The sequence below is a fragment of the Rhinatrema bivittatum genome, chromosome 2 (genome assembly GCF_901001135.1).
Source record: "Rhinatrema bivittatum chromosome 2, aRhiBiv1.1, whole genome shotgun sequence".
In the NCBI taxonomy this organism is placed as follows: Eukaryota; Metazoa; Chordata; class Amphibia; order Gymnophiona; family Rhinatrematidae; genus Rhinatrema; species Rhinatrema bivittatum.
In genome coordinates this window covers 596,411,950-596,988,665 of record NC_042616.1, presented here as the reverse complement: position 1 = coordinate 596,988,665, position 576,716 = coordinate 596,411,950, and the positions used below count along the sequence as shown (strand labels likewise).

Below are 576,716 nucleotides of genomic sequence, written 5' to 3'. Positions count from 1 at the left end.
ATCGAAGACTCTCCCTCATCACCCCTACCTGCTCCCTCCTCCTTTTTGCCATTTGCTCCCTCTTTTTCTCGACCCACATTGGGCCAGTGATATTGGATGCCTCCTCTATCTCAGCCTGTACAGTTGCTTCCTTTTCTTCCTATCTCTGTGTGGACTAGTGACTCTGGCTTCATCCCCTTCTGAGCCTGTATGGGGGACAGTGCGACTAGCTCCATCCTTGTCTTAGCCTATGTGGGCCATCACTGCCTGCTCCTTTTTTTCTGGCCCTGCATGGACCAGTGATTCTGGCCACCTGATTTTCCTGGCCCACATGGACCACTATCTGTGGCCTTTCGTCCTGGCCCCACATGGCCCAAAGACACCAGCTCCTGCCTACCACCTCCTCCTCCTTTCTGGTGGTCACATCAAAACTGTCTAGTGACTATACTTGAGAATCATTTCTCAGTCTGAAAGTCAATTCAAAAGATAAGAAAAAAAAAGTGAAAGCAGTATGTGCTTGCATATTTCTGGTTAACTTCCTAAAACTATTTTCAAAAATAGCTTCGCTTATCAAGAGTAAAGTAGCGTGGCTGCTGGGTTAGTGCACTTGAATACATAGAAATAATGGTCACCAAATGAGCTGTAGGCGATACCTTTACATTAGACCAAATTAATTTGTTTTTGACCAGCTTTTAAGATGAACGGCACATTTATGTTGTATAATGGAAGATGCTTTAATTCCCTGTCTGAAATGGCAGGAAGAGGCTCATTTTGACAGTGACTTCTATTGTTAAAGAACCCCTTTTGCAGGGATGTAAAGCAGTAATAAGTGTATCCACGAAGGCCATTAACAGACCCAATTTTCCTGTCTTTACCCCAGAGAACCATATGGCTACAAATACCTCTGGCAATCATTTTTGATTGAAAGGACAATTTTCCCCCAGCCTTCCCTCTCTCGACACAAGACTAAGCAAGAATAAAGGGTTGGGATGCAGAATTATAGGAATGTCTGTCTGTTGTCTTAGGGGGAATTGGAAGCACAACCCATCTGAAATGTGCAGAACCATTATCAGTCCTGGTCTTAAATAAACTTTACTGTCTATTCAGTGATCAACCACCCTCAGAGTTGCTGGCTCAATTCATCACTGTCACCTTTTCAAAGTGACTGAGATGACAGTTCATGATCATTAACTAGTAATGGTGTGCTTTGCATTAAAGCAAGGGGGCACATCAAACACAGACAGAAATTCACAGATCCAAAGTTAACTAAATTATACACTCAACATTCTCAAGCCAGCCCCATACAGAGGGCAATGACAACAAAAGGTGGAAACAAAATATCAGATTTAAATATACCAATCTAGATGTGCCTCACCTAGCTACTTAACACTTTTATCCTAACAAGCTTATGCCTAGAGATCTTTGTTTTCTGGTATTTACATTTTTAACTCTTTTCCATTCTACATCCATTTTCTTTATCTCAAATTTCAGTCTCACTCTTCATTTTTTCAGCTTATATAAACAAATTAGGTCTCAAAACCTCCTTTTTCCCACACATTGTCTTCCTTTTATTGGGGCTTCTTGGATCAGGATATTTGTAAACAGGAACCCATGAAGGGATTCCTTTAAATAAGGGGAAAGACACCAAAAGGGCTTTTCTCCTTTCTCTTCCTCCCTAGGGTAACATTCTGAAGAAAAGAAAACCCAGCATCTTTTTTCTTTTTCATTTCTAATTAATTTTTACAGCGTTTTATTCTCTACTTCTCACAGTTTAATGCCACTTATTAACCTATGCTCAAGCTTTCTCCCTCCCTCTTTACCTCATCCCAGCCCAAAGCAGTCAGGTTGGCTCAAATAGAGGGGTGTCCTGAAGTTTTAAAAGTCCATCTCTGCCTACTTCTCTGTAACCTGGCTTGCTGGGACAGGAATAGGCTCCCTCATTAATTCTTTTAGTTACAACTCTTCTACATTCATTTTTTTTTTTCTATTTTTTTCTGGACTGTCAATCAGGCCGATTCAATATGGTGCTCTTGGCCAAGCACATGGATTTACACGCACGTGCATGTAATAAGAGGGTTAGCGTGTCCAAAACATGCATCCAAACCAGCGCATAGCTAATAGAGCTCATCAGATGTAAATTCATGTTGATGAGGCTATTAGCTAGCTATTACACGCCCCCCAGCCCCCCATGCAAAAAAATTGCTGCGTGGCCACAGGTTCCACTTTAATGCTGCAAATTTAACACCTGCCCAGGAGCAGGCATTAAAGCATGTGGCGCACGAGGGCTGATGAAAAAAACCAAAAAAATCCTGCTTTCTAGGATTCCTCCTATTAGTATCCTAGCGATACTAAATAGGAGGAACCACAGAAAGCAGAATTATGGCTCAAGGGGGTTTAACAAAAAAAAATAAATCCTGTTTTCTGTGGTTCCTCATAGAGGGAGCTACAGGAAGCAGCATCCCCAGGTTCTGGCCCAATTGGAACCCCTGCTGGCAGTGAGTGAAGGAGCGACCACATTAATATTAAGTGTCGGGCACTTGATATTAATTTATTCACTCCTTCCCTTCCTGCCGATTGGTCCATTCACTGTCATATGTCAGTGTTAAGGAACAATCCCCTTTCAGCAGACTGTCCTGAAACGGGATTGGTCCTTTCACTGACAAGGGTCAGTGAAAAGGACCAATCAGGAACAGCCCTGCTGGTGGTGGGGAGGGAGCCAGCCACTTCTTCTGGGTGCCCGATGTAAAGTGCTAGGGATGCACAAATTACCCATTGCACGTCCCTTTTATTGCAGCAGCTCATCTGCCTATTGCATCAAGTGCCCCAGTACAGGTGGATGTGCGCATGTTCAAACAACATGGCGCCCAGTTTTGACGCATGTTTTTTACGCTGAAATTTCAATTTCTTTAGTAACCTGAAGTTGCCTATTAAGGAGGGTGTAGGAAAATGTGCAGCCACATTTTCTAAATGTTTTGCGCCAGCAAATTGATGTTACCAATAGACAGATGTTTGTATATTGACCATTTCTTTTATGATTAAGTTGTTGTTTTATGACATTTATTTGTATGACCTTACAAGAAGTCCTAGACTTAAGGCGTTTTGAGTTACAACCATGCTAAATTGACATACATTATCCAACTGAAAACACTTGTTTTGACTTTAAAATGCCCAAACGTCTCCCAACAGACGCACATCAAGGCGCTGACCATAGTGAGGCCTGGCCAGGTGACATCAGGTAGGAAGAGTACCAGGGACTTCCACTCCTCAAAACAGTATCAGTGCAATATACTGTAGGCATGTGTTGGCACTTGCCTCTTCAGACATAAAAATGGTAATGCTTTACATTGTGTCTGTGCTTTTTATAGTATTATATATTACTAAATTCTGGATTATTTTGGGGAAAATAGGGTATTGGGGCCTCTGCTGGAACCAGTCCCCCATTTATATCATTGTTCTTATGGTATAATTGGCTCCCACTTGCAATGTTTCATGTTAAGACATGGTTTTAAGGATCCAACTGTAAGTCCGAAGACTTCCTGTATTTATAACATTTGAAGATTAAAAAGTAAATAAATAAATGTATATGTGCATGAGTATCTATATATCTATATCTCTTTCTGCCCAAAGATAAGGATATATATACATATACACAGTATATATATCCATCAGAGAACCCTAAAATAAAGTAACACCACTAATGTTTTAAAGGATTTGAAAGATGCTTAATGTTGCAAGCTTTATTACATAATGGCAAAAGAAATCAAAACTATTCAAAAAATAATTCACAAAATAAAATTGGCACAATAACACACATACATTTATCAATTGCCCTAGTCTCTGATTCCTCATTCACACCACTTCTAAACTCTCTGTAGTGTAGGCATTTATAACATGTATAGATATTGACATAAAACATTATCTAAATATATACAAAGTGCTTGTAATGAAACAATGACACACTTGCAGTAGAGCTGGACTTCAGGAAAGATATTTTGTGAATTACAAATGAGTCACATAGAAGATACTTTCATTAAACAGGGGATACAGTTGAATTATAGCCCACAAGATATAGCAGAAGTAGAACATAGACTACAGAAACATCATTAGAACAATATATGTGTGTGTTATTGCCCTTACCATGTGACAGGGGCTACCAGTGCCATTGGTTGGCCCCTGTCACCTGGTAGGAGCAATGGATAGCCCACACCATCTTAAAAAATGGTGCGGGCCATCCATTGCTCCTATCATGTGACAGGGGCCGACCAATGGCACCGGTAGCCCCTGTCACATGGTAGGGGCAAAGAGCCACTGGTGCCATTTTGATTAGTGGCAACCAACAGCCCAAGAGGAGGAGATCACTCCTGGAACCCCGCTGGACCCACCAGGGACATTCGGCATGTTGGGGGGGGGGGGGTCGGGATAGTGGGGTGTTGCAATTAAGTAAATTTGAAGGGTTGGGGTGGGTTTGTGTTTTTTCTTTTTTAAATGTGCCCTTTCTCCCCCCCAAAAAAATCGATAGGAAACCCACACAAAATTTCATGGGTTTTCCTTTCGTGTTGTCAGCCCCCCCCCCCCCCGAAATGCAACAAAATAGGAAATATCGTCTTTATTTCCTATTTCATTGTAAACGAATACACATCCCTAGTGAGGACCACTACTGATGCACAAACTCAGCAGAGGCTTGAGTGTACCAAGTCTCCAAGCTTCTGTTCAGCCCATGCTCGCATGCGCTCGCCTAACCACAATGCGTACCTTGGAGCCTCTCCCCGGGGTTGGGCCGAGGCCCAAGAGCTCACGCTCCCATCCACTCCTGATTGCTGTCCATGGTTGCAGCAAAGAGCAATGTTTAATTGTGGATTGAGACCTGGTTAAAAGATAGAAAACAGAGAGTAGGTCTAAATGGTCAATATTCTCAATGGAGTAAAATGAATAGTGGAGAACTCCAGGGATATGTACTGAGACCATTTTTGACTTATTTGCAAATGACGTACTGATGGGAACAATGAATGAGGTAAAAACAATGTGCTGATACAAAATGATTCAAAGTTGTTAAATTACAAGAGGATTGTGAGAAATTGCAAGAGGACCTTGCAGGACAGGGAGGCTGGGCATCCAAATGGCATATGACATTTAATGTGGACAAGTGCAAAATGATGCACATATGGAAGAGCAACCCGAATTATAGCTTCTGAATGCAATGTTCCACATTGGAAGCCACCATCCAGGTAAAGGAACTTATTCAAATCTTTTTTGAACCCAGCTACACTAACTGCACTAACCACATCCTCTGGCAACAAATTCCAGAGCTTTATTGAGCATTGAGTGAAAAAGAATTTTCTCCGATTAGTCTTAAATGTGCTACTTGCTAACTTCATGGAATGCCCCCTAGTCCTTCTATTATTCGAAAGTGTAAATAACTATGACCTCTCATGATCTTAAAGACCTCTATCATATCCCCCCTCAGCCATCTCTTCTCCAAGCTGAACAGCCCTAACCTCTTCAGCCTTTCCTCATAGGGGAGCTGTTCCATCCCCTTTATCATTTTGGTTGCCCTTCTCTGTACCTTCTCCATCGCAACTATATCTTTTTTTAGATGCGTCGACCAGAACTGTACACAGTATTCAAGGTGCGGTCTCACCATGGAGCGATATAGAGGCATTATAATATTTTATGTTTTATTAACAATTCCCTTCCTAATAATTCCTAACATTCTGTTTGCTTTTTTGACTGCTGCAGCACACTGAGCCGACGATATTAAAGTATTATCCACTAAGATGCCTAGATCTTTTTCCTGGGTGGTAGCTCCTAATATGGAACCTAACATCGTGTAACTACAGCAAGGGTTATTTTTCCCTATATGCAACACCTTGCACTTGTCCACATTAAATTTCATCTGCCATTTGGATGTTCAATCTTCCAGACTTGCAAGGTCCTCCTGTAATGTATCCTGTAATGTATCCTGTAATGTATCCTGTAATGTAGTTAAATCACAAGCAGTCTGCTTGTGATTTAACTACTCTGAATAATTTTGTATCATCTGCAAATTTGATAACCTCACTCGTCGTATTCCTTTCCAGTTCATTTATAAATATATTGAAAAGCACTGGTCCAAGTACAGATCCCTGAGGTACTCCATTGTTTACCCTTTTCCATTGAGAAAATTGATCATTTAATCCTACTCTCTGTTTCCTGTCTTTTAACCAGTTTGTAATCCACGAAAAGACATCGCCTCCTATCCCATAACTTTTTAGTTTTCTTAGACGTCTCTCATAAGAGGAGGAGGAAGAGGAATAGCCTAGTGGTTAGAGCAGTGAGTTACAAACCAGGAGACCAGCATTTCAGTCCTTCTGTCGCTCCTTGTGACCTTGGGCAACTCACTTTACCCTCCATTGCCTCAGGTACAAACTTAGATTGTAAGCCCTCTGGGGATAGAGAAATATCTATAGTACCTGAATGTAAACCGATTTGATATCTCAGATCAAATGTTGGTATATAATAAATAAATAATTGAGGGACTTTGTCAAATGCCTTCTGAAAATCCAAATATACTACATCTACCGGTTCACCTTTATCCACATGTTTATTAACCCCTTTAAAAAAATGAAGCAGATTTGTTAGGCAAGACTTCCCTTGGGTAAATCCATGTTGACTGTGTTCCATTAAACCATGTCTTTCTATATGCTCTACGATTTTGATCTTGAGAATAGTTTCCACTATTTTTCCAGGCACCGAAGTCAGGCTCACTGGTCTATAGTTACCCGGATCGCCCCTGGAGCCTTTTTGAAATATTGGGGTTACATTGGTCACCCTCCAGTCTTCAGGTACAATGGATGATTTTAAAGATAGGTTACAAATTTTAACTAATAGATCATAATGCCTCTGTATTGCTCTATGGTGTGACCATACCTCGAGTATTGTGTGCAGTTCTAATTACCCCATTTCCCCTATGAAAGGCTAAAGAGATTAAGACTCTTCAGCTTGGACCAGAGACTTCTGAGGGGAGATATAATAGAGATCTATAAAATAATGAGTGGAGTGGACCAGGTAAACACGAATCAGTTGTTTACTCTTTCAAAAAGTGCGGACTAGGTAATATGCAATGATGTTTCTAGGTAGTACATTTAGGACAAATAGAAGAAAATATTTTTTACACAACACTGGAATTTGCTGCTGGAGGATGTGAAAATATCTGTTAGTGTAGCTGGGTTTAAAAAAAGTTTGGATGAGTTCCTGGAAGAAAAGTCCATAAACCATTATTAAGGTGAATTTGTGGAAATCTATCAACCTTTTGGGATCCTGCCACATATTTGGCCACTTTTGGAAACAGGATACTGGGTTTGATGGACCTTTGGTCTGACCCAGAATGGCAATATCTTACATTCTTATGTTCCTTTGACCATTTTGGGTCTTATTTTTTCAAAGCACCATATATGCATATAAAACTTTGTTTTATGCACATAAACCATTTTATAAAAATGATCTGGGTTTTTCTGCAGGTAAATGTTATCCATGAAACCTGATTTCATGTTTACTTTTACTCTCATCCACGAGAGGTATTCCGAGGGGGGAAGGTGAGGCAGAAGCGAGGGAGGTAAAAGATTTACAGACATACTTTGGATTTTTTAAAACATGTATGTAAATCCTATATGTACAAGTTGCACCTGCTTATGAGCAGCTGCAACTTAGTGTATGTATTTCCAAATGCATAGCACGAGAACCTGTACATTTTCAGATTCTTGCTCTCTGCTTGCTGTTTGAAAATTACCATTCCTATGTTAGGACATTTAAGTCTTGCTTTTTAACAAACTGGCTTCATATAGGTTTGTGGACTGTTATAAAGATGGACCACTGTAGCTCACTGTAGGAACCCTGCTAAAAATGTCAGAACCCTCGTTTTTGTTTCAGCTAAGTATGACACACTATTTTGGTACTATGTCATGAAAATAGCACGCATTGAGGAAATTAATATTATACACATTTTCCCTATATACAGTGCATATATTTTAAAAATCATAGGGGCTTCTGGGTAATCATTGTGTTGCATCTGCTCATGTGCAATGTAATGACCTCACCCGGAGCTAGGAGGGGCGGGGCGAAGTCTGTACTGCAGGGCCAGCGATTGCAGCAAGGGTGCTGACACCAAAAAGGCTGGTGGGGATTTCCCAGGCCCTATTAGCACAACAAAGAAAGAAGAGCAGTGGCACAGGCAGCAGAAGAGTTGGGGGGGGGGTTCCCAGGACCCCCCCCCAGCAAAAGAAAAAAACAACAACAAAAATGGATTCACCGTCAGAAAAAAGGCTGGTGGGGTTTCCCACGCCCCACCAATGCAGGAGAAAGAGAAGCTGCAATAAGCAGCAGCGGGGCCAGTTCGAAGATATTAGGAGGCCTAGGTGAACTTTCTGCCTTGTGTTTTCTCCTCCTCCCCGCTGGAGAGTCCAGGCCCCGGCTCCAGCCCCGATCTCATTCACTCAGACAGGACTCCCTCTCTTACACACACTTAAGACCTGATTTAAAAAAAAAAAAACCCGCATGCAAAAAACTGGGGGTTACGCGTGTGGCCGGGGCCTTGCGCGCGCTGCACGCATCTTCTAAAGGACCCGGCCACACGCGTAACCCCTGTTACGCGCCGAAGTGCCAGGCCCAGTTAAAGGGGCAGTCAGGGGCAGGGCTGGAGGTGGCCGGTACAGCGGCCATTTGCCTCTGTACATGGGAAGGGCATCCAGGTGCACGCAAGTTGCTACTGCTCCATTGGAGCAGTAGCAACAAAATAAAAACATCCACAGATAGGAGAAAGGGTTTAGAGGGTGGAGAGGAGAAGAGAAGGGAAGGGAAGGGAGTTTAGGGTAGGGGGGTAGGGAAGATCCCTCCCTGTCCGCTCCTTAATTGGAGCAGACTGGAAGGGAACTGGGGAAGCCCGCGATGCGTCGCTGTGCGAATTTGCACAATTTTACCCCCTTCCACGCGCCACACGCCACGCGCACAGCCTGCCGATTTTATAACAAACCTCAAACCCTCTCTCACTAATTCCTGCTGAATATTTATCATACTATTACCATTCACAACTGTGTCATATTTATTCATTTGATTACCTATGTACCGTTTCATAGTCTTATTTTTTCACTTGCTATTCTAATGTATCAATAGGCTGAAATGTAAATATTGTGCTGTTCAATTTCTCCCCTTCCATCCCAAGTTTATTTTCCTTGTTTTTTTGTAACTTTCCCTCTCCCTTTTTCTGATTCACTGTATTTAAAGTTCAAGGTTCTTATTGAAAATATTGTTTTTTACGTTACGTTATGCTTTACACTCCTTGTTATTTGTAAACCGGGTTGATGTGATGCCTATCATGAAACTCGGTATAACAAAAACAATAAATAAATAAATAAATAACATAACATAACATAACATATGTGCGCTGGTGCCTGCATGTTATAAAATCGGCGCATCCATGTGTGAGCACTGGGAAGCGCGCACAGATGGACGTGCACCTTACAAAATCTACCCGTTAGGTTCCTTCTCTCAATCATACACGCACCCTTACACAGGCTCCCTCCCTCTCTTTCACTGACACCATTGCTCTCTCGTACACACACAATCCCTCTCTCACACACACACACACACACACACACACAGAGGCGCTGCTCGTGGCCCGCCGAGACCCTGTTTCTCTCAGCAGCAAGCAGGATGGGTGCTGCTTGTGGCCCGGTGAGTGTTTGCATTTCTCGGCTGTGAGCAGGATGGGTGTTGCTTGTGGTCCGCAGAGCCTCTATTCACCTCGGCCATGAGCGGGATAGGCTTTGCTTGTGGCCCGCCGAGTCTCTACTCTACTCAGCTGTGAGTAGGATGAGCTCTGCTCGTGGCTCCACATGGCTGCTCTTTGCTGCCTGCTAATGGCTGGCGCTGTAGGTGACTGCCTAGTTCGCCTATTGGGACGCGCTGACCCTGAGCAGCAGAAGGGCTGGTGGCAGTTCCCAGGCCCCACCAGCTGCACAAAGATGATGTCAGAGCCTGAAGTGAGAGGGGACTAGGATGGGGAGGAGAGTGAGAAGCTAGGAGAGCGGAGGGTCAGAGTAGATAGAGGAGGAGTAGTGGGGGAATAAGGAAGAGGAGGGTGGGCAGGTGAAGAGCAGTGGGAGACAGGGAGGAGGGTAGTGAGAAAGTGAGGTAGGAGAGGAAGAAGGGACAAAGGAGAGGGGGCTGTAGGGGCAGGCCAGTGAGTGAGTGAAGGGGAGGGGGATGCAGGAGAGGACTGGAAAATGGGTGTAGCAGTGGGGGCATGGAAGGGGGGGAGCCGTGGGAGACTGAGAGGGGAGGGGACCTGTGGGGGAGAGAGGGATATGTTGGAGAGTGAAAGGGGAGGAGGGGCAGTGGGAAAGTGGGAGGAGATGATAGAGAGTGGAAGAGTGAGAATGAGAGGGGAGGAGGAACTGCAGGAGTGTGAAGGGGTGGGGGAGCAGTGAGAAAATGAGAAAAGAGGGGTGGAGGAGAGGGGAGAGCAGGAAGACAAGAAATGGAGGGGGAAGAGTGCATACCCCATCTCCACACCCCACTATTCCCCTATGCATACACACTCTATTCTCCCACCCCCTGCAGCCATACACACCCGCATGCATTCACATACCCCCAGACAATGCACCCCCCCACACACACATACACGCACCCCATGAACATCCCCCACACAAAATCACTACCTCCCACACAAACATGCACTCCCCCAGACACACACGCATCCCCTCACACACTCACCCCTCCACAGACATGCACCCCCATACATATATGCCCACACACCCCACTTAACACACACACGCAGCCCCCACACACATGCAGGCACCCCCACACACAAACGCACTCTCCCACATACACACACACAGACACACACACCCTGTACTCACCCTTCCACACATGCACCCCTGCAAAAACACCCCCCCCCCCACACACACACACACACACATACATAGATGCAACCCTTCCATAAAGATGCAAATTGTTGTTTAACTGTGAATCAATTGGGTTCAGCTTAATCTCTTTTCAAAGGGCAGATTGCTAATCTAATTTCTCAGCAGAAATAGCTGCTTTGCACTAACAATGACTGCATTTATATTGTGTGTTTTACTTGTAAACTGACATGTAAGGGAGTAGTTAGGCTTACCTGCTGGGGAGAAGGCTGAGATGGGTGTTAAATAATCCTTCCTTTCTTCCTTTGTACACTCCAGCAATACTGTCATAAGATTTACTAGGGTCTACTGTTGTGCCAGTTTATAGCCATACAGAGGTTAATGCCGAGGACAATACAGCCAGTGTTTTAAGCAAAGAGAGGCCGATTTTATGTCATATTTTATAAAACTTCTCCTAAACCCCTTTCACACCTCATATAACGTTGAAAAAACAAACCTCAGGTGACATGTCCTTTTTGTAATGAATATTTTAGGCAAGGTATGCCAGAGTGTCCCTTTACTTCCTATTACTGCTGGTGCCTTTATCATTTGGCCCTGTGCATAGCCCTTCGGCTGTGTAATTTGTTTTCCTGGAGCTTTTACCCTGCAAAGTTCATAGATGGGGGGGGGTTCCAGCAAACAGATGTAATAACAGTAGAATGCCATCCAACTCTAGATGCTTTGAAAGGTGGGAAAACATGGACAAGCTGCAATAGGTGATACCATATGAGAGGTAGGGCAGTGCTGGACCCGGTACTTACAAATGGAGAGAGTGTTCCTAAGGTCCCCAGCAGGTGGTCCACCTGAGCCCCAGTGATCCGCAGAGGGTGTGGCTTAAACTAGGAGCAAAAGGCAGAAGATGGGTAACGCACAAGTCCAGAACCTGGACTGCCAAATTAATAACTCCTGTTAAGATGGAGGGAGCACCTTAAGGAGACACCAGCAGAATGGAAAAGTTCTTTGGTAAGTAGAATGAAAGTAAAAAATAAAAGGCGTCACCCTTGTTCCCTCCAGGATAATAGCCTTGTCGGATAGTTTTTTGAGATTATGCTGTTTGTGCTCATCTTGTGCAGATTTGGTCATGCAGGCTCAATCAATGATGGCCCATTTTATTTCTAGAAGCTACCCTCCTCATGTTGTTGAAAATGCCTTTAAGCGGGCATGTGAATTGTGGCCTTCTTTTGATTTCTCAGCCCTCTGTGGCTACAGATAAGGCTCACACGTATGTTGGCTTTTTCGGAGAGAATTAATCACGTTTGCACAATTATTGAAATGGTTTTAGCCTCGTTTTTTATACCCATGTTCTGGGTTTTGTGAATTTCCTGCTTTGCTTTTTCATTGTGGGAGAAATTTAAGGGATTGGCGGGTTTCATCTGAATTATGGAGCAGATAACTCCTTTCATGGTGGTTCACTCGGGACATTTTCCTTGCAGCCAATGCACTGTGTGCACTCTGTCTTGTTCTCTTCCCGCGTTTAATCATCTGAAGACTGGTAAAGAATATCGATTGAATGGGGCTTCAGTTTCCACAGGTGTGATCTACATTATTACGTATTCATTGTTATATATTAGGAGTGTAGTGCGCATGCTGAGGATGAGGATCTTTGAACATTGCAGTTGCATCCGATTAGCTAGGACAGAAGTTCCTCTAAGTCTCACATTGGCTTGAGTTGTAATATGACATTATGGATCTTAGATTATTTTGCCATTGAAGTATTACAACCACGCCACCATGGTAGGAATTTTTCTGAATTTTTGGTACATCAGGAATAGCGGTGGATCTTTGAATTTCAGTCTCTGTTTCCTGACAGTTTCAATTGGGAAATAAAATGGTCAGGGTTTGGGGGTTTTTTTACACTTTTCTGGCCTTTTTTCTGCTTTTGGAGGGAGGGATGCCTGTCACCCTCGTTTTAAGGTATTGTGTATTGAATATGTTGATTTTTGGGGGGTTTGACTTGTAGGCTGTGATTGGATAATTTTTATCATGTGGTTTTCATTCATAATTTCTGCAATCTGTTTAAAGCCCGGAGTTGTGAGCTGAGATTTGGTATTCTCCATCATAGGATTTTGGTTAGTGGCCTGAAATTGGATGTTGCCAACCACGTGATTTCCATTCATAGTGCATGTACTCTGCTTCTGAAGCCCTATGGCTGTAAGCTATGTGTCACAGATTAGAGGGTAGACTTGCAGCAGCTGACTGTTAGGACCAAGGCACCAGAACAGAAACAGGAAGCAGAAACATGGTGAGATAGGCAAGGTCGAGGCAGGCAGAGGCCGTGCAGCATCAGGAGATAGGCCATGGTCATGGTAGGTGGAGTTCAATTTCAGTCAAGCAACAGGTCAGGGCAGGCAGCAGAAAAGGCTGTGTCTGGAATCAAGCTGGGGCACAGGAGAATGGCAGCAAAAGAACAGCAATGCACAGGAACACAAGGAACTAAAATCTGTTGCTCTGCAAGTAGTGATGTCATTAGGGTGCACCTACAGGAAATTCTATGCACTGGGCTGATAAAACGGAGTTGGTGAGGGCCCTAGACAGAGCTGCAGTACCTTGAGATATGGGATGCCGACCTCTGTGCAGCACTCCGCGGTTGGCAGCTTGTTAAACGCTGAGGTAGATCTTCAAAACGTTCACGCCACCAGCACGAACAAAAGTACACCAGATTTTATAAGATACGCGTGTAGCCACGCGTATCTTATAAAATCCGGGGTCGGCGTGCGCAAGGCTGCGCAAAATCGGCAGCCTGCGCGCGCCGAGCCGCGCAGCCTGCCTCCGTTCCCTCGAGGCCGCTCCGAAATCAGAGCATCCTCGGAGGGAACTTTTCTTCCACGTCCCCCCACCTTCCCCTTCCTTCCCCTATCTACCCCCCCCCCCACCTTTGTTGGGCAAGTTACGCCTGCTTGAAGCAGGCGTAACTTGCATGCGCCGCCCCGGCATCCCCCGGCACAGGCCGCAGTGCCAGGGGACTCGGGACCACCCTCCCGGCCCGCCCCAGACCCGCCCCCTGCCCCCGGACTCGCCCCTGGACACGCCCCCTCCCGCCCCTTTTACGAAGCCCCGGGACTTGCACACGCCCGCGGCCTATGCAAAATAGGCCGCCGGCGTGCGAGTGCCCTGCGCGCGTAAATCCGGGAGGATTTACGAGTGCAGGGGTTTTAAAATCTACCCCTATAATTGGGGGTTTTCCATTACCTTCATTTTTCTGAATGTGCTCACTGAATGTTTTTATATATATATATATATATATAAACCTTCATTCTTGGTGGCTTACTTGTCAAGAGCTAACTATATTTTGGCTTAAATATGTTCAATCATGTGAGCTAAAGTATGGCTTTCTATGTTGTACTATAAATTATGCTTTTTATGCTCTATGGGGTAGATTTTAAAACTTGCGTGAGCGCGTCCATGTGCGCGTGCTACCCGGCACGCACACATGGTCACGCGATTTTATAACATGCGCGAGTAACCTTTTGAAAATCTGCCCCTATATGTGTTATTATACATTATGCTGTGTGTGGTCACTTTATATGTTCTGTCACTGAAATGTTGTCTTTTTGAATGTTTTAGTGTTGCACTGTCCCTCCCGATGCAGCCTCCAGGCGAAACATGGACTGTGTCAGGGGACTTGCTGTTACCTATTTTCACTACTGTTTGAATATCAAATTGAAGACTCTGAAGTTTTTGGATTGAAGACTCTGCATTTTTTTGGATTTGTTGACATTTGCATGTGGCTTTGAGTGATTTTTCAGAGGATAGAAAAATCATGCCATTTTACAGATAAAAGGGTTCTCATAAAACCATTAAAACAACTGAAAGTGGACAAGACAATAAGGCCGGATGGGATACATCCTAGGATATTAAAGTAGTTCTGAGTTTGTGGCAGCTCTGATGACAGTTCTCTTGAGTCCTTCTTTGGGGACAGGAATGTTCCAGAAGACTGGAGAAGGGCAGATGTCATCCCATTTTATGAAAGTAGAAATAGAGAGGAGGATAGTAATTAATACAGACAAGTTAATCTGACCTTGATGGTGGGTAAATTAATAGTCACTACTGTTTGGATAGACAGCCTCCCCTCTACTAGGCAGGCATGCAGAAATGACCTGTAGAAAACTGAGCAATGTAACATACTCTATAGAAGTCCCTCCAGCAGACAAGCATTAGGTCAGAGGGCAAGCTACATGAAGCAGTCAGGGCTAAGAAGCAGCTGCTGCACCAAGCCTGTAAATACTCTTTCTGAATAAATGTGAAGTTATTATAAAACTTGTGGGTATGTTCAGGTTGTTATAAACGTAGTTCCTCTGCATGAATCACAGCCTCATTAGATGTAAAGTATATCATTATTTAAACCTCAAAATGCTGCATGAATAATGGACCATCATATTTATAGGCACATTATTATGCCACATAGGTTTTCGCTATTTGAATAGAGCCTTTAAATATAAACATAAGTCCATTGAATTGTTCTGCTTATATCCAATTTTTCTCTTTCAATTAAAATAGCTTTTACTGTAGTCAAATTTTTCTATTTGCAGTTAAAACAACTCACCGTATTTTCGGTGTATGTCGTGTTTTTTCCCCCAGTTTTTGTTGATGCGACTTATACACCGGTGCAACCTATCTGATGTTTTTTTCCCTCTCTCTCGCAGTGTTTCCTTACCGTTCCTTATGTGCAGCCTTCCGAACTCAACTGTCAGCGGCACGTTCACCACCTGCCTATTGCGCATGCTCCTCCAGCCGCTGTCTCTCAGTCACATGCATGATGAAGAGATGCAACTTGTACACCGGTGTGACCTATCTGCTAACTTTTTCAGCAACATTCCTATTTATAGCAGGATTCGGCTTATATACCAGTGGAAAATACGGTAATTTGCATTGTAGCTTTCTCTGAAGTAAATCCAATCCTGACAGGGCCCATGTTTTGGGATGTTAAAAGATTCCTGCATTGGGGAACAAATCTTCACAAGTATCGGCACGGCAGCGCCATATAGCAGCAATTCTTCTGTGAGGCTGAAAACAAGCAGACGCTGATGACCATTGGTGTCCTCCAGTCACTTCCTGACATATGTTCAATTTTCATAGGATAAAACAACAGAGTGACAATTAAATAACTTAAAGTCTGTTTTAATTAAAGATGTTCACTCTCATTACTAGTTCTTTCAAATGACACTAAATAATATCAATAAATTTCCAAATGTAGACCTTTAGGGTTCCACTGCTGTTCCTGATAATTTAACAATGCTTTCCTATCACTCTCCCCCTCACCCCACTATGTACTCTGGAACATGATCAATTGTTAATCACCGTAAATCTGTAAAGGTGTGGTTATTCTCCAGGCAATGTTGCATAATTGGTGCACTTATTTTACAAGTGGGCAAACAACTATGATGTTCACTTAATCTAATTCTAATACATTTCCTAGTTCATCCCTCATGAAGGGCATATTAAAACATAAACAACACAAACTGTGATACAGTTGGTGTAATGTTATAACTTAACATTTTCTGAGTTCTTTGGCAGTGTTCTGACTGGCACACATAGATGTCTATTCCTATACCAGATATATTGCTGAAGAAGTCCTCAGACTAATATTTGGGTACTTGACAGGTATATGTGACTTGGGTTGGCCACTGTTGGAAACTGGATACTGGGCTTGATGGACCCTTGGTCTGACCCAGTATGGCATTTTTTATGCTCTTATGTTCTTATTCTGATCCTACTACTGTTTGGATAAAGTATGTAAACTTCACAGACTGAAAGTGGCCCTTTGGTTGCTGTTGATCATCTCGGGTTTTTTTTAACAAATATGGCTCGAGTGACATATTCTCGGATATTTTTCCCCATGTAAAGGCAAAAACAAGAAAGTTCTTGAAAAACATCATGCCAAGCTAATATATGCCAATATTTCTTTATAATAGCAATAATAGCACTTGCTTTCTCTGATTGTCTTAGGATACATTTTAAACGCACAACCTCTTGTTTCGATTAATATGACGAAAGAAGATCCCTGTTAATATACTTGACCCACTTATATGCCTGCTTTATCACATTCTCCGGGGACCTCCTGTTTCTAAATCTGTCGCTTAATACGTGAGCTTGCCATATAAAGTCTTGTTCTTCAGAGCATAAATGTCGTATACATAAAAATTGACTGATTGGTAAGCTAGATCATAGGTGCTTCAGATGGCAACTTTCATGTCTTAATAAATTGTCTTTGTCTTTGACTTTCCAATGACCTGAAGAACTGGTCTTGTTCCCTAGTTTCAGGATCTTAATGTCCAAAAATGAAGATGGCTTTCATTAACTTCCATAGTGAATTATAAATTACTGTCCAAGGAGTTAAGCTACAGTTCTTCACAATTAGTGTAATTCTTCTCTTGAACTTGTCCCTATGAAAAAAACATATCATTTATAAATCTCTTCCAAATAAGAATAGACCAAAATCACACCAATGTATGCATATGTATTGTTCCTTAGACTTGGTGACATACAGGTTTGCCACACTAGATGCCATACAACACCCCATTGCTATGCTATAGATCTGTATGAAGAAATCTTCTTCAAATATACATTATTAATGGGCCAATTCAACCAACTGGATCACAAAATCAGTTGGAATAATTTATAGATCTGTTATTTTTTTATAAAGAGTTCTCTATAATAGATACTGCCGCCTGGGGAATATTGGTATAAAGTAATTGTTATATCTATTCTAACCAACAAAAAGTTTTCACCCTCATGTTCCACTGTGTTAATGACCAAAAGCAAATGACTGGAATATTTTATGTATGACCTAGATTCTTGAACAAGATATGAAAATGTTTGCCCTTTTGGAAAGACAATGCTGTACTACTGGATTTCAAATGTATTGAGTCAACTGTGGTGCTCTATTAGATGCACTCAAATAAGTTGACTGGTGCATCCTACATAGATGAATGGGCAAGGGCACTGCAGAATATATACAATGTGCCTCATGGTACAGTCTATGTAGCTCTTGCAATGTACTATATTTCCAGAAATGGATGTTGGTAATCAGTACATAATAGGTATTATTGCACATGTCACAACAGCTGCATGGCTAGTGACCAGGCTGCACTGCTGGCCCTTCAGATGCGGAAAGTAATGCTGCAGGAATCACATGTTGTCTGATGTTGCTGCCTCTCATATATGAGATGTGCAGAAATGTTTGGAACACAGAATGCACTGGTGAGTAAATCTTTGAAAAGAAAATATAAAGCCAAACATGCCAATGTCGTTTAATAGACAGCGCTATGAACAATGCTTTATTAGTATATTTAAGAACACATTCTGTAGTTGATGATTCTGTCTGTGACATATTCAAGGAGGCTTTGATAATCTGAATAAAGAGCACATTTGTATGAACCGGTCTGTGAGAATAATCCTGTTCATAAAAATGGTGAGCCAGTACATTAGCTTGTCTCTGATATTCTTCTACATCAGAGCAGATCCTGTGGATTCTGAAGAACTGACTGATCGGTAAGCCCAATTTGAGAGGACAAGGCTGATGACTTTGAAACTGAAGGAGATTGTTTCTTTCTACTGGCTTATTTATTTATTTATTTTATTTAACAGTTTTTTATACCGACCTTCATAGTAAATAACCATATCGGATCGGTTTACAGTTTGACAAAGGGAAAACTAGAGTAATAATTCAAGTAAACGAAAGATAACAATAGGTAGGAATAAGTCAAAGTTACAATCAACAGGGGGAGACAACTTGGAAGCTTACAACAAGCTGGAAAGAAGAAAGGCCGGTAAAGTGTTGTTACCATAGAATGAACAAATTTAAAAAACTTAAACAGTGCTATAACCTGAACGTCTCAGAGTCCATTTTATACGAGAAGACAGAGTGCCAGACCGGGTAGGAATGAATGCCAACTAGTAATTGACTGGTGGTTCAGGGAAGGCTTGGTGAAAGAGTCAGGTTTTAAGTCTTTTTCTAAAAGTTAAAAGGCAAGGCTCCAGTCTGAGATTTGATGGGATGCTGTTCCAGATAGATGGGCCTGCTATCGAAAAGGCTCTGTCTTTGGTCGTAGCGAGGCGTGTGGCTTTAGTGGGGGGGACATTGAGAGTGCCTTTGTAAATATCTCTAGTTGGTCTGTTAGAGGAGTGGAGTTTGAATGGTATTTCCAGGTCAAGTTGAAGTTGATGATGGATGGTTTTGTGGATTAAGGTGATTGATTTGTATAGAATTCTGAAATTCACTGGTAACCAGTGAAGGTTCCTGAGTATGGGTGAGATGTGTTCGCAGCGGTTGGTACTGGTCAACAATCTTGCTGCCGCATTTTGAATCATCTGCAGAAGTTTGGTAATGGATTTGGGGAGTCCTAGTAGAAGGGCGCTGCAGTAGTCTATTTTGGCGAACAGTAGCGCTTGGAGAACTGTCCTGAAGTCATGGAAGAATAGGAGTGGTTTAAGTCGTTTTAGGACCTGTAATCTGAAGAAGCAGTCTTTAGTTGTTGTGTTGACCATTTTCCTTAGGTTTAGTCGGTTGTCTAAAATCACCCCAAGATCTCTAACCTGCTTACAGGTGATGTGAGAGTTTAGTGGTGGTGGTTGGGAGATATTGTTATCGTTTGAGGAGATGAGGAGAAGCTCTGTCTTAGAGGCGTTGAGGACCAAGTTTAAGCTGTTGAGTAGATTGGTGATGGCTAGTAGGCAGTTATTCCAATGGGTGAGCGCTTTCGAGATTGATTCTGTTATGGCTTCCAGTAAATCATAGTTTCAATTGTATACCGAAAAGATTTAACTGTACATCCAGAAATGATATCTGGCAAGAATGATGCATAAAAGAAAAACGTAAATTGGGATCCAAGGTATTAATCCAAGAATGGAAGGATTCCAAATCTGACAACAAAGAATTCCAAATCAGAAAAATATCATTTATATAACGTACCTAACATCTGATATATTGCCACCAATGAGACTGATATATAAACTGTTCTTCAAAAACGAATAAGTTGGCAATACTCTGAGCCATGAGAGACCCATGGCAATGCCATGAACTTGTTGAAAAAACTGATGTTCAAATTTTAAATAATGATGAAATAATACAATCTCTGCCATTGAAACTATGAAAGAATCCAGAATGCATAATCACTGTTGTCTCTTCATAATGACAGTAGATACTGCCTGTAAGGCTGCTCACTGGAGAATGTTTGTATAAAGTGTCTCAATGTTTATAGTGATTAAGATGTTATTAGTTCCACGCAACTAACAAAGGAAGTGGTTCCAATACTGATCCAATGGCCTTGATCAATACTGGAACCACTTACTTTGTTGGTTTGTTTGTTGACCATTTTTTGAAGATAGAAGTTCTGAAATTATGTGATTACATACAAGACACTACACATTATTTATGTATTGTACAATCCTTACATTTTCTAAAAGTATTTTGTACAAGCTGTATCCTTTGATGTTACCTATAGATAGAATTTTGTATATTTGTTGGTTTTATGAATTTTTTTTGTTTTATGACATTTATTTGTATGACATTATTTATGTTTGACATCACCCAGAGCTTTTATTAGAGGGCATGGTTTATAAATGAAATAAAATATAGAAAAGTGTGTGCATGTATCTATATAACTATATTTCTTTCTCACCATAGATAAGAGTGTAGTTCATTTTACATTTTTTAGATAATTTATTGAGTTTTTATATACCATAGATATTTCTGTCTTCAGAGGGCTTACAATCTAAAAAGTGAATTTTAAAAGCCTGACACACACATCAGTTAGGGCGCCATTTTGATTAGTGGCAGCTGAAGGCCCGAGAGGGGGAGATCGCTCCCGGGACCCCCGCTGGACCACCAGGGACTTTTGATAAGTCTTGGGGAGTTAGGGACTGTGGGGGATTGCAATTAATTAAATTTGAAGGGTTGGGGTGGGTTTGGGGGGGTTTCGGAACAGCCAAAAAAAATCAGCCCGAACCGCAGGAAAAAGAAATTTCCTACGTCGGGCCGATAACGGTCAAACTGAAAGGTTCGGCCAAATCACATCTCTACTCCTCACCACCCAGGAGTGAGACCCAGCAATGTAATGCTGGTCTCTGGGGGTAGCCCTCCGGCCAATCTGAAAGCCCTTTTGGATTTGTCGCTTGGGAATGGCTAAAGCATCTGAACAGATAGAGGTCAAGAACAGTAGATGACCCTGGCGATGAGGACATGAGAAAGGCTCTGAAGACTTGGACGAGACGAAGGCACTGAAGACTTCAATGAGACAAAGGTTCTGAGGGTGTCTCTGGCACCGCTGCTTGCTCTACACAAACTGAAGGCTGGTCGCAGATCACGACAATAGCAGTACAGGCATTGGGCTCAAGAACAAGGATAAGATTAAGGGTCTGAGAGCGTCTGGCATGGCTGAGCACCCTACACAACCCAAAGGCTGGTCACAGACCGTAACAAAAGCAGTGCAGGCATTGGGCTCAGGAACAAGGACAAGACTAAGGCTCTGAGGGCATCTGGCACCTCTGCACACCCTACACAACCTGAAGGCTGGTTGCAGACCACGACAATAGCAGTGCAGGCACTGGGCTCAGGATCAAGGTGGAAGCTGGAACAGGACTTTGAAGACTGTGGACTGGACTCAGGGACTCAGACTCAGGTTCAGGAACTCAGATTCAAGCTCAGACTTTAAAACAAAGGGTGGACTTCCAGAGACTTGATCCAGCAGTGAAGACAGAAAACTCTGGACAGCACAAAGACTGGAACTTCAGGAACTAGACAGCAGACTTGGACCAGGAACGGGCTGAAAACAAGGAACATTGGAGCAAGAACTAAGACCAGGAACAGGAACATGACAAGAGAATAGGAACATGAAGACCATCAATGATCACAGGAACAAGGAAAATCTTGTGAAGGCCACGCTAGACTGAAGAAAGGCCCCATATATAGGCCTGGCAGGATGACATCATCAGGCAGGGCCATGGGGCTTTTCCCGCCATGGTGCCTTTAAATTCAAATAGGGGCACGCGCACCTAAGGAGACGTGCTGCTCCAGGAAATGCCAGTGGCAACTCAGGCCACAAAGAGTAGGGGTCATTAGCAGTGACTTCTCACCGAAAACACCAAGACAGAGTCCAGGAAGTCATCCAGGCTGCATCGTGAGGCAAGGCGGCTTCCTGGAAAAAGAGGCTGCACAGGGGAGGAGAGGCAGTGATGGATTTCAGCAGTGCTCCAAGGCCATGCTGGGAGGTGAGTGAGCCGCTCGCGGGCTGACCAGTGACCGGAATCAGAACACTCCTATCCCATGACTTTTTAATTCACTTAACAGTCTCTCATGAGGAACTTTATCAAATGCTTTCTGAAAATCCAGATACACTATCAGCCCAATTTTTAAAGGACCACACACATAAATAACAGGGGTTATGCATGTGACCGGGCATTGCACATGCTGCACGCATTTTTGGAAGGGCCCAACCATGTGCGTAACCCCTGTTACACACTGAAATGCCAGGCGTCTCCAAAGGGGTGGGCTGGGGGTGAGATTTGGGTGGGGAGGCGCAGGGCTGGGGGTGGACCGGGACAGCACTATTAGCCAGCTGCCGGCATGCAAAAGATACAGAAGTATGTATGAAAAAAAAGGGGGTTAGGTAGGGATAGTTTAGGGGTCTGGGAGGACGGGGAAGAGGGAGGAAGGATAGGGTTAGGGTTAGGGAAGTTCCCTCCCAATCCGATCCTTAATTGGAGCAAACTAGGAGGCAACTGGGAAAGGCCTACCTGTTTTGCCACACATGTGCGTGCCAATTATAAAATAGTCGCGTCCATGTGCACATGCCAGGAACCATGTGCACATGGATGCTCACGGGGTTTTTTAAAATCAATTGCTATATCCCCTGGCTCACCTTTATCCACATTTATTCATGCCTTTATAAAATGTAGCAGATTGGTAAAGCAAGACTTCCTTTGGCTAAATCCCATTAAACTAAATTACTATGCTCAGTAATTTTGTTCTTTATAATAATTTCAACCATTTTCCCCGGCACTAAAAAAAATAGCTCGTAAATCTCTAGTTTCCTGGATCACCCCCGGAACCCTTTTTAAAAATGGCACTACATTAGCCACCCTCTAATCTTCAGGTACCATAACTTATTTTAATGATAGTCAGCAATTTCATTTTTCATTTCTTTCAGCACTCTGGGATGTATACCATCTGGTCTAGGTGATTTGCTACCCTTTAGTTTGTCAGTTTGCCCTATTACATCCTTCCAAGTTCACTGAGATTTGTTTTAGATTTTGTGAATCATAACCATTATTAAGATGGAGTTGCAGATATCCACTGCTTATTCTTGGGAAAAGCAGCCTGGAATCTATAAAGCCTTTGGGATCCTGACAGGTATTTATGACTTGGATTGGCCACTGTTGGAAACAGGATACTGGATATGATGGACCTTTTGTCTGACCCAGTATGGCAAGTCTTATGTTCCTTTAAATATCACTTCTGACATGGGTATTTGCCTTTCATCTTCCTTCGTAAAGACCGAAGCAAAGACTTCATTTAATCTCTCTGCTATGGTCTTGTCCTCTCTTAGTGCCTTTTTTAGCCCTCGATCATCTAATGGTCCAATTGACTCCCTCATAGGCCTTTTGCTTCAAATGTACCAGAAAAAGATTTTATTATGAGTTTTTGCTTCCACAGTGAGATTTTTAAAAATTCTGTCTTTGCCTTCCTTATCAATGCTTTGCATTTGACTTGCCAGTACTTTTACTGTTCCTGTTTTCTTCATTCAGATCCCATTTCCATTTTTTGAAAAATGTTCTTTTGGCTGGAATAGCCTCTCTCACCTCACCTTTTAACCGTGCTGGCAGTCATTTGGCATTCTTTTAAAAGATATTTGCTTCCATTTGTTATAAGGCAGGCTATAAAAGGGCTTCTGTAAATGCTCGCTTTACCAATTGATTGGCACACTTGCTCCATGCTATATGAACAGCTTATTACAGGTCATTAAGCAATGTCATGATGCTGCAGAATTAGGATAGGATCTCTTTAAAAGATTTCGTTAGCAGCCATTATAGAAAGCTGGAATATGCTTTCTGATAATAAATCTATCTATTAAACATTGCTAATAATTACATAGCAACTCCAGGTCCAGTTACTATTAATAAATAGTGTCTATATATATTGCAGAGAAGGCACCTTGATGTAACATATAGTCTAGATAAGGATGAACTTTTATAAAGCAAGGGCTTGATTACTAAGCTTTTTTTCCACATAGACACAGAATGGGAAAAAAATACCATAAAGTAGTAAATCATGTCCTAACTTATTTTATGTGCTTAAAAATCCTGTTTAGATAACACTTTTGGCACTAGCTTCAACCTGTTTGCTGACCTTCATTTCTATGTATTATTTATTTATTTATTTATTTAACATTTTTCTATACCGAACTTCATGACAAGCTTCATATCAGGCCGGTTTACATCAAACTTGGGGGTTAACTTAACAAGAAACCATATAACAAGAAGGCCGAAGCGCAGTTACAAATAACAGGGGGAAAGAACTTGGAGGCTAGTGTAGCCAGGAAATAAAGGACAGGAAAAACTGGAGAATAAACATGGATGGAGATGTAATTACTGGGTTGGTCTTTTAGTCTATTGAGCTAAAAGAAAGCTCAGATAAGATGTTATGTTTCAGGGAAGGCTTGGGCAAAAAGCCAAGTCTTGAGTTTTTTCCGGAAGGTAGTCAGGCAGGGTTCCAGTCGTAGATCCGTCGGCAGGTTATTCCAGATGGTGGGGCCAGCTGTGGAAAGTGCCTGCTCTCTCGTGGAGGTTAGTCGAGTGAATTTAGTTGGGGGAACTTGAAGGGTTCCTTTGAGAGCCTCTCTGATGGGTCTTGCAGATGTGTATGGTTTGAGTGGTAACTGAAGGTCTAAAGGAAGTTGGTTGTGTGTGGATTTGTGGATGATGGTGAGAGCTTTGTGCCAAATTCTGTATTTAATAGGTAACCAGTGTAGGTTTCTAAGTATCGGGGTGATGTGAGTTCTCCGGTTAGTGTTGGTTAAAATCCTGGCTGCTGAGTTCTGGAGCATCTGTAGAGGTCTGGTGGCGGAGATCGGAAGTCCTAAGAGGAGAGTGTTGCAGTAGTCGATTTTGGAGAAAATCGTTGACTGTAGCACTGTTCTGAAGTCCTGGAGGTGGAGGAGGGGTTTGAGTCTTTTCATAACTTGTAGCTTAAAGAAACAGTCCTTCGTAATATTGTTAATTGATTTTTTTAGATTTAATTGGTTATCAATGGTGACTCCTAAATCTCTGACTTGAGTAGTCTGAGGGATAGAGGTTGTCTGGTCGTGGCTGGTAGAATGGTCGGGGGAGATGAGAAGAATTTCTGTTTTGGCTGCATTGAGTACCAGGTTTAGGCTGGTAAGTAGGTGGTTAATGGACTTGAGGCAGTTTTCCCAGAAAGATAGCGTTTTTGGAAGGGATTCTTTTATAGATTTTATATCTTTTATAGATTTTATATCTATTAGATTCAGAAACTGTAGTAGAGAGGGTTGAATGGTAGATGGATTCCCTCATTGCATGGTTTAAGAATGCTAAATGCAAATGCAGATATGCTAGTGAAACAGTCTGAACTCCAACTCATTAGGGACCAAATACTTGCTGGTATTCCTTACCAATAGCTGTTGCAATTACTTACTAAAGCTAATCAGGACAGAAATGCCTGGAACACAACATGGGAAAAGAACTTCTGATCCCTCACACAAAGCAGATCCATAGAATTTTAGGAAGAATATGTATTAATCCATACTAGTTTGTATCTGGCAAGCTGTTAATCAGCCTCCAATTCTAGCACCTATAACATTGGCCCCATAAATATCTAGAAGAATTGGATGTAAAAATAAGAAAGTTCCTTACAACCAATCAAGTAATGTCTAAGAACCAATGTATGCTGAGTTTGCACATCCCTAAAACCGAAGGCGGTATGTGTCTTAAAAAATTGATAACACATATAGAGCTATCATAATAGTCCTTCAGGTACATTAATGGCATCAACAGACCTAAATGCTCAAATAGTGCTGAAAAATGAACGCGAGCAAACTTCATCAGACGCAGTCCTTAAGCCTGAACAATCATGCTGGCGAATGGAGGGAATGACTGGAAATCCACCAGCACATTTATTTATTTATTTAAAGGCTTTTATATACCGGAGTTCATGCACTTGTGCATACCACTTCGGTTTACACAGAACAAGGAACAGAAAATTACATCAAACAGATTGAACAATTAAACAAATATACAATTACATCCAACAATTGGGTATAAATAACATGGCTAACTTAGTAGGAACTTAGAGTTTGAGGTAAAGGAGAGAAATAGTACCAAGTGGTAACAGAACAATGTTAATGGCTAAATAATAAATATAAATAGTAAATACAAATTCTTATAATAAATACAGGTGTTTACAGATTACAGTCTTCATGAAAAGTTTACGTCTACAGAATAGGGTTAAGTAAATAAGAACTGGCGGTTATTTCTATAGGAGTGAAGACTTCAAAAACTGAGGTTACATCTGGATTAAGAGGTATTGGTGTAGCATGCTCAAATATTTAATGATTTGGAATTGTGAGACCAAGGATAAAATTAGGAGTTGTTTGATATGATTATAAAAGCGAGAATGATTCAAGTTCTGGGATGTGGTTCTGAGCTAGACCTTTAAGTGTAGGCTTTTGTAAAGAGCCAGGTCTTGAGTTTCTTTTTGAATGTTCGAGTACACGTTTCGAGGCGAATGTCCGTGGGGAGGGCATTCCAATGAAGGGGGCTGACAGTCGAGAATGCACGTTTCTTGAGTGAGGACTTGGCTGAAGGTACGTGTAAGGTGCCTAAGTATCTGTTTCTGATTGGTCTTGAAGACTCGTGTAGGCGAAGTGGAAGGCTTAGATCTAGCGACGTTTGTGAATGGATGTTCTTGTGTGTTATAGTTAGCACTTTGAAGATGAAATCTGGATCTGAAATCTGAAGGGAAAGAAGCTAAGGAACTAGCAAAATAAGAGAAAACAACTCTTTAAAGAATTGGATCAGTAAACAAGGAAGATGTGAGAATGAGCAGTGATTCCTACAGGCCTGGAGACAATCTAGACTGACTCCAGCCTTTTTAAAACAGTAACTCTTTATTATAACTTCACACATGTACAACTATAGATTGTTTTGTTTTCTCCTCAGACAATGTACACTCTCAGCTCAAGGTTTGGACAGTATTGCATACAGGAGCTGCCTTCCTCCCGGAGACTTGGGCCTGGTCTGGTTATCCCCACCTGGATCCCAGCTCTTATGCCCCAGTCTCAGGTTACACCCTTTGAGCCTCACCTGCCCCGCAGGATCCTGCCCATAGAGCATATTCTTTTTAGAGAATATTAGGTGGACCAGGCATCCAGCCTGGTCCTGCACAGATAAATAGAGGAACACTAGGGGACTCCAAGATGGCGGCGTGAGCGGTCGGGAGAGAGGACGCTCCGTTGAGTTTGTTTTTTGACTTTCAATTATGCCTCCAAAAAGAAAAGGTAAGGTGAGGGCTTACCCCCAGAGCCCCCCTTACCTGCGGGACAGCAACGGATTACCTCTTTCACCTCCATTTTGGTGAAAACAGGAGGAACTATCCCTGCTTTAGTGTCTGGAGAGGGAGCTCCAAAGCTATATGGGGAAATTTCATTAAGTACCCCGGACTGTCGACCTCCAGCGCCCCCAGCATCGCGAGAGACTCTGTCAGAGCTGGCGCCTTCTGATGACATCACCCGCTCAATGGAGGGGGGAACTCGAGAGGGAGGAACGGCGATGCAGCTACAACTCTCCTCTAGTGTGCTGGAAACAGCCTCGGGAAGGATCCCAGGCGAAGAAGCAACATCTTTTATTGCCGGTTGAATTCTTGGAGGAGGAGAGGAGGATTGCGGCGATGCAGGCGGTGGTGTCTCCAGAACCACTAACGGCTCATGAAGGTGGTGAGTTGTTTCAACTACCCCCGAAGCCAGCAATTGTGACTTTGGATAAATTGTGGGACCTGGTTGCTAGCCTAGCTGGGCTAGTAAAGGAAAGTGAGCATAAATATTTGAAGCTTGAATTGGAAGTACACTCCATAAACCTTAATTTTGGCAGTCAGCTTAAAAATCTTAATACCAGACTGGACTCTACTGAACAAAATCTACAACAAATTCAGGCTGTGAATGTGAAGCTAATAAAAGATCATGGAAGTCAATCTAGATGACTGGAAGCTTTAGAAAATTATATGTGACACTTTAATTTAATATTTTTGAATTTTCCTCAAACTCTTGGAAAGGATACATCTGTTACCCTGAAAAAATATTTTATGGAGAATTTAAAGTGTGAAGAGTCAAAGTTCCCTTGGGTTAACAAAGCTTATTTCCTATCCAAAGGTGGTAGGAATAATGGAGTTAACCAAATAAATGCTTTAGAAAATTTAACACAATTCCTTGAGAATTCAGATGTAGAAATATTGCATTATGGTGTATTGTTAGTGTCATTTGTGTCCGAGAAAGACATCAATGACATTATGAGAAGGTATTTTCAAAATTTTCCTACTATGTTTTTTGGTCAAATAGTAAAAGTATTTCCTGATTTTGCAAGAACTACCCAATTAAGGAGAAGGGAGTTTTTGAATTTGAGAACACAAGTAATTAACCTAGGATATGTATTTATCTTAAAATATCCATGCAGATGTTTGGTGAGAGGGAAAGATGAGAGCTTCGTATTTAATGCTCCAGAACAGCTAAAATTCTTTTTGAACGCTAGGGACATAAGCACCACCCCTAGAGTACAGCCCCCATGACAGTCATTAAAAGGTACACCAAATTCCGTTAAGCCAGTTTGTCTTTAAAAAAAATTTTTCTTTAATATCTCACTTATATCTGGGCCCCTATGTTACCTGCTTATTATATCTCACTGAAAAGGATGTATTTGAATGTTCTTTCTATTTGTCTTATATGTTAAGAAAAATTGTTTTTCATGTTACATACCATTTCTTTACTTTAAAGTAAGATGTTTTGACTACTTTAAATGAAAATTTAATAAAGTGTGAATTTAAAAAAATACAGGACACTAGGGGCATTACCTCACATTACCTCACTTACCCCTCCCCTCAACTTGGACCCATCAGGCCAAGCATCCCTACTCCCTCCTGGATCCCATCCAGGAGAATCCCAGTCCCCTTCTCTTAGGGTTACTGTTGACCGCATCACGACCACCACCCCGTGTGCAGTTCGTGCATTGCACATCCACAGTCCTTTAATTAAGTCCTATGCTGGTCCTGGGTTTGAATTCCACTCTGATGGAGGGGAACCACCAGAGCTGGCTCCTCTGCATCCTCAGTAGCTAGAGTCTCTACTGCGCCATCCTCTGGGCTCTCCGAGGACTCTTCCTTCAGGTTCTCTACAGTGCCTCACTCTGGGGTCTCCATGGTTTTCACCTCTGTACACTCTGGCCACTTACCCATGTTGGTCGCTGGCTCCTCTGCAGCCTCACTCGCTAGGGTTCTCTGCAGCGCCACCCTCTGGGCTTGCCATGGTATCTCTCATTTGCATTTCCATGCCCTCTCTCTCTGGGCTTCTCACGAGAGTTGTCTCCAGACTCTTATCAGTGTTCAGGCACCCTACAGGGTCTTCCACATTCCCTCCTATAGTGCCAAATTCCCACTTCTCACTACTGCCTCCTCCTGGTCAGTTTGTGCTGCTCTCCTCAGGGCTCTCTGTGACCCCATTCTCTCTCTGAGTTTCTCACAGGAGATATTTCTGGACTCCCTACAGGGTCTTCACCAGGCCTTGCAGGCTAGTAGCTTTTCTCAGCTCACTCACTAGCCTAGCATTCTCTCTGGAAACTTGCTTCCAGTCCTCGTCCCACTAGGTCATCTCTGCTGAAATTTCTTTTAGTTGAGTAACAAGCTGCTGCCATTCTGTTGTGTCCTCTCCTGGGCACTATGCGTCACCACTTCTTGACAAGGGCATGAAGCTCCATTCCACTTAGAAGTTGATGACGGCCCAGCATGCTTCCTGGTTCCATTTTTGCTCAGCCCAGGCCCGCTAACTCTTTGCCAGGCTTTCTTGCTACAGAGTGGCTTGCTTGCTGGAAGAGGATTTTGCCCAGCTTCCATTTACCACACTCACACAGTCCACTCTGGCAGCTTCCCCAGGGCCATGCTCTGCTCAGCATAGCCCTGCTGCATCGGTATTTCTTTCACTTTCCTTTTCCTGGCAAAAAACATGAAAAAAAAAGCCTGCTTGACTAGCAATAACTTGCTCACTGTTATATCCTTGTCTATCTCCCAGCAGGGCTTCTCCCTTTAGTCAGGTAAACCCTAAAACTTCCTGGTTGTCCCTGCAACTAAGCTCATACACTGTTTCCTCTCTACCTGAAACTTTAAACTTTGGGGGGGGGGTTTTCTCTTCAGTGCATCTTCTGCCACACCCTTTCACAAACCACCATGTACTTCTTCACTCTCTATGCTCTGTACTTAGTTTTAGAGCCACAGGACCCCTGGGTTCTGTACAGCATTTTTAGAATCACAGGTCCTATTCACAACTCTCTGCACTTCACACAGACACTTTCTTGGGGGCTGGGGTTTTTCTGTGCAAAACTTAGAAAAATTCCATACATGACACCATATGTGGGAACAAGCAGTGATTCCTACAGGCCTGGAGACAAACTAGACTGACTTCAGCTTTTTTAAAACAGTAACTCTTTATTATAACTTCACACATGTACAACCATAGACTGTCTTCTCCTCAGACAATGTACACTCTTTACTTATAGTGTGTTGCTTCATCTCAGCTCAAGGTTTGGACAGTATTGCATACAGGAGTTGCCATCCTCCAGAGACTTGGACCTGCTCTGGTGATCCCCACCTGAATACCAGCTCTTATTCCCCAGTCTCTGGTTATGCCCTCTGAGCCCCACCTGCCCTGCAGGATCCCGCCCATAGAGCATACACTCCTTAGGGAATTTAAGGTGGACCAGGCGTCTAGCACAGATAAATAGGGGAACACTAGGGGCACACAGAAGGATAATTGGTAGAGGCACAAATACAGTAGGAAGTACAGGGAACTACTTCATAAACCCTACATGGATCAAGATTTGACACGGCAGTGGTTAAGGAGAGGTGAACTCAAACCTATAGATGAGAGATTGTTAAGTGCAGCACAGAATAGTGGTCCATGGACAAGATGGTTCTCAGCAAGCAGATAAATGCAGATTCTGTGAAACTGATGTGGAAATGGTTCTACATCTCATTGCTGGATGTGATGTGCTGATGCCAGAAGGCCTATACACTGATTGGTACAACAAGGTGACACAGCTTATTCATTGGGAACTGTGTAAACATTATAACATCCACATATGATACAAACACTGGGAACAGAGCCCTAATAAAAGAGAAGAGAACAAAGAAGTTGTGATCACCTGGGACATTCCTTTTTCCGCTGATAGGAAGATCGATGCTAGAAAACCCGATATTGTGCAGAAGGAGAAAAACATAAGAATAGTTTTGCCGATAGAGGTGTCGCGACTCAATGACTATTCTGTGGATCGTATGGAGAAAGTGAACATCTTTAAGTACCTCGAGATGCAATCAGAGACCAAGAAAATGTGGCAGAAAGATACAGAAGTAGTCCCACTTATATTGGGTGCCACTTATATTGGGTGCCACTGCCCTGATTAAGAAGAATTTCCAAGCGGGTCTTGATATTTCCCTATAAAAATTACATCCTATGAACTCCAGAAGGCGGCTCTCTTTGGCACAATACAAGTACTAAGAAGAGCATTAGCAGAAAATCTGAGAGATTGGATCATTCCTAACAAAGCCTGCTTTACAAATGAGGTTCATTCCTGTCAAGTTATGTGAAAAACAAACTCATGTGAAGAAACTGCTCCATTTGTATCTGGCTCTCTGCAAAAAAAAAAAAAAAAAAACCCAAAACAATAAAATCTTGCATTTAAAGTTTAAAAACAGAATTTATATGCACAAAACGCTATTTATAGAAAGGAGGTTTAATGTCTGACTGAAAACTAGGAGTGGTGAAAGTTAATTGCAGCATTTACCTAGAACATTTATTATCTGTTCAAAATGCCAACTTATCTAAAGTAAAAAAAAAAAATAGAAGAATTAAAAAATCAATAATGCAGAGTTCAGGATTTGTGGCACCTTTCACATGTTGCCTGTGAGAAATGGAGCAGTGACCTCTAGTAAAGTTAATGTGTAACATGTTTATTTTACTGTATTAGCATTGGATTTTTCACTTAATCAATACACAGGCCACAAAGTACCTCTGTGTCTCTCCCATAAATAAGAGAAAGCAGAGCCCACGATATCAGAAGTGCGATCAAATCAACCTTGCATCCAGGGTGGCCAAGCAGCTGTGCAACTTCACTTAACTTCAAATACTTTGCATGTGTTTATACAGAAATGTTTACCCTTCTTTAACAGAAAGAAAGAACGAAAGAAAGGAGAGAATTCCTGTTTGATACACAGAATATATCACTATTTCTACAGGTATCATGAGATGCACGCAGCCTCATGCAGCCAAAATAATTTTTTTAAATAACAATCTCCAAACAAAAGAGTGTGGTTGCTCTATTAGTTCACTTAGAAAACTAGTCACAACTAATGAAAGGTATGCCACTCTTGAAAGCCATGATGACAGGAGTATAATTCTCCAAAGCTACATACAAATAGTAAAATGAAGCCACCAGTATTCTGCATTTTCCCCTGTGCCTCTGTGCTTCTATACATCTCCCCTCCAATAAAGAGCATGTCACATTTCTACATATACCTGACGATAAGCAACAAAGAGTGATGACAGATAAATGGCAGATAACAAGAAGAAAGACATAGATTGATGTATTATTAGTCCAATCAGAGTGATCATTAGGCAGAAGCAGGACCTAGTGCAGGGATAGGCAGCTCCGGTCCTGGAGTGCCACAAACAGGCCTGGGCTTCAGGACATCCGCAATGAATATGCAAGGAATATATATATATATATACATATCATGGAGGCAGTGCATGCAGATATACTGCATGCATATTCATGGCTGATCCTGTGTAAACCAGATCTGTTTGTAGCACTCCAGGACTGGAGTTGCCTACCCCTGAGCTAGTGCCATAATGAAATGTGGGGCCACAGCAAAGAGGAGTAAGGAGAAAGATGAAGTAAGGGAGAAGGTGGAAGAGAGGGAGGGAAAGGAGAGAATGTTGAAATGGAGAGGAGAATCAATATCCCCTCTCTCTCTCTCTCTCTCTCTCCCATCTTCTCTTTCCACCTATCTTTCTGTCCCCTTTCCATCTCTTGTTTCCTTACCCACTTTCCATTTCGCTCCTCCCTATCTTCCCTTCCACCTCTATGATCCATTTGGGCCACCAGATCTGTCCAGGTCAATCCAGTATACTACCGCTGGATATCAAGCTTCCTTGCCCTTTATCACTATTCTTTGCACTGAGATCTTCAAGCTCTTAGTCATACATATTTAACCAGCTGTTTCTTATCCATTTTGCTGACAGCTGAGGAATAGTTATGTCATCTTGACACCCATTGTGAGGGGCTTCAATGGGCTATGTTTTAGGCTGCCTCAGCTCCTATGGCTTGGAGGGCCTGCTGGCAGCCAAGTTGGCAATGACTGAGCACTGCCACCCCCATTCAAGCCCTACTCATAGTAAGTACATTGCTTCATCTTGGAGTTTCCCCACTCTTTGCTGTGTCCATCCTAGTGCATTGCTTTAGCTCTTGTTTGGTTTTCTGTTTATTGCTTCTGGTTTTTTGTGTCATCCTTACTGTGGCGTTCCCGTTCTGTGTGTTGCTCTACCATGTGGTTGTTTTGTACTGTTTTACCTGCACGTGGCCCTGTTATTGTGACCTTTTTGTTCTGTCTGTGTTTTGTTAGCTTATCTGTCCTGTGGTGCACTCTCATGGTCACTGTTTTTTGTGGACACCTTTCAGTACTCTGCAGCCAGCACTGCCCCAGTGGGTGACCTTTTGTATCCCGTGAGCACCTTCCATCTAAGTCCTGCCATCCATTGCACCCTGAGGGCTCAACCCCAAGGAGGAGGTGGCTGGTATAAGTGAAGACCCCATCCTGTCCTGTTCCTGCTCCAGCCTGTCCTATCCCTGAGCCAGCACTGCTTCTGCCATGGGGGTTACCCTATAACTGGCACACAAGCGTTGACAACCATACTTGTCAACCTGACATATCCTGCCATATAAATGTAATAGCATACCAAAATCCTACTACTGCTATGTGCTAGTCAACCTTGAGGCAACTGTTATACTACCACTCAGTGCAAGTAAACTTTATGACAACCCACTTTTGACCCATCCAGGTAGATGGCCATGTGCATTTCCTCACATAAACCAACATCTAGGGCACTCCCTTTCTTTACTCTAATGGATGAGTAGACTAGATAGGCCATATGGTATATTTTTGCATCACATTTCTATGTTACTGTGTTTAGATGTCTTGTCTACCCCCAAGATTGCAAAAATGCCAATATTTATAGAGTTAATGGCCAACAAACAAACAGTAGGTGATACATTTTTATGGGATTAACAATATATCTGTGACTAGCTTTCAAGAGTTATCCTCTCTCCATCAGGTCAGTGAAGATAATTACAAATGTATTAAGTTAATCCACTAAAAAGGTATTGGCTACAACTTATTTATTGACCCTTAATTCTACAGATCCAAAAGGACTAACACAGCTACAATTCTTTACTCAAAACCTTATAGCACATATACTTGCACTTGGTTTATTTTTCTATCTTGTTTGTTTAAGGTTTTATTCCCCTTAGTATGTTTTCTGCTTTTATCTTGTCTGTTTTCTTTGTTTTCTAGTTCTCCTTTCCATATTCTTTATTCCTGTGTTTGCCTTCTCCTTTCTTCATCCATCTCTCCTTTGCCTCTTTCTCAGATTTCTCACTCTGGCATTTCTATCTATTCTTTCTTCTCCACCTACCTCTCTTCCTTTTTTTCCTCTCTCCCTCTTACTCTTCCTCTTCATCTTCCCATTATCCTAATCCGTACTTCCCTGTCTTCCTTCTCCTCCCCCCCCCCCCCCCCCCGCAATGCCCCCTCTAAGCTCTCCTTTCTCCTCTCTCGTTTTCCATCTCTCTTTCTCTCTAGCTCTTCTCTTCACACGTCCCAGCTTCTCTAACTCCCCTTTTTCACTACTTTATCTTCCTCCTGCCCCTGAACAGGCTTCACTTGCAATCAGGAAACCACAGGAAGACAGGAGAAAGAGGAGATAGCTGCAAGGACAAGCAGCGTAGATCCCATGGTGTCTGCTGCCTTTGCTTTAGTTCTGCAGTCAGTTGCTTCTCCGTCCTATCGTGTTAGTACTGACGGCCTTGGGTTCCCCTCTCCCATGCACCGGCAGCGATGCAGCTCCTCTCGATTTTACTTCTCCAGGACAGAATATGTCAGCTAACAAATCCAGGTTGTCCTGCATTGTGCAGCATGGGCGGGTGGCTGTCTTCCAGAGTTTGGGTTCTCCTCTTCTCTACTGCAGTGGCCTGGTTTCATGCGCCACTGGCAGACTTTACCCCTGCTTTACTCTAAATTTCTTTCTTCCCTGTCTTTTACACACTGTGCTCTGAATCTGTACCGGGCAAACTCATATTCCATCACAGTTTTGCTATTGCTGGCAGCTGTCGCCATATCAACAAAATAGTATTTCCTCCCAGCTTCCCTCCCTCCAGCTTCATATTATGACCTTTCCCTGGAGAGTTTTTTTTTGTTTTTACTATGGAAAAAGCTTCTTTCTTGTACTTCATTGAACCCTGATAAATATTTAAATGCTTTTTGTCTTATACCCCTCTTTTCCAGGGAGTATATTTTTAATCCTGGTAAAGATAAACCCTACTTTAATCCAAGTAGGGTTTATCTTTCAGGCCTTGTACCATGTTGGCAGCCTTCTTCTGAACTTCTTCCAGCCTTTGAATGACCTTAGGAAGGCCGGGGCAAGTGTATCAGACACCCCCAGGCAAAACTTCAGCCTTGCACCCCCTACTGACTTATCTAACACTGGCAGCTTCAACAATAGTAACCCCTGCTACCAATAGCAGCAGCTCCAACCAACACAGTGCTCTCTTCTGTGGCAGCAGTGGCTCTAGCATAGCTTCTCCCTTACTTTCTTCCTTCCCTCATCCTCTGCATAGTGCCTAGCATCCCTTCTCTCGCTCTCTCTCCCTACCCAGCATCTTTTCTCTCTTCTTCTTCCCCCACCCAAAGCATCCTCCTCTCTCTTCCCTCCACTCCTTGTCCAGCATACCAGCCTCCCCCAATCTTTTTACCTTCTTTCCATAATAATAATTATAATATTTTTTTTATTTATATTCCACCTTTCGGGACACTTCAAATAGGACTACATTCAGATACTGTAGGTATTTCCTTATCCCCAGAAAGCTTACAATCTAAGGACCTGATTTGCTAAGACTTTTCTCCCATTGTAGTCCCAGTTTTTAAAATTATCCAGGTAAGTAACTTAAGCCAGATATAACTTATCCGACTAAGTTTACAAGGGATATTCAGTTGCACGGCTATACCACTGAATATCCACAAAGAAGTTATATCCAGCTAAGTTAGACCTGCACTATGAATGGTTTCACTTATCCAATCAACTGGTTAAAAGTGAATATCGCTACTTATCCGGTTAAGTTAACCAGCTAAGTAGTACCACCCCGATCTGTCCACTGCCCATCCACAACTTATCCAGCTATGTGCTGGCCGCTGAACATAACAGGATATTCAGCGGCCAATACATAGCACGAAACATGCTTTGAATATCCAGTCCTCTGTGTCTATGGGAAAATTGCTCAGTAAATGAGGCCCTAAGTTTGTTACTGAGGCACTGGAGGGTGAAATGACTCAGTGTCACAAGGAGTGTCAGTGGGATTTGAACCCTGGCTTCCCTAGTTTGCAGCCTGCTGCTCTAACCACTAGGTTACTCCTCACTCATTCAACACCCTCTCTATCTCTCGCCACTCCCCCATACTGCTTAGCACTCTCTCTCTCTCTCCATCCTGCTACATGATCAGCACCTTTTCTCGCTTTCCACCCAACACCCGTCCAGCACTCTTTCTCCTCGCTCCTCACCCAACACCCGTCCAGCACTCTTTCTCCTCGCTCCTCACCCACTCAGCAAAATCTCTCCCATCCACCCTACACTTCCTCTTGCTCTCTCCCCACCTCCTATACACTCCTTTTCATTACCTTCCACCTACCCAGTACCCTCTCTCTCTCTCTCCACCTCCCTGCTACCACATCTTCCCAGCCTTCATTTCCTTCTCTTTCTCCCCTCCTAATTGCTGCAGCTCCAGGCTTCCGCCTGCAGTCTTTAGCCACTGAGAAGATAGGCTCCACCAGTGGTCCCAGGCCTCCTCTTGCAGTCTTTGGGATTTACTCACTGTGTAAAAAAGCTGACACACCAAGCCAGGCACAACCTCAACCTCATTTTCTGTCCTCAACCTCCTTCTTCCCCCTCACCAATGTCAATCTTCATATTTCTCTATTGTCATGCTCAGAGCACTGTAGAGTGGTTCTGACCCTTGTCCTCAAACAAAAGCACCATTGTCCACTCACACTGGCCATAAAAACTCACAGCATCATGATTACACCAAAACTGCTCCATGAGAACCAACACCTCTAACTCACCACAACTCAGAGCAGATAACATGCTACATCCTTGAAATTTTCAATGGCATTGGATAAGCTAGTCCCAAGGAGACCCAGTGTTCCCAATAAGCACAGACCTCTTCCCTCATTCACCACCAATTTACACACCCTATGACAAGAAAAATGGTGCCTAGAAAGAATCTAGCTGAAAACCAGCTTTATATCTGACAGACTGAAATGTAACAAACACAGAGCAGTCTACAAAAGATTGATTATCTTTGTGAAATAAAAGTACTTCTCATTACTAACTGCGAATGCCGAGAAAAGCATTAAAGAACTGTCCAGGATTCCCTAAGATCTCCTCCAATCAGATGCTAAGCAGGATGTTCAGAATTGCGGGTCTCAGCTGCTTCTTCCCAGCTGCCTGACTTACCGGAATGCGGTTCCTTCGTCTAGGCGGAACGCCGCCATTTGCACGCACATGGACATGCATACAGCAAAGACCCGGCAATGGACGCCTTAGATGCACGTGCACTCAAATACACACATAATATATGCACCTTGGTGAGAAATCCACTGCAGTTGCCACAAGATGACAACACCTGCCTTGGATATATAAGCCTGCCAGCCCAGCACTCCTTGCCTCAGAAACAGGTCCCTGAGTGATCTACTCCTCAGTGAATGTTGGTTCTCATTGCCTTGTCTAACTGTGTCCTCCTTACTCATGTTCCTGTATTCCTGCTCCTCCAGTGGTTCTGTGTCCTGCTCTGTTTCCCTTGCCCAGTTCTTGTCTTCTCTGTGTGCCTTGCTCCCAGCCTCAACTTGTATCATGCAGTTTCTTTTGGCTTGATTTTGGCTTTTTTTCAGACTTCTCTGATTGCTTTCTGACCTGGGCCCCTGCTTTGGACCTTATCCTCGCTTGTCTGCTGCCTGCCCTGACCTTGGTTTGTCCACTGGATTTCTCTGTTCACTGCTTGCCCCATACTTTGCTTGGATCTGGTCTCTCTCTTTTGCCCTATCCCTGGGACCCTCCTAAGACCTGCACGCCATCCAAACCAAGGACTCAACCTGTGGGAACGATTGTAGGTAAGGTGAAGTTCCTGCCAGTCCCATCTGGGATACGTCTGCTAGCAGTATGTGTGGGCTGTACAGGCTTGCTCGCTTAGCTGTGCAACTTCACAACCACAAAGGGTCCACAAGCCCAACAGTTTGCCATGGACCTGATAAAGTTGGCCATGTTTCATGCCAATCCAGGTATGGCATAATGAATACAGCAGCAACAAAATACATTGGATCAAGTTACAGGGGTTTTGGAAAGACTTGTGATCCAAATGGATGCTATCTCTACTCAGTCAGTTCCACCGGCAGCTGCCCCTCTCTTGGCACTAACACCCTCCATCCTGCTGGTTCCTTGATTGCTTCCACCACCCAGAAACCATGGCGACCCTTGGGAGTGCCGAGGATTTATTAATCAGTGTCACATGCATTTCACTTTACAAGCAGCGCTCTGACAGACAAGGCCAAGGTAACATTCATTCTATCTTTGCTGGGAGGATCTGACTTGGCCTGGGCCTCTCCTCTATGGGAGTGAGAGGACACATTTTTTGAGAATCTGGATTGTTTCCTTTGAGACTTCCATTTCATTTTTTTATGAGCCAGGAAGGGCTTCATCAGTGGCCTCTGTTCTTCTCCACATCTGACAGAAGTTCCAGACTGTCAAGGAATATGCATTCCAGTTCCAGACATTGGCCTCGGAGCTACATTGGCAAGATAACAGCTTGATGGTAATCTTCCGACAGGGCCTGTTGGAGCCTATTAAATATTAATTGGCCTGGTGGGACATGCCAGAAGCTCTAGAGGACCTTATCAGTCTAGCCATCTGACTAGACCTCCTTGTCTGAGAATGAGCCAAAGAACAAGGACAAGCTTGATGTTCAGTACACCTGGCATCCCACTTCCAGTGGCCAATAGCTCCAGCCAGGACTTTGGCGCCACCTGATTCTCCTGAAAAACCATGCAAGTGGATCATCTAAGCCTCTGTCTGGAGGAACGTCAGCAGTGCAGACATCTAAACCTGTGCCTATACTGTGCAGACTCTGGGCATTTTGCAACTCACTGCCCCATCAAGCCGGGAAATTCTCAGGCCTAGGAATGATAAGAAAGGCCATCCTAAGTTGGTATTGTACCTCTTCCCAGATTCTGCTACTGGTGTGCCCAACCTTGGACAATACCAATATACATCTACAGGCTTTCCTGGACATGGTGCAGCTGAAAGTTTCATGGACAAGACAATGGTAAGCCAATACAGCATTCCTATTGAGCCTTTGAAGACAGCGCTCACTGTGTCCTCCATACCTAGCAAACACTTGCTGGGGTAAGTTAGCAGAACTATGATGCCACTTCAAATGCACACTGGCCTTCTCCATCTGGAAAACACACGCCTCTATGTGCTGCCTAAGGTAGTGAATGAAGTAACCCTAGGCCTGCCTTGGCTGATCCAATACTAGCCCCAGATTGACTGGGGGTCACTATAACTGGCAAAATGGAGTATTGTCTGCCATAAATGATATCTGGACAGAGTGCAGGTTCCTTCCCTCGAGGTCTGACGTATCACACTCACCATGCCAGGCTTGCCAGCACACTACTGGGATTTTGCAGATGTTTTTAGTAAAAAACAGGCCGAGGTCTTACCCCCACACCAGACTTATGACTGCCCAATTGACTGATCCTAGGAAAGATGCCCTCTAGGGACAGTATTTATCCACTATCCGCCCCAGAGAATGAGGCTACAACACAGTTCATTCAAGACAACCTAGAAAGAGGCTTTATTCATCTATCCTCCTCCCCTGTGAGAGCTGGATTTTTTTCATGGGGAAGAAAGATGGCTCTCTTCACCTATGTATCGATTACCGTGGCTTGAATCTTATCCATTACCTCCCATTACAGAATTATTTGATCAGCTCAGAGGGGCTTAAATCTTCACTAAATTAGACTTGTGGGGGAGAGCATTTAATTTAGTCCGGATTCGTAAGGGCAATGAATGGAAACCACTTTTAACACCAGGGACAGCCACTATGAATACTTGGTTAAGCCTTTCGGACCTTGTAACACCCCTACAGTTTTTCAAGCCATGGTCAATGAAATATTCTGAGATCTCTTTCAGTCTCATGTGGTTGTTTACCTGGACGACATCCTTGTATTTTCTAAGATGCTTGCATAGCATTGGGTGCACATTAGACAGATCCTGCAACAACTGTGGCAGCTCCAACTCTATGCCAAACTAGAGAAGTTCTCTTTTGAACAGAGTTGCCTTTTTTGTGCTATATCATCTCCAAGACTGGGCTGAGCATGGACCTGGCAAAGTTGAAGGCCATCTTGGATTGGCCCCAGCCAGTGAGCCTCAAGGCTTTTCAATGATTTTTAGGCTTTGCCAATTACTACCAGCTATTTGTTCATGGTTACACCTCCCTGGCCACTCCATTCATGGCTCTTATGAGGAAGGGGGCAAACCTCCGCACATGGAATAAAGAGGCAGTACAAGCCTTCCAGTTCTTAAAGCAAGAGTTTACCTAGAACCCCTGTCTGTATCACCTAGACCCTACTGAGCATTTTGTCATCAAGGTAGATGCTTCCACTCTTGGGGTGGGGGCTGTCCTCTTGCAACATGACCCTTGCACACTGCTTATTTATGCCATGATCAGCACACATAATTGTTAACTTATCCTGTATATTTTATACTACTTTATATATATTGCTTTACTTATTTTACCCTATCAGTCTTTCCCTCTTCTCCCATTCCTGATCTATGATACTATCTATTTTGTCTTCTCTATCATACACATGTAAACCACTCAACAACCCCGTACCTCACTCTGGTAAGACTGCAAACAATAAAAACAAGTTTGCTTACTGAAAACAGGAGACAACAAGATGACTTATCCTTGACACATGGATGATGTTATCCAATGATGCTGAATGACCCTTCTCTCTAAACTTATAAAGTTTTTCCCTACTCAGCATGTGCAGGAATTCCCACTATGGCATTGCCTCGTGAGCCCTCTCAGTCAATATCAGAGCTAAGTCTAGCTAAGTAGTCAACTTTCTAAGGACGCAGGTGTCATAGTTATGAGCCCTTAGGCTGTGGCACAGTTGATGCAGTCTAGGAAGCAAACTTACTAGGCCCATGCTAACAGCTAGCCAACATGCCCTTCCTGGGACAGAGCGAGAGCTTTACCTATACCAGCAGTAGAGGAGGATCTGCATACTGCTCCCTGCATCCCCCGGGAGAGGAGTCCAGAGGTCACTGCAAATGATCCAGGGATTGACTTCCACAGCCCCAGCTTCCAGAGGTCCCACACTCTTTGCAGTAGAGGAGGACCGGAAGGCTCATCTGCATACTGCTCCCAGCATCCCCCGGAAGAGGAGTCCAGAGGTCACCGCAAGCGATCCAGGGATTGACTTCCACAGCCCCAGCTTCCAGAGGCCCAGCACCCTTTGCAGTAGAGGTGGACCGGAAGCGCGCACCTAATGGCGCACGAATCTCAAACCCTTCCATTAACTGAGTGAAGATTAATTTAACTGTGGTTAAAGAGGATTGGTAAGTATAGCTTTCAGAAAGGTTTGGGCTTATAAAAGTTTGGTGAAAATTGAAATTAAAGGATATATTATATAAAAGTTTGTGTATGTCTGAGGTAATAAGCAAGCCAGAGATAGTTAATTCTAGTGTCTCATTCCCACCCACTCAACCCTTGATTTTTAGGCATGAGACAATTTCTCATTAAAAATAAAACAGGGTCTTATCTGAATCATACTATTGTACCAGCCCTTATTGAAAGTTTAATCATCCCCTTGTAGGACACTAGCTGATTAATTAGTAAATTCACCTGTAAATTTAAAGTACTCTCATTCCAACTCCCTTAGTATCCTACACTTAACTAGGAACTCAATAAAACTAAGATGAAGGCAGCAGTCCAGCAGCAAGAGGGGGGCTTTCCAGTCTTTTGCATTGAGTGTCACATGTATGATTTTTTACCCGCCGGTGAGAGATTGTATGTGTGCACTTGGTGCAAAGAGCTCCTGGCTCTCAGGGAACGAGTCCGATCTCTGGAGACTAGAGTGGCAGACTTGGAGGAGTTGAGGGAGACAGAGAGGTACATTGATGAGACCTTCAGGGACATAGTAGCCAAGTCCCAAATCCAGTCTGGCAGCCCCAGTGCTGCCTTGGATCAGAAAGATCTCCCAGTAGGAGAACATCACCCTGGTGTAGCAGGAAGTGATCCTGTAGCAAGGACCTGCTCTCCAGGTGATGTATTGTCCTCTCGCACTGAGGACAAGTCTCCCAGGGCTACTGCCGGTCATCATAGTTGGTGATTCGAGAACAAGAGAGATGTGGATCAGCAGTGGACCAATCTAAAAGGAGCAATCACCAAGGCAACTGCTCTATATGTTAGAAATGTAAAGAAAAGCAAAAGAAAACTGAAACCTATCTGGTTCTCAATGGAGGTGGCTGACAAAATTAAAGCTAAAAGAACAGCATTCAAGAAATATAAAGGATCCCAAAGGGAGGAGCACAAAGAAGAATATTTGTATCAACTGAGGGAGACAAAGAAATTAATCAAGTTGGCAAAGAGTCAAGCGGAAGAGAGGATTGCCAAGGAGATAAAAAATGGTGACAAAACATTTTTCAGATACATCAGCGAAAAGAGAAAGGTCCAAAGTGGTATAGTGAAATTGAAAGGTGGTAATGATCAATGTGTAGAGAGAGACGAAGAAATGGCAGAAATATTAAACGAATACTTCAGCTCTGTGTTCACTAAAGAAGACCCTGGAGAAGGACCATCTCTAAACAACAAGAAACTGGAGGGAAGGGGAATAGATGAAAATCCTTTTACAGTAGAAAATGTGTGGGAAGAACTAAAGAACCTGAAAGTGGACAAAGCCATGGGGCCTGATGGGATTCATCCAAGGATATTGAGGGAGCTCAGAGATGTTCTGGCGGGTCCGCTGTGTGACCTGTTCAATAGATCCCTAGAAACGGGAGTGGTGCCGAGTGATTGGAGAAGAGCGGTGGTGGTCCCGCTTCACAAGAGTGGGAACAGGGAAGAGGCAGGCAACTACAGACCGGTTAGCCTCACTTCGGTGGTGGGAAAAGTAATGGAGTCACTGCTGAAAGAGAGAATAGTCAACTATCTACAGTCTGGAGAATTGATGGACCAGAGGCAGCATGGATTCACCAGGGGAAGATCCTGTCAGACAAATTTGATTGACTTTTTTGACTGGGTAACCAAGGAATTGGATCAAGGAAGAGCACTAGATGTCATCTACTTGGATTTCAGCAAAGCTTTTGATACGGTTCCGCACAGGAGACTGGTGAATAAAACGAGAAGCTTGGGAGTGAGTGCCGATGTGGTGACCTGGATTGCAAATTGGTTGACGGACAGAAAACAATGTGTGATGGTAAATGGAGCCTTCTCTGAAGAGAGAGCGGTTTTAAGTGGTGTGCCGCAAGGATCGGTGTTGGGACCGGTCCTGTTCAATATCTTTGTGAGCGACATTGCGGACGGGATAGAAGGTAAGGTTTGTCTTTTTGCGGATGACACTAAGATCTGCAACAGAGTGGACACGCCGGAAGGAGTGGAGAGAATGAGACGGGATCTAAGGAAACTGGAAGAGTGGTCGAAGATATGGCAGCTGAGATTCAATGCCAAGAAGTGCAAAGTCATGCATATGGGGAGTGGAAATCCGAATGAACTGTACTCGATGGGGGGGGAAAGGCTGATGAGCACGGAGCAGGAGAGGGACCTTGGGGTGATAGTGTCTAATGATGTGAAGACAGCGAAACAATGCGACAAGGCGATAGCAAAAGCCAGAAGAATGCTGGGCTGCATAGAGAGAGGAATATCAAGTAAGAAAAGGGAAGTGATTATTCCCTTGTACAGGTCCTTGGTGAGGCCTCACCTGGAGTACTGTGTTCAGTTCTGGAGACCGTATCTACAAAAAGACAAAGACAAGATGGAAGCGGTACAGAGAAGGGCGACCAGGAAGGTGGAGGATCTTCATAGGATGACGTACGAGGAGAGATTGAAGAATCTAAATATGTACACCCTGGAGGAGAGGAGGAGCAGAGGTGATATGATACAGACTTTCAGATACTTGAAAGGTTTTAATGATCCAAAAACAACGACAAACCTCTTCCGTAGGAAAATAATCAGCAGAACCAGGGGTCACGATTTGAGGCTCCAGGGAGGAAGATTCAGAACCAATGTCAGGAAGTATTTCTTCACGGAGAGGGTGGTGGATGCCTGGAATGCCCTTCCGGAGGAAGTGGTGAAGACCAGAACTGTGAAAGACTTCAAAGGGGCGTGGGATAAACACTGCGGATCCATAAAGTCAAGAGGCCACCAATGAAGAGTGGGTGACTCGCCAGAATGATGGCTATTGACACAATACCCTTACTAAATAAACATACACATGCTTACTGTGACTCCTACATCGCTCTAAGCTTCAACAGCAAGAGGTAATGGAAAAAAGGATTTGCACTCATAAAGAGGGGAGTAGCTGGCTTGTTACGGCGGTTACTACCCCAAACCAAATATGCCTGATACTTCACTTTCAATGCATATACAGCATAGCTCTCTGCTTCAATGACAGGGGAGAAGAATAACTGATACTTCACACATCCAGCAGAGCTCTCTGCTACAACGGCAAAGGAGAAGAAAAAGGGTTCGCACTCAAAACGCGGGGGAGTAGCTGGCTTGTTACGGCGGTTACTACCCCAAACCAAATGTGCCTGATACTTCACTTTCCATGCATATCCAGCATGGTTCTCTCCTGCATCGGCATGGGAGTAAGACTGATACATCACGCATTTCCAGCATAGCTCTCTGCTTCAAGGGCAGGGGGAAAAAAAAAAACAAAAAAAAAAAAAACCTGATGCTTCACGCATATCCTGCATAGCTTCAACGACAGGGGTGAAGAAAAAAAAGGATTCGCAATCACAAAGCGAGGAGTAGCTGGCTTGTTACGGCGGTTACTACCCCAACCAAATGTGCCTGATACTTCACTTTCAATGCATATCCAGCATGGCTCTCTGCTTCTACAGCAGGGGAGAAGAAAAAAAAAAAACCCAACAAGAGCTGTACAACATATTTATTTATTTATTTATTTATTCAATCTTATATACCGGCTTTCAAGTTCATTTCAAGGCGGTTTACATTGATTGAAGTTGCAGTAGCAACCTTCAAACACATATATACTAAAAACAAAACATGGTACATGACTAAAATACATTAAAACCAAAAGCTAGCTGACTAAAAATATATTAAACTAAACCCTTTCAAATCCCAACAATTCTGCCACATCTTCCCAGGTACCCCCCTTCCCTCCACCCATCCATCTACCCTCCTCCCCTCCACCCACCCATCTCCCCTCCTTCCCTCTTAGACTCTCCTCTCCCTCCTCTCCTAGTGTCTCTGTACTACTATGGAAAACTGGGTCAACTATTCAGGCTAAAAGCCTGTTCGAATAGCCAGGTTTTTATCTGCTTCCTAAAGCTGTTAATGTCCTCCTCTGTCCGAATCTCAGCGGGTAAGGAATTCCACATTTTTGGCCCTGCTAAAGATAAGGACCTCTCTCTCACTGAACTAAGGTGAGCCAGCTTGGGCGATGGAATGGTCAACAAGGCCTGCCCAAGGGACCTCAAATTTCGTGATGGGACATGGATACGTAAGGAGGCATTCAGCCATTCCGAATTCGTGCCATATATTGCTTTATGTATTAAAGTTAGGCACTTGTATTGTATACGGAACTGAACCGGCAACCAATGTAAACCCATCAGAACTGGGGAAACATGATCAAATTTTTTTGTGTCAGATATTAGCCGTGCAGCGGCATTCTGCAACAATTGCAGCGGACGGATAGTCGATGAGGGCAAACCCAACCATAGGGCATTACAATAATCTAACTTGGGTAGAATTAATGCCTGGACTACAATCCGGAAATCATTTGAGTGCAATAGTGGTTTTAATCTCCTTAACACTCTTAATTTGTGAAAACCGTCTTTTAGGATAGCCTTCACAGAAGATTTCATTTTAAGCTCAGAATCTAGCATACACCCTAGATCTCTTACCTCAGATTGAATTTTATATAAAGGGAGACAGTTAAGGATGTCCTTTTCTACTTTCTCTGTTACCTTGTTACCGATAAAGAGTATTTCGGTTTTTGAATTGTTTAGCGCTAATGACATATGCGTAAGAAGTTGGTTTATTGATTGATAATAGACATCCCAGAGTTTCAATGTAGCTGACAAAGAATCTTTTATGGGTATCAATATCTGGATATCGTCCGCAAAAACGTAGTGTACCAGCCCCAGACCCGCTAAGAATCTACATAATGGGGCCATATAAATATTAAATAAAGTTGGTGAGAGGGAAGAACCCTGAGGGACTCCAGTATGAAGATCAATTACCTCGGATTCAGCTGTTCCCAATTTAACAACGTATGATCTATTGGCCAGAAACGATTTAAACCAATCTAATGTTTTGTCTTGAAGACCCACTTCGCTCAATCTAGAAATAAGTACTTCATGATTGATGGTGTCAAACGCCGCTGATATATCCAACAGAATCAACAGATAGGAGGTATTCTGGTCGAAACCTCTTTGTACGGTATCAAGTAGTGAGATTAGCAGGGTCTCTGTATTCTGAGCTTTCCGAAAACCATATTGGGCCGGGAAAAGCAGCTGATGTTCTTCTAGGTGGTCCATTAACTGTCGGTTGACCACTTTTTCAATCAATTTGGCCACGAATGGAAGAATTGAAATTGGTCTGTAGTTTGTCAAGATTTCTGGATCCAGATTAGTTTTCTTCAAAATAGGTTTCACCATTGCACATTTCAGACTGTCAGGAAATGTGCCTTCTTCTAGTGATAGATTGACAATATCAGCTAGTGGTTTGGCTATAATATCTCGCACTACCTTCAAGTGATTGATCGGCATTTTGTCCATGGAGTGATTAGCCGGTGTCATTTTTTTTATTAAATTCGCTATTTCTAGCGATGAAATGGAATCAAATGTTGACCAATTCACAGATGGATTACTAGGTAGAACAATATTTTGTAAGGTCTGTGTATTGAGATTTTTTAATACGATTTGAATTTTTTCCTTGAAAAAGGCGGCAAATTCATTGCTCTTGTTTTTTAAGTTATTCCCCCAATTAGCTACATTGCCTCTAATATTAGTCAGTTCTGATACATATTGAAACAAAATCCTAGGATTAAACTGAAATTTATGTATCCTATCCGAATAAAAATTGCGTTTGGCCGTGTTAATTGCTTCTCTATAGTTATGTAAGGCCATTCTATAGTTTACTTGTGACACTTTGTCTCGGTGTTTCCGCCAAATTCTTTCCACTTTCCTCAGTCCTCTTTTTAGCTCTTTTAGATGAGAGGAGAACCACGGGGCTCTGTATTTACCTTGAAGGGGAATCGATTTTTTTACAAGGGGACATAGTTTGTTTGCTAACTCCAGCATAGTTAAGTTCCAAGATTTAACTGCGTCCAAAGTATTCGATCTATCTAGAGATAACACAGCTTCCGGGAAGTTGGCAATAAGATCCTCACTATTACAGGCCTTTTTAACTTCAATTTCTATTTTATCATCTGGCAGCGTCTCAATCTGAGGCCTTTTTAGGGAAAGACCGGCAGTAACTAAATAGTGGTCCGACCATGGTACTGGTAGACTACTAGGTACTATATTGACCTTCAGGGCGTCATTTAAAAACACCAAATCCAAAGTATGGCCCGCTTTATGCGTAGGAGCATTAATAATCTGAGTGAAACCTAATGCTTCTAGTGTATTTAAGAAAATCTCACAATTGGCCGAACGTGGCCACAAGTCCACGTGTAAATTAAAATCCCCCATAATAATTGTAGGAATCTTAGTATCAATCATAGATGAAAACAGTTCTATAAGGGGAGAACTATTATGCTCTAATAAGCCCGGAGGTGTATATACCAGGCAGATTTGTAATAGGCTAGATTTAAATAGTGCAACTTCATATCGTGCAGCTATATTAATTTTTAGTTGGGACAAATGGTAGGTTTTATTCACTAATAATAGTAGGCCCCCTCCTTTTTTATCTACCCTAGGGCAAGAAAAAATATCATAGTCTGCATGGGGTAGCTGATTAATAAGTACTGTATCGGAAGACCTTAACCACGTCTCCGTAATACCACAGATATCAGGTTTCTGATCCTTAAGATAATCCAGAACGACCGGGATCTTTTTACTAATCGATTGGATGTTAACCAAAGACAAAGATAACATTGTTAGTGTTATAATTTTGTGATTAGGAATAAGAGACACTTGGGTCAGATACCGCTGCGTGGGTCTTTTCCATTTCTGATCTTGGCGCACTATATTTCTGTTACAGTTAATCCTAGCTGGAATCGGATATCCAGCCATATTGGGCTTTAGTACTCACAGTTATTATGGAAGCTTGGATGGTCTGTGGACACTGGGCACCAGGAGGCACCAAGGGGGGCGCTAAGGGGAACGCCCCTTTAGCGTGCCCCTTCAGCTCGCGCCGACGGCTCGCGCCGCCAAGCTGGTCAGTGTCTTAAATGGCCCCGCGCAGATTGATGACGTCACCCGGGGGGAGGGGTCGGCGTCTAGCGAGGGGGAGGACCAGGTCTCCAGGAGGTATTGCAGCAGCTGTAATCAGCAAAGTCCAAAGTGCAGGTGCAGTAAAAAACAACAAAGATTCTTCTCTCCCTTGGGCTCTTGTGAACCACCGACTCGGTCAGCGTCTTAAATGGCCCCGCGCAGATTGATGACGTCACCCGGGGGGAGGGGTCGGCATCTAGCGAGGGGGAGGACCAGGTCTCCAGGAGGTAATGCAGCAGCTGTAATCAGCAAAGTCCAAAGTGCAGGTGCAGTAAAAAACAACAAAGATTCTTCTCTCCCTTGGGCTCTTGTGAACCACCGACTCGGTCAGCGTCTTAAATGGCCCCGCGCAGATTGATGACGTCACCCGGGGGGAGGGGTCGGCATCTAGCGAGGGGGAGGACCAGGTCTCCAGGAGGTAATGCAGCAGCTGTAATCAGCAAAGTCCAAAGTGCAGGTGCAGTAAAAAACAACAAAGATTCTTCTCTCCCTTGGGCTCTTGTGAACCACCGACTCGGTCAGCGTCTTAAATGGCCCCGCGCAGATTGATGACGTCACCCGGGGGGAGGGGTCGGCGTCTAGCGAGGGGGAGGACCAGGTCTCCAGGAGGTATTGCAGCAGCTGTAATCAGCAAAGTCCAAAGTGCAACATAGTCTAGGTAAAACAAATAAGCATGGGTGTAGCTTGCTTATCGCGGCGGTTACTGCCCCTACTACCCCTAACTAATCAAGCTAGATATTTCACTTGCATGCAGCTCCATCACTGCTCTCTACATTAATGGTGGGGGTGGAAGGGGAATAGAACAAGGAGCTAAGAGTAACAGATAAGAATGAGAGAAAAAATGTGTGAGGCTTGCTGGGCAGACTGGATGGGCCATTCGGTCTTCTTCTGCCGTCATTTCTATGTTTCTATGTTTCTATATTAGAAATGTAGATAGCAGGGTGGCTGGTGGACGTGAGGCCCGTCTGGTAACTTGCCTGCCTGGTGCGAAGGTGGCAGACTTCACGCATCACCTAAACAGGATTATAGACAGTGCTGGGGAGGAGCCAGCTGTCGTGGTACATGTGGGCACCAAAGACATAGGAAAATGTGGGAAAGAGGTTCTGGAAGCCAAATTTAGGATTTTAGGTAGGAAGCTGAAATCCAGAACCTCCAGAGTGGCATTCTCTGAAATGCTTCCTGTTCCACGTGTAGGTCCCCAGAGGCAGGCAGAGCTCCAGAGTTTCAATGCGTGGATGAGACGATGGTGCAGGGAAGAGGGATTCAGCTTTGTAAGGAACTGGGGAAATTTTTGGGGAAAGGGGAGACTTTTCCGAAAGGATGGGCTCCAGCTTAACCAGAGTGGAACCAAGCTGCTGGCACTATGTTGTTATTTAGAGAGTTGTGGGTGGATCCTTGGACCAGTGGCAGATGACCATGCCCTCAGGGGAGATCCCGAGAGGGACCACTGGTCAGGCTCAGAGTAGGAGACAGACACATACTAGTTCTTTTATTAGACAGTATACTGAACCACCAGAGGCGGCAGTAGTGAGCTGGAATGCCCGGCTGGGCTGTAGTCCCTCAGATACTGCAACAGCGATCCCTGGAGGCTGAGCTGTAGAGAAACTGAAATATAGTGAGTAGGCAGGGTATGCAGAGTTCATGTACCGAACCTGATGGTAACACTCACACAATATCTCATAGAAGCCGAGAAGCTGGAATGTATAGGCCCTTGAGGAGCGAGTACCTGGTTCCAGGTAAAGCTCTGAGAGAGCGATGGTAAATCACTGATGTAGTTGGCAGTGATGACTTCCAGGCAGAAGAGAATACAGAGCAAGTCTGGGAACGAGGGCCCTCGAGGAGCGAGTACCGGTTCCAGAGTGTCACCTGAAAAACAAAGGAGAGAGCAGGGCCCCCGAGGAGCGGGTACCCCTGGTAAGTCCGAGGAGACAGAGTAGCTTAGGTAGAGTAACCCGTGCTAACTCGATCTGTTAGCAAATTCTAAGACCTTATATATCCGTCACGGGTGACGTCATCTCAGGGGGATGCCCCTGAGGTTCGCACCATCGCCAGTACTTCATTCGGGGCCGTGCTTCACGCGCGCCCCTAGCCCTCCAGGAAACATGGCGGGTTGCAGCATCTAGCCAGTCTGGGGATGCCGGAGGACTTCAGCAGAAGGACGCCGCGGCAGCCAAGCTTCCCACGGACGAAGAGGGAGGCGCCAAAGAGGTAAGGAGGGCGGAGAGAGGGCGTCGGGAACTGATGGACACAACACACTAACTTTCAAAAAGGAGATAGAGCAGCTTTTAAACTAGAACAAGGGGGAAAGCCATCAGTCACTCAGCAGTGCATGGTTCGGAGAAATGTATCCTTGAAGGATACTAATGAAACAGGAGAGTTAGGGCATCCCAACAGAGAGGTTCCATTAAAAGCAAACATAGTCCAAATGCCTATATGTAAAAAATTACCAAAGCTAATGATTTCCGAATTATCTCTAACAACTGAAAAGCAGGTTGTTAAAACAAACAAAAAACACACTTTGAAATTTCTGTATGCCAATGCCAGAAGTCTAAGAAGTAAAATGGGAGAGTTAGAGTGTATAGCAGCAAATGATATGATTGACATAATTGGCATCACAGAGACTTGGTAGAAGGAGGATAACCAATGGGACAGTGCTATATCAGGGTACAAATTATATCATCATAATAGGGAGATCAACTTGGTGGGGGTGTGGCACTTTATGTCCGGGAGGGTATAGAGTCCAACAAGATAAAGATCACACAATGTTCAGAGTAGTTAAATCACAAGCAGATTGTGATAAATTGCAGGAAGACCTTGTGAGACTGGAAAATTGGGCATCCAAATGGCAGATGAAATTTAATGTGGATAAGTGCAAGGTGATGCATATAGGGAAAAATAACCCATGCTATAATTACACAATGTTGGGTTCCATATTAGGTGCTACAACTCAAGAAAGAGATCTAGGCGTCATAGTGGATAACACATTGAAATCTTCAGTTCAGTGTGCTGCGGCAGTCAAAAAAGCAAACAGAATGTTGGGAATTATTAGAAAGGGAATGGTGAATAAAACGGAAAATGTCATAATGCCTCTGTATCGCTCCATGGTGAGACCGCACCTTGAATACTGTGTACAATTCTGGTCGCCGCATCTCAAAAAAGATATAATTGCGATGGAGAAGGTACAGAGAAGGGCTACCAAAATGATAAGGGGAATGGAACAGCTCCCCTATGAGGAAAGACTAAAGAGGTTAGGACTTTTCAGCTTGGAGAAGAGACGGTTGAGGGGGATATGATAGAGATGTTTAAAATTATGAGAGGTCTAGAACAGGTAGATGTGAATCGGTTATTTACTCTTTCGGATAATAGAAAGACTAGGGGGCACTCCATGAAGTTAGCATGTGGCACCTTTAAAACTAATCGGAGAAAGTTCTTTTTTCTCAATGCACAATTAAACTCTGGAATTTGTTGCCAGAGGATGTGGTTAGTGCAGTTAGAATAGCTGTGTTTAAAAAAGGATTGGATAAGTTCTTGGAGGAGAAGTCCATTACCTGCTATTAAGTTCACTTAGAGAATAGCCACTGCCATTAGCAATGGTAACATGGAATACACTTGGTTTTTGGGTACTTGACAGGTTCTTATGGCCTGGATTGGCCACTGTTGGAAACAGGATGCTGGGCTTGATGGACCCTTGGTCTGACCCAGTATGGTATTTTCTTATGTTCTTATGTTCTTAGTAGAATCTATATGGGTAGAAGTCCCATGTGTGTTGGGTAAAAGTATAGTGATGGGAGTATACTACCGTCCACCTGGACAAAATGGTCAGACAGATGATGAAATGCTAAGAGAAATCAGGAAAGCAAACCAATTTGGCAGTGCAATAATAATGGGAGATTTCAATTACCAACAAAAAATTGTCAACAAAAAAGGGGAAACTGATTCAAATTTAAATTTTCACCTATAGTGACGGTGTCATCAAGCCAGACGTTGTGATTTCCACCCAAAATCCAACCGGACCTCTAATCATTCACCATCACTCTAAAATCTATATTTATTAATTAAACTAATTTTTTTGTAGATTTTTTTAAATTTTCAAATATATCATAAAACTTCAGTCAAAATGACTTTCAAAGAAGCAAAGTTAATTGAATGCTCCACTCCATTGACAATGTGAAGAAGGTAAGTTGATGAGCACTCTCTCAATACATAGTATAAACACAGCCCTGTGGCCCTGGGGCTGTGTTTAAGACTAATTTAAGACTAATTGGAGAAAATTCTTTTTCACTCAATGCACAATAAAGCTCTGGAATTTATTGTCAGAGGATGTGGTTAGTGCAGTTAGTGTAGCTGGGTTCAAAAAAGGTTTGGATAAGTTCTTAGAGGAGAAGTCCATTAACGGCTATTAATCAAGTTTACTTAGGGAATAGCCACTGCTATTAATTGCATCAGTACCATGGAATATTCTTAGTGTTTGGATAATTGCCAGGTTCTTGTGGCCTGGCTTGGCCTCTGTTGGAAACAGGATGCTGGGCTTGATGGACCCTTGGTCTGACTCAGCATGGCAATTTCTTATGTTCTCCACAGGTTGAACTCTTGGATTCCAAGGGTCGGCAGGTCTTAGGTGAGTGTCCCTTAAGAACAGTCAGAGATAGAGAGAAAGTCCAGGTATGGGCTGAGGTCAAGGCTGGTAGAGAGCAAACAGTAACCAGTTCCAGGCAAAGAGCCAGGACAGACAGCGATCAAAGAGTAGCCGAGGTTCATAGCAGAGGTCAATACCAGGCAGCAGGCAAGACAGTGGTCCGAGCCCATAGCAAAGGTCTGTACCAAATGGCAGGCAATAACGTGGTCAAGATCTGTAGGAGAGATCAGTACTAGGTGACAGGCAAGATCATGGTTGAGGTCTGTAGCAAGTAAGTATCGGAGAAGCATGCCAATAAGCAGGATACCAGAGAACAAAGCTGGACAGGATCGACAGGGTTTGACAAATGATACCTGCAAGGCAAAAACAAGGCAAAGTTGCAGACAAGGCAGGGACCAGGGTACAGACAAGGTAAAGCACGGCACAAACTAGAAAAAGGCAAGGGTAAAGACAGATAGACAAGGCACAAAGCAAACAAGGTAACATGAAGAATAACACGCATTCCAGGCTAGGTAGGGGACCTGTTGCTGAGGCCAAATCAAACTGCAGGCTCACGTTGAAATAACCCAGCAGGGCTGACATCATTGGAGGGCACTGTGCTGGAATTCCTGCTGCGGGTCCTAGATAGGGCATGCAAGTGCACATACACATGCCTAAGGAGGATGGCATCTGCATCCCGATGGCGGCATAGAAGTCATGAATCTGCTCATCGGTGTCTCAAGGTAAGTGTGGCTGATCATGGGAATTTCCCACAACCTGCCAAACATTACAGTACCCCCCTCCTCAGGACTCTCGGCTTCAGTTTCTGGGGAAAGCGCTGATGAAACTCTTATGAGTTGTGGGGCTTGCAGTTTGGACACAGTCTATCACATGATCTAATCGAGTTGAAAGCCTTTCCATGCAATGAGGTTTTGAAGGTTGTTCTGGACTCTTCTGGTGTCTAGGATTTCCTTGACCTCGTATTCTGTATCTTCTTTGGCAACTACCACTGCCAATTTAAGACGAGGCCATGAGGGCCATGACAAGAGTCCAGGCTTGAGAAGGGAGACATGGAACACATTATATATCTTGAGCCTGGATAGTCATCTCACCGGTCCATCCTGGTGTAGAATGAGAAATGGCCCAACAAACTTTGGTGGAAACTTGGCTGAGAGCATCTTGAGACGCTGGTTCCAGATACTTAACCACACCAGTTCTCCAGATTTGAATTGTAGTGCTAATCAGAGAGTCTTGTCCGCTTGTTTCTTGAATCTATTAGCAGCCATAATATAGAGCTGATGTATCTTCTGTCAGAGGTCCTTGAGGTCCTGGCCCATAGTGTTAGCTGCAGGACAGGAGAATGACAGCAGGATGGGGATTGGTACCTCAGATATTTGCCACATACAGTCTGAAAAGGTGAGGCTCCAGATGAATCCCCAACATGATTATTGTGGCAGAACTCTGTCCAGGGAAGTAGTGAGGCCTAGTCATTCTGACGCTCATTAACATAGGTGCAGAGGAACCCCTTAAGGACCTGGTTGATTTTCTCAGTCTGGCTGTTGCTTTGGGAATGGTATATGGAGGTAAAGTCCATGGAGATCCCAAACATTTTGCAGACTTTTCCAGTAATGGGCCATAAACTACTGATCAGAGAGGATATGCGTAGGTAGCCCATGTAAGTGAAAGATATGTTGAATGAAGATGCATGCTAATTCCAGTGCAGATGGAAGCCCTGGGAGAGTTGCGAATTGAGCCATCTTGGAGAAGCAGTCAACCACTACCCAGATGGTGGTGCAGCCATTAGAGAAGGGAAGGTCAGTGCCAAAGTCATGACCAGGTGGGTCCAGAGATCCTTGGGAGCTGGCAATGGCTGTAACAACCCCCAAGGTCCAACATGGTAGCTCTTGTGGATAGCACAAGTGAGACAAGACTCTATGTAGTGCTGAACATCCTGCTTCACTTGTGGCCAAAAGTAATGATGGAGCAGCAATTCTAGCATCCGGGCAACTCCAGGGTGCCCAGCCATACAGGAGTCAGAGGCCCACCTGAGCACCCTTTCATGCAGTCTCTCTGACACCATTATTTTCCCTGGCAAGAAAGGTACCACCACTGTGACCATAATCCTTTCCAGATCGATGATATGTCAAGGAGGCTTCAAGTAGTATTCAGTCTCAAAGGACCTAGAAAGGTCATCAGCCAGTTTATTCTTCTTTGTCAGGTGGTACTGGTGTTTGAAATTGAAATGATTGGAAAACAATGACCATCTGGCCTGACGAGGGTTCAATTTCTGGGCCTGTGGTAGTTATGCCAGGTTCTTATGGTTTGTATAGCTCCTGATCAGGTGTCTAGCCCCCTCCAACAAATGATACCATTCTTCCAGGGCTAATTTTACAGCTAGGAGCTCCTGGTCCCCAACAGTATAATTCTTTTCCACTGGAGTGAATTTCTTGGAAGAGAAAAAGCATGGCTTCAGAGTCCCTTGATCATTGGGTTGAGATAGACAGCCCCTACCCCAAGGGCAGAGGCTTCTACCTCCAAGATGAAGGGTTTTAATGGGTCTGGGTGGTGGAGGCAAGGGTGTATGAGAAACTCCATTTTGAGGCTATTAAAAGCCTGAATGGCTTTGTCAGTCCAGTGTCTGGTGTCTGCACCCTTTTTGGTAAGGGCGGTAGGAGGAGCCACCAAGGAGGAGTACCCAGGCACAAACTGGCATTAGTAGTTTGCAAAGCCTAGGAAGCATTGTAGAGCCCTAAGTTCCACAGCCTGTGGACTATCCTGAATGGCCTTAACCTTCTCCAGATCCATTCATAATCCATGCCGGGATAAAATGTACCCCAAGAATGGTAGATCTTCTTGCTCAAATATACACTTTTCGAGCTTTGCGTATAAGTGGTGTTCCTGAAGACTTTGTAGCACCTGCTTCACTTGTTCTCGGTGTTGTACCAGGGAACATAAGAAGATAAGGATGTCATCCAAGTATACCTCCACATAGGAGTACAGGGGGTCCCGTAAGATCTCATTTACCATATGCTGGAACATGGCGGGGGTGTTATGGAGGCTAAAGGACATGAGCAAATACTCGTAGTGGCCATCTTGGGTATTAAAGGCTATCTTCCACTCATCACCCTCCCTGATATGAATTAAGTTATAGACCTCTTTAAGATCCAGTTTTGTGAAGATTTGTGGCCCCCTCAGGTGTTCAAATAGCTCAGTGATAAGTGGTAAGGGATAGCAGTTCTTCCCCACAAAGAAGAATCCCGCTCCAGCTGGTGAGGAAGTCAGGTGAATAAAACCCCACTCCAAGTTCTCCTGGATGTAAGACATCATGGCTTCAGTCTCAGGGATATACAGCAGATAGACTCAGCCCCTGGGAGGTATTTTGCCCAGGAGAAATTCAATAGGACAATAGTATGGTCGATGCGATGGTAGAGTCTCGGCCTGTTGTTTGCTGAATACCTCTGCAAAGGCTGTGTAATGAGGAGAGAGACCCAGCATGACTGAAGCAGTTATCTGAACCGTGGTGACCAATGGACCTGAAACAGACAATGATCTCAAGACCCCTAGCAGGCAATTTGTAAGGTTCCCCAATTTAAAGAGGGATTATGGAGCATAAACTAGTGCAGCCCCAGGATGACAAGGTTAACAGCTCACATAAAGGAAATGCTTTCCTGGTGTAAGAGGCCAGTCTACAGTGTGAGAGGTAACCATGGTCAAGCGATCTGGCAAGGGCTCACTGTAACTGAGAATATAGTGAGTGTCTTGGTTAGGGTGGTTGTAGGCAGATTATATTGGTGAACCAGAGACTCCTCAATAAAATTGCCGCCAGCTCCAGAGTCCAGGAACACCTCTATGTGGATCACAGTATCCTCAAGAATGAGACAAACAGGCACTATGAGCTGTGGAAAGGAGGAAGGTCCATCTAGGGTTGCCTCTGAATAAAGGGGAAATTGTGTAAAGGGGATTCATTGTGAATTTCTCCCGAAGCAGATTCTTGTGTAGATTTCTTAAATCCAGGATAGGCCTCAATCCCTCAGTTATCTTGGAGATAAGGAAGTAACAGGAGTAGAACCCCTAGCCATGTTGATGTGGTGGAACAGGTTCTATTACTTGCTGACTGAGAAGCAATTCCACCTCCAGGCAGCGTTGCGGTTACGCCCATCAGTCGCAGACGGCTGTGACCGCTATTGCTCACCTCTTTCTTCACTTCCCTGACTCCTTGAGGTAGACTGGCAGCCTCTGCCAGCTGTTGACGGCCTGCCTACCACTCCCAGGCCTCCCAGGGTGGCACGGATGCCGCCAACCGCCATCTTGCCGTCAGAATCCTTTTGGCTCACGCACAGGCCAGTCTTAAGCACGTCATGACAGGAATTTTGGGAGCATCCCCTCCGGATGACGTCATCCCTCCAGGACATTTAAGCCAGCTGACCCTGCCTACAGACAACTTGGCAAAGAGATCCCTCCTTGCTAAATCCACCTCGCTCTCAGAGGACCCTGCATTCCAGTTCCTGCTTCCTGGCGTAAGACGTCTCAGGTACCCGCTCCTCAGGGGCCCTCTCCTCGTCTTTGGCTATCAATGCCTTGGAGGGCCTGATGCTTGGGACTTCTGCCTGCCCCATTCCACGGGGCTTCCCTGGAATCATCACTACTCTTTTTGTGAGTACCCCGCTCTGTGGACCACTTCCTGTTCTACAGAGGACCTCACCGGTATACCCCGCTCCGCAGACCATTGCCATCTATGCTCAGGATCTCATCGGGGTACCCCGCTCTGCAGACCACTATCATCTCTACTGAGGACCTCTCCGGTGTACTCCACTCCGCGGACCATTACCATCTCTACTAAGGACCTCATCGGCATACCTCGCTCTGCAGACCACTACCATCTCTGCTGAGGACCTTCTTCGGTGTAACCCGCTCCGCGGGCCACTACCATCTTTACCGAAGACCTCTTCGATATACCCCGCTCCACGCACCACTACCATCTCTACTGAAGACCTCATCGGTGTACCCCGCTCTGCGGACCATTACCAACTCTACGGAGGTATCCTCTCTGGGTATCCCCCATTCCACTGACCCTGTGTCTCTGGGTCTGTGAGACCTCCTCTCTGGCATCCCCCGCTCCGCGGGTAGTACCACTCTATCTCTTTAATAAAGACTCTAGACTGATACTGTGACTGACGTCAGCTGAGACCTCGCCTCCCGACGGTGAGGGTCATGGGGCTCCTCCCTGTGGGCAGTACCATCTCTCACCTCGACCCAGGGCCCACATACTAACTAATCTTAACAGTTGCACTGAATGAAAAGATCTGGATTGAAGTGCAAGGGATCATTGTGCAGTGCTTCCCTGCCATCAACAGGCACCCTGAGTGTGCATGTTTCCTGCTGTGTAGTCCTCCAAGCCCTATTGCTTGGAGATACTGCTGGTGGCCATGTTTCCAGCATTGCCACAGAATATAAGCCTGCCTCTCCTTGAGTTCCTCCCCTCAGCTTATAGTCTGCTATGCTCTGTGTTGTGGTCCTTATATCTTGTATTTTAGTCCTAGTTCTTTCCCTGTGTCTTGGCCCTAGTTTTGTGGCTTTCTGTCTGATCTCTCTGCTTGTACTTTGTTTTAGTTCTGGTTTTTTAGGCCTTCATTTTGGTCTTCTGGTGTCTTGTTTGTCCTGTCCCTGTTTTGCTTTGTGATCTGTTTAGCCTTGAACTTGGCCCAAGTCTGTAGCCTTCTGGTTCCGGTCCTTGTCCATTTCTCCTGTATCTATCTCATTCTAGTTTTTTTCTGTTTTCTTTTGTGGTGCACTTTCTGTTCTGTGTTTGTTTATGGGTACCCTTTTGTTCCTGTGGACACATTCTGTCAAGTCTTGAGAGCTCAAGTTGAGGGGGACGTGACTGGTCAGGCAGAAGACCCTGCACATCTAGCTGTTTCTGGGTCCAAGCCGATCCTGCTCTATGGGTTACCCAAATCGTTATCCATGAAGGCTGAATAATAAGGTAGGTTGGGAAGCCAGAAGAAATGTGGAAGAGCCCACCTTTGGCATAGCCCACTTTGAGCTCAGGCCCACTGAATCAGTGCTACCTGACACCAAACAAGGCCTGAAGAATGGCCACCACAGGTTCCATCATCGCAGTGGCTGAAGAAGGAGAAAGCCTGCCAAAGCAAGGCCACCATCAAAGCCCATCCCTGTGACAGCAAAGAAGGCCACACCAAAACAAGGCCACTAAGGGAGCCCATTCCCATAGCAGAAAAGAATAAGGCCCTTTGATGTAAGGCCATGGTGGGAGCCCATCCCCAAGGCTGCAAAGAGAGTGCCCATTGGAGCAAAGCCACCATGGGACCCCATCCCTGCAGCGGTGAAGAAGAAGGCCCGCTGAAAAAAGCTGCCATGGGAGCCCATCCCTGTGTTGGCAGAAGAAGGAGTTTGATGTTTGTGCATGAGAATGGGAGCCTGGGTGTTTATGTGTGTGAGAATGAGAGCTTGTTTGTGTATGTATGTGTGTAAGAATGGGAGCCTGGGTTGTTTATATGAGAGAATGGGAGTTTGTGTGTGTCAGAATGGAAGCCTGGGTTGTGTGTGTGTGTGTGAAGGAATAGGAGTCTGAATGTGGGTGTTTGTATGTATAAGAATGGGAGCCTGGGTGTTTAGTGTGTGTAGGAATAGGAACCTGGGTATTTTGTGTGTATGTGTGTGTGAGAATGAGAATCTGGGTTTTGTATGTGACAATGGGAGCCTGTGTGTGTGTGGATACGAATGACAGCCTGGATTGCTTGTATGAGTCAGAATGGGAGCGTGTGTGTGTGTGTGTGTGTGTGTGTGTGTGTGTGTGTGTGTGTGTGTGTGTGTGAATAGGAGAGTGAGCTTGCATGTATGGTAGAACATGTGAGAGTGAGAGCTAGTGTGTATGTGAGAGTTTGTATGTGTAAGGGAGTCTGTAAGAGAAACCATAAGCTTATGGGGGTGTGTGTGTGAGAGAGAGAGAATAAGGGAAGAAGATAGGAGAGAGAAGAAACAGAAAGAGAAGAGTGAGCCTGGAGAAAGAATTAGGAAAAGACTGACAAGGGAAAAGTGGAATAAAAGAGACTGGGGCCAACTGAATAGAAAAATAAAAAGATCAGACAGCAAAGGTAAAAAAAACAATTATTTTGAGATTTTAGCAATTGGGATATGCCATCTTTGGGTGTGTGTATTTTTAATATTTTTGTATTTTGCTCTTTAGCATTCCACTCTTAACAGTCTGGTTTCTTAGGCTTTCTATTTTGGTTTTGTTTGCATGTTTCTGTTTCTAAATTGTAATCCCTTATTTCTATATTAGTTAAGGGTTGGTCTGTGTCCTGCCTGTATCTGACTGAGGTGCAGTATTGCTGCTAGTGTGTAGTTTCTCTGTAGGGAATTCTAGCAGTCTGGATTGTTCTGTACCCCAGTAGGTGGTGTATTAATGTTATAGGGTCTGGTGTAGTATTTGTTTTGCTGCTTTTTCATAAGGTTGCTGTTATTTGAGTTCTGAGAGTCAGTGCTGTGATTGTATGGTATGGCAAGGTTCTAGAAGCCTTTTTTTTTTTTTTTTGCAGGGGTTTGTGTTAGTTCACAAAATGTTTAGCAGTGGAGGGAGTCTATTTTTTTTTTTATTTTTGCTGAGGTGACTCGAGAATTTGAATGTAGCTTTTTTCATGTTGTTGTAATATGAACTGTTGTAGTTTTGCTCTGCATCTGTTCTTATGATTATTGCTATTTTATTGTAGTTATGATGACCTCTGCCTTTTTGGAAAGAGGATTTGTGAAAGAATACATTGATATTTGTTTATGACATGATTGGTTGGATTTGATGATTGTGTTCTTTGCTTTTTAATTGATATTCTTGTGTATTTATAATCTCCAATAAATGAATACAGATTAATAAAGAATTTTTAATGTTGGTAAGTGCCTGAAATAATAGAGTTAAAATATTCTAAAAAGTTTCACTCATTATGCATAACAACTGTTGTAGACTACTTAGGAGCCCATTGTAAGGTACATGCTAAGGTATTATTTATCAATAAGAATACAACTAGTAGAGTTCCGACCTGTATGTTAACCTTGGGCTCACCCAAAAAATATGTTCTGGCTTTGCCGCTGATTCAGACTCCATAATTTTGAGATCCTTGTGATCTTTGGTAATTTTCCACCTTTCTTTCAGGTAGAGCTGGCTTCTCTTCCTAGCAGGGAAGATGTTTGTTGAGTTTAGAGGATGGTCAAAAACTTGGTCCAGATTTCGGTTGGATCTGATGTGCTGCTTTTGGTTGACGGTGTTTGCATTGTCGATTTCGAGCCAGAAGTTGCTGCTACTGCAGAAGCAGAGATGGAATCCAATAACTCTGAAACTATTGAAGGGGTATCTCTGGAATTACGGCCTTTTAAAAGCATAGTAAGAATGGCATGAAGAGGACTGTTGCTTTGAGCCCATTGAGAGGGACTGCACAGCAACATGTTGCTCTTTAATTTGAGCATCCATTTCTCTGAGTTTAACTCTGAGGAAGTGGTTTCTCAGGCAGGGGACATTCGCTAGCTTATTTTAGACATCAGCCCGCAAGCTATTGGCATCCAATGTGCTCCTGTCAAAACCAATGATGAGAAACCGGTTGTGTCATATGCTTCATAAATCAATTGAATAAGACAGCGTATGCACTATTCCATGTCTAGAATCGGTTGTGGATATACAAAGCCACTATCACCTGAAGGAAGGAATGGCTTTAGTTTTTGCATGTAATCATGTAAACTATGTAGAACTGATGGGCAGAAATCTGTGCATTAAGCATGGAGCTCTTGAACACTTTCTACCAAAATTGTCTAATAATTTGGGATTGTTTCCTGTTAAAATATTGGAAAATATTCTTGTTTTCTTAGCTCTTTTAAGAGCTGACTCCACTATTACTGATTGATGAGGTAGTTGTGCTACTCTGTGACATGAAGACTTCTGTACTTGAGATCTAATTTCCTTGCAGGAAATTGTGTTCTCCCACATTCTAATTTGTAACTCTTGTAGAATACCATGGATTGGAAAGGCTGCTGGTTCAGACAGGGTCTGTAGAATTTGGAGAAGGCCAAAGACCTTGTTCATATATCTGGAGTAAAAGAGGTCCTCAGGAGGAGACGAATGTTTCAAAGGCTCAGGTAGGGGATCGAAGAGTATCCCTGTTGACCCTCCTCAAATCCGATGATAAATTAGGTGACTGAGGAAGGGATCTTAGTCACCTCTTAGGGATGTAGTCCTGGTGTACCATCCACGGACTGGCTGGACTCAGCTGCAAGTGAGTGTCAGGGACTAGAACCATTTTGCAGGTGATCTGATGGAGTGTCCATTCGAATTGGGAAAAATGGGACTCCTTCCTGTCACAGAAAATCGGATATCTTGGAAAGGAGAGGTTGGAGAATACCCTTCTTATCCTTAGAAGTCAGAGTCTTCATCAAAATCTGCCACTTGGTCCAAGGACTGCTGACATGCCCTTTGGCCGGGTGTTGGAGGTAGCACATTCGCTTCAGATACTAGCATAGAATTTCCTTGCACATCCTCTAGACTTTGTAAAATCTGCACCAGAGGCCAATTGAAAATCAAGAGAACCATGGAATAAATGGGATCCGATGTCTCTAGATAAAGACTGTGCTCCAATAATCTCAATAGTGGCATCATTCCGGAGATTGGTGGGGTTAAGTATATTATCTCTCCTTCTTCCCCCTGTCATCAGTGGGGTACTGAACAGTTGTGTTGGCAGCACTGCAGCCCAATGTGTCAACTATGGAGAGCCTGTTCCAATGCTCAGAGCGTTACTAGCATCAATAATTGTTGCATTGTGTGCTCTGGGCTCATTCATCGAGTGTGTTGAGGACTTGTGCGTCAATGGTGTCAAGGCTTTGTGCACCAACAAAGCCTTGTGTGTCCATGATACCAGGGATTGATGCATCAACGGCACCATGGTTGAATGCACTGGAAGAAGGTGTGTCAGCTACATTGACAGCTTTTTCAATGCCGGATTCACCATTGATTCCACAGAATATTTCTTCTTCTAAGCTGCACTCTGTTTTTGCTTGCTTGACCCTAAAGACTTGGCCTGTTCCTCCAAAGAGGGAGACCTCTTCATGGAGGTCTCTCAACTCTATACCCAGGGAGCATGAAGAGGCCCCGATCTGGGAGCAGGATTGACTGCGGTTCCTCAGAGTCTTACTCTGCTTCTCCATGTCCCAGGCCCTGAATTTCTATGATTGCAGAGACATGCAGGCAGGGGGCTGGCAAGTCACACAGATAGCAGAGACATTAGCAGCTAAACAAAAACTACAAATCCACTCTGAGTTTTATAGTAGGGAATCATGACTCTTCCAAGTTTACAAAGCTTTGATGGGATAAATACCAGGATAGGTGTGAATCATGGTCCCAAAAAATGAGGGAGATTTGCATGCACTGAATCCATTGCATGCAAATTTATCTCATAGATATTCATTGAGAATATCTTGAAAACCTGACTGGCTGGGGGTCCTCCAGGACAGGTTTGGGAACCACTGGCTAGAGAAAGTCGTTGCTATCCTGGAAGTGAATAACAAAAAACAGATCTATTTTGTGGGATCTGCCAGGTACTTGTGACACGGATCGAACACTGTCAGAGACATGATGCTGTACTCAATGGACTGTGATCTGACCCTACGTGGCATTTCTTATGTTCTTATGATGCAAGCTTTTGAAACATTGCTTGGGGAGGGCACCTTAACAATCCTCAACACTTGGTTCTTTAAATATTCCTTATATTTACAGAAGTATCAATACCCCCAGTTAGTTTGTGTTGCGCTAGAGGTGGACCCTTGGCCTGGTGTAGGATTGGTACGGCCCTCTGGTCGGACCCAGAGAGCGCCTGCCACCAGGAGGCGGAGCACAAAGGAGACAGAGGCTAGCTGGAGCTTCGCCAATAACAGTCTGGGGTTTCTGCAGGTTGAGCTCTTGCATACCCGGACTACCTGGACTTAGATGGGCCTTGAATGGTCTCCCCGAGAGGTAGCGGAGGGGTGTGCCCACCATGAGCAAGGGTGTGTGGCTGATGTGGAGGTGATGGACCAGAACCGAACTGGAAGATCCGGAGACCTCAGGGAGGTAACAGTTCAGGAAGGTTCTCCGGGCGAGGCAGGCAGCACCTGCGGGTCTAGTCAGGTGAAGGCCACGGGTGGATTCCAAGCAGGTTGGTCTGGTAGCCTCAGTAGACTAGAAGAGGGTGTCCAAGTGAAGCACAAGGGTCAGAGCCAGAGTATCAGTCAGAAGTGGTCAGCAAAGCAGGGGTCAATACCAAGGTCAGTCCGAGCGTAGTCAAGGCAAGTGAGGGTTAGTTCCAGGCAGCAGATGAAGAGGTTAGGCAGGCAGTGGTCAGTTCCAGGCAGTAGACAAGAGAATGGTCAGGCAGGCAGAGGTCAGTTCCAGGCAGCAGACAAGAGAATGGTCAGGCAGGCAGAGGTCAGTACCAGAGATCAGTCCGAGGAGGAACTACCTGAGTAGGATACAGGAACACACGGAGACTCAGGAACAAGGAGACGCTGGAACAAGGAGAGAACAAGGAAACGCTGGAACACAGGGTTAGGCAAACTTAGAACGCCACAGTGTTGACCCGATTGCCAAGGCGAGGTCCTGGGGACAGGGCCTTGCTATTTATAGTCAGGCTAAATGATGTCATCACTTTGCGTCCAGATCGGGTTTCCCGCGCTTGGCCCTTTAAATAGCAAGATGGCCGCACATGCACCTAGGGCGTGGAGGAAGCTGGAGAGGGCCGTGGTGAGCGACGGGGACGGCGGGAACTAGCGGCAGTGGCGAGACCGGAGCTGGTTGAGGGTAGTGCGAGGTGAGCAGGTGCGGTCGCGGTACCCACGCAGCCGGGACGTGCAACAGTTTGTTGGTTTTCTTTTATGCTTGTTTATTTAAAAAACTTATAATCCACTTATGGTAAATCAGTCGTACTAAGCAGAGAACAGGAAAAACATTCACATTAGCATCACATATAAAAATAGTTAAAAATACACAGTGCAAAATAAAAAAAACATTGCTATCTAAACCTATATATACAATCACTATGGAAAGCAGAATAACATTAAGTAAAGGCCTCTTGGAAAAGTAACATTTTTAAGCCTTTACAAAAAGTCATAATATATTATCTGTAATAAGCCTTGGCTCAGTTGCAATGCATTCCATAGGCAAGGACCGATCACAGAAAAGGCTCTAGAGGGTGTTTCCTGGAGACGTATTTGCTTATGACTGGGCACATTTAATAACATCGCATTTTGTGAATGGAGTGGCTGAGAAGGAGCATAGAATGAGATCAGATCTGCTAAATAGTTTGTTGGTTTTCTTTTTTATTGATTTTACCACCTGAGCTGGATTGTAAACTTCTAGCAGCTGCAGTGGTCCTGGAGAAACCTGAATTTGCAGGTTGTGATATCTTTTTATTGGATCACCATAACAATCACTCCGACTTTGTAGTAGGTTAGCTTTCAAGATCACTCTTCTTCAGGTTTGGCCAAAGGAGATGATGTGGGACAGAAAATTGTAGAGACAAGAGAAAAAAATATATAATTTAAAAATAAAGAAGTACTTTCGGGCTGTTAGTTTCTCGAGCATCTTGTGCTTTTTCACTTTCGCGTAGCTGCTCTTAGACTAAAAATCTACTGGAACTGTAATAGTGCAAGGCTAAGAGAATATTGTGATAATTCGGGGATTCTTCCATTCTTAGATGGAATGGAAGAACAACAGAGAAGAGCTGATTTGGAAAACCCATTTCCAGGATCCCAACATCCGATGGAAGCAACGCATTAATAAAACTGTCCTAGTGTTAACGCCGACAATATCAGAACAACAGAATTCATAAACACACAAGCCAGTTCACTGCCAGATGAAGTTAAGCTGAGGGAAGTTTATGGAATTAGTAAATAAGCAATTATGATAGCCTGAGATATTAAAGATAAATAAGGCTTAGTCAGGTCATGTGAAAAGTGAAGCGTTATTTCATTTTTCTTCTCCGGGAAAAAAAAGTTGCATGAATGTCTCTGCATGCCATAACCCTCTCATTATACATATCTTCTCTAGTAACACAAGTAAATTAATTTCTATTTTATTTTTTCAAAGAATACATTTGTATCACGCTAAGGACTAGAGGTTTTTGGGATTTTTTTTAACAAACATATGAAGCAACTGGGTGACATCTTTATCAGCCCTCATAAACTTTGATTGACTACATAGTGATAAGGCCTGTTTAAACTGTCATCCACAAGATAATGTACACAGAGCCAGCTCAGGCCTTAGCAACAACCCGTGCAAATGAGGCCTATGAAAGTGCAGAGACAAGTTAGGTAATGCATCTCATGTAAACAGTTCAAAGCTCTGTTGCTGGTTTATTTTTGTGATGGTGTATGCTCATTTTCTTGTGGCACCAACTTTAAGGACATTTTCTCCAGAGCATGTCTGTTTTGGGAGGTGAATGCTTTGCAATAGGCCAAGTCTGTTTTATAAGTATTACTTGGTGGCTTTAAGGCGGATTGACCTTTAGCACTTATTTCCAAATAATGAGACATCTATATGAGCTATTTGAAAGGACCTGGAAACCCTTGTTCTGATTTACCTGCAGTATTGTATATGGTAATGCAAGTCTATAAACCCAAAGAAGCCATCATAGCTTAAGATATGCTCTTAAAGTATGTTCTAATTGTCTTTGGCCACAGTCTTTTTGTGACAGCATTCAAGCAAAGTTCTCTTGCTCAGTATTGAAAAGTATATCTTAAATAAGAGAGGATTTAGATTGTAATTAGATCATGCGGATTCATTTAAGCTAAGAGTATAAACCAGGGCTTCCCAAACTTTTAGCCAATCTCATCCCATTTTAGAGCTTGAAAATTCACATGGCTCCAGATGACCAAAGCAAATTAGCTGTGATAGGGAGGGAGAGAGAGATCAGCCTGACCTGATCCCGTCTCTCAGTCTCCTCACTTCCAGTTAGTCTCCTCTCTTAGCCCTCCCTCCTCTCTAGCACATCCCCTCTCTCACCCCTTGATGATTTTCTCTGTCGATCTCTACCCACTCTAACTTCTCCTATGATGTCATCCAGCCCTATTTTCATTTCCTGAGTTGATCCATTTTTGTCATCCCCCTGGCCCCAATAGATCCTCTATCATCCCTTCCCCGTCATCCCATCACCTAGCCCCCTCCCCCTCCTCTCACCTCCAGTTCATCCCCCCTTGTTCATCCTTCCCAGGCTAATCTCATCACCCCTGATTCCCTCTCTCAACCACCACCCTTCCAGTTGACCACCTCTCAGCCTCCTCCTCTCTAGCTGATCCCTTCTGACATTCCCTAGCAATTCTCACCCCTTTCCAAGCTCCTTATACAATCCCCAGATGATCCTCTTTCATCTCCCTGCTCTCATGTTCCATCTCCTCTTGCTTTCCCCACCAGCCTCCCCTAATCCTTTTCAGTCTCTATCACACATTTCTTTACCTGATCCCATTACTCCCCAACTCTTCTTACATCACCCAGTTGATCTTCTATCATCCCCTCACTCTCAACCTCCTCAGCCAATCCTCTCCCCAGGCCCGATGGAAGCAATAGGCTAACTAGGCAGCCGCCTAGATTGTCATCGGTCTGGGGGCAGGGATGTCATGGCTTCTCCTTCTTCCCATCTGCATGGCCCGAAAGAGGAAGTGGTGGGTCTGGGCAGGTGGGGAAAAGGAGAGGCCATGCAGTTGTGACCAGAAACAGGAGAAAAACAGCACATCCTCAGTCGTAGGAAGAGGCAGCATTGGGCCCCAGGCCCGCAAGGCATTCAAACATGGGAGGAGCAACAGCAGCAACAACAGCACAACAAACACACACACACTTACATACCTGCAGGCACAGGAAGCAAAGCAGAATCAGCCCCGCAGCCTCGAAAAAGAGGAAGAGTCCCATCTGCCAGAGGGGCTGAAGAAGGACGATGCCGCTGGACTTGTGCTTCTGAAAGGGAGGGGGGAGGAAGTCAGGGCCAGCAGAACCACTAGGTGAACTAGGCGGGGGCCTAGGGTGCCAGGGGCAAGAGCCAGCAACCCAACCATCCTCACCCAACCCAGCGCTTCTCTCAGCCATGCAGTAACCTGGTCCCCCCACATCCGGGGCAGATCCCTCAAGCCGGATCCCGCCAAGCACCGCCTCCTGCCATTTTGCTCCGGCTTCCTCTGGGAGAGAGTGCATGAGCCCGGGGGAGGGGGGGAGCAAGGCAAAAGGTGCCTAGGGCACCTAATACCCTTGCACCGGCCCTGGAGGAAATGAGTGTGTGTCTGAGTGTGTGTGTGTGTGAGAGAGCATGTATGTCTGTGTATGTGTGAGACAGAGCATGTCTGTGTGTAAGAGAGCATATCTGTGTATGTGAGAGAGAGAATACTCTTTGATAGAGCATGCGTGTGACTATATGAGAGAGAGGAGAAAGACTGTGAGCAACAACCCCTCACCTCTCCCCTGCTAATCCACAACAATCTCAGGGCATTAGGAAATCAAATTATGCCCCATTATGTTTCCCTGTTAATTGTTACAATGTAAGCCGCCCTTGAGGCGACAGTTTTACTTCCTTGTACACCGGTGTGATATATATATTATACAGGAACGTCGGTCTATAAAAACTAATAAATAAATAAATAAATAAAAGATCCCAGGTATGGTCAACAGGGGCTGGGGGGGTTATTTTAAGTCATGGGTGGTGTTTGTGCCTGATATTTTGAAATATTTTATTGGTCCTTGGAAAATGTATATAAGTTTTAAATTATTGAATGTTATTGTTTGTCAGCTGTTTTGAAATATTTTTTTTATTTTAGCATGGCTTTACTTCTATTGATTATTTATATTTCCAGATTTTATTGCTGCTATTTTATGAGGAATTGTAATGTTTCTCTTTTTTCCATTATTGCACTGCATACATAGTCTGGCTTGTTGTAGTTTACAGTTCAGTTTTTGTCTTCACATTTGAATTACAATTTTATGGTCACTTTATTCTCTAATTGGTGAGGGTCTGTTTGTATTGTGCGTGGGTGACAGAGTTGAAATATTCTGCTAATATGTAGGTACTGTGTAGGCATCTTTAGCAGTTTGGCTTTTTTGTGTCCCTAATAATAGGTATATTGGCATTTTAGGGCCTGGTATAATAATTCAGTGCTTGTCTTTTCATAAGCAGGGTTGTTAGTGTTTGAGTGTTGGCAGCTATTGCTGTTTTGGTATGGGAGATATACTACATTGAAATTATAATTGTTTACTCGTGGCTTTCTGAGGACCAAGCCCATTCCTATCACACATTACAATAGACCTAATACCAATTCCAAGGGTCTTTTTTACTTTTTTACGGGTTTTACAGCACTGCATGAAAAGATCATATACATGTGATATTTTTACCTCAGAAGACTGGACTTTAAATATTTTTGTTCATGTAAAATGTATTATTATAAATGCATAATTTTTAATTGTGTGTGGGGATGGTGTAACAGGGTGTGTGTTGGATGGGGGTCAAGCTGCAAGTTTCACCTAGGGTGCCTAATATCCTTGCACCACAACTTGCCTCTTTCCACCCCATAGCCAAACTTTCTCCAGTTGATCCCTCTCTCAAATGCTCCCGCAGCTTATCCTTCTCTTCAAACACCCACCTCTTCTGATCATCCCTATGGCCAGGGTCAACAGTAACATTTTCCTCTTGGGTAGATTCAATGGCAGGTGACTGAGGTGAGGAGGTGGAGAAAGGCAGCAGCAATCTCCACCGGCTCTTGATCTCTCAGCCCTCCCCCTCACCTTGTGGCTGGGTCCCAAGCAGTAGCATAAGTAAAGGAAGACAGTGCAGGATCTGTGAGCTAGTACAAGCTCTCAGGCCCTGCAGTAGCCCCAATCCCTCCTCCCGCAGGGCTTCCTACTACCACAGAAACCCATGCAAGGGCAGTGCAACTGCAGGCTCTGTGAGCGCATGCTGGCTTGCAGGCCAAACATGGTTAAAAGGTGAAGTGAAAGAGGCTATTTTAGCCAAAAAATCATCCTTCAAAAATTGGAAGAAGGATCCATCTGAAGAAAATAGGATAAAACATAAGCATTGTCAAGTTAAATGTAAAACATTGATAAGACAGGCGAAGAGAGAATTTGAAATGAAGTTGGCCATAGAGGCAAAAACTCATAATAAAAACTTTTTAAAATATATCCAAAGCAAGAAACCTGTGAGGGAGTCGGTTGGACCATTAGATGACCGAGGGGTTAAAGGGGCTCTTAGGGAAGATAAGGCCATTGCAGAACGGCTAAATGAATTCTTTGCTTCCGTATTTACTGATGAGAATGTTGGGGAGATACCAGTTCTGGAGATGGTTTTCAGGGGTGATAAGTCAGATGAACTGAATGAAATCACTGTGAACCTGGAAGATGTAGTAGGCCAGATTGACAAACTAAAGAGTAGCAAATCACCTGGACCGGATGGTATGTATCCTAGGGTACTGAAGGAACTAAAAAATGAAATTTCTGATCTATTAGTTAAAATTTGTAACCTATCATTAAAATCATCTATTGTACCTGAAGACTGGAGGATGGCCAATTTAACCCCAATATTTAAAAAAGGCTCCAGGGGCGATCCAGGTAACTATAGACCAGTGAGCCTGACTTCAGTGCCGGGAGAAATAGTGGAAACTATTCTCAAGATCAAAATCGTAGAGCATATAGAAAGACATGCTTTAATGGAACACAGTCAACATGTATTTACCCAAGGGAAGTCTTGCCTAACAAATCTGCTTCATTTTTTTGAAGGGGTTAATAAACATGTGGATAAAGGTGAACCAGTAGATGTAGTGTATTTGGATTTTCAGAAGGTGTTTGACAAAGTCCCTCATGAGAGGCTTCTACGAAAACTAAAATGTCATGGGATAGGAGTCCTTTCGTGGATCACAAACAGGTTAAAAGACAGGAAACAGAGAGTAGGATTAAATGGTCAATTATCTCAGTGGAAAAGGGTAAACAGTGGAGTGCCTCAGGGATCTGTACTTGGACCGGTGCTTTTCAATATATATATATATAAATGATCTGGAAAGGAATACGACGAGTGAGGTTATCAAATTTGCGGATGATACAAAATTATTCAGAGTAGTTAAATCACAAACGGACTGTGATACATTACAGGAGGACCTTGCAAGACTGGAAGATTGGGCATCCATATGGCAGATGAAATTTAATGTGGACAAGTGCAAGGTGTTGATTATAGGGAAAAATAACCCTTGCTATAGTTACACAATGGTAGGTTCCATATTAGGAGCTACCACCCAGGAAAAAGATTTAGGCATCATAGTGGATAATACTTTAAAATCTTCGGCTCAGTGTGCTGCGGCAGTCAAAAAAGCAAACAGAATGTTAGGAATTATTAGGAAGGGAATGGTTAATAAAATGGAAAATGTCATAATGCCTCTGTATCACTCCATGATGAGACCACACCTTGAATACTGTGTACAATTCTGGTTGCCACATCTCAAAAAAGATATAATTGCGATGGAGAAGGTACAGAGAAGGGCTACCAAAATGATAAAGGGGATGAAATAGCTCCCTTATGAGGAAAGGCTGAAAAGGTTAGGGCTGTTCAGCTTGGAGAAGAGACGGCTGAGGGGGGATATGATAGAGGTCTTTAAGATCATGAGAGGTCTTGAACGAGTAGATGTGACTCGGTTATTTACACTTTCGAATAATAGAAGGACTAGGGGGCATTCCATGAAGTTTGCAAGCAGCACATTTAAGACTAATCGGAGAAAATTCTTTTTCACTCAACACACAATAAAGCTCTGGAATTTGTTGCCAGAGGATGTGGTTAGTGCAGTTAGTATAGCTGGGTTCAAAAAAGGTTTGGATAAGTTCTTGGAGAAGAAGTCCATTAATGGCTATTAATCAAGTTTAGTTAGGGAATAGCCACTGCTATTAATTGCATCAGTAGCATGGGATCTTCTTGGTGTTTGGGTACTTGCCAGGTTCTTATGGCCTGGTTTGGCCTCTGTTGGAAACAGGATGCTGGGCTTGATGGACCCTTGGTCTGACCCAGCATGGCAATTTCTTATGTTCTTATGTTCTAACACTGCCTTCCCCTCCTAATGCTGCTGCTGCTGGCGCCTGATGAGCATTGCCATGTGTGTGACCCCATTTGGAGGCCCTGCCCACAGTTTGGGAAGACCTGCTATAAAACAACCAGAATGTTGGCTTAGTTTCTGAACAATTGGATTGGCAGGAACACAGGTCATTAATCCCTTTCACTACCTTCTTTTAAGAAAAATATCAAGGTAATACAGATGTTTTTTTAAAAACCAACATTTAAACAAGGTTTAGCTTAAAGTATCAATACCACCATCTAGACAGGGCATTAAACTGTTAGTGCGTTGTCCTAAATTACTTCCTCCAAAGAAAGTATTACCTGCCAGCAAATCTCCTATCCATCAGGAATGATTTCATAATTACATTTAATTAGTTTATTGCCATTTCTAACACAAGTAATTAATGATAGTGCTGTGAGTAATTAATAATAGTGCTAATTAAAAGCTTTTAAAAAAGCTGATAATTTTGTTTTAATTAAGAAAGAAGGTATTTGCAACTTAATACTCAAGCATTGAGTGAGAGATACTACCGCTTGGTCTAATAATCAATCCGTTATCTTCATCTTCGGCATCAAATGTGATTATCAGGTTTCAATTATCTGCAGCTTAAAAGATTTCTTATGTTAAAAAATACCTAAAACTAAAGTGGAAGTAACTAATGTCAAAATAGTCATTTTTCTTCTTTAAAAGATGCATAAATGTTTACTCAAAGCATGAAAAACAACTACACCAGAGGTAGGCAGCTCCAGTCCTGGAATGCCACAAAAAGAAATGGTTTTCAGGATATGCATTAGGTATATTTGCATGCACTGCTTCCATTCAGCCCAATTCAATAAACTCCGCGGGAGAGCTGACGCTCCAAGGCGAGCGCCCGTTCTCCCGACGCATGCCCAGACACCTCACCTGGGCACGCGATTCAGTATTTAAATTAGTGCTAGCGCTAATAAGGAGGTAACTCCAGTCCTGGAATGCCACAAAGAGGAATGGTTTTCAGGATATGCATTAGGTATATTGGTGGAAGCAGCGGCTGTCAGCGGGTCTGACAACCGACGTTAAATTTACCGGTACCAGTTGTCAAACCTGCTGACAGCCATGGGTTTGGAAAACGGACGCCAGCAAAATTGAACATCTGTTTTCCAACCCGTGGGCCTCAGGCAGATTTTTTCTTTGTTTTTTTTTTAAGTTTTTTAAATTTTTTTATTTTTGGGGCCTCAGGCAGATTTTTTCTTTGTTTTTTTTTTAAGTTTTTTAAATTTTTTTATTTTTGGGACCTCCAACATAATATCACCATGATATTAAGTCGGAGGATATACAGAAAAGCAGTTTTTCTGTACATCTTTCCCGGTGTTGTCCCTGATTAACGCCTGCCTTTGGATAGGCATTAATTTCTGAGAGTAAAATGTGCGGCTTGGCCGCACATTTTACTTTCAGTATGCCGCGGGTATAATCAATAGGCTCACCGACATGAATTTGCATGTGATGAGCGCTATTAGTTTTGGGGGAGTTGGCCGCACGTTTTACCCCTTACAGTATAAGGGGTAAAACGTTTTACCCCTTACAGTATAAGGGGTAATAATAATGCGTGTAAAACACGCAGTCAAACAGGGCTAAATGGTGCGCTCGGCCGAGCACACCGTTCTCTATCAGCCTGATTGTATGCAAATGTAGGGAACCTTTGGTTTCCCTCACTACAAGGAATGTACTAAATTGCTGGGGAGGTTCAGTGCAGATTTATTAAAATGAGGTTTGGATTTTACCCCCCCAAGTGGGAGCTGTAGATTGCGTGGTCTAGCTGTTTATCATCCCAAGCACCATCTATCCTCGTAGATTTTTAGTTCAGCTTTTGTTCCATAGGTTATTATTTATTTATTTATTTGCTTTTATATACCGACATTCGTTGGTGTACATCACATCGGTTCACATCAAAACAACTGGAATAGTATGACAAGGGGTCGTACTATTTTACATTTTAACTTTTAACATTTTTTAACATTTTGGCATTAACTGTGGATAGCACTAAATATACAAAGAACATAATAACAATAACTATGGCTGGGGCTTGGTACTAAGGATACTATGCGGATTTTAGATGTAAACTTTAATGAGTGCAGAAAACCTTGTGGGGGGAACATGTAGCGGGAGTAACATTTGGCAGGTATGGCGAAAGAAGTAAAAAGGGAGGATGAGGGAGGGGGGGGGTCTTGAAATTGGATGTCGAATGTACAGTGATGGTAAATGAGAGCCTTGGATGCAATGAGTGCAGGGGGGAATCATGGTTTGCCAAGGAGCAGGGGGTGAGGAGAGGGGGGGAGGGTTAGGTTCCATGGGCAGTACATGGCAGTTTACATCAATACATAAATAACCTAGTTTCATATATATATATATATATATATGTACAAAATAACAATACAGCATCAATAAAAGACAAAAACAATATAATGATTTAAAAAATTAATAAAAATAAATAAAGTAGAACTTATGTTTGTTTGAAAAGCCTGTATAAATAGTAAAGTTTTCAACACTTTCTTAAAAGATTTCCAAGATGAGGCTGTACGAATGGATTTGGGTAAGAAATTCCATAGGTGTGGTCCTGCTATGGTAAAAGCTCTCTTTCTAATGATGTCTAGACAAGCTTGTTTCAGGGTAGGTACTTCCAGAAGAATTTTCCCTGATGAGCAGAGCTGATGAGTGAGCTTATATAGGCAAAGTATGGAAGCAAGCCAGGTGGATGTTTCTTCACTTAGTAATCTGTGATTGAGACTATGGACTTTACACTGAGACCTCGATGCCACAGGTAGCCAGTGCAATTTCATAAGCGTAGGAGTTGTGTTCCTTCAATCTTGTTCTGCTCAGCAGTCTTGCAGCAGAATTTTGCACAAGCTGCATTGAATGGATGGTACTTGCTGGTAGTCCCAAATACATTGAATTACAATAGTTTAGTGTACCCAAAACTGTGGGGCAGATTTTCAAAGGGTTACTCGCGTAACCCCGAAAACCTGTCCCTGCGCGCACCAAGCCTATTTTGCATAGGCTCGGCGACACGCATATGTCCCGGGGCTTGAAAAAGGGGGCGGGGCCGGAGCCTCCAGGCACAGCGGCTATTTGCCGCTGTGCCCGGGATCACGGGCCGGCCGGCGCCAGCGTGAACAACCTACGCCTGCCCAGAGGCAGGCGGAACTTAAAAATTAAAGGTAAGGGAAGGGTTTTAGGTAGGGCTGGGGGGCAGGTTAGGTAGGGGAAGGGAGGGGAAGGTGGGGGGGTGGAAGGAAAGTTCCCTCCGAGGCCACTCCAGAGGGAATGGAAGAAGGCTGTGTGGCTTGGCACGCGCAAGTTGCACAATTGTGCACCACCTTGCGCGCGCCAACCCTGGATTTTATAACATGCGCGCGGCTGCTTTATCAACCTCAAGGATGCCTCCTGTGGAATGAATAGCCAGTCATCTTGGACATCTGTAATAGATCGCATTTGAAGAATAAAATCTGATGAATCACGAATGTATGACCTGAATTGACTTCCCAAAGAATTGAGAATTGAATCTACATATTTGGATAGGGGCTCCAATATCGAATTAATCCCAGATACTATTGGGTGACCTGGTGGTGAAATCAGAGACTTGTGTATTTTAGGGACTGTATAAAAAATCAGAGTACTAGGACAAGGTTCAAATAAAAAATGTTTTTCTTTATGAGTAATCAACCTGCTAGCCAAACCTTCCTCTATCCCTGTCCATTAATGGCTATTAATCAATTTTACTTAGGGAATAGCCACTGCTATTAATTGCATCAGTAGCATGGGATCTTTTTAGTGTTTGGGTAATTGCCAGGTTCTTGTGGCCTGGTTTTGGCCTCTGTTGGAAACAGGATGCTGGGCTTGATGGACCCTTGGTCTGACCCAGCATGGCATGTTCTTATGTTCTTATGTTCTTATCTCACATAACATTTAGTATCTGAAAGTTGTCGCTTAACCTCCCTATCATATGCTACAGTATCAAGAATAACAATACCACCCCCCTTGTCTGCCGGGCGTATAGTTATAGAGGGATCATTCTGAAATGAAGAACAGGCCTCCCGCTCCTCCACTGTAAGATTATCTGTAAACTTTAACGGCACATGTTCCAAAACCTCTAAGTCCCTCATCACCAATTTTTATAAAACTGGAATTATTGGTCATGGCGGAGTCCACTTAGAAGGTCTAGTCAACGTATTGGCTCCCATCTGTGTGCTATTGTTAAAAAATTGAATTATTTTAAGTTTATGAAAACATTTTTGAAGAGACACCCTCATAGAAAATGAATCATACTGTGTGGTCGGAACGAAGGATAAACCCTTCTGTAACAAAGAAAGTTCTATAGATGACAAAATTTTTGTTGATAAATTAAAAACTAACAGGGTATTTGATATTGTGACCATATGGTTCGTTTGTCTGACATCTGATTTTGACTCCTCATTCCTTGTAATATGCCTGGTTAGTTAGGTAGACATTGCCGAATTTTTGGTTCTATTATAGGTATATTGTTGGCAATATGGAAACCCCTTTGGAAACCAATATGTTTAGTTATTCGGACACAGCAGCGGCAGCAGTGCTTTCAGGCATTCGTTTATTTGATTCAGTAACAGAAACGGGATCTATAGCTACAGATTGGGGATTGATAATTAAGCTAAAAAAACCGATTGACTCATACTGAACTTCATTCGGTTCTCTTAACGAGTATTGTAGAGTTAAACGCATCCCACGAGGTTTACAAGTTTATAAGGAACCTTTTTTGTATGCCCAGAATGAACAATTTATAAATTGTTGGAACGAAATAGTAAATAAATGTTCCTACTATTTGATGTTGCTTATTATAGAGACAGCAAATGAAGAGGTTGTGGAGTTAAAAACACAGGTACAGACTCAGATAGATGATATTAAATCTACTGTTACACTAGAGGTTTTTTCCAGTCAATTGGCACAATATAAAGAAAGTATGGACAAAATGAACAGTTGTGTTATGTTTATTTGTGTCCATGTTGGTGGGCTGCCATATTCCCTGTTTGTAGGCTCAGTAATGGGTTTCTATGGAGAACAGGCTGCAGAGCTGCCACAGATATTTGCTTGCACTGCATGAGGTCTGTGTTTTGCTGCTAACACAGGTGTGTCACCTCTTATGTATCTCTTAAAGGTTAGCAGCCAGCTATCTACCAGTTGCCTTTGCTGGGTTGGGAGGGCCTGCCATGCAAAACTTCTAATAGCCACATGTGATTTAGTAGTCATGAAGAGATGAGCGCTTTATGCCTACAGATGGCCTGCACATATAGTGACCAACAACAATGTAAAGCCATTTTGGGCACAGCAATCACCCTTTATGACTCCGCAAAGGTACAGGCTACCTTATACAGTCTTACTGTATGCTGTGGTTTGCCACTCACATCTGCAAGTGACAGTGCTATCATTTATGCATTTCTTCTGTCGTTGCCGCAGGAGATTCAGGGTATGCTTGCAGGCCCTGGCGTTGCCATTCCCAACATGCCAGTAGAGATGAGGTACAGTGAGGTCTTATGTGTTACTCACTGTGTCATAAAACACATCTTCAGCCTTCTGAAAAGTTGTTTTCACTGCTTGGACAAGACAGGTGGAGCTTTAATGTATGCCCCACCCAAAGTCACAAAGATTGTGTTGCTGTGCCGCATATTCGATAATCTGGCTCTATGCCACGGAATACCAATGGACCTATATCTGGATCTTTCCCAGGATCCCCCATGTCTCCCTGCATGAGCCCAGGAGACCACGCTGAGCAGCAGCCAGATTCGGCAAAACCTTAAAGAAGACACTTTGCCTGATAGGCCTCACCTACCACTTCCCCTTGCACTCCCCCAGTTGATCCAGACTTCTCACCCAGTTGATATGGCCTAAACAGAGATTTCTGCACACTTTCACCTCATCAGGAGCAGCTAACAGGCCGATTTTAAAATACAACTTTACATGTGTAACTTTTGGCGCCGTCTGGGAACACCCATGTTCTGCCCCTTTTCCACCCCTTTCTTTTTGCTCAAGCACGCACATATACGGGTGAATGTGACACCTTTTGAAAATAAGCGTTGTGTGTGTTCGACCCACATACATGCGTAAATGGCCCTTTTTGAGCAAGTTTTGAAAGTTATCTTGCCCCAATATAACTTGCCCCAATATAACTTTCTTTAACAAGGACTGTAACCAAGAAGATTACGACTTTATAAATATTAAACAAGACGATCGTATCTAGGCCACAAATTTAATTATGCCTTATTGAAATCCAGAGCCTTAGGAATCGACACCTTATGTAATTTCTTATATTGGGAGAATATTTCTCCCCAGCTACTGGAATTACACTGGCTTCCAGTGAATTTAAGATTTTAATCTTCATTTTTCAAGTAATGAAAATAGATAGCTTTCTTATTTATCCAATTTATTGACATTAGATTTTCCTAGTTGCACACTACGATCAAGTGACAAAAACTTGTTGGTTATTCCAACGGTTAAGGCAGCACAATTACAAGCAACACGTTCCACGGCTTTTTGTTTTTTTTTAGCAATTGGGCCAAAGCTATGGAATGCAGTGCCTCAATAGAATGCAGTGCCTCAATTAAGATTTATAGAAAGAAATCAGCTTGCGGGTTGAAAACCGGATGCTCAATTTTGCCAGCGTCCGGTTTCCGAACCCGTGGCTGTCAGTGGGCTCGAGAACTGATGCCGGCAAAATTGAGTGTCGGCTGTCAAAGTCGCTGACAGCCTCCGCTCCTGCCCAAGAAGAGGCGCTAGGGATGCGCTAGTGTCCCTAGCGCCTCTTTTTACCCCGGGCCCTAATTTAAATATTTTGTTTTACTGTATCGCGCGCAAAGGAGTCAAAATATCTTCATACAAAGTTTATAGAATTCATGACCAAATCAGTCAGGGCCTGATGATGTAGCCAGCTTTAGTTGCTTGATGGCAAATTGAATTTCCGCATTCTGTATAGGGGCTTCTAAATGCTGATGCTTTAAATCTGTAAGCTGGGGAAGGTGCAAATCCTGGAAGAAAGCCACATTTAGATTAGCCATGATCTAAGAACATAAAATCATTCCAACAGAGCTATCAAAAGGCCAAAGGCAAGAGACTTCCCAGCCTAAGTCCCCTCCCGACAAAAAAGAGGCATCAATGAATAGTGAACAGTAGTCACGTGATACAGAAACATATACTCCAAATGTACTACATAGCATTCACACACATACCATATTTATTCTGATAGCAAACATACCCTCTCCACCAACCAATCATCCCACCAGATATCCCAAAATGTCCAGTGTCCTTGAGAAAGTGAACAGATTGTTTTCTTACTTCAGTTCTTCTTATCTGTTCAATCTCAAGAGCTCTGCAGGGAATGACATTATACAAAAGACTTATGTATAGGTACGAGGAAAACAAAATGGGGCTGCCCATTAAAAAACAATTGCGAAACAAAGAGGCCAAAACAGTAAGAAGCAAATTTCACCGCAAACTGAAAAAATGCTGCCAGCTATCTCTCAGCAAACTGAGAAGCAGTTTAGGAGCCAGTAAATAAAATTTTTCTGCTAGTTTTAAGTCCACTAGCATGTTGCAATATTAAAACACATATCATCCAGGGTCACGATGTAGTGAATATTCACAGATCGCTTGATGGGACACAAAAAAGTATCTTCAAAAACCTTCAGAGAATGGATTCTATAAACTGTTGTATCTGTGTCTTATTGTCAAAAGCTTTCGACTCTTCATTCAAAAAAATCTTGAGCTTTGCAGGAAATTGAAGAGAAAATTTTATACCCTTCTGATATTGCTGCGAGCAGTATGAGACAGCTCTTTGTGGGATACCATAACTTTTCCCGAAAAATCAGGGAATAACAGTGTGTTGTTCTCAGATTTTATATTTCATGATTTGCGACATGCAGACAAAATGTTCAGTTTGTCGGTGAAATTTAGGTATTTTATGATGACTTGACATTGTTTCATCAAATTTGGAGAAAGGGGACCCATGCTATGTGCACATTCGACTAAAATGCATGATTCTGAGGTCCAATCCCTATCGTATCTGGGAGCCATATTTCACACAAATGAATCACATCAGCATCTTTCACCATCTCTGGGAAGCCCACTATTCTCAAGTTATTTCTTCGACTATGGTTTTCAAGATTGTCTAGCTTTACTTCAAGAGCCCAATTCTTCTTTTGTAAGTCTAGTATGGTAACATCTAGTCAATCTAATCTCTCATCATGAATCAAGACTGGTCTAGAGCAGTTAAGATTCCATATTGTTTATTTTTTCCATAGTGTTTATTTTTTCATGCAACTCATCTATCAACAACTGCAAACTTATCATTAACATTGGCAGCTCGCATAACCACACTTTCCCTTTGCCTCACCCACCAAGCAATTAATGCATACCCCATGGACACAAGATGCAGTCAATAAATACCAGGAGAAAAACAGAATTTGGGAAAACAGGATGCAGCTTTTATTGATAGCAACAAATAATACTCACCCCCAGTACCCAAGACACTCATGATTAACTGTAATGAAGAATGGGCTTCAAACCACCATTTGCCATGGAAAAGCAAGACAGCCTCTGCCCACTGACCCTCATCATGTTTCCAAGCAAGGGGGCCTTGCCAACTAGGCTGGATATGCTCACTTGCAACCGCAAGAACCACCCCAAAGGACATGTTATTTACCCAAATCCTTGTTCCCCACACCCAAGGTGCCTGCTGGCTTGGGTACCCCCCCCCCCCCCCAACTGCAATATTGCATATATACAGAATAAATCAGGATAACAACTGACTAAGATGCTCAACTAACTAACTGATGCGCTCATAACCACATGTGCCACTGTGCAACTAAGACCCTATGGACACTCAGTTTCTAAAATAGGGTAAATGGATGGGAATGCAGCAGATCCATGAGTATGGTGGGTGCTGCCAAGTCACAGTTTAAATACCTATCTTATGCAGGACAAGTCGCGTGGGATCTTCCTTCCACCCTGGTGACATTATCCTGAAGGGGCAGAGCCCTCAAGGAAAATCAGATACTGCACATGGCCCTCATGCTGGGGGGGGGGGGGAGGAGGAGAAGAACCAATCAAGACTATGCGCTATGTTAAGGGAGGTCTTCCATGCAGGCTGTGTGGGACCTCATATTTACCATTGCTGAGACAGACTTCGTTAATTTCCAGAGCAGTGATTCTGATATTCCTTCTACCATGATGGTACCAGGTTCCGACACTGGTCTGTAATCTATGGGCACTGCTTTTCCACTGCCCCTTTTTTTGACCTGCTTGACATATCTATGCTTTTTTTGATAACAAAGTTATCCATAAATGATTCCCGTTTGTAACGATTTAAGAGATAATGTAATGTTCCTTAAAAAATGAAAAAAAGGAGGCTAGATAGGTCGTAAACTCAAGCGAAGCAAATACTGGAGATGTCCGCTTAGCTTCATGTCATCTTCGGAAGTAGCAAACTGTGGAATTCTTGGCAATAAACTTAAATCATGTATGCCAAGAGATAGATCATTTTTTCTTATGGCTATTACAAATGATCTAGACAAAAACACTTTACTAATTCTGAATGTAATCCATAGTGATGACTTGTATTAATTTGAAAATAAACCTTTGTTCTGCATTTACAGGGCAGTTTCAAAAGCCAGTTACCTGTGTACTTTCCCTTTGAGAACTGATTCAAAGCCTGTGGGTAAAACTAACTGCAGACTTTGCACTAAAACACCTCATTTTGATAACTCCCCCCTTAATAGTAAAGAATACACATTTCCTCTCTCCAAGTTGGGTCAATCTTGTGATGGAACCCAGCATCTCAACATTCAAGAAAAAACTCAAGACGTGGCTGTTCACGCAGGCATTTCCTAACTCCAACATTATTTAACTCCCATCAATCAACACGCTTCGCTAGTAATAACGTTAATAAATGTTATTTATTCAATGCTATTTATACATATATATAATTATCTGATCTTCATTTTCCTTCTCACTCCAAGTTATTGATTTCCTTGTTATATGTAACTGCTTTTCTGCACTATTGTTCAAATTGTAAAGTTTTATTATTATTGCACCCCTGTTTCTTGTGAACCAGCATGATGGGACTATCGTCCTGAATGTTGGTATATAAAAAAAAACTTAAATAAATAAAAAAAAAAAGAATGGAAAACTTAAGGTCTTCAAAAAAGTGAGCATATTTGATATAATATTAAACTAAGGTTATCTCCAATCTATTACATTTTCTATAGTTCTTGTTTTCCAGTGCATGTATGCAGAATTTCAATTTGTTTTGTCTGTATACAGAATAAATAAAAATAAGGGCATGTTACCAATAAATATTATTAATAGAATTGCAGCTGGTGAAGACCTTTAAATGGAAAGTAATGTTAGCAATGGGAGGGGTATAAGTGACATTTACCACAATGAAAATTGTCTGACTTCTCAGCTGAAGTGTTCAGCATCCAAATCTAAAGTTGGTAAGGTTAAGGATACTGTCCTGCCCTTGAGATTTTTTATTTTCAAAATCCTTGTGTCTGCAAAATTTTGCTAATGTCTATGAAGATTTTTCTTTGTATCTGATGCTATCAGAAACAATCTCAGTACAAATGGGGAGTATATTAGTCATCTTAGCCTTACTCTGTAACAGTAAATCTCCTGTATTTGACATATTTATATTCAGTTTATTTTCTTCAACTTGATATTCCATCTTATCATAAATCACAAAGTGGGTTACAATGCAAGATCACATAGAACAATAAAATGCATAATACATGTATTACAGATTCATCTATCAGATAACCTCGCTTGAGGAACAAGTCACATATGGTGTGAGCTTGAGTTTCTTATTTTTGCTGGGCTTAGCAAAAACATCCTGGTCTTTTTTTTTTTATTATTATTATTGACAATTTTTATTAATATAAAAGTATCATCTACAAAACAGCATCAACGGATAGTAATGAAACATGAAGAGTTGCAAACTTTAGATAACATTTGAAATGATCTCTAATAAAGAAGTACAGACTATAGGTGCTATACATCCAAAACTTGTCACCCCCAGATACATCCTGGTCTTTTTAAAAGCTGGCTAGGAGGTAAATTATCTTTTAAATGTTTAGGGTGGAACTATTAAAGTAAAGTGGTGTATTTCTGTTTGGTAGGATTTTGATATATAGTTGTAGAAAAATGATCACCTGCTTTTTAAATCAAAATATTTAGAAAAGATATTTCTAAATGATTAAAATTAATTTGCATCTTCAATTGGGATCTCTCATATTTAGACACTCATAGAAGATGATGTTGTTTTAATAAAAGGGATGGCCATGGCTGCTGAAAAATAATCCAGGCTAGAATTATTTCCTTTAGAAAAAAGGCCACTGAGGGTGGATTTAATTAACTTCAGAAAATATATCAATGGGTGATAAAAATCTTGCATGGAATCTTCCAGAAAAATAGAAGAGAACATTTTCATTGGTATGCTTGAGACATATTATCCATTTTCAGACTTGCAAAGTTATTCTACTGACTTTGGCAACGTCTGGAATTGGGCAGAGGAAATACACAAGATATGTTCATGGCACGCTATCAGTATGATCTAAAAGTAAGAAGTCCAAATCAGTTGCTCATATTTCAGCTACTTAGTTATTTATGGCATGCTCTGAAACATTTACAGAGCCTGGCTCCACAGGAAGCAATGGGAACAAAATCAGCAGCAATGCACATACAGTATAGAAAACCTTCCTTTTATCAGAATAAAAAAAAAAATGGCAATTGTTTATGAAGGTACAAAGGATGAACTATCATCTTAATAAGATGAAGATATCTAAACCTCCAAAACTGAATTTGTTTTATGTCTGTTATCTGCTGTCTCCTTAACTCATTGTAACAATTTTTTGCTTGGTGCTGCCTGATGTTGCTCAGTGGAAATAAGACATACACACACAAGTACTGGGTAAATGTATACATAAGTATTTTGTATTCTGATAAAAGCAATGGTTATAAAAACATAATATATGCCAAAACAGTATTCAGAGAGGTGTAATTATGATTATATGGGACCGCTTATGAGAAGAGCCCAGAGAGAAAGAGAAACAAAGCAAAGTTAAGTATTTACAAGGATATGAGTAATCATGCAGCTGAGTGTTTAGGTGAGCGAGCAGGTGAGTTCCGATTTACTGTCCTGTCCTTTTTGGACAGGTATGGCAACTCCAGTGAATCCCATTGAGAGTAGGGTGTTGGTTCTCCTGCGTCTGAGGACACAGCACTGGAGTTCTGATCAGTTCAGGTCTTGTGCATCTGTTCTGTTTTTGTGTTGCAGTGCTCCTCCTTTTATGCTTCCTAGACTGGATTTGGCCATATGCAAGCGTAGTTCTATTTTCTTTATTCTTTGCTACTCAGCCACCACCCCAATTAAAAAATACAGTATCTTAGCCAGCTAAAACTAAAAGTCACATACACATCTTCACTTCTACTAAGGCAGAATATGGTTCCTGATATCTAAGCTTCAGTGTCTGTATCCTCATTTCTGAACTACACTGTCTCTTCAAACATAAGCAAAGCAGTTTCTTGTAAAATATTTCAGAGTAATACAGATTCATATGTTTAGGTATAATATTTCAAGGCAGTTTCTTATCTCTTAGCTGCAGTCTCTTCTCTCCCATCTGAGCAGCTTCTTGTATGTAACTGTAATGTTTCTCAGATGAAGCAGTTCCTTATTCTTTAACTTGTAATGTTCCTTCACTAAACAAAGCAATACCTATAATATTTCTTCACTGTTTCTAGGTGAAACAGTTTCTTATTTGTCTCTTGGCAGCTTCCATTTTATGTGGGACTTATAACTTTGCATACACCAAAATGTTTTCACATCCTCTTTCTCTATATTCTAATATACTCTTGAACAGTTTTCTGCTCTACAAAAGACAAAGCAGACCTTTCCTTTACTCAGAACATTCAGTAGTCAAGTCCTGCCTTGCTTTCATGATTGGATAGTTCAAGTCAATATTGCACACATCAAAGGACAGAAAGGAAGGAGCAGTGGAACCTCATGTGCCACACCCAAATGCTTCATCTCTTTAGCATCTATCCTGCAGGACTTTGCATATAGCATGACCAACAAATGTATACTCATATGGGGGCTCTGCCTTGATATAGAGGAAACGGTCCTGGTTATTTGAGAAAAAGGCTGTCCCCATGATCCTCACTTGGTGCCTACATAATAACTCCTTCAAAAAAAAGAAATCAAAAGACGAGATACCCACCATCATTCCATTTCTGGAGAAGCACCCACCCTATGGAAATCCCTCCCAGATGAGCTCAGAAAAGGCATGAATAATACTCCCATTTCAGAAAGCACGTTAAAGCCTGGCTCTTCTGTCATGCCTTCAGTCCCAAACCATAAGATGCCTACACTCTAGAAAGAAGCTAATTTATTTCTACACATACTCTGAATTCAGTTGACAGCAAGAAACTGATGATTAACATTTTGAGTGTTTGTACATATTGCAACAACCATTTGCCTTATTGAGTATATATAATATAGACAAAAATGTCTACACTTAAAATATACTCATGAGCTTGCCTATAAATCTACAAACAACAATAATGCAGATATTTAAAATAAATACACTTCATCTTTATTATATATATATACATATAAATATAAAGTGTATTTATTTTAAATCTATGTATTATTGTTAATTGTAGATTTATATGCAAGCTCATATTTTGTGCAGACATTATTGTTAATTTGATTTGTAATTAGCATAAGTTTTCTAAATTAGTTATTAGTGATTTTCCTCTAGTTTTCAGTCCTTACTATGTTCAGTTCTCACCATGACCGTCTTCTGATATTACTGACCTCTGTATGCTGACAGACATGTTGTACCCCACCTTAGGTGAAATTTTTATTCAAAAAAGAGGGAAATAAATCCAAATAATAAAAACATGCCAGTTATGTCAGGACCCAAAGAGCTCATGCAACACATCCATTACCAACAGTGGGAAAATTAACTGTGTCCTTTTTCATCTTCTGCTTTTTCTGAAATAGGATACTGCAATTTGTTCAGAAAGGATATGACACATCTGGAGGCAAAAGAGTGACTGTCATTATTCACTCTTCCTGCCTCTCTTATAAAGGTTGCTAATTACTCTGAGAAATGAGTCCCTGGGTGTCTTTCAGATTTGACAAGTGAGCACAAACATACATGATCCTGTTAAATAACTCTTCTTTGTTGCCCTTAGCGTGGCTGCACAGTATAAAATTACAGGGATTACATGTTGCTATTCCTTGCCTGACTGAGACCATGGCAATGGGAAGGAGCAGGAATGTCTAAGCCACCCCCTCCCCTGTCTAAAATCCATCCTACAGCTAGTCTTTCTCGGCACCTACTGAGATACTTCACAGTACCAGTGGTGGATCATCCTGCGAGTTTGAAGTATTCATGCATTTTCCTGTTTAATTGTGTGTGACATTTCAAAAGTGAGCAGGAGCAGTAGTTCTATAGATTGCTGTGGTCTTATCTGGGATGTAACTTGAATGGCGTTTTTCAGACCCTGTCGCCCCACCATCCTGGTCAGGGGGTTAGACCAGAGGACCCTTCTTTCTGGTTTCCAGGATGGAGAGTGTATAGATTCCCTGATGCCCCAAAGACTCATGGAGGCCCAGGGGAATATGAGGATCTAGAAGGCTAGCTGTGGCAGATCCTCCATAACATTCGCATAAGTATTTTGCTTTTCATGTGTGCCATCTAGCTTAGCAGTTTGTGTGATTGAAAGTGTGCTTTCATGTGGGGGTGTCGGCCTGTCATTCTGATGTCACAAATATGCTCTGTTGTGCTGATTTGTATGTCACACTTCAGGTCCACTGCTCGCATTTCTGCCCTTTGTGCCTGTGTGTAATGTTGCATCATTTTGTTTGTGTATTTTGAGAGAAATTTGCTGATGCATGAATACTGGCAGCCGACGGTCCGAGTGCAGGAGGTCGCTCCCAGACCCCCGCTGGACTTTTGGCAAGTCTTGTGGGGGTCAGGAGGGTCCCCCAAGACTTGCCAAAAGCCCTGGTGGTCCAGCGGGGGTCCGGGAGCAATCTGCACTCGGGCCATTGGCTGCCAGTAATCAAAATGGTGCCGATAGCCTTTGCCCTTACTATGTCACAGGGGCTACTGGTGCCATTGGTCAGCTCCTGTCACATGGCAGGAGCACAAGATGGCACCGGTCATCCAGTGCTCCTACCATGTGACAGGATCCGGCCAATGGCACGGATACCCTGTCACATGGTAAGGGCAAAGGGCCATCGGCGCCATTTTGATTAGTGACAGCCGACGGCCCGGGAGCGGGAGGATGGCCCGGAGCGGGAGATCGCGGCAGATCGCTCCTGGGACCCCCACTGGAGTTTTCCTATCATTTTGGGGGAACCCCTGATTTCTGATGATTTTGAAAATATCGACGATATTTTCAATCATCCAAAGCCCAATTCACATCCCTATTTTTTTGTTTATTGGCTGCACCCGATCCGATAAACAAAAAACCCACCCTGACCCTTTAAAACTGACCCCTTAGCCTCCCCCACCCTCCCGACCCCCCAAAAAAACGTTTTAAAATTACCTGGTGGTCCAGTGGGGGCGCGGGGAGCAATCTCCCGCTCTCGGGCCATCGGCTGCGCTAATAAAAATGGCGCCAATGGCCCTTTGCCCTTACCATGTGACAGGGTATCCGTGCCATTGGCCGGCCCCTGTCAGATGGTAGGAGCACTGGATGGCTGGCGCCATCTTTAAAAATGGCACGGGCATGGCCGACGGCCCGAGAGCAGGCGATCGGTCCCGGGGCTTCCACTGGACCACCAGGTGATTTTAAAATGTTTTGGGGGGGTTTGGGAGGGTGGGGGAAGGTAAGGGATTAGTTTTAAAGGGTCGGGGTGGGTTTAGGGGTTGTTTTGGTGTGCTGGTTTTCCCACCCTCCCCCCAAATAACTTCTGTTAGTGGACACAAACCCGATTAACGATTTTTCACGATAAACCAGGAGAATTTCTATTGTATCGCACTCTTTAACGATTTTTGACGATTTACTGAAGACTCTCTGTTGCATAGAAGCCATTACAGATATATACAAGTGTGAGTGTATCATCTTCTACTGGGATGGGAGGGCTGGATCAGGAAGCAGAAGGCTGTTCTCTGCTGCTTGGGGGGGGGATGGCTGGGCACTGGTCACTAAAGTCAATGGGGCAGAGCCCTGTGTGTTCATTTAATGGGCCCCCTTCAATGCAGGGCCCTGGGTAGCTGCCCCTTTTATCCATAAGTAAAAGCAGCCCTGATGGTAAACACACAGATAGCTAAATAAAAGTTCTCAAACTAATATCTCGTTTAGAATCAGAACAACATTGTTTTGGTAGTGATGCTGCTTTAAGTGACGTATAGTTCCGGATAGAATAAGCAGCAGTCCCTGTGAAATACTGCTACAGAAGAAAAGGATGAGATTACAGACTACTTGAGATGGTATAATATTATCCAGTACAAATCTGCCTTCCCCCTTTATTATGCAATTAAAACAAATTCTTGGTAGCGATCAAATAGTGGACTATACAGGGACGGTAACTTTTAAACAGGTGTGTGGGTGCACATATGCACGCATTCTTAGGCCCACGCTCAGGGACGCGGCCATTTCCTAACATGCACACGTTAGAAAACAGCCTGAACGCGTGCACATTTGCGTGTAATTTTAAGTGGACATGCAACTATGGGACAGAGGCCTCAGGCACAGCGGCCTTGCCGGCATGCGCAACCTATGCCTGCCCGGAGGCAGGTGCAACTTATTTAACAAAGGCAAGGGGGGCTTTTAGATAGGGCAGCAGGGCGGGTTAGGTAGGGGAAGGGAGGGGAAGGTGGGGGGGGGCGGAGGGAACGGGGAAAGCCATCGGGGCTCCTCTAGGGCTTGGTGCGTGCAAGGGGCACAAGTGTGCATAAGTGTGCATAAGTGTGCACCCCCTTGCGCGCGCCGACCCTGGATTTTATAATATGCGCGCGGCTGCACACGCATGTTATAAAATCGGGCGTAGATATGAAAATCTGGCCCATGGAATCTGGACAATACAGGGGCAGTAGAATCTTCCACCGTGGCAGAGACACTTGATGGCATATCCTAAGCACTTGATATGACAGCTGTTTAAAAACTTTGAAATATTTATTTCTTATACTCTGACTTTTTTTTGTTTCATGCTATTCTATCAATGTGGCATATTGTGCACTTTTCTCTATTTGAAATATTATTTCAGAAGTTCCTTCTAATTTTATTATCATGCCTTTGCTTAGCTCAGCCAACAGTATAGATTTTTAAAATAGTGTTCACTGCTCTGAAATCCCATTATGTGGCATTGCCAGGGAACAACTAGTGTTGTCTCAGATGCGTTATTATATGAATTTGGCAGATTATAAATATAGCTCTTATGTGTATATAATTTGTTTCCCTATATATCACATATAATTTTACATAATCTGTCCTTTCCCAAAACTTATGATCCAAATTATGACTTACTTTTCATTTTGAAGGTACCCTGAATTATGCCCTGGGAACTCCCTATGAGCCTTTAGATTGTCTCATTTTTCATCAAATGAGATCTTCTCATGCTTTTTTTTTGTTTGTTTGTTTCTTCAGTGAAAGTATGCATAGACACTGTTTTATTTTGGCCATCAGCCAAGTATAAATTCTGCAGGGGTCACTGGCACTTGGTTATGGACTGATCAGCAGCCTGTGAATTATGTGCTAAAAGGAAGCCCCTGAAAACTTGAGTACATTTGTTGAGCATGGCATTGTGGAGTTTGATTGCAAGTGACACTAGAGTGCAAATAGAGGCATTTTAACTTTTATTTTTCAAAAGTAAGGGAAAAAAACATTTTTACATGTCATTTTCCAGTGGTTTCATTACTTTGGAAATTAAACTTACTTCAGATCTCAATTCATAAAATCAAAATCTGCATCCTTATAAATAAAATTAAATACTTCCACGTTTTGTCACATTCTCTGAAGTGAACCCTTCCCTCCCCTCTATAACGAGGGGAATGGAAGCCCTGAAACCCCTAGAAATGAATGAAATACAAATAAGAAATAACCTTGAAACTATGGATGTTTGATACATGAACAAAAAGAATGAAAGTCTTATTACTTAGTTTGATCCTCCTCCCTGCCCTCTGCCTTTTCCTTTATTGCACATCCCAGCTGGACAAGTTCCCTCCAACGAACAGTCGCCCCTACATCGTGTCCTCATACCTTCTCAGGGTTCTGAGAGCTAGCTACTATTTTTAATGGTTTTTAACTAAAGGTAAAGGTAAACAGTGAGTTGGAACTTTGCCCTAATCAATAGTAGTAAACGTTCATGCCACATGGGAGCCAGAGGATAGAGTACAGGTGCTTACTGCAGTCAGCAAATAACGTACTTAAATAGTCCAACCTGGGGTGGGGGACAAGCGAAGGTCAGGACCGCCCACATTCATGTAATGATTATTACCCATATTCTTTCTGTTTGTACTATGGCTGTAATAAATTGTCTGGCTGCGAGCTTCTTGCCATCATGACTCCAAATAGTGTATGTGACTGCCACCTTGTGGAATAAAAGGTGCAACTCCCATCTTTTATACATTTGTTCAGTAGAGTAAGACTTCCCAAAAGTATTCTGTGGACCCTACAGCTTCTGCCACATCAGATCTGTCTTGCCCGCTCTCTGGAATTCATCGTGGAGCCCTCTAATGCGCAGGGCCTAGGATGATTACCCCAGCTCAGCCCCCCCACCCAAAGGATGGCCTGAATAACAGGGACATCTTCCAATCATATTCCTTTATTTCACCTGTTACACTTTCACAAATCTAGCTAACAGTTCTTCCAAACATAATCAATGAACAATCTCCACCTTATTACCTGCCAAACTATACTGCTCCCAAACAAAAGTCTAGTCACAGCCCTTTTTAGTCAGAGGGTAGAAGAGGATCACTAGCCCTAGGGTATGCAAATACCTGCTCATATAACTAGGTTTTAGTTTTACAGAATGCCAAATAGTTTGCTTCTAACCTCCCCTCTAGCAGTAGGCTATTCCACAATGCCAGTGCAACACAGTTTAACACCAATTTCCTAGTAATTAACTGTGACTGTGAAAGTAAGATTATCATCGAGCAACTCTAACTGTGATTACTTTAATAACCTAGTAAGCACATACAATGTAAATAACTCTGCAAGATAATTTGGAGCACTTGAATGTACACATTTGTGATCTACTGAGAGAATCTTAAACTTCACTAACTTCTTTCCATCCCTGCCACCATTTCAAAACTCCTGGCTGACATAATAAACTGCTCCCTCTCACATGGCAAAGTATCCAACCCCCTTAAACATGCAGTAGTCAAACCCCTCCTAAAAAAATCTAACCTTGACCCCAGTATCCCAGCTAATTATCGCCCTATTTCTAACTTGCCTTTCATAGCAAAAATAATGGAGAAAATAGTCAATATCCAGCTCACCGAATTCCTTGAAGAGCACAACACCCTTCACCTGGCTCAATTTGGTTTTTGTAAAGCCCGTAACACAAAGCCTCCTTCTTACCCTTTCTGACACTATACTCAAGGATTGGACCATTGTCAATCATACATACTGGCCCTACTTGACATATCTGCTGCCTTTGACACCGTCAATCATACCATACTCCTCACCCGCCTTGTTGAAATCGGTATCACTGATTCTGCGTTGCAATGGTTCTCGTCCTAGCTCAACAATAGAAATTACACCGTAAAATAGCCAACTGCGAATCATCCCACATTCCCCTCACACAGGGCGTCCCACAGGGCTCCTCCCTCTCTTCCACGCTCTTCAATATCTATCTCCTTCCCCTCTGCTATCTCCTCTCTGATCTTGGCCTAAAGTTCTTCATGTACGCTGACGACGTTCAAATTCTCATCCCGCTTCAAGAATCCCTCCCCAAAACATTACAATTTTGGGATTCTTGCCTTACTTCAATCAACACTCTCCTCTCAAACCTACATCTCACTTTAAATGTAACTAAAACGGAGCTCCTCACAATCTCCAATCCCCCAGCTCGCTCGCTCCCTGCCTTAAGCAACACCAATACTCCTCCCGACGCATTCAGCTGCAATGTGAGAGATCTCGGTGTCTATCTTGACCAACATTTAAATTTCAAATCTCACATCCACAATACCATAAAAACAGGCTTTTTCAAATTGCACATCCTAAAGAAACTTAAACCCCTGCTATATACCCAAGACCTCCGCACAGTCCTACAGGCAACTATCTTAACTAAACTAGACTATTGCAATTCTTCATTTCTGGGCCTCCCTCTCTCTACTATCAAACCCCTCCAACTATCACAGAATGCCATGGCCAGAATTCTCACAAACACACGTAAATCTGATCACATTACCCCTATCCTAAAAGACCTCCACTGGTTACCTATAGCCTCCCACATAAAATACAAAACACTCACCATTCTCCACAATCTATTGTACAATCAAAATCACACTTGGCTCGAGAATGCACCACTTTTCCAATCATCAACCCGCCCCTCCAGATCCAACCTTGCTGGAACTCTATACACCCCCCTCCCTAAAAACTGCTCACCACACCTCAACCAGAGAAAGGGCTTTCTCTATTGCCGGCCCTTCCCTATGGAACACCCTGCCCACGGCCCTCCGCCTAGAACCTAACCTTTCTAAATTTAAAAAAGGGCTCAAAACCTGGCTCTTTACATTAGCGTATCCAGATGTTGACCAAACTTAGCTTGCACTCTAACCCCTCAGCCCTCTCACCATCCCCTCCTCCTATCTGCCTCTCCTCTTTCTCCCCTTTTCTTCCCCCCCTAGCAAAGTCTCCAAAATAGTTTCTTCCCCCTAGGAAAGACTCCTAAATACTGTGTTATTAGTTCCCCTCCTCCACCCTTAGCTTATCCTTCCCTGTCCCCCCCCCCCCTTTCACTGACATCAATGGTCTGGTACCTACCAGCCCACCTGTACATATGTTGTCTATTGTTAATTTATATATTTTTTTCAAATATCCACCTGTACATATAGGGGCGGATTTTAAAAGCCCTACGAGCGTAAATCCTTCCGGATTTACATGCGCCGGCGCGCCTATTTTGCATAGGCTGCCGGCGCGCACAGAGCCCCGGGACGCGCGTACGTCCCGGGGCTTTGTAAAAGGGGCGGGGAGGGGGCGTGCCGCGGCGTTTCGGGGGCAGGCCCGGGGGCATGGTCGAGGCCTCCAGACCAGCCCCTGGGTCGGGTGATGGCACTCCAGCAGCCTGCTGGCGCGCGCAGATTTACGTCTGCTTTTAGCAGGCGTAAATCTGCCAACAAAGGTAAGGGGGGGGGGTTTAAGAAAGGGCCGGGGGGTGGGCGAAGGAAAGTTCCCTTTGAGGCCGCTCCGAAATCGGAGCGGCCTCAGAGGGAACAGACAGCACGTGCTGGGCTCGGCGCGCACAGGTTGCACAAATGTGCACCCCCTTGCGCGCGCCAACCCCGGATTTTATAAGATACTCGCGGCTACGCGCATATCTTATAAAATCCAGCGTACTTTTGTTCGCGCCTGGTGCGCGAACAAAAGTACGCGATCGCGCAATTTTTTAAAATCTACCCCATATCGTTTATTGTTAATTTATATTTTGAATGTTCCTATAAAATCTCTCTCTTTCTCTATCCTTCCTACTGCTGTCCTCTCTCTTCCTTCATTGCTGCTCCCCCTTCCCCTTCCCTGTTTATTGTATTTCACTCTCTTGTTAATTTGTTACAATGTAAACCGGCATGATGTTGCGATGAATGTCAGTATATAAAAATCAACAAATAAATAAATAAATAAATAAATTTCAACTGACAACCATGGGAACCTCTGTATAATTGGAGTAATAAAATCACTACTTTTAGCTATAGTAACTAAGCAGCAATGTTTTTCAAAAGTTGCAATCACTTAATGCTCAATACCCAGAGCCCCTGATTCTATACATTTAGAGTATTGCAATACTAGTATTGCATAGGTAATAGGGGCAAGATTTTTCTTATCCAGAAATTTGCATGGCTGATGATTCTGTTGAAGGTGAAAAAGCAAATGTTGCTTAACTGTAACAGGTGTTCTCACAGGGCAGCAGGATGTTAGTCCTCACAAATGGGTGACATCACTGGATGGAGCCCTGTACAGAAAACTTTTCTGTCAAAGTTTCTACAAAGCTTTGACTGACACTGGCACACTGAGTGCACTGAGCATGCTCAGCCTGCAATTATCCCTGCGAGCCACAGGTGTCTCCCTCAGTCTAGTCTTATAGCTAAAAGCGCAAGCAAAACTAAAATAAAAGTGAAAACATATAGAGACCCAACTTCGCGGGGTGGCGGGTGGGTTTCGTGAGGACTAACATCCTGCTGTCTTGTGAGAACACCTGTTACAGGTAAGCAACATTTGCTTTCCTACAGGACAAGCAGGATGGTAGTTCTCACAAATGGGTGAGTACCGAGCTCAGGATGCCAGAGAGTGCACCAAATGCACCCAAGACGCGTGGAGGGTGTAATGATGTGGGTGGAGTTTGGAACAGAGGGCATCCTGAAACCCTTAAAGGGTTGGTGGAAGGATGTTGGGTAGTTAACCCGAAAGGAATAGGAGTAGATGGACTGGCCAAACATGGAGCATGCCGGCTAGCCGTAGGTAAGCAATAATGGGCTGCGAAGGTATTGAGAGAACTCCAGGTTGCAGCCTGATAATATGTGTACAAGCAGCAGCGGCCGAAGTGAAACTATTAAGGCTGAGGCGGATGCAACAGAGTGTGGTTACACACAGTGTTGTAGTGAAATGCCTGCTGGTTGGTAGGAAAAGAGATACAGACCGTCTATTAGGAGGAAAAGGTCTGTTTGCCAACTGGAACTCGCAGGTTTACTCTTGCCACAGAAGGAAAGAGTTAGGTGGAATTCCTATGGAATGTAGTGCAAGCTAGATAGAATGCAAGCGTAGCCTTTCTGTCCAAGAAATGGAAAGAACCCTCTCGCTCTGGTGAGAGAGAGGCATTGGAAAAAAAATGGGCAGAATATATTCTGAGTAAGGTGAGATGCAACGTCTACCTTAAAAAAAGATAGAAAGTTGAATACGTAAAAACCACTCGGTGACGGAGGAACGCAGGGTCAGATGAGTATGTAACTACTAGGGATGTGAATCGTTTTTGAACGATTAAAATTATCGTCAGATAATTTTAAAATCGTCCAAAATTGTTAGATACGCGATACAATACAAATGCCCCCGATTTATCGTCAGGGGCATTTGTATTGTATCGTTAAATAGGGCGCGGGAAAACCGGCACACCAAAAAACCCCTAAAACCCACCTGAACCTTTAAAACAAATCCCCCACCCTCCCGAACCCCCCCAAAATGTTTTAAATTACCTGGGGTCCGGGGGGGGGGGGTCCCGATGCGATCTCCTCCCGCTCTCTGGCCACCGCTGTGTTGAGAAATGGCGCCGGTGGCCCTTTGCCCTTATGTGACAGTGCAAAGGTAGCGCCGGCGCCATTTTGTTTCCTGGCTCCCGACGTCACGCGTGCGGGAGATCACTCCCGGACCCCCGCTGGACCCCCAGGGACTTTTGGCCAGCTTGGGGGGGGGCCTCCTGACCCCCACAAGACTTGCCAAAAGTCCAGCGGGGGTCCGGGAGCGACCTCCTGCACGCGGGCCGTACTGCCAATCTTCAAAATGGCGCCGGCGCTACCTTTGCCCTCACTATGTCATACGGGCGACGCGTATGGGCGGGTCACTCTTCGCAGTGTGCTCCCCACCCATGTAGACTGGCATCTGTGGTGAGCAGGGTCCAGGTTGGGGAGGATAGTCTTGATCCCCGGCTCGTATGGCAGATCTGCAGCCACCACCATAGCTGGGTCCGGAATCTGCCCGGAAGTGGTAGACGTACAGTGTAGTTCTGGGATCGTGGACTCCGCCGCGATAGACGTGAGTGTTGTAGGGGCCTCAAGTGGGCTAGCACCCATGGCACCACTTCCAGCGTGGACACCATCAGCCCGAGGCCATGCAATCCCATGCTGTGGGACGAGGGACGCTCGGAAAGGTCTGAAGCCGGTTCCGCAGCTTTGATCTCCTCGTGGGGGTCAGGCTGACCTTGTCTTCTTTGGTGTCGAATCGGACTCCTAGGTATTCCAGCGACTGCGAGGGCTGTAGGGGTGTTGATCACCCATCCTAGGCTTTCCAGTAGTGTTATGACTCTGCTGGTTGCTTGCCCTGATCAGCCAATCGTCCAGGTAGGGCTGAAGGAGGATTCCTTCCTTCCTGAGTGTTGTCGCCAACACCACTATCACCTTGTTGAACGTCTGGGGTGCCGTGGCTGACCCGAAGGGTAGTGCCCGGAACTGATAGTGATGATTCAGGACCTTGAAGCGTAGGAAGCGCTGGTGTTCCTGATGAATTGTGATGTGTAAGTAGGCCTCCAATAGATCCAGGGATGTGAGGAACTCTCCTGGTTGTATTGCCCTTATGACGGATCGTAGGATTTCCATGCGGAAGCGGGGGGTCCTTGGAGCCTGAATGTACCCTCTTTCTTGGGTCCGATGAGGTAACTGGAGTAATGTCTAGTGTTCCTGTCCCATGTAGGTACCGGAGTTATGGCCTCGGGGGCCAGAAGCCTGTTCAGTGTAGCTTCCGCTGCCGCCCTCTTGCGGGGTTTGTGGCAGGGGGATTCCATGAACTTGTCCGGAGGGGTTTGAAAGAAATCCAGGTGGTACCCCTCTCGGATGATGGCTAGGACCCACTCGTCCGAAGTTATCTTGACCCATCTGCGGTAGACTAGGGTTAATCTGCCCCCTATGGCTACTTCCCCTGGATGGGTCGGCTGATTCTCATTGTGGGGTGCGGCCAGGGCCTGAACCCGAGCTGGTTCCCCTCTTGGTGTGCTTGTTCCGGAAGGACTGGTTCCTGCCTGTAGGGCGGGAAGCTTGATAGTTGCTGTTGTGAGGGTTGAAGCGCTGTGAACTTCTGCCCCTGGTGGACATGGGGAAGGAACGCTGGTTTCCCTTTGTCTTGTCTTCCGGCATGCGCGGTAATGGGGAGTCGCCCCATTTGTTGGCCCGTTTCTCTAGTTCTCTGCCGAACAGGAGGGATCCTTTGAAGGGTGTCCTCGTGAGGCTCATTTTGGGGAAGGCGTCAGCCGATTAGATTCGAAGCCAGAGCTGTCTGCTGGCTGCCACTGTGGACGAGACTCCTCTGGCCGCTGTGCGTCCTAGCTCGGAAGCCGCGCCCATGAGAGAAGATAGTGCTGATTCAATGTCTTCTCCTGGGGTGTTATTCCTGTCTTGTGATAAGCAGGCACGTGTCATCACAGTGCAGCAGGCCGCAAACTGCAGGCCAGCGCTGCAACTTTGAATGAGTGCTTGAGTATGGCTTCCAGGCACAGGTCACGTGTATCCTGAGCGCCGCTACTCCCTCCACTGGGATGGCAGTGCGCATAGTGATCGCGCAGGCCATGGCGTCCACTCTAGGGCACGCCAGGAGCTCCTTGGTTGCTGGGTCCAGGGGGTACATGGCAGACAAGGCTCAACCCCCTTTGCATGAGGATTCCAGAGCATTCCCCTCTAGGTCAATTAGCTGTTGCGCCGCCTGTGGGAGAGGGAGGTGACGCGACATCTGGCGAAGGCCCTCCCGCTGGGGGATTTTAGGTTCCCCCGAGGTGCTTTGGCCCGGGATAGCGAGCTCCTTTAGGCATCAGATATCAGGTCCGGGAGCTCATCCTTCGTGAAGAAGCGTCTCATGTTCGGTGGCTCTGTCCCCGAGGGGAATTCCCCCCTTCCAGGGGTTCGAAGTCTTCTTCAGAGGGGCCCGTGTCCCCATAGGTGGGACTTCTGGACCATGTGAACTTGTGCCTAGGCCTCAAGGGTCCTGGGGCATGAGGGTCCTCTGGTGTCGCATGTGCCTGTTACGCCCCGGGTTCCGGTTGCATTTTAACCAAGGCGTGAATCCCCTTGAGCAACTCCACCCAAGAGCTTGATTCTGGGTCTAGGATGAGGGATGCCGGTTCTCTGGAGTCCCCGACTATGGAGGTGGACTCCCTGGGGCCTGCTAGGTCCAGGGTGCCCCTTGAGGAGCTAGCACTGGACCCTAGGTGGGACTGGCCCTGACTTGGGTCTCTCAGGGCCTCATTACCATGTGCTCATAGGTCGTTGGCTTCCTCGCTCTGAGCGGCTCTGAGTTGGCATGCTGGGCAGAGGCCTTGAGCTTTTATTCCTGTTTCTGGAGGTGCCATGTCTATGGATGCGTAAGCTCTTGTGCGCTCCAGTGTGCCAGAGATGTGCGCGCAGATGTGCGCCCGGCCGTAGATATGTGCCTTGTTCTGTGTGCGCGACTTATGCGCGTAAGGTTATATGTGCGCCTAAGCTTATGCGCACATGTAAATTTTGTGCGCTCGGCTCGGACGGCGGGCAGTGCGGCGAACAGGGCCGAGATGGCAACGGCGAGCTTGCAGGCAATATGGCGACCTCCTCAGAGGGTCTCCACGTGGGCAGACCCTGGAAACAGCCGGGGCCTAGCCCTGCTAGGGCAGATCAACCCGGTGGCACTGGTTCTGAGCGACGACCTGTGCTCCTCCTCGATCCTCGGAGACCGGTGCAAGTAGAAAATTTACACCTTACCTTGTCTTCGGCACTTCCCAGTTTCGCTGCGGGGGGGAGAGGGCAACTACCTTCACCGCCGCGCTCCAGGTGTGCACCCGCTGCCTCTCAGCCGTGCCCGAGATCGGGGGCTAAATCCTCGCCGTGATTTGGCCGCCAGACCGAGGCTGCCTCTACGCCGTGCCCGAGGATTCGGGGGCTAGGTCCCTGCCGTGAATCGGCCACCGGACCGAGGCTCTCACCGAGGGACCACGGAAATCACCTCGGGAATCTCAACTGGGGGAGGGGGACCCGAGGGTATCACCGCAGGAGAGCGGGGCTCTTCTTCCGTAAATTCCTTTCTTCTTGATTCTTGTTCTAACGCTCTGAGAGCGTGCAGATAGTCCCTGTTTTGGAGACGGAAAATACTGAGGAGCTGCACTTCCTGCAGGGGTATATGTACTAGGGGCTGATGTCAGATTGAAATCTGATCCGTCTCCAACTGCTAGCAGGAGTACACTATACCCATTGGTCCTGAGTCCATCTGCTACACGCTAGGAAATCTTACCTTCCGAACGTGGAGCACAGATATCGATAGGGGGACACCTATGGGGTAGAAATTTCTGAAACATTTTTAAGTAGTTCAGTGAGGAAAATTCCTGTCAGGAATCTCTGGAGAGCTCCTTAACCTACATGGCTACTGCTGCGCGGAAATAAAGAGACTGAAGGGGGACCCCTGCTAGATGCAGTGTCAGTACATTGCTGGGCATGCCCAGTAGGTGCCAGTCAAAGTTCTAGAAACTTTGACAAAAGTGTTCCATGATTGGGCTCCATCCTGTGATGTCACCCATATGTGAGAACTACCATTCTGCTTGTCCTGTGAGAAAAAAACAATCATTATGGGAAAGTATCCACAGGATGAAGATTTTCAAATTACATTTTCTTTTTTCAATGTGTTAAAATAAATATGTAATGTCTCCAATTTTTAAATCTTTACACAGGTGTAGATGAAGAATGGAGATAAGGTCCCTTCTGATGAAGAATCTGCATCCATTATACAAGAGTAAAAATACACACAGGATGATGATGTAGCAAAATATGAACAAAAATACGATACTTAAAGCTTGTTTATTTTATTTATTTAAAAATGTTTGTATACCACCTTTACAAATAAAAATTTAGTCAAAACAGTTTACAAGGTTAAAACACACATAATCTAAGAATACTCAAAATAAAACAACAATCTTGAACAAAATTAGAAAGAATCACAGTAAAACAAACAAGGAGCGTCTCTCACGGGAGTTAGGAGTAATATAACTCGGTTAGGCTTAATTCAAACAGTGTGATGGGAGGGGAAGGAGAGAGGGAGGGAATAAGGGAGAGGTAAGGTGGTGGGGGGGGGGGGGGGGGGGGGGTAGGGAAAGGCAAAGGATAGGAGCACAGTGAATGTCCGGTAAACAATAGTGTAAGAATCCTGATAATGTGCTGTGAGAGTAGTTTATAGAAAAATCAGTTTGGAGAAGAAATGTGAAAGGCTTTTTAAAACAGATATGTTTGTAAGTGTTTCTTAAATTGTTGCATAGATATAAGTCGCAGGGTTATCTGGTAATGAATTCCACATGTAAGGGCCAGCCACAGAAAATGCTCTCTTACGTGTAAATTCGAGCCTGGCTAATTTAACTGTGGGTACGTCTAAAAGATTTTTTTGATAGGGATCGTAATTCTCTAGATGGTTTGTAGACATGTATGGTTGTACAAAGCCAGGTGGTAGAAGAAGAGTTATAGATGAGGGAGTGAATAATTGTTAATATTTTGTATATAATTTCAAATTTTATAGGAAGCCAATGAAGGGAGCAAAGTATTGGAGAGATTGATTCCTGTGAGTTGAACCGACCAGTATTCTAGCTGCTGTGTTTTGCACTAATTGTAGCGGGTGCAGTGAAGAATCAGGCAAGCCGATGTAAAGGATATTACAATAGTCTAGATCCGAGAATATTAGCGTTTGCAATACTGTCCGGAAATCTTGAAAAAACAGCAGGGGACGTAAACGTTTCAGTAGTTGAAGTTTAAAAAAGGATTTTTTGATGACCATAGAAATATGCTTTGTCATAGATAAGTTGGAATTGATAACGCCTAGACTAGTGACGTCATTTTGAATTGGGATAGAAGTACCGTTGAAAAGTAAATGAGATGGGGGGCCAATGGTAGAACAAGATACAGAAGTTAAATGGAGTAATTCAGTTTTGGCCGGATTCCATTATAATCTATTATGAGAGAGCCAAGTACTAATTGTAGATAAATATAGTACTATGGTTGAAAGGGTGTCAGACCATGAATTGTTATAGGGGACGAAAAATTGAATATCATCTGCATAAATGTGAAACAATGTTTAGAGCAGCAAGAATGTGGAACAATGGTGGGAGATATATATTGAATAGGATCAGAGATAGTGAAGATCCTTGAGAAATACCTGTAGAGACAGAATATTGGACAGATGATTGATTTGATAAGAAAATTTGCTGAGAACGATTGTCTAAATAAGATTGAAACCATTTTAAGACCGTACCTGAGATATCTAATGATTGTACGCCTGATAGGAGTATTTGATGTCTAGCTTATCAAACGCTGCTGAGATGTCCAAGCAGACCAGTATGAAATCGGTATTGGCATCGAAATTGATGTAGGACTACTGATTCTATAAGTTTCGCTAAAGAAGGTATAAGGGCAATAGGTCTCAGGTTAGTGACATCTAAGAGATTTTTTGATCTGTTTTTAGGAATAGGTAGGATAGCAGTTTGTTTCAAGCTATCTGGGAAAAACCATTCACAAAGGGGGTAATTTTCAAAGGAGTTACGCATGTAAATGTGACATACTATCGTAGCAATTTTCAATAGCTATTTACTCGAGTAAAGTGCACTTACTTGAGTAAATCCTATGGACAATTCAATGGCATATATTGTAGCAAATTTGAAAAGCCCACTTACTTGAGTAAAGTGTATTTACTTGAGCAAAAACCAGTTTTGCTCGAGTAAATGCTTTTTAAAATCAAACCCCTAGAGAATGATCAACTAAATCGCATATAAAGTTACTAACTAAAGGGCCCAAAGATTTAAGGAACAAGGGTTTAGAGGAGAATTAGATATTTTCTTTTTTGAATAATGTTTATAATAATTGATTCTGTTACTGAGGAGAAATCCGACCAATTAACAGCTGAGGAAGGAGTTTTGAAGGTAGGATAAGGTAACTGAAGAAATTCTTTAGAAATAGTATCAACTTTAGATTTAAAATAGGTGGTGATTTTATTACACATATTAGACCCATCAGTAGTAGCATTAAGTGGGTTTAACGTAGTAAGAGTTTTTACTATGTGTACTGGGATTGCCCTTTGCATCTGCAATTTTCTTAGAGAAATTAATAAAGCCAAGAAAACATATTTTGCTATTATATTGTCTTAAAGTTTTATAGTAAGCGTTTTTTGTATCAGGAGATTTTTTATGTCGCCACTGACGTTCTTTAGCTCTAAGTAAAGTTTTTAGGGCATATAATGCGTTAGTATACCAAGAGGCCTTAATCTTAATATTATTTTGGGTAATTTTCCTCAGAGGAGCTATTGAATTCAGAGTGGACACAATGGTAGAGTTCCAGAACTCAACCAAATCAGTAACTGAGGAAGTAGTTACCTGAGAGAACTTAGGTATTAAAGTGTCAGTAAATGTCTCTGAAGGTATAAATTTACGTTTGATGATAATCTTGTCATTGTTGTGTGGGCAAATAATAGTATTCAATACTAACTGAAATTGTATAAGATAATGATCTGACCATGGTATGGGGGTAATAAACGTTTTGGCAACCGTGGGGGTTGCAAAGGTGTGATTGCCAAAAGCTAAGTCTAAAGTATGACCTCTCTGATGAGTAGGGACTTGAATAAGTTGTTTCTATCCTAACCCTGCCAAAGCATCTAAAAAAGTGGACTATATAGGTGAAAATGTAGAAGCATTAATATGCAGATTGAAATCCCCTAATAAAACGGTTTTAGATAGGTCAATGGAAAGCAAAGAAACTAATTCTAAAAAATTAGATAGTTCTGTCTGAAGAAGAACAGGTGGACAATATACAATACAAACATTCAGAATGGTAGTAGTTATTAAAAGCAATTCAAAACATGGCACAATATTTGTTTTTTTTGTACATTTAAGAGAATATTTTATTATTGCAAATAAGCCCCCACCCTTGGAATTGGGCCTAGGTTCTGAAATAACTGAGTAATCTGAGGATCTTAAGCTATTCAAAATAACAGCATCTGAATCAGTAAGCCAGGACTCAGTAACAAGGAAAAAATCTGGCTTTTTTGACTTCAGTATATCTGTAATGACAGGGATTTTTTTAATGAATAGACTGGGCATTACAAAACAAACGAAATAAGAGATAGCGCTAGGGTACCACATAGCCTCAGTATAATAGGTATCAAAGAAAAACAAATGTAAGATTTATTTTTAGACATAGAAAAGTACTGATACCTGGAACTAGGAGCTAATGAGTTGTATTTACCTTGCCCTAGTATAGTAGTAATCTCCAGTAAATTGTAGCAAGCAGACTTCAAAGTACAAACGAAGGGGCGAACAAAGGGGAATGCACCTTTGGCGCGCGACACCCGGCGCATGACGTTGGGGTCGTCACCGCGCTATTAATGCAGGCACTCCCTGATGATGTCAAATAAGGGGCATGGCCAAGTTCAATCGGCCCCCATAGTAATCGCGGGAATTAGCGGTGCAAGGTGATGCAAAAGTCCAAAATCCAATTCAGCAATCAGAAAGAGGCTCTCAGATGTTATAGAGAGCACAGCAGAGGCACAGGCTAAGTGTTAATAGTATACTATGCCAGCACAATTTTAAGAGCCTGTAGCTCTTAAAATTCTAGGTGTAAAATTCCCACAATGTTTTAGGATTTTTTTTTACATTAATATCCCCATCATTTATGGATCAAAATTAGTAAATACATTTAGTGATCCTTAATTAGTTCTAGGAAATATCTAACTTTACAGAACTTACTTTAGCAAAATTAAAGCAATTGTAATTTACTCAAAACACCATGGTCTGGAGGTGGAGGTGAAAGCATTATTTCAAAGAAAACTTTCCCTGAACTGCGGGGTAAGAAGCAAATTGCCCGGTGGAATACTGGAGGACTTCCGGGTGTGACGTCAGCGGGATGGTGCCAGCGAGGTCTTTAAAATCAGACCCCCTTGTGGCGCGCAGCCAACACCAGTGCGCCACCCAAGCCACGCGCGCCTAAGTGGCGTGCGGCTTTGCTTGAAATCTGCAGACTTTGTGAAGAAAATAGATCCTCTTCTACACTCAGTAAGTGATTTTTGCTTAAAATTAGTGCCTATAAATGTTTCTCTGAAACCTCCACAGGCTGGAACTAAAATATTAAGACACTGGAAAGAGTTGAATACTTTACATTTCCTACTTTGTTTCTTTTGGTATTGAGATGCCACATACTAAACGGAAGGGGAAACTTAGGGAGGTAATGGCTACATCCTCTCCAGTAACCCCTTCCCAGCTTAAAATAGAAAGATTTTTCAACTCAGCCCCAGATGTTACTCCCGTTGAAGGAGGTGCTATGATACCCACAATTGAGTATAAAGTGCTATCACCTGCCTCAGGTATATCTTTAAGTCTGGGAGCTCCGAATACTCCTTCACCCCCCCTTGGTGAAAATGTATTTACATCAAATTTATTTCAATTAAATATGGTACCATCAGGGGAAAAGGCACTACAAGAAGGAGGAGGTGTAGAGGCTTGTCCACAGGATGAAGGAGAAGGATCTGACACACACAATAATGTGAATAGTGCCAGAACCTCCGAGTCAGATATCATCACAACCCATAAATTTGAAAAACCAATGAAAATAACACTTGAAAATGTTTGGTCTGCAATAATGACTTTAGAAAAATCAATAACTACTCTTACAAACGTAGTTACAGACGTGAACAAAAGAATTTTAAACACAGAACAACAGAATGAGACATAAAAGACACGAATTCAAGACTTGGATCAGAGGGCTACGCAATTAGAAAAAATACAAACTGGACTAATACAAGGAGAATTAATACAGGAGAAAAAAATGGAGAAAATAAAAAATGAACTAAGATATTTAAATCTGAGGGTGATAAGTTTCCCCCAAATTGAAGGTATTTCAGTACAAGAACAATTTAAACAATATATGGGAATGCTATTGAAGATACCAAAATAATCTTTACCGCCATTGGCAAAAATGTATTTTCTTGCTGAAAGGAGAGTGAAAGAACAAGATGGACAGCAAGATAGTCATTCAAAGCCATTAAATGTTACCGAACTCTTAGAAAATTCCAACGAAGAGATAGTTCATAAGAGAGGCACAGTACTTGTTAGATTTATTTTTCCCTCTGATAGAGACATGGTGCTTAAATTGTTCTTGAGATATAGAGCTGTTAAATATTTCAATCAGCAACTTTGGATTTTTCCTGATATAATTAAGATCACTCAAAGTAAAAGGAAGGAATTTTTAGCTTTAAGACAACTAGCAGATAAAGTGGGGGCTGAAATGAAAGTTCATTATCCCTGTAAATGCATATTAAAATTAAAAAATGAAAGTTACATCTATTTCGAACCCTCTGATTTAAGAAAGTTTTTAGAGGCTAAGAATTTGTTGGGGGAAGTGATTTCTGATTAAAGGTATTAAAAGTATTAAGCAAGGGGCATAAGTTCCAGTTTTTTTTATGAAAGTGTTATTGCATTGTTTCATGCTCAATTTAAAATTTATTTTCAGCCATTGAATAGTAATAGAATGTCTATGAAAAAGAAAAATGTTAAATGTTTTGAACTTATATGTTTTGAATTATATTATATAACGTAGTTGCTTATAAGTAGTTTTGGTTATACTCTGTAATAAGTAGACATTCGCGATATTTAAGTGGCATAGTCTTGTCATGAAATTAAAAAACTCAATAAAGATTACATTTAAAAAAACAACAAACACTATGGTTTTTGATCCTTCTGCTATTATCTACCTTTCAATTGTATTGACAAAAGCAAATTCACAAAAAATGGAAAATACCACAGACCAATACTATAGATTTACAAGTGGGAATGATATGTATGCAGCACAATTTGCTTCTCAAAAGATATCTAAACGCACTTGACAAGCATCAAAGACAACAATCACTGAATAATGACAAATTTCACATAACCCTTCAAGTTGCTAGAATGCAAAGAAGTTATCAAGACTCAAAATCCATTTTAAGACAATGTATATAAAAACAGTATTTAACTCAAATATGGAGAAGGAAAACGAATTTGAATTCTTAAAGAGTGCTGCAAAATTAATTGCTGTAGTAGAAGAATCATCAGAAACAATTACTAAAAATGGAAAAAAATTATTAAACTGCTGTGAATGCCATCATTTGGTTTCTGGTCTTCTTACCATGTCAAGTAGAACTAATCTACTTTTTAAAAGTAAACTATCTTGAACATTGTGAACAAAATTGGTTAACAAGGCTGAAAATTAAGAAACATGGCATTTATGCAGCATCCTATCTTAAAAATATCCATTGTCCTGTTGATTTTGAAAGAAAAAAGCTTAGAGGCAATTACCGTACATCAAATGTACACTATTGACAGTAACTAAACACTGCAATATCTTTATTTTTCAAACAGCTTATTTTACAAAAAAACCCCTAATACATATAAAAAGTAGTGTTTGCATTATATTTATGAACCCTTCTAGGTTAAAGGCAGGAATGGTTTTATAAACTTTGTAAAGCAGACAACATTCTGCTGCTCATGTACAATAAAATCTAAATTTCATTTTCTGTGCAAAGGGCCATTCATTCTTCTTTGAATAAGGTAATAGATTCAAAAATGAGGGAGAAAATATTCAGTGAATCAGAGAATAAATCAACTGAATATTTACTTGTAATAGAATACATGTTACTGCTTCTGCAAGAATTCAGTCATAAAAGCAGATCTCACAAATACTGTGCCAGTTAAGTGAAGATTTTGAAGTTGGGTAGTTATGATCTTTAAAAAAAAAAAAAAAAAAAAAAAAAAAAAAAAAAAAAAAGGGAGGAGTCCTACATAATCAATGTGGCTAAGTGCCAATTTTTTGTCAAACCCACCAAATATCCTCAATATTAAAATCTGAAATAGTTTTTAAACATTCAGGTTCATTCAATTATAAAAACATAAGAAAGGTCCATCAAACCCAGCATCGTGTCTTTGACAGAGGCCAATCCAGGTCACAAGTACTCTGCAGGATCACAAAGAACAGATCCAATCCTTCTTGCTCATAACCAACATAAGCAGTGGCTTTCCCAAGTCTACATAAAGCAGAGTTGCTTACCTGTAACAGGTGTTATCCCAGGACAGCAGGATGTAGTCCTCACATATGGGTGACATCATCAATGGAGCCCTATCATGGAAAACCTCTGTCAAAGTTTCCAGAAACGTTTGACTGGCACACTGAGCATGCCCAGCATGCTATGATCCCTGCAGCCACAGGGGTCTCCCTTCAGTCTCGTTTGTAGCAATAAGTGTGAGCAAAAAAATAAAACATAATGGCAATGGACCCAACTCTGCGGGGTGGTGGGTGGGTTTCGTGAGGACTACATCCTGCTGTCCTGGGATAACACCTGTTACAGGTAAGCAACTCTGCTTTATCCCAGGACAAGCAGGATGGCAGTCCTCACATATGGGTGATTAGCAAGCTACAGGCTGACTCATCTTGTAATAGGTCAATGGCACGTAACTCGTGCAACAGGCACAACTGAGGTGCCATTGACTAAGATGAGGCAGCCTGAATCACAGCAGACTGTTGTGGAAGGAGTTGGGTACTACACTGGAAATAGATTTTTCAAGACAGATTGTCCAAAGGCAGAGCCTTGTCTTCCTTCTTTATCCAAGCAGTAATGAGCTGCAAATGTATGCAGAGAACTCCAAGTCGCAGCTTTGCAGATGTCTGCGATAGGTACTGAACGGTAGTGTGCTATGGATGTTGACATAGCCCTGCGTGCGCCTTTACTCGCCCCTGGAGAGGAAGGCCTGCTTTTTCATAGCAGAATGCGATACAGTCTGCCAGCCAGTTGGAGAGTTTGTTTGCCCACTGCAACTCCTGGTTTGTTTTTGTCAAGAGAAACAAAGAGTTGGGTGGACTTCCTATGGACTGCAGTGCGGTCTAGGTAAAAAGCGAGTGCACGTTTACAGTCCACGGTGTTCAAAATTCTCTCAACCTGGTGAGAGTGAGGCCTTGGAAAGAAAGTGGGCAAGACTATGGATTGGTTAAGGTGAAAATCCGTTACCACCTTAGGCAGAAATTTGGGGTGAGTGCGGAGAACCACTTGGTCATGCAGGAACCTTGTGTAGGGTGAGTATGTGACAAGGGCTTGTAAATCACCGACTCTCCTAGCAGATGAAAAGGAAATTTTACATCACAGGAATTTTACATCACAGGAATGCAAAGGCTCAAACGGAGATCACATGAGCCTTGCAAGAACTACATTAAGGTCCCATTCAGTAACTGGTGGTCGAATGGGAGGCTTAAGTTGAAGTAAGCCCCTCATAAATCGACTCGCTAGGGGTTGCGCTGTTATTGGGGCATCCCCTATACCTTTGTGGGATGCTGCAATGGCACTCAGGTGTACACGCACAGAAGCAGTCTGGAGACCAGAATCTTAGAGGTGCCATAGATAGTCTAATAGAGATGGAGTGGGACAGGAGAAAGGATAGATACCTTTTTGAGTGCACCACTTGGTAAATCTAGTCCACTTGGAATGGTAAGATTTGTGTGTGGAGGGCTTTTGTGAAGCTACGAGAACCTGAGAGACTTGAGTTGAAAGATTGAGCGGTTGGAGGAACAAGCTTTCAACATCCAAGCCGTCAAGGCAAGGGTTTGTAGGTTCGGATGGCGTAACCTGCCTTGGTTCTGAGTTATGAGGGTGGGCTCTGTGCCCAGGTGAATTGGTTCTCTGATCGAGAGATCTAGAAGTATGGGGAACCATACTTGTTGAGGATAATACGGGGCTATGAGGATCATCAACCCTCTGTCCTGTTGCAGCTTCACGAGAGTCTTGGCTATGAGCGGAATCAGAGGATACGCATATAGAAGCCCTGTGTGCCAGGGGCGAGCAAAGGCGTCCGTGGGGAACATTTGTCGACGGCTGTGGAGGGAGCAGAACCTTTCCACTTTGTGGTTCATTTTGGACGCAAAGAGGTTGATGGTTGGGCGACCCCAGCGTGAAAGATTTTGCTCACTACACAGGGATCCAGAGACCATTTGTGGGGATGGAAATGTAGACTAAGATTGTCTGCTAGGACATTTTGTATGCCTGTTTGATAAGTGGCCCAGAGATGCATGGAGTGTGCTAGGGCCCAGGCCCAAATCTGCACTGCTTCTTGACACAGCAGATAGGAGCCTGTGTCTCCCTGTTTGTTTATGTACCACATTGCTACTGTGTTGTCCATCTGTATCAACACAGTCTTGTGTGAGAGGCAGTCTTTGAAGGCATAAAGGGCATATCTTATTGCTCAAAGTTCTAAAAAGTTGATTTGACACTTTCTTTCGAGTGGACTCTATGGTACCTTGAGTCTGAAGGTTGTTGATGTGAACTCCCCATCCCAAGTTGGAGGCATCTGTGGTTAAAGTTATTTGAGGAGTCGGCTGTTGGAAAAGTAATCTGGTCCGTTTAGCCGGTTGACTTGTCTACCATCGAAGTGAGAGACGTAACTGGTTGGTGACCCATATTAGGGATGACAGTGGCTGAACAGCTTGAAGCCACTGAGACTTTAAGGTCCATTGAGTCCTTCTCATGGTTAACTTTGCCATAGGGGTCATGTGGACTGTAGACGCCATGTGACTCAGAAGCGTAAGGAATTGATGGGCAGATGCGAAGTTGCAGTTGCTCAGGGAGTTTGCAAGATTTGCTAGGATGTTCGCACAGTCGCTTGGAAAAAAAAGCTTTTGCGACTGTGGTGTCAAGGTCTGCTCCGATGAAGGCGAGGAGTTGAGACGGGTTCAAATGTGATTTCTGATAGTTGATTAGAAATCCCAGGGAATGCAAAAGGGATATGTTGCTTCTCAAGGCAGCGAGAGCTCCTTATTTGGATGGATTCCTGATGAGCCAGTCGTCTAGGTAGGGAAAAACATGAATGCTGTTTTTTCTGAGATGTGTAGCTGCAACTGCCAGGCATTTTGTGAACACTCGAGGTGCTGAGGCCAGTCCAAATGGAAGGACTCGGTACTGGAAATGTCTTTTTCTCCACTACAAATCGTAGATACTTTCGATGTTGTAGGGAAATGGAAATGTGAGCGTAGGCTTCTTGAAGGTCCAGAGAACAGAGCCAATCTCCTTGTTGTAATAAGGAAAGAATGGTCCCTAGGGAGACCATCCGGAATTTTTCTTTTTGAAAAAATTTGTTGAGATTGCGGAGGTCTAGGATGGGGCAGAGACCGCCTGTCTTCTTTGGAATTAGGAAATAGCGAGATTAGAACTCTCTGCCGTGTTGAGACCGGGGAACGGTTTCGATAGCCCTGGTAGTCAGCAGGGTGGAGAGTTCTGACTGCAGCTGAGATGTTGTTATGCCGTGTGACCACAGAAATGGGTGGGGAATCCGGGGGTAACATTTGGAATTTTAGATGGTACCCCCTGTTCAAGATGGCTAACACCCACTGATCTGTGGTGATGAGACTCCATTGGTGTTTGAAGTAATGGAGCCGACCTCCTACAGGCAAGTTGGGTTCGGGGTTGTTGAAGAGGCTGCTGCTCTCTGGTATTCCTTTCAAAAACCAGATGCTGGTCCTGTTTGTGGGGGTGGCTGAGTTTTTGCATGTTTTGGTTGATGTGGATGTCCTCCGAGGTTGATGGAAAGGGCGTGTTGAAAAAGTAGGTGGATAGTATCTACGAGGCCGATAGAAGGGCTTTGTAGTATCACATCTTGTGGCTTTCTGTGCTGAGGATGGCTGGTCCAATGGCAACCTGGACAGCTAGCGGAGTGTCTCATGGTAATCTTTAAGTAGAGAGACAGTGGCTTGGATCTTTTCGCTGAAGAGATTGTCTCTGGTGCATGGGAGATCCACCAGCCTTTCTTGGACTTCTAATCTGAGATCCGAGGCCTTCAAGCCAAGCCCACCTCCGTGCACTGATTCCAGCAGCTGCTGGACGGGCAGATGTTTCAAAAGTGTCATATGCGGCCCGTACTTCATGTTTGCCTGACTCCAGCCCTTTGTCAATAAGAGCGTTGAGTGACACTTGCTGTTGCTGAGGGAGAGTATCCGTTATGTCCTGAACTTGTTTCCACAAATTCCTTTGATATTGCGTCATATATAACTGATATGCCGCAATACGGGACACAAGCATGGATCCTTGGAACACTTTCCTCCCTAAACCATCCAGAAAGTTTTGTTCTTTTCCTGGAGGAGCAGATGAATGTGGTTTCTGCTTCCTTGCTTTTTTCTGAGCTGATTCAACAACAAATGAATGATGTGGCAATTTATTTATTTATTTATTTTTGGTTTTTATATACCGGAAGTTCCTGTATACAATACATATCACTCCGGTTCACATTTAACAGAGATAACTATCGCCGGGGAGGCGGTTTATATGGAACATATCGAAATAATGAACGGATAAAATATAATAAAGTACAATCTATTGGGAAAACAACTAAGATCAACTTAGATCAATTATGAAACAGCTATATTCAATCAGTTGTACAAAATAAGTCTTCCACAAACAGATGGCGCACCGCTGGTTAAATAAAGTGCCTCCATTTTATTTCCAGTTCAAACATTTAACTCCACTGTGGTTTAGGGTGAGCTTTGGTAAACGCGGTAAAAGCGATCATCGCCAGGCTCGGATAATAAGGAAAGCATGGAGAAGGGGTGCCGCCGGCGCCCTGTCCCAGCGGCCGCTCGCCCCCTGCCCGGTACACCACACGTACACGCCGTGCTCCCAGGCCGCCGGCGGAGCTCCAGTCACCGTCCTCCCTTCATCCCTTGCGCCCTGACCCGCCGCCGCCGCCACCACCAGCACCCTGGATTCACCCGCGGCAGTTCGTCCAAACGGGGGAAGCCGTGCCCGGCCGGGACCCAAGCCGCCCGGCACCGGATGGCTACATCTTCAGTCCGATATATGGCACCGATCGGTTCCCATCGGTGCCATTGATGCCTTTCGGTTCCCCGTTGATGCCTTTTCTGCCTCCATCGATACCAAAGCAGATTCCAAAACAACCATCAAAATCTGCATTGATGAAAAAGCGTCCTCTTCCAAAGGACCCTTTATATCTTTCTGGTTTTCAAAAACCTACACCAGGTTTTCAAAAACCAATTGTGGTTTTTGAAAACCTGGTGTATGTTGGACCAGGTATGTTTCGTCTGTTCTACTGTTAACAGCTGGCACAGAACAGGGATGCTCCCTTAGGCGATGCTTGAGTTCTAGGAGTACTTCATGGATGGGTTTCACCATGACCTCTTTTGGTGCATCTACAAACTGGAGGACTTCAAGGGTTTTATGTCTGGTATCCTCTTCAGCAAGTAATTCAAAAGGAATGGTATCTGCCATTTCCTTTATGAAGTCTTGAAAGGAAAGGTCCTCTTGTAGGGACTTCCTTCTTTCTTCTGGTGGAGAAGGTTCAGATGCAAGGTCATCAGTACCAGTATCAATATCCTCCCAAGGACTGTGTTGAGGCTGGAAATGGGATCCAGAAAGATATAAAGGGTCCTTTGGAAGAGGACGCTTTTTCATCAATGCAGATTTTGATGGTTGTTTTGGAATCTGCTTTGGTATCGATGGAGGCAGAAAAGGCATCAACGGGGAACCGAAAGGCATCAATGGCACCGATGGGAACCGATCGGCATCACCCAATGGACCAGGCTGTAAAGGCATCGATGGACCAGGCTGTAAAGGCATCGAGGGAATACGGGACTTTTGTAAGCCCAATGGCCCTGGTAATGGATCAGAGTTTCTGTCATTGCCCTCAGATGAGCCTGGAATGGGCATTGCTGGAGTCATCAGTAGATGTTTTGGTATGGACGGTGTCGATAGAGGCATCTGAAGACCTGTCAATGGTATCGGTGCAGGTGTTGGGAAGGCACCGATTAAGGCGTCGAGTCTTGTGAGAAGAGGGGCAAACATCTTTGGCTCCGGTGTCGGTGCCTATGGTTGCATCGGTGTCAGTGGAGGTTGAAATTTTTGTAAGGCTTCGATGACTGCCTGTTGAATCATGGAAGTCACTTCTTCCCTGGAGACTGGGTCCACTGTTGCAGGAGAAGGTAAGACTGGCGCTACTGGCACTTCCATAGCAGAATGTGGTGGCACAGTCTCTGACACCGATGCTGGTGGAGAGCACCTTGGTGTCTCAGGTACAGAGTGGCATGGCTGCTCTTGTACCCGGACCCATTTTTTAATCGGCTCGACGTCCTTTGATGCAGATGCGGACACTGATTCTCCCGATGGAACGGAGTAAGAGGCGTTGTTTCTCTCGATGGTCTTTGCTGGATATTGAAGAGGACGCTATGGAAGATCCGGATGGGGTCAATGGACGGTTATCAGACTTTTTCTTTCCTCGATGTTTTTCAACAGAGGAAGGAATTTTCTTCAGTGACGATGTAGAAGATGATGATGGAGTAATCTTTTTGAAAAGTTCCTCCATTTTATCCAGTCGGGCACGCCTGCTCTTCGGAGTCATCTGAGCACAGGTTGAACATGCACGGACATCATGGCCTGATCCCAGGCAGAGAACACAGAAGTCATGCGGGTCTGTAATCGACATTGTCCGGGGACAATTAGGGCATCTTTTGAACCCTGTGGCCATTATAAAAAATTTTAGGCTGGGTAATGGTCGGTGGCCCGCAGATACTGAAGTAAAATATCTAGAATTGACGGAAAAAGACTCCAAAGAGTACTCACCGAACAGGATGTCGAAGGGAGCCCCAAGAAGGGAATTTTCTGACAGAAAATATTATTCCGTGAGGAAAATATTGTGAGAAAAACTCACAGAGCTCCTTCAACGTGAGGCTAAAGGCAGCACAGAAAAAAAGACTGAAGGGAGACCCCTGTGGCTGCAGGGATCATGGCATGCTGGGCATGCTCATTGGGCTCAGTGTGCCAGTCAAAAGTTTCTAGAAACTTTGACAGACGTTTTCCGTGATAGGGCTCCATCGATGATGTCACCCATATATGAGGACTACAATCCTGCTTGTCCTGGGATAACTAATAGTAATTAATGGACTTTTCCTCCAGGAACTTGCCCAAGCCCTTTTTAAATCCTGCTATGCTGTTTCCACCACATCCTCTGGCAATAAATTCAACACTTGTACCGAGTGAAAAGAATAACTTTCTACAAATTGTTTTAAATGTGCTATTATGTTGTGTCCCACAGTCTTAGTACTATTGGAAAGGGTAAATAACCATTCCAAATTTACTCATTCAATCCCACTCTTGATTTTATAGACCTCTATCATACCTCCTCTCAGCCAGCTCTTTTCCAGGTTGAAGAGCCTTTCTTCATAGGGGAACAGTTTCATCCCCTTTATCATTCTCTGTACCCTTTCCACTGCTGCTGTACATTTTTGAGATGTACACAATGCTCAAGTGCAGTCACATCATGGATTGATAGAGGCATTATGATAGCTTCCATTTTATTTTCTATTCCTTTCCTTATAATACCTAACACATTCTACTTTTTTTTTTTTTTTTTGGACTGCGCCACTGCACACTGAACAAAGGATTTCAAAGTATTGTCCACAATGACTCCAAGAACTTTTTCTGGGTAGTGACACCTAACAGAGAATTCGAGATTGGATTATTCTTCCCCATATACATCATGTTGCACTTGTGCACAATAAATTTCATCTGCCATTTAGACACCCAATCCCCTAGTCTCACATCTTCAGTTGCAGACAATGCATCTCAGAAGCAAAGAGATGAAAGCATTTATTCCTTTGTCAGATGACCTCAACGATTCATAATAAGAAAAAAATGTCATGTTTAGTAAAATAAAGACAGACCATTCAATTAATACACATGGAGAATTTTTTTTTTAATAAACTAAACCCAAGAATTATTCTGATACATTGCTGGTAACAATCCACAACAAAAAAACAATGCAGGATTTTTTTCTTTAAATTATACATAAACATGAATGGGTAATTCATAATATACTAATACATGTTACAAAGACTGCATCCAATAAATATTGCCTCTTCTACTACGCAACAACAGTTGTAGTTGTTTCTAAACATATTGGAATATAACAAGCCTCTTTGGGGAGATTTAGGTATGAAAAAAGGGAAATGTCTAAACCTCACACTGAAATGTACTTGATTTAGGAAGCTTAAGACATAAAATGTGGAAAACCACTCAATTTTCTTCTAAAACCAAAGGATCCTTCTAAAACAGGGGTGGCCAACTCAGGTCATCAATGGTCACAAACAGGTCTGGTTTTAAAGATATCCACAATGAATATGCATGAGAAATATTTACATAAAATAGAGGCAATGCGTGCAAACATCTCATGCATATTCATTATGGATATACTTAAAACAGGCCTGTATGTGGCTCTTGAGGACTGGCATTACCACCCTTGTTCTAAAATATGGAGAGCTGTCAACTATGTACACACACTGCTCTTTATGTGTAAAAGACAGACTTCAGAGCAGGTGATATATAAAGATTTAAGCAAAATACTTTAAAAACTGAAATGAATACAAAGATGACATTGCAATTTTAGAGACAAACTATCTTAACTTTAGCTTATTTTATCCTAGGCTGTAAAACTAGAACTTTTAATTCTTTAAATACTGCCCTTTGGGTGCTCAAATTTTTATGCAGTAAGAATTTAGTAAAAGTGCAACATTAGAGATGCCTTCATAAGAGCAAAAAAATAAAAAAAAGTCAACTGCCTTTAAAGCTTATGGAGATCTGATGATCAAGACAGCACTAAGTTTGTTAAGTTCAAGAAGACAAAGTAATTCTGATTTAGTACAATAAAATCCTTCGTTCTATGCCTTTGCGGCAGATAGGGCATTCACTCATTCGGTCTCCACAGAGCTGGCAAGTCCCATGACCACAAAGGAAGATCATATTCTTCAGGCGATCCAAACACACAGGACACATTGTCTGTAGCAAAACATAAGAATGTGTGAGGCACACAGAAAAATTCATGTATAAATCATGCTGCATAAAATAGTAATGGTTCAGCCCTTTACACCACTTCTCTGAGAAGCCATACAGAAAAATCAAATGATGTACCTGAAGAATCCCTGAAGTGATCAAGATCACTTGCTGCAGATATATTTTTGGATCAGTTTACTAGTTAAAAGCACCATTTATTTTTCTATACTTATCTACAGCAAATATGATAAAAGTTCAGGGTGTATGTCTTATCAGAAAATAGAAAACGAAGAAGAGGATCGGTGTATAAAATAACTTTTAATTAGATCTTGCCTGACTCTGGCCAAGTTTCGCTCACCAACGGAGCTGCCTCAGAGGCTACTGTGTGAAAGAACGCGATAGAATGACATCAGTCAGTGAACAGCAAGGTATACGTATGGTTTATTCTTGTCAAACAAGTCTGTTATCAACTCCACAGGCACGCATATCTTTAAACATTATTCAGTATTATATGTTGGATTGTTTTGCACATTGCAAAACTCGGTATAGAAAAATGTACTTAATGCTGGAAGCCATGCCAGTATTCAGTGTTAAGTTGATACCAATTGCGAGAGAATTTCAATCAAAACAGTTGTGCTTAGTATCGGCAGCCGAGCTACAGCGCGTGGTGGAGTATAATGGGACCTTAACAGACAATAGGACACCCTGACAAGTTCTTTGGACTTTTGTAAAAATGTATATTCTGAGATACAAGATTTGATGTTATGAAGTTAACTGCTTTTTTAAAGTGATAACTATAAATGTTCTGAGCAGGAATTGATCATGACTTTTTGCACTGTTTCACAAAATTTGCATAACAACCCACAAGGGTGTGTCATTTTCACTACATATAAAGAGTATCGGGCAAAGACCCATTTATATACACTTTAAATATCTTGCTTTCAGGAAAATATATTAAAACATTTATTATTTATTTATTTATTTATTTAAATTTCTTATATACCGGCATTCGCGATGGGAGTCGCATCATGCCGGTTTACAAATAACAAGGTGTGACAGAATAAATACTTAATAACTTAAAAACATTAACAAGTGATAGAAGAATAAGGTAGCAGTTACAATAAAACAGGGATAAAATGCAACTTGGAATGGAGAGAAGGCAAAAGAGAGATTAACACTGAGATAACAAAAGAATGACCAAGGTAAATAAAACCAAGGTAAATAAAACCTGCCTCATTAAAAAAAAAGAGAGAACATTATTGAGATGTCAAAGGTTGTTGATTACCCTGACGGGAGTTCTTAGTTGCTTGAGTTGAGAGTAGATTCTTCATAAGATCCATTTTCTTATAAAAGTAATTACTTAAAAAGGAAGCAATGCACTGTACCTGGAAAAATAATTTCACACAGAAATGTTTATTCCTGCGTGACTGTGCAGTACAGGTTTCGCGCAGAATTCCCCTCTGGCACAGAATTCCTAAAACTGGATCTTTTGAGTACACAGACCTAGAAGAGCAGCTCTGAGCCACATGGCCTGGAAAGAAGAGACTGTAGGATTTGGCCTGAGTGTGCTGGAAGATACAGCAGCATCAATGGGATGGAGGTAGTATGGTGAGATCTAGCCTGCTGGGAGGGAGAGTTTCGCTTGCGAGGAGTTAGGATTTATCTGCCGGGAGAGAGAGAGAGAGAGAGAGAGAGTGATTGCCAGTGCAGAGGAGTTGGGATGTGTTTGCCAATGGGATGTGTTTGCCAGGAGGGAGACAGCAAATGTTGTTCAGCGTGATCAGGTGACGTGTGCCATGAGGGAGTATCAGTGCGGTGGGGTGTAAACGGGGCAGGGAGAAGGGAGGGAAGGGAGAAGGGAGGGAGGGAGGGAAGAAGAGAGTGAGCAGTAATGGGATCAAAGTTGGAGGGGATAAAAGCTGTGGTTTGATCTGAGGAGGAGGGGGGGCCAAGAGAACTGATGGGGGTCAAGCCTAGGGAGGGGAAGACAAGTCGGGAGGGGGGAGGAAGAGAGCTAGAGAGAGAGAAAACACTGGGGGGGGGAGCCTTGGGGTGGGAAGAACTGGGGAAAGAACTTGGAGGAGAGGGGTTGAGGCTAGGGAGAGAGAAAACCTGGGTGGCGTTTGAAGATAAGGAAAGAGACATGTGGGAGGATGAAAGAGCTGGGGAGAGACAGCACTGGGCACAATAACGAGGAAGAGAGGCAGCTGTGGAGTCAAGTCTGGGTGATGTGAAGAAATCTGGAGTAGCTGATCCTGAAGGAGTTACAGAAGGTGAAGATACTTCAAACCTGAGGAGCCAGGCTTCATGATGCACTATTAAAGTTTTATATTAGTTGAATTCACTCTTTTAAATTAAAAATCATTTGTTGCAGACTCCATATTACCAGAAAAAATTCCATCCAAATCTCGGTGGCTGAAGTATATTAACACAACAGGTTACATGGAAAGTAGACAAAGTTCAGTATATTCAGACTTATTCAGCTACCTAACTTACAGTTCCCAAGTAGTGATCCAGAAGGAGACAAAAATAAAGTGTCTGTCAATTTCATATTCCAGTAGACTGAAGTAAAATTTAATTGAAAATGTCCAGCTTGAGGAGGAAGAGACATCATCCCAGGTAATGGCTGCTTGAAGCGGCAGCTCCCAAACCGATATACTAACATTCCTCATTAATAGCGAACTGTTTCGCTGATTTTTTGTAGCTGCTGCAGGGAGAGAGTGTTTAAATATTCCTCCAATGACGACTCAGAAGAAAAATTCCGACCTGAGGCAGACCTCTTACTCTGGCATGTCTGCATGAGGATGGGAGGGCCCAGACCACAAGGAGCTCCATGCAGGCCTAGAGTTGGAAGCTGAAAATGAAGTGGCATTAGCAGATGCGGGGGAGGCTCCCACTCGTAGAGAATTCCAACAATGGTTTTGGGAGCTCTGAGGTGATATGCTTGCAATAAAGGAAGACATTGTTGGCTCCGTGGCTGAGATCAGAAATGATCTGCTCGACTTGGGGTGCCGTGTGGAGGAGGCAGAGTCCAGGCTGGATGACTGTGCAGCAGAGCTGACGCATTTCCATGAGGCACATGATAAAATGAATGCTATGCAGGCAGAGCTTCAAGATTGCCTTGAAGATTTGGAAAACCAAATGCAGACAGCTAACCTCAGATTCAGGGGGGGGGGGGTTCCCAAGAGTGCAAGTATGAGAACTGTTTCGAGGTAGTAGAAAGTATTTGCATGTCAATTCTGGAAATGGCTGAACAGGCTGATGAATCTCTCAAGGTGCAGTTGGAAAGGGCTCATAGGACCTTGGTGACACCCTTGGGTAATTTTCCCACAGACACTGTGGTGATGCCATCCAGATGGCAGAGACTGGCGAACGGAGGCAAAAGACTGAAGAGACATCGACTGGACATTTTTCCGTTCTTGCAGTGCTTTATCACTGAGTGCAGCAGTTCGGTTTACTTAAATATAACATGTATTTCAGGGCTACCTGGGAAGTCCTGGATCCCACAGCTTCCCTTTTGGAATTATCTAGGTATGGGTAAAGAGTAATATTGAAATCCCCTCCAATAATTAAATGACTCTTTGCCTAATCCACCACAACTTAAAGATCTTATTCAAAAACGGACCTTGCCCCGCAACTGGGAGCATAGATATTTACTGTGGTAAACAGTGTGTTATGAACAATCAGCTTTACCACTATAAATCTCCTTTCATCTTTTAAAGTAGTCTTAACATCAACCACTATATGTTTTGAGAATAGTAGTCCCACCCCACAATATTTGTGTCGTAGTGTAGCAGAAGCCAAATATAACTGAGGGAAATGTTGAGACCTAAGTACCCTTCATTGTACATTCTAAGGTGGGTTTCCTGGCAAAAGACCACCGATGCCTGTAAATGCACCATTTCCTGAAAAAGTAAGCTTCTCTTGCCAGGAGAGTTGAGCCCTTTAGTATCTATTGATACAACCTTTAGTGTTCCCATAGTAAGTATCAAAGCACATATGGCAAAAAACCACTGATACCTTTTACTCCATGCTGAAACCCACATGGATCTCTGCAGGATCTCATCCAGAATCAGGAGACCACCCAACACTCCCTGTACAATACCACCCTGACCTAACCCTCACCTCCCCTTTGCATCCCACCATTCCCTGCAGGGGCCAGTCTCCACTATGAAGAATGATGCCATCAATAATCACCACACCAGTCTCCCCCCAAACACAAGAACATAATCTGAAATAAGCTAAAGATTAACATCTCCCAATACTAGAAAGGGGGATTAGTGGATATTTGGCGTTTAACATAATCAGACATCTCACAATTATACTTTTTTTCTAGAGTCCATCAATTTTATTCTAGTCCGGACTATTTCTTAATAGATAAAACCCTGGTAGATGGGACCACAGAGGTGGGAACAGGTAATATTACCTGATCAGATCATGCCCGTATATGGGTATCCTTTCATGTCTCCCCAGACTGTGTAGGCTGGAAATTCTGGTGGCTGAATGATAGTTTGCTGGGTGATGCAGATTTTGTAGAACAATTGGTGAAAGAGATACAAGAATATTTTGTAGATAATGGGACTCCTGACTGTAATCCAGTCACTTTATGGGAATGCATGAAAGCTGTAGTAAGAGGTAAATTTATTTCTAGAGTCTTATTTGCTAAGAAAGAGAAGGAGGGCACCCATTGGCTTTGTTACAAAAATAAAGCTAAGTGGGAAGTTTTACGTAAGAAAACATCTGATTCGACTATATGGGGGAAACTAGAACGGGCAAGACAGAACTTACGCACACTAGAGTTTGCCAAGTTTGCTCATCACTTGGATTTCTCTAAACAGAATTTTTTTTCGAGTTTGGGAATAAATCAGGAAGATTGCTGGCCAAAAGGTTGAAGAAGAGAGCCACACAGAACCAGGTCATGAAAATTAAGGATAGGGACAGGAAATATTTGTATGATTCTACTAGTATTGGGCAGCTTTTTACTACATTTTACAAGGAATAATACTTTAATGAGGAGGGCATGAATGAGGTGGGAATGAAAGAGTATCTTCAGAACATCTTGTTGCTGAAGAGTGTAGAGACCTTCTTAATGGTGATATTAGGGCGGAAGAAATAGTGCAAGTCATTAAAGACCTGAAGTTGAGCAAGTCACCCAGACTAGATGGCTACACAGCCAAATTTTATAAAACCTTTCAGTCAATTCTGGTTGGTCCATTGGTGGGCATGTTCAACTCTCTCAGTGGGTAAGGGACAATCTCAGTGAATGCAAATGTAGCGGGTATCACCATTCTAGCTAAAGCAGGTTGTAATGCTATGTTATATGGCTCTTATCGCTCTATTTCCCTTATAAATATTGATCTGAAGATACTGGCCAAAGATTTAGCCAACAGATTAGGTTTAGGTGCCCGGACCCTGATACATGAAGATCACTCAGGACTCAGGGTCCTTAATCTGATGTACAGGGCAAGGAAACTGGGTATGCCAGCAGTGTTATTGGCGGTGGACACTGAAAAGGCCTTCGCTCGTGTTAATTGGTCCTATTTGTTTTGGGTCTTATAAATTTAGAACCTAGTTGAAATTTTTCTAACATGGATACAGAAACTATACTCACATCCTAGGGCATGTTTTAAGATCATTAGGGGGTATACTGACTCTTTTGACATGAAAAGGGAAACTTGACAGGGGTGTCCGCTATCTCCATTTTTATTTGCCCTATCTCTGGAACCATTTGCTGAACAGATATGGAGGGAAGGGAGAATTAGAGAAATTCAGTTTGGAAACCGTGCCTATAAAATTATATTATTTGCCAATAATATTCTGTTTACCTTGGGATCCCCTGAAGAATCCTTATGGCTGCTCTTGGGGGAAAAGTGTAGTTTTAGCCTGGTATCTGAGTTCAAAGTGAATGAGGATAAGTCCAAGATTTTGAACATAGGTTCTGCAGACTATATTCAATGATTGAGTACTCTCTTTCCCTTCAGGGTTGCTAAGGAATGGGTGAAATACCTAGGGGTGGGGATTGTTCCAGAGGGGGATCAGTTGTTCCATTTGAACTATGATATTCTGGTTAAGAATATTTTTAGTGACCTTGATAAGTGGGATTTTTTGGAACTCTCTTGGATGGGTAATATTTCAACTGTGAAAATGAATGTTTTATCTAGATTTAGCTATTTTTTTTCAAAATCTCCCAATTGCTGCACCAAATAAGCTACTGAAAATATGGCAGAAAAAGATATTTAGTTTCATCTGGAAGCAGGGAGTCACTTTATTTAGACAAACTGAAGGGTGGACTGGGGGGGTACTCAATTTAGAGTGATATTTTTCTGCTTCCCAATTTAGAGCAATCCTTAATTGGCACAGACTTAAAAGGGGTACACCCTGGATTGAGATAGAAAGGAGTTGAGATGGGAAATTCTCCCTTCATACGACAGTCTGGTTGGGGGGAGGGGGGGGGGAGGTGCAGGTAACATGCTGTATCACCCTACTCTCGTACTACCTTGGAGGTCTGGAATAAGTGGAGACCTGTTTTGACTGGGGAGCAGAATTTTGTTTATCGCTCTTCCTTGTTTCTTAAGGAGTTACCACCGGGCACAGATGTCGTTTCTAGTTCTCGATGGGTGTCTTTGGGGTTAACCAGAGTGGAACAGGTATGGGGAGGACAAGGGGTGTTACCCATTCAAGAAATTCAGGACAATTATTCTTTGGTGCATAGAGATACATTTGCATTAGTTCAATTATTGCACTTTGTAAATCAGAAGAGGGTGGTCTTAGATCTTAGAGAAGGCAAGACACTTTTTGAGGGCTTCTATGACCAAGCGAATACGTTCCACAGACCCATTCCAAAATTTATGGTATTTTAATGGTGATTTGAAGAATAAACCTTCTCACATTAAGACTCGGGAATGAGATCTGGGAAGACCACTAGAAGTTGCAGAATGGGATCAGTGTTTTCTATCTGAGAAGAAAAGTTTGATTTCAGCTGCCATAATGGAGATGTGGTTACAAGATTTTATAGCAGTGGTATTTGACCCCGGTTAAGCTTCATAGGATGTTCCCAATGATCTCGGAAGCGTGTTGGAGGGGATGAGGAGCTACGGGAACATTCTTTCACATATGGTGGGGGTGCCCCCGCATACAGGGGCTATGGGCTGAAATTTCATTTTTTGGTTATTAACGGGGCAGACGGTGGTGCGGGACCCTAAACTGTTATTGTTGGGGATTCCAAATCAGTTAATTTCTGAGATATAGCACAAACTTGCTGGCTGCAAAAGGAGAAATAGCTTATAAATGGCATCTACCAGTGGTTCCTAACAAGCTTTCAATTCAAGGAAGGCTCCAGAGAGTATATCATACAGAAAAATTGACAGCAATTAGGAATGGTTCATTGTCTAGATTTGATTGTGTTTGGCAATCCTTTGTAGTGTGGTCATCAGTCAACGTTGGAGCTTGTGTATAAACGTCTCATATAGTCCCATAGTCAAATTGAGGGTGAATTGTATTCGCTGGATGTTTAATGTTGTGTGATCTCTTTCAGGATAAGCTACCAAGGCTTATCTTTAGACTGGATTCTTTGTGCGAAGAGTTGGTTGTGGGGGGGTGGGGGGGGGGGGGGGGTATTAGGGTACAGGGTACAATAAACCTGTATAATTTGGTTATATGTCTTTGAGTATGTATCATACTACTCTATTTCATTGTTGTTTATGAATGTTTATATGCCTGTTTCATGTATTGATGGTAATCAATAAAACTTTAAATGGAATAAAATGTCCAGCTTGGATATAAGAATCAAAATTAAGCCTCTAAGGTGACCCAAATGACTCTTGCCAGGGATTAAAAAAAAAAAGTCTAAAAACATGGCTTTTTAGAAAAGCTTTTAATCTGAGATAAAATGGCTTGGTGACTTATGTTTATTGCTGATTGTTTTAAACAGAAAGGATGAAGGTTAGACATGAGTTGAGGTGGGGGAGGGGTGTGAATTTTGGATGCTGTAAGATTTACTACATGATTGTTGTCTGTGTGTGACACATTTTAATTATACTAGAACAGTAATTCCCAACCTTTTTAATATTGTGGTACACCCAGTACTGGGTTCACTTTGTTATGGTACACCATCACCTTCCCTTCTTCCTGATCTCTGGCATCACCATTTCCCTTCACTATCAGGACACTGACATAACTTTTCTTGCTAACCCCCCCCCCCCTTTCATTTATTTATTTATTTTTGCAAGCCCCATCTTATTCTCCCTTCCCCACCCCCTGGCATTAGAACCATTTTCCCATCCTCCTGATATTACTACCATCTTTTCTTCCCATTGCCCCCCCACCCTGGGGAAGCCCTCCAGCTAGAAAGAGGAAACTAGCAAGCAGCACTGTTTACCTGCTGCCACTATCTCCTCTGCCAGCTTCCCTCTGAAGTCAGAGCTGCACGGGGGCAGACAATCTCATGAGACTACAGAGCCACCTGCGGATCCAACTTCAGAGAGAAGCTGGCAGCGGAACAGATGGAACATTTCTCACTGATTCCTACTGCTGGTAGGTGGCTATGGTACAGGGGACTGGAGAAGAGAGACAGCAAGACTTTGCTGCTGGCAGCAGCTGAGGTGATCTGCCCCCCCTCCCCCCAGTCTTCCCTCTGCAAGAGGTCAACATTTCATGGCACACCAGTTGAGAATCTCTGCCTAGAACAGTAATGTTGATAATGCAGTAGATATAAAAATAAATGAAATCATTGCCCTTATGACCCCTAAAATGGTTATCTCCTGAGATGAGCTCCTAAAATCTAAGCTAGAATAGTCCATGATATTTTCATTATCTATGAACTCATCCAACTGTAAAAGGACAACTTTCTATTCCACCATTTTGATTCTTGCAGTATAAAACAATCTCTTAAGAAGATGAAGCTTACAACTATCCTAGTCTCAGGGTGCCCTTTTTTTTTTTTTGATGGTTGCTCTGGGTATTAAGCAGTTCATCTGTAAGATCATATGATCTTCTAAATGAATGTGCTGTACAAGTTTTTCAACTTTTGTTTCACCTATGAACTCTCCATATTGCTCCAAATTTTAGTCAACTGCGGTCTTAACACTTGACTGTCTTAACATCTAAAATTGATCATTTTGCTGCTAATTTTGATTACCCCTAAATTCTCAAATGGAATACAATATTGAAGGATGCTCTTGATTCTGTGGCCCCTTCTATTTATCATTTTAAGTATGGGACTCTCTAAACTGTGGTATCATGTCCAAGCAGAACTTTAAAAAACAACTTTGTCATTTAGAGAGGTAATGGAGAAAAGATAAGTCTGAATATAATTGGTCCTTGTGTAAATTAGCTACTGACTATTACCGTTTAGAAGTTAAGCGTGCAAAAAAAATGTATTTTTCTAGGAAACTGCAGGATGCCATTAATTGACCAAGACAGCTTTTTAAACTTGTCTCACAATTTTCTACTTGTTCCAATGATTCTGCTATGGCTGATATTACTTTTCCAGCAGAATCATTTGCTAAATTTTTTAAGGAAAAGGTTTAAAAGATATGGTTAGATTTTCCTCCTCCTCCCTTCTTCAGTCATATGCCTGAAGCAACAGATGACAAATTGAAACAGTTGCTACTACCCTAAAAAAAAAAAAAGCTTGCTGGGTAGACTGGATGGACCTTTTTGGTCTTTATCTGCTGTCACTTACTATATTATTATATCGGCAATAAGTCAAATGTCTTTTAATTCTGTGGGACTGGAGAAAATATTTAATCTTCTAGGCAATTTCTCTTCCTTACTAAGCTAGTCAAGAAACCTGAGTTGTCTTTTGTGAAATATCTTCTGCCTATTGTTAGTCTTAGTTTACGGTAACTACCAACTCAACTGAAGCAAGCCAAGATCCATTCTCTTCTTTAAAAAAGATTTTAGATCCACTGATTATTGGCCATTATTATCTAATCTCGAATATTCCTTTGGTTGGTAAGTTAATTGAGAAGGCAGTGTCTGTGGAGATAGCAAACATTTTGGAGGAAACTAATGCTTACCATATGCAAAAGGATTTAGATGTAATTATAGCACTGAAATAGCTATCAGGAGCACACTATACCCATTGGTCCTGAATCCATCTGCTACACGCTAGGAAATATAACTTTTGTTTCCCTGAATGCAAAGTATTACTTTTGGTACTAACCCAACACAGCACATCACCCAGAGAACACCATCCCTACTGTGAAGCATGGTGGTGGCAGCAGCATGTTACAGGGATGTTTCTCATCATAGAAACATAGAAACATAGAAATGACGGCAGAAGAAGACCAAATGGCCCATCTAGTCTGCCCAGCAAGCTTCACACATATTTTCTCTCATACTTATCTGTTTCTCTTAGCTCTTGGTTCTATTTCCCTTCCATCCCCACCTTTAATGTAGAGAGCAGTGATGGAGCTGCATCCAAGTGAAATATCTAGCTTGATTAGTTTGGGGTAGTAGCCGCCACAATAAGCAAGCTGCACCCATGCTTATTTGTTTTACCCAGACTATGTTATTAGCCCTTATTGGTTGTTTTTCTTCTCCCCTGCCGTTGAAGCAGGGAGCTATGCTGGATATGCGTGACGTATAAGTCTTCTCCCATGCCGTTGAAGCATAGAGCCATGCTGGATGTGCATCGAAAGTGAAGTATCAGGCCCATTTGGTTTGGGGTAGTAACCGCCGTAACAAGCCAGCTACTCCCCGCTTTGTGAGTGCGAACCCTCTTTTCTTCTCCCCTGCCGTTGAAGCAGAGAGCTCTGCTGGATGTGTGAAGTATCAGTTTTTCTTCTCCCCTGCCGTTGAATCAGAGAACTATGCTGTATATGCATTGAAAGTGAAGTATCAGGCTTATTTGATTTGGGGTAGTAACCGCTGTAACAAGCCAGCTACTCCCCTCTTTGTGAGTGTGAATCCTTTTTTCCACATTTCCTCTTGCTGTTGAAGCTTAGAGCGATGTTGGAGTCAAGCCTGTGTATGTTTATTTAATAAGGGTATTGACTCCAGGCAGTAGCCATCATTCTGGCGAGTCACCCACTCTTCATTGGCAGCCTCTTGACTTTATGGATCCACAGTGTTTATCCCACGCCCCTTTGAAGTCCTTCACAGTTCTGGTCTTCACCACATCCTCCGGAAGGGCATTCCAGGCATCCACCACCCTCTCCGTGAAGAAATACTTCCTGACATTGGTTCTGAATCTTCCTCCCTGGAGCTTCAAATCGTGACCCCTGGTTCTGCTGATTTTTTTCCTTAGGAAAAGGTTTGTCGTTGTCTTTTGATCATTAACACCTTTCAAGTATCTGAAAGTCTGTATCATATCACCTCTGCTCCTCCTTTCCTCCAGGGTGTACATATTTAGATTCTTCAATCTCTCCTCGTACGTCATCCGATGAAGATCCTCCACCTTCCTGGTCGCCCTTCTCTGTACCGCCTCCATCTTGTCTTTGTCTTTTTGAAGGTACGGTCTCCAGAACTGAACACAGTACTCCAGGTGAGGCCTCACCAAGGACCTGTACAAGGGAATAATCACTTCCCTTTTCTTACTCGATATTCCTCTCTCTATGCAGCCCAGCATTCTTCTGGCTTTAGCTATCGCCTTGTCGCATTGTTTCGCCGACTTCAGATCATTAGACACCATCACCCCAAGGTCCCTCTCCTGCTCCGTGCACATCAGCCTTTCCCCCCCCATCGAATACAGTTCATTTGGATTTCCACTCCCCATATGCATGACTTTGCACTTCTTGGCATTGAATCTCAGCTGCCATATCTTCGACCACTCTTCCAGTTTCCTTAGATCCCGTCTCATTCTCTCCACTCCTTCCGGCGTGTCCACTCTGTTGCAGATCTTAGTGTCATCCGCAAAAAGACAAACCTTACCTTCTATCCCGTCCGCAATGTCGCTCACAAAGATATTGAACAGGACCGGTCCCAACACCGATCCTTGCGGTACACCACTTAAAAACCGCTCTCTCTTCAGAGAAGGTTCCATTTACCATCACACATTGTCTTCTGTCCGTCAACCAATTTGCAATCCAGGTCACCACCTCGGCACTCACTCCCAAGCTTCTCGTTTTATTCACCAGTCTCCTGTGCGGAACCGTATCAAAAGCTTTGCTGAAATCCAAGTATATGATATCGAGCGCTCTTCCTCTATCCAATTCCTTGGTTACCCAGTCAAAAAAGTCAATCAGATTTGTCTGACAGGATCTTCCTCTGGTGAATCCATGCTGCCTCTGGTCCATCAATTCTCCGGACCAGCAAGGACTGGGGCACTTATCAGGACAGAAGAGACAATGAATGGAAAAAAAGTACAAAAAAGTCCTTGAAGAAAACCTACTGCCCTCTGCAAGAACACAAACTAGGATGAAGTTCTTCAGTATGACAAGGACTCAAAGCACACAGCCAAAGCTACACTGGAGTGGCTAAGGAAGAAAAAGGTAGATTTGCATGCATTTAAATGAGGAGGGGGGTTTTTTTCCACTCAACTCCTTTCATGACCAAAAATGTGTTAGGGGTGGGGGAGACTAAGGATATAGGCATAAACGAAAACCAGAATCAGTGCTTGGTGGTAGTACCTTTGGCAGCAATTACAGCTATAAACCTGTTGGGATAGGTCTCCACCAATTTTGCATCTAGATTTGCTAATATTAGACCATTCTTCTTTACAAAACTGTTCAAGCTCTATCATGTTCCTTGGATTGTGCTGATGAATAGCAATCTTTGTGCCATGCCATAGACTTTTTATTGGCTTGAGGTCAGGGCTCTGACTGCAAATCCAGTGTATCTAACACTGACAAATGTGAAAAATGTTCAAGGGGGGGAATAGATTTACTATAGCCACTGTAGATTACATGCAAGCACAAATTTCAAAGACAACAAGGTAATGATTTATATTCTTAAATATGTATGATTCAATTCAATGACGCTGCCATTTCTTTTATCACTACTATTCCAAGAATTTGCTCCATAGGTACAGAATGGAATAAACTGTTTTGAAGACAGGACATTGTTTGGTGATCACTGAAAGATCAAATATATATTGTAGTAAGCTTTTTTTGTGATGAGATTATTGTAATAATTGATAAAACAACTCAAATGAATAATATTACTTCTACCAAGCTCTTCTACCACCAAAAATAAGTAATGAGAAATGAAATCTAAAATGTTTTCTTTCAGTATGAAGTCATTTTTCTCTACTTTCCTTTACTTAAATGTTCACTATTAAAGGAAGAGCGACCCCCTACCTGCTCCTTGATGTCCTGTAACTGCTGCTGTAGTTTCTGTACATCTGCATTGACATTGGTATTGTCCTTGTCCTTTTGTAAAGCTGGAATGTTTCCACCTGCTAGAACATAAGAAAAACATTTCAGAGAATAAAAATGTTCTGTTTTCACTGTGCAGGGCTTAAATGAGTAAACAGGATTTTAAACAGACGGATAGCAGACAGATGCTAAAAATCACAAAGCAGTCATGCAAACAAGAAAGTATCATTACTTACAAAGACGTTTTACTAACAGAAGCCTTTTCATAAAAAAAAGCAAAACTGAAACAGATATAACAGTGATAGGTGATGAAAATACTTTTATATATAAGATGAATATGAAATCCAAAACTGTGCCAAGTTTTTGATTTTTTTGCAAGATTTTTGCAAGTTTTAAATTCTGCCAGCCAGATTTAACTCTTTTCTTGAGCTGCAATCTAGCTGGAAGTTGCCATGGCCTCAGTCACCATCATACTTTGGGAAAAAGTTAACTTTTGTTTGTCCACCTCCTCCCTTCAAATAATTTACTGACTACGTTATAGAAATGGGAACACTGTCAAGAAATGTACAAGTAGACTAATGCAGACAGCATCTCTTACCAGCTCAGCAAGAGGATGCTCTTTCAGCTCTATGGTACAGACTTTGCTTTGGATGCAGAATATAGTAACTTCAAAATAAAAGCTCTCAGGTTGAAAAAATAGCTGGCAGAACGCCACAGCCCTATAACTAGTATAACAATTACAGCAAATACCACAGAATAGACTTCCAGCAGAGCAAAGACACATAGTCCTCCAAACTCTGAGCCAAAGTATACTTATAAACAGTCAGTAGATACTTCTGTAAAAAAGTGCATAGATCATCATATCCATTCAGTTGGTTCAAAAGACATATGCATAAAGGAAAATTGGTTATTACCTGCTAATTTTCGTTCCTGTAATACTACAGATCAGTCCAGACAAGCGGGTTTTATTCATCCCTACCAGCAGATGGAGGTAGAGTACAAAACTTTGGGCACTGCCACATATACGAGTGTCACCTGCAGTCCCCTCAGTATTAATAGATACTGAAGCCAAGATAAGAAAAAATAAAGAGCAAATGAAGCTCCCAACATGGATACCCCTGACCAACTAGATAACCATGAAGAAACGCTAAACCTAGAAATTGAAGCCAAAAAATGGCAAATCTACTTTGCAAATAAATACAGCAGTAGACCAAGCAGTCTTTCGGCAGAGATCCTCAGGGCGGGACTCTGGACTGATCTGTGGTATTACAGGAATGAAAATTAGCAGGTAATAACCAATTTTTCTTTCCTGAACATACCCAGATCAGTCCAGACAAGCAGGATGTACCAAAGCCTTCTTACACTGGACGGGAACACGAGAGACCCGCTCGAAGAACACTCTCTCCAAAAGGGGCAGTCTCCGGTGCCCGCACATCCAAATGGTAATGCTTGGTAAAAGTGTGCAATGAAGACCACACCGCGGCTCTACAGATCTCTAGGGGAGACACCAGCTGACACTCAGCCCAGGATATCGCCTGAGCTCGAGTCGAATGTGCTCTAAGACCCACTGAAACCGCTCTTCCTTTTGATACATAAGTTGCAGAGATTGTCTCATTGGTTGAAAGAGACTAAGAAGCCTTAGACACCTTTTCGCCCTTTTTTGCTCCCCCGAACAGGACAAACAAATGATCAGAACGACGAAAAGCGTTAGTGACTTTCAAGTAACGTAATACTACCCATCTCACATCCAAAAGGTGAAGTTCTTGTCCCATCGAGGGATCCTGAGCCCAATCCAGAAACCCGGGCAACTCCACTGATTGGTTTACATTAAAAACCAACACCACCTTAGGAAGAAACGAAGGTACCGTACGCAAGGACATCATATCGGACGATATCCGGAGAAACGATCACAGCACGAAAGCGCCTGCATTCTGAAATCCTTCTAGCTGAACAGATAGCTACCAAAAAGACAGTCTACAGAGTCAGGATCTTCAAAGATACCCGATTCAGAGGCTCGAACGGCTCCTCGCAAAGGACCTGTAGCATGAGATTAAGACTCCATTCCAGGCAAATACGACGCAGAGGTGGATGGAGATGTTTGACGCCTCGTAGAAAATGTACCACATCTGGATGGGATGCCAAGGCCTTCCCCTGGACTCTCCCTCTGAGGCAACCCAAAGCGGAAACCTGGATGCGAAGGGAACTATGGGCTAATCCTCTGGATCAACCCACCTGCAAAAAAGACAAAATATGGGACACAGACACCTGAAGAGGGTCCAATCCCTGTTGTCCACACCAGGTCTCAAACACCTTCCATACCCTGGAATAGGCTAAAGAGGTAGCAGGACGTCTCGCTTGGAGCAGCGTGGTAATTACTGGTTCCGAATACCCCCTCATGTGCAATTGCCTCCTCTCAAAAGCCAGGCCGTGAGACAAAATCGATCCTCCCGATCGGAAAATATAGGACCCTGACGCAGGAGATCCGTAAATGGGTCAGGCATAGCAGTCCGTTCACTGCCAGCTGCACCAGATCCACGAACCACGGACAGCGAGGCCATTCCGGAACCACCAGAATCACTGATCCCGCGTGGCCCTCTACACACCTGAGTACCTTTGCTATCAGCGGCCACGGAGGAAAGACATACAGGACGACTCCAGTCGGCCACGGACATACCAGGGCATCTAGCCCCACCGCCCCGGAATCCCTCCAGCGGCTGAAGAACCTTTGCATCTTGGTATTGAGACTCGTTGCCATGAGATCGAACTGCGGGGTTCCCCACCGTTCGCAGAGAAGCTTCCCAGGCTCTCTGAGAGAGTTACCACTCCCCCGGATCCAACTGCTGCCAGCTGAGGTAATCCGCCTGGACGTTGTTGACTCCTGCGACGTGGGAAGCGGCAATTTCTTCGAGATGAAGCTCTGCCCACTCGAACAGCAGGTGAGTCTCCTGCGCTACCATGGGACTCTTGGTTCCCCCCTGGCAGTTGATACAAGCCACCGTGGTTGAAATGTCCGAGAAAACTCGCACCATCCGATCTTGGACCAAGGGTAGAAACTGTTCCAGAGCTCGGCGCACCGCTCTCGTCTCCAAGCGATTGATGGACCATGTCTGTTCTGACGTCGACTAAAGGCCCTGAGCAGACCCGCCCAGATAAACTTCCCCCCAGCCCCAAAGACTTACATCCGTGGTTACTACCACCCAATTCAGGTCCTCAAGAGGCATCCCCTTCTCCAGATTGTTCTGCGTAATCCACCTGGCCAGACTGGCCCTGGCCGACTCTGTCAGAGCCAGCGGCAGAAAATCTTGCTGCGACAGAGGATTCCATCGGGACAACAAGGCTCTCTGCAGAGCCCAGGACCCGTAAATAATCCCAGACCTTCGGCACCTGTAGACGAAGCAGATATGCTATCTGCCCCTGAATTTTGTTCACCCTGTCGTCTGTAAGAAACACTCTGCTCCGCTGGGTGTCTAAAAGGGCTCCCAAGTATTCGAGGGAATGGGATGGGACCAGATGGCTCTTCTGCACATTGATAGCCCAATCTAGAGATTCCAGGAGCGACCGAACTCTGTCCACGGACTGCACACATTTATCTAGTGACTTCGCCCGTTATCAGCCAATCGTCCAAGTACGGGTGCACCAGCAATCCCTCCTGTCGCAGCGCTGCCACCACTACCACCATCACCTTTGTAAAGGTCCGTGAGGCGGTGGCCAGCCCAAAAGGCAGTGCTTGAAACTGATAGTGCTGTCCCAGAACCACGAATCTGAGAAACCTCTGGTGCTCCTGACTGATGGGGATATGCAGGTAAGCCATGGTGAGATCCAGAGACGCCAAAAACTCTCCTCCCCATACTGCCATAATTACGGTGCGCAACGTCTCCATCCGAAAATGTAGTACCTTCAAACTCTGGTTGACTTTGAGGTCTAGGATAGGTTGGAACATGCCTTCCTTCTTGGGCACCACGAAATAGATGGAATATCTGCCTTGTCCCTGTTCGGACACTGGCACCGGTACAACTGTCTCTAGACTAAACCACCACTGAAGCGTTTCCTGGACCGCTGCCCGCTTGCTTCGGGAAAGACAACGCGACTCCAGAAAGACCGACTGTAGTGGGCGAGAAAATTCTAAAGTGTAGCCGTTTCTCACCACGCTCAACACCCACTGGTCAGAAGTGATCTTGGTTCACTCCCCGTAGAACCGGGCCAGCCTGCCCCTGATTACCAGAGAAGAGTAGACCTGCCAGATCTCATTGTGAGGACTTATTGCCATCCGCACCCTGGGTGGATACGCCTTAGATGACCTTCCAGCCCCTCGAAAGGACTGTTGCCTATGCAAGGACTGTCTTGGGGCCGAGGCTCCCCCGAGGGCCTTGTCTGATGAAAACAACTGGACTCCCGAAAGCGAGGCAGAGAAGAGAAAGGTTTCCGGCCAGACTTTCGATCCTCTGGCAGCCTATTGCCCTTTGTCTCTTCCAGCGACTTCATCAGATGATCGAGGTCCTCACCGAACAGCAGTTTCCCCTGAAAGGGCAGATTACAGAGCTGCGATTTTGATGACAGATCCGCTGACCAGTTGCATAGCCACAAGTGTCGTCTGGGCGCCACCACCAACACCATAGCGCGGGCTGTGGTTCTCACCAGGTCCTACAAGGCATCCACGCCATAGGCAACTCCCGCCTCTAGGCGGGCCGCCTGGACTGGGGACAGAGTCCCGAAGGCCGACTGCTCCTGCGGCTTCTGGATTCAACACAAACAGGCTCGCTGCACAGACTTGCACATACCGCCGCTCGCAGGCCGAGCCCCCGGACATCAAAAGCTCGCTTGAGATGTACTTCCAACTTCTGATCCTGAACATCTTTCAGAGCGGAAGCTTCGGCCACCGGAATAGAGGTCTTTTCAGTGACTGCCGAAACTGCCACATCCACCTTCGGGACCTTGAGAACGTCCAGATGGTCCCGCAAAAGCAGATAAAGCTTGGATATCGTTCTGCCAACTCGCAGACCCGAGTCGGGGGGGAATCCCACTCTCGGTTGATCAATTTCCTGGATTTTCTTCGGTGTTGGAAAAGCACTGGGGGGTCTCCGTAGGCCATCCAGAACTGAATTAGCCCCTTCAGCCTCTGAATCCTACAAGTGAGCTTAATCACCAGCTCCTCCAACACCTAAGGTATAAGCAGGCGAAGCTCCTCTCTCTTGAAAAGCCGGATCACTCGTGTATCATCGACATCAGCCTCCGGACCCTCCAAGGTCCCCTGTTCAGTTTTAGAGTCCTCTGGGTCCAGAGGAGGACCCCCAATCGGGTCCCCATCCTGATCGGCCTCAGAGGAGAGCCCATCCTCAGACTCGTACGAATCTTCCGAGTCAGATTCCAATCGCGTAAAAGCCGTCCCTCAGGAGGCAGAGTTCGCGGGCCCTTGGAACCTTTAGGGGGGGGACCTTCCCCCGCTTTGCAGAACACGTCGGGCCTTCTGTGACACCACACTTACCTGCCTGCCTAGCCAGTAAGGCCTCATGCAGTAAAAGTACGAATTTGGGTGAAAACCCCCCTGGGGCCCCCGAAGGGCGCTTGGGGCTGCTAGGGCCCGAGACATCCGGACCTTTTTCCCTAAGTCTAACCGTGGGAGACAGGAGTGGCAGGGACCCCCGGAAAAAGCCCCCCTATCCGGCTCCACTTCTGCGGCCATAGCCACTCCCTCCTGTGATCCCAGCGCCACCGCCACGGTCCGCGAATGCTTCTGTGGCTTTGCTTGCCTTTCAGACTCCCCCTCCAGCACACTCCGTGCAGAGGAGGTGGTCATTCAGGCCGACCGAAGGGCTACCACAGGCCTGCAGGTCTCTCATAACAAGCACCAAGAAATAAAGCAAAGCAAATTAAAAATCCAAACAGGCAATCCTATGCTTGCCATGCTTTCCCGCAGCCCAGATCGCAAGGGGGAGGGGCGCACCACATGGCAGCTGTCAAACCCTGAAGAGGGTGCACTGCCCCAAGAATTTCCCACCAGTGCGGTGAACAGGCCCACTGCCGTGACTGAAAACCGCACGGCTCATTCAAGAGAACAGCCAGCCCCCACCGGAGTGAATCTGCCCCGACTGGGACCACCTTCCTCCGAATGATCCCCCGATCCACCCACTTACTGACCGGCCTGGACCCGACGATCTCGCCAAGGATTTCAGCCTGCTAGGCCGCACAGTCTGCCACATGCTTCTGCTGTTGCATTCAGCCTGCTAGGCCGCACAGTCTGCCACATGCTTCTGCTGTTGCATTCGGCCTGCTAGGCCGCACAGCCTGCCACATGCTTCTGCTGTTGCAAAAACAGACAGCTGCCGGTGACTTTTTTTTTTTTTTTTTTTTACAACAAAGATTTAAAGGCCCAGACACACAGGAAAGCACAAAAATAAAAGTAAGGGTACTTCCCTGTCCTGGGCAGGCAGAGAGGCTTCGGGCCCACCGAGGAAACCAGACCACTGGCTGTCAGTGGTCCCGGGGTCGCGGGCTGAAGCTTGCCAGGGGCATCCAACCCTCCGTTCGCCCGGCTCAACCCGAGGGATGACCCCTTCTGCAGGAGCCTGTCACCTTGGGGAGCAATCTTCCTTAAAAATATCCAGTCAGTCAGGACTGCAGGGCTAGTGTACCTCTACCATCTGCTGGAGGGAGAGAAATACTGAGGGACTGCAGATGGCACACTCGTATATGTGGCAGTGCCCAAAGTTTTGTTCTCTACCTCCATCTGCTGGTAGGGATGAGTAAAACCCGCTTGTCTGGACTGATCTGGGTATGTTCAGGAACTATATTTTCTGCCTTTTCCTTACTAAATATTGTTCCAGTTTTTAGGACAGGGAAACAGGGATTGACATGAGAGGATAAAATGTTCTTACATTCTACTTACTTATATCATCAACATCCTCTGCACCTTTCCCTCCACAGCACAGAATGAAAGGCACTCTCCGTTCCACTACAGAACGACACTGAACACATTTCTTCATCAAGCTGGCACAGTCTGCAAAAAGTAAGCAATTATTTAGAGAAACTGCTTTATTATAACTCAGATTTTCTTCTCTTCTCTCATTTACTTGAATCTGTTAACTTTATTCTACCTATAAGAAATAACTCATTGCAAACTGGTATCATAAATTAATCAAATACATTAGCAAATATAAAGTCTGTAGCTTCACACAATGGAGAAATTACTTACCTGATAATTTCGTTTTCCTTAGTGTAGACGGATGGACTCAGGACCAGTGGGTTATGTGCTCTTCTGCTAGCAGATGGGAGACGGGGTCAGATTTCAAAGCTGACGTCACTCTAGATATACCCCTGCAGTAACCTCAGCTCTTCAGTATTCTCTTCGAAAAGCCATTGTGGATATATCTTTGCTTAAATAACTTGATTAAAAGTTGATTGAACTGGTTCAACTGATTTCAAAACTGGAGACCGCCAGTGCACTCAACCAATTAATGGCGACACCGGACAAACTGTGGGTGTCTTGAACTAGGGGTAGGCCGCGGCTTACCCTTATTTGCTTAGTCTTGAGGTTCGCTTTCGGAGGTCCTCCTTCTCTGAGGCAGCTGTGGGCAGGATGCTGAGTTCATCTGTCTACACTAAGGAAAACGAAATTATCAGGTAAGTAATTTCTCCATTTCCTAGCGTGTAGCCAGATGGACTCAGGACCAGTGGGATGTACAAAAGCTACTCCCAGACAAGGCGGGAGGCTGCCCGTGACCCACTTAGTACTGCTCTTGTGAAGTCTGCGTCTTCTTGGGCCTGAACATCCAGGTGGCAGAACCTGGAGAAGGTGTGTAGGGAGGACCACGTTGCCGCCCGACAGATCTCGGCAGGTGATAGCAGCTTGGTTTCTCCCCAAGAAACTGCCTGGGCCCTCATAGAATAAGCCTTAATCTGTAGTGTTAAGGGCTTTCCTGCCTCTATGTAGGCTGCCTTGATTACTTCTTTGATCCAACGGGCTATGAGGGAGGAGGAATAGCCAAGTGGTTAGATCAGTGGGCTACGAACCAGGAGACCAGGGTTCGAGTCCTGCCATCGCTCCTTGTGACCTTGGGCAAGTCACTTTACCCTCCATTGCCTCAGGTACAAATCTAGATTGTAAGCCCTCTGGGGATAGGGAAATGCCTACAGTACCTGAATGTAAACCGATGTGATATCTCAGATCGAATGTTGCTACATAAAAATAAATAAATAGTCGCCTGCAAGGCTGCTTCTCCTTGCTTCTTCCCACTGTGAAGAACGAACAAGCAATCTGTTTTGCACACCGGTTCCGATCTTTCCAGTTATCGCACTAGGAGTCTGCCGACATTTAGATGGCGAAGAAGGCGGGAGTCTTCAGAGTCCTTATGCTCATACGGAGATGGTAGGGAGATGGCTGGTTCAAATGAAACTTGAAGACCAATTTCGGTGGGAAGGACAGGACAATGCGCAGCTGTATGGTTCCAGGAGTGAACCTAAGGAACAGTTCCCGACAAGATAGTGCCTGTAGTTCGGAGACTCAATGAGCTGAACATATTGCCACCAGGAATACCGTCTTCAATGTTAAGAGGCATAGTGACAGACCTCGAGTTGGTCTGAAGGAAGCCCCTGCTAGGAAGTCTAATACTAGATTGAGATTCCATAGGGGCACCAACCACTTTAGGGGTAGCCGGAGTTGTTTAACCCCTTTCAGAAAGCGGGACAAATCTGGATGAGTTGATAGCCGGATACCATCCACTTAGGCTCTGAAGCAGGACAGTGCGGCTACTTGGACCTTGAGGGAGTTGAGTGACAACCCCATCTTCATACCGTCCTGTAGGAACTCCAGAATCATGTCCTGCGGTCCTCACACCAGGCTTCGAATATTCTCCAGATCCGTATGCATGACAGGGATGTTGAGAACTTGCATGCACGGAATAGGGTGTTAATCAAGGCCTTTGAGTAACTGCGCTTCTTCAGGCGAGTCCTCTCAAGGGCCAGATTGTAAGAGAGAATCGAGACGGATCTTCGTGAAGAATCAGGCCCTGCCAGAGAAGGTCCCTGTGTGGAGTAAGGCACAGAGGGCTCCCCGCAAAGAGTCTTTGCATGTCTGCGTACCATGGGCGTCTTGGCCAATCTGGGGCCACTGGTAGAACTAGTCCCCTGTGATGTGCTATCTTGCGGATGACCTTGCCCAGCAGTGGCATTGGCGTCATCGCCGGTACTAAAGCTGTCATCGGTATCGGTTTTACCGGCATCGGTGACGTTCCAGGTAGAGAGGAGGTCACCGGCATTGGCAGTACCGCTTCTTTGATGAATGCCATCAAGTCTTGTGGTACTAGGTGTACTAGGCACCGGTGTAGGCGGAGAGAGTATTACCTGCGATGGCGTAGGTTCCACCAAGGGAGGCCTAGGCGACGGCGAGGTGTGTTTGTGCTTCGGCCACTTTTCGGTCGGTTCCTCCTGGGAGGGAAGTGACGGCGATGTCGAGGCATGACGATGCCTATGTTTATGTTTAGGACTTACCTCGGTCTCCGATCGCACCGATACCATCGACTGTGTTGGCGAGGTTTTGTCCCCAGAACCATCCAGTCGACGTTTTTTCAAGGAATTTTCTTGGTAGCTGTCGCCGGTAAAGATTTTGATGAAGTAGACGGTGAAGGAATAAGTTGCAGGTGAAAAAGTTGATCAATTTTTTCCTGCCGAAGTTTTCTTCCTTTCGGTGTCATTTCCTGACATTGCAGACAGGAAGAAATATCGTGGTTTTCACCTAAACAGACAACGCATTCTAGATGCGGGTCTGTGACTAACATGGTCCGATTATAGGCCGGGCATTTTTTGAAGCCTGAGGCCATGGTGATATAGACAGCCGTCGATGAATGAGAGAAAAAATTATTAGCATTTTGAGTTATAAACGCTGAAAAATATCTCACCAGCCGGTGAGATAGAAAGAGAGTGAGATCCCGTGAGGGAGAGAAAATTTTCAAACAATGACTTTTCAGTCAGAACTGAGTAAATCTCAGAGGGCTCCGATGTCCGCGATGCGTATAGCAGCACGGAAAAACGAAGACTAGACTGAGACCCCTGTGGAAGACAATATCATGGCATGCTGGGCATGCTCAGTGGCCTCACAGTGCCAGTCAAAAGTTTCTAAAAACTTTGACAGAAGTTTTCCCGCAATAGGGCTCCGTCAGTGACGTCACCCATATGTGAGGACTAGCATCCTGCTTGTCCTGGGATAATGCTAATGTCTGCTTACTTTGCATTTTTTTTACCTGCTGAGGCCATGAAGTCTTGGATTCTCTATTTAGGGAAATATATATTATTCAGGCAAAATCCTAACAGATCTAAAAAATTTCAACTGGAGCACTGAACAGAGATGGAACTTCACAAAACTGATTGCCAGTCCTCACAATGCCAGCATCTGCATTGTGATTAGCAATAATCTTTGTTGCTACTTGAGATGTGCCCTTGACCAAGGACCTAGTCTCTGCATATATCAAACTACTGCAAGGCATTTGGTGAACAATTGATAAAGCAAAACCAAGCCAAAAATTAGAATATGGTATTAAAAATGCTAAACACCTACAATATATCTGAGACCTCCTGCAACTGGAATGGATCTTTTAGATGGGTGTAGATTTCCTTGAAGTCCTGAGAATAGTCAGTCTTCTTGATCTAGGAGGGGAAAAATGGTGCCTAGGGAAGTCATTCTGAACATTTTCTTCTTTAGACAGAGGGTCAGATTCCTCAGGTCTAGGATAGAACCGAATCCCTCTGATTTCTTAGGAACCAAGAAATACACAAAGTAACATCTTTCCCCTTTTCTTTCAATAAGAAAGGTTCAAATACATACACCTCTAAAGAAGAGACTTCTATCCTCAGTATATCCTGGCAAGTATAGGCATGAATTCTTTTTAAGAGAGAGCAACTTGGTAGGATTTACACAAGAAACAATCAGTATCCTTCCCTCAAAACTCGGCAAATTTTACACTAGATTAACAGCCTGTGAAAAAAACCTTAGCCTCTCCTTCAACAAGAAAAAGCTTTGAAATCTGTTTAGGAAGACTCATCTCATCTGGATCCAGTCAAAAAACCAACCCAGCTTTGATCTGGGCAGTAAATGGCTTAGAATATATTTACTTGCACTGGTAAGGCTTATCACTCTGATATCTGAGCTGGGAAGACCCTGGAATGTGTCTCCTAAATAGGACAAGCATCTGTTTAGAACCTCCGCAAGACTTCCTAGATGTGAGGAGTGAATAATAAGTGAACGCAAGATATGCCATACTGGGACAGATCAAGGGTCCATCAAGCCCAGAATCCTGTTTCCAACAGTGGCTAATCCAAGTTACAAGTACCTGGCAAGTAACCAAACATTAAATAGATCCCATGCTGCTAATGCTGGCAACAAGCAATGGTTATTCCTTATTGATTAATAACAGTTTATGGACTTCTCCTTCAGGAACTTATCCAAATCTTTTTTTAAATCCTGCTACAGTAACTGCCTTAACCACATTCTCTGGCAATGAATTCCAGAGCTTAATTGTGCATTGCATGAAAAAGAAATTCCTCTGATTTGTTATAAATGTTACTTGCTAACTTCATTGAGTGCCCCCCTAGTCCTTGTATTATCCGAAAGAGTAAATAATTGAGTCACATTTACCCATTGAAGTCCTTTCATGATTTTGTAGACTTCTCTCATATCCCCCCTCAGCAGTCTTTTCTCCAAGCTGAACAACTCTAACCTCTTAAGCCTTTCCTCATAGGTGAGCGATTCCATGCCCTTTATCATTTTGGTCGCCCTACTCTGTAAGCTAATTGAACTGCTGTAAATCAAAATGGCACCATGTGTTGGGGAGAATTCACTGGAGTTAATTAAATCCGGAGCCTCCCATGCAGATGGAGTCATTTCTGGGCTTGGAAAGGGAGAAGTAGAGAGAGAGAGAGAGAGCACGAGCGACTCTAGGGTGGGCTTCACAGTGTGCAACTATTTATAGCTCTATAGGAGAGCCATCTAATAGGTCGAGATGATGTTGGTGATGGTTTAGGGGCACATTTCTCATGTAGGAGTGAGACATGCGAACAGCACAGTACACCTTGGTGAAGATTTGATGTCATGGGGAATGAGGAAAGTCTCACAAAGATGAAATTTTGTACTATGTTCTCTCACCCTAGCTTGATGGACTCTATAACAGGGTACCATCAAGCTAGGGTGAGAGAACATAGTACAAAATTTCATCTTTGTGAGACTTTCCTCATTCCCCATGACATCAAATCTTCACCAAGGTGTACTGTGCTGTTCGTACATCTCACTCAACATGAGAAACTGGCCCTTAAACCCCCCACCAACACCTTACACCTCGACTTATTAGATGGCCCTTCTATAGATATATAAATATGTGACTAATATGAAGGCTTTGTATATAGGCTCGCGCTCTCTCTCTCTCTCAGCGCAAGATGCAAAAAATAGGGATTATCGCAGGGTGCAATAAGTTTACTGCACCACGCGACAGTACCGATGCGAAGCGGTAAGTTACCGCGAGGTGCGGTAATTCTAAAATTTCCCTAAACATGCCCCTTTTTCTTAATGTAGGCATTAATGCGTTAACACATTTTGATGAATCTAGGGGTAAGATAAATAAAAATAGGAGCAGGAAACCATGTTTTAAAAAACAAAGGTTTAAAGTATGCAAAACATATGAACTTTGGTCAATACCCAAGCAATAGAATTTAGGTTATCAACTGGTGTTGCAGATAGATGAAACTACATGTAGGACTCAACAGCTCTTATTTTAGGGAAATACATTATGCTTCAACAGAAATGTACATTTATCAGGTTTACCCACTAAAAAGCTGAATTAGCTGATAGGCTTGGTCGATGTGAATATATCAGTAAACCTATCCTTGATATATGACACACAGGTTTTAATTGTCTGTATAATTTATATATAAGATATAGAAATAAATTTGTCCCAACAGAAAATTTATTAAAAAAAAAAAAAGAAAATTTATATTCTATACCTTAACATCTACATAATAAGCTTAGCTTCCAATTTTACTTACTTTCACAAGCACACATATGACCACAAGGCTGAAACAGTACAGCTGCCTTCTTGTCCGAGCATACAACACACTCTTCAATCTACAAAACAGCATAAAAGGATTGTTAGTAGTGAGAAAAAACAGATAAAAACAGAAAGACATGAAGTGTACATCACAGCAACATTAGCATTCTGACTGGCTGTAGAAGTTGATCAATCTTTAGCTTATTTGGCCTGCAGGAGGCAAATGGTGGCCAAATATGAGCTTTCCTCAAATATCTAGTGTCCTAAAAAGGGGATTCTTGGCTATTTGGTGCTTGTTCAAACTCTTCCAAAGTTGATCATTAAGGGCCTAAATAAAAATATATAAAGCATGAAGGCAATGAAGTCCTTCCATTGTCAGGCTCCTCTCTGTCTCTATTCTGTTGCCCAAAAGCTTATTCAAACACCTACAGGCTTATTTACCTCATTAAAGCCTCTATCCCAAATATATTTTCTCCAGCTTAGCGCACATTTAAGTCTAGTCCACTTCCCTTTTGTCTACATAATTTCATTATTTCCTATGGGAGGAAAAACATATTTTCTATTTTCTTTTCCTCCTATGAAGATCATGGAAGCCAGCCTGTATCACATGATTTCCTTTCACTCTGTCCAATTCCAGCCAGTGCAGAAGCAGAAAAGAAAGCTGTTAATTGGGTAAGTGGTTGAACAACAGAACTCAAAGTGGTAGGCAGGGGGCACAATGGAATCCATTTTGACACAGAACCAGTGGAGTACCTCAAGATGGTGTAAGAGGCAGTTATTTTTCTATTTCTTTATTAGCACTATTGCAAAGGGCCTTGAGGGAAAAATGTGTTTCTTTCCAGATACAAAAATATGCAATAGGGTAAATTCTTTGGGAGGGTGCAGGGGTCTGTATGGAGACCTGGAGAATGATATGGAGAGAGGAATGATGAGTGAGGTGACCAAATTTGCAGATAACACAAATTTTGAGTCATTAAAATGTCAGTGATTGTGAAGAAGTGCAGAAGGACCGTGTGAGACTAGGAGACAGGGCTTCTAAATGGCAGATGCAATGTAATGTGGACAAGTGCAATGCAATGTGGACAAGTGCAATGCAATGGAGAAGGTACAGAGAAGGGCTACCAAAATGATAAGGGGAATGGAACAGCTCCCCTAAGAGGAAAGACTAAAGAGGTTAGGACTTTTCAGCTTGGAGAAGAGATGGCTGAGGGGGGATATGATAGAGATGTTTAAAATCATGAAAGGTCTAGAACGGGTAGACTGTCTCTCAGTTACTGTACAATATCGGATAATAGAAAGACTAGGGGGCATTCCATGAAGTTAGCGTGTGGCACATTTAAAACTAATCAGAGAAAGTTCTTTTTCACTCAATGCACAATTAAACTCTGGAATTTGTTGCCAGATGATTTGGTTAGTGCAGTTACTATAGCTGTGTTTAAAAAAGGATTGGATAAGTTCTTGGAGGAGAAGTCCATTACCTGCTATTAATTGAGTTGACTTAGAAAATAGCCTCTGCTATTACTAGCAATGGTAACATGGAATAGACTTAGTTTTTGGGTACTTGCCAGGTTCTTATGGCTTGGATTGGCCACTGTTGGAAACAGGATGCTGGGCTTGATGGACCCTTGGTCTGACCCAGTATGGCATGTTCTTATGTTCTAATGTAATGCACGGAAGGAAAAACAATCCCACCTACAAGTACATGATGCTGGGTTCTGTGTTAGGAGTCACCACCGAGGAATAGAACCTTGGAGTTCTTGTGGATAATACCTTGAAATTTTCAGCTCAGTATGCAGCAGCAGCAGTCAAAAAGGCAATTAGGTGCATTGAGTACTGGCATTCGCAAATCAGAGATATAGCAGATATTAAAATGTTACATTATGACCTTAAAAATGAGCAGGCTAAATATCTTGTCATTTGGGGCCCAATATTAACCTAGCCTGTTGTCCTACAATATACCTGTATGTTAATGGATAATACATATTGTAGAAATTCCTGATATGCTGACTGTATTGATTCAAAAGTACTTTTATATGTACTTTTCCTATATGACATGGAAAAGGTTTCTTTTGATGTGTTTCATGTTGTATGACTTGAAACTGTCAAAATAAAGAGTTCTTAAAAAAAAAAAAAAAGGCAACTAGATGTTAGGAATTATTTGGACAGGAAGAGAACACAATTATAATAATACCTTTGTACAGATCCATGGTACAAAGTGAAGTTCTGGTTGCTCCATCTCAAGAAAGAAATAGCGAACATACAACAGGTACAGAAATGGGTGACAAAAATGATAAAGGGGGTGGAAAAGCTCCCTTATGAAGAAAGGCTAACAGTTTAGGGCTCTTTAGTTTGGAAGCAAGACGACAGAGGAGATATGATTGAAATTTATAAAATCATGAATGGGGTGGAACAGGTAAATACAGAATGGTTATTTACCCATTCAAATAACACTAGGACTAGGGGGCACGCTATAAAACTAGCAACTGGCAGATTTAAAACAAACTGTAGGAAGTATTTTTTCACTCAGTGCACAACCACACTATGGAACCTACTGCCAGAGGATGTGGTCAAGGCAAATAACATAATGAGGTTCAAAAGAGAACTGGACAAGCTCCTGAAGGAAAAGTCCATAAACAGTTATTAGCCAAGCAGACTTGGGAAGCCAGCACTTATCCCTGGGAGTGTGATACAAGAAACAGATTAACTATTGGGGATTTGATAGGTACTTGTGACCCTAATCTGGCCACTGTTGGAGACGGAATGCTGGGCCTGATAGACTTTGGTCTCATCCGGCATGGCATTTCTTATGAAAGAGTACTTCAAAATACCAGGAAGGATGACAGAGTTTGAAAACTGTGCTTCAATGAATAAAGTATCAAATCATGCATCTGTGGTGCAACAAAAAAAGGATTTATTAGGTGAAAATCTGACAACTGATAAATAGGAAAGAAACAGTATTCTCAGATGTTCTGTAGGTTGACACAATGTAATGAAGGAACAGGGAAAATGAAGGAACAGAGGTATCATTAGCGGGAAAAACAGAATATTGCCCTTGTGTAAGTAACTGGTGAAATTCCATCTCCAGTATTGTTCAGCTCTGAAGAATAAAGATAGAACCAGTTCAAAGATGGGCCACTACAATATAAAAAATATAAAAAAATTTCCATAGACAACATAAGAAAATAAAAAACACAACCAGCCTAACAACATGTATAAATCAATTGTTAAACAAAAAAGTCAGAAATAAAAAAAAATGTTTTTAATGGCCCTATTTTTGTTTTATATAATTTTTTATTCTTATGTTGTGGTCTGTTAAAACTTTTGGTGCCAATATTAGCCTTTTAAACCTTCCGGTATGTCATGACCAGTCTTGAGAGGGATGCATTGATGTTAGCTTATATGGTGTCCTGTATGTAAGTAAGAATGCGGTTCCATCAATACTCCCTCCCCCCCCCCCTTTTTTTTTTTTTTTTAAAGTTATTTAGCCTTTTCGGCAAGTTTTGACCGCTATTATAAATTAATTGCTGTTATATGCTTACTCTGGGAATTAGCAAACCAACATCATGGCGTATCTGGCGGATTAGGGCGCTATTTAATGTCTGCCAAGAACTATTGCACTTCCTTCAAGTTAGCACAAATTACAGCCTTATTGTCCACGGTGACCTTAAGCTTGGCCGGGTAGGTAGGCCTAATTTCCACTTCACAGGCCCAAAAGCCCGCCACCGCTTTTGCTACTTCGGGGAGAATTCAGCGAAGATCATTATTCTTGTCTCGGCATAAGATAAAGGACCTGCATCTCTAGCTGTTGATAAGATCCGTTGCTTGTCTTGAAAACTGTGAAGACATACTATTAGGGCAAGCAGCGGTTTTCCTCGCATTGGTGCAAGGGCAGTTATGCGATGGGCACGATCCACTTTGAGCGCCATTTTAAGCAGCTGGAGCACCCATCTTGCGACAAAGGTAACAGCATCGCAGCCTTCAGCTTTTTCCAGGAAGTTGATTCTGATATTGCACCGTGACTGATTTTCTAAGTAGACTGTTTTTTGGACGACAAAGGCCTGCTGCCGCTCCAGCTTTTCAACTTTAGCACTCAAAGATGTTAATGAATCTTCCACTTCGGAGATCCAAGTTTCAGCCTCATCCAACCTTCCTGCATGGTCTTGCACAGTGTTTACAAGCTGGGCTACCTTAAAAACCACCCCCAATCAGGTGTGTAGGCGCGAGAAAGTCTTTGCAGTAAAGACTTCTAGGAGGCTTTCGACCTTGTTAGAGTTTTTCCCAAGGGATACAGATATCTCCTATATCTCACTGTCTAGGTCAGGCACCATAGGCTCGTTGTTGCGCTCCGGTGATTTTTCCCTTGCGGTCTTCTTTAGGGGTTTCGATCATGCAGATATAGAACCCTGCGAGAGGTCCTTGCTCATTGCAGCGGTTAGAGATTGAAGAGAGACTTTCAGGATAAAACTCAAAAAATGTATGAAGGCCCGCAGGAGCTCAGCCTCATACGTCTGATCAGCTCAGAGCATGACCAGAAATCAATTATATTCTTAGACAAGCAATTAATTTATATTTTTACATAATGGTTGCATCTTTTTATATTTACTTTTATTTATATGCTATATCTATATAGCAGTACAATGACTATTCTTGGATTAGTTATGTTTTTAGCATGATTTTGTTCAACTTTATGTTGTCCTTGTTCTACATATATCTGCGCAATTTTTTTTTTATTTCAGATTTTTTTGTTCAACAGTTGATTTATACATGTTATTAAGCTGGTTGTGTTTGAAGTTCATCTTCTTTTATTATGTCCTCTATTGATTTTATTTTTATTTATTGTCCAGACATTCTGATTGTTCTCCATATGTTTTTAATTTAAGGTGTTTTTTGTTTGTCTACTGACTCTGATAGACCGTCTTCCATGCTGTTTTTTTTTTTTGTAGAGAATCTATCCATACTTCAATTAATTTGATTCTCTGAGTGGGAATTAGAATCGATTTCTTGAATTTTATTAGGAAGTGTATTGATGTTTGCAATGAGGTTAGCATGATTTCCTGAGAAGTCGCCATCACCAGCCAGTAGTGCAGACAGGAATACTTGAATGCCCTGTCGTCGCAGCTAGGTACTTCATGAAAATCCTTGGTGTTGACGACAGGCCAAAGGGGAGCACTTTGTACTGGTAGTGGATGGAAATCATTATAAAGCTCAGGTAATGTCAGTAGGAGGGAGAATATGCATTCTTTAAATCCAGAGCATACATCCATTCCCTTTGCTGGATAAAGGAAAGGATTCATCTTGAATTTCTCCCAAAGTATGTGTTTAATAGCTTGGGTACTTGCCAGGTTCTTATGGCCTGGATTGGCCACTGTTGGAAACAGGATGCTGGGCTTGATGGACCCTTGGTCTGACCCTTGGTCTGACCCAGTATGGCATTTTCTTATGTTCTTATGCTAACAGCGTTCACGTTGTCTTGAATGAGACAGAAGTTGATGGTGGTGCAGAAGCAGAGGTGGCATCTGGAAACATTACAACTGCCAAAGGGGAGTCTCTGAAAGTATGACCTTTTATAGAATAGTAAAGATATTTTGAAGAAGGTTGTTGCTTTCCTCCTTCAGAGGAGGACTGAATTTCTCTGTTTTGTTCCTTGATTTGCACCACTATTTCCTTGAGCTTTATACTGAAGAGTTTTGTCACCGAGGCAGGGCATATCTGCCAATTTTTCATAGATATTATCACAAAAGCTACTGGCTATGACCCAAGCCACGTGGAATGTTCCTATGGAGGCTGAAGAAGAGGGTGCAGTAGTGTTGAATGACTCATATATGAAATGAATCAGGCAGTGTATGCATTCTTCAGCATCTAAAAGTAGTTGAGGGAATGCAATGCTACCATCTCCAGCTGGAAGAAAGGGCTTTAGCTTTTGTATGATAGTTATGTAAATATTGGACGATGTAGAATTGGTTGTTAGAAATCCTTGCAGTTATAGCATGAGGTTTTGCAACACTTTTTCCCAAAATTGTCTAGAAGCTGTGGATCCTACCCTAGCAGAGTATTTGAGCATATCTTGGTTTTCTTTGCTTTCTTTAAAGCAGATTCTACTACTACAGATTGATGGAGTAGTTGCCCAATTCCAAACCATAGAGGTTTCTCTACCCTTGGGTAGTTTTCTTGATACTGAGAAGCAGGTACCAGATTTTCACACATTCTCATTTGTAATTCTTGCAGGATTTGATGGATTGGAAGAGCTGCTGGCATTTTCAGAATTCAGAGGAGACCATAACATTTTTATGAGGATCTTTGGTCTTATGAGTGTTTAGAGCAAGGACTTTCCCCAACTGGTCTAAAAATTTTGAGTAGGAAAGATCTAGGAAGATCTGGAAATTCTGGAAAGGGGTCAGATGTTATCCCTGTTGAACCCTCTTCAGTTCCCAGCAGTGAGGGAATGCTAATCCAAGACTCCAGTAATGAAAAGGGAAACTGAGACCGGGGTGGGGGGGGAGGGGGGGTCTTTGATTACCTTAGAAGGGCTGGGTGGGCATCCTCTAAGTGACTAGAGTCAACTGCGTGGGAAAGCCATGGGTACAACTTCCTTACAGGAGTTCCGATGACATAAGTGTCAACTGCAGACAGGACTCCTTTTAGTGGGAATAGTTTGAAATTCTCGAAAGGAGATGTTGGATGGTACCCTCTTATTTAGCCATCAAAGAGGTAAAAAAATCTTTCACTAAATCCACTACTTGGTCAAGCAGCTGGCATGCCCTCTGACCCGGCATGGGTGGTGGAACATCCTCTTCTGAAATGGAATGTCTTCTGTAAAATTTGAGATGGAGATCAGTTAGAAATAAGAGGTACAAGAGAGTAGATGGGATCTGATGTTTCTAGATGCAGTCCTTGGTCTAGTCATTTCCATGGTGAGACTGACCTGGTAACTGGTGGAGGAAGTGGCAGCATATCTCCCTCTGACCCTGTAAACTGATTTGAATGACACACATACAATTGTTATAGGGATAAATTACAGCCCAAGTTATTAAATCACAAGTAGAGTGTGAGAATTTGCAGAAGGACCTTCTGAGAATGGGAGACTAGGCATCCAAATGGCAGATGAAATTTAATGTGGACAAGTGCAAAGTGATACACATAGGGAAAAGTAACCTATGTGCATCACTTTGACGTTAAGTTCCATATTAGGAAAGGGATCTGGGTGGCAATGTGAACAATACTTTGAAATCCTCAGCTCACCATGTGGCAGCAGTCAAAAAAGCAAACAATGTTAAGAATTATTAGGAAAGGAATGGAGAATAAAATAGAGAATGTCATAATACCTCTGCATCGCTCCAAGGTGATACCACACCTAGAGTACTGTGTCAATTCTGGATGCCGCATCTCAAAAAAGATAAAGTTGAACTGGAAAAGGTACAGAGAAAGGTGAACAAAATGATAACGGGAATGGAATGGCTCTCTTATGAAGAAAGGCTAAAGAGGTTAATGCTGTTTAGTTGAAGAAGAGACAGCTGAGGGGGGATATGATAGAGATCTATAAAATGGAAGAGTGGAAGAGAATGGTTAAATGTGAATTGATTATTAATTCCTTCAAAAAATACAAAATTATAGGATACCACCTATGAAGTTAGTAAATAGCACATTTAAAACAAATCTGAGAAAATTCTTTTTCACTCAATACACAATTAACGTCTGGAATTCATTGCCAGAGAATGTGGTAAAGGCATTCAGCAATGCTGAATTTAAAAAAAGGTTTGGACAAAGTCCATAAACTATTAACCCAATACACTTAGGGAAAGCCACTACTTACCACTGAATGTTAGCAGCATGAGAAATATCTATTATTTGGGATCCTTCCAGGTACTTGCAACTTGGATTAGCCACTGTTAGAAACAAGATACTGGGCTTGATGGACACCTTGGTCTGACCCAGTATGGCAATTCTTATGTTATATTTTTGTGATGCATTGATGTTTCTAACTGCAAAGGCACCGAGGAACGATGTGTAAATAACTTGTGTATCAATGGCACCAATGCAACTCTATGTATCGATGATGCTCCATGCATCATACGCTGATGGCACTTTTTTATGCAGAGTGCTCCGAGCGTTCCACAGAGTAGTGCCTCTTTTTCTTCAATGCATGTTGGCTATGTCTATTCAATTCCAAGGATTTTATCTGTTCTGATGACGGAGAGAAATTTTGTAGGAGCTTCTGCTAAACCCATTCCCTTGGTGAGGCAGATGAAGCTGTGCTTCAGGAGCAGGTCCAACTGACTTCTATGAGCCTTCCACAGTCCTATTTTATAAGCCCTTGTTTTCTGTGTATTGGGGACTTTGGTCCATAGTTATAACCATTTGCTTGGTCATGGACCAAGACATAGACCTAGATAAATGTAGCAAAGGTCATATCCATCTGTAATGGAAATCTTTCTTTAATACCACTTTACTGTGACTGCCATTTTTCTTGATGTTGAGAGTAGACTTTTTTTTTATTTTTTTTAAGCAAGTAGCACTGAAAAGTGTTTGGAGGAACTGCTAAAGCAGGAAGGCAACTCTTTATATAGAAAAAATAATTGTAAGAAGGAAATAGAGATAGAGGATCACATCCATGCAGTTGCTCAGATGAAAAAAAGACTGATGGGGGCTCACATGCTCAGTAGAGCAAAAGTACTTGATATTCATTTATACACACCTTCACTGTCTGCCTTGTGGTTCCCTCCACTGTCACATGACAATGAAAGGACTAATCCCCTTTCAGAATTCTGAAAGGGGACTGTTCCTTTCACTGACATTTTACAGTGGAGGGACCAATCGGCTTTCAGTCAGAGGAAGAAATAGCTTATCAGAAGGGGCAGGGCTGGGGTACAGGGGGGCTTTAGAACGTTTGGATGGTAACTAATGGATTCCAGAGGGTGAGTGGGGGTTTGCTCAGGCTGACTGAATTTCTTAAAGACAAAAGGACCGGGGAAGGGAACCCACTGGACCCAGATATCCCGAACCCAAGACTCAATTGTACTTTCTTTCAGCTGAGCAGTTCAGGAGTGTGGGGGAGTTTGGCTGGGGCCTCAAGTTTTTTTTTTTTTTTTTTTTTAAGGTGGGGACAGGATCAGCCTGTTTGGTTTGGTGCTGCAGGAAGTTTAACATCTGGTAAAAGGAATCACACTTAGCGTGCCTCCTTGCATGGCAGGTTAATAACATTGGTTGACTGACCTACAGTAAAACATACTTTGAGTGCAATCTCTCTCTTCTTCATCCTGCCATCTCAAAAACATAATATCTGGAGAAAAAGGAAAAATAAGATCTAAGAAAAATACCTTTGTTCTCGACTGAACTTGATCTTTGCATATGAGACATTTCTTGACTCGTGGAGAGCACAAAGAGCAAGTAGCAATATGTCCACATGGTCCAAACAGAGTATCTCTTTTCATATCAGAACACACCATACATTCTTCTAAGGTTTCAGTATCGTTGGTAATCATGGAAGGACTGCGAGAGCCTACTTGACCACTACAAGAAAAATATATGTTTCAATACTTTTGTAAAGAGAAATCTGGGGTTCAGTACACAATCATTACAGGACATCCCCTTCTTCAAATAATCCATTCCTAATATTATGCAATTTTTGGTGCTGGCCTTAGCCTTTATTCTTCTAATAATCTCCAGGCAAATCAAACCACACTTTTTCCTATCTTCACAGAATTATTTGCCACAGCACAGAAGTGTTCTCTTTCATAATATTTAGCTTGTGCTTATAAAACTTACACTCACTATTCAATGTATTAAATCTTGAAATATATTTCTCAAGATACCTAGGTAAGTTTATTAACAGACATTCCCTACATTTATTTATATCTTCCTGTAATTTGAGGGTTCAGTAAAACTATATCTTCCTTAAACTTACCAATGAAGCATCTATATCTAATCTATAATGCCTTGAAAGGTGTGAACATAGGACCAATTCTCTTTGTCCAGAAAGTATACACATTTGTAGTCGAACGAGCGAGTCTTAACCATCTGAAGAACTATTAGTCTCCTAGAAACACTAATATAAAGTGGTTTAGAGACTGCCCTTTCAAACAGCAAAAAAAAAAAAAGTCTACTTGATAATTTGAAAATCCTTGTCCTAATTAAATAAATCTTGATTCCCTCCTAACATCTAGGCTGTGTAGGTACCTCTCTTGAAATAATGTGAAGAAATTCACCATTTTTGGCCCAAATTATGAAACTGTCTGCAACACTACTTCATCCTGGTAGAAAATCTGGAGCTACAACATGCATCTTCTGCAAATGAGCCACACCAGTCAGAGGAGTCCATTCCATATAAAAGCAGACTATTCTCTAATTTATCTTAATTTTTGCTTCTATTTCCTGTCAATTTTCTATGATATTCACAGCATCTTATACAACATGCTATTTTTGCTTCCTTTCAGTAACTTTTCATACTTAATCACAAGATCTACGTATAGTCAAGTTAAATTTAGCTTCCTATTTCTACTTCTAAGACTCAAGTCATTTATCACCAACTCTGCCATTCAAACATTGCAGCTGTTTGTGAGGCAAATCTGTTCATATTTGAGGTGGACCCAATTCAGAGTTGCCATAAACAAAATGGTAGCAGAGGTGAAAAAATGGCTGTAGCTCTCCCCTGCACTTTCACAGACATCTGATGCTGGCAATGCATACTGACATTTATACTCACTAGCTGAGTGTCTATTCAGTCTTGAGAAGCTTTGTTGCTGACCACAGTTTGTTATTTCCATGGTCCTAATTTGGTTTTAAATCATGGGTGTGTAATATTGTGTATTTGTTTTAGTTGTTTGCTGCTAGGAGCAAGTTTTTTTTAGGACTAATAAGTTAGAAATGGTTGAAATAAATGTATTAAAAAAATAAATATCACTTGGCAAGCATATGACCTGGCAAAGTTTGAACTGTTGGCTACCTTGGGCTATATTAAAATTATATCTATATATATATATCCAGTCTGATAGACTCCCATCACTTTTACAGCTGTCGGCCTTCTCCCAGAAATATGAACTCCTGCACTATAATGTTTTTTTCTGTCAGCATATCCACAGCATTGTCAAACTCCACAGCCCTGTGAGTTGAGGGAATTAGGGAAATAAATCTCAGAAAATTATCTGTTCTGCCTTCTGATATCTTTAGATTGACACACTGCTGATATTCCAAGTTAAAAGACTCAATAATTGAACCTAAATTTCATTCCTCGAGGAGCTGTTCCTCACACCCCTTCTAAATTAAAAAATAGACAGATAAAAAATGGATATGCCAATGTTATGTGACAGGGTGCTCTTTGCTTCAAGAAAGAATTATATGCACGAGAGTCAACTTTTCAAAATGAGTGGGGTGCTACATTCCAACATAAATTACCCTTTTCTGGACACAGTGAAGGAGTTTGCTTAATATTGGAGGTGCCCTATGACCACCTATGATCACATGCCTTAAAAAATATAAATCAATGAATGCAAAAAGAAAACTCAGACATGATCATGCTTCAACAAATAACTATACACATCAAGTGAAACTTGGTGTAATATAAATTAAGTGTGCTAACCTGCAAACAGGGTTCTTAGTAAGCAGGATGAATTAGCTGTTATGCGTAGATAACGTCATTTGATGGCACAGACACTGATTCAGCTCTCAGAGCTCAGTAAAGACTTTATTGACCATGTGTGGGAGTTCACACTGCCTTGCGAGTCCCCTGGTCTATTCTAGAGCTTAGTTTTAGAGAGGTATTTGATTGTCCAGGTTGTTGAGTGTAGGAATATTTACAGAGATCTGAGAGAGTTAACTGCAGTGATGTGAAAAATAACTGAAATTATAATGCAGAGATGGAATCCAGCTACATTTATTTTTCACTTATTTTAATTTTCCACATTTAAAATTGTAGTTAACCTTCTCAGACCTCTGCAAGTATTCCTACAGTTTAGATGTGAAGACAAGGCAGGATAAACTTTTTAAATATATTTAAAAAAATGTATTATGGCTAATTTATCCTGCTGTCCATGAAGAATCATGACTACTGGTAAGCAAACTTTCTTTCTCCACTGAAAAGCAGGCATTAATTAGCCATTATGTGTGGAGAACTGCATGCTAAGGGTTGCAGAGCATCTACTGAAACAAACAATCCAGACCCTGCCAGTGGAAAGTGGACTACTGAAAGAACAGGCTTCACAAAACTTCTTGCCCAAAGTTACTGTCCTTTCAAATCATGTTGTTGAGACATATTGTTGAGAAATGTGAAGATATGAACTGATGACCAATTAGCAGCTTTCCAAATGTCTTCAACAGAAGTGGCCCTTAGATGAGCTACTGAAGTTGTCTGGCTAATATTTGATGAATCTTGATAGAGAGTCTAATCTGCAAGCCAGACAGCACATAACAGAATACAATACATCTGCTAGCCAATTAAGAGTTCTCTTGCAACTGCCTGTCCCAATCTGTTGGAATCAAAGGAAACGAACAGCTGAGAGCATAAGAACATAAGATTTGCCACACTGGGTCAGACCAAAGGTCCATCAAGCTCAGTATCTGGTTTCCAAAAGTGTCCAATCCAGGTAACAAATACCTGGCAAGATCCAAAAAGGTTGATGTGCAGTGGATTTCCTCAAGTCCAACTTAATAATGGTTTACGGACATTTCTTCTAGGAACTTGTTCAAACCTTTTTTAAACCCAGCTACACTAACAGCTTTCACCACTTCATCTAGCAATGAAGTCTAGAGTTTAATTATGCATCGAGTATGTATTACCTATTAGCTTCACTGAATGTCCCCTAGTCTTTATACTTTCTGAAAGAGTTAAAACTGATTCATATTTACCCATGCCAACTACTTTTTTTTTTTTTATATAGACCTGTATCATATCACCTCTCCGCAGTCTTCCCCAAGGTGAAGAGCTCTAACCTCTTAAGCATTGCCTCATAGGGAATGGTGAATAAAATGGAAAATGTCATAATGCCTCTGTATCACTCCAAGGTGAGACCACACCTTGAATACTGTGTACAATTCTGGTCGTCACATCTCAAAAAAGACATAGTTGTGATGGAGAAGGTATAGAGAAGGGTGACCAAAATGATAAAGGGGATCGAACAGCTCCCCTATGAGGAAAGGCTAAAGAAGTTAGGGCTGTTCAGTTTGGAGAAGAGACAGCTGAGGGGGGATATAACAGAGGTATTTAAAATCATGAGAAGTAAAAAGGTAAATGTGAATCGGTTATTTAATCTTTCGGATAATTAGAAGGACTAGGGGGGCACTCCATGAAGTTAGCGAGTAGTACATTTAAAACTAATCGGAGAAAATTCTTTTTCATTCAATGCACAATTAAGACCTGGAATTTGTTGCCAGAGGATGTGGTTAATGCAGTCAGTGTAGCTGAGTTTAAAAAAAGTTTGGATAAGTTCTTGGAGAAGTCCATTAACTGCTATTAATCAAGTTGTCTTAAGAATAGCCACTGCTATTACTGGCATCAGTAGCATGGGATCCACTTAGTGTTTTGGTATTTGCCAGGTACTTGTAGCCTGGATTGGCCACTGTTGGAAACAGGATGCTGGGCTTGATGGCCCCTTGGTCTGACCAGTATGGCAATTTCTTATGTTATTTTCTAAGGCACTCTTACAATCCAAAGAGTAAAGAGCTCTTTCTCCTCTGTGCACATGTGGTCTCAGAAAAAGTAGGTGGCATAATAATTTGATTAATATGGAATGTAGATACCATTTTTGGAAGGAGCTTAGTGTAAATTCACAGAACCAATCTATTGTGAAAAAAGTTGCATGTATGGCAAGCAGGAAAATAGAGGTTGCAGTTCACTTACTCTTCAAGTCAAAGTGACGGCTAAAAAATGAACCACTTTCCAGATAAGAAAATTTAGGTCCACTGACTCAAGAAGTTCAAAGGAAAATTTCATGAATTGAGCAAGGGCTATAATGAGGTCCCATGGCACTGGTGTACTGACCGGAGGCTTGGAATGCCACAAATCTGTCATGAACTTTGATACTAACAGGTGGAGTGAGATTAGAATGCCTACCTGCTGATGACATGCCACAATGGCACTTAGATAAACTTTACTTTAAAGGTGCTTAGGCCTAAGACACGAAGAAGAATAGACATTGAATCGTGTCCCTCAAGCTACAGCAGAAAGGATCCAGCCAGCTGGTCCCACACTAAGTTGAGAACCTCTTCCACTTTAAGTTGTAGGATCTCATGGTAGAAGGCTTTCTGGCGGAAATCAACATATGTTCCATCTCTTTAGAAGGAGTAAGGAGAAGACTACTATGCGTTCATCATCCATATCATGTTATATGTATTGTCTAACTGTTTTTATTGTAAAATTTTAATTATGTTTTAAATTGTAATCCACCCAGAATTGGCATTACAGTAGGCAGAATATACACTTTATAAATAAAAGGTCAGTGATGGCAGGCTTTGATGGCAAAGTCTGCCATTATTCTGAGTGATGAGAGTCCAAGAGCTGCCAAACAAAACTGGTGGCTGAGCTCAAAGATGGATGTGAAATGGATACCACACTTAATGTGGCCATGCCAGTGCTGTGAGAATCAATCTTGCTTTGTTCTGAATCATCTTCTGGAAGTCCCTAGAATGAGAGGAATTGGCAGCTACATACACAGTAGACTGGCATGCCGTTATGGCACAAAAGCATCCAGAAACTGAATGTGACTGCTTGGGAACAGAGCAAACCCACTCAAACTTTTTGTTGCCCTCTAAGGCAAAGAGATTGATCATCAGCATTCCCCAAAGACTGAACAACCTGTTTACAATCCTTCGATCAAAGGGCTACTCATAAGGTTGCAACACTCTGCTTAGGCAATCCGCCAACACCTTTTGAATTCCTGGAAGATATGTCATCTGGAGATGGGCACTGTGATGACCAGGCCATGCAAAGATTTGGAGGACTTTCTCCTAGAGGTCATATGAACCCATGCTTCCCTGCTTGTTCACAAAAAACATGGCCACCTGATTGACTTTCTGAATCAATATTCTCTTGCTTGGCAGCACATGAGAGAATGCTGCTACAGCACAACAGATTGCTCTCAGCTCCGGCAGGCGGTTCTTCAATCATTCTCTGCTGCGGACCATGACATCTGGGTCAATGCAGCCTCTGTGTGGTCCCCCACCACTTGGTGGAGGCATTGGTAGACAGGATCACTCCAGGTTCATCCACCACTGAAGGAATGCCCTCATCTTGGGGGTCATAAAGATCTCTAATGGTTGATTGAGCCGAGCCCACTGAAGACACTACATGTGCAGATAAGCCACCATTAAAGTTGTGTGTCCAGAAGAACCAGGGCCAATCTCACTGCAGAAAAGAGGATGCCTGTTGTCCGACAGGGACTGGCTGGTCCCCCATCACCATTAATGACGACTTTAGGATGGAGTGATGTTCCTTAATCAGAATCACCATCTCCTTCTGATTAAGGAACTTCACAGGAGACAACTATCTGAGCAGTAAAAGGATTTGTGCATCTTGATTCCCCACCTCAACAATGAGAGGGCATAAGCAGGCCGCACTATGGAAGAGCTGTGTGCTGGGATGGATGGTGCCAGGTTCAGACGGAAGATATAAATCAGGGGATCTTATATGCCATAAAGGTCCTGTACCCTTTTTGGTGTCAAGTCTGGTTCCAATCTGAAGAGGACTGTCAATAGTGCAGTCTTTGGTACAGAGGAAGGCAGCCATGGAAGATCGTCCTTTGTACCTCTTCGATGCTCTTCTCTGTGCCACAGTCAGCGTCTCTCAATGCACCATGCTCGCCCCTTGACCTGAGATGGATCCAGGAACCGGTGCAAATAGACCAATCCAACTTCACTTAAAAGTACATAGCTACTTCCAATGGTCTAAAAATCATAAACCTGATAAGTGACTGACAGATAATACAATCCATAGAAAATAAAACAAAATAGACACCCCACAAAATACTAGAATGGCAATCTGATTTGATTTCTAGTATAACCATTGTTTTTCAATGTATATAAACATTTATTTTGTTTTGCTTTTGAAATGTAATGGTTTTTACTTTATATGGATTGTATTATCTGTCAGTCACTTATCAGATTTCCAATTTTAGACCACTGGAAGTGGTTATGTACTCTTAAATTAAGTTTAACTGGTCTATTTGCATTCTTATACACAACTGACTTGTCATGTCTTTCAGATCTTTTGGATATTTAAAATAGCAGCTTACATGAGCCGACAGTTCCAACATCTGCAAGTGATGTACTGAGGATGGAGAAACAAGAATAAGAAGCGACAGCAGCCGTAAAACAGCGATATACTCCGATGAAAAAACACAGCCAGTGTTGCGTTTAGGTTTACTTAATTTTCATGTCGCTGACCTCATGGATTGCATTCCTCTGCATTAAGGACATCATGCTGATGGAAATGTGTTGAGCATTTATTCATTTTAACCTTTTAGGAAGTATAGACATTTAGACAGATATATTTTTCATTGCAACTTCTTGTAAAAAAGAAAAAATGGATTCAGGCGGAAGAAAGGGGACCTAATAAGATTGAGTGCAGTCTACATGGTAGACTGTCACCGTTTATGAGTATGTCCTCTTTTCTTTCACAATATTTATTAAAACGTAGAAATGTGTTTAGAAATGTTTAGAAACGTGGCTTACTTTTTTCCTGTTTTGCGTATGAATAAAACTGACATCTTCTATGGGAGTAATAATTTCTTTTGTAAGGTTGTTGATATCTCTTGTGAAAGTGCACTCTGATAGCCATTGTAAAGTCTGGAATATGGAGCAATGATCTTTGACGACATCAACCGCTTCGTTTATCTTGTTTCCTAAAACATTTTCTCCTCTACATAGGGCGGTAAATGTGAAAATAGGGCAGTTTATGTGAAAATGTACATGACAAGTTGGTAAATAACCTGTCATGTATATTTTCACATAAACCTGATGTTTTAAGCCATGCAAGACTATTATAGGAAGCTATAGCAAATTCTCTGGAAGATATATTTAAGGTATCATAAATGGATTTCACTACATATTTGGAACATTCTTCTACCTCTGTAAAGCATGAATAGAATTTCTCTTGTATCTTTAGAACCAAAGATTCTGAGTCATCCTTAATTTTTTGTAATTTTGCAGCACCTGGAATTGATGGAGCAGAAATCATGAATTGCATCATGGTTGACATAATTTTCTTGCTGCTGTGTCTATCTGGCATCCTATCCAAGGAGTACGTGAAAAATGTAGATTTTTTGTTTTTTTTTTATTTTAGGGCTGCTTTTACAATTAAAGAATCATGGGGAAGTTGAGTCTGTCGTGACCTGGCCACTGTTGAACTTTATACTGTAAGTATTTTATTTCTACTGGTGGGTTTTTCAGAGATTGCTGCTAGATTTTTAACTGGATATCTCGGTTTATTATGTATTGGAAAAACCCGGGATTGCTGAAGTTAAATACAATTCAACACTCCTAGAAATTCTTTACTGGTAGACTTGTCCTCTTCTAGGTTAAAAGGGATGGCAACCACCATCTTCTGAATACGGTTTGGATAAGACATGTCATCCAGAGATATGCTCTAGACTCTAGTGATGGTTCAAAAAAAAAAAAATTAATAAATAAAAATCTAGCAATCTTGTTATGGAGCAAAGAAATGGAGATTCAGAAAATAATAAAGAGCCTGCTTCTGAATCCAAAATGAGCACTGGAGTTTCTTTAGAAGACTGCTTTTGTTTCAAGGATGTTTTGCTAACTAGGGATGAATGAAGTTTATGAAAGGTGTTGGAACTATAGCTTCAGTCTCAGCTAAGGTAAATTTTTCTAACCAAAGGATTAGTTGGAACATTTCTGATATAGGAATATATAAATTCTAATGGAGAAATTACTTACCTGATAATTTTGTTTTCCTTAGTGTAGACAAATTGACTCAGACCAGTGGGTTATGTGCTCCTCTGCTAGCAGATGGGAGACTGAGTCAGATTTCAAGCTGACGTCATCCTGGGTACATATACCCCTGTACTGACCTCACTTCCTCAGTATCCTCCTAGAAAAGCCATTGTGGATATATATTTGCATAACTTGGTTATACTTATTAAACTTGATTAATTGATTCAACTGATTTCAAAAACTGGAGACCGCCAGTGCAGTAGAATGAGCTTTAACCTGCAGTGGTAAGGGCTTCCCTGCCTCTATGTAGGCTACCTTGATTACTTCTTTGATCCAGCGGGCTATGGTTGCCCACGAGGCCGCTTCTCCTATTTCTTCTCGCTGTGAAGGACGAACAAGCGATCCGTTTTGCGCATCGGTTCCAATCTTTCCAGGTATCGCATCAGGAGTCTACCGACATTTAGGTGGCGAAGAAGGCGTGAGTCTTCAGAGTCCTTATGTTCATCAGGAGATGGTAGGGAGATGGCTTGGTTCAGGTAAAAAAAATTGGAAACCTCTTTCAGTAAGGAGGAAACTGTGTGCAGCTGTATGGTTCCAGGAGTGAACCTAAGGAAGGGTTCCCGGCAGGATAGTGCCTGTAGTTCAGAGATACGACGAGCTGAACATACTGCCACCAGGAATACCATCTTTAATGTTAAGAGGCGTAGTGACAGACCTCGTGTTGGTCTGAAAGAAGCCCCCGCTAGGAAGTCTAATACCAGATTGAGGTTCAATAGAGGCACTGGCCACTTTATGGGTGGCCGAAGTTGCTTAACCCCTTTTAGGAAATGGGTCAAATCCGGATGAGCTGCTAGACGGATACCGTTCACTTCGGCTCTGAAGCAGGAGAGGGCGGCTACTTGGACCTTGAGTGAGTTGAAAGACAGTCCCTTCATCATTCCGTCCTGTACGAACTCCAGGATCATGGGGATTTTGGCTGTCCATGGGAGAGTCCGTGGGCTTCGAATATTCTCCAGATCCGTATGTGGCAGGGATGTGGAGAACATGCATGCTCGGAGCAGGGTGTCAATCACGGGTTTCAAGTAACCGCGCTTCTTCAGGCGAGTCCTCTCAAGGGCCAAACCATAAGAGAGAATAGAGATGGATCTTCGTGATGAATTGGGCCCTGCTGGAGAAGGTCCCTGTGTGGAGGTAGGCACAGAGGGCTCCCCGCAAGGAGTCTTTCCATGTCTGCGTACCATGGGCATCTTTCTTGGCCAATCCGGGGCTACTAGTAGAACTAGTCCCCTGTGGTGTTCTACCTTGCGGATGACCTTGCCCAGCAGTGGCCATGGGGGGAAGGCGTACAGTAAGACTTCCTCTGGCCAGGTCTGGATGAGGGTGTTGATCCTTTGGGAGTGTGGCTCTCATCTGCGGCTGAAGAACCTGGGGACTTAGGCACTGATGTAGGTGGCCAGTATTTATTTATTTAGACAGTTTTATATACCGTTGTATAGACAAAGTCCATCTCTACGGTTCACAGATTCAATGATAAGACAAAAACAGAAATACAATTTCTTACAACTATAAATATAACAATAGGTTTAAAACTATAAAAGAGCATAACTATAAATTATGAAACTAAAAACTTACTACAAGGTTAAGAAAAACAAAAATATCACATAAAATCAAATAAAATCAAAGTAAAACAGATAAAAAAACAAAAATAAGATCCTGCTCAAAGGCTAAAAGAATGCCTTCAGATACCATTGTTCTCTATTGCTCATCTATAAATGCTTGTCGGAATAACCATGTTTTTAATTCTTTCCTAAATTGCCTCTTGCCCTGCTGCAATCTTAAGTCCATTGGCATTTTATTCCATACCATGGGACCCGCCATTGAGAGTGCTCGTTCTCGCACTTCACACAAATGGGCAGATCTAATGTTCGGAATTGAAAGTAGACCTTTATTTGCAGTTCTTAAATTGCGTTGTGGTACATGCAATCTTATTGCTGTATTCAACCAGTCTGTCATGTCTCCATATAAAATTTTATGAATAATACATAGAACTTTAAAAATTATTCTTTGTTCGATTGGGAGCCAGTGTAGCTCTTTCAACACTGGGGTAATATGGTCCCTCTTTCTGGTACCTGTTAATATGCGTGCCGCAGAATTCTGTAAAATCTGTGGTGGTCTTAAAGTGCTCTTTGGCAGGCCCAGCAACAATGCATTACAATAGTCAAAACCTGTAAATATCAATGATTGTAGCACTGTTCTAAAGTTTTCTTGGGAGAGCAAAGGTTTCAGAGATCTTAGCATCATTAATTTACTATATCCTTCCCTCACTTTCTTCCTGATATGGGCCTGACAATTAAATTCTGTATCTATATAAAAACCTAAATTTCTTGTCATATTTACTACTTGAACATCATTATCCTTATTTAGATTTATCTTTAGGTCCTCATATCTTATTTTCCTATCTAAAATGATAAAAACAGTTTTTTCTAAATTTAAAATTAACTTTAGTTGTGTTAAAACTTGTTTAATTATTTCCAAGTACATTTTTATCAATTTAAAAATTGATCCATGGCTAGTAGGCCCCAGCGTTTCACTATCAGTTGGAAGGCTGTGGTCGACAGCATCCATTCCCCCGGGTCCAGGCTCTCTCTGCCTAGGAAATCTGCTGAGACATTGTCATTTCCTGCGATGTGGGAGGCAGAGATCCCTTGTAGGTTTTATCTCCGCCCATGCCATGAGAGGATCTATCTCCAGGGACACCTGCTGGCTCCTGGTTCCTTCCCGGCGGTTGATGTAGGCCACCGCTGTGGCGTTGTCCAACATTACTCGAATCACTTTGTCTCAGAGTCTGTGGCTGAATCGCAGGCAAGCTAGTTTGACTGCTCGAGCTTCCAGGCGCTTTATGTTCCATCCCGCCTCTTCCTCACTCCATTGTCCCTGAGCCATCAGTTCCTGACAGTGGGCTCCCCACTCTCGCAGGCTCGCATCCATGGTAAGCAAGATCCAGTTCGGTGGGGATAGGTTTACTCCTCTGCTTAGGTGGTCTTCCTGTAGTCACCACTGAAGCTGAGAATGTACCTCTGCTGGAAGTTGGAGGCGAATTGAGTAATTCTGGGACAGTGGGTTCCCTCGTGAGAGCAAGGATCTCTGGAGCGGTCGCACAGGGGCCCTTGCCCATGGAACGACTTCCAGGGTTGATGCCATGAGGCCTAGGACTTGAAGATAGTCCCATACTCTGGGGTGCGCATTGGTCATCAATCGTAACTGTTCCATCTGCTTCCTTCTCCTCGGGGGAGGAAGAAAGACTTTGTTCTGTTTGGTGTCAAAACGAGCCCCCAGGTACTCTAAAGACTGGGAGGGCTGCAGACTGCTCTTGCCCGTGTTCACGACCCAACCGAGCTCCTGCAGAAGGTTCTTGACTTTGCTGGTCACCTGCTGGCTCTCTTCCGAAGACGTTGCCCTGATCAGCCAGTCGTCCAGTTAAGGGTGAACCAAGATCCCTTCCTTCCTTAGTGTTGCCACCACGACCACCATGATTTTGGAGAATGTTCTGGGGGCGGTTGCCAAACCGAAGGGTAGTGCTCAGAACTGGTAACGGTGACCCAGTATCGCAAAGCGTAGAAAACGCTGGTGCTCTTGACGGACTGGAATGTGAAGGTAGGCTTCAGAGAGGTCCAAGAGGTCAGGAACTCCCCTGGTTGTACTCCCTTTTTAACTTGCCAGAGGCAGAGTCGGTACGGCAAGCCGAGCTCTGAAGACCTGAATTAAAAGTTTCCTTCTTACCTGTTCTTGGCGCTTACTGCTTGTGAATCGGTCTCCAGCTGCGGGGGGGAGAGGGTTTTCCCTTCACCGCCGCGCTTGGATGTGCTCCCGCTGTCTTTCAGCCACTCTGGGGGCTAAGTCCATGCCAGGACCAAGACACACCTCTGAGGGATATCGGAGATCACCTCAGGAATTCTCAAATGGGGGAGGGACCCTTAGGTATCACCGGAGAGTGGGGCTCGATCTTCTTAAGTTAAATTTATCTTCTTGTTGCAATTTTCCTAACACTGTGCTAGTGTATGGGATAGTGTCCGCATCTGCTAGAAGACAGAGTGATACTGAGGAAGTGAGGTCAGTACAGGGGTATATGTACCAAGGATGACGTCAGCTTGAAATCTGACTCAATCTTCCATCTGCTAGCAGAGGAGCACATAACCCACTGGTCTGAGTTCATCTGGCTACATGCCAGGAAACCACATTTTTGGAAAAAAAATATTACATTCTATAGGCGCAGACCGATGTTTTGTTGAGGATGTGTCAAATTCTGGTACCAGAACTGAAAATGCGCAGATACAGATGGTCTGTATCTGCGCAAACAGATTTTACATTGCAAGTATCTATACCAAAGGCCAGATAGTGCTATTTTGTGCATCTTTAGCACAGACAGCACTTCAAAGATTTTTGGCTCCATTATATAGTTGGTAAAGACTTCTGCACAAATAGTTAGCACAACGTTTCCTTGATGGTGATGGCGTCGATGGCAACCTCTTCCTCAACACTATGTTCCGTGTGGGAACTTGGCAAATTGTGGACTCTATCTTTGGGCTCTACCCTTTTAGGCTTCAGGTCGGGTTTCTCTGAGGAAGATCTTTTTCCATATCTGAGGAAGATGAAAACTGATACTTTGAGCTCTCCATTTATCTGGGCTTGAGGTGACATCCTGCCACATGCCCAACAATTAGACTTACTAATCTCTCTCCCCGCTAGTGGTAGGGACTATTGTGACAATTACCATAAATCATATGTTCCCCACCTCTTCAACCTTTATTATGCTTAATCAAATTCACCCAAAAAAATATTGAAAGTAGGGAAAGGAAGGCTTCATACACCCACCGCAACTTGCTACTCCGTAGCCTTGTATGCAGTATTTTCAATTTGTTGTAATCATGAACCTACCTTCCTCTTACTCGATTTTTTTTAAATTTGTTTCTTAAAATCAAAAGTCATTTTTTAAATATTTTTCAAAAGCAATAGTTAATCTATCTCGTATAGAATTAACAAGGGAACAGTCACAAGTTCTGAAGAATGGGTTATCTTTTGTTCCTACCCAATTTCATTAACCTTTTGACACAAGGTTATGGATTCACAAATTTATTCACAAATTACAAGTTAAATTGTTTTTTTAGCACGCAGGAAATAAAGGGAGGTGACATTTCTTTGGTACGTCCAAAATCCAGTTGGATACCTCCGGGTCCGGTGGACCCTTATATTCAAACATTTAAAAATCTTATTTTGCAAGATTTAGTGCAAATTGAATCAAAGGACACCCCGAGGTATCACAACTTGAATAAACAACAAAGAGATGCATTGAAATCTCTTGAAAATGATCAGAGGGTTGTCATTAAGCTGGCAGCCATCGTGGTACAAGATGCAGAGGTATATATATCTACCATGATGGCCCACCTTGGAGACTGAAAATATTATCAAGAGATACCTTACAATCAGACACAAGAATTAATAAATAAAATTGGAAATAATAGTTGAAACCGCTCCTTTTCTAACAGCGAAAGAAAAAAGGTTTTTTGTTTACAAAGGAAGAGTCCTAGTATACCTTTGATATACTCTGTCCCAAAAATACATAAGGGAATTATACCACCACCAATTAGACCTATTGTATCATTAAGGGATACTGTATCAGAACCTCCAGTGGTATTTTTGGATAAGATCTTACAGCCAATAGTTAGAAAAGCAGAATCATATTTACAAGATACTATCCAGTTCTTTAAGTAGATCAAAGAAATCAAGTTGGAACAAGGAGAATATTGGCTGGTAATGATGGATATACAATCTTTGAATATGCAGATACCCCAGGAAGAAGCCATTGTTGTGGTTATCAATAGGCTGATTAAGGACAAAAGTAAAAACAGATTTCCTATTACTTTTCTGGAGCAGTTAATGGATTTGGTATTAACTAAAAATTATTTCAGATTTGGAATTAAATTCTACCATCAGATACACGGAATTGCCATGGGATCTTCCCTACCTCCCTCAGTAGCGAGTATATATGTGGCAGAATTTGAAAGTCAACATGTATATAGATCAACTTGGTGGAAAAAGATAAAATACTGGCGTAGGTACATAGATGATGTTTTTTTCATATGGGAATCGTCTGAGGAAGATCTTAAGGAATTTTTATCGTGGATCAACACCGTAGATGTAAATCTACAATTCACTTCTAACCAAGATCGAAATAAAATAAATTATTTGGATGTTGAAATTATAAGGACAGGGGTAGTCTTGAATACAACAGTTCATCATAAGTCTACGGAGAAAAATTCACTACTGCGATATAGCCATCATGCTAAGGCTTGCCGGTTAGCCAATTCTTTAGATTTAAGAGAATTTGCTCAACCAAAGAAGAATTTGAGAAACAATCCTAATGGCTTAAACAAAAATTTAAAGCACGAGGCTATCTAAAAAAAAGTTATAACTAAGGCATATAAGAGAGCAAAATACTCAGATAGGGAGCAGTTATTGGAATATCGTACCAAAAAAGAACAGGATAATTTCTGCAGTGTACATCCACACCAGCAGTGATATCTTCCATACGTAGACATTGGCATGTTTTGGCATTACATGAGGTGTTCAAAGATAAACCCTTGATTGCCACGACGAGAGGCTCTAATATCAGAGATCGGGTAGTCCACGTGGATATATTGAGAGACGTTGAGTACAAGCAAGTTGCTAAAGGGAAACATTCTAAATGTTATAAATGCAATATGTGTGATCTCACCATTGAGGGAGATCAATGGGAAGATCCAGTGACTGGATTTAGGCTGTTCAGGAAAGGTGATACCAATTGCCTGACAAAAAACGTGGTATATCTGATACAGTGTCCATGTCCCAAGAATTATGTGGGATGGACGGCACGAGCAGTCAGAACTAGACTTATAGAGCATAGATCACGATTGAACACCAAGATGACAGAAGCACCGTTAGTGGAACATTGTTTGGAGAAACAGTATATCTTTGAGGATCTTCGTTGGACGGTGATAGATAAATTGTTAGATAAAGAACAAGGAGGGGATATTAAAAAATTGTTGACTCTGCATGAACAGAAATGGATATTTAAATTAAACACAGTGGTCCCATATGGTTTGAATGAGGACATTGAGTGGGCGTCATTATTATGATAATTTTCCTTCCTTTCCATTTAAGTGTATGGAGACTATGCTGATTGGATACAAAAAAGTTGACATATTATACGTGACTCTCCATTGGTTAGATTTGGATTAGAGGATTGGTTTAAAAAGCAGGAAGAAAAGAGGAGATTTAACCATCCTACACGGCAATGAGTGTACCGACAGGAAGGAGAAAGATGACAAACTCCCTTGAAGAAGATAATCTACGGTTATCGAAACCTGGCCATGTCGGGAGACATTAACCAAGCAAGCTAAGTAGATCGGGAATGCATTGAGTAACAACAGCGTTGAAAATGTTCAATAATAAAATAGTATGAAGCATTGGGGATGCCGAAGTGGGAGATATAAGTTGAATAGATCAGGAACGCATCTATTCTAACACGGCGTTAAAAACATCAAATAATAAAATAGAACGAAGAATCGGAGATACGGGAGACGCCGAAGTTAGCAGATATAACTGTTGTGAACAGTAATCAAGTGAATCTATGAAGGAGACATATAACCCAAGGGTGTATACATAAACACTGGAAGTATAAGTTTTTTTAAAAAATAACTGTGGCGCACTTTGTGAAAACCTGTTTAAAAACCGGTAAATTTGTCAACCTGAATGAGAGCCAGTGGCGATTTTGGACTTTACAAACTGGCGCAAGATATTCGTAGTCATAAAGAAGTTTAGATAATAAGACATTGTCTGTTATAAGTGACAACAGGAAGTGTATTCAAGCACAGTCATTTGAGTGTCGTAACATAGAAGTAATTGAACTCGGTATTTGTTACCGCTTTTGAATTCAAAGTTTATTATCAGCGTTTCTCTGTATAGTATATGAAGTTCAAAGATAAAGCCCAGGTGGAACAACACAAAAAGTGATAGAAACACTGAATAACTAGAGACATTTGAGCATCGAATGAAGCAATGTTATATATAGGGGATTTCCAAGAAAATTAATATCGTCATTGAGATCAGGAGTGTTACTAATAAATTACAGGTGGTTGACATCGGGAAGGGTTTGTGCATGCAATTTTTTGAAAAATATAAATAAAATGATTTTTTGATTTTAAGAAAAAAATGTAATAAAATCGGGTAGGAGGAAGGTAGGTTCATGATTACAACAAATTGAAAATACTGCATACAAGGCTACGGAGTAGCAAGTTGCGATGGGTGTATGAAACCTTCCTTTCCCTACTTTCAATATTTTTTTGGGTGAATTTGATTAAGCATAATAAAGGTTGAAGAGGTGGGGGAACATATGATTTATGGTAATTGCAACAATTAGACTTATCATGAGATGGTCCCAAACACCAGAGGCATAAATTATGTAGGTATTCCACATCTTAAGACAGCAGGGAGAACAAAGTTTAAATGGTTTACCAGAATGTGACCCTTTGTCATACATAAGGATGAAAAAAAAATTAGTTTTGGAGGTTGCAACAAAGAAAAGTAAAAATGAAAGTAAACTAAACCACCACCAAAAATACAGAAAAAAAGATCTATCATCTGTTCGCTTTGATGAAAAGAGAGACTGAGGGGCTCACACGGTGGTGGCAGCTGCTTGGGACGTCCTATGCATACTCAGAAAAGCTGTAGGTGTTTCTGAGCTCTAAAGAGAATGTTTTCCCATGCTGATGCCATCAGATGACGCCACCCACTTTATATGGCTGGATTTGTCCTGCTTGTCCAGAGAAAGCACACTACAAAAAAGTGAGTCATGTATGACTTTTACAACATCACTAACAAAAAATGAATTCCTTGAATAATCTCAAAGAAAATCTATACACTGCACATTAGAGAGACTTTTCAGACATTTTAAAAAGCTGAAATCGCAATCCATATCTATGGTCTACTTTTTTTACATACCAAATTTTTCTCGTAATATACCATCTCCTCAGGGCTCTTGTAAGTATCAAAGCAGCAACACCCAGAATTTTTCTTTTTAAGATTTATAATGCTGGGAGCAGTTAAGTCAGAAGAACATTCATTCATAAACTTTAAATATCATCTCTGAATTTCAACAGAGCTCAGAAAGTAAAAAGTTTTGAATGATTTTTTATGCTTCATTACCCTTTCGACTCTTTAATTCCTTTATTTTGAGGCCGGATCAGCCCATCTTTCAGCAAATTGGAAATACAGTATATACTTTTTCACCCGGTTGATATCGGATGATGTGAAATAACAGAAGGAAAAGTTCTGTATACCCAACACCCATGCTAAATTACTACCTTTACAGCTATCTCGATATCTGCAGCGTCATTTACCTCGCGGAGTCTAGCACCTATTCCAGACGCAATGCCTCCAACACTTTGAGCTCTGAACTATGAGCCAACCCCAACAAACTGTGTTCCTCTTCAGTTACCTCGCAAGCTGTTTCCAGCAGGTCTCTGACAATTAAAATCATCTCTCCCCAAAAAAACACAGACATTTTGGTAATATCTGGTCTCCCTGACGCAGCTGGAAGCGAAACACGGCCGTGTCGGGGCCCTGTCTTATTCACAACACTGTATACTACACATTGACTTTCTTGCACGTTTTTTCAGTGTGCAAATGTAAAATAATCGTTTGTTTGTTATACTGTTATTGTCCAGTATACTGTATGCCGCACATTTTTTGTTGTGATTTCCTCTGTGTGTGTGCTGTTTACTCCGCCTCCTTCTTTGTGTTAATCAAATGTTCAACATTATTAAAATCAAATACATTTTAGACTAGTGATTTTCAACCTAAATGCCAGAAGCACTCCAGCCAATTTGGTTTTCTTAAATATGCCTGTTAAATTTGCATACATTGGGTCTAAGAAGCAAGTTGATATATTCAAATTTATCTCATTCATATGCATTATGGATAGACAGAAAAACAAGGTCAAGGTGTTCCTAAGGAGAAGATTGAGATTCACTAATTTAAATATACAATTAATAAACATATCTATGCATGACCAAATGCTGAAAATATGAAAATAAAACTTTAATTCATTTGATCCAGGAGTCTAAGATTTAAGTTTAACAACTCGTGTAACTACCAAAAGTGTTAAGTCTCTGTCCAAAATAAAATCAACATGTTAATAAATCAGCTATTTCTCATTACTTTTGCTTTTGTTGTAATATGGATGAGGCAAGAATACATTCGGTAATTCCATATTATTTAAAATTGTTTTACAGGCACTGATTTTTAGAGTGCAACTATGAGTAAACAGATTCCTATAAAGCTCTGCAATTTTAAGTTTCATAACATACAAACCTGACTTTTTCTTTGTGACATTTAGCCAGTGCTTTACAAAGACTGGGATCAGGACAAAGATCGAGGGGAGACTGTCCTTTCTTATTACGAATTGTAAGATCAGCTCCTTTTGCAGCAAGGAAACAGGCAATAGATGCTGCACTCTTCTTTTCTGCTCCTTGGGTTCCGAGTCCCATTATTAGCTGCAATAAAGCAAAAAATGTTTCCCTGAGAAAGTATGGATGGTTATTTAAAACTAAATCCACTAAAAACCAAGGTACTAAGGCTAAGAAACCAGAATGTAGAGAACTGGAAACCTGCTTTGTACACTGAGGGAATTGCTTAAGGTCAACTCTGTACTTGGAATTATTAATTAACTTTCTTAACACTGGGGACTCATACATCGAGAGTAGTAAGAAAATGTTGTTAGCAATTGAGACAGTTATGTCAGCTCTATCTTCTATCTGAACAAGAGAATTTTGTTACTATTATAAAGCAGAGTTGCTTACCTGTAACAGGTGTTCTCCCAGGACAGCAGGATGTTAGTCCTCACATATGGGTGACATCATCGATGGAGCCCTATCACGGAAGACTATTGTCAAAGTTTCTAGAACTTTGACTGGCACACTGAGCATGCCCAGCATGCCACTAACCCTGCACCCAGCAGGGGCCCCCCCCTTCAGTCTCGTTTGTAGTAGAAAATAATAAAACGTAAGCGAACCCAACTCCGCGGGGTGGCGGGCGGGTTTTGTGAGGCTAAAATCCTGCTGTCCTGGGAGAACACCTGCTACAGGTAACCAACTCTGCTTTCTCCCAGGACAAGCAGGATGGTAGTCCTCACATATGGGTGAATAGCGAGCTACAGGATGCCTGAATAGAGTGAACCAAAAGCACCCAATGACGTGCAACAGGCACAACAGGGGTGCTGTTGGATATGAGGGCAGCCTGAATTTCACAGTGGGTCAGAGGTAGGAAGTTGGGTTATTAATCTGGAAACAGATTACGCAGGACAGACTGGCCAAAAACGGAGTCTTGCCTGCCAGCCTTGTCGAGGCAATAATGAGCTGCAAAGGTGTGGAGAGAGCTCCATGTGGCAGCTTTACAGATGTTCGCAACAGGTACAGAACGGAGGTGCACGACTGACGTTGCCATGGCTCTGACCGAATGCGCTTTTGCGCGTCCCTGTGGCGGAAGGCCTGCTTGCTGGTAGCAGAAGGTAATACAGTCTGCCAGCCAGGTGGACAGGGTCTGCTTGCCCACCGGAACTCCCAGTTTTGTTTTATCAAAGGAGTTAAAGAGTTGGGTGGACTTTCTATGGGCTGCAGTGCAGTCTAAATAGAAGGCCTGCGCACGTTTGCAGTCCAAGGAATGCAGTGCCTGCTCACCTGGTTCTGAATGAGGTTTCGGAAAAAAGGTAGGAAGTATTATGGACTGATTTAAATGGAAATCAGAAACTACCTTTAGCAGAAATTTAGGGTGAGTGCAAACTACCACACAATCGTGGAGGAATTTAGTATAAGGTGGGTATGTGACCAATGCCTGTAGCTCACTGACTCTGCGAGCGGATGTTATAGCAACAAGAAAGATCACCTTCCAAGTGAGATGTCTAAGCTCGCAGATGTGTAGGGGGGCTCGAACGGAGGTTGCATGAGCTGTGCTAGCACAACATTGAGGTCCCATGACACAATTGGGGGACGCACTGGAGGCTTCAACTGGCGTAAGCCTCTCAAAGCACCCTACCAGGTGTTGCTCCGAAATCGGGGCATCTCCTAAACTTTTGTGGTAAGCAGCTATGGCACTTAGATGCACTTGGATGGAGGAATTTTGTAAACCAGACTCCGAGAGGTGCCAGAGGTAGTCCAGGAACCTTGATGTGGGGCAGGAAAAGGGATCTATTTCTTTTGTAGTGCACCACAAGGAGAATCTTTTCTACTCAGAACGATAAGATTTCCTAGTAGAAGGCTTCCGTGAAGCTACGAGGACCTCGTTAGAAAGGTCAAATGATTGTAGAATTAACCTTTCAACATCCATGCTGTCAGACACAGGGAGTGGAGGTTCGGTTGATGCAACAGTCCATTGTTCTGCGTTATTAGAGCTGGATCTGTGCCCAGGCGAATTTGTTGCTGGACTGAGAGGTCGCGTAGGATGGGAAACCAAACCTGCCACGGCCAGTATGGGGCTACAAGAATCAATGTGCCCCGGTCTTGTTGTAAACTTCACGAGAGTCTTGCTGTTGAGTGGAATCGGAGGGTATGCGTATAGAAGACCAGTTGTCCACAAGTGGGCGAAGGCATCACGTGGAGGTGTTGTGCGACTGCAGTGTAGAGTGTAGAATTGGTCTACTTTGCGGTTGTGAATCAACGCAAAGAGGTCTATGTGCAGGCTGCCCCACCGGTGGAAAATCCTATTCACTACAGTGGGATCTAGGGACCATTCTTGGGGATGAAAGGTCTGGCTGAGATTGTTCGCCATCACATTGTCCACACCTGCCAGGTAGGTTGCTCTCAGTATCATGGAATGGGAGAGAGCCCAGGCCCAGATCTGCGCCGCCTCCTGGAAGAGCAGGAAAGAGCCTGTGCCCCCTTGCTTGTTGAGGTACCACTTCGCTACCTGGTGGTCTGTTTGAATTAGGATTACCTTGTTGGATAGGCAATCCTGAAATGCGAATAGGGCATATCGTATCAACCTGAGCTCCAGAAAATTGATCTGGTGGTTTGATTTTGCTGAGGTCCAGGTTCCCTGGGTTTGTAGGTTGTTGATATGGGCACCCCAACCCAGGATTTGGAGTTTGGAAGGGTAGTCCTAATCTGAAGATCGAACTCCTATATCCACCAAGCTAGTGAGAGTCAAAGCTGGCTGGTGACGTGGACAATGTGGGACATATGTTGATGTGATTGGGACCATTGGGACTTTAAAGTCCATTGTGTTACTCTCATGGCTAGCCGAGCCATTGGGGTAACGTGAACAGTTGAAGCAATGTGCCCTAGCAAGGTTAGCAGGTGATGAGTAGTGCGGCGAGTCTATATTGCTTTGGCTAACGTTGACAGTGTGCGTGCTCGGTCCTTCGGGAGCAACGCCCTGGCTTGAATGGTGTTGAGATCTGCTCCGATGAACGAGAGGGTGTGTGATGGAGTCAGATGGGACTTGGCATAGTTTATGAGAAATGATCTGGAAAAGGGAACGAGTGAGGTGATCAAATTGTTAAAAGAGCAGCACATTGAGATTTACTGTCATGCTTCCTAACTGAGCAGTTGCTCATACAGGAAGCTCCACAAGGGTCCACAAAACTCCTTCATTTATTATCCTTTTTTGATGATAAATGGGATGCATTTGCTGTGAAAGCTGCATAAATAGTAAAGTGGTGTTTTGGCTGATCTGTAATGTCGGCACAAGCCTTGTGTACTCTCAGGAAGAAAAGAACGGATGGTGAAAAGTCTGTGTTGACTGAAGCAAGGATGGCAACTCCTGAACAATCCTTGGCAGAACTGAAAGATGATATTGTAAAGGACATTTCTAAGAACGTCACCCGCTGCATTGATGGATCAATTTAAGTTACAATCAACGACGGAAGAAATGACAGAGAAAGTGAGTAGTTGAGCCATAACAATTTCGGAACTGGATAACAGAGTGGTGGCACAGGAAATACTAACAAAGCAAATTGCTTCACAATTGGCTGATCTCAAAAAAGAGAATGAAGCTTTACAGGACAGAATCAAAGACCAAGAATATTATTCCATCGCACTGTATTTTCGTGTTAATTGGTCTTTCAGAGTCTACCAAAGATTCAGACCTTACACAATTTTTTCAAGTTTGGCTTCCTGAGGCCCTGGATTTTTCACTTGAAACTGAGTCTGTGGCGGCAGAACGAGCAGAGAGGAAGAGAGCCTGTGGTGGTCAGAATGTGCAGAGAGGAAGACTCAAGACCCAGGCCGGTTATTGTGTGTATTTTGAATTATGCAGATAAAGTAAAAATAATCAGAGCCTACAAGAAGCGAAATAACTGTTTGGAATGGGATAGTTTCACACCATTTCAGTTTGGAGACTTTTCAGTGAAAGTTTCTCAAAATAGTGCCGATTTGTACTGCCTTATATAGCAAGGGGGTTAAATTTTCTTTCCAATTGCCCGTGAAGATTCAAGAGTTTGCTGATGTAAACATATTGTGCTTCATTCCAAGGAGCAGGTGCAGCATTACCTGGGTTCCTTATGAAAATTTTCTTTTAAATTATATATATAGCGATCCTCTTTGCAAACCGGCAATATGAGAATGTACTGCGAGATGACCAATACAGTTTTTTTCTGGCGATTCTGGTAAGGGACATTGTCGTGGGCTATTAAACACAGTAGCATTTCTTTACATGTGGAATATATATGTGATATTATGCCGAACTAATGTTTCTACCTTTTCGACGGGAGCTCTTGGAGTAAAAATCTTGAAGATGGAGGCAAGATGGTAACGCTACTGTGTATTTTTTTTATTCTACGAGAAAGTCACTTTTTCTGAATAATTTTTTTTTTCTTGGCTGTCGTAATTTTGGATGGAATTCTCTCCCCAGCATAGGTACTGTTGGGATTTTTCTGTATTTGAGAGGAGGCTTTTTCTTTTTGAATGGATATTGTGGGTTGTGACTTGTGATGAATTTTATTTTTGGTTGGTTAACATAGCCTGCAGGAAGTGCACTGTTTTGTCCAGGCCTATGCATTACATAATGTTTTTGCCTTTTTTGTTTTTTTTTTTACTTTTATGAGACAGAGTATTAAAGCCTAGGGGCTGATATGATGGAGTATTTTTGTAGTATAGTTTGTATGGATTGATCTCCCTTGGAATATGTTATCCCCCCATTCTTATTTTGCATAATCATGCTGACAGGAGGGAGCGATGAAGGTTATTTTACTTAAAGTGTTATATATATATATGTTTACATTGTGGTGGACCCTCCAGGATGCATCTTCCTTGAAGAGCCTGAAGATGCGGTTCCTTGGCACATTGGTAACTTCAGTTCTGTTTGTATTTGTGTTTTTGTTGTATAGAAAAATAGAAACATAGAAATGATAGCAGAAAAGGAGCAAATGGTCCAACCAGTCTGCCCAGCAAGCTTATGGTAGTAACTACTGGCCATATAAGCCACATTCATAATTATCAGTTTCTGATTTATCTGAAGAATGTTTTGTCACCTCATTTTACCTTTTTGGCAATACTTTCTTCTGCCAGACTTTTTGCTTTGATTACTTTCTTCATCTCCCTTAGTTTTAGCATATATTTTTCCCCGAGTTCCTGGGATCATTTATAATTCTTGAATGCTGCTTTTTTTTGCTTTTATTATGTCAGCCACCTCTTTGAGAACAGTTCTGTTTCTTATTTCACTTACTTTTATTTACTTTTCTAACATATAGATTTGTTGCATTTGTGATTGCTCCCTTTAGTTTGGTCCACTGTTGTTCCACCTCTCCCATTTTATCCCACAGTCTTCTAGTTCTACCTCCAGGTATGTTCCCATTTCGACAAAGTGTATATTTTTGAAAGTCAAAACTCAAGTCTTCGTGTGATTTCTCTGTATCCTGTTTCTGATGTCAAACCATACTGTTTGATGATCACTGGTGCTGAGATGGGCACCTACCCAGACATTTGAGACATTATCCCCATTAGTGAGCACTAGGTCAAGTATAACTACCTCCTTCATGGGCTCTATTACTGTTTGTTTGAAGAGAGCCCCTTGCAGGGCATCCACTCTCTTTACGTCTGGTCGATTCCATCTGGCAGATTAAAGTCTCCAACAATCAACACTTCTCCCTGCTTTCCCACCTTTTGGATGTCTTCAACCAGATCTCTTTCTAGTTTTTCCATTTGAGTCGGAGGCCTGTAAACCACACCAGTAAAAATGGATGCATCTTTTTTTTTAGGATGACCCATAATGCTTCTTCTCTACCCTACATTTCTTGCAGTTCAGTAGCTTGGATATTGTTTTTTTGTTTTTTTTTTTTAAATTTAAAGTGTTTTTTATTGAGACATATAAACAAACACAGTATAAGCAATGCAATAAGCAACATAACAGTCATACAAAGAAACTGCAATAAAGAATAACAACATGGATCTTCAACAGCTGTCTCAGCGTGAGTTATTGATCCCCACAATCTCCCCCCACCCCTCTGACCCCCCCCCCCACCCCATCCCAACCGACCTATATTCATCAGCGAGGTTTGTGTGTGGTTGATAACACTATAATGAAACCTAGATCTGAACCAGGTGAGGAATAGAAAGGAAATAATAAAGGATGTACTCCTGCAGTTGTCGTCTTAAAAAGAACTAGTGTTAGAGCCTAGGGCTACCGGCCAGTAGTCCATACACAGACCGGTGGAGGCAAAAAGCCAGGCAAACTAATGGAAGAAAAGAAAAGAAAAGAATCAGGGGATGGGCATCTGCCAGGTGATGTACGGCTGCCAGATCTTGTGATAGGACCCAAGTGTGTTATGTTTGTGTGCAGTAATCTTGGCCAAAACACAAAGCCTGCCCAGAATATCCCTAACTTCAGCCAGTCCTGGACGCACGGAAGACTTCCAGTGTCTGGCTATCACGATTCTAGCAGCCGTAAAAATATAGGTTAACAACCGATTGGCATGTCCTTTAGGGAAAATATTAACGCCCAGCAATGCATGTTTAGGAGTTATTGCGACTGGTTTATGAAATACTTGTAAAAGCCATTGTTCAATCTCCAACCACAGAGGTTGTATCTCTGCACACTCCCACCATATATGGAGATAGCTACCAGTGGCTCCACACGCTCTCCAGCATCCATCTGGCACATGTGGGTTAATTCTGTGGAGTCGTGCTGGAGTCCAGTGCCATCTGTAAAACAATTTCAGTGAATTTTCAAGTAGGGATGCCGCAATAAGGCCTTTGCCCAGCTGCGAAGTAATATCCTCCCAATCCTTCAACGATATAATACACTGGAGATCAGATTCCCATGCCAGTATATGTTTATGTTTCTCAAAAGGGGCAAAATTTAACATGGCATACAATGTGGACAATAATTTCCCGGTCACATCAGCTTTGCCACAAATGGTCTCGTAATCCGAGCAACCTTGATTGAGGTGGCCCCCTAAAAATTGTGTCTGCGCAAAATGCCTAAGTTGAAGGTATGGGAATGCATCAGAGTCAAAAAGACCAAATTTAGCCTGCAGGTCAGCAAACGGGAGAATATCCCTGGCGCCCCACACATGGTCCCATAGCCAAATTCCCCTATCTGCCCAGTGTCTGAAGGTAGCGGACTTGTAGCCCGGAGTGAAGGATAAATTGGCATAGAGATATGTACAACGGTGATATTCCCTAGTGCCTAAAAATAGATGGCCGTGTTTAATCCATAGATCTAGAGCTAAATTTAGAGAAGGAGGTAGACGGGCCCTAGATGGGAGCAACCACGTTTGCCGAGGCTGCCAGAGTAGACTAGTTAACGGGGTAGTCCCTACTATTTGTTGATTGAAAATTACCCATAACTTGGGAGCAACCTTCTTATGCCAATCTACAATATGCTTAAATTGGGCCGCTAAATAATATTTCCTCAAATCCGGGACCCCCATACCACCCTTGTGCCTTGGCTGGTAAAGAATCCGGCGTGCTATCCGAGGCCTTTTGTGCCCCCAAATGTAAGCCATAAGTTTCTTCTGCCATGAATGGAGAGTAGCCGGTGGAATAGCTATGGGCAGAGTTTGAAATAAATAAAGCAGTTTAGGTAAAATAGTCATCTTTACCGCCGCAATCCTCCCCAGCCATGAAATACTATATCTATTCCACTCCTCAAGATCCCTAGATAATTTTTTCCACAGGGTTGCGTAATTCAACTGGAATTCATCGCCGGTGGCACTTATATAAACACCTAAATATTTTAAGGTCTTAGTCGCCCATTTAAACTGGAATTGTTGTTGTAAGGCAAGGGCTATGTCAGAGGGAGTGTTAATATTCAATATCTCTGATTTATCCCAATTAATGCGGAATCCTGAGATAGAGCTAAATTTTTCCAGAGCCGCAGTTAAGTGAGACAGGGAATTCTGCGGTTCAGTTATCATAATCATGATATCGTCTGCGAAGAGAGATAGTTTAGAGGCAAACTGCCCTAGGGTAATCCCCTGTATACTCGGGTCCAGCCGTAATTTGACTGCAAAAGGCTCCAAAAAGATGGCAAATAGGAGCGGGGAGAGAGGACATCCCTGCCTCGTTCCCCTTTGCACTGGGAAAGTACTTGAATATCCCCCATTCACCTTTATACATGCTAGGGGTTTATCATATAGACATAGTAACCATTGTAGAAATGCGTTCCCAAAATTTAATTTACGCAATAGAGCAAAGAGATAGGGCCAGTGTACCATGTCGAATGCTTTTTCGGCATCGACCGATAACGCCAGAGTCGGGATATTATGGTTAGTGACCCACCAAATTATATCTAGAATTTTATGTACATTGTCACTAGCTTGACGTCCTGGGATGAAGCCAGCCTGGTCTGGATGAATGATCTGTGCGATAAAGCTATTCAGGCGAGTCGCCAAAATTTTTGCTAGAATCTTCAGGTCGATATTTATCAAAGATATGGGCCGATAAGAGCCGCAGAGCGTGGGATCGCGGCCTGGCTTGGCAAGGATAGTAATCCCTGCGGTATTTCCATCACAGGATAATGGGGTGCCCTCTTTCAGCGCCCGAAAGAAATTTGCTAACAATGGTGCCAATTCTACAGCAAAGACCTGGTAGAAGCGACCCGTATACCCATCGAGTCCAGGTGACTTCCCCGGCTTTAGCAATTTGATGGCCTGACGTATTTCAGCTTCTGTAATATCTTTATCCATAACTGCCCGTTGGGACTCATTTATTTCTCCCAAAGGGACAGTATCCAAGTACTCGTCTATCCCAGTTGAATCTATATCTAGGTCCCGAGAGTAAAGTTCAGAATAGAAATGTAAAAACCGTTTCCGAATAGATGTATTATCAGTTAGCATTGCACCATCACGTGCCTTAATTTTAACGATCATGGATTGTGCTTGCTGACGTTTAAGGGTTTGAGCTAAGACCCTCCCGGCTTTATTGCCCCCTTCAAAATATTTCTGTTGAGTTAAAGTTAACTGGTGGGCTAAGGCTGCGGCGTCTATGGAGGCGATCTGGTTTCGTGTCTCCATTATCTGAGCAGTCAGAGTAGCTGAGGCAGGAGCAGCCTTGTGTCTCTCTTCTAGTCCTTTTAATTTGGTGCGGAGCCCTTCTCTATTCTTTTCCCTTTGTTTTTTGAGATAGGTAGCGCGGGCAATAAATTTGCCTCTCAACACTGCCTTAAGACAGTCCCAGAGTATCACTGGGTTTACCTCTCCCGTATCATTATGGGCTAAGTATTCTGAGATGTCGGCTCTAACTTGACTAAGGTACTGGGGGTCATCCAAAAGAGAATCATTAAGTCTCCAGAAACGTAGACCTCTATCATATCCCGATAGTTCCACAGTAAACCAAATAGGAGCGTGGTCCGACCATTGAATGGGTTCAATGTCTACCTGCAGAACCCTCGGCACCAGGGTAGTGCTAGCCATAAACATGTCGAGCCTGGAATAGCTCGCATTAGGAGGTGAAAAGAAGGTATAATTTCTAGATTTAGGGAATCTGGTGCGCCAGATGTCTACCACTCCCTGTGCTTTCATAAAGGACTTCAAAGCATTTCTAGCCACCTTAGAGTCATAACTCTGGCCTCCAGAATTGTCTAATCTGGGATTTATCGTCAGGTTGAAGTCCCCACCTATAATTACCTGCCCTTCAATGTGGCCTTCAAGGATGCGAGACATAGTTTGATAAAATTCCGCCTTAGAGGAATTAGGGCCATACACAGAAAGAAAAGTGTACAACTCTCCCCCCACTGTGAGAGACAGAGATAGATATCTACCCTCCATATCTGCCCAAAGCCCTTTTGTTTCAAAGTGGACGTCCTTATGAATAAGGATTCCCACTCCAGCATATTTAGACTGCTTCGTGGCAGCCGCCCAATATTGATAAGGATATTTAGCATTAGTCATTAGCTTTTGGTAACATTTCCGCAAATGCGTTTCTTGAAGAAAAACTATGTCAGCCTGAGACCTATCCAATTCTCTAAACAGTAATCGACGTTTCCTTGGGGTATTGAGTCCCTTTACGTTTAAAGAGACAAACTTAAAAGTTGCCATCATCCCTGAATGTTCCCCTCCCCTGCCTCCAGCGAAAGTAACAGGTACCCCCTACTACCAGTACTGACCGCTCTCGCCAACAGTATATAATTTAGTGAGTGGACCCACCCATTTCTGTCCTGCAGAAGCCCTTGCAAGCTGAAGAATACAAGTCTAGGCCACCCCAAACCAATCACAAAGCAGTATGTAGGTATCACACTTTTCATGACAAACATCCACACCTCAGCTAGAATCCACATAAGGCCTACCGTATGAATCCCCCCCCACCCCCCTTGCCCCAAAACCTGAGATATTGCATTCATATCTCAGAATACCAATGGAGGATGTTAAGTCACTTCTCCTCTGCTCTCTGCTCAAACCTGCGAATCAAAACAGCAAAACTTTTGGAAAACGTTAGAAACCATATCATAACAGTCCATTCACTGCTCGAAGTCTTCAGCGGGGTCCACCGCCAGACGGGCAACACCACGAAAGCTGTCTTCCGCTGAACAATATGGGCCGCTGATGGAAACATAGAAAGTCACATTCAGCCCCTCGTGGACCAATCACACAGGATCTGGCTGACCTGAGGGTCCTGCTGAGTTCCTTTGTAGTCGTCGCCTCCCATTGGGAACACGCTGCCACTTCGGTGGCGCCGGTGGCCCTCCTCGATTAGCAGGACCGCTTCCTGCGGATTTAGGGGGAATCTCCACGGTAATCCCCGCCTCCTTAAGAATCTCCGCAGCTTCCTCCACTGTACGGGCGCGATAGGAGATCCCTTGGATCGCAAAAGCAAGTCCACCTGGAAACATCCAACGGTAGCGGATATTAGAGCTCAAAAGCCGAGAAGTAACACAGCGGAAGTCTTGGCGTTTTCGCAAGGTGGCCGCCGCTAGGTCCGCAAAGATGGCGATCTCGTGGCCCTCCCATAACCACGTGCGCTGCTTTCGTGCTGCATTGTAAACTTGTTCCTTTTGTTTAAAGGAAAGATAACACCCCACTATGTCTCTGGGCTGATTAGAAATCCGAGGGCCGAGTGTTCTGTGAGCCCGTTCAATATTAATAACCAGAGTCTCAGAGGCCATATTCGGCTCACCTTGGAGAATGAAAAATTTAGAGATCATGGCAACGACTGCCACACAGTCAGAGTACTCCTCAGTCTCCGGCACTCCTCTGATTCTAATGTTACAACGGCGACTGCGATTTTCAATATCTTCCATCTTCTCAGAAAGCTGCTGGCATTGAGAGTACAGCGATTCGTTTTCTTTTTGGAGTGCTAACCAGCCCTCTCCTTGAGTGTCCAGTCTGATCTCCGTTTCGTCCAGCCTCCGAGTTATTTCGGAGTGCTCCTCGCGCATTTCTGCAATTAACGTTGTCATCTCAGTTTTATAAGTCCTGATATCTTGTCGAATTTCCATCAGCCAGCTTCTTATTTCGCCACGTGTGGGATAATCCGCATCCGACCCCATTGCCGTGTCGCTCGTCTCCCCGAGTTCATCACGCAAGTCCGCGGTCGCCATCTTACCCCTGACCGTCTCGGGTTCCTCACAATTTTTAGCATAAGAAAATTTCTGCAAATCCGCAGTTTTTCTTTTCCCCGATGCGGCCATTAGGTGCTCAATGTGGTAAGCTTCTTAAAGATATGAGCAGGAGGAAGGAGTGAAACGCCAAAAGTTGCGTTTGGTTTAAGCGAGACGGAGAGAGCAGATTCAAGGTGCTTTCATGTGAAGTGACGTCACTTCCTCCCCGAGTCAGCTTGGATATTGTTTTTGACAAAGAGCTACTCCTCTCCCTTTTCTGTCCTATCTGCCCTTCCTTAAGTTATAGCCCAGTATGGCCGTATCCCAATCATGTGAATTCATGAACCATGTCTCTGTAACAGCAACAATGTCCAAGTCTGCCTCTAACATCAGGGTCTGCAGGTCAGAGATTTTACTGTCCAAATTACGAGCATTTGTAGTCATAGCTTTCCAATTTTTCTCCCTTGATTTTTAGCCATTCCTAGGCATCTTGTCTGCTTTTTTTTAGCTGATTGATTTTGTTATTTCCTATTCCCATGTCCTGTATTGCTTGAGGGTGACATGCCAATTTTATTGGCCATTTCCTGCCATCCCCATTCTTTAGTTTAAATGCCTTATAATATATTATATGATTTTTTTCACTTAGCATCCTCTTTCCTGCTATGGACAAATAGCAAATTTTGCTTACCTGATGTAACAGGTGTTCTCACAGGACAGCAGGATGTTAGTCCTCACAAATGGGTGACATCAAGGATGGAGCCCAACCACGGAAAACTTCTGTCAAAATTTCAGGAACTTTGACTGGCCCCTACTGGGCATGCCCAGCACGGCACTAACCCTGCAGCCAGCAGGGGTCTCCCTTCAGTCTTGTTTCAAAGCTACAGGCAGTGCCGAAAAATAACATTAGAAAAACGAACCCAACACCGCGGGGTGGTGGGTGGGTTTCGTGAGGACTAACATCCTGCTGTCCTGTGAGAACACCTGTTACATCAGGTAAGCAACATTTGCTTTCTCACAGGACAAGCAGGATGGTTGTCCTCACAAATAGGTGAGTACCGAGCTGAGGATGTCCTATCGTGCACCAAATGTACCCAACGGCGTGCAACAGGCACAACAACTGTGGTGTAATTTGGTAGAGGGCATCCGCACCCTACCGGGAAGGTGGAAGGGTGTTGGTACCTTATGCTGGAAAAAGGTTACGCAAGACAGACTGGCCAAAGATGGAATCCTGTCTTCCGGCTTTGTCCAGGCAATAATGGGCTGCAAATGTATGGAGGGAACTCCAGGTGGCAGCCTTGCAGATGTCAGGAAGCGGCACCGATCGAAGGTGTGCTACTGAAGTCGCCATGGCCCTCACAGAGTGTGCTTTAACACGGTCTTGGAAAGGAATGCCAGCTTGCTGATAGCAAAAGGAGATGCAGTCCGCCAACCAGGAGGAAAGAGCCTGCTTAACCACAGGTTGCCCTAACTTGTTAGGATGGAAAGAGACGAATAATTGAGTGCTCTTCCTGTGGGCAACTGTACGGTCTAGATAAAATGCTAGAGCCCGTTTACAGTCAAGGGTATGCAGAGTCTGTTCCCCGGAGTTGGAGTGGGGCCTGGGAAAGAAGATAGGTAGTATGATGGATTGATTAATATGAAACTCCGAAACTACCTTAGGTAAGAATTGAGTGTGGAGTACCGCCCGGTCCTGCAGGAGTTTAGTGTAAGGCGGATAGGTAACTAGGGCCTGTAGTTCACTAACCCTGTGAGCTGAAGTGATAGCTAAAAGGAATAACACTTTCCATGTGAGATATTTTAGGTCACAGGAGTGAAGAGGTTCGAAAGGTGGTTTCATAAGGCGACCAAGAACCAGATTAAGGTCCCAAGATGGGGCCGGAGGACGTAAAGGTGGCTTCAAATGGAGCAATCCTTTAAGAAAGCGTGTTACAAGGGGTTGTACTGAAATAGGAATACCCCCGATACCTTTATGGAAGGCGGCTACCCCACTGACATGCATTCTAATGGAAGAGGTCTTTAGACCTGATTCTGATAAATGCCAGAGATAGTCCAAGAATTTAGAAATTGGACAGGAAAGGGGATCAAGGGACTGAAAAGTGCACCATGATGTATACCTTTTCCATTTGTAGGAATCAGATTTTCTTGTGGAAGGCTTTCGTGAAGCGATCAGGACATGAGAAACTGATTCCGAAAGGTTACATGGTTGAAGGACTAACCTTTCAACATTCATGCCGTCAGAGACAAGGCTTGGAGGTTGGGATGGAGGAGGCATCCGTCGTTTTGAGTGACCAGATGCGGGTCCTGTTCCAGAGGAATGTGCCTGCGGATGGAGAGATCCTGGAGTATGGGAAACCACACTTGGCGTGGCCAGTGCGGTGCTATCAGGATCATGGTTTCCCTGTCCTGACGTAGCTTCACGAGAGTCTTCGACAGAAGAGGAAGTGGAGGGAATGCATAAAAGCAGACCGGTTGTCCACGTGAGGGAGAATGCATCACTGGGCCGAGAGTGCTGGCTCCGAATGAGAGAGCAGTAATTGTCCACTTTGTGGTTCTGAGGGGACGGAAAGAGGTCTATGTGGGGATAACCCCATTGCTGGAAAAGAGTGGTTGCTACCAAGGGATTGAGGGACCACTCGTGTGGGTGGAAGACACGGCTCAGTTTGTCTGCCAAGACATTGTTCACTCCCGGCAAGTAGGTGGCTCTGAGGTACATGGAGCGGGAGAGGGCTTCTGCCCAAATCTGCGCAGCTTCCTGACACAAAAGAAAGGAACCTGTGCCCCCCTGCTTGTTTATGTACCACATGGTCACCTGGTTGTCCGTCTGAATCAAGATTACGTGGTTCGATAGGCAATCTTGAAAAGTCCTGAGAGCATGTCGTATTGCTCGAAGTTCCAGGAAGTTGATCTGGTGTTTGGCTTCCTCTGGAGACCAGAATCCTTGGGTTTGTAAATTGTTTACATGGGCTCCCCAACCGACGTTGGAAGCGTCGGTTGTGAGAATTATTTGAGGATCTGGTAGGTGAAAGGGCAAGCCCTGTAGGAGGTTGGATTGAGTTTTCCACCAGACAAGAGACAGACTGAGTGCATCGGTGATGCGAACAATGGAGGACAGAGGCTGAACAGCTTGGATCCATTGTGATCTCAGAGTCCATTGCATGACTCTCATGGCCAGGCGGGCCCATGGGAGTCACATAAACTGAGGAGGCCATGTGTCCCAGCAGAATGAGGAATTGTCGAGCTGTTGCTGTGCGTTGAGACTGCAACTGGCAAGCTAGGGACACAAGGATTTGGACTCGTTGATGAGGAAGGAAGGCTTTTGCCTGTAAGGTGTCCAAGTCTGCCCCAATGAAGGATAAGGTCTGAGATGGGATTAAGTAGGATTTCTCATAATTGACAAGAAACCCTAGAGAAAGTAGAGTTTGAATTGTCAGGGAGGACCGAGCGATTTGCTGGGGTGGGGCCCTGATTAACCAATCGTCCAGATAGGGGTAGACGTGGAGACCTTCCTTCCTGAGAAATGCTGCAACTACCACGAGGCATTTGGTGAAAACTCGTGGTGCGGATGCCAGGCCGAAAGGGAGCACTCGGTATTGATAGTGATTTCGGCCTACTAAAAAACGGAGGTATTTGCGATGAAGTTGAGTTATCGCAATGTGAGTATAGGTGTCTTTTAGGTCTAGAAAGCAGAGCCAGTCCCCTCTTTGCAGCAGAGGGAGAAGCGAGCCCAGGGTTACCATCTTGAACTTCTCTCTGTGAAGGTACTTGAGGGCCCGTAGGTCCGGGATTGGTCGAAGTCCTCCTGACTTTTTTGGGATCAGAAAGTACCTGGAGTAGAACCCTAGTCCTTGTTGTGAGGGAGGAACGGGTTCTATAGCGTTTGACTGGAGGAGAAGGGAAACTTTCTGCTCAAGAAGAACAGAGTGATCGGTGAATCCCCACGCCTGCATGGGTGGGGAGTCCGAAGGGAGAGTCAGGAAGTTGAGGTGGTAACCGTGTGCAATTATCGCTATCACCCATTGATCTGTGGTGATATGATGCCATTTTTCTAGAAAGTGGCTTAACCGACCTCCTACTGGTATGGTTGGAAGAGGGATTTGGCAACTGCTCTCTAATTGAAAGTCAAAAACCCGATGCAGGGCCAGGTTGTGGAGCTGCTGTGGGCTTTTGTTTTCGAGACTGGTGAGGCTGAGATTTATGGTAAGGCCTCGCAGATCTAGACTTGGTTTGTGGGGGATAATACTTCCGTGGACAGAAGGAGGACTTTTTTGGGTCCTTTTTAAACGGCTGTTTAGAAGGTAAGTCAGAAGGAATGGATGAGAGCTGTTTAAGTGTCTCATGATGATCCTTCAATTCAGCAACGATTTGCTGAATTTGCTCACCAAACAAATTATCCCCTAGACAGGGCAGGTCAGAGAGCCTGTCCTGAACCTCCGGACGAAGGTCAGATGACTTAAGCCAAGCCCAGCGTCTTGCGGAGATGGCCGTAGCAGAAAGTCTGGTGGAAGCATCAAAGATGTCGTAAGCTGTTCTTATCTCATGCTTCCCAGCTTCAAACCCTTTATTTAGTAGGGATTGAAGTTGTGGTTGGAACTGCTCTGGTAAGGTATCTGAGTACTCCTGTATCTGTTTAAGAATGACCCTATTGTATTGGGTCATATATAGCTGATAAGAGGCTATTCTGGAAGTTAGCATGGCTCCTTGGTATACTTTCCTACCTATACTATCTAGGAATTTATTTTCCTTAGTAGGAGGTATGGAAGAATGTGGCTTTATTCTTTTAGCTTTCTTTTGAGCTGATTCTACCACAACAGAGTGGTGGTCTAGCTGAGGTTTCTGAAAGCCAGGTGCTGACTGTACAAGATAGGTAGAGTTAGCTTTTTTGTTTACTGGAGCAACAGATCCAGGAGATTCCCAATTCTTTTTTAGAAGGTCCAGAAAAACCTGATGAATTGGAATAGAAGTGATGACTTTAGGGGCATCCAAGAATTGGAGCAACTCCATCATCTGGTGCCTGTCATCTTGCTCCGATTGAAGCTGAAAAGGGACCAACTCCGACATTTCCTTCACGAAATTTATGAAAGAAAGGTCCTCAGGAGGAGAACGCTTTCTACTTCCCGCAGGAGAGGGTGGTGAAGGCAAATCATCGGTGTCTGTGGAGGTATCATCACCCCAGGTGTCATAAGGATCAGGTTGCTGAACCGTAGGACCATGAGGGGGTTGGATACCTGAAGGCCCCGGTTGAGGCTCCGAGAAACTCTAAGGAATTGCCAGGGGCATCGAGAATGTCCTCGATGGCATCGGTGCCGGTGCCGGCATCGAAGGAATCGGTGTCGGCATCGAAGGTATGGGTGCCGTCATCGAAAATCTCGGTGGAGCTGATGTGCGTATCGCCCCCATGGAGTGCATCGGTGGCGAGGGACGACATGGTACCGATGGTACTACCCCCGAAGGGGGAATTCGGTACGGTGTTTCTCCACCCGATGAGATAGCTGTCGGAGACCCGGGTATCACCGGAGGAAGGGCAGTCATAAGCGCTTCCATCCGGGCAAGCAGCGGTGCCAGTGCTGCTGGAATCGGGTTGGTGACCGGTTCCACTCTCGGTGCCGGAGGAGTCTGGAACCGTTGCATTGCCTTGCCGATGGCCTCCTGGACCAGGCGGTCCAGTTCTACCAGGAGACCTGGGGTAACAATACCCGGCTCCACGGGAGAGGGAGGCTGAGGCTGAGCCGGAGGGACCACCGTCACCGGTAGAGTCGCGGCTCCCAAACCCCGAAGGGGTGAGCGTTGCCTCGGTGTCTGCGAGACAGGAGAGGACGGTGCCACTTCTGGTCGAGACTTCTTCTTCGGAGGCTCGGACAGTACTGAGGTCGATGACTTCGATTCCCCGACGGTCCGAGACTTGTGACGTCGATGGCGATGTTTTTCTCTCCGATCCCCTCGATCTTTGGGGGAAGGGACGGGAGTCGATGGCCGCGGAGACATCAATGGCAGGCGGTCACCGGGAGGCTGTCGACGATGGTGAGACTTCGACGGTGCCGGTTCCGATGACGTCCATACAATTGATGGCGTCTGAGTGTGAGCATGGAAAAGGAGTCCCATTTTCTCCATTCTGGCTTTGCGACCTTTTGGTGTCATTAGGGCACATTTGGTGCAAGTCAGAACATCATGCTCACTCCCTAAACACAAAACACAGACTCTATGTGGGTCTGTGATGGACATAGTACGTGTACAGTCCGGGCACCGACGGAACCCCGACGCCATGGCCATAGGCCAAAATTTAGCCGTGGGACGGTCGACTGCCAACAGGCCTCGAGGGCCGAACTCGACGGTAGTCGACAAAAACAACGGCAAAAACTTACCGAAGTACCGCGGAGCTAAATTTGAAGAGGGGAGACCCCTGAGGGGCAAATTTTTCTTCAAGAAATTAGTTGAAGAAATTCCTGTCAGGAATGTGGTAAGAGCTCCTTAACTGCGTGGCTTACTGCTGCGCGGAAAAAAGAAGACTGAAGGGAGACCCCTGCTGGCTGCAGGGTTAGTGCCGTGCTGGGCATGCCCAGTAGGGGCCAGTCAAAGTTCCTGAAACTTTGACAGAAGTTTTCCATGGTTGGGCTCCATCCTCGATGTCACCCATTTGTGAGGACAACCATCCTGCTTGTCCTGTGAGAAATAGGCCATCCTTACTTTTTACTGCTCCATACATGACCCCAGCCTCCAATGTATCCAAAACCATTTTCTGTACAGCAGGTTTTGAGCCAGGAATTGAAATTATTTATATGGCATATCCTCTCATTTCCCTTTCCATGAACAGGTAATATTTCTGAAAAGCCAATATACTTTACAGTGTGCCTTGCCTAGATTTTGGAAATTTTTTGTACTTCATGGATACCATTTCTATTGATATCGTTGATCCCCAGATGGATAACACTGATATCAAGGTTCCTACTTTCATCTTCAATGACTTGGACTATCTGGTTTGCATTTCTACTAGCCGAGGATCCTTGAATGCATTTAACTATTGTGTCTCCAACAAAAAGTGCTCTTAAATTGGTTCCTCTGATGGTTGCGTCTCCCAGCAGAAGCAGCTTTCTTTTATGACATTTTGCTCTGTTGCAGGGCTTCTGAATACACTGGGTGACTTAACTTCATTATCTATTGCTAAGGTTTCTTCATTCTCCAATGCAGAAAAAAGCATTATGTAGGGGCAACATTGGTGAGACTGGGTATCTTTTCATCCCAGGCCTTATTCTCCCAGAGCCCACTGTTTCCAGTTGTTCCTGGGATTTTGAATTCTGGATGTCTGACATCTGTGTGGGAGTGGGGGTTGATGCACAGGATGCTGTAAAGTTGGGGAAGGTGGGTGTCTGTCACATGTCTTGTTCTACCAGAGCCCATTGTAAACCATTTTTTTCCTGGGTTTCTGTGGGAGATGGGTGCGAGATATGGAGTGGCTCAAGGAAGAAGAGTTTAATTGAAACCTAGACAATTCCTCCCTTAGAAGAATGAGTTCCATTTTAATTGCAGACAGCTGAAGGCAAAAGGAACAACCTTTGATTCTCCAAATGATAGGTCTTGGGACATAGGCACCACAATTGTTGCTTTGAAAGAAAGACATTTTGTTAATTATTCACTAATTCCTTAAATCATATAAATAAGGTAAGGTAAAGTTTAGGCTCTAGCAAGGATTTTTTTTTTTTTACTTTTTAAGTATTTGAAGTAAAACTAAAAGTATTAGTGTTAGCTTGTAAAGATAAATAGGTAGAATTGGAAAACCTATTTTACAAACACTGTGCCAGTTTAAGTTATTATCTGAGCTGTAAGGAACTATTATGTAATGGCAGAAGAAGTAATTGACGCTAATTAACTAGCAGTGCAGGGAAGACTATATAAGAAAGTAAACTCAGGGGTGGGTGGAAATTAAACAGTTGATATTACTAAACAGTTAGAAAATTTTAGGCTTCCACTATAGCAGAAGCAGTAACCAGGTAAGATGCACTGCTAGCTGCAGAGAGGTATAACCTGCTGACTGTGAAGCCAGGTAGGACATGTTCTTGGAGATACCAGTTCAAACTAGATTCTGGCTACCTGAACCTGTGTAACAGTTTCAAAATAGTTTCAAAGCATCCCTAAATCTCTAGGAGGAACTATTACTCAGTTTCCCACTTAAACAAGCAGCTTGGAAATTAGAATAATATCTAACAATTATTATTCCACCTAGAATGCAATTGTAAGAATTTCAACAACCCCGGACCAAAACAGCAGCAGAAAAGTTTTTGGGGGTGTTTTTTCCCCCCGTTATAGCTCACAGCCACACACCAGGCAGTTAGTGAGCAGAATTCTACTCTCTCTATTAAGAACTCTATTTAGCCACAAACAAGAGATTTAGAACAGAGAGAAAAGCAATATATCTGGGGAAAATAGAAAAGAAAATCGTTTAAACTTGCAGATGCTGGTCTCAGGTAAGATGCACTGCTAGCAGCACAGATATAACCTGCTCACTGTTCAGCCAGGAAGGACATATGCTTGAAGATACTATGTCCGTTTTCTTTCAGTGATTACAAATCATGTTTTTCACTGGTGCTATACTTTTTCTGAGGTCCAGAGAAACTTAATGGGTTAATTTCTTTTGGCAGGGACATCTAAGCTGGTGGATATCTGGGCAACATAAAATGATGTACTTTGTCATGTGTTTTTATTTTCTTCTTAATGGGCGATAATGTTTTTTCCCTTAATGTGGATGGCATCCACTCTCCCATTAAGAGAAAGAAATTGTTAACTTTCTTCCACAGGGCTAAAATGCAGGTTGCGTTTTTACAGAAAACCCATGACTTCCAAAGAACACAAGAAGTTAATATCTCAATGGTAGGACAAGTTTCCTTTTCTTCCTTTAATAGAAGGCAGAGGGGAGTGGCCCTGCTTATGCATAAAGATTTTCCCTTCCAAATGGAAAAGCAAATTTCAGATCCAGAGTCAAGTTTATTCAGGTTAGTGGCTCCCTTTTTAATATGATACGATACAGTGTCTATAGATAAAATTTCATTCTCTCTGGTTAAACCTATAAGGAGCCTTTGTGTGTTGCTTGATTCTACCTTTTCATTCAAACCTCAGATTAGGTCTCTCATTAAAATTGGTTTCTTTAAACTCCGGTTGTTAGCAAGTTTACGACACTTGCTTTATGACAGTGATTTCTTGACAGTGGTACGGGCGATCATATTTCCGCATATTGACTATTGCAATAGTCTTTATATTGGTTTACCTAAAGGTTTGATTTATTCAATATAGCTTTTATTGAATTCAGCCGCTAGGTTAGTTTCTCATTCTAAGCGTTTCGAGCGGATTTCTCCTACTTTATGTAGGCTTAATTGGCTGCCAGTTACCGAGCGTATTGTGTTTAAAATTGGCATGATAGTCTATAAGCTTCTTGCTTCAGATTCTTCATATTGGCTTAATGCATTATTACGGATTTATAAACCTGTAAGATGTTTGAGATTTTCTCAATTGAATCTTTTAGAGATCCCTTTAGTTTGACATGCTAAGTTGTTTAGTACGAGGGAGACCTCTTTTTCCATAGCAGCTCCTACTCAGTGGAATCTCATTCCTGTGGAATTGAGGTCTTTGGATGATATTAAAAGATTTAAATTAGAATTTAAAGAGTTTTTACTCCGCCGTGCTTATAATATGTAACAGCCTGAAGTATGTGTAATTCAGTTTTCAGTGGAAAGAATGTGAGAATATGGTTATTTAGAAAAATGAGAATAATGTGAGTAGAGTAATTGCTATGAGCTTTTGTTAATGTCAACTGACGAATAATAAATAACTTGATCTAGGGACAGAGATACCATTATTTGGTAGTATTTTTCCCCCAGTTTCTGTGAAACTAAAAAAAATATTTTTGTCTTAAGTGTGTGTTTATTGTTGTTTTTATTATGTATGTATTTTTTGTTCATCGCCTAGGCCTATTCTGTGTTAGGCGATCAATAAATTTTAATAAATGAAAATGAAAAAAAATGAAAATGTATTCGCTCCTAATGCGTATAGCCATTCCTTTTATACTGAGCTAGTATCAATGTTGAGCCAGTTTTCTAACTACATGGTTATTTTGCAGGGAGACTTTAATACAGTGGCAGATCCTCTTGTTGATGCTAAGCCTCCTAGACTGACCAGGCAATTTCCATAATCAGCTGGGGTCCCATTATGTGGAAGTTGGATTTATTGGATATTTGGAGGGTTCTACATCTTGAGGAACAAGATTTTTTGATCTTTTCGGATGTCGATAACTGCCATATAAATTTGTATAAACAAACAATATACATCTACTTCACGAACTAAAATTGGGTAAGAGTGCAGATCATGGCCCTGACAAACCCCACAAAAGACAGGTCCCTGGGGGACCATCGGTGCCCTTCGAATAATCAGAGGACGAGTCTGTGGAGTCATCACCCCAAGGGTCATAAGTCCCTTCCTCCTCACTGGGACCAGCGTTCCGTGGGCAAGGTCTGCGAGGGGTATCAGCCCTGGGCTCCAATGGCTCAGAGGCCTCGAGGGCATCGCGGGAATCAATGGTTCCCCTGGCACTGAGGGGATCGGAGGCCGCAGGAGGCCAGAAGGACCCGGCAAAGGCTCAGGGAACCGTGGCCTGGGGAAACACTGAACCAGCCGCATCTTCTTCCTCGAAGGACCGGAGAAGTAGAATTGCCCCAGTAGAGGGTATCAGAGGCCATTGGGGAATCAAGGGCCTCTTGGGCTCTGACTGCGTCCGGAGTGCACCCAAGAGGATGACCAGATGCTCTAGCAGGGGTGCTAACATTGATGGAGGAGGCTTGGGCACCAGTATGGGGCCGGTGGCACCAGCAGCTCAATGCTCTAGCGCTTTGAGCACCACGGACTGCACCCTGTGGTTCAACTCCTCCTGAAAGTCCAGGGTGGCCAGGACTGAGGGAGGGGGATGAGGAGTCACCAGCTCTTCCTTTGCCCAGCAGCCGCCACTGCTCTGGAACTGGGGCCGTGCGTTGACGGCAACAGATGGTGATGTTTGCAGATCTCAGTCAGTGCCTGGCTCGATCTTTCCCTGGTGCCAAGGAAACAGAGGATCCCGATGACCAGGAGAGTGGTGAAATCACCGAGGACCTATCACCGTTCCCAAGATCCTTGTAAGTACTGGTGAGAGAAACAGCAAGGGGAAGCATGTGGAGTGGTTCCCCTCGACCTCTTGGCATCGATGAGGCCGACAGGAGTAGAAGGAGTCGATTTTGGGGCTCTAAAACGTTTCTCCCATCTTATCGAGGCGTGCCCGATAGCCTTTGGGGGTCATCTGGTCACACAGATGGCATCCAAGGACTTTCTGCAAGGTCCCCAGGCAGAGGTTGCAAACCTCATGCGATCTGTGATAGACATGGCCCACGGGCACTGGGGGCACAGATAAAAACCAGTCAACGCCATGAAAAACACCCGGCGTGCGGTCGATGACTGGCGGACACCGAAAGGCGATGAGTCAGGAATCGAATGCAAATTTGGAAAACAATGATAAAGATAACCTAACGACTGAGGAGGCACCAACCGCGAAGGGGAATCCATTGAGGAAATCAGGAAAAACCCCGAAACTGACAAGGAAAAAATAAGAAAATGGAGAACTCCACAAACGAGGCAACAGCACCGAGACTGAAGGGGGACCTCGCATGGACACGCAGACAGTAGCATGCTGGGCATGCTCAGTCTGCTGATCAAAGCTTCTAGAAACCTTGACAAAAGTTTTCTGTGCTGGCCTCCATCCGATATCACCCACATGTGAGGACTACTATCCTGCTTGTCCTAGGAGAAGCTAAATTATTACACCCTAAGCATTTAAGGGATTTGAATCTTCTGGATATAAGGTTTTATAATGGAGAAATTACTTACCTGATAATTTCATTTTCCTTAGTGTAGACAGATGGACTCAGGACCAATGGGTATTGTGCTCTCCTGATAGTAGACGGGAGACTGAGTCAGATTTCAAAGCGGACGTCAGCCTACACACACCCGTGCAGCATGCTTAGCTCTTCAGTATTCTCTTCGAAAAGCCAGTGTGGATATCCGAGGTTCTTGATTTCTGGAGCAGCCATGGGCGGGATGCTGAGTCCATCTGTTTACACTAAGGAAAACAAAATTTTCAGGTAAGTAATTTCTCCATTTCCTAGCGTGTAGTCAGATGGACTCAGGACCAATGGGATGTACAAAAGCTACTCCCCTACAGGGTGGGAGGTTGTCCGTGGCCCACTTAGTGCTGCCCTTGCAAAAGCTGTGTCCTCCCTGGCCCGAACATCCCGACGGTAGAACCTGGAGAAGGTGTGTAGGGAGGATCATGTCGCTGCCCGACAGATCTCGGCTAGCGAAAGCGGTTTGGTTTCAGCCCAGGAGACTGCCTGGGCCCTTGTAGAATGCGCCTTGACCTGTAGAGGTAATGGTTTTCCTGCCTCTATGTAGGCTGCATTAATTACTTCGTTGATAGAGCGGGCTATGGTTGCCCGCTATGCCGCTTCCCCTTGTTCCTTCCCGCTGTGAAGAATGAACAGGTGATCAGTTTTGCGCACAGGTCTCGATCTTTTCAGGTATCTGACTAGGAATCTGCCGACATTTAGATGGCGAAGGAGGCAGAGTCTTCAGAGTCCTTAAGCTCATCTGAAGATGGTCTCGAGATGGTTTGGTTCATGTGAAACTGGGAAACCAATTTCGGTAAGACGGAGGAGACCATGTGCAGTTGTATGGTTCTAGGCGTGAACCTAAGGACGGTTCCTGACAGGATAGTGCCTGAAGTTCGGAGATGCGTGCAGCGCTATTGTTAGATTTGTATAAGTATGACTACCCGATTTTGAGAACTATCAGTTCCTGTGTAAGGGTTGGAGATATGGAGAATTTGTGGCGTGATAAGAATATTCGATAAACATATCTTAATTTATTTTTTGATCATGATCGGTTAATGTGTCCTTATTGTAAGGAATAGTATTTTGTTCCAAGGTTACATCGTTATGGTTTTACTTTTGTTTTATTCTTTGTACATTGTTTTTGTTTTATTGTTTTATTGTATCACCCACCTGAGTTCTTTGTAAACCGGCATGATGTGCTGCACGAATGTCGGTAAATAAAAGTTAATAAATAAAATAAAAATAAATAAATAAATATCTCCTGATGAAGGCTATTTTAGCCGAAACATGGTCCGTGTTGGGAACAGTTATGGAATAGTTTGCTTATTCGCCGGCTACCTGAGCTAAGTATCTCTTTTTGGAAATTAAGGAACTAGTGGTTACAACTAAAGTTACAACTAAGCTAAAGCTTTTTAACATTTATATTCATTTTTCAGTAATAAAGTTGCAATAAAAAAGACAGTAAATAAAAAATAAAAAATAAAAAATGACATAGGGGAGATGGTACATGATTATGACTATGGTGCCATAAGAGCTGATACTGTGAGGCCCTATGTGGGCGGGAGACGGTGGATAGACAACAGTAGGTGCCTAGTTTTATGATACCAGTCTCCTTATGTATAAATAATTGAAAAATATTATAAATACATGTTGTTGATGGGAATAGCGTTTCCCTCTCCATTATTTTTTTGGTATATATTAGGAGAGGAGTTGGCTTTTGTGTAGTGACTGATATAGCAGCTTTACATATGTCAGCTATTAGCACTGAACGATAGTGTGCTACTGAAGTTGACATTGCTCTTACTGAATGCGCCTTTACTCGCCCTTGGAGAGGAAGGCCTGCTTTTTCATAGTAGAACTCTATACAATCTGCAAGCCAGTTGGAGAGAGTTTGTTTGCCCACTACTTTACCTGGTTTGTTTGGATCAAAAGAAACAAAAAGAGTTGAGTGGATTTCCTATGGTCTGCAGTGCGGTCTAAGTAATATGCAAGTGCATGTTTACAGTCCAAGGTATGCAAAGACCACTCCCCTTGGTGAGAGTGAGGTCTTGGGAAGAACGTGGGCAAGACTATTGGCTGATTTAAATGGAATTCTGTAACAACCTTGGGAAGGAATTTTGGGTGTGTATGGAGTACCACTTGGTCATGTAGGAATTTTGTATAGAGTGAGTATGTGACAAGTGCTTGTAACTCAATAACCCTTCTAGCAGATGTAAATGCTATTAAGAAGATAGTCTTCCATGTGAGAAATTTAACATAGCAGGAATCCATGGGTTCAAAAGGAGAACGCATTAGTCTTGTTAGTACCACATTAAGGTCCCATTCTGTGACTGTTGGCCGTATAGGGGGTTTTAGATGACTTAAGCTGATATAGCACTTAGGTGTACCCTTACTGACAAGGTCTGGAGATCAGAGTCTGAAAGGTGCCAGAGATAGTCCAACAAAGATGTTATGGGGCAGGAAAAAGGGTCAATACTTTTCTGCGCACACCACGTGGTGAATCTTTTGCACGTCGAACTATAGTTTTTTCGTGTAGAAGGCTTACATGAAGCTACAAGCACTTGAGAGACATTAGTTGAAAGATTGAGTGGTTGCAGGATCAAGCTTTCAACATCCAGGCTGCTAGAGATAGGGATTGAAGGTTGGGATGGCGCAACCTGCCCTGATCCTGAGTTATGAGAGTGGGAGCTGTACCCAGGTGAATCGGGTTCCTGATTGAGAGATCGAGAAGCATGGGGAACCACATTTGTCGAGGCCAATACGGGGCTATGAGTATCATGGACCCCTTTGTCCTGTTGTAGTTTCACTAGAATCTTGGATATTAGCGGTATCGGGGAATACGCGTATAGAAGACCTGAATTCCAGGGGCGAGCAAAGGCATCCCTGGCTAACTGGTTTGTTTGTGCAGAGAGCAAAATCTGTCTACTTTGTGATTCAGCTCGAATGCAAAGAGGTCCATCATTGGTTGACCCCAACGGTGAAATATCCTGGTCGCTACTAAGGGATCCAGGAACCACTCGTGAGGTTGGAATTGATGACTGAGATGGTCTGCTAGCACATTGTGAATTCCTGCCAGATAAGTGACCCGGAGAAACATGGAATGTGTCAGGACCCAGTCCTAAATCTGTGCGGCTTCTTGACAAAGGAGATACGAGCCCGTACCTCCCTGTTTGTTCAGGTACCACATGGCAACTGTGTTGTCCGTTTGTATCAGAACAGTCTTGTGTGAAAGACAGTCCTTGAACGCATGTAGAGCATAACATATAGCTCGAAGTTCCAGGAAATTGATTTGAAATGTTGCTTCGAGTTTTGTCCAAGTACCCTGGGTTTGGAGATTGTCTATGTGAGCTCCCCAACTTAAGGTGGATGCATCTGTAGTTAAAATTACTTGCGGAATTGGCTGTTGGAAGGGTAGGCCTTTGCGCAAGTTGTTCTTGTTCGCCCACCAGAGGAGAGATGAACGTAGTTGGTGGGTTATTTGAACTGGGGATGACAGTGGTTGAATGGCTTGTATCCACTGTGATCTTAATGTCCATTGGGTTATTCTTATGGCTAATCTGGCCATAGGAGTGACATGAACTGTGGAGGCCATGTGACAGAGCAGAGTTAGAAACTGATGTGCTGTCGCCTGTTTGTTTAAGCGCAGAGAGTTTGCTAATGAGGAGTGTGTCCCCGCCCGGTCTTTCGGGAGGAAGGCTCTTGATATTATGGTGTTCGACTTTGCTCCCATGAATTGCAGTAAGCGAGATGGGATGAGGTGGGATTTTTGGTAGTTGATTAGAAATCCCAGCGAATGGAAAAGATTGATTGTGAGCCTGAGAGAAGCAAGAGCTCCTTGCTGTGATTGGCTTCTGATGAACCAGTCGTCTAGGTAAGGAAAAACGTGTACACTTTCTTTGTGGAAATGAGCCGCTGCTACTGCTAGGCACTTTGTGAATACTCGGGGTGCTGAGGCAAGTCCGAAAGGCAGAACCCAGTATTGGAAATACTGATGACCCACCAGGAAACGCAGAAACTTGCGATGAGGAGGGAATATTGGAATGTGAGCGTAAGCATCTTGCAGATCCAGAGAACAGAGCCAGTCTCCTGTTTGAAGAAGAGGAAGCATGGTGCCTAAAGAGACCATTCTGATCTTCTCTTTCTGTAGAAATTTGTTGAGATTTCGTAGGTCTAGGAAGGGACGTAGGCCTTCTGTTTTCATTGGAATGAGGAAATAACGGGAGTAGAATCCTCTGCCCTGCTGAGGTCGGGGAACTGGTTCTATGGCCCTGGCTCTCAGAAGGGTGGATAATTCTGCTTGCAGAAGAGTGATATGATCCCTGTGTAACCAAAGAGACTTTGGTGGAGAGTCTTTTGGTACTGTGAGAAAATTTAGTTGGTAACCTCATGCTATAATTGATAGTACCCATTGATCTGTTGTGATATTTGACCAATGGGTGTGAAAGAGAGAGACTACCTCCCACTGGTATGGTTGGTTTGGGGTTGATGGAGTTCCTGCAGTCCTCTGGTTGTTTTTCAAAAGCCTGATGCTGGGCCTGTTTGAGGGAGAGGTTGAGGCCTAGAAGCCCTCGGTTGTCTAGGCTGGGATCTTTGCAGCGGTCTGGATGCTCTACCACGGGGTGCTGGAGGAAAGTACCTATGTGGTCTATAGTAGGGTTTTCTGGTATCTTTTCGTGCCGGGCGGTGTGAGACAGATGAAGTATCTTGTGGGATAGCAGATAATTGGCGCAGCGTTTCAGAGTGTTCAAGTTGGGTTACTGCATCTTGAACTCTTGTTCCAAAAAGGTTATCGCCCATCTTGAGATCCAAGATGGGATGAAAGGAGCCCTCCCTTCTTGGGCACAACAAAATAAATGGAACATTGCCACATAATTTCTTGAGTCGTGGGCACGGGAGCCACAGCCCTCAGTCTGAGTAGCCTTTGAAGCATTAACTCCACTGCCTGCTTTTTCTGTGGGGAGTGGCAAGGGGACACCATCAACACGTCCCGAGGAATACTGCGAAATGCCAGTACATACCCTTTGCGTAACACTTCCAGGATCCACTGGTCCAATGTGATGTCTAGCCACTTCCGATGAGAGAAAGACGTCCCCCTATTTCTTATTCTGGAAGATGGGTCGGCAAACCTTAATTGGGAAGCTCAGGAAGGTCCACCACTCGAGCACACTCCTCTCTTGAGCTGCTGGTGACAAAAGGACTGAGACCTACCAAAAGGCCGAGTCCGCTGAAAGGTCATCCTCCTGTAGGGACGAAAACACCTGGAACCCGAGAAACGACCCCTCATACCAAAGGGGTACTGTACCTGTTTCTTATCCTCCAACAACCAAGGCAATGGAGACTCGCCCCACTTACTGGTCAGTTTCTCCAACTCGCTTCCAAACTAGAGCGAGCCTTTAAAGGGCATCTTGGTAAGACTGACTGAAGCTGTCAGCTGACCAATTTTGTAACCAGAGTTGACACCTGGCCGCTATCACTGAAGCCACTCCGCTGGCCAAGGTCCAGATCAAATCGCAGTCTGCATCTGCTAAAAAGACGGCAGCAGGCTCCATAACTGCTCTGGAACTCCCTCCACACTCATCAACCTCCTGAGAGAGAAGCAGACAATCTCTCGCCACTACAGTGTAACAGGAGGCAATCTGTAAATTCATTGCCACTGCCTCAACGGCTTGCTTAAGAATAGCCTCAATCCTCCTATCATGTACATCTTTCAAGGCCGCTCCTCCCTCTATGGTGATAGTCGTCCACTTAGACATGGCAATACCAGAGCATCCACTTTGGGAAAACGCAAATGCTCTCTCACAGCCGGATCCAGGGGGTTCAGGGCCTTCCAATGTTTGACCCCCTTTAAAATTTGCCTCTGGGGCATCTCATTCCAGATCAATTCCTGGATGGCATCCGTCACAGGGAAAAAACAACAGGCTTTACACATAAGGGAACTAAAATGGGATACTTCCTCGGCTCTGATGTAGCATCCGAACCAGGAACACCCAGCTGTTTCAAGATCTGAGAAATCAGAGCCGGCAGTTCATCTCTATGAAAGAACCACAATGTTCAATGCGGTTCCAGCCCTGGAGGAATTTCCCCATCTTCCAGGGAATCAGAATCAACCTCATCAGTGCCATCCGGATTCCTGTTGGGAACACCAGCAGGGAGCCGTGGTGAGCCCCGGTGCTTAAGCATAGGACTGGAAGAGGAAGGAGCCACCGGCTGAGGGTCTGACCGGACAGAAATGGGGGAAACTTGAGGACTGCGCCTGAAGAATGGCTAATAAGGTCTGAAAAAATTCCACCCAAGAAAAAGCAGCCAGTCCAGCCCAAGCCCAGAAGGAACTGGAGCTGGTCCCTACAGAACTGCCCACGCCAGTGGAGGAGCTAGTCAAGGGAGAACCAAGATCTGGTGTCCCCCCAGTCAAGGCCGTGACCAACCCATCAGAATGGGAAGAGCCAAGTTTAGCAAAATCCAAGGAAGATAACTCTCCCTGAGTGTCTGAACAGTGCTGATAGAGGTTAGAAGCCAGGTCAGGCTGAGAAGCCCTAATATGACAGGCAACACAAATAGGAAGATGCTTAGGCTTCTTGCTTACCAGCGCCATCGCTGTGGTAAACGTGTCTCAGAATGGCTTGCGCTCAAAAAAGAAATGCGCCCTAGAAGAAAGCATGGCAAGGCACAGTACAAGCTGTAAGTTACGCAAGTAAAAATGTTTGGGCACATAAAAAGCACGCCAAAAAAACCGAGCGCACAATGGGCCAAATTTTAAAAGGTACACCTCTATCTGCAAAAATGCCACCGTGGCCTACCACGCAGCGTGCAAGAAAAATGCCTAAGAGCAGGGCCTAGCCCACTGGGGGACACTCAACCCACCAGGCTGCCCAGTTCCCCAACCCCAACGGGAGCGAAAACTAACATCGGCACAGTGTGCCGAGAATGGAGACCAGAGGAAGTCCTGAAACCCCTCTGTCTCTGATTCAGGTAAAACTTTCTCCTCTTATTTATTTTTTTAAACTTTACCTGAGCTGAGTGCTTACCGGCTGAATACAGAGATGGTCTCTGGCTATGGGAGGAGATGGCATCTGCCATCACCGCCACACTCAGTCTCCTGCACCTGCTGCCTTTCAACTGATCTAGCAGTTAAGTCCACGCCAGGAAACCCAGCTACCAGACCAAGGCACACCTCTGAGGGACCATGGAAATCTCCTTAGGAATTCTCAACTGGGGGAGGGGACCTTTAGGTATCACCGCAGGAGAGCAGGGCTTCCTTTTCCTGAATTTAGAATTTCAAATTTCTCCTTTCAAAAAGCTCAAAGCAATCCTCTTAGGGAGATGAACATCCTCCATTTGCTGGAGATTGAGAACACAGGCAGGCTGGGGTCACTGAAGGGTTATATATACTGTGGCGTCAGCTTGCTCCGTCTCCATCTGCTGGCAGGAGAGCATAAACCCACTGGTCCTGTCTACAAGCTAGGAAATACTGCCAATTTCTAACTGCTTCAATTTGATTCAATTTCCATTTCAACAAGTCCTAAAATCTAGACTGTTATATGCAAGTACATGCAAATTTACTGTATCAAAATACAGATCTGCAAATGCATGCAGTAAGCATTTAAACTTGAGATTAAGTATCAGCTGCAAAATTCTTACTACATTGATACATATCAAATTTTAAGAGGTAAAAATTTAAAAAATTTCAACCACCACACAAATGACTATAAATTAAAATATAAATAGGAAAGTAAATTATTTACTGTGTTCTTTGATGGCTCCCAAGCGGTATCTACTTTGCCCACATCTTGCATATCTTGGAGTTGACGGAGCTGTGACAAAGTATGGTGTCGCAAGGCTTCATGCAAAGGAGTGTCCCCATCTTTATCTTGGATGTCTAGCTTAGCACCTGCACGAACTAATAACTGAAAGAAAACGTAAAACTCTTGCTCATGTTATTCAGTATGTTAACACAACAAATAAAATTATCCAAAGCAGAAGTTTGAAGAACATTAAGTCACAAAATCTTAAGGTTCTCCTCACAAGATTGCCACTTAATTATTGAGAACACCCTCCCTAATCTTGCTATTAGTGAATTCTGAGAACCACAAGGCTCCAAATCTGGAATAAAGTCCCCACCCTCTTTCCTGTGGCAAAACAAGTTCAAAACAACTCTAGCCTGCAAGAGGGAGAGTATTTTTAACCTGGAATCTCTTGGTATTGAGTGAGTTTGAATGCTCTTTGGGTTGAGCAACTGGATGGATTTCTGATAGATGCAATCTGTAACCGTCACAATCTAGACAATCAAGCTATTTAAGATTACAATGGGCCAATGGTTTATGAAAAACCTCAGAGAGGTTACATTTTCCTCATGATAAAGTGAAGACATGATGTTTGAATGGGTGACCTACTAGCGTGGCACAACTGAAAAAAACACAAGTTGAGCAGATAAGAAGAAACTGAAAGAACCTGAGCAATCACTACAGTGAAAAAATGCCACATTTCCAGAAAGCTCTGGAAATTAGTAGTTTAGTTTGCCATCTAGCAGAAATGTGACCAGCTTTTGTAACTGGTAAATCCACACACCTTCAGAAAACATGAATTATATTTTTTTGTGAGAAAAAGTATCATTTTCGTCTTATTTTCTTTATTTCTTTGAAATCAGAGTATAAAACAAAAGCAGAAAGAAAAACCTTGAAAAACAAATGGGACAAAGAAGGGTGGGAATCTGGCTCTACTCTGTAAACTGGGCTTGTACAATTCAGTCCATATTAGCAAGACAATGACCACTAATAAATGGAAATACAGAGCTCATCATTGCAGCCTTGCACCTGTTTTTGAAGAGGTAGACTTTAGTAATCAATGTCACCAAAGCCATTAAAGCATGATCTGCCAGGGCAGAAGAGATGCAACCTGAAATGGTATTCTGACAGAAAAGCCTGATCTGTTGGGGTGAAACCAAGCAAAATCACAGATGAAAAGCTACACAGATATTTTTTTGTCCCAGTGTTTTCCTCCTGCTCGTTTGGAATTCCAGTTCAACCTCCATCAGGCTACACCATCATAAGCCTTCATTAGCAACTACTCAGGGCTTTATTTTACCCTATTTTCTATTCTAATTCAACTCACTTCTTTATTTCGGTTTCCATCTGCTGGACTCAGATACTCAGCTTTTGCCTTCTGCTTTGTCTCCATCGTTTCTTCTCTGTTGAGTTTTCCCAGACTCTGCTATTCTAATCACTAACCAGTCTGATCCTTCTCTTACTTTTCCTTCTGATTTTCCCTGTTAGGCAGGGGTAGAGCCTGATCCCTCTCTTGCTCAAAGCACTGCCTGGGCTCTCCCTCTCATGCTTCTGCCTGTTAGTTTGTCTATGGCCCTAGGCTAATCTGCTAGTCTCCTTCCAGCAACAGGTATCTGCTTTGTTACAGATGGTTTTGGTCATCTTTTAAATAAAGTATATCCACTTAGGCACAAAGGATATTTAGACAACACTGAAGTCCTTGAAGCCATGCACAGATAACCAGTGCTGAGACACTCAAGGTTCAGCAATTGCCTACTTTATTCACAATTCAAGTCCCTCAAATTCCTGTGTTGATGGCTTGAAAAGGCTGGGAGGCAACAGCAGGAAGGTGGAGAAGGACTTAGCCATCCTCTAAGCCTTATCTTTGAACTGAGGATTTGAAGCAGCGGAGGGCCACTTCACCAAATGCTGGAAACCTGTATTTCTGTGGTCAACTCAATGGACTTTTCTGTGAGCTTACAAGCCAGCTTTGATTTGAATTTACTCATGCTGATCAGGCATGCTCACAACATGTCCTGATGGGGTTGAACTACTCACAGAAACATATTAGCATAATGGCCTTTATTTGTACTATAGCACACCTTGTGATGATCCATAAAAGCCATCTTCTCGGCACCCTTTGAGCACCTCTGGAAGCTACTGGCTTCTTGCCATGGACCAAAAATTATTAATGCAAAGTTGAAAGATGAAATTTTTTAAATAGTGAAAATATTTTCTAAGATAAAAATCATGATCAAGTTACAAACACAGCAGAGCCACAGCTACACTCATGCAGCAAACTAGCCCCTAGATTCATCAAAATACTATATCATCACTTGCATAACGCCTGCAGTAAAACAAATAGGCGTTTAGGGTAATTTTTAGAATTACCACACTGCGCGGAAACATACCACTTCGCATAGTTTTACATGCAAAGTGAGACATACGAACAGCACAGTGCACCTCGGTGAAGATTTGACATCATTTGGAGTGAGGAATGTCCCACAAAGATGAGATTTCTATAATGATCTCTCACCCTGCCTTGATGGACTCTATAACAGGGTACCATCAAGCTAGGCCAAGATAACATAGTAGAAATCTCATCTTTGTGAGACTTTCCTCACTCCAAATGACTTCAAATCTTCATTAAGGTGTACTGTGCTGCTCATACGTCTCACTCTACATTTAAAACTGGCCCCTAAACCCTAAACTACCACCAACGCCTCACCTCGCGCTATTAGCTGGCCCTTCTATAGTCATATAAATAGTTGAATAATGTGAAGGCCTCCCCAGAGGCTGTCCCTCTTTCTCTCTCGCCTCCACTCTGTTCCCTCTCCTTTCTCACTTTCCCCCCCAAACCCAGAAATGACTGAAATGCAATTCACAAAATTTATCGCGAATTGCATTATGGCCGTTTCGGGCATATCGCACAGCTTAACGCCAGGTAAAAAGGTGTAGTTATTTTCAGCGTTAAAACCGTGCGATAGCATGCGTTATGCTATCACACAATGCGATATTACCCCTCATTTTAATGAATCCCGCCCAAACCCCACCCTCCCTAAATCCACCTCTTCCAAATATTTGCATTCACGCCATGCAATAGTACAATTATTGCATGCATTATGATGTTTTGATGAATGACCCTATAGGGAGGCAACAATAAAGAAAACTTTTTTTCTTGCGATGTTCATGTTAACATAAAAATTTGCTATACTGGTTCAGATCAAGGGTCCATCAAACCCAGCATCCTATTTCCAATCCAGGATACAAGTATCCAAACATTAAATAGATCCCATGCTACAAATGTCAGTAATAAACAGTGAAATCAACTTTACTAAGTTTATGGACTTCTCCTCCAGGAACTTATCCAAACCTTTTTTTAAACCCAGCTAGGCTGTTTTAGCCACATTTTCTGACAACAAATTCCAGAGCTTAATTGTATGTTGAGAGAAAAATAATTTTCTCCTATTTATTTATTTATTTAAAAGTTCTTATATACCGCACAAAGGATAAATATATATCCGTCTAGGCGGTTTACAAAATGGTCAGGCACATACATAATTTTTTAATGTTTTAATTATTCTTTTTAGATGATAAAGGGTAATTTGGTTGCATGTTATTTGTGAATAAGTTTATGATTTAATGTTTCTTAAGGGTGTACATTCTTATTTCCAAGTATGTAGCCCGTACAACCTAAAGTACTTTAGGTTGTACGGGCTACAAAAATAAATAAAACAAAAAATCCCGACTAGAATAATTATTTTTAATTCATAAAGACAGAGAAAGTCTGAAAAATGAATGGGAGCTTAAAACAGGTGCAGCAGTGGTCTGACAGGTACTTGTAGCCTAGATTAGCCACTGCTGGAAACAGGATGCTGGGCTTGATGGATCCTTGGTCTGACCCAGTATGGCAATTTCTTATGTTCAAATTAAAACTGAAAAGCAGCAGGGCACCAAACAGGAAATCACCAAGCATCTGCAAAAGCTAAGAAAGCTCTAGAAGAATCTCCAGGCTTCACAAAGTCCCTTGACCCATCAGATTTGGCTCACTTTAGGTTTTCTTCAGAAAACAGGTATAAATGTAACTGAAAAACTATCCCTGTTAAACTGGCATTAATTCTGGATTAAACAAATATTTGAGGATGTGTTCTTTCTTTGACCACTAGGGGGAGACAAAACCATAAAATCACTGCTACAAGGAATTCTAACAGATACAAACTACAGATTACACATTGGTATCAAATACAGTTATAAATCTGTAACAAAACATATAAAAGTACTTTCTTGTTTCTAACTTTTCAAAGAATTATTCCGTGACCATGTTGTCTTTTTCTTGTTTTCTTAAAAGTACTGGAAATATTTTTGACTCTCGCATGTGGACTACATTTAGTATCTCTAAAACTGGCCCTTGGACCAAGGTTTGATCTTCTGTTTATTACTATTTCAAAACACATTTTAATATAGCGAGTCATTTTACATTTAAATCTAAAGGATCAATATGCAATTTAATTTGACACTTCTGAGGTTGGCTGGGGTTGAGGATGTTTTGGAGATAGACTGTCTCTCAGTTACTGTACAATATCAGATAATAGAAAGACTAGGGGGCACTCCATGAAGTTAGTGTGTGGCACATTTAAAACTAATCGGAGAAAGTTCTTTTTCACTCAAAGCACAATTAAACTCTGGAATTTGTTGCAAGAGGATGTGGTTAGTGCAGTTAGTATAGCTGTGTTTAAAAAAGGATTGGATAAGTTCTTGAAGGAGAAGTCCATTACCTGCTATTAATTGAACTGACTTAGAAAATAGCGACTGCTATTACTAGCAATGGTAACATGGCATAGACTTAGTTTTTGAGTACTTGCCAGGTTCTTATGGCCTGGATTGGCCACTGTTGGAAACAGGATGCTGGGCTTGATGGACCTTTGGTCTGACCCAATATGGCATGTTCTTATGTCCTTAATAGCGATACCTAGTAACCAGACTCATTATACAAAAACACCCCATTCCACAGGTTGCTGCAGTCTTTGGACCCTGGCTGACAAGGATCAGAGACCTCAGTTTCTTGCAACAGGTCAAAGGTAGATTCTGCAGCCAGAGTTATGAAATTCTGCAGCAAAGTTTGTAAATCTATGGCAATTATGTGGCACATTTGCATAAATTTGCCTTATTTTAGATTACTGTAAATTATTTTGCTTTATAAGTGTGCAGGGAATTTCTCCAGCGAGGCCGGGAGAAGCCCCGGCGGCAGCTTCCAGCCCCATAGAAGTGCAGGGGCAAGTCGGTGAGGAAAATGACGCCACGAGAGGAGAAGTTACAGCTGTGACTGCTACTATTCCCGCAATAGAGATACCATCTTTGGTAAGACCGCATGTGTTTTCTTTTGAGACTTTGTGGGAAGCCATAAATGAGATGAGAACAAATGTTTTACAACAACTTGTGCCGGTAACAGAACAGATAAAAGGGCATGAAAAGAAACTGGAAGTGCTTGAAAAGGCAAATGTGGAGTGGGACCAACAAACTGCAACTATTCGAACTGAGATAAAAACAATTCAACAAACACAATCAATGTTGATGAGAGACAATAAGATTATTGTTTCAAAGATAGAAAATTTGGAAAATTATGCAAAGAGCCGGAATTTAAGATACATAAACTTTCCTCAATTACCTATGAGATCACCTAAGGAAGTTTTAAATAAATATATGATGGAAATACTGAAAATTCCAGAGGACCAAGTACCATCGGTTATAAAGATATTTTATTTGCTAAAAAAAGATGCAGTAACTCCAGAAGGAGAAGTTGAAAACATGGCACCTATTATCGATCAACCTTTGAATATAACTGCACTCCTAGAAACATCAGATACGGAGATGGCTGTTCCTGCAACCTTAATTGTGACTTTTTCCTCAGAGATAGACAGGGAAAAGATTCTGAAATTAAGTATTAAACATAGAAATGTAAGATTTTTGGGGCTTATGGTCAGAGCCTTCCCTGATCTTTCTCGTGAAACACAAAGGAGAAGAAAGGCTTTTCTACTCCTGAGACCGCAGGTTTTGTTAATTGGGGCAAGATATTTCCTAAAATACCCTTGCAAGTGCGTGGTAAAACACTCACAAAATACATATGTTTTCTTTGATCCACCCCAGTTAACCCAATTCCTAGTTGGAAAGTCCCTGGTAACAGCTGAAACACCTCATGAAGAGGCTCTAAGTCCTCCTTAAAATGTACTAGCACTGTATTATCTGGTAATATTTACTTAGTTAATTATAATTACCTTGAGTTTGGATGATCCTCCCCCTCCTTTTTGTGGATCTCAAGAGGAACCGTAAAAAGAATTTTTGTGGGATATGGTTTAGTTATGAAAAAATTGTATTTTGATACAGTTTGTATAATTGTACGGTTATCCTTTTTTCTGTACAAGATTTAAGTTCTTGAATTATTGTAAAAATTGCATAAATATAAAATAAAAAAAAAAAAAAAAATTTTCTGGCATGTGTCCCCAATTAATTAATTAAATTTTTTTTTTTTAGGGGAAAGGATCTTAAGGATGATGCTGGGAAGGGAGGAGGAGTATAGAGAAAAGGAGGAGATGTGAGGAATGAGGAGAGGGAGGGAAATCTCAGAAATGGAGAAGAATTCTCATGCAGAAGAGAAAGGAGGAGCAGGAGGAGATAGAGATAGGGATAGAGATAGGGATAATTATCTCTGCTTTAATTATCTCTGCTTTAATTGTCTCTTTGGAAACAGAGAATAAAGAAAGGATCTAGGATCAGGATAGGAAGGGATGATTCACTTTTAGCATCAATCCCTTCTCACACCCACCTCTAATCCCCTTGTTCCCTCCCCATACCTCACCAATCTGCTTATTCATACCCCACAACCCCTCTAATGCTATCTCACTTCCCACTGCTTTTCTGATCCCCATACTCTCTCTGCCCCTCAACCATAGCACCTACGATTCCCTTGGTCACTCTGCCTTCTCCATACCCTCAATTACTATCCCTCCTCTCCCTGCATTTTCTCTGATACCTTCATTCACTTTCTTGCCCCTCCCCTCTTTTCACCACATTCCCTCTGATACCATCATTTGCTCTTGCCCCCAGGATCCCCTTGTTTAGTCTCCTTTCCCTAATCCACTCATTAACTCTTTTGCCCCTGCCTATCCTCTCACTCTTGCCTATCTTCTCATTCATACTCTTTGTCCCCATCCCCACACTCACTCTCTCTCCCCCCTACCACAGTACATCACCTAGAATTATATCCTTCCCTATCCTCCTGAGGCCACTGTTGAGCTTTGAACCACTCAGAATTGATGTCCCACGCAGGTCAAAGCATGAGAGGATGAGCTGAGGCACATATTGTCGTGTTCCCCAATAAATTAGGATCAAGCTAGAGGGGAGGGGGGGCAAGAGAGAAAACCCTGGCTATCACTACTACTCTTCCTGACATCCCAACACCAGTCTCCTGCAGTGATTCCATAGGGAATGGGTAATTCCGAGCAAGGGCCAGATTTTGTTGCCCTTTCCACCATCACAGAGGTCCCGATAGTGGTGCTATATAATGGTTAGGGCTAGATGGAAAGAGGAGGTTAAAATGTAGGCTAGTTATGAACGTAGTTGTGAATGTGGGTAAAATCCCAGGATAAATTGTAAATGAAGGCTTATGTGCCCTAACTTTACCAGAGGCTGATTCCAAATGAAATGGAAGTCCAAATTAGTTAAAGGAAAAACTGCTGAGCAAAAAAAAAATTCTAAAAACTTTTTTTTTTTTTTTTTAAATAAAATGAATTTAAAAAATCCTACTCAGGAGGAAAAAATTACATACTTAAGTTATTTTTTTCTTTAATTATTGATAGGCAATCTCTTACCCTGACTATTTGTGTGTGCTGACGTTCAACTGCCAGGTGCAGTGCAGTTTGTTGGTTTACATTCTGGATGTCCAGGTTAGCATTGCCCTGCGAAGTATAAAATACATATCCATTGTTATAACACATAAGAAGAATTAAACAAGGAACAAATGAAAGTACTTATTAAAACTAAGAGGACTCCTTTTTATGACTGCAATTTTCTTCCTCTTCACTATAAATATCCAAGCATTCCCAGGGGCAGATGCACTAAGCATGTTTCCCAAAGACACAATATAGAGGAAATCCTTTAGTATACCTGGTCCCCTAGATCCTTAACCTCAAAGTCATATTTATTCACTAGCTCATGTCTTTTCATTCGTCGCTCAAGGCAAGCTACATTCACGTACTGTAGGTAATTTTCTGTCCCCAGAGAGCTCACTAATGGGATCATTTATCGAAATGCATTATCGCATGCGTTAGCGCCATAAAGCATGCGAAAAGTATAGTAGCGCATGGTGGAAATGCAAATTTTTGAAGTGGCAGGATCGGGGGAGGAGTTTGGATGAGTTTAAGTTAAATTAGGGGCCATATTGCACAGTGTGATAGCATAACGCATGCTATCGCACGGCTTTTATGCCAGAAATAACTACAGCTTTTTCTCTGGCATTAAGCTGTGCGATATGTCCGAAATGGCCATAACACAGTTTGCAATAAATTTTTGGAATTACATTTTGGCCATTTCTGGGCTTGGAGAGGGAGTGGAGGAGAGAGGGAGTGGAAGGAGAAAGGGAGAGCCTCTGGGAAGGCCTCACTGTCTGTACTTATTTATATCTCTATAGGAGGGCCACCTGATAGGTCGAGGTGAGGTGTTGGTGGTGGTTTAGGGGCCAGTTTCTCATGAAGAGTGAAACATACGAACAGCACAGTACACCTTGGTGAAGATTTGGCATCAGTCACTTTACCCTCCACTGCCTCAGGTACAAACTTAGATTGTAAGATCTCTGGGGATAGAGTACCTGAATGTAATCCACTTTGAAGTGCTGAAAAAAGTGTGAAAAGTGGAGTATAAAATCTAAATTTAAAAAAAAAAAACCAACAAAACCTGATTCTGAATCTTGTCTGGAATTCTCTGAATCAGAACTTGAAGAGCTGGTAACTGAAGAAAAATTCTTAGCCTCCAACTCAATGATGGGGGAGAAAGATGAGACTGAGGGTGATGAGACTAGTCCCAAGCAAGAGTAGAAAACACAGAATCAGTGCATGAGTGATGCCCCTGGCATCTTTCCTTAGTGTCCACCCTCTACCTCAACTCCAGTGCTAGAATCAGACCCCAAGGATGTACAGAAAAGATCGCAAAAGATATTCTTCTTTAAAGTGAGGGAGCACCTGTATTTAGCTCAGTACATTTACGCAGCAAGATATGAAGTCAAAGAAAGCAAGTGGGTCATGTCACAAACACTGGTATGCAGCATCATCTGCAGTCGCAGAACCCACTAGCATCAGGGGATGGTGGCAGTAGTAGCCTGGGGACCCCTTCTGCAATTCAAAGTAAGAGAGAGAAGAAAGGTGTTGAAAAATAGAATTTTCCCCAAACTGATCCCACAGGCCCTTCCAGCATTCAAGTGGCAGGCCAGCAATCTCCAGCCATGCATTCAAACCGGCAACCCACCATAGAGGAAATGGGGTGGTATTCTATAGTACTGTCTCGGGGCAAGAAGCAGGCAGCATCTAAAGGAGGAGCATCAGAGAAATGATTTCCCCCTGCAGGTAGTGGATGTGGGTGTTAAGCATCTTCTGCCTGTGTTAGCCCTCAATTACAAAGTCCCCTCTAGGACTACATTTAGAAGGATGGTCATCCCCACCCTGTAGCTGTAGTCACATGCAGGTGCAGATGGCTTAATGGAGAGGGAGTACTGTGCAATTCACCAGCGATATCTGAACCAGCATGAACGCTATGCATGCTTACCTCTCCCTGATGGCATACGGGTGGGCCCTGGCTGAAGCACAGGCTGGCAACAGCTCTAGTGGTGATGGAATATCAGGGTGCAGGTTGGCTTTACTGCATACTCAGTTCATGTATAGCCCTAATACTTTGCACAATGTTTTATCAGCCATACAAAAGATGCTGGAGGGTTGGCAGCTAGACCAGAGAGGCAGGAATATTCAGGCAGGTTTATCTGTGACAGACTGTGCTGCAAACTGGTAAAGGCAACAGAAGATGGAGGCCTTCAGGGTATCTGTTGCTTTGCACATTTGCTCCAATTATAATAAGTTAAGCCCTTTGGCTAGGGCCCAAGGGAATCTATTCCTGTTGGACCTGATAAAGAGGTACAGGAGAAATGCAAGAAGCGTGAAGGCAAGGCAATTTATCCATGAGAAGTAGGAAGAATTTGGGATGCCTCAAAAGCATCTGATTCAAGATGTTAGCAGCCGCTGGTATTTCACTTGTATGATGCAGTAGAGGTTAATCCTGAAGCCTTTAAGGAAACCATGGAGGATCTGAGTTCCAGATGTGCCACCCTGGGTAGTAAATATTCTGGAGGAAAAGTTAGAGGCCTTCCATGAGAAAGAGGGAATGGAAGTAGAAGTGTTGTAGTTTGTGGATTCTTTACAACAGCAGGTGCAAGAGCCTGAAACCTCTCACATAAAACACATACATGTTGCTTTATTATGTGATCCATGGGTGAAAGGGATTCTCATCTTCCAGTCCCCTATTTATCCATTCCACCCCACTCATGATTTTATACATTTCAATCATATTCCCTCTCAGTCATCTCTTTTCCAAGCTAAAGGACCCTAATCTGTTTAGCCTCTCTCCATATGGGAGTTTTTCCATCCCCTTTATCATTGTTATCGCCCTTCTCTGTACTTTATCTATGTCTGCTATGTCTTTCTTGAGATGGGACAACCAGAACTGCACACAATATTCAAGGTGTAGTCACACCACGGATCTATACAAAGATCTATACAAAGGCATTATGATATTTTCAGTTTTCTTCTCTATTCCTTTCCAAAAAATTCCTAACATTCTATTTGCCTTTTTGACAACCACCACACACTGAGCCAAAGATTTCAAGGTACTGTTCACAAGGACATTTCCAGGGTGGTGACTCAGCACAGAGCACAGCATTGTAAACTTGTACTTGGTATTATTTTTCCCTACTTGTCTACACTAAATTGCTTCTGCCATTTAGAAGTCCAGTCTCCTAATCTCACAAGGTCCTTCTGCAGTTCTTCACAATCTGCAGCCATTTTATGAACTCAAAACAATTTTGTGTCATCTGCAAATCTGGTCACCTCAATCAGCGTTCCTTTCTCCAGATTTATGAATATGCTAAGTAGCACAGTTCTCAATACAGATCCTTGAGGCTCTCTACTAATAATCTTTCTCCATTTGGAAAACTGACCATTTAGTCCTACCCTTTGTTTCCTATCTTTAACCTAGTTTCGATCCACAATAGGTCACTAATCTGATCCCATGACCTCCCAATTCCCTGAGTTGTCTCATGAGGGACTTCCATCAAATGACTTCTGAAAATACAAATACACTATATCAACCGGTTCACCTTTGTCCGCATGTTTATTTGCACCCTCAAAAAATCTAGTAAATTGGTAAAAAAAAAAAAAAAAAAAAGTTTCCTTTGCAAAACTCATGTTGATTCTCCCCCATTAAACCATGTCTATTTATGTGGTCAGTAATTTTGGAGACCTTTTTAAAAACTGGCATCACCATTGGCCACCCTCCAGTCTTCCGGTACTGTGGCTATTTTAAATGATAGGTTGCAAATAACTAGAAACAGATTGGCAATTTCATTTTTAAGTTTCTTCAGAACTCAGGTGAATATTATCCAGTTGCAATGATTTGTTATTCTTTAGTCTGTCAATCTGAGTTACTATATCCTCCAGTTTCAGTGATTCCATCTAGTTGCTCAATTACCACCATCAAAAAATGTTTCCAGAGTTGGTATGATCCAGACATTCTCCTCAATCAAGACAGAGGCAATTCATTTGGTTTAACTGCTATTCCCTTGTACTTCCCTAACTACCCCTTTTATCCTTCTGTCATCTAATGGCCCAACTGACTCCCCCTCATAGGCTTTTTACTTCAAATGTACTTAAAAACATTTTTGTTGCTTGTTTTTACCTCTATAGCAAGCTTCTTTTCAAATTCTCGCCTAGCCTGCTTAAGGTTTTTTTTTTTACATCTAACTTGCCAATGTTTATGCTCTTCCCTGTTTTCCTCATTTGGGTCTCCTTTCCATTTTTTGAATGATGCCCTTTCGGTTTTGTCTCTTTCACCTCACTATTAAACTATGCCGGCAGTCGTTCGGTTTTCTTTTGACTTTTTTTTAATGGACAGAATACATTTTGTCTGGCATCATGTCTGGTAATTTTAAACAGTCTCCATGCCTCAATGAAGTTTTTAACCTTGTGAATTGTGCCTTTCAAGTTTTTTTCCTAACAAATGTTCTCATTTTATCAATCTCCTATCTTATAGTTTAATTCCTACGCAGTCATTTTTCTTAGAATACCCCCTCCAATGATTATGTCAAATTTTATTTCATTATGATCACTGTTACCAAGAGGGTTCACTTGTACCAGGTCCTGCATTCCACAGAGAAATATATCTAATATAGTTCCCCCTCTCATCAGTTCCATACCCAACAGCTGCATGAATCAGTCATGGATGGCATATAGGAACTTTCGCTCTTTCATGTCCTGATGTGACATTTATCCAATCAATTTTCGGAAAACTGAAATCTCCTATTGTTGTTTACTAGCCAGTCTAATATCTGTTAGCATTTGGAATCTGTTTCCTCAACCTGGCCAGGTGGTCTGTAGATTATCCCCACTATTATAGTCTTCTGTTACCCTCTGGACTTTCTATCCATAAAAATACCAGAGTGCAGTTTGTTTCCCGCAAAACTTTTAACCTGTTTGACTCTATGCCATCCTTAACATAGTGCCACCCCTCTACCAATTTTATCTGCTCTATCATGTTGATATAATGTGTATCCTGGTATTATAATGTCCCATTGGCTATCCTCCTTCCACCAAGTCTCTCAGATGCTTCCTCTAGCACTATACATTTTAACTCTACAGTCTTTTTCAGACTTCGAGCATTCACATACAGACATTTTAAAGTAGTTTTATTTTTAATTCTATTTTTATATGTACCCACAACCTGCTTCATTTTTAACTACATGCTCTGAATTTAAATACATCTGGATTTTTTCAGCATTTACATACACCTTTCTATCAGGACCTTCTAGCTTATTTGATTTGCCAATATTCTTTGAAACCGTGCAATCCTGAACTGTCTGCTTTCCCCATGTTTTAGTTTAAAAACTACTCTATTCCTCTTTTTAAAAAAGTTTGTGCTAGCAAACTTGCTCCATTTTGGGTAAGGTGGAACCCATTCCATCAGAATACCCTCCCCCAGAATGTTTCCCAGTTCCTCACAAACCCTCTTCCCTGCACTATTTTCTTCTTCACGCATTAAGATTCGGGAGCTCAGCCTACCTGTGGGGTCAGGCATGTAGAACAAGAAGCATTTCTGACAATGCAACCCTGGAGTTGCTGCTTTTCAAGTTCCTACCTAACAGCCTAAATTTAGCCTCCAGACCCTCCCCTCCTGCACTTTCCTACTCTTTGGGAGTCTTGCAGTCAAGTCACTCTGCCTAGCTGCCGTATCCCTGATGTACCACACTGGGGGTGATGCTACCATTCTCCTGATGAACCACTTTGAAGGTCTTGCTGCCAATTGGTCTGGCTGCCATATCCAAATACAATTTGGGGATCTTGCTTCCACTAACTTGTTGCCATATTCCTTGGGGAGTTCTTGACACTGTGGGTGGCTGGCTGTTTTGCACTTTTCATGGTGTCTTGAAGTCTTCATGCTACTCTTAATACTGCTTTGTCCCTTTATCAGTGCCTGGGTTTTTATCTCTGTCACCTTTGTTGTTTTATTCCCCCTTCATGGAGCCTTAGGATGTTCATGCCACTCTTGGTGCAACTCTGCCCCCTTCTGTGTTATCTTTGTGGGTATATGCCAGTTATCAGTGCCCTATTTTGAAGCCTTGGTGTTCTTGACATTCCTGCTGCTGCTTTGCTCCTCTGATGGTGCCTTAGAGAACTACTGCCACTGCTGGTACCTTTTGCACATTTACAGTGCCTTAGACCAGTGGTTCTCAACCTTTTTTTGTCTGGGACACACCTGACAGATGGTTCTCACATGCGTGACACACTGAACATGTGACCATCACGGGGCTAAATGTAAACATGCACTCTGCATCCACAGGAATCCCCTCAACCCCCAGCAATGAGTGCAGAGCAGATCTAGGGCATTACCCTGTATAACTCGCCATACAAAAAAGATATTCTGGTTCTGATGACATCTCAGTAAAAGCACAACAAACACCCTTTACTACCAGGCACAATAGCCTTCCTTATGAAAAGACAGTAATTTACCGCTAATGCATATCCTATTGAGAAAACACAACAAAAATAAGATTGAAACAAATGCCTACATGCTAGTAAGATACCTCACCTCGGTCACACACCCAGAACTAACCTTCACCAAGTACAGAAAAACCACAAATTATAAATATGGAGACAGAAACTGGAATGGAAAACAAAAAAAACTACTCTGCATGCAGTGCGAACCTGGAGAAATGGAAAGAGAAAGCAGATTTGCTTACCTGTAACAGGTGTTCTCACAGGACAGCAGGATGGCAGTCCTCACATGTGGGTGACATCATCAGGATGGAGCCCAATCACGGAAACTTCTGTCAAAATTCCTAGAACTTTGACTGGCACCACTGAGCATGCCCAGCATGGTATCAACCCTGCATCCAGATGGGGCCCCCCTTCAGTCTCGTTTGTAGTAAAGTATGAGCGAAAAATAAAATAATAAATTGCAACGAACCCAACTCTGCGGGGTGGCGGGCGGGTTTCGTGAGGACTAACATCCTGCTGTCCAATCAGAACACTTGTTACAGGTAAGCAACTCTGCTTTCTCACAGGACAAGCAGGATGATAGTCCTCACATGTGGGTGATTAGCAAGCTACAGGATGCCCGAATATCAAATAGCCAAAATACCTAACGACGTGCAACAGGCACAACTGAGGTAATTTTGGTGAGTTGGGCAGCCTGATCATCTCTCTGGGTTGCTGGAAGGAGTTGGGTTATTATATGGGAAACAGGTTACGTAGGACCGATTGGCTGAAGCTGGAATCCTGTCTGCCAGCTTTGTCAAGACAATAATGAGCTGCAAAGGTATGGAGGGAGCTCCATGTAGCAGCTCTACAGATGTCAGCAAGAGGAACGGAGCGGAGGTGTGCCACGGATGTTGCCATTGCTCTTAAAGAGTGTGCTTTAACACGGTCCTGCAGAGGAAGACCTGCTTGATGATAGCAAAAAGAATTGCAATCTGCTAGCCAGATTGAAATGTTCTGTTTGCCTACTGGATTACCCAATTTGGTTTTACCAAAAGAGACAAATAGATGGGTGGACGATCTGTGGGCTGCAGTACGATCTAAGTAAAAAGCAAGAGCGTATTTGCAGTCCAAGGAGTGGAGAGCTCGCTCATCCGGATGTGAGTGAGGTCTGGGAAAAAAGGTTGGAAGAGTTATACATTGATTTAAATGAAACTCAAATTACTTTTGGTAGGAATTTAAAAGAACTTTCTCCGATTAGTTTTAAATGTGCCACATGCTAACTTCATGGAGTGCCCCCTAGTCTTTCTATTATCCGAAAGAGTAAATAACCGATTCACATCTACCCGTTCTAGACCTCTCATGATTTTAAACACCTCTATCATATCCCCCCTCAGCCTTCTCTTCTCCAAGCTGAAAAGTCCTAACCTCCTTAGTCTTTCCTCATAGGGGAGCTGTTCCATTCCCCTTATCATTTTGGTAGCCCTTCTCTGTACCTTCTCCATCGCAATTATATCTTTTTTGAGATGCGGCGACCAGAATTGTACACAGTATTCAAGGTGCGGTCTCACCATGGAGCGATACAGAGGCATTATGACATTTTCTGTTTTATTCACCATTCCCTTTCTAATAATTCCCAACATTCTGTTTGCTTTTTTGACTGCCGCAGCACACTGAATCGATGATTTCAATGGTTTATCCACCTTGACGCCTAGATCTCTTTCTTGGGTTGTAGCACTTAATATGGAACCTAACATTGTGTAACTATAGCATGGGTTATTTTTCCCTATATGCATCACCTTGCACTTATCCACATTAAATTTCATCTGCCGATGCCCAATTTTCCAGTCTTACAAGGTCTTCCTGCAATTTATCACAATCTGCTTGCGATTTAACTACTCTGAACAATTTTGTATCATCTGCAAATCTGATCTCACTCGTCGTATTTCTTTCCAGATCATTTATAAATATATTGAAAAGTAAGGGTCCCAATACAGATCCCTGAGGCACTCCACTGCCCACTCCCTTCCACTGAGAAAATTGTCCATTTAATCCTACTCTCTGTTTCCTGTCTTTTAGCCAGTTTGCAATCCACGAAAGGACATTGCCACCTATCCCATGACTTTTTACTTTTCCTAGAAGCCTCTCATGAGGAACTTTGTCAAACGCCTTTTGAAAATCCAAGTACACTACATCTACCAGTAGGAACTGGAGGACGTAGGGGAGGTTTAAGGTATAGTAAAGCTCTCATGAAGCGAGCTACGAGTGGTTATGCTGATATCACGGTTTTGCTGATACCTTTGTGATAAGCCGCAATAGCACTAATGTGTACACGAATAGAGGAAGTCTGTAGTCCAGATTCCGAAAGATGCCATAGGAAGACTAGGAATTTGACTATGGAACAGGGAAAAGGGTCTATTTGCTTTGTATCGCACCACAAGGAAAATCTTTTCCATTTTGCACGATACAATCTTCTGGTAGAAGGCTTTCGTGAAGCTATGAGGACTTGTGAAACATTGTCTGAAAGGTTTAAAGATTGCACAGTCAACCTTTCAACATCCAAGCTGTCAGACACAGTGAATGGAGGTTGGGATGATGTAATAGACCATTGTTCTGTGTTATTAGCATTGGGTCCGTGCCCAGGCAAATGGGTGGTTGGACTGATAGGTCGCAAAGGATGGGAAACCAGACCTGATGTGGCCAGTGAGAGGCTATGAGAATCAGTGTTCCCCTGTCCTGTCGTAACTTCACGAGAGTCTTGCTGATAAGTGGAAGTGGAGGGTAAGCATAGAGGAGACCTATTGACCATGAGTGTCCGAAGGCATCCCCTGGGGGAGATTCGTGGGTGCAGTGTAGAGAATAAAAAAGTTTCCTACTTTACGGTTGTGTATTGACGCAAAGAGGTCTATGTGCGGATGACCCCACTGGTGAAATATGCGTTCTGCTGCTGTGGGATTCAGGGACCATTCGTGGGGATGAAAGGTCCGGTTGAGATTGTCCGCCATCACATTGTCCGTGCCTGCTAGATAGGTTGCTCTCAATAGTATGAAATGTGAGAGAGCCCAGGCCCAGATCTGTGCTGTCTCCTGACACAGTAGATAAGAGCCTGTGCCCCCTTGTTTGTTTAGATACCACATTGTAACCTGATTGTCCGTTTGGATGAGGACCACTTTGTTTGATAGACAATCCTGAAAGGCGAAAAGGGCATATCGAATTGCTCAGAGTTCCAGAAAATTGATCTGATGATTGGACTCCGCCTTGGTCCAAAAACCCTGGGTTTGGAGGTTGCGTACATGAGCTCCCCAACCGAGGGGAGATGATTCTGTGGTTAGTATAATTTGGGATTGTGGAGGTTGGAAGGGTAGTCCTACCAGGAGGCTGGACTCCTGTATCCACCAATTCAGGGAGAGACGTAGCTGATTTGTGACGTGGACAATGTGAGACATCTCTTGATTTGACTGGGACCATTGGGATTTTAAAGTCCATTGTGAGACTCTCATGGCTAAGCGAGCCATGGAGTTCTGTGAATTGTGGACGCCATGTGACCCAGTAGAGTCAAGAGATGACGTGCCATAATGGTCTGGCGAGACTGTAATGATCTTGCTAGGACGGATAAAGAGCGTGCTCTGGTCCGTGGGAGGAACGCTTTTGCCTGGATAGTGTCGAGATCTGCTCCTATGAATGAGATTTTTTGAGATGGAGTCAGATGTGACTTGGGGTAGTTGATAAGGAACCCCAGTGATTGGAGATTGATTGTGTAACATAGGGACTGAAAAGCTCCCGTTTGAGACGGAGCCCTTATAAGCCAATCATCCAGATGGGAGGAACGCTTTTGCCTGGATAGTGTCGAGATCTGCTCCTATGAATGAGATTTTTTGAGATGGAGTCAGATGTGACTTGGGGTAGTTGATAAGGAACCCCAGTGATTGGAGATTGATTGTGTAACATAGGGACTGAAAAGCTCCCGTTTGAGACGGAGCCCTTATAAGCCAATCATCCAGGTACGGATAGACGTGGACATTGTTTTTCCTTAAATGGGCTGCTACAACTGACAGGCATTTTGTGAAAACCCTTGGGGCTGATGCAAGCCCGAATGGTAGTACACGGTATTGAAAATGGAGTTGACCTACTGTGAATCGGAGGTATTTGCTATGAGAAGGATATATCGCGATGTGTGCGTAAGCCTCCTGCGGATCCAGAGAGCAAAGCCAATCTGTTCTTTGAATCAGTGGGAACATGGTACCCAAGGTTACCATTCTGAACATTTCTTTTTAGAGATATTTATTTCAGGCACGTAAGTCCAAGATAGGATGAATGCCTCCTGATTTTTTTGAAACCAGGAAGTAACGAGAGTAGAACTCCTGACCCCAATGCTGTCAAGGTACTGGTTCTACAGCATTGGATTGTAGAAGGGTCAAGAGTTCTGCTTCGAGGAGCGGGGAATGAACGCTGGGGTTTGTGAGTGGATGGGATAGCCCGGTCGGCAGTATGGTGAGAAAGTTTAGATGGCATCCTTGGCTTATTACAGTTAACACCCACTGATCTGTTGTGATGGTATGCCAGAGATGGGAGAAGAGGCACAAACGACCTCCCACTGGAGAGGCAATAGAATGAAGAGATTGGCTGTTGCTCTCTAGAAGAGAGTCAAAAACCCGAAGCCAGGCCTGTCTGTGGGGGCTGGTTGGGTTTTAGGTGTCCTAGTTTGACACGTCTGACCTCTGAGAAAGTTTAGATTGTCGAGGACGAGATTGAGGTGGGTAATATCATCTTGGTTTATATGCAAATCGTCTAGGATCTCGTCTAAAAGATCTCTGACGTAGATGGATAATCCTGAGGAAGAGCAGATAGCTGACATAGGGTGTTGTGGTGGTCTTTTAACTGTGCAACTGTTTCCTGGACTTTAGTTCCAAATAAGTTGTTGCCAGTACATGGGAGGTCTGCAAGACTATCCTGGACCTCTTGTCGCAAGTCAGAGGACTTAAGCCATGCCCAACGCAGTGCACTGATACCTGCTGCAGAGACCCTGGAGGCGGTGTCAAAGATGTCAAACTGCTCTTATCTCATGCTTGCCAGCATCTAGACCCTTTAGGAAAATGTTTAGTCCTTCCTGGTATTCATCAGGTAAAGATTCAGAATACTCCTGTACTCTCTTCCAGAGATTTCTGGAGTACTGAGTCATATACAACTGGTATACTGCAATGCATGCAATAAACCCTGAGCCATGAAAGACCCTTCGTCCAAAGGCATCTAATGACTTTTGTTCCTTACCTGGAGGTGCTGAGGAATGAGGCCTGGACTTTTTAGATTTCTTTTGGGCCGACTCTACAACTACTGACTGGTGAGGTAGTTGAGATTTTTGGAAACCTGGAGTTGATTTCATCAAATAGATAGCATTAGCTTTCCTATTTACAGGAGGAATTGAGTCAGGATGCTCCCAGTTACGGTTTAGAAGGTCCAGTAGTACTTCATGAACAGGAACTGCCATGACTTATTTGGATGCATCTACAAATTGCAGCCTGGCATCCTCTTCTGTTTGCAAATTAAAAAGGAATAGTGTCAGACATTTCCTTAATAAAATTTGCAAATGTCAAATCCTCCGGTGGGGGAACATCGACGTTCATCTAGGGGTGAATGTTATGAAGGAAGATCATCTGAATCAGAGTCAGTAGTATCAACTCCCCATGGATTGTAAGGGTGGTCACTGGTGCCTCCAGGACCTTGAGGTTGAGGTAAAGGTGCAAATCCAGCCGGATCCGGAGGTGGCACCGATGGGAATCAAGGCGGTATCGATGGAGACACAGAGGATGGTGAAGGCATCGATGGCATCAGTGTTTTCGAAGGACGATGCAATGGTATGAAACCCGATGGACCCAGTGTTGGCTCTGGCATTGGCCAATCTGGTTCCTCATCCGAGGATAAGGGTATCGGCATTAGTGTCTGTGGCTTCGCAGGAGCCGATGGCATGGCTGGAACCGAGGGAAGAGCACCGATTAATGAATCTAGTTTTTCCAGAAGAGGAGCCAACATAGACGAGGAATCGGGCATCGACATGGGAACCGGTGGCGGTGGAGACTGGAAAGATCTTAAAGCCTGAAGCACCACCTCTTTGACAATCCTGTCCAATTCCGCCTGAGAAGCCAGCATGGGGGGGCAAGGCTATTGGGGATGGAGGCTCAGAAGGCGTAGCTGGAGGCTCCACCGGTGGCGGTGATGTTCCGGATCCCAGCACAGATACCGGTGGGAAACGCCTCAGTGCCCAGAGTCCAGACGGGTATGGGGCCTAGTCTCCTTGGGGCTTTTTGCTCGGTGGCTCCGTCACCGATGTCTATGGCTTTCCAATTCCTACATCGGAGGAAACACTTCGACGACAGTGTCGATATTTCTCCCAACGATCAGTGTGTTGTTTGTCTGGCATCGAAGATGAAGATGTCGATGTCGATGCTTTGGACCGAGAAGAGGCAGGTGAAGGGACATTACCGGTGGATTTTTGCCATTTAGTCTTCGGTGGCGACAGAGTCTTCTAAGATAGAGGGTTTTGGCTCAAGGTCGATTTAGTAGAAGTTGATGGAGAGACTTAAAAAGAAGTTCCATTTTCTCCAAACGGGCCCTGTGGCCTTTTGGAGTCATTTGTGAACAGCTTGTATACTGTTGCACGTCATGAACGGGTCCAAGAGACAGAACACACACATCGTGCGGGTCTGTGATGGACACAGTTCTTTGGCACTCGGGAAACTTGCGGACCCGGTGGCCATGATTTTTAAAAGAAAAAACGGTCACGCGGTCGATGACCGAATACCGTGAGAGGAAATCTCCAGGAACCGACCGAAAAAACGATGGAAACAACTTACCGGCATCGACTGTGGTCGGTGGTCAATGGGGGACCCCAGGATAGGGAAAACATATATAATTTTGAAGCTAAAGTTCCGTGAGGAAAATTTGTGAAGTAAACGCACAGAGCTCCAGAATCTGCGAGGCTACTGCTGCGCGGAAAAAAGAGAGACTGAAGGGGGACCCCTGCTGGATGCAGGGTTGATACCATGCTGGGCATGCTCAGTGGTGCCAAGTTCTAGAAACTTTGACAGAAGTTTTCCATTATTGGGCTCCATCCTGATGATGTCACCCACATGTGAGGACTACCATCTTGATTGTCCTGTGAAAAATATAGCACCTAACAGACTCTCGGGATTTGCAATAATGCACACAAACTAACCCGCACAAAGTTACACCTGTATTATGGAACACACTCAAACAGTAACAACCATATCTAAGAAATACAACTATTAAACCAGGCCCTAAACACTAATACATTTCCTATTGGGAAAACAGAATAAGCCAAGCTGCTATAGAGCCCCACACAGAAATAATTGTAAAGCTATACTAAAAATGTTACAAAACAGCTGCTGAACAGAATAATATTCAACAATTAAAAACCCATAAAAATTATTAAAACATGTCCAAATATCAATAAAATATTTCAAAACAGCAGACATCGCATAATACCCAATAATTAAAATAGCAGTCAATCAAGAAAAATAAATTTTAAAAGCCACCTTTACTTACCCTCTCCAGCAACTCTCCTACTCCTTTCCCTTCCAGGCCAAAAGCACTCACCAGAAGCAGCAAGGGCTGCTGAAGCTCTGTCCACAGTCCTCTTCCTTAGCGCCCACAACCAGTCACAAACACACACACCCCCAATTAGACCCCATGACCAGTCTCTGTCTCTCTCTCACCAGTCATCTTCCTGACCAGTCTGTCTCTCACACAAACAGTTCACCTCTCTGACCAGTCTCTCTCTCAATCACACTTATGTTCTCTTATACACAAGCTCTCAATCACACACAAGTGCTCTCACACCCATTCACACCAACTCTCACCCACTAGCTCTCACACCCCCAGACACAAGCTCTCACCCAGGCACCCATTCACACACAGACACACAAGCTCTCACCCAGGCACTCATTCACACCCACAAACTCTCACCAAAAACAACTTCTTCCTTCACTGCAGGGATGGGCTCCAGTTCCGCCGTGGCTTTACTCCAGCGGGCCTTCTGTGGTGGCCTCGGTTGGTGTCGGATTTCCTCTTCGCCGTCATGAGAATGGGCTCCCAGGGCGGCCTTGCATGGTCAGGGTAGTGTTTCCTCTTCGCCGCCATGGGAATGGGCTCCCAGGGCAGCCTTGCTTGGTCGGGGTCAGGTTTTCCTCTTCACCGCCACGGGGATGGGCTCCCATGGCGGCCTTGCTTCGTCGGGGTTCGACACTGCCATTCTTCTCACCCCACCCCCGGGCTATGTGATGCCTGCTTCACCGGCCAATCAAAGGCTTCCTCCCTTCTTCCCACTCCCACTGGCAGGTAGAAGGGAGGAGGCTTCCAAATGGCCCGTGGGACTGGAAAAAGGGAGAAGGAAAGTACAACGGGGCAGTGGGACACCGGGAGACGTGACACACCTGCCGGTGTCTGGCAACACACTGGTGTGTCGCGACACACCAGTTGAGAAGCGCTGTCTTAGACTATCCATGCCACTTTTGGTGCCACTTTTGCCAGTCTTGGTTTCTTGAAGTTCTCCTTCCCCTTCTAATGTTTACTCAAATTTCATTAGAATTGATTAGAAAACTCCAATTTGAAGCTTGAAATAGGCTGCATTGCTTCCCTCATTGACTAATAGGAAACAAAAAAAACCAAGTGAAATGAAAAAAAAGTTTGTTTGAAACTAATGAAACAAATGGAGATGATGTATGAAATGAATAAATGAACCAAATAAAAAATGTTGCTCTGCATATTTCTAATCAATACCTTCCCTAAACTAAATAGAACTTAATACTTTGGAGAAACCAAAAATTAAAAATACTGACATTCCAGTCCTGTATCTACCTAATTTTTGCCCATTTTAAGACCACCATTAGCATTATACAACAGTAACTGCCTCTACTCCTGTTCCACCTCTACATGAATAAAATTTTACATAGGTACATTCTTCAAAACACTTTTTATATACAAATATTCACCATGTATAGATATCTTAATTAGATATGAAGACAGCAGAGCTTGTGAACTCAGTATGAAATAAAGACATTCTTACAACTTCCTTAGCAGGCTGGCCTGCTGCAGATATGGGTGCAAAACCTAAGCCAGAAGGCGTTTAGCGTTTGATACCTAGTGGCCAAAGTCAAGGTGCACCCATACTGGACTCCAGAGAAAACTCAAAGTCTATGGCATCTGGACAATAAATATTGTTGCAAAGGATATGGGAGGGTAGAGGATCAAATTTGGGAGTAAACCCAGGTAATTAAATCTCATAATAGCTAAGCAGAAGCTAGTTCCAAATGAGCTAAATGCCCAAAAGAACAAGAGGAATCAAATGCCAAACATTTCACAGAATGATTTCTTTTTAACAGTGTTAGCACTAGTTTCTCCTATTCTGAAAAGTAGATACATATATGAAAAAGGACGTTAAGGCACAATGTGGTCTTGTACAAACTAGTTTACACTCTGTATTTCAGCCACACATGTAGGGCAAAATGCTATCACCAAAGCTAATGCTTACCTGATGCACTAGTAGTTCAGCCACTTCCACATGATTATTGAGCGCTGCCAGATGTAATGCAGTATAACCATCATCTTTTTTCTCATCCACAATCCACGGCCTCGGAAGCTTCGACAGAAGTACACGCATTGCACTGAAGGAAATGAAAGACAATTGTAATTTTGGTTTACTCAAGTGTTTCTGCAGGCAAAATCCAATATATTCGGAGACAGCAGAAGAAATCAAGTTAATCAGATAGCAATTAAGTGATAGTAGTGAATGAAAAGAAATTAAGCTATGTGAACTTGAAAGCCTATTTACAATATTCTTCAGCTAAATCAGATACTGGTACAATAAAAAGTTAATAGCCCATAACAGAATAGTTAAATATAAGATAAAGGTTTTTAGTCAATACTGACAAAAATGTTGGCCACAAAGCAAAACATATTAGAAATAATTTCTAATATTTAAAAAAAAATTAACAGGATTGATTTTATAATTCAAAAATGGCCATTCCACAGGCATATAAAGCCCTCCTGAGTTAACAGTGAATATACCAGGAGCTTGCAGATAATCATCTCAATGCTAAAAAGCCATCATTTGTCTCACTCACTTATAACAGTAGTTTGTAAACAGACAGCAGGAAAAATTCCACAAGACTACAAAAAAATGAAGACAGAAATATAGAATATAAAGGCAGATAAAGACCACAAGGTCCATCTTCCTGTTCTATACTGAAGAGTTAACTTGAACACTGGCTCTACCTTCATTTCACTTTACCACAACTAAAGATCCTGTGTGTGTATATCCCCACACACTAATTTTGTTAGGGGCTGACATAAAACCCACATTAAATTCAGTAACATTTTAGCACGGGTTTTACTTAATGTGGACATTAAAACCATGGATCTTCATGGGATGCAGTAAGCTAAAAGAATACAAATCTAGCAGGAGTGTAAAAAAAAGAAAAAGGTGCTAAATGAAAAAAAATGCGCTGAAATGTGAACCTGAAAAATCTGCACTAACAGACGGGCCCATTCAGCATGGTGTGCTCGGCCGAGCGCACCTTTAGCCACGATTTGGCCGCGCATTTTCGATGCGCCAACCCCCCGAAACTAATAGCGCCCGCAACATGTAAATGCATGTTGATGGGCCTATTAGTTATTACCGCGCAATACAGAAAGTAAAATGTGCAGTGAAACCGCATATTTTACTTTCAGAAAATGCCTGCCCAAAGGCAGAAGTTAATTTCGGCCGGCACAGGGAAAGTGTACAGAAAAGCAGAAAAAAATGCTTTTCTGTACACCCTCCGACTTACTATCATAGCAATATTAAATCGGAGGCCGCAAAATTAAAAAAACATTTTTTAATTTTTTTTAAAATCTGCCGCGGTCCGCGGGTTGGAAGACTGATGCTCAATTTAGCCGGCGTCCGTTTTCCGAACCCGTGGCTGTCAGCAGGTTCGAGAACAGCTGCCGGTAAAATTGAGCGTCGGCTGTCAAACCCGCTGACAGCCGCCGCTTCTGTCAAAAAGGAGGCGCTAGGGACGCACTAGTGTCCCTAGTGCCTCCTTTTACCGCGGGCCCTCATTTAAATATTCGATCGCGTTCCCAGGAGAGTGGCCTGGGCACGTGTCTGGACAGCCGGCACTCGCCTCGGCTCTCCCGCGGTTTTTACTGTATCGGCCCGAGAGAAAAAAGTGCTTTAACACAAAAGGAGGTAAGTTGGAAGGAGTGTGACCAAAATGGCCTGGCATGCAAAACTGGCACTGGGCATCCTGACTTTGGCACGATCTCTCATGCAAGACCATTTGGGCAAAGCATGCCAAGTGAAATCAAATGATAAGCTCTCTAGGGTGAGCACCTACAGCCTAACAGTAGGCACTCTGGTGCTGTGCATCCCTAATGGCTGTAGTTGCCCATTCCAGTCAAAGTGGGATGTGCTTTGGTGTTGTGCATCCTACTTTGGCGTACTTTTCAGCTGTAGGGGCCTTCCCAACTTAAATCCTTCCTGGGCTTGAGATGGAATACCACACTGGTACAACAACAAACAATGGCCACCAGAAATATGAGTTTACTCCATCTCAGACCCAGGAATTAAATTTACAATAAAAGCTCTCTGAGGCAGGCACCAATCACAAGTTTTCTTTGTTTTCCTGAACAGTATGCATGCACAGTGCCAAAATGGGTACTTTTCTGCTGTTAGTGCCCATCCAGACAGCCCATGCTTTCTTCATCTAGCTGTAGGTGCCTTCCCCAGAAAGTTTATTCTTCTTTTTTGTAATTTAAATTTTACAAAAGCTTATTCTTTTATTTTACTTGTCATTCCTTATCAAAATAGCCTTAAATGATTGCGCGCACATTAAAAAAAAAAAAAAAAAGTCCAATTTGGACGCATGTTTTTAATACATCGATATTGTGTCAGCCTGAAAGAAAAGAGAATATGACTGTAGATAAGGACCGTAACGCCCATCTAGAATGTACAACTTGCTTAAATCTGCAATGCCACAGACCTCAGTTGATCTCTGGCTGTACTTCATTTCTTTACAATAAAGGATGCTTTGTGCTTATCCCATGCTTTCTTGAATTTTGTTAACGGTTATCACCTCCACTGGGCAGCCATTCCATACAGCTTCTATCCTTTCCCTAAGAAATATTTTCTAATATTATTCCATACTGGTGTCTAAGTTTGTTTGTTATACCTTTGACCGGTCATGAATTGTGAAATACAGGATTAACATACTCATGCCTTATTTTATAGCAAGATTAGTAGAAAGCTTGCCACTGAATGACAGGAAAACCTGGACAGTTGTGTTTCCCTTTCACACTCCCCCCCTTTCCTTGCACACAACTTCTACTATAGGCACGCTATAGGATCCTGAACCACAAATATGTTCTCACCTGGAGCTTAATGGATGTTGGGACTAGGTTAGCAGGCATAATCTGTCAAAGGGGGGGGGGGGGGGTTAGTATGTGTGTGGGGGAAGAAGGGGCTTTTGTGTATGTCTCCCCCAACTATGCTGCTCCTCCCCTCATTTCTTGCTCCCCAGACCTCACTTCTGTCCTGGCAATTTCACCTCATCGGCTGGCAGGGCCCAGTTTCCCCCGCTTGCAAGCCACACAGCTCAGTCCTGCTTGAACCACTACTTCTTCGGGTGACAGGGGCTTGAGCTCACTGCCAGCCATATGGCTTAATCTTGAAATGACCGCATAGACACTCGCTGCACTCTGGTGTGAACAAACATCATGCAAACAGCAAATTGCCTTTAGCACCTATATACATATTGGCATTAACTTTCAAAAGGTTTTACACACACAAACGGATTTTTAATTGCTAGTGTTATGCATGTAACTCCTTTGAAAATTCACTCCATACTTAGCAGAAACATAAGCACTAGAAACATTACCACCCCAGTTTCTCAGTATTATAATTCTACTCTCCACTTCTAAATCTTAGAGAATCACAGCTACCCACATTCTCAAATGAAAATCTGCTGCATATGGTGGTAAGAAATTAAATATGAATTAATATTTTCACCTATCTTGCTAAAATTTAAGTCTTCCAAATTTAATATAATTCAAAGTGATCAATATTTATGAATATAATTTAATGGAACAAATTTTGAATTTAAAAGCATATTTCATTTGTTGAAATACAGCAATTATCACTATTTGTTAAAAAAAAATTTAAAAGATAAAAATTAAAAAAAACAAAACAAAACAAAAAACTTATGCCACTTAAAACACATTGTTTTTAGAAAACAAGACCATTATAGCATTAAAATGCTTTTGGCTGCCCAAACAAATATTTACAGTTACTGTTTAAAAATATTTTTGGACTATAAAATAACTATGGTTATTTTTCTTGTAAACGAATAGTACTTCTGTCATGCAGTCCACATTTTCTCCGTTTTCTCTCAAGTGCTGGCAGCAATGAAAAAGTTATCTAAGGGTGAACAAGATAATTATCACTGGATCTTCAAAGCCTATTGCTGATCATTTCAGCTTTCACTGCTACATAATATCCATAACAAACTTTCTTTTGTGCCCGTCAGCAGGGAGGGGTTTGGAGAAGGTGAAGAATAAAACTACAGTGAGCAACAGAAAAAAAAAAAAAAACCCTGAGCAGGAAGCTTAAAACATTCCCTACACAATCAACTGCTCGGCTACTTAGGCCTTTGGCTAAAAGGCACACATTTATTATTCACAGTGTTTTTCAGCTTACTCAATCTGTTGTGGCAGTAGAGGGTTACTTATTGTTCCACAGCTTGCCTCCCTAAAGATTGCTACTAGCAGAATTTCTTTTCTCTTTTCTGCTCTACGGTGTTTGTAAGTATAGTGACAGCCGCATCAGGCTTTCAGGCTTTACCAGTAACAGTGCAAGTTTAGTGAAAACCTGGAAAATGTAATTGGAAACATGAGAGCTGGCTTTATTTGGATGTGCTATAAATAGCAGAACAAATGGCAAAGCGGTGCTTGGACTCTGCAAGGATGAAGAATCAATAGGCAGAGAGAAAGATAGGGGGCTCCCTGAGCTCTTGGATCGACAATCGACAGCTGAGAGACTATTTTTTGCTATGGTTGACTAAATATGGTCAGGGAAGAGAGAAGCACAAGAGAACCCATTTGCCTGCGAGTGCATGTTTCAAATGCTTAGCTGCCTATAAAGCTGTAACAGTTTTGCTCGTGCTTTCTGAGTGGAAAATACTGTTAAGTGTCCATGGTGTGTAAGTTGGAGACCTGACCCAGCTAAAAGACTTGACCTCTGGAAGAAGGAAAAGTAGCTTCAACACAGATATGTCTGCAGCTCAACCTGGAAACTAAAAAGAAAAGAAAAAACAAACCAACCAAAATCCAAAAACACTGAAGAAAAGATGCAGAGCTCTATGTCTAAGGATCTGGGAAAAATCAATACTTGCTGTCTTTTTTTTTTCTTTTTTGTTTTAATCATTGTCTCTGCAACTTTACTCCTCTTCTGAATCTTTTCATCTGAGCATGGGTTAGGTTCACTCAAGCATCCTTCCTTGAGCACTTTGGGTTCAGCCGCCACAAGGTACTCATTTCTCTGCAATGCTGTCAGTAATTTCTAACCCCCCCTCCCTCCCAAGAAAGGGCAAGTGCTGAGAAAATTTACACTATTTTTCTGTTTTTAAAATTGTATTTGAGAAAGTGAGGCATTGTGTTTTACAACAATCTTGCCCTCCCCCACTACTGTCCTTCCATGAGCTGAATCAGCGAAAAGGGGTAAACAGTTGAGATGGCTGCTGCTGGTGTGTCTCTAGGTCATTGCCTCTCTTCCAACTGCAAATGCTGCATGAGACCAAGCTTAAAGGTAACAGGAGGCCTCTGCAATTTTGCACTTTTAAGAATGCCTGTGATCTTCTGCATGTTTCACTATAATATGCTGCTTGTTTTGAAATAATATTGTCTGTCTGTCTCTCATACATTGCTTAATTTTAATTAGTTTATGTAACAGTCATATAACACCACCAGATTTGGTCAAAATCTTATTGCAAGTGTCTTGGCAGACAACAATCGTTTACAGCACTATTATTCAGGAAAACCCAAGTTGTATCACAAAGATTTTCTAAAATTGAAATGTTTACTGTTCATAGTTTTAGTAATAATGTCACCCTTTTTCACTGCAACTAGAACAGTTTAATGTAAATCTATTATTTAAAAAAAAAAGTACATTATTTTACCCCCATACTGCTTCAATGTAGTGTTTGCTAGAATAAAAAATGTAAACATTTAAATTGACAGAACAATTTAAAACACAAAGACAACTGAGTGGAACACCAGACTATACATATAATTCTAATGCTGCAGTGCTGTTCCTCCCTGTACTGCTGTGCACGCTGATTTGTTCTCTATCTGCTGCACTAGGGTTTTTGTCATAAGCTACAGGAACTCTGCCTTCCTAGTCTCCCTTTTTACCAAAAGATCTGAAAATTTCTAATTTGTAATACTTTAAAATGCATCTAACAAAAAAAAAAATGTTCCATGTTTAAATCCAGCTAACCATCAGCACAGATTTGGAGCTCATTATTTTATCAGAAACCTAATTTCTTACAAACTGTTTTAGCAACTATAAAATTTCTGTGGTAATACAGGTTATCAGATCTCATCAGCTCACTGAAGAGATACTGGTCATTCCAATGCCATTGATATACATTATGAAATAGGAGAAAAGGATAAACATGCACTGGTTAAAAAAAAAAAAAAAAAAAAAGACAGACATTTCACATTTATATTCAAAGTAGCACTGATATAGAGAAGCCTGAAAAAGGCTTGGGATCATAAAAAGAAGCAGGTAAGTGACTAGAGTTTATAAAACATTTCAGAAGCTTTGAATGAGCAGTGCTGCATGTGACCTCTGGCCTATTAGTAGCTTAAATGCCACTAGAAAAGCTTTATCTGTGCCGATGTATTTTTACTCTTCTAATCACCACCAATGCATTTGGGGCAATTTTTAAAATTCTGGAAACCGCAGAAAAATTAGTAGATTCCATGCAATGGAAAAACAAGATGCCTTCTAGGATACAATGGCATATTATAAAGCAGCCAAAAAACAAACTGATGGAATACCTCAGAGCAAAATTAAAAGTATAAATTCCAGAAGAACACCTTGCATGCATCGGCTCTAAACAGATGGAAAAGGAAACCAGGCCATAATGTACCACAGGCTAAATATGTGGATGAGCATTTTAATATTTTTCCTGAATGTCAGAGAAATGAACTATAAAAGGCCTGAAGCAATTCTGCAGGTAAATCTAAATGTGAAATCCCAACTTTGGCAACAAGAGCAGCTTTTATGTAAGCAATCACATTAATTTAAAGATTCTAACATAACTTGCATTTTTCACCTCCTGAAGGAAACAAGACTGGAATGCTTAAGATGTACCTTAACATCTCTTCCTACAGATGGCTGACCTACAACATACCTGCCCAGGGAACATACTTCTTTATGTACCCATATGAACATATAGTGTTATGGAATGTAAAGAAGTATGTATTTTTGGCAGGCACAACAACAAGTGAAAGAGACAACTTTTTAATACTATTGAAGCAGCTCATCTTGTCTATCCTGATTGACTGATCTGGTAAATTTAAATACTGCAAGTCAGATGCTATAGTTTACAGATGCCATAATAAAAGCTATGCTTATGTTAATGAATCACAAAACATTAAAGTTACCAAACCTGATGCTCTTAAACGTGATTAACGGGTTTTAAATTTTATTTGGATGACATTAGAACGAGGATTCTGGTTTTAGTAAAAAATTTTATGAAGAAAAATGATGGATCATAACAGCTGTTTGTTCTACAAACTTTGTGTAGTCCTTAATTTAGTTCATAAATATTTATGCAATTATTTGTGAAATATATTTAGATATTGAAAATCAATAGAATTCAAATAATCACTATGAAAAAGGTGAGGGAATACTAGGACCATAAGTCATAAGTTTTGGATATAATCTATTTCATAGTGTAAACAAATGCTTTTCAGTTGTAAAATTGGTAATGGAAAAGTGACTATGGAAAAGTGGCAAATAGCTATGCATGTGGTTTTCCAAAATAAGTTACACTGAAATGTTTCCAATAATGCTTCAATCTCAGAAGTCTGCCAACAGAACTGCCAGTCAAAAAGCAGAGAAGTTCCATAGTTTATATTTGCTTCTTCCAATCTGTTGATTGTTTTAAGTGATCATGAGAGCAGAAATACTGAAGTGCATACTATTACCTAAGATGCTTAATATGATTTCATAGAAACCCTACTATTTAACCAACTTTTTTCTTAGGTTTGCAGGGTCCTGCTCAGATTAATACTTGTTAAGCTTGCTGATCACTTTGATGGAACTGCCATGTAAGAGAAAAGAATGCAAAGCGCTTATGCAAAATTTTCTGGGGCCACAGCTGAGAGTCAAATCACATTACTGCTAGATTCCCAAGCAAAACGGAGGAATGATTATTTTTTTTAATGGAAATTTTTATTCTGAAGTTGATAGCCTTAATTGACCTGTCTGCTGAATAATTAGTGAATGTCAACAAGAAAGCTTAACATTTTTTTCTTTTACACAAATTTTCCAATTTTGAAGGCCACAAAGAATGTATTTTATAGAATTCTAAAAACTATGCTAGCATGCAAGAAGGCTCAGCAATAAAAAAAGCTTTAAAATAACACATTTGTACAAAACAGGATAATGTTATGTCTACAGATTTTATGCATGAAAGTCCTCCTTGACTGCACAGTTCAGCTCTTACTGGTTGTAAATGATGCTAAGAGCTGTCTGAAAGTGAAACTTAAAAATTAAAAATGTTTTTCCCCATTAAGAGAGAGATAGAATTGCTTAAAATAAAATGACAATGCTGACCTCTGGCTTACAAAATCAAAATTTACTACTGACATTGCCTACTTGCCACTTCATGTCAAGGGATCTCTAGAAGTGCATTGAGTCACTCTAAAATGTCACATCCATCACTTAGATCAGCTGTTCATTTTTAACCGAGCACACACTGAACTCAGGGCATCTGCTGACACTGTTGTAACTCAAACATTTCAACCATCTGACTGACATGGAAAACAGATGCTGACATTATCAAATGCTGCACTACTTTTTTCCAAGGCTGCCTCTTGCCCTGATATGGCTAATACATGAAACTCTATTGCCATCCAAAAGTGCACTTGAGCAGCTGGATCTGTAGCAAAGTTCCCATATAACTGGTATAAATAGCAGCTGGTTTTAGAGGTGCCTTTACTGCTTAAGTCTTCTGGGACATGACACCTGCTACGTTTCTATTAGGATACATGGCATAAAGAATTACCACAGGCATCAGACTTAAACAGATGCAGCCATGCCATGCTGTGCGTGTTACTAGGGAAAGTGTGTGAACTAGTATCAGCCCTGAAGTCTGCGAGAACCGCATACAAAAAAAAGATTTCAATCAACATTTAAACAACCGATCAAAGTCAGGAATATACAAAAAAAGTCACATCAGCTGTTACATGAGAAACATGCCTGTTAAAATAAGTAATTAAATAAAAAGGCAGTTGCCTAGCTGCAAGAGAAGCAGACTTTGTATATCTTGGGGCTGACAGTGTAGCAAGTGCTCAGAGCTCAGTACTGTTAAGACCCAATCCCCAGCCCTATCAACTCATTGTGTGACCTTCAGCAATTTTATTGGGGGGGGGAGGGGGGGAGTGGCAGGGGGTAAACAAAAATAAATGGGAAATTTAATTTTATCTTGCCCTGAAGTATACAAATGTAACAAAGCTGGACAAAACTACACCAGTGCTTGTATCAAAGATTTGGTTTCATAAAGTGTTTGTGGGGATATCATTATGAGTTTGCTTGTGTCAGGCCTTCTCCACTACAGTGGTTGTAAGCAAGAATCCACTCGTTTCAATACGTATCCAACCTTTATTTAAAAATAATGCCATGTAAGCTTTTTCCTGCATTAGCAAAGCACCCTAAAACCAGGGCACTTTACAAATTACATACAGCTCAATATAACAATGCATCACTTCCTGTTTATTTGATCAAAATAGGCATATTAGCACATTTTCCCCTTTTAGAAGGACCCCAGTCTTTGGCACATAAACCCCTTATTTCTCACTAAAGCACTGAGTAATTGTATACTATAGTTAATTTTTAACTTCAGATCTATATGAACTGCGGCTTATCAGATTATACTCAATTTGTGTGTATACTGGTCAATGTTTTTCTGTGCATCCCCCTCCACATAACTTTGAAAGAGCTGGGCCTAGTTCCACCAATTTTTGTGTGGAGCCAAGTCCCTGGGGGGGACATCAGACTTTCATTTTTGCAGAACTGGTGAGTAATATGGCAATTTTCTCACAAGAAAAGCATGGGGGGGGGGGGGGGGGAAGAGTTTGGAACCAAGGCTATTTACAATGTCATATCTACTGGTTGTTCTTGGAAAAGAAATACAAAAGATTGTAAAATATGTTTGGATATTTTAATCATTTAAATATGTATTGAGTTCAGATATTATTCCTTTGGTCATTAAGTAATATAAAGAACATTACCACCAAGGCAGGTTAATTTTAAGATCAGATCAGAGCGTTGGCCTGAAGGCTCACTGGCAGCATCATGCAGAAGATATAGGTTCAGTTCTCGAACCCAGTTTCTGCTCCTCAGGGTGGCCAAGAATACATGCTGTGAAAGCAGTGCTCATAGTCCAAGTGGCAGTAGTCATCACACAATGGTGAGACAGTGACCTTATTCAAGGTACACACATATACAGTACCAGGTTCCAAAGTGATTTGTAGTCTATGGTTCCTGGCAAGGACTGTCACAGACAAGAGATAAATGAGGGTTGAAACTGGGCAAAAATATCCTCACTATAGCTGTAAACGTCAGTGCATGGTGGTGTAACCCCAGCAGAAGTCAGTTTCCAATAAGCTGGAAGCTCACAGGAGCATGCTGAAACTGCTGGGCAAAAAAAAAAAAAAAAATCTGATGAGAAAGGAAGATGTATGAATAGTTCTGCCCAATAATGCATTCAGGGGCAAAATTTGTTTCTGAATGCTGTTTGCTGAATTGTAATCTATTAGGACAATCTCATGGGCAGATGGCTACCCACAAAAAACAAATGGTGAAAAGAAAGCTGCTTTAACAGAAGAGATGTCAATTAAAAAGGTCAAACATGTTCTAACTGTGGCACTAAAAATGTGTACACACTTTCCTCTTAACTATGTACCAATATGTGAATATTTGTTAAAAAAAAAAAAAAAAAAGAAAAAAGGAAATTGTCCAAATGCAAACTTTTGTGCCGTAACTATTACTAAGCGCCAATGCTTTGCTGAAGCTGGTAAAATGGAACCAAATCACTTCTTCAATGGATTTGGTCCCCTTCAACCAGCTGTAGCTATGCATTGATCACTACAGGATGCCATACTCTAATGCTGGACCCAAGCAAGGGGGAACTAACAGCTTCTGGAAAAGAAGCTCCACAAATGAGAAAAATGTAAACATTACTTGCCAAACTATTTCTGTTCTTTCTAAAAGTAGCTTTACGTACATTCGATATCTTTCTGTGTTTTATTATTCATTATGGGACTTTGACTGTATTAATAATTGCAATTGTCATGAAACTGAAAAGTATTACAGTAACAGTTATTTTTATATGGAAAAGATTCAAATAAACTAATAAACCTTTACTATACCTCTCCATATTTGTTTCTAAGATTAAAAGTTAGCAAAAGCTATTCTACAGTATATTTATTTATCAAATATATCTCGTTCCACAAACAACTGCTGCCCCATGCAACAGAATTTTAGTATTATTCATTGTTCTTCTTTGACCTAGGGACTACAGGTCTTCTTAATCTCATTAGCTTTTTCAATAGTAGAGAATTCTAGTGGCTGTACTAGTCCCAGAGCACAAGAAGCTTTATAGGTTGTGATATCTTTAAAAGCGAGTAAAACTCAAAAATGAAAAAGACTTAAGAGTACAACAATGTGAGAAAAAAGGTACTTTGCAAAAGAATTTAAAGCACCTTATGCGAAAAACAACATGCCATTCACAAATATTTTAAAGGAAGAAAAAAAGACTTCAGATGTTATCTGAAGTCTTTTTGACCTTTTTGACCTCTGATTATTGTATGTTGTATTGTATATTGTTACTCATGTTCATAGTTATTTATCTTTCTATTTATTGATTTATTAATTTGCATTGCCTTTCAGTATTATCTACTCCCCCTGTTTATTGTTTATCTATCGGTTATATGTAAGGGCCATGCCCAATAGTTCTTGTTTTTTGTAAACCGATGCGATGTGCGAACGGCCATCGGTATAAAAGAGACTTTAAATAAATAAATAAATAAATCAATCAATCAATCAATCTGAAGAGCCCATGCTCTCTTAAAGAGATTCTCATAAATATGGCCTGATGGCTCCTGAAATGATCTTCTCAAGCATAATCATCAGTCTCAAAAAAACCTCCTTATGATAAATATTCTAAAATCTCAAATCAATCATGCATGTGAAATCTCAAAAATAAATTTTCAAAACACTTTAGTCACACTTAGCAATATATAGAAGAAACTTAACTTAAAGTTTTCGCACTGTCCATAAATAATAATCAGATCAGTTTAAAGCTGGTCAACTTTGAAACAAATTTCTTCAATATACTAAGTGTGACAAAAATGTTTTAAAAAATTATTCACACTAAACGAATCAAATCATTCTATCAAATACAGCTTATTTATATAATTCTGTTTCTAGATCTGCTAATGAAAATTTTCAATAAACTAAGCTGAACAAGAAAGTCCATGTAACACTGCTAAATTTAACAAATTCCCGTGGAAGCCATATTTAGATAAACATTTAGGTAGACATGCGTGGTTTGGCTTTCATCAATTAGAGCATTTAAACTTTGCATCTAAACTGTTAAAAGTAGGAGTCCAATGCAGAGATCATCACTCATGCTATACAGAACTATGGAAAAATATACTTGGAAGAATGAACCACAACAGAATCTAACTCTATGATGTAAATGGTTTGATTATTCTAATTCACCAAATACATTTTAATAGAATAGTTTATAGATTAAGCCAATTAGCTGGCTCTTGTTCTAACGAATCAAACATTACAAGTCCATGTGGTTGAATCAAAAAAATAAAACTAAAAAGTAATCTGGCATCTAAGTTTACATTTGCAATATTTGAAAAGTGATGCAAAATAGCACTCAGCTTTTAAACAAAAAACACATTTTAGACTTTTCCTAAAAAAAACTTCTGCATTTACTGTGGGATGCAGTTTTTTGGTTTTGGGGTTTTTTTAAGTGTTCACTAATAAAGTTAAACATGGAATCTTTCTTGTTTACTGAACTGTTCATATAAATCCTGACATTTTATATTAGCTATAAACTTTGCTTGAACAGTAATATTACACAGCTAAAGTACTGCAAATACTCCAAATACTGCCAAACAGCACTGAAGTACAGGAAAATAAACAGGACAGCAGAAGACAATCAAAACTATTTATAAACAGTATGTCCCACACAATGACAAGAAGATAGTTGATCTGACAGTAAGGGCCCATAACATTTCTTTTCCTAGACACATAGAGAAAAGTTGTTTGTTTTTTTTAATATAAGACCCTAAATTTGCTAGTATATCACACTATACTACATTTTCATGATCAAAAGCTCTAACAGCAAGTCCTACTTTTAACAGAAGTCCAGTCGGTAATCAAAAGCAAATAGTTAAGATCTCTTTGTGCCTGATGAAAGATTAATCTTTAAAGATGATGAAAATTCCTGTTAGTTAGCCACCCATGCCATTAGGATTTTATAAAACTACCGTACTTTTCACTCCAAAAGACGCACCTGAGATTCAGAGGGGGAAAATAAAAAAAAAAATTTTTTAAATGGTGTACTAAACCGGCTCTGTTCCCAGGCATCTGTGCGTCTTATGGAGCAAATTAGGGGTGTGCATACAATTTGTTTTGTCCCCATTTCATTTTCGGGTCTGAGGAGGGCCATTTCGGTCCACTCCCCGGATCAGAAAACTTTTATCGCTCTCTTTGTCTGGAGAAAAATAAAATAAAACAAAACCCCACCCCAACCCTTTAAATTTAACTACAACCCCCCACCCTCCTGACCCCCCCAAGACTTGCCAAAAGTCCTGGTGGTCCAGGAGCAATCTCCTGCTCTTGGGCTGTCAGCTGCCAGTACTCAAAATGGCGCTGGTGGCCCTTTGCCATTACTATGTCACAGGGGCTACCGGTGCCATTGATCGGTCCCTGTCACATGGTAGGAGCATTTTGAGTACTAGCAGCCAACGGCCCAAGAGCAGGAGATCACACCCGGACCCCCGCTGGGCCACCAGGTAGTTTTGGCAGGTCTTGGGGGGGTCAGGAGTGTGGGGGTTGTAGTTAGTTAGTTATTCATTTTTTATATTCACTCCATAAGATGCACAGACATTTTCCCCCCTCTTTTGGGGGGAAAAAAGTGTGTCTTATGGAGCGAAAAATACGGTAGGTACAACTGTGCTGCTTCCATGCGGGAATCAATTACCCCAACACATGTAAACTCAGTATAGCAAGAACAGAGTGGATTCACAAAGAAGATTGCAATGTCTATTTTGTAATTTCTGAATAAAAAGTTATTTACAAAAAAGAAAAAAAAGGAGATCCACAAAGAAAAAAAAAAAGGAGATCCACAAAATCAGGCTGATGGATATTTTGAAAATTTTAATTAACAGTATGGGCCTCTTTCCAAGGCAAAGAGGCTCTAGCATCAGGGGTCAAGGGATGAGGGTGAACAGGGAGTAATAATATTCTGAGAAAATATTTCTTTATAAAGAGGGTGGAGGAGTATGGAACAGCCTCCCAGTGGAGGTGGTGGAAATAAGGAAAAAATATCTGAATTCAAGAAAGCATGGAACAAGCACAGGGGAAATCCGAAGGCGTGGGACTGTAGAGCTAAGCAGTTTTGTAAGGATTAGCAGACAACATAGGCCATATGGTCTTTTTTCTACCATCACATTTCTCTGTTTTTGTGGTTAAATTCTTTCTTTTCTAATCTCGATGTTTGTGAACTTCATACTAAATGTTAGCAAAATACTGAAAGGTATTAATGATGCACAGAATAAAACTTTTTCTAACAGAAAGGAAGCTGTAGAGCTAGTGGTCATGATATGAAACTCTAAGGAGGTAGACTCAGGAGCAATATCATGAAAGGGTGGTGGATGCACGGAATGCCCTCCTAGAAGAGGTGGTGAAAACAAGAACAGTAGCGGAATTCAAAAGGGTGAGCAATAAGCACAGAGAATCACTAATGGCTAGAGGATGGAAATGAAGAATCTGGGTAACCTGTGGTAACTTTTGGTGTAACATTTCTGCACGAGGGTAACCTGCACGAAGCGGCAGTTACAACCCTACACAGAAGGTATGGGGATAACCTGCACAGAGTGGCAGTTATAACCATAAGGACCTTCCTGGGCAGACTGGATGGATTATTGTGGCATTTATCTGCTGTCATTTACTATGCCATTATGATAGATACTGGTTATTGTTTCATACCAGGTCTTTTTATTGTGAAGTTATTACCGAGAGACAACTATAACAGAATTGGATATTCACTGGTGACCAACAGGAATGTTTTTAAAAGGTACACAGTAGAAATTGGACAGTAGATATTTGTTTCTCCTATTCCCAATAGCAATCTGTTGAATAAATGAGTCCTGGCTACTTCTTCCAACAGTGCTTTCAGCAGCAGCCATGGACAAGTAGTAGTAGTATTTTAGAAATTAAATGCAGAAAAACTAGAATGGGTTATTGTTCCATAAAGCAGCTATAAGAGTGGTAGGGTAAAATAGTTTGCATCAGTTCTCTCCTACACTAGCATATCACACACTAATAAAAGACAATAGTTACAGTATGCAATATAAAATTACTGTGTCATGGAAAAACAAGTTTGGCAGTCTTACATAGGAAGACAAGTGTAAGTTCATAATCCTGCTGGAAATGTGTAGTAAAGCTTGCAAAAAAAAAAAAAAAGTACAGTAGTTTACTCAACAATTAAGCCTTACAAGAAAACTGATAAAGACAAAATTTTAAATGTATCGGTCTTCATACAAAAGGATAGCTATCACATTCTAATTTTTTAAAAAGTAGATGAAGTATTGATAGCCAGAAATATAAAATGAAGCTTGAGTTTAAATGAAAGAGCAAGCCACTCTTCCCCCACCCCACCAGAAAATTCAATTTTCAAAAAGTTATTTTTTTTTTTTTAAAAAGCTTTACAAGTTAGATTAGACTGCCGCATCTTAACAGTGTAATATTCCAAACCTTGTAGCCTGGAACGTAATTCTAATGTTGGGCAACTGACAACACTAACATTTAAAAAAAAATAAAATAAAGTTAAACTACTAACGAATGTATACACATTAACCCAAGTGACAATACAAGAAAACAGGCAGTAGCAAATGACCTGTACCACTTTTAGGATTATTACACAGATTTTCAGCAGCAACGGCAAGAAATGGGGTAATGTTGCCTTATAAAATTACTATAGTGTTGCAAAGTCCTTACTCCTCACTGGCCTGGATATTTTTTTAATATACAACAGAGTTTACATACAAACTACAGCCACTTAAAGCATTAGCAGTTTTCCATCCTTCAACCAAACATTTAGAAATTCATTAGCTTGTACAATGTAGTGCAAACGTTTAGGCACCCTGGTCGAATTATGTGTTACAATGAATCTCTAAGTGAACAGAAACTGACACAGCCTCTACATGGTATAAAATTAAACCTATTTTTCAGCAATTTTTAATGAAAATTACTATTTGCTATTTTTAACAAATTGATAATAATAAAATAGTGAACATATGCAAAAATAAGGACTCTCTTACAGTTGATTCATTACTATTTTTTTTAATTAAGGCCAAAAAGACTGACTTGTTAGGCTTTCAAGTAATCAGGTGAAGACAATTCTACTGTTTTATACAAAAAATCTGACACTTCTAACCTCTCAGGTTGTTGTCTACTTTCACTAGCCATGGGCTCCTCTAAGCAGCAGCTATCTGAGCATTTGAAAATTAAGTTACCATAATTCACACTTACAAAGCAGGGGAAGACTATAAAAAAATCTCTATAAGTGTCCAGCTAGTAATTTTAACTGTCAGAAACTTAAGAAATGGAAGTTACAAGGCAAGATCTAGAAGTCCAAGAAAAATCTCTGATGATAATGCCCAAAAACTGGTCAGATCTATAAAGCAGAATAATCAAATTGCTGAAAAGTTTAGCTGACACTGGGATAAATTGTTCATAAGATCACAATACAGCACTGCTTGTACAACAATGATTTGCATGGGAAATTGTCAGAAGGAATCTTCTTCTACGATCTCATCACATAAGTCATATGTAAAATGCCTGAAACTTTTTGGAACAAAGTACTTGGGAGTGAAAAAATGAAAACTTTGGCCATAGCCATATAATATACTGTAACTTCTATTTCTTAACAATGATTCTGACAGTTGAAATTGCTAGCTGTAAGCTTAAAAATTATCAGGAAGTTTAAAAATATTTTATAGCTATGTCCTGCTTTGTAAGAGTGAATTACATTATTTTCATTTTCAAATGCTCAGACAGATGCTTAGAGAACCTATGGTTGTTGAAAGTAGACAACCCATCACAACTTGAGTAGTTAGAAGAGTCAGAGTATTTGTTCAAACATGAAACTGTCTTCATCCAACTGAATGAGGCCTAATGAATCAGTCAACTTTTTGGGCCTTAACCTGTAGTAATGAATCAAACAGAAGGGTGTCCAAACCTCTACACATGTAATAGTTACTGTTTTATTATTCTCAATCTGTTAAAAATCAACAAATTGTAATTTTTCATAAAAATGTAGAAATGTATTATGTTTAACTTTGTAACAAGTAGAGGTTGTGTCAGCTTCTGCTCACTTAAGCGGTATATTGAAACATACAATTTAACTAGAGGTGCCTAAACATTTGCATACAACTTTGTATGAGAGAAAGGTATATTTAGTTATATTACAGACCACAGCTTTGTGAAACTCAAATTTTTCCATGTTTTATTGTATTTCATATTATTGTGAGTCAGTGTCATTTCTGGATTAAGGCAGCATGTGAATATAAATATAATATACATTTAAGATCTTAAAAGCAAGCAGGAAAAATCTGGAATAAGCAAGTAATTCAGGATAGCAACCTTTAAGAAAATTGTGAAATAAAGCTAAAATGAAATGTAGATGTTAAAGTGAGCTCTATATTTAAGCCTTAACCTTTAGATCATTGTGTAGACCAAGTGCTGCACAATGATCTAAAATCATCTTCAATTACTAAACACTGTGGTATGACTCAGCTAGCTGTCAATCACAGCCATGCTGGCCCTATCTTGCAGTATCACACATTCCCTTTACCCTCTACCACACAACAGCCATGCAGTGTATTTAATGACATGCCAGCCTTTTAAAGAAGGATTTTTAGCTGGTTTTAGACAATCATTATACATTTCCCAGCTTCATAACTTATTTTCCAACCACCATGGATTTAGAAAGACCATTTCAACAATCAAAATACAAAAAACTAACTACAAATGTGTTATAAAAAAAACCTGCAGGGCAGATGGGTAAGTTAAAGAGCAATGCAATTTTTGGCTGGTCCTTAGTTTTATAATGTAATGTCATTCAACAATCTTAACAGGTTAAAACAAAAGTCAGCATTACCTGGGGTTTCCTCGTAGTGCAGCATGATGGAGAGCATTGAATCCGTTGTTATTTGTAATAGTAACATCTGCAGCAGCCTCTAACAGCACAGCTAGTATATCATCACGTTTTTTACTTATTGCATCATGTAGAGGAGTATCTCCTTCAGAATCCTGAAAAACAACCACCACAATAGTCTCTACTCATGAAAGAAAAAAAAAAAAAAAAAGACGAAGTACTGCAATTTTTACATAAATCACTCAAATCCAAGCATTACTACAATTCAAGGCAAAGTTTCCTCTCCACAGTCTCTATCATCTTCAAACTACAAATTCATCCCAGCTTGGTCAAACACTGGAGGAAAAGTTGTCTTTTCATTAGCAGCCAGCAAAGAATTGCCTTTAGACAACTGAAAGCAAACAGCAATCCAGAGCATGTGCAAACTTATAGGCAAGACGATGACATGAAGCAACCCATATACCAGTTATGTAAAGCAGGGTGAAATGTCTGTTCCTGGTAGGTTCAACATTGTTTCAAATTTTAAGATAATCTGTTTTGACTTGGGAGGGGCAATTTTCAAAAGCAATTTACCCAAGTAAAATGGTTGTCTAAAAATTGACCATTCAACCCACCTAAAATTATGTGAGTTTTTCCAAAATGCTCATGCTTTTACCTGCGCTAGACTGCATCTTCAAATCAAAGCACATACTTTTTCATTAAAATTATATTTGTACAAAAAGTACAGGGACTATGTACCTATGGCAATTTTCAAAGTGAAAGTATGCACATGATCCTTTGAGAACTGGAAATGTGAAAAATGAAAACAAAAGTGGTACACAAAAAAAAAAATAGAAAAATAAGATAAATATTTAAAGATGTGTGGTAAAATATTACAAATTTAATATCAAGAGCAGCACATTAAATTAAAAAATTAGCACAATGATGGATCCAATATATCAGACATGGCCACATTTCGACAATATATCTGCTTCAGAAGTGATTATATATTTGATCGTCCGCATTCTCACCTAGGTAAGAGAAGAGGCTGACCAATGGATCGATAGATTAGCTTAAAAATCACAAACCTAAAAACCCCAAGGCACCCTATGAGGCACCAGTAATGGTAAATCAAATATTCTTCCTTATTTACAAATAGGAACACAGAGCTCACAGTGGACAGTTTGCAGCACTGCACCATAGAAAGGTGGTTCTACCAAGTACTAGTCTGAAGGGTTTGAATATTTATGCAAGCAGCATGTTTCAGTTTTTAATTTTATTTTACAAAAAATGCAGAGAAATAATGAATTATGACTTTGAAAATGTACTTTAAGAGCATACTGGTTTGCAATAAAAATATTGTCTGGAACAATCTGTGTTAAAAGTGTCATTTCTAATCCACACAAATCTGCTGACTTAAGGGGGGGATCAAATACTTTTGCAAGCCACTATATAAAAAATTTCCAAACAAATCAGCAATGTTCTTCACTAATTTGCTCCATGTATTAGCTGTCCATAAGTGTTTTGTTACTAAGGTATTACAAAATGTAAAGCACTATAACCACAGAAGATCTAGCCCCAAAGTAATTTGAGAAAAAATAGAAGTTGAAGCTTCAAAAGGATATAAACTGAATATAGTAGGTCCAGAAAGAAGCTACTAAAAAGGTCACGGATCTCCATAATAAAGCATATGGGAACATACAGATCTAAACATTTACAGCGCCTTGTAAAAATCTTCAAACTTTTGTCAGTAGCCATGAGTTAAGAAAACTGTTTACTCCTGGGGGAATTCTGCACACAAAAACTGAAAATTCTGCAAACTTTATATTGGTCAAAATAATACAATTTACATGACAGTCTAAGTAATTACATTTTAAATTATTACAGAAAAAAGTTATTACTTAAAGCTGCAGAATTTTAAATATTTTGAGCAGAATTTCCCTAGAAACTCACTGTAAGAGTGTCCCTTCCACATACACACCCCCTCATACAGGCTCCCTCACTCTCTCGCACACACACATCCCCTCATACAGGGACCTCTCTCTTGCATTCACACCCATACATGCTCCCTTTCTCTTTCACATATACATCCTCACACAGGCTACCTATGTCTCTCTCTCCCGCAGCCTTTCACACAGGCTCTGTCTCACACATACACAATCCCTTCACCCAGGCTAGCACCCTCACGAGCTCCCAATCTTTCATACACTCCTTCACAAACTCCTCATATAGGCTTCCTCTCTGAAACCCACACTCAAGCATCCCCCACTCCCCCTCTTACCAACCAAGCTGTCTCTCCCCCTCCCCCACACCCCCTCTCCTCTCTCACACACACACATTCTCTCTCACCGGCTTCCCCCTCCCCTCATATAGGCTCCCTCTCTCTGAAGCCCACACCCACCCTCTACCTCCCATGCTCTCTCTCTCTCTCACCCTCCCTACCCCCCCCTTACCAACCATGCTCTCTGTCACCCTCCCCTCTCTGACACACATTCTCTCTCACACTGGTATGCCGTGGGACGCGCTCCGTTCGTGGCAAAGATGAAGGCCTGGCGCGCTGTTCGCGGCGAAAAGGGAATGCCTCGTGTGCTGTGAACAGCGCGCCAGGCCTTCATCTTCGCCGGAGCCCGGCACACGGGGCCTTCCCTTTTCGCTGCGAACGGCGCGCCAGGCCTTCATTCGTGGCATGCCGGGGTCTCCGCTGCTATTTTCTGCGCAGATGGGGAATTCTGTGCAAATTCTGCGTTCCGCAGAATTCCCCCAGGAGTAAATGTTGCAGACGGTCACTGGCAGTACTAAGAACTAGAGTGGTGTTTGGCTGAGACTGAGGAAAATGTTGACTGTCCAAGATTACTCAAACATGGCCTGTATGGGAGGATGGCAATAAGGAAGCCACGGCTGTGAATAAACCACATGACATGCCACATAGTGTTTGCAAAGGGGACACTGCATGCATGTGGAAGACAAGTTTTGTGGTCTGATGAGACCAAAGTGGAACTTTTTGATCTCAATGTTGAGCAATATGTCTGGCATAAAACAAACTCAGCACATCACCCTGGCAACCCCATCCCTTTAGTAAAGCATGGTCCGTAGCAGCATTATGTTGTGGGGCAGCTTTTCAGCAGAAGAGAGAGGAAGGCTTGTGAAGATCGAGGAAGACATGGTGAAACAAAGTACATGCAGATCTTGGAGGAAAATCTGTTCCAGTCTGCCACAGAAATGGGACTGGGGGGAGAGATTCACCTTTCAGCCAGACAATGATCTTAAGCACAAAGCAAAAACAATAGAATGGCTCAGCAAGAAGAAAGTGAATGTCCTTAAGTAGCCCAGTCAAAACACAGACCTGACTTCAATAGAAAATGTGTGGCAAGACTTGAAAACTGCAGTCTATCAAGGATCCCCAGCCAACTTGAAAGAGCTTGAGCTCTTCTGCCAAGAACGGGCAAAAACTGCACCATCCTATTGTGCAAGTTGGTGGGCACTTACCGTAAACCAGGAGTGCTGAAACCGGTCCTTCCCCCCCAGCCAATCAGGTTTTCAGGATATTCCTAATGATCATGCATGATGCATACAGAAGGTAGTGCATGCAAACAAATTTCATATATATCCATTAGAGATATCCTGAAAACCCAACTGGCTGGAGCCCCCAAGGACCAGTTTGAGCACCTCTTCCCTAAATGATTCATGGCTGTTATAATGCAAAAGGGGCTTCTACCAAGAGTCAAGGGATGTGAAGATGTATGCAGTCAAGACTTTTTTTTTCATTTTTAATAATTTTTTAAAACTTTTTCTATAATTTCATGATAAAAGCATAGAGTATGTTGTGCAGACCAGTGAAAACCTAATGTATTTTTATTTATATTTTTTAGACACAGAATGTGAAAATTTTGCAAGGCACTGTATACCTTGATGTAAAGAAGCGAAAAGGGAGATATGAGAGAAACATTTATATACCTTCAAAGAATAAATACACAGGATGTGTGCCTCCTTCAATGGAAAAGACACTTTTGAACAAGGGGTCATGGGAAGGGGTGAAAGGGGGGTAGATTCAGGAGTAATCTCAGGAAATATGTTTCTATAAAAAGGGTGGTGGACATCTAGAACAGACACTCTAAAGAAGTGGTGGATGCAAGGATAGTATAGGAATCTGAAACAACACTGGACAAAACAGAGGATCTCTGAGGGAGAAGGGACTATAAAGCAGAACAGGAGATACATAAGGGCAGACTGGATGGGCCATATGTTCTCTCTCTGCCATCTTGTCTTATATTCTGGAATGCTATGTGAATCCATAAATACTAGGGATGTGAATCGTTTTTTGACGATTTAAAATATCGTCAGATATATTTTAAATCGTCAAAAACCGTTAGGGCCACAATACAATACCAATTCCCCCGATTTATCGTCAAAAAATCGTAAATCAGGGGAAGGGGGAGGGCAGGAAAACCGGCACATTAAAACCCCCTAAAACCCACCCCCGACCCTTTAAATTAAATCCCCCACCCCCCCCCAAATGCCTTAAATTACCCTGGGGTCCAGCGGCGGTCCGTAGCTAAATCGGGGGAAGGGGGAGGGCAGGAAAACCGGCACACTAAAACCCCCTAAAACCCACCCCCGACCCTTTAAATTAAATCCCCCACCCTCCCGAACCCCCCCAAATGCCTTAAATTACCCTGGGGTAGAGCGGCGGTCCGAAACGGCCTCCTGCTATTGAATCGCATCGTCTTCAGCCGGCGCCATTTTGCAAAATGGCCGCCGCAAAATGGCGGCGGCCATAGACCAACACGATTCGACTGCTGGAGGTCGTTCCGGACCCCCGCTGGACTTTTGGCAAGTCTTGTGGGGGTCAGGAGGCCCCCCCAAGCTGGCCAAAAGTTCCTGGGAGTCCAGCGGGGGTCCGTGAGCGATTTCCTGCCGCGAATCGTTTTCCGTATGGCGCCGGCAGATCGACTGCAGGAGGTCGTTCAGCGGGGGTCAGGAACCCTCGCTGAACGACCTCCTGCAGTCGATCTCCTGCCGGCGTCATTTTCCATACGGAAAATGGCGCCGGCCATACGCGTATGGCCGGCGCCATTATCCGTACGGAAAACGATTCGCGGCAGGAAATCGCTCACGGACCTCCGCTGGACTCCCAGGAACTTTTGGCAAGCTTGGGGGGGCCTCCTGACCCCCACAAGACTTGCCAAAAGTCCAGCGGGGGTCCGGAACGACCTCCAGCAGTCGAATCGTGTTGGTCTATGGCCGCCGCCATTTTGCGGCGGCCATTTTGCAAAATGGCGCCAGCTGAAGACGACGCGATTCAATAGCAGGAGGCCGTTTCGGACCGCCGCTCTACCCCAGGGTAATTTAAGGTATTTGGGGGGGGGGGGGGGAATTTAATTTAAAGGGTCGGGGGTGGGTTTTAGGGGGTTTTAGTGTGCCGGTTTTCCTGCCCTCCCCCCCTTCCCCCGATTTAGCTACGGACCGCCGCTGGACCCCAGGGTAATTTAAAGCATTTGGGGGGGGGTTCGGGAGGGTGGGGGATTTAGTGTGCCGGCTCACGATTTTTACGATTTTCACGATACTTTACACACCCAAACGGCAACAATATGATTCCCTCCCCCTCCTAGCCGAAATCGATCGTTAAGACGATCGAGAACACGATTCACATCTCTAATAAATACCCATGTTGGACTCCTTTTAGCCCCCACTGACCGATCCAGAGGGGGCACTCTCAGAGCCCAGAAAGCCTAAAAAGTCTGAGCAGACACTGGAGCTCCCGCACTGCCACCATCGTGTGAGCCTCTTCAGTCCCTTACCTAGCTAAGCATCAACTCCAGGTTTAACTTTTTGCAGATAATACCAAAATCTGCAACACTGTAGATACTCTGAAAGGTGTGTAAAACATGGAGGGATTTAGTGAAGCATGAGGAATGGTCTTCAGTGGTCCTTGAATGCAGCCAACAGTTCTAGTTTTCAAAATATCCATAATGAATATGCATAAAATATCTGCATGCACTGCCTACATAGAAACATAGAAACATAGAAATGACGGCAGAAGAAGACCAAACGGCCCATCCAGTCTGCCCAGCAAGCTTCACACATTTTTTCTCTCATACTTATCTGTTTCTTTTAGCTCTTGGTTCTATTTCCCTTCCTCCCCCACCATTAATGTAGAGAGCAGTGATGAAGCTGCATCCAAGTGAAATATCTAGCTTGATTAGTTAGGGGGTAGTAGGGGTAGTAACCGCCGCAATAAGCAAGCTACACCCATGCTTATTTGTTTTAACCCAGACTATGTTATACAGCCCTTATTGGTTGTTTTTCTTCTCCCCTGCCGTTGAAGCAGAGAGCTATGCTGGATATGCATCTAAAGTGAAGTATCAGGCACATTTGGTTTGGGGTAGTAACCGCCGTAACAAGCCAGCTACTCCCCGCTTTGTGAGTGTGAATCCTTTTTTCTTCTCCCCTGCCGTTGAAGCTATGCTGGGTATGCATGAAGTATCAGTTTTTCTTCTCCCCTGCCGTTGGAGCAGAGAGCTATGCTGGATGTGCATCGAAAGTGAAGTATCAGGCACATTTGGTTTGGGGTAGTAACCGCCGAAACAAGCCAGCTACTCCCGGCTTTGTGAGTGCAAATCCTTTTTTCCACATTTCCTCTTGCTGTTGAAGCTTAGAGTGATGTTGGAGTCACAGTAACCATGTGTATGTTTATTGAATAAGGGTATTGTGTCCAGGCAGTAGCCATCATTCTGGCGAGTCACCCACTCTTCATTGGCGGCCTCTTGACTTTATGGATCCACAGTGTTTATCCCACGCCCCTTTGAAGTCCTTCACAGTTCTGGTCTTCACCACTTCCTCCGGAAGGGCATTCCAGGCATCCACCACCCTCTCCGTGAAGAAATACTTCCTGACATTGGTTCTGAATCTTCCTCCCTGGAGCTTCAAATCGTGACCCCTGGTTCTGCTGATTTTTTTCTTATGGTAAAGGTTTGTTGTTGCCTTTGGATCATTAAAACCTTTCAAGTATCTGAAAGTCTGTATCATATCTCCTCTGCTCCTCCTTTCCTCCAGGGTGTACATATTTAGATTCTTCAATCTCTCCTCGTACGTCATCCGATGAAGATCCTCCACCTTCCTGGTCGCCCTTCTCTGTACCGCTTCCATCTTGTCTTTGTCTTTTTGTAGATACGGTCTCCAGAACTGAACACAGTACTCCAGGTGAGGCCTCACCAAGGACCTGTACAAGGGAATAATCACTTCCCTTTTCTTACTCGATATTCCTCTCTCTATGCAGCCCAGCATTCTTCTGGCTTTTGCTATCGCCTTGTCGCATTGTTTCGCAGACTTCATATCATTAGACACTATCACCCCAAGGTCCCTCTCCTGCTCCGTGCACATCAGCCTTTCCCCCCCCATCGAATACAGTTCATTCGGATTTCCACTCCCCATATGCATGACTTTGCACTTCTTGGCATTGAATCTCAGCTGCCATATCTTCGACCACTCTTCCAGTTTCCTTAGATCCCGTCTCATTCTCTCCACTCCTTCCGGCGTGTCCACTCTGTTGCAGATCTTAGTGTCATCCGCAAAAAGACAAACCTTACCTTCTATCCCGTCCGCAATGTCGCTCACAAAGATATTGAACAGGACCGGTCCCAACACCGATCCTTGCGGTACACCACTTAAAACCGCTCTCTCTTCAGAGAAGGTTCCATTTACCATCACACATTGTCTTCTGTCCGTCAACCAATTTGCAATCCAGGTCACCACCTCGGCACTCACTCCCAAGCTTCTCGTTTTATTGACCAGTCTCCTGTGCGGAACCGTATCAAAAGCTTTGCTGAAATCTAAGTATATGATATCGAGTGCTCTTCCTCGATCCAATTCCTTGGTTACCCAGTCAAAAAAGTCAATCAGATTTGTTTGACAGGATCTTCCCCTGGTGAATCCATGTTGCCTCTGGTCCATCAATTCTCCAGACTGTAGATAGTTCACTATTCTCTCTTTCAGCAGTGACTCCATTACTTTTCCCACCACCGAAGTGAGGCTAACCGGTCTGTAGTTGCCAGCCTCCTCCCTGTTCCCACTCTTGTGAAGCGGGACCACCACCGCTCTTCTCCAATCACTCGGCACCACTCCCGTTTCAAGGGATCTATTGAACAGGTCACACAGCGGACCCGCCAGAACATCTCTGAGCTCCCTCAATATCCTTGGATGAATCCCATCAGGCCCCATGGCTTTGTCCACTTTCAGGTTCTTTAGCTCTTCCCACACATTTTCTACTGTAAAAGGATTTTCATCTATTCCATTTCCTTCCAGTTTCTTGTTGTGTAGAGATGGTCCTTCTCCAGGGTCTTCTTTAGTGAACACAGAGCTGAAGTATTCGTTTAATATTTCTGCCATTTCTTCGTCTCTCTCCACACATTGATCATTATCACCTTTCAATTTCACTATACCACTTTGGACCTTTCTCTTTTCGCTGATATATCTGAAAAATGTTTTGTTACCATTTTTTATCTCCTTGGCAATCCTCTCTTCCGCTTGACTTTTTGCCAACTTGATTAATTTCTTTGTCTCCCTCAGTTGAATCAAATATTCTTCTTTGTGTTCCTCCCTTTGGGATCTTTTATATTTCTTGAATGCTGTTCTTTTAGCTTTAATTTTGTCAGCCACCTCCTTTGAGAACCAGATAGGTTTCAATTTTCTTTTGCTTTTCTTTACATTTCTAACATATAGAGTAGTTGCCTTGGTGATTGCTCGTTTTAGATTGGTCCACTGCTGCTCCACATCTCTCTCGTTCTCCCATCCTTTTAGTTCTTCCTCCAGGTACTTACCCATTTCCTCAAAGTCCGTGTTTTTGAACTGTAAAACTCGGGTCTTTGTGGTTCTTTTCCCTATTCTTTTAGTGATATTAAACCATACCGTTTGATGATCACTGGTGCTGAGGTGGGTGCCCACCTGGACATCGGAGACATTATCTCCATTAGTGAGCACTAAGTCGAGTATAGTTCCTTCTCTCGTGGGTTCCAACACCATTTGTTTGAACAAAGATACTTGCATGGCATCCACTATCGCTCTACTATTTTTAGTTTCTGCAGATGGGATTTTCCAGTCTACATCTGGCATATTAAAGTCACCCACGATCACCACTTCTCCCTTCTTACCTATCTTATGGATGTCTTCAACCAGATCTCTGTCCAGCTCTTCCTTTTGGTTTGGAGGCCTGTAAACCACTCCAATATAAATGGATGCTCCGTCATCTTTTTTTAGGTCGACCCATATTGCTTCTTCCTTGCCCCAACTTCCTTGCAGCTCAGATGCTTGGATGTTGTTTCTGATATAAAGAGCCACACCTCCCCCTTTTCTATCCTCTCTGTCCTTCCTTAACAAGTTATAGCCTGGTATTGTTGTATCCCAATCATGAGATTCTGTGAACCATGTCTCTGTGATAGCAACAATGTCCAATTCTGCCTCAGCCATTAGGGCCTGCAGATCTGGGATTTTATTTCCCAAACTATGAGCATTTGTGGTCATAGCCTTCCAGGTACTCTCTTTAAGGTTATTGCTTTTCCTGGACTCCTTATGAGATTTTATTTGAGATTTGTTATTCACTTCACTCTTTCCTTTTGCAGTTGTGCCACTGTTGACAGAGTTATCCATCTCAATTAGATTTTTCTTTTGGTTATGGATCTTGAAATTCTGCATGCATTGTGTTTGTTTTCTCTTTTCTGGTAACACTTCAATGTTTTTCTCAAGAACTTCTTCAGTTTCTAATATAGAGAAGGCTTTTTGTTCTTTTTGCATTTGGTACATTGTGTGTCTCCTCATTACAGGTCTAATTCTACCAGAGCCCACTGTATTCCTGGATTTTAAATAATTTCTTAATGACCTGTTTGAGTGGGAGGGTGTACCTGTTGGCTGTCCATCTGTCAAGAATGGTTGACTGTGGGTCCTACCTGAGCCTAATGAATCTCTTTTTCTTGACTTCTGGTTTCTCTGTGATGTTGGGGAATTATTTTCTGAGTAATGCAATGTGGGTGTAATTCTTGTAATTGAAGCTAATTGAGCTTTAACCTCATTCAGCTCCTTTTTCAAGGAAGATAGTTGTGCACAAATTGGGCAAGCTCTAAGTTTCCAGATGCTTTCCCTCAGAATAAAGGCTCCACAGCATTTACATTGGATAATCCTCATTTTGGTAAGTTTTGACATTTGATGAATAGCAATTATGGAAATACTAATTTACCTTGTTGCCATTTATGAATCTAGGCAGGTTATATAAGAAACACAAACCTAGGGGTGGGTGGGTAGGGTGGGAGGGTGTTAACAGGTAAAGCAGACTAACAGCCCTCCCAAATATCTATTTCAGTTGTGCTTTTTTTTTTTTTTTTTTTTTAAAAGACAGTGCACAAGTTTTGGCAGATATAATGCCCTACTTCTAAGCACAGATAACAACAGATAACAACCAAAATGGACTTAACTTTAGCAGGAAAGGTTCTGGTTCGTTTGAGATCCCAGCTCCAAAGTGAATTCAGTTCCCAATGCACGTGAGGCTCTGGCAACTTAATCCAATTACTGCCCCGCCTTACAAACCCAGGCTGAAGAGGAAGGGGCTGCTTTTGAACTAATGGCTGAAACAGGTAAAGCAGACTAACAGCCCTCCCAAATATCTATTTCAGTTGTGCTTTTTTTTTTTTTTTTTTAAAGACAGTGCACAAGTTTTGGCAGATATAATGCCCTACTTCTAAGCACAGATAACAACAGATAACAACCAAAATGGACTTAACTTTAGCAGGAAAGGTTCTGGTTCGTTTGAGATCCCAGCTCCAAAGTGAATTCAGTTCCCAATGCACGTGAGGCTCTGGCAACTTAATCCAATTACTGCCCCGCCTTACAAACCCAGGCTGAAGAGGAAGGGGCTGCTTTTGAACTAATGGCTGAAACAGGTAAAGCAGACTAACAGCCCTCCCAAATATCTATTTCAGTTGTGCTTTTTTTTTTTTTTTTTTTTTAAAGACAGTGCACAAGTTTTGGCAGATATAATGCCCTACTTCTAAGCACAGATAACAACAGATAACAACCAAAATGGACTTAACTTTAGCAGGAAAGGTTCTGGTTCGTTTGAGATCCCAGCTCCAAAGTGAATTCAGTTCCCAATGCACGTGAGGCTCTGGCAACTTAATCCAATTACTGCCCCTTCCTTACAAACCCAGGCTGAAGAGGAAGGTGCTGCTTTTGAACTAATGGCTGAAACAGGTAAAGCAGACTAACAGCCCTCCCAAATATCTATTTCAGTTGTGCTTTTTTTTTTTTTTTTAAAAGACAAATACATCTCATGCATATTCAGTGTGGGTATCTTGAAAACCAAACCAGTTTGTGGCACCTTGAGGACTGGAGTTGCCTACCCCTGCCCTAGAGTCTAGCAGCTAAGTCTTAATGCTATAAAATGCAGGTTCAATGCATTTGGGGTGCAAAACTCAAGGAAATAGTACAGTTTGGGGGTGAAATTCCTGTCCAAATAAAAACACTCAGTTACACAGCTCCACAGGAAATCTAACCCTATCAGTCAATGGTACCAGAACTTTTGCAATTGCTTCCTCTGAAAACTAACAGGTTCACCAGTCAAATGAGTGGGACTCTAGTCAAGGGTTATCCTCAACAAAAAACAAAAGGGAACACCAGGAATTCCATTTAACAAAGAAAAGCAATGGAGCACTGGAGAAATTACTTAACTGATAATTTCGTTTTCCTTAGTGTAAACAGATGGACTCAGACGAGTGGGTATTGTGCTCTTCTGCTAGCAGATGGGAGACAGAGTCAGATTTCAAAACTGACGTCACTCTAGCTAAACCCCTGTAGTAACCTCAGCTCTTCAGTATTCTCTTTGAAAAGCCATTGTGGATATATCTTTGCTTAAATAAATTGATTCAACTTGATTAAAACTTGACTGAACTAGTTCAACTAATTTCCAAACTGGAGACCGCCAGTGCACTCAACCAATTAACGCTGACACCGGACAAACTGTGGGTGTCTTGAACTAGGGGTAGGCCACGGCTTACCCGTATTTGCTTAGTCTCGAGGTTCACTAACAGAGGGTCTCCTTTTCGGGGGCAGCCGTGGGCAGGATGCTGAGTCCATCTGTTTACACTAAGAAAAATGAAATTATCAGGTAAGTAATTTCTCCATTCCTAGCGTGTAGCCAGATGGACTCAGGACCAGTGGGATGTACAAAAGCTACTCCCGGACAGGGCGGGAGGCTGCCCATGGCCCACTTAGTACTGCCCTTGTGAAGGCTGTGTCTTCTCGGGCTTGAACATCCAGGCGGTAGAACCTGGAGAAGATGTGTATGGAGGACCACGTTGCCGGCCGACAGATCTCGGTGATCTCGGCGGGCGACAGCAACTTCGTTTCTGCCCAAGAAACTGCCTGTGCCCTCATAGAATGAGCCTTAACCTGTAGTGGTGAGGACTTTCTTGCCTCTAAGTAGGCTGTCTTGATTAATTTCTTGGTCCAGAGGGCTATGGTCACCTGCGAGGCTGCTTCTCCTTCATTTCTTCCCGCTGTGAAAAATGAACAAGTGATCCGTTTGCCGCACCGGTTCCGATCTTTCCAGGTACCGAACTAGGAGTCTTCTGACATTTAGATGGCGAAAAAGGCATGAGTCTTCCGAGTCCTTATATGTTCATCCGGAGATAGTAGTGAAATGGTTTGGTTCAAGTGAAACTCTGAAACCACTTTTGGTAGGAAGGAGGGGACGGTGCGCAGCTGTATGGTTTCCGGCGTGAACCTAAGGAACGGTTTCAGACAGGATAGTGCCTGTAGTTCGGAGATGCGACAAGCTGAACATATTGCCATGAGGAATACAGTCTTCAATGTTAAGAGGTGTAGTGACAGACCACGTGTTGGTCTGAAGGAAGCCCCAGCTAGGAAGTCTAAAACTAGATTGAGATTCTACAGAAGCACTTTAGGGGTGGCTGGAGTTGTTTAACCCCTTTCAGGAAGCGGGACAAATCCGGGTGGGCTGATAGCCGGATACCGTCCACTTCGGCTCTGAAGCAGGAGAGTGCAGCTACTTGGACCTTGAGGGAGTTGAGTGACAACCCCTTCTTCATACCATCCTGTAGGAACTCCAGAATCATGGGAATCTTAACTGTCCGCGGGAATATCCTGTGGCCCTCGCACCAGGCTTCGAATACTCTCCAGATCCGTATGTATGACAGGGATGTGGAGAACTTGCGCGCTCGGAGCAGGGTGTCAATCACAGCCTTTGAGTAACCGCACTTCTTCAGGCGAGTCCTCTAAAGGGCCAGACCATAAGAGAGAATCGAGATGGATCTTCGTGGCAAATCGGGCCCTGATGGAGAAGGTCCCTGTGTGGAGGTAGGCACAGAGGGTTCCCCGCAAGGAGTCTTTGCATATCGGCGTACCATGGTAGTCTTGGCCAATCTGGGGCCACTAATAGAGCTAATCCTCTGTGATGTTCTATCTTGCGGATGACCTTGCCCAGTAGCAGCCATGGGGGGGAAGGCAACCAGTAAGTCTTCCTCTGGCCAAGTCTGGACGAGGGCGTCTATCCCTTGGGAGTGTGATTCTTGTCTGCAGCTGAAGAACCTGGGGACTTGGGCACTGAGACGGGAGGCCAGTAGATCCATGGCTGGGAGGCCCCAGCAATTTACTATCAGTTGGAAGGCTGTGGTTGACAGCGTCCATTCTCCTGGGTCCAGGCTCTCTCTGCTGAGGAAGTCTGCTGAGACATTGTCTTTTACTGCGATATGGGAGGCCAAGATCCCTTGTGGGTTTATCTCCGCCCAGGCCATGAGAGGGTCTATCTCCAGAGGCACCTGCTGGCTCCTGGTTCCTCCCTGGCGGTTGATGTAAGCTACCATTGTATCGTTATCCGACATTACTCGAATCGCTTTGCCTCTGAGTCTGTGGCTGAATCGCAGGCACGCTAGTCTGACTGCTCGAGTTTCCAGGTGGTTTATGTTCCATTCCACCTCTTCCTTGTTCCATTGTCCCTGGGCTATCAGTTCCTGAGAGTGGGATCCCCATCCTTGCAGGCTCGCAGCCATGGTGAGCAAGGTCCAGTTTGGTGGGGATAGGCTTACTCCTCTGCTTAGGTGGTCTTCCTGTAGCCACCACTGAAGCTGAGAACGTACCTCTGCTGGTAGTTGGAGGCGAATAGAGTAGTTCTGGGACAGTGGATTCCATCGTGACAGTAAGGAGCGCTTGCATATGGGCCCTTGCCCACAGGACGACCTCCAGGGTTGATGCCATGAGGCCGAGGACTTGAAGATAGTCACATACCTTGGGACGTGCATTGGTCATCAGTCATCGTAATTGTTCCATCAGTTTCCTTCTCCTCAGGGGAGGGAGGAAGACTTTGTTCTGTTTGGTGCCGAAACGGGCCCCCAGGTACTCTAGAGATTGAGAGGGCTGCAGACTGCTCTTGCCCGTGTTCACGACCCGAGTTCCTGCAGTAGGTTCTTGACTCTGCTGGTCACCTGCTGGCTCTCTTCCGAAGACATTGCCCTGATCAGCCAGTCGTCCAGGTAAGGGTGAACCAAAATCCCTTCCTTCCTCAGTGTCACTGCTATGATCACCATAATTTTGGAGAATGTTCTGGGGGCGGTTGCTAGGGCGAAAGGTAGCGCTCAGAACTGGTAATGGTGACTCAGTATCACAAAGAGTAGAAAACGCTGGTGGCCCTGATGGACTGGAATGTGAAGGTAGGCTTCGGAGAGGTCCAAGGAGGTTAGAAACTCTCCTGGTTGTACTGCCATTATGACGGATCGAAGAGTTTCCATGCGGAAGTGTAGTATCCACAGATGCCAGTTGACGTTCTTGAGATCCAAGATGGGTCGGAGTGATCCTTCTTTCTTGGGAAAGATAAAATAGATGGAATAGCGCCCCATACTTTGTTGGGATGTGGGAACCGGAGTTATTGCCTTCAGACTGAGTAGTCTTGTTAGAGTGGTTTCCACTGCCAGTCTCTTGGTGTGGGAGTGGCAGGGTGACATCATAAATTTGTCTGCAGGGATGCTGCGGAACTCCAGAGAGTAACCTTCGAATGATGTTTAGTACCCATTTGTCCGACGTTATCTCGACCCATCTTTGGTAGAAGAGGGCAAGTCGACCCCCTATCTCCTCTTCCTGTGGATGGGTCGGCCCATTCTCATTGTGGAGCACGGCTGGAGCCTGCCCCCCGGCCTGCTCTTCTCTTGGTCTGTCAGTTCTGAAAGGGTTGGGACCTTCCGGAAGGGCAAGGTGCGTGGAACTGTGAATTCCTGTAGGGTCTAAAGCGCTGTGAGCCTCTGCCCTTGGTTGGACCGTTAGATGATCGAGGGGTTAAAGGGGCACTTAGAGAAGATAAGGCCATGACGGAAAGATTAAATGATTTCTTTGCTTCGGTGTTTACTGAAGAGGATGTTGGGGAGGTACCCGTAATGGAGAAGGTTTTCATGGGTAATGATTCAGATGGACTGAATCAAATCACGGTGAACCTAGAAGATGTGGTAGGCCTGATTGACAAACTGAAGAGTAGTAAATCACCTGGACCGGATGGTATACACCCCAGAGTTCTGAAGGAACTAAAAAATGAAATTTCAGACCTATTAGTAAAAATTTGTAACTTATCATTAAAATCATCCATTGTACCTGAAGACTGGAGGATAGCAAATGTAACCCCAATATTTAAAAAGGGCTCCAGGGGCGATCCGGGAAACTACAGACCGGTTAGCCTGACTTCAGTGCCAGGAAAAATAGTGGAAAGTGTTCTACACATCAAAATCACAGAACATAAAGAAAGACATGGTTTAATGGAACAAAGTCAGCATGGCTTTACCCAGGGCAAGTCTTGCCTCACAAATCTGCTTCACTTTTTTGAAGGAGTTAATAAACATGTGGATAAAGGTGAACTGGTAGATATAGTATACTTGGATTTTCAGAAGGCGTTTGACAAAGTTCCTCATGAGAGGCTTCTAGGAAAAGTAAAAAGTCATGGGATAGGTGGTGATGTCCTTTCGTGGATTGCAAACTGGCTAAAAGACAGGAAACAGAGAGTAGGATTAAATGGACAATTTTCTCAGTGGGAGTGGACAGTGGAGTGCCTCAGGGATCTGTATTGGGACCCTTACTGTTCAATATATTTATAAATGATCTGGAAAGAAATACGACGAGTGAGATAATCAAATTTGCAGATGACACAAAATTGTTCAGAGTAGTTAAATCACAAGCAGATTGTGATAAATTGCAGGAAGACCTTGTGAGACTGGAAAATTGGGCATCCAAATGGCAGATGAAATTTAATGTGGATAAGTACAAGGTGATGCATATAGGGAAAAATAACCCATGCTATAATTACACAATGTTGGGTTCCATATTAGGTGCTACAACCCAAGAAAGAGATCTAGGTGTCATAGTGGATAACACATTGAAATCGTTGGTGCAGTGTGCTGCGGCAGTCAAAAAAGCAAACAGAATGTTGGGAATTATTAGAAAAGGAATGGTGAATAAAACGGAAAATGTCATAATGCCTCTGTATCGCTCTATGGTGAGACCGCACCTTGAATACTGTGTACAATTCTGGTCGCCGCATCTCAAAAAAGATATAATTGCGATGGAGAAGGTACAGAGAAGGGCTACCAAAATGATAAGGGGAATGGAACAACTCTCCTATGAGGAAAGACTAAAGAGGTTAGGACTTTTCAGCTTGGAGAAGAGACGACTGAGGGGGGATATGATAGAGGTGTTTAAAATCATGAGAGGTCTAGAACGGGTAGATGTGAATCGGTTATTTACTCTTTCGGATAGTAGAAAGACATGGGGGCACTCCATGAAGTTAGTATGGGGCACATTTAAAACTAATCGGAGAAAGTTCTTTTTTACTCAACGCACAATTAAACTCTGGAATTTGTTGCCAGAGAATGTGGTTAGTGCAGTTAGTATAGCTGTGTTTAAAAAAGGATTGGATAAGTTCTTGGAGGAGAAGTCCATTACCTGCTATTAAGTTCACTTAGAGAATAGCCACTGCCATTAGCAATGGTTACATGGAATAGATTTAGTTTTTGGGTACTTGCCAGGTTCTTATGGCCTGGATTGGCCACTGTTGGAAACAGGATGCTGGGCTTGATGGACCCTTGGTCTGACCCAGTATGGCATTTTCTTATGTTCTTATGTTCTTCTGGGGTAGGGACGCTGAGATCTTTTACTCCTATCTCCGGTAGCCGAGGCCCTGGGGATTCACCCCATTTGCTGGCTAACTTCTCCAATTCGCTTCCAAACAAGAGAGACCCTTTAAAGGGCATTCTTGTGAGATTCGCTTTAGATGTCGCATCCGCAGACCAATTCCGGAGCCATAGTTGTGTTTTGGCTGCCACTACTGAGGCAACGCCCCTGGCTGAGGTACGCAGCAGGTCTGAGCTTGCGTCTGTCAGGAAGGCTGCTGCAAATTCCATCGTCTCACCGGTATACGTTCCGGAGTTATTTGCCTCTCTCGAGAGGAGCAAGCAGGAACATGCCACCAGTGCGCAGCAGGAAGCAATCTATAGTGTTACTGCTGTTGCAAAGGCCTACTTAAGGATAGATTCCAATCATCTATCCTGAGTATCCTTCAATGCAGCCCCTCCCTCAATGGGAATTGTTGTTCTCTTTGAGACTGCACAGACCATAGCATCCACTTTCAGGAAACGCAGGCATTCCTAGGTCGCTGGCTCTAGAGGTATAGGGCTTCCAAGGCCCGACCCCCTTTGAAGCTGCATTCCAGGGCATCCAACTCCAGGTCAATCAGTTCCTGGATGGCTTCCATCATTGGAAAGTAGAATGAGGCCTTACGAAGGGACACCAAGTTGGGGTTCTTCTTTGGTCCATGCCTGGAATACTCAGCTTCTTCAGAGTCTGGGAAACAAGGGCTGGTAATTCGTCCTTGTGGAAGAAGCAAAGCATGGTTCGGTATGGTTCCATTCCTGGAGGGATTTCTACTTCTTCCAGGGAGTCATCCTCATCATCTGAGGTGTCTGGGTCCCTGTCAGGGAAGTTTTTGGTTAGGCGAGGCATGTCTCGAGACATCCGAGCAGGGCCGGGAGTATCTTGTGCTTCCGGCAGGGGTTGCGCCCAGGGCGCAGCTGGGGCTGATTGCGCCTGAATGAAGGCTTGCAGGCCTTGGAAAAATTCCAACCAGGAGAAGTCCATGTTAAATCCAAGGGGAATCATAGTAGGGGCCCCAGAGGTGCCCTCCTGTGGAGAAGCCATCTCGGAGATGCATAGATCCAGGGAGCTATCATCAGTAGTGGTTCCAGACCCATCCCACGACAATAAGGGATCAGGCTTTGGTTCCCCCAGGCTTCTTTACAATGTTGACACAGGCAGGACTCCAATTTAGACTGCGCGACTCTTATGTGGCAGGCTGTGCAGAGGGAGTACCTTCTGGCCTTACTGGGCGCCAGTGCCATTGTCTCTGTGTGTTTGCACGCGTGCAGTTTGAAACGCGGCTGTGCGTGTAATTATGCGCATGGATGTGCTCAGTTGTGTGCACAGCTATGCGCGCAAGTTAGGCGCATCAGCCACCCAGCCTGCCCCGCGCGTACCGCCGGCCGAGAAGGGAAGATGGCGCCCCCCGAGGGTCTCCACGTATGTGGACCCTTGCACCGGATCGGGACCTAGCCCAACAAAGGCTGCTCAACATGATCAGTGCTCCTTTTTAACCTTGCTAGAAGAGGAATTCGGAATAGCAACCCGAGCTCTGGAGACCGGAGACCTGAATTTAAAGATTTTTTTCTTACCTAGTCTCAGCGCTTACCGATCTGTGCCGAATGGGCTCCAGCTGCGGGTGGAGAGGGAATTACCTTCACCACCATGCTCTGTTCTGCACCCACTGCCTTTCAGCCACACTGGGGGCTAAGCCCTCGCCGTGAACCGGCTACCGGACCAAGGCACACCTCTGAGGGATATCGGAGATCACCTCAGGAATTCTCAACTGGGGAAAGGACCCTTAGGTATCACTGCAGGAGAGCAGGGCAAGATCTTCTTTAAGGTAAATTTTGTTTCTTCTTTGCTGTAATTCTTAACACTATTCTAGTGTGTGGGGTAGTGTCCGCATCTACTAGGAGACTGAGAGATTCTGAAGAGCTGAAGTTACTGCAGGGGCATATCTAGAGTGACGTTAGCTTTGAAATCTGACTCTGTCTCCCATCTGCTAGCAGAAGAGCACAATACCCACTGGTCCTGAGTCCATCTGGCTACATGGTAGGAAATGAGATATTGCCAACTTGGAATTCGATGGTGCTTATGGTCCATACTGACTCTGATCTTACAAGAACCAAGGATAGGGGAGAAAAACCTGAGCATCCATCACTACTTGAAACATCATTGCAATCAGCAGACAATACCTTGGGGAGTCAAATCAATATTGATGCCAAGAAACTCGGAACCAAAGGATACACATCTATTAGTGTGTCACTCATATACCCATCGGGTTGAGGGATTAGACATTCAAACAACATTTCCAATAACGCAACAAGCAAGAATCACCAATCATCTCCTTTCCAACTTCACATCAAACAAAGTGGATGACAATGACAGTGGCAGGTCTTGTAGAAGACTGTGCATCCCAAATACCCCTTTTGAAGGGCAACTCAAAGACTTCGGGGCGATCATAGCAGAGCAGCCTCAGCATAGGAGACCAAGCTAACCTCAGCACCTGCCAACTTCAGAGCACAGGGTCCTCAGTCATGTGTAGTCGTAGAGCTGTATAACATGGACCTGTGTCAAAATGTTAAGAGCCACCACTTGAGACTCCGCATGAATCCTTGAAATCCTTGCTAAGACTTGAGAAGGGAGATCAAGACTTGGCTTGAATCTTGGCCTATCCTTGAAGTGAAGCACTGAAGAGGCTGATGATCTATTAGTCAAGACCTAGCTATTAGCACAGCTACAGTTAACTTCCTGAGTCATAGGTCCTACATCGAGCCTTCGAGGCCAGCTTTTTTGTGACAATACATCAGCAAAGTAGGCACGAAGGAGAAATGACTACTTACCTAATAATTTCCCTTCCTCTAAGGAAGGCAGGCTAATCCACACAAGTGAGTTGTGCACATCTACCAGCAGATGGAGACTGAGTAAAGCTGACTCATTGACATCACGGATACATAGCCCTGCCCCAGTATTCTCTGGAAAACCCAAACTGTAGCCAATCTGATTATACTTGAACATGACTATTAAGTCAACCACTCATGATTCCAACCAACTATGAACACTGAGCTCAGTTAAAAGAATTAACAAGCACTAATCATAGAGGCTATGTACAGCACTTACCAGTTAATCAAACAAATTAACAGAAATAACACGCTTCGTCGTCCGACCTAAGAGACAAATTAACAGCAAATAGGCAGCCCAGGGCAGATTGTGGATTGGCCTGCCTTCCTTAGAGGAAAGGAAATTATCAGGTTAGTAGCAATTTCTCATTCCTCTGCACTCAGGCAGACCAATCCACACAAGTGGGATTACCTAAGCTATTCCCGAAAAGGGCGAAAGGCTGCCCTTGGTGATCCTGTCAATACCACACACACGAAGACCGTGTCCACCTGGGTCTAAACATCCAAGCAGCAATGCTTCGACAAAGTGTGTAAGGAGGACCAGGTCACTGCTTGGCAAATCTCGACAGGAGACAACCACCGAAGCTCCGCCCACAATACCACCTGAGCCCTGGTGGAATGTGCCCTAACCCTGCCTAGGCAATGTGACAGCTGCATCCACATAGGCAGCTATGACTTTTTTTTTTTTTTTAAACAAGCAATTCCCAGTAGGGAGACAGATGTCCACCATCTGCTGGACATGGAGAATACAGGCAAGGATATATGTCTGTGAGGTCAGTGAGACAGCTTTACTCAGTCTCCATCTGCTGGTAGAAGTGCATAACCCAATTGTGTGGATTGGCCTGTCTGAGTGCAGAGGAAGCCAGTCTTTCTAGGACCAAACTGCTCTTAGAGACTTCCTAGTCTTTCCTAAGACAGAAGTAACACACTTTGGGACAGGTAGTGATGAACACCTTCTGTATACACATGGGTCAGAATTTGAAACAAATGGCCTGATGACCGAGGGGTTAAAGGGGCCCTTAAGGAAGAAAAGGCCATTGCAGAAAGACTAAATGAATTCTTTGCTTCCAGGTTTACTAATGAGAATGTTGGGGAGATACCAGTTCCGGAGATGGTTTTCAGGGGTGATGAGTCAGACAAACTGAACGAAATCATTGTGAACCTGGAAGATGTAGTAGGCCAGATTGACAAACTAAAAGTAGCAAATCACCTGGACCGGATGGTATGCATCCTAGGTACTGAAGGAACTAAAAAATGAAATGTATGTTCTATTAGTTAAAATTTGTAACCTATCATTAAAATCATCCATTGTATCTGAAGACTGGAGGGTGGCCAATGTAACTCCAATATTTAAAAAAAGGCTCCAGGGGCGATCCGGGTAACTATAGACCAGTGAGCCTGACTTCAGTGCCGGGAAAAATAATGGAAACTATTCTCAAGATCAAAATCGTAGAGCATATAGAAAGACATGGTTTAATGGAACACAGTCAACATGGATTTACCCAAGGGAAGTCTTGCCTAACAAATCTGCTTCATTTTTTTTGAAGGGGTTAATAGACATGTGGATAAAGGTGAACCGGTAGATGTAGTATATTTGGATTTTCAGATGGCATTTGACAAAGTCCATCATGAGAGGCTTCTAAGAAAACTAAAAAGTCATGGGGTAGGAGGCGATGTCCTTTTGTGGATTACAAACTGGTAAAAACTGGTTAAAAGACAGGAAACAGAGAGTAAGATTAAATGGTCAATTTTCTCAGTGGAAAAGGATAAAAAGTGGAGTGCCTCAGGGATCTGTACTTGGACGGGTGCTTTTCAATATATATATATAAATGATCTGGAAAGGAATACGACAAGTGAGGTTATCAAATTTGCGAATGATACAAAATTATTCAGAGTAGTTAAATCACAAGCTGATTGTGATACATTGCAGGAGGACCTTGCAAGACTGGAAGATTGGGCATCCAAATGGCAGATGAAATTTAATGTGGACAAGTGCAAGGTGTTGCATAAAGGGAAAAATAACCCTTGCTGTAGTTACACGATGTTAGGTTCCATATTAGGAGCTACCACCCAGGAAAAAGATCTAGACATCATAGTGGATAATACTTTAAAATTGTTGGCTCAGTGTGCTGCAGCAGTCAAAAAGCAAACAATGTTAGGAATTATTAGGAAGGGAATGGTTAATAAAACGGAAAATGTCATGCCTCTGTATCGCTCCATGGTGAGACCGCACCTTGAACACTGTGTACAATTCTGGTCGCCGCATCTCAAAAAAGATATAGTTGCGATGGAGAAGGTACAGAGAAGGGCAACCAAAATGATAAAGGCTGAAGAGGTTAGAGCTGTTCAGCTTGGAGAAGAGACGGCTGAGGGGGGATATGATAGAAGTCTTTAAGATCATGAGAGGTCTTGAACGAGTAGATGTAAATTGGTTATTTACACTTTCGAATAATAGAAGGACTAGGGGGCATTCCATGAAGTTAATTATTACTTGTATAACTTCCATATTATTCGTATGTTATTGTTTTTGTTATTATTGTTATTTCTACTATTCCTATTATAATCATGTGACAAATGTAAAGCCTGTTGCTAAGTTCTGTTCTCTGTAAACCGATGAGATGTTCCCAACGTTCGTCGGTATATAAAAGATATTAAATAAATAAAATAAATAAATAAGTTAGCAAATTGCACATTTAAGACTAGTTGGGAAGAAGAATAGTCAAATTCTGTTATATACTGAGTTTAGTAACTGTATACAAGAAATGTTATCAATATGGTCTAAAATCAGTGATTTACTCTTATTTTGTATTATTTTGTATATCTTGTACACTTTAAGGATATTCAAAGTTTTTGAATATTGAAAAATTTGAATGATACTTATTGTAAGTTGAAAATTCATAAATAAAGTTAGTGCAGTTAGTGTAGCTGGGTTCAAAAAAGGTTTGGATAAGTTCTTGGAGAAGTCCATTAACTGCTATTAATCAAGTTTTCTTAGGGAATAGCCACTGCTATTAATTGCATTAGTAGCATGGGATCTTCTTAGTGTTTGGGTAATTGCCAGCTTCTTGTGGCCTGGTTTGGCCTCTGTTGAAAACAGGATGTTGGGCTTGATGGACCCTTGGTCTGACCCAGCATGGCAATTTATTTATTTATTTTATTTATATTCTTTTATATACCGACGAACGTTGGGAACATCTCATCGGTTCACAGTAAACAAAATGCAGCTAACGAGCTTTACAGAGAACAATGAACAATCATTAAACAGTAAACTAGTTAAAAGAGAACAAGCGATAATATGGACTTTGTTTTACAGAGAACTATAAACAATCAATAGCAGGGGGAAAAAAAAGAGGTAGGGAATGAGGGGATGGTAACTTTACAGAGAACAATCAATAATAGGAACTCAGTTATATAGAGAACTATAACATTCAATAGAAATGGGGGAGAAGAGGGCAGAGAGGGGGGGCTGGGAGTTAGAGGGGGGGATTAAGCCGTGAGTAGAAAGAATGGGATGAAGATGCACAGGAAATATAGTGTATTGCAATATGAAGGTGTACTAAATATGAAGGAGGAGAGGGCGGCAATAAGATGGGAAAAGGCACTTATGAGTAGGCTTGGGTGAAGAGGGCAGTTTTTAGGTTCTGCTTAAATTTCTTGTGGCAGGGTTCCTGACGCAGGAAGGCGGGGAGTTTGTTCCATAAGATGGGTCCTGCCACAGAAATTGCCCGGGCTCTGGTGGAGCAGAGTTTATACTGCCTAGGGGAAGGGATGGGAAGTGTTGCTGTCTAATGGGTCTGTTAGAATTGTGAAAGGTAAGGTACTCAGGGAACCAGTGCATGTCTTGGTTATGGAGAGCTTTGTGGATAAGTGTGAGGGTTTTGTATGTTATTCTTTCTGCAACAGGTAGCCAGTGAAGGTGTTTTAGCACTGGGGAGATGTGATCATTACGGTGTGATCATTTGATCATTACGTTCATGGAGTTTGTCCATTTAATCCTACTCTGTTTCCTGTCTTTTAACCAGTTTGTAATCCACGAAAGGACATCGCCTCCTATCCAGACAGAAGGCTAAGGCTCACTTGCAGCCCAAACTGTATAGTGCTTATTCGCCTTGGTACGAATGGGGCCCGGGAAAGAATATTGGCAGGATGATTGATTAAGATGGAAATCCGTCACTACCCTAGGCAGGAACTTAGGGTGCATATGCAAGACCACCCTGTTGTCATAAAACTTAATATAAGGTGGATAAGTCACTAAGGGCTGGAGCTCGCTGACCCTGTGCGCTGAAGTGATCGCCACCAAAAATATGACCTTCCAGGACAGCTACTTCAGGTTACAGGTGCACAGCAGCTCAAAAGGAGCTTTCATCAGCTGAGGTAATACCACATTGAGGTCCCAAGATACAGCAGGAGGTCGTAGGGGAGGCTTCAACTGAAGCAGGCCCTGCATGAAATGTTTAACTATAAGCTGTACAGAGATGAGCGTACCATCTACACCTTGGTGGTACGTGGCAAACAAACTAAGATGAATTCTAATGGAGTTGGTTTTCAAGCCAGCTTCTGATTGGTATAGAAGGTAATCAAACAGTTTTTGTGTGAGATAGGAGAACGGCTATAAGGCCATCTGATCACATCACATGGAAAACCTCCTCCACTTCAGTCCTTAAGACTTTCTAGTGGAAGGCTTTCTAGAAGCCACCAGGACCCAAGACACATCCTCTGAAAGATCAAGTGGCTGCAGGATTAACCTCTCAACATCGACAGGGTCTGGAGGTTGGGATGCACAGCCTGCCTTTGTCTTGCATGATGAGATCTGGGGAAGTCCCTGGACTGATCAGTCTCTGGATGGACAACTCCCGAAGTTGTAGAAACCAGACCTGTCTGGCCAATGAGGTGCTATGAGAATCATAGTCTCTGTCTTCCTACTAAGAGAACTGGAGGATACATGTACAGAAGACCCTTGCAAGGAACAGAACCGAGGCGCCTTCCTGTTGCAGGGGGATTCGAACATATCTATGTCCAGGCTCCCCCCCCCCCCCCCCCCGAGGCAGAATACCCAATTCTCTACCCCCTGGTCCAGGGACTACTCGTGGGATCTGAAGTTCGACTCAGCCTGACCGCTACCACATTCTCCAACCTGGTCAGGTTCATGGCCCTGAGCATCATCCCGTGGGACAGGGCCCATGACCATATCTAGACTGCTTCCTGACTCAGGAGGTATGATCCCATGCTTCCCTACTTGTCGACATGCCACATGGTTGTTGGCCTGATCAGGACAACTTTGTTGGACAGCCAATCTCTGAAAACCCATAGTGCGGACCTGACTGACCGAAGCTTCAGGAAGTTGATTTGACAAGAACATTCCTGAGCGGATCAAAGACCCTGGGTACAGAGACCATCTACATGAGCTCCTTACCCCAGGGTAGATGGGTGAGACTCTGAAACGAGATCACCTGTTTCAGATTTCAAAGGACAATGAGTCGCGGTCAGACAGGGTGACATATCCAATCTTGGAGGCTCTGAGTGGCCTGGCACCATTGTGATCTCAAGATCCTTTGAGGCCTGCACATGTGTAAGGGAGTAACATGGACAGTTGCGACCATATGGCCCAACAGTCAACATGTGCCAGGCTGACACCTGCTGGCCCTGTGAATCTTTGCTGCAATGGTCACCAGAGCAACAGCCCTCTGGTGAGGCAAAAAGGACTTGGCCTCAGCAGTGTCTAGCAGGGCTCCTATGAAGTCCAATTGAGGTGATAGGCTGAGATAGGACTTTGAGTAATTGAGAATGAACTCTAGTGACTCCAACATCCAACTGGTCAAGCGCATGGACCTGATAGCCCCAGCCTGAGACAAGCTCTTGATCAGCCAATCGTCCAGATACGGGAAGACATGCACTCCCAAGTCTGCGAAGGTGCGCTGCCAACACACCCATGCATTTTGTGAAGACCCACGGGGTGGACATGAGCCCGAATGACAACATCCAGTACGGGAAGTGCTGTGTGCCCGCCACAAATTGGAGATACTTCCTGTGACCAGGGAAGATCTTGATATGAGTGCATGTGTCTTTTAGGTAGAGAGGGCATAGCCAGTACCCTTTTTGAAAAAGGGGAATCAAGATGCCCAGGGAAACCATCTTGAACTTTACTCTTTATAGAAAGTTGTTCAAGGCCCTTAGGTCTAGGATTAGACAGAATCATTCTGTTCTCTTTGGAATCAGGAAGTAACTGGAGTAAAATCCCCGCCTTCTTTGCCCAGTGTAACCTCAGACCAGCGGGTTTTGTCCATTGTCTGCCAAGGGTACCGATTGAATCTATGAGGTGTCCCGTCAAATTGCCCTCTGTGCCCATATTGGGGGCCGGTAACGCATTAGGAGTACAAGCAGACTTCTCCTCCTTCTTAATGGCCAGAGCAGTTCAGCCTGTACCACTGATTCACAAAGAACCGCAGTCTGCCCCGACCAGAGGGTCTATCAACCTGGATGTGGGCAACTGGCTTACTCTCCCTACAATCCAGTCAAAACCCTATCTATGGAGCTGACTGAGGTGCTGGCTGGGGTTTGGGGCTCTCTCTGCTGCCTGGGACGGATGTGGGAGCCCTGATGATGTTGACAGAAGCAAGGATGCAGAGGATAGTACTTCCTCTGGCAAAAAGACAGACTTCCTTGGCCCCGGCAGCCTCCTGGATGAGGACGGGTCTGGACTATTGGCAGAGAGTTGTTGGAGGGTCTCAGGTCAACCCAAAGTTGTGCCACAGCATCCCTCAGCCTATCTCCAAAGAGATCCTTTCCAGTACACGGCACGTCAGCGAGCATTAATGTACCTCTGGTTGGAGGTCTGAGACCCGCAGCGGTCTCCGATTTCCGCTGCAGAGACACTCGATGCAGTCTCGAAAACATCGTAGGTCACACAGACCTCTGTTATCCGCACTCTAGACCTTTATGCACCAGTGAAATGAGGGAGTCTTGCTGCTGGTGAGACAGCTGCTCAGCCACCTCCTTCAATTGCTATCGGACATCCCAAAAGTACTTGCTCATGTGGAGCTGGTAGGCAGCGATGCAGGTAATAAGCATGGTGCCTTGGAACACCTTCCTCCCAAGAGCATCCATTCTGTTGTCCTTCCCCAGGGACGCAGAGGAATGGGTCCGAGATTGCTTGGCCCTCTTGAGAGTAGATTCAACTACCACTGACTGGTGAGGTAGATGACGCCTATCGAATCCGGCAGCCTTCTGGACGAGGTAGACCAAGTCCGCCCTTCTTGTTAATGGGAGGCACTGTGAGGGGGTGTTTCCATTTCCTAGGCAGTAACTCCTTAAGGATCTTGTGTACTAGGACCGCCACAATCTCCTTAGAAGGCCCTATGAATTGGAGGATCTCAAGCATTTTGTGCTTGGCATCCTCCTTTGTTAAAAGTTGAAACAGGATGGCTTCCACCATCACCTACACAAACCCTGCAAAGGTCAAGTCCTCAGGCATGGACTTCCTTTGCTCATCTGGAGAAGGGTCTGCTAGAAGACTATGAGGACCCTCATCCTCACTACAGGGGATGGACCCTAGGTGCTCAGCCTTTGTCCAGAGGTACAGGCACCGGTAGAACTGGACAGGGGACTACAGGCCTCAGCATCTCTGCCGGCCTTGGTGGCTCTTCCTCCTCAGAGAAACTGGCAACCACCATCATATCAGTAGGGGAAGGCCTCGCCCCACCAGGCATCGGTGCTGTCTTGAGAACCGGCACCAGCGCGGATGGCAACACACTGATGAGCATGTTGAGCTTCTCCAGTAGCGGTAGAATGACTGGCAGCACAGGCTCCGGTGCCACAGACCCAAAGCCCTGCACTACCCAATCTACTGCTAGCTGAACTAGACGCTCCAGCTCCTCCTCAAACATTGCCAATGCCAACACCAACTGGGAGGAAGAAGGGGTGGCAAGATCTTTGGAGCCACAAGGTGGATTGGCGACTAGCACCAGGACTGGAGGAGACCATTGCGGACCCATGGCATTGATTGAGGCCCCCCCTCAATGCGAGGTCACCTCCAGGGATTGCAGCATGAGCCGGCGTATCCCTGTGCCCGACACCATGCATCAACAGGGACCGGTGCTGATGCTTGGCTTGGTGTTTCCCCGGCGCCAAGGCCAAAAATGATGAACCCAGCATCCTTGGCCTGGAGGACATAGACATCGATCGGTCTCTGCGCCCCTATCTGCTGATGAAAAAGACTGTCCCACTGATGTCAATAGCGTGGTATCCATCGGTGCGGCTCCAAGATCCTTCGACGTCAATGCTTCCGATGGCTTGGATTTCCTCGACCCAAAGAGCTGCTCCATCTTGTTGAGTCGAAGCAGACATCCCTTTGGGGTCATTTGGGCACACAAGTGACAACTCTGGACGTCATGGGATGCCCCCAGACAGAGGACACATCTCATGAGGATTCATAATGGACATGATCCTTGGCATCAAGGGCATTGACGAAAATCTGCCATGGCCATAACAGAACAAAATAGAAAGGGGCAGTAGACACAAAACAAAGGCATCAGCCATCAATGGCCGGCGGGCACCAGGGCACTGCTGCCGTGGGGGGGAAATCGACCACAAAAGGAAACTTACCAGAAATGCTGAAAACCCTTACAAGGATACTACAGGGAGGCACTATGAGGGACCCAGTGATGGAACGATACTGAAAACAGCGATGAAAAATAGAAGTTTTCCCACTAGGCCAGAAATAGACAAAGTGACATGGAGGGAGCTCACAGCTGCGCTGGTGGGTCCACTGACAGACCTGATCAATAGATCCCTGGAAATGGGAGTGGTGCTGCAAGACTGGAGAAGGAGCGGTGGTGGTCCCGCTTCACAAGAATGGGAGCAGAGAGGAGGCTGGAAACTTCAAGCCGGTTAGCCTCACCTCAGTGGTGGGAAAATTAATGGAGACTCCTCCGAAGGAAAGGATAATGAACTATCTACAATCTGGTGGGTTGCTCAACCCGAAGCAGCATGATTTACCATGGAAAGGGCCCATGAGACAAATTTGACTTTTTTTTTGATTGGATGACTAGAGAATTAGATCAGGGAAGATGTTATTTACTTGGATTTTAGTAAAGCTTTTGATATGGTCCAACATAGGAGGCTCGTGAACAAAATGAGAAGCTTGGGAACGGGTGCCAAGGTAGTAGCGTGGATTGCAAAACTGGTTCACTGACAGGAGACAGCACATAATAGTCAATGGAACCTACTCTGAAGAAAGAATGGTGTTAAGTAGAATGCCACAGGGATTGGTTTTGGGACAGATTCTGTTCAATATCTTTGTGAGCAACCTGGCAAAAGAGATAGAAGTTAAGGTTTGTCTATTTGCGGATGATACGACTGAAGGAGTAAAGAGAATGAAAAGTGATTTAAAAAAGCTTGAAGAGTGGTCAAAAATATGGCAGTAGGGATTCAATGCCAAGAAGTACAGAGTCATGCATCTGGGGTGCAGCAATCCAAAAGAGCTGTATGTGATGGGCAGTGAAAGACTAATATGCACGGGCTGGGAGAGGAACCTTGGTGTGAGTGTCTGATGATATGAAAGCGGCGAAGCAATGTGACAAGGCGATAGCTAAAGCCATAAAAATACTAGGCTGCATAGAGAGAAATAACCTGTAAAAAAATAAATAAATAAGGTGATAATGGCCTTGTATAGATACTTGGTGAGGCCTCAACTGGAGTACTGTGTTCAGTATTTGTGCATGTATCTAAAAAAGGATAAAGAAAGGATAGAGGCGGTCCAAAGAAGAGATATCAAAATGGTGAGAGGTCAGCATTAGAAGAATTATGAGGAGAGGCGAAAGGATCTCAATATATATACCCTTGAAGAGAGGAGGTGCAGGGAACATATGATACAGACCTTCAGATATCTGAAAGGTTTTAATGATACAAAATCGTCAAACCTTTTCCGTTGGAAAGAAATCAATAGAACTAGGAGTCATGAAATTAAACTCCAGGCAGGGGGACTCAGAACCAATGTCAGGGAATAATTCTTCATGGAGAGGGTAGTGAATGCCTGGAATGCACTTCCAGAGGAGGAAGTGAAGATGAAAACAGTGAAGGCTAGAGGATGGAAATAAAGAAAAGAGTGCATGGAGTTAACTGGGATAACTTGCTGGTGTGGAAGAAGCTACCCTTAACAAATAAGCCTTGATATTGTTAATGCAATTCCATCATTGTTCTCTGCTCCAAAGGCAGTGGGAAAAGGGGGAATTGGATTGAGACAGCAACCAACAAGAGCCCCAACCTTTACAGTTTGGGGAACAAATAAACATGGTGTAACTTGCTGATGCGGCTTTTACTACCCCTTAATCACTAAGCTGATACTTTTGATGCAACTCCAACATTGCTCTCTGCTTCCACGGCAAGGGTTAAGGGAAACTGGATTGAGACATCATCCGAAGGCCCTGACTTTTAAAGTCTGGGAAAATGATAAGCTTGGGGGTAACCTGCACAGTGCAGCAGATACTGGCTTAAGCATAAACTTGCTGGGCAAACTGGGTGGATGATTTGGTCCTTTTTTGCGTCATTTCTATGTTTCTATGAGCTCCATCAGACCGCAAGGCTTACAGCTCTGTAGAAAAGAAGAGACTGGACCCCGCATGGACACGTGGTATAGGGCAGGTTGGGCATGTTCAGTGTGCCTAGTCAAAGTTCTAGAAAGTTTGACATAAATTTTTCGCATTAGGGCTCCAATTAATGTCACCCATGTGAGAGGACTATCATTTTGCTTGTCCTCCAAAAAATGACACCTACAAGAATGTGTGTTTATGTAGCTAGCAAAAGAGTGGAAGGGGGTGCATATGTGACTAAGGGGGATGGGGGTAAGGGTACAAAGGATATGGGGGTGGTAGGGTGTGCACACTGTGTGGCTAGAGGGAGTGGCAGGATGAATTTGCCTGGAGGAGATGGAAACAGGGGTGATGGGGGACTAGGAGTAGGAGTAGAGATAGGGGTGGTAGGCTGTGTAAGTGGCTTCAGGGCTAGTGGCAGGCTCCGTATCCTCTCTCACACACACAGGCGCTCATTCTCACACACACACACACACACACACACACACACAATCCATGCCTCGCCCTCTTTGGGCCATGGAGAGATGGAGTCCACTGTAGCACCGCCGGCCTCCCTTCGGGTGGCCGCAAGATGAGGTCTGTCGCAGCCCTGCTAGGCCTACCTTCCAACAAACATCATCCGGCTGCTACAGGATACCTCTTTCTTGACTGCTGCGTTTTTGTTTTCTCCCTGGTTAAAACTGAAAAACCCATTTTTTTCACCAGAGTGTTTTATTGGGGGGTTTCATGTATAACCGAAAATCAGAATCTCTAAGTATAACTCTCAGATTTATTCAATAAAAAAGTATCACAGCAACTTTAATTTTTAATTCAACATTCTTAAAAACCAAAATGTGTGAAACTAATAACTTTGGAATATCATATCTATTAGATAATTATTAACTGCATTAATCCTCTCTAAATCCTGGTTTATATTAGGCAATCTTTTGAACAGTATCCAAAGGAGGGACCAAGTCAGATTAATACTTTAAAGCCCAGCATGCTATTTACTTTATTTTGTAAATCTACTTTATTTTATTTATATTCTACTTCTCAGGCAATTCAAAGTGGAATATATTCAGGTACTGTTTTCCTATCCCCACAGGGCAATCTTTAGCTTCCATAGTCTGTTTTAATTTATATACTTTTCCCCTTTTTCTAGATAGAACAATGTACAAATATACTGAAATAGTCTAACTGGGATTTTACCAGGTTTTACTCAAACAGTGTAACAATACAGTCAAATCAGAACCCCACATTTAAAGAAAGTTTCTAGATTAATGTAAATGTTTTTACCTGAAGACTAGGATGGCTGCTAAAAACCAGTAAAGTTTTCACAACCTGAAGATGGCCTTTGTTGACAGCAATATGAAGTGGGGTCTGTCTGCGCTTGTTGCGAGCATTTAAATCTGCACCGCCTCTGTGCAAAACCTCTATAACAGCTCCTTCATCGCCAAAAGCCGCATGGTGCACTGCTCGGTCTCCATCTTTATCCTAAACGAACACATTCTTTGCATTAGTCAAATGCTTAATTCTAGCTCAATATACTATAAAATTACAATTTAAAAAAAGATTAAAAGTAACTAGGCCAAATGCCTAGTCCAGTTGACCAGAGGTGACCATGATGAATGGGACAGCAGAGTTGCTTACCTGTAACAGGTGTTCTCCCAGGACAGCAGGATCTTAGTCCTCACATATGGGTGACATCATCAGATGAAGCCCTGTCACAGAACACTTTTGTCAAAGTTTCTAGAACTTTGACTAGCACAATGAGCATGCCCAGCATGCCACTAACCCTGCAGCCACCAGGGGTCCCCCTTCAGTCTCGTTTGTAGCAAAAGTACGAGCGAAAAATAAAATAATAAAACTTAAGCGAACCCAACTCCGTGGGGTGGCGGGCGGGTTTCATGAGGACTAACATCCTGCTGTCCTGGGACAACACCTGTTACAAGTAAGCAACTCTGCTTTCTCCCAGGACAAGCAGGATGGCAGTCCTCACATATGGGTGAATAGCAAGCTACAGGCTGAGTCATACGTATGAGGCCAAGCAGCATCGAACATGTACAACGGGCACAACTGGGGTGCTGTTGGCAAGAATGAGGCAGACAAATTCACAGCGGGTCTAGGTAGGTCGAGTTGGGTTCCTACACTGGAAACAAATTTCTGAGGACAGACTGGCCAGAGACTGAATCCTGTCACCCAGCCTTGTCCAGGCAGTAGTGAATTGCAAAGGTGTGGAGAGAGCTCCATGTCGCAGCTCTGCAGATGTCAGCAATTGGTACTGAACAATAGTGTGCTACAGACGTTGCCATTGCTCTGTCTGAGTGTGCCTTCACTTGTCCCTGCAGTGGAAGGCCTGCTTGCTGGTAACAGAATGCGATGCAGTCTGCCAACGAATTTGACAGTGTTTGCTTGCCCACCACATTCCCAAGTTTGTTCTTATCAAAAGATACAAAGAGTTGGCTGGACTTCCTGTGGGCTGTAGTGCGGTCTAAGTAAAACACAAGAGCACGCTTACAGTCCAAGGTGTGGAGAGCTCGCTCACCTAGATGAGCGTGAGGTCTTGGAAAGAAAGTGTGCAAGACTATGGACTGATTTAAATGGAAATCAGTTACCACCTTAGGAAGGAATTTAGGGTGAGTGCAGAGAACAACCCAGTCATGGAGGAACCTTGTGTAGGGTGAGTAGGTCACAAGGGCCTGTAACTCATTCAACCCTGCGAGCAGACGTGATGGCTACTAGGAAAAGAGCTTTCCATGTAAGGTATCTGAGTTCACAGAAGTACAAGGGCTCAAAAGGAGTGTGCATGAGCCATGCAAGTACCTCGTTGAGGTCCCATGCTACGACCGGTGGCCGTAGAGGAGGCTTAAGCTGTACTAAACCTCTCATGAAGCGACTCACCAGGGGTTGAGCCGTTATCGGGGCATCCCCTATTCCTTGATGGTAAGCAGAGATGGCACTAAGGTGCACTCGGATAGATGATGTCTGGAGACCAGATTCCGAGAGGTGCCAGAGATAATCTAACAGACTCGATGTGGGGCAAGAAAAGGGGTCGAAGTCCTTTTGTGTGCACCACAAGGTAAATCTCTTCCATTTAGAGCAGTAGGATTTCCGTGTGGAAGGCTTCAGCAGTGAAGCTACTAGGACTTGAGATACGTCACTTGAAAGGTTGAGTGGTTGTAGTATCAGCCTTTCAACATCCAGGCAGTCAGAGGGGGCCTGGAGGTTCGGGTGGCATAACTTGCCGTGATTTTGTGTTATAAGGTTGGGCAACATGCCCAGGCAAATGGGGTCTTGGACAGAAAGATTGCAAAATATGGGAAACCAAATTTGGCGCGGCCAATACGGAGCTATGAGAATCATTAAGCCCTGGTCCTGTCGTAGCTTCACGAGAGTCTTGCTTATTAGTGGAATCGTAGGATTCGCATAAAACAGGGACCTTTCCAGGGACGGGCGAAGGCATCTCTTGCTGGTGCATGCCAGTCCCTGTGCAGGGAGCAGAAGCTTTCCACTTTGTGGTTCTGACTGGAGGCAAAGAAGTCGATGGTCGGATGACCCCACCGGTGGAAGATTCTACTCGCAACAGAGGGATCCAGAGACCATTCGTGGGGCTGGAAACAACGGCTGAGGCGGTCCCGCCAGTGCATTCTGTGTGCCCACTAGGTAAGTGGCTCACAGAAGAATGCGACAGGGCCCAGGCCCAAATCTGCACCACCTCCTGGCAAAGCAGATAAGAGTCCATGCCCCCCTGTTTGTTCAGGTATCACATTGCATCTTGGTTGTCTGTTTGAATCAGGACAACTTTGTTGGAGAGGCAATCCTGAAATGCATAAAGGGAGTACCACATTGCTCGAAGCTCCAGAAAGTTGATTTGATGGGTTGCTTCGGCTGTTGTCCAAGTCCCTTGAGTTTGAAGGCCTTGGACAAGGGCTCCCAACCTAAGTTGGAGGCATCCGTAGTTAAGGTCACCTGAGGAGCCGGTTGCTGGAAAGGAAGACCCATTTGTAAGTTGGCTTTGTGTTTCCACCATGCAAGGAACAGATGAAGCTGGCTGGTTATGTGTATCAGGGACGACAGTGGCTGAGTAGCTTGTTACCACTGGGATTTCAGAGTCCATTGGGTCACTCTCATGGCCAGGCGTGCCATAGGGGTGACATGGACTGTTGATGCCATGTGGCCAAGCAACCTGAATAGCTGGCCAGCTGAGGCTCTTTTTCAACAGCAAATAAAGCTGGCACGGTTGAACAGCATGGTCAGTGGGTAAGAATGCTCTGGATAGTGTCGTGACTGGGTCTGCTCCTATAAAGGAGAGAAGATGAGACTGTGTCAACTGGGATTTTGGGTAACTTATTAGAAATCCCAATGAGTTGAGAAGCCTTATGGTGAAACAGAGAGAGTCGAGGGCTCCTTGTTTTGACTGGCTTTTTATGAGCCAGTCGTCCAGGTATGGAAAAAGGTGTACGCCTCTGCTGTGTAACTGCGCAACCATGACTACCAGGCACTTTGTAAAGACTCGAGGCGTTGAGGCTAGGCCGAATGGTAGTACTTTGTACTGATAGTGACTGCGGCCCACCACAAATCACAGATATTAGCGATGAGGTGGGGATATCGCAATATGGGCATATGCGTCTTGCAGGTCCAGAGAACAGAGCCAATCCCCTTGCTGAAATAGAGGAAGCATGGTGCCCAGGGATACCATCCTGAACTGTTCCTTGCAAAGAAATCTATTCAAGGCACGGAGGTCCAGAATAGGCCGGAAGCCACCGGTCTTTTTTGTATTAGGAAATATCTGGAGTAGAACCCTTTTCCCTACTAATTCGGTGGAACCGGTTCCACGGCTCTGACCGACAAAAGGATTGAAAGCTCTGACTCCAGTTTTCCTGTGTGGTCGTCCCAGCTCCAGGATGGAATAGGTGGGAAGGCCGGGGATATTTTTGAAAAATTTAGATGGTAACCGTGGGTTACAATGGACAATACCCACTGGTCCATGGTGATTGGATGCCAATTTGTTGCAAAGTGGCACAGGCGGCCCCCCCACTGGAATATGGCTACTGCTCTCTGGAAGAGAGTCAAAATCCAGACGCGAGGCCAGTTCGTGGAGCTGGCTGTGGGTTTGGCACACATGTCCCCTCTGAGGTGCCCAAGCCGGTTGTGCACGGGACGCAGGAGGGTAATCTGCGTGGCCTGTAGAATTTTTTCTTGTGTTCTCTACGCATGGCCCTGCGGGCTATGGAGGGAACATCTGGGGAGACAGTTGAAAACTGGCACAGGGTCTCATGATGGTCCTTTAACTGGGCCACTGCGTCCTGGATCTTATCCCCGAACAGGCTGTCTCCAGTACAGGGTAGATCTGCCAGTTTGTCCTGCACTTCCGGGTGTAGGTCTGAAGCCTTAAGCCAGGCCCAGCATCTAGCACTGAAGCCCACTGCAGAGACTCTGGATGCTGTTTCAAAAGAATCACAATTAGCTCTGACTTCATGTTTACCTGCTTCCATTCCTTTTTGTAGGATGGAGGACAAGGCTTTTTGTTGTTGCTGTGGTAATGTTTTCGCAATCTCCTGGACTTGTTTCCAGAGATTTTTATTATATTGGGTCATGTATAGTTGATATGCTGCAATTCACGATATCAACATGGACCCTTGGAAAATTCTTTGTCCCAACGCATCCAATGCTTTCTGTTCCTTACCAAGAAGAGAGGAAAACTGGTTCTTACCTGCTAATTTTCGTTCCTATAATACCACAGATCAGTCCAGACCAGTGGGTTATGCACTCCCACCAGCAGATGGAGGCAGAGAAAAAAACTTCGAGGCACTGCTATATACCAATAGTGCCACTTGCAGCTCCTCAGTATTGGTTGATCCCCAAGCAAAAAACCACTGGAACCAGCCCTATATAACCTTAAACCACTATTCACCCAGAACAAGGCGAACATCAAAAAACAGGAGGATTGGATTCCCCTAAAGTTGGAAATCCTAACCAGGAACTTTGTGATAAACAGAATATAGATTACTTCCTTCAGAATTCTTCAATACAGTAGCTAATCCAAGGGTCAGTCACGTCTGGGCCTCTGGACTGATCTGTGGTATTACAGGAACGAGAATTAGCAGGTAAGAACCAAGTTTCCTTTCCTGAACATACCCAGATCAGTCCAGACCAGTGGGATGTACCAAAGCCACACTACTCTGGGAGGGATCCCGAAAGACCCGCTCTTAGAACCTGCTCCCCGAAATTGGAGTCCTCCGGCGCTGTCACGTCCAAGCGGTAATGCTTGGAAAAAGGATGCAGAGAGAACCAGACCATGGCTTTACATATCTCGTGGCGACACCAGCTGGCACTCCGCCCAAGAGGCTGCTTTAGCACGCATAGAATGAGCTTTCAAGCTGTCCGGGATGGAGCGGCCGTTCCTAATGTATGCCTAGCCAATGGTTTCTTTCAGCCACCTAGACAGAGTGGCCTTGGACGCCTTGTCCCCTTCACTTAGGGCCACCAAAACAGAACAAACAAATGATCCGATTTCCAAAAGGGATTGGAGACCTTCAAGTAGCGCAAGAGGATTCGGCAAACATCCAATAAATGCAGGTCTCTATGTGCCGCCGAATCGCGGGACCAGTTCGGGAAGCCAGGGAGTTCTACCAACTGATTAACATGAAATGCCGACACCACCTTAGGCAGAAAAGACGGCACCGTACGCAAAGACACCCTATCCACCAAAATCCACAAAAGCGGGTCCCGGCAGGACAGAGCCTGCAATTTCGAAATGCGCCTCACCGAACAAATAGCCACCAAGAAGACTGTCTTCAGGGTCAGGTCCTTGACAGAAGCCTGACCCACTGGCTCAAAGGGCGGTACACATAAGGCCCGCAAGACGAGGTTCAGGCTCCACTCAGGGCACAGTTTCCGAACAGGTGGCTTCAAATGCTTTACCCCTTTGAGAAAGTGAACCACATCAGAGTGGCAAGCCAGGGATCTGCCGTCTATTCTTCCCCTGAAACACCCCAGAACTGAAACTGAACCCAGATGGAGTTGTACACTAGGCCCTTGGAAAGGCCCTGCTGCAGAAAAGCTAGAATGTGAGGGACGGACGCCAACCCCGGGCCAATCCCCTGTTGCGCACACCAGGACTCAAACACCGTCCATACTCGCATGTACGCCATGGAAGAGGAAGGACACCTGGCCTGCAGCAGAGTGGAAATTACTGGCTCCAAATACCCCTTCAGCTGTAGGCGCCGCCTCTCAAAAGCCAAGCCACAAGAGAGAAACTATCCTCCCGATCTGAAAGGATGGGTCCCTGACACAAAAGGTCCGGTAAGTGCGCTAGCCGTAAAGGCCAGTCCTTGGCTAGCTGTATCAGATCCGCAAACTAAGGGTGACGAGGCCACTCCGGAGCCACCAGCACCACCTGACCTCGGTGCTGTTCCACTCGTCTGATGACAGGCCATAGAGGAAAGGCATACAACAGAATCCCTGTAAGCCATTTGGACATCAAGGCGTCAAGACCTACTGACTCCATCTCCTTTCATCGACTGAAAAAGCGCATCGTCTTAGTGTTGATTCGGGCTCCCCATGAGGTCCAACTGGAGAGTTCCCCATCTGCCACAAATGAGGTTCCACGCCTCTCCGGACAGCTCCCTCTCTCCTGGGTCCAGCTGTTGCCTGCTGAGGAAGTCCGCTTGAATGTTTTCCACGCCCACCACATGCGAGGCAGAGATGCCCTCCAGATGGCGTTTGGCCCGAAGAGGAGACGAGCTTCCCAGGCTATGGCTGGGCTCCTGGTTCCTCCCTGGCAGTTGAGGTACGCCACCGTGGTGGCGTTGTCTGAAAACACACGAACCATCCGCCCCCGCACCAGATCCAGGAAGGCTTCTTACGCCCTGCACACTGCCCTGGTCTCCAGGCGGTTGATGGACCAAGCACGCTCCAACTCCAACCACACACCTTGTTCCACTCTGCCCAAGCACATCGCAACCCAGCCAGTCTGGTGTTTCGAGGGGCATTCCTCTCTGCAGGTTAGAGTCCACTAACCACTACTCCAGGCTGGATCTGGACTGCGATGTCAAGGGCAGCTGCATCTGATATTGCTCCAACACTGGACTCCACCAGGACAGAAGAGTCCACTGCAACGGTCTCAAGTGAGCAAAGGCCCATGGGACGAGCTCCAGCATCAAGGCCATGGATCCCAGAACCTTCAGATAGTCACAGGCAGTAGGAGTCTGCATCCCCCGCAAGCAATTCACCTGCTGTTGCAGTTTGTGCATGCGGTCCTCCGTCAGAAACACCCGGCCCAGTCGAGTGTCGAAGCGAGCACCCAGGTATTCCAGGACCTGGGAGGGAATCAAGTGACTCTTTGCCAGGTTGATCACCCACCCCAACGACTGCAGCATGTGGGTCACATGAAGAATAGTTCACCAACAATCTTCCTCCGATTTCGCCCGAAGGAGCCAGTCATCGAGGTATGGGTGTTCTAATACCCCTTCCCGCAGGAGGACTGCTGCCACGACCACAATAACCTTAACATAAGAATATGCCATACTGGGTCAGACCAAGGGTCCATCAAGCCCAGCATCCTGTTTCCAACAGTGGCCAATCCAGGCCATAAGAACCTGGCAAGTACCCAAAAACTAAGTCTATTCCATGTTACCATTGCTAGTAATAGCAGTAGTTATTATCTAAGTCAACTTAATTAATAGCAGATAATGGACTTCTCGTCCAAGAACTTATCCAATCCTTTTTTAAACACAGCTATACTAACTGCACTAACCACATCCTCTTGCAACAAATTCCAGAGTTTAATTGTGCGTTGAGTGAAAAAGAACTTTCTCTGATTAGTTTTAAATGTGCCACATGCTAACTTCATGGAGTGCCCCCTAGTCTTTCTATTATCCGAAAGAGTAAAAAAACGATTCACATCTACCCGTTCTAGACCTCTCATGATTTTAAACACCTCTATCATATCCCCTCTTCTCCAAGCTGAAAAGTCCTAATCTCTTTAGTCTTTCCTCATAGGGGAGCTGTTCCATTCCCTTTATCATTTTGGTAGCCCTTCTCTGTACCTTCTCCATCACAATTATATCTTTTTTGAGATGCGGCGACCAGAATTGTACACAGTATTCAAGGTGCGGTCTCTCACCATGGAGCGATACAGAGGCATTATGACATTTTCCGTTGTATTCACCATTCCCTTTCCTAATTCCCAACATTCTGTTTGCTTTTTTGACTGCCGCAGCACACTGAACCGATGATTTCAATGTGTTATGACACCTAGATCTCTTTCTTGGGTAGTAGCACCTAATATGGAACCTAACATTGTGTAACTATAGCATAGGGTGGCCTCCATAGCAACTCGCTTGTTTAGGGAAGAACAGCGCGACACTAAGAAGGCATCCCTGGGAGGGTGTGAAAATTCTACGGCATAACCGACGCGGATCACATGAAGTACCCACTGATTGGCCGTAATTCTTGCCCACTCCTCGTAGAACTGGGACAGGCGTCCCCCTACAGCTGTCTCCGGGGAGTGGGTGGTCCTGATTTCATTGGGAAGATTCGTTGGCTCCAGGGCCCTGGCCAGAACCTCCCCTCGCTGTTCAGTTGGGTCCCTGAAAGGACTGCTGCCATCCCGAGGAAGGTCTGGATCCATGGGAAGAAGAGGAACCACCCCTTCCCAACTTAAATCTTCTGGAATCTCTAATCCAGCTCCATGGGGCAAACACCTTCCGAAATGGCTTTCTATCCTCTGGAAGCCTATTCCCTTTGGACACTCTCAGTGACTTCACCAGCTGATCCAGCTCCACGCCAAACAGGAGCTTCCCACGGAATGGGAGATTGCACAAACGAGCTGAGACTGCAAAAAAGGTGTATCAGATGGACTTCCAATTGCGATCCTGGGCGTCCTTCAGGGCACCCAATCCTGCCACAGGAATGGTAGTCTTTTTAGTAACTGCGGCCACTGCCGCGTCCACGTTGGGCATCCGTAAGGGTTCCAAATGTTCTTCCAACAGCAGATACAGTTTGGCCATGGCCCGCCCCACCTTGAGGCTGGCCTCTGGGGCATCCCATTCCCTGCTGATGAGCTTCTGAATCTTCTTTGGAATTGGGAAAGCAGAGAGGGGCCCCCGCAGTCCATCCTGCACCGGATTGACCCCTTTCGCTGTCAGAATCCTCCTGTGACAGTTTGAGCCCCCAGTTCCTCCAGCACCTGGGGAATAAGGCGACGGACCACCCAGGGGTCATCACCCCCCCCCCCCCCCAGAGACGTCTAGCAACAACTGATCATCCCCGCCGGCACCTGGGTCCGGATCGGGTTCAGTGTCACCCTGAGGCGTGGATAGATCCGACAGGGGGTCCCCCATATTCCCCGCATCTCCACAGCCACCTTGCACCCGAGGGACCAGAGGAGGCAGAACCTGCATCTTCAGGTGCTTGGCAGGGCCACCAGTGCGTTCTTGTGGCCTCTTCTTAGCAGCCTTCCTGGCCAGAAAGGCTTCGTGCATTAACAGCACAAATTCCGGGGAAAACCCTCCGGGCCTCACATCATCGCTGCTGGAATCCGAAGTTGCATCCTTCGGCTCCCCCTGGCTAGGTTCTACCACTGCCGGGGAAAGCGGGGGGGGGGGGGGGGATGTCTTCCTGAGATTCCTTTCCCAGGGTGTCCACCGACCCCTGGCGTTAACCTTTCGTCCCAGCTCCTCCCCCAGCTATGTGCTTGGGCTTTCTGGGCTTCTGACACTTAACAGATGACCCCCAGGAGCACAGGAGGCACAGAGGGTCAGAGCATCCAACTCAGAAACAGGCCCTACAGACCTCCACCAGGGCACTTTCAGGCATGGCAGTCCTTCCCCCAGTTCCCCTGGGGTCCCAGGAGGAGGAAATCAACAGGGTTGAACACTCGCACGGGACCAGCAAAAAAAAAAACAAAATGGCACCCGCACCAAAAATAGCCCGGGCTCAACGCTCCGCAGAGGAAGGAAGGAAGTAGTCAAAAAATTACTGCAATCCTCCTAATCGACTGCCCTGCATCTAAGGACGCCTGACCTGAGGATAAAATCGTCTGGGAACTGCTTCCCCGACCCGAGGAGGCTCCTCCCCCCAGCCGAGCAAAGCCTGAAACGGCAAAGCCTCAGAGAAAACCCCTGCAATGAACAAAACTGAAGGCTAGGATCCTTTTCCCTTTTATTTGACAAAAAACAGAAAATCCCCACAGGGTACTTCCCTTTGAAAGGTGCTGGAAGGGGGCTTCGGGGTGTCGAGGGAGCCAGTCCCCTGGCTATCCAACCCCCCATAATCCGCGGGCTCTACTGCCAGGTGTATCCAATCCCCCGTTCGCCCTGCTCCACCCAAGGGATGGCCCGCGATCGGAACCTCACACCCCGGGGGAGCCTTGCAAACATTCAGTCCAGAGCTGCAGGATGCACGACCACCATCTGCTGGATACAGAGAAATACTGAGGAGCTGCAGGTGGCACTATTGGTATATAGCAGTGCCTTGAAGGTTTTTTTCTCTGCCTCCATCTGCTGGTGGCAGTGCATAACCCACTGGTCTGGACTGATCTGGGTATGTTCAGGAACAGAGGAATGTGGACGTGATCGTTTAGCCTTTTTCTAAGCTGATTCTACAACTACAGAGTGGTGGAGCAGCTGGCTTTTCTGAAAACCTGGGGCTTGTTAAACCAGGTAGGTAGCATCTGTCTTTCTTTGACTGGGGGTACCGTACCTGGATGTTCCCTCAGGCGGTGCATGAGGTCCAAAAGAACTTCATGAATCAGTATTGCCATTATTTCTTTTGGCGTTTTAAATCAAATCTGTACAAACGAGTGATGGAATCTTATAATACCAGATTTCTAAATACCATCAACGTAAACCGACAATACTTGCCGTAGCCTGTATTTTTGTAAACAGTGAGACCTCATATATTGTGGCGGGCTAACCGTGTGAATGCCCTCGAACGCCACTATCAAGGTTGTGCGGTGATGATTTTTCAAATACACCGTCAGGAAGTTCAAATCATCGGTCTCTCTGTTAGGGTTTGCACATTTAAGGTAATGACAGCTTGTGTCAATTTACTACAATATAAGGCAGTGAAAAACACTTATCGAATCCCCGACAGGTGCCGGTACGATACCACAGCGGCATAGACTTCCATCGAGCCGCCTGCGGAGAGGGCCTGGGGAGAGGAGCTCCCATACTCCTCTGGAACCGGGACCCCTAGGTGTTCCCCACCGGTGACGCCTAGCCTGCCTCCTACCCCGATCGCCGTGCCACCCATGCCGGCTTCCCAGGAGGAATTGGACCGCATGGTCCAAGAGGCAGTGCTGAAAGCCTTACGAAACTTCCAGTTGCCTGCGCCGGCCCCCATACCGGAACCAGCTTTCTCGATGATGGCACCGCTCCTTGAGCACCTCGATACGCTCATTGGTGCATTATAGACTCCTCTGCCACAGGACACGTTGGCATCGAGTCATCCATCGAGGCCTCCGCAGGTCCCAATTCCAGTACCGGGTTCCTCGGAGGAGGAAGGATCAATTCCCGGCCACGTCCCTCCACGGGAACCGTCCATGCCGGAGCCCATACCAGGGCCATCAGGGCTACCGGGACCCAAGCGCACCTCATCTGCTCTGATTCCATCGATGCCGGCGCCGCATCCATCAATACCTTCCCGCCCTTTCGGCTTTGGCATGCTTCCTCCATCGGGAGCGCCACTGGGAGAAGGAGAAAGTCCCTATAATCCATGGGACGATGCATCCTCAGATTCATCTTGGATATCAGAGGACTTGCTCTCAGAGCCTTAACCGCCGGAGGAAAGGCAAAGATCTCCTCCAGAAGACCTCTCCTTTGCCAGTTTTGTCAGAGATGTCTGAGACTATACCTTTTACACTGGTCACGGAGGAAGATGCTCGCCATAAAATGTTGGCGGTCTTACAATTGGTAGATGCTCCAAAAGAAATAATACCAGATTTCTAAATACCATCAACGTAAACCGACAATACTTGCCGTAGCCTGTATTTTTGTAAACAGTGAGACCTCATATATTGTGGCGGGCTAACCGTGTGAATGCCCTCGAACGCCACTATCAAGGTTGTGCGGTGATGATTTTTCAAATACACCGTCAGGAAGTTCAAATCATCGGTCTCTCTGTTAGGGTTTGCACATTTAAGGTAATGACAGCTTGTGTCAATTTACTACAATATAAGGCAGTGAAAAACACTTATCGTAGCGGAGTATGCAGTAGGGATATAGAACGCTGGCGATGGCCCGACACGGCTCGTGTTTCTGTCAAAAGCTTCCTCAGGGGCCGCACAATGCCAATACTGAAAAATAACAGGAACAAGGTAAGCAATTCCTTGCAAAACAACATTTTAAATTCAGATCGCAAACTGCTTAATACCTACGATTCCCAGACACTGCCACTTGGCTCTGCTACTAGGCTGCAGCTTTTCTCGGGCAGCAGGATCTGCCATTTTGCGCAATGGTTATGTACCTACCGTAGTAGGCGGAAAACAATTAATTGTGACGTCAAAGTAATTAACTTGAAACGGATGGAATGACTAGAAGAACGATGTCCATTCAACAGAATCATTAAGGCCATTGGGGGATGTGGATGCTAAAGTGAAAATCCACCATTGTTCGCATTTATTCAGAATTTGATTGATATCACCTCCACGAGTATTGGGTACAATTTGTTCAAGGATGGTCCATTGAAGTTGATCGAAAGTATGTCCAGATGAGGTACAATGAGTCACCATGGGCGCCTCCATATTTAAAGTGTTCAGACGACTCCGATGTTCGAAAAGCCGAGTTTTGATTTTTCTGCTAGTTCTGCCAACATACACAAATTGGCAGGGGCACTGTATAAGATATACCACAAATGTGGAGTTGCAGGTTGTCGCTGATGGTTTGTAAAATATGTGACCCGTTTTGGGGTGTTGCCAAAACGATCCCTCCATCGTGATGGAGCACATGTCACAGTTGCCACAGGCGATATGGTTTCCTTGTAGACTGCCAGTGTTGTGTGGAGTGACGGCCGCGTGCACTACAAAATCTCTCAGGTTTTTACTTCGCTGGTAGGCAAACATCGGGGGGTTCAGTGAATATCTGATGTAACTGAAGGACATGCCAGTGTCTTTTAATGCTCTGCATAATTAAATAGGATTTGTCTGTGTGTGTAAGCACACAGATATCTGTAGTCACCGGTGCCTGAATTTTGTATTCCAATAAGGCTGTCCGTGGAGAGTACCATGCTCTCTTGAAAGCTTTGTGGACTGCACTGTATGGATATCCCCTGGAAAAAAATCTCTCTGCTAGTTTGCCAGCTTGAATTTTGAAATCGCAGTCTGATGAACATAGGCGTCTGAGCCTAAAGAATTGGCTCACAGGAAGGCCATGTTTAAATGCTCTGGGGTGAATGCTGTGATATCTGAGGAGATTATTTTTTTCTGTCTGTTTGCGGTGAATGGATGTGTGAAGTTGCTGATTTTGAATGGAAATGGCAATGTCTAGAAAATCTATGTGTGTGCTACTATGTTGTGTCGTGAATTGTAAATCCTTGTCAATTGTGTTAACCCAAAGAAAAAATGTTTGTAGTGAGACAACATCTTGTTTCCAAAAAATCAGATCATCAATGTAACGGATCCACAAAGAGACCGCATCAAACCATCTTGACCTATAAATGTGAAGTCTTTCTAATCTATCCATGACTAGGTTGGCAATAGAAGGGGCTGCTGATGACCCCATTGCTATACCATAGATTTGCAAGTAAAATTGAGCATTGAAAGAAAAATAGTTTCTCTGAATGACTAGTTTGGCTATTTCAAAAATAAACCAAAAAGGAATCCTGGAACCTTCCATATTGATCTTAAGTGTTTCTTCGATGGTCAATAAAGCTGTGGCATGGGACATATTAGTGTATAAAGAAACAACGTCCATTGTTACCAAAATTGTTGGGTCCTTTAATATTGTGTGATTTTCCAAAATTTTGAGCACTGCCGTGGTGTCTTTAATATATGACCTCATTTTTTGAACATGGGGTTTCAAAAACTTGTCCAGAAAAATCGCCAACGGCTCCAACACTGAACTGTTACTAGACACAATAGGTCTCAGTGGAGGATCAACTAAGGATTTATGGACTTTGGGAATCCCGTACATTATGGGAATCCGTGGGTGTCGTACCAATAAAAAGTTCCGCTCTTTGCGAGTGAGAAAAGGAGTCACTTTTTCTTCCAATAGACTTTCAATTGTACTGACCAATTCCTTGGTGGGATCTCCTTCAAGAGGGCTGTAATATTTAGTATCAGAAAGATGAGTATTTAACTTGGTGATATATTGATCTCGATCCAACATGACTATACTGCCTCCCTTGTCCGCGGGTTTTATAATTGTGGTAGGGTCAGACGTTCTGGACCGTAAAGCTTGACGATCACGAAGTGAAAAATTGATATATGGATGGGTTTTGCTGTTTTCAAATGTTGCAATGTCCTTTAATATAAGGTCTCGAAAGGTTGAAATATTGTTGTCCATGGGACCTGGTGGTATCCACTTAAGACTTCCCTCTTACTATGAAAATGTTGTCACTAGAAATTTCATTGGTGGTGCAATATAATTTTATTTGAAGTTTGCGAATGAATTTCATTAACATTATCCGGCTCTGGAATGGATCATGTCTCTGATGTGGGACAAAAGACAACCCCAGATTAAGCACCTTTTCTTGTGCTTCAGTGAGGATATGTTGGGATATGTTTATAACTGCGGATCGTACCTGGTCCTCGATCGAGTTTGTGGCCCCTCCGGGTAGGATGTTGTTTCACGATGTATGACCCAGGTGTATGTACGCCTGGGTCACCGGATCTGTCCGGTATGGCCTGCGTTGTGTCTGGCGTTGCCACCTCCCTCGGCGGCCTCGTCCTAAAAAAGGCTGCGACTGCATACCTTTTTTCATATATCTCGGGGCTTCACCCTCATCCGAACCACTCGATCCGCTACCTTCTGAATCCTCAAAGGTGACTTGTCTGTCTGATGGGTTTTCTTCTTTATTGAGCCAGCGATAAACGTTGTTAGTTGCATAGTCATCTTCAGAGAGATTTTTTTCCAGGGGATATCCATACAGTGCAGTCCACAAAGCTTTCAAGAGAGCATGGTACTCTCCACGGACAGCCTTATTGGAATACAAAATTCAGGTGCCGGTGACTACAGATATCTGTGTGCTTACACACACAGACAAATCCTATTTAATTATGCAGAGCATTAAAAGACACTGGCATGTCCTTCAGTTACATCAGATATTCACTGAATCCCCCGATGTTTGCCTACCAGCGAAGTAAAAACCTGAGAGATTTTGTAGTGCACGCGGCCGTCACTCCACACAACACTGGCAGTCTACAAGGAAACCATATCGCCTGTGGCAACTGTGACATGTGCTCCATCACGATGGAGGGATCGTTTTGGCAACACCCCAAAACGGGTCACATATTTTACAAACGATCAGCGACAACCTGCAACTCCACATTTGTGGTATATCTTATACAGTGCCCCTGCCAATTTGTGTATGTTGGCAGAACTAGCAGAAAAATCAAAACTCGGCTTTTCGAACATCGGAGTCGTCTGAACACTTTAAATATGGAGGCGCCCATGGTGACTCATTGTACCTCATCTGGACATACTTTCGATCAACTTCAATGGACCATCCTTGAACAAATTGTACCCAATACTCGTGGAGGTGATATCAATCAAATTCTGAATAAATGCGAACAATGGTGGATTTTCACTTTAGCATCCACATCCCCCAATGGCCTTAATGATTCTGTTGAATGGACATCGTTCTTCTAGTCATTCCATCCATTTCAAGTTAATTACTTTGACGTCACAATTAATTGTTTTCCGCCTACTACGGTAGGTACATAACCATTGCGCAAAATGGCAGATCCTGCTGCCCGAGAAAAGCTGCAGCCTAGTAGCAGAGCCAAGTGGCAGTGTCTGGGAATCGTAGGTATTAAGCAGTTTGCGATCTGAATTTAAAATGTTGTTTTGCAAGGAATTGCTTACCTTGTTCCTGTTATTTTTCAGTATTGGCATTGTGCGGTCCCTGAGGAAGCTTTTGACAGAAACACGAGCCGTGTCGGGCCATCGCCAGCGTTCTATATCCCTACTGCATACTCCGCTACGATAAGTGTTTTTCACTGCCTTATATTGTAGTAAATTGACACAAGCTGTCATTACCTTAAATGTGCAAACCCTAACAGAGAGACCGATGATTTGAACTTCCTGACGGTGTATTTGAAAAATCATCACCGCACAACCTTGATAGTGGCGTTCGAGGGCATTCACACGGTTAGCCCGCCATTCCCCCGGATCTTAGAATGGAACCCAACATCTCAACATTCAAGATAAGACTCAAAACGTGGCTGTTCACACAGGCCTTTCCTAACTCCAACCCCATCTAATCTCCCTTCACGCAACAAGCTCCGCTAGTATTAGCGTTAATAGCCACCTTTCAAAATGTTATTTATACTTATATTTCAATATCTATTCTTCTTTTCCCTTCTCATTACAAGATGTTGTCCTTGTTATATGTAACTGCTTTTTTGCACTTTTGTTAAATGGTAAAGTTTCACCCCTGTTTCTTGTGAACCAGCATGATGGGACCACTGTCTTGAATGTTGGTATATAAAAAACTTAAATAAATAAATAAATAAATAAAATAAATATATGAGGTCTCACTGTTTACAAAAATACAGGCTACGGCAAGTATTGTCGGTTTACGTTGATGGTATTTAGAAATCTGGTATTATTTCTTTTGGAGCATCTACCAGTTGTAAGACCGCCAACATTTTATGGCGAGCATCTTCCTCCGTGACCAGTGTAAAAGGTATAGTCTCAGACATCTCTGACAAAACTGGCAAAGGAGAGGTCTTCTGGAGGAGATCTTTGCCTTTCCTCCGGCGGTTAAGGCTCTGAGAGCAAGTCCTCTGATATCCAAGATGAATCTGAGGATGCATCGTCCCATGGATTATAGGGACTTTCTCCTTCTCCCAGTGGCGCTCCCGATGGAGGAAGCATGCCAAAGCCGAAAGGGCGGGAAGGTATTGATGGATGCGCCGCCGGCATCGATGGAATCAGAGCAGATGAGGTGCGCTTGGGTCCCGGTAACCCTGATGGCCCTGGTATGGGCTCCGGCATGGACGGTTCCCGTGGAGGGACGTGGCCGGGAATTGATCCTTCCTCCTCCGAGGAACCCGGTACTGGAATTGGGACCTGCGGAGGCCTCGATGGATGACTCGATGCCAACGTGTCCTGTGGCAGAGGAGTCTATAATGCACCAATGAGCGTATCGAGGTGCTCAAGGAGCGGTGCCATCATCGAGAAAGCTGGTTCCGGTATGGGGGCCGGCGCAGGCAACTGGAAGTTTCGTAAGGCTTTCAGCACTGCCTCTTGGACCATGCGGTCCAATTCCTCCTGGGAAGCCGGCATGGGTGGCACGGCGATCGGGGTAGGAGGCAGGCTAGGCGTCACCGGTGGGGAACACCTAGGGGTCCCGGTTCCAGAGGAGTATGGGAGCTCCTCTCCCCAGGCCCTCTCCGCAGGCGGCTCGATGGAAGTCTATGCCGCTGTGGTATCGTACCGGCACCTGTCGGGGATGCCCGGAGCCGGTGCCGGAGTTTCCCTCGGGGCTTCGGCTGGTCTTTTCCCGGCACAGAGGACGATGATGCTGATGTCCTCGATGGAGTCAGTGACGGACGATCACCCTGTCCCACGGTGCTCCTGGCGAATAGTCTCCGAGGTCGACAGACCCTCCATGGTCGGTGGCGCTTGAACTGGCATTGATGGAGCAGTATGTTTTGAAACAAACTGCTCCATTTCGTCCAGGTGAGCGCGACGGCCTTTGGGGGTCATTTGTGCACAACTAGGGCATCGACGAACGCCATGCGAGGGGCCTAAGCACAAAACACAGACTTCGTGCGGGTCCATTATGGACATGGTCCTCGGATACTCGGGGCATTTCCTAAACCCGGTCGCCATGCTAAAATTTGGCAGGCGCGCGGTCAGTGACCATCGGGCACCAAAGCGGTAAGCCACCAGGAACCGACCGCAAGTACCGGAAAAAACACTTACCAAGCGTCAGAGGGAACGGAGCGCGATGAGGTACCCTGATGAGGGATTTTTTAAGAAGATAAACTTCAAATAGTTCCGTGAGGAAAGTTGTGAGAAATTTCTCACAGAGCTCCTAAGCCGCGAGGCAACTGCTGCTCGGAAAAAAAAAGTCTGAAGGGGGACCCCCTGGTGGCTGCAGGGTTAGTGGCATGCTGGGCATGCTCAGTGTGCCAGTCAAAGTTCTAGAAACTTTGACAAGCGTTCCGTGACAGGGCTCCATCTGTTGATGTCACCCATGTAAGAACTACCATCCTGCTTGTCCTGGGAGAAAGACTGCAACAGTTCTGGTTTCACTGTATTGTATACACCAATGTAAACCTGGGTTAATTTTTTTTTGTTTGTTTTTTTAAAGAAAAATCAGAAATACATCTCCATACATGTAATGCAGGAAAACCAGCACTGGTGCAGCCTCTCCTTTCTCACAAGGAACTCTAGTGCCTTGTAAAAAAAAAAAAAAAAAAAAAAGTTCACATTCCCCTGTACATTTTTTCATGTTCTATATAAAAAACAAATCAAAATGCATTAAAGTAGGAATTTGTTTCATTGATGTACATTCTTTATGAAAGAACAATTATAGAATTATTCTAAAAATAAAGAATAAAACAAACAAAAAGTCTTCACAGCATAAGTCTTCACATCCCTTGACTCAATACTTGGTGGAAGCCCCTTTTGCAGTAATAACAGCCATCGTTTAGAATAAGTATCTACCAGATTTGCGCAGGGGGATTGTGCAGTGTTTGCCCATTCTTCTTGGCAGAAGAGCACAAACTCTAATGTTGGCTGGGGATCACTGGTAGACTGAAGACTTCAAGTCTTGCCACAGATTTTTTATTGGACTCCGGTCTGGGCTATGACAAGTCCACTCCAAAACATTCATTTCCCACTTGCCAAGCCACTCCATTAATGCTTTGCTTATTGTACTGCTGCTGAAAAATCAATCTTCACCCCAGTCCCAGGCCTATAACAGACTGGAACAGGTTTTCCTCCAGGATCTGCCTGTATTACGCACCATCCATCTTTCCCTCAATCTTCACAAGCATCCCTGTCCCCAATACTGTGGGGTACCCCCACAATATAATTCTGTCACCACTAGGCTTTACTGTAGAGATGGTGTTGGCAGGGTAATGTGCTATGTTTGATTTATGCCAAATATATCATTCAGCATAGAGATCCACTTTGGCGTCAGACCCAAAACCACCTCCCACATTGTATGCAGTGTCCTTAAGTCAGTGTTTCCCAATCTTTTCAAGCATAAGGTGCACCTGCATTAACAAAAAATAGCATGGCACACCAGCCTCCATGGAGCAGGCAGTACGGACATAAAAAGAATTCAAATGGCCAAAAGAAGAGCTAGGGAGGACCTGAAAGCATCTCTTCCAAATTTTAAAACAAAGGAAGATAGAGAGCGAAGGCATACAAAACCCCATTCATGATGTACCAGCTCCAGGAGGAGAAGGGAGAAGTTAGTGTGGTGTAAGCAACTGGCTCAATTACCTTGGCTCCTGCATGTGGCTGCCAGAGCTCTTTCACTACTACTGCCGCTCACAACACTCAAAGTCAGTCAAATACAGTGCTCAGTGCATATTCTCCCTGTCTTACTCAACCTTGAAGATAAGCCAGAGGCTTGAAGAACTCAACGACAGGAAAATGAGGAACACAGTATATGTTGCACAAAGCAGGTCCCAACCATCCATGTCCAATAATTGCTACACCCCAGGGTTCATGCTGCAGCCAGGAAGAAGAGGCATTCTTGATTACATATGTTCTCAGAAATGAGTTCCTACACGTTTAAAAGCCACTACTGGTGTTTCTTGTTGCTGCGAGGTACTGAGAGCAGAGCCCCAGGTGCTGGCCCGGATCTGATCATCAGGTGACTTTTTCTGTGGCACACTTGATCAGATTTGAAGGCAGACCAGTTGGGAAATACTGCTTTAAGTGTTTCTTGACAAACATTATGTGGCACGTCATATGTCTTAACTTCAGCAGTGACTTCCTTACTGCCAATCTCCCATATAGAGCATGTTTATGGAGTAATCTTGAAATTGTTGAACAGTCAACGTTTTCCCCAGTCTCAGCCAGAGACCTCTGCATGTCTTTAAAAGTAATTTTTGACATTAGTGACTTTTTGCAGGAGTTTCCTCCACCCACAGCTACTGACTTTGGAGAGAGAGCCTGATTCTGGCTATGTCTTGATGGTGCCAAATTAGTCCATCACTGTAAAATGGAAACAGTGCACCAAAGGATATTCAAACATTGAAATTTTCTTATAGCCTTCTCTTTGAATACTGTTATCTCTGAGTTCTCGGCAGCTCCTTGGTCAGCATGTTTCAACCTTTACTTCATATAACAGTAACAGCTTGATTCTTTACTCTGGAGTATTCAAATCAACTCAGCTACTGTGAATGAACACAAGTGGGCAGGCCCAGCACGACCGGGTGTGCACACCTTGCATTTGCATTGGGCGGCACACCTGAGGGGCAGCAGCAGTAGGAGAGGACACGTGGCTGCCGGCGGAACTCAACCCACCGGTGGCTGAAAATGAGAAAAGGCCGGGAAGAAGAGAGGCGGGCTACCAGCAGAGCTCAACCCGCCAGCGGCCAAAATGTCTCAGTTGCATAAGTGTTAACTTTTGTCACTACAAATATAACTCTTGTTCAGGCCCATAAGTTCAATAGAACCCACTTGCAGGGCCGGTGCTAGCTTTTTTGTTGCCCTGTGCAAACATTTACTGTGCTGCCCCCCCTCCCCTCAATTCATTCTGTCTTGGGCCCATCCAAAAAAGCCCAGCTCCCTCCAGTAATCTTATTTTAAAAACTGACATCCCCCCCCCCCCCCCCCATGGAACCCAAGGGTAGGGAAGGGTATTACATACCCTAGGGAAACCATACAGGTTTCCCCCCCCACACACACACACACAAAAACACCCTTTACAGATGCATACAATGAAACTATGCATTTATAACAAATTTTACATTTATTTATTTTATTTATTTAAGGCTTTTTTATACCGAATTTCTTGATACAGATCAAATCAACTCTGTTTACATAGAGCAAAGTTTTAACAATAACATAGCCAACAAACAAATTAATATGAGACAGATATTGGCGGAGGCAAAAGTTACATTGTAACAAGGGCGAGCAGCTGGGGATGGGAAAAGAAGAGGGGGGAAATACAATAGGATACTATATACAGAGAGAGTGAGGGTGGCTAGGATAGCCTATCTCTAAGATTATTTCTGAAAATTATGACATTTATGTGAATTAATGATTAATTATGTTAAGCGTAACGAAACAGTACATTAAAGTTCAGTGATAGAAACATATAGAAACATAGAAATGACGGCAGAAGAAGACCAAACGGCCCATCCAGTCTGCCCAGCAAGCTTCACACTTTTTTTCTCTCATACTTATCTGTTTCTCTTAGCTCTTGGCTCTATTTCCCTTCCACCCTCACCATTAACGTAGAGAGCAGTGATGGAGCTGCATCCAAGTGAAATATCTAGCTTGATTAGTTAGGGGTAGTAGGGGTAGTAACCACCGCAATAAGCAAGCTACACCCATGCTTATTTGTTTTACCCAGACTATGTTATACAGCCCTTATTGGTTGTTTTTCTTCTCCCCTGCCGTTGAAGCAGGGAGCTATGCTGGATATGCGTGAAGTATCAGTCTTCTCCAATGCCGTTGAAGCAGAGAGCTATGCTGGATATGCGCACGGAAAGGCTTGACCGAATAACCATGTCTTGAGTTTCTTTTTAAAGGTCAGAAGGCAGGTTTCCTGTCGGAGGTCCAGGGGCAAGGCATTCCAGTTGGAGGGACCTGCTGTTGAAAATGCCCGATCTCTGATGTTTAATCTGTGTACCATTTTATTCGGGGGACGTGTAGTGATCCCTTATAAGCGTCCCTTATTGGTCTGGCCGTAGTGTGTAGTTTGAGCGGGTGTAGCAGGTCAAGAGGGGTCTGATGGTATATGCATTTGTGAATAATTGTGAGTGATTTGTGGAGTATTCTAAAGTTAACTGGGAGCCAGTGTAGATCTTTTAATATAGGTGTGATGTGCTCTCTCCGATTGGTGTTGGTTAGGATTCTCGCTGCCGCATTTTGAAGCAATTGGAGGGGTTTTATTGTAGCAGCGGGCAGACCTTGCAGAATAGAATTGCAATAATCGACCTTAGAGAAAAGGATGGCTTGGAGAACAGATCTGAAGTCATGGTGGTATAGTAGAGGTTTAAGTTTTTTGAGCACCTGTAATTTATAAAAGCACTACTTGGTAGTATGGTTTACAAATTTCTTTAAGCTCAAATGGCTGTCAATGATGACTCCGAGGTCTCTAGTGTGAGAGGTTTGGATGTTAGCGCACGGCTGTTGTTGGGGTTGACTGACTTCTGGAGTGATAAGCAGGAGTTCTGTCTTGGCGGTGTTAAGCACCAAGTTAAGATCTGTAAGGTGACGGTTGATCGTTTGTAGGTGAGAATCCCATAGCTTGATTGCAGAATCCAAGGAGCCAGTGATGGGGATCAAAATTTGAACGTCATCTGCGTACATATAGAACTTCAGTTTTAGTGTTGTGAGTAGTTGGCAGAGGGGGGGGAGGTAGATATTAAACAGAGTGGGAGATAAAGAGGAGCCTTGGGGGACTCCGAATGCAGAATTGGTGCGGGGAGATTCCTTGTTATTGATTTTAACCTTATAGCCTCTATTACTTAGGAATGAGTTAAACCAACTGAGGGCGGATCCTGTGATTCCTACATCTGATAGGCGGTTTAATAGAAAGGCGTGATTTACTGTGTCAGTCGCTGCGGAGATATCGAGGAGAGCTAGCAGGAAGGAGCGACCTTTGTCAAGGCCCAGGTATGCCTGATCTAAAAGTGAGATGAGGAGGGATTCAGTGCTATGTTCTTTCCGGAATCCGTATTGTGATGGATGGAGAATTTTATGTTCTTCCAAGTAATTTGATAATTGATTATTTACCACTTTCTCCATGATCTTGGCTTAGAATGGCAGGTTAGATATAGGTCGATAATTATTGGGGTCGTCCAGGTCCAGGTTCGGTTTTTTAAGTATAGGTTTAAGGGTGGCCAATTTGAGAGCGTCCGGGAAGATTCCCTGTGAGAGAGAGCAGTTGATGATATCTGCTAGATGTTTGGAAATGGACTCCGGTACTTGAAGCAGTAATTTGGATGGAATTTGGTCTAGCGGGTGAGTGGAGGGTTTCATTCTTTTTAGCAGGGTTTCAACCTCTGTAGTGTAAGTGGGCTCAAAAGAATCCAACACTGCATCCGAGTTGTGGCGGTAGGCAGGAACTGAAGATGGTGTGTTGGGGTTAGAGGGTAATCTAGCCAAAGTATTGGAGATTTTATTCTGGAAGAAGATGGCCAGATCATTGGCTTTTGATTGGGCTAGATCGTCTGGGATTGATGAGGTGGTGGATTTAGTGAGATCCGAGAAGTAAGAGAAGAGCGCTTTGGCGTCAAAAATCATATCATGGATACGGTGGGCGTAGAAGTCTCTCTTAGATCGTAGAGTCGCAGTTCTGTAGAAGTGGAGCGCGGTTTTGTATATGGCTAGAGAATGGGGGTTGGGGGAGATCCGCCATAACTTTTCTTTCAGTCTCAGGCTTTGTTTCTGTCTTAGGCTTTGTTTTAACGAGTGGAGCTCCTTTGTGAACCACAAAGAACATGACATGACAAAGAACATTCAAAAGTACAGTCTTCTGCGGCAAAATCATCACTTTCAACATGCATATTATATTTACATGCACTGCTTTGGTGCCAACTGGAAAACACTGCAAAAAAGACACTTGGAACTCCTATGGAATTAGACTTTTTGTAATGCGTGCTGTATGTGGGCTTTGCCCTTAGAAAACCATGAATAAAAGGAATTACCATTACAATATAGTAAACCTCCCATACCAAAACAACCCAAACTGATAGCATTCAAACAGTAACAATCTTGTCTATGGAAAGGCAACAGTGCACATATTACACCAAGACTTAGGACACCAGTACTACATCTATTAGGAAAACAGAGCAAATCAGTAGAGATGTGCATTTGTTTTTCCCGAATTAGGCAATTTAAATGAAATTGCCTAATTTGGTATGGTTTGGGGGAACCAAAAAACAAATGAAAATTTTCCTAAATTTCGGAAAAATTCGTTTTTCCTGTTAGTACGAGCAATTCCCATTAGCGCACACTTTCGGGAGTTAGCACGCACTAACATGAAAATCGGGCCCCCCTTGGAAAAAAACCTCGAACCACGGGAAAAATGAAATTTCCTGCAGGGGATCCCGAAATGAAACCCGAGAAGAAAAAAAAAAAGTATGCACATCTCTACAAATCAGACTGCTATAGATCCCTACAGATAGATTACATGGTAGCAGAATACCTCACCTCAGTCACACATGGAGAACACAGACAGGCCTTGACCAGATACAGACTTAAAGAGACGAGAAAGTATAAATAGAAGCCTGTAGAGAAGAATTGAATTGGAACCTACAACAAGCCAGCCTCAAACAGAGCAAAAATGGAAAAACACAAACATTACATTCTTCATAAAATATTTAATAATAAAATCAAATCAGTCATAAAAATAATAAATACTTCAAACCAGTTAACAAATAGAATATCCAGAATTTCCAAAACACCAATAAAATATTTCAAAACATCTGAATAAAAAAAAAAAATCCAATAACTAAAATGTTCTAATATTTCCCAAAAAACCCAAAATATTCAAATCAGCAGAAACATCTAATTATATGCTATAATTAAAACTAAAGGATTAAAAAATATCCTGCTGTCCATACCTGGGATCTTTTGATTTCCAGTTACCCTGACATTGTGCTTTGGAGGAGGTAGGGCCGCACAAACTTTCTTTACACACACAGAAACATACATGCACACATATTCACTCTTACACACTCTGTCTCTCATACACATGGCTATGTTCTCACACACACTCCCTCTGTCCCCCTCAGACACATAATGTGTGTGTGTGTGCCTGCCTGTGTGACACACAGGCTCTCACAGGTACACACATACACACACTTTCACACACACATGGCCTTCTTTCTCCAGACCACGGTGGGATGAGCTCCACCGCAGTCCGTCTCCTCCCCCCCCCGCCGCCAGCTTTCTTCTCCTTTAAGTTCAGGCCGTGGTGGGATGAGCTCCATCTTGGCCCTGCGGGCTTGTCTTTCCTTCTGTTCTGCCAGCTTTCTTGCGATTGGGGTGGGGGAGCAGGGGCAGGAAAGCTGTGAACTCGCGGGTGACTGAAAGCTATGAATGCGCATGCACCACTGCCTTGGCATTTCCAAAATGTCTCAGTTGCATAACACTTATGCAACTGAGACATTTGTTTCTTTTATTTTGACGATTTCTACAATTTATTTTCATGATAAAAGTATAGAGTATGTTGTGTAGATCAGGATTAAAATTCCTACTTTTAATGTATCTTGATTTGTATTTTTTTAGACAGCAGAATGTGAAAAATATACAAGGGTGTGAAGACTTTTGCAAAGCACTGGATATGGTTGGTCACCCTAGAGAACACAAAGCAAGAGCCACATAGTTATACAGTATAAAGACTATCATTCTGCAACTACAAAAGCAGCTACTGCAACACGATTACATTATTTCTCAATTTTTTTATACTGCTAAAACAGAAACAAATCTGGTGAAAACTGTATTTAGCAAAAAAAAAAATAATAATAATCTACTACTACTATGAACATATCCAATTATTTAATTGTGACCATCTAACCTCCCAATTCCTGATCTTCCAGGACAATCAAAAATTAAATCTTGCACCACTTACTTGTCTTGATGAAGAGGCAAGACACTACAACAGCAATCATCTGGCCAACAGACTACAGATATATCAGAAGTACATTACATGTTCATTTTTTGGTTAACTGATATGCTCTACTATTGAGATTATGGTTACATTCAGTTTTGGCCTCTACATTTACTGTTTACTTGCTAAAAGCTAAGCTAAATTCAATTTTGTTTTTACATAATACACCATTCTTTTACCATGGAAATCATGTGAATGTTTTTTCTACAGAATGACAGTATACAAATAATATATAATTATATAAAATTATATAAAATTATATATAAAATTATATATAAAATATAAAAATATAATATTTTTAATTTATTTATTGTAAGGGACAGATAACATGCGCGCGGGCGTAGATTTGTTCGCGCAACCTGGTGCGAACAAATCTACACCCAATTTTTATAACATGCGTGTGCAGCCGCCGCACATGTTATAAAAACCAGGGTTGGCGCGTGCAAGGAGGTGCCGCAATTGTGCAACTTGTGCACGCCGAGCCGAGCAGCCTTCCTCCGTTCCCTCCAAGGCCACTCTGAAATCGGTGCGGCCTCGGAGGGAACTTTTCCTTCCGCCCCCCTTCACCTTCCCCTCCCTTCCCCCTATCTAACCCGCCCCCCAGCCCTAACTAACCACCCCCCCCCCCCCCCCCGACCTTTGTTGGAGAAGTTATGTCTGCCTCTGGGCAGACGTAACTAGCGCATGCCGGCTCTCCATCCCCCGGCCCGGTGGCTGTTCCAGCGACCTCGGTCCTGCCCCCGGAACGCCCCGCCCCCAGAACATCCATTTTTTCAAGCCCCAGGACTTACGTGCGCCGCCAAGCCTATGCAAGGTGGGCTCGGTGCGCATAGGGGGAGGCAGGGGTAGGTTTACCGGGTTGTGTGCGTATCTTACACGCGCAACCCTTTGAAAATTTACCCCTAAGGTTTTAATGTTTATACCAAGCAATTTAAACTGATGAAAAAAAAATGAAGATGGAAAAATATCTAAACTGAAAAAACAATTATGGAGGACCCAGGTTAAACAGTGAAAAGAAAGCAAACAAAATCTGCCCTAACTAGAAAGCTGGTAACAGGTTTTCTCAGAGGACAGAAGGATGTTAGTCCTCACACATGGGGCTCCATCTGATGAAGCCCCAATGCAAAAAAAACTTGTCAACGTTTCTAGAACTTTGACTAGGCACACTGAGCAGGCCCAGCATGCCCTATACCACATGTCCATGCAGGGTCCCTCTCCAGTCTTGTAACATAGAATTATGATTAAAATGGGCCTAAGAAAGACATTGCTCTTCCTGGTGCTGAACTGGACTCCTAGATATTCCAAGCACTGGAAGGATTTGAGACTGTTTTTGTCCATGTATACAACCCAACTGACTTCCTGAAGCAAGGAGGTCACCCAGCTGGTCACCTGCAGACTCTCTTCCATGGGCTTCGCCCGGATCATCCAGTCGTCCAGGTATGGGTGAACCAGGATTCCCTCTTTTCTAAGTGCCACCGTTATGACCACCATAATTTTGGAAAATGCTCTGGGGCAGTGCCCAGGCCAAAGGGAAGCACCTGGAACTGATAATGGCAGCCCAGTACTGCAAAGGGTAAAAAACACTGATGTTCTTACTAGACTGGAATATGAAGATAGGCCTCAGAAAGGTCCAGGGAGGTTAAGAACTCTCCTGGTTGTATGGCTATTATCACAAAGCACAGAGTTTCCATGCAGAAATTAATTACTCGTAGATGTCAGTTGACGCTCTTGAGGTCCAGGATAGGGCAAAAGGAACCCTCCTTCTTGTGTACGATGAGATACATGGAATAACTGGGGTGCAGGTACTGGAATTATAGCCCTCAAACTTAGGAACCTTACCAAGGCAGACTCTACTGTCTGCTTCTTGTGCTGAGAGTGGCAAGGAGACATCATGGACATGTCCCAAGGAGAGTAGTGAGACTCTGGCACGTATCCTTCTCGTATGACATCCAGTACCCATTTGTCTGAAGCGATCACTACCCATCGCTGTTAAAAGATGGACGGCAAACCTATCTCCTCGTTCTGAGGGTAGGTCGGCAAACGTCATGGGGGGGGGGGGGGGGTTTCAGGACAAACTTGAACCCAAACCTACCTCTCTCTTGGACTGTTGAATCTGAAAGGACTGAGACCTCCTGAAAGATCGAGCCCTCTGAAAAGCGAGTTTCTATAGGGCCGAAAGCGTTGGGAGCCCCCTTGATTGACCCCTCATGGGTGAGGGGTGCTGTAACTGCTTTCTCTTATCTTCTGGTAGCTGTGGCCCTGGAGATTCACCCCATTTACTGTCCAGCTTTTCCAATTCGCTTCTGAAAAGGAGTGATCCCTTAAAGGGCACTTTTATGAGGTTTGTCTTAGAGGTCACATCAGTTGGACAATTTCGCGGCCATAGTTGTCTTCCGGCCACTGCCACGGAGGCCACTCCTCTGGCCTAGGTACGGACTAGGTCAGAGCACGCATCAGATAAAAGGGCTACCAGGGCACAAAAAGAAGCAATCTATGAGATCAGTGCTGTCGCATCAAAGGCTTGTTTAAGGATGGACTCCATCTATTATCCACATCCTTCAAGGCCACTCCTCTCTCCACTGGGATAGTTGTTCACTTCGAGACAGTGCAGACCAGCACATCTACCTTAAGGAAATGCAAACGCTCTCTCACTGCCAGATCCAGTGAATACAGAGCTTCTAATGCTCATCCCACCTTTAGAACTTGCTTCTGGGACGCCCCAATCCAGGTCAATCAACTCTTGGATGGCTTCCAGTACTAGAAAGCAGCAAGAGGCTTTTCATAGGGAAATCAGAATGGTTCAATCACAGGGTCTGCCCCAGGAACTCCCAGTATCTACAGGGTCTTCCAAGGAATCTTGATCCTCCTTCGTGTTGTCCAGGTCCCTGCCAGGGATACCCTTGGAGAGGCGAGGCATGCCTTGAGGTCTGCCGATAGGAGTGGGAGAGGGCAGGCTTACAGGTTGAGAGTCCATCCGGACAGGGCCCAGTAAGGTAGTAGACTGCGCCTGTACAAAGGCTTGAAAGGCCCTGAAAAAAATTCCATCCCAGAGAAGGCAGCCGGGTCCATGCCTAGCCCAGGAAGTACTGGGGTAGGTGTCGCTGAATTTCCCTCTCCCACGGATGACCCAGTCTTGGGGATACTCAGATCCAGGGTACTTCCAATTAAGGGTGTGGCTAACCCATCATCTGAATAGGAGGAGCTTGGCTTAGCAAAGTCCGAGGAAGCCAACTCTCCCTTGGGATCTCACACAATACTGACACAGGTTGGAATTAAGGTCAGGCTAAGAAGCCTTAGTACGACAAGCAGCAGAGAGAGTAAGGGGCTTAGGTTTCTTGTTACCGGCGGCACTGACAGCAGTAACTGTGCGTTCCAATCGACTCGCGCTTAAAAAATTATATGCACACAAATTTAGAACACCTAGACGGAGTACAGCGAGGCGCACGATCGGTCCATGCACTCAGCTTTTCCTGTATGCACTTACATCGTCGTGCGCATAGGTAAGCGCCGACGTTACACACACAGCACGTGCACTTTCAGAGTTGTGCGCGTAAGTACACGTTGGCCGTACAAAACACACAGAAATGCACACAAGATGGCGCCAATGAGGCCGACCATGTGGTGTGCCTTATGCGGGACCAAGTCCACTGGGGGCTGCTAAACCCACTTGGAAACCCAATTTCCCTTATCCCCCACGGAAGCGGGAACGTTGTCGGTATGGTGCACAGAGCAAGGAGACCAGAGGAAACCTACCAGAAATCCCTCCAATCGTCTCTAGATCGGTAAACTTTTTTTTTTTTTTTTTTTTTACACACATTACCTGGGCTCAGCGCTTACCAGCTGAATACAGAGACAATCTCCAGCTGCAGGGGGAGAGGGCTTAGGCAGTCACTGCCTAGCTCGGCTTCCTGCACCTGCTGCCTTTCAGCTGCTTCAGCAGCAAAGTCCACGCCGGAAACTGGCTACCAGACCAAGGCCCACCTCTGAGGGATCTCAGAAATCACCCCAGGAATTCTCAACTGGGGGAGGGACCTTAAGTTATCACCACAGGAGAGCAGGGCTCAATCTTTGTCCAAATTAAAAGTAGAATTTCTTCTAAAGGGTGGAGTGATCCCAATAGTGAAAGCACAACCACACTGCTAGGAGATAAAGAGATACAGAGGTCACTGCAGGGGTATATCTAAGGTGATGTCAGCTTTGAAACCTGTCTCCATCTGCTAGCAGGGGAGCATATAACCCATTGGTCCTGAGTCCATCTGGCTACACGCTAGGAAAAGGACATTTCTGAAAAGACGACCAGCTGGAAAACCATATACAGACTTGTATGGAAAAATCAAACAGATGCTCTATGTTAATCGTGCTTTAAGTCATCCTCAAGCAGAAACAACTCTATGAAGGACATTAATTTGCATTGCGCATCACTTGCTGACCAAACCTCTATCATCAGCTCACTCACACTTACAAAAGCTCTGCAAAAAAGCAGACACTTGTCTTATAAAAGTTTCCTTTTATCTCAATACACAGAAATGCAATGTAACTGAATTATAGCAACCACATCATATTACAAGATTTTTTCTTTATTTTACACTTCATGTATCTGGCGAAGGGAACGCTGGTCCTCGAAAGCTCATACCTCAATAAACTGGTTAATCTATAAGTGCCACCAGCCTCTGTCATTTTTGTTACACCAGATCAACATGGCTACCCTGCTGAAGATTTAAATTTAGCAAATATTTACCTCAGCTTCAACATCAACATTATGCTTCAGAAGTAATTTCAAAATGTCAACATGTCCATTTTGACTCGCAGCTTGCATAGCTGTATGTCCAGCACACTGCCCATTCACCTGAAAGAGAAACTCTATAATAAATTGTGCTCTTTGTAATAAAAAAAAAAAGTAATGCATTCTGCTCATCAGAGAACAATTTACATAAAATCTCATTATATGCTCACTGTTGGCCCACCTGCCAACAGTGGTGCTCTCTAGGATCTTCTTTTGCAGATGATAGCAAAACCTGCAAAAGGGTATACACTTTAGATGGTGTGGAAAAGATTAGGAAGAATTTAATGAAACTTGAGGAATGGTCTAGAATTTGGCTGCTAAAATTTAAAGATAATAAATGTATGGTTATGTATTTGGGCTTCAAAAACCCAAGGGAGTGAAGTATAGAATGTGAAGTTCTATTGTGCACAAAACAAGAGCAGGATCCTGGGTATCATATCTGATGATCTTAAGGTGGCAGCAAAATCTAGAAGAATGCTTGGGTGCACAGAGAGGAATAGCCAACACGAAAAAGGAGTTGATACCACCTCTGTGTATCTCTGATGAGATTTCATTTGGAGTATTTATTACACTTATGAATGCCATATAGAGCAAATAGCCATATCAACATACAATACTAAAATTAAACTTAAATATAAAACAAATTCAGCTGGTTCGCTATAAGGAGGCTATGTTTTAAATACATCAATTGATAAAACTGTATATAAAAATACACATGCTACCAAGCAATAAAAGACAAACAGGATAAGAGCAAAAACTTTTCATAAAAATGCTTGAGCAGAGAACTTTATGGTAAATTTCAGAAGTTTCTAATCAGTTATAGATCTAATTGAAAAACTTAAATAATTCCACAGTTTGGGAGCTATAGCAAAGAAAGCTGTTTCTTTCCCCAACTAATCTAGCATCATTCACTGAGGGAATACAAACAACTACTTCTCCAGATGAGCAAAGTCACCTAATAGGGATATAATGGCAAATAAGTTGCAGCCAAATTGTGCAAAGCCTTAAGGACAAATCAAAATCTTGATCTGACATCTAAAAAATATTGCAAGTAAATGTATTCAGTGCTGGGGATATGAGCCCGAGGATGCAAACCTAACACTAGCCTGGATGCAGAATTCTGAAGCAGTTGCAATCTTGCCAGATGTTTCTTCAGTAAACCCACTAAAGAATTAATCAACCTGATTTATCACAAGGACAAAGACCAGAGATGAAAGATCTGATTGGCTTTAACATGAACGCAACTGGTATAACTGACAAAGATGGAAAAAACAAGATCTTACTACTGCTGATATATGAGGGAGCACTGATAAATTACTATTCACAAACACACCTAAAATACAAAAGTTATTCACTCCTCTGAAGCTCTATTCCCTGCAACATTAAGACTGGCCCATCCACATGAATAGAGCGCTTTGTAACCCACAAAACTTGTTTTACAGACATTACGTTTTAACATATTTTCTGGAAAACACACCTTTAAAAGATCTAAACATATACCCTGATGGAAAGGAGGGAAAGGGGAGCAGACTGGTACAGTCTTTATCTGTCATCATTTTCTATGTTTACTGCTTTTAAATTACAAACTACCTGGTCTGCTAAGGAAAGAGGTCTTCTCAAAAGGATTGCTCACATAGGGAAGCCTCCTTGTATGCAGGAGAGGTCTTCAATTTTTAAAGCAGTTTATAGCAATAGCATCAATCTTTTAACTAATATCATGTATACTGTGGTTCATATTTATTTCCTCTTTAATCTATTCTTCAATGACTTTAGGGAGCAGTGTGTTGGACTGGCACCCTTTTTGCTGCCATAGAACAAGGGTTTCCATTTTGTGGGTTATGACCCAAACATGAGCTTGGACTTGCTAGTGGGTTGCAAGATAAGCACTAGGTAAGGAAAATCAAGAGTGAAACAGGGACAGTATTCAAAATAAACAATGTTCAGCTTCTGTTGTAGTATCACATGATAAATATTTTAAAATGAAAATTTACATCAAAAAGTTGTGATCTGGAATGACTGATTTTGTAGTAGGCCCCTGGGCTTTAATTGGCTACACTACACCAGCTTGCACTAGTACATCAGTTAACAATCCATCTCCTAGAATTAGTATGTGAGACAGCCTCGCAGCAATGAAAACATGCTCCACAATGCCATAAAACTGGCTCTCTCTGTCATCAACTGTGACATTATAAACAAATATCCAAAGGAGGAGTACAAAAGAGTGCTAAACATAAAATTGGCAAGGTGGTGGCAGAATATGTTTTAGGAAAAAAAAAGTTTCAAAAGGGATTTCTAGGTCATTTACTTCCTCATCTTTTCAGGAAAGAGAGCTATATTTACAAACAGGCCGATACAGTAAAAATTGCAGGAGAGCAGGCAAGTGCACAGGCCACTGTCCTGTGCACGCGATTCAGTAAATAAAATTATTCAAATTAGGGCACTTGGTAAAAAGAGGCGCTAGGGACACTAGCGCGTCCCTAGCGCCTCTTTTTTGAGGGGAGTGGTGGCTGTCAGTGAGTTTGACAGCCAACGCTCTATTTTGCCGGTGTTGGTTCTCAAACCCGCTGACAGCCACGGGTTCGGAAACCGGACGCCGGCAAAATTGAGCATCCGGTTTTCAACCCGCGAGCCGATTTAAAAATTTTTTTTTAATTTTTAATTATTTTTCTTCTTTTGGGACCTCCGACTTAATATCGCCATGATATTAAGTCGGAGGGTGTACAAAAAAAGCAGTTTTTACTGCTTTTCTGTACACTTTCCCGGTGCCGAGAGAAATTAACGCCTACCTTTGGGTAGGCGCTAATTTCTGAAAGTAAAATGTGCGGCTTGGCTGTACATTTTACTTACTGAATCAAACGGGAATAACTAATAGGGCCATCAACATGCATTTGCAAGAGCGGGCGCTATTAGTTTCAGGGGGGTTGGACACACATTTTTGACACGCTATTACCCCTTACTGAATAAGGGGTAAAGCTAGTGCGTCGAAAACGCATGACCAAACGCGGGTTAACAGTGCTCTCCACCGGAGCGCACTGTACTGTACTGAATATAATGAACTAAAAACCATAAGTTTAAAACAATCATGCAAATTATTACTTCCAACAATTTTACCAGGTGAATTCATTTTTCTAATTTATCAAGACCCCTGTAACAGCATTCTATATCCACAAACATCAAATGGAGAAATTACTTACCTGATAATTTCGTTTTCCTTAGTGTAGACAGATGAACTCAGGACCAATGGGTATTGTGCTCTCCCGATAGCAGATGGGAGATGGAGTCAGATTTCAAAGCTGACGTCAGCCTACATATACCCATGCAGCATGCTTAGCTCTTCAGTATTCTCCTCGAAAAGCCAGTGTGGATATATGTTGCTTGATACTTGATAACACTTGAGTATACTTGATTAACTTTGAACAGGTTCAACTGATTATATATATAAAAACGTTTTGGCACTGGAGACTGCCGGTGCGCTGAAACAGCAAACGCCGACACCTAGGTAACTGCGGATGTCTTAGAGGTAAGGCCGAGGCTTACCCATACAGTCTCAAGATTGATATCAGAGGTTCTCTATTTCTGGAGCAGCCATAGGCGGGATGCTGAGTCCATCTGTCTACACTAAGGAAAACGAAATTATCAGGTAAGTAATTTCTCCATTTCCTAGCTTGTAGCCAAATAGACTCAGGACCAATGGGATGTACAAAAGCTACTCTTCTACCGGGTGGGAGGCTTCCCATGGCCCACTTAATGCTGCCCTTGCGAAGGCTATATCCTCCCTGGCCTGGACATTGAGGCAGTAGAACCTGGAGAAGGTATGTAGGGAGGACCATGTCGCCGCCCGACAGATCTCGGCTGGTGAAAGCAGCCTGGTTTCAGCCCAGGAGACAGCCGGGGCCCTCGTAGAATGCGCCTTGACCTGTAGAGGTAGTGGTTTTCCCGCCTCTATGTAGGGAGCAATAAAGACTTCTTTGATCCAGCGGGCTATGGTCGCCCGTGAATCCGCTTCCCCTTGTTTCCTCCCGCTGTGAAGAATGAACAGGTGATCAGTTTTGCACAAGAATTCCGATCTCTTGAGGTATCTGACTAGGATTCTGCAGACATTCAGGTGTCGAAGGAGGCGTGAGTCTTCCGAATCTCTGTGTTCTCTGGTGATGGTAAGGATATGGTCTGTTTCAAATGGAACTGGGAAACCACTTTTGGAAGGAAGGATGGTACCGTACACAGCTGTATGGTGCCTGGGGTGAACCTGAGGAACTGTTCTCGACAGGATAAAGCTTGAAGTTTGGAAAGGTGCCGAGCCGAGCATATTGCAATCAACAATGCAGTCTTTAAGGTCAAGAGACGTAGAGGCAGGCCGCTTGTTGGTCTGAAGGACTCCCCTGCTAGGAAGTCTAGTACTAGGTTGAGGTTCCATAGAGGCACCGGCCAATTTAGTGGTGGCCGGAGTTTGTTTGACTCCTTTCAGGAAACGAGACACATCAGGATGAGCTGATAGTCTGTGCCATCCACTTCGGACCTGACACAGGCCAGTGCAGCGAGTTGAACCTTAAGGAAGTTGAGAGACAACCCCTTCTGCATGCCGTCCTCTAGGAATTCTAGGATCGTGAGAATCTTGGCTGTCCTTGGAAGGAGAGCACGGTCTTCACATCAGGCTTCAAATACTCTCCAGATCCGTAAGTAAGATAGAGATGTGGAGAACTTGTGTGCTCGGAGCAGGGTGTCAAAACCGGCTTTTGAGTAGCCACGCTTCTTTAGGTTAGTCCTCTCAAGGGCCATACCACAAGAGAGAATCAAGCCGGGTCTTCGTGGGAGATCGGTCCCTGCTGAAGAAGGTCCCTATATGGCGGTAGACGCAGAGGATTCCCCGCCAATAGTCTTCGCATATCCGCGTACCATGGTCTTCTTGGCCAACCGGGGCGACTAGTAGGACTAGTCCCCTGCGGTGCTCTATCTTGTGAATGACCCTGCCCAGTAGCGGCCAGGGTGGGAAGGCATACAGGAGGTCTTCCTCTGGCCAGCTCTGGACGAGGGCATCGATTCCTTGAGACTGTGGTTCTTGTCTAGGCTGAAGAATCTGGGGACCTGGGCATTGTGAAGAGTTGCTAGGAGGTCCATGGCGGGGGGACCCCATCGATTCACTATCATCTGGAAGGCTGTGTCCGCCAGCAACCATTCCCCTGGATCTAGGCTCTCTCTGCTGAGGTAATCCGCTGAGATGTTGTCTTTTCCCGCGATGTGGGAGGCCGAAATCCCTTGCAAGTTTGTTTGTTTCTACCCACTCCATTAGAGGGTCTATTTCCAGAGACACCTGCTGGCTCCTGGTTCCTCCCTGGCAGTTGATGTAGGCCACGGTTATGGCGTTGTCCGACATGACTGACAGACTCGCCTCGGAGACTGTGGCTGAATCGTAAGTAGGCTAGTCTGACCGCTCGAGTTTCCAGGCGGTTTATGTTCCATTCCGCCTCTTCTTTGCTCCATTGTCCCTGGGCTGTTAGTTCCTGACAGTAGGCTCCCCACCCTAGCAGACTCGCGTCCGTGGTGAGCAAGATCCACTTTGGTGCGGACAGGTTTACACCTTTGCTTAGGTGTTCTTCTTGTAGCCAACATTGAAGCTGATGCCGAACCTCTGTCGGTAGCTGGAGTTCTGGGATACTGGATTCCATCGTGACAATAGGGAGTGTTGTAATGGTCGCATATAGGCCCTTGCCCATGGAACAACTTCCAGAATTGAGGTCATGAGGCCGAGGACTTGAAGGTAGTCCCATACCTTGGGGCGAACCGAATTCAACAGGTTTCATAATTGACCCAGTTTCCTTCTCCTTGGAGGGGGAAGGTAGACCTTGTCCAGCTTGGTATCAAACCGGACTCCCAGGTATTCTAGCGACTGGGAGGGCTGTAGGCAGGCTCTTGGCTGTGTTCACGACCCACCCAAGCTCTTGTAGTTAGTTCTTGACTCTGGTGGTCCCATGGCGACTCTCCTCTGGAGAGTTTGCTCTGATCAGCCAATCGTCCAAGTAAGGATGTACCAGAACTCCTTTCCTCAGTGTAGCCACTACTACCACAATAATTTTGGTGAAGGTTCTGGGAGCGGTGGCTAGTCCGAAGGGTAGCGCTCAATTGGTAATGATTGCCCAGTATCGCGAAGCGCTAGTGGTCCTGATGGACTGGGATGTGAAGGCAGGCTTCACATCCCGGTCCATCAGGCTTCGGATAGGTCCAGGGAGGTTAAGAATTCTCCCAGTTGCACTGCCATTATGATGGAGCGTAGGGTTTCCATGTGGAAGTGTGGTAACTTCAGGTAACTGTTGACGGCCTTGAGATCCAGGATGGGTCGGAATGTTCCTTCTTTCTTGGGAATAATAAAATAGATGGAATAGTGACCAGTATTTTGTTGAGATGTAGGCACAGGAGTTATTGCCTTCAGGCTGAGTAGTCTTGCTAGCATGGTTTCCACTGCCAGTCTCTTGGAGTGGCAGTGGCACAGTGATCTCATAAATTTGTCTGGGGGGATGCTTTGGAATTCCAGGGTGTACCCCTCTCGAATGATCATTAGGACCCACCTGTCCGATGTTACTTCAACCCATCTTTGGTAGAAGAGGGTAAGTCTGCCCCCTATGTCTTCTTCCTGTGGATGGGTCTGCATCTTCTCATTGTGGGGCACGGCCGGAGCCTGCCCCTGAGCTTGCTCCTCTCAATGTGCTTGTTCCGAAAGGACTGAAACCTTCCTGAAGTACGAGGTGCTTGGGACTGTGTGCTCCTGTAAGGTTTAAAACGCTGCAATCCTCTAACATTTGGTTCTTTGGGGGGGGGGGGGGGGGAGCGCTGATATGTTCTTTTGTTCCTGTCTTCAGGTAATTGGGGTACTGGAGATTCGCCCCATTTGTTGGCTAACTTCTCCAGTTCGCTTCCGAATAGGAAAGATCCTTTAAAAGGCATTTTTGTGAGGTTCGCCTTGGAAGTCGCGTCAGCTGACCAGCTTCGGAGCCATAATTGTCTTCTGGCCGCCACTGCAGTGGCGACACCCCTGGACAATGTGCGCATGAGGTCAGCGGTAGCATTGGTGAGGAAAGAGACTGCAGGTTCCATCGCTTCTGCAGGCGTGGTAGCGTCTCTGGAGAGGATCAAACAGGAACGTGCCACCAAGGCGCAGCAGGAGGCAATTTGTAGCGTCATTGCTGAGGCATCAAAGGAATGCTTAAGAATAGCTGCCAGCCTTCTGTCTTGCATAGCATGCACTTTAGGGAAGCGTAGAAGTTCCTTGGCCATGGGTTCCAGCGGGTATAGGGCTTCTAGTGCCCATACCCCTTTAAAACTGGCCTCTGGAGCATTCCATTCCAGGTCAATCAGTTCTTGATGGGCTCCAACATAGGAAAATAGCATGAGGCTTTACAGAGGTACACCAACATGGGCTTCTTTTTAGGTTCCAATGTAGGGTCCATGTCTGGGAGACCCAGTGTCTTCATAGTTTGGGACACGAGAGCTGGTAATTTGTCTTTGTGGAAGAATCGGAGCATGGTCCGGTATGGCTCCATCCCTGGAGGGATTTCCCCTTCTTCCAGGGAGTCTGTTTCCTCCTCTAAGATGTCTGGATCCCCATCCGGGATGATCTTGAATAGGAGAGGCATGTTTTGAGAGCCTTGGGAGATGCTGGGAAGGGCTTGTGCTTCCAGCAGAGTTTGAGGCAAGTCAACAGCCAGGGCTGGCTGCGCCTGGACAAAGGTTTGCAGCCCTTTAAAAATTTCCATCCAGGAGAAGGTTCCTGGGTCCATGTTGATGCCAGGAGGGATTGTAGTGGTAGCCCCAGAGGAACTTTCCTGTGGGGGCGCCAAGATGGACATAGTTAGGTCAGGGGTGCCATCATCAGTGGTTCTGGATCCCGCTCCTGGCTGTGGGAGGTCTTGATTGGGCTCTCCCTGGTTCTGTTCGCACTGCTGGCACAGAAGGGATTCTAAATCAGGCTGCGCAGCTCTCAAGTGGCAGGCTGGGCAAAGGAAGGGTCCCTTGGCCTTCTTGGATGGTGGTGCCAATTTTTGTGCGCGTGTAGAGCTTGAAAACTTGTCCGTGCAAGAGTTATGCACGTGGATGCTCTTAGTTGTGCACGTCGGGAGCGCAGAAGTTATGCACAGTACCTACACACAAGTTATGCATGCAGGAGGTGGATTTTGTACACGTGGCACAGTTATGCACGCCGCTGTGCGCACAACCCAGATGTGCGCGCAATTATGCATGTATCCCTACGGACACGTTCAAGTTAGGTGCCTCGGACTGTCCAGACGGCGAGGGGGAAGATGGCGCCAACAACCCCGGCAACAAGATGGTGGCCCCCCGGAGGGCCTCAACATGCGTGGACCCTCGACCAGATTGGGGCCTAGCCAGAGGAAGGCTGCTCAACCCGATTTAAACCTCGTTGGAGGAAAGTCGGTACGACTGTTCGAGCCTTGGAGACCGGAGACTTAGAGAAAAGGTTTCTACCTTACCTGGTCTCAGCGCTTACCGGTTGCGTGCCGGGCGGTCTCCAGCTGCGGGGGAGAGGGAAATACCTTCACCACCGCACTCTAATCTGCACCTGCTGCCTTTCAGCCAACCTGGGGGCAAAGTCCACGCCGGGAATCAGCCGGCGGACTAAGGCTCACCTCTGAGGGATATCGAATCGACCTCAGGAAAGTCTTGACTGCAGGGAGGGACTGTTAGGTTTCACCGCAGGAGAAGCAGGGCTATCTTCTTAAAGGTTAATTTTCTTCTTTCTTGTAAATGTTACACTATTCTTTTGGATAGTGTCCGCTTCTGCTATGGGAGATGGAGAAATTCTGAAGAGCTAAGCATGCTGCACGGGTATATGTAGGCGGATGTCAGCTTTGAAATCTGACTCAGTCTTCCATCTGCTATCAGGAAAGCACAATACCCATTGGTCCTGAATCCAACTGGCTACATGCTAGGAAATGAGCATTTTTTTCTTCTAGTGTAAATCATATTCATGATCAACAGGCTTCTTTCATTCTAGAAAAGAGAATGCAGACAAGGAATGCTTTAGATCTGTGGCTCCCAAACCTGTCCCCTCAGGGACTCCCACCTGGCTGAGCTTACAAGACAGCCACAGAGAATATACATGAGGTATATCTGCATATTACAGTACATATAAATATATATCATGCATATTTGTTATGGATATCCTGAAAATCTAAATGGCTAGGGGATCCCCAAGGATAGGTTTGGGAACTACTGCTTTAGAAGCTTCCACTTAAAAAAAAAAAAAAAGTTAAATCTGTATTTCCTTATTGTTTTTAAATTTTGTCACTAGCAAGTCTATTTACATGTCAACATAAGCCCCACACTAAAAATCTACCCGTATGAAATACTTTAATTTCTCAACACCTACCTCATACTGAAAATCTTCCAATCATGCAGATGGACCAGTTTTGATCTGGCAGAAAACTCCCACCAATAGGTTTCAAACATAGTAGGCAAGACATTATCCAAGTTTTAAAAAAATACAAACTAAAATTAAATTTTTGAGAACACAGACTTCTGAAACATTCATTGGTGCAAAAGGGGGAAATGGACTCCCGTAGTGCAATAACTGTTTTAGAGCATAAGGTAGAATAACCCTCCTGAAATACAACAATCCAGGATAAAACCAAAATGTATTTGTTTGCCAAAACTCCAATAATAAGCATACAAAGAGCTAAAAAACAATTATCCTTCCAAAATAGGAAAGCAAGGTTTCTTACATCCACATCTGGTCTCTTCAGCAGGTCCTCCACTTTAGCTACATCTCCATTAGCAGCTGCTTTTACCAGTTCTTCATTTAGATCCCCCGACTCTTGTGTCTCAAATAACTTCTTCAAGAGCTGTGACAATCGTTCTGTGGGAATAAAAACAAAAGCTCTGACATACTAAAACAATGAAGCTCTGATGAAAAACAAACCTTACGCTGCATTCATAAGAGCTGGTATAACACGGTCAGACCAAAGACCCATCAAGCCCAGTATCATTTCCAACATTGGTCAATCTAAGTCACAAGTAATTGGCAGGATTCCGAACAGCAGATAGATTCCATGCTGCTTATACCCACACACAAGTGGCAGCTTTCCCTAAGTCTACCTGGTTAATAAGTTTATGGACTTTCCTCCAGGAACTTGTCCAAATTTTTTAAACCCAGCTACACTAACTACTTTTACCACATCTTCCGACAACAAATTTTAGAACTTAATTGTGTACTGAGTGAAAAAATATTTTATCCAATTTGTATTAAATGTGTTAGCTTCAAAGAGTGTCCCCTAATCTTTTTATTATTTGAAAGAATTTAAACAACTGATTTGCATTTACTCGTTCTACTCCACTCATTTTATTGAGCTCTATGCTATCTCCCCTCAGTCACCTCTTCTCCAAGCTGAAGAGCCCTAACCTCTTTCCTCATGGCAATCCCCTTGTATCAATTTTATCGCCCTTCTCTGTCCTCTTTCCAGTTAAATTATTTTTTTTTTTGAGACACAGCAACCAGACTTGCACACAGTGTTCTAGGTGTGGTCACACCATGCAGCAATCCAGAATTATGATATTCTCCATTCCTTTCTTAAAATTCTGTTTGTTTTTTTGACTGCTGCCACATACTAAGTATTTCATCTATCATCCAAGATGCCACCTAGATCCTTTTCCTAGGTGGTAGTTCCTATTAGAGATGTGAATCGTGTGCCCAATCGTCTTAACGATCGGGTTCTGCTAGAGGGGGGAAAAAATCTGATCGTGGGTGATGTAGGTGATGTGAATCGGAATTGGTTTCGATTCACATCGTTATTTTTTTTTGTAGTGAGGCCCGACCCTTTAAAATTAACCCCTTACCTTCCCCCACCCTCCCGAACCCCCCCAAAACTTTTTACGATTACCTGGTGGTCCAGTGGGGGCGCGGGGACCGATCTCCCACTCTCGGGCCATTGGCGCTATTTTGGCTGCCACTCAAAAATGGCGCCGATGGCCCGATTAAAAAAAAACCCACCCGACCCTTTAAAAACGACCCCTTAGCTTCCCCCACCCTCCCGAGCCCCCCAAAACATACCTGGTGGTCTAGTGGTGGTCCCGGGAGCGATCTCCCGTTCTCAGGCCGTCGGCTGCCACTCATAAAGATGGCGCAGATGGCCCTTTGCCCTTTGCCCTTACCATATGACAGGGTATCCGTGCCATTAGCCGGCTCCTGTCACATGGTAGGAGCACTGGATGGCCAGCGCCATCTTTACGATGGCGGCGGCCATCTTTAAATACAGCAGCGACCATCTTTACAAAGTCCTATTTCTCTCTTCTTTTTTTTTTTTTTTTTTTAAACACCAGTTCACAGTCCATTGCCTCTGATCCCATGGCACATTCATTTCTAAAAATCCAATTACACTATATCCCCCAGCTCACTATTATCCAAATGTTTATTAACCCTTTCAAAAAACTGTAGCACACTGGCGAGGCAAGACTTCCTTGGGTAAATCCATGATGGCTGTATTTCATTAAACCATGTCTATCTTCTACATGTTCAGCATTTTATTCTTTAGAATAACTTTCTATGATTTTTCCTGGCATGGACACCAGGCTCACCAGTCTAGAGTTTCCTAGATCATCCCTGGAGCCCTTTTTAAAGACTGGTGTTATATTGGCCACCCTCCACTCTTCAGGTGCAATAGACAATTTTAATGACAGGTTACAAATTACTAATAAGTCTGCACTTTCATTTCCTAGTTCTTTCAGAACTCTAGAATGTGCACCATCTGGTCCAGGTGATTTGCTACTCTTTATTTTGTCAATTTCCCTATTACATCTTCCAGGCTCACTGTGATGTTTTTCAGTTCCTCCAAATCATCACAATTAGATACAGTTTCCGGCATGGGTATCTCCTCAATATTCTCCTCAGTAAACATTGAGGAAAATAATTAATTTAGTTTTTTTGCTATGGCTTTGGCTTCTCTAATTGTCCAGCCAACTCCATCACAGGCTTCCTGCTTCGGATATAATTGAAATGGAGAGATTAGTACTTTCCTTTCCTCCAGGGAGAGCAGGCCAATCCCTACGAGTTATACATCTCTACCATAAGATGGAGATGGAGTAAAAGCTGTCACAGATACATAGTACTTCCCCATCAGCCTGCCAGTATTCTCTGAAAAAGCCAAACTGTTGGCAAACTGATTATACTTGAAATGATTATTAACAATCAGCCACTCATGCTTCCAATCAATAAGGAACACCGAGCTCAGTCAAAGGCGTGAACAATCACCCTGTTCTATGTATTTTCTACCTCCAGTTCGATGTAAACAGATATGATGTAACTATAATATCGGTATAAAACAGTTTCTAAATAAATAATGGAGAAATTACTTACCTGATAATTTTGTTTTCCTTAGTGTAGACAGATGGACTCGGGACCAATAGGTATAGTGTACTCCTGATAGCAGTTGGAGACGGATCAGATTTCAATCTGATGTCAGTCCCTAGTACATATACCCCTGCAGGAAGTGCAGCTCTTCAGTATTCTCCTCGAAAAGCATTGTGGATATGTGTGTGACTAATTTGAATAACTTCATAACTTGCTTAACTTGATTAACTTGAACTGGTTAGTTTAACTATAGCTGGATACCGCCAGTGTACGCAACCAGAAGCGTCAACACCCGGCAGGGTGGAAATCCTCAGTGACTGAAAACATGGCTTACCCTTGATCATTCGAGTTCCATGTGTAACGGTAGCCAAGGGTGGGATGCTGAGTCCATCTGTCTACACCATGAAAAACGAAATTATCAGATAAGTAATTCCTCCATTTCCTAGCATGTAGCAGATGGACTCAGGACCAATGGGATGTATAAAAACTACTCCCGAACCAGGTGGGAGGCTGCCCATGACCCACTTAGTACTGCCCTAGCAAACGCCGTGTCCTCCCGAGCCTGAACATCCAGGTGGTAAAATCTGCAGAAGGTGTGGATGGAAGACCATGTCGCCACCTTGCAAATCTCGGTGGGTGACAGCATTCTGGTTTCTGCCCAGGATACTGCCTGGGCTCTGGTAGAATGGGCCTTGACCTGTAGAGGCGGTGGTTTGCCTGCTTCTACGTAGGCCGCCTTGATGACTTCCTTGATCCAGCGGGCTATGGTTGCCCATGAGGTCGCTTCCCCTTGTCTCTTCCCACTGTGAAGGACGAAAAAGGTGGTCCATTTTTCGTACGGGTTCCAACATCTCCAGGTATCTGGACAGAAGTCTGCCGATGTTGAGGTGATGTAGACTTCGAGCTTCTTCCAAATTCTTCAAGTCATCCGGCGATGGTAGCAAGATGGTTTGGTTAAGGTGGAAGTGTGATACCACTTTGGGAAGGAACGAAGGGACCGTGCCTAGCTGTATGGCTCCCGGGGTGAGCCTGAGGAACAGTTCACGGCAGGATAGTGCTTGTAGTTCTGAAATGTGGCGGGCTGAACAAACCACCAGCAGGAATGCTGTCTTTAACGTTAACAGGCGGAGGGACAGCCCTCGGAGGGGCCTGAAAGAGGTTCCTGCTAGGAAATCCAGGACCAGGTTGAGATTCCAAAAAGGTACCAGCCACTTTAGAGGTGGGCGTATGTGCTTGACTCCTTTCAGGAAGCGTGACACGTCCGGGTGAGAAGCTATGCTGTCGCCCTCACTCTTGGAGCTGTAGCATGCCAATGCGGCCACCTGTACCTTGATGGAGTTGAGGGACAGCCCTTTCTGTAGCCTGTTCTGCAGGAATTCTAGGATCATGGGAATTTTACTTGAGCGTGGCTTGATACCGTGGTCTTCGCATCAGGCTTCAAATACTCTCCAAATCCTTATGTACGTTAGGGATGTGGAGAACTTGCATGCTCGGAGTAGGGTGTCGATTAGAGCTGGATCCTCGTGGAGGATCGGTCCTTGTTGGAGCAGGTCTCTGTGTGGAGGCAGTGGTAGGGGGTTCCCTGCCAGTAGTCTTCTCATTTCTGCGTACCATGGTCTTCTTGGCCAGTCTGGGGCCACTAGAAGAACTAGTCCCCTGTGTAGTTGTTATCTTGTGAATGATTGCGCCCAATAGGGGCCACGGCGGGAATGCGTATAATAGGGTCCCCTGTGGCCAGGTCCGTACCAGGGCGTCGATCCCCTGGGACTGAGGTTCCCGCCTGCGGCTGAAGTACCTGGGTACTTGGGCATTGGACCGGCTTGCCAGAAGGTCCATGTCCGGTGTCCCCCACCGGTTCACTATCAGTTGGAACGCTGTGGAGGACAGCTTCCATTCTCCTGGGTCTAGACTTTCCCTGCTGAGGCAGTCTGCCGTGGTGTTGTCTTTCCTGGCGAATTGGATGGCTGAGATCTCCTGGAGGTTTACTTCCGCCCACGCCATTAGGGGGTCTATTTCCAGAGACACCTGCTGGCTTCTGGTCCCGTCCCCCCCCTGCCGGTTGATGTAGGCCACTGTTGTGGCTTTGTCCGACATTACTCTGACCGCTTTGTCTCGGAGTCTGTGATCGAATCGTAGACAGGCTAGTCTGACTGCCCGCGCTTCTAGGCGGTTGATGTTCCATCCCGCCTCTTCTGTGTTCCACTGCCCTTGGGCGGTTAACTCCTCGCAGTGTGCTCCCCATCCTCATAGGCTGGCATCTGTGGTGAGCAGGATCCAGGTTGGGGAGATTAGCCTCGATCCCCGGCTCAGGTGGCTGACTTGCAGCCATCACCGTAGCTGGGTCCAGACTCTGCCCAGGAGAAATAGACGTACGGCGTAATTCTGAGACAGTGGATTCCATCGTGATAGGAGTGAGCGCTGCAGGGGTCTCATGTGAGCTCGTGCCCATGGCACTACTTCCAGTGTGGATGCCATGAGGCCGAGGACTTGCAGGTAATCCCATGCTGTGGGAAGAGGTTCACTCAGTAAGAATTGTAACCGGTTCCACAGTTTTGATCTCCTTGTGGAAGTCAGGCTGACCTTGTCGTCTTTGATGTCGAATCGGACTCCTAGGTATTCTAGAGACTGTGAGGGCTGTAGACAACTTTTGTTTGTGTTTACCACCCAACCTAGGCTCTCCAGTAGAGTTTTGACTCTGTTGGTTGCTTGGCGGTTTTCCTCTGGGGATTTTGCCCTGATCAGCCAGTCGTCTAGGTAAGGATGTACGAGGACTCCTTCCTTCCTCAGCGTTGCCGCCCACCACCACTATGATCTTGGTGAACGTCCGGGGTGCTGTGGCTAACCCGAAGGGTTGTGCCCGGAACTGATAGCGACGGTCCAGGATTTTGAAGCGTAGATAGTGCTGGTGTTCCTGATGAATTGGGATGTGTAGGTAGGCCTCCGAAAGATCCAGGGATGTGAGAAACTCTCCCGATTGTATCACCCTTATTACGGAGCATAGGGTTTCCATGCGGAAGCGGGGAATCCTTAGGTGGCGGTTGACTGTCTTGAGGTCCAGTAGGGCCTGAATGTCCCTCTTTCTTGGGGACGATAAAATAAATTGAATAATGCTCAGTATTTATTTCTTGTGGAGGCACTGGGGTGATGGCCTCGAGTGCCAGTAGTCTGGTCAGTGTAGCTTCCACTGCTGCCCTCTCCTCTTGGAGAGGTCGTGGCAGGAGGATTCCACGAACTTGTCCGGAGGGGTTCGCAGGAAATTCAGGTAGTACCCCCCTCCCAAATGATGGCTAGGACCCACTTGTCCGAAGTTATCTCGACCCATCTGTGGTAGAATAGGGCTAGTCTGCCCCCTATGGCTTCGTCCCTTGGATGGGTCAGCTGAATCTCATTGTGGGGTACGACTGGGGTCTGCACCCGAGCTGGTTCCCCTCTTGTTGGCTTGTTCCAAAAGGACTGGATCCTGCCCGTAGGTCGGGGCGCTTGATAGCTGTTTCTGTATGGATTGAAGCGCTGAGAGCTTCTGCCCCTGGAAGATCGGGGGAAGGGTCGCTGGTTTCTCTTAGTCCTGTCCTCCAGTAGGCGTGGCAATGGGGACTCACCCCATTTGTCGGCCAGTTTCTCTAGCTCGCTGCCAAACAGGAGGGATCCTTTGAAGGGCATCCTTGTGAGGCGAGTTTTGGAAGATGCGTTGGCTGACCAGCTTCGGAGCCAGAGTTGTCTCCTGGCAGCCACCGCAGATGACACTCCTCTGGCCGCACTGCGCACCAGATCGGAAGCCGCGTCCATAAGGAACGATACTGCTGGTTCCATGACTTCTCCAGGGGTGTTGCTCCTGGTCTAAGCTAAACAGGCACGTGTCACTATGGTGCAGCAGGCCGCTATTTGTAGGGACATAGCGGCTACATCAAAAGACTGTTTAAGGATGGATTCCAGGCGCCAGTCCTGTGCATCTTTGAGCACTGCTCCTCCCGCCACAGGGATAGTAGTGCGCTTCGAGACCACGCAGACCATGGCATCAACTTTTGGGCATGCCAGGAGGTCTTTGGCCGCCGCGTCCAGGGGGTACATGGCTGCCATAGCTCGTCCCCCTTTGAATGAGGACTCTGGAGCACTCCATTCCAGGTGAATTAGCTGCTGAGCGGCTTGTAACAGAGGGAAATGACGAGAGGTCTGGCGGAGGCCCTCTAGCAGGGGATTCGGCTTAGGCTCGCCCGAAGTACCTGGGCCCGGGATAGCGAGCTCCTTCAGGCTATGAGTGACCAGGTCAGGGAGCTCGTCCTTGGTGAAGAAGCGTCTCATGGTTCGGTGAGGCTCTGTTCCCGGGGGAAGCTCCCCCTCTTCTAGGGCCTCTGCTTCCTCTTCAGAGTAGTCCGTGTCCCCATAGGTGGGGCTTCTGGGCGGTGGAAACCTTTGTCTAGGCCTTGAGGGGCCTAGGGCATACAGGTCTTCTGGCGGCAAATGTGGCTGATCAGCTAGGGATTCCGTTTGCATGTGAACAAAGGAATGTAGCCCTTTGAAAAACTCCACCCATGAGATAGACGCTGGATCCAAGCCAAGCGGTGCTGGGTCCCTGGGGGTCCCCGTCTGCAGGGGAGTCCCGCTGGGATTTGCTAGGTCTGCGGTACCCCCCGAGGAGCTATTACTCGTCCCTGGGTGGGACTTGCCTTGGGCTGGATAACCCAGGGCCTCCTCGCACTGAGTGCACAGGGCGTTGGCCTCCTCGCTTTGTGCAGCTCTGATATGGCATGCTGGGCAGAGGCCTTGAGCCTTTAACTCTGTTTCCGGTGGTACCATGGTTATCGGCACGTAACCCCTTAAGCGCTCCGGTGCGTCTAAGATATGCGTGTGGGTTGTGCGCGCAGTTGTGTGAGTAGCCCGGTAGGCGTGCAGTGCGTGTATAACATATGCGCACGGCCCTTGTGCGTGTAACTTTATGCGCACATGTAATTTGTGCACCTAGCTAGATTTGTGCGCTCGGGAGGAGCCGAACGGAGCGGCGAATAGGGCCAAGATGGCGACTGCGACCATGCGGGCAATATGGTGACCACCTCGGAGGGTCTCCACGTGGGTACACACTTGAAACTAACCAGGGCCTGGACCTGCTAGGGCGGATCAACCCGGCGGCATTGGTCTCGGCCGGCAACCTGTGCGACTCCTCGAACCTCGGAGACCGGAGTCAACGCTGAGGATCTCTACCTTACCTTGTCTTCGGCACTTCCCGGTTTCGTTCCGGGCGGTCTCCGGCTGCGGGGGGAGAGGGCAAATACCTTCACCGCCGCGCTCGAGGGTGCACCCGCTGCCTCTCAGCCGCGCCCGGGATCGGGGGCTAGGTCCTCGCCGCGATTCGGCCTTCGGACCGAGGCTTATCTCCGAGGGCCACGGAAATCACCTCGGGAAATCTCAACTGGGGGAGGGACCCGAGGGTATCACCACAGGAGAGAGGGGCTCGTCTTCAGAGATAGGTTTTCTTCAATTTTGGGTTTTCTCCTTTGAGTTGGTTCTAACGCTGTGAAAGCGTGCAGATAGTCCCTAACTGCTATGGAGACGGAAAATACTGAAGAGCTGCACTTCCTGCAGAGGTATATGTACTAGGGACGGACGTCAGATTGAAATCTGCTATTAGGAGTACACTATACCCATTGGTCTGCTATCTGCTATTAGGAGTACACTATACCCATTGGTGCTGAGTCCATCTGCTACACGCTAGGAAAACCAGTCTTCCAATGAAGAGCAGGAACAACACTCTGCAATATCCACACCTGAAGGCAAACTAAGACAAAAGTGGCAGCCAAGGGTGGGTCAGGGATTGGCCTGCTTCCCTAGAGGAAAGGACATTTTCAGGTAAGTAGTAATTTCTCCTTTTTCTGCACTCGGGCAGGCTAATCCATGAGTGATATGTACCAAAGCTACACCCGAACAAAGCAGAAGACTGCCCGCGATCCATGCAACACTGGCTGCGCGAACATGGTGTCCTCTCGAGCCTGAACATCCGAGCGATAATGCTTGGAAAAGTTGTGTAAGGATGACCACATCGCCGCTCGGCAAATCATGACAGGAGTCAATCGAATTTCCACCCACAATACCATCTGAGCCCTAGTGGAATGCGGTTTAATCAGGTTTGGTAAAGGAATCTCGCCAGCCACATAAGCAGCTGAGCTGACTTCCTTAAACCAGCAGGCTCTAGTTGTCCACGTCACCAGTTCACCCTGTTTACTGCATCGTGGAGCACAAACAGGCAATCAGACCTCTGAGCATATTTAGTAGCTTTCAATTACCACAGCAAATGACGCTTGACATCCAAGATACACAAAAGATGGATACTCACTCTCAGCTCTATCCCTGTCCAAGGTGGGCAGGGAAAAAGACTGAAACTATTTTTGGCAAAAAAGGCACAGTCTGAAGCTGTACCGCTCCCGGAGTCATAAGTAGAAAAGACTCATGACAAGAAAAAGCTTGCAAATCAAAAACCCAATGTGCAGAAAGACTGCCACCGGCAAAACCATCTTCAAGTTAAGCAGCCGCAAGGAAAGGCCAGGCAGCGGCCAAAAGGTCGGACCCACCAAGAAATTCAGGACCAGATTAAGGTCTCACAGAGGCACTGGCAGTTGCAAGGGAGGATGTAGATGCTTAATTCCCTTCCAAAAGCAGGACACATCGGGGTAGGAAGACAGAAGTCACCCATTGACTCACCCCCTATAGCAAGCAAGGGCTGCCACTTGAATCTTCAAGGTGTTAAGGGCCAAACCTTTACACAATCCTTCCTGTAAAAATTCCAAAATCGAACTGAAAGGGGGGGGGGGGGCATTTACTCCTGATGAGGCTTTTCACAATTAAACACATTTTTCCTCTATAAAGTTCCTTCTGCTTTGAACTGATGGGGAAGACAAAAGGGAAAGCTTGCACTTACCCTGAGGTTTCTGGCCCCATCGATAGATTTGTGGTCGTCACAGAAGGAGACTCAGCCCAGCCTTCAGGTACCAGCAAAATATCTTGGGCAGCGCATCATGCGTGGGAACGGCGCCGCTCTCCCCAGACTCCGTTGTTTCCCTTTCACCGGATAGCTGCCCTCTTCCCGACCAACCTCCACCCGAATTGGTGGTTGAGGCTTTCTCTGGTGCCGCTGTGGATCTGCGGCCAGAGGGATTTCACAGGACTATCGAGGGCTGCTCTGCAATTTTGAAGCATCCCGAGATTGAAAGAATTGGAGCAATAGGGATTTCAAGCTTTGATGCAGGCAGGAGCATTTAATATTCTTCAAGCTACAGATCAAGATAAATCTGTGCTGTCTTTAGGTTCTCTTTCCAGACCTACTATAATTACTCTGGACTCTATATGGGAGGCAATTGCTGGTCTTTCTTCTCAATTGGGACAATATGTATACGGTTTCTCAGCAGTCTCTTGCTATATCCTTGCAAACTACACAAAAAGAGTTGGCGAAGACCTCCACTCAAGTTGTAGAACTACAGTCTCAGATGTCTTCATTAAAAGACAATGTTGGGACTAATATGAAAGGCCACACAGCTTTGCAATTAAAATGAAACTTTTAGAAAATGCAGTTAGATAAAAAAAATATCAGATTGATCAATTTTCCTAGGCAAAAAAACAGTGCAACCATCTCAAATATTGAGAAGGTATTTCCTGGAGACACTGAAAATACCAGAGAGCATTTTACCACCTATTGCCAAGGTTTACTATCTTCCCCTCTACCAGAAAGAATTCCCACATAGATTCTGCTCACCAACTTTCTTATGATGTTTTGAATGTTACCAATTTGTTGGAAAGTTCTGATCTGGTGGAGATGTCTACTTTAACTTTATTGGCTACATTTGTGGTGGATTCTGATCGAGACCTTGTGATGAATTATTTCTTTCAAAACAGAATTATTCCTTCTTTTAAATTGAGTTAATATTTTTCCTGATGTAGGAAAAGCAACCCAGCTTAGAAGAAAGATTTCTGCTCCTGAGGCCTGGTGTGTTACAACTTGGAGCCTTATTTTGGTTAAAAACTTTCCTTGTAAATGTGTGGTTAAGCTGAAGGGGGTCAAATATATCTTTTTTTGATCCCAACTAACTTTATAGCTCTAAGACAAACATCTATTCCCCTCTTCAGCTTTACTCCCTGCTGTGTTATCTTCTCCATACATTTGGCTAAATTTTGTATATTTTGCTGAGCTGATGCTAATGTAAGACTTTTTTTTCCCCTTAAAATATTTTTCTTCTCTATGCTTCAGTAAGCCCTTTTTAATTGGGCTACAGATTTTAAAATATTTTCTTTACACAATTTGTGTAATACTCAGATTAGTTTCTGTACAAAATTTTGTTCTTGGAATTTTTATAAAAGCAATAAATATAATATTTAAAAAATTCCAAAATCAATGGAATATGCAACTCAGATGCTGAGAACCTTGCTCCATATACCAGGCCTCAAAAATCTGCCAAACTCACACAGGCCAGAGATGCAGAACATTTCCTGGCCCTAAGCAAAGTGGAAATCACAGCAGATGAATAACCACGCCTTAACACCTAGCCAAACCATAAGACCAAATCGACCCAGATCTTCGTGAAAAATGGGTCCTTCCGAGGAAGCAGTCGGAAGGGACTACCCACTAGCAGTCTCTGCAGATTGATATACCATGGCTTCCGGGGCCAATCCGGAGCCACCAAAGTACGGTGTTGGCCTGACTTGCAATCTTCTGAATGATCCTGCCTATCAGAGGCCAGGGCAGGAAGGCATAAAACAGTCTTCCCCGGGACCACACTTGCACGACAGCATCAATGTCCCACGCTTTCGGATCCCATCTGAACTGAAAAAAACATGGAAGTTTCACATTGTCGGAAGTTGCTAGTCTAGGTACAGGCAGTCCCAGTGCTCCATTATGAGCTGAAAGGCTTCATCTGTTAACTCCCATTCTCCTGGGTCCAAGCTCTTCCTGCTGAGAAAGGCGGCCTTCACCTTACCCTTTCTGGCAATTTGGGAAGTGGATATGCGTCTAGGAGATGCTGCTCCATCCTGATCGTGAGTGCATCTAACTCTTCTGACATCTGATGACCTCTGGGGCAACCCTGATGATTGATGCAGGCCTTTGTTGTTGCATTGTCCAACATTACCCGGACCACACAAGCTTCTAGACACTCAGCGAAACGTAAGCACCCCAGCCGTACCACCCGTGCTTCCAATCGGTTGATGCTCCACTGCCGTTCCTCAGCATTCTATCGACCTTATACCATCAACTCCTGAAGTAAGCCGCCCCCCCCCAACCCAGGAGGTTCGCATCTGTCGTGAGCACTAATCAATCCGGCATCTCCAAGGAAACACCCTTCCAGAGATGATTTGCCTGCAACCACCACTGTAATTGTACACTCACGTCCAATAGTAAGAGAAGGCTCACCGTGTAGTCCTGCGACTGCGGACTCCAGTGGAAAAGCAACATACATTAAAGAGGCCACATATGGCCCATGCCCAGGGAACAACCCCCAACGAGGCTGTCATCAAACCCAAGACCTGAAGATAAGATCACACTGTTGGAGAATTGTCCTTGTCCGTGTTTGAACTTGGGAGCTCAACTTCTGAATTCGATTCTCTGGCAGAAACACTGCCCTGCTTTGTATCGAAATGAACATCAAGTTACTCCAGTGTCTGAGATGGCTGTAAGTTGCGCTTGAACACATTCACTCAGCCTAGAACTTACAGCAAAGCGAACACCCTGCGAGATGTCCAGTGACTTTCTTTCACACTCTTGGCTCAAATCAACCAGTCGCTCAGATCTGGATGAACTAGGATGTCGTCCTTGTGCAAGACTGCCGCTACTACTGCCATGACCTTTAAGAAGGCCCTTGGTACAGAAGCCAGCCTGAAAGGCAAGGCCTGAAATTAATGGCAAACCATTGGAACCGTTGATGTACCTAACCAATGGGAATATGCAGATATGCCTCCATCAGATCCAGAGACATGAGGTAGTCCCCTGATTATAACCACCATTATTACGAAGCATAAAGTCTCCATTCAGAAACAGGTGACTCGCAAATGACAATTGATTCCTTTGAGATCCAGGATGGCTCAAAAGGAACCCTCCCTCTTGGGTATAATAAAATAGAAGGAATAGTAGCTCATAGCTTGTTGCAAATTCAGGAGCAGGAAATACAGCCTTCAGATCCAATAGTCTTCTTAATGCAGTTTCCACTACTACCCTCTTCTGAGGGGAATTGCACAGACAGAGCATAAACGCATCCGGGGGGAATGCAAAGGAACTCTAGAGCATAGTCATCCTGAATCACTTCTAGGACCCATTGATCCGATGTTATCTGGACCCACCTCTGAGAAAAGTGAGAAAGGCAGCAGCCTAACTTCTGCACCAACAGGTCAGTCCACAAACTTTCATTGGGAAGATCAAAGGCCTCCACCCCCAGAGCCCTCATCCTTCCAAGGCGAAAAAACTGAGATCTACCAAAAGAATGGACTCTGACAGGAAGCTCCAGAATTAGGCCGAAATAGTCTGAAATCTCGAGAGCAGCCAGTGGCTCGAAAAGGCCTTAAAGCCGGCTTCTTATCCTCCAGCAAACAAGGGGCCTAAGCTTCCCCCCATTCATTTGTCATCTATTCCCAACTCAATGCCAAACAAAAGAGAACCCTTGGAGGACAGTCTGGTGAGACTGGATGTAGAAACAGCTGACGTTTAGGTGCTATTAAAACGGAAGCAACTCCTCTGGCACCAGTATGAACAAAGTCACAGCCCGTATCAGCTAAGATATGGTTCTATTACTGCTTCACCATCTGAGACCGTTCCCCCAGACTCGAGAGAGACGCAGAGCAGCTCGTGCCACCAGGGAAAAAACAAGCAGCAATTTGTAAATTCATCGCCATGGTCTCAAAGGCTTGCTTAAGGAAAGCTTCAATCCTTCTAGCCTGAGCATTCTTCAGAGCTGCACCTCCTTCAACAGGAATGATGGTTCACTTAGTGACAGAACACACCAAGACCTTTGGGAAATGCAACTTCTCTCTGGCCTGTGGATTCAAGGGATATAAACTTGCCTCTGGCGCACTCCATGCAAGGTCAATAAACTCTTGAATCACATCCAGGGGGAAAAGAAACATGAAGCCTTGCAGAGGGTGACCAATATGGGATCTTTCTGCTGTACAACCGAAGAAATATTCCCAGCCACCCGAAGCATCTTCAGGGGTCTGATTAATCAGACCTGGCAACTCATCTCTATGAAAGAAATGGAGAAGAGTTGTATGTGACTAAATTTGGGGGAATTTCCATGACCTCAAGAGGGGAGCAACCCAAATCATCAGTGTCATTCTGATCCGCATCCACTTGAACATCAACATCGTGATTGTTGTGCCATGGCGTTTGAGTGCGGTGGCAGACAGGACGGCCTCAACCATGAGACCCCCGATTTAGGAAGCATTACTGCCTATGCAGGATGCCCCTGCAGAAAGGCTGTAGTTCCTGGGAAAATTCCACCCAGGAAAAGGAGGATCGTGCCATACCAGGCCCTATAGTTCCAAACCTGACATCCTGGGAGCGAAACACTGAGGACATCTGTCAGTGGATCATCCAAAGGGGACACTTGTTGTGTCGCCTACAATATCAACATCTAGGGGGGAAAAAAAATCTGAACCTACTTCAGTTTTTTGACATCCTATTGAAGAAGCATGAAAAAAACTCTTGACTTCCAATACTTCATGATATTGAAATCTTGAGTGTCGATAAGGCAGTTGATGGCTGGCAAAATATCCTATAAGTAGCACGTGACCAAACTGCTCCATTGTGTCAATTTAAAACCAATCGGTCTTATAGGGCTGTCTGGTATAATATTGAATTAACCAAAAAAAAAGAGGTTTAGACAAACCAGGCGACTGAGGAAATCCAAATCATCCTCAGATCGTGAACATATGATGAAACTTGATGAATATAGAGCACAAGTTGATATAGAGAAGAAAAGATATTATTCAAATTTAATTGGATCCTTCTTGAATTATTTCATGTCAAACCATTAACTTCCTCTCGAGATGTCAATATATGTTCAAATATTTGCTTTAATAAAAACAAAATTGGAACTTTTCAAATCAAAAGCTAGAAAATTGCAGATTTAATCTTTCAAACATATCGAGTATTGATTCAGGTATTGATCATCCCACTAGTTGGGAATTGGTTGATGAAGTATCAGTTAATGAAATTAAGGAAATTACTGGTAAACAATACTAATTTTTGTCCAATGTTAAGATATTCTAATGCTGCTCAGAAATGTATCAAGTATAATTATGCAACTTTCATGGCTAAATTAGTGAATTTGTAACTATGTCAAGGCTATGTTCCCAATTCTCTGAAGGTTACAAATCAAACCAGTATTAAAAAAAAAAAAAAAGCCAATTTTGACATTGCAGATTTAAAACAACTATAGGGCTATTTCTAAATTGGCATTTCTAAAATATTGGAAAAAACACTGCTGAAAATTTCAGTTTTTCCCTAAAAACCAAGACTTTCTTGATTTACTATCCATCTTTTACTCTCCATCTTTGATGTATTTCGTAAGGGCTTTGACAATGGGTCTGAATTCTTTCTGGTGCTGTTTCGATACTGTCAACCACAACATTTTGCTCTAGAGGCTCAGGGAAAAGGGACTAGCTAACGTAATCCTTAGCTGGTTTGCCTCCTTAAAAAAAAAAAAAAAAGACGTCAACAGAAAGTGGTTTTTAATCATATGGAGTCTGCTCTTTTCGAAGTAAAAACTGGAGTGCCGCAAGGGTCAGCTTTGTCTGCATCCTTAGTTAATGTCTATATTGCCCCAATTTGCAAAATATTTTCAGGCCTTGATGTAAACTATTGTACCTTTGCTGATGACATCCAATTTTATATACCTATCAAAGGTTCATTTTTCAATAGCTTTAGAGAAAGCAAATGTTGCTTACCTATAACAGGTGTTCTCACAGGACAGCAGGATGTTAGTCCTCACATATGGGTGACATCACAGGATGGAGCCCAATCACGAAACACTTTTGTCAAAGTTTCCAGAACTTTGACTGGCCCCTACTAGGCATGCCGAGCATGGCACTAACCCTGCAGCCAGCAGGGGTCCCTCTTCAGTCTTATTTAAAAGCTACAGGCAGTGCCGAAAAATAAAATAAAACGTTACGAACCCAACACCGCGGGGCGGCGAGCAGGTTTCGTGAGGACTAACATCCTGCTGTCCTGTGAGAACACCTGTTACAGGTAAGCAACATTTGCTTTCTCACAGGACAAGCAGGACGGTAGTCCTCACATATGGGTGAGTACCGAGCCGAGGATGTCCGAGCATGCACCAAATGTACCCAAAGGCGTGCAACAGGCACAACAACTGGGGTGGAATTAGGTAGAGGGCATCCTGAACCCCACCGGGCAGGCGGAAGGGTGTTGGTACGTCACGTTGTAAACAGGTTACTCAGGACAGACTGGCCGAAGATGGAATCTTGTCTTCCAGCTTTGTCCAAGCAATAGTGGGCTGCAAAGGTGTGGAGAGAAATCCATGTGGTAGCCCTGCAGATGTCAGGAAGCGGCACCGATCGGAGGTGTGCTACTGAAGTCGCCATGGCCCTCACAGAGTGTGCTTTAAGACGGTCTTGAAATGGAATGCCCGCTTGCTGGTAGCAAAAGGATATGCAGTCCGCCAACCAGAAAGAGAGAGAGTCTGCTTACCCACAGGCTGTCCTAATTTGTTAGGATGGAAAGAGACAAACAATTGAGTGCTTTCCCTTTGGGCAGCTGTATGGTCTAGGTAGAATGCTAGAGCCCGTTTACAGTCAAGGGTATGCAGAGCCTGCTCTCCTGGATTGGAATGGGGCCTGGGAAAAAAAGGTAGGTAGTATGATGGATTGATTTAGATGAAAATCTGAAACTACTTTGGGTAAGAATTTAGGGTGAGTGCGGAGTACTGCCCAGTCCTGCAGAAGTTTAGGGTAAGGCGGATAGGTAACTAGGGCCTGTAATTCACTAACTCTGCAAACTGAAGTGATTGCCAAAAGGAAAATCACTTTCCAAGTGAGATATTGAAGTTCACAAGAGTGAAGAGTCTTGAATGGTTGTTTCATGAGCCGACCTAAAACCAGGTTAAGGTCCCAAGAAGGGGCCAGAGGACGTAGTGGAGGCTTGAGGTGAAGCAAGCCCTTCAAAAAATGAGTTACAAGGGGTTGTTCTGATATAGGAACATCCCCGACACCTTTATGGAAGGCGGCTACCGCACTGACATGCATTCTGATGGAAGAAGTCTTTAGACCTGACTCTGATAAATGCCAGAGATAGCCCAAAAACTTCTTGATTGGACAGGAAAAGGGGTCAAGGGACTGAGAAAAGCACCAGGACGTGAACCTTTTCCATTTGTAAGAGTAAGCTTTTCTCGTGGAAGGCTTCTGTGAAGCAATCAAGACACGGGAAACTGGTTCAGAAAGGTTAAGTGGCTGAAGGATTAACCTTTCAACATCCATGCCATCAGGGATAAGGCTTGAAGATTGGGATGGCGGAGGCACCCGTCGTTTTGAGTGATCAGAAGCGGGTCCTTTCCTAGGGGAATGCGCCTGCGAATGGAGAGATCCTGCAGTATTGGAAACCACACTTGGCGTGGCCACTGAGGTGCTATCAGGATCATGATTCCCTTCTCCTGACGTAACTTCACGAGAGTCTTCGAGAGAAGAGGAAGTGGAGGGAATGCATAAAGTAGACCGGTTGCCCACGAGAGGGAGAATGCGTCTCTGGGCTGAGAGTGTTTGCTGCGAATGAGAGAGCAGAAGTTCTCTACTTTGCAATTTTGAAGAGGCGCAACGAGGTCTATCTGAGGATATCCCCATTGTCGGAAGATGGAGGTCGCTACTGAGGGGTTGTGAGACCACTCGTGCAGTTGAAAGATGTGACTCAGCTTGTCTGCCAACACATTGTCCACTCCCGGCAACCAGGTGGCCCCAAGGTACATCGAATGGGAGAGAGCTTCCGCCCATATCTGTGCAGCTTCCTGACACAGAAGGAAAGAGCCTGTGCCTCCCTGTTTGTTGATGTACCACAAGGCCACCTGGTTGTCCGTCTGGATCAGGACAACTTGGTTTGAGAGGCGATCCTGAAATGCCTTGAGAGCATATCTGATTGCTCGAAGCTCCAGAAAATTTATTTGGTGTTTGGCTTCCTCTGGAGACCAAGAGCCTTGTGTCTGCAGATTGGCCACATGGGCTCCCCAGCCGAGGTTGGAAGCATCGGTGGTGAGAGTTATTTGAAGGTCTGGAGCCTGAAAGGGCAAGCCTTAGAGGAGATTGTTCTGATGTCTCCACCAGGCAAGAGACTGACTAAGTGAGACGGTTACGTGGACCATGGTCGACAGGGACTGAATGCTTTGAGTCCACGGCATGACTCATGGCCAAACGGGCCATTGGTGTGACCTGAACTGAGGACGCCATGTGTCCCAGGAGGATGAGAAAGTGACGTACAGTCACGGATTGATGAGACTGCAGCTGGTGTGCAAGAGACACGAGAGCGAGCACTCGCTGTTGAGGTAAAAAAGCCTTTGCTTGCAAGGTGTCCAAGTCTGCCCCAATGAACGACAAGGTTTGAGATGGGACTAAAGAGGATTTGTCGTAGTTGACGAGAAATCCTAGTGAAATTAGAGTGTGTAAGGTTATACTGAGGGACGACAGAGCAGCTTGCTGAGTGGGAACCCTGACTAACCAATCGTCTAGATAGGGGTAGACATTAACACCCTGAGTTCTTAGGAAGGCTGTAACCACTACGAGGCATTTCGTGAAGATTCGTGGCGCAGCGGCTAGGCCAAATGGAAGCACTCGATATTGATAGTGCTTTGGACTTACTAGAAACCTTAGGTATTTGCGATGAGATGAAGTTATCGCAATATGAGTGTATGCGTCCTGGAGGTCTAGAGAGCAGAGCCAGTCTCCTCTTTGTAGGAGAGGAAGAAGTAAGCCTAAGGTTACCATCTTGAATTTCTCCCGCTGGAGGTACTTGTTGAGGGCCCGTAGGTCCAGAATAGGACGAACGTCTCCCGATTTTTTGGGGATCAGAAAGTACTGGGAATAGAACCCTAGGCCATGCTGAGAGTAGGGTACGGGTTCTATTGCCTTGGATTGGAGAAGGAGGGAGGCCTCCTGATCCAGAAGGATGAAGTGATCAGATGTTCTCCATGTCGGCAGAGGTGGGGAGACCAGTGGCATGGAAAATTCAGATGGTAACCCTGGGCAATTATCGCCAGTACCCATTGGTCTGAGGTAATTGAGAGCCATATGTTGTTGAAATGGCACAGTCGGCCTGCCACTGGAATGTGAGGCAATGGTGGTTGGCTTCTGCTCTCTAGGTGGAAATCAAAAACCTGAAGCAGGACCTGGTTGAGGAGCTGCTTGCGGCTTTTGTTTCCGTGTCTGATGAGACTGTGCTTTTTGAAAAGGTCTTGTGGCACAGGATCTGGTTAGTGGCGGGTAGGACTTCTTCGGCCGGAAGAAGGACTTTTTAAGAGTCCTTTCAGAAGGGCTGTTTTGAAGAGTAGTCAGAAGGCATCAGAGAGAGCTATCTAAGAGTCTCATGATGGTCCTTAAGTTCCGCCACTGTCCGTTGAATTTGTTCTCCAAGTAGGTTATCTCCTACACAGGGTAGGTCAGATAACTGGTCTTGTACCTCAGGGCGAAGGTCGGAAGACTTGAGCCAGGCCCATCTCCTTGCCGAAATAGCTGCTGCAGATACTCTGGTAGCAGTATCAAAGATATCATAGGATGACCTGATCTCATGCTTGCCTGCTTCAAAACCCTTATTTATTAGGGTTTGAAGCTGATCTTGGAATTGTTGAGGCCGGGTATCTGTCAAATCTTGTATCTGCTTAAAAATGACCCTATTATATTGGGTCATATAGAGCTGATAAGCTGCAATCTGGGAGATGAGCACTGAGCCTTGGGATACTTGGTGGCCAATGGCATCTAGAAATTTCTGTTCTTTACCAGGGGGAAAAGAAGTGTGAGGCTTTGATCGTTTTGCTCTTTTTTGTGCAAATTCAACAACTACAGATTGGTGATCCAATTGAGTTTTCTGAAAGCCTGGAGCTGACTGCACCAAGTAGGTAGTGTCAGCACTGGAGCAATGGAGCCAGGATGTTCCCAGTTCTTCTTGAGGAGATCCAGAAGAACCTGGTGGATAGGGATGGAGGTTATTTCCTTGGGAGCATCAAAGAATTGAAGCAACTCCATCATCCTGTTCAGTCTGCAATTGGAAGGGAACCAATTCAGACATTTCCTTCATAAAATTTATAAAGGAGAGGTCCTCTGGAGGAGAACGCTTCCTACTTTCAGTGGGTGAAGGTGGTGAAGGTAAATCATTGGTGTCTGGGGAGGAATCATCAGTCCAGGTGTCGTAGGGATCAGCACCTGTCCCTCTAGGAACTAGAGGGGGAAGGGGTGGTTGGATACCTTAAGGTCCTGGTCTAAAATCTGAAGGAATCGAAGGAATTAACAGAGGCACCGATGAAGGCATCGAAAGCACCGGCGCAGGCATCGAGGGCATCGATGGATGGCTCAGTGGCGCCAACGGACGTATCGGCACAGATGGTTGGATCGGTGGTGAGGGACGTATCGGCATCGATGGCTGAGGCAGAACTCCCAATGGAGGGATGCGGAACGGTGTTTCTCCTCCCGATGACTATGTAAGCAGGGAGGGCACCGGAGCCATCGGAGACCCGGGGTCCATCGGTGGAAAAGCGGCAATGAACACTTCCATCCTGGAGAGCAGCGGTGCCAACGCTGCCGGAATCGGGTCGGTGGATGGTTCCGCAATCGGTACCGGTCCCGGAGGAACCTGGAGTCGTTGCATCGCCTTGTCGATGGCCTCCTGAACCATCCAGTCCAGTTCTTCTCTGAGACCTGGAGCAAGCAGCCCCGGCTCCGGAACAGAAGAAGGAGGCAGAGGCATAGCCGGAGGGACCACCGTTAAAGGCGGAGTCGCGGCTGCCGATCCCCTATCGGGTGAGGGTTGCCTCGGTGACCCAGTCGCCAAAAAGGTCGGTGCCTTTTCTGGACAGGGTTTCTTTGACAGCAGCTCGGACAAGGGCGAGGTCGATGATTTCGCTCCCTCGATGGTCCGAGACTTACGGTGTCGATGGCTATGTTTGTCTCTATGATCCCCTCGGTCCTGAGGGGGAGTAGAGGGTGTCGAAGGCAGAGATGTCATCAATGCCGGTCACTGGTCGATGCTGGCGCAAAGTTGACGGTGCCAGTTCCGATGGCGTCTATGCAATGGACGGAGTTGGGGTTTGAGCACGGAAGAGAAGTTCCATCTTTTCCATTCTGGCCTTGCGACCTTTTGGTATGATCAGGGCACATTTGGTGCAGGTCAAGACATCGTGCTCGCGTCCTAGACACATAACACAGACTTTATGGGTGTCTGTGATGGACATGGTGCAATTACAGTCCAGGCACCGATGGAACCCAGACGCCATAGCAAAAAATCGAGCCGCGGTACAGTCAACAGCCAGTAGGCCGCGAGGGCCAAACTCGACTGTAATCGACGGAAAACGGGTAAAAACTTACCAGAGTACTGCGGTCTGAAAAAAGTTAAAGGAGGGACCCCTGTGGGGTGAATTAACTTTTAGCAATTCTGTGAGGAAAATTCCTGTCAGGAATCTCTGCAGAGCTCCTTTACCACAAGGCTACAGCTGCGCGGAAAAAAGAAGACTGAAGGGGGACCCCTGCTGGCTGCAGGGTTAGTGCCATGCTGGGCATGCCCAGTAGGGGCCTGTCAAAGTTCTGGAAACTTTGACAAAAGTGTTCCGTGATTGGGCTCCATCCTGTGATGTCACCCATCCGTGAGGACTACCATACTGCTTGTCCTGTGAGAAAGTAGAAATTAATATAATGGCTGTTAACATATGGTTAAAAAAATAAGTTAACATTAAACATGAAAAGAAAAACCCCAGAAATTCTTTACTTGGCTAGAAATCTCAATAAACAAATTCCATCTAATATCAAAATTAACGGGGATGTCATTTCCATTGTAAAACAAGCCCGAAATCTAGGAGTTCTGATGGATACCACTTTATCCCTTTGCCCCCATGTAAACCAATTAGTGTGTAATTCCTTTTTCAAGTTTCATTTAATGCGTAGGAGAGGTCCATATATCAAGCGACAAGACCTGAAAACAATTATTCATTAATTAAGACACCTATTGACTATTGTAATATTTTATTACTTGGCCTACCTTTTTCCACAACACGAGCTCTTCATTATGTACAAAATTCAGCAGCAAGAATAATTGCTGGACTTCCGATAAGAGAACATATTACTCCAACCCTTCTGCACTACCACTGGTTACCCATAATTTGGAGAATTAGGTTTCGGGCTGTGCTTTTTGTTTTCAAAGGGACTAGTGGGCTTGTTTCTTCCTCTTTTAATGCAGATTTAACACTATATCAGCCTACAAGCTCTTAGGTCAGGGGACCAGCTGTTAGAAGTACCTTCTTTTAGACAAATTCGCCTAGATGAATCACGTGAGCGACATTTTCATGATACAGGGTCCTACGCTTTGGAACCTTTTACCATTAGAGATTAAAAAGTATCAATTAAAAAATTTAGGAGGTTGATAAAATCATTTTACTTTAATCAAGCCTTTTAATAGTTTTTAATATTTCTTTAAAGGAACTTTAAAAGGCTCTCGTGGATTGAGATATGCCTATGGCTCACTTAGTTTTTCATTTTTATAGAAGAAGCTTTTGGTTTCTAGGGAGTACCAAAGTTAGTAGTATGTGTTTTTATGTTATGTATGTCTACTCGAACTCGACACATTTTTGATTTAATTCATGTTTAAAATGTTTTATTATTTATTTTTGTATTAATTATGAATATTCTTATAGTGAACCACTCAGTAATTGATGTGTGGTATATACATTTTATAAAGAAATAGATAAATGTGGCATGCATGCTAAGCGCTTAGCCGTCTTCAGCACTGGCCCTATGGTGTGTTCTTAACTCAGAAAGATACACACTGAATTCACACTCTGTGGACAATTATGCGGCCAGGTATGCGTATAACTACATGCTCAGCTAAGCACCTAACTGGGCACAAAATACATGCCAGCCCTTTGCACACAATATGCACTCAGCTACACGCTTAACTGTGCGCATATATTTATTTTATTTTATTTAACAGTTTTATATACCGAAGTTCTAGTAACAAAGTTACAAATCAATTCGGTTTACATTGTAACACTAAAATTGACAGAATATAGAATAATGTCTTACAGAGAACAGGGAAGATTTAACTTGGAAATAAATAAAATAACTTAATGAGAGCAATAAATAACTTCAACGGAGCAAGGAGAGTACAATTTAAATACAATATAATATAGGAGAATATATATTCGGAATTGACTGAGTCGGGCCTGAGGTCGATTGTTGAAAAGTTCAGAATAGTTATTGGGATTAGGAGAATGCTTGATTAAACAATATTAATATATATAATATATATTAAATATATATGCACAAAATGCATGCACAGGCTTATGCACGCAATACACGAACTGCAAAGCATGTACACCGAAAGATCGCTTAAGTACATGCATAACCGGAGATGTGGAACTAGGTGCACAAGTTGGCACGCATGCACGGACACAAAATAGCGCGTGAAGGACTGTTGTGGCCTACCTCACGGCCAGTGAAAAGGAAGCCTGGAAACGAGGCCTAGCCAAAATGGCTGCTCAATCCACCGAGCCTGTGCTGCCATCACACCTCACTAAACTCCCCAGGGGATGCTGAATACCAATGCCGAGAAGGAGACTTAGTGGAGAGGAGGAGAGCCTCTGGAAAATAAAAATGTTCTGATTTACCTGAGCTCAGCCCTCCCTGGCTGCGAGATGGACCGGATCTCCTGCTACGAGGGAGAGAGCGAAAGCCTTCACCTCCTCACATTTCTTAGCCTGCAACCAATTTTGTGTTTCTTTTTGAAGTCCACGCCAGAACTAGGCTACCGATTCAAGGCTCTCAACTGAGGGAGGGACCCAACGGTTTCACCTCAGGAGGCAAGCAGTGCTGTCCAATCTCTTATCTTCAAAAACCGTCCGTTTTTTTTTTTTGGTTTGTTTGTTTTGGGGGAGTTGTTTTTTTTTTTTAACAGGCAATTCCCAGTAGGGAAATGCAGGTCTGAAGGAGTTCGATTTTGTGAACGTCTGAAGAATGAGATAACTGAAAACCTCTCAACTAACCATGCCAGCAGTGAAACGCACAGCCATCTTGAATGTATTAACATTTGCAACGCAAACGGCACATAATACGTAGTGACGCAGTTACGCACTAACATTTAGTGGAACGTGACTCCATTTTGGGATAATAATTTGTATTGTATTAATACGATCGCCGCTATAAAATGTCTAACACGTCAATTAAATGAAGAAACAATAGTCTGATCATAAGCTACACCTACTAGAGGACCACGCTAGCAAATGCTTGTTCAGCAGTTTGTAAATTGTTTGTTCAGCAGAAAGTAAAACGCATGTGCGATAGATAAGAACTGTAAAGTGTATAAAAGTTTGCTCCTAAGGGGGCGTGGCATGCAGTTGTACTAAGCCAGTGATGGCCAACCTTTTGAGCTCAGTGTGTCAAAATTCATAAAAAAAACCGAGCATAACTCGGGTGGTGTGTCACTTCTAGAAAAATCCATAATTGTGATATTTGTAGCTCTAATTAATAACAAGTTATAATTTTAATATATGTACTGTATTTATTAATAAAGCAAAAACAAATAATTCTTTACCTTGCCTGCTTAGTGACTTTTTTGTTGCTGAATTTCGTCAGCTAAATCTTCAATTAAAACACTCTCTCCCCCCCCCCCCCCCCCCCCCCCCCCCCCCCCACACAAACTCTTACTCCCCTGGATTTTCTCATACACACTCATGCTCTCACACTCACTGGCTCCCTCACATACACACAAACACACACACCCAGGCAGGCTCCCATTCATTTTCACACCACTCCCGCTCCATCCTCCAGGCAGGCACCAATTCATTCTCACACACACAGACCCCCAGGCAGGCACCTATGCATTCACACACACATACACCCCCAGGCAGAGTCCCATTCACACACTAAAGGCAGACCCCCCTCTCTTTTGCCAGCAACCTCGGAACCTCTCTCATTCCTCTGCTGCCACTGTCACTGCTGCCACATGACTATTGGGGATGTTACTATTCTTGCACATTCCCAAAGATTACATGTGCCAATCACTAAAAATATATATATTTTTTTTAACCTTTGCTGTCTGATCTTAGTTTTCTAATTGATTGGTCACAGGCTTTTTTTTTCCACCTTCCCTTTCTTATTTTTTCCACCTTCCTTATTTTTTTTTTTTTTGCCAATTCCTTTTATATTGTCTTTTTTTCTGTTTCTTTTCTCTCCATCTTCTTCCCTCAAACACACAGTCAGGTTCTCATTCTCACATGCATTTCTCTCTCTCTCACACACACACACACACACACACACACACACACACACAGTCTCTCACTGGCACATGCTGTCTGACTTTCACACACACAGGCTCTCTCTCACTCCCATATGCTGTCTTGCTCAAGCACATGCTGTCTCATGCTGTCTCTGCAAACATTCACTCTCAAACACAATCTCTCAACTCGTCTCATACACGCACACAAACACACACCCTCTACAGACCCTCAGCCTCTCTCACCTCTGGGCCACCTCGTCGCGGGTCGCCGCAGGATGGGCTCTGCAGCGGCCCTGATCTTCTCGGGCCGCGGCGGCCCTGCTACCGGGCTTCTTCCTCTTCTCAGGCCGCTGCGACTTGGGTGGGATTCGCGGCGGCCCGTAAGCTCAAGTGCTGCTCCTCTTCTGCACGCGCTGATGCTTCTCTCCTTCCTGCCCACGCGGCTCCGGCAACGTTTACTTCCGGGCCGCACAGGCAGGAAGGAGGAGGGGCATCAGCGCGTTTAAATGCGATCCCTATCTGCCTGTCGTTGCGCCGCATGAGCCTCTCTGCACCCGGGGGCATGGGGGGGGGGGGGAGAGATACTAAACTAATTTTAAAGGGTCGGCGCAGCCGCTAAAAAAAAAAAAATAAAGGATCGGCACAGCCAAAAAAAAAAAAATCCCGATAGTCCATGAAATGCTGCGCGTGTCAGCAAACACGTCTCGGCGTGTCACCTCTGACACGCGTGTCATAGGTTAGCCATCACTGTACTAAGCCCTTGTCTTAGCTGCATCTTGCTGGCAATAAAAAGTCTATCTTTGCGGATCAGTTGTCTGGGCCTCTTTACTGACTTTTGGATACGGTTACAGGTCCACCACAGAGAATATTGGCAGGTTGATGTCGGTGCAGTGCTATATATCTGTGACATCAACTTTTATTCCATCTCCATTCTACTGGTAGAGGTGCATAACCCACTCATAAAAAGGAAAGTTTTTATTATGAGTCTTTGCCACTACACCAAGCTTATTTTCACATTCTCTCTTTGCCTGCCTTATTAATGTTTTGCATCTAACTTGACAATGCTTATGCTTTTTCTTAGTTTCCTATTCAACATATAAATATTTTTGCGGCTTCCAGTTCTCTGGACTGGACTCTCGTCATATTTTATTTCATAACATCTACAAAAAACTACCACCATAGTTGTGCTTTAACTCACTAATATATGTTGGTAATATTTATACCATTTCACGAGCCCCAATGTAAAACTAAATATGCATTCACTTCACTCACTAATAATTGAATTCACAGTAGGAACTACGAGGATTCAATAAAATTTTCATCCAGAATACTTAGGGACCTTAGTTTTCAGTTATTTTATTTTGCCTGGGAATTTCAATATTAGAACAAAAAACAAATCAGATGAAAAATTGCTTTTTCATTGTTTTTTCTCCTGTATGTCAGTTTTTCCACTGACTTTTGTTGTTATAACACTGAAACTCCTAAGCATAACATAAAAACTGAAAACAAAGGTTAAGAATTCCCAATCCCACCCAAGGTAGACCGTTTCACTCATGCATTAACTCCAGGAATAACTAATACTGGATATACCATACAAAAAAATTATATACATAGTATATTAAAAGCAGATAAGGATCATAATTGCCCACCTGGTCTGCACAATTTAATTCTTGATGCATTTTTTTTTTTTGGCTCTAGTTGATCTGTCTTCCCTGCCCTCCTTCACAATTAAGGGATCATTTGTGCCTATCCTGGGATTCCTGAATTCTTATACTGTTTTGGTCTCCACCGCTTTCACTAGAAACCTGTTTCATGTATCCACAACCCTTTTTCTGTGAAGAACATTTTTCTAATGAGCTTTATATTATGTCTTCTTGTTCTAGAATTCCTTTCTACTGGAAGTTTTACTTCTTTCAGATATTTGAATGTCTATTATAACCCATCTATCCTCTCCTCTAGGATATACATATTTAGGTCCCTGGGTCTCATAAGAATTTATCATTTATTTTTTCTGGTACAGACACTAAACCATTTTGAAAGCTCTTTTTTGAACCACCTCCAACTTGTTTATCTTTTAAGAGGTACAGCATGCAGAACTGGACACAATAACTCAAGTGATATCTTACTAACTGTCATGTACCACCTTACTGCTATCCCTATTACCAACGCAAGATTAACCCTGTGGAAACTCAGAGGGTTCTACCAAGCACTGGCCAGGCCTACCTGTACCTGTACAAGTGCCTCTACACTGCCCACCAACTGGGTTCCTGCTTGAGGTTGAGCAACTACCCTGCCTGGAAGCTATCCCCTGAAATCCCACACAATCCAAGGGTAACAGTTCTTAGAAATGCACTTACAAACCAAATTGAAAAAAATGTTGAAATTGTTAATCAATTGCATAAACAGAGCTAACAAGCTAAAAAGTTTACCAATAAACCCTGGGAATAGTGAACAGATTTTAATCTGAAAACAGCTAATAGGTAAAATAAATATTCATACAGTTAACACTATCTAGACAAGTTTCACTGTACCTAGCCAGAGGTTCAGGTTAGGCTGCCCCCACAAGAATGTGTAGAGCTGAGACAGGGCCTTAGCAGATATGGTGTTGTGTCCGTCTGTTCCAGACACCCTCTCTCCGCCCTCCTTACCTCTTTGGCGCCTTCCTCTTTGTCCGCGGGAAGATTGGCTGCCGCAGCATCCTTCTGCCGAGGTCTTCCGGCGTCCCTGAACCAGCTAGACGCTGCAACCCGCAATGTTTCCTGGTAGCCTAGGGGCGTGCGTGCAGCGCGGCCCCAACTGAAGTACTGGCGATGGCGCGAACCTCAGGGGCATTCCCCGAAGATGACGTCACCCGCGACGGATTTATAAGGTCTTAGAATTTGCTAATAGATTGAGTTAGCAAGGAATGACTATGAACTCGCTTCAACTTTCCAAGCTACTCTGCCTCCTCGTAGTTAGCAAGGGTTACTCTACCTAAGCTACTCTGCCTCCTCGGACTTACTAGGGGTACCCGCTCCTCGGGGGCCTCGTTCTCTTCTTTGTTTTTCAGGTGACAGTCTGGAACCGGTACTCGCTCCGAGGGCCCTCATTTACAGACTTACTTGGTACTCTCTTCTGCCTGGAAGTCATCACTGCCAACTACATCAGTGAGTTACCATCTCTCTCTCACAGCTTTCCCTGGAACCAGGTACTCGCTCCTCAAAGGCTTATACATTCCAGCTCCTGGGCTTCTATGAGACATTGTGTGAGTGTTACCATCTGGTTCAGTACATGAACGCTGCATACCCTGCCTACTCATTATATTTCAGTTTCTCTACAGCTCAGCCTCCAGGGATCGCTGTTCCAATATCTGACTGACTACAGCCCAGCCAGGCATTCCAGCTCACTACTGCCACCTCTGGTGGCTCAGTATACTGTCTAATAAAAGAACTAGTGTGTGTCTGTCTCCATACTCTGAGCCTGACCGGTGGTCCCACTCGGGATCTTCCCCCGGGGGCGTGGACATCTGCCACCGGTCCAAGGATCCACCCACAACTCTCCTAAACTACAACAGATTGCTAATCCCAAGCAGACTTATCTCCGAACTGAACATATGGTTCCTCTGCACTCCCAACCAAGAACCAAGACTGAGAACCACTCCTATCAGACGTATTGCACTATACTGCTCTAATTTACACTGTATTGTACTGTATTGCACTGCTTCTTACACCCTCCCGTGCCAACCTCTACCTGTGAACTTGGTTCCCGCCCCCTCCTACTACACCACTGCTCCCCTGCCCTCCTATTTGACCCTTTAAGGCTTTCTTCGAGTCACCTCTTCCACCATGCCCCCCTTCACCTACCCCGATCCCACTACTTTCCCCATCCCCAGTATTCACGCCCCCATGCGCAGACCACTACCCTTTCCCCTTTACAACCCCCCAGCCCAAATCCCTCAGCCCCATTCTTGTCTCCCCTTTAACACAACTACTCGGCCTCACTACATTATCCCTCATGCTCTTCAATGCTCACTCCCTCAACAATAAAACCCACATCCTTGAGTACCTCATACATGACCACAAACTAGACATCTGTGCAGTCACTGAGACTTAGCTCAAGTGCACTGACGCTGTCATCCTGAACCAGCTCCCCACCTCCTCCCATGACATTTTCTCCATCCCCAGACCCAAAAAGAAAGGGGGTGGTATTCTCCTTATCTCTTAAAAAAAAAAAAAAAAAAAAAAAACACCCTTAAACTTAGGTCCTTGAATATTAACCCTCCTCCTAAACTTGAAGTTGGGATTTTCCGATCCTCTGACCTCCAAATCTGCCTTATCTATGCCCCCCCTGGCCTCCTAGAACAAAACCCCTCCCCACTCATTGAACTTGTATCCAATAACAAACTGTGAAAAGCCTGCCATTCTACTGGGAGATTTTAATCTCCATGTAGATTCCACCCCCCTCTCTCCTTCCTGTGAAACCATCCTTACTGCCCTTCAAGCCTTAGGCTTCACCCAAACCATCTCAGCCCCCACGCACAAAATGGGACACACTCTAGATCTCATTTTCACCAATTCTTGCATTCAGATCCCATCTCCACCATCTTGTACCCCCGTACCGTGGTCTGACCATGCTCTCATTGAGACCCGCATCACCATAAACACACCTAACCCCCACAACCCCCCTCACAGCAACACTTCCTTCTCATACCGCAAAGCTTGTACAACTGAGGAGCTCTCCACAGCCCTGTCCGACTCCCTGACCAACCTTGACCTCTCCTCTCCTGACACTGCCCTCACCTCCTGGGTCAGTACCACTCAAGACATAGCCGACAAAATCTGCCCCCTCATCATTCGTCAAACACGCACCCCTCAATCCAACAATAAACCCTGGTACACCACAGATCTGCACAACTTGAAACCCAACCTTAGACTCAAAGAAAGAGCATGGCGTAAAGACCCCACCCCTCAGCGCTCCACCTCCTATAAATCTCTCTTGCACGCATACCGCCTAGCCATACAAAATACCAAACGTGACTACTACTCCTCCAAAATCCACCAATACACCTTCAACCCCAAAGCCCTCTTCTCCTATGTAGCAGCCCTCACAAACCCCGTTTCCCCCAACACTGTTGAAAGATGCCAGCACGAAATGCTAAGAACTTGCCTGTTTCTTCCACAATAAAATAGCTAACATACTCCTCCGATTCCCCCCCACAACCATCCAAACTCCCCACAATCCACCATAATCCCTCCTCAGAACTTACCACTCCTAAGGAAATTGAGGCTATCCTTAAAAAATCCAAGCCCGCATCCCATCCTGCTGATACTATACCCACAAAAAACCTCATCTCCATCCCTAACATCATTGCCTCACCCCTAGCTGACCTTAACAACTGCTCCCTCTCTACAGGTTCCATCCCTGACCCTTTTAAACATGTGATAGTCAAACCCCTGCTCAAGAAGCCCTCTCTAGACCCCAAAGACCCAACTACCGACCCATTTCCAATCTCCCATTCATCTCTAAAATCATGGAGAAAGTAGTTAACACGCAGCTCATGGCATTCCTTGAGGACTACAACATACTCCAACTCAGCGCAGTTTGGTTTTTGTAAAAATTTGAGTACCGAAACCCTCCTTCTATCCCTTACAGACCTCCTCCTCACTGGCCTCGACCAAGGTCATAGTTTCCTTATTGCCTTCCTTGACATTTCTGCCGCTTTCGACACGATAAGCCATGACCTCCTCATTGCCCGCCTAATCAACATCGGCATCTCTGGCACCGCACTCCTATGGTTCAAATCTTATCTAACTAACAGATGCTTCTCTGTTAAACTTGGCTCCTCAGAATCATCACGCTTCTCCCTCTCCCAAGGTGTACCCCAAGGCTCCTCCCTTTCCTCCACTCTATTTAACATATACCTTCTCCCCCTCTGTCATCACCTCACTGATCTTGGAATCAAATTCTATATTTACGCTGATGACGTCCAAATCATTATCCCCATCCACAACTCACTACCGACCACACTAATCTTTTGGGAGAAATGCCTTTCCTCTATCAACACATTACTCACATCCATGCAACTTGCCCTCAACTCTGCTAAAACTGAGCTACTCCTCATATATAACCACCAAACCTTTAAGCTGACCACACCCACTGACTCTGACCATGTCTCTCCTCTCGCAACCCTCTGTACGGAACTTAGGCGTCCTAATCGATCCCCATCTGAACCTCAAAAACCACATCACTTCTGTTATTAAGGGAGGTTTTTACAAGCTCATGGTCCTAAAAAAACTCAAGCCCCTTCTCCACACCCACGACCTCAAAACTGTTATCCAAGCCACATTAACATCTAAGCTAGATTACTGCAACTCCCTGTATCTTGGCCTCCCCTCCTCATCTATCAGACCTCTCCAGATACTGCAAAATGCCACAGCAAGGATCATTAGTAATGCACGCAAATCAGATCATATCACCCACATCCTTAAAAACCTTCACTGGCTCCCCATCCCCTCCTGCATCTTGTTCAAAACCCTCACCATTATACACAAAGTTATCTACAACCACAACTCCTCTTGGCTTAATGAACCCCTCCAACCCATACAATCCTCCCGCCCTACCAGAACAATTCATAAATGTATCCTGCTTGTCCCCTCTCTTAAGAAAGCCCGCCCCTCAGCCACAAGGAATCGTGCCTTCTCAATTGCTGGCCCCACGCTCTGGAATGATCTACCGCCCATATCTTCGCATGGAACCCTGCCCTTTCAAATTCAGAAAACAGCTAAAAATGTGGCTCTTTCATCAAGCCTTCCCGGACTAACATCCTTGACACCTTGGTTTTCCTCATGACCCCCCGGTAACCCACTTAATCCCTGTATATTTTTGTATAATTTTTTCACGACCCACCGGACTCCTGTTTTAATTGTATATTTTGTATTCTTGCACCTTAACTAACCTTTGTTACTGTTCCTATCTCCTCTCTCCTTCCTCTCTATGTTTGGGGTCAGCCCTTTCCGACCCCAGTTCTTAGTTCTCCCCCTGTTATTTGTATTTTCTACCTATTATTATGCAAACCGATATGATGTGTACTTTAATGTCGGTATAGAAAAGTTGTTAAATAAATAAAATAGTTAATTCTAGGCTAGTCCCCACTAAAGCTGGTACTGTACAATCAGTGACAGCCTAGGGCACTGACTTCTTGACAAAAGAAAGGCAGAATGTTGAAACATTACACCTTGATGTGGAAACTGATAGTATATGCATTTTAGGGCCTCACTTTGGGGTATATATGGCAGGCTAACTTGTTTGGTCCTAGCTGTCAGAAACTGCAGAGCACAAGAGATGCTAGGCTGCCACCTGCCTGGATTGCAAAGGAAAGGATATATTACTGGGGAAACAAAAATGTCTCAGTGCAAAATAAATCTCAATAGGCACAAAGATCCTCATATCAGCACACCAACACTTTGTGCAGACACATCCTCACTTCCTTTTTTGTACTAGATAGGTCTCTCCCAATGCACAAGTCCAGCTTTGAGAATTTTATAGATGCACTCTTCTGCTAATGGCACGGCATCTACACCACTGCCATACGTACTCTTGCAACTATCCATGGTCCTTCTCTCATCCCTTCTTCAGTCAATACTTAAGTATTTAGCATTTCTGCTTTTTTTGTCACCTTCCCTACACTGCTCCTTTTCTCCTCTCAGTCTAACATTCTATGCCCTGCCTCCTTTTACTAACATACTTGAAAGTCTTGTCACCTTGTTTAACCTCCTTACCTATCTTTTTCTCCACTCGTGCTTTAACTAGCTATTTTTCTGCTTCCCTTAGCTTTTCTAAACAATCTTCCTTTCCCCCTTCTGACATCGCTCATACCTTTAAATGCTTGTCTTTTTGCTCTGACTTTTTCAGCCATCTCATTTAAGGACAATACTACGGTAGTCTATCCTCTTATTTCCTAATACAATGATTAATTGCTTTTTCTATAGCTCCTTTTAGTTAAGCCCACAATTCTTCACAAAGATTTCTACACTCCGCCAATATCTCCTTAAGGAACTCCACTGTTGTAACAAAGCTCTTATTTCTGTGTTGCACCACACCCCCAAATTCCCACCCCTACACACAAAACCACACCATTTGATGAATCACTTGAGCTCAGGCAACCACCCACCTGGACATTAGAAACTTTCCACATTTGTGAGTACCAGATCCAGTATCACCCATCTCTCATTGGTTCCATTACCTATTGTATGAAGACAGCCCCCCTTAAAAGGGATTCCAGGATCTCTCTACTTCTGATTCAGCAGATGGAATGCTCCAATACAAGAGGGAACAACTCCAGGATAACCTTAAAGAATATGCATGAAATAGATTTGCATACAATTGAGACAGTGTTTGTGCAACTCTCTTATATGCATATTCATTACAGATATCCTGAAAACCAAACCAGTTGGTGGCCCTCGAGGACTGGAGTTGCTCAACTTTGAAGGACTTAAGCTGCCCATTCCTGCTCCACATGTTTGGCAGATTAAAATCTCCAAACAGCAACACCTCCCTTTTACAGACCTTAGCAAGGACAGACCAAAATAATATACAAGTTACAAACTGAATTTGCAAGCTTAGATATGTGAAGTATCAGCAAATGATCTGCAAATAATTTGCCTATACATTTTCTACTACTGAAACTTGAGCTAGTGTAGAGGTGGGCAATTCCGGTCCTTGAGGGCCACCAATTGGTTGGATTTTTGGGATATTCCTTATGAATATACATAACATATTTGCATACAATAAGGCAGTGTGCACGCAAACTTATCTCATATATATTCATTGTGGAAATCCTGAAAACCTAGCTGGGTTATAGCTCTCAAGGACTGAGTTTGGCGACCCCTGACCTAGCCATGTTGGTTTTCAGGATATCTATAATGAATATGCATGATAGTGCATGCAAATCTATCCATGCATATTCATTACGGATATCCTGAAAACCACCATGGCTATAGGCTCATCTAGGACCAGACTGTAGTTCACTGCTCTACAGCTTCCGTTTGCCCCAATATATTTAATGTCTTTATACAATTTTAGAAAAAGTGTGCACTTACTATCATATTAGTTTTAAAAATTTCTGACTCCATCCTTGTTACTGATGTTAAATTCTTGCCTTGCAAGAATCAGTGAGGAATGTATGGGACTCTGATAAGTGTGAATCCATAGCGCACAATTTTATTCAGTAGTTGCCATGATTACAAATCTAAAGAGGAGCTTTCAAATATTCAACATACTAACCTCTTCACATCGATCAAAAAAGAGGGATCTTACTGATTTATTTTAATTGTAAACAATTATCCCAAAAATAATTTTTTCTAATACCACTGAATTTAAGAGGAAAAAAAGGTCTTCTTTCACAGCAGCTCAACCCAGGGATAGTGAATTTTGCAACATCATAGTACAATGTTTTATTCCACTATAATGTTAATGCTCCAAGATAGTCAACAGTGCTATTAGATATATATATATATATATATATATATATATATATATAATGATATTTTCATTATTACTACAGTTATTGTGGAAGAAGGAAAGAACAAACATACCACCAGAAGCATTGCTTATTGCCGACCCTGCTGATGCCACTTTGGAGACAGCTGCTGGATTGTATGTCCAAGAGGTCCCACAAACCTCTACTTTCAGATCACTGTCTGAATAAATCTGTTGCACTCGACCAACTTTACCCAAAGTCTGCAATATAACAAAAGAAGAAACAAAACATATTAAACACTGAAATCTGATTAATATTTTTTCTCTCTTTTAAATCCTGTTCTATTAACTTTCCCACCAGTCTGGCCTTCAGAGTTGTTTCCTCTTTCTGGAAAATTGAAGACCAACATTGGATCCAGGTGTCAAGCTATCTGAAGCCACATGGCCTGGATCTCCCAAGTTCTCCTTCATCAGGAAAGAAAAATTCCAACACCTGAAACTGAAAATACTAAATACATGACTAAAATACTGTATATGCACATCTTGTGGAAACACTGGAAAATAAAGCAATTCAAAATCTACTTCACCGTGTCGAACTAGTAATTTGTAACCTATCATTAAAATCATCCATTGTGCCTGAAGACTGGAGGGTGGCCAATGTAACCCCAATACTTAAAAAAGGCTCCATGTGTGATCCAGGAAACTATAGACCAGTGAGCCTGACTTCAATGCCAGGAAAAATTGTGGAAACTATTCTAAAGAACAAAATCACAAAACATATAGACAGCCATGGTTTAATGGGACGCAGCCAGCAGGGATATACCCAAGGCAAGTCTTGCCTCACAAATCTGCTACAGTTTTTTGAATGGGTTAATAAACATGTGGATAAAGGTGAACTGGTAGATGTGGTGTATTTGGGTTTTCAGAAGGCATCTGACAAAATCCCATATGGGATAGGAGGTGAACTTTTAAGGATTGCAAACCGATTAAAAGGCAGGAAACACAGCAGGATTAAATGATCAGTTTTCTTAGTGGAAAAAGTTAAACAGTGGAGTGCCTCAGGGATCTTTACTTGGACTGGTGCTTTTTAATATATTTATAAATGATCTAGAAAGGAGTACAGCAAGTGAACTGATCAAATTTGCAGATGACAAAATTATGCAGAGTGGTTAATCACAAGCGGATTGTGATAAATTGCAGGAGGACCTTGCGAGACTGGAAGATTGGGCATCCAAATGGCAGAGGAAATTTAATGTGGACAAGTGCAAGGTAATGCATATAGGTAAAAATAACCCATGCTATAGTTACACGGAGTTAGTTTCTATGTTAGGAGTTGCCACCAAGGAAGAAGACCTAGGAGTCATAGTGGATAATACATTGAAATAGTTAGCTTAGTGAGCCGTAGTAGTCAAAAAAGCAAAAAGAATTGAGAGAAGTAAGCTACAAATCATATTCTAATTTGTTCTCCTCAGTCTGAACCTCAGAGATATAACAAAGTAGTACATTATTGGGTATGAAAGGGTGCAACTTATCTTACCCTTCTTCCAAATGCTACATTAAGGACACTCATTTACTGATTCTCCTGTGCTTCAAAAATAAGTGCAATGAACTTCAAGCTGTCATTTTGCAAATCTGATGCTACAGCCTTACCTGTAACAGATGTAGATATTGCTCAAATCAAATTTGCCTTTCATAAATTCTAGAACTTCCTTATGTATGGCTTTGAATGCCTAAAATATAAAATGTTATCTATCTACAAACATAAGGATCTAGAGACCAGTATACCTTTCTTACTTGCAACATTATGGGCAGGGGTCTAAGGGGCAGACAAGAACTGGAATAAATCAGGATGAGATAGGAACAGGAGCTGGTCACAGAAGCTGGGAAAAGAAATTACGGTTAATCACTGTTATAGCAGCAGGAAGCTCAGGCCAATGATGAATTTCTGTAACTTCGGTCAATACTGACTAGCTCCAACTCACAGTTGGTAGGTTTAATGCAAAACTGCAAGGAAAAGAGGTTAACTAGTTGGATGGCATTTATTTATTTATTTATTTATTTATTTTTAATTTTTATATACCGAAGTTCTTGTAGGGACTACAAATCACTCCGGTTTACATAAAACGAAGAACTGCTCAACAGAGAGCGGAGCTTTACATGGAACAGTAGAACATATGGAACAGTATAACTGGTTGACAATTTAACAAAGAGCTAAATAAAGAAATAATATTTTAACTGGTAATAAATATTAATAAGTAAAGAAATATAATATATTATATAAGCAGTATAACTATTTAACTTAGCAATAAATATAAATATAAGCAATGCCAAATATAAATATGAAATAAAGTAAATTTTTGAGCTCAAAGATAATTGTCCAGTTGTAGATATTTTAAAATTAGTACTGGATACAGTGACCATAATTAGGGTAATTAGGATACTTAGTAATTAGGGAGTCTGTCACTTAAGCGTCTGGGAAAGCTTGTTGGAAGAGAAAAGTCTTCAGTCTTTTTTTGAATTCTTGATGACTGGGTTCTAGTCTAAGATCTGGGGGAAGCGTGTTCCACTGGTGTGGGCCTGCTGAAGATAGCGCTAGTTTGCTCAATGATGATTTTATTTGTGGAGCAAGCAGTGTTCCTCTGTATGCGCTTCTGATTGGTCTGGAGGAAGTGTGTAGTTGTAGTTGCGAGCTTAATGTGATGGGGGCTAGTTTGTTTGTCGCTTTATGGATGATAGTGAGTACCTTATAGAGTATCCTTTGTTTAATGGGTAGCCAATGTAAGTTCCGGAGGATTGGGGTGATATGATCTTTTTTGTTAGTGCTAGTTAGAATTCTAGCCGCTGAATTCTGAACCATCTGTAATGGTTTGATAGTGTTGGCGGGTATACCTAGTAGCAGGGAATTGCAATAGTCTAGCTTGGAAAGAATGATGGATTGTAGTACTAGCCTGAAGTCGGAGAAGTGAAGGAGGGGTTTAAGTTTTTTGAGGACTTGCAGTTTGTAAAAGCAGTCCTTTGTGGTATTGTTTACGAACTTTTTTAGGTTTAGATGATTATCATGCCATGCTCCAAGGTCTCTGACGTCAGATGAGAATGAGTTGTGTGTGTTTGGTAGAGAAAGGCTGGAAGAGATTGTGCGTGGATCCTGGGAGACAATGAGCATTTCGGTTTTATTAGCATTCACTACTAAGTTGAGGCTTGAGAGTAGGTTTTTGATGGGCTGTAGGCATTCGTTCCAGTGCGTGATGGTTTTTTGAAGGGATTCTGTAATCGGAAGGAGGATTTGTATGTCGTCGGCATCCAACACCAGGTGGAAGAATAGTTCACGAAATAAGACTAAGTTTGGAAATTATAGGGCAACAACTCAAGACCTGTTAGCCCTTACAGTGACAGTTTTCTGACCTGGTCTTGACATTTTTTGCCACTGGACTCTCCCTTCAACTCAAACAAGGATAAAACACTGCTCTCATTTCAAACAGGTTCCTATATAAGAAACTCTTCCTTTGAGTAAGTCTCGTGTATTGAAATTCTTTGTAGGGTGGCTTCCCATTTATGTATATTTACTAAACAGTCCATAAAGGCTTTCCTTCACATACATTTGGCATCTGAAACCACCACTCTACTAACCCCAGGGATAGCAAGTGCTACAAAGCTAGATCCTTATTATGGCCAGTTCTGAAGAAGAAATAAACAAAGAGTCTCATTTGTATTCTGGTTCAGGATGTCATATCTATAACAAAAGCCACCAAATCAAAACTGTCATGCACTGGCCTGTATTACAGTTTATGACACTCAACTGTTCTGTCATCAAGGTCTCCATCTTTTCTCCTCTAATCATTATTAGACAAACTGTGAGAAAACTAGGACCTAACACAGATCCTGAGATGAGGCCATCAAATTATTCCCAACTGAACTCCATTCTTAGTCTTTCATCAGATTTATCACTCTATCTTGAAACTTCAGTAAAAGACTCAACCCTGATTAATAAGTTAGCAAGAGGGAGAGAAACCAAAAAACGTCTTCTGCTCAAAGTTGCAACGAGATACATTAGAACATCTATGAAGACTCTTCCAGACAAACACAGGGCAAAAGGAAGAGACCTATACTGGAAAAGGACTTCAATACAGCATCAAGGGCGGTCAAGCACCTTGAAGATATAGAGGGCGCCCCGACACCTCGCTAGCGTCAAGGGTGACCACGATGCTCAATGGTAATCCTGGTCCCTGACGTAGTCCTGGCATCGACGCTTCAGACCAACAGTGCATTGGCACCCATTACTGGGCATGGCACCGAAGGTGCAGCATAAATGCCGCTTGCCCAAGCTCCTGCTCACCCTCTCTTCTCATCACAAGTAAGCAGGAGGGAAGACTACATCTTTCAGGGTTCCTGCCCATGGAGGCTAGTTCCCCTGAATGAGGGGAGGATGAGCTCTCTCCCCACAGGAATGGTGTGGTCCTCAATCTCTTCACTGTCCAAATCACCATCAATGCCGATCGATCGTTGAAATGACATGGAACTCCTGACCAGATAGAACCAGGCGAGTCCCCAGGCTTAGCAGCCTACACAGATCACCCATGGATTGCATTCTGTAAGTCCTGCCAGGACCTGACAAAGGAACAAAAAGACAGAGCAAGGAAAGGACACAGATATTAAATACTGCATCTGCGGTTTAGTAAGGGAAAGTATTAGTCTCTGCCAGGCTGCACAGTGACTAAGGCCCGCCATGTAGCTAGCAGATAATGGAAAGAGGAGGAAAAAAAAAACTACCGTAAGGGAAAGAAAGACAGCTGCAGCTCTAGAAAAAAAAAAAAACAATTACAAAAACTGTGAGGAGAGAGCACAGCTGAATACTATGACACATAAGGCTATGACACAACACAGCTTTGTTGGGGGGGGGGGAGAGAGAGGGACTCTGCCTAGGGGGCAGGATGATAGCTGCACATGCTCAGTTGGGCATGTTTGAAAGTTCTAGAATCTTTAAGATCAAAGTTCCAGACCAGGCTCTAGCCAATGAGGTCACCCATGTGTGAGGACTACCATCCTTCTTGTCCTCGAAGAAACTCCTCTTCTCAAGTAGCTGCACTGGCTCCCTATCTGCTTCTGCAAACAGTTCAAGGTTTTCTTAAACTGTAAACATATTCACTCTGCAGCTTCCCTCAAGAACTTCATTCATCCAACAAATCGTTTCTCCTCTACAACCAGTTCTGGTCTCCATACTTTCCACCTTGCTGGCCATATGCCTGGAATAGACTTCCTGAGTCCATGTATCATACTCCCTCTCTGGCTTATTCAAATCCAGTCATATACTCACATTTTTTAAGCTGCTTTTAAAGTACATCTTATTTATTTATTTATTTATTTCATTCAGCTTTATATACCGGCTTTCAACTTAATTTCAAGGCGGTTTACACTGATTGAATTTGCAGTAGCAACATTCAAAACACATATATGCTAAACCTAAACATCTTTACAATAAATATACTTCCCACAGATTCATTTGTCATTTATGTTTGTCTTTACTAGAGTGTAAGCTCCACGGAGCAGCTACTGATCCTTCTGTGTGACTGTACAGCATTGTATTTGTCTATTAGCACTTTAGAAATAACTAATAGTAACTGTAGTAAATACCTAGTAGACCTAAATAACTTAAATTGAGTTCAGGTTTAGAAAGGAAAATATCTAAAATTTAAATCCAACTCCTTCAGTTTTTTTTCATCTGTCAACATTCCACAGCCTCTAATTGCCTCCCACAGTGAAGCAATGGATGTGATATTTTTTTCCTTAAAAAGTTCCAAAAATACTGATCCAATATTCCCGTATTTTGTTTTTTTCCTCTTACAAGTTATCCCTGTCAGATTTCCTTACTTTTCATCCATTGTATGGACAGAGTTTTATATAATTCTAATATTCCATATGTTAGAAAGCCCAAATAAAAAAAGCAGCACCAACAGGTAATAATAGCTGGTGAGTTTATTTCAAACTTGAAGAAAAGGCAGAGTCAGCGCTGAGCTCACTTAGTCATGTCCATCAGTTAACCTGTCGCAAGCATTCCATTTTAAGCATATTTTTATGTCCAAAGTTCAACTATACTTACAGGAAGCATAGCTTCAGCCCACTCTCCATGACCTCTTTGAAGTAGCTTGATCCGTTCTAAATCATAACAAATTTGAACAAGATCGCCCACTTGAAACTGCGATGTCCCTCCTTCTGCACCCTGAGCAGCATCCCCACTTCTAACCATGTTGGCTTTGGTGAGAACAGCTGGATTAAATGTCCATCTAGAAAACAACACAACCCACTGAGGTAGGGTCACCGACACACCATTATGGCAGCAATGTTCACTAAATCGCACAGCAGAAAAAGTATGCAGGCTCTTTCTGCATACCCTGAGCAAAGTTTCAAAGGGAAACTACCCACATGGTTTCCGGCTGAAACTTCGCTTAAAGGCACACAAAAGCACCTGCTATTTCTGTGGATAGGGTTAGGCAGGGGAAATTAGGCATGTGCAACTGATACTTTAACCAATGCATGTAGTTTATGCCCGTCCAGGAAAGCTTACATTTAGAGCAGCTAATTTAGCCACTTAGTGAAACCAGGTGGCTATACTCAGCCACTCAGTGGTGGGACAATTTCCACACAGATCTAGCCACTTAACTCCACGGTTAAGCAGCTAGATCCCTTTAAAAAATTGTCCTCTCTAGATGGCTTATGTACATAATAATGTTTTTAATCATGCTAAGCATATTTTTACACACATTATTGGGTTTGTATGTTTTTTATACATTAGGAATTAAAACATTTTTTAGCATGTGCATTAAATTTCAGCACACAGATTTAATGCACAGCTTTTTACATCAGTTCCTTAGGCTCCTAAATCCAGACAAATGAACAGAAGGCCTAAATTTAGGACCCTAAATTTCAGGTCCATAAATTTTAACTTATTTATAGCTGAAAACTTAAGTTCTTAAATTTAGGAGTTTGCAGAGTTGCTTACCTATAACAGGTGTTCTCACAGGACAAGCAGGATGGTAGTCCTCACATATGGGTGACATCACAGGATGGAGCCCAATCACGGAACACTTTTGTCAAAGTTTCTAGAACTTTGACTGGCACCTACTGAGCATGCCCAGCAATGCACTGACCCTGCATCCAGCAGGGGTCCCCCCTTCAGTCTCGTCTTATAATAAAAAGTACATGCAAAAAATAAAATAAGAAAATGTAAGCGAACCCAACTCCACGGGGTGGCGGGTGGGTTTCATGACGACTAACATCCTGCTGTCCTGTGAGAACAACTGTTACAGGTAAGCAACTCTGTTTTCTCATAGGACAAGCAGGATGGTAGTCCTCACACATGGGTGAGTACCGAGCTGAGGATGCCGGAGCAAAGCATGAAATGCACCCAAAGATGTGCAACAGGCACAACAACAGGAGTGGAAATTTGGTTAGGAGGGCATCCTGAACGGGTCCAATGGAAGAATGTTGGGAAGTTAAACTGAAAACAAGTTGCATAGAACAGACTGGTCAAAGATGGAATCCTGTGTGCCAGCGTTATCTAAGCAGTAATGGGCTGCGAAGGTATGGAGAGAACTCCAGGTAGCAGCCTTACAAATATCAGCAAGCGGCACCGAAAGGAGGTGCGCTACTGATGTCACCATGGCCCTGACAGAGTGTGTTTTCACACGATCTTGCAGCGGAATGCCTGCTTGCTGGTAGCAAAAAGAAATGCAGTCCGCTAACCAGGAGGAGAGGGTCTGCTTTCCCAAAGGATTTCCCAATTTTGATGGTATCGAAAGAGACAAACAATTGAGTGGATTTCCTATGGGCCAATGTGCGGTCTAGATAGAAGGCTAGGGCACGTTTGAGGTCCAAGGAATGTAGAGCCTGTTCTCCTGAGTTTGAATGGGGCAAGGGAAAAAAGGTAGGTTGGTAGGATAATGGATTGATTAATATGAAATTCCGACACTACCTTTGGTAAAAATTTAGGGTGAGTGCGGAGCACTACCCTGTCATGCAGGATTTTAGTGTAAGGCGTGTAGGTAACTAATGCCTGCAATTCACTAACTCTGCAAGCGGAGGTGATAGCGAGAAGGAAAACTACTTTCTATGTGACATAATGGAGAGGCTCAAACAGAGGTTTCATGAGCCGCCCCAAAACCACATTGAGGTCCCAAGCAGGGGCCGGAGGGCGCAGTGGAGGTTTTAAGTGGAATAAACCTCTCAAAGTGTGTTACGAAGGGTTGTGTCGAAATAGGAACATTCCCCACGCCTTTATGAAATGCAGCTACTGCACTGACATGCTCCCTGATGGAGGAAGTTTTCAGGCCTGCCTCCGACAGGTGCCAGAGATAGTCCAGAAACTTCGCTGTGGAACAAGTGAAGGGGTCTAAGAACATAGAAGTGCACCATATTGTAAATCTCTTCCATTTAGAACGGTAAGACCTTCTCGTGGAAGGCTTTCGTGAAGCTACCAGGATTCGGGACACAGACTCTGAAAGGTTAAGAGGTTGGAGTATTAACCTTTCAACATCCAGGCAGTCAGAGATAGGGCCTGGAGGCTGGGGCTGTTCTGAGTTATCAGAAGCGGATCTTTCCCCAGAGGAATGTGAAGGCGTACTGATAAGTCCTGGAGGATTGGAAACCACACCTGGCGTGGCCAATGAGGAGCTATCAGAATCATTACGCCCTTGTCCTTCCGTAACTTCACGAGAGTCTTCGATATTAGTGGAAGTGGAGGGTAAGCAGAGGAAATGGCCGGCCCACGAGAGGGCGAATGCGTCTCTCGGTTGCGAGTGGTGGCTGCGAGTTAGAGAGCAGAAGTTTTCTACTTTGCGACTGTGGATTGACGCAAATAGGTCTATGTGAAGGTAACCCCAACGTTGGAATATTGTGTCCGCTACAGTGGGATTGAGAGACCACTCGTGCGGAAGAAACGTGCGGCTCAACTTGTCCACGCCCGGCAAGTAGGTGGCTGTGAGGCACATCGAGTGGGAAAGGGCCCTCGCCCATATCTGTGCAGCTTCCTGACACAGAAGGTAGGAGCCCATTCCTCCTTGCTTGTTGATGTACCACATCGCCACCTGATTGTCGGTTTGAATCAGGATGGCCTTGTTTGAAAGGCAATCCTGAAAAGCTCTGAGGGCGTATCTGATTGCTCAAAGGCCAGGAAAGTTATCTGGTGTTTGGCTTCCTCTGGAAACCAGGTTCCCTGAGTCTGTAGGTCGCCAACATGAGCACCCCACCCTAGGTTGGAGGCATCTGTTGTCAAGGTGATTTGAGGATCTATAGCCTGAAATGGAAGGCCTTGAAGTAAATTATAGTGTTGCATCCACCAGGCCAGGATAGTCTGAGCTGTGTGGAACGTGAACAATGCTGGACACTGGTCAACAAGTCTGAACCCACTGGGATTTTAAGGTCCACTGCATAACTCTCATGGCTAGTCAGGCCATCGGCGTGACTGCACCGCGAATGCCATGTGGCCTAGCAGTATGAGAAAGTGACGAGCAGTTGAGGATACTCAAGTCTGTAAATGATGCGCCAGAGAGGATAGGGTGAAAGCCCGATCCTGAGGGAGGAAGGTTTTCGCATATACTGTGTTTAGGTCGGCCCCTATAAAGGATAGGGTTTGGGATAGTTGATTAGAAACCCTAGGGAGATCAGCATATGTAGAGTGAGGCGCAAGGACTCTAATGCGGCTGGTTGAGTCGGAGCCCTTATCAACCAATCGTCAAGATAAGGGTAGACATGGACACCCTGACTCCTGAGAAAAGCTGCGACTACTACGAGGCACTTGGTGAATACTTGTGGAGCAGACGCTAGGCCGAATGGTAGTACACGGTACTGAAAGTAACGAGGGCCAACCAAGAATCGCAGGAATTTGCGATGAGATGGAATAATTGAGGGGTGTGTGTATGCGTCCAGGAGATCTAGAGAGCATAGCCAATCTCCTTTTTGTAGACAAGGCAGTAGCGAACCCAAGGTCACCATCTTGAACTTCTCTCTTTGTAGATACTTGTTTAGGGCGCGAAGGTCCAGAATTGGACGAAACCCACCTGACTTTTTTGGGATGAGGAAATACTGGGAATAGAACCCCTGCCCCTGTTGGGCAAGGGGCACTGGTTCTATTGCCCGTGACTGGAGGGTTGACACCTCCTGTTCCAGAAGGAGAGAGTGGTCGGACGATCCCCATGTCAGCCAAGGTGGGGAGTCCGCCGGTACAGTCAGGAAGTTGAGGTGGTAACCCTGAGTGACTACTGCAAGTACCCACTGATCGGTGGTGACTGGGTGCCAAGTGCTGGGGAAGTGGCACAAACGACCGCCGACAGGTACTGATGGAAGAGAAGGTTGGCCTATGCTCTCTTGGAAGGAGTCAAAACCCTGATGCTGGTCCTGGCTGAGGAGCAGGTTGGGCCTTCTGAGGCCGGGACTGCCTGAACTGGCCTGATAAGGCTTGGAATGGCGACCTCGGGAAGATGGAGGATAATACAGTCTTGGTTTGTAGGCCGGTCGTTTAGAGTCTCGTCTGAATGTCCTCTTGAAGGTGGACGAGAAGTCAGCAGGAACTGAAAAAAAATTGATGCAGCGTTTCATGGTGGTCCTTAAGCTGCACCACAGTTTCCTAAATTTTATCTCTGAAGAGTATCTCCAGCACATGGCAGGTCAGCCAACTTGTCCTGTACCTCTGGTCTGAGGTCAGAGGATTTCAACCAGACCCACCTTCTTGCACTAATCCGCACTGCGGACACTCTAGAGGGTGTCAAATATGTCGTACGCAGCACGGACCTCATGCTTACCAGCATCCAGGCCTTTCTGAGCAAGAGCATTAAGGTCATATCCTGGAACTGGTCAGGTAAAGATTAAGACAAATCCTCTATCTTTTTAAACAGGTTTCTGTTATACTGAGTCGTGTACAACTGGTAGGAAGAAATGCGAGATATAAGCATTGAGCCATGAAAAACCCTTCTGCCAAAAGAATCTAGGGATTTTTGCTCCTTCCCTGGAGGTATGGAGGAATGAGGTTTGGAACGTCGTGCCTTTTTCTGGGCTGATTCCACAACCACAGAGTGATGATCCAGTTGTGATCTTTGAAACCCAGGAACTGACTGCACAAGAGAGGTGGCATGTCTTACGGTTGACAGGTGGAACTGAACCTGAATGCTCCCAATTCCTCTTTAGCAGGTCAATTAGGATTTCATGAATGGGAATTGACATTTTCCTTAGGAGCATCAAGAAACTGGAGTACTTCCAGCATCTTGTGTCTTGAATAATCTTCTGTCTGAAGCCGAAAAGGAACTGTTTCAGACGTTTCTTTGATGAAGTTAATAAAGGATAGATCCTCTGGAGGAGACCGCCTTCTCTCTTCAGGAGGAGAGGGCGCTGAAAGCAAATCATCTGTATCCTGGGAAGAATCATCAGTCCAAGGATCATAAGGTTGATCACCAGCTCCCTGAGGATCTTCAGAAGGGAGAAAGGGCATTAATCCCAAAGGACCAGGCCTAGGCACCAATGGCATCGATGGAGGCACCGACGGAACCGGCGATATCGATGGATGAGTCGGTGGCAGAATTCCAGATGGCGGTATGGGTAATTGTCTTTTCTTAGTCTTCTGATGACAGAGGTAGCGGCATCGAAGGAAGAGGACATACCGGTGCCTTCGGTTCCATCGGTGGAAGGGCACCGAGCAATGCATCCAATCTACCCAATAGTGGTGCAAGCGCCATGGGAATCGGATCGGTGACTGCTCGGGTACCAGTATCGGCACTGATGGAAGATGGAAGCCCTGCAGTGCTTTACCGATTGTCTCTTGGATCATCTGATCCAATTCCTCACGGAAGCCTGGCACCAGAGTAGGAGGCAGCACTGGCATAGCCAGAGGGTCCACTGGTGAAAGTGGAATCACGGCTCCCTGCAACGATGAAGGTGGGGGGAACGCCTCGGTGACCCGGTCGCAAAGGAGGATGGGGCCTTCTCAGGACAGGATTTCGTCGGTGGCTCTATCGACGCCGATGCCAAAGTTTTGCTTGGTTCGGCGGACTGAGCCTTCCAATGCCGGTGTCGACGTTTTTCACGATGCTCTCCTCGGTCCTTCTCCTGAGGTGATGAGGAGGACCTTGACATCATCGGAGTAGTTGATGCCCGCTGCTGGCGAGAGGTCGATGGCACCGGCTCAGACGAAGTCGAAGCGGTCGATGGAGTCGAGAGTTTTGAATGAAAAAGAAACTCCTTCTCCAAACGGGTTTTACGGCCCTTCGGCGTCATTTGGGCACATTTGGTGCAAGTTAGGGTATCGTGGTAGGACCCCAAACACAATACACAAACTCTATGCGGTTCTGTGATGGACAATGTCAGAGGACAATCTGGGCACCAACGAAAACCGGACGCCATGGCTTCGACAAAAATTTAGCTGCGGTGCGGTAGATGGCTAATAGGCCCCGAAGAGAAAACTCAAGGGGAATCCACGGCAACAAGGGTAAAACCTTACCTTTCCACCACGGAGTACAGATATTGATAGGGGGACCCCTAGAGTGTAGAAATCTTTGAAAATTTTTGAAGTTCCGTGAGGAAAATTCCTATCAGGAATCTCAAGAGAGCTCCTTAACCCGCATGGCTACTGTTGCGTGGAAAAAAAAAAGAGACTGAAGGGGGACCCCTGCTGGATGCAGGGTCAGTGCATTGCTGGGCATGCTCAGTAGGTGCCAGTCAAAGTTCTAGAAACTTTGACAAAAGTGTTCCGTGATTGGGCTCCATCCTGTGATGTCACCCATATGTGAGGACTACCATCCTGCTTGTCCTGTGAGAACAGCTTTTTTTAATATTAGCCTCAAGATGTCCATAATTATACCAAGCTAAAATTTTTATCATTTTACAATCACAAACCTATTGCCACTTGGATATTGTACTACAATATCATGGTCTTCATCAATGCCACAAACAGTCCCAGTGGTGGTTAAAGTTTCAAACATGCCATCGGTCCATCCTCCATGACCATGCTGCAAGGACTGTACAATCTCCAAGTCAAGATCAATGTTGACCAGATCGCCAATCTGGAGCCCACCAGGATTTCTGTTACCATTTTGTTCACCTGTAGATGAAACAGCAAAACAAGATTTGTTAAAGCTATCTAGTCATATACATGAAAACCACACAAAAATATTATTTTTTTAAACTTCTGCTATGAAGTGGCAAGGGGTAAATGGGGGTCTTGCAAGACCCCTGGGGGGGATCTGAACTGTGAAGGAGGGTGCTTTACGGAACATGTGGCACTTTAGCACTTTGATGCCCCCAGGCGAAGTGGGCTGCCATCATGTGTTTTTTACTGTTTCGCCACAATAAAAAGTATTGCAATGCAACGGCCACATTATTTTATCGGGGAGAGACAAAATATCTTGGGAACACCCCCACTATATTTTGCACCTCCCGCAGCAAAATGTTGCAGCTTTGTAAATCTCCCCATAAGCAATGAAGAGTGAAGTGGCTTGCCCACAGTCATAAAGAGCATTGATGGGATTTGAACCCTGGCTTCCCTGGTTCTTAGCCCTGCTAAGAACCAGGGAAGCCAGTTAGCAACTGAAATGGCATATCAGTTGCTAATCTAGAAACTTTAGGTTTAGGTAGAAAGAAGCAAGTATTTATTGATGGTAACGTGTTGCTTGTAAAATCCAAAACCTCTTGCAAAAATGTCTTCAATGTTGTATATGGAATTCCACCTGCCACCCTTGGAAAATTAAGAAACCTCAGGTTAAGATGCCTAGCGTTATTCTCCAAATGTTCTATCCATCTGGCCAGAGTCTCTCGATCTTTCACCGTGGTTACATTGAATGCTTGAGCTTTAACATTTGCCTCAATTACAGATACTCTGGAGGACACCAAATTAACCTGGGTTTGTATATCTAAAACGTTTTGTTGAAATTTGGTAGAATAGTGATCCTCTTAACATTCAAAGCTTTTAGGGTTGTCCCAAAGCCAGCCACGAGGTACCACAAGGCATCCAGTGACACCACCACAGGACGAGAAGGGATTTTAAATAACTCACTGCCGATGTTACCAGCTTGGGATAATGATACTCCTACGGCAAGATCCAGTTTGGTCTCCTCAGCATCCAAAACAGGGCTCAAAGCACCCCCACCGATCTCACCAGCACGAGGAGACGCTGAAAGAGAGCCCAACACCAGCGGCGAGACATGGAGAGAAACTCCCTCTGCTTCAAGCCTGGAAGTGACATCATCCCCCGGGGCCCCCAAGGGGTTCTCAATGTTCATTCTCTGCGCCGGTGGCTGTCGTAGGTCCGGACTCAGGGATACCTTCTCTGCCGGTGCTCCCAAGCCAACCTGCACACCAGGCTCCTCGGCCCCTGGAGTAAACACTGGTGAGGACATGAATCGGGTAATCTCCAGTTGTTGAATAGGAGAGGGGAAGGACTCCGAGGGATAGACCCGAACCTTCCCCTTACGTTTAGGAGGCATTTCAAATTAGGTAATTCAGAATTTCAGCAAGCAAAGTCAGAGCAGCTCCTCCTCACGTCCACACTATGCCGCCATCTTGACTCCTCCCCACTCTGTATATATTCAACATTTTATGAAAAATTTAGCTTTGGTAATTATTTAGTTATGGATTGTATTGCACTTTTGTGAGTGGTTGCACAAAGTTAAATATGACATACTTCTGCAATTTCTAATGCAAATTAACTATTTGCTGATTTTAACAGATTGAAAATAATAAAACAGTGAATATGGATTGTGCAAAGGTTTGGACACCCATTCAGTGAATACTTTGTAACACCTCCTTTGGCAGAAATAACAGCTTCCAAAACATTTCCCGTAGCCAGCAAAGTTTTTCTCTCCTTGCTTTTTGGAACTTTTTCCCACTCTTCCTTACAGAACTCTTCAAACTCAGAAATATTCTTAGGACTCCTTGCATGTACTGCATGTTTGAAATGTCCCCAGAGATTGTCAATAATATTCAAGTGAATATGGCATATTTGAATTCCAAAACCTTCCTCTTCCTTATAGTAAGCATTTCATGATTGAGTCTGAGGTATGTTTTGGATTATTGTCTTGCTGAAATATTCAATCTCTTTTCAGCTTCAGTTTATTTTATGACTGGGGAAGATTAGCTTCTACGATATGTTGATCTTTAGTTGAACACACTGAAAACCAAACTGCCTGCAAATAATGTCTCAAATATCAAATACCCGGGGGGGAAGTGACGTCATCCTAACAGCATGGACGTCTGAGGCATTAGCTCCGCTCCCCTTCATCCTGCATTAAGCATTAAAAGTTTTTTAACGGCAAATTTTTTATTCTGGACAGCATCAGGGGTTGTCTAAATCCCTACCGATGCACCCCAGGAGGAAAACTGCGGATCTTAAGGCTTTTTCCTACGAACCGGGAGGTTCCCGTTTTGCGGCCTTGAGCGAAGAATCTGATCCAGGAGCTCCCGCAATGGCGGATGCCGTGCCGCGCGCTGGGGTGCCGGCGATTGAAGCGGCGCTTGACGGTTCGGACCCGCACTCACGTTCCGCATCGGCTGATCCGACTAAAAGTGATTTTCAGCTTTGGTTCCGGGAAATTCAAAGTGACATTAAATCGATGCGTTCCGAAATGCAGGCGGCGTTGGCCGAATTTCGCACTGAAATCGGAGATATTGGCAGGCGAGTGGAAGATGTAGAAGGGCTTGTTGAGGGGCAGGTAGTAGAAACCTCGACCCTTAAGAAAGAAGTGGCGCTGCTTCACCAAGCAAACGAGGAGCTGCAACTCAAAATGGAGGACTTAGAGAATCGTTCTCGCCGAGCAAACATCCGGGTGAGGGGAGTCCCCGACACGGCGGAATATGCTGATGCCACAGGGGTGGTACAGAAAATATGTGAGCTTATTCTCCATAACAGCCCTGCATCGGCTGGGACCAAGGCTGGCGACATCATGCTGGATAGAGCGCACCGTGCACTGAGGGCGCCCCGACCGAATATCTCCAGAGACATTATAGCCTGTTTACATAGTTTTCGCCTGAAGGAAGCTATTATGCAACAGGCCCGTAAGTTGGGCACAATAACCTGGGAAGGGCACAGTGTTACGGTTTATAACGACTTGGCAGCCGCTACGCTTCAGAGACGACGGGACTTTCAGCCGGTAACCTTGATTCTCCGGGAGGCAAATCTGAGATACCGATGGGTGTACCCTGCAGGACTTGCTTTTACTAAAGATGGCCGTACGAGATTTATAAAGATGGTGGCGGATGCGGCTTCTATTTTGGCGGAGGAAGGTATGCAGCTTCCGGATTCGGGACATGGTTTCTCTAAGCCGCTGGCTGCGGATCGGCCCCGGTGGCAACGAAAGGGGACATCTGGATCACGTCTACGTAGAAATTCATCTGAATCCAATATGACTCTGAGTATTAGTTCTGAGGCCAAGGTTCCTTGAGTGGCCCTCCCTGCATATTCGCCCGGTTGGGTGGGGGCTTTTTCTTTGCATTCTTTGCACTGCTTGTTCCGGGGGCGACCCTGTGCTGCAGGGTTTTATTCCCTGTTATCTATATGGGGAACTGTTGCAGGAATCGGTTATAGGTTCCTAAGTTTTATGCCCTATAGGGTGGTCTTTTGATAAGGGCTGGATGTATGTTTCAATTTCTGTGTTTAGTTATACGCTGTTTTTACTATTCTGTCTGAAAGGATGAGGGGGGGGGGGCGCACTTCACCTCTGTATTCCCCGGCCTATGGTCATTGGCGGGGAACATGTCTTTTGGGTGGGGGGGAGGGGGGGAGGGGTGAGGGGGTCGGGGGGTGTATTTTCGTGGGGGTTTATTTCTTTTTGGACTTCTCTGCGGTAAGGTGGGACAGCCATTATTGGCCATCTGTGGAACTTGCTCTGGTCAGATTGGTTGGGGGGCGTAATTTAGGTAAGCCAGGGGGAGGTGTGGATGGTTATGAATATGGCATCTCTTAAAATAAGTGTCTCTGAACGTGAAGGGACTCAATCATCCCGCCAAGCGCAATAGTTTATTTAAAGATGCGTTGCGGATGAAAGCTGATATTTTATTTCTTCAGGAAACGCACTTGCGTAAACGTCATGAAAAGTTATTGCATCACGTGGGTTATCCCTTGGTGTTTCTGGCAGCAAGTACTCCCCAATTTAAGTACAATGGGGTGGGGATTTTGATCTCCAGGGACCTGGTGGGGCAGGTGGATTCGGTATTTAGGGATCCAGAGGGTCGGTTTCTCAGTGTCCATATATTTTCAGCAGATTTTGTACACCTTGGTTAATGTTTATAATCCTAACAAGCTGCAGAGGGCTCCTATACAGCGAATAGATGACCAGCTGCTAAAATCCTCTTGTGGGCGGTTGATTTTTGGGGGGGATTTTAATTTAGTTTGTGATCCACTAATGGACTGTTCCACAGGAGTTGGACATTATGCTCAAGTGGATAGTAGAGCTCTACATGCCTTTATTGCTAAATGGCATTTAGTGGACATCTGGAGGGAACGTAACCCCGCGGCGAGGGATTACTCGTATTTTTCGACAGCACATGAGATCTACACTAGAATTGACTTTCTGCTGGTTGACTCTGCATGTGTGGGGGTCACGATAGATACCGGTATTGGTTCGATTACCTGGTCGGACCATGCCCCGGTCTGGTGGTCCTTTAGTACTGCAGGCTCTGATACTGGTCGCCGGTTTTGGCGTTTGAACGACTCTCTTATTAAGGATAAGCAGATAAAGCAAGACATAAGACTCGCCATTCAGGAGTATTTACACTTGAATGACAACGGGGAGTCTACACCAGTGGTGATTTGGGATTGTCTGAAAGCCGTTGTAAGGGGCAAGTTGATAGCTATTGCATCTTACCGGAAAAAGGAAAAGCTTAGGAAAAGCAATCTATTGAGAACTAAATTAGGACGCGTGGAAGCGGCTCATAAAGCCGCACCTTCTAAGGCTCTGTTACGTGAATTAGGGGAACTTCGGTATCAGTTGCAGCAGCTGGACGCTGATGAGAGGGCCCATCAGCTAGATTTGGTTCGCCAAACTTATTATGAGCCTGGTAATAGAGCGGGGAAATTGTTAGCCCATACTTTGAAGGCTAGGGCAGCACAAACCCAGATCACCAAGATTCAGACTTCGGGAGGGGCAGTGACGACGGAAGGAACGGCAATCAGAACGCAATTTAATACTTTTTTTACTCATTTATATTCTAGAGAACAGGCTGCCTCGGAAGACACCATTCGGGACTATTTAGATGGGGTTACATTACCGTGCCTGGAAGCCCCTCTGACGGAGGGAATGGGTCAGGCTATTACTTCAGCGGAAGTATTGGCAGCCATAGCTGAGTTGAAACCAGGAAAGGCCCCGGGATTGGATGGGTATTCACCTCTTTTTTATAAAAAATTTAAGGATGTGTTAGTGAATCCTTTGGTGGCCATGTTCAACGCATTGGGTACGGGAGCTCATATGCTCCCTGCGGCTAATGTTGCAGGTATAACGATTCTCCCTAAGCCCGGAAAGGACCCAATGTTATGTAGCTCCTATAGACCCATCTCCCTTATCAACATTGATTTAAAATTATTAGCTAAAATTTTGGCCACCCGTTTGAAGTTTGTTATCCCCTTATTGGTGCACGATGATCAAGCCGGCTTTATGCCCGGGAGGATGGCGGGCGATAATATTCGCAAAGTGGTCAATATTATACACTACGCTAAACGGCAATCCATCCCTTCGGTGTTGTTTGGGGTTGATGCGGAGAAGGCCTTTGATCGGGTCCACTGGCCATTTTTGTTTCAGGTGCTCCGAAAGGTGGGGCTGGGAGGGGGTTTCCTCACGTGGGTTCAAGAATTATATAGATCCCCGGCTGCCTGCATTAAAATTAATGGGGGATACTCTGAGAATTTTGAGGTGCAGCGGGGGACCCGGCAGGGATGCCCGCTTTCACCATTATTATTTGCCTTAAGTTTGGAGCCCTTGGCCACCAAGATTCGGGAAGCGGAAGGGGTTCAGGGGATTCAAATTGGGGATGCTTCCTATAAACTTGCGCTTTATGCGGATGATGTGTTGTTTACCCTGGCTGATCCGGCTTGTTCTTTGGCGAGCCTGCTGCCTATCTTGGAGGATTATGGTTCGGTTTCAGGGTTTAAGGTCAACAAAGACAAATCAGAGATATTGCCTATTGTTTTGGCCCCACCTCTGGTTGATCAACTCAAAGCTCAATTTCCTTTTGTTTGGGCCTCCAAATCAGTGAAATATTTGGGGGGTTTTCTGGGTCCGGAGTACAAAGAGTTATTCCAGTTGAATTATGAGCCCTTACTTAAGAAGTTAGACTTAGACTTGCTAACCTGGGATAGGTTGACACTTTCTTGGATGGGAAGGGTTGCGGCTCTTAAGATGACCTTCTTGCCTCGGATTGCTTATCTTTTCCAAACATTGCCATGTTTGGTGTCTGCTTTGGTGTTAAAAAAACTGCAGGTTAAAGTTTTCTCTTTTATTTGGAAGAGACGACCTCCGAGAGTAGCTCATGCGGTGCTGTATCAACACAAGCGCGATGGGGGAGTGGGGGTCCCAAATTTTCTACATTATTATATTGCTTCACAATTACGAGCCATGGTGGATTTTCATAACCATCAGGATGTTAAACAATGGGTCCGCCTAGAAAGTTTCTTGATCCAGGGTGCTTATTCGGATGAGTGTTTTTGGGGCCTGGAGTCTATCCCACATGATATGGGTATCCAATCTCCATGTACTATGGTTACGTTACTGATATGGCGAAAGTGGCGACCGCAGTTTATTGGGGATCGGAAATTCTTGCACTCAACTACAATTCGAGCCTGCAGGATTTTTCTTGCTGGATGGGCGGAGAGAACCTTTCAAGTATGGAAGCGTAGTGGTTTGCTGACACTGGGGCAACTGTGGTATGATCAGGGGGTACGCTCTTGGGAGGAGCTTCGGTCCACTTACCATCTGGGGGCCAACCAGTATTATGCCTATTTACAAATTTGTCATTTTTTGCATTCTAAGCCAGTGCGCACAGACTTGCTTAAAGGGAAGACGCTACTGGAAGGCTATTGTGCTACTGCACATACGATACGGGGGGTAATCTCCAAGCTTTATACTGTTCTGAATGGAGCGCTGAAGGGCAAGCCCACTCATGTGAAAGCTTGGGAAAAAGACTTGGGGGGCCCCTTATCTGAGGCTGAATGGGAAACATGTTTTTCCGCTGTGGGACGGTCGTCCACGTCAGCCTCTATGGTGGAAAATGGTTACAAGATGCTATTCCGGTGGCATCTTACCCCCTATAAGCTGTATAAGATGGGGCTTAGACAGGATTCGTTGTGCTGGCGGAATTGTGGGCTGGAGGGAGATTTTTACCACATGTGGTGGACGTGTCCCGTAATTCGTGTCCTCTGGGAACAAGTGGAACAGTGGTTTGGGGTTCTAGTGGGTGTGCCTGTAGTCTTTCACCCGAAGGAAGTTTTGCTCCACATTCCAGATTCGCAAGACACTCATATGCATAGTTTACTACTCAGGGCAGTGGCGCATGCGGTGAGGGGTGAAATTGCCAGGCGGTGGAAGGAACCTAGTTCCCCTACTCTGTCTGATATCATGCGGAGATTGAAATGGATCTATTATATGGAGTATCTGACGGCAATTCGTAGAGACAATATGGCCAAATTGGGCAAAGTTTGGCATCTGTACACACACTGGTCTGATACCACCTTACCGAGCTCAGCAGGGACATGTTAGCGGGAATGGGAATGGGGGGGGGGACAGGGGTGCCGGGGGGGAGGGGTTGTTGTTAGAGGGGATCTGGGGGTGGGGAGGTACCTCGAGGGTGGTTTTCCCACGGGGGTTATAACAGACATGAATATTCTTGACCGTCTGTTTATTGCAATGTTGGTTGCTGGGTTTTCTACTATGGGCTAGATTGTATTTGTATTAGCCTGCATTGTTACTGTTCTATGGAAATGTGTACTGGTATTTATGTCAATAAACATACAATTACAAATATCAAATACCCATAAAAAATAGGAACAGTATAATTACTAATGGAAGACGACATTTCATACCCAATTAGAATGGACATCAATAGTGCAAAAGATGGGTTCCACAATAATAGAGCTGGTGGGTGTCAGCAAGCTGGGTATACATGTAAGATCTCTATTAATAAGAGGTTGCCTGCTCAATCATTCACCTACAGCCCCATCTAGGGTGCCGACGAACAGAAAAAAAAATTTTAATCAATTTTTTCATTGCAAATAAACCTTCTAGAGACAAAAAGGAAAATTAGTTTCTTACCTGATAATTTTCGTTCCTGTAGTACCAAGGATCAGTCCAGGACACCTGGGTTGTGACCCCGCACCAGTAGATGGAGACAGATTAAAACTTGTGGGCGGAGCCATATATGCTCCTGTGCCAGTCACAGCCCCTCAGTCATACGTAATGTCAAAGTAGACAAAAAACAGAACAACTAAACTAAATAACTAATCTTAACAGGGAGCCATTCAAGGACCCCCAACCGGAACAGAACCCCAAAACGAGGGAGCAAAGCAATAACCGGAATAGTTAACAAAAGAGATGAGCGGACTCTCCGATTCTTCACAACAGCACGGGCGGGATCCTGGACTGATCCTTGGTACTACAGGAACGAAAATTATCAGGTAAGAAACTAATTTTCCTTTCCCTGTACGTACCAGGATCAGTCCAGGACACCTGGGATGTACCAGAGCTAAATTACCGAGGGTGGGAAGCAGAGAGTCCCGCTCGGAGTACCCTCTCTCCAAAACCCCCGGAATCCGCAGCCTGAACATCCAACCGATAGTGTCTAATGAAGGTATGTAAGGACTTCCAGGTAGCTGCCCTACAAATCTCTTGAGGCGAAACCTGAGAAGATTCCGCCCAAGACGCAGCAAGAGCTCTTGTCGAATGAGCCCTGAGACCGTTCGGGATAGGCTTTCCTCGTAATACGTACGCTGAGCCGATGGCCTCTTTAAGCCACCGTGCGATTGTCGTCCTGGAAGCCGGACCTCCTTTCTTTGGGCCCGAGAATAGAACAAAGAGATGATCCGACACCCGGAAAAGGTTAGTGACTTCTAGATAACGGAGGAGAACCCTCCGCACATCCAACTTCCGCAATTCTTTCCATTGCGGGTCCGAAGATTCAGCACCTGCGAAAGCAGGAAGCTCAATAGACTGGTTCAAATGAAACTGTGACACCACTTTTGGCAAAAAAAGACGGAACCGTCCGCAGGGAAACTCCCGTATCTGAAATCCGCAGGAATGGCTCCCGACAAGACAAAGCCTGTAATTCCGAGACTCTCCGAGCCGAGGTAATCGCAACCAGGAAAACGGTCTTTAAAGTAAGATCCTTAATAGTAGACCGTTTTAAGGGTTCAAACGGAGCCGTAGACAAAGAAGAAAGGACCCAATTAAGATTCCAGGAGGAACATGGATGATGTAGTGGTGGACGAAGATGTTTAGCCCCCCGAAGAAAACGAGAGACATCGGGATGCAGGGCCAGAAAGGAACCGCGAACCTTACCCCGCAGACAACCAATCGCCGCCACTTGTACACGAAGGGTACTACAAGAAAGCCCTTTGGCTAGACCGGCCTGAAGAAAAGCCAGAATATCAGAGACGGAAGCGGAAAAGGGATCTAGCCCTCGGCTGATACACCACTCCTCAAAAACTACCCAGACACGTACATAAGCCAAGGACGTAGACTGCTTTCTGGACCGCAGTAACGTGGCTACCACCGCATCTGAATAGCCTTTTTTCTTTAGACGTTGCCTCTCAAAAGCCATGCCGCGAGACAGAAGTGATCCGCATCCTCCAAACAAACGGGGCCCTGACGAAGAAGCCCCGGAAACCCCTGTAGCCGAAGGGGAGCATCCACCGACAGCTGAACGAGATCCGCAAACCAAGGGCGCCGTGGCCACTCCGGCGCTACCATGATCACGTTGGACGGGTGCAACTCTATGCGCCTTAAGATTTTGCCTATCATTGGCCACGGAGGGAATACGTACAACAACACGTTGGTTGGCCAAGGAAGAACCAGTGCATCGACGCCCTCGGCACCTCGCTCCCGACGTCGACTGTAAAACCGAGGAGCCTTCGCGTTGTGCCACGTGGCCATCAGGTCCATGTGGGGCAGCCCCCACCGATCGCAAATGAGATGAAAGGCATCTTCCGTCAGCTCCCATTCTCCGGGGTCGAGGTGGTGTCGACTGAGGAAGTCCGCCTGAACATTGTCGACCCCGGCTATGTGAGATGCTGCTATGGAGTTGAGATGGCACTCTGCCCAACTCATCAGAAGCTTTGCCTCTTCCGCCACAAGTGGACTTTTTGTCCCTCCTTGGCGATTGATGTATGATACTGTTGTTGCATTGTCCGACAACACACGGACCGCCTTCCCTTGGACCAACGGGAGGAAGGCTTGCAGAGCCAGGCGCACCGCTCTGGTTTCCAGACGGTTGATGGACCACTGCGACTGGACGGAGGACCATCGGCCCTGTACCGACTTGTCTAGGCAGACCGCTCCCCAACCGGAGAGACTGGCATCCGTCGTCACCACTGTCCAGTCGGGGACCAACAGAGACACTCCGCAAGAGAGATGGCCCGGATCGAGCCACCAGTGAAGACTCTCCCGCGCCTGAGTCAAGAGTGGAAGTGGTAGGTGGAACTCTTCTGATACCGGCTTCCATCGGGAGAGCAACGCAAATTGTAATGGTCGCAGATGAGCAAAAGCCCAAGGAACCAACGCCAGTGTGGACGCCATAGATCCCAGAACCGTCAGATAATCGCGAACCAGCGGCAGCTGAAGACTTAATAATCGACGCACTTGACACTGAAGCTTGCGTGCACGATCCGTGGACAGAAAAACCTTGCCCTGCTTCGTGTCGAAAAGAGCTCCCAGGTATTCCAAGGACTGGGTAGGAACAAGCTGACTCTTGTTGAGATTGACAACCCAACCTAAGGTCTGCAACAAGTGGAGGACTCTGGCCACCGCCTGACGGCAACGGGTCTCGGACTTGGCCCGAATCAGCCAATCGTCCAAGTAGGGGTGTACCAGGAACCCCTCTCGTCGAAGATGAGCCGCCACTACTACCATTACCTTTGTAAATGTTCGCGGAGCTGTGGCGAGGCCGAAGGGAAGAGCCCGAAATTGGTAGTGTCTGCCCAAGATGCAAAATCTGAGGAACCTCTGGAAAGACGGCTGAATTCCGACGTGGAGGTACGCCTCCGTGAGATCTAAAGAGGCCATGAATTCGCCTGGACGAACTGAGGCAATCACTGACCGAATTGTTTCCATCTTGAAGTGTGGAATGCGCAGACATTTGTTTACCCCTTTGAGATCCAAAATTGGCCGGAACGTGCCGTCCTTCTTTGGCACGATGAAGTAGATGGAATAACGACCTGCGCCTTGCTGATCGGGAGGTACGGGGACGATTGCTCCTAAGTCCTCCAGACGCCTGAGAGTGCTTAGCACTGCCATGGTCTTTTTTGGGCACTTGCAGGGCGACATCAGGAACTTGTCCGTTGGAGTCCGTACAAAATCTAACGCGTAACCGTGCCTTATTACATTGAGGACCCACTGATCGGATGTTATTTTGGTCCATTCCTCGAAAAATAAAGTCAACCTTGCCCCTACGTTTGGAACGGAGGTTCTTGGTTGCCTTAAGGAATGGACCCGCCGTATCTCATTGAGAGGCTTTGGGACCCGTGCCGGACGGGGTGCCTCCCTGTCTGCCGTAACGTTTCCCACGAAAGGACTGTGGCCACGAAGAGGCCCGGGAAGAAGTCGAGCGATAAGAAAGAGCCGAGGACCTCTGAGGACGAGATCTCTTGTTACCTCGAAACCGGGACCTGGACGGATAGGAGGATCGGGCTCTGGACCTGTCTTCTGGAAGTTTAAAAGCTCTGTTCTCTCCAAGAGAAAGCATGAGATCATCCAACTCTTTGCCGAATAACAACTTCCCCTTGAAGGGCAGGGCTCCAAGGTGAGCCTTGGAGGATCCATCCGCCGACCAATTGCAAAGCCAAAGTAAGCGACGCGCCGAGACTGCAGAGACCATGGATCTTGCTGAAGTACGTAGTAGATCATAGAGAGCATCCGCACTATATGCAATGGCAGCCTCTAGGCGATCCGCCTGCGTGGCCTCTTCAGGAGAAAGACCTGCATTCGCCTGTAGAACTTGGGCCCAGCGCAAACTAGCCCGCATGGCATAGTTGCTACAAATGGCAGCCCGGACTCCCAACGCTGAGACCTCGAAGATCTTTTTGAGCTGCACCTCAAGCTTCCTGTCCTGTATGTCTCTGAGGGCTGTGGCCCCAGTGACTGGAATCGTGGAACGTTTAGTTACCGCCGACACCGCTGAATCCACCTTTGGAAGCCGAAGAAGTTCCAGTGCATCTTCTGGCAAAGGGTAGAGCTTATCCATTGCCTTAGATACCTTCAGACCTAGTTCAGGAGTATCCCACTCCCGAAACAAAATGTCAGACGCCGAGAAATGGAATGGGAAGGCTACCGCTGGACCAGTGAGTCCTAGCAGGACCGGGTCCATAGTTGCTCCGGGGCGCGAGACTGTCGGTGGGGCTTCAACCCCTAACTCGCTGAGGATTGCCGGGATAAGCGGGGACAGCTCGTCCCTTCGGAAAAGGCGTACCACCTTTGGGTCGTCCCCATCACTGGCTTGCGAAGGTTTGCTCAGCCCTGTTTGGGCAGAATTGTCCCCTGACGCGCCATCGGCCCCCATCAGGGGCTCGTCAGGCGGATCTACCTCATCTTGTGAGGTGGACTCTGATTCTGTATCCTGCGGGATACCTCTTGGTGTCCGAGTTCCTGTCGCAGGGTCATCCCGAGATTTTTTCTTCCTTGGAGTATCCTTTTTAGAGTGTCCATGAAGTTCCTTGCGCCTGCGGCCCTTATATTTTAAAACTTTTCGCAGCAGAAGGGCAAAATCCGCCGAAAAAGACGACCCCGAATCTGAGGAGTCCGATTCCTCGCCAGCCTCATCCGGGGACTCAGCCCCCCCCAGCGGAAGCTCCCCCCGAAGGCCGTTGTTGAGGAGATAACTCGGGAGGCGCGGCAGAAACCCCTGCAGGTTCCTGCACAACTTCGTGAACTGATGCCAAGATGGCCGCCGCTCCTGCACTAAGCGGGAAGGAGTCAGCTGGCGCGATAGAAGCGGCGGGAGTGCACGACGGCGACCGCACCGAGAGGGAACAGACCCCCCCACCTGACTTAGAGGGTCCCTCCCCGCCCGGGACGCATGCAGAACAAATTCCCTCACGAGAGAGCCGCGCGCGCGCAGAGCCGCAAGCGCGGCAAGTTGTGCCTCTAGGCATTCTCGCGGCCGCGGCGGGAAAAACGTGAAGAGAAAATAAAAAATAAAATTAAAGATTGAATGCCGAAAAACTCCCCTCCCCTTGCCGAACTGAGGACCTTTTCTCCCCCCCCCCCGGCGAAGAAGAAACGGAGAGCCGGCACAAACAAAAGAATTTAAAAATTTATTTTTTTTTTTAAATCAAACCTGCCGCTGTCCAAGGTCCTGGGGTTCCTGCTCCTGTTGGGGGTGAGTGAACCGGGCTCCCCGGTGTCACCCCCGACGCTGCTGCTTTAGTAGTTCGGGTCCTCGACCCTCAGCAGCGGCCTCAACCAGGGGGGGATGGTCCTCTCAGAACTTTCCCACCTCCCTGGGAGGCAGGACGGACAGCTTCTTAAACTACTCTAAGCAGAAGTAGAATCAAAAAATACAAACTGAGCTTAAAATAACCAAAATAAGTAAAATAACCCTGACTAAAAACTAAGTATCAGTCCTCAGGGCACCCAGAGGCTGTGACTATACCTGCACCACCTACTGGAGACAGAGTAAGACTGAGGGGCTGTGACTGGCACAGGAGCATATATGGCTCCGCCCACAAGTTTTAATCTGTCTCCATCTACTGGTGCGGGGTCACAACCCAGGTGTCCTGGACTGATCCTGGTACGTACAGGGAACATCAATTCTTAGATTGTTCCGTACTCAACATAACATTAGCAAATAAATCCCAAGATAAGCCTGATACACCAACATGAAACGAGTCCTCCTGCATCAGGGGGACTTATCTTTAATGTTAATAAAAGATAAGTCCCACTGATGCAGAAGTTCCAAAATAGCAACTGACATCAGGACTCATTACTGGCAATGATGAGCAAATATCTACATGGAACTTGTCTTCATTTGCCTTTTCCCTTTGAAAAAAATTTAAATAAAGAACCATTTAAGGTCCTTCATCTTAACAGGTTTGGTTTTCAGGATAAACCAAAATACTGTATGTAAGTGGACCTATTTATAGACCACATATACTTTAGTAAATCAGGCCCATAGATTGTAAGCCTCTGGGGCAGGGAGCTACCTACTGAAATATAACTTGCCTTGAGCTTAAGTTTGGAAAGGAAAGTAATCAAATCTAAAAATCACTGAAATAGGTGTTTTATCAGCCATAAAAGGAATGTCCATTATTACTACAAGCAAAATTTATCCTGCCCTACTTACCTAGCACTGGACAGTGGTCTCTGTAGAAAGAACCTCCTTTGGCATCTTGAACACATTTTAAGTCAGACTGAAAAAAAAACAAACATTTGAGGGACTTTAAAAGGTTACAGAAATTTGATCCTGCCACATGGCAGTAACACAGTCGGAACAGAATTCCAAGTCCATATCCAAAATTACTGAGTTAGTAGCTATGATCCTTTAGTTTGGGTGCTAGATTGAATGAGTACCAGAGATCTTCTGAATGACTAACAATGTTAAAAAAAAAGTTTTGGAAACTATTTATTCCATGCAACTCAGTCATTCACATCTTGAAAGCACTGCTCAATATACAGACATACTGTAATTTGTATATCTATGTATTCAATTGGTTTTAAGCTAATTAATTACCTGTAATTGTTATTATATAACAGCAGCCATATAAGAGCCATACTTTCAAGTTATCTGCATCATACAAGTTGTTGAAGCTTCCAGAGCTTTTTCTGAAAGCTTTCACACATTCAGGGAGTTTTCTACATAATGGACCCTACTGTTCTTCTGCTCCTTATATAACTTATGGTGCTGAGACCCCAAAGTATAATCATGAAAACTGCAAATTCTTAGAAAACACTTATTTAATTGAAACCACTTTTCCTATATAATTTTCTTGACACAATAGTGTACAAAGTAGGAAAGACTGATTCAGAATCAATATGAGTGAAATAGTACATGAACCCCTAGTTTCCTTAGACAATTAATTGGCTAATTAGAATCAAGTGTAGATCTGCACAACTGAGTTTAGACATCCTGTCCTATATAAAGGTGCAAGAGGTTTTGAGCTTGGTCTTCACTATAAAAGTTAGTAGGAAAGCAAATGTTGCTTACCTGTAACAGGTGTTCTCATAGGACAGCAGGATGTTAGTCCTCACATATGGGTGACATCACAGGATGGAGCCCAATCACGGAACACTTCTGTCAAAGTTTCCAGAACTTTGACTGGCCCCTACTGGGCATGCCCAGCATGGCACTAACCCTGAAGCCAGCAGGGGTCCCCCTTCAGTCTTGTTAAAAAGCTACAGGTAGTGCCGAAAATAAAATAAGAAAACGTTACGAACCAACACTGCGGGGTGATGGGCGGGTTTCGTGAGGACTAACATCCTGCTGTAACATCCACCATACAGCCACCACTTTATAAGGGATGATATAATGTTTAAGGTGGAAATACAACACTAACTTAGGCAGAAACTTTGGATATGTGTGGAACACCACTCTTCTTATAGAAAGGAATTTAAGGGAGAAAAGTTTAAAAGGCCTGGAACTTAATGACTCTGTGGAATGACATGACCACCACCAAAAATAAAAAAAGCTTAGTGAATCAGGACCCAAGAAGGATAAAATTTAAAAAAGCCCAACTAGAAAGTTATTTTAAAAAGCACGTTTTCTTACCATCAACTGTGTTTTCCGTAGATAGAAGGATGAATTAGCCATGACATGTGGATGACATCATCCGGCGACACCAAATAAACTCGTCTCTCCTAGCTAGTAGAGCATGTACAGAAATTCCCATGCGGATGTTGCCTCGTAAGCCTCCTTATTCGCATGAAGAGTTGAATTGAGCTAGGTGGTCGACTCTCTAAGGAGGTGGATGGGTGGGTATTTAGTATGCTAATTCATCCTGCTACCTATGGAAAAACTGTAAGCAAACTTACTTTTTCAGTCAATAAGCAGGGTGGATTAGCAAAGTCATGTGAGGGGAGTCCTAAGCTGAGGGCTGTAGCGGAGAATTTACTGAGTGAAGCAACCTGAACTGGGTGAACAGGCTATGCAAAACTGCTTGCCTGGATCTGGCAGATTAAAAAATTTCCAGCGGTGAACAGCAGTACAAGATGGCTGCCAAGCACAAGTGACATCCTGGTCCCTGGATCGTAATTTTTTTTTTTCATATTTTACTTGTTAAAAGCTGCTATTATGGTAAAGAGGAAGGTCAAAGTGCATTCTTTCCCTTTTGAGGAATCTAGCTCCATATCTGCAGGGATTATGGATCATTTTGTGGCCAGGATAAGATTAATGTATTTAAAAATTATATTAGTCATACACGCCAATGACCGCGGTAACTTACAATATTACATTCATAATTAAAACATAACCTAAAACAATGTAATACACAAAAAACTAGTTATAAATTTAAGTTGACCTGACTTTGGTTGCCTCCGTTATTGAGTCGTTGGGGGCTGGGGCAGCTGTAGAATGGCTGCAGACCCTCCACGAATACGAAACACTAGCCAGGAACTTGGGAGAATATCCAAGGATCCAGCTTTCCGACCGAGGCTTGAAGCTAAATCGTTGATTGATGACATCACTGACTCAGGAAAAGCTTCACAGTGCGTGAGCCCTTGCAGTTTGTGATGTAGAGGCAGTTTCTACCAGAACGGGTGGGAAAGGAAACAATATTGGATCGCACAGGGATCATCAAATGCATATTGGAAAAAGCCTATCTGATTCGGTACAGCGGACTTTATCTTCCCAATCTAGAGGTATTTATTTTGGACAATGTTTGGAATGCCTTACATGGGAAGCTCCTCTCGGGGCTATTTGCTCAATTTTCTAATTAATATGGCTCTTTGGCTAAGAAAATTGTTGAAGATGAGACTGTGCTGAAGGACTGTAACCAGAGATTGGCCACTGTGGAATCTATTATTGAGAAAGTTCAATGTGAAAATAATGCTCTTATGAAAGATAATGTGATAATGCACAGTTAAGTTGAAGAATTTTGATAACATAATGAAATGGAGGAATCTTCGGTTGATTAACTTTCCCAAATTTGAACAAATTTCAGCAGAGATGTTTTAAGAGATATTTGAGATACTTAAAATCCTTCCAGACTTTTAAGCCATCATTAGAGGGGTTTTTTTTTGTTTGTTTGTTTTTATATAACTAACTGAATGAGTCCAAACAGGAGGTCATGGAAGAATTTTATTCCATAGCATCTGGCAGTTTAGATTTTACAGCTTTTTAGAGAGTTCTGGGGGAATTTATGTGAATTCCGTTACACTGATTGTGAATTTTGAATTGGAACGTGAACATGACTAGATATTAAAGTTGCATTTCAAACATAAAGAAGAACTGTTTGAGAAAATGAAAGTCAGAATTCTTCCTGATATGGCAAAAACTACACAAAAGAGGAAGCAGTTTTTATTACAGCTAAAAGTGATGCAAATTGGAGCAACATTTCTTCTGAAATTGCCATGTAAATGTGTAATTAGAATTAAATAAGTGAACTGTGTTTTTCAAGCACATGCAACTTTCCTTTTTCTTGAGTGATAAATCCTTCCAGACTTTTACCCTTGTAGGAGATGATGCTCCTTTAGTTTAGGTCTCCTCTAACATTTCCTCCTTTATTAGTATATGAAGTCTTTCTAGAGCTGATTATAGTACTTGCTTATTTTCTCCTTTCTTCCATATGGTAGCCTTCAATAACTGAAGTTTGGGGGCGATGGGGGGTTTTTTTGGTATTTTTTTTTTTATTATTTATAATTTTCATGATATTCAATCATACAATTGAATCAGATTAACAGAAAAGAAGGTTAGATATCCACCTAATCATTGTTATTTTTACATAATAACACAAACAAATTACTATCCTTCAAAATCTGAAGTTACCATACTACTAAATTCTGGGAGTCCTGTATATGAGCAGTTATAAAACAAAAACAACATATCCTAATCTTGGATAAGTGTTTGTGGCAGAAATCATTTAAACTAAGCCATATTTAGGTAACAGATTTCTATTCTTCACCCTGGTTTCGTTGTGCTTCCAAGAATCTCTCCAATTGCTCTGGTTCATAATAAACATATCTTTCACCCCCATTTTTTTGGTATTTTTTCTTTTTTAAATTTTCAAACAAGATGTATTTCTTGATGTATATTATTAAAACTGCATAAATTAAAAGTATTAAAAAAATTATATACAGCTTGTCTGAATTTACTGTCACTCCTTGAGAGGTTGCCCAGACAGTAATGAGACATAAAGGTGTGTACTGAAGACCAAGGTGCAGCTTCGAAGATGTCTCAAGAGGTACTATTCGCAGATGAGCAATGGAAGAGGCTATAGATCTAACTTGATGAGCTTTGACAGAGTCTGTAATTTATAGGCTTGTGGCTATGCAGGACTGCTGAATGCAGTCTACTACCCAGTTTGACAATGTATGTTTGATGACTGTTATGCCCAGTCAGTTAGAATCATAAGATAAAAAGAATTGCAAATCCTGGCAATGCAGCTGAGTTCTTCTCTTGTAGTAGGCCCAGGCTTTTTTACAATCTAAAATATGAAGGGTCTTCCCTCCATGTGTGTGTGGCCTCCAGAAGGTAGGCAATATGATGGCCTCATTGATATGGAAAGCTGATAAGAGTTTTGACAGAAACTTCAGGTGGGTGAGGATCACCACCCTATTGTGAAATAATTGCATATATGGCAAATAGTGAACTAATGCTTGAAAGTTCACTGACTTTTATAGCTAATGTTACCACTACATGAACTACTACTTTCCATGTCAAAAACCTTTAGAGTAGCTGATTCTAATGATTCAAAGGGCGGCTTTGTCAATTGAGAGAACACCTGCGCTCATGTGCTTACACTGTCTATAAGACCTCGCACAACTTAACTTCCCTTTGTCTCCAACTTGTCATCCACCAATATGCTCCCATTCGTGCTCTCCGCTCCTCGTCTTAGCTCCTCCTTGAAGTACCTACAATGAAACATACTCACCTAGCTTCTAGCAGAGAATATAGGTTTAGTATAGCTGGTCTATCCTATGAAATGAACTGCCTGAAGAGCTTAAAACTACCTGCTTCACTTTAAGAAGCAACTTAAAACATCTGTTTGCCATGATGTTTGCCGAAAGACATTGACTGAAGTCTAGGACTCTCTAAGCTTGGTTACACAGCCACTTTATATTTTTTTCGGCTTTGTTTTACTGTATTGTGTGCAGATATGTTGAGTGGTTTATTGCTGTTTGACTGCATTTTTTGTGTATATTTTCTATTACTTGCTGAGATTTGTGGATCAGCAGGATAGATATTTTAAACATATAACATTCAGGTCCCATGGCACTGAAGGTTTTTGTAAAGGAAATTTAACTTGCCATAAGCCTTTCATGAATCTTGATAAGAACATGCCATACTGGGTCAGACCAAGGGTCCATCAAGCCCAGCATCCTGTTTCCAACAGAGGCCAATCCAGGCCATAAGAACCTGACAAGTACCCAAAAACTAAGTCTATTCCAGGTTACTGCTGCTAGTAATAGCAGTGGCTATTTTCTAAATCAACATTAATAGCAGGTAATGGACTTCTCCTCCAATCCTTTTCTAAACACAGCTACACTAACCACATCCTCTGGAAAATACCAGAGTTTAATTGTGCGTTGAGTGAAAAAGAACTTTCTCTGATTAGTTCTAATTGTGCCACATGCTAACTTCATGGAGTGCCCCCTAGTCCTTCTATTATCCGAAAGAGTAAATAACCGATTCACATTTACCTGTTCTACATCTCTCATAATTTTAAACACCTCTATTATATCCCCCCCTCAGCCGCCTCTTCTCCAGCTGAAAGTCCTAACCTCTTTAGTCTTTCCTCATAGGGGAGCTGTTCTATCTCCTTTATCATTTTGGTCGCCCTTCTCCGTACCTTCTCCATCGCAACTATATCTTTTTTGAGATGCGGCGACCAGAATTGTACACAATATTCAAGGTGCGGTCTCAGCATGGAGCGATACAGAGGCATTATGACATTTTCCGTTTTATTCACCATTCCCTTTCCAATAATTCCTAACATTCTGTTTGCTTTTTTGACTGCCGCCGCACACTGAACTGACAATTTCAATGTGTTATCCACTATGACACCTAGATCTCTTTCTTGGGAGGTAGCTCCTAATATGGAACCTAACATTGTGTAACTATGGCATGGGTTATTTTTCTCTATATGCATCACCTTGAACTTATCCACATTAAATTTCATCTGCCATTTGGATGCCCAATTTTCCAGTCTCACAAGGTCTTTATGCAATTTATCACAATCTGCTTGTGATTTAACTACTCTGAATAATTTTGTATCATCTGCAAATATGATTACCTCACTCGTCGTATTTCTTTCCAGATCATTTATAAATATATTGAAAAGCACCTGTCCCGATACTGATCCCTGAGGCACTCCACTGCCCACTCCCTTCCACTGAGAAAATTGTCCATTTAATCCTACTCTCTGTTTCCTGTCTTTTAGCCAGTTTGTAATCCATGAAAGGACATCGCCACCTATACCATGACTTTTTACTTTTCCTAGACGCCTCTCATGAGCGACTTTGTCAAACGCCTTCTGAAAATCCAAATACTACATCTACCGTTCACCTTTATCTACATGTTTAACTCCTTCAAAAAAGTGAAGCAGATTTGTGAGGCAAGACTTGCTTGGGGTAAAGCCATGCTGACTTTGTTCCATTAAACCATGTCTTTCTATATGTTCTGTGATATTTAGAACACTTTCCACTATTTTTCCTGGCACTGAAGTCAGGCTAACTGGTCTGTAGTTTCCCAGATCGACCCTGGAGCCCTTTTTAAATATTGGGGTTACATTAGCTCCAGTCTTCAGGTACAATGAATGATTTTAATGATAGGTTACAAATTTTTACTAATAGGTCTGAAATTTCATTTTTTAGTTCCTTCAGAACCCCGAGGTGTATTCCATCCAGTCCAGGTGATTTACTACTTTTCAATTTGTCAATCAGGCCTACCACATCTTCTCGGTTCACCGTGATTTGGTTCAGTCCATCTGAATCATTACCCATGAAAATCTTCTCTGGTACGGGTCTTCCCCCAACATCCTCTTCAGTAAACACCGAAGCAAAGAAATCATTTAATCTTTCCGCGATGGCCTTATCTTCTCTAAGTGCCCCTTTAACCCCTCAATCATCTAACGGTCCAACTGACTCCCTCGCAGACTTTCTGCGATGAGGTGAGATAGGTTTACTGTCAACTTGAATATGGTAAGCCATTAAGGCACTGAGATGTATTGTTACAGAGGATATGGCATAGCCCAATTCAGAAAGAGAGAGCAAGTAGGTAAGCAAATGTTTGGATGTTCATAAAAACTGGTCCAAGGCATTATTCAGACACCATATGAAGAACCTTTTCCATTTAAAGCTATAGTATCTCCTAGCTGATGTCTGCCTGGTGGATACGATTATGTCCTCAATCTCTCTGGATAAAGAGCTATGACCACTGAGCATTCAACATCCAAGCCATCAGGTTAAGGTATGGGAGTTTTGAATGAACAGACTTCCTTCCTCTTGAATTAACAAGACTGGATTTGTCCCCAAATGAATCAGAAGACTATTGGAAAACTCAACAAGATATGCATACCAAATCTGCCTATGCCATGCTAGAGCTATGAGAATTAGTTGAGCCCAATCCCTTATCAGTGTAATTAGTAGAAAAGTGTACATGAACTCCACATTCCAATCGAGCAGGAAAGCATCCACCATCAGAGATCCCAGCAGAAGAGAATCCTTGACCATCCTGGACCTAATAGGTAGCTCCAGAAGTTCTGGCAGTGGCAGCCTTTGACTTTCTAGCTCCATGAATGACTGCTTCTTCCCTCAATACTTGATCGACTGGGAAGTAGCCTGTATCAGACTTCTATCTCCCAGACTGAAGCAAATGCGACTTCTACTAATCTGGAACATTTGTACAGATTCTATCCTTTAGGAATTTCTGGCATAGATTCTCCCAGTTTCTTGACCAACCTCTTCAGATCCTCTCTGGACAAAAACCTCTCTTTGAAGGAAAGCATGTTAAGCCGGGTCTTAGAATCTGCATATGCCACCCAATCTCACAACCACAACAGCCTTCATACCATAACAACTGAAGCAAGGTTCAAAGCAGAAAAGGCTCATTTTAAGAAAGCCACAATCTTTCTATCTGAGAATCTTTGAGAGCAGTGCCGCCCTCCACCAAGATAGTCATCTTAGGGTCACTCCTTTATCCTTAAGGTTTGCTCCTTTATTGGAGCAGACTGGGAGGGAACTGGGAAAAAAGCAAATGACATCGCTGTGCGCAACTTCAAATACACCCCCGTACGAAGAGCCCATCCACACAAACCGGATTTTGTAACATGCATGCACACATGAACACGCATTTTTTTTTAAATCTACCCCTAAGTGTAATAGCCTAATCCAAAACAGATTTTGGTACACCACTTTACACTAATTGCTTTTGAATATTACACAATTTCATTTTTAAGTAGAAAAATACTTGCATATATACTGGACATATGGTAAAATGAAAACAAGTGTTAAACTAGCACAAATTTGAAACTTGGGAGCAGCAATGCCAATCAAGTGCTGAAGCTTTGATTAAAATTTATGAGCAATAATGCCAAATGTGCTAATTCAACCCCTTTTTATGACTGTTTTAAAGTAAAACAGTTAACCATGCTATCATGAAACAAAGTATATTCTTGCATGTGAATCAAATGCACCCAGAACAGCTTTATCCTTAATGTATATGCATGACCCTCACAGCTGCATTCACAATAGGTTGCCTGACAGAGGGTATTACTAAAGGAGGAGGATAAACACACAAAGCCTCCCCTCTCCCCCACCCTAGCACCAATAAATTTTGCCTTTTGTATATCTGCAGACCTTACCATGCCTTCAAAGCCAACTCTGTAAAGGTTTTTAGCGCCATTGTCCCATAGAACATATGCTGCACTATGCGGGCTTGAAGCACTCCAGTCCTGGATCTCAGTCACCTAAAGGATTTAAAAAAAAAAAAAAAAATCTGTTACTTGGACAATACTTTTAATGTGCTGAGCGTGATAAGTTTTCATTTTCATCTCCTGGGTATGAACCAGGACAAAACACAGAGCAATAGCAACACTTAACCTGTTGCAATCATCATCTAATTAAGTTTCAGATGGATTTACAAACACAAAAATTCTAGCAGTACACCTCACTAATACTAACAATTAACTTAAAAACATAGCTTTCCAACTACCATTTCCCTCAGCATTCTATCAGATCAACACTAAGCCTACCTTCCCTCCATTTCTTTAATAGCTGTTAATTTTTTATTTTTTTTATATAGCTACAAACGGCTCTATGGATTAAGCATTTTTCCCATACATACAAAATGGGAGAAAACCTTTGGCATACAGGCCCCAAAAATTGAGGGAAAAAACCCACTATTTAATAGGATCCAACAACTTTAATATTCTTCTACAAATCTTTTTATTCCCCTTTAATAAAATTAGTTTTGTCACAACCATTTGCACACTGCTAAATAAACTTTGGTTAAGGGGCAAACTCATTCCTGTTTATTTAGACAGTGCCTTTGTAAGGTAATACATAACAAAACCAGACAGTTCATGATAGAATGAAATGTAAACAAGAGTAGCATAATTCCAGACAAGCAGTAGAAACTAATTTTTCATTTCTGTTAGGTCAGAATACGATTACCAGTCCTCTTGAGTTTAAATTTACAGCCTATGCTTTCTTTGGCTTTGCCAAAATCAAGACCAAGACAATTTGTTCTTGCACTTCTCTACAAGTCTCAAGACTATTATTTCTGTCTGGCATGTAAATGAAGAATTCAAGCTTAATGTCGGAGGGGAAAATTCAAACTGGTGACCAAATTAGCCAATTTAACTTCTCCTAGCACAAACCCATGGGTTAAATAAAGACTGCTGCAAAAGTTTTAATCAATTCCTACAGATTTTACGTGACTTAAAATTTCTAAACCAGGATCAGATCATCATCTATAGCAATACCTACATCTTCTATAAAACTACTGACCATTAATGTAGGATTCTGAGTAAATATTCAACTTGAACACTATATTAAAGGGCATATTTAAAGCTTAACTATTGGTCTCTCTAATATTTAGTTAAAGGAAAATCTATAGTTTAAATACACAGAACAAAAATTCAAGATATTAAATTATACCCCTAGAGATAAATTTATCCCTAATCTCAGTCACTACAAATTATTTCTTAATATTCAACTAAGATAAAAGGCAGATAAAAATATTAATTCAAATGACAATTTAAATACTATAGCAATGAGTAAACATATTTAGCAATATAAAAAAGTTACCATAAGGAAAGCCTTTAAAAATAATGTATAACATAAGAATGCAAAAAAAAAAAAAAAAAACCCCAAAAAACCCCATCCTACTATTTCCTGTGCCTAATTGAACACCATTAGTAAATTCTTCTTGATTTTCCAAATACAAATGTGTCTGTAATAAAATTAAAGTCAATATAGGAAGTCCTCAACTTACGATGTTTCGAGTTACAACTATTTGGAATTATGTTTCTAAACTGCCTTATCCAATCTAACACACTTGTTTCGACTTTAAGACGCTAAAGCTTCTCCCAACAGGCACACACAGACATGCTGACGACCATGAGGCCTGGCATAGTCCTGTCAGTAGGAAGAATACCAGAGACTTCCTCTCCTCTAGATCAGTGGTTCTCAACCGGTGTGTGTCACCAAGAACACATAGGTGTGTCGCCACACTTCCCGGTCCCCCGCTGACCCAGCTGCTCCCCGGTCCTCCTCTGCCCGGGCTTAAAATGCTGTCAGTCCGGGCGGAACGCAGCAGAACAGCTGGAGTCAGCAGCACCAGCATGGTCTCTTTCTTCCCGCCCCCCTGCGGCCCAGAAGAGGAAATGGTGAGCAGCGGGCGAGCTAGTGTGGTCAGCATCGGCCCGAAGAAAAGAAGAGAGGCGCAGCCTGAGGAATGAGCAGCGCGGCTCGGAAAAAAATGAAGAAGAACGTCAACCCCCGCGGCCGATGGGACTCCTTTCTCCGCGAGGGCTGAAAATGAAGGAGGTTAGGGTTGGGAGGAGGCTGCTGCTGCCGCTAGTTCAGGGGAGGGAGGGAGAGAGGGGGAGAGAGAGAGTGAATGAGCGAGCAAGCAAGCAAGCAAGCATGTGTGTGATTGAAATAGCATGTATGTGAATGATTGAGAGCCTGTATATTTGAAAGAGTATATCTGTGATTGAGAGCCTGCCTGTGAGAAAGAGAGAGAGCATGAATACAAGTTTACGATTGGGAACCTGTATGTGTAAGTTTGGAATTGAAAACCTGTTTGTGTGAAAGAGTATGTGTATGATTGAGATCCTTTGTGTGTGTGAGACAGATTTATTTATTTATTTATTTAACAGTTTTTTATACCGACCTTCATAGTAAATAACCATATCGGATCGGTTTACAATTAACAAGGGTATAACAGGGGTCACAATTCAAGTAAACGAAATAGGTAGGAATAAGTCAAAGTTACAATCAACAGGGAAAGAGAACTTGGAAGCTTGAGACAAGCTGGAAAGAAGATAAGGCAGGAAATAAATATTAAGTGATACCATAGAGAGATAATGTGTATGTATGATTAAGAGCCTGTGTGTATATGTAAGAGAGAGAGCATGTGTGTCTGTGTGTGACTGAGAGCTGGTTTAGGTGAGGGAGCATGTGAGTATGTGATTGAGATCCTGTGTGTAAATGAGAGAGAGAGCATGTGTGTAAGCATGTGAATGAGAGTGTGAGAGAGAAAAAGACAGCATGTATGTGTGTGATTGAAAGCCTGTGTGTGTAAGAGTGAAAAGATAGCATGTGTGTAAATGTGTAATTAAGATCCTATATAAGTGAGAGAAAAAGCATGTGCATATGTGAGTGACTGAGAGCATGTGTGTATAGTTGTGTCATTGAGAGCCAGTGTGAGAGAGAGCGCTGGTATGTGACAGAGAGAGGAGAAAGTTCCAAGCAAACCACCCCTCCTCCTGCTAATTCAAAATAATCTCAGGAGACCTGAATATCAAACGTTCCCAGGTATGCACAGCAAAAACATTTTTGTATCCTTATTTTTCATTACTGGGTCTTTGTGTCTGCTATTTTGAAATATTTTATTGGTATCTAGAAATTTTTTATACGAGTTTTTAATTATTGGATATTCCACTCATCAGCTGTTTCAAAATAATCTGTTCTTTTTGTTAGTATGGTTTTACTGCTACTGATTTTATATTTCTTGATTTGTTTTATAAGGATGGGTGATGTTTCTTTTTCCCTTTATTACACTGCATACAGAGACTCTGGCTTGTTGCAGTTTCCAATTCAGTTTTTGTCTGCATGCTTCTAGTTATGCGTTTTGATCTCTTTATTCTTTGTTAGGTGAGGGTCAGCACATGTGATTTAGGTGAGGTTTTCTGCTGGCGTGTAGTTTCTGTGTAGGGCTCTATAGCACCCTGACTTGGTCCGTTTTCCTAATAGGAGATGTATTGGTGTCATAAGGCCTGGTGTAATATTTTCAGTGTTGCCTTTTCTTAGGTAAGGTGGTTACTGTTTAAGTGCTGGAAATTGGTGCTGTTTTGGTGTGGGATGTTTACTATTTATGCAATTTCTGTTCAGACAGAATATGTATCTTTCCCTTGTGTCATTTTAAACAATAAAAATAATTACCAGACCTTTACTTTTTATTTCCCCCGTGAATTGTAATGAGCAGTGTGTCACACATGTGAGCGAGGCCTGTCAGGTGTGTCACGATGGGAAAAAGGTTGAGAACCACTGCTCTAGAGTATCAATGCAATATCCTGTAGGCTTGCCATGGCATTTTCCTCATACAAAAAAGAAAAAAGTAATGTTTTAAAATATGTCTATGCTTTTTACAGTACCATATTTTACTAAACTCAGGGTTATTTTGGCAAAAATAGGATACTGGGCTCTGGTGCTAGAAATAATCCCCCATTTGTAACATTGTTTATATGTAACAAACAGTTTCAAGGTGCGTTTTGTCTTAACACATGGTTTTCAGGAACCAATTGTGTCTTAAGTCTGAGAATTTCCTGCAAACTATTATGAGTATTCCTGAAATGGCAATGATTACATGTTAAATTTCCATTGTAAGACTATATCTATGCATCCCTTTTTTTTTTTTTTTTTTTTTAATGATGGGCTAATCTGTTGGTTGTGTGGCAGCTTTGAATGCAGAAGAGCTGGGTTCAATTCCAAATGCCAGGAATCTGCTCACGAGGGCAACCAGAAATGGGGATGCTATGGTGGCGGCCCTCTAAACCCTGGAAGAAGGAAAATCCCAGTCCTTGCTCACTGGAGACACCTAGTGACCACACTAAGAGCCCATGCTTTCACATTTAAGAGAGCCACAGTTCATGGTCCCTGATCAGGAGACACTGCTGCAATGGCTAGGTTAAGTGAAATTAAGTATATAAAATAGGGGGGGGGAGGGGGGGGGGGGGGGGGAGTCCAAGTTGCTGTGAATGAAGTTTGTGAGGCCATAACCCAGCCCAGTTCCAATCGAGCTGGAAGAAACTACCACAGGGACAAAAAATATAAGGCCACTGAAGTTGCTCCACAGAACTCCCTTTACTTCTTATGAGGATGGAACAGTCATTAAAGAGAAGATGCATATATCTTAAATTTTCATGGAACTATTAATGCCCTTTCCAAATTTGTTTGTTTTATGTCAGCAGAAACTAAGGTGGGTATTATTTCCTGTCCAAAACTGAATACCTAAGCAAAAAGTATATTTAAAAAAAAAAAAACCTACAGGACATATAATTATCATTCTTTCTACAATTACCTCTGTCTTACAGCTAGGACTTTATTACCTAATACAGCTGTATCTTTTGTTACCATGCCCTAACATGAATCAGTCTTTTTTAAACCAAGATAAAAACAGGATGTAATGTGAAATGGTTTGATGTCATGAATGAATCAGGCAATAGCAATACCCATTAAAACATCCTGGGTATTTTTGTGTTAATCTTTCACAGCAGAATATATAACCTCCACATATATCTCCTGTTTGTTAAAATGAAGAATACATTTATCGCACAACATACCCGTAGGCTGAAAATATTTTAATAGTTCACTGCCTCTAACCACAATTAGTCACAAAAAAGTAAAAAGTGAGAAAACATCTCATTATTAACACAAAGCATAAATTAGACAAAAAGATGAAATATCTGAACATGGAAAGGTACTTTAAACAAATACTGCATACATCTTTTAGGGCCCTTATCTTCAAGTTCTGTCACCTTGCTTTATTTCAGTGACCTAAGTTAAAGATTACTTTGGATTGCCAATTATAACTGCCATTTCCTATGATTCGTAACAAAAACTGGCCTATTATCCTCTGAGAAACAGAAAGCACAACAGCTAAATTCTACAATAACCTGCTCAATTTTTAGTTATTAAAAACATATTTAAAGAAAGCTCACAGAATTTGATGTTTGTGTTAGAAATGTTATTCTCTTATTTTAGTAAACAGAGTCACTCTTCCCTAAGAGAGACAACACCCCCCCCCCCCCCCCCCCCCCCCATCAATTTTCCCTTAAAGAAATGAAGATTGTCTGGGCCAAAAATCTATTTTAAATTTTCCCCAAGTCCCCCTGCTTCTCTTACTTGCTGCTTACCATTCTCTGCACAGCACAGGGGTAGCCCTTCAGGGCTGCGTGATGACCAATTTGCTCCTTTGGCTTCCAGCTCAATCGAAACTGATTTCCACTGGACTAAAGCACCATAAGCCTTAATTCACAACTACCTGGAATTTGTTTTCTCCAATTTTCTCCACCTTCAAATTACTTTAGCCAGTCATCCCCCATTAACTATTCCTAGGAAAAATCTGCGCAAAAATAATATTGTAAAATTCTGCAACATAATCATGATCTCTGAGTAATAGTTAATTTATGATGCATGTAATAGACAACTGGCTGGGCCATGCACAATCTGCTAGCAGTTTTCTGGAACACACAAGCCAGCTACTTGCAATCAGAAAATCTTTATTTCAGATATCAGCATTTACTTCACACTAACTTTCCAGTTTCTCTCTTCAGACACCAGAATCACCCCAGTAAGGTACATCAACAGCCAGATGTAGGCCAGCCCAATTTCCCAGGACCACATAGCACTTACTTCCCAACCGTATCTTTTTGCAGATTTAAAAGCAAAACTAAAGGGTGTAGGCCAGTGTTTCCCAACCCTCTACTGCAGGCACACCTAACCAGTAGGATCTCCCAATTTGCACCTCTCTCTGGCTACTGCCTGGCTCCTAATTATTTCTTTGTTAAGAATTTCAAAACTACATTTCCAAGCAGTCCTCTGCTTTCTGTTCTTTCTGGCATTACAATCCCCTTGCCAACTATTGTTTACATTTCTTTTCCTCTTAAAGCACGGTCCCCTTCAACCTCCATGTAGAGCGCTCTCTGCCTTCTGGAATCCATAACTGTCCTGTTTATCCTGCATGAAGCCCTTGCGTCATCACAGTGTAATACAGAAAAAAAAAAAGTTATTACTAAAAGATGCAGGATTTTTATTTCTTTTTGGAGATTTTTCCTATAAGACCTGGCCCCTCCAGATTGTTCTCCCCTCTCTCAAGCTCAATGACCCTTCTCAGCTGTCTCCCTCTTATGGTTTGAACCCCTTTTCCATGCTTGATCCCTCCTCCCCCTCAGGACAATCTACCAATTCACTTGTTACCTCTCCCTTCCCCTCAAGGGCTGAACCCCCCCCTTCTCCAGTCCCTTTCCCCCTACCAGATTTTTCTCTGCCCCACCAGACTCAATCCACCTCCCTTCATTCTGTCTCTTCCCCCTTGCCCCAGTAAGTACCAAACAAGGCTTGAAACCCTCCCCTGCTCCCTCTGTCCCTCCCCGCACCCCAGCAAGACACCCCCCCCAACTGTTTCTCTGTCTGCTCCCCCTCCCAGGAAGACCTCCAATTCCTCTCTGTCCCCTAGACTCGACTCCTGGAGGCCAGACAGAGGGAGAGCTCCTCCTCCTTGTTCTCTCCCTTCACCTCAATAAGGCCTCCCCTAGCTTTCTCTGTCGAACAGCCCCTCTTTAGCAAGACTCCCCGCTCTCTCCTACTTTCCCCCAAGTTTGCCATCTACTTTGTTCATTCAGGCTCCACTGGGACAGTAGTCCTCTCTTTATGCCATGCATGCCAAGCCAGATGCTGCAAGGTCATCTCTTCCAGCCTGCATATGCCAACACCTACTCTCCCAATTCGCTTCTGGTTTGTGCAGGCCAGACTGCCGCTCCTCCTTTCTCATTTACAGCTGACACCTGAAATACTCCTTTCCTTCCTTCTGGCCTTGTCTACCATTGCTGCTGCTTTCTGGTTCCCATGCCTAATTTTGTGGGGGGAAAATGCAGAATTTTGCACAGAAGAGGAATGCTGCACAAATTTTATGCAACTGCGCAATGCAGAATTCCCACAGGAGTAATTAACAATCCTCAGCCAGGAACCTCCCACTTCAGAACACTATCATCATGGGCCCTAAGTACAGCTACCGTGTATTGCTGTGGCGTGATAACTGACTCCCTCAAAGCAATAGCAATGAATTCTACCTCTACAGCAACCTCAGCCCTGGCTAGTACGAAGAACAGAACCCAAGCTTGGGAATGGAACAAAAGACCTCCACATAGCAATGCTTTCCACTGAGCCATAGGATCGAGCCCAAGAGATGACTTTCTATAGGACATGAAAGGTTACCTCATGAAATCCTTCCTACTGGCAAATAGTAAAATGAGCTAGGAGATAGTGAGAGTATGGCAATGAAAGATTAACAACCATAGAGAGAAAACTGTACATGACAAAGCAGTTTTTGAACTCTCTTTAATGAGCATTTAAAGTCAAAATATGTTGTACTTTAATAACTAATCATTTGCAAGACAGTGAATATTTAGCATACTACTAGCCAACAAATTTGTGAAAAATTGTACAAAAAGGATTAAAAACAAGCTTGGGGGGGGGGGGGCACTCTCACCACAGAGCAAGATGGACGCATGATCCTGAGCTCCTGCAATCCCCGAGCCAGAAACTGAGCACTCGTAAAAACGAAAGATAACCCCACAGAACTTCATTACCTGAGTGAGAAAGCACCCCACGATGGCCCAGAAGAAAAAGGGTCCTGACTTCAAACAATTCTCCTTCGCTAAAAGCTCGAGCCATGAAGATGGGCCTGTAGGAGACCATGAAGCCACAAACTCAGGTGAAAATGAATCAGAAGACGGGAGCGATCTGGGGGTGGGGGGAAACGCAGCTAGTCTCACTGAATTACCTACCGGAGACAAATTCCATCGTTGGTTTAGTGACTTAAGGAAGGAAATGAAAGACAGTAAACAGGAGCTTCTTACTAGAATGGCGGACATAAGAGAGGAAATGGCGGAGATCGGGAGGAGAGTGGATAACTACGATATGAGACTAGATGCACAAGCCGTGAAAACTGAGACACTACAGAAATCATACGTCCAAATCACAAATGATAACGCTGACATCCAAGCAAAATTGGAGGACTTGGAAAACTGAAGTAGACTAAAAAACTTGCGATTCCATGGCATCCCAAAAACTGATGAATATTCTGAATGTAGAGCAACCATCCAGAAAATTTGTGGATTTTTACTGCGACAACAAAACAATGCCGAGGGTGATGGCTAACCTGCAGTGGAGCTGGAGAGGGCTCACTGGTCGCTAGGCCCCAAAGTGAACGACAAACCAAGGGACATTCTTGTTTGCTTTAATAGGTATTCAGTGAAAGAAAAAATATTTTTGGAGGCTAGGAAACAACCAACTTGGCTGTGGGAGTCTCATATGATTATGGTATTTGCAGGCTTATCCCCATTGACACTGCGGAGGAGAATGGACTTTAGAGATATCACTGCGGTCCTGAGAAAAGAGGGCATAAGGTATAGATGGCTTTTCCCCTTCGGTATTGCTATGACAATCCAAGGCACAACATCCAGGGCCAAAACTATGGAAGAAGCGGCAGCCATTTTGAAAGAGGCAGGCCACATAGTGAAAATAGCAGCACCAAGGAAGAATCTTCCTCCAGCTCCCCCAGACACCCCTCGATGGCAGAGGATCCGTAAAGGTGGCAGGAGACTACACAGGAACTCGGGGGACGGAATACCGGAGCAAGACAATGGGAAGGGGTGAACACCCTAAACATAGATCTAGACCTGGAAAACTACGAAGACTTGATTGAGTTACTATCTGGAGGTGTTCCACAGTTCAGGAATACTTAATAGTTTGATAGAGATTCTAAACTTAAAAATATAAGGTTGGCTTTCATTAAATAGACTGGCTCAGGGAGGAGTGGTGCATGTTCCGTGTATGAACCCGCCTCCATCTGCCTGTGCAGATCTGCTATGGGTAAATAACAGCGGGTATGAACAGGGAATGGGAGGGGGGGGCGCAGGCTGAGGGTTTAACGAAGGGCATATATGAAAGCTTGACATATTACACAGTTCTGCAGGATAACAGTGTTTCATTAATGTTCAGTCTTACTGGCAGAGGGCGCCATGCGATTGGCAGTACATGGGAGGAATAACAGAATGCAGCTCAGGCAAAAGAGGTCACAGCATGGGGCTTTATTATAGGTATAGATTAATCACTATATTTTATTCAGAAGGATGATGTCGATTAAAATCCTATCCCTCAACGTGGGGATTAAATATCCCACAAAAAAAGGCAACTGCTTAGGACTGAGGCCCAAAATTCAAGGGCAGATATTCTATTCCTTCAAGAAGCCCATTTGAAACGGCGGTATGAACAGCTGCTACAGTGGCATCTATTCCCGCGCTAATTCCATGCTGCGGCTTCCAAGCTGGCGCACTATTCAGGGGTGAGCATATTGTTACATAAAGTTACAGTGCCAGGTATTGAAATGTACGGCGGATCCAATGGGGCATTATTTACTTTTACAATTCGAAATGGGCAGAGAGAATATACCCTACTAAATGTTTATGCACCCAATACTGACCAACAGTGTATTATCGACAACCTGGGAGCCCTTTTAGACAATTTAGAGGAAGGACATCTGATTATTGCAGGGGATTTTAACCTTACCATTCAACCCCGCATGAATAATTCCTCAAGAGAAGGACTGGGAGCTAAATCTGGACGCATTTGTCTTAAGCATTTCCTCCAGGGGAGAAACCTGCTGGACGTGTAGAGGCATAGAAACCCCGCAGAGGGACTATACATTCTTTTCACATCCCCACAAGTGCGCGTAACAGCATGCGCCTAGAACGGGCGTTTTATAGACGTGCGCCCATCCACGGGCGTCTTATAAACGTGCGCCTATACACGGTCTTATAAATGGCTATACGTGGGCGGAGTACAATGTGCGAACTTGCGCCTATCGCGTGCGCTAACAACCTACGCCTATCGCATGCGCTTAGCTTAGCAACGTGCGCTCATCGGCTTGAAGATGAGTAGGCTGGCAAAAATGGCGACCTCCTTGGCGTGCTGCCTCGTAGGCAGGCCCAGCGAATCCACACTTCCTCGGAGACCAAGTAAAGATATACGCCTTACATTGTCTTCGGCGCTTCCCGGCTGCGACCCGGGCGGTCTCCGGCTGCGGGGGAGAGTACCTTCAACCGCCGCGCATAAGGAAGTGCGCCCGCTCCCGAACTCATCTCGCTCGGGGGCCAAGTCCACGCCGGGACCGAGGCTGTCTCCAGGCCGCGCCCGAACTCGTCTCGCTCGGGGGCCAAGCCGCGCCCGAGCCCTTCTCACTCTGGGGCTAGGTCCCTGCCGCGAACCGGCCACCGGACCAAGGCTCTTACCTCCGAGGGACCACGGAAGTCAGCTCGGGAAACTCAACAGGGTGAGTGACCGCCAGGTATCACCGCAGGAGTGCGGGGCTTGACTTCAATAGGTTTCTTCTAGGAATTTAGTCGTTAGAATTTGGAAACACGCTCAGCGAGCGTGAGGTAGCTCCAAACTGCTTTGGAGACGGAAATTACTGATTTGCGGCACTTCCTGTGGGGGTATATGTACCCGTGCTGACGTCAGATCCGTCTCCAACTGCTAGCACGAGCACACTATACCCATTTGTTTTGAGTCCATCTGCTACACGCTAGGAAATGAGAATATTTCCATGCTGTGCTCGGACAAAAAAAATGACCAAGGAGTTTCATGAAGCAATGCACATGCAGGAATTCCCACACATGCTTAGTAGCGTTCAAAGCTCTACTAGCTAATAAAGAAGTCCATTCAGTGCTGCCGGATGAGGTCATCCACTTGTCATAGCTAATTTAGCATGCTTAGCAACAGATAAATAATCTTTCGCTTTCAGTGTATAACTATAGTGTGTTTATTCTTATTCCCCAAGCTTCCAGCTGTAATGAAAGGTTTCTTACCTTCCCTCTACGACCATTACCACCATCTTGGTCCTCCCACTGCCAGTCAACTCCTCGCACAACCCTAGCACTTGCAAAGATTCCTCTTGCTGTAATTTTCTTAGATTTGCGTCGAGATTCCAACAATACTCTACAATTAAAACATGCAGACAAAAATGTTATATTGTATGTGTACTACTGTTCAAACTTCTCCAGTTTAGCAAAACAAAAATGTCATTTTATGTGCACCCAAGATGGTCAGAAATGCAAACATAAGGCACACTGATATTAATAACCAAAGATACTAATCTCTGCTGACTCTGAGAATATCTAATTCCTACAACAAAACTTCAGGATTAAATAATAGTATGAAATAATTAATTTCAAGTCAGCTACACTAGTGCCATTTAAAATATCACAAACAGCAGTAAGAAGAGAACCATCATAAAGACAAAGATTTAATTCAGGAGTATTAAATTTCACTATATAGTAATATATCCTATCCATCTCTTAAAAAGAGATATTTGATTATTTTAAAAACAAACCTAGTTTCCTCTTTATCCCCCATTAGTTGCCTCTACTATTAATGTGGACATATGATTTTAATATGTAGACTTGTTTTTTTTCTTGTATTGCAATTGTTTCTTCATTGCCTTGGTTTTGAAGCACTGTATTGTAATAAAAATTATAAATGATTAAAAAAAAAAACCCACCACATTGCTTCAAGACAACCAGAGGCAAAGTATTTGTTGGAGGTGGGAAGAAGCAAAAAATTGTTTCATTTTGGGGGTTCTCCACAAATTTTATTTTTTTAAACTAAATAAAAAAATTAAAAGAAACAAACATTTAAAAAATGGAAAGAAATAAATGAAACGGGACCTCCCGTCCCCATCACCTATCCCTCCAACCCAAACAAATGCCAGAGCAGGGATCCTCCTTGGACCCCACTTACCTGGTTTGGAAGGGGGGGTGGGGGAAATCAGCTGACAAGGCCTAGACCCAGGCCAAAACCTCAACCTTGCATAGCCCTAGGTCGCAATAGGGTACCAGGACAGCAAACTCCTGCCCAGAGGAGATGCTCAGTTTCTCCTCCTCCAATTCAACATTCAAACTACTATAGAATCTGCCTGCTCAGCTACACAGCAAGAGAAGCAGCAAATCAATGACTCACAAAATCTCAAAGGTCTCTCACCCCTTTCCTATTGCTGCATTAATATCAAACATGAGTAAGATTATTGGCATAATGTTTTCCTTACTAAACAAATATTCTGCAAATCACATTTGCAGGAGAAGTTCCCTACAACAATGCTACCAAATGAACTACTGATCAAAGATGGAGTTACAGGATACAGTAAATGTTGAAATCTGTGGGTAATATTTTCATGAAGGCTTCCAGTTTGTCCCCATTTGTATGTTAAATACAGAGCATTTGTATCTTTCTTGATGACATCACTACCTTTTATGTCATAAAGCTAGCATAGGACAAAATAGGTTACATTAAAAACTTAAGTCATAATGGGACACCATTTACAGACTCTATACTAAACCACAACAGATAGAAATTATAGTACACTAATTCTATTGGACACTAAGTATGATGGTCTCTATTTCAGTTTTCTAATAATGGCTATGTAGTTAGCATATTAGGTGGATAAGATTAGAATTAGTGCAACATTTACAGATACAAAAAGCTAGCCAGAAGTACCCAAATTCAAAAGCAAAAACAGAAAATACTCAATTTGAAAAAAATATTGCTCTGATTGGCTTTTTAAAATCAAGCGGCTTTCAATTTTAACATTATCCATATGGCACAAAGCGTGAAATCGGGGACTAAACTTTCAAAACTGCAAACTGTTTATGAAGGCTGTTAAGTGCCAGGGCATCGTTGCCACTTATAGGGATAAGCCCCAGGGCAGGAGCCAGGAACAAGCTGTGCATGAAAGTAACTTCTGCCTGACCAGTCATTTCCCTCTTAGGTTGAGCCTTCATGTTCTGGTGGCTGTCAAGACTTCACTGGAGATGCTGGCAGAGACTAGAAGGTACCCACTAAGAAAGGGCTGGAGCAAGGACAAGAACACAAGAGTGACTGCAAAACTAGACAAAATACAATACACGTTAACAAGAAGGCCAGAACACACCAGACACGCACAAGACGCAGGCAGGATCAAAACAAGAACAGAAAAGAACTACCATCAAGACAGACACACAGAACTAGAAGGCCACAATAAGTGGGCCAAGTACAGGGCAGAGAACAAAACAAGAATACAAGGCTAAGAAGTACAGTTAGCCACGGCAAGAAGTAAGGTTAGACCCAAGCTGAGCCAAGGAATTTACAGGAAGGCAGACTTATAAGGGTATGACAATGTTGAGTCATGCTGTAAACATGGCTGCCAGTGGGATCTCCAAACCGTATGGCTTGGAGGACTGAGCAGCCAAGACCATGGCCCACTGAGGGCCCCTACTGGCAGAAGGGCAGCACTGCACATGGGTATCCTCACACTAAGCCAACTTGCTGTTTATGTTCATTCTCAAACTTGCATAAGAATAAGTCGAACACAGTCATTTAACAATTCCACCTCTTCATAAGACTACTCTTCTTTTTGTTACCTTTCACTTCCTGGTGTAGTGATGCGATAAAAACGATGCCTCAGATGATGTTTATCTCCATGGTAACAGACAGTGCACAGATCATAATTTGTGCACTCGGCACACTTCCAGCGAATACCAATGATGGGTTGCTGGCGACACGTGTCACACATTGTTCCATCATGCTTGATACCTAGTGTCAAAGAAAATAAGTTAATAAATTAGTTTAAAATTAAAAAAACAAAAACCAGTTATGCTGTAAAGGCATTAAGAAAACCTTACACTAACTACATTTTAAAAACATAGTATTTATCCAGCCAAATCTTTTCATTTTTTATAAACCTTAAAGGGCAATCAATATTTTCATTCTGCTACTGTAAATGAACATAACCATAGTTAGCTGATTTTGAAAGCTGCAGTTTTAAAAATTAGTTCTCCCTTTACTCTAAGTGTGATTACTGTACCACTGTCTGCTTGAGTTTGAATAATTGTTTTCTGTTGTATTTATTTATTTCTCATTTCTTACATACTGCTCAACAGACATCAAGTCTTGCCAGAGCAGTTTACAGCAAAATACAAACAGTATATACCAATTTTAAAACAAAATAAAACAAATTCAAACTTCAAAAATACATACTCAAAATAAAACAAAACATTTTAACCCCAAATATTTATGCTGCTCACAGAATGTATCTAACCTTGGGTTAAGATGGAAAAAGCCACGTCTTAACTTTTTTCTAAAATTTTTCTAAAGTTAAGAAAAGTTAAGAAAAGTTAAGAAAATTCTGCTCCAATTTCATCTCTAATGGGGATGAGTTCCATAACTCTGGGTAAATGACGGAGAATATCTGTTTCTTGATGGAGATTTTGTGTATATCCTGTCTTGAAGGGACTGATTCCAACACTGACGATTTTGAGCGGAGATTACGAGTGGGTACATAGCCCTTAACCTTATCCTGAAGATAGCCTGCCCCCTTCTCCATTCAATGCCTTGTACATCAAAATCATAAGTTTAAAATGTACTCATTTTTCAAATGGTAACCAATGAAGACATTTTACTAGAGGTGTAGAGCTCATCCTACATGGAAGGTAAAAGATCAAGAGAGCTTGATAATACAGAAAAAGAGTTTTAAAAAAATTAGCTCTTTTTTTTTTTTACCACAGTGCTCATAAATGACTAACACTGCATCAAGGTTGCTGATATCACTAGGACTGTAACGCCATATATGTAACTGCAGTGATGTCACTGCACAATTGTAACTCTATACAATTGTGTGGAAAAGTTTAGACACCCCTGGTCAAAATTTTGTTTTAATAAATCTCTAAGTATAGGCAGAAGCTGACACAGCATCTATGTGGTACAAAGTTAAATGTTAACAGAGTGGGCTGAGAGTTGAAAGCATCCGAGAAAGAAAGTACAAACAGTTTTTATGTGCATTCTTAAAATGAGAACGTAAAAGTGAAAATGACATGTTGCCAACTTTTTTGCACCTTCCAGCTGATTACTACTTTTTAGACGAAAAAGTTAAAATTCAAAACACATTGACAAGTTTGGCCTTGAACAAATACTCTGACTCCCACTGTTCTGTTTACTTTCAACAACCATGGGCTCCATCAATCAGCTGTCTGAGCATATGATAAAGATAATTCACTTTTACAAAGCAGGGAAAAGATTTTAAAAATCTCTAAACACTTCCAGCTAGTAATCTCAGCTGTCAGAAAATCAGTTAAGAAATGGAAGTTAATGGAACTGTTGCAGTCAGGACAAGATCTGGAAGACCAGAAAATCTTGAGAGAACTACCCGTAAACTGGTTGTATCTGCAAAACAGCACACACAGATCACTACAGACCTGCTGAAAAGTTTATCTACCATTGGAGTGATTGTCCATAGGTCCACAGTACAGCATTGCTTACACAACAATGATCTGCTTGGGAGAGTTGTCAGAAGGAAACCTTTTCTATGACCTCATCACAAAAGTCTTCATCTAAAACAAAGCTTCTCAAGCACTGTGCCATGGCACACTGGTGTGCCGCAGCAAGATCCATGCTGTGCACAATGGTCTCCCTTCCTCCCATCTTTCTCATACAGTAGTGTTGCATGGCAGTGGAGGCATCATTAGCACCAGGCATATTGGGCCCATGCCTCGAGTCTCAAGCACAATGCCACGAGTCTCAGTGGTCCCACTATTTTTTTTTCAATCCCAGCTGGGCCCGAGCCGAAGAAAGAAGGCTGCTGAATGGGGCTGGCCCGCGCGGCTGAAGAAAGGTTCATGGTTACATCTAGGCCACGCAGCCAAAGACAAAATGTTGCCATGTCGAGCCCAGGCCGCATAGCCTTCATCGGGCCCAGGCCATGTGGCCAAAGAAAGATTGTCTATCCACACGGTGGAAGAGAGGTGGCTGCAGCATCGGTGGCAGGGCCAAAGAGAAGAGACTACTGCCACTGGCCAAAATGCACATTCAGGGAGGGGAAAGAGCATGAGAGTTTGTGTGAGTAGTAAAGTATGAGAAAGGTTGTGTGTGAGCAACAGCATGAGCGATGCTGTATGAGTCCAAAGCTGCTGCCTGCACATTCGAGAGAGAATGAGCGAACATTTAGGGAAGAGAGAGATTGTATGTGAGCATATCTCTGTGAGAGAGAGAGAAAGGGGGTGGGATTAGGAGCCTGCTTGTGCATGCGTGCGTCTGTGTCCACATGTTTAGCTGTGAAAGCCTGTGTGTCACATATGGGCTTTCGCAGGCAATACACATACATACAGCGCCTGTGTATGTGAGAAAAAGAGGGAGTGTATGTGAGAGCACAGGCACGCATATGAGAGAGTGTGTGAGAGAATGAAGGTGCTATTGTGTGTATGAGAGATAGAAGAAAGTTTGTGCAGCCCTTCCTCCCCAAGCCACGACAATCGCAGAGTGACTGGAAATCAAAAGATCCCAGGCATGGAGAGGAGTTTTTAAAAATCTTATTTTAATTACTGGGTAGCATTTGATGTTTCTTCTATTTTAAAAATGTTTTTGGTGTTTTGGGAAATTTATAACAAGTTTTTTTTAATTACTGAAGTTTGTTGGCTGTTTTAACATTTATTCTTTTTATTAGTATGATTTTAATATTATGAATGGTTTATATTGGAGAAATTACTTATCTGATAATTTCATTTTCCTTAGTGTAGACAGAGGGACTCAGGACCAATGGGTATAGTGTACTCCTAGCAGTTGGAGACGGATCAGATTTCAATCTGACATCAGCTCCTAGTACATATACCCCTGCAGGAAGTGCAGTTCTTCAGTATTCTCCTCGAAAAGCATTGTGGATATATGTGTGACTGACTGATTAACTTAAATAACTTAATAACTTGTTAGAACGTTTAAAACATGATTAACTTGAACTGGTTATTGACTATAGCTGGAGACCGCCAGGGTACTCAACCGGAAAGTGTCAACACCCGGCAGGGTGGATGCCCTAGCAGATGAAAACATGGCTTACCCTTGATTCATTGACAAAAAACCATGTATAACGGCAGCCAAGGGTGGGATGCTGAGTCCATCTGTCTACACTAAGGAAAACGAAATTATCAGGTAAGTAATTTCTCCATTTCCTAGCATGTAGCAGATGGACTCAGGACCAATGGGATGTATAAAAGCTACTCCCGAACCGGGTGGGAGGCTGCCCGTGGTCCACTTAGAATTGCCCTTGCAAATGCCGTGTCCTCCTGAGCCTGCACATCCAGACGGTAGAATCTGGAGAAGGTATGGATGGAGGACCACGTTGCCGCCCTGCAGATCTCGGCAGGTGACAAAATTCTAGTTTCTGCCCAGGATACCGCCTGGGCTCTGGTAGAATGGGCCTTGACCTGTAGAGGAGGAGGTTTTCCAGCTTCTACGTAGGCCGCCTTGATGACTTCTTTGATCCAGCGGGCAATGGTTGCCCGCGAGGCTGCTTCTCCTTACCTCTTTCCGCTGTGAAGGACGAAAAGGTGGTCTGTCTTTCGTACTGGTTCCACCACTTCAAGGTATCTGGATAGGAGTCTGCCGATGTTGAGGTGGCATAGACTACGGGCTTCTTCCGAATTCTTCAAGCCATCCCATCGTTGGTAGTGAGTTGGTTTGGTTAAGGTGGAAGTGTGAGACCACTTTGGGGAGGAAGGAGGGCACCGTGCGTAGTTGGATGGACCCCGGGGTGAGTCTGAAGAACGGCTCACGACAGGACAGTGCTTGTAGTTCCGAGATGTGGCAGGCTGAACACACGGCCAGCAAGAACACCGTCTTTAAGGTTAACAGAAGGAGGGACAGGCCTTGGAGGGGTCTGAAGGCGGATCCCGCTAGGAACTCCAAGACGAGGTTGAGGTTCCATAGAGGTAATGGCCACTTTAGTGGTGGGCGGATGTGTTTGACTCCTTTCAGGAAGCGTGATACATCTTGGTGCGAGGCTATGCTGTTGCCCTCACTCCCGGAGCCGTAACATGACAATGCTGCCACTTGTACCTTGATGGAGTTGAGGGACAGACCTTTCTGTAGTCCATTCTGTAAGAATTCCAGGATCACGGGGACATTGGAGGAGCGTGGCTTGACATTGTGGTCTTCGCACCAGGCCTCAAAAAAACTCTCCAGATCCTTATGTACGTTAGAGATGTGGAGAACTTGCATGCTCGGAGGAGAGTATCTATTACCACCCCCGAGTATCTGCTCTCTCTCAGGCGGGCCCTCTCAATGGCCAGACCGTAAGAGAGAATTGAGCTGGGTCCTCATGAAGGATCGGACCTTGTTGTAGTAGGTCTCTGTGTGGGGGCAGGGGTAGTGGATTCCCTGCCAGTAGTCTTCTCATGTCTGCGTACCAGGGTCTTCTTGGCCAATCTGGAGCCACCAGAAGAACTAGTTCTCTGTGTCGCTGTATCTTGTGTATGATTGCTCCTAGCAAGGGCCACAGCGGGAAGGCGTATAGCAGGGTCCCCGGTGGCCAGGTGTGTACCAGGGATGGACCCAAAAAACAACAAGGTAGGCGATACAGTGAAGCCGTAAGGAAATAACAAAACGGTGGATGCCACAAGAGAGTCTTTTTCAATTTTTAATCATGGAGATGTAAAATATCATGTACAAGGGCACTTGTACATGATATTTTACGTCTCCATGATTAAAAATTGAAAAAGACTCTCTTGTGGCATCCACCGTTTTGTTATTTCCTTACAGGTGTGTACCAGGGCATCGATGCCCTGGGACTGCGGATCCCGCCTGCTGCTGAAGTATCTGGGTACTTGAGCGTTGGATCTGCTTGCTAGAAGGTCCATGTCTGGGGTCCCCCACCGATTCACTATCATCTGGAAGGCTGTGGACGACAGCTTCCATTCTCCTGGGTTTAGACTTTCCCTGCTGAGGAAGTCTGCCGTGATGTTGTCTGCGGAGATCACGTGGAGATTTGCTTCCACCCACGCCATCAGGAGGTCTATTTCTAGGGACACCTGTTGACTTCTGGTTCTGCCTTGTCGGTTGATGTAGGCCACAGTCATGGTGTTGTCAAACATCACCCTGACCGCTTTGTCTCGGAGTCTGTGGGCGAACCGCAGGCAGGCTAGTCTGACTGCCTGCGCTTCTAGGCGGTTGATATTCCATCCCACCTCTTCTGCGTTCCACCGTCCTTGGGCGGTTAACTCTTCGTAGTGTGCTCCCCATCCGTGGACTGGCATCTGTGGTGAGCAGGGTCCAGGTTGGGGAGGATAGTCTTGATCCCCGGCTCATGTGGCTGGTCTGCAGCCACCACCGTAGCTGGGTCCGGATTCTGCCCGGGAGTGGTAGACGTACGGTGTAGTTCTGGGACCGTGGGCTCCACCGCGATAGAAGTGAGCGTTGTAGGGGCCTCATGTGGGCTCGCGCCCATGGCACCACTTCCAGTGTGGATGCCATCAGCCCGAGGACTTGCAGGTAGTCCCATGCTGTGGGACGAGGAACGCTCAGCAAGGTCTGCAGCCGGTTCCACAGTTTTCATCTCCTTGTGGGGGTCTGCTGACCTTGTCTTCCTTGGTGTCGAATCTGACTCCTAGGTATTCCAGCGACTGTGAGGGCTGTAGGGAGCTTTTGTTTATGTTGACCACCCATCCTAGGCTTTCCAGTAGTGTTATGACTCTGCTGGTTGCTTGGTGGCTTTCCTCCGGTGACTTTGCCCTGATCAGCCAATCGTCTAGGTAAGGGTGAACGAGGATTCCTTCCTTCCTCAGTGTTGCCGCCACCACTACTATTACCTTGGTGAACGTCCGGGGTGCTGTGGCTAACCCGAAGGGTAGTGCCCGGAACGGATAGTGACGATCCAGGACCTTGAAGCGTAGGTAGCGCTGGTGCTCCTGATGAATTGGGATGTGTAAGTAGGCCTCCGAAAGATCCAGGGATGTGAGAAACTCTCCTGGTTGTATTGCGCATATGACGGATTGTAGGGTTTCCATGCGGAAACGGGGGATCCTTAGGTGGCGGTTGACTGACTTGAGGTCCAGGAGAGGCCTGAATGTACCCTCTTTCTTGGGTACGACAAAGTAGATGGAGTAATGTCCAGTATTCATTTCCTGTGTAGGCACCGGAGTTATGGCCTCGAGGGCCAGAAGTCTGGATAGAGTAGCTTCCATTGCCACCCTCTTGAGGAGGTCGTGGCTGGGGGATTCCACGAACCTGTCTGGAGGGGTTCGAAGGAAATCCATGTAGTACCCCTCCCGGATGATGGCTAGGACCCACTTGTCCGAAGTTCTCTTGACCCATCTGCGGTAGAATAGGGCTAGTCTGCCCCCTATGGCTTCTTCCCTTGGATGGGTCGGCTGATTCTCATTGTGGGGCGCGGCTGGGGCCTGTCCCCGAGCTGGCTCCCCTCTTGTGTTTGGTCCGAAAGGGCTGGTTCCTGCCTGTAGGGTGGGGTGCTTGATAGTTGCTCTTGTAAGGGTTGAAGCGCTGCGAACTTCTGCCCCTGGCAGACCTGTGGAAGGGACGCTGGTTTCTCTTCGTCTTGTCTTCCGGCAGGCGTGGTAATGGGGAGTCGCCGCATTTGTTGGCCAGTTTCTCTAGCTCGCTGCCGAACAGGAGGGATCCTTTGAAAGGCATTCCTTGTGAGGAGCGTCTTGGAAGAGGCATCAGCCGACCAACTTCGAAGCCAGAGTGGTCTCCTGGTTGCCACTGCGGACGACACTCCTCTGGCTGCTGTGCGCACTAGATCGGAGGCAGCGTCAGTGAGGAATGATACTGCTGGTTCCATGTCTTCTCCCGGAGTGTTATTCCTGGCTTGGCAGGCCGCAATTTGCAGTGACATAGCTGCAACTTCAAATGACTGTTTTAGGATGGCTTCCAGGCGCTGGTCATGTGCATCCTTGAGTGCCGCTCCTCCCTCCACTGGGATGGTAGTGCGCTTGGCAACTGCGCAGACTATGGCGTCCACTCTAGGGCATGCCAGAAGCTCCTTGGTAGCTGGGTCCAGGGGGTACATGGCTGACAAGGCTCGTCCCCCTTTGAATGTGGACTCCGGGACATTCCATTCCAGGTCAATTAGCTGTTGTGCCGCCTGTAAGAGAGGAAAATGGCGAGACGTCTGGCGAAGGCCCTCCAGCAGGGGGTTCGTTATAGGTTCACCCGAGGTGCCTTGGCCCGGGATAGCGAGTTCCGTTAGGCATTGGGATACGAGGTCCAGGAGCTCGTCCTTTGTGAAGAAGCGTCTCATGGTTCGGTGTGGCTCTGTCCCCGAGGGAAGTTCCCCCTCCTCCAGGGGCTCAACTTCCTCTTCGGAGAAATTCGTGTCCCCGTAGGCGGGGCTTCTGGGTGGTGGGAGCCTGTGCCTAGGCCTCGAGGGTCCTGGGGCATGAGGGTCCTCCGGTGGAGTATGTGGCTGATCAGCCAGAGGTACAGTTTGCATCTTGACAAAGGCGTGAATCCCCTTAAATAACTCCACCCAAGATATCGACGCTGGGTCTAAGTTGAGGGGTGCAGGTTCTCTGGGGGTCCCCGTCTGTGGGGGGGGACCCACTGGGGCCTGCTAGGTCCGGGGTACCCCCTGAGGAGCTAGCACTGGGCCCTGGGTGGGATTGGCCCTGATCTGGATCTCCCAGGGCCTCCTCACTGTGTGCGCACAGGGCGTCTGTCTCCTAACTCTGTGCGGCTCTGATGTAGCATGCAGGGCAGAGGCCTTGAGATTTAATTCCTGTTTCTGGAGGTGCCATGTCTGTGGACGCGTAAGCTCTTGTGTGCTCCAGTGCGTCAGATATACGCCCGGCTCTGTGCGTGCAACTTATGCGCGCAAGGTTTTATGTGCGCGTAAGTTTATGCGCACAAGGATTTTTGTGCGCTTAGCTCGATTTGTGAGCTTGGATCGAACAGCGTACGGCGCAGCAAATAGGGCCAAGATGGCGACGGCGAGCATGCGGGTAATATGGCGACCTCCTCGGAGGGTCTCCACGTGGGCAGACCCTTGGAAATAGCCGGGGCCTGGACCTGCTAAGGCGGATCAACCCGGTGGCACTGGTTCCGATCGGTGATCTATGCTCCTCCTCGATCCTCAGAGACCGGTTCAAACAGCAGATTTCCACCTTACCTTGTCTTCGGCGCTTCCCGGTTTCGTTCCGGGCGGTCTCCGGCTGCGGGGGGAGAGCGCCAATACCTTCACTGCCGCGCTTGAGGGGTGTACCCACTGCCTCTCAGCCGCGCCTGAGGGGCTGGGTCCTCGCCGCGATTCGGCCGCCGGACCGAGGCTCACCTCCAAGGGACCACGGAAATCACCTCGGGAATCTCAACTGGGGAGGGACCCGAGGGCATCTCCGCAGGAGAGCGGGGCTTGTCTTCAGGTAGGTTTTCCCCTTTAATTTTGGTTTTCTTCTTTGGATTTGGTTCAAAAGCTGTAAGAGCATGCAGATAGTCCCTAACTGCTATGGAGATGGAAAATACTGAAGAGCTGCATTTCTTGCAGGGGTATATGTACTAGGAGCTGACGTCAGATTGAAATCTGATCCATCTCCAACTGCTAACAGGAGTATACTATACCCATTGGTCCTGAGTCCATCTGCTACACGCTAGGAAACTGGATTTTATTGCTTGCTGATTTATGAGGAATGATGAGTTTCTGTTTTTCAACTGTTGCATTGCTCTTAGTTTCCAGTTCAGTTTTTGTTGGCATATTTTTATTTATACTTTATGGCTTTTATATTTTATTTTGGTGAGGGTCTATCTTGTGTAACATTAAATCTAGCTGTGAAAATGGTGGTACTTCTTATCACGGACTTTTATGTCATTATAGTCATAAAAGCATTAGGAACTAAACTTTCAAAAGCATAGACACATCTAAAGAGGCCTTTCGAAAATTACCCTGGTGGGTGTGCGCATAAAAATAGGCACGGATGCCACCTCACACGAACTTTTGTGCGTACTCTAAAGAGGTGTGCCTGGGCTGGGGGGGGAAGTTCATTTCTATTTTAACAAAGGTTTGCTTTTTATTAGTTTCACCTGCATGCAGAAAGCAGTTTTCAATGTTACTGCTGAAGATATTTTTTCATACACATTTTATTTTCATTGCTGTTAGCAGATATTAGGTGATTATTTTAAGTAACGGATGGATTTAGTCAATATTCCTTTTAAGGATTGGGTTGCTGTGAGCATAAAAGTGATAGGCTATTTGCATCAAAGAAAACAGGGTAATGTAACCAAATATTTTTGCACACAGCAAACCAATCAAAGAGATCATTTAGTGTTTGGGAGGAGATCGGGATGGATCTTAAGGTGGGGGTTGGGTTTAGAAAGAAAATGAGTGCTGTTGGGCTTGGCCTTTGCAGGGAGGGAAGATAGTGCTATTCAATTTAGTTTAAAAAAAAAAATTCATGGCATTTTCACAGTCACATGATCAGTGACCAGCAGATATGAATGTGTAAGACACTGTAAAATTTGGTTTGGTGCACCTCAAGGATCAAGCAAACTTGAATGTGTGCCCTGATATAAAAAAAAAAGACTGAGAAGCTCTGATCTAAAGTATGCAAAACAAAATCTTGATAAGCCTGAAATTTTTTGAACAAAGTGCTTTGGACCGATGAAATTAAAATTGGAACTGTTCAGTCACAACCAAACAAGATATGTTTGAAGTAAAAGCGGTGAAGCATTTGAAGAGAACACCACCTTGCCAATCATTAAGCATAGGGTGTGTATGCAGATGGAAACAAGAAGAATCAATTCAACTAAATGTCAACATATTTTAGAAGCTAATGACCAATAAATAATCTTAAAATGAAACTGAACAGAGGCTGGATTTTTCCAGGGCTTAATTTCTGAGGGAATGGTCTAGATCAAAGCTCCAAAACTTATTTTCAGATTTAAGAGGCAGAATAGCAGGGTGGTTCTGCCCCATCACCTTTCCTCCAGGCAGCCTGCTAGGAAAAAGAAAAGAGGGACTGGAGCCTGGAGAAGATAACTGAACTCTGCTCCCTAATCCAGCACCTCCCCCCTCCCATTCCTCCCAGGAAGAGAGGGTGTGATCCTGAAGCAGACACTGCAAAGGACACAAGAAGGAGCTGAATTAGCACAAGCTTGAAACCAATGAGCAGCAGTGACAGTCATCAAGGCCAGGGTTAAAGCCTCGATGACTGGCATTACTGCACGTAAATTTCAAACTTGTGCTAATTCAACCCCTTTTTGACAGGCCGATAGAGTAAGGGATAATAGTGCGTCGAAAATGCGCATCCAAACCCCCCCCCCCCCAAACTAATAGCACCCGCAACATGCAAATGCATGTTGATGGCCCTATTAGTTATTCCCGCGCGATCCAGAAAGCAAAATGTGCAGCGAAGCCGCACATTTTACTTTCAAAAATTAACGCTTGCCCAAAGGCTGGCGTTAATTTCTGCCGGCACCAGGAAAGTGTACAGAAAAGCAGAAAAAAACTGCTTTTCTGTACACCCTCCGACTTAATATCATAGCGATATTAAGTCGGAGGCCCCAAAAAGAAAAATGTAAAAAGAAAAAAATATATATATAAAATCGGCCCGCGGGTCGGAAGACGGACTCTGAGTTATACCGGCGTCCGTTTTCCAAACCCGTGGCTCTCAGCGTGTTTGAGAACCGACGCCGGCAAAATTGAACGTCGGCTGTCAAACTTGCTGACAGCCACCGCTCCTGTCAAAAAAGAGGCGCTAGGACGCACTAGTGTCCCTAGCGCCTCTTTTTACCGTGGATCCTCATTTGCATACTAAATCGCATGCCCAGGAGAGTGGCCTGTGTGTTGTAGCCCCTTTTCAGTTTCTCATCAAATGCTGCCTACATACAGGCAGATACAGAAAAATGCGCGGGAGAGCCAGTGAGCGCCCGCTCTCCCGGCGTGCACACAGGCCACTCTCCTGGGCGTGCGATTCAGGAGGGTGGCCTATGCAAATTAGGGCCCGCAATAAAAAGAGGCACTAGGGACACTAGCACGTCCCTAGCACCTCCCTTGTTGACAGGAACGGCAGCTGTCAGCGGGTTTGACAGCCGACGCTCAATTTTGCCAGCGTCTGTTCTGAAACCCGCCGACAGCCACGGGTTTGGAAAACGGATGCCGGCATAATCTGATATTAAGTCAGAGGGTGTACAGAAAAGCAGTTTTTTCTGCTTTTCTGTACACTTCCCCGGCGCTGGCAGAAATTAATGCTAGCCTTTGGGCAGGCGTTAAGTTTTGAAAGTAAAATGTGCAGCTTTGCTGCACATTTTGCTTTCTGGATCGCGTGAGAATAACTAATAGGGCCATCAAAATGCATTTGCATATTGCAGGGCACTATTAGTTTCAGGGGGGGGTTGGCCGCGTGTTTTCGACGCGCTATTACCCCTTACTGTATAAGGGGTAAAGCTAGCGCGTCGAAAACATGTGGCCAAACTGTATCGGCCCGATAGTTTGCTCCAGAATAACCTCTCTGCTCCTTTCTCTTGCAATTTTACGTAAGAGAAGTGACTGGAGCTGTAAATGAGAGACTTATCTAGTGTTTCCCCTGAGACTCGTCAATTGATGCAAATTCCCTCTGTCTTTGAGGGAAATCCAGAGAGCTCCCAGCTATCAGCCCTATTCTCTTTACCCTCTTCCTTTGTATCCCAAGGACTCTCCATCCCCAGTCCCCACCAGTGCTCAACACCCAGTTATACTTCGCCTACCAGTGCCCACTGATTATTGGTGGGCAAAGGATTGCTGGGATAAGGAGGAGGAGGAAGAATATGTTCATGTATGTGTGTTTGGGAGTGAGAGTTCATACCTAGCCCTATTCTCTTACTCAGGTCACATCTGTTCCCCTCACTCCCCCCCAATAGCTCCATTTAATTTTTGACTACAAATTAAGCCCTGGATATATCAGAAAGACAATGATCCGAAACATAATAAACAATGAAATACATACTGAAAATAAACATGAAAGCTTTGGAATGGCCTTCACAGTCCCTGAAAATCTGTGGGGAAATCTCAAACATGCAGTAATTGCAAGGAAACCTAAGAATATTTATGAGCTAGAAGAGTTCTGCGAGGAAGAGGAGGGAAACAAATTTCACATGCAAAAACAGAAAGACTTAATTGGCTACAAGAAACAATTGGAAGTTATTTGTGCCAAGAAAAGGTGAAACAAAGTACCGATTGAAAGGAAGCATAAAATATTTCTGTGCGCCATATTTACCACTTTATTTTGAATCCGTAAAAAATAAAACTACAAATAAATATTAATTATGTATTAAAATTTCAAGAAAGAGGTCATGTTTAACTTTTACCATGTACAGAATGGTCAGCTTCTGTTCTACTTAGAGATTCAGTGAAACATACAATTTGACAAAGGTGACTAAACTTTTGCAGCTATGGAAAAATTTACCGTTACCACTTCAGTTAACATCTACCTGTATGTCATCCCCCCCCCGAATTCCTGTCTAATTGCTCATCAATAATAGTTGCTTCCCTGCAATATCTACACCTTTAATTTTTGTTCAACTGCTTATCTGTCATAGATGTTATTTTGAAATAGACAAGAGTCCCTGAGCTTACCTGCTCCTCAGTTCCCTGTATACCGACAAGATATATAATTTCTATACCTTTGTTTAACCGTTATCAGTTATAGATGTTCTCTTGTAATATATATCTACACATTTGACTATTTGTTTAACGTTTTATCCACTTTTCTGTTATAGATGTTCCTTGTATTAAACAAAAGGAAACACTTGGTTTCCTGCATCACTCAGTCTGTAAACCGATGTGATATGTAAAATCGAACTTCGGTATACAAAACAAAAAACAAATAAATAAATAGATTAAAAACTATAAGTGGAACTCAAATTCAAAACCCCTCTGCTTATGTGACTTAAAGCACAACAAGGCTTTGATCGCTTCTCAAAATATTAGCTTTGTGAGAGGTATTCAAATCAAAAGTGAGGGAGATGAAAAGAAACATTTGTGGATTTTGCTACTCGCTTGCAAAATGGAGGAGGCTCCAGCATGACACAAGCATAGCCCATCCCACTCAGAGTGAAGACTGGTGCAGGCTCGGAGTGCCATAAAACGGAGCCCATCCTACTGGCAGTGAAGAGTGAAGCAGGCCCAGAGTGCCACAAGAGGAATCCATCCCGCTCATATTGAGGAATGCAGCTGCCTGGTATGCCACGAGCAGAGCCCCATCCTGCTCGCAACGAAGAATAGAGCAGGCCCAGTGAGAGTGAATGAGAGATATGTGAGAGAAAGAGTACAACTGTGTGTAGGGGTGTATGTATGTGCAACAGAGAGGGAACCGGTGTGTGTCAGAGGGAGAGAGGGAGTGTGTATATGTGAGAGAGTGGAAGCCTTTGTGTGCGCAAGAGAAAGAGGAAACCTGTGTGAGGGAAGTGTTTGTACAAGAGAGGAGGAGCCTGTATGAGGGAGTATATAGGTGCACGAGAGAAGAAGCCTGTGTAAGAGTATGTGTGAGAAAGGGACAGAGGGAGTATTGAAAGTGGGGTCAAAAACTGGAAGTGGAGATCGTGGAAGGAGTTGAGCCTAGAGGGGGAGGGGAGAAATAGTGGAGGGTGGAAGAGCTGGGGCCTGAGAGGGCAAAGTGAAAAGGGTCTGGCCAGGGGAGTAGGAAGAGAGGGTGGAAGGGACACTTACAGTGTACTTCTAGGGAAATTATGCTCAAAATATTTAAAAGTGCATTTTTAAGTAAGAACTTTTCTGTATTACATTTTAAAATTATCTAAAGACTGTGATGCATATTGTATTATTTTGATCAATATAAAGTATGCAGAATGTTTCTGAATTTTAAATTTTTATGTGCAGAATTCCCTCAGTCTGTCAACCCATGGAGCTGAAGGAAAAATTCAGCTCCACACATTACTGGCAAAATGTAAACAAATTTAGCAAAAGGACAGGGAAATAAAAAAAAAAAAAAAAAACCCAGCAACACTACCTCTTTTTAACAAGCACATTTTAGCTTTAGAATAAGTTAAATGTTTCTCAAGCTCTCCTCCTACTTCTTCATCTGATGGTGATTAGGGTTGTGAAATAGCTTTTAAACAGCAAGTAAAATCTTTCCATTTAAGCCATTAAAATGGTAAATACCTGCCACCGTGAGCCAAGGACTTGCTCAAGTCAGCCCAAAGTTGATTACCGGTTTCCCTTTCTCTGACAGCATCCCACACTGCAGCAGGCCGGGTTGCTATTGGCCAGGCCAGAGAGTGTGCAGGCACCTCATAGAAGAGGCAGAGGATAGTACATAAACATTAAGGCCCACCTAGTCTGCTTAAAATTACTTCCTGTTGCATTGCCTTAAACCCTAGTTGATCTCTAGCTTTCTCTTCACTTCTTTGAGGATAAAGGATCCTCTGTGCCAGTGTCTTGACTTCTTGAATTCCGTTACTGTTTTTGTCTCCACTTCCAATGAAAAGTTATCACCTACAGGGGCGGATTGGCCTACCGGGGGATCGGGCATTCCCCGGTGGGCCGGTCACTCTAGTCACGTGGTTTGCCGAGCGCGACCGTGACAGAGCCGTGCACGGCAGATCACGTGGTATCTCCTGGGCCGGCGAATCCCCGGGCCGGTCGTCATCGGGAATCCACCCCTGATCACCTACTCTGTGAAGAAACATTTTACACTCTCAGAACCTTATAGAAAGCAAATTTGCTTAACAAACAGTGTCTTCCATAGATAGCAGGATGAATTAGCCATTCATTACATGTGGTGATGTAATTTGACACCATCCAACAGACCTCTCTCTCTCTCTCAGCTGTTACCTCTTGAGCCCCCTCCAGTCGATTTGAGAGCTAACTCTAGCTAGGTAATAGACTCTCCCGGGAGGCAGGCAGGCAGGCATTTGTATTGCTATTTCATCCTGCTGTCTATGGAAGACACAGTTTATGTTAAGCAAACTTGCTTTCTACCCTGGGCCCATGATATGGAGGTTCCAAGAGTGTAGATTCAATAATAACATTAGGTAGTAGACTCTCCAGGAAGACAGGCAGGTGTTTAGTATGGCTAATTTATCCTATTACCTATGGAAAACACCATTTACGGTAAGCAAATTTGCATTTGCTATCAATAAGCAGGGCTGAATTAACCATTACAAGAGGGGAGTCCCAAGCTGAGGGTTGCAGTGAAGAGTTTACTAAGTAAGCAACCAGACCCAATCATAGAGAGTAGACTACCGGATAAACAGGGTATGCAAACTGCTTGTCCAAATTTACTGTCAGTCTTGGAGAGATTGTTCAGACAATAAAAAGACGCAAAGATGTGTAATGGAAACATAAAAACACAGAAACAGAAATGAGGGCAGAAAAGGACCAAAAGATCCACCTAGTCTACCCAGCAAACATTTGCCAGTATCTGCTGCACTGTGCAGGTTACCCTCATGCTTATCAGTTTCCCAGACCATAAAAGTCAAGGCCCTCGAATGCTGTCCAAATCCAATATTCCCTAACCCCTGCCATGGAAGCAGAAAGCAATGATGGAACCACATCAAAAGAACCAGGCTTAATGATTAAGGGTAGTAAAAGCCGCATCAGCAAGTTAACCCCATGTTTATTTGTTCCCCAAACTGTAAAGGTCAGGGCTCTCGTTGGTTGCTGTCTAAATCCAATTCCCCTTTTCCCACTGCTGTTGAAGCAGAGAGCAATGATGGAGTTGCATTAAGTCTTGATACTGTTAAGGTTTGCAACTATCACACCAGCAAGTTAACCCCATACACTTTTTTTTTTTTTTTTTTTTAATTTCCATCCTCTAGCCTTTAGGGATCCACAGTGTTTATCCCATGCCCCTTTGAATTCCTTCACTGTTTTCGTCTTCACCACCTCCTCCAGAAGGGCATTCCAGGCATTCACCACCCTCTTCATGAAGAAATATTTCCTGACACTGGTACTGAGTCATCCTCCTTGAAGTTTCATTTCATGACCTCTAGTTCTATTGATTTCTTTCCAACAGAAAAGGTTAGACAATTGAAGGTCTGTATCATATCTCCCCTGCACCTCCTCTCTTCCAGGGTATACATGTTCATATCCATCAGCCTCTCCTCATAACTCTTCCAATGCTGGTCGCTCTTCTTTGGACCATCTCTATCCTGTCTTTATCCTTTTTGAGATACGGGCCCCAGTACTGAACGCAGTTCGCCAGGTGAGGCTTCACCAAGGAGCTGTACAAGGGCATTCACCTCTTTTTTTCTTACTGGTTATTCCTCTCTCTATGCAGCCCTGCATTCTTCTGGCTTTAGCTATCGCCTTGTCTCATTGCTTCACCGCCTTCAGATCATTAGACACTATCACACCAAGGTCCCGCTCCCAGTCCGTATGCATTAGTCTTTCACCGCCCATCACATACAGCTCTTTTGAATTACCGCACTCCAGATGCATGCCTCTGCATTTCTTGGCATTGAATCCCAGCTGCCAAATCTTCTATCACTCTTCAAGCTTTCATTCTCTCTACTCCTTCAGGTATGTTCGCTCTGTTGCAGGTCTTAGTATCATCTGCAAATAGACACACTTTACCTTCTATCCCTTCCGCCAGGTCACTCACAAAGATATTTAAACAGAACCAGTCCCAAAACCAGTCCCTGTGTCACTTCACTTAACACAGCTCTTTCTTCATTTACCATTACACAGTGTCTCCTGTCAGTCAACCAGTTTGCAATCCACGCTACTAGCTTGGCACCCACTCCCAAGCTTCATTTTGCTCATGAGTCTCCTATGTGGGACCGTATCTAAAGCTTTACCAAAATCTAAGTAAATCACATCCAGCGTTCTTCCCTGATCCAATTCTCTCAAATTGTCGTAGGTTTCTAATATCTCTCAATTAAAAATTTTTCTGTGTGTTCATTCTTCCTGCTGAAAGTGTCTCGAAGTATGTACAGGGCAGAGGGAACATAAACCCTGAAAGCATTGTGAGCAAAAACAGCAAACTGTTTTACTACAATAAAACCCAAAAGTAAATATAGATGATGATAAATCTAACGAGTGTTTGAATATATCAACATTTTTTTTCTTTTATAAGCAGACTGTCTGAACTGTGCATGTCTGACTGTGATGTCATTTCCTGTGAAATCATTAAACACTACTATCTTCGCATGCTCCAAGGTAATGCTGTCTCGGAAAACAAAAAAAATAGCCATTGACTGAGCCTGTTCAACAATGACCATTTTCTATGACATCATAAAACATGCTCCACAGTAATGTTTTACTGCGCATGATTGGCTTGCGCATGCTTGGGACTGTGATATCATTTCCTGCTCTCCATACTCCCCTGGCACCATAGCACCTATACAGACTGATAGGACACAAAGTATAGTTGAAACCGTAGTATCTTTATTATAAATGTGTTTATATCATACTTTATTACTGTTTCTAAACTACACAGATTACAAAACAGATTACATGGTAGCTTTATTTCTAATACATTTCTTTTCGCAAAAATAAGATGTAAGAACTTCTATCCTTGGAAAACGTGAATAAGAAGCTGTGATTCGTTTTCTATTCACATCTTTTGCAACAAACCGAAGTGTGTTAAGAGAGTCAAATTATAATATTCTGTAATGACATCTAAGAATTAAATTTTTACATTTATTGCTTATCACATAATACACATTCTTTATAAAGAGAATATTAGTCTATTTGTCCATCTATCAGCATGCATTCTCTTCTATTTACATCTTTTACAAAGAAAAAGCAGGGAGCATGCCACCATAGATTTTATTAAACATGTTTATATCATTCTTTATTATGGATAGTTTCAAAATACACGCTCACAGATTACAAAAAAACAAACTGCTTATGGAATTATATATATAGTATTGTTACTTCAAAATACATGGAGTCATTTCAAACATCTACAACAGTTTTTATTTCTGCAAAAAGATTCAAGATCATTACTGAGCTGTTTTAAAATATGAGGTGTACTCTCTTTTACAGATTATGCAGTTGATAAGTCTCATTTGATCTTTATTGACATTGGGCCTAACTAGTTGGCTTAGAGCCACCAGGGAGTCCTCTGTATTTTCTGACAGACTTTATCAGATCCATAACCATATTTATGACCTCATTACAAAGCCCCAATATCTCCATCTTAAATCCTGCCAACACCAATACATTTATGATACGTTCGAGACAGAGTATTATCGCGAACACTTCTTAGTTTCTTCCTTTCTACATGCCAGCACCATTTCAGACACTAGTGAAAATTCTGCCCTAGTATTTTCAAGATACATGCCTTGCAGTCATTGCATAGGACCCCTTGCCAACATTTCTTTATAACAGTGCACCATTGATTGAATGAGCGAATTGAATACACTTTTACGGTAAGAGCATGTATGCGCGTTTGTTTACAAAGCCCCAGTTCGTACCACCATCAAGTCTCCCACATCCTCTGGTCTCGAAGTCCATTTGCAATCTCTGCGTTTACCTGTCACATCTTCTAGTTCATCGTTACTGCAAGCACAAAAACAGCACATGCAGAACACTGATTTCCGGCGGATCTCCCGCCTCTTCATTCTCTCCGGTCAGTAAAGATCCGGTGAGCTATAACAAAATGTTACAAGATTGAGAAAGCCACTCTAAAAAACTAGTTCTCTGTCATAACACCCCCAAAAATTAAAACAAAAAACAAAAAACCCACGCGATTACCTCTTCTATCATGTCTGAACAACCTTCGTCTTCTAGTTTATTGAAGTAATTCATCATCATAAGAACATAAATTGCCATACTGGGTCAGACCAAGGGTCTATCAATCTCAGCATCCTGTTTCCAACAGTCGCCAAACCTGGCTACAAGTACGTGGCAAGTACCCAGACACTGATGCCAGTAATAGCAGAGGCTATTCCCTAAGTCAGCTTGATTAATAGCAGTTAACAGACTTCTCCTCCAAGAACTTATTCAAACTTTTTTTAAACCCAGCTACACTAACTGTACTAACCACATTCTCTGTCAACAAATTCCAGAGCTTAATTGTGCATTGAGTGAAAAAGAATTTTCTCCGATTAGTTTTAAATGTGCTATTTGCTAATTTCATGGAGTACCCCCTGGTCCTTCTATTATCTGAAAGAATAAATAACCGATTAACATCTAACCATTCTAGACCTCTCATGATTTTAAAGACCTCTATTATATCCCCCCTCAGCTGTCTCTTCTCCAAGTTGAACAGCCCTAACCTCTTTAGCCTTTCCTCATAGGGGACCTGTTCTATCCCCTTTATCATTTTGGTCACCCTTCTCTGTATCTTTGCGCTATATCTTTTTTGAGATGCAGTGACCAGAACTGTACACAGAACTCAAAGTGCAGTTTTACCATGGAGCGATTCAGAGGCATTATGACATTTTCCATCTATTCACCATGCCCTGCCTAATAATTCCTAACATTCTTTTTGCTTTTCTGACTGCCACAGCACATTGAGTGTGGTACAATTCCATGTCCATATAACCTATACCACTGTCGCCTTCATTTATGTCTGCCACTGGATCTGGTTTTCTCTATCCTTTTCATTATCATTAATTTCTTGGGAGTTGAACAACTTTTGCACCAACAGCATCTAGTCTCTCTCTGCATTGGTTGTCCTTCTTCAGCACCAGTAACTCTCTCCGGAGATGCCATCAAAATTCCTATAGCTGGTTGTCTTTCCGACTCAGCTGACTGGCGAGATCTCTAAGAACACTGTGGAAGGTGTGCCCCTCTTTTTTTTTTTTCTTTTAAAATCGCCCTGATTCGACTCCCACTCATTTCTTGGGAGTCGAACATTTTTGCACCAAAAGCATCTCATCTATCTCTGCATTGACTGGCCCTTCTTTGGTGACAGTAACGCTCTCCAGAGAATCAAGCCCAATTCCTACACCTGGGTACCCCTTCTGACACCGCATCACAGTCTCTAAGAAAATAGTGGGGCTTATGCCCTGCCTTGAGAACTGGGCGCTGCCACCCCTCTTTCTATCACTTGTCTTTCATGGGTTTTGTAGGGGTCCATTTTTCAATGGGGCTATGATGCAGCCTTTAAAAAAAAACCCCAAAAAAAAAAACCAAACACACACAACTTTCCAGGAATTTGGCTTATATGGCCAATGCCGCCAGTCATCTTTTTCTACACATGCTGTGTGGGTGTACCGCTGCCTTGCACCCACACTCAGCCTGGACACGTTCAGGCTTGTTGGCCCCATTCCTATCAGTTCCAACCCCATAAAGGGTATTTTCAACCTGTCTAGGATAATTACTTTGTAGTAATGTCAAAATTTACTCTATGCATTTTACCTATTTGTAAAAACACACAGCTGTTTTACAAAAAAGAATTGCTACCACATCCCAGGCTCGAACCAGGGTCTTTAGAGTGGAAATCTAATGCTCTTGCTGTCAGAGCTACTGCAGTTTTAGCTAGAGGCAAGACCTTTAAAACTGTTGAAATACTTTTCTTTCAGCAAGTCTCATGTTTTGGTGTGTGTCAGTTATTGTTCCCTGGTCACAATACAGCCCAACAAGTTGGAGCTCAATACTGCCTTTATAACACAATCCAGAGAGACAAAGAAAAAAATTAAAAGGTTATAGCATAGTAACACCACCAGCCATAATTAAAATGGAAAAAATATGCACATGTATTGCAGTCTTACTTACTGAAACAGCACTGGTCTAAGCACGGTTTAACTCAATTTTAGCTTTTTCATTCTTAAAAAAAAATAAATAAAATAATTTTATGTATATTTGGAAAATAGGAAGGGTACAGAATCTTGGTTTGCCTACAGTTTTTTGGGTTTTTTTTTAAACCGTGGCTAAAATGTGCTATAATGAAACCTAGCTCCCTTTACTTTCACAAGTTTGCTTATGTTCATGTTTAAAAATAAAGAAAAAATATACAAGAAGAGAGGATGAGTTGGTTTCTGATTGGGAGGGGGATGTAGTACTGCTTCTGGCTGGCGAAAACCAAGGGTGGGTGGGCTGCAATACTGATTCTGGCCCCTGGATGGCTAAAAGCAGAGGGGCCATGTGGGTATATCCTAAAGTGGTGGGAAGTGGATGGGGGTGCAATACTGCTTCTGGATGGCAAAAAGCAGGGGGGCCCTATGGGTATTGCCACCTTAAAATATCCTGTTAAGAAACTTATTTTTCTAAATATTATTACCCATCAAAAACGTCATTTTTGTCCTTTTTTACACTTCTTGCAAAAAGCATGTCTAGGCATATTTTGGATTTCATGTGACGTCACATATCACCTTTTATTTTTCACACGTTTGTTTATGCTCATGTTTATACCAAAAATAAAAACTAAAATGAAGGAGGGAGGGGGGAAGGGGTGGTGTTTAATTGTGGGGATGCAGTAATGCTTCTGATCTCCGGATGGCGAAAAGTGGGGGATGTATTTCTTTTTCCCAAGATTACACGCACATTCTATGATGGCTGCCTGCCCTTTATGTCCGAATTCATGGTCTCTTCTTTCCTTTTATCATAGTTAAAACATTTCTCTTACTTTGCTTTTAAAAATAATATATTTTTTTCTCAGTAGACTTGTATACAGTGTGCTGGTTTCATCTCTTTTGCTGGCTTGCTTTTATAAAACAAACAAAAAATCCTGGTTTCTACTCTTTTTTTTTAATTATACAACTGTTCAAAAACCAATCTTGACTGGGGTCTCTCTTTTTTAGTTTCAAACATTTAAACAAAAATGAGAGGGGCTAGGGTCCATCTCAGCTAATAAAAATGCATGGGATGTATTTGGGAGTTGCTTTATCTCGCTGCTACAGAAAGCAGCGAGATAAAGCAACTCCCAAAATACATTTTACTGTGCATGTGTGATTTTAACATCATTTTCGGTCCCTTCCAGCCCCCACAATGATGTGCGTCATTTCCCGTCTCCCGACACCCACTGCCATCTTGAAAAACAGATTTCTGTTTCTGCTCTGCGCCCTCAAAAAGGCCAGACGGGGGCCAACTGGAAGTGACATCATCAAAAAGGGACAGAGTGGGCGGGAGCAATGCCAAATGTCAAAGGGGTGGGACATGGCTTAACCCAGAAGTGAACGCTGATTGGCTGAGAGGGGCTCAGGGGGCTAGGCTTTACCCAGAAGTGGGTGTAGCCACCTGTCTAAACAGTTTGATAAGATGTGTGCCCTTTATACTACTTATCAACATTACTACTGAAGAATTCTCAGTGTAAAAAGGTAGAAGCCATTCTAAACTCCAAGATTATCAGAGGCAAATTATACTATGTACTACCTTATTTCTTGGAAGGATTTGGCCCACAAGAAAATATATGGGAGCCTGCTTCCAATGTCCAGATACCTCTTCTCATACAAGAGGTTCATCGCTGTTTTCCCCATAGGCCCAAACCCAGAGGCATGGGGAGGGGGCTGAGAAGGGGGGCCGGACATGGGACGGTCTCGTGAACAGCCGCACTCACCCCGACACCGCTCCCCATGGATGCCACCATGCTTCCTGCTCCTCCTGGACCCCTGCTTAGGGGCAAGTGCCAGTTCTTAAAAGTCCTGCAGTGGGAATGCTCCTGCAGAGTCCTGTGATAACACTGAATGCTTGGCTCCATATAAGAGCCACTGGCACAGCAGTTCACTACCTCAGCAATAGGTCCTTCTGCCTAGCTTGCAGTGCATGTTGTTACTTCTTGCTTGTTTCCTGATCTGCTCCTCATCTGCCTGCCTTGCCTTGTTCCAGTTCCTGACCTTTGCCTTGCTCCAGTCCTGTGCCTGCCTCCTGCTTGTTCCTGCCTTCCTGCTACCCCCAACCCCCAGACTGATCTCTTATGCTTGACCCCTGCTTGAATACTGACACTGCCTGACCTCCTCATGCTGCAACTGCTGCTTGGATTCCAATTCCTCCTGATTGCTGTCTGCTCTGACCTTGGCCTTCTTCCTGACTCTGCCAGACTGCTCTCTACAGGACCATCAACTAAGTCCTGCCAGCCACTGGAACCCAAGGGCTCAACCCAAGAGGAAAGTGGTTGGTATAAGTGAAACTCAAAAGCCATCTCTCCTTGAGCTTGTCCGCCTGCTGTCTGCGTGGGCTCAGCCAGTCCATCTGTTGGGCTGTGTCAACCACCACCACAGCTACAGGGCTCACTCTATTGACACAATTTTCCCCAGCTTTACTACAAACCAGAGATTTACTGTTCACAAGGGAATGTTGCTCATTGTTGGATGGAATATATTGAACAGTTTCTGGACATTGTTGGATTGTGCATTTTCATTTAGATGAATGGTAATTTCTATTAATGGGAATGACTTTGTTTTTGTATTTTTTTTTTTAGTTTGTTAGATTTGTCCCGATAAAGTCATTTTGGTGTATTTGTATTGATTTCTTTCCTTCTTGTCTTCATTGTGTTTCTTGCATTTATTGATCTTAAATGCTGCTTTTTTTTTTTTTTTTAATATTCCACAAAATGTATAAATTACATATTTGTATTATTTTTGTATAATTTACATACATCTTGTTTTGATAATTTTATTAGATGATATTTAACTAGCATTTGTCTATTTTCTTTAAAGATACCTCATTTATATAAGCCACACCCAATACTGACCAAAGTAAATTGAAGTGCTGCTATTCTATTTGTTTTCATAAATTTCCATTATATTACCAAGCTTTGAAAAATTCCTCCACAATCAAATTGCCAGACACAAAATGTGCTTGCCATGTACACCCCCTCCCCACTGCATCCCAATAATTGTTTGGAGCTTAGCAGTATATAATGAATGCATTTCTTCCCTGGGGAGTACACACACCCAACTCCCCCCACCTCTTGAGCCCTCTTTCCTCCTCCATTCCCTCACCTTACCCAAGTATAGTCTTCTCTTTCAAACATACACCCCCTCTCCTTCTACACTCCATAGACCCTCTCTGTCCTCCCGGTCCCTAATTATTCTTCATTTTTGTCTATGCCACAATGGGAGCCAAACACATAGCCTCCTTCTGCTGAGCCTTAATCAAAAACAAAGACACTACCACCTCACCCAGAAAAAAATCAATTCACCCAAAGTGAGCATATTTTTCAAAAGCTATCAGTTTCATCCTAATATACTGAGAGAAGAAAATACAACAAAATAGCATGGGAGTGACAGCAACAGACATTTAAAAAACAAGGCATGAACTTGATAAAATACATATTTTTTTAGCCCTAATAAATGTAAATTTATAGGCCATCTTTGGCCTAGAAACAAATTCAGAGAGAAAAAGAGAGGCAAATACACAGCTGTGTATCTGCAGTTCAGTCTTATGCAAGGCTGAAGTCTCACAAAACAAACAGTGCTTCATATGTTTCAGGAATATGCAGAAAAAAACTTTTCATTTCATATAGTTTGTTTCTACTAAAAGGAATCTAGCATTGCTTGACTACTGGCCAAGTGGCCAGCAATATTTCCCCTAAACTGCAAACTACTATAATCCCTCCCCTCCTATGCACAGCTTTTGTATCTCTGCAGGTAGGGTCTTGGCAGCCTTCCAGTTCCACTTCCTTGTTGCCAGCAGCAAACGTGCTGAAACTGTGCAAGTCCTCCGACCCATATGCCTCCTGCAGTCGATCAACTGAGCCTTTGTCCTTCAACCTTCCTTCTACAATCCTGCTGCAGGAATGGAGATAGCAGGTGGGGGCACAGCAGAGTCAAAGGATGCTTTCTTCCTCATTCTTACCTGTGACCAATCAGCTGAGTCCTCACTCCTGTGGCCTGCCTCAAGTAGGATGGAGAGGGGAGTTTTATTGCTCAAATGCATCTCAGAGAATCTTGCCTCCAAGTACTGGGAAGAGAAAGGGAGGGAGGGCAGTGGCCTGTGTACTAAGAGGGAGGGGGAATACATGCAGTAGGATGATACTGGAAAAGAAGAAGAGGTAGGGACACATGCTGGAGAAGGGGAGGAAAGAGGCAGAAGGGGCAGATGAGAGGGAGAAAATGAAGGATAGAGGAAAAAGTTAAGAACTGTGGAAGGAGAGGGAAGCAAGCACTATAGGGATAAGGGATGATATAAAGATGTAGAAATAGGTGGTGGTGAAGGGATGGGGACAAAGTAAAGGAATGGAGTGAAGGTAGAATATATGAGAAAAGCTAAGGAGGAATGAGAAGAGATGGAAAATGAAAAGAGAAAGAAGGCAAGAAAAAGGAAGGAGGAGAAAGACAGAGCTCAAGTTCCCTGGTGGTGGTGCTGTGACAGAAACATGAACAGCATATGATTGGGCCCCACCCTTTCCACATACTTGCAAAGTTATGTCCACAGCACTAGCACACACCCTTCCCCCCTCTATTTAAAATAAATGAGAGGAAACACATGCCCTCTGGCTCACAGCCAAAACTGTGCACCCAAACAGCAACGCACACTCAAAAAAAAAGAATAGTGGGAACATTGGTCAAGTTATGTAACTACCAAGGTTTCCCTCCACCTTCATTGTACTGGTCTGTGCATTCAGTCTTTTAACCACCAATACTTTTAACTCTTCACAAACTCCAGTAAGTGTCAGAAAAGCTGTATGCCCAGAACTCACTCAATCCCTTACCTCCCTCCCTCAATGTGCTTTGTACATATAAGCATGAACAAAGAAGATGTAGGCAATAGCTTTTTACTGGACTAACGTAATAGGTCTGTGAGTAGCTTTTGAAAGGCCAGTCTTTGTAACATCTGCAATCACAAGTGAATTACCGTCAAACAAGGGGAAGAAATGTTGGCCAACCGAAGATTGCAGTATTCTGAGGAACCCCGTCCCACAATGCTCCAATTCTATCCCACGGAGCAGCTCCAGAGTTCCCTCAGCACACAGAGGGATTGCGTATGCACTATGCACACATTCATCAGGCCTAGGCACGGTGCCTTGCAGGCCTCATTCAGCACTTTTAAAAAGAAAACATTTATAATTGCTTTGGTCTGCTATATTTTTTTTTCTTTCAAAAATAAGTTTTCTAAACTTTGAAACACAACAATTTGTTCCTTTTTTCTCATTAGCTCATTCTTCCATTTACGTTCTTATCCACTTTCATTTTTCACACTCCCTCTTTATCTTCTATTACATATCTCAAACTGGCCGATACTATTGTGTGCTCAGCCAAGTGCACTGGTTAACCTGTGGTTGGACGCGCATCCAGAACCCCTTTTTCAATAAGAGGATTAGCACATCCAAAAAGTGCATCCATCCCCTTGCAAAGCTAATAGCGCTCATCACATTTAAATTCATGTTGATGATGCTATTAGCTATTACCTCCCGATGTAAAAAAAAAAAATATGGCCAGACATGCACAATTTTTCTCTCAGAAATTAACGCCTGCCCTGGAGCAGGCGTTATGTTCTGAGAAGCCCTAAAGTTGACAGAAAAGCAGAAAATACTACTTTTCTGTAGTTCCTCTGACTTAATATCATGGCGATAATTTGGAGGAACTGAAAAGTTAGGTTAAAAAAAAATTGTTTACATTTTTTTTTTTAAAAAGTGTGCCAGCAATCGGGTCAGGAAAAGGGACGCTTATAAAACTGAGCGCCCGTTTCCTCTCCTGGGCACCTGCTGCTAAGGCGACGCTGGAGCACACAATTTCCCCTAGTGCCTCCTTTATACCACGGCAGCCCATTTGCATTTCACATTGGGTGTCCCGGAGAGGTTGATCGACGAGCATTAGGAGAGCAGATGCTCAATCACGAGCACCCGTTTTCCTCGTGCCGAAATTGCATCAGCCTGAAAGTATTTTGCAGGAGTATGACATGTTCTCGTCTTCAGCACTACTTTCCCTAATTCTTTTTTTCCCCACTTCCTCCCTATCCCCAGCCATTTTCTCCTTGTTTCTTCCACCTCTCTCTTCCTCAGTCTTTCCTTCAGGCATCTCTCAAACTTCCATCCCATGCTCACATGAGTTGAGAGGTAGAGACAGCAGCAGCAACAGCACAAGTAAGATGAGCTAATACATCTCTGTGTCCCTACAGTTGCCATTTTCCTAATCCACAAAAGTGGCCCAGTCTAGAACAGTAAAGCATTCAAAGTGAAACAGAGTAGGCTCAGTCACAGAGACTGCGAGCCACAGAATATAGTGTCTGCTTCCAGCACACAGCTCAATGCTCTCACCTGGGAGACCTAGCTGTGAACAAAGTGTAAGACTGGAGGGAGTTCAGGAGGTTAGCAACAGTGTGCAGCTGGTCACACTGAGCCTTTTTCAAAAAGGGATTTTTTATTCTATGCCTATGGAATAAATCTTTATTGAATAATACCCTTTAAAACAAGGTCAACTCCAACTGATAGGAATGAACAAATATGCTGACAAAAGAAGACAGACGATAAAAAATACATTTTTTCTAAGAACTGTTCCTAAGTTCCATGAAAAGTTAAATAGATAGATGTAAAGTCTGAATAAGAACTATGGATTTCAAAAAGGAAAAAAAAAAAAAAAAAGTCTTCTAAAATCAGATTCACATTTTTTGAAAGAAAGTCGAAGCAAACATTAAATTCTTCCCCAATACTTTCTTTTGGTTTTGCTTCAAAGATCATATTCTTTTACATCCAGAGCTATTCAGCATAACAATATTGTTTGTTACTGTAAGGCACTGCAGGAGTCCAGGACCACCATCATTTATTTAAATGAAAGAAGAGAGGTCAAGTGATGCCTTGAACGGAGTAAGATGTGATTTCTCTAGCTCCGTGTCATCTCCTGCCACATCTGTCCCCATCTCCCGTTTTTGATGGCTGTTGCATTCCCTCGCTGACTTATACAGCTTGTCATCACTTGAGGCTCCTTCCATGCAGCATGTCAGCTCGTCTCACTAAGAGAGATAAAGATAAGGAAAGAGAGAAATCTCAGCCTGGAGCAGATAAGTTGGTGGATGCCCAGCACGCTGCAATTGCAGATTTACAACTGGCTGTGGCCAAAGCTTTAGAGCTGGAATTAAAAAAAATGTTTGATAATTTGGACACTGTTACTGAGTGTATGGCCACATATGAAACCCACATGGGGGGATATGGAACAAATAATCTCAGTGAGTCACGATGCTGTAATGGCTGCCGGAGGTGAGATAAGTGGCCTGCAAATGACAATAAAGAGGCATGATGACCGCCTGGAAGAGCTTGAAAAATCGATCAAGACGTAATAATCTCACATTTGCTGGGCTCCCCAATTCCCTTTCTGAATCAGATCTCGCCTCCTATCTGGAAACATGGTTGGTGAACGAACTGGGCCTTGGAGTGGAATGGGGCCCACTTTGCATTGAACGGGTACACCGGCTGGGAACACAGCAAGAGCATGCAGAGAGACCCCAGGCGATTATCACAAGGGTCTTCGATTATGCTTATAAGGTTGGAGCTCTTGCAGAAGTTAAGGTCAGGGGAAAAAAAAAAAAAAAAAAAAAAAAAAAAAAAAAACTTACCTATGAGAATAAAGATAATTTGGTTTTCCAGGATTATTTGTCCAAACTAGCAGCTCTATGAAAGGAATTTTCTTCCGTGTGCGTACGCTTGTATAAGTTGGGCCTGAATTTTGCGCTTGTGTATCCCACCAAATTTCGTGTGCAACTCCCGGAGGGAGTTCAGAGGTTCCTGTCTGTGACTGAGGCAGTAAAACTGGCAGAGCGTTTGGAGAGAGCTCGCGAAGTTTCATCTGCAAATTGAGGGCTCCATTTTCTCCTTTGTTTCTGTTTTAAAAACTGTTTTTTTTTTGGCTTGCCTCACTCATGTTGACTGTGGCTAATCAGGAAAGGAGGTGGCAAGGTCGCCACTAAGAGCAATGGCATGAACCTGACAACTTTGCTATTCCTGTATGTCTGGCGTTTCATGGATTGCAGGCTGGTACCAGTTTTTTTTTTTAATCCCTCTTTCTTTTTTGTACTGATTCTACCATTTTTCAGTACTGAAGAGACTGTGGTGCTTCCCTCAGATGTTTCACAGTGAGGGGGATTCCACAACTGTCTTACTCTGTACCGGGAACAGAGTTTTTGCATCTACCAGAGACTGTTAATTTTTTTTTTATGTCCTATCTTTATGGGGGGGGGGGGTTATTTTTCTTCTGTTAGGCAGCTGGTTTATTGCACTTATCTTTGGGGGGGATTCTGGAGGTGGACTGTGGCAGGTTGGGAGGTGTATGGTATCCTTGATGACCTTGTGTTATATGGAAGTGGGCACTGGGGGGTATGGGGAGGTTGGGGTCTGAATATTCTCAGTAAGATTTTTTTCACCATGGGCTATATTAATTGGGGCTGTGCTTGGAAAATTTGGCTTGGATCTGAGTGGATGTCTTAGCTGGGGAGGCATTTACTTTATGTTATTCTCGATCTTTGGATTTTTTGTTTTAGCTTCAGTCCTGGGTAAGCCACATCTAAAGCTGATGTCTTGGAATCTATGTGGAATCAGTACGCCCATTAAACATAAAAAGGTTCGACACCTTGAAAAAGCAAGTTGCTGATACTGGATTTCTCCAAGAAACTCGTCTTAATGATGTCTAACATCAAAAGCTCAAGAGGGAGTGGATTGGGCAGCTCTTGTATGCTTCTGCTTCAAATAGGTCTGCCGGTGTTATCCTAAGGCATAAAAATATGACTGTGAAGATCCTCCAAGAAATTAAGGATCCATAGGGGCATTTTATTATTTTGCTAGTGGAGGTGGGCAGGAAGCATGTTACATTTTTGTAATCTCCATGCACCAAATACATATGATCATTCTTTTTTTCTTCAGATTATACAGATGTTGTTCTCTCTAATGGAGGTGGTAGTAGGGTGAGATTTTAACATTATAGAGGATCCAGGTTTGGATAAATCAAACCCTCCGAGAGGAATGAAAATGGGAACCAGGAGGGGTATACCTTTTATCCTTTCTGAGCTACAACTTGTGGATTCCTGGTACATATTTCATCCTCTAGAAAAAGATTTCACACATTTGTCCAGGGCTCATGCCACTATCTTGGATAGATTACTTCTTGTGTTCCCAAGATGGCCTATCCCTAGTAGAAGATACTGGTATCGGTAATATCAAAATTTCAGATCATACACCTATTTGGCTCATGTTTGGGAGGGGGGGGGGCTTCTAATTTAACCTGAAAATTCCTTTATTATTTAGCCACAGATGTTGCTTTCCAGGAATATTTGTTAACCTATGCAGTTAACAATGGGGTTCATTTTGAAGTCTCTCCGATTCTTACTTGGTATACAGCTAAAGTTGTTTTGGGGGGAGATATTTCATTCCTAGCCTGTAGAAGGAAGTCTATGGATAAACAGTTAGTGGCCTTGGAAGCTACTTTGAAGAAATGTAAAAATGTTTTACTTACAAACGCCGCAGCCAAAAGGGAGGCCTTCCTTTCTACGCAAGCTGCTGAAAAATACATTTCTGCATCAAAGAACTAAAAGCAGCATTTTATAAGTTTCAGCTATATCAACAGGCTAACAAGAAGGGGGAAACTGCTGGCAAAGCTGATTAGGGGGGAAAGAGGTCCCAAAGGTGTAACTAATCTTAAAAGACCAGGGAGGGAGGTTGATACATTCTAATCTGGGTATTTTACGAATGTTTGCAGATAACTATGCACATCTATATACCTCTGGTAGCTGTGATCTAGCTAAGTGTCAGGAACTTTTGTATAAGTTAGGCCTTAAGCAATTTGAGGCTGCTCATTTGCAGAAGATGAATAGGCCAATTAGTGTGGGGAAAATAATGGAAGGCATTCAGACAGCAAGCCATTGAAGACGCCGGGTCCAGATGGATTTACTGCTGAATTTTATAAAATATTAGATGAAGTTCCCCAATTACTTGTTTAAAAAAAACGAAAAAAAAACACACCCTTTGCTGCGTTGGTGGAAGGTAGACAATATCCTGCTGATGCGAACAAGGCATTTATCATGGTACTCCCCAAGCCAGGGAAGGATCCAACCTCTGTTGCATCATATTGGCCTATCTTACTGCTAAATTTTGACCAGAAATTGCTGGCTAAAATATTGGCAGATAGATTGGCTCAAATTTTGCTGGATTATATTGGGCCAGGACAGGTGGGATTTGTCCGAGGGAGATATGCTACGGTGAATGTTTGTAGATTGTTGGCTGCCATTTCACTCTGTACTAGTAAAAAGGTTGCCTTTCATGGTAGTTAGCTTTGATGAAGAAAAGGCATTTGACAGAGTGGAATGGCAGTATTTGTTTGAGGTACTGCAGCACATGAGGTTGGATGGATTATTCTTAAATGGGATCCATTTACTGTACACTAATACTTTGGTTGCCGTAATGGTTAATGGGAAAATGTCAGCCTTTGCCATTCATAGAGGCACAAAACAGGGCTGTCCCCTTTGCTACTTCTTTTAAACATTAGAACCTTTATTGGTAGCAATTCAGCAAACAGTTGTGATTCAGGGCATTACACTGGGCTCCTCCACCTTTAGGTATGCTGCATTTGCAGATCTCTTGGTTTTTCTCTGTAATCCATTAACCCCCCTGCCTAATTTGCTACAGTTATTCCAAGTTTTGGGGGTATTTTCGGGGTTTAAACTGAACAGGGACAAATCTGAGGCTTTGGTTTATCCTGACAATTAGGGAACAGTTGGTGGGAGGTTTACCTCTAAAATGGATGGCAGGCTCTTTTTGTTACCTGGGGATTATTTTTACCTTAAATTTATACCGTCCATATGTACTCAATATTCCTAAAGATAAATTAGCAGTGCGGCATTTTTTTACCACTATCTCTGGGAGGGAGAGTTAATCTTTTTAAGATGATTTATTTCCTAAATGGCTGTATTTATTGCAGACTTTGCCCCTTCACTTATTTGCACATGGATGTTCGTGCTTTAGATAAAATGCTTTCATATTTCATATGGGTAGGCAAGAAGCCCAGAATTGCATTGTCATGGCTGAAAAAGCCTTGGCTACAAGGGAAGTTGGGCCTCCCGGACTTAGTGGGGTATAATTTGGCTTGTCTATTACGAATAGTTGGGGATTAGCTATATGATGGCCCCATCTTTACCATTATTTAAGAGTGAGAGAGCGGCTTTGCTTAACTTTGGATCTTCTTCATATATTTTATGCTTCAATTCGCTTTCCTCCTGTTCTGGCCAAACATCTGCTGTTATCCCCCTTGCAATGGGCCTGGAGAACTTTAATGAAATGGCTGATGTTATCTGCATCTTGTACGTCTTTTTGCCAACACAGGGGAATTGGGATTTTCAGCCAGGGTCTCATGCTCGCTGTTTTTTTTAATATTGGAAAGAACGGGGTATTACACAGCTTCAGCAGGTATTGTCTGTTGACGGGTCTGTCCTAACTTTTCAAGCCCTACATACGCAGTTTGGGTTGAGAGCTATAGATTCTATTTCATACTAGCGGACCCCTGCCACGCGTTGCAGTGGCTGAGTCAGATTCTTTGCCCTCCCTGCCCCTTCCTCATTTAGCTGAGTCACTCATCTTCTTCCCCCTTGGTCACTCCCCCCCTTCCCTCCCCTGTCCCCACTTCAACTCTGTCCCCTCACACTCACCTCTCCCCTCATTCTTCCTCCCCTGACAGTTACCTCCCTCCTCATTCTCCCTCCCCTCACTGTCACCTCAGTGACTCCCCACCTGGTGAGGGCTGTTTTGTAACTTTTCGGAGATGGTGCACATTTTGTGTATGTGTTTGTGTGTGCCCTCCCCCTTTGCACCACAAAGTAATCCCCACAGAAACGTTGTGTTCATATAAGCCTCCCCCACCCTCCCTTCTCCCTCCCCCTCCCGGCCAAATACAATAACCCCCAAGAGTTGCAGAATCTCGGAACTGCCCCCTGGATCCCCCCCCACCCCCCGAACATGGACGCAAGAACATCCCCACGCCCCCCCCCCTGCAGGTCCGACGATACCTTTCAAAAATGGTAGTCTGTGGAGCGGGCGTTCGTTCCAGCATGGAGGTACTGGCGCCGGGCCTTCGAGGTGGAGCAATGGGAGCGGTCGTCTCGCTGAGATAGTAAGGACGAAGGTGCGCCGGTTGCCAGTTCAGAACATGGCGTCGACGGGCCCTCGCCCTTACTATGTCACATGGGCTACTGCCACTATTGGCGTTCCCGAGTGTCCTAGTAAGGGAAAGAGCCGTCGGCGCCATTTTGATTGCTGGCAGCCGACAGCCGTAGTGTATGCGATGTGTCCCGGAGCGGTGTTGCCCCCCCCCCCCCCCCGCTGGAGCAGCCCGAACTATTCTGCAGTTTTCCGTGCGTTTGGAGGTTGAGGGCAGTAAGTAGAAAAGTCATGTGCATGAGGGGTGTGAGGATGTTGTTTGTGTGCGAGTTCATAGGGTGTGGGAATTGCAAACATGTGGCATGTGAGTGGCCTCCCAGTGTAGCATGCTGATATTTAGTGGGTTTTTGTGTGTTTTTTGAGGGTGTGTGAAATAAGTACAATTGGCATGTGTGCGGGGGGGTGTGAGGAGGGTGGATTTGTGTCTGCTTGGATGGTGTGTGAATCGCAAACATTGGTCACGCGTGTGTGGGGTGTGAGCGTTTGTGCAAGGTGTCAGAGCTTCTGCTTACGTCCACCAGATGTCACTGTTTTGTGGAACCAAATTTTAAAACTTTTTACCAGCCCCCGGCGTGACATATATGTAATGTAAGTGTAGAAGATCCTTGCCGTATGTGAGGTGAAACTTGTGTCCAAATTTAAACACAATTGGTTAAGTGGTTGCTGAGATTAGCAATTTGGTACAAACTATTTAACATTTTTATTTATATAGATATTCAACTGTGTCACTATAGACACTCTTTACGTACGACTGACCTGGCAGTAAGTGCGACGACCAAGCCAGAATACTTTTTTCCCCGTTGAGAATAGGAAAAATTTCCCTCTCTCAGATTAAGAGGGAACTGCAAACCTTGGACCAAGAAGTTTGGGTCACAGCTCTCTTGGAGCGATGGCATTCAAAGAGTGGGTTTCAATTGACTAGCCAAGCTTTACTCACCTGCTTTAGGATGATGAAATGGCTTTTAAGGCTAAGCTTACCCCCACTGCTGCCTAAATGTTCCTTCGTAAGGGGTTCCATCCACAAGCTTTCTGGAATTGCCCTGGCATTTCTCATTTTTGGCGAAGGATCATAATTTACATTAACAATTTGTTAAGTTGTAACATTCCTTTATTGCCAGAACTTTTGTTTGAGGTGGGGCTTTCTAAATATGTGAGGAAAGATAGCGAGAGGCTGTTGGTTAAGAAACTACTCACACAGGGTAAACGTTTTATCTTGCTGGAATGGAGGGATATTACTCCACCTTCTTTCTGGCAGTGGAGGAATGCAGTTCATAATATGATGTTCATGGAATCTCTTTCAGCTCCATCTTCAAGTCCTTCCAGGAGTAGATTTTTTAAAGAATGGGACATGTATTTATCTAGCCTTTCGAGCACAGCTATAAGCCTAATTTTGAATACTTTATAGGGATTTTACTGCATTTTGGCTTGTCTATTAATTTCATTGGATTGGGTGGGGGGAAGCCCATACTTCCTAGCAGGGGTCTAATGTACAAGAGTATGCCATCTGACCTAATGAGTTTTGTTACCTACATCATAACAACGGGGGTGGGTGGGAAAAAAAGTATTAAAGTTGATATTGCAATTTTACTGTTTGTATGACTGTTACAGTATTAAAGATACTTAAACAAAATAAAAATCATTGCATTTCTGGAAGAACTTGTGTAAATATACTTTACACAAGATACTGTATTCTGACTATATTGAGACTTACTATATTTGAAAACCAAGCAAAGAAATCAGGAGCATCTGCAAAAATGCTGTTGGAAATAAGAGGCAAATAAAATTAGAAACCTTATAAGAGAAGAGGAAAAAGTGTAACCATTATTTCTAAAACCTTTCATATCTGTTCTAACTATAATAGGTGATATAGTAGGTATTTTTTAATATGTATTCTCACCTCAGAAAATTATTATATAAAAATATTTTCTTGGTCCCGACGGCTTTGCCTTTTCTTGGAAAGGTAGAAGGGAGGAGATGCTTTAAAATAATTAAAAACATATCCAGTGCATTCTGAAATATTTCAAATGAGTACCTGACAAGTAATAGCGCCCACTCTGTATATATTTCAAAATGTTATTTATTTTCAAAATGATCTTCATGTTAACATTGTTTAAGTTGTTCTCCCTGGAGCCCTGGGAAAGGAGGCACATCTCATACAAACACTGGATTTGACTAGTCATTACTGGCAATGAAACATAGAAATGACGGCAGAAGAGGACCAAATGGTCCATCCAGGCTGCCCAGCAAGCTTATGGTAGTATCTGCCACACCGTGCAGGTTACCCCCATGGTTATCAGTTTTCCAGATCGTAAAATTTGGGGCCATCTGTTACTGTCTGAATCCCATAACCCTTTTCCTCTGCCGCTGAAGCAGAGAACACTGAGTTGCATTTACAATCTGTAGGCTTATTGGTTAAGGGTAGTAACTGCCGCAACAGCAAGTTACCCTCATGCACTCTCTTCTTCCTTTCCATCCTCTATTTCTAGGGATCTACAGTGCTTATCCCATGCCCCTTTTAATTCTTTCACTGTTTAATTCTTCATCACCTTCTTCGAAGGGCATGCAAGGCATGCGCCACCCTCTCCGTGAAGAAATATTTCTCAATGCTGGTTTTGAGTTGTCCTCCCTGAAGTTTCATTTTGTGACCCCTAGTTCTACTGTTTTCTTTCCAGCTGAAAAGGTTTTGACAATTGTGCATCATTAAAACCTTTCAGGTATCTGAAGGTCTGTATCATATTTCCCCTGCACCTCCACTCTTCCAGAGTATACATACTCAGATCCTTCAGCCTCTCGTCATAGGTCTTTCCGATACAGAACCCACATCATTTTGGTCACTCTTCCCTGGACCGCTTCCATCCTGTCTTTATCCCCCTTCAGATATGGACTCTAGAATTGAACACAGTGATCCAAATGAGGCCTCACCATGGACTTGTACAAGGGCATTATCACTTCCTTTTTCTTACTGATTATTCCTCTCTATGCAGCCCAACATTCTTCTGGCTTTAGCTATCGCCTTGTCACATTGTTTTGCCTCCTTCAGATCTCCAGATACTATTACCCCAAGATCACATACGGCTCTTTGGGTTACCACACCCCAGATGCATGACTCTGCACTTCTTGGCATTGAAACCCAACCGCCAAATCTTCGACCATTCTTCCAGCTTTCTTAAAATCACTTTCATTTTCTCTATTCCTTCAGGTGTGTTTACGCCATTGCAGATCTTAGTATCATCTGCAAATAGGCAAATTTTACCTTCTATCCCTTCCACCATGTCACTCACAAAGATACTGAACAGAACCGGTCCCAACACCAATGCCTGTGGCACTCCACTTAGCATGGTTCTCTCTTCAGAGAGGGTTCCATTTACCAATACACTCTGTCTCCTATCAGTCAACCAGTCTGCAATCCACGCCACCACCTTGGCGCCCACTCCTAAACGTCTCATTTTATTCACAAGCCTCCTTTGTGGGACCTTATCGAAAGCTTTACTGAAATCCAAGTAGATCACATCTAGCTCTCTTCCTCGATCCAATTCTCTAGTCACCCAATCAAAAAAAAAAAAAAAAATCAGATTTGTCAGACAGGACCTTGCTCTGGTGAATCCATGCTACCTCGGGTCCAGCAACCCACTGGATGTTATTAGTTCACTATCCTTTCCTTCACCATAGTCTCCATTAAATTTTCACAACACAGAGGCGAGGCAAACTTGTGAAGTGGGACCACCACCACTTTTCTCCAATCCCGCAGCACCACTCCCATTTCTAGGGATCTATTGAACAGATTCTTCTGCAGACCTGCCAGCACGTCTCTGAACTCTCTCAGTATCCTGGAGTATCTCTCATCTGGCCCCTTGTTCACTTTCAGTTTGCCTAGCTCCTCCCATAAATTATCTTTTGTAAATGGAGATTCGACTACTCCATTCCCATCTACAGTCTTGTTAATCAGCAATAGGCCTTCTCCAGGGTCTTCTTTACAGAACACAGAACTGAAGTATTTGTTTAATATTTCTGCCATTTCTTCATTACTTTACACATTGCTCCTGGTCTCCTTTCAATTTCACTATACCATTTCTGACCTCCCTTCTTTCACTGATATCTGAAAAATCTTGTGTCTCCTCATGTTACTTCTTTGGCCATCCTTCCTTCCTCTTGACCTTTTCATTTCCTTAATTCTTTCTTCGTCTCCCTCAGTTTTAATAGATATATTTCTCTTATGTTCCTTTTTTTTTTTGGATCCTTTATATTTCTTGAATGCTGCTTTTTGCCTTTATTTTTTCAGCCACTTTGTTAGAGAAACAGATCAGTTTCTTTTTCCTCTTACTTGATTACTTTTCTACCACAGAGTTGTTGCCTTTGTAATAGCTCCTTTTAACTTGGCCCGCTGTTATTCCACCTTACCCATTTTCTCCCAGTCTTCCAGTTCTTCCTCCAGGTACGTCCCCATTTCGACAGTCTGTATTTTTGAAATTCAGAACTCAGGCCTTCATGTGTCTTCTCTGTATCTTACTTGCAAAAATCAAACCATACCGTCTGATGATCACTGGTGCTCAGGTGAGCTCTTACCTGAGCAATAGAGACATTATCACCATTAGAAGCACTAGATCGAGTATCACACTCTCTCCTCTCATGGGTTCCATTATCATTTGTTTGAGCAGAGCCCTCTCGAAGGGCATCCACAACCTCTTTACCGCTCACAGATTTTGCAGAAGAATACTCCAATTCACATCCAGCAGATTAAAATCTCCAATGAGGAACACTTCACCCTTCTTTCCCACCTTTTGGATGTCTTATGAGTTCTCTGTCCAGTAGATCACACCAGTAAAAACTGAAGTACCTTTTTTTTTTTTTTTTATCAACCATTCAAAATTACCCATCAGATCATGAATAGTGTTTCTTCAAATTTAGCTATTGAAGTAGCTAAGGCTGAGAATGTATCCATTTTAGAGTGCAAAAACTGTGGCCTCTGATCCAGTACTAAAAAGCAGGGTTTATCTGCAATGGATATCAATCACACTACGATGTAGTTGGAATAAAGCCTTATCATCTGGTTTGGTAAATGGCAAATTTCTTGCTCAATATTTCAACACTACAGTTCTTATACTGCAACTTTATTCAAAGTGATTTCCAAACAGAGAATACTTACTCACGTACAATAAGAACTCATTTTAAATACCTCAGGAAGCAGAAACATTCAAGACAAATCATGTTAGATTTAAACCTGTGAACCTCAGGTTTAAACCCATTACAAGTGACAATCTTAGAGAACAGAGCTTTCTGCCCACTTGATGAGCAACTGGAACCAAAACCTCCAATTTTATGCAAGTCTGCAGCAACTGCCGCAGATCTGCAGAAAATGGCATACCCACCAGGCAAATTACTCCTGCCACCCATCCACCCACCTGCTGCTTCTTCCTCTGATACTCCCAGGCCATCTGCCTTATAACTACTCCAACAGCTCCATTTCCTGTCTGAACTATGCAGAGCAAGAAATAACTATAACCAACTACGTGATGTGTTCTCCATGAGGAGTTAGCAATCTGTTCTGGATTTGTTAGGGAGCTAGCAATCTGATGTAAATCTGCTGTTATTTGGACTGCAGAGTTAGCAATCTGATGTTATTGGCTCCTAAGGAAGGAGGAGTCAGCAGTCTCGTGTCTCAGACATAGTCTTGCTAAGGAGTTAGCAATCTGTAATGAATCTGATATAGTTGTGGGTGGATCCCTGGGACGGTGGCAGATGACCACGCTCCCAGGAGGATATCCAGAGAGGGACCACCGGCTAGGCTTGAGTATGGAGACAGACACACATAGTTCTTTTATTAAACAGGTTTTTGAAACCACCAGGGGTGGCAGTAGTGAGCTGATATGCCCGGCAGGGCTGTAGTCCCTCAGGTACTGGAACAGCGATCCCAGGACAGCATCCAGCCAGTCACGGCGTGTGCGCATGCGCCTTTGCTGCCTTGAGCATCCATATTGGATCTACAGAGGTGCACGTATTCATCTTCGCCGGCGGGGCTGCTGAAGCCACTCTCTCTCGCCGCCTTTCTACTGCTGCTGCTGGGGGCTTGCGTGGCCGCGGCCAGGGCAGGTGAGCGGGGGCTGGGGGAAAGTTTGGGACTGTGAAATTTCGTCTCTCTCTGCTGGGGCTTGGATTGGGTTGGTTTGGTTTGGGACTGGGCGGATAAATTTCGTCTCTCTCTGCTGGGGCTTGGGACTGTAGGAGATCCATCCACTTCCTGGTACCTGTCATTTCAAACGTCATTTGAAATGACAGGTACCAGCGCACCCAGGATACTGTATAGGCACTGTATAGCGCCTATACAGTAAAATGGATTGCGCTTCATGGACGCGACTTGCATTTGCATGCCATTTAAATACAGTATCGAGCGGTAGGTGATCCGAACTGTGCATGCAGCAAACGCGGGTGCGCCGGGCACTAACCAACCTCTTTCTACCGCCCCTTACTGTATCGGCCCGTCAGATAGATAGCGAAATAGAGACCATTAAATACTGGAAGCGGATGATGTCATCTCAGGGGGACTCCCCTGAGGTTCGCGCCCTTGCTGGTACTTCAGAGCACGCACCCTAGGTCTTCAGGCAACATGGCGGATCTGCAACGTCGAGCCGTTCTGAGGATGCCGGAGGGAGACAGCATGGAGACGCCACAGCAGCCAACCATCCATCAGACCCGGAGGGAGTTGCCACAGAGGTAAAGAGGGCGGAGTGAGGGCATCGAGCAGCGACGGTCGCAACACTACGGTACTTTAATTTTCCTCAGTCATGGCCTTGCTGCTTTAGCACACACTCATATTTAATTTTGTGGTGTATCTGGTCTGTCTTGATTAGACTGTAAGCTCCAAAGAGTTGGGACTGTTCGTTTTGTTTTTGTACAGTGCTGTGTACATTTGGCATGCTCTATACATATAAGTAATAAAACCATTTTCTTGTGATAAACTACAAAAACCACAGTATTGCTGCTGGCACTGTGCTACTCACAAAAGAAAGAGCCTGCAGGGTCACCACAACAGTGGGGGGGGATAAATGAGAAGAGAGGTACATTTAGGAAGGAATGACAGGATGGAGGGAAATGAAAGGAAAATTTAAGCCTAAAACAAAACTACAGGCATACAAAAGGTAAAAATGCATTTAAAATAAAAAACTGAAAATTTTATTTAAAAATTGGTTTTGTACTTAGATAATGAAAAATTGTCAAGCAATACAAATACACTACAATCACCATAACATTTTGAAAACTGTGCCATAGAATTTAACTCTTGTCACAGAATCTACTTATAAGCTGCCAGCAGGTAAACAGTGCCCTTAATTATAAGGAAGAAAGGAAAGCTATATAAATCTCTCAAAACTCCCAAAATTGAAAAAAAAAACAAAAAACCAACCTTTAAATCAAGCAAGATATATCCATTCACTAACGGCAGCAGCACTATCTTCAAATTCACTTTTATATATTCTACAGCACAAACCTCTTTCAGTCTGGTTTATCATCAAATAAAAAACGTATAATAAAACTAATATTTAGTACTGCCACTAGCATACAAAACTAGATTTCCATATAAATTCAAGCTTATTAGTATCTGTATTGAAGTCTGTTTTAAAAAAAAATAACTTTAGCAGTAACTGTGTATTTATTTCCAAACATTTGATAATCTTTTTCCCCAAAAAATGGCCTCAAAGTGAATTACAATAAAATTTGAATAAACTATAGCTACACTAGAAACAACATTAGTTGAGGGTCATGTGCATTAATCTTCAGACATAGTAGATAATTCTTCTTCACTAAAGAACAATCTAGGGAAAAGCATGGTTGAACAGTAATCAAATCATCATTTCACCTATGTTAAAACTATTTTTTTGAAAATAACCTAATCCAAACTATACACAGAAATTTGAATATTTTTTAAAATATTTACACAGCTGTACATCAGAAATGAATGATTTGGCAGATATTTCTATAATGAATCCAATAAGAAAGGAGAACGTCAAAAAAATGAAAATTCCTAGGCCTGATAAACCATGGAAAAATGTAGTTTTCTGACCTTTTAAATTTAAGTACCTAACTTGATTTTGTACTTGAAAATTTTAGCTCAACCAAATAAAGATCTCACTGTAGCATAATGGTAAGCTAATATAAAAACATATGCACTGATGCAATCAAACCAGAACCAACCAAAGTCAGTGCAGACAAAAGAAGGAAACGGCTAAAACTAAGCTAAATGTGTCAGTCATCCTACAAGTAGGAGACAAAACTGTGGGGAAAACACTGCTTCTCCTATTGCCCTTCTGGGAACAGCCACTATCAACAGGAAAAAAAAACAAAACAACTTGTCTCAGCATAAAAAAATCTGTTTGTACAGTAGGCAAATTATTGCATTTTGAACAAAAGCAGTATAGCACCATGTGAAGCTTTTTATTACTAATACATTACTGCTACAAATCCACACAATAAAGTTTCCTTTTCTACTTTATGATGCCTCTCAGATATAGTTTTCACAGCTGACATTTTGACAGAGTGAAGTTACAAAAGATCAGAAAACCTGATAGCACAAATATCTTTGAGTCTTTTTAACCTAAGTTTTAAGTTTAAGTTGAAATAAAATACTGCAATACTACAAATGTTTTCATTGACCCACCCCCAATCAGTCAAAACAGGTGGACCAAAAAAAAAAAATACTGCTCAGCACTATGTGCAACCTGCTTTTGTCTTAAAGTAGTTTTATACATCTTCAGGTTGCTGATAGTTTAAAGCGAAGGAACTGATTCATCAAGATATTTTCCCAGAGATACAGAATGGGACAAAAGCCTTAGTGAATCAAGCAGTAAGTTCAATAAGCTTTCAACCCCACATTCCTCCACTACAACCATCTTGTCTGGCCTATTTTGTAACGTTACTGAAAAACATTTTTACCGATATAAATATTAGTGGAAGCTCAACGATTATATGTAGGCCATTATGAAACGTCAAAATGCAAGTAATGTTATATTTTAGATAGAATAGATTTTGTTAACACTATACGCACTTTATTAAGTTACTTTTTTAAATCAGTTTATTAAACAGTAAAAGGTGAATTTTAAAAGCCCGACGTGCACATTAATTAAGGGATGCGCAAATATGTCGGGCTCGCATGCACAGAGCGAATTTTAAAATCCACCCAGATACGCACGTAAATGCCGCAACACACACATCTTGGAAGTTTTCAAAAAGGGTTGGGACGAGGGCATATCAATGCATGAAGTAGAGATGTGTGCGTAAATACTTTTTTAAAAAATATTTTTATATTCCACTTCTCGCACTTTTTTCAGCACTTCAAAGCGGATTACATTCAGGTACTGTAGGTATTTCGCCATCCAAGGCTACCTGCACATAACTTTACTTCTGCTATGGATGCCCGTGTAAGTCATAAAATAAATAGGCAGATCTGCAGAGTTTTAAGGTCTGTGATAACTGAGGGGAGTAAAGGCTAGGAAACCATGGGAAGTCAGAGGACCTCTCTTAACTGGGCAAACTAGGGATGAACTGGTAAAACTGGAAATGGCATCAGCATGCACCCCTTTTAAAATCCCCCAATTTACCTAGTAGAAGTAGGATTTCCACTCACCCACTTAAAGTTTGGTGTACACGTGTGTGTGGCCAAGCTATTTTATGACGTGCATATATATGCACGCAAGTTATAAAATAGTCATGTACCCTGGGCACAGGCTGATTAACGCGTGCACATGTGCACCAGCATGCCAGTTTGAAAGTTGTCTAAATGCACTGTACTTCTACTAACAAGTCTTACAAAACACAACTCTTTTTTTTTCTTTTACCAAGATTTCCAACAGATTTAATGCAAACTACACTAAATTACTATATATTAAGTTCTTGAGACTCATGAATGTAACTCAGGAAAAAATAATTAAACACCAACAGGTAACATAAGTTTCAGCCTTCCAGACCCCTTGGTAGAAGTACTCTGCAAGAAACAAATAATTGTTTCTTATCGAGATATAGCTACCTGAAGCAAAGATTTCTCCAAAGATTCAATTGCTTCATATTTTGTAAACTCTTCATACATCTTACCCATGATTCGCCTATGGGAAAACGATCAATATAAATAGACTTCAAAAATAATTTTAGGTATCAACATGTGCCAATTTATCCACAAAATCAATTCATCAGTATTATTTCAACCTACTGTCCTAGCCACTCTTTTTCAAATGATTGCTCTCAAAGTTAAATGGACACTATACTTAGGGGAATATATGAGACTTTCTCCTGAAGCTATTACAGACTAAATTATATACTAAGTCAAATACAAAATTAATTTAGCCAACAAATTCCTTCTGGGGAAAAATGCAAGCCTGGGTTGACCACAGGACTCGTCTGGTGCCAGCTGGTGCTTTTTTTGTGCAGATGGTGCTTTTGGTCAGTAACAGACTGCGGCTTTGAAAATACCATTGGTCTAATCCATTAGTAGCTACCCAGATCCGACCTCCTAACAAAGAAAAGGCTGTATGATAGGGCTGCGACTGAAATAAAAGTTACTACTTCCGTTTTCTGAATTATGAATTCACTAAACCAGTATCTGAGCACACAATTACAGACATAAGTAAAATTTTTCTAAAAAGGTTATAGGTCTCCCTCATATATATCCATCCGTTCCAGCACAATCTATAGAGTGTTACTTGAAAAATATATTTACCACCTTTCTGTTAGGAATCTTGAGCTCTGTAATACGAACCACACTTAAGAGGGGTTTAATGGCAAGGACAACCTGTAGCATCAAGAATAAAGATGATAATGTAAAACCTATACTCAAAAAGGTTTGATAAAGGATTAAACAATAAACATAGAAACATAATAAACTGCCCAAAATATAAAAACTATTTCAAAAACCTAACTTGAAACAGAGACCAAACGATGTTTCACCTCCAATAAGAACGCCTCATATATAATGTTAAAATATGGTGGAGAATAGATGATGCAGAGCTACCCATTAGCCTACTGAAAATCAATTCCATCACTTAGCTCCCATGATAAACACCGACCGGCAAATTCTATAAGACGCTACATTCTGACATAGCAATTTAGGCACCATTTAAAGTAATAACAAACTGGATCCATAGTTTTTTCGTTTGTTTGTTTGTTGTTTTTTTTTGGGGGGGGGTTGCATGCAATTCCTTGCAGAGTCCAAGACGGGCTTTTGTGCAAATCCAAGTCAAGATAAAGTCACCAACAGGAAAAGGGATGGAGGGAGGATCAGAAAACGAAAGGGAGACCTAAACTTTTACAGACTAAGCGAAGAGAACAAAGGTGACTTTTCCTCGGACACCATTAAGAGCAGACCCCTCTCCTCCTCTATTCCTTACCTGTGGGCGCGCTGTCCAGGATGCGCAAGTCGTAGGCCCCGGAACAGCGGTAGTTGGCCGCCGTTCCGTTGTCCCACACCACCACCACCTCCTCGGGGCTCTCAAAGCTGCGCACGGTGCCCACGTGCCCCTCGCCCCCGTCCTGCTTGCCCCACTTCCAGTCCGGGCCCCGCGCCACACGCGCGCCCACCCCTTCTACCATCACGCGGTTATTCCTGGAGCCGCTCATGGCCGCAGCTCCTCCAGCGCTCCCGGGACCGGCCGCCGACAAAGCTTTTCCGCCGGGGCGGCGCAGGGGCTCCTCCTCCTCCGACTACCACAGAGTGCCAACCTCTCTCCGGGTAGGAACGACCGACGAAGCCACACCCCCCCGTCCGGCCGCGGCTCCGAACCTCTCCCACCCTACACCGCCCGACTCGCTACACCCGCCGACAGAAAGGGCAAACTACGCATGCGCTGTTATTCACAGCGCTTCACCCCCCCCCCACATCAACATCCGGGCCACCGAGCCTACGGCTGGAAATCGGCGGAGGCTCCAGACGGAGGAAGCGAGTAGTAGGTCTAGGTTAGAAGACCGGGACCGAACGAGAAAAACAATGGCCTCGGGAGTTCGGCTTGTGCGCCTGCGCAGTATGATTAAAAAAAAAAAAAAAAAACAACCCACCACGTATCTACTCTGCACTGCAAAGTTTGAGGGGGAACTCGGAGGCAAAAAGAAGGGATGGGATAGGGTCGGGAAGCTGGTGGTCGGCCTTGGCAACATTCTTTCTCTGCTCCAAGCACAGCGATGTCACTTATTACTAATGGCTATTAATCAAGTTTACTTAAGGAATAGCCACTGCTATTAATTGCATCAGTAGCATGGGATCTTGTGGCCTGCTTTGGCCTATGTTGGAAACAGGATGCTGGGCTTGATGGACCTTTGGTCTGACCCAGCATAGCAAGTTTTTATGTACTATTTGAACGCATATAAAAGGTTTTATAAATATTGGTTACACTTCCCCCCCCCCCCAATTGGTTAATGATTTTCTAATTTTGTTAGTATTTGTCCTTTATAGTTCTATCATAGCTCTGAAGATGCTGGTAGATTATTTCCATTGTTCATAAAATATAGCAAAAGGCTTAACTACGTGTTTTGGTTCCTAGGCCTTTTGCACCTGAGGCTATGAGTTTGCTGGCAGCATGTACCAATGGATGGGTCACGCAGGACAGATTCAACAGATTTTGAGCCTGATTCACTAACCTTTGTCCAATAAACACAGAATCAGCCCTTCTTTTGGTATACATAATTCACAACACTAAGGTCTGCTGCATGAGGAGTCCATTATTCATGAACATAGTAACGATGGCAGAAAGTACCAAATGGGCCATCCAGTCTGCCCAGCAAGCTTTTTATGGTAATATCTGCTGCACTGTATAGGTTATCCCTTTGTTTCTCTTTTACTGGGTGATGAACCTTCCTAAAAATTCAGACAGTGCTGCTTGACATGCATTACTATGGACTTAGCTATTGAAGCAGTCCTGTGCTTTTTCCCTTATGTCTGAACATAAAAGTCAGGGCCCGTCTTGGTTGTCGTCTGAGTCTTGGCTCTGTGTTTTCCAAAAAACACAAGGAACTATGGCTTTTGATGTTGCCCTTCACCACAGCCATGGAAATGCTGGCTCAATCCAGCTGGTAGTGGCTGCTCCACAGTGTACCGAATCAGTTTTGATGCTTAGGCATGGCTAGAGATCACTGGCCCTTCCTAGATACAGAGGCCTCTTCTGGTCTTGTTACTGGTTGGTGATCCCAGGCTCTTCCCTACCCCCAGCACAGGTTTCCCTCTCCTATATGCAGGGACCTCTCCCCACCCTCAGATGTTCAAGCACACCTGCCTCTAAATACACAGTAAACTAACAAAATAGTTATTTGCATCAACACCCTCATATGCCATGTCTTCATCATAGCCTCAGGTTCCTCTGGTCCTCATGGAGTTATACCTGCATTCACCCACACCAGAAAGCTAAAGGGTAGGCTACAGGGGCTGGCAGCCCTGCTTTGTACCTGCAACATTAGTAGCAAGAAATGGGGAAGGGGCAGAGCAGACAATTGACAGCAGCAATGTCTGCCAAGTAGTGAGGGTACACCTGCTCCTGCCCAGGTATACAATATGCTCCAACTGCTGTGCTGAGTCCTTCAGAATACTGGATATTCCTAACTTAAGTAGGCATGTAATGGTTTAGGTCAACATGACATATTTAAGATTATTAGCAGTACATTTTTAAGCTTGGCCACAATTCAAGGTTCTCAGTTCTTTTCAGTGCTTTGGTGAGAAACATGCGCTATAAGGATATGGGGTTGGAAACCCCTCTTTTAGGCCCCGTCTAGGGAGCCAGACTAAACTACTGGATTCCCACATGACTCTCCGAGGTAATTTTGTACTATTAGGAATGCCCTCCCTGAACTATGAGTTTCTCGCACTAGCAGACTGGCAGGATCTCTGTTTCCTGCTTGCTTCCCAATTTTTCCTGTCCTTGCAAGACAGTTCCTTTTCCTTCTGCTCCTCCTGCAGTATTTTCAGGTCCAGCTTGGACCTTGGTTGGGCAGCTATATCTTGCAACTGTTGCTGTTTTTTTGTGCTGGAACTCTAATAGGGTCCTGCAAATGGCCTGCCAGATGAGTTTGATTCCACTTACATCAATCCCATGGACCACTTCAATGTATCTTCCAAACTCTCAGTCCATGACATCAAACATGACTTAATATCACAGCAAGATGGATGCCAGCTAGTCCCAATGGTTGGTTGTGAGGGACTCCTTGAAGCAGTAACCAATTCTTCCAAGTGGAGAGAAAGAGTGAGTGTCACTCCACTGGACTTAGGACCTGGAGGGGGGCCTCCTCTTCTTTGGTGACCATTTCTATGTTTGCTGAAGGTATCGAGGTGTGGTGCGCTTCTACCAAGATTCCTAAGCTGGAGTTCGGCCTTTGTTGATAGTAGACTGCATACTAAAATGGGAGCATGGGACTCCATGTTTATTAATGCTTAAAAAAATAAATCCCTATAAGCCAGTGAATTAAACAATCCTCAATTCCTGGACATACCCAGATTAGTCCAGACCAGTGGGTTATGCACTTCCACCAGCAGATGGAGGCAGAGAACAAAACTTCAAGGCACGACTATATAACCCTCGTGCCATCTGCATTTCCTCAGTATTTCTCTGTCTCCAGCAGATGGTGGTCGTGCATTCTGCAGCTCTGGACTGAGTGTTAGCAAGGCTCCCCAAGGTGTGAGGTTCTGATCGCGGGCCATCCTTTGGGTCAAGCAGAGTGAACAGGGGGTTGGATACCACAGCCATGGAAATGCTGGCTCAATCCAGCTGGTAGTGGCTGCTCCACAGTATACCTAATCAGTTGTGATGCTCAGGCATGGCTAGATATCACTAGCCCTTCCTAGATACAGAGGCCCCTCCTGGTCTTGTTACTGGCTGGCGTTCCCAGGCTCTTCCTTACCCCATAGCACAGGATTCCCTCTCCTATATGCAGGGACCTCCCCCCACCCTCAGATGTTCAAGGACACCTGCCTCTAAATACACAGTAAACTAACAAAATAGTTATTTGCATCAACACCCTCATATGCCATGTCTTCATCATAGCCTCAGGTTCCTCTGGTCCTCATGGAGTTGTACCTGCATTCACACACACCAGAAAGCTAAAGGGTAGGCTATAGGGGCTGTAGAGCCCTTGGATTCCAGGGAGTTGGATAGCCAGAGGACTGGTTCCCTCCACACCCCGAAGCCCTCTTCCAACGCCTCCTAAAGGAAAGTACCCCTGTGGGGATTTTTTTTTTGTTACTTACAGAGTAAAAAGAGGGGGAAAAAAAAGATTCTTGCCTTCAGTTATTTTCTCTGCAGAGGCTTTTTTCTGAGGCTTGCCGTTTCAGGCAGTGCTCGGCTGGGGGAGGAGGAGCATCCTAGTGCCCGGAGCCTCCTTGGGTTGGGGAAGCAGCTCCTGGGCATTTTTGGCCTCAGGGCAGGCATCTTGAGAGCCTGGGCGGTCAAATCGGAGGTTTGCAGTAATTTTTCCTACTTCCTTCCTCCTCCGCGGAGTGCTGAGCCCGAGCTATTTTTGGTGCGGGTGCCATTTTGAGTGCTCAGCCCGACCGATTTTCTGCCTTCTGGGACCTCAGGGGAGCTGGGGGAAGGACTGCCATGTCTGAAAGTGCCCTGGTGAAGGTCTGTAGGGCCTGTGGCCTGGTTTTAGAGTTGGATGCTCACTCTCTCTGTGCCTCATGTGCTGCGGGGGGGGGGTGTCATTTGCCAAGGGCCAGAAGCCCAGAAAGCCTAAGTGCGAAAGGTAAAACCCCAGGGTCTATGGATACTCAGGAGAAGGAAGCTAAGGAACTCCCCCCCCACCACCCCTACTTTCCCCGGCAGTGAAAGAACCGGGCCAGGGAGACCCGAAGGATACAACTTCGGATTCCAGTAGCGATGATATGGGATCCGGAGGTTTCTCCCCGGAGTTTGTGCTCCTAAGGCATGAAGCCTTCCTGGCCAGGAAGGCTGTGAAGAGGAGCTCTCAGGACAGGGCTGGTGGCTCTGCCAAGCGTCTGAAGAGACAGGTTCTACCTTCTCCGAGCCCTCGGGCTCAGGAGCCGTGGAGCCTCGGTTTTCCCAATTCCAACAAAAATTCAGAAGCTTATCAGCAGGGAGTGAGATGCCCCAGAGGCTGGCCTCAAGGTGGGACGGGCCATGGCCAAGCTGTATCTGCTGTCGGAAGAGCATTTGGAGCCCTTACGGAACCCCAAGTTAAATGCGGCAGTCGCTGCTGTTACTAGGAAGTCTACCATTCCTGTGGCAGGTTCGGCTGCCCTGAAGGATGCCCAGGATCAAAAATTGGAAGTCCACTTGAAACGCCTTTTTGAAGTCTCGGCCTTGAGACTGGGATCTTGTCCCAGGCAAAGGTGGCACGTCTTGAGGTGGGGGTGGCTTACACGGCGGATACCCTGTATGACCTAGTACGGACATTGGCGCGTTCCATAGTCTCTTCAGTGGCTACCCGACGCTTGCGGTGGCTCCAGAATTGGACGGTTGACTCTTCTTCTAAAGCATGTTTGTGCAATCTTCCCTTCAGGGGGAAACTCCTGTTTGGTGAGGACTTGAACCAGCTGGTAAAGTCACTGAGAGAAGCCAAAGGGAATAGGCTCCCGGAGGATAGAAAGCCCTTTCGGAAGGCCTTTGCCCCAAGGCAACAGTCCTTTCGGGGACCCAACCGGGCAGTGAGAGGAGGTTCCAGCCAAGGAGCTGTAGCCGGCAAAGCCTCCCAATGAAATCAGGAGCACCCATTCCCCGGAGGCGGTGGTAGAGGGATGGCTGTCCCAATTCTACGAGGTGGGCAAGAATTACGACCGACCAGTGGGTACTGCAGGTGATTCGCGTCGGTTACACCTTAGAATTTTCTCACCCTCCCAGAGACGCCTTCCTGGTGTCGCGCTGTTCTTCCCTAAACATACGAACCACGGTGGAGGCCATGCTACGCCGTCTGATAAGCCTGCAGGCCATCGTTCCAGTTCCAGAGGCGGATCAAGGGGCCGGATGGTACTCCGTGTACCTTGTGGTGCCAAGAGGGGACATTTCGTCCCATTCTGGACCTCCAGCAAGTGAACCAGAATCTGAAAGTCCCGCGTTTTCGAATGGAAACCCCGCGCACAGTGATTGCGGCAGTACACAAGGGAGAGTTCCTCGCCTCCTTGGACCTCACGGAGGCCTACCTCCATATCCCGATCCATAGCGATCATCAGCGGTTCCTGCGGTTCTCGATCCTGGGACAGCATTTCCAGTTTCGTACGCTCCCCTTCAGGCTGGCATTGACACCCCACACCTTCACCAAGGTAGTTGCCGCAGCCCTCCAGCGGGAAGGAGTGTTGGTGCACCTGTACCTCGACGACTGGCTCCTCCGGGTGAAGTCGAAGGAAGACTGTCAATGGAGTATTCATCATGTGATCCACATGTTGCAGTCGTTAGGGTGGGTGATCAACCTTGCGAAGAGTCACCTGATTCCCTCCCAGGTCCTAGAATACCTAGGGGCTCGCTTCGACACTCGCCTGGGCCGGGTGTTTCTGACGAAGGAGCAGATGCACAAATTGCAACAGCAGGTGAATTGCTTGAGGACGATGCAGACTCCTATGGCCTGGGACTATCTACAGGTACTGGAATCCATGGCCTCAACGCTAGATCTCGTCCCATGGGCATTTGCTCACTTGAGGCCATTACAGCAAACGTTCCTGTCCCGGTGGAGCCCAGTGTCGGAGCAGTATCAGGTGCAGCTGCCCCTGACCTCGCAGTCCAGATCCAACCTGGCATGGTGGCTAGTGGATTCCAATCTGCAGAGAGGATTGCCCCTCGAAACCCCAGACTGGGTAGTAGTGTCCACGGACAACAGCCTCTGAGGCTGGGGTGCGGTGTGCCTGGGCAGAGCGGCACAGGGCGTGTGATTGGAGTCAGAACAAGCTTAGTCCATCAACCGCCTAGAAACAGGGCAGTGAGCAGGGTATTGGAAGTATTTCTGGATCTGGTGCAGGGTCAGATGGTTCGAGTGTTTTCGCCACCACGGTGGAGTACCTCAACCGCCAGGGTGGTACAAAGAGTCCTGCCTTAGCCCAAGAAGCTCATCTCCTCTTCACTTGGGCCGAACTCCATCTGGAGGGCATTGCTGCCTCATACGTGGCAGGCGTTGACAACCTCCAGACGGACTTCCTTAGCAGGCAACAGCTGGTTCCAGGAGAGTGGGAGCTGTCCAGAGAGGCATGGAACCTCATTTGTGCCAGATGGGGGACTCCCCAGTTGGACCTCATGGTGACCTGTCTCAACGCGAAGACGACAAGTTATTTCCAGTCGATGGGGTCAGTAGGTCTCGACGCCTTGGTGTCCAAATAGCCAACAGGGATTCTGTTGTATTCCTTTCCTCCTTGGTCTCTCATCGGTCGAATCCTCAGACGAGTGGAACAGCACCGAGGTCAGGTAGTGCTGGTGGCTCCGGAGTGGCCACGTCACCCTTGGTTTGTAGATCTGGTACGACTAGCCACAGACGAGCCCTTATGGCTGGTGCATTTACCGGATCTGTTGTGTCAGGGTCCCATCTTCTCGGATTGTGAGGATCGCTTCTCTCTTGTGGCTTGGCTTCTGAGAGGCGGCGTCTGCGACTGAAAGGATATTCAGAGCCGGTGATTCTCACACTGCTACAGACCAGGCGCCCTTCCACTTCCATGGCGTATGTGCAAGTGTGGATAGTGTTCAATTCCTGGTGTGCGCAACAGGGGATCGAGCCGGGGTCGGCGACCTTCCCTCATAGTCTGGCTTTTGTACAGCAGGGTCTCTCCAAGGGCCTAGCGTACAATTCCCTACACATTCAGGTTTACGCTCTGGGATATTTTTAGGGGATGACTAGACGGCGTATCCCTGGCCTGCCACCCCGATGTGGTTCGTTTCCTCATAGGGGTCAAGCATTTGCAGCCGCCTGTTCAGAAACTGTGCCCAGAGTGGAACTTGAACCTCGTCCTATGGGCTTGGTGTGTACCTCCCTTTGAGCCAATGGGTCAGGCTTCTCTCAAGGACCTGACCCTGAAGATGGTCTTCTTAGTGGCTATTTGTTCAGCGAGGCGCATTTCTGAATTGCAGGCTCTGTCCTGTCATGATCCGTTTTTGCGGTTTTCAGCGGACAAAGTGTCCTTACGCACGGTGCCGTACTTTCTGCTTAAGGTGGTGTTGGCATTTCTTGTTAATCAGTCGGTAGAGCTCCCTGGCTTCCCAGACTGGTTCCGCAATTCGACAACAGATAGAAACCTGCATTTATTGGATGTGCGTCAGATTCTATTGCACTATTTGAAGATCACCAATCCCTTCCGGAAATTGGATCATTTATTTGTTCTGTTTGGTGGTCCTAGGCGAGGGAACAAGACATCCAAGGCCACTCTGTCTAGGTGACTGAAGGAGACCATTGTTTCAGCATACATTTGCAATGGCTGCTCTGTCCCATTCGGCTTGACAGCACATTCAATGCGGGCACAAGCAGACTCTTGGGCGGAGTGCCAGCTGGTTTCACCACAGGAGATGTGTGGCCCTCTCTGCATAACTTTTCCAAGCATTACCACTTGGATGTTACAGCGCCGGAGGACTCCAATTTTGGGGAACGAGTGCTTCGAGCGGGTCTTTCGGGATCCCCCCGAGTACATAAGAACATAAGAAAATGCCATACTGGGTCAGACCAAGGGTCCATCAAGCCCAGCATCCTGTTTCCAACAGTGGCCAATCCAGGTCATAAGAACCTGGCAAGTACCCAAAAACTAAGTCTATTCCATGTTACCATTGCTAATGGCAGTGGCTATTCTCTAAGTGAACTTAATAGCAGGCAATGGACTTCTCCTCCAAGAACTTATCCAATCCTTTTTTAAACACAGCTATACTAACTGCACTAACCACATCCTCTGGCAACAAATTCCAGAGTTTAATTGTGCGTTGAGTAAAAAAGAACTTTCTCCGATTAGTTTTAAATGTGCCCCATGCTAACTTCATGGAGTGCCCCCTAGTCTTTCTACTATCCGAAAGAGTAAATAACCGATTCACATCTACCCGTTCTAGACCTCTCATGATTTTAAACACCTCTATCATATCCCCCCTCAGTCGTCTCTTCTCCAAGCTGAAAAGTCCTAACCTCTTTAGTCTTTCCTCATAGGGGAGTTGTTCCATTCCCCTTATCATTTTGGTAGCCCTTCTCTGTACCTTCTCCATCGCAATTATATCTTTTTTGAGATGCAGCGACCAGAATTGTATACAGTATTCAAGGTGCGGTCTCACCATGGAGCGATACAGAGGCATTATGACATTTTCCATTTTATTCACCATTCCCTTTCTAATAATTCCCAACATTCTGTTTGTTTTTTTGACTGCCGCAGCACACTGAACCGACGATTTCAATGTGTTATCCACTATGACACCTAGATCTCTTTCTTGGGTTGTAGCACCTAATATGGAACCCAACATTGTGTAATTATAGCATGGCTTTGGTACATCCCATTGCTTTGGTACATCCCACTGATCTGGACATGTCCAGGAAAGGAAAATTGGTTCTTACCTGCTAATTTTCGTTCCTGTAATACCTCAGATCAGTCCAGAGGCCCACCCAGACGTGACTGCCGAAAGATTGGCTGACCCTTAGGTGAGCTACCGTGTTGAAGAATTCTGAAGAAAGTACTCTTTGTTCCGATTCTAACAGAGACAGAGTAGGATTTCCAACCTTAGGGGAATCCAACCCTCCTGTTTTTTGATGTTCGCCTTGTTTGGGGTGAATAGATGTTTAAGGTTGTTTAAAGTTAGTCTCAGTGGTTTTTTTGCTTGGGGATCGACCAATACTGAGGAACTGCAGATGGCACGTGGGTTAGATAGCCGTGCCTCGAAGTTTTGTTCTTTGCCTCCATCTGCTGGTGGGAGTGCATAACCCACTGGTCTGGACTGATCTGTGGTATTACAGGAACAAAAATTAGCAGGTAAGAACCAATTTTCCTATATAAACACCAGCACTCTTACAAATATATATTTTTATATTGTTGGACAGTTATATGTGGAAAAACCTCTGACAGAGAAAAAACATTTTTAACATAAATATGAGCCCAGTCTTTTTTTGCAATGCACCCTACTCATGTATCAAAAATATTTGATACACAAGTGGGGTGCACTGCAGAATTGAAAAAGACTGGGCCTATGATTATATGTGAAACCCCCTTTTCCTCAGGCATCACTTTCAGAGCTGCAGAGGAATATGAGTGCCATTGCTGCAATCCTAGGAACAGGTAAAGTCCACCAGGGTTTGCCAGCTGGGGACCAGACTGTAGCTGGGAGGCCGTAAGGAAAGCTTACGAAAACATAAAGTCCATTGTCCACACTTCTAGTTGGTTCCAAAGTAGAATATTTTATTTTGTAAATCCAAATGAAAACAGATAATTTCTTCAGAGAAAGGCATCTTAAATAACTTCTCCCCAACTCATTCCCCATGGAGGAATTGTACCTAAGAACATAAGAAATTGCCATGCTGGGTCAGACCAAGGGTCCATCAAGCCCAGCATCCTGTTTCCAACAGAGGCCAAACCAGGCCACAAGAACCTGGCAATTACCTAAACTCCAAGAAGATCCCATGCTACTAATGCAATTAATAGCAGTGGCTATTCCCTAAGTAAACTTGCAGGCCGATACAGTACAGTGCGCTCCGATGGAGCGCACTGTTAGCCTGCTCTGGGACGCGCGTTTTCCCTTACCCCTTATTCAGTAAGGGGAGGAAAACACGCGTCCAACCCGCTGCACCTAATAGCGCCCTCAACATGCAAATGCATGTTGATGGCCCTATTAGGTATGCGCGCGGGATACAGAAAGTAAAATGTGCAGCCAAGCCGCACATTTATTTTCAGAGGCGCTAATTTCTTCCAGTGCTGGAAAAGTGCACAGAAAAGCAGTAAAAACTGCTTTTCTGTGCACCCTCCGACTTAATAGCATAGTGATATTAAGTCGGAGGTCCCGAAAAGTAAAAAAAGTAAAAAAAAAAAAAAAAATTTTGAATTCGGCCCACGGGTGTTGGGCCGAAAACCGGATGCTCAATTTTGCCAGCGTCCAGTTTCCAAGTCCATGGCTGTCAGCGGGCTCGAGAACCGACACCGGCAAAATTGAGCGTCGGTTGTCAAACCCGCTGACAGGCGCCGCTCCTGTCAAAAAGGAGGTGCTAGGGACGCGCTAGTGTCCCTAGCGCCTCCTTTTACCCGGATCTACCGCGTCACCTAATTTAAATACAGAATCGCGCGCACCAGCAAAGGGCCGGTGCGTGTGCCGGGAGAGCGGGTGTTTGTCCGCTCTCCCGCAGACTTTACTGTATCAGCCCGTTGATTAATAGCAGTTAATGGACTTCTCCTCCAAGAACTTATCCAAACCTTTTTTGAACTCAGCTACACTAACTGCACTAACCACATCCTCTGGCAACAAATTCCAGAGCCTTATTGTGCGTTGCGTGAAAAATAATTTTCTCTGATTAGTCTTAAATGTGCTACTTGCTAACTTTCTACCTGCCCCTAACATCATCCTATCTTCCTCACCATCTGTAACTCTGTAGCAATCATTATCTCATCTCTCTTAATACCCCTCCTTACAGAAGATTCTTGCATAGAGCAAGAGTTGTGCAGTTTACACAGAACTCCCTGAACTGTGGGTGAACCCTGGAGAGCAGGAACCATCCAGAAGGTGTTAGAACCTATTTAGCAGATTATTGATATTTGGAAGGGTTACATATGAAAAGTAGTTTTTCTCTGACTGAATGTCAGAGTTTTTTCCACATAAGACTGTCCCAAAAATATATGTAAGAACATAAGAAATTGCCATGCTGGGTCAGACCAAAGGTCCATCAAGCCCAGCATCCTGTTTCCAACAGAGGCCAAACCAGGCCACAAGAACCTGGCAATTACCCAAAAACTAAGAAGATCCCATGCAACTGATGCAATTAATAGCAGTGGCTATTCCCTAAGTAAACTTGATTAATAGCCGTTAATGGACTTCTCCTCCAAGAACTTATCCAAACCTTTTTTGAACCCAGCTACACTAACTGCACTAACCACATCCTCTGGCCACAAATTCCAGAGCTTTATTGTGCATTGAGTGAAAAAGAATTTTCTCCGATTAGTCTTAAATGTGCTACTTGTTAACTTCATGGAATGCCCCCTAGTCCTTCTATTATTCGAAAGTATACTATCTACTCGTTCAAGACCTCTCATGATCTTAAAGACTTCTATCATATCCCCCCTCAGCCGTCTCTTCTCCAAGCTGAACAGCCCTAACTTCTTCAGCCTTTCCTCACAGGGGAGCTGTTCCATCCCCTTTATCATTTTGGTTGCCCTTCTCTGTACCTTCTCCATCTCTTTTTTGAGATGCGGCGACCAGAATTGTACACAGTATTCAAGGTGGGGTCTCACCATGGAGCGATATAGAGGCATTATGACATTTTCCATTTTATTAACCATTCCCTTCCTAATAATTCCTAACATTCTGTTTGCTTTTTTGACTGCTGCAGACCCTCACTGTCCCTGTAGTATAACAGTCTAGTAAGGAGCCATCCATACCCCTCAGTGCCTCCCACCTGGAGGATCTGGATTGGATGCTTGAACTCTATTTAGCCTAGCCATTTCAATACACTTTGGGTTTAGTTTGAGGAAGCAAGGGAACCGTAAAGATGTTTAAATTTACACTCTGGTGAGGCCTCCCAGCTTGCCCAAATGGAGTTTCTGTTAGAAGTGATACCTCATCATGCTCTCTCTGCCAGAGGGTCCTTCTAATTTACAGAGAGAGATTTTTAAACCTGATACTTTTAGGGGCAAAACGGCTCTCACCAGGGGACAAAAGACCTGTGAGCCTACTCTAAACCCTAGGTGGGTAAGCACCAATGATGGATCCTGCTGCAAGAGATAGTGAAGGCAGAATATGTTTACTTATTTATTTAAACATTTTTATATACCGGCATTAGTTGTGGACATCATGCCGGTTTACAGTAAAACTGGTTAAGCTTAGAAATTACATTTTACCAGGGGAGTCAAAACTGGGAGAGGGGGTAAGAGGTAGCTAAGAAAGGACAGAATAATATGTATCCTGTTTAACCTTTAAAGTATATTTTGGACTTTAGCAGAGTGGGGATCTTTGCTAGTAAGCTTTGCATTTATAATGGATAAAAATTTAGTATTAAGGAGTTTCTTCCGAAACAGAGATAAAGATTACCATGGGGATAAAGTTTGGATATACCCTGACATCACATGTACTACACAAGAGAGAAGGAAGAAATTTATTTTGATGTGACCAGAAGCTTTAGCAATATGTAATAAGTTTATACATAGATATCCATGTAAATGTATCGTAAACTTTCAAACCTCATGATATGTTTTTTTTATGAATCATTACAAGTGAAGTCCTTTATAGACTCACACCCTATGTGAAAATGCCCATGCAGATAGGCATGTGTTTGTAGCAATCTCAGAAGTCCATATAATTTTTGTATGTTTTTCTTAGTGTTATTGTGAAATTGCTCTGTTTCATATTCTTAATGGATCCACCACCCTAATTTACCATGAAAATATGGAATAGGCTTAGTTATTTGCTTGGAATATATATCAGTGCATGAAGTAATGCAGTTAATGGTAATGTATGCCTTATTTCTATTTCTTAAGCACAAGTGTATGTGTTTAAATATTGAAAATTAAATAGAAATAAAATTACAAAAAATATATCAGGCAATACAGGATAAAAGAACCACTAAGGAAGGAAGAACAAGAGCAGGAGGCCCCAATCAGATCTCTATACACCAAGGGACCCGGACAAGCTGGGTATCCAAGGAGAAAATGACCAAAGGTGGCCTTTTTGTAGTAAAGTTGGGGACCCCTCCACTAGGTTTCCCTTACAGCCATTGGGTGTGCTGTACGCATTAAAAATCACCATGGGGGCTACCCAGATGCCTGAAAAAAAGGACACAACCTATCTAGAACCACACATGTACCAACATATAGATATAACTTAAATATTATGGATGGACTTTATGAGTAAACTTTATCAGTAAACTTTTATTTAACACCCAGACCTGGCCCTGTCTGAGTTATTACAGCCTCTCACCTCATGGGAAGCACCAATACAGTATACACACACTGAACTTTTTAACATCATCTGGGCCACAAGCAAGAGCTTACCCTCATAAAAAGAATCTCCCCAGGGATTTAGAGTCAAGTGTGGGATGGAATTGCTAGCCAGTGCAGCCCCTGAAGATAAATAAATTAGTTATGTGCCCTAAGGATTCACAATCCTCTAAAAAAGGGATTACATAAGAGTGCCTGCGTTTATATTTGAGGACTCCATATTTTATCAGCATGCATGCTGCCTCACACAAAACTAAGTTGCTCACCAACATATTGTCTATAGACAATAAAATCAGTCATGCAAGTGAGTGATGTTATCCAACATTGTGATGGAAAAAATTCTCTCAAAGGTCAGAAAGATTGAGATATTCTTTCTGATCTAGCACATACCTTCCCACAAGTTTCCTCAATCTTACTAACACGCTAAATTTCAACTAAAGGGAAACAGATGAGATTGTGTGGCTGATTTATCCTGATATCTACAGAGAATACCTATTTCTTAGCATTCAGACAGGTTAATCGACACCAGTGGGTTATGCACCTCTACCAGCAGATGGAGACAGAGCAAAGCTGACGTCATGGTATATATACCCCTGCACCTGCATCAGCCCACCAGTATTCTCCAACTCTAGCAGATGTGGGCATGCATCTCCCTACTGGGGATTACTTTAAAATAATAATAATATAGAAAATAAAGGAGAAAAGAAGGAAATTAATTCGCCCCACTCTCCTGTGGTGATAAGGTCTCTCCCTCAGTCGAGTTTTCCTGTGGTGATATCTGCAGATCCCTCCCTCAAATGAGTGCCTCGGTCCAGTAGCAGGTTTTCCAGCATGGATTTAGCTGTAGAGAGAGAAACAGCTGAGAGGCTAGCAAGTGCAGAAGCTGAGCGTGGCGGTAAAGACCTTTGCCCTCTCCACCCCACAGCCAGAGACTGGCTCTATATTCGGCTGGGATGGGATGAGTTCAGAGAACGAAGGAGTGAGGGTTTCCATTTCCCTTCTGGTCGCCGAGCCTCGGCATGCCGATCCGACGTCCATTCCCGCCTCCGAGGGAGCTTGGGAAGTCTTGGCAGGTTGAGCAGCCTTTTGGCTAGGCCCCACTCTCATGCTTTCTTAGACACTGCATGGTAGGCTGCAGCGGTGTTCACGCGCTTTTCTGTGCACAAATCTTCCGCGAAACACTATCCGATGTCGACTCGCGCTTGCACGCCCGAGTGTCCACTTAGGCGTGGGCGCTCGGGTGGGCACCTATCTGGACCGCGTGTTGTGTGCCTATAAGTTTGGACACATTGGACAAGCCTTGATTTTGAGCGCCCTGTCCACGCTCGCTTGTGCGGGCACACAATGGTCAGATGCTTTGGGAATGTGCTGACTTTTGTGCTGTTTGCTATGTTCAGGCATCTCAACTTCGCGCCCCCCCCCCCCCCCCCCCTTAACTTGTTTCAGCGCTTCTTGGAGGCTGTTTTTGCTGAGCCTTCCCTTCCAGCATGATGTGGGAATGGGTCTGGAGGGGACCTATCAGAGGTGTTGCTTGGTTTTGGGGCTCCCCTAACTGGATCTTCAGCAGGAGAAGGCTTCTCAGTGGACACAGGACCAATGCCCCCGGTTTTAGTATGGACCGCGGCGGCATTCGTGCGCATTTCTATGCCTAAGTCTGCCACAAAACAGATTGATGGGTTGTGCAGCCATTTGGCTGTGCCCTGCTCACCGGTTTTTGCTCAGTTGCCAACATGGTAGGCCTAAGAGTTCAGGATCGCAGTCTTCAGGGAGGAGAACTGTCTCCGGACCATATTTTTGGAGGGTTTATCATCCAAAATTAAAGACGAAATGGCAGCTCGCGAGTTACCTCGCTCTTTGGACTCTATTATTGAATTAGTAACCATGATCGACCACCGATTACAGGAACAGGCTCGTGAGGAGCTGAGCACGAGGAGGCGCATGGTGGGTACTACGTCTTCTCGCCCCTTTCCTTCCGTCTCTCAAACTGCATCCATTACAGAAGGGACTGTCGAAGAACTGATGCAGTTAGGTCATGGCCCTCTATCTCCTGAGGAACGGCAAAGATGCCATAAGGCAGGCCTCTATCTATATTGTGGTGGGTCAGGCCATCTCATTGCTCATTGCCCAACGCATCCGGGAAAATCCCAAGCCTAGGATCCATTGGAGGAGTAACCCTAGGCATCGCTTCTCTGGCTCCCCCATTAACTCTACATGTTACCCTGCTTCTCGGAGACCACCAGTTCTCCACCCTGGCTCTAGTAGATTCTGGAGTCTGAGGAAGTTTCATCCTGCAAGATGTGGTGGAACAACTGCACATTCCTAATCGTCCGTGTCTAAGGCCGTTAATTATATCTTCTATCCATGGAGATCCCCTGCTGGGGAGAAAAACTCATCCACTGGGGTCCGGCATGCCTTAAGACCTGCATTCAGGGATCAAATCCCACCAGTAGTTTCATCTGTACCTCCCGTCTTGAGGGTTTGCCTTCCCAGTACAGTCAGTTTGTGGATGTTTTCTCCAAAAAGGCTGTGGACACTTTGCCTCCACACTGAGAGTTTGATTGTACTATTAATCTGATTCCTGGAGCTACTCCGCCTCATGGTAGGGTCTATCCGTTATCTGCCTTGGAGACCCGTGCTATGAACGAATATATTCAAGACAATTTACAGAAGGGATTTATTCGGCGCTCCAAATCTCCAGCCGGGGCTGGCTTCTTCTTTGTTGGGAAAAAAGATGGGACTCTGCGTCCATGTATTGATTTCCATGGGCTAAATGCCATTACTATCAAAGACCGATATCCATTGCCGCTTATAGCGGAACTCTTTGACCGCCTACAGGGGGCCAGTGTGTTCTCAAAGTTGGATCTTCGAGGAGCGTATAATCTTATCAGGATACGGGAGGGTGATGAGTGGAAGACAGCTTTCAACACCAGAGATGGCATTATGAATATCTGGTTATACCTTTCGGATTAACTAACGCTCCAGCAGTATTTCAGCATCTCATCAATGAGATATTCCGAGACCTGCTTTATGTCTGCGTTGTAGTCTACCTAGACGACATTTTGATTTTTTCTGCTGATTTACAGACGCATCGACAACACGTTACTCAAGTTTTACAACGCCTAAGAGAAAATCATCTCTATGCAAAGATTGAAAAATGCATCTTCGAATAAGAGTCACTACCATTTTTGGGGTATATTATCTCCAAACAAGGCTTCCAGATGGACCCCTCCAAATTGAAATGTATTCAAGAATGGCTCCAGCACTTCCTTGGTTTCACTGACTACTATCGTAGTTTTATCCAGAATTTCTCCAAATTGGCTGCACCTCTCACGGCTCTTACTCGTAAAGGGGCAAACATCAAGTCCTGGCCTTTTGAGGCTGAAGAAGCGTTCCTGGCGCTCAAGAACTCCTTCTTCAAAAAGCCTTGCCTTCGGCATCCTGATCCCAGACATCTGTTTGTGGTAGAGGTGGATGCATCAGCTGAAGGGGTAGGAGCCATCTTAAGCCAGAATGACACTACAGGAACTTCTCATCCTTGCTCCTACTTCTCTAAGAAATTTTCGTCGGCTGAACGTAATTACTCCATCCGACAAAGAGCTTCTTGCCATTAAACTGGCATTTGAGGAGTGGCGGCAGTGGCTGGAGGGAGCCCAACATCGTATAACAGGCTACACTGACCATAAGAACCTGGTGTATCTCCAACAGGCCCAACGTCTGAACCCGCGTCAAGCTCGGTGGGCACTCTTTTTCACACATTTTAACTTTGAACTGCGATATTGACCTGCTAACAAGATTATTAAGGCAGATGCCCTATCCCGATCCTTCTCTGCTGAAGATATTGATGAGCCTATTCAACATATTATAGACCCGGCTCTCTGCGGCATTTACCGTCCCACCTGATAAAACGGTGTTGCCTAAGAGACTGCGTAATAAAGTACTGGCCTGGGGGCACGATTCTCCGTTAGCTGGGCACCCTGGACGAGCTCGGACTCAAACACTCCTCCAACAATATTATTGATGGCCTGAGATGCGCAAAGATATTCGAGCATATGTGGATTCTTGCCCAACTTGTGCTCAACATAAGATTCCTACTGGGAAGACTTGGGGACTTTTACAGCCGTTACCTACCCCCACGAAGCCTTGGACACATATTTCCACAGACTTAATTGTGGATCTTCCACCATCGGAGGGCAACACAGTAATATGGGTGGTAGTGGATCAATTTTCAAAAATGGCCCACTTCATCCCGCTACCCTCCCTCCCATCCGCTCCTCGCTTGGCCCAACTGTTCATGCTCCATATCTTCCGTCTCCATGGTCTTCCGCAGCACATCGCATCTGATCGCAGTCCTCAGTTCACGGCCCGATACTGGCTCAATCTCTGTAAGAAGTTTTGCATTTCTCTGGACTATACCACTGCATTTCATCCACAAGCAAACGGTCAGGCAGAACGTACAAATCGTACTTTAAAACAATTTCTTCGGATGTATGTCAACTCCAGTCATGACAACTGGGTGACACTTCTCTCTTGGGCTGAGTTCTCCCACAACTCACATGTCTGTACCTCAACGGGGGCTCCCCTTTCCAGATTGTATTTGGACGACAACCCAGGCCGCCGTTGCCTTTGCCCTTGCCGGTGCCATCACCAGCAGCCCAGCTTACTGCAGTACAGTTGCGGCGGCTCTGAATTCATACCCAACACATTCTCCGTAAAGCGGCTCACACTGCCAAGACATTTGCCGACAAGCATCAGCGACCAGCTCCATGGTTCCGACCGGGAGAAAAGGTGTGGCTTAGCACCAGGCACATCCATTTGAGAGTTCCTTCCATGCGATTGGCCCCACGTTATATTGGGCCTTTTCCAGTGCTGCGACAGCTGGGTCCTGTGACTTACCAACTTCGTTTGCCGGCCACATTGAGAATCCATAATTCCTTCCACACGTCCCTTCTGAAGGCTTTGGTCCTCACTTGGCCTACTCGGAAGGTTCCTGAAGCCCCACAACCCAGGGCAGAGGAGGAGACTATATATCAAATACGTGAAGTACTTGATGTCCGGAAACGAGGCAACATATGGAAATACCTCCTAGCTTGGGAAGGATTCGGGCCTCAGGAGAATTCTTGGGAGCCTGCTAAGAACATCCTGGATAAGATTCTTCTCAAGAACTTTCACACTGAACACCCGGGAAAACCCAAGCCTTCTAGAGGGAGGCCTAAAGGAGGGGGTACTGTTATGGTTGCCGGCCGCGGCGGTCCGCAACCAGGGCCGACGGTCATGGCTGCAGGCTGCGGTGGTCTGCGGCCGGGACCGAGTGCTTACCCGCAATGTCGGGCCGCCTCTGAGGCTCCTGCTGGAGCAGGCAGCCTTCCTCAGCGCTCTCTTCATGGCCTTGGCCACTGCTGAGGCCGGCTGCATTGCTCCTGCACTGCCAGGATGACTCCTCCCCCTCCAGGTATGTTTAGAGCCGCACGCATGGCTGAAGATTATATTTAAAGGGGCCACGACAGGAAGTTGTCGTGGCTCCTTCCTGAGACTCCTCCCTCGACTCAGGTATTTAAGGCATGGTCTGCTCCTCAGACCTTGCCTTGGTATTGAGGCTTCTTGTTTAGTTGGTTCCTGAGCTCCGCGTTCCTGGTTCCTGCTTCCTGGTCTTGTTTTTGTTCTTTGTCCTGCTTCTGCTCTCCTCCCTCGTTGGACTGATTCTTTTGGATTGACCTTTGGACCGGCTTCTGAACTTACTCTTGGCTCGACCCTGTACCTGCTTCTGACCATTCCCCTGGCTTGCTCCTGGACCGGCTTATGACCCTTCTGGCTTGGACCTTGGACTGGCTTCTGATCCTTCGCCTGACTTGGACCATTGGACCGGCTCTTGACCATTCTTCGGCCTCCACTCCTGGACTGACTTATGACCTGCTGGAGGTGCCAGCTGTCTGGAATCCACGACCTACAGGAGGCGCCTGCATCCAGACCTATCTTCAGTCTTCCACGATTCTCCTAAGTCAAAGCGGCTCGGGTCCCTACAGGCTCCTCCTGGGGGGACCACGAGCTTCCAGTGCCGAAGTATTTGTTCAACTGCTGATTCACCAGGCCTTGCCTTCCGACAGTAGGGACCTAAGAGGGTTGATTCTCTCCTATGTAGCACTAACTCTACCTCGGACCAAGGGTCCACCTTCTGATCCGTAACAGCTGCAGGTGTGGTCTTGGTTCTTTGTCTCCTCAAAAACACAGGATACTTTTGTTTCTTGTGCTGCACGTTTCCATAGCCATGGGAATACTGGCTCCAAAGTGATCAGAATGCTATTGGAGGTGTGCGGGTAATACATTTTTTCAATAAAAAAAACAAGATCTTTAAGGATTTTGGAATCAAATGGAGGTCCATAAGAAAACAGAGCAAGAGACAGAGAAAGATGATGCATATAATAGGCTTATATTGTCTATAATAGAGAATGGAGCCCCCAAAAGATAGTATGAGCAAGATTATTATCATGCTCCATGGTATTCTGAAAACTGGAGTTAAAACAAACAGTAAGGGATTAAAAGGCAATGGCAAAAAAAGCAAAATAGATTTAGAACATAAGAATATAAGATTTGCTATACTGGGTCAGACCAAAGTTCTATCAAGCCCAGTATCATGCCAAGTACCTGGCAGGATTCCAGCAAGTGGTACAAATCCTGTTGCTTGAAGGTAAAGAAACAATGGGGTAGATATTCAAAGCTGGCTATGTAAGTAACTTACAGGATCATTCTTTACTGTGAGATGTGCCGGTATCGTGTGCAGTACCGGCCACTTCGTGGTGGTATTATTAAAATTAGGGGAAGGAGAGGAGTGTGGGCAGGGTTTGGGTGGAGTTATCTCCCAGCAGAGCTGTGGGCGATAGTGTTTTTCACATTATCGCCAGCAGCATCGCAGGAAATAACTGCACCTTTTCCTGTGGCGCTATGGGGACAATAGTGTGCACTTCGCCAGGTAAGTCTACCCAGCTAAGTTTAGACCTGCTCTATGGGACTTCTAAACTTAGATATAAACTTGTACAACTAACTCCAAATATCAGTAATTAGCCGTATAACTTATATGGCTAACTCGCTCCGCCCCCCCAGTCTGCCTAGTACACGTCTACTTAACTTTTAGTTGTATAAGGGAATTATACAACTAAGTTGCAGCTGCTAAACGCAGGCACATATTCAGAGGCTGCTACTTAGCTGCATGTCCTGTTTATCCAGCTAAATAGTGCTGAACGCACCTTGAATATTGGGCCCAATATTTTGCCAAGACCCTCATTCAGTTGATCACTGGAATTGTTCTCCATAACTAAACATCTGTTGAGCAACAATAAAACTCAGTCTGTAACTTGAGTTGGACGCCAACATTGCTGCAAGTTATTTTGTAGAGAGGACGTTTCATATTTAGGAATATGAAGAGAGTGAGGAGGAGAGTGAGGAGGTAGAACAGCTGGAACACTTGTGGGACTGTGGAGGATATATAAGTTGATAGAGAAATGGGTCTTTTCAATCCTGTTTTCTTTGAGACCAACAGGATGTGCCTTTTACCAATGCCCATTCTAGCTGATTTGAGTGCTTAAAGTTATATTCGTTAAATCGCTCATTGACATTATTAATTTGTCACTCAATGAAGGTCAACTCCCAGAATCACTGAAAATGGTCAGAGTAAGGCCTGTGTTAAAAAAGGGTTTATTACAATGGAATTAGACAATTCTAGACCAATATCTAATAGGGATGTGAATCGTGTCCTCGATCGTCTTAACGATCGATTTCGGCTGGGAGGGGGAGGGAATCGTATTGTTGCCGTTTGGGGGGGTAAAATATCGTGAAAAATCGTTAAAAAATCGTTAAAAATCGAAAAATCGAAAAATCGAAAAAACCGGCACATTAAAACCCCCTAAAACCCACCCCCGACCCTTTAAATTAAATCCCCCACCAAATAACTTAAATAACCTGCGGGTCCAGCGGCGGTCCGGAACGGCAGCGGTCCGGAACGGGCTCCTGCTCTGAATCTTGTCGTCTTCAGCCGGCGCCATTTTCCAAAATGGCGCCGAAAATGGCGGCGGCCATAGACGAAAAAGATTGGACGGCAGGAGGTCCTTCCGGACCCCCGCTGGACTTTTGGCAAGTCTCGTGGGGGTCAGGAGGCCCCCCACAAGCTGGCCAAAAGTTCCTGGAGGTCCAGCGGGGGTCAGGGAGCGATTTCCCGCCGCGAATCATTTTCGTACGGAAAATGGCGCCGGCAGGAGATCGACTGCAGGAGGTCGTTCAGCGAGGCGCCGGAACCCTCGCTGAACGACCTCCTGCAGTCGATCTCCTGCCGGCGCCATTTTCCATACGGAAAATGGCGCCGGCCATACGCGTATGGCCGGCGCCATTTTCCGTACGAAAACGATTCGCGGCGGGAAATCGCTCCCTGACCCCCGCTGGACCTCCAGGAACTTTTGGCCAGCTTGTGGGGGGCCTCCTGACCCCCACGAGACTTGCCAAAAGTCCAGCGGGGGTCCGGAAGGACCTCCTGCCGTCCAATCTTTTTCGTCTATGGCCGCCGCCATTTTCGGCGCCATTTTGGAAAATGGCGCCGGCTGAAGACGACAAGATTCAGAGCAGGAGCCCGTTCCGGACCGCTGCCGTTCCGGACCGCCGCTGGACCCGCAGGTTATTTAAGTTATTTGGGGGGGGGTTCGGGAGGGGGGGGGATTTAATTTAAAGGGTCGGGGGTGGGTTTTAGGGGGTTTTAGTGTGCCGGCTCACGATTCTAACGATTTATAACGATAAATCGTTAGAATCTGTATTGTATTGTGTTCCATAACGGTTTAAGACGATATTAAAATTATCGGACGATAATTTTAATCGTCCTAAAACGATTCACATCCCTAATATCTAACAAGCCCAGCCCAATTAAAATAATCAAAAAGTGTATTACAACAACTTACAGGATATTTAGAAAATAATGAAGTACTAAACATTGATCGGTATGGTTTTGGAGTGTCACCATAGGACAAAGACCTTATTAGTATTAGTGAGAGACACACTATTAAGAAAGCTTGACCAGGATGGGTCTGTAATTGTGATGTTGTTAGATGTTTCATCTGCTTTTGATGCCCTGTTCCACAAGATTTTATCATCGAGGTTATTCACCATTAGGATGCACAGTGCATAAATGGCTTACATCCTATCTAACAGGTCTTTTCCTGCAAAAGTAAATGAAAATCTCAGAAAGTCGCTAGCTACTGAGGTCCCCAAAGGATCAGTCTTATCTGTCACACTCTTTAATGTGAATAGTGGGAGGGAGGGAGAGAGAGAGAGAGAGAGAGACTCTTTATAAGGCTTTCATAGACATCAACTATTTATATCACTATAAGAAGGCCAGCTAGTATCTCAAGGTCAGGATTTAGTGGTGGTCTAGGGTTTTGGAGCCAGTTTTACATGCAGAATGAGACGTACAAACAGCATGGTAGACCTCAGTGAAGATTTGATGTAATTTGGAGGGAGGAAAGTCAGATTAAAGATGAAATTACTTCAATGTTCTCTCGCCCTAGCTTGTTAGTACTCTGGTAGAGAGTCCATCAGGCCACCCCAGAGGCTATCACCCTCCCCCCCTCCATGCCCGAAACAGAATTTGTGATATTGATTGTAAATTGTGTTTTGGGCCCAAAGCCCTCCCCAGTCCTGCCCCTTTGATTAAATTTGTAAAATTTGCATTTGCGCCATGCATTGCGATAATGCATTTTGATAAATTACTCTGTAAATTTGGTCTGGGGCTTCTCCAGGGGTACAGATCTAAACTGAGGATGTACCTGTGATCCTTTCCCAGGGGTAAAGCAGGAGTAAGGCAGAAATTCTCACCCAGATTCTCAGGAAGCCTGAAGGAAAAGAAACTAAAATTTTAGCAGTACTGTTTTGAAGATTTAAAGAAATCTGTACTTAACTGTTGTGGGAACATGCTTGAACCAGGAGGCAAACTGTGCCACCAAAGACTCTCTGCAGGGCTTGGTGGATTCCTGACTGCAGAATCAGAGGGATTTCTTCCTTAAGCAATATTACCTTGAGTGGCGGTACAGAAGTATTTTTTAAATAAATAAATAAATCAATAAATAGATAAAAGAAACATTGTGAGTGACTAATTTTGATAATGGAATAGAAAAGAGTGCCAGGCATTAGACCGAAGAAGATAAGAGAAAGAAGTAACTGTTACTGAGAGGAGAAGATTTAGACTATGAACTGTGGGTTTTGCTTTTGTTATTGCTACTTCTTGTGCTGTTTCACCATGTTTTATTCTGAAGCTAGAGCACTAAAATATCTTTATGTTGTAACAAATTACTGAGTAGACATTGGTTTATTTCTTGGATGTGTCCCTGGCCCAGCACGGGCCCTACAGGTTACCCTGCCCCTAGCTCACAGCCCCAGAGATATTTTCCCCCACTTTGGGAGAGCAGCCCCAGTGGTCCCCAAGGCTGGGAAAGTAACCCAGAGTGGAACAGGGGTTGCATTCAGATGAGCATGAGGGAGCATATTACATATTGCAGAGCTGAGCACAAGGGAGTATACTACAACTACTTTAATGAGGCTACATTAGCTGCCTATCGCCTTCAGAGTAAAATTTAAATGTCTCACAATGATGTTCAAGACACTTCAGGATATTGGCCCAGGATACTTACATGAGTTATTAGTTCTCCATTTACCAATCAGAGGTTATGATCAAGGGATCAAGCAATGCTAGTAGTGCCAAAAATAAAGAGTAGTTGACTGCACAGTACTAAGTAAAGTGCTTTGTCAGTCATTGGACCAGTACTGTGGAATAACTTACCAAATCTACTTAGGTTTGAACAGACGTATTGAAGTTCTGTGAAGGGTTAAAAATATTGGTGCGTATGTTGATGGTTTTGTATTCAATGGTCTGCAGGCTAACCCTGTGAACCACCGCCTTTACCTCCTGGCTGGGCCCTCGCTTGCCTTAGATTCTGCCGACGTTTTCCTCCAACATGAAAGAGGCCTGGCCAACCAGCCAGGCCTCTTCAGATGCCATCTGCATGCGTGTGTAGCTCTCCTCTCAATTTAAAGGGACCAAGGTGGGAAACCCCCCCGGGACCCCTATTGATGACACCAGCCTTGACCCTATAAGAGGCCACGCAGAAGTCACAATTCGCCTCAGCAACAGGTCTCTCTACTGTCCAAATAGTGTGAGTTGCTACAGCATCCTTGTTCTTCAGTTCCAGGATTCTTCGGCCTTGTTCTTCTGTTCCAGTGGTTGTCATCCTTGTACTTCAGTTCTTGTGGTCAGTTTTCCATGTCTTCAGTGTTCCACATATCCTTGCCTGCCCACCTGTTCTGCTCCTCGCCTTCCTGCCTTCCATCCCGCCTTCCCTTTGGATGAACTCCCAGTATTGACCTTGGCCTGACTTCCGATTATCCTTGAAAACCGCCTGCCTCTGACCACAGCCTACTTACTGGACATCTCCGAACAATATCCATCACTGATCCCAGCCTGTCTCAAGATATGCCTGGTTTCTGTCTGCTCTGACCCTGCTACGTTGAAGAACCTCCACCATCCACAAAGGCCTCCTGCTAAGACCTGCCGACCCTGGCACCTGAAGGCTCAATCCCAGGGGAATGAGGGCTGGTAAAGGTGAAGCTCCAGTTGAGCCTCTGCCTTGTCCAAGTCTGCCTGCCGATGGTGGAGTCCTGCAGGCCTCCTCTCTGCAGGTTGCGTCAATACCATCTTGGCCTAAGAGTCCACGCCTGCAACAGATGTTTGCGAGATGTTAGGGAAATAGCAAGGTGGGGCTAGTACTCAGAGTGATTTTGTTGAATTTTAATTTTAAATTTTATTTTTAACTGTTATGTCAATTTATTTTGTCTTCTGTGTTTTAGTTTTTGGGGGGTTTTTATTTTATCTTTATTAAATTTTAATTTAACAACCACAAAGTAATACTTTGTTAAGAAAATTTTGAGAATACAGGTCAAAAAACATGTATTTAAGAACACATAAAATAAAGGAAATACAATCTCAGCTCTCCATCATAGAGGTAATTAATGGGGGGGGAGGCAAAATGAGGAGAAAAAAAAGGAAAAGAAACTGTATAGAAATTACAGCATGTACTTCACCACAGAGCATTAATCACAATATGACCCACAAAGCTGTCAATTATTAGCAGGACCTGTCACCCTAACATTTAAGAACTCCCTCAATTGTTCAGAACTAAAGAAAATATTTATTTATTTATTTATTTTAAAACTTTTCTATACCGTCGCTAAGTTATATACCATCGCAACGGTTTACCATTAGGCACATAGACTAAGGTAAGTAAATGTAGGATATCGTACATTCTAACAGGTGTCAATAAAGTTCGGTTACAATTTCATAAATAAAATCATTATTTGAGTAATGTTGGTCAAGTCCAGGTATATTATTGAGTTACTATCGCTTTGAGATATTACTTCTTAAATGTAGGATTGAGTAAATTCATTCTCATCTGCATTATCCTGTATTTTCATTCTCTACCCTCCACACTCTTTAGTGAAGGCTTTTTAAAAGAGCCATGTTTTTAAATTTTTCTTAAAAGTTTTGAGATTATTCTGTAATCTGAGTTCAGGGGGCATCGTGTTCCATAGTATGGGCACAGCCAATGATAAATAAGAATAAGTATTATTCTGATGTTTAATTACACATTTACATGGGAAGCGCAAATGAAAGCTTGCACCCAAAGGGGTGACTTCAGATCTCATGTTCCAAAAAGCCTTCCGGCGCATGTGCGTCACTCTAGCTAAATCTGGGTAAACTCGCACCACACCTCCCAAAAAGGGGATATTCAAATTCTTAAAATAATATCGCATAATGCAACTTAGATCTTGCTCAGAGAAAAAAGAAACTAATAAAATAGATCTTCCAGTAACTTCTACAGTAGAATTTTCTAAGTATTCAGACAAATTGGAAAAGTTCCCATCCACATTAAACTGGGGAACCCTTTGCCTCTGAGAAAGAAACACACTCTTCTTTATAGAAGGAGTCACATCCACAGGAATCTTTAATATCTCAGCCAGATATTTTTTAAGTGTAATCAAAGGCAGTTCACCAAGAATCTTAGGAAAATTAAGTCATCGTAAGTTCAAATGTCACAGAGAATTTTCCAAGAATTCCAACCTCCTAACAGAGGACAGGCGTTCCTGAATAATAGCTGCATTAGATGCTTGGAGATTTTTAATATCTATTTCCAACTTCTGAATAGTAACAGAATGATCCTGGAGGATCCGTTGATGATCCTGAGAAACTGTATCCAATCTCAACGAAACAATGTCTAAACGTCGAGTCTGTTCTTTAAAGGTGGATGACATTCCTGCTATTAAATCCCATAGGGACTCCAAAGTGACCACAGCCGGTCTCAAAATCTCCTGTGGTAGCTGGAGCAGCACCTTCACCAGTCCCAGCAAGGTATCCACTCCCAATAGATATTCCCGGGAGGGCGTCCCCGCCATTCCCAAACCCCTCCATGGGGGTCTCCAGCCGCCGGGCAGGGGGAAGAACTCAGCACCCGGTCAGGCGTGTCACCGGCAGTTCCATCTGGATGAGATAATCCCGCAGAGTCTCCTCTCAAAACCCCATCTCCAACAGCTTTGCCTGAGGGAGAAGCCTGGAGCAGTGGTCTAGGGTCAGGAGGGCTCAGAGATATCTCCCCAGGCGAAAACAGGGCTCCTCTCACTGTTTCGTCAATGGGGCTAGAGGCCCTCAACTATGTGGTGGATGTCGCATACTCACAGAGATCGTTGATCTGCAGGTAGGTTAGGTTCGGATGGAAAAATCCTAACCTTACCCTTCCTCTTGTGGAGCATAGCAGAAATTAATAAACCGCAAAACATTGAAAAAACTTAGGAAACTCAGGAAATTAGCAGAGCAATGAAGAGCAGCGACCTCTCATGTGGCCATCTTGGATCCAATTTTAAATAGTTTATTTATTTCTTTTTATTTTTTCTATACCGACATTCCTGTACAATATACAAATCATATCGGTTTACAGTGTAACGTTAACAATCGCTCGGAGGCAGTACAAGGAACATAGGTTACAGATAACAAAGAAAACGGTCCAAAACTACTTAAAACATAATGTGAAATAAAACATAATAAATAATAATATAACTCTTCTTGATATATCATAAGAAATAATGAACTATAATAGAAATGCAAAGCAGACCTCAAGTATCATCTCTGAAACAGCAGAGATGGTAGTTAAAGCAAATAGAGCAAAGAGAAGAAATTGATAGGTGGGCTAAGGAGTACGAATGTGAATATTAATTGGGAGGGTGCAGATACAGGAGCGAGAAATTAGGTGTCCATAAAGGCTTGGCTAAACAGCCATGTTTTCAGTCTCTTTTTGAAAGTGGCATGACAGGGTTCTTGTCTGAGGTCAGGAGGTAGTGCATTCCAATGATGAGGTCCTGCTGTCGATATGGCGCGTTTACTAAGGGAGGTTTTGGCTTGGGGGACATACAAAGTGTCTTTATAGGCACTCCTGATAGGTCTGGAGGAGGTGTGCGGTTTTAGTTGAGTGGATGTGTGAAGGGTAGTGAGGTCGTGGATAGCTTTATGAATGATGGTGAGTACCTTGAAGAGGATCCTGTATTTGATGGGTAGCCAGTGTAGGTTCTGAAGAGTAGGGGTAATGTGATCCCTTTTCTTGGTGTTGGTGAGAAGTCTGGCAGCGGAGTTTTGAACCATCTGAAGGGGTTTTAGGGTGTTGGCTGGTAGGCCAAGTAGTAGAGAATTGCAATAATCTAGTTTTGACAGGATTAATGATTGAAGTACCAGTCTAAAATCATGGAAGTGAAGAAGCGGTTTAAGGTTTCTGAGGACTTGGAGTTTGAAGAAGCACTCCTTGGTGGTGTTGTTCACGAACTTCTTGAGGTTGAACTGGTTGTCCAGAGTGACGCCTAAGTCTGACGAAAGGAGAGTGTTTAAAGGATAAGTTGGCTGCTTGTGATAGAGAGGGGTTGGAGGCGGTGTCCTCTCTCAAGATGATAAGAATCTCCGTCTTGTTGGTATTCAAAACCAGATTGAGGATGGAGAGTAGATGGTTAATTGATTGGAGACAGTAGTTCCAGTAGTTTAAGGTTTTTTGTAAGGATTCTGTGATTGGAATGAGTATTTGTACGTCATCTGCGTACAAATAGTGAGATAGGTTTAGCTTTGAAAGGAGGTGGCAGAGCGGGAGAAGGTAAATGTTGAAGAGGGTGGGTGATAGGGAGGATCCCTGTGGAACGCCTAGGTTAGAGAGGACAGCGGGGGATTCTTTATTGTTGATCCTAACTTTAAAGCACCTGTTGGACAAAAAGGATCTGAACCAGCTGAGTGCAGCTCCCTTGATGCCAATGTCTGTTAATCGATCTAGGAGAGTTTTAATTATATTCCATTTTGTACACTTTTTGTTGTGAAATAGCAGAATATACATGTTTAAATAATTAAATAAATGTCTGATCTAAACATAGGAAGCAACTACTTCAACTGCCTCACATGGGATGTTGTGATATAGAAGGTGTTGTGCTCCGCGGCCGTGGTGCCCCACGACCGCGGCCCCTACCTGATTCACGGCACCACGGGAGCCCCAGGGGAGGGCTCTGACTTGGGCCATCGGGCCCGCGTGGCCTCCAGCGCTGCCCGTTGCAGGGGAAGCCGTCCTGCTTCCCCCCAGCGGCGTCTCCCCTCCGCAGGGGAAATCCAAGATGGCTGCCGCCATGCTTGGGCATGAGGCCACGCCCCCTCCACAGAATTAAAGGGACCCATCCCTTTATTTATTTATTTATATTTATTTTAAGTTTTTCTATACCGGCATTCGCGATAAATATCACATCATGTCGGTTTACAATTAACAAGTGGATAAGGAACAAAAGGCAAAAAATAACATTGATCTTAGTAATAATAATAATAATAATAGTAGTAAAAAACATTGAACAAGAGAAGGCTAAGGAATGCAGTTACAATAAAACAAGGGAGTAATAACTTGGATCAGAGAAAAGAAGCAGGGGTTTAAATAGAGAGAACAAATATGCCAGACAATGTGCTTTAAATGGCCTCACCTGTTTAAATGACCTTTAAATGGCCTCACCTGAGAACAGGTGAGGCCTTTAAATGGCCTCACCTGTTCTCTATCAGCCAGGGCAGAGGAAGTATAAAAGGCAGCTTCCTCTGCTCATCCAGTGACTTGGCAACGTCCTCCAGCGCTGTCCAGTCTGCTTGCTTCGGTGAGTCCTTGAACTTTGGATCCTGTTCCGTCTTGGTGTTCCTGGTTCCTGACCGGATTGGCTTACGGTGATTCTCTGGTTCCTGACTTCGGATTGGCAAGTGGTGATTCTCTGGCATACAACTTCGGACTGGTGAGCAACGACCCTCTGGCACTTGACCTAGGACTTCTTCAAGCCTACCGTCTCCAAGGGCCCGCCTAAGTCCCAGCGGCCCGGGTCCCTACGGGCTCCTCCTGGGGGGACCGCGGGCTTCCAGGGCGAAGCTCCAGTTGGCCCTTGCACCGTTCCCTGACCTCCCTAGGTCCACCTAAGTCCCAGCGGTCGGGTCCCTACGGGCTCCTCCCGGGGGGATCGCTGACCACCAGTGGTGAAGACACAGCGCCTCATCTCGTCTCTTCATCGCCTCCGTATTCGCCTCAGCCTCCAGTGCCAAGGGTCAGCTGGTCCTGCCTCCTGTTCTGCCTTGCCACCCGACGAGAGAGCCTATGGACCCTCCGAAAGGTATACCATCCTCTGGTCAGCCAAGGGTCCACAACAGAAGGTATACTTTTCTATTTTTCTGTATGTATAGCCTTTCTACAAGGCAATACCTTAGAAGGGATCCTAATGAGATTTTACATGTCCACTTTCAGTTTTATGAATTGCATTGTAAACTGTAAATGAAGGAAACAATTTTCAAAACAGAGCAAGTATAAAGTCAATGGATGCTGTTGCCTGTGGATTTTGCACCAATTCTCAAAGTATGCGCATACTTTCCCTTTGAAAACTGCCGAAGAAAAAAAGTGGCAGGGAAAAAAATGCAGGTTTTCTAGGTTTGAAGTGGGACCTGCACAGTTCAGGACCAGGGTTTTATTCATAGAGTCATAGAATAGCTTAGATATAGCCAACTCCACACTAAAGATAGCTTGCTGTATGGCCCTGCCCCTGAGGATCCAGATTGGTCCTTAGGGGACTCAAAACAAGTGTTGGGACCCCTCTCATGTGTTCTCAGTATTAGATTGCATGGTGGCCAAGAAAGGATTAAGGATCCCAGAGGAGACCCATGAGTTCTTCTTGAATATGTATTAATGGGAAACTGTCTGCAACCAGAAGCCTTGTCTTCATCTGTATTTGTATTGTAATGGAAGGATCCCACTGTGAAAAGACCCAGTCTGTATTTTCGGATTGGAAGTAAACTTTATCCCTATTTGCTCTTTCATGAACTTTCTGTTTGATTACCTGCAGTGCATAAGTCAGGAACTATGTTATGTTTACCATCATTTCTAAATCTCTTATCAAGGCAAATATTCTGGGTCTATGTGCTGTAGGAGCCTTTGGGTCTGACAACAAGTAACTACACAGATTTGCACCTACTTTATCTGCTGATAATTTTTCTGGCCAAAAACAATGTGCATGGTTTTGAAAATGCAAAACTATGCCAGTCATTGCCTCCCCTGCCTAACCCCGCCCCAAGAATGCCTTCATGAAAATTCTGGTACCGTTTGTGTACATTGTGGAACAAAGCATATACTTTTATCTGCATGCAGAGTTAGACATTTTCAAAAAGCCCTTTTACACGGGTAAACGGCCCCGGAACATTGACCTCACGTAGGTCTTTTCCAGCCCCTTCTTCAGTATGCGTTCAATGTTTCTTCTTTTTCTTTGTCATTCTTCACATACTTCTTTTCAGTCTGTTTTATAATCCTACCTCTGCACTTCCACATTTCACAGACATCTGAGAAAAAAAGTCTTGTCACTTAAAAAAAAAAGCTAAGGCAGTTGCACCAACTCTAGTCACACCTCTGCTGTCCTGACTATTTTCTTTGCTTCCCCCAGTTTTTCCAGATATTCTTGCCTATCTCCATCTTTCTGAGATTGAATGTTAATCTATAAGAAGTTACTGATAAAATAACTCCTTAAAATATTATTTTGTATCCCCCTTGAACCCTGCTCCCCGGTATTCTGAAGATCTGAGGACACTAAAAACTCAGGGGCATAAATTTGAAAGAGACTGAAGAAAACTCAAAAACGCTATCACTAAAACAGCCTGCTTAGAACACTGCAAATGCTACAGGTTTAAAATAATTTCTGCAAAAAGTTTATTTTTCTGCTTCACTCGCAGAGGCAAAAAAATTGATCAAAACATTTTTTTAAACAGACAGATGGCTTACATCAACCACCAAACTAACTGAAAATGATAAGGCAGTTAATGTACAAGATTGTGAAAGATGTGTTACCTTTTTCCATAGGAAAATCATTGATATTTATGAAGTATACAGTTTATTTTCTGGATCTCTACAGAAGTTAGAGGTTATTTTATTGAACCAATTGAGGCAGTGGTGAATGCCTCCTTATTGGATGGCTTGCTCAGTGCTCTGAAACTAGTTGTAGCAAAGCCCGTTCTCATAAAGATCATGATGTGTTAGAGAATTTCTGTTCTATCTCAAACATCCCTTTTCTGGAAAAGACTGTAGTATTTGCAGTCCTCCAACAACTGCAAGATTTTCTGGAAAGACACGAGATTCTAGATAAAGTCCAATCTAGCTTTAGAGCTCCTGGCCCTTATAGATGACTTCAGGAAGGACCTGGATTCTGCTGTCTTTACAACACATTCTTTCTTTCTTATGCTACGAGACAGCTTGATAACTTTTGATCCAACTTTATATGGCCAGATACTCAGTTCTTAATTTCCAAAAACATTTATTAGAACAATGAATAAACATGGCACTCACTGTAATGAAAAAGGATTAGATTTTTAACATCTGTAATGAATTACTCTGGATGCTTTAGCTAAATTTTTAATGAACCCTGAAATGGAACTGTTAAGAAGCAATGTTTTCCTCATGGATTGTGATAGAGAAAAACAGATGGTGCTACTAGCTTAGTTGAGAGCCTTTTTCAGAAGTCCCTCTTGAGGAACAAACATTTTTCCAGGATGCCTTGGGTCTAATGAACCAATTGGGACAGGAGAAACACTCTGATTAAGGAAATACAAAAGCAGGTTATATCCATTCAAGAAGTACAGCAAAATCAAATTGCAGCTCTAATGACCTATCAAAGCAAAGGTTATATGACAGGGGCTTTGTCTGTTGCTAATACAATCCCCAGTATTTTTCCTTCACTGGACATTGGGAGAGAAGTTTTGCATTTTTTTAATCCTCCCCTTGCCAAAACCCCACCTTTTGGGGAAGGCTTCTTGGGGTATATAAACCCTTGGAGCATGCTCAGTTCTTTAGAGGTTTAGGCATCACAGTAAAAGCCAGAAGGAAGGAGAGACCTTCAGAGGGTTGGAAATAGAGATTCCCCAGAATCTCAAGCAAGAAGTGGTTGGAGAAGAAGAATTTGAGGAGAGAAACTGGAGATCCCTTCAGGTTTTTCAATTCAGTGATTTTTAGATGTTGAGAAGATGTTGAGGTTTTTGGAATCTTGGGACCAGGACCCAGAGATTTGAAGATTTTTACAAAGATTGAACAGTCCAGAGGGAAGGGCACCCCCCACTTCCCCCCATTTCCTAAAAGACTGGATCAAGTTTCTTTTTGGCCAAGTGACCAGAAAAGCAAGGGTGAGGAGATTTGTATTTTAGACTCTTGTAGTGGAAACAGAGTTGGATTTGAATTATAAATGGAGAGTTTTTGACCCACAGTTTGGGATTTTTGCTATGGATAATGGTGCAAGGGATGTGGACAATGAAACCATTTTTTTCAGTGTGACTATTGGTTGATGCTGATTTTGATTTTTTTGTAATATTGGACTGGATGCTGTTTTTATAAGTTGCAGTAAAGACGTTAATTTGAACACCACTTTTGTGTCCTTGTTCTTATTTTGGTGACTGTGCCAGGGGCACTGGAGATTAATTTCTTTTCCACATCCAGACCCGGCCCCTGGGGCAACCCTGAATGGTGTTCGCAGAACAATACAGGATCCAGCTACAGTTAAATGCCCTGCATAGAAACTAAGTTAATACGATCACATGGCACAGGGTGGCAGTGCAAGAAAAGAAAAAATATAAGATAGATTGTGTCTATGGAACATGGATAGAGGGGTCACCCTCTCTGCAGTTTTTGATATTGTAGACCATGGAATCTTCCTGAAATGTCTTTCGAACATTGGTATTTGGGGGTAAGGTGAGGGATTGGTTCTGGACTTTCCTAAGCTGCACAATACAAAAGTCTGTCTGGGATGCAGCTTTTCCTCTCCATGGCAATTAGAATGTGGAGTTTCCCCAGGCGTCACTGCTATCCCCTACACTGTTTAATATCGACCTTCAACCCCTGGGGACTCTACTGTGCAGTTGGGGGATTTCATTTTTCATATGTGCGGATGATACACAGCTAATTTTACCTTTCTCCCCAGATAGGAAGACAGCTGTAGAAAGATTATTCTATCGATCCCCAAACCTTAGTCCCAAGACCACATCCAGCTTGTAGAGCAACCTTTTTCTGCCCATGGCTGAAACAATACATGGAGCAAGTTTTTTTTTTTGTTTTTTTTTAAGGTTTTTGCTCACATGGCAGGGGTAAAGCTTCAGCACTGGTGAGGTTCCTAACCTCCACAGCATAAGAAGTCTCTTGCAGCGACATTGCAGAGGGGCAGAGGCTGAGGAGTTGTTGCCTTTATTCATTGAACATTTGAAAATAAATATCTCCCAAGGTGGTTTAAAAATGATCAAAAGGGCAGTCTTGAAACCATATAAAAATACATCTTTTATACCCATAACCTTTTAGCCACTTCTTTTGAAAACTATATGTAGATTTAACCACTTCTGTACTTATTGATGAACTTTGCAATCAAGAAAGTTGTGCTCATGCGGGGGCTATTAACATACAGAGCACATCCCTTGGAAACAATTAACTGCAGCTGGTGTCTGCTCTTCCTGCTGCTAATGTTTTTTTAGCTTCTTTGTATTCCTGAGTCTGACTAGGCATAAGCTGAGCCTGATTCTACGTAATGACTAGGGAAAAATTGTATTGGTCAGAACTGTAGGGAAAATTAGCAAGCAGAGCAATGATTAAATTGTAAGGATAGGGATGAGAAGGGAGAAGACGGGCCTAGCTCATTTGCATTGATTTGATCTGATGAAAGGGGCAGATCTCTTGAAAGCTACTAACAAATGTATTAAATTAGTCCCGTAAAAAGGTATCTACAACTTATTTACTGATATTTATTTCTACAGATCCAAATACCATGGCAATCACACAAAGTGTCTGGGTATGCATGAAAGAAGAATACATTGTGGTTTAAACATTTTTTTGAAAAATAACACAATTCTTTTGAACCAGAGGTTGTAAACATCTTGGCAGTGAAAGATTCAAAATAAACTTTGCTATTTTCCTCCCAAGAGCTCTGACAGATATTGCAAAATAGTCCAGGGGAGATGGATCATCTACTGAATACAAGAGGCTGTTTTATAGATCTGGATGAATTCCATTCCAGGATTTTGTGCTGACTAGAAAAGATAGCCAAAGTCAAAAAGGTATAGAGAAGGGTGGCCAAAATGATAAAGGGGATGGAATGGCTATGAGGAAAGGCTAAAGAGGTTAAAGTTGTTCAGCTTGGAGAAGAGACAGCTGAGGGGGGAATATAATAGAGGTCTATAAAATCAAGAGTTGGTTAGAAAGGGTAAATGTGAATTGGTTATTTACTTTTTCAAATACAAAAACTAGGGGACACTCCATGAAGTTCAGAAGAAGCACATTTAAAACAAATCAGGGAACATTTTCTCTCAACACACAAGTAAGCTCTGGAATTCAGGTTCTTCTACAGGTTCTTGGTGAGGCCTCACCTGGAGTATTATGTTCAGTTCTGGAGCTCGTACGTCAAAAAGGATAGAGACAGGATGGAGGCGGTCCAGAAAAAGCTGAAGAAAATGTTGAGAGGTCTGTATCAGAAGACCTATGAGGAGAGGCTGAAAGATCTGAATAAGTATAGAGAGGAGAGGAAGTGAAAGGGAGATATAATACAGACCTTCATATACCAAAAATGTTTTAATGATGTTCAGAATTTGAACCTTTTCCATTGGAAAGAAAACAATAGAATTGGGGATCACGAAATGAAACTCCAGGGAGGACGACTCAGAACCAATGTCAGGAAATGTTTCTTTACGGAGAGGGTGGTGGAGGCCTGGAATGCCCTTCCGGAGGAAATGGTGAAGACGAAAACAGTCAAAGAAGTCAAAGGAACATGGGATAACACTGTGGATCTCTAAAGGCTAGAGGACAGAAATGAGATAAGAATGCAGGAGGGTAAATTGCTGGTATGGTGGTTACTACCCTTAGCAGAAGGCATGGAGATTACTACCTTTAACCAATATGCTTTGATGCTTTTAATGCAACTGCAGCATTGCTCCCTGCTTAAACAGCAGGGGTAAAAGAGAAATTGGATTCAGACGACAACTAAGGGACCCAACTTCCATGGTCTGGGATACTAATATGCAGACATTAGGGGAAAAGCATAGGACTGCTTCTATGGCCAAATGCTAAAGGAAATGAAAAAAAGCATGCATGGGAGTAACTTGTTGGTGCAGTGGTTACTACCCTCAACTAATAAGCTTTGATACTTTTGATGTAACCACAACATTACTCTCTGCTGCAACAGCAGGGGGAAATGGGGAATTGGATTCAGACAGTGTTATGAATGAGCGGTGTTTGGGTGGATCCTTGGGTACTGTGGCAGATGACCACGCCCACGGGGTGGAGCCCCGTGAGGAGCCACAGTACTAGGCTAGACTCAGAATGAACAAACACAGTTAGTCTTTATTAAACAGCTTGAAGAGTGTCACCAGAGGTGGCAGTAGTGAGGCAGTCTGGTAGTTGCAATCTCAGGGACCTCGGCAGAGGGAGCCCTTCTCACCCCGTTGGTATTGGGAGGTTCTGAAGCAGGTTTCCCAGCAAGGAAGTACTGTGGATGAGGTAGACTGAGAGATAGAGTACTCACTAGGTGTTTGCTGTAGATAGGCGATTCCACCAGGTTGTAGAAGAAAGTGCAGGCACTGAGGCAGGGAGAGCAGGCCCTCGAGGAGCGAGTACCGGTTCCCTGTAAGGCACCTGAAATAAAGCAGAAGGCCACCGAGGAATGGGTATCCAGGTTAGCAGTTATCCCGAAGGGCAGAGAGAGAACTTCCAGTGGCAGCACGGAAGTGGCAGAGTAGCGTAGACAGGAACGGAACGTATCCAGAGTCAAGTTCTTGCTAACTCAACGAGCTAGCAAAATAGAAGATGTTATATATCCAAATGGCATGATGTCAGTAAGGGGGAACGCCCCCGAGGTTCGCGCCAAGGGTTGCATAATGATGTGGGTAACGCACGCGTGCGCCCTAGTAGGTACCTGAGAGGAGCATGGTGGGAGGCAGCACCATAGCCGTTCCGGGGACACTGGAGAGGTCGGCTTGTAGACATGGCAGTAGAGTAGCCATCTTTCCTAGGTAAGTGGGAGGAGCTGTGAATAAGGTGAGGCAAACGGGGCGAAGCCGTTGAGCACCGACGGACGCAACAGACAGCAACCAAAGAGGGCCCCAACTTTTATGGTCTGGGGAACTGATAAGCATGGGGGTAACCTGCACAGAGCAGCAGTTACTATCCTTAACAGAAGGCATGGGATTACTACCCTTAACCATTAAGTCTTGATGCTTTTTGATGCAACTGCAACATCACTCTCTGCTTCAATGGAGAGGGGTAGAGGGTGGAGGGAAAGAAGAATTTGGATTTAGAGACAACCAACACAAGGCATGACTTTTTTTTTTTTTAATAGTCTGGGGTATGATGCACAGATATTGGGAAAAATCACAAGACTGCTTCTATGGCTAAGTCCATAAGCAATGCATGTCAAGCAGCACTGACTGATACATGTGGGTAGCCTGCACCGCGTGGCAGATACTATATTGGGAAGCTTGCTGGGCAGACTGGATAGACCATTGGTCCTTTTTCCCATCATTTATAGGATTCTATGTTTCATCGCTGGAGGATGTAAATACAGCTAGTCTAGCTGGTTTTAAAAAAGGTTTAGACAAGTTCTTGGAAAAATCCGTAACGTATAAACCAGATAGACCTGGCAAAAGCCACTACTTATCTCTGGATATTAGCAGCATGGAATGCATCTACTGTTTGAGATCCTGCCAGACACTGGACTTGATGGACCTCAGTCTGACCCAGTATGGCAATTCTTATGACTACTACAGGTGCATTGACATTAATCTGCAACACCTATAGCAAACTAGCAGGCACCTTAAAAAAAACTAGAGAGTCAATAAAAAAAAATACTCAGCACCTAAATTAGGCACCTAAATCTATGAAGTTTTTCAGTCTAATTTAAGGTACCTAAGATTCCAGCTGAAAATTTCCTAAATTTAGATACCTAAAGCTTAGGATCCTGAATTTAAGCCTGCAATTCATTTGTCTAGATTTAGGCTTCTAAGTTTGGTGCCCGGTGCTCAGGAGCTTGATTGGCCAATTGGGACTTTGGGCATGCCTCGGTGGACCGGTCACATTGATTACCTGATGACTCCTGCATTGGTTGGTTTCTGTGCTATGTCCCCATGCTTTGAACCTAAAGAAGCTGCTGTCAGAGCCATCCTGCTGGCAACCAAAGGAGGAGGAGAGATCAGGATAGCCGCTGGAGCAAGAGCAGAGAGAACCTTGCTGTGAGCCAAAGTAAAAAAGAGAGAGACCTGGCTACAGCCACCGCCAGACCCCAGTCCAGTGGGGCCAAAAGAAAGAGAGAGACTCGCTATGGCCACCACTGGACTCCAGGCCGGTGGAGCCAAAAGATAGAGACATACTGTGGGTGGGGCTGAAATAGAAAGCTAGATTCACAGGCAGCAGCCGGATCCCAAGCCAGAGGGGCCAAAATGAAGAGACTCGCTGTCGGCTGCCGCTGGATCCAGGGCCAAAAGAGAAAGAAAAATATGCTGCGGGCCACTGCCAGATCCCAAGCTGGTGGGGATGAAATAAAGAGACTTGCTGCAGGTCGCCACTGGATCTGGGGCTGAAAGAAAAAAAGAGATATACTGTGGACCGCCGCAGGATCCCAAGCCAGCGGGGCTGAAATAATAAGAGAGACTTGCTGTAGGCTGCTGCTTGATCCAGGAACGAAAAAGAAAGAGAGATATGCTGCGGGCCGCTACAGGATCCCAAGCTGGTGGGGATGAAATAAAAAGAGAGACTTGCTGTTGGCTGCCGCTGGAGGCCAGGCCGGTGGGGCCAAAGAATGAACAGAGATACGATAGTGTGAGAGAAATCAGGAGCCTGCTTGTATATGTACCTATTAAATAGAGAGAGAGATTGGGAGCCTGCTTGTATATGTACCTATGAGAAAGAGAGAGAGATCAGGAGCCTGCTTGTATATGTACCTGTCAGAGAGAGAGAAAAAGAGATTGGGAGCCTGCTTCTATATGTACCTATGAGAAAGAGAGAGAGATGTGGAGTCTGCTTGTATATGTACCTATGAGAGAGAGAGAGATATTGGGAGCCTGCTTGTATATGTACCTATGAAAGAGAGAGAGAGAGATCAGGAGCCTGCTTGTATATGTACCTATGAGAGAGAGAGAGATATCCGGAGCCTGCTTGTATATGTACCTATGAGAGAGAGAGAGATCACGAGGCTGCTTCTATATGTACCTGTGAGAGAGAGAGATTAGGAGCTTACTTGTATATATACCTATGAAAGAGAGAGAGAGAGATTGGGAACCTGCTTGTATATGTACCTATGAAAGAGAAAGAGAGAGAGAGAGAGAGATTGGGAGTCTGCTTGTATTTGTACCTATGAAAGAGAGAGAGAGATTGGGAGCCTGCTTGCATTTGTACCTATGAAAGAGAGAGCGAGAAAGATTGGGAGCTTGCTTGTATATGTACCTATGAGAGAGAGAGAGAGATTGGGAGCCTGCTTGTATTTGTACCTATGATAGAGAGAGAGAGAGATCAGGAGCCTGCTTGTATATGTACCTATGAAAGAGAGAGAGAGAGAGATTGGGAGCCTGCTTATATATGTACCTATGAGAGAGAGAGAGAGAGAGAGAGAGATCAGGAGCCTGCTTGTATATGTACCTATGAGAGAGAGAGAGATATCCGGAGCCTGCTTGTATATGTACCTATGAGAGAGAGAGAGTGATTGGGAGCCTGCTTGTATATGTACCTATGAAAGAGAGAGAGATATTGGGAGCCTGCTTATATATGTACCTATGAAAGAAAGGGAGAGAGATCAGGAGCCTGCTTGTATATGTACCTATGAGAGAGAGAGAGATATCCGAAGCCTGCTTGTATATGTACCTATGAGAGAGAGAGAGTGATTGGGAGCCTGCTTGTATATGTACCTATGAAAGAGAGAGAGATATTGGGAGCCTGCTTATATATGTACCTATGAAAGAAAGGGAGAGAGATCAGGAGCCTGCTTGTATATGTACCTATGAGAGAGAGAGAGATATTGGGAGCCTGCTTATATATGTACCTATGAAAGAAAGGGAGAGAGATCAGGAGCCTGCTTGTATATGTACCTATAAGAAAGAGAGAGAGATCCGGAGCCTGCTTGTATATGTACCTATGAGAGAGAGAGAGAGAGATTAAGAGCCTGCTTGTATATGTACCTATGAGAGAGAGAGAGAGAGATTGGGAGTCTGCTTGTATATGTACCTATGAGAGAGAGAGAGAGAGTGATTGGGAGCCTGCTTGTATATGTACCTATGAAAGAGAGAGAGAGATTGGGAGTCTGCTCGTATATGTACCTATGAGAGAGAGAAAGAGATTGGGAGCCTGCTTGTATATGTACCTATGAGAGAGGGAGAGAGAGATTGGGAGCCTGCTTGTATTTATACCTATGAAAGAGAGAGAGAGATTGGGAGTCTGCTTGTATATGTATCTATGAGAGAGAGAGAGAAAGAGATTGGGAGTCTGCTTGTATATGTACCTATGAGAGAGAGAGAGAGAGAGTGATTGGGAGCCTGCTTGTATATGTACCTATGAGAGACAGAGAGATATCCGAAGCCTGCTTGTATATGTACCTGTGAGAGAGAGAGAGAAAGAGAGAGATCGGGAGCCTGCTTGTATTTGTACCTATGAAAGAAAGAGAGAGAGAGAGATTGGGAGCCTGCTTGTATATGTACTTATAAGAGAGAGAGAGAGATCAGGAGCCTGCTTGTATATGTACCTATAAGAGAGAGAGAGAGAGATCAGGAGCCTGCTTGTATATGTACCTATGAGAGAGAGAGAGAGAGATTGGGAGCCTGCTTGTATATGTACCTATAATAGAGAGAGAGATCAGGAGCCTGCTTATTTGTGTATGTGCCTGTGAAAGAAAGAAGAGAGATTGGGAGCTGGCTTGTGTGCATGAGAGAATGATTGGGAGGCTGCTTGCAGATGTATGAGAGAGGAAGGAGAAAGATTGTGCACCCTCTCTTTCCTACTAATAATCCACAATTTTAGGATGAGTGGAAATCAAACATTCCCAGATATGGAGAACAGGATATATATTTTTTTTATTCTTGCTAATTTTACTTACTGGATGTTATTTAATGTGTCTCCTAAACACCAATAATAATATTTGAAAAGATTAAATTAAAAAAAAAGTATGAGTTTTCAATTATTGGATAATCTATTCATCAGTCCATTTTGAAATATTTGTTCTTTTTTTAGTATGATTTTACTGTTATGTTTTATATTGGTTTTATTGTTTAATATTTTATCAGGAATAGTAATATTTCTATTTTTCATTTACAGTATCTAACATTGCAATTTCCAGTTCAGATTTTGTCTGTACTTTTTTTTTAATACTTTATGGTCTCTTTATTCTGTTTTTATTGAGGGTCTGTCTGTATTCTGCCTGTGCCAGACCAAAGTGAGGTATTGGTTAAGGTATAGTTTCTGTGTAGGGATCTATAGCTGCTTGACTTGTTCTAATTTCCTAATAGGAGGCATATTGATGTTTTAGGGCTTGGTGTAATATTTGCAGTGTTGCATTTTCAAAGGTAGGGTTGTTACTGTTTTGAGTGTTGGCAGTTAGTGCTGTTTAGATTTGGGGATTTACTATATATTGTAATTGCAATTTAGTTTACTCATGGTTTTATTAAGGCCAAGCCCACACCTAACACATGTTACAATAGGCCTAATACCATATGAATTCCAAGTGTCTTACTTTTTGCAGAGTTATATGATTAGCACCACAGCAGTGCACGTAAATATAGTGTGCATGTTATATTTTTATTTCCGAATACTGTACTTCAAATGTTCTTTTTCATGTAAAATCTTATTACAAATGCATCATTTTTGTGTGTGTGAAGAGTAGGGCTGGGAATGCAAGGCTGTACGGTTTGCCTAGGATGCCTAATACCCTTGCACCAGCCCTGGCTGCACTGGCTCCATGTGGGAATGCAGGATTCCATCTGCAGCTGTGCTGTCGTGGGCCAGGCTCTTCCCAGTCTCTGCTGCAGCACTGATGCATATAGTCTTGGCCAGGGCTTAATTTCCTTTTCCTTAAGCCCTGGTGGAAGCAGGCAGTGTGGATCACTTCTGGGGCTCTCCTCCTGCAGGCAGAGAAGAGCCTAAGAAATCATAAAAGCAGCAGTGTCATACAGTCAGTGAGAATATGCTGGAGTGGGGAAGGCCCTGAGAAGTAGAGACAAGCTACTGTTATAGAAAGGGAGGGGGTGAACCAGAAGGAGTTGCCTTCTGGTCTGTGTCTGAGGTGGCTGGGCTGAGCTTTTAAAGGGATAGCAGGCTGGGGAAGGGAGGCACTCCCTGAATGAGCCTAAGAGAACTAGCACAACAGCAAGTGTCTTTGTGTGTATCTGAGCCACTGGCTGGCAGTGTGGTTTTCTTCTCATTACTTGGCAACTGGTTCAAAAGCTGATTGGTTGGAAAAAGACTTTAACACCAGACCAGGAATCCTAAATGTCAATGCTCAGCCCTAGTCAGTTTTCAAAAGAGATCCATTTAGGTGCCTAACTTCCAAAGTTAAGCAACTCACCTTTTGAAAAATGATCCTTTCATCTTTAACTGAGATGGCAGAGCTTGGTAGGATGAGGTAAGGGCAGGAGCTAGAGAAGCTGGAGCCATAGCTGCTGCCAGAAACTGTTGTGGAATAAACTGAAATATCTGGGAGAAGGTCAATCAGAATCCAGAAAGATTTCAATGCTTTGGATTGTTGAAGACACAGATGGCATTTTTACCATTTGCTTGAAAACAGGAAAACTATGCTGAAGGTGTAGCACAGAAACCAGCATGGGTTAGGTTTTTTTGTTTGTTATTTTTGGGAAAACTGCTTAAAGGGGCAAACTGCTCCTGTGTGTTTTCTTTATTTTGTTTTGACCCGGTTTATTTCATCTGCAGTCATAAAATGGCTTTTGAGATACCCTTGCCTTCTTGAACTATGTCATTTGATTAACTGAAATAAAAATCTAAGACCAGCAATGGATACCTCCTAAGAACACAAGCTGACCATGCAACACAAAGCTCTATAAGAACAGTCTCCTGCATGGGGGTTATACATATCAGTATTTTAGACTGATTATATTGGAGCTTTAAGGTTCTGATGCAAAGATGTTGCTGCACGTATTAATGGCAGCAGGCAATTAAACACTGCAGCTAATTTTGCACCATCCATCATACTCAGATCTTTTGCAACCCTGGATATTCCCAAATTTATGCATATAATAATAAAGTCAGCTGTTTTATTTTGTTTTGAGAGAGGAGATTAAAAACTTCAAAATCTGTAGGAAGTAATCTGTTAATAGTATCAATGTGTTACAGGAATGTAGCAAGCTCAAAAGTGTATCTAGAACAATAGAAGTAAAGGTTGGCCATGGTGAACAAATGTGTTTATCCAATCCAAAAATCTAAACAAATATATAATGGAACAATTGTAGTAATATTTGCACAGTTTTTGAAACAAGACTGTTAGTCCTTCACTGCTGAAAAGTTTTTTAGCATGTCACTAGAGGGCAGCAGTGGCTTACTGTAGTATAGTAGCAGTTTATCATTTTAGCAATATGTTGTCCTATTGTTGACATTACAACATATCTCTATGTAAATCATATTCAGAGTAACCTAATTCAGAGTAACCATGCTCAAAGGCACAAATGGCCCATATCAAGAGCAATATTCAGCAGCATGGTAAGCAGACAATTTATCTGGCTAAAGATAGCCAGATAACTTGTGATAGCCAGATAACTTATCACGAGTATCCAGTGGAGCACTGTCGATTAGGTAATTCAAGAATATAGTTGGGTAAAATCTTAGGGGGTCATTGTCAAAGGCTTATCGCATGTGAAAAGGGCCTTTTCGCATGTGAAAGAATGCAAATTAGGGGAGGGGCGGAGTCGGCAGTGTCTTCGCTGCCGGTGATAATGTTACTAACATTATCGTTGGCAGTAGCACACCGAATAGCGCCTCCTTTCACGGTGGTGCTATTCGGTGCGAAAGCCAGCAGCCAGCGCACCGCTATGGTGCGAAGGCTGCAGGTTTTCGTAGGCCCGCCCCCCTTTGCCCCCCTGCCCCCCCCCCCCCGTTTTCGCTGGATTCATCATTCTGCGAGGAATGATGAATCCAGGCCTTAGTTAGCTGGATAAGAATGCTCTCCAACAGGACTAGAGTTACTTGTTAAATTATCTGGCTATCTCTGAATAGCAGGAGTTATCTGGCTAAGTTAAATCTTCCCCGGCTTTCCTCCTCCAGTTAGCTGGAGAAGCTGGAGAAAATCAGAGCAGTGGGAAATTTAAAACCCAAGGTTTGTCCAACGAAATCCCAGGCTTAGCCGGACAAACCATATGAATATTGACCTAATCCTGTTTCCATAACCACAGTCAGGAAACCATGAAAAGGCAAGCATGTAAAACTCATGCTGTTTGTGATTTTTAAATCAGGCCTTAAGTTATACATGAACAGGAATGTAAACTTAAAGCCATACTAGCTTGGCTGGAAGATAATAATTTATAATTCCAAATATTTCTTCCAGTGGCAATAGCATTCCATTTCAAGAAATACTTATGGAATGCTTGTACATATTTCCAACAGCTCTGTGTAAAAACAGAAAGAATAATTTTTAAAAGGCATTTCTGCAGGTAAAATAATGCTTTACCCATGTAAATAGTTTGTTTTAAAACTTTACACCCAATATGCAGGTATGAGTGGAGGTATTTCTGGGGGCAGGGTTTGCACTTACACACTGCTTTTGGATTTTGAAAAGTACACACATAACATTTCCTGAAATTTTTGTACGTACATTTTAGCTGGTGTAACTGTGTGCAAGTAGTTTTGATGGGATAATTTTCAAAGCAAACATAATGTGCGTGTTTGTTTTTGCTGACTTATGTGGGCTGTTACAAAATTACTCCCTGAATAAATACTCAGCCATGTGACACTATGCACATATCTAAACCTTCATACACCCAGAACATTTGCAATTGGAATAATTGCACAATTATATGAATAACTGGTTTTGCTTCCGGTACAGTAGGGTGTGAATTAGTTCCTTCCATTTGAGCTGTGGTTCATTATAAACAGATTGTGGACAAGTTGAAAATATTTTACCTGTTTGTGGAAGCGCCCATGCCCCTGAAGGGTCCCTGACCAGGCTGGGGAAGCAGGCAGGCACACTAACAGGCCGATTCAGTAAAGTCCACGGGAGAGCGGATGGACACCCGCTCTCCCGGCGCGCGCACAAGCCACTCACCTGTGCGCGCGATTCTGTATTTAAATTAGGTGATGCGGTAGAAACGGGCAAAAGGAGGCGCTAGGGACACTAGCGCATCCCTAGCGCCTCTTTTTGACCCAGAGCGGTAGCTGTCAGCGGGTTTGACAGCCAACGCTCAATTTTGCCGGCGTCGGTTCTCGAGCCCACTGACAGCCACGGGCTTGGAAACCGGACGCCGGCAAAATTGAGCATCCGGTTTTCAGCCCGACAGCCGCCGGCCCATTTTAAATTTTTTTTCTTTTTTTTTTACCCTTCGGGACCTCCGACTTAATATCGCCATGATATTAAGTTGGAGGGCGCACAGAAAAGCAGTTTTTACTGCTTTTCTGTGCATTTTCCCGGTGCCGGCAGAAACTAGTGCCTACTTTTGGGTAGGCGCTAATTTCTGAAAGTAAAATGTGCGGCTTGGCTGCACATTTTACTTTCTGTATCGCGCGGAAATAACTAATAGGGCCATCAACATGCATTTGCATGTTGAGGGCACTATTAGGTGCCGCGGGTTGGATGTGCGTTTTCCGCCCCTTACTGAATAAGGGGTGAGGGAAAACGCACGTCCAAGGGCAGGTTAACAGTTCGCTCCGTCAGAGCTCACTGTACTGTATCGGCCTGTAAATAAATAAAAGTAATAAAATAAAAGTAAAAAGAGAAAAGAAAGCAAAATACATGAAAAGATAAGGAGAACAGGACGTTGCAGGAGGACAACAGGGGTCAAGCAATGAGTCAGGACCAAACAGGCCAGCAGGATTTTGTTTTTTTCTCACTCTCCTGTCCAGAGAGATACATAGTGAGGATGTGGCTAAGAAAGCAGGGAAGTTGGAGCAAGTGATCCAGATCCTTGCTACAGGGCAGCAGCAAATGCAGATCACCATTCAATCTCAATTTGATCAGCAGCAGGCACTGCAGAAACAATTTGTGCAGCAAAACACAGTGTTAACTCAGGTAGCACTGCCCATGCAGACCACTGTGTCCAGTTTAACACAGGCAAATCCATTGCCTTACCTCCTGTTTAAAAACGAAGGCAGGTGAGGAACTGGAGATCTTCCTGAGAAACTTTGAGAGAACCGCCTGCTTTCGGCTTGGCCCAAAGCCAATTGAAATATATACTTGGCTAACTGACTCACAAGCAGAAGTCAAGTGGCTTTCCATACAGCCAACTCGGATGGGACTGCTACCCATGCAAAAGTCAAGGCTGCTATCCTAGAGAGAGCTGGATATACATCAAAAACATGCAGGCAGCAGTTCCAGAGGGGATTCTTGCAGCTTGGGAAGAGCCCCTGAAGTCTGTTTCATTGCCTGAAGGATGCCAGCTGGAAGTGGATACAGCCTCGAAGTAGCCCAACCGGTGCTTCTGGAACAATTCTTAGATGGGCTTGACCGGCCTATGCGAAACTGAATCTGCCGACACACAGGGCTCTGGTTATAAAGAGCTCTAGATGTGACAGATACCTTCCACCAGGTGCAGGTAATGCCCGATGTAGTACGGAAGCTAGAAAGACTCCCTGGGTAGCTTTCTGGGATTGACCCTCAGAAATGGAGAGCTCATCTTCTGTACCAAGAACCCAGGCCACAATCTCTTCCATATGCTTTAACTGTGGTCAGAGAGGTCTGATTTCAGGGGCCTGAAGTTAGGGATGTCAGCTTAGCGACCCAGCCAATATTAAATTGTAAAGTATCTGAAGATAATGGAAAAACCCATAATCAGGAAAAATCCTCACTCCAGAAGAAGAAAAGTACTTCAAGGAGTTCAAATCAGTCCAGGAACAAAACTGTTGACAATTTTTCCTTCTGTGCTCTTTGTGCAGGGAATGGTCATCAGGGAGGACCATTGCCCATTTAGAAAGGCCAAAAATAAAGAGTTCTCAAGGAGAATGACTAAAGGCAAAGATGAACCCACACAATGGACATATTTGTTTTGTAAAGCACTAGACCACATGGTTAGACGACATGGAGTGCGAATGCTATCTGGAGGAACAGTGCAAGAAAGAGAAGGGACAGAACCCCAGAATAAGAATGAAAAATGGTTAGAAGCGTGTGTGAACACATTTGCAAATAGGGAGGATCAACATGGTGAAGGTGTGGCACTTTATGTCCGGGATGGTATAGAGTCCAACAGGATAAAGATCATACAAGAGACTAAATGCTCAGTAGAATCTATATGGGTAGAAATCCTACGTGTGTTGGGTAAGAGTATAGTGATAGGAGTATACTACCATCCATCTGGACAAAATGGTCAGACAGATGATGAAATGCTAAGAGAAATCAGGGAAGCTAACCAATTTGGCAGTGCAATAATAAAGGGAGATTTCAATTACCCCAATATTGTAAACCGGCATGTAAACCGGCATGATGTTCCAACGAATGTCGGTATATAAAAATCAACAAATAAAGTAAATAATAAATAAATAAATTGATTGGGTAAATGTAACATCGGGACATGCTAGAGACATAAAGTTCCTGGATGTAATAAATGACTACTTCATGGAGCAATTGGTTCAGGAACCAATGAGAGAGGGAGCTATTTTAGATTTAATTCTTAGTGGAACGCAGGATTTGGTGAGATAGGCAACAGTGGTGGGGCGACTTGGCAATAGTGATCATAACATGATCAAATTTAAACTAATAACTGGAAGGGGGACAATAAGTAAATCTACAGCTCTAACACTAAATTTTCAAAAGGGAAACTTTGATAAAATGAGGAAAATAGTTAGAAAAAAACTGAAAGGTGCAGCTGCAAAGGTTAAAAGGGTTCAACAGGCATGGACATTGCTTAAAAATACAATCCTAGATGCGCAGTCCAGATGTATTCCACACATTAAAAAAGGTGGAAGAAAGGCAAAACGATTACCAGCATGGTTTACAGGTGAGGTGAAAAAGGCTATTTTAGCCAAAAAAAACATCCTTCAAAAATTGGAAAAAAGATCCATCTGAAGAAAATAGGAAAAAGCATAAGCATTGTCAAGTTAAGTATAAAATATTGATAAGACAGGCGAAGAGAGAATTTGAAATGAAGTTGGCCGTAGAGGCAAAAACTCATAATAAAGACTTTAAAAAATATATCCAAAGTAAGAAACAGGTGAGGGAGTCGGTTGGACCGTTAGATGACTAAGGGGGTTAAAGGGGCTCTTAGGGAAGATACGGCCATTGCAGAAAGACTAAATTAATTCTTTGCTTCTGTGTTTACTATTGAGGATGTTGGGGAGATACCAGTTCTGGAGATGGTTCTCAAGGGTGATGAATCAGATGAACTGAACCAAATCACTGTGAACCTGGAAGATATAGTAGGCCAGATTGACAAACTAAAGAGTAGCAAATCATCTGGACCGGATGGTATGCATCCTAGGATTCTGAAGGAACTAAAAAATGAAATTTCAGATCTATTAGTTAAAATTTGTAATCTATCGTTAAAATCATGCATAGTATCTGAATGGAGGGTGGCCAATATAACCCTGAAAATTAAAAATGGCTCCTGATGTGATCTAGGGAAACTATAGACCGGCTAGCCTGACTTCAGAACCAGGACAAATAGTGGAAATTATTCTAAAGATCAAAATCACAGAGTATGTAGAAAGAAATGGTTTGATGGAACACAGCCAGCATGGATTTACCCAAAGAAAGTCTTGCCTCACAAATCTTCTACATTTTTTTGAAGGGATTAATAAACATGTGGATAAAGGTGAACTGGTAGATAGTGTATTTAGATTTTCAAAAGGCATTTGACAAAGTCCCTCATGAGAGGCTTCTAAGAAACTAAAAAGTCATGGGATAGGAGGCGATGTGCTTTCGTGGATTACAAACTGGTTAAAAGATAGGAAACAGACAGTAGGATTAAATGGTCAATTTTCTCAAAGGAAAATGGTAAATAGTGAGTGCCTCAGGGATCTGTACTTGGACTGGTGCTTTTCAATAGAATTATAAATGATCTGGAAAGGGATATGATAAGTGAGGTAATCAAATTTTCAGATGATACAAAATTATTCAGAGTAGGTAAATCACATGTGTATTGTGATAAATTGCAGGAGGACCTTACGAGACTGGAAGATTGGGCATCCAAATGGCAGATGAAATTTAATGTGGACAAATGAAAGGTGATGCATATAGGGAAAAATAAATCATGTAGTTACATGATGTTAAGTTCCATATTAGGAACTACCACCCAGGAAAAAGATCTAGGTGTCATAGTGGATTATACATTGAAATTGTCAGCTCAGTTTGCTGCGGCAGTCAAAAAAGCAAACAGAATGTTAGGAAATATTAGGAAGGGAATGGAGAAGAAAACAGAAAATGTCATAATGCCTCTCTATCGCTCCATGGTGAGACTACACCTTTACTATGTATAATTCTGGTCACTGCATCTCAAAAAAGATATAGTTGCACTGGAGAAGGTACAGAGAAGTGCGACCAAAATGATAAAGGGGATGGAATGGTTCCCCTATGAGGAACGATTAAAGAAGTTAGGACTGTTTAGCTTGGAGAAGAGACAGCTAAGGGGGGATATGATAGAGATCTATAAAATCATGAGAGGTCTAGAATGGGTAAATGCAAATCAGTTATTTAATCTTTCGGATAATAGAAGGACTAGGGGGCAAGCCATGACGTTAGCAAGTAGCATATTGAAAACAAATCAGAGAAAATTCTTTTTCATGCAATGTACAATTAAACTCTGGAATTTGTTGCCAGAGGGTGTGGTTAGGACAGATATTTTATTTTTATTTATTTATTTATTAGGTTTTTATATTCCGCTTTTTGGCACTTCAAAGTGGATTACATTCAGGTAGTGCAGCTGGGTTTAAAAAAGTTTTGGATAAGTTCTTGGAGGAGAAGTCCATTAACTGTTATTAATCAAGTTGACTTAGGGAATAGCCACTGCTATTACTGGCATTAGTAGCATGGAATCTACTTAGTGTTTGGGTATTTGCCAGGTACTTGTAACCTGGATTGGCAACAGTTGGAAACAGGATACTGGGCTTGATGGACCCTCAGGCTGACCCAGTATGGCAATTTGTTAATGAACCCTAGAAAGTACTTCATTGCTTTGAGACCCACTGGCTGGGGCCAATCCATAACTGTTGATAGCTTGGAGATATCCATTCGAAGGCCCTGAACAGTGATAACATAACCCAAAAATGGAAGTTCTGACTGTTCAAAAATGCACATTTCCAACTTGGCATATAGAGAATGACTCCTTAGCCACTGAAGCACTGCCTTAAAATGGGAATGTTGTGACTGAAGGTTTGACTTGAAGAACAAGATGTTGTCTAAATATACTATGACATAGGTATACAAGCAAATCTCTGAATATGTCACTGACAAAAGTTTGGAAGACCATAGGGGCATTGTACAGGCTGAAAGGCATCATCAAATATTCCTAGGGGCCATCTCAAGTATTAATAGCAATTTTCCATTCATTGCACTTTCATATGCATATGAAATTTTATACCTTGAAGATCCAATGTGGGAAAGATTGAAGCTCCTTGAAGCTGGTCAAACAATTCAGATATGATGGCATGGTAATGACATTCAAATCCTGGTAATCAATAACATGGGTGCTCAAAATCATATTTCTTGCCAACGCAGAAGAATCCTGCTCCAGCAGGCAAAGTGTTCAGCCTGATAAAACCTCTCTCAAGATTCCCGGATGTACTCAGATACTGCTTCAGTCTTGGGGATGGATTGTGGGTACACTCTGCCATGAGGCAGTATTTTGCCAGGCATTACGTCTATGGTCCAATCGTATGGGCAATGGAGCAGGAGAGTCTCAGCCTGTTTTTATTTTTACTAAAGATGTCTATAAACAATGCGAAAGGTAAAGGCAAGTTTGGAAGAACTGGGAGATCTGATGAGAAGAGTTGCATAGGAGGGTATACAGAAAGCAGTCAATTCTGGAAAAATGGGTACTCCAGGAGAGGATATCTCAGTGTTGCCAGTTCACGACCAGCAGTGTCGCTGTAACCAGGATACACTAAGCAGAACTGGGTTGACCACCTTCCAAAGCACAAAAAACGAGATGCCTTCTTCATGCAGGAGTTCCTCTCATAACATCATAGGTTCTGTAGAGTAGCGAATGGTTCATGGCAATAGTTCTCTGTAGACTAAAGAAATGCAGACAGTATTTTTCAATGGTACCAGAGGTATATGAAATTTTTCCACAAGAGCTTCATGAATGAAGTTGCTGAGTCCAAAAGGAATTCTGAGAAGAATTCCTTACTTTCAAAGACCAATGGAACAGCCAATACAATTTGACGTGGGGGAGGAGAGTGAGTAATGCCTAGGATTGCCTCTCTCATCAACTCTAGGCATGGGAGTTTCCCGATTTCTCCAGTCAGGAGGAGGTATAATGACCCTTGTCTGTGCAGTATAAACAGAGGTTGTGCAACTTTCATCGGAACTTCTTTTCTTCCGATAACTTGGATTACCCTAACTGCATGGGTTCCTCCTTGGCAATGGTGTAGCCAGGGGTGAGCCTGGGTGTGCCGTGATCTACCCACTTTGGGCTCAGGCCCATTGAATCAGCGTTGCCCAGTGGCCTAAGAAGAGAGACCCTGTAACAGGGCCGCAGTGGACATGCCAGGTGTGCACAACCAGGGGAGCAGCAACTGAAAGGAGGAAGAGACCTGCGAGGCCACTGGTGGACCCAATCCCACCAGCAGCCAAGAAGAGGAATAGAATCAGGAGGCCTGTAGTCGAAAAAAAACCCCTCTCCAGAAGGCATCTGTTCTCCTGCTACTCCACATGTGCCAGCCCTGTGTGTGTGTGTGAATGGGAGCTTGCCGGGGGGTGTATGTGTGAATGGGAGCTTGTTTGGGGGGGGGAATGTTAATGGGATCCTACCTGGGGGGGGGTAAAGAGAGAGAGCATGCGGGACTGAGAACGTGTATGTGAGAGTTGGAGCCTGCATGTGAGAAAGAGCTTGTGAGAGTGGTAGCCTGTGTGTTTGTGTGAGAGTGGTAGCCTGCATATGAGAGTGAGAACCTGTGTGTGTACGTATATATGGAAGTGGAGGCAGGAGCCTGCATGTGAGAGCCTGTGTGTTTGTGTGAGAATATGAAGCTGTGTGTGAGAGAGCAAGTAAAAGTGAGAGCTTGTGTGTGTATCTGTGAGGAGGAATGGGAGACAGCTGTATGTGTGAGCATGTGAGAGTGAAAGCCTGTGTGTGTATGTATGTATGAGAGTGGAAGCCTGCATGTGTGAGAGAGCATATGAAAGCCTGTGTGACTGTGTATGAGACAGCATGTAAGAGTGAGAGCCTGTGTGTCTGCATGGGGTATTGGGAGCCTGGGTGTGAAAGACAGCATGTGAGAAAGTCTATATGTTTTGTTTGTGGGAATGGGAGCATGTATGTAAGAGCATGTGAAAATGAGAGCCTCTGTGTGTGCTTGTGGGAATGGGAGCCTGTATGTGAAAGAGAGCATATAAGAGTGAGAGCCTGTGTGAGAGGAAGCATATATATGTGAGAGAATATGTGAGAAAGAGTCTGTGTGTGTGTATGAAGGAGGAAGGAAAGAAGACAGGAGGAGAGAGCAGAAACAGACAGAATAATAGAGCCCATAAAAAAGGAATAAGGAAAAGACAGACAAGGGGAAAAAAGAGACTGGACCAACCAATTAGAAAAATAAGATTAGACAACAAAGGTAAAAAAAAAAAATTTCCCTTTCTGTTATGGTATGGTAAGGTTCTAGGTATTTATTTATTTTTTGCAGGGGTTTGTGTTACTTCACAAAGTGTTTGGCAGCGAAGGGAATTTTGTTTTGTTGTCACTGAGGTGACACTGAAATTTGTTTTGTTTTTGTTTTGGTTTTTGCATGTCCTAGTACTGTTCTGCACCTGTTGCAAATCTTTTTATGATGAATATTATGACTATTGCTGTTTTATTGTAGTTTAATGCAGTTTTGGAAAGAGGATTCATAAAATAATATATTGATATTTGTTTTATTAAGTTATTGGTTTACATTTTACATGATATTGTGTATTTATAAATTGCAATAAATATAAATTAATACAGATTAATAAGGCAAGTTGGTAAGTGCTTGAAGTAATAGAATTAAGATATTTTAAAATGTCACTCATGTGTGATGGCTGTTGTAGACTACTCAGAAATCCATTGTAGGGTGCATGCTAAGGCATTATTTATAGATAAGAGTACTACTAGTAGGCTCTAGATCTGTATATCTATTGCCCACCCATATTAACATTAGGCCCCCAAAAAATTCAGTTCTGGCTATGCCATTGCTTCTTGGATGCAGACTGTGAAGGGGGCTGGACAGGAGACAGCTGGATACCAAGTGGGCACCATGTCTGGGGGACTCCCATTCTTGTTACCTCTCTTGAAATCAAATATCAGTTTTCACACACAGGGATACCAGGTCATCTAGTTTGGCGGAAGTGTCTTGGCTGACCAAATTCATCCTTGACCCTGTTCAATAGACCATGCCAGAAAGCACCTATCTGTGCCTCTTCATTGAAAGACGGTTCTGAGGCTAGGGTACAGAATGGTACAGCATATTGCTCAAAGGTCATGGAGTCCTGCCTCAGGCAGAATAATTCTGAGGCTGAGGAAGATGCTTGTGCGGGCTCATCAAAGAACTTCCTGAAGTGGGTCAGGAGTACTTGGAGATTACAGAGACTGGGGAGGGGGGGGGGGGGTGTCATTTGGATGGCTGGAGCTTGAAGTGAATCAAACACTGATTGATGAAGTATCTGCAGATCTTGTGATTACTATCATACCGAGATGGCAGAAGCAGGCCAAGTGAAGGAGTAGTCAGAGATAAAGTAGGGGCAATGACTGGTTGTGTGATGTGGGGATGGCATAGCCATAGCTTGGGTCAACTGCAATTTATTTAGCTGCAATGAAAGGTCTTGCAGGAAGAGTCTGTTCAGAAGTAGGAAACTAGCAAGGATCAGGGCAGGCAGCTGTGGGAAACAAGGTCAGGAACCAGGCTGGGTATATGGTAGCTGGGGTCAGGAGCAGCCAGACAAAAAGGTACAAAGTATCAGGACCTGTTTCTCAGGCACCGTCCAGAGGAGTGTGCTTCCTTTTATATTATGGCAGAGTTGATGCCATCATTCCATGTCACGGGAAATCCTGGGTGCTGGCCCTATAAAGCTGGTGAGTTGCTATGGACCTTTAAGATGCAGCAGAGGAGCAGGATACCGGGAGCTACTCTGGGAGGCCACAGCAGGTTGCAGGACACAGTGTTGGGCCCAGAACCATGAGGTACATGATGGCAATCGTGGTGCAACACCCCCATGGCCAGCACCATTTTATACCTGGCTTTCCTGGTTCTTAGCCTGCTGCTCTCACCTCTAGACTCCTCCTCTACTCCACTGAAAATCCTGTGGTAAAGAAGTCCTTTAAAGTAAATGGACCTGTGTTTATTAAAACCTGCATGTTTCATGTTTTATTTACTTATTTTTCTTATATATATATCAAGTACATCTTGATAAAGGAAAATTTACAGCAGTTAATATGAAAATACAATAATCACCAAAAAAAGAAAGAAAAAACTTTAACATCACTTGCTATACATGAGATCCCCAAATAAGTAGGTAAACCAAGGAAAACCATCCATGCACAAGGTATTAAATCCAAGAAATAGTAAGAAACCTGCTATAATTAAACCAGGACATTGTTATTTTGCCATTCTGAAGGAAGCCAAATCAGGAACCCTCCAGTCTTGCAGTCTGCATTAGCAGAGGCTTGAAACCTGACAGCATTGCATGTCCCACAGCTCTATGGGGAGTAAGAGCTTAGGAGTGACATCCAGGCAGGTGGAGAGACGAGTGAGAACAAGTTTTCTATAAGCTCTCCTGGAGCAGAGGCATTGGGTGGAGGCATATTTGTTATTCTGCAATATCTCTAATAAAGAACTCGGGAAGTAGTGGTCTGAACACCGTGCCCTGAGGCATTGCTTTTAATTACATTCATATAAGAAATAATTTCTTGCTTTCTCAGGTAGTATTATGGACATGTTGAAAAATGACCTCTATGAGAGAACAACACTGGACACATCACTGTTAATCCTACATATATATCAGTACAATACAGTAAAGTGCACAAATTGAGAAGGATTTGCTTCAGCTCAGTAAGCCACTAGATTCAGTAAAGTTGGATTTTCTATTCATTTGTGGAATGCTATTCCAAGACAACTGTTAAAGATATGAAAAATGAACCTATAATTTATATTTTAATTTTTTTTTTTTTTTTTTGCTTACTAGGAAAATTACTGGTTGAATGATTTAGTAAGGCAGTACTCATCCATAAATCTTCCAGTTAACACAGTGCTGGAGAAAATTGCTTAGGCAGAGTATTCAGTTGGTGGTGCTTACACATGACTAATGCTTTCTGCTTTGGACTGAAACTATGTGCAGGTAAAGTCAATCAAACAAACCATCGTAATGAAACAAAGAGTTCCTTGAAAAATAAGATTTTGTAGGAGGAGCAAATACTTTTCCAGGAGTGATCAATCTGCTAATTAAAAGTGGTTAAAACTGAATTAGACTTGAATCACACTGTTAAAAAAAAATCTGTGTCTCTTGAAATTAATGTTATTTTTGGTAGGCTAAAAGTGAACTCCCTATCCATTACTGAATTGTTGGTTTGAAGGCAGTGTATTTGTCAAGATTCACAGAAAACATTTTGCCAGCTTGAAAGAAATATTCTATTCTCCATACCCAAAAACAAGGTTATGTAAAGGAAAACATAGGAGGGTCCTAAGCATAATAAACATCAGGACCGATTTATCATGTTTTTCCCATAGGATAGACTAGAAGAAACCCATTAATAAATCAGGGTCATAGATAAAAATACTTTGAGGAATCCAAACTTTTGAGCATCGTTCATGCAAAAAGAAGGGCTGAATGCAGTTTGAAAGCGGGTTAGTATATATGGAGGTCGTCCATGGTGCAGGACTAACACCAGGTAGAGGGTAGGCGGTAAACTAACAGGTTAAGGACGCGGCAAAATAGCGGGTTACAAAGGAGATAATCGGAGCGTACGTCACAGTATTGGAGGGAATAGCTAATTCCTTCATTGAATAGCTAATTCGTTCATTTACATATGATATACATGCTGGGTGTGGAAAGGGTTATGCGTCGGTTTCAAGAAGCGCTAAGGACGCGTGAAACTGGAGACTGTATCGCAGGATCGCTTTACGCGTCCCAATTGTGCGCCCATAGCGAGTTGCAGACGGGGAATCTCCAACCGCACTTTACAGTATAGACCTGACTGTTTGTTTCTTGGATATATAAAAACATAACTGTTATGGAAATTGATTTACTATGTTTTGTAAGTACTATGTTTTATGAATAAATTACACTTACAGTGGGCCCAATATTCAAAGCGCATTCAGCGCTATTTAGCCGGATAAGTGGAACTTATGCAGCTAAGTAGGGGCTGCTGCTTAGCCATATAAGTCGTATAAGTCCCTTATACAGCTAAAAGTTACATACACAAAAAGTTGGTGTGTACTGGGCGGATCAGGGCGGAACAAATTAACCATATAACTTATATGGCTAACTACTGAAATTGGAGTTAGCCATGTAAGTATACGTGTTATTTTAGACGCCCCATAGAGTAGGTCTAAACTTAGCCAGGTAGACTTATCCAGCTAAATGCATATATATATGCGTATCTTCAGCAGCTTCGATGTGCCGCTGAATATACAGCATAACTTAGTCGGATACATTATAACCGGTTAAGTTACTTACATGGCCAGGTTTGAATATTTACCCCAGTATTTTTAACATCTTACATGAGCCAAAAACAACCATCACTACATCAACTGGGTCTTGTGGAGTGCTCCCATCATGTGACAGACTTGTAAGTAAATGGACAGAACGCTCTTTAGAGGGCACATATCAAGATCCATTTACCTGGGTTAATTTGGATGTTTGAAAATTGTGCACTCCATCACCCAGTAATTGTACATGGAACAGCAGGCTATCAAATGAGGAGATGATAAACAAATCAAGCTCTTATGCAGCACGCTGGAGTACTGGAAGCATATCTCCCCTAAGGTCTATCCCTCACCCAGTCATTAATCTCTGATGTTACTTACATAACCAGGTTCCAAATTAGGGAGGCTTGTTCATGTTATTTTCTTCTCGGGTCCCGAATACACTCTCACAGTTTTGCCTGCTGTGCCACCTCAGGGTGCCCTCATCCTGTCCACTATGACACCTCCCCACAGCACCCAGGATTTCCCGTGACATGGAATGGTTCCTGACCTTGTTTCCGTCAGCTGCCTGCCCTGATCCTTGCTAATTTCCTACTTCTGAACAGACTCTTCCTGCCTCAACCTTACCTACCTGGCTAAGTCTCTGCCTCACGATTCTCTGCCGTGCCTTAGCCCTGTTAATCAGCAGTCCCAGGGACTACTCTTCCAAGCCCCTGACAGTTAGCTCAGTCCATGGACCCAGCTGACATTCCCCTGCCAGAGTTTTTGTGGGACCTCTCACAGACAGTCCAACAAGAGGCCTCCAGTGAGCTCTGTTCCTAGATACCTGAGCCATCTCCTCACTAGCCACCAGATTCAGCCTGTAGTGCAGCCTCTTCTCCACCAGGGGTCTTCGGCAAACTTCACCTCCAGCCTTGGCGAGCTGCTCACACCACACCCAAGCTCCAGCCCCATTTAACCCTGCCTTGCCAGAACCTAGATGCATCTTCATGGAGTCATCCTTGGCTCTCAGACCTGGCTGCTCTTATCTTGCTCCATTCCTTGTGGCCTCTGGGCCTTCTTGTTCTTTTCTCCTTCTCTTTCGGACTATCTAGGCCTTACTTTGCCTTGTGGGCTCCGGGCCTTCTGTCTCCTTGCTCCTTGCTCTGTGGCTTACTCAGGCCTTACCTCACCTAGTGGCCTCCAGGCCTTATGCTTAGTGGCCTCCAGGCCTTCTGTATTGCTGCCTTCGGGCCTCAGTGTTCTTTACTCTGTATTGTCTTGTCTGGTCTTGTCCTGGTCTGTCTTGTCTAGCCCTGCCCTTCTCTGATCTTGTCCTACCTTGCCCTGCCCAGACCAGTTCCAAGTATCTATTCCCTACCTTGCTATTGCCTTACCTTGCCCCAGTCTGTATCCAGTCCCAGACTCTACTCAGTATTTTGTCCAAGTCTGTGTCTGTATCCAGTTCCAGTCCCTGCTCGGTGTCCTGTCCAAGTCTGTGTCCGAATCTAGTCCCAGTCCCTGCTTGTTGTCCTGTCCAAACCTGTGTATGTATCTAGACCTTGACCGTTCTTAGTATTCTGTCCAGTCTTGTCCAGCCTGTTCCAGTATCCAATCCACAATTTACAAAATACAAAATATATAAATTTGAATCACAGACATCACTAGATTCATCTTCCAACCCATAAAAGAAGGATAAAAGCAGTCGCAAAAATTCACTCATGCTCACCACAAACATATTTCACCACACCACACCATACCATACTGCTTACAATAAAAGTAAATTAAGTTCACAACAATATATAATATAGACTTTCATTAATAAAAGAGTGGCAGATATCCTATATTAACAGTATTTCATTAACAATTTTAAACAGTGTCTTCAACTACTCCTCAAATGTTGTATCAAATTTAAAAAGTAAAGAAGAAACCAATTTTTCAAAGAAGGATCCAAAATCTTCGGTATGTTCTAATCCTTTCTTATTTATTTATTTAATTGGTTTTGTATACCGTCACTAGGGGACCATCGTAACGGTTCACAACAATAATAAAACATCAAATCAAAATCAGCTACACATAATAACATAGCCTAAAAATTCCTACTCAGCAACATAAATATCTAGCAGTAAAATGACTCTAAAAAGCTAAAAATAAATCTAAAATCTCCCCTTTTTTTAATTCCAAAATCTTCAGTGTTTTCTAATGCTTTCTTATAATCCTTTCTTTCTTATAATCCCAACAAAGAATTATTTGTTTCACCCTACAGACAGAGGGCTTCCTCAGGGGGAATTTTTAGAGATGCAATACCTGTGATAGGTAAGAAATGTAATACACAAGTATTTGACTAACACTAAATCTGATCAACCCCATAACTTCTCATGCCACAGAGCCTATAAATACATACGCTTGAAAATAACGCCAATACAAGATTATGGTGAGGAAGCCATTCAAGGTTCTTTTTATCCTGAAAGTCAACCCTCAACAGGATAGAATGTACCGCATTAATAAGGTTCTAAAGGTAAAAGGGAGAGGTAAGAACAAGCAGTGCTTTGTGAAATGGTGAGGTGGCCTGAAAAATTTAAGAGTTGGATAAAAGCATCAGGGATTCAAGACATTTGATTTGAAAAGGCCTTGTATCATAAAAAGAAAAAATGAATGAAGGGGGATTTTACATAACGCTGCCTATAACGCCTCTGTGAGGATATGTCCACAAAACACCAGCTCTAATTTCATTAGCTAGGCCTTTGGACCTACAGGGACCGTGGGAAGTGGGGCTTGGTGGAAATACAGTACCCACACATATGGGATAGTATTAAAGAAGACCATAAGTATGTTGTCACCACGGGAGAAGGAAGCATGGAGCATCACTTTGTTGTACGACGAGGGTATTATGCAACCATTCAAAGCCTAGTGGACAAAATGAACCATCTCCGTAAACCCATGCTCATTTATGACCCCAATATCCGAAGAATCAAATTAAAGTCAGAGGACAACGCAGTAATTTCCACAGAGTGTGATTTAGTGACCATTTTGGGGCTAGAAGCTAAAACAAATACAAGGCACTCGCTATTTCCAACAGATATCACAGGTGGTTTAATACCGTATACTGTACACAGATATTGTAGAGCACTAGCTGGTGGGAGACCATTTTGTGCAGCTACTTCACTGTGTTCCCGTTAAAGAGGGTAAGGACAAGTTTATCACCTTCACTTGATAAGCCGCATTATGTCCCTGTGAGCAACCAGAACATTGACACAGTAACATTTGAAATAAAGACAGACTAGAACCAGCATGGCTCATTTCACTATGGGAAAGTGATCCTTAAGCTATACCTGTGACCCCGGAAAGATGTTTTTTTAAATGGTTGTGGTTAAAGACCAAGGGAACCCTGACACATACAGAAATTATTATGCAGCACAGGCCAGTCAAGGTCTTTCGGGGTGTTACGGGGCTCCGGTTATGTACGGGGCGGGGATAGGCGGTGTGTTTCATAGTCTCTTTAGAAAAGCAATACCTCTTTTGAGAAGGGGTCTTGAGATTGTTAAACTGCATGTGAAAAGTGCAGCAAAAAGCATCACCAAAGATGTTATGGGCCATGTCACAGCAGCCATTCTGAATAAAATGAACAATAATGCAAAGCAGGAGGGATCAGGATTAGTGTTTATTAGAAAAGCTGTTAAAAGAAAGAGAACCAATCAACAGGGGCATCCTGAACCTTTTAAACAAAGAAGCCCAAACATGCCAAGTCTCAAAAGACTAATCGCAAGGCTAAGAAGAGAAACCTCTCCACCAGGAAGCAAGATATGTTCTAAAGCACTATGGCTTTTGTACATCAGGGGTCTGAAGAATGCTTGAAATCAGAATTGGATCTGTTTCAACTGCCCCCACACAAAGCAGCATGGAAAAAAGTATTAGGTGGAAATTCCGCCATTATCTGCCTTGTCAGAAAACAGCCCCTTAAAATTTTTATATAACCAGACATGGCGAGGATTACTTGGATTTGAACAACATGTTGCTGTACCTGAACCTGTAAAATTGTGAAAGAAGATGGGGCTGATCTTGACGTAGGGGTCAAAATAGCTCTAGTGAGCTATCCAATAGCCTCTATTTTTAGCCAGCTGGATGTCACTCTCAGAGATAGACTCATTAGTCAGAACAACAACTGTTACCCTTACAGAGGCCCTCATACCGTGTTTCTTCCGATAATAAGACAGATCTTATATTTAATTTTTGCTCCGAAAAAAGGTTAGGGCTTATTTTTGGGGATGTCTTATTTTTTTCCATGATTGGTGAATGAGGACAAGGCTAAGCCTGCCTCCTCTTTCAATCACCAATCAGATTCAATTTTTGGCCGAACCGGCTTTAGTTATTGGCTCGCTGCAGGAAATTTCATTTTCCCGCGGTTCGGGCTGATTTTATTTTGGCTGCCCCCCCCCCCCCCCCCCGAAACGATACCTGAAACCCTCCCCAACCCTTCAAATTTGATTATTTAAAACCGGGTTTGTACTGTAAAAAAAAAAACCAACCCCAACCCTTCAAATTTATTTCATTGCAAACCCCCCCCCCCAAAAAAAAAACCAACTTGCCCAAATTCCCTGGTGGTCCAGCAGGGATCCTGGGAGCGATCTCCCGCTCTCGGGCAGTCGGCTGCCAGTAATCAAAATGGCGCCGATGGCCCTTTGCCCTTTCCATGTGACAGGCTATCGGTGCCATTGGCCGGCCTCTGTCACATGGTAGGAGCAATGGACAGCCCATTTGAAGGTTGGGGTGGGTTTGGGAGTTTTTTTTGTTTTTTTTTTTAACACCCCCCCCCCCCCCGTCTGCCCCCCCTGGGTTTCGGCCCCCCCCTAGGGACTTTTGGTAAATCTTGAGGGGGGGGGTCGGGCAAGTCTTGGGGTGCAACTGCACGTCCACCTATAACTAAGGCTTATTTTTGGAGTAGGGCTTATATTTCAAGCCCTACTCCAAAAATCCTGAAAATCAAGCTAGGGCTTATTTTCAGGATAGGGCTTATTATCGAGGAAACATGATAGAACTGCTTCTCAATTATGGTGAAGGACCTCTCAAAACACAGTTTACAAGCGGACTGTTTTATAAAGACATAGCTGGAAACCACAAAGTAAGAGACTTGGGGGCCCCGTAATACTGGTTTTACCAAAAGAGCCTTTTTTTTCAGCAGTTACCCATAAAGTAGAGCTTCTGGGGTATTTACATAGCAATCTGTTTTACAAGTAGATGCCAGTAACCATGTTTATTTTATTGGTTGGAAACAATTGATCATCACTAAAAGTATCAGGCAAATAATCCATAAATGTAATAAAAGGATATTTACACAACATTTCTTTATACGAAGGTTGCCAGTAATACAATATCATTAGGCATGTCAGTCAACACACGCCCCCGTGTACTCTAATAGCTTTTTAACAAAGAAGCTTTTGCAGCTATTGGATGGTCCAGCTAAAAGACACGAAAAGGGGTGCCTCCAGCGCACATCCACAAAATCAGTATCCATAGGGCAGCGTGTTAAATCCCCCTTTTTATCACCCATTTATCGTACACAACCCTTTGTGTTTTCTTAAGTATGCCAGTCTCTATCGACCAGGTCTTTTTGTTTCTTATGATCCTGGATTGTTGTACCTGTATCTTTTTAGGACTCTTGTCCACAGCCTCAGTTTTATAGTCAAAGACGAGATCTTTAAAATTAGTGAAATTGATCTTTTTACAGTTTTCCGCATTTAACATAAACCCTTTCACTTTCATACAGGTCTTTCCGCTGGACAGTTTGTAGCCATATGTATCTCACTCGTTAGCTCACCTAAATAATCTCCCAAAAGGGGGCCACTATCACCCTCATGACTCACAAATATCAGAGTCTGTATCGTGGTACAGACAACGTTCTTGCAAACTGTCAAGCAGGTTGTACAGTTCTAAATGAGCATAAGCTGCTGTGAAACAGGCGATGAAGTTGTTTGTATTACCTGACAACCTGAGTGCTTCCATGTCACATAGACTGTTTCATCATCAATAAAGTTGCATGATGAAACCCTCATTTTTGGGTGAAAACAAATACTTATTCAGATTGTCAGGATCTCTCACAATACTTGCAACAGGTAGGTTTGTTCTTTGGCAAACTTCCCCCACAAAGGGGCGGATTTTAAAACCCCTGTGCGCGTAAATCCTTCTGGATTTACGCGTGCAGGGCCCTCGCGCGCCAGCGCGCCTATTTTGCATAGGCCGCTGGCGAGCGCAGAGCCCCGGGACGCGCGTAAGTCCCGGGGCTTCCTGCCGGGGGCGTGGCGGGATGACGCGGTGTTTAGGGGGCGGGGCGCGGCATTTCGGGGGTGGTGACATGGGCGTGGTTTCGGCCCGAGGGCGTTCCGGGGGCGTGGCCGCGGCCTCCGGAACAGCCCCCGGGACCGGACCACAGAACGGGGCAGCCAGCCGACGCGCGCAAAGTTAAGGGGGGTGTTTAGATAGGGCCGGGGGGGGGGTGGGTTAGGTAGGGGAAGGGAGGGGAAGGTGGGGGGAGGGCGAAGGAAAGTTCCCTCCGAGGCCACTCCGAAATTGGAGCGGCCTCGGAGGGAACAGGCAGCGCGCGCAGGGCTCGGCGCGCGCAGGTTGCACAAATGTGCACCCCCTTGCGCACGCCGACTCCGGATTTTATAAGATACGCGCGGCTACGCTTGTATCTTATAAAATCCAGCATACTTTTGTTCTCGCCTGCTGCGCAAACAAAGTATGTGCTCGCGCAAGTATTTAAATCTGCCCCAAAGAGTTAAGAAAAGCTTAGCAATTTAGCACTTTTGCAAGGATTACTAACCTGTTCTGGCCGTAAAAATAGATATATACATGTTTTGTTTTTCTATATGGGCACACCACTGAGGGTAACCAGAGGTCTCCTGTTTTTTGACGGAGATGCATTTTTATGTATTCAGAAAACAGACTGTCAGATTTACCTTCAAAATGCCATATATCACATATTTCAGCAACCACATCAGCAACAGCCACATCCATCTCCACAGCGCATCAAGTCCCTACAAGAGCTCTCTCTTCATCCGAGTCGGTGCACATTTCCTGCTAACTGTTGTCAGTACATGTACGAACAGAGGGAACATGAGCTTACCACCCACATGGACTGGTAATACAGGGAAAAAGATCTTTCGTGGTGGATATAATTTGTCTTTAACAAACCCAAAAAGTCTGAGAGGGGGCCAAAATTATCATAAATGATTTGCGGGTGGCCAATTGGATATTCCTAGGTTTTATTGACAAATGGATATAGACTGGTAAAATCATAGTAATGTATTTTTTCACCAGGCCTGGCTTTATAGTACAAGCAAACAGCATTGGTTCTACCACCAAAAAGGGCATCTCTGGGTTCAAATGGCTGCAATAGTGCAGATTTAACCAGAAAGTCTGCACATCTCCTGATATTGTCTTTCAGGATTCTCTTCCATTCATGTTTCCACAAGCTTATGACCTTAAACCCTCTTCTTTTCAGGAAATCTTCTTTGATTTGTGTTTTGTAATTGAGAAAACCAAATGTTGTACCTGTTAAAGGGTTCTGGTCTTTATTATAACAGCTCGGACAACCATGGAAAAAACAGCCATTAAATTCAAAAGCTGTTTGTACCCCATCAATAAGTGCATAACCATCAAGAAAATAGGGACCCACCTGCTTTTCACTCCCCTTTAGAGCATGGGTGATCTGTATTTGCTCTGCAGCCTCTGTATACATCAGCCACTGGATAGAGGGCGTTGAATGTCTCTTTGTGTGCCTGTGATAGTTGTCTGGAGAGACGAGTGCCATGGTCTTGGGTTCTAAAAACATAAACCTGCACATAGCCATGCACACAGATGCCAGTGTTATATACTGGAAGGGATCTATGCATCTTTTCACAGTTTTAGATCTGTCACCTTCTCTTCATCAGAGTGGACCCGATTGACCACCATTCTCTAAGGGTAATTTTCAAAGGGACTTCTGTGGCTAAAGGATTGCGTTATCCACAGTAATTGCCCTTTAAAAAAATGTGTAACCAATACGCATGTAAAATTCCATACATAAACTCTATATGCACATACTTTTATGTACACGGGTGAGAGGCATTTCAAGAGATGGAGTCTGCGTGAGGTTGGGACTTATGCACATATACGTTTACTTTAAAAAGTATGCATGTAAATTCTCCCAGCAAACTTCCTGCACCAAATAGCTGGTGTAATTGTGTGCATGTAGTCTTCCTGAGATACTTTTCAAAGTGACCGTGCACATTTAAGTTTGCTTTGACAATTGATGTAACTTGGGTACATAACAGCTCGCACATTTTTGTGACCTGTTGCAAAATTAGCACCTAAGCAACTTCTCACCCAATTTATAATTTTTCTTTCAACTCCCAAATTAGCTACTTCCTCACCAATTTTTTATTTGGAACAAAAATGACAGGAGTCGAGTGGCACCTTATAGACTAACCAATTTATTAAAGCATGAGCTTTTGAGGACAGAGTCCAAAAACATCAACTACAACATCCGGTTTTCATTCACCTGCTCTTCTTCCAATGTATTACATGGATTACCTGCCAGCAATGTCCCTCTGCTGTCTACATAGGACAAAGAAAAGAATAAATGGACATAAATCTGACACTAGAAAGGGTAACTTTCAGAAACCAAAAGGAGAACATTTCAGCCTTCCAAGACATTCTCTATCTGACCTTAAGGTTGCCAAACTCCTACAGAGAAACTTCAAAGGAGCACTCCAGCGTGAAACTGATGAATTGGAACTCATTAAAAAACTTAACATCATCACCCAAGGTCTGAACAGAGTCAATGGCTTCAAGACTCACTACAACTATCTATCAGGCTGATGCAATATAGTGCGCTCAGCCAAGTGCATGGCTTTACATGTGCTTGGATGCATGATTTGGATGCACGTCTAAAACCCCTTATGTAATAAGAGGATTAGCACGTCCAAAACGCGCGCCAAACCAGTGTGTAGCTAATAGTGCTCATCACATGTAAATTCATGTTGATGAGGCTATTAGCTATTACCCACCTATGCAAAAAAAAAAAAAAATTGTGCCTGACAGGCGCATTTTTACTCTCATGAATTAACGCCTGCCCCGGAGTAGGCCATGGCCTCTAAAGTTTTTTTTTTAATTTTTATTTTTTCACTTCTTTTTTTGGTTCCTCCAACAATACCGCCACTACATTAAGTCAAAGGACTATAGAAAAGCAGAAAATTAAAAAAACAAAACTTTAGAGGCCACCGCCTACTCCGGGGCAGGTGTTAATTCAGGAGTATCAACATTTTTGGAGGATTCTTTAGATATAATAAATAAAAGGACAACTTTGTTTATCTCTTTTGGGCTAGAAAGGGATAAAGAGTTCATATTTGATAAATCCCTAAAAAATCGTGATATGTTATTTTTGTGGACAAAAAGTATATGCTTTCCCAGATGTATCTAAGGCTACGCAAGGTCGTAGAAAACAGTTTCTTATGTTGAAGGCTAAAGCGATGGAATTAGGGGCAACTTTTTATTTAAAGTTTCCCTGCCGATGTTTTGTCAATTATCAAGGGAAAAAGTTTATTTTTACTTTACCTACACATATGGAGAATTTTTTGAAGGATAAAGAATTAGAAAAGATGAATCAGGTTCAAATAACGGAAGTGGGTTAGAAAATTTGAAATAGAATCCTCTTCTTTCTCAGCATATTTGTTTTCTTTTTGGGTAATTATTGTTTAAACGGCTCCCTTTATAGGATAAAATGTGCTAATTTAAAGTTATTATGTATGTAAGTTTATTATGATGTATTATGATTAAGCACAATTTTATTTACTTTATTAAGTTTGAAAATATTTGTTATCACTTGATGTGTGATTGAAAATTAATAAAGTATAAATTATTAAAAAAAAAAAAAAAAATTTATTTTCCGCAATAGTCGGGGGAGGTGAGATGCCCAAATCAATGCAGTTAGCGCACATTGTTGTACTACCTAAATCTGGACGGGACCCACAGCTGTTGTACTTCCTGACTATGTACGCTCCGCGGCCGGGCCTGCTCACCTCTCCCGGCCATCCACGAGCTCGGGTCTCCCATCCTCTGCCAGTCCCGGCCGTCCCCGTTACTCTCCTCGGCCCGCTCTGACTCCGGCAACGTCGCAGGTCTCACAGCAGAGCTCCCGCTGGGGCTCCGCGTCCAGCGTCTCCTCGGCCCCGCCCCTAGGCGCACGCGCGCGGCTGACCTCCTTCAATTTAAAGGGCCCAGCGCGGGAAACCCAACCGGGTCGCTCAGTGATGACATCATCCCTGCCTAGTATATAATTGAGGCCCTCTCTCCCAGGATCTCGCCTTAGCAATCGGGTCGATCACTTCATTTTAGAAAGTTTGCCTTCCGGCGTTTCCTGAGTCTCCTGTTCCAGTCTCTCTATTCCTGCATCTCCTGTGTCTCCAGTCCCAGCATCTCCTGCTCCTTCATCTCTCCATCCCTGGTAGTACCCTTCGTACTGATCTCACGGTACTGACCTCTGCTTGTTCTTCACTACTCCTTGATTGCTGCCTTACCTGATCTCTGCCTGGAACTCTGACTTCTCTCTGCTCACTGCCTGCCCTGACCTCTGCCTGGAACTCCGACTATCCTTGATAGCTGCCTGACCTGACCTCTGCCTGGAACACCGACTACTCTCGTCTGCCACCTGGAACCCGACCTCCTGCTTGACCTCACTACATCTGGACTGACCTTGCTACTGATCCTGCCTGGTTGACCATTCTGCATATAGACTCTGGCCTTGATTCTAGCTATACACTCAGACACTCTATTCTGGCCTCCTGTGACCTCCAGATTTCCTTATCTGAACATCGACCGCGCACTCTTGTTCATGATGGGCACTCCTTTGAATTTTCTCTCTAGGAGACCATGAACCCACCTAAGACCAAACGGCCCGGGTAACCAAAGGCTCAACCTGAGGGAACCCAGGGTTGCTATTGGTGAAGCTCCAGTTAGCCTCTGTCTCCTCCTGTGCTCCGCCTCCTGGTGGCAGGCACTCTCCGGGTCCGACCGGAGGGCCGAACCAATCCTGCACCAGGCCAAGGGTCCACTCCCAGCGCAACAACTGCTAGCCTCCTCCTACAGACCTATCTCACTGTTAAAAATAGATATTAAGCTTTTTGCTAAAATCTTGATGAATCGCTTAAAGTTTATTCTACCTTCGCTTGTCTCCAAGGGACAGGCGGGCTTTGTCATAGGTAGGAAACCTAGTATAAATAAATATTCGTAGGTTAGCAGTACTACAAACTCTGTATAAACTCTGAATCTACAAGACTCAGTATCGATTGGTTTCGACGCTGAAAAAGCATTCGATCGGGTGGACTGGGGGTTTCTGCGGGTAATTCTGGCTGAGATGGGATTTCAGATTTTGGATGCTATCCAGATCCCACTGCCAGTATTTGTATGAATGGTACTACTTCTACAGCTTTCCCTCTCGCTTCAGGGACGCGGCAGGGTCTCTTGTCCCCTTTATTGTTTATTCTTTCTTTGGAACCATTGATACATGCAATAGAATTTTACATGTCAGATATCCCTGACATACGGGAAAAGTGGTTGCCTTCTGTTTTTTTATTTGCTGATATTTTACTATTTTTACCCAATGCTAAAATGCATTTATAGGCGTTGTTACGGATTTTTGATGATTATAGGAAATTCTCTGGCTTCAAGATAAATAAAGAGAAGTCAGAAGTGTTGGACTTGACAGGTCAGCTACAAGACACTTGGGCAAACTTCCCATTACAATGGGCTCCTCAGAAGCTTAAGTATTTGGGGGGTATATATTCATAAGAATCTTCAGGCTTGGTATGGAAGTAATGTTGATCCCATATTACAAATTTTTAAAACTAAACTGCAAACTTGGATGCATCTACCCTTGAACATTATGGGCAGGATAGCTATAATAAAAATGATGCTTCTACCAGAGCTTTTATAATTGTTACAGATGATGTCTAAGGACATACGAACATAAGAACATGCCATATTGGGTCAGACCAAGGGTCCATCAAGCCCAGCATCCTGTTTCTAACAGTGGCCAATCCAGGCCATAAGAAACCTGGCAAGTACCCAAAAACTAAGTCTATTTCATGTTACCGTTGCTAGTAATTGCAGTGGCTATTTTCTAAGTCAACTTAATTAATAGCAGGTAATGAACTTCTCCTCCAAGAACTTATCCAATCCTTTTTTAAACACAGCTATACTAACTGAACTAACAAATTATCAAAGCCATAGAAACTACCTTAATCAAAGCCATAACCAACATCATAAACCTATCACTCGCAGAAGGAAACTACCCAGACTGCCTAAAGTCTGCTATAATTAAGCCTATCCTAAAAAAGAACAACCTGGATCCAGAAAACCTACAAAACTACTGTCATATCTCAAACCTACCGTTCATCATAAAAATCATAGAAAACGTTGTACCCACCCAATTAACAGACCACCTCGAAATCAACAACATACTATATCCCGCACTCAACACTGCACAATGTGAAACTGATGTTGTTGTATTCTGGCTGATAGCATCACAGCTTGGAACGTCTTCTTTGCAAAGTCATCCAGAAAATGGTGCTCCTTGCCCAGGAGTGTTGATGCATGCAGTCTTGACTTTTTTGCTCACTGCATGGCTGACTCTACTACTATTGATGAATGAGGGAGCTGTGGAAGGGAATAGAAAGGCAACTGTTTCATTTTAAATTTCAAATCTGTCTTTCTTGAAACTGGGAGAATAGCGAAAGGTGTTTCCCATGTCTTTTCTAATACTGCATCCAATACCTTATGTGGAGGTGAAGAAGTTGGTTCCACTGGTTGTCGGGATTTCTGGTTCGTTGATTCAGTTGTTTTGTGCTTTCCTGGTAGGATAGACCAAGGTTTAGTCGATTTCGACTGTTTTAAGGTGAGATGTTTGGTTTGCTTAGACTTACTTAATACTTGAGTCGAGCGGGGCGCAGCTTGAGGTGTATGCGTCGTTCTGTGCGTTGGCAACTCTTGGCTTTGTGCTGGACATGTGCCGTGCTTCGAACTCGGCGTCATATGTGTCGGTGTCGATGCTGTTGCAATTGGCGCAGTGTGTGTCGGTCTTGGTTGTGTCGGTGCCACTGATTGGTGTGCCGATTTTGGTGTCCAGTGCGCCAATGGTGCCCTTGGTCCAGACTGTCGATGTTTCGATGCAGTAGTGGTTTCATGATGCCCATGTTGCACTGTGTGGCCTGGGTGCGTTTGACGCACTGACTCCGATTTATCTCAGTGGGCCTTAGGCTTCGATTTGTGGGAATCTCAACCCCTTTGAATATTCTTGGACCCCTTCTTACCTCCAGGCCTGGAGGTAGGCGGTTCTACAGATGAGGCTCTTCTTACCATCAGGGCCTGTATTTTCGACGGTCCTGGAGATGAGTGGGACTCTGAAGGTGGGGCGTAGGAGCCTCCAGTGGTGATTCTGAGGTCCTGAATCTTCTGAGCCCGTTGTCTTGAGCTCTGGGGGACATGTGGCCACAGTGCTCGCACGTACTTTGATCATGTTGGGCCCCAAACACCGATAGCAAAAATCATGTCCATCAGTGATGAACATGATCTTCCCAATATTTAAAAAAGGCTCTAGGGGCGATCCGGGTAACTATAGACCAGTGAGCCTGGCTTCAGTGTGGGAAAAATAGTGGAAACTATTCTCAAAATCAAAATCGTAGAGCATATAGAAAGACATGGTTTAATGGAACACAGTCAACATGGATTTACCCAAGGGAAGTCTTGCCTAACAAATCTGCTTCATTTTTTTGAAGGGGTTAATAAACATGGGGATAAAGATGAACCTGTAGATGTAGTGTATTTGGATTTTCAGAAGGCGTTTGACAAAGTCCCTCATGAGAGGCTTCTAAGAAAACTAGAAAGTCATGGGATAGGAGGCGATGTCCTTTCGTGGATTACAAACTGGTTAAAAGACAGGAAACAGAGAGTAGGATTAAATGGTCAATTTTCTCAGTGGAAAAGGGTAAATAGTGGAGTACCTCAGGGATCTGTACTTGGACCAGTGCTTTTCAATATATATATAAACTAGCTGTACCCAGCCACGCGTTGCTGTGGCTCAGTCTGGTTAAATGGAAAAGAAAGAAAAGAGAAAGAGCACATTTCTAATATGTTTAATTTCACAATGCTTGTGGGTATACAATATTTTTTGTTGTTCCATTGTCTGTGCAGATATAGAGATTGTCTGGTTTGCTAATTCTAGAACACGCAACATATAATTGTCCATGTGAGAAGCAATCCGTGTCTAGATGTAAACTGCATAATTCTAGAAATGAAAAAGAATGAAAAAAGAAAAAAAAAACCTATACTCAGTAAATGAACGGTATGGTAAACGACACAGCTCAATTCCAACGCAATGTCACATGAAATAATTAAATCAAAATGAAAATAAATCAAAATCTATGAAAATTCAATTTAACAATGCAATCGGAAACATTGAAATGGAATAGTAAAATATTTAGTACAAGCCGTTAAGCCCCTTAAAACGGGCGAGATTTTTGTCCCCTCTCCTCCTATGTCTTTGCTCTGCTCCGCTCCTCCCCCCCCCCCAGCACCACTAAGGGGCAGAGGCGGCGGCAGTGGTAGGAGCTGCAGCGGTGGCCAAGGGGGAACTCCCTCCCCCCTTCCCCGATGGCGGAGGGACAGGCTCAGACCCCTTTCACTCTATCTTTACAGGCCCCAACTCCTTTGCTCTCCCATTCCCCTCTACACTCAACCCCTTCCACTCTAACCTATAAGTGGAGAGCTGGGGGGGGGGGGGGTAGAGACTCTCTCTCTCATACAGCCCCCTACATAGGCTTCCTCTCTCTCTCTCTCTTGCACATACACTCTCCCTCTGTCCCTTACACATGCACGCCCAATCCCTCTCACACACATACACAATCCCTCACGTAGTCTCCCTCTCACTCTGGCACTCACACTTTTGTCCCCTCTCCACCTAAGTCTTTGCTCTGCACTCGCAAGAGCTTGTAAAGTTCCCATGCCTGTTGTGCCTGGGAGAGTGAGGAAAACACTCGGCCCCCCCCCCCTCGCAAAGGGCAGATGGCAGGCACTGCAACAGATTTGGGACACGTTGCCTAGCTTACGTTGCTCTTTCTGGGAAATCTGTGCCTTTAAGAAATCCAATCGGGGGCTTGAGAGGGAGGAGGGAGGAGGGAGGAGGGAGCAGGGTTCTGGCTTTCACTTTTGTGACGGTGCTTTGCTGGGAGTGGGGGTGGAGCGATGCCCATGTAAACTCTTCCCGTGGTGGCTGAGACCCACGGGCGGCTTGACAGCACTACCTTAGCCCTCCCCCCCCCCCCGCAGTTGCGGGATATTAACTTGGCTTCTCCTTATCTGTGGGACTCAGGGGGCGGGGGAGGAGGGCTAGCTGTTCTCTGTTCAGCTCTTTGCGCTTTGGCTGCTGCAGGCTGCAGCTGCTTGTGATCTCTTCACAGCCGCTTTCTACTGCATTTGCTCTGCTCCGGCCATCCCAACTCCCTCCCCCCCTTCCCCAACAGTGGACGGACTGGCTCGGCGACTCTTCTACCCTTTTCTCCTCCTGTGTGTAACTGTCCGGCAGTCCCTACTCCCTCCCCCCTTCTCCAGCGGCAGAGGAACGGGATGAGCCATTTCTCGGAGCGGCAGCTCGTCTGCCCTTTCCTCCTCCCCTTTGTGACACCCAGCACGTAGCGCAGAGCTCTATGGTCCGCACATGCGCAGTAGAGCTGCTCTCTACTGCGCATTTGTGGTCCGTCGGTCAGAGCCCATTTATATTGTAGATAGCGTGTGTTGCTTTTACGTCCAAAAGATGGCACTGTTTTTCCAAAAAAGCATGTTTTTACCTGTCACACGTGTGACATCTATATAATATAGGTATATAAAAACAAGCGCATATTCAAATGCAACGTTGTGTCAAAATTTCAAAGCAATCGGTGAAGAACTTTCAGAGATTTAAGATTTTGAACAAACGAACATTTAAATTTTTATTTATATAGATGATCTGGAAAGAAATACGACAAATGAGGTTATCAAATTTGCAGATGATACAAAATTATTCAGGGTAGTTAAATCACAAACGGATTGTGATACATTACAGGAGGAACTTGCAAGACTGGAAGATTGGGCATCCAAATGGCAGATGAAATTTAATGTGGACAAGTGCAAGGTGTTGCATATAGGGAAAAATAACCCTTGCTGTAGTTACACAATGTTAGGTTCCATATTAGGAGCTACCACCCAGGAAAAAGATCTAGGCATCATAGTGGGTAATACTTTAAAATCGCCGGCTCAATGTGCTGCAGCAGTCAAAAAAGCAAACAGAATGGTTAATAAAACGGAAAATGTCATAATGCCTCTATATCGCTCCATGATGAGACCGCACCTTGAATACTGTGTACAATACTGGTCGCCGCATCTCAAAAAAGATATAGTTGTGATGGAGAAGGTACAGAGAAGGGCAACCAAAATGATAAAGGGGATGGAACAGCTCCCCTATGAGGAAAGGCTGAAGAGGTTAGGGCTGTTGAGCTTGGAGAAGAGACGGCTGAAGGGGGATATGATAGAGGTCTTTAAGATCATGAGAGGTCTTGAACGAGTAGATGTGAATCGGTTATTTACACTTTCAAATAATAGAAGGACTAGGGGGCATTCCATGAAGTTAACAAGTAGCACATTTAAGACTAATTGGAGAAAATTCTTTTTCACCCAACGCACAGTAAAGCTCTGTAATTTGTTGTCAGAGGATGTGGTTAGTGCAGTTAGTGTAGCTGGCTTCAAAAAAGGTTTGAATAAGTTCTTGGAGGAGAAGTCCATTAACAGCTATTAATCAAGTTTAGTTAGGGAATAGCCACTGCCATTAATTGCATCAGTAGCATGGGATCTTCTTAGTGTTTGGGTAATTGCCAGGTTCTTGTGGCCTGGTTTGGCCTCTGTTGGAAACAGGATGCTGGGCTTGATGGACCCTTGGTCTGACCCAGCATGGCAATTTCTTATGTTCTTATGTTCTCATATGGTTTGAATCCCGATGGTCTCAGGATCGACTTTTTTGACATTTTGCAGTTCTTTCAAAAAGATCCTGAGGAGAATGAAGCTTCGCACGCGTTTCCGCACAGAGCAAAGCTCTGAGTTCTACTTTGGAAGCTCTGCCTCCCGGGCCTGATTGACAGTTCCCATGCCAGCATGGCTAATTCAGCTCTGCTATCCATGGGAAAAATTGATACTATTCAATTTTTTATCAGTCCACACCTGAACTGTTTTTATGGGTTTGACCATTGTCAAATACATCTTGGTTTTAAACCCTCTGACTTTTTGACCTACTCTCAATTAGCGTGTTGCGGTTTCGGTCCCGAGACTCGCGACCGAAACCTTACCCGCACCGCCGGGGCTCCGTCTGCGGGGTCCGGGAGTCGGGCTCTCTTCCTCGCGAGGGTCACGGCTGATCGGGCCTGCTCAGCCTGCTTCGCGGCGACGTCTCCATGAGGGAGACGCTGCCGAGCCTCGGAACTTGGCCCCTCCCCTCCTAGGCGCGCGCGCACGCAAGGAGGGGGAATTTAAAGGGCTTTTCCCGTTGTCTGACTGAAGCAAACTGCCTTTCAACTAGGTTCCTGCTTGGTGCTTGTTGCAGCGCTTGGACTCTGTTGGTTCCTGTTCCTGGTTTCCTTTCGTTCCAGCCTCGGATCTTCAGCTTCGGTTCCGGATCTTCAGCTTTGGTTCCAGCTCCGGATCTTCCGCTTGTTTCTCTGGTTCCTGACTCCGGCCTGTCTCTGACTCTCCACGTTTGCCGCCTGCCTCGATCCTGGTCAGTCTCATCCACCTTCCTCGGTCTCTGTCACCTAAGTCCCAGCGGCCCGGGACCTCCCGGGCTCCTCCCGGGAGGCTCTCGGGCTTCCAGGGCGAAGACGTCTCTTCAGCTCTCTCGGTCTCCTAAGTCCCAGCAGCTCGGGACCTCACGGGCTCCTCCTGGGGGCTCCTCGGGCTTCCAGGGCGAAGGCTCCAGCTCTACGTTCTGCTTTACACTGCCTCCCGGCCTACCTCTTCACCGCGGAGTGCTCTTCATTTTCTACCATCTCACTCCGTTAGGCCGGCCCAAGGGTCCACCGCCACGCCCGCAACATAGCGAGTTATATTAAATTCCTTATAACTAGACATACTGGCCCTCTTACAGCTAATGCCTTCCAAAAATTGTTGTTAGTCTACCAGCAAGGAACCTATAAATTGTCTACCATGTATAAGTTTTTACAAATGCATATGGATTTTAAGTTGATAGCAGAAGTCATTACAAAATGGGGAAGAGATATATCATTGGAGGTGGAGACAGCTAACCTGGGAGAGTGTTTTGCCATCTGATATCTGCTGATTTACGAGACCAGCATCTTCGTCTTGCTCACAGACTCGTGGTGTCCCCCGTACAGGCCCATAAAATAGGAATTGCTGAATCCTCTATCTGTTTCAAATGCTCTCACCCTCTCGCCACTGTATATACAATCCTTTTGGGACCAAGTTTGGCAGGTTATTCTAAATCTGTTGGGGAACATGATATCCAAATGAGTACAGCTGTGTTTATTTGGGATACTACCTGGAATGCCATCCTTGCCTTCACGTGTGTTTCCTTTATAAAGTACTAGCGAGTGCCAAAAAATGTATTTTGATTAACTGGCTACAGCCATCAGCAGTAGTCAGCATTAATGCTTGAGATAATGATGATGAACTATAGGATCTGGGAGACAAACGAACTAAGTTTTTTGACACTTGGGACAGTTATATTGAGAAATTTCCTAAATGTATTTGGGATACTTTATGATTGAGTATTAATTTGCAGTTACTCACAGATACGTTTTTGTATATATGTACTATGTTCCACTTGTATCATTGCAATTTATTTCGACTTATGTGGGGGTTGCTGGATATCTGCTTATGATTGTTTTTCTAACAAAGAGGGGAATGGGGAGGGAAAGCAGGAGAAAGGGGAATTTCAGGCAGAACTGCCACGTATCTGTAAATTTGGCTAAGTTTCTGTATGGTTATTGTATGTTTTGTACTTGTCATAACTAAGATTATAATCAATAAATATATTTACACAAAAAAAAAGCACTGGTCCAAGTACAGATCCCTGAGGCACTCCACTGTTTACCTTTTTCCACTGTGAAAACAGACCATTTAATCCTACTCTCTGTTTCCTGTCTTTTAACCAGCTTGAAATCCACAAAAGGACATCACCTCCCATCCCATGACTTTTTAGTTTTCTTAGAAGCCTCTCATGTGGGACCTTGTCAAACACCTTCTGGAAATCCAAATACACCACATCTACCGGTTCACCTTTGTCCATATGTTTATTCACCCCTTCAAAAAAATGTAGGAGATTTGTGAGGCAAGACTTCCCTTGGGTAAATCCATGCTGGCTGTGTCCCATTAAACCTTGTCTATCTAAATGTTTTGTGGTTTTATTCTTTATAACAGTTTCCACGATTTTTCCCAGCACTGAACTCAGGCTCTTGGAAGTCAGGAGTTTCAACTGAGACCTCAGGTACTGTTTGGGGAAAGAATCCCTCCACACATAGGATACCCTGGCCCACCTGACACTTATCTTTCCTCTCCGTGGAGGATAAGCAAATCTCAGGAACCAGTATTGAGGGACACTTCCATAGAAAGAGAGATAGAAAGAGAAAAAAAACCTTTGATCCAAGAAAACAGTCTGAACATGAACAGCTTTGATTATGCAAATTGATTATTTTGAACCAAATCAAAGTAAACTTTTAATTTGGAACACCCCCACCAGTGAGTCCAACCTGTTCTTTTCAGTTTACCTTCCCCAAAGAGCTACTAGTAACACACAGAGACTGGATTCCACCTACACACTTTGGACCTTGAAGGCTAGCCTTCAGGACTTAGACAAGACTTAGACCCTGGAGCAAAAGAACTGATGACTTTACATTTAGGACCTATATAGGTATTTCGCCTTTCAGTGCTTCAAAGCATATTACATTCAGGTACTTGTAGGAATTTCCTTTTCTCTACAGGGCTTACCATCGAAATTTCTACCTGAGGCAATGGAGGATAAAGTGATTTGTCCAAGGTCATCCAGGATTTATTATGGCCCCAGCAATGTTCAGCAAACATCCTGAATTGGGTTAATATTATTTAATTACAAACTTTTATAAACTGTTTTCCCGATAAAAAAAAGACCACCTAATGTGATGTACAATTAATTATATCACAAATAAATACAGATCAACAACACTGAAAATATAAAATCACCCCAGCACCCTATTATATATATATTTTTTTCTTTTCTACTTTTATTGTAACCACGTTATGTATTACTTTGGCAACACATGTACACAATGTCATGCCAATAAAGTTTCCTGAAACTATGGAACTAGGAAAAATCAAATCGTTTCATACGAAGAGGGGAAAACAACTTGCATTACACATTTCTATCCTAGTCACTGGAAGAACCGTGAATAAGAAAAGGAAGGGGGAAGAAGTGAGTGAGTGTAAGGGTAGTGGGAGGAGCAAAAGGAGTTGATGCCAGGGAAATGGGAGGCCCAATACCGGCTTCTAGTAGAGGTGAGCGCCCTGGAACGTTCCGCCGGCTGCTTTGTGATCCGCTCTACGGGGGAGTCGCGCGCCAGGGCGCGAGGCGACGGTGAGGTGGAATTTGCTGCGCGCCAGGCCGCTCACCTCAGCGGCGCGGGGCTCCGTCGGGAGTGGAGCCGGTGTTTTGACACACTGAGCTGCACAGCGCCTGGCGACTCCGCGTCCCCTCACCACCACCTCCTCCTCGTCTTCCTCCTACTTTGGTGTCCGCCTGCCGGAGCGCGCGGGGATGATGATCAACCTGCAGGTGCTGACCAGGGAGCTGTCCGTATACCTGGAGAACCAAGTGCGCGTGGGGCTCTTCGGCTCGGGCGTGGGCTTGTCCTTGGTGCTGGGCGTCAGCGCCGCCTACGCTTGGTACTACCTGAGCTGCATTGCCAAGGTGAGGAGGGAATTGGAAGAGAGGGTGCTCCCCGGTAGCGGCGCGCCGTGCTCATCGTCCTTTTCTCTTTCTCCCTCTCCGCAGAGACCGCAGTTGGTGGCGGCCAGCGAGGCTTTCCGCTCCTTCCTGGAGCAGTACTGTCCCGCCGTGACGGACATTTACTACCCGACTCCCTGGTGCTGGGAGGGCAGAGCTCAGACCCTGCTGCGGCCTTTCATCGCCTACAAGCCCTGCGTGCACTACACCAAGTAAGCAAGGGCCGGCGGGGGGCACGGGGGATGCGCCCCTTCCTGCACGGTCCCAGCCGGCTGGCCGCATCCGCTCATTGCTTCCTGCAGGAGAAGGGATGTTGTTATCCCTGAGGTGGCCCATGCGTGCTGGTGTGTGTTAGGAGGTTGATGGTTCCCTCCGACGGTCCAGTATTGAGCGTTTTATTTAAAACTGAAAATAAATTATAACTCAGGTTGGTCAGCCCATTGCCCTCTTTGTGTCTCTTTTTCTGTCCTCGTTCCTTCCTGCTCCTGCCATATCCTTCTTCGTGCATACGCATGGAGTTGAATGAATGCCATTGATGTTACCAAACATTTAATTGCTCATGACTCAAGTATAATTTAGGAACTTGAGCTAGAGTATGACAGAAATTTATAACAAGCGTCAGACTGATTACAGAATACATTGCCTAAACTGCCCTTAGCTTGATGCAGCTTTATTTTATAGTCTATTAAAAAAATTCTTTGTGGGAGATCTTGATAGTGGAAGACTTTAAAATCCAAATTAATGTGGTTTTCAGTTTGTTTCTAAAGATAAAATATAAGGTTGTATTTTTTTTTAATATTCAGGCATTCGTTTACACAATTAGAGAGAGTGCTTAATGGGTAGATCACCTCAGTCAGCCTGGCTGGCTGTGACCTTATTTCAGCAGTCATACCAGAGAATGAATAGACTTGATATTAGATTTTATGCATGTGGATCTAGTTTAGTGGAATCTGGCCACTATAAACATTTTGTTGTTGGGTGAGGTTACCTTAGATTCATTTCTGATGCACTAATATGTTTAACGCAGATGTTCCTGTGTATGTGTTTAAAACCTGTTAGAGGATGGGAAAGAGATTCAGCACATGGTACTTGGCAGAGAAGGGATGAACAGTGGACACAGCAGGTCCTGGACAAACACCACTGTCATGTATGCACAGCTGGTGGGAGTACACCTTTTAGATTTGTTTACCTTTTCACATACTTTGAGTAGTATGTAAAGTTTTTGTAGCTAGTTAATAGAAAATTTGGACTAGTGTAATGTGTTTTTGAACTGTTCTTTACAGCGAGCTCATTAAAACAACAGATGGAGGACAGATTTCCCTGGATTGGTTTGATAATGATGATAGTACATTTTACCCTGACTCCAGCACTAGACCAACCATCATTTTGTTACCTGGTCTTACAGGAACTAGCAGAGAATCCTACATCCTTCACATGGTCCAACAGAGTAAAATGTTGGGATACAGGTAACAGAAACTTTGTTAGCTTTCAACTTTTATAAACAAAAACCAACCACTCAGGAATTAAGATGTAATCATTTTTTTATAGGCAGTGCCATTGCAATAACATTTATTACTGAGCTTGAGGGAGCCTATCAGTTTCATAAATCTTTTTCTCATGTGTACAGAGTGTTGATTTTCAGTTTGGATATCAAAGAATCTAGGATATTTAAGTTTGTGCCTTTTTGGAAGACTAAACCTCACCTTGCACGTTCTTATGGTTCTGGGAGTACTTAGACTTTACATATTATTTATTTTGCTTAATGTATATAAGGTGACCACATCATCTACCAAAATTATAGATTGGCACAGTTATATTTAGTAACTCATCAGTTTGCTTTTGTGTCAATTAAGCGTTAAGCTAAAATAGCTTAATGTACAGTGTATATTGGCAGGTTGGTTACAAATTAGGTACTATAACGGCTATTATCAGGATAAATCTAGCAATTTTTTTATTTTTTTATTTTTTACCAAGCATAACTATTTTACTGTGTAAGCTATGGCTCCAGTACATAAAGTCTATAAGTTTTAAGAAAGCATATTGCATTATTATGAAACCATTTTGTGTAGCATCTTTAAAATAAATTAACATACTTACACAGTTTACAAAATTCAGTAAACAATATAATTAGTGTGCTTGTCATGTCGGTCCACTTCAATGCATAGAAATAAAGGTTAACAAAAATAAAATGATATCTTTTTTATTAGACTAACTTAATACATTTCTTGACTAACTTCCAGGAGCTGTTACTTTTTCTCAAATCAGACTAGAATAAAATAAATGTGCATTGCTATGCTTTTAACACATTGGGTTAAGGTTCACATTGACATGGCAGAAACAAGTTTACTTGCAATGGAGTTTGAAAAGTGCAAAGTTGGTGAGATTGGGAGATACTGGCAGCTCATTCTAGACAGAAGGTTCTGCAGCAGCGAAGAGAGAGAGATCAGTTGTTAAGTTATGGTTGTGACAGAGTGGATATGAGTAAGTGTAAAAAGTTGGACAGGAATGGGCATATAGAGGATTTTGAATATGATGTTGATTGAAACAGAGAGCCCTTGGAATTCCCAGAAAATAGAGTTGATAAAGTTCAGTTTTTGGAACAGGAGAGAACGTTAGCAAAGCAGAATTCTGGGCATACTGGAAGTAAGACATTGGGGACTTGGCAAACCTACAGTAAAAAAAAAAAGTTATAGTAATCAAGACATGAATTAAAAAATGAATATAAATTTAGGCAGATACAGTCTAGAAAGTAGTATTGCAAAAAATGGTAAAAGTTAGATCAACAGCCATAAGAGATAAGGGAGATAATGTTGACAATTTTGGATGAATAACTAAGTTCAAGGAAAAGAAGGGCTGTGTAAGGTCATATCAAGAAAGGGGAGAATTTTCTGAATTGCATTTGAGGAGTTTCTCCCTTCTTAGGAGGATGTCGGTGTTTAAATATTCATTCTCAAGATGATGAGGTCCAAGCCATGAGCAAATACTGTACCACAGAGTATAGAATATTCTAGGTAATTTGCTTTTGTTTAAAGTGGTTTAGATATTTAAAGCTTGATTCACTAAGCCATAATCGCTAACATTTTTCTCTCCAGAGTCACAGAATGGGAGAAAAATGTTAGTGAGTTGATCTTTAATGCATTGTTAATGAGTGTATTTGGTAAGGTGTTTGACATCATCAAATATAAATTTGTGTACAACTCTGCATTCCCTGGGTTGTGATCTTCGCTTGCTGAAAGATGTGAGGGACTTTTAGACAAGGAAACTTGTTACAGAAACCTGTCACTCAAGATGATCAGAACCATTAATATGAATTTCATCTGAAATGATTATAGCTATGGTACATATGCTATATAATTTGCATTATTTCTCAGTTATTGAATATGACTTTGTGTATTCTGCAGATGTGTGGTTTTTAACAATAGAGGAGTTGCTGGTGAGGATCTCTTGGTAAGTCATCTCTAAGTTCAGAATTTCCACAAAGAATTTATTTATTTATTTTTAACGTGATGCCTAGGCAGAGAGAATGCAAACCAGATTTATCCTTGTGCTTGACTTGATGTGATCACTATGCCTGAGCTGAGCTTATGAACATTGCAGTGCATCGAGCTGTGTTCCTTTGCCAGGATGGAGGAAGGACCTGTGCAGAGACTTTAAGAACATGAGACGGTCTATGTAGGGCCTTTGTGATATATTCAGCTGTCCCTTAAAGTCTGCTACGCTGCTGCAAAAAGATTTTTTTTTCTTTTGAATTCAAATGGGAAGAAGAGCCTGATGTGGGTTACCCATTAGTGCCACTCTCATCTTAAAAGGATGTCCAAGTCAAAACAGATCTGACTTGAAGGCCATGGATAAGCATGGACATGACTGGAAGCTTCCTGGGAACAGTAAATCATCAAAGGCTTCAGGCATGGTGGCATGGAGTATGATGGGAGCCGGGGAGAGGAGGGTCTATGACTGGATTCCCTTTACCAATCTACATTCTGCATGTATTTTTACATTTTCAGCAAGAAGCATGTATTGCTGGTTTAGTATTATAGGATTGCAAGTATACTTATCCTAGTTTTTTAAAAATGTTGTTTCTTTCTTGTGCATTGCTGGCATTACTTAGTTATTACTTAGTTCCTCCCCCAAGCTTTCTGCAATACACAAGTTGTAACTGAACATAGTTTTAATTTAGAATCTTGACTCATTTCCTTTTTTTTTTTTTTTATTTGGTTATTTATATTTATTTAGTTCATTATTTCTTGTTTAATATCCAGTGGATAATTTTCCAGCTATGAAAAATTCAGTTTACGTATTGATTTTATTTTTTGAAGAGGCTTTCAGTTCCTCGGAACTGATGCAGACCATTAGCTTAGAAGCTAGCGGCAATGAATAAATGCTCACTCACTGCTGAGCTGTAGCTGAGCCCATGGTGTACTAGAGATTGCTGATTAAGCAGGATTATTATTTTTTTTTGCCAGACAGTTTGACTGGATCTGCATCTATTATAAATATGCAGTGTATTCTTCACAGTGTCTTCTTTTAATAAAACTATTTCAGTGCAGCAGCACTAGACTAAGTGTTCTGTGCATTCTTCTGTACTGTATCCACAAAGCAATTTTTGTGACATACAAAGTTCTTGTTGATGTGGTTCAGATTCAGAAAGTGAAAAGCTGCTTGTGTGCATTGTTCTGTACTCTATTGTATAGGATCAAAATTTACTTTAAACGTGATATTTTAAGTCTTTAGAATGTGAAATAGTTGGCGTTACTGACCAGATACATTTTTGGATTTCATTTTCTGGAATTTTGAGGTACTGTAATAATAGTAAAATTAACCGTGCCTGAATGAGAGAATGTTTGAAAATGTATTTGCGCTGTGATGTGTTGTTTTACTGTGTTGTTTTACTTAAAATTTAGTCCACTTGAATATATGGAAATAAAGGTTTACAGACAAAAGAAAAGGTCATACTTCCCCCCCCCCCCCCAATCGATAAGCAGGGCTGAATTAGCCATCACATGTGAGTGACCTCATCCGGCAGCACCAAACAGACCTCTTTGAGCTAGTACAGCTTTTGCTCTATTGAGTATGTGTGGAAATTCAAATGCGGGCATCACCTCCTGAGCCCTCTTACGGGAATTCAAATGCAGGCATCACTTCATGAGCCCCTTCAGTCTTTTTATCATCTGAGCACCACCATAGACATTTACCTCGATCTGTTTTTTTTCTGTGAAAATCTTTATTTCTTTTCTTAAAGGTGCCTCGCTGCCTCAGCAGCCCCCAAGCAGTACTTTTATGTGCTACCAAAAAAAAATTTTTTTTTTCTTCAGGGCGTCCAGCAAGAGGTAATCCACATTGAGTGGATTGAAGGACTGTATTTGTAGTAGGTGAATGCCCATTACTGATGGCCATGACCTGTACTACTACTGTCTCAGACTACATCAAAACCAGGCCAACTGCTATGACTGTGGATGGAGGTCCCTGTGTACCCAAAAATCTAGGGCCTGGAAAATGGTAGAACTGCGTAAGACTCTTAGAAGATACAGTCAATTCTCTTCCTGAAGTGCAGCTTTGTCTGCATCTCGGGGAATAGAGTTGAACAGGAGTTCCTCAAAAGCCAAATTCTTGGTTAAGTAGGCCTAACCAGCATGCATCAAAGAAAGAGGCACCACTCTGCAGAACCACAGGAGCAGCCAGTGTCAATAAAGCACAGAGCCTCAGCAAACAGTTCATCAGTGAAATCAACACAGAAGTCCTTGATGCACTCAACACTTTTGGCCGTTATATCATTGGACCAAGCTGCATCCTTGGCACATTGTGCAGCAGAGTTTCCTTCACAGATCTATACTGCCCTATCAAGAATATTAACAAGTGAACAAGGGAATATATTACCCTTGCCCCATCAATTACCAGAGCATTTACACCAACCAAATTATTGCAACAAAGGCCTCGGCTGGAGATACCAGATCCTATTTGCTCTCTGGTGCCGCTCTCATCAAATCAGCTTCTAGTCCAAATTTTGTAGAGTCTAGAAGATGTACAGGATTCCATTCTAGTATCAGAAGAGGATGTTCCACTGCTCACACCAGGACAGAGGGTATGTCAGCCTCTTGACCAATTAGCGGAGTTGAAGAATTTATTTCTCTTTAGTGGTCAAGAATAAGGAAGGTATCTTCCAAACTTTCCAGGATATCTGATTTGCGCCTACAAGGAGGAGTCCCACTATTCTCCAGTCCTTATGGATACTTCATTGGAACCCTCATGCAGTCGTTCTAGCCTAATGCATTAAATTGCACTGGAGTCCAGCTAGTCAGCAGAGTGGGCCAAGAGTATACACCCCAAGGTGATCAAGGATCTTTCTTTAGTCACCTTCATCATTAGGATCCTGGATTAGTATTCCCTCATCTCTAGGCTCTGAGATGGATTCTTTCCAACCCCCTTTTCTAGAACCTCCAGGTCTCCATCGGAAGAACTGGAGGAATTTGCCGCCTAGCTTTGCCACCCTACTATATTCGCCTTACTATATCTTTTATCAGCAATCTGAGTATGTTACAGAATTATATTAGGGATATGGTTTCTTACCAGGAGTTTTCACACCACCTTAATGATTATCAGGGAAATGATTTGTTATTAGAAAATACAAAAGGAATATACTTAGCAGATACAATAATATATCACATTAGCCTGAACTTGCATGTGAAAAATAGCTAAAAAGCCTAACTGACTGCCCAAAATAGGAGCTAGGAAAAAAATTCCAAATTTCACCACTGTTGTGCAGAAGGTCTTGGCTCTTATGGATAGGTTTTCTGCTTCTGGGAACTGAACACTGCTTGCCTCAGTACTTCACTTAGCCAGATGCGGAATCACCTTGCCTTGTGAAGGGAACAAAGCAAATTAAGCTCTAGGTTTAAGGTGTAGCAGGGAAGGGAGAATTCAGTGCTGTACTGTGCCCTCTGGCGAAGCTGGATCATGGTGAGCCAGAATACAGGGAGGAGCTGAAAGCATTGTACTCTGAGGGGGTCGTCGTTCTTGATGGTGGAGCTCCTTTCTTTCTTTCCTCGCTGCTGTTTTAAGGGTTTAGATATGCATTATTCAGTGAGCTAATGCATATGAAAGTGGATCCATGATTAGAGGTGTGATTGGTTCATTTTTCCTGCTTAATACAGCTTCTTTGTCCTCTCTGGTGGGTCAGCTTCAGGCCAGAGTAACAGTGAATAGGGTCCATTGCTGACACCTTGCTGATGAATCTTCTGTTGCGGATTGACTGGCTTTTTAGTAAGCTGGCAAAAGTTTGCAGTTTCTGGTGCCCTAGAGATAAGCCAGACATGTACACTGCCTGATCATCTCTCCATCAAGGTCCAGAGAAAAACAGGCCAAGTGTCCATTTTGTGCTGATGCCAGAGAATCCATTTTGGGGCTGCAACTACAGTTAGTGAAAATTCAGGGCTCAGGGCTCTCATCTATAGACCGTTCCTACTCAAGATTTCTGGACAAGTTAAGAAAAAACTCTCATTAATGTATGTAAAAGACAAAGATCCTCATATACAGGTCTTTGTACTCTTCCAAATTCTGGACAAACCAGTAGAGCCAGTATCTATGCCAGTCCATATCATCCTGCAAGAATTGCAAACAAAAATGTAGCAAAATCCTTTTTCCTATGCTCCAGTCATAAGAAAACTAGACCTCAAATATAGAATCCAAAAATACCTGGGATTTGGAATATTGCAATTACCCATCAATCAAGTGTGGTAGAATCAGCTCTCAAAAAAGCATAGAAAACAAGACCATTCTCAAATACACTGCCAGGGAACGATCCCAGGCTACTAGACCATTTCAGTAAAAAGGTATTTCAAAGTTCCAAGTTTAATGCACAGATCTCAGCCCATCAAGTCTACATGATTCAATATTTACATGATTTTATACAAAAAGTAAATCCTTTTTTTCTAACTGGAGAAACCGGAATCACATATCCTCATCCATTCCTGGATGATGAAGAATATATACACCATCTTATTAGATCTATTTATGAGGTGATCGATTACCATAGCACACTCCATCAGCTTTTGTTGGAGCGAATGGCATGGTTGAGAGTTAGTAGCATATGGGATGATGTCCACGACAAATTGATATCCTCTGCCTCAGTGAACGCCTTTATGGGAACAAGTTCGGGGACACAATTACTCAAATTAAAACAGCATAAGAACATAAGAAATTGCCATAGTGGGTCAGAGCGAGGGTCCATCAAGCCCAGCATCCTGTTTCCAACAGTAGCCAATCTAGGTTAGCAGTACCTGCCAAGTAATCAAACATTAAATAGATCTCATGCTACTAATGCAGTAGCTATTTCCTAAGTCAACTTATTTAATAGCAGTTTATGGGCATCTCCAGGAACTTATCCAAACCTTTTTTAAGCCCAGCTACACTAACTGCCCTAACCACATCATCTGGCAATAAATTCCAGAGCTTAATTGTGCATTTAGCGAAATAATTTTCTCTGTTTTAAATGTGCTACTTGCTAATTTGATGGAATGCCCCATAGCCTTCTGTTATCTAAGAGAATAAATTACAGATTTACATTTACCAGTTTTCGTCTTTACATGATTTTATATACCTATATCATATCCCCCCCTCAGCCATCTCTTCTTGAAGCTGAACAACCCTAACCTCTTTAGCCTTTCTTTATAGAGGTGTCGTTCCATCCCCATTATACTTTTGGTCACTCTTCTCTGTACCTTCTCCAGTGCAACCATCTTTTTGGATTTGCGGTGACCAGAATTGCACACAGTATTCAAGGTGCGGTCTCAACCTGGAGCAATAGAGGCATTATGACATTCTCCATTTTATTCACCATTTCCTTCCTAATAATTCCTAACATTCTATATGCTTTTATGACTGCTTCAGCACATTGAGATGATGATTTCAAAGCTTTGGCACCTAGATCTTTTTCCTGGGTGGTAACTCCTAATGTGGAACCTAACATCGTCAGCATGAGTTTTTTTCCCTATTTGCATTACCTTGCTCTTGTCCACATTAAATTTCATCTGTCATTTGGATACCCAATCTTCTAGTCTCGCAAGGTCCTCCTGCAATTTATCACAATCCGCATGTGATTTACTATTCTGAATAATTTTGTGCCAGCTACAAATTTGATCACCTTGATCTTCATATCCCTTTCAAGATCATTTATAAATATATTGAAAAATGCGGTCCAAGTACAGATCCCTGAGGCACTCCACTGTTTTACCTTTTTCCACTGAGACAACTGACCATTTAATCCTACTCTCTGTTTCCTGTCTTTTAACCAGTTTGCAATCCACGAAAGGATATTGTCTCCTATCCCACAGCTTTTTAGTTTTCATAGAAGCCGCTCATGAGTGACTTTGTCATACACCTTCTGGAAATCCAAATACACTGCACCTAATGGTTCACCTTTATTCATTTATTTATTAGCCCCTTCAAAAATAAAGTAGCAGATCTCAGAAGCAAGACTTCCCTTGGGTAAATCCATGCTGGCTGTGTCCCATTAAACCATGTCTTTCTATATGTTCTGTGATTTTGTTCTCTAGAATAGTTTCTACTATTTTTCCCTGCACTGAAGTCAGATTCATCTGTCTATAGTTTTCCCAGAGCCATTTTTAAATATCAGGGTACATTGGTCACCTTCTAATCATCAGGTACAATGGATGTTTTCAATGCTAGGTTATAAGTATTTACTAATACATCTGAAATTTCATTTTTTAGTTCTTTCAGAACCCTGGGATGTATACCATCTGGTCCAGGTGTCAATCTGGCCTGCTGCATCTTCCTGGTTCACCGTGATTTGGTTCAGTTCATCCACCCTTGAAAACTATCTCCTGACCTGGTATCTTCCCAACATCCTCATTAGTAAACACGGAAGCAAAGAATTCATTTCAATTAGTCTTTCCATGATGGCCTTATCTTCCCTAAATACCCTTTTAACTCCTTGATCATCTAACAGTCCAACTGACTCCCTCTAAGATTTCCTACATTGGATATATTTTTTAAAGTTTTATTATGAGGCTTTGTCTCTTTAACCAGCTTAATTTCAAATTATCTCTTAGTCTGTCTTATCAATGTTTTACAAAAATATACCCGTGTATTTCACTAAATTTTTCCTTCAATTTTTATTATTTCATAAACCTTTAAAAACATAACACATACCTAATTATATCATCCATACACACCACATTCACTCACACAGAAATATACTATTAAAACTAACAATACAAACTTATTGCACTTTATCAATACTATTACCGCATTCCCTAGTATACAAGATACACTTCTTCTGTTAATTACCCCAATTTTTCACCATCAATATATTACCACAACATTCCTCAATACAAACTTATTGCACTTTAACAATACTATTGCAACATTCCCTAATATACAGTACATTTATAATACATAGTTAACATTGTAATTTCTTTAATATTGCAATTTCTTTAATGTTATCCTGCAATTTCTTTCATGTTATCCCACAATTTCTTTAATGTTATCCCGACAGGAAGCTCCTGTTTCTCCCAACTGGTTTCTTCAGGGGATTTTATTCATATAGTAATTTGCAATGATAAATCGCAACTTGATTGCCCGAATCACAGCACTACCGGAAACCTTAAAACAAAAAACATGTACTAAATGAATACCCATTACAACACTGCCGTTCCTTCTAATAAATATTTTTAAAATATGTTAAATAATTTCAAAAAATATTAGAAAAATATTAGAAAAATATTAGAAAAGTATTGTATTTCCCTAGTCATCATTATCAACAAGACTGCACTTACCCAAGCCGCACTGCTATAACTCCCATTTAAACCGCTACATTTCACTTCAAGAACTGCAGGAAGTTGGTAATGCGCAGCCGTGGCGTTTTCCTGCAAAGGAGAGTCGCCCTATAATATGGTGGTTTTTGGAAGTAAGGAGGTTTAAAAGTAACAAAGTAAGTGATTTTTGGTCTTGGACAGAAGGAAACCTTAGGGTAGTATTTTGGACAGAATAGACTAAAGGTGGTTTATTTGTTACAGAGGACAACATGTTGGAATAACGGTCGGTATGGACAATGAAATATTTTGAGAATATAAGGGAATGATATGGTGATATAAATACCAGGTGGGTATAATAGCGAAAAAAATGGAGAGTTGGTTACGTGACGATATTGTGCAGTTTGTATACATTGATTTGTATTTTTGAATTTGTAGAGATGTAAAGCAGTTTCTGATGAAATATTTGACGGTAAAGCAGTTCTTGAAGTGAAATGTAGCGGTTTAAATGGGAGTTATAGCAGTGCGGCTTGGGTAAGTGCAGTCTTGTTGATAATGATGACTAGGGAAATACAATACTTTTCTAATATTTTTCTAATATTTTTCTAATATTTTTTGAAATTATTTAACATATTTTAAAAATATTTATTAGAAGGAACGGCAGTGTTGTAATGGGTATTCATTTAGTACATGTTTTTTGTTTTAAGGTTTCCGGTAGTGCTGTGATTCGGGCAATCAAGTTGCGATTTATCATTGCAAATTACTATATGAATAAAATCCCCTGAAGAAACCAGTTGGGAGAAACAGGAGCTTCCTGTCGGGATAACATTAAAGAAATTGTGGGATAACATGAAAGAAATTGCAGGATAACATTAAAGAAATTGCAATATTAAAGAAATTACAATGTTAACTATGTATTATAAATGTACTGTATATTAGGGAATGTTGCAATAGTATTGTTAAAGTGCAATAAGTTTGTATTGAGGAATGTTGTGGTAATATATTGATGGTGAAAAATTGGGGTAATTAACAGAAGAAGTGTATCTTGTATACTAGGGAATGCGGTAATAGTATTGATAAAGTGCAATAAGTTTGTATTGTTAGTTTTAATAGTATATTTCTGTGTGAGTGAATGTGGTGTGTATGGATGATATAATTAGGTATGTGTTATGTTTTTAAAGGTTTATGAAATAATAAAAATTGAAGGAAAAATTTAGTGAAATACACGGGTATATTTTTGTAATACTTGTCAGTGTTAATACCTGTGGTAGACCCAGGATATATTTTATTAATATACTTTATCAATGTTTTACACATAACTTGACAATGCTTATGCTTTTTCCTATTTTCTTCAGATGGATCCTTCCAATTTTTGAAGGAATTTTTTTTTTTAGGTAAAATAGCCTCTTTCACCTCACCTTTCAACCATGCCAGTAATCATTTGGCCTTCCTTCCACCTTTCTTTATGCGGGGAATATATCTGGGCTGCACTTCTAAGATGGTATATGCCTGTTGTACGCTCTTAATCTTTGCAGCTGCACTTTTCAGTTTTTTTCTATTTTCCTCATTTTATCAAAGTTTCCCTTTTGAAAGTTTAGTGTTAGAATTGTACATTTATATATTGTCCCCCTTCCAGTCAGTAGTTCAGATTTGATGGTTATAATCATTATTGCCAAATGGCCCCACCACTGTTACCTCTCTCACTAAATCCTGCATTACACTAAGAATTACATTTATTTAAATTAATTTATATACCGGAGGTTCCTGTATAATATACATATCACCCCGGTTCACAAAGAACAATAACTATCGCTACAAATAGCGGTTTACATAGAACAGAATAAAAGAAGTTTTACATTGAACAAAAACAAAGTAATAAGTTTTACATTGAAGTCAGCATGTGTAAATTTCTGATTAACAAAGGAAGAAAAAAAATAGATCTGAATAACTCGTTGTGGGCTTGAAAAGACTTTTCTTCGTGTTCTTGGCTCTAGGGGAAAGCTTGTTTGAAAAGCCAAGTCTTAAGTTTCCCTTTAAATGTAGAGTGGCATGGTTCCAAACGAAGGTCTGGAGGGAGCGAGTTCCAAAGTGAAGGGCCCGCTGTGGATAATGCACGTTTCCTCAGAACGGATTTCGCAGGTTGTGTGATTAGTCTGTTCTGATAGGCGCTTCTGGTTGGTTTCACAGATGTGTGTAATTGAATTTGGAATGTTAGGTTGAGAGGTGCGATGTTGTGTAAGGCCTTATGTATCATCATTAAAGACTTGAACTGGATCCTGTATTTAATTGGAAGCCAGTGGAGATGGTGGAGAATTGGGGTGATATGATCTCTCTTTTTGGCATTTGATAGAATTCTTGCAGAGGCGTTCAGGACCATCTGAAGTGGTTTGATGGTGCATGCTGGAAGGCCTAGGAGGATAAGATAGCTCCCTCCCTCATTGGTTCCTGAACCATATAGCGGTCTGTTCTCTATCCACTGGACCAGAGTAACAATCCTCTTGTTACGCGCCCTGTCCGGCCCACGCAGGGCCTGCTCACCTCTCTGGCTCCTCTGCAGGTCCTGGGTCGGCCTCCCCAGCAGCAGCCGCGAGCTCTTCCAGGCCTCAGCGTCTCGCGGCGACGGTCACTGGGCCTTCCATTGCGCACCAGGCCTCACGCCGGAGTTCGGCATCTTCTGTGGCGTTTGCCACGCCCCTACACACTCGCGGACTGCTTGGTCTCTTGTAGGGCCAGGGGCGGGTCCTAGCTCCATGGCGCGCCCTGATTTGAAGGAACTTCTTGAAGTTGCTGCCTGCACTTCCTTGCCTTGGCAATTGGGTTGGCATTGTATTGTATGCTAGATTGTCGCTGCGTTCCAGTCTTGTTCCTGCCTTGTTCCAGGATCCTACTGTTCCAGCCTTGTTCCTGCATCCTACTGTTCCAGCGTTCTTCTGTTCCTGCGTCTGTCCATCCGTCCCCCAGTCTCTCTGGATACTGACCTCGGCCTGTTCCTTGACCTCTCTGTCTGCTGCCTGCCTCGTGACCTCGTCTGACCTCCGGAACTTGACCTCTGCCTTGTTGACTACTCCTCGGACTGACCCCTGGATTCTGATCTCTGCCTGATTGACCACGCCTCCTGATTCTGGCTCTGTCCCTTGCCTTGTCATCGCCTACGCTGTTCTGGTCTTCCTTGCTCCATCAGACCTACAACCTCAAGTCCGACCGTCCTCCCCTGCTGTCTGTGGGCACGCCTGTCTACTACTTCTCCAGGATACCCTGTGAGGCCTACCTAAGTCCAAGTGGCCTGGGTCCCTACGGGCTCCTCCCGGGGTGACCTCGGGCTTCCAGTGGTGAAGCTCATCCTAGCCTCTGTCTCCTCCAGTGCTCCGTCCCCTGGGGCAGGTGCTTCCTGGGCCCTACCAGGTTGCCGTTCTCCCCTGCACCAGGCCAAGGGTACACCCCAGAGCCCAACACTTCTGTAAGGTGCGCTTATTATGTTTTTAGAAGTCCATATTTCTAGAGCCACACCTTCCAGCAGTTCCAACGATACCAGATGACATTCTACTTCTGCAACAAGTGCAACTTCCAGCTCATGCAAGGCAACTTGAGCGCCATCATCCAACAGCATAAGAACATAAGACTTACCATATCTGGCTAGACCAAAGGTCCATCAAGGTCAGTATCCTGTTTTCAACAGTGGCCAAGCCCAGTCTCAGGTACCTGGCAGGATCCCAAGGGGTAGATACATTCTAAACTGCTTATCCCAAGAATAAGCAGTGGATTTCTGCAATTCAACCTTAATAATGGTTAATGGACTTTTCCTCCAGGAAATTATCCAAAACCTTTTTAAACACAGCTATACTAATGACTTTCACCACATTCTCAGTTAATGAATTCCAGAGCTTAATTATGCATTGAGTAAAAAAAAATTCTCCTATTAGTTTTAAATGTATTATCTAGTAACTTCATTTTGTGCTTTTCAAGAGTAAATAACTGATTGTTTACTTGTTCCATTCCATTCATTATTTTATAGACCTTTATCATGTCTCAGCCTTCTCTTCTCCAAGCTGAAGACTCCTAACCTCTTTAGCCTTTCTTCATAGGGGAATTGTTCCATCCCTTTTATCATTTTGGTCGCCCTTCTCTGTATCTTTTCTAATTCGGCTATATCTTTTTTGAGATGTGGTGATCAGAATTGCACACAGTACTCATGATGAGGTTGCACCATGGAGCGATACAGAGGCATTATGATATTCTCTGTTTTATTCTTCATTTCCTTTCCTAATGATCCCTAGCATTCTAATTGCTTTCTTGGCTGCTGCTAATGCACTTTGAGCATAAGATTTCAACATATTTTCAACGATGATACCTATATCCTTTTCCTGAGTGGTGATGCCTAATGTGGAACCTTGGGTTACTCTTCCTTAAGTGCATTACTATGCACTTGTCCACATTAAATTTCATTTGCATGCCCAGTCTCCCAGTTTCGCAATGTCCTCTTGCAACTTCTCACAAGCTTCTAATGATTTAACAACTTTGAATAATTTTGTATCACCTCACTTGTTTCCAGATCATTTATAAACAGTGGTCCCAAAACTGATTCCTGGGGCACTCCACTATTCAACTTTTTCCATTGGGAAAATTTACCATTTAGCTCTACTTTCTGTTTTCTTTCTTTTAACCAGTTAGTAATCCACAATAGGACACTGCCCCCTATCTCATGACTTTTTAATTTCCTAAGAAGTCTCTCATGACGGACTTTGTTAAATGTTTTCTGGAAATCTATATCTATATCAATCTATATCCAAATGTTTGTTTATGCCCTCATAAAAATGTAGCAAATTTGTGGATTGGCCACTGTTGGAAACAGGATGCTGGGCTTGTTGGACCCTTAGTCTGACCCAGTATGGCATGTTCTTAAATCCATGTTGGCTTTGACCCATTAAACTATGCCTGTCTATATGTTCAGCAATCTTGTTCTTTATGATAGTTTCTACCATTTTGCCTGGCACATGATATCAGACTCACTGTTCTGTAGTTTACTAGATCACCCCTTGATCCCTTTTTAAAAATTGGTGTTACATATTCAATCCTCTAGTCTTCAGGGGTTTGATCATATTAGACCTCCACTCCATATTCTAATTCAGTCTTGGGATCTGAACTTAGTCTTGTCTTCCTTCGCAAGATCACAGTTCTCCCCACTTAAGAGTAATTCCTTAAGGCTGCTTACCTTGAAGACTGTCTTCCTCATTGCTATCAAGATCAGATTCTGCTTTGCATAGTCCTTTCCTTCCTACTGAAGGTAGTGATGGAATTTCATCTGAATCAGTTTATTTCTTTGCATAATCAGTCTGTCTGCTAAACAAAGGCAAACTACACACTCCTTCTTCCCTTAGATGTGAGAAGACATCTTTTGAGAGATTTGAAGGTCACCAGTGCCTTCCAGAGATGGAAGCATCTTTTGTGTTGTATGGTTGCATGTGAAACGTGAGGCAGCCTCTAGGGCTACAGTGGTACGCTGGATCAAAGAGATTATTCTATGAGACTGCAGGCTACTTCGTGGAAAGAGTTGCAGTTAGTGTCTTCTTCAGAGATTTGTAGAGCAGCGACTTTTTTTTCTTGCATACTTTCTACAGGTATTACCACCTGGCTGTCAGAGGTAGAGGATCTCTTTTGCCACAGAAGTGTTGCTGGGGGCCTAGAAGCATCCTGTCCTAATTCAGAGTAGCTTGAGTACATCCCATTGGTATGGACTGGTCTGACTGGATGAAGAGGAACATGAAATTATTTCTTAACAGATAATTTCCTTTCCTTGAATACAGTCAGACCCTCCCTATGCTGCTGATGTTTTTACTATCTTAATATTTTATAGATGCTGCATACTGATCATGGTTGTCATCTCCGCAAAGGTAGTGGATTTACTGAGAGTATTTCCTTCACCTTTGGGTGAGTATAACTTTGCTTCCTATTGATATTTTTTCCTGTATTTCTACTTCCTTATTCTTTTGGAAGCCCCTGGTTTAAAAAAATAAAATTAAAAAGGCTCAAAAAACAGAACCAATAAGTTATTTGTATTAAAGTTGTCCACAGTTTGTTATAGAAATACTGGCAGGCTGGAATCAGCACAGATGCATATAAGGAGTGACATCAGCAAGCATGTTAATCTCCGTCCCCATCTGCTAGTTGGTGTGTATAATCCATTGGTATGGACTATTCTGATTCCTTTTAAGGAAAGGAAGTTATCAGGTAAGAAATAATTTCACTTTTCCATCAATAAGCAGGCTGAATTAGCCATTATATGTGGGGAGTCATATTATGGGTGACAGCACCAAATTGACTCGTTTCTCCAAGCTAGTAGAACTTTGAACTTTACTGAGTATGTGCGGGAGTTCCCACCAAGCATTGCCTTATGAGTATCTTCGCCAATGGGCACGAACTGATGCCTCAGTCTTTGGACAGTGATATGTATAGATGACTCCACACTCACATAGGCCGGGGCATTTTGCATCAAGTGTGGTATCGTAAACTTAGGCCCTGAAGGAGTATTTCAGGGGTTAACTCTACTTCCCTTTTCTCCTTACACTGGAGGCTGCAGAAATTGCGCAAGCTCCATCCTGCCACTATTCTGAGACAGGAAACCTGTCTCATAAACAACCTGCTCCAGACAGCTTGCCCCAGGAATAGAGCTCACTGAATCAAACCGAAATTGCTCGGTGCCTACTTCCTCACACATAGTCAGCTAGTTTAACACAGCTTAATTAAACTGTCTCAATGTCCAGCTTATGAACCTTTAACCTCCTGGCCTGCTAGCTTACGCGTAGTCAGCACAAAGGCCAGGAAGGACATTTATGGGATGTCGCTTAAACATCCAATGTATGATGTATGTATTTGCAAAGACCAATGATGTTATGACAAATCTGCATGCCATGCTTTATGCTGGAAATTGTGAACAATAAAAGGGAGCCCCGGGGAAGGAGGAGAGAGGTGACCTTCCCGGGGACGTGCTTCACCACGAATCCTGCCTGCTGTGTCTTTATCACTGCTACATTCAAGGAAATGAGTCTTGAGTCACAGTAGGTTCTCATTCCATAGTGCAGGCTTGTTTGCTTTGCTAGGAAAAGAGTTGAGTAGGAGCTCAGCAAAAACTCCCCCATCTACACAGGCTGAAACCACATCATATCATAGTTAAAGCAGCATCAATCCCTGGAGCTATCGCAGCCTGCATAGAAGAAGCATAGCACAAACATTCTTAGTGGGATGCAGCAGCATTGGCAACCATGGTGCACTGACTTGCTTGATGCAAGTACACGGTCTTATTTCTATTTTGTTTGCCTTGGCGACGTTGGACTGCTTCCCGATTTGTTTTTTTGAACTGACTTACTTGATGCAATTGATGCATGGCACATTGAAGTGCTCGACTCAAGATGCACAGAATTGTGATGCATTTGATGCACTAGTGCACTTTATGCGTGATGATCCAGTTCCATGAAAGCATATGGCCTCTACATTCCAATGCATCTGCTCTGGGATCAAAAAGTGCACAGATCCTATATCACATGATCCTGCGATGCACAGTGCAAGGTCCTATGGCATACCTCTGATGCAACAAATGTAATATCGATTTGTGCTTGATTCCTCAACAAGCATCTCAAAAGACCGGAAGCATACCAAAACATCTGTTAGTGTTTGAGGTAGTTGTGGGTGGATCCTTGGGCCGGTGGCAGATTACCACGCCCCCGGAGGGAAGATCCCGAGAGAGACCACCGGGCAGGCTCAGAGTATGGAGACAGACACACACTAGTTCTTTTATTAAACAGTATACTGAACCATCAGAGGTATCAGTAGGGAGCTGGAAGCACCCGGCTGGGCTGTAGTCCCTCATATACTGGAACAGTGATCCCAGGATGGTAGAGCTGTAGAGAAACTAAGTATAGTGAGCAGGCAGGGTATGCAGAGTTCAGCAACAGAACCTTGATGGTAACACTCACCCAATAGTCTCTTAGAAGCAGCCCAGGAGCTGGAATGGATTAGGCCCTCGAGGAGCGAGTACCTGGTTCCAGGGAAAGCTCTGAGAGAGAGATGGTAACTCACTGGTGTTGTAGGCAGCAATGACTTCCTGGCAGAAGTGGTATTCAGTAGCAAGTCCGGGAACGTGGGCCCTCAAGGAGCAAGTACCGGTTCCAGACTGCAATCTGAAAAGCAAAAGAGAAAGCGAGGTCCCCGAGGAGCGGGTACCCCTGGTAAGTCCGAGGAGGCAGAGTAGCAAGGTATGCGGAGAGCGAATCCCATCTACCGATACCTGGAGGAAAGCCCATGCTAACTCGATACATTAGCGATTTCAGAGACCTTAAATATCCAGTGCGGATGATGTCACCTCAGGGGGACGCCCCTGAGGTTCACGCCATTGCTGGTACTTGAGTCGGGGCTGCGCCGCGCATGCACCCTTAGGCTGCTGGGAATCATAGCGGAGTGCAGCGTCTAGCCGGTCTGGGGACGCCGGAGGGGAGTGGCAAGAGGATGCCGCGGCAGCCAAACTTCAAACAGGCAAAGAGGGAGTCGCCAAAGAGGTAAGGTGGGCGTAGTGGAGACGTCGGGCAGTGACGGTCGCAACAACATCTAAGCTGTCCAAACATTCTACCCCACCAATTCTACTGATGCATCCACCTCAGACTGATTTATCAAGCTGTTTTGCTAACACAACTCTATACAGCTCATTCTAGATTTATGGGAGAAGGGGGTCAGGTTGCCTCTGCCATCACCAATAACCAGGGTGCTCACTCCACATAAACTAGTGGCGGAAGGATGTCGCCTGGAGACTGTAGAACCAGTCAGCGCCATAGTGCCACTTAAATCTAACAGGCCACTCATTCTCATACAGGAGCCTATCTTGGTTTCAGAAGAGCTGTCTCACAACCTACACTAGGCCAGAAGACGCATCAGTCATTCGATCATATCACAGACTTGATCAGGAGGGTGGTTTTTTTTTTACCTCTGACCAAGGAGATGGAAGGCAATTTCCAGGCTATCCTGTTAAATATCATTACGGCAATACAACAGACCAGAGTCCCGATATCACCTATATGGGTGAACTTATCAGAACACTTGCTTAGAGGTTTTTCATCATCCATTGCAGCAGATTCTAGTAGTTTAGAGATGTTAGACCAGGCCCCTCTTCCTCCGAGTCAATCAGAAGTCCCTCCTTATTTGCCCTTATTGTCCCCAAGTAAGCAACCCAGTACCTTTAGGCTTGGATGAAGACTTTACCAGCATACTCTCCAACACTTTTCCATGTTCTCCAGATCACAGCTCATCACCAGAGGATTGATTTAGTCTAAGAATGTGGGAGACCTCCATTTTGTTTGCAAAACAACTAGAAAGTTGGACATGAAATTCAGAGTTCAGCACTCACCGGGCTCTGGCGTCGTCCAGCTGCCTCATCAGTCCATAGTAGTTGAATCTTCTTGATAGCGTTGCACTTTGAAAAATCTTCTTGTCAAAGTTATTTATATACTGACATATCACATCGGTTTACATTCAGGTATTGTAGGTATTTCCCTATTCTCAGAGGGCTTACAATCTAAGTTTTGTACCTGAGGCAATAGAGGGTAAAGTGACTTGCCCAAGGTCACATGGAGCTACAGCAGGACTCAAACCCTGGTCTTCTGGTTTATAGCCCACTGCTCTAACCACTAGTGGTTAGAGCAGTGGGCTACAAACCTATCACTAGGCTATCTGCACACATTACCATCCACTAGTTCTACATGGTGCATACTTGCCAGGCTTTGACACAGGAGGGACTTCTGATTGACTCGGAGGAGGAGGGGCCATAATTGGGGAACTGTATGCTCTATGGTAAAATTTGAACTGCACTTCTTGAAGGTACATATTAGAAGAAATCAATTTCAAATGTTGAAAACAAGAAAGCAAACCGCCTTGGGAAAGAGAGAAATTACAGTCTTGCCTCCAAGTCTCCCAAAGTGACTGAATCTAAGTATTCTGCCGTAATTGTTGTAAACCCTTGTGAAGATTCGCAAGTGAAATCTCAAGCTGAAAAAAAGTGGTCTATCACTTCTGCCTTTGACATATCCAGAGCTTCTCCAGGTAGAGAGCTAATACAATGTCTTAGTTGTAAGTAGGAAAAAAGATAAGAATCCTGTAAATTAAGCTGCTTCTTTAACTGAGAAAAAGAAAGTAATGCCCCATCCCTGGACAGGACTTGAGAAAGAGTAGTAATACCTAACCGTTTCCAATTCAAAAAAACCCGTGACCGAGACCCTGGAGAAAAGTCTAAATTCCCCTGTATAGGTAAGTGCGGGGAACAAGTTCTAGGAAACTGCAGAAGCGAAGTAAGTTGCCCAGCGGAAAGGTGCAACCAGGACATTGTGTGCCAGCTCCAAAGGTAAACCACCAACCACCACATGCAGTGCATATCGCAGGTCAACAGGAGACGTAAAAAATATGTGTAAAAAGAATCACCATATATCCAGTCTCACACTACTCACAAAAGGCTTGCCAGGTTATATAATTCCAAATCGGGGAGGCTAAGCCTTCCTTTAGCCCAATCAAAATATAGCTTCTAAAGTACAATTCTCATTTTTTTGCCCACCCAGAAGAAACTTTGATAAATGCTGATTTAAAACCTCAATATCTTTACGACTGAGGCACAGTGGCAGCATCTTTAGCAAATATAACCAGCGAGGGAATAGCACCATTTTAAATAGATTGACCCAGCCCGCTAAAGATAATGGCAAGGGCCGCCACAGCTCTAGCTTCTCTTTAATGTAGTCCATTAAGGGTGAGATATTAGTTCTATATAGATGACTCAAGTCCAAATCAATCTGTACACCCAGATACTTAAAAGTACCCTGAATCCACTTAAGAGGGAATGATCCCTGCCAGGTTAACCTAATGTTATCTGGATATACTAGAGCTACCTTATTCAGTTTAAGTCCAGAAAAAAACCCATCATCCTCAATAAGTTGTAGCAGTTGGGTAAGCGAAGTAACCGGATCTGTTAGAAAAACCAATAAATCGTCAGCGAAAGCCGAGTATTTGAAGATGGTCGATTTTAGTGGAAAACCACCCAACCCTTATCCCCCATACAAACATTCGGGTCACGATTGACTCCCAATCTCCATCCACACACCCATCCACCCCCCCCCAAACACACACACACACACATACACACTGACCCCCCCCCCCCCCCCACAAAGAAATATAATGACCATGATTAACTGAAACTCTGCCTTCAAGAACTCAATATCTATAAAAATTGTAAATTAAGAACATAAGAACATGCCATACTGGGTCAGACCAAGGGTCCATCAAGCCCAGCATCCTGTTTCCAACAGTGGCCAATCCAGGCCATAAGAACCTGGCAAGTACCCAAAAACTAAGTCTATTCCATGTTACCATTGCTAGTAATAGCGATGGTTATTATCTAAGTCAACTTAATTAATAGCAGGTAATGGACTTTTCCTCCAAGAACTTATCTAACCTTTTTTTTTTTTTTTGTCAAAATCATTTTTATTAATGAGCAACGTAGGTACAACCAATACTGTAGTAAGGGGAAAGGATATTTTGAATTAATGCCCCTTTATAGAAGCCTAAAATCTTGGTAAATAAAAAACAACCTCTCTAGAACTCCCATTCCAGCTTGCTATTTGCTAATACCGGTAATAGACAGGGTGTGGACAGGGGGATATGATAGTGGTGTTTAAAATCATGAGAGGTCTAGAATGGGTAGATGTGAATCGGTTTTTTACTCTTTTGGATAATAGAAAGACTAGGGGGCACTCCATGAAGTTAGCATGTGGCACATTTAAAACTAATCGGAGAAAGTTCTTTTTCACTCAACACACAATTAAACTCTGGAATTTGTTGCCAGAAGATGTGGTTAGTGCAGTTAGTATAGCTGCATTTAAAAAAAGATTGGATAAGTTCTTGGAGGAGAAGTCCATTACCTGCTATTAATTAAGTTGACTTAGATAATAACCACCGCTATTTCTAGCAACGGTAACATGGATTAGACTTAGTTTTTGGGTACTTGCCAGGTTCTTATGGCCTGGATTGGCCACTGTTGGAAACAGGATGCTGGGCTTGATGGATCCTTGTTCTGACCGTATGGCATGTTCTTAAGCTCCTGTTGGACCTCCCTCCTTAGTACCGCCTTGCTAACGACGAGGACCTCTGGGGCCACCCCCTGGGGGTAGCAACAACCTCGCCTCAGCTTAATGGTCCATTTTCCTAACACCTGCTGGCCATCGGCAACCGCCATCATCGAGTTTTATATCACATCCCTTTTCTTTCATGACACCATGTCTTCAGGTTTTCAGCAGTGCCCATTGCCAGAGAACTATGTTTATTATGGATCCACATGATAAATGTGTCATGCGATTCCCCCAAGCAGAGGTCATCGGGTTGCTGCAAATTTGCGGAAATAATCCCAAAAGGATACTGGTCCCACTTGGCACCAGAAGACCAATCCATCTGCATTGGAGGTACTGACTTTGGACCACGGAGCCACATCGATAGAGGTAGAGTCATGGGCATTGGGGGGGGGGGTGTCCATCAGCTTCTTTGGTGTCGATGGCTGGTAGGTAACCCAGAGACAGGCCTCGCCCTGCTCCTCCATTAAAAGAAAACCTCAGATTAGACTTCTTCAACCTATGCATTGAGGACGACCCATGCTGAGCATCAAGAGAAGCCAAAGAGGCATCACCAATGGTGCCAAACATTAGGACATTCCGGCAACTGCCGAGCACTCCCTGAAGAGGCCCCGTGGTGAAGAGATCTCATCCTTAAAAAGTCCTGGTGGCTCATTATGGTCTCCACCAGTTCTGGGATTACCATAGATCATCCTCTTGGTCATGAAGAGGACATGGTCACTCCTCCTGCCTCCCAATATGTGTTCAATATTAAATCCTTATTTCTCACTTATATGTTAGACTCTTAAGACAGATACACTATATGGAAAATCCTGCAACCTTCATAATTGCACGCCAGTTCCCTTGAATGTATCAGGAAACTTGTGTGAAGCTTAGAACTTGCTTCACCGTGCTCGTGGTTTAATCATCGGTTGCTTTAGGATTTAATGTCTTTCATACAGCCGGAATATAAACTCAGCTGTTTGCAAGTTAGTGGTATACTTAACTTGAATGTTGATGACAGAGAAATGTCTTCCATATCAATGCATTGTAGAATGCCGCTTTAAATGTTGAAAATGAAGTTCCCTTTCAGGTACAAGTCTGCATTGCGCCAATAAGGCTTTTTAAATGGCTGTCCTGTCAAAGGGTTCCTTTCAGGTCTCCGTGCCGCTCGCTGACATAAACGCCCGACTCTGCAGGGTTTCGGAAATTTTCCTTCCTCAGGGGTCCAGCAAGCTGTTATGTGCGGCAAGATTGTAATTGTATTAAAAACATTAATCTCACGGCTTCTACATATTATGTGAGACATAGATAGCATGTAGTTCGTCCAAGTTTTATATCGCGGTGCACTTTAATGGAAAAAATTATGATTGCAAACGGGCAGAGCGAATGTCAATATCTTACCAAATTGTTGTCTTAAGATCAGCGCTGAGTTTAGAAAATCCTCCTGTCACTGCAGGGAAAATTTCAGCGTCTGACGTGACCTGTTACATGCGCTGTCTTTTAACTAGCTGAAAAAGCCCGCGAACTCGCTGGATGATTTGGCAGCGCCGATGCTAAGTCCCAACGAATATCATACAGGTGTCAAAATGGAAATCTGTCATGACAACGAATGCCACTCAATTTTTTCATTGAGTCCCGCCGGTTCTACTGATTGCAACTTGAAAATCCAAAAATTCTCATGTCGATTAAGTTTTGCCTTACGGTCCCTTCCTCTTTTAAATGTTGGAACATGTTCTAAAATAGTCCACTTGTAATCCTTAAATGCATGGCCTTTGCTAATAGGGATGTGAATCGTTTTAGGACGATTAAAATTATCGTCCGATAATTTTAATATCGTCTTAAACCGTTATGGAACACAATACAATACAGATTCTAACGATTTATCGTTATAAATCGTTAGAATCGTGAGCCGGCACACTAAAACCCCCTAAAACCCACCCCCGACCCTTTAAATTAAATCCCCCACCCTCCCGAACCCCCCCCCAATAACTTAAATAACCTGCGGGTCCAGCGGCGGTCCGGAACGGCAGCGGTCCGGAACGGGCTCCTGCTCCTGAATCTTGTCATCTTCAGCCGGCGCCATTTTCCAAAATGGCGCCGAAAAATGGCGGCGGCCATAGACGAAAAAGATTGGACGGCAGGAGGTCCTTCCGGACCCCCGCTGGACTTTTGGCAAGTCTCGTGGGGGTCAGGAGGCCCCCCACAAGCTGGCCAAAAGTTCCTGGAGGTCCAGCGGGGGTCAGGGAGCGATTTCCCGCCGCGAATCGTTTTCGTACGGAAAATGGCGCCGGCAGGAGATCGACTGCAGGAGGTCGTTCCGATTCGCGGCGGGAAATCGCTCCCTGACCCCCGCTGGACCTCCAGGAACTTTTGGCCAGCTTGTGGGGGGCCTCCTGACCCCCACGAGACTTGCCAAAAGTCCAGCGGGGGTCCGGAAGGACCTCCTGCCGTCCAATCTTTTTCGTCTATGGCCGCCGCCATTTTTCGGCGCCATTTTGGAAAATGGCGCCGGCTGAAGACGACAAGATTCAGGAGCAGGAGCCCGTTCCGGACCGCTGCCGTTCCGGACCGCCGCTGGACCCGCAGGTTATTTAAGTTATTTGGGGGGGGGTTCGGGAGGGTGGGGGATTTAATTTAAAGGGTCGGGGGTGGGTTTTAGGGGGTTTTAATGTGCCGGTTTTTCGATTTTTTGATTTTTAACGATTTTTAACGATTTTTCACGATATTTTACCCCCCCAAACGGCAACAATACGATTCCCTCCCCCTCCCAGCCGAAATCGATCGTTAAGACGATCGAGGACACGATTCACATCCCTATTTGCTAATGCTATGGACTGCAGTGGGTGCTTTGAGATCCTTGGTGTTTAAATGGCTCCGGTGTTCTATGAGCCTTGTTTTAATTTTTCTTGTTGTTCGTCCCACATATATTTTGGGACATGGACATTGAAGGGCATAAATAACGTAGTCTGTATCACAATCCATATTGAATTTTTGTTTGACAACATGTCCTGTATTCGGGTCTTGCCATGATGTACCTATGATAGAAGTGCTGCAGAAATCGCATTTACCACAGGTTTTATGGCCTTGTCCAACCGCTACAGATGGAGCTGTTTGAAAAAGAACTGCTCTGACTACCTGTTGTTTAATGTTTGTTCTTCTGGAATATGTAAACATCGGTGTGTTTTGGAAATAGAATGGGTTTGTAGAACATGCCAATTGCTTTGGATGATACCTTTGATTTTTTTGGTAGAACCCAACTCTATTCCTGCCTAAGGCCAATTATTTTTGTTTCAGAATGATCCCTCTTTGGAATACATACATGTAAAATAAAGGTTTGTTGCCCCCCCAAAAATATGATTGTTGTGCCTCTTGGCATGGGTTGTTTTTATTCCTTTTTGTTGGAGGCTGCCTGTAACTATGGATCTCCCATCCTGCTTGTCCTCTAGAAAGCAGAGGTACTTACCTGTAACAAATGTGCTCAGAGGACTGCAAGATGTCTGTCCTCATGATTCCCATCCACCTTCCATGGAGTTGGGTCTTCACTTTTTCTGTTTATCTATGCTATCAGACTATAGGGACCTCACATGGATATGTGGTTGTAATGCATGCCATGAGCATGCTCAGTAAGGCTCAGTCAGAGTTCTAGAAACTTTTCCATAAGCTTTCTGGGACAGACTCCATTGGATGATGTGTGATGTGTGAGGACTGACCTCCAAGGACAGCAGGATAACACTTGTAACAGGTAAGCAATTCTGTTATCTCTCTCTCTAACTTGGCAGGTGAACAAAGCTTAAGAAAAAGCTGAGAGACTACTTGCTGCTGCAACGTGATCTTAGCAGCTGTGGGGAGAGAGGCTTTTGTGCGGGGGCCTGATTTCTTCTGCCCATGTGGAGGTAGGGAGCATTTGTTTCAGAAGTGGTAAAGGCTCTGTGCCATGACTACAACTGTAGGCATAGCAGAAAATTAATCCATGATTCACAGACCAAATATCTTGATTTTTCAACAGCTTACTGTCTATATTAGGGTGCAACTGCAATGATGAAAATCACCACAAAAAAAATCTTTACAAAGATCAAGCTAGTATAAAACATACCCCTCTACCTTTATCACTTGTAAAAAAAAAAAAAAAAGCTACATCTTATCAGCGTATCAACACATCCGGTTACCTTTTAAAATAACCAGAAACCCAGCCTACTTCCAATAGCCAATTATTCCACACATACAAATGTTAATCAAAAAGACATTGTATTAATCAAAAAAATGAAAATAAACATTCATTACAAAAAGCAGACCAATCTTCTTTATTTGATCCCCAAGGAGCAATGGTCTATAGCCGGTATATCGAGGTCTGCTCCAAGTGCAAGAAAACCAGCTCATAGTCATCCCTGCAGGGGCTAGGCCTGGGTTTATCTAAAACTGAGCAAATAAAATCCTGAAATGTGTGACCCAACTTGTAAGGGGGGTAAGCCAGGCACCCTAAAAGATGTGTGCAACTGAACCAAAGTCTGCAGGCCTCAACAAGACTGAGCAATACAGCTTGGAGTTTCAAGCCATGTGATGATTTCTGCAGTTTAACATGAGACTGTGAGAACTACGTAGAGAGAAGAAACTGCCATTGTTCTTCCTACCAGACATCTGTCTTCACTTCATAATTTGCTAATACACCCCAGGCACAGAACTGCTAAGCCATAGCTTTGGAGAAATTTTGTATCTAGCCATGAAGCAAGCATTGTTCATAGATTTTTCTAGCATGCATCTCATTATGCTCAGCAGTGCATGGTTTAGAGGAAGGTATCTTCGAAAGATACTAATGAAACGGGAGAATTAGGGCATCCCAACAGAGAGGTTCCAAAAAAAGCAAAAGTAGTCCATGTGCCTATGAGTAAATTAACTCTGTCAGATGATAAGCATGTTGTTAATACAAACCAAAAACATACTTTGAAATGTCTGTATGCCAATGCCAGAAGTCTTAAGAAGTAAGATGGGAAAGTTCGTGTATAGCACTGAATGAAAAGGTAGATATAATTGGCATCTCAAAGACTTGATGGAAGGAGGATGACCAGTGGGATAGTGTTATACCAGGGTACAAATTATATCACAGTGAGAGTGGATCAACTTGGTGGGGGGATAGCAGCTCCGTGGTCCATCAAAGTCAGTGCCTCCAATGCAGATGGATTGGTCTTCTGGTGCCAAGCGGGACCAGCATCCTTTTGGGGTTATTTCTGCGCATTTGCGGCAACCCGATGTCATGCGATTCCCCCAAGCAGAGGACACATTTATCATGTGGATGCATAATAGACATAGTTTGCCAGCAGTGGGCGCTGCTGAAACCCTGCAGACATGGTGTTATGTTTTATATTGCGTCCCTTTTTTTTCATATCGAAGAAAATTCTTTTTTACTCAGCCCATAGTTAAGCTCTGTAATTCATGGCCAGAGGATGTAGTTACAGCATTTAGTGTAACTGGGTTTAAAAATGGTCTGGATAAGTTCCTAAAGGAAAAATCCATAAACTGCTATTAATCAATAAGGAATAGTAGTTCAAGATCTATTTAATGTTTAGGTACTTGCTAGGTCTTCTAAGGCCTGTTGTAATATTTGCAATGCTACTCTCTCCTGGGTAGGGTTGTTAACTTTTTGAGGCTTAGTAGTTAGTGTTGTTTTGATACAGCCTAATTGTCTTTTGGGGTAAAATGTATGCATGACTGGCTGCGAAAGCTTTTATTTGAGCTATGTAATTACTATCTAAAAATACTGTACGTGAGCTATTGAGACAATGTGTATAGCACTGAATGAAGAGGTAGATATAATTGGCATCTCAGAGACTTTGTGGAAGGAGGATGACCAATGGGACAGTGATATACCAGAAAATGTAGATGTGAATGTTTCTGATCTAACATCTGAAGAAGGGGCCTATGTAGTTTTAAAAGCTTTTGTACAATATTTTTAACTACATGTGCAATAATACCCGTTCATTGAATTATTAATGTCCTGCATTCTTATTTCCAGTTTGTATGATAGTATTGTACTTGGTGTACTATTTAAAAATCTACTTGCAGATATAATATATTTTTTTGTGTGTTTAAATTTTAAAATTATATATGGGGTGCCAAAGGAAGTATCCACCACAGGTGACACATCGACTTTCTTCGATGGTGCTTTTTAATATATTTATAAATGATCTGGAAAGGGGTACGGCAATTGAGATGAACAAATGTGCAGATGACATAAAATTATGCAGAGTAGTTAAATCTCAAGTGGATTGTGATAAATTGCAGGAGGACCTTGCGAGACTGGAAGATTGGACTTCCAAATGGCAGATGAAATTTAATGTGGACAAGTACAAGGTGATGCATATATGAAAAAAATAATTCTTGCTATATAATTACATGATGTTAGGTTCCATCATAGGAGTTACCACCCAGAAAAGAGATCTAGACATCACAGTAGATAATACATTCAAATCATCGACAGAGTGCTGTGTCAGTTAAAAAAGCAAACAGAACATTAGGAATTATTAAGGGAATGGCAAATACAATGGAGGATGTCATAATGCCTCTGTATTGATCCATGGTGAGACTGCACCTTGAATAATGTGTTATGAATCGCGCTGCCCGCAGGTCTCCCCATGAGCAGGCACTCACCCCATGCTGCCGCTGCTTCCCCGACGTGGCAAGGACGCCGCTGTCGGGCCTTCTCCACGTGGCTGGAGCCACGGACTTGTTTCACCTCGTGGCCCGGAGGCCGACTCGGATCGTCCTCTTCACCGCGGCCAGAGCCACGGACTTTCTGCCTCTCTTCGCGGCCCGGGACCGCCGCTGATGTCATCTGATCTTCGTGGCATGGAGGCCGTAGCCCCGGGCTCGAGTAGTGGCGGGAGCCGCTCCCGGGGCCTCCTGCAGCAGCTGGAGCCGCTGCCGTCATCGGGCCTGCTCCTCAGGCCCAGCCCTTAGTTTGCGCGTGGAGTCGTCTGTGCAGGCCGCTGTCCGTGGTCCTGCACAGCTCTTCCTGCTCCTTAGGCGCCAGCCTCTCTGCAAGATTTAAAGGGCCAGGCACAGGAAGTGTGCTGGCCCTACCTAGGGAGTGGACTTCCTGCTCAGCCCTATAAAAGGGCTGCTCTATCATTCAGTCTTGGCCTCGCATCGGAGTTGTTTCACTCTGGAGGCTCCTGCCTGCCAGAGCTCCGTCAGGTCTTCTACGTCTTCTCCATGGAGTTCTTGCTGTCACGTCACGTCATGCCATGTCTTCATTGCCTGAGGACCCTGTCCAGGTGTCCTGGTGTCTCGCTTTGATCCTCTGTTTCCTGATGTTCCAGGTTCCTTGATGTCTTGCTCCTGTGCCTTCGTCTTCAATGCTCTTGAGCCTTTTGGTACCTGTTAGGCCGGGGGTCCCTCGGATGATGTCTTGCCCGAGCGTGGACTGGCCTACAGGTGGACTGGTGTCCTGTGCTCCTGAGCCGTCATGTCCTGCCAGCCGTTGGTGGAGCTTCGGACGACATCGGCTCCGTCGTTGGAGTTCTGCTTTGACTGGATCTTTCCCTGCGCTTGTCCTGCTCCCAGCGTGGTCTGTGACTAGCCTCCTTGGGCTGTGTAGGGCGCACAGTGGGACAGGGTGGTCCGCGACTCAGTCCCGCCAGTGGGCTGAGTAGGGCGCCCTGAGAGACAATGCCAATGTCCTTCCGCCCAGCTTCTCATCTGGTCTGGACTTCATCAGTTCCTCGTCTCATCCTGGATGCCGTTGCATCACTCTTGGCATCATGTCTTGTTCCTGATGCCGTTGCATCGACCCTGGTCCGGGATGCCGTTGCATCGACCACAGGTCTGTGATGTCTTCGCATCAGCTCTGGTGTCAAGTCTCCGTCCGTGATGCCGTCTGCATCAGCCTTGGTGTCAAGTCTTCGTCTGCGATGCCGTTGCATCGATCCTGCTGTCATGTCTTCATGTCAAGGCCCGCCTGCCCTCGACCTCAGGCCAGGCCAGCTGCTCCATGCTGTTCCATGCAGCAGGTCCAAATGGGCTTGGAATGATCAGAGGACCATTCACATTCCAACATCATCTGTTGTTGGCCTTGGAAGCTTGCAGGCCTGGCAGAGGTTCAGACCGTTAGCCATGGTGGAACATGCCATCAACCCTTGGTTCGATCCTGGATTCGTCTGGGGTCGGGCTGAGGCCCAAGGGCACACTAAAACACCCCCGTTACATAACATAATGTGTGCAATTCTGGTTGCCGCATCTCAAAAAAGATATAGTTGCATTGGAGAAAGTGCAGAGAATGGAGACCAAAATAGGGGTCATGAAAAGGCTAAAGTGGTAAGGGCTGTTTAGCTTGGAGAAGAGACATCTGAGGGGGGGATATGATAGAGGTTTACAAAATCATGAAAGGACTTGAACAGATTAATGTAAATCAGTTATTTACTCTCTCAGATAAGAGGACTAGGGGCATTCCATGAAGTTAGCAAGTAGCTCATTTAAAACAAATTGGAGAAAATTATTTCACTCAACGCATAGTTAAGCTCTGGAATTCATTGCCCAAGAATGTGGTTACAGCAGTTAGTGTAACTGGGTTTAAAAAAGGTTTGGATACGTTCCTAGAGGAGAAGTCCATAAACTGCTATTAATAAGGAATAGTGGCATGGGATCTATTTTATGTTTGGGTACTTGTGACTTGGATTGGCCATGTTGGACACAAGATGCTGGGCTTGATAGACCCTTGCTCTCATCCAGTATGATATATCTTGTGTTCTTATTAATTTCATTAAATGAGGAGAATTTCGAAGCAGCAGAGCAACTAACATCTGGTAGAGAATTAGAACATGAATTACAAAATATTCGCCACTTTTTCTGCAAAGAATAAAGCAAAAGAGTTTGTTGACAGATTATAATTTGCAGACAGAGCTAATGACGGTTGATTAGCCAATTTGTTTACTATTTTAAACAACTGCTTTGGGTTGTTTTCAGCATAACAAATACTATTGGAAAAATATTGCTTCTTTGCCACGAGAACCTCTGAAAATTAATGCCTATTAGCTTCTGGCCATCTATTATCTGAAGACTTATTTTTTCTCAATATCCGTTCGTTTTGGTGTATTTGTCTTTTAACATCCTCAGTCTTGGATGAGAGGATAGGTGAAAAGAAACATCACTAAATGTTTGCTGTTTAAGAGGAGAGGTTTTATCAATTGCAAATGATAAAATGCTATTCCAAATATCTACTTGTTCTTTGATAGGTAATGAAGTAAAATTATCAGGAAAGAAATCCAAATTGTCTACCAATGAATCCATATCTAAATTTTTGAGATCTCTATATAGACATTGAGACAATTTAATTAAGACAAAATAAGATTAAACAGTGATCAGTCCAAGGATACTTAACAGAGTAAAGAGAACCACTCAAAGATGTCATTCCTTGAAAAAAGTAAATCTAAATTATAACCTGCATTGTGAGTCGGAAAATCGACCCATTGTCGAAGTCCCAGTTATAGCCCTTGTTATAGAAAAGAATCTGGAGGATTATAAATAATCAAAAGAGACAGACAAACAATGAAACTTTACCAATATCGTATCAGTATAAGAATAATATTTTAAGCGTAGCTGTTTATAAAAAATAGTCACCCCCACCCAGACGTCTACTTCGATATTTGTTTAAAAAAAAAAAAAAAAGAGAAACCTGATGGACTGGTCTGTGTTAGATAATATGTATTGCCATTCTTTAGCCAAGTTTTGGTTAAAACTAAAAACTGAAACTTATGAGAGAGAATTAGATCTCTAACATGAAAATATTTAGAACTTTTATTGATCTAACATTCAGTAAATCATCCAAACCGGAGGATGGGCCAAATGGGGGTCAGTCTTATGCAGTAAAATACAAGGAATGTTCCTTATTTTGTGTTGCGTCGTAGGTGGACCTTTGGGCCGAGGTGGGGTTGGCGCAACCCGTAGGTGAGGACCTACAGGTCCCCACCGTCGGCAGGTGGAGTGGGCTGATAGGCAGAGGCCGCTGGAGCTTCACCTATACCAGCCCTTGTTCCCCGTGGGTTGAGCCTTTGGGTGCCGGGGCTGGCAGGACTTAGGTGGGCCTCGAGGTTGGTTAACAAGAGAGGTTGGTTCAGCCCAGAGACAGCAGACGATAGGTGGCATAGTCCTACTCTGGACTGGGTAAGGTACTGGAACTCGGGCGCCAATGGAACAGAGGTTGGCTGGGGGTGCTCGAGCAAAGGTAGGCCGAAGCCTAAGAAGTCCACGCCCAGGGAGTAAGCCAGGAGAGGCATCAATGACAGGCTTGGATCAAGGCCGACGGCAAAGCAGAGGCAAGCAATGCTGAGATCTGATCACAGAGAATACAATAGTGTTAGTCAATCAAAGCAATGGTCTGATCATGAGAAGTTAATAGCGTTAGTCAATCAAAGCAATGGTCAAGGTCTGGAGATAGGCTGTAGAGTGGTCAGGCGTAGCGGAGGTCTGGGACTGGAGATAGGCAGAAGCGTGGTGAGGCGTAGGGGAGGTCTGGGTCTGGAGATAGGCAGAAGTGTGGTGAGGCGTAGCGGAGGTCTGGATCTGGAGATAGGCAGAAGCGTGGTCAGGCGTAGCGGAGGTCTGGGTCTGGAGCTGGGCAGAAGCCTGGTCAGGTGTAGTGGAGGTCTGGGTCTGGAGATAGGCTGAAGCGTAGTTGGGCAAAGCAAAGTCGATATCCGTGCAGTCAATCCAAAACATAGACAGGGCAGGAACAAAGAGAACATGAACCAGGAACAACGAGGGTCAGGAACAAAAAGTAGAGACTATTCTCTAGCAACAATGAGTACTCGAGAAGCGAGGAGACCTGTTGCAAAGGCAACGCTATGGAGCGAGGCCTGAGCTTAAATACATTGAAGCGTTTGACGTCATCATCCGGGGCCGTTGCCAGGTTCCCGCCACGGGCCCTTCATAAGGATCAGTGATGCACGTGCCTAGGGAGGGGCGCGGCAAGGGTAGTGGCATTTCTCCACGGACCAAGCGGAGAGGCCCGACGAGCAATAGCATCTCTACCTGAGATGCTGGGGACTATGGCGGAGCCGGAGGCACCAGGGGCGACCTGAGGTCGGAGCCGGCGGCCCACCACCACTAGCGAGGAGGAACCAGAAGCTGGAGCCTGTATAAGAAAGTGAGGGGGCCACACCACGGGTTTGCCGCAGACAGCACGCGTAACATTTTGATTATACCGTACAAAGAATTTCAAGATGCCTGAAAGTCTTCAGAACTATGGCATCCTCTAATAACTAGCAGTGAGAGGGAAAAGCCAGCCTGCCTGCATGCACTTGTTGAACTATGATTGTACTTTATCTGGGCAATGTGAAATCTAGCACGAGCAAGTAGCATGCTCTCAAAAGTGAAGCTTTTGAGAGCAGATCCTTTCCCTCTACTAAGTTCATGTATAAGTAATTTGTTAGAAAATTGATCATTTTGATTGATCCCCAAAGCTGCATTTGAAAATGTTGTGTGGGGTTTTTAAAGAATGCATTTCAACTTTGAAGAGAGGTGCACTAAAGTGCAGTATTAAAAACGTTCAGCACTGATTCAGTGGAAGGTCCTAATTGAAATCCCAAGTCACTCTGAGTTTGCTGGGCATGCTGCATTCACAGGTCCCGGAAGGGGAGGTAGTTGTGGTAATTGCTTAAGCATGATACCTAATGGCTAGATTAGAACCCATAATTTACTCCTGAGGGAATTCTGAATTTGTCCCACAGAATAAGGTGTGGGGATCAGGAAACAGCAGCAGCAGCAATGCGCAAGCTAGAAGGGAGGAAGGAATAGTGTCTGTCAGCAGAAAGTGAGAGAGAAGCAGTAGCGGGCTGACCCATGTGGACCTGAAAACAGTTGGAAGAGTTAGCGGTCGCCCATCAGGGCTGGAAGAGATGAGCCTGCAAGGCCCGAATAAGGGAGGGAGAAGTGGGGGTAGCCTGAATGAGCAAGATAGACAGCAAGCTTAGGGAATGGAAGGAGAGAGCTGGGGATCTTACTAAAGGGGGGAGGGAAGATAGCTAGGGGGGTCTTGTTGGGATGAGGTGAGAGAATTGGGGAGGGTTCAAGGCTTGTCAGATATATGAGTCTGGTGGGGCAGAGAGGAATCTGGTGGGGGTGGGGGAGGGAAAAGGGATGATAGTGAGTGAACTAGGAAGCTGACCCAAAGTGGAGGCGAGATCAAGCATGGGAAAGGGGTTCAAGCCATGAGAGGGAGAGAGCAACCTAGAGAGGCCAGGGACTGTGATGGGACAAATCTGCATACAAAAAATGTGCATCTTTGAGTAGTCATTTTTATTCTGTATTACATTATAAATTAACTATTACTTAGAAAGTGATAATATTGTGATCTGAACACATCAAGCCTTCAGAATTTTAAAATACTGTGTGCAGAATTTGTAAAATATTTACACAGGAGTAAAGACTGCAGGATTCCAGAATGAGTTCTGGTACACGGCCATAGGACAAAGAACTGTGGCTGCAATGACCAGACTATTTATCTATTTAAAAGTATTTGTTATCCGCAATCCTTTAAATTTCGGAGCGGGGAATATATGTAACATGTGGGTGGGAGGATATAAAATTGGGGGGGGGGGGGAGGGGCACGGAATCATCAGGCAGTTGTGAAAGAAAGATTATTGTGCCAGGATCCCAGCACTAGTTCTAAATTTGAGCAGGAGGCCCAAAGGAGCAGGAAGAAACTGCCAGGCTAGAAAATGAAAAAGAAAAAAAAAAAAAAGCAAGCTTTCCATGGACTGGCTCGGTGGCGGCAATTGTGCACAGATATGTGGAGGACCTAGGTTCAGTTCCCAGGACAGGACTCTGCTTACTGGGCTACAGAGGCAGTGTTCACAGGCCCTGTGGGGACAGTCCCAGTTATCACACAACAGCAATACCTAGTGGCTGGATACAGGTCCATGACTGCAGCATTCTGGAAGGAGCCCTGGTACATGGTCCCCCCTGGCTGAGGACAGTCATTACAATGACCAGGTTAAGTGCTTAATTGCTTTGGGAAGGGGATATGAAATAAGGGGAAAATTCCCCAGGGTGGTGTGAATGAAGGCTCTCAGAGCCTGATTAAATCCCTGGTTCCAATTTAAGCTGGATGCCCAAAATCAGCAGAAGGAAACTGCTAGGCAAAAAATAAATAGAGAAATTATCCATGATTATAGGATTTGACAATAGAGCAAGGGAGCTCTTGGTTCTTTTTGTAAGTTTTTCCTTGGATACCTGTTCAGCTGTCTGATAAACTCAGCACAGGAGAATTTGAGAGAGTTTGATGTGCTACACTGGAAATAACTTTTTTAGTAGGTGCATGTCGTCATGTTTATGGTGTGTTACATCTGTTTCAACTAAGTTGTTTTTTGACTCTCCTAAGACAAAGATGGCCAAGAATCTCTGCCACCAGACGTTATGAATGCTGACTCAGCTGGCCTGAGGCAGCATTCAAGCCAAGCTCAGGTCTCTTGCCCAGGCTTCTCGCGTGACATTGCATGTGAGCCATCAGGCCTGCTGACACTTAGCTGTTTTTATAGATGTATAAATTCTGCAGTGGCATAAAATTTTGTGTGTGTTAGTTTAAAGGCTTGATGGTTTAATTATAGAAAACAGAATGATTGACTTCAACCCCCATGTACTGGTAGGCTTCTGGGCCTACCTAGGTGATAACACAACTCATTTAAATGAGAACTGAAAATGAAAAGTGTTAGGATCACGTGGACTGATTCTCAGGATAAAATGAGCATTGTGTGTGTGTGTGCTATTTATGCCTCTACTAAATATTTCACCTAACATTTGTTCCTGCAAAGGCTGTATTGAAACTAGATTATAGAAGGATTTAGTGCTGGCAGCATGGAGTTTGAGTTAAGGTGACATGCATAAAATGGGTTCATGCCATTGAGAATACGGTTACTAAGATATATCCTGCATGATGTCTTATGATACTTGCTGCTTTTTTTTTTTATTAACTTTTTTTTATTATGCAATAATAGCCACCTAATGTCTTCTGACTTATTTCTCAATATGAAACATCTGATACTGGCAAAAATGCTTGTTAAATATAGTAAATCTGTTTATGCTTCTTTTAATAAGATTTAGATAAAAACATTTGCAGCTATTATGTTAATTGCTAATTTGTGAAATAGGAGTTCTTGTGAATTTTTAGATCCTTGACGTCATTGAACTTTTTTTTTCTGACCAGCACCTGGTTTTGTCCTTGAGTTATGGATGAGAAGTGCTTATGGTGGTGTTTTTTATATTTGGCTCCTCACAGACACCGAGAACATATTGTGCCTCTAACACAGAAGATCTGGAAGCTGTAATTCATCATGTATACAACATGTACCCCTTCGCGCCACTTATGGCTTCAGGTGTTTCTATGGGAGGGTAAGGACTTGTGTAAAACACACACACCTATTGAGGGGGAAAAAAAAAAAGCTTAATTCACTGCTTCTGGAATGATGTAAACCTGTGTAATTGTATTTCTTGGTTGAAGGGCTTCAAAAGTGTGGACTTTAGAATTTTTTAAACTTTATTGAAGCCTGACAAATTTTTGAATGTTTCTATCACTTCTCCCCTTTACCTTTTTTTTTTTTCTTCAATGAGTATGTTTGGAGTGTCCCAAGTCTCTTTCCTAGTAGGGTTTGTGTTGCAGATCTTATATCACTTTAGTAGCCTCTCTCTGAACTGATTCCAATTTCACTGCTTTTATTTATTTTTTTAAATGTAATCTTTAACTTATACACAATAATCCATAATCAAATGAACAAATACAAATACAAAAGTACAAGCAAAGGCAAGTCACCCCCTCCCCCTGCCGTTAGTCCCCGAGTCCATCATCTAATTTAGTCTTTATCTCAACTTTCAAACCTCATCCAGGTATGTACAAATGAAGCAATGGTGTCCCTCCTTTATGCAGTTAACTTTTTCATCAGATAAACTCCCCAAAGTTTTTCATACAGTGCGATCATGCTAAGAGAATGCTGTCTTCCTCAATGTGCTGCTATCTAAAAATGTGGGTAATTTAGTTTATTAAGATTCAATGGGATCCCGACCACCAGACATGAAGAGAAAAAAACTTGGGGTTCATTCTACATCAATGTGAGTAATTTTCTGGATAAGCTTCTGCACTTTCTTCAGATAGGGAACAACAACATTACAAAACCACCATTATATACCCCATGGTCACATCTTCCCCATACTCCTTCCAACATTTATCTGATACAGATACATACATATTTTTGCAATCTGTGTGGTGTACAATACCATATATAATAACATTTAAATATTTTCGGCTAACTGAACTGAAATAGAAGTCTTAGCAAAACCCCATCAGATCTCTTCCAGTTTTACACTCCCATGTTGCAATTGAACTCCTGCTCCCAAGCTATTCGTGCTTCATCTTTCCCTCAGAAAGGATAGACCAAACTGTAATATTTTTGTTATTAAACTTTTAATTGATCCACAAGTATCACACAACTTCTCCAGAATTGATTTGCTTTAACATATGTTGTATACCTATTCTGTATTCCACATAATGCCATAACTGAAATATGTATACAAATCAGTGTGTGCCGAATTATATTTGTCTTTCAAAGATGCAAAATCCATAAGCCTAATTTTATCCCTTAATAGGCTCAATATCTTTTTTTTAAATACGCCCTCACCTTCTCTAGGAGAGACGTCCCCTTGCATCTGATAGGCATGAGGCAAATACTGCCCCCTAGAGAATGATTTGGCTCTTGTCAAATTCCAAATCTGGAGGGTAAACTTTGTAAATGGGTTAACAGTTGACTCAGGAATCTGTATCCCCTGTAGAATCCATGAATAAAACGTTTTATAGGGATATCCCCTAACTTGCCCATGGCTTCACTTTAACATCCACTTACCATTCCATCATAGCCTGCAGTTGCACTGCTTTTACAATAAAATTCAACTTTAAGCTCTCCAATCCTTCTAGCCCTCGAGGTCTAAATAATCCTACTTGATTCTAGGAAACTTGTTTGTAAATGAAATTCAGACAATTTTTCAGTATCTTGTTTAGCATGACTGTTGGAATCTCTGTGGGCAACACTTGAGAAACAAGTAGCACAAGCAAGGCAAAGCATTAACGTTTATAGTCGCTAACCTACCTAGTCAACCGATATTAGTGCCTATCCACCAATGTTCCCTCAAATTTTTGAAAGACTGTGTGTGCAAAACTATTTTCACACGGGCGGATTTTAAAAGCCTTGCTCGCGTAAATCCGGGCAGATTTACGCGAGCAGGGCCTTGCGCACCAGCGCGCCTATTTTCCATAGGCCGCCGGCGCGCACAGAGCCCCGGGACGTGCGTAGGTCCCGGGGTTTTCGGAAGGGGCGTGTCGGGGCGGGGCCGAACGACGCGGCGTTTTGGGGGTGGGACGCGGCCGGGGGTGTGGTTTCGGCCTGGGGCGTTCCGGGGGCGTGGCCACGCCCTCCGGAACCGCCCCCGGGTCGGGTCTCGGCGCGCCAGCAGCCCGCTGGCGCACGTGGATTTACGTCTCCCTCCGGGAGGCGTAAATCCATGGATAAAGGTGGGGGGGTTTAGATAGGGCCGTGGGGGTGGGTTAGGTAGAGGAAGGGAGGGGAAGGTGAGGGGAGGGCGAAAGAGAGTTCCCGCCGAGGCCGCTCCGATTTCGGAGCGGCCTCGGAGGGAATGGAGGCAGGCTGCGCGGCTCGCGCACGCCGGCTGCCCAAAATTGGCAGCCTTGCGCGCACCGATCCAGGATTTTAGAGGATACGCATGTATCTTATAAAATCCAGCGTACTTTTGTTTGCGCCTGGTGCGCAAACAAAAGTACACAAACGCGCTTTTTTTAAAAATCTACCCCTTTATGTGCAACTTTTTATAAGCCAAGTTGAACTATGTGTACTATGAAACAGTATATTGCAAATAATATTGGGATTTCTTGTATGCACCATGGTTTGCTGTGTGTGTGTGTGTGTGTGGGGGGGGGGGGGTGTCACCACCTATGTGTTTGTGCACAACTTGGAGGAAACAGTTATGTTCTCCTTTGACAGTCGTTAAAGATCTCATTAATTTACGGTATATAATTAGCTTGAGCCATCTTGTGTCTATCCTGAACTATTTTTATTCCCAGATATTTTAAAGACTCCCATGGGCAGTGGAAGGGGAAGTTCGTCTGGAGATCATCCACAGTTCATTCTGAAATACTAATATTTAATTTTTCATATTTATTCATATTGGGGCGGATTTTCAGAGCCCTGCTCGCCTAAATCCACCCAAAACCGGGCGGATTTAGGCGAGCAGGGCCCTGCGCGCCGGTGAGCCTATTTTACATAGGCCTACCGGCGCGCGCAGAGCCCCGGGACTCGCGTAAGTCCCGGGGTTCTCCGAGGGGGGCGTGTCGGGGGCGTGTCGGGGGCGGGCCCGGTTGTCGCGGCGTTTCGGCAGCGTTTTGGGGGCGGGTACGGGGCGTGGCTACGGCCCGGGGCGGTCCGGGGGCGTGGCCGCGCCCTCCGTACCCGCCCCCAGGTCGCGGCCCGGCGCGCAGGAGGCCCGCTCACTCGCGGGGATTTACTTCTCCCTCCGGGAGGCGTAAATCCCCGGAGAAAGGTAAGGGGGGGTGTAGACAGGGCCGGGCGGGTGGGTTAGGTAGAGGAAGGGAGGGGAAGGTGAGGGGAGGGCGTTAGAGGATTCCCTCCAAGGCCGCTCCGATTTCGGAGCGGCCTTGGAGGGAACAGGGGTAGGCTGCGCGGCTCGGCGCGCGCCGGCTATACAAAATCGATAGCCTTGCGCGCGCCGATCCAGGTTTTTAGCAGATACGCGCGGCTCCGCGCGTATCTACTAAAATCCAGCGTACTTTTGTTTGCGCCTGGAGCGCAAACAAAAGTAGGCCTATTCGCGGAGTCTGAAAATCCGCCCCATTGACTTTAAGTCCTAATACCATCCCATATTGCTTAAACTCTGCATTTAATACTGGCAAAGACATTGTTAGGTTGGACAGGATGAAGGTCACGTTGTCCACAAAAAGATTTTAAATTTATTATGGTCAACCCTAATTCCCCCAACAAACAAAACAGGAAGGAAAATCAGTAGAAAAAATGACTCATTTTTGTTCCACTGATTTTCTCCCATTTTTGTTTGTAATATAAACAATGATGAAATCTCAGGATAAAAAAAAAAACTGGACACAAAGGTCCCTGCCAATCCTGGATTTACAAAGATTGAAAACCTGTTGGGGAAGAAGTTCAAAATGAACCCTCTACACCATCCTGCCCTACATCCATGTGGGAGACTGGCTGTGCGCCCTGGCTCTGAAAGATGCTTATGCTCAATTAGCTATCCATTAGTCTCATCGGAAATGCCTCAGGTTCATGGTAGATTCCTCTACCAATGCAAGGTTTTTCCTTCTGGGCTCTTAGCAGCCCCAAGGGTCTTAATGAAATGACTTATATTTTATGTGTTTTCCCTGTAAGCCACTAGAATTTTAGATAATGTGGCATAGAAATGTTTTAATAAATAAATAGTGGTGGCACATCTTTGTCAGCAGGGGTTTTGTGTCATCTTTATCTAAATGACTGGCTGGTGATATGACCTTCTCAAACAGGGGTGTTGGAATCCCTGCAGAAGACAATCCAACTCCTTCAGTTACTAGGGTGCATATCAACTTTACCAAGTTGAACCTCATTCCTACCTAGAGAATCAAGAACATTGGGGCATGGACAGACTCATTGGAGAAGAAAGCATTCTTCCCATCAGATGGGGTGTTTTGTCTTCAAACACTGGTCTGAAACCCGAGCAATTCTGTTTGTCCTTAGGGATATGGTGGCAGTGGTGTATTTGGTCCCCATGTCACACTTCAATATGAGAATTCTCCAGTATGGCTTCTGCACCCAGTGGGATTAACTGCTTCAGTCCTTGCTGCACCCTGTGAAGGTTACTATGGAGATGAAAATGGCTGTCTTTGGTGGCTAGATCCAGACATCCTGGAGATAGGTGCTCTTTTCCAAATTCTATGTCATCCTGTAATGCTGGTGACAAATGTGTCAACCAGGGGGTGGGGTGCACACACAAACTCTTTCCAAATTAAGGGGATCTGTTTGGCTATGAAACATATGTTTCAGATCAACCTCTAAGGAACTTGAAAACATTGTGATTTTAGCCAAGAAGCTGTCTACCAGAAGAGCATAAATAAAAATGCTTTTCATTTTGGTGTCAGGCAGGCTCTTTGAACCCATTCACGTGTGCTCCAAAAAAATCTACTTCAATACTTATCCTTCTCCTCTTCAAGCCTCAGTACGTCATCTGTCAAAATGCATCTCAGTGCCTTGGCAGCGTACTATCCTCGAGTGGATGGAAAGTCGATCTCCATCCATCTTCTGATATAAAAATTCATTAAGGGTTTGTGGCATATGAGACTTCTGGTTACCAAGCTATTAGTACCATGGGCTCTAAGCGTTGTCTTGGCACAACTGAAGAAGCCTACCTACAAGCCATTTGAAGTTAGCTTCTTTTAAAGTTTCTTACTTGGAAAGTGGTGCTTCTAGTTACCATCACTGGCTAGAAGAATCAGCGAGCTACAAGCACTGATTCATTACTCTTTATACCTACAGTTTTTCCACAACAGGGTTGTTTCTGCCAAAAGTGATTTCTGCATTTCATTTGAATCAAGCTATTTGTCAAGGTTACTGGGATCTGGGTACATCACCCCAGGAGCTGTGCAGGACTGAAAAGCAGGACACTGGGCTAGACAAGGCTTGTCTTCTGCCTAATCAGCCCCCTCCCCTACAGGTTGAGCTCCTGAGTTCTGGGGGCCAGTAAGTCTTTGCTGCTGCAGCAGTATATCATGGTGAATCTGGACAGGCTGGAATAGGGTCGAACTGGCTGGAGCAAGGCTGGACAGGCTCAAGCAAGGCTGGAGAGGCTGTGCAGACTAGAACGGTTACTGTAGTAGGACACTGAGCTAGAATTGGGACTGAACACACACGAACAAAGCAAGGTACTGAGCACGGACTAAGAGACACAGGCAAGGCAGGATACTGGACAGGAACTGGAACTAGATACAGGCTGGGGCAAGCCAAGGTCCTGGCAAGATAAGAGGTGAATAGCAAGATAAGGGGTGAATTCCAGGAACAGGAATAGGTTGGGCATGCCAATCCTAAACAGACAGGACTAGACATGGACTAGGCAAGACAACACAGCGCAAAGAACATGGAAGCCTGAAGGCCACTAAGCAAGAAAAGGCATGGATAGGCCGCAGAGCAAGGTTTAAAGAGACAGAAGGCCCAGAGGCCACAAGGCAAGGAAAGGCCTAGGTAGGCTGCAAGACAAGGAGCAAGAATGCATAAGGCTCAGAGGCCACAAGGCAAGGTAAGCCCTAGATAGGCTTCAAGATAAGAAGGAAGAATGCATAAGGCCCGGAGGCCACAAGCAAAGATACAAGACTAAAGTGGTTCCAAGAAACAAAGCAGAAGCCGATCCAAGATGGCTAGCAGCGATAAACACGAAGAGAAGGATCGGTAAAAAAAGGCTTTATTGGATCTTGGGCCAGGTCAGAGAGACAAGGGTGACTTCATGAAGAGGTAAGGTGGTTCTGGCAAGGCCGAGTTACTTAGGGCTGAGACTTGGGTGTGGTAAGAGCAGTGAAGAGGAGCTTAGCAAAGCCTCTGCAGGCAAAGAAGTGTCAGACAGGACCAGAGCATGGCAAGGCTGCATGGTAGGTGAAACTATGACAGTATCCCCCTTCAAGGCCCTCTCCTCCAGAATCCCATTTAACATGGAAGCTAGGCTAGCAGGTACGTGATTCAGAAGTACTAGACTGGTCTCTCTTCAGGACTGGATAGACAAGTTAGGATGTGTCTAAAGCTGGATGTATGGAATAGTACCCCCCTCTGGATGCTCAGAGTCTGAAACAGTGCCCTTTTCTGGGCGCTCTATGTCTAGAACAGCGTCACCCTTTGGGCGCTTAATGCTTCCAGTGTTGGATTGAAGGCTCAGGACCGTGCCAAGGCCAGACTGACAACACACGATTACCAGAAGACTGGACCGCTGCCGCGGGATTGCTTGAGAACTAGACTATAAGCTCAGGTTACTTGAGAACTGGATATCATCAACAGCAGCCCCTTCCAGGCACTCAGTTTGAAACAGTGCTGCCTCCTGGGTGCTCAGCATTTGAAATAGTGCCTGCCCCTGAGTGCTAGACATCTGGGGCAGCGCCTTTCTGGCATAGGACATCGAAAACAGTGCTACCCTGAAGCTGGTTGGTGAGAACCATGTCCTTCTGGCATGCTGGCTTACATTGCTTCTCCTGGAACAGAAGCAGAGGAGAGACCTGTAGTATCTCAAATGAGGTTGCTGTTCTGTTAGGCTGGGAAGAGAAAACAGGTTGTTCAAATGGCACTGCAAGATTTTTTTCATTGTCTGAAGCGTGAAGAAAAGCATTAGTATTCCTGTTCAGCAGGATTTTGAGCAACAAGACCTGGTTTTCACTCTAAGGAACTGCAAGTGGCAGGAGAGGAAAAAGTGCATGTAAATCCTTCAGCAGATTGAAAGGCAGGTGGAGACTGTTGGGCTCTAAAGGAAACATTCATTTTTCATGACTAAAGAAAACTGTTGAGCAGGGGTAGATTCCAGGAAAATATCAGCCCGGGGGATTTTTTCAAAACTGGCCCATGGGGTATCTAACTCCTTTGTGTACTTTCTCTGCAGCACATGCATCAACATGCCAGGTTGACTCTGAAATCTTGCAGAATTAAGCCCAATTATCTCCAAAATAAATTTCACATTTTTCCTAAATAATAAATACAGCACACTCTAGACCAACAGTGAGTAAAGAAAGCTGTAGACCCCCATTCCATCCTGCCAATTGGTTGGGGCCACCAACTGCTTAGCAGAATATCTCATCTTAGTCACACATGCAGAATACAGACAGACCTTCACCAAATACAAAATGAAGAGATGATAAAGTATAAATAGAAACATGCAGATAAAAAATGAACTTGAAACCGCAACAAGCCAGACTCTGTATGGAATGGAAAAACAAATATCATTCCTCACTAAACATCAAACAATAACATCAAGAAATATAAAGCATCAATCATAACAGTAAAACCAAACTCATAAAAAGAATAAGTATTTCAAAATAACTGATGAAAACAACATCCAATGATTACGAACATAACTTTTTAAAAATTTCCCAAACATCGATAAAATATTTCAAAATAGCAGACCTATCAAACATCCAATTAAAATTAAAGCTAAAATAAATCCCCTGCTCTCTGTACTTCGGAAATTTAGATTCCAGTCACCCTGAGATTGTCATGGATTAGTAAGGGGTGGGAGATATGCACAACTGTTGTGGTTACGTGTGTTTTGGTGGATCCTTGGGTGCTGTGGAGATGACCATGCCCATGGGAAGGAGCCCCGTGAGGAGCCACAGCACTGGGCTAGACTCGTACTACTCAAAACACAAAGCAATTCTTTATTAGACAGCTTGAAGATAGCCACCAGGTGGCAGTAGTGAGGCAGTCAGTAGTTGCAGTCTCAGGGACCTCGGCAGAGGGAGCCCTTCTCTCCTAGATGACATCAGGAGATTCCGCAGCAGGTCTCTCAGCGAGGAGATACTGTGGATGAGATAGACTGAGAGTTAGCGTACTCACTAGGTGTTTGCTGTTGATATTCGATTCCAACAGGTACGTTGTAGAAGGTACAGGCACCGAGGCAGGGAGAGCAGGCCCTCGAGGAGCAAGTACCTGTTCCCTGTAAGGCACTTGAAATAAAGCAGAGGGCCCCTGAGGAGCGGGTACTCAGGTTAGCAGTTACCCCAAAGGGCAGAGAGAGAGAGCTTCCTGCGGCAGCACAGAAGCGGCAGAGTAGCGTAGACAAGAACAAATTTGAGTCCTTGCTAACTCAAAGAGCTAGCAAACTAGTGAAGGATGGCGTGACATCAGCATGAGGGAACGCCCTTGAGGTTTGCGCCAAGGGTGGTACAAAGACGTGGGTTGGGCGCAGCCTAGTAGGTACCTGGTAGGAGCAATGGCGGGAGGCTGTACCATAGCCGTTCCGGGGACACCAGAGAGGTCAGCTTATAGACGTGGCGGTAGCCATCTTTCCCAGGTAAGAGAGAGGAGCCATGAATAAGGTGAGGCAAATGGGGCGAAGCCGTCGAGGACTGACGGACACAACAACAACTTTCTTCTCTCTCTCTCTCTAACACACATGTTCATTCTCACAAACTCCCTTATATTATCTCTCATACACATTCTTACTAGATCACGTTATCTCTTGTACATGCTCACTGGTTCACATGCTCTCTGACATGCTCACTGTGTCACACACTCACATTTTTGTTCACACACATGCTCACTGGCTCAATCGTCCTCTCATATGTATGCTCACACACATGTTCCCCGACTCGTTCTTACTCACACACATGCTCATTGGCTCAATCGCTCTTTTATATTCACTCACAGGCCCACTGGCTTAAATAGTCCTCTTGTTCAAACATATGTTCATTGGCTCATTCATTCTCTCTCGCTCACAAATATGCTCTGGTAACCACAAGTGGGACTGTATTATGCAGTGCAACAGTGGAAAAACATACATAATTACCCCTCACAAAACATCAAGCAATAAAATCAAGAGATATGACAATATTAAAACTATGAAAAGAATGAATATATCAAAACAGCCAACAAACATAAGGGGCCCAATATTCAAAGTGCATTCAGCGCTACTTAGCTGGATAAGTAGGACTTATGTGGCTAAGTAGCGGCTGTTGAATATGCGCTTATATTTAGTGGCTGCTGCTTAGCCACATAAGTCCCTTATATGACTAAAACGTTTGCTGTATAAGTTGTGGAGCGACTTAGCCACATAACTTATGCAACTAAGTAGCAATATTCGGTCTTAGCCACATAGGTTTACCAGCTACATTAGATGGTTATAACAGATATGCCTAAGTACAAATATATGCATATATTCAGTGACCTAGCTGTGCCACTGAATATACCGTGTAATTTAGCTGGATAAGTTAAGTTATATCCGGCCAAGTTACTTAAATGGCCATCTTTCAATATTGGGACCCTAATGATTTAAAAAGTCACATAAATTTGTTCTAATATTTCCTAAACACCAATAAACTATTTCAAAACAGCAGACACATGAAATAACACTCCAAAATTTAAAATAATAAATAATTAAAAAATCTCCAGCTCACCAAACCATTAAATAAATAAATACCTGGCAACTTTTGATTTCTCAGAGATTGTTGTGGATTTGGGTGAAGAAGGCCATACAGTCATTATCCTCTTTCACTGTTATGTTCGGTGTGTCTTGAACTTAATAGTGGGCCCTTGGATCGAAGCAAGCAAAGACATCGCCCACAGGGAGGAGCCCTGTGGGCCCTTACGCCGACAGGCAAGGTCTCAGCAGAGATACAGAGACAACTTTATTGTACAGCAACAAATCTTGTAGAGCAAGCAGATGAGGATGGAATCAGCTGATCAGTCCAGCAGAACAGAGAGTCCCGGTGAATACCTTATCTAGGCTTGCTTGTGCTGGCTGTCCCGGTAGTGGTCCACAGCACGGGGTAGGCCAGAAGCCACTGGTAGAATGCACAAGACACGATGGATCCAGTAGTGGTCCGCAAGCGGGGTAACCCAAGAATCCGTGCCACAAAGGTAGAGTACTCACACTGGGAAGGTAGAGGCAGAGGTAGCAAAGCCCCGAGGATGACTAGAGCAGGATCAGCAGGAGTAGATGAGAACGATGCAGGAACTCACTGAAATGATAAGAGAGAGAGATGGCTCTCCGAGAAGCGGATAGCCCTAAGTGCAGCAAGGCCCCCGAGGAGCGGGTACCTAAGTCACCCAGTAGTCAGTGAGGAAGTCCCAAGGTAGCGGAACTAGCAGGACGAGATTCCTTGCTAACTCGTAGCTCAGATGGTCAGCTGGGTTTAAGTATCGTGAGTGGGTGACGTCATGCGGTGGGGGCGCCCCCGAGGTTCCCACCATGACTTAGTTAAAAGGATGGCAGGCACGTGCATGCACGCCTAAGTAATCACGGATTAAATATGGCTGCCGGGAGCGCCCACGCCGTCCAGGACATGCCATGAGGGCCGGCATGTGGAAGTGGAGGCCGCCATTCTGCCCAGACTTGGAGCTGTGTAGAGAAAGGAGGTGAGCAGCATAGGTCGCAGCCGCCTGCGACCAATGAGCGCAACACTCTCCTTCACACACACAGGCATACATGTGCAGACTCACACATACATGCAGGCTCTCTGTTGCCCATGGACACATGCAGGTACACTCATACAGACATGCATATTCTCACTCTCTCATGCACACACGCAGGTACTCTTATACATGTACCTCATATGTAGGTGCGCTCTCTCACCTACACATGGTGTTCACTCTCATGCACATATTCAGGCTCTCTCTCTCTCTCATACACACTTACAGGCTCTCTCTCTCATGCACATATTCAGGCTGCCTTTCATACGCAGGCTCACTCATGCACATATTCAGGTTCTCTCTCTTTTATACACAGATGCAAGCTCACTATTATGCCCATATTCAGGCTTGCTCTCTTTTATATATACATGCTGGTGCTTTCTTTCATACACACACACACACACACACACACACACACACATATACATACCCATCTCAGTCGTCGTCCTTTCTTCTGGGCCTTGGTCGTGCCTATGCTGCTCATTTACTGCTGGAGGGGAAGTGGGAGGAAGCGGCCCTGCAACCGCCAAACCTGTAAGCCTTTCTGCCAAACCTGTAAGCCTTTCTTCAGGCCGCGTTAGGTTGGACTCTGTCATGGCTGCACCGTGACCTTCCTCAGGCCACGCAACCCCACCAAGACCTCCCTCGGGTCGTGACACGTTGGGCTCCATTGTAACCCCATCAACACCTCCCTTGGCCCACGTCAGGTGTCGTGACCCCGCAACAGAACTTGTCTATGGCTTTATCTCAGCAGGAGCTGAGATGAAGACCACATGACTAGTGGGATTGGCCCACCAGGGGATGCCCGATCCCCGATAGGCTAATCCGCCCCTGCTGCTTAGGGAAGTAGCCATGTCGGAGCAGGATTACCTGACACCTTCATCAGCCCAGGATTATCCTGGAATACTTGTTTTTTTCAGTAAAAAGTCAAGATTTCTTTGACTAATCATGGCTTCCTTAGTTGTGCTACTTGGGAAGGCTGTGCACAGAACTTGGTACGAAGCAGTTTTTATCTCTGCAGGGATTAATTTTAAACCCTTGTGTTTGTTTATAGTATGCCAGGATGTGCTGGGGGTTCCTGATAGTCAAAACTGGAATTACAAGCAGGTACAGATCTTGGTTTAATTTGGCAGAATGCACAGACTGTGGTGTTTACATTAATCTGCCAAGTTGTGGCTTCAAAGAGCCAGTACAGCTCTTGGATTTTACAGTTTGGACTGTGCTTTCCTTTTAAATCAACCAGACCAGCTATGGATTTTATAGTCTGGGCTATACTTTTCCTTAACAGCTTGTATGTTTGTATTTATGGATGTATTTACAATTTCTTCTATCCCGCTTCTTACTAATACATGTCCAGTACGGGTTACAAGGTTGCAGCCATAAAAACATCACAATATAGACACTACATTTAAGCTAAAACATAAAATTCAATACATATAAGCCATCAGAGTTTGCTTCAACAGGCAAAAAACTTGAATTAACTTGGGAAGCAGTGATGGCATTAGTGGTGCAGTTCAACTCAGACTGGCTAGCTATGGTGTCTGAATGTGCTGTGCATTTTATAGGTCCTAAGGTGAGTTTCTTCTATGTGTTTTTTACTTTTCCTCTTAATTGGATTAAGGAAGAGGTGTGAGCAGGTTGGAAAAAAATGGGTAATCCTATGTTTGGCAGATAGGACAGTTATAATACACAGTATCTAAATTATATGGTAATGATGAGGCAGGTACATGATTATCCAGGTCTGTGCTAAGATAATTAAAGTCAGACTCACCAGCTGGGCTGAGGGTCCTGTAACCACTCCTGTGGGCAGGATCTGGCAGATTCTGTCAAGGTTACTGGGATCTGGGTACACCACCTCAGGAGCTGTGTAGGACTGAAAGGCAGGTCACTGGGCTAGACAAGGGCCAGTCTTCTGCCTAGCCAGCCCCCACCCCTGCAGGTTGAGCCCATGGATTCTGGGCATTAGTAGTCTTTATTGCTGTAGCAGTATATCATGGTGAGTCCAGCCAGGCTGGAGGACTAGGACTAAATACAAACACAGACAAGGCAAGGTACTGAGCACAGACTGGGAGAGGCACAGGCAAGGAAGGATACTGGACAGGAACTGGAACTAGGTACAGGCTGGAGCAAGGCAAGGTACTGGCAAGATGAGGGGTGAATACATTTTACATTTATTAATCACCTAACTCTTAAAAGGTCTAGGTGATGACCAAAAGAACAGTCATAAAAAAACCATATATAAACATTAATAAAAAAATACATTCAAAGTAAAATCCTGAAATCAAATCAAATAAATAATGCATTCAAATAAAATACATCATACATTCAAAATAATACATTAAAATAAAATCATGAAATCAAATAAAAGGTACATTCATTAAATTTAAAATAAAAATATAAAACGTAAGTAAGTTAGAATAGACAGACAATGTGACACTGGTAATAGAAAAGCAATAAAAAAATTGAAGTAAAAGAATAGAGAAATGGTATTAACAATAAGACAGGTTGAATAAATGGGTTTTGACCTGTTTTCTAAAATTCTTAATGGAATCAGACTGTCTGATATCTATCTATTGGAAAAGAATTCCAAATAGAAGGCCCTGCAATAGAAAAAGCACATTCATGAGTCATGTGAAGTCATGCAACCTTGGAAGATGGTACTTCAAGAAGGCCATGTTGGGAGGACTGAAGGGCTCTTTTTGGGTGATTAAATGTCAGTATGGCGTTAGCCCAGTGACATGTTTGCTTTGTAAGTAGTTTAAAAATGAGCATTGCAACTTTATATTTGACTCGCTCATTGATAGAAAGCCAATGTAAATCAATTAGTGTTGATGTGATGTGTTCATTTAATCTTAAACCTGCCAATAAACATACAGCTGAATTAAGTAGCAACTGTAGTGGATGCAGTGATGATTGGGAGAGACCAGTATATAAGCTGTTACAATAATCAATGATAGGAAATATGGAAGCTTAAAGAACTGTATGGAATTCAGGAGGATGCAGTAGCTTTTTTTAAACCTGCCAGTACACGAAGTCTGTAAAAACCTTGAGAAATTACTTGTCTAATCTAGGGGCGGAAGGAAAGCGTGTATCAAAATTAACACTAAGGCTCCTAAAATGGTCTTTGATTGGAAAGGTGGAATTGTTGAGAGCAATGGTCTTTTCTTTAAAAGAAGAAAAATGTGTTGCATCAGAGGTGGACCCTTGGGCCGAGGTGGGGTTGACGCAACCCGTAGGTGAGGACCTACGGGTCCCCACAGTCAGCAGGTGGAGTGGGCTGAAGGTAGAGGCTGCAGGAGCTTCACCTATACCAGCCCTTGTTGCCCGTGGGTTGAGCCTTTGGGTGCCGAGGCCGGCAGGACTTAGGTGGGCCTCGAGGTAGATTAGTGAGAGAAGTTGGTTCAGCCCAGAGACAGCAGTCGATAGATGGCGTAGTCCTACCCTGGATTGGGTGCGGTACTGGAACACGGGCGCCAATAAGATGGAGAGTAGCTGGAGGCGCTCCAGCAAAGATAGGCTGAAGCCTGATAAGTCCACGTCCAGGGATAGGCTAGGAGAGGCATCAATGACAGGCTTGGATCAGGGCTGGCGGCAAGCGGAGGTCATGGCAAGCAATTTGGAATTCTGAACACGGAGAAGTCTATAGCGTAGTCAGTCAAGGTGATGGTCTGATCACAGAGAAGTCAAATGTAGTCAGGTCTGGGTCTGGAGAAAGGCAGTGGAGTAGTCAGGCATAACGGAGATCCGGGTTTGGAGAAAGGCTGAAGCGTAGTCAAACAAAGCAAAGTCAATAACCATAGAGTCAGTCCAACACATAGATAAGGCAGGAACGAAGAAGACAGGAACAACGAAGATCAGGAACACAGAATAGAGTGGATTCTCTATCAGCAATGAGTACTCTCATTGCTGATAGAGAATCTCATTGCTGATAGAGAATATCCTTTTTTTCTAACAGCCCTGTTTGACTTTCCTGTTGTAATGTAACTTTCGCTTCCAGTGTTAATTGGTTTACCCCGAGTTCATTGTAAACCTGTACGATAAGACTTGGTCTTGAGCATCGGTATATCAAAAAAGAATTTAAATAAATAAATACTGATTACGAGGAGATCTGTTGCAAAGGCAACGCTATGGAGCGAGGCCTGAGCTTAAATACATTGGAGAGTCTGACGTCATCATCCGGGGCCGCGGCCAAGTTCCCGCCACGGGCCCTTCAAAAGGATTAGC

The 576,716-nt window shown here is 43.8% G+C and overlaps 2 protein-coding genes across 4 annotated transcripts in view; one reads left to right on the top strand and one right to left on the bottom strand.

The window, feature by feature from the left end:
- Nucleotides 1-115,560: 115,560 nt before the first annotated feature.
- MIB1 (mindbomb E3 ubiquitin protein ligase 1) lies at nt 115,561-446,711 on the bottom strand. 2 transcript variants are annotated; one of them, XM_029591112.1, is made up of 21 exons: nt 446,134-446,711; nt 401,462-401,633; nt 398,876-399,005; nt 387,362-387,466; nt 378,691-378,757; nt 364,057-364,261; nt 357,278-357,461; nt 351,300-351,444; nt 316,669-316,802; nt 306,896-307,003; nt 276,472-276,669; nt 244,566-244,717; nt 226,361-226,493; nt 210,400-210,486; nt 202,517-202,678; nt 171,223-171,404; nt 152,253-152,445; nt 142,937-143,015; nt 136,797-136,907; nt 129,896-129,993; nt 115,561-116,660 (listed from the first exon to the last, which is right to left on the bottom strand). In XM_029591112.1, exons 1-21 carry the CDS (start codon nt 446,360-446,362, stop codon nt 116,520-116,522), a joined length of 3,015 nt encoding a protein of 1,004 aa, XP_029446972.1. In that variant the 5' UTR covers nt 446,363-446,711; the 3' UTR covers nt 115,561-116,519. The 2 variants fall into 2 exon arrangements, with proteins under 2 accessions (XP_029446972.1, XP_029446971.1); XM_029591111.1 differs by having other exon boundaries at nt 129,896-129,996; nt 446,134-446,708.
- Nucleotides 446,712-524,107: 77,396 nt separating this feature from the next.
- ABHD3 (abhydrolase domain containing 3) overlaps nt 524,108-576,716 on the top strand; it is a 100,068-nt gene continuing 47,459 nt past the window's right edge. For both annotated transcript variants that reach the window (XM_029591110.1, XM_029591109.1), the window contains exons 1-5: nt 524,108-524,357; nt 524,442-524,605; nt 525,677-525,859; nt 527,795-527,840; nt 561,551-561,663. In XM_029591110.1, the coding sequence (XP_029446970.1) occupies nt 524,205-524,357; nt 524,442-524,605; nt 525,677-525,859; nt 527,795-527,840; nt 561,551-561,663 (659 nt within the window). In that variant the 5' untranslated portion in view covers nt 524,108-524,204. The remainder of the gene's footprint in view (nt 524,358-524,441; nt 524,606-525,676; nt 525,860-527,794; nt 527,841-561,550; nt 561,664-576,716) is intronic.

Coding starts and splice junctions, on each gene's coding strand:
- MIB1 (XM_029591111.1), bottom strand. CDS start 446,362: ATGAGCGGCTCCAGGAATAACCGCGTGATGGTAGAAGGGGTGGGCGCG. Junction 387,467..398,875: donor GTAATGGTCGTAGAGGGAAG/GTAAGAAACCTT, acceptor TAAATCCTTTAG/GTGACTGAGATCCAGGACTG. Junction 364,262..378,690: donor AGACCACTGTCCAGTGCTAG/GTAAGTAGGGCA, acceptor TTTCATCTACAG/GTGAACAAAATGGTAACAGA.